Below are 558,644 nucleotides of genomic sequence, written 5' to 3'. Positions count from 1 at the left end.
CCTACAGAAACAATTTGGGGTAAGTTTCGAAACACTGAAATGGTAATAGCTTTTGGTAACACGTAAAACTGATTTTTTAAATAGCCAATCCTTTACCATTCAAAGCAATCATCAATTTTATATGTATAATTTGAAAATTACTAAAATTTAATTTCTCAAGAGCAATAATTTAAGAGGCTTCAAAAGTGTTTCATACTTATTTGGTGTTTTTGCTGGGGGGATTTTTGTATACTTTTTTAATGAGAAAGATAAATGCAGTTGGGATAACTTCCTGGAATTAAAATTAATTTGCCTTTTGCTTCACTTTTTGGTTCCTAAAACAACTTTATTGACTTTATTTCATTCACACTATTATTTTTCTGTTTGAAAGCAAATTTAAGCGACAAATACCAAAAGAAAACATTTTAAATTTAGAGATGAGGCTTTGGTGTCATATACACCCAGATTTAATTTCATCACAACCGACACCCACACCCTACCTCCTCCACCCCTACCCAACTCCAAAGCATCATCAAGTGATGTAGATTTTTACCAAAGTCTTCCTGGGAAGATGAAAAAGCAATGTACATATACATGGAAAAATTTGATCAGACTTTCCAATTAGATACCTTTTTTCTATTTCTAGCCCCCTGACAACTGTCATAAAGCCTTCTCTTCACCCTTCCCCAAAAGGCTTTATAAATTCTTCAAAGCAATTCACTTCTTTCCTTCAACCTACATATCTCATTTAACAAAAAGTAGTAGGCATTTCACAAAATGAAAACCTCGCATTTAGTTAAATTTTCCCCTTTGAGGCCTTGGTTGTTATTCCACAACTTTTTTAAAAATTAATTAATTAATTTATTTATTTTTGGCTGCGTTGGGTCTTTGTTGCTGTGTGCCGGCTTTCTCTAGTTACCGTGAGCGGGGGCTTCTCTTCGTTGCGGTGCGCGGGCTTCTCATTGCAGTGGCTTCTCTTGTTGTGAAACACAGGCTCTAGGCACGCGGGCTTCAGTAGTTGTGTCACGCAGGCTTCAGTAGTTGTGGCTTGCAGGCTCTAGAGCACAGGCTCAGTAGTTGTGGCACAATGCGCTTAGTTGCTCCACGGCATATGGGATCTTCCCGGACCAGGGCTTGAACCCGTGTCCTCTGCATTGGCAGGTGGATTCTTAACCACTGTGCCACCAGGGAAGTCCCCACAACTTTTATTAACAAAAATTTCTGGCTTCTCTGTTTAATCTACGAGTTTTCGGAGTCACAAAGAATATCTTGCATCTTCACTTTCATGAGCTAATAGAAAGACCACTGACACGATTTGCTAAGATAATGAGCATGTGGAGACTTTTAATCAATGATGATAAAAAGGATGCTTCACAAAACTTCATCCTTAGAAACTGGAAATTCTCAAATTAGGGTCCAGAACTCAGGAATTCTAAAGCTGAAAATCTTGCATTCATTTACCTGTTTATTCAATAGGATATTCAACAAGCGTTTGTGTCATGCCTATTCTGTGCACTGAGCTAGGTGCTGGGTAATGAGGATAGAAAACACTGCAAGTTCTGCTGACCTTGTGTCTTGCTTCATGGTATTCTATGCTTTATGTTCAAAAATATCTAAAATGAAGGACATGGTAGATTTCAAAGCAACTATATAGTAGTGGATTATGTTTACAAGGTAAACATAATTATTTTAAGTTTTCATTGGTGGAAAGGGACAGAAATTAGGAAGTTTTAGAATAAAGGTATCCTAAAACTAAAACCTATTCCACTTCAATGACTGAAATGAGTGGTGTCTGATGTTTTTATGACTAGCATTCTTTCTCCCCTTCTTCAGGCCATGGCAACTCTGTTCTTTTGGTGGGGTCTCTCCTTTGCTACAGACCTGGCATATGATACCAGCCTCACCAAATACAGTTGCTCAGGACCCATCTTAATCAAAGCTGGGCCAATCAGGACCTTTCTCTGGAATGTTAAACACTGAGACAGAGAAGATCTCTTTTCTCTGGGATCCCCAAAAGATAATGCTGTACACCTGGAGTTGTCTACCATACCTCTACCCCCTTCTACCTGGCATATGGAGGAAGTCAGCTTTTAACAGGAGAGGATGAGGCCAATGTACAGAAACAGAACCAGGATAGAGACATCTGATGAATTAGTGGAGGCCCTGAAATCTATCCCAACCATGGACTTCCAAGTCACATGACCCAATAAATGCTTCAGCTAGCTTGAGTTGCTTTTGGCACTTGCTACCAAGAGAGATCTGATTAATATAAACTCATACCATACATTTATAATTTAGTAACTCTCTCTCAACCTAAGCCAAATTCACATAGGGTAAAGGATAAGCAGTGCCTCATGGCCAGTTTCCTATGTCATACTCTTGCCATTAATGAAATAAATTAGCCATTCCTTGAAACATTAAAACAAGAAAACAACAGCCTTCAAGAGCATGAAATGATTCTTTACAACTCAACATATTTTTATTTTGTTTTTTATTATATTAAATATATTAGTAAACTCAATTCTCCTAGGTATGTGTTAATTCAACAATAAAAAGTTATAAATTCACAACAAATAAATAAAAAATCAGATTAAAAAACTGTTAGAAGCAAGAGATACATCTGACATTTTAGACTCTTCAAAGAGGGGGTTGTTTCTTTCTGTTTCCTTTAAATCATCCGTCTTCACGGGATGACTAAAACATAGGGTAAGGTCACAAAGCAGTAACTGGGACAGCTCTGTGTAAAACAAAATAATAGAAGACATTATATTGTAGCACATATGTCATAGGCAACTATTATTACTTTAAGGAGCTATTTCCTAATTCTTAATTTAGCTTTCTTTTAAGTGATCATTGCTCAAACCACAATTTAGATGTGCCCAATTCTGACTTAGAGTCAAATTTATATACTACAAAATAAGCATGATATAGAAACTTACTAGAAGGGCTCTTTAGCTCAAATTGTCAGTTATCTTACTAAATTGCAATTTGATTTATGCAAAGTTATGTATTTTTAAAATTACTATTTTTATCTGCTATACATGCACATAGTATAAAGAATCAAATAAGGCATGTTGCAAAAAATAGCAGTTCCTATTCTCCCAGAGGCAACCACTTTTAACTTTTTTGGAGCCCATTTTGTTTTTGTTGCTTTTGTGGTTCTCTTCTGTGTTTTTTTGTTTGTTTGTTTTGGGAGGGGTGGTATTTAACCTCCATATCTCTAAATGGCATGCATTTGTTTTTTTTCAATTTTAGGTATTATCTATTTGCTTCTGATCACAGAAGATTAAGATATAGCTCTTTTCACTTATACCCATTCCCCCACTGTACTTGAGGACCATTTTTCTTAGCTCAATATTTAATGTTTAAATTTTTCTTGATTATATATAATCTTTACAGCTGAGTCTTACATGATGTTTCCCTTCCTGCAAGCTACCACCCAACCACAGTTAATAATTGTTTCCTTTTTTTCACTGCTTAATTATCATGGATATATCCCAAATTTCTGCAGTTGGGTAAATCTCCTCTCAGTATAGTCAAGTGCCTTGACTATTCTATTGTTGAAAGCCTCTCCTCTCCTAGAGCCGTCTGATCAGCTCTAGTCTGGACTGACAGCTCTCTAGGACTGCTGTACAGCTCACATCTTGGGAACTCCCTTCACCATTATCCTAGGGTCTCCTTTCACCCCTCCCTTATGTGGAATATCTTTTTTCCAGACTCTCAGGTCTCTCTTTTTTTGGTCTACTCCTTTGTTTGGTGGAATGCAACCTAGGTAACTTCCTGAGGTGGGGAAATTTATGTCTGAAAATTTCTCTCTCTACACCAATGCTTAATAGATTGACTGGCTATAGAAATCTAGGTTGGACATCATGTTTCTTCAGATTTCCAAAGGCATTGCCGCATTTTCTTTTAGCTTCCAGTGTTTCTATGGAGAAATTTCATACAATTCTAATTCTTAATCATTGTTTCTCTTTAGAAGATTTAAGAATCTTTTTTTCTTCCAGTGTTCTGAAATTTCGTAGTATTGTTTTTTAGTATGGGTCTATTTTCAATCTACTGTGATGGGGTCTTTCATTGTAAAAAACCATATCCTTCAGCTCTGGAAAATTTTCTCAGATTATTTCTTTAATGACTTCCTCCCCATCCATTGTCTATGTTCTTTCTTTCTAGCACTCCTATTTATTGGATGTTGGACTTCCTTGTCTGTGTTTTTGCTCTACACTCGAATTTTCTTCATTTTATCTTTAAACCCTTCTCCAGAGTTTATTTCTATGTCACACTTTTAACTTTGTTCTCTAAATATTTTTTATAGTATCCTGTTCCTTTTTCATGAACATAGCATCTTCTCTTACTTCTCTGTGGATATTAATGATAGTTTCTTGGAGTTTAATCTGTTTCTTCCCTGTTGATTGAATCTATTTATTGGTTTTGTCTCTGCTTTTCACATTAGATGCTCTCCTCAAATATCTGTTTTCCATACTTGTCTGCTCGTATTTAAAACTATGGTACTAAAAAGACAATTGGAAGTTCTTTGCCCATGGTGGTCTATATTGTGGGGTGATCTGGTTGGGTATTTTGTTGGAGGAACCTCTGCTATCAGTATCTTTAGGTCTTTTCTCTTAGGCTGGTCAGACTCCTGAAAGAAAAATCTGCTTGAGGGTATAAATCTGGCTGCCAATGTCTTGTAGCCAAGTGGGTTTCCCCACTGCGGGTCTTGTAACTCAGTATGTAAACTTTGTCTTAAGACCCTTGTTTTTAGCACTACTCTTTCCCTCAACTTGTAGGACTTTAAATTTAAATCTCAGGTCTACCAGTGACTAGTTGTGTAACTCTGGGAAAGTTAGTTAACCTCTCTATATCTGTTTCTGTATCTGTAAATGCCAATGGTATTATTTCCTACCTCATAAGGTTGTTATGACGATTGAGTCCATTTATGTAGAGCTCTTGGAAGGGTATCTGGATTATGGTAAATGCTATAAGTGTTAGCTATTGATATTATTACTTTTGGGAGAAAGTGGGGGTCACAGTGTTCGTTTAATCTTCCCTGTTTACCAGAAGTCTACCTTCCTAGTCTAGCTCTACAAGTCTTGTATCTTCACTGCCTGCCCTACCCCACAACTTTTCAGAAACACATTGATCATATTTATTTTATTTTACTTCACGAAAGAATAATCCCCAAACCAGAACAGTTAGATAATAAAGTTTGAGAAGAATCTAAAGCTTCTCTAATTGTTTTACATGAGTGCAAGCATCCGGAACCAATTATTCATTTAATCAATGTTTTTCAAGAGCCTATTATATAAAGGCACTGTGTTAAGTGCTAGGAATACCCTTAAGGAGCTTACAGATGATCAGGGATAGGAAAAGTAAGTAGACATGCAATTACAATACAGTGTGATAGGTAATATGAAAAGGTAGAAGAGATGATATACTGGCTTAAAAAAAGTTTTCCACTCTAAGTAACCTTGACTAATAAGTAGCAGTTAACCTGGTAGGGTGGAGGTAGGGGTGCAACAGTAGGCATTGCAGGAGGAGATGCAGGTGTTAAGGCACAGGCACAAAAAAGAGGAAATGTGTAGATATGCAGATAGTTCAATGTGACTGGAACACAGAACGTGCAGGGAATAAAGAATGAGGTAACAGACTGGAGAGGTAGGCAGGGCCTGATCTCAAGGTCTTACAGCCCATTCTAGGAGGTCTGGACTTTATCCTGAGGACAATGGTGAGCCAACGAGCGTTTTCAGCAGATTTACATTTTAGAAACATAATCCTTGCCGTAGTGTTTAGATTGGTTTTGAGAGATGATGAATTAAGCAGAGCTAACCCGATTCCTTTATATCAGACTCCTGAGAGCCTCTCTTAATATGTACTGTGAATTTGTGAGAGAATTATATAGCATAAAGCCCTTCCCAAACTTATCTGATCATCAGTTGATGGACTCCATTTTTATTGCACACCATCTACTAACATCTTCTGAGACAGCAGTGTTCCCAGATCAAAGTCTGGGAAATGCTTGGGAGAACACATAGGAAAAGCATAACAGGCACCCACTATTTGGTGCCTAAGTAACAGCCACTCCCCTCTTCTTCCTGGGGGCACAACTTGATTGCACTTGAGGTGATTCTTTCCCCAGCACCAGCAGTAAGTCCTGACTGGTCCAAATTGGTCTGTTCCCCTTGGTGGTGGCTGCTGTAGGATACACATGTGGCACAAATCTGGCCAATGAAAGGAAAGGGGAAATGTGCTGGAGGGATCTGGAGAAAGGCTTATATAAGAGACACAGGCAGAGACAGTGTCTGTATATGGTCATGTCTGCAGGTAATGACCATGAGAAGTGACAAACAGAGTGAACATAACAGAGCAGAAATATGGAAAGAACCTAGTACCTGATAAAGTCTTTAAAACTCTGAGTTAGCTTGAGGGCTGCCCAACCTTGGATCTTCTTATTATCTTCCATATCGTATAAGCCATGTTAAATTGGTATTTTGTTACTTGTAGGAAGGTCTCATAACTGACACAGAGACTGTCTTCAAATACCAAAAGTTTTCATAAGAATAACCACTACATATTCAGTGGTTTTCATGGTTAGAAACAGGACCAATGGATGAAAGAAATAGGGAAAAAGATTTCAGCTAGTCCATGAAGAGGAATTGTCTAAGATGGAATAGATTGACTGGTGATATAGAGAGTTTCCCAACATAGGAAATGTTTGGTCAAGAATAGGTGAAATATTCAATCACGGAAATTTTACATGCCTGGGATAAAATTACAGAATATGTCTCTAAGGTGAGTGACTAAACATCATAACCTATAAGATCTAATCCTACTAGAACCATTAATTCACACAATCAAGCAAACTTACAAGTTTTGACTTGGAGGGAACTTTAGGGGCTTAGTAATGATTAATGGATTCAGGGATGAAAATTCAAGTCTGCTAACCTCCAGGTCAATGCTCAAACACAATGCATCTTCAGAGATCTAGTTCATATTACAGTGTAAGCATTTCTTAAGAAATAGAAAAATCCTAATTAGTAGGCAAAATTCAGTTACACCACAGCAGAAGCACAGGTTGACTCTACTATTTATTTTATAACAATGACATGCAAACATTTTAATTCAGTGATTCCATACTTACCTTTCATTTTCTTCAACTCCAAAGAAATTGTGTTAATATTTTTAATTATGGCTTCCACATTTAGCTTATGGTCGGTAACATTATTGTCAAACATCTGATTTTAAAAGAGAAACAAAAACAATGGATAAATCAGGAGTATTTATGTATACTTTAAAAATACTTAAATTTTCAGCATTTCTAAAAGGAAAAATCTGTTATTTCAGAACTAAAATATTTGTGAAATTATAGTCTCTTTAGAGAGACTATAATGGCTAGAATTCTAACATACGAAGGAATCAACTTAATATTTTTCCAACTGAAAACACCTGTAACTGGAATTCTTAGGATGAGGTGTCTTCTTTAATCAAACCATATCCACAAGATGGGGCCCTTACAATGGAAATGCAGATGTCCCCGTTTCAGAAAGCCTCAGCATTTATAAACTACCTTACAATTTAGCAATCTCATATAAGATCTTCTCTAATTTTGTTTATGTAAGTCAGCATCTTTTTCTAACTTATGCTTGAATGACAGGGTCCATACATGGTTTCTTTAAGTACATAGTAAAGCTTAAAATAAGATTTGATTATAATTCCTTGACTACAAAGATGGCAACATGGCCACTTCTATTTTAGCTTTGGGATTTAGGGCAACACACATTTTAATTTAGCTGAAATGTATAAATCAACGTGTTACTATGTTATATATAAAGTACATATATTTAGCCAATTGTGTCAGATATAAATATATAGAGATGTTTCTAGGTGCTTCACTAGAAACTAACCTTAGCCATTCAAATATCTCAAAATAACTTGAATAAACCACAATTAGTGCACACAGCTCCAGAAGGTGGACAGTTACGCGTGAGGCTGATTGCCCAAAAATTGAAAACAAACTAACCTTGAAATCAATTCCTTGCCTCTGCCTTTTCCTGAGTCGGGGGAATTTATCCCAGAGCCACTGTAAAGGAAATAAATTTTTTTCATCTCCAGACAATGAATAAACTACACTTCGCATCCACCTACAAGCCCCTAGGCACTGAAAATGGAATGGCAGCTATCTTACTTGGGTATGGCAAAGCCAAAGATCCAGGTTTGAGGAGAAAGGAAAGATGATAAAAAAAATAAAGGAGGTAGGGTGGGGATGGTGCAATTAAAGAACCCTAAAGATATGAAGGTAAAAATAAAATACAAGTAAAAACCAAGAGGCAAGTAGAAACTAAATGGATGGAGAAATGCCCAAGAAAGTTGACCCTCTCCACTCTGGGGTCTGGTTATCCAGGGCCCTCAGGTGCCCGTAGATGGGGTGGGGTCAGAGGCCAGAATGGCAAGGGGACCCCAGTGGACCAGAGCGAGACCAGCGCTGGTCAAGCCTTCCCCAGGGAGCTCGGTCAGGACATCACTCAGAGAAAGGAGAGGCTGGTCAAACAGTGCTTCCCCAGGAGGTGGGAAGTGGAGACCAGGCTCGGGGGCCAAGGGAATAGGGGGTCGGAGGCCACGATAGCACAGACTGAAGGCAGGAATGCAGCTTAGGCACTAACCCGGGGCCAGAGGCCAGGAGGCCAGGCCCTCCCCCTGAGGAGCGATTATTATCCCTTAAGTTTTCCTTCTAAAGGCCAAGTCCTCCTCCTCGGCGTGACACGCGTGAGGAGCCCCAGGCCTTAGGGGCCACAGTCTGGGGCCTGAAGATGGAGCCACAGGCAACCTCGAAGTTTCCGCAGTCCTCAGGCTCCCAAACCTGATCAGGACAACGCGAAAAGTGCTCAGCAGCCTTGACCACCGGCCCTGCCTGGAGCCACCCAGACAACCGCTCCTTCTCGACCCAACAGATGACGATGCCTTTGAGGAAACCGGGCTGTTAGCCACGGGCTAAGAAACCTGGCGACCCGCCCGGCTTGGCGGCTGAAGATGGAACCTGAGGCAGCCTGGACATGTCAACGGTCTTCACCTCCAGCCCACACACCAAAACTGGATTAAGATTATTTAAAATGTGGTAACCCTGGGCAGCCCACAACACTGACCCCGTCGGTACCCACCGCGCCACCGTCACCGAAGTTCTGGCTGCTAAGTGGGGAGACCCGGCAGTGGAAGTGAGACCGGGCTTCCTGATTGGCCAGTTTCTCCGCCTGGTGCATCCTGGGAGTTGTAGTCCCTGGCTGGGCCCCTGCAGAGAAGGTTCTAGATGCCAAGCAGGATGTGACTAGCACTACTGCGTGGGCAGAGAGGGAGGGTTGAAAGGCATTTTGCCACCTATGTGCCAGGCACCGGGCTAGGTGCTTTGCAGCCCTTGTTTGTGTTTAATTTTCACAGAATAGGATTGTGGTTAAGGTCAGACTCTGGACTGAAACTGCTTGGGCTTGAGTTCTACTCCGTCGCTGGTTTAGCTGTAGATGTCCTCAGCTATCTTATGAGGGTAATAATAGCTGCTTTCTGTCTTCTTTTGAAGGTTAAGTGAGATAATGCATCACATTGGGCTTGGCAGATGATGTGCCCCATAAATGTTAGCTATTATCATTCCTATAAATCTGTACAGATGAGCTGAGAGGTGTACACTGGCCTCTTGCCAAGTAGAGAAGTTGGGATTCAAGCCATCTCTGCTGGATTCCAAGAGGAATCGCTGTCAGGACACCCTCGGGAATTGCCTTAGACTTGATGACCTCCAGCATCAGGTTCCATACAAGTCTGCCTTCACTAAGTCTCCCTTATACCACTCATCAGCCTCTTCAACCAATCCCTTCCCAACAACCTCCAACACATAGTCTGTTTTTATTTTATATCCAATTACCTTCAGTTTAACACTAGAATTTGCTGTCTGATGCAGAGTTAGATAAATGAAGAGGGGCACAGGAGGACTGAGCTTCAGTCCTAAGGATAGCTAGCTATGTGATCTTGGAAAAGAGTAACTTCTTTTCTCTGAATCTCATTTTCCTTATGAGAGAGACAGGCCTGACCAGTGTTTTCTAAATTTCGCTCATTATTGGGCCACTGTTATGATTGGTTGCCCTTGCTGTGTACTACCTACATTATTACCTTAATGTTTTAAATTTACTTCCCTTTAACATTTAAATCTACTTAAAATTTTTTATATCATCGATGTGAATGAAATAAAATTTAAGCAGAAGGGAATGGGAAAAATAAAGACAATGAAAATAAAACAACATTTTAAATCATTTAGATATTTCTTGCTTCTCAATGGCTGTGATTCTGAAGACTGAAATTCTTTGTTAAAATGGGTTATTAAGTATTAGAGAAATGTTAAAGATAATCTAGTACAAACTGAGACTTTCTTCTTGATGTAGTCAGAAGAATTGAAAGAGTTGGATGGGGAATAACTCTAACAGTGTGACTACACATTGTTTAATGCCTCTGTACCATATAAAACATCACTCATATCCTTAGTGAGATACGTCCCACACGTTGCTGAACGTAGGATTAGCTGCTGTCCAATACACCATCCCTGTGTAAGATTTCTTCATGCTTGTGGAATCTAAAAAAAGAAAGCCAACAAATGTATAAAACGAAACAGAAACAGAGAACAAATTAGTGGTTACCAGTGGGGAAAGAGGAGGAGGGGTGGTGCAAGACAGGGGTAGGGGATTAAGAGATACAAACTACTATGCATAAAGTAAATAAGCAACAAGAATACAGCACAGAGAAATATAGCCATTACTTTGTAATAACTTAAGTTATTAATTGGAGTACAATCTATAACAGATCTGAATCACTACGTTGTACACCTGAAACTAATATAATATTGTAAATCAACTATACTTCAATTACAAAAAAAAGGCTTCTTCATACTCAACGGGCTTCAAAACTCACCTCAATCCTGGAAAGAGTCTTCCAGAATTAACCCTACCCAACTCTGCAATTTCCAACTAGTCTCTCTGCCAATGCTTCCTTCACTCACTATTTTAACTGTGGACACTTGCTAGTGTCTTGCATTTTCTTATTTCTGATTTGTGTACTGAGCGTTTTTTGATCTATTTCTCCAAGTGCTGAGTACGGGGGACAAAAAGAGGCACAGAAGTCCAGAGAATCAACATTCTTTTAGCATTCACTATATTATGCATTAAGTTAGAAGCGTTCATCTTCTGACAACTCTCTGAGGTAGCTGTTATCACCCTAGTTGTATAGAAAGTGAAACTTGAGCTCAGAGAGCTTAGCGCCTGCTCAGGGGCCACAAGAACCAGATTCAGTTCCAAGCACAGATCCTGTCTGTGAGACTCCAGAACCTTCTGTGCTTTTCGTTGTACCAAGTTGTCTGCCAGTCCAGGACACCATCTCTTGAAACGTGATGGGAACAAGTACACCACGGCTTTGAAATGATTTGAGCTTCACAGATTATTGAATTTGAACACACGCACACTAATATACAAAGGAGCATATAAATATGGAGTGACCAACATAGGTTGTGCAACAGTTATTCTCTGCATTAAGGATATCATTAACAAAACAAAAATAACTGCCACTACTGTTTTATACGAGCAGAGATAATTTAACATCAAAAAGGAAGGAAGACAGAAAAGGAAGGAAGACAGAAAAAGAAGGAAGATCATAATAATTTTGGAATAAGACTACCTTAACAAAAATCTTACTGGATGCGTCTCTTTTCCTCTCCTTCACTGATGCAGGCTAGTGAAAACGTCACCTCAGATCTGCATGATTCCGGATGTGTGTTTGGAAACTCCCCATAGATAACAGCAGGAGAAAAGAAGGTGTTTAAGAGAAGGAGGGTGAAAAAGGTAGGCGGGCCGAGATAACATTGAGGCTGAGAATTCTGAAAATCAAGTGACGATGGGGGCTGGGGCTGAGTAGGATGTGGTGTCTCTGGGGCCCCATTGTCCCCAAAACACTGAATCCATTCATTCGCAGGGTCCAGCAAGTGTTTGCAGGACCTGCTTCAGCTCAAATACCTTTGGACTAAGGGTCTGTTCACAGGATTTTTGATTAAATCTAAAGACCTTCTACCCATCCATAGTGCTGATCACTTCTTATGAGTAGGGTCAAACTACTGTACTTGGGAAAATATCATTAAGGAGCCTTTAAAAAAAAAAAAAGAATTAACTTTGTGTTTCTTCTAAATTAATGTCATAAGAGGGAAAAAGAGATCTGAAGTCAGAAAAAGATAGATTGTAATAATGTATTTTCCTCCATAAAAATGTCTTAGAACAATGACTACTTATTGTAGTGCTTTTCCTCCTCAAGTTACTATAGATTCTTTTTTTCCCTAAGAACATAAAACTTTAAAAGCATGATCTGCTACTTAAGGCTTGAGACTGTTATAGATGAGGCCCTAAAAAAATCTATCTTCCTACCAAATGTAAAATAGATAGCTAGTGGGAAGCAGCCGCATAGCACAGGGAGATCAGCTCTGTGCTTTGTGACCACCTAGAGGGGTGGGATAGGGAAGGTGGGAGGGTGGGATGCAAGAGGGAGGAGATATGGGGATATATGTATATGTATAGCTGATTCACTTTGTTATAAAGCAGAAACTAACACACCATTGTAAATCAATTATACTCCAATAAAGATGTTTAAAAAAAATCTATCTTCCTTAATAAGTTTGCAAATACAACACTTTACTGAAACCCAACACTGGTTGCTATTGTTGATTCTAATGTTAATCAAATAAAGGAGATTAAAAAGCTGGTAAATTCTCCCATAAAGAAAAAAGCTGTTAGAGAACAACAAGGTGATGAAGCATTTTATGGAGCTGAGTGTGAGTGCCTCAGTTAGTTTTATTACAAATTCTTGACATAAAGTCTTCATTTCCAGGAAAACAAATTGAGTAAATTATCTCACATCTTCCCCTTGTTCTCAGAGTTCCCATTCCCATCCTCCCACAGCTCATCGTAAATTACAAGTGCTGGTCTCTGTGCCTAGGGCTGGCTTCCTGCTGGAGCATCAACTCCCTTCTGAATATTGCTTTGTACAACTCCTGTGTACACAGATTTGGGAGGTAATGAGCATATGCTTGGATCATTCCCTGAGGCGCATGACCAGTGTCCTCGCTCATTAAAACAGCCAATGGATTGGGAGATTGGGATTGACATATATACACTAATATTATAAAATAGATAACTAATAAGAACCTGCTGTATAAAAAATAAGTAAAATAAAATTCAAAAATTCAAAAAAAAAAAAAAAGAAAAGAACAGCCAATGCTTTTGCCATAGCCAATCACATAAAGGAAGGAAGACAGCGCATGGCTTCTGCCTCTGGTCTGAAGTGGAAGCTGTCTTCTGTCTTCTATAAGCAGCTGAGATTACATTGGACCGAGTCATTTTCTTTTTCTCTGAAAGAAACACTTCTGAACTTTAGAAAGAGGTTATTAACAGAAATCCACATGGATCACTGCATTAACTAAAATATTTTGATTTCTAATTAAGAAATTACTTTATGTAAAAATCCTGCCATTTGTGACAGCAGGAATGGACCTTGAGGATATTATGCTAAGTGAAATGAGCATAATTCGCCTTTCAGACAGAGAAAGATGAATACCGTATTTTATCACTTATATGTGGAACCGAAAAACACTGAACTCACAGAAACAGAATGTAGAATGGTGGTTACCAGAGGCTGAGTGGTGGGGAAAATGGGAAAATTTGGTCAAGGGTACAAATTTTAAGTTATAAGATGAATAAGTTCCAAGGATGCAATGTACAGCATGGCACTCCAGTTAACAATACTGTATTGTATACTTGAAAGTTGCTAAGAGAGTAGAGCTTTACTGTTCTCCCCATCACAACAACAACATGGTAATTGGTAATTGTGTGAACTGAAGGGTGGATGAACTAACCTTATTGTGGTAAACATTTCACAATATAACCATGTATCAAATCATCACACTGTACACTTTAAACTTATGTTATATGTCAGTTACATCTCAGTAAAGCTGGGCAAAAAATAAAGTTCTGCGCCAACATTTCCCTCTGAAATAGGAAGCTACCCAAACAGAGTTGCCAATAAAATATGGGACATCCAGTTAAATCTGAATTGCAAGTAAGCGACAGATAATTTTGTTACTATAAATATGTCCTTACTATAAATATGTCCTGTTACTATAAATATTGTACGGCACATAATTATATTAAAAATTTGTTTATCTAAGAATCAAATTTAACTGGGAATTCTGTACTTTTATTTGCTAAATCTGGCAATCCTATGCCCAAAACACTTCAACCATGAGAAGAAAAGCAAACAGTCTGAAGGCTTGTAGATTCAGTAGGTATGGAAGCCAAGAAAATATTGAGGTTTTCCAACTTGATGTCTAAAATAATAAAATGCAGGCACTTACTGTGCCAGATTTTGGCTCCCTCCTTCCTTCAACATTCTTGTAACCCAAGAAAGAAGCTAGGTCTTTGAGAAAGCAGATGGATGAAAGCCGACAGTATTCAACATGGTGCTGTTTTTGACAGTTGCTTGCTATGCCTGTTTGCCTGAAAACTCTTTGCACTTGGCTTTTCAGAAAATGCCTTCATCCAGCAAGGCATATTCATGACACAAGTTGGGTTTATTTTCAGAGATCCATCTATCAGGGAAAACCTTCTCTGTCCCTAAATAAAATGTGTTTCTAATTCTATCATGTCAGCCCTCCATCTCCCAACAATACTTCCCATGTTTATTAAAGACATAGATCCTGATCAGGTGTTTCTCCCTCTAGGCATTGCCCCCAGTGCCCACACCTCACTCTCATCAGCCAGCCATGCAATGAAAAATGAGTGCCTTTATGAAAAAAAAAATGTATTATGTTCATGAAGTCAATTACAATAGAATCTAAGTGTGCCCTCACTTTTTTTAAAGGAAAAAAATGTATATGTGCATAAAAACAAGTTTGGAAGACTAAACACCAAAATGTTAGTGATTATCCCTGGGTAGTGAGATTTATGGGTGATTTCATTTTTTTACATCTATTTATTTAGCCTAGCTGTAACTTTAGTCCCAACCCATCTTCTCTATAGCTTAAACTCTCCAGGGCGTTTCTCACCATGGTAAAATATCAGTCACTTTGAGGCAGAGCTTCTCAGACTTTACAGTGTAGAAAAATTACTTAGGGAGCTAGTGAAAATGCAGGTTCCAAGGCTCACCCCAATGACTCTGGTTTAGTAAATCTACGTTGGGGCTCCCTAAATCTGCATTTTAAATCCCTTCTCTTCCATTTTAACCTAGGGGGACTATAGACCATATTTTGACTTATGGCTTCATTGAGCATTTTCTACATAAATTAAATGTGTGACCATAGTTGAAATTTATTTTGGCTACTGATGCCAGAATTCAGTCATTTTTGAAAATTTTATGTGTATATAAAATATATATAAATGTATATAAAATAATATATATATATTGGGTTGGCCAAAAAGTTCGTTTGGGTTTTTCTGTAAGCTCTTATAGGTATATATGTATGTATATAATTTTCAGGCATATATCAGGTCCATTTAATTTCTAATTAAGTGTTTGGGGCAGAAGCTCCCCCCCTCCCCGGGCATAGCAGCAAACAGAGACTCACAAAGTCTGCATGATTTCTGGGAGGGGGGAGGAAGGAGATGGATATTCCAGCTTCAGGTGCTTCCTAATTCAGGTCGCTATTTCTTCTGTTTCCTAGCCTTTTTGTTTGTCTGCTTCCAGTTTCACTTGCCAACATAATGTAAACTCCAGTGCTAAGGTCTGAGATTTTACATGATTTTCTTTAATATTTACATTTTTATATGTAACTTTTTGTGCTAAAAATCTCCCTACTGCTAGCCCTGCTGCCATTCCCCTGGTCTTGGAAACCATCCCCCCCCCGACCCCACCCCCCCGGCCTGTGCTGCTTGCTATAGCATCCCTACTGGCTTCCCACCGCTGCTCTTGCCCCCATGATCTCCTCGCTCTGCACACGACGGCTGGATGTGCTTTTTAAAAGGTAAATTAGATCATGTCATCTCCTGCTCAAAACACACAGCTCCTGACCCTGCTCTATAAGGCCTCATGAGCTCCGGTTTCTGTTCGTCTCACACATCTTTCAGTCCTAGAACATGCTGACAACTGTTTTGCAGTTGTTTCCTTCTGACCCTCCCAAACTGGTTTCTTTTTATGCTTTAGGGTTCAGAGAGGCCATCCTCTAATATCATCCCATCCTCTCTCCCAGCCCCTTATTTGTTTCCATATAATACTTGATTTCAATTGTACTTTTTAAATTTATGTTTCTCTTTACTTTTTAGTTTTGTTTGGGTTGGTCTTTTTCACTATTACTACATATCTTTTATAAGGGCAAGAAACTATCATTGTGTTCACCCTTGTCTACTCATTGCTTAGGATTGTACTCTGTGCCTAGTACAATTCCTGGAACACAGTTAGTGCTCAATAAATCTTGGTCCAGTGACTGAATGAAGGGGTTGGCCTGCTACAGTAGTATCCTGAAGAGTCAGAGAAACCAGGGTGTGCATCAGCGTCCGTCACTCTGCTGGGCCCTCAGCAAAGTTCTGACAGCGGAAGTCATACCTTCGTGGCTTCTAAAGCCCTCTGACAGAGGGACAGCTCCCATGGTGGCCAAGGAGAAAGTGGATGAACCACAGAATCTAAACACTGAATATTCTTAGTTTTTTCTGCTTTCTGATTCATCCTGGCGCACAGACCAAAGATCCAAGAGAGCAATGAAAAGCACACTCATGGCTGTCCTGGAAGGCAACAACAGGCCTGAAAGCTTCAAAGCAGCCTCATGTGGTGTGGGAAGAATTATGAAACTCTGATAAAAGAACTCTCTTGGCTGTGGATCATCATTTGAATAAAAATCAAATGACTTAGGATCTGTCCAAAATGAAGGATGTTTTAATACTTTGTGTGTAAAAACACTGATATTTTGCTTCTTTTTTATTAAACAGATTTTATTATTTTTCAGAATCTTGTCAGCATAATCATTTTATGGGTGGATGAAATATTCAGCCCTGCTGCTGCAGGAGTTCTTTCATAGCAATTACCTTGTGGCACTTTTGCTGTAATTAGGTTTTCACTGAAGATTTTTCCCCGGGTCTGTGTAATAAATGAAATATGACCAGAATTTAAATTTGTCAATTACAAGCAAGCACAGTGCATAAACACACAACAGAGCCATGAATTCCAAATCGCAGGCTGTTGCTGGGGGGCAGATGCTCTGAAAATTAAAATGGAAATAAAACTACTGACTGGCAAGTGAAAAGTGGCCCCCATAGAAAGCAAATCTCCCCTAACACTCATGCATGATTCTACCCAACAGGGCGAGCTGTTGATTACAAATTCTTTACCGTGAAACTGACAAATCAAGCAGCAAGTAGTGAATTTGTGTTCAAATAATTTACATTGTCCTCTGATCTCTTGCCCTATGTCTTCCTATGTTTCTTGAGGCTAGATCGAAAGGATTTTGGACACGGCGGGCCAGAGCCCACAGCAGTAGGCAGCCTGATGGTGGTGTTCTGTCTGAGTGGTTCAAGGAGAGACAGATTTGGGAACAGGGTCTGCTGTCTCCCAGCAGCTGCTATTTTCACTGACCTGACTTCAATAATTGCTCCTGTGGGGCCCTCTGCCGACCATCTCTTGTACAAGGGGAAATTCTAGGAGTCTGCAACTGTTGAGGACTCTTGACAAATCATTTATTTCATTAAAAACTAGCCACAAAACAAGAGCAACTTTTTTTGAACTGCATGTATAAGAAGCCCTAGGCAAGGGAAAAGAAACACATTTTTGTAAATTTATCGAGTACCGTGCATGTATTTGTGCAACAATTCTTTCTTGAGTATCTCTTGTGTGTCAGTCACCAAGTTTTAGGCATATAGGGGTGAGCCCAAACTGACAGGTCTCTTGCTGGTCTGCAGGTGGACATGGATAGCTCGTGGTCTGGAGGAAGAAACAAACTGGAATCCACAAACAGCTCAATTTAATTAGGCACTGCCATGCGGGGCATGCCATGTGTTTGGGGGCAGCTTTCAGGAAGAGTGTCCCTGAGGTAGGGACATTCAGGCTGAGATCAGAAGGAGAGAAGGACATTCCAGGCTGAGGAAACAGCCTGTTCATGGGCCCTGCATCAGAAGACAGCTTAGTGCATGAGAGGGCTTGAAAGAATGTCCAGCAAGGCTAGAGAGCAGGGAGCAAGGGGATGCCTAGGGCAAGAAGAGATGGGAGAAGGGGCAGAGGCCAGACCATGGAGGTTGTGTGGAGGAATGCAGTCGCTCCTGAAACCTATGGGAAGCTACTAAGGGCTCTTAAACAGGTAAAGACTGGGAATGGTGGCGGTTGATAAGATCATATTTGTGGTTTGGAAAGATGGCCCTGGCTTCATGATGGAGAACAGATTGAAAGAGGGAAAGAATAGGCTCAGGAAGTCCAGTTAAGAGTCTAGTTGAATAGTCCGTGTGAAAGTTGGCAATACCTTGTTTAAAATGGTGGCAGAGAGATGGAAATGAAATCAGAGAGTGTTTAGGGGATAGAATTAACATGGACTTGGTGATGAGTGATACATGGTGATGGAAGGTCAGGAGCATTAAGCATGGCCTGCATTATCTCATTATTGTTGGAGCCTTGCAAAATAGCATTGTCCCCATTGTACGCATGAGGAAAAAAATGGGCTCACAGCGGTTTAGTCTTGGGCTAGAGATCATTCAGCTGGGAAGTGGCAGGGCCATATGCCTACTACTCCCCTGCAGTGTCTCTGAGATCCCATGGCGATATTTACCCAGGAACTCATCTGTCCCATGTACTCTCAATGTATCCCCTACTTCTTGAGAACACCCTGAAATGCTTACTGTATTTGTTTCCTTGTCTGTCTTTCCTGCTAGCTTGTTGAGGCCTGGGCCTTATTTGTCCCTGTATTGTCAGTAATCAGTCCAGTGCCTGGCTCAGAGTGGGGACCAGGGAGAGTTTGTTGAGTGAATAAGAAACTTTCACCAGTCTCTTATGGAAGGGAGCCAGTTGGAGGTCACTGTGTGTTTTTAAACAACATTCTCACTGACCTAATTCTCTCTTGCATCAGGACCACAGTTTGGGGTTTTTTGTTGGGAGGCTCGAAAAGGACTTTCAAGAAGGATCTAGAAGTTTCTAGTAGTCTAGTGTGGTTAAAAAAGCATAGGCTTTGGAATCATGTGTCTTTGAATTTAAATCTTAGCTCCTCAGTTTATAAGCTGCACATCCTAGAGTTACTTATCCTTTCTAAGTATTCATGTCCTCATATGTAAAACGAGGATAATTTAAGCATTTACTTAATTGGGCTGTTGTGAAGATTGCATCTGAACATCTTTACAAAGGGCTTGGCACATTAGTTTATAATTCCTTGTTTTTGTAGAAGAGAAGGGGCAAGGTTTCATGGCTAGCCAGGAAGGCAGATGGGGCTGGGAATGTCTCTCCATTTGGCCTCAAAATTCCTGTCGCTTACAGTCTCCTCTTCCTGTGGTTTATTCTGGAATAAGGAAAGAGGAAGCTGGCTCTCTGGGGGTCCCTGACAAGCTGACAGATGTCCCCTAAGGCTAGCTTTCAACAGAGAGCTCTTTTTGATTATTATTATTATTCTTTGTGATTTACAGTGTGTGCCTACAAGCCTCTGGGCATGATCATGGGGTAGGAATGGAATTAATAAATCGTATCTGGTTCCTGCTTAATTCACGGCTCTGACAAAATTAAAAATGAAGACAAGTAGGAGAACCTAAGCAAACAGTGTCCCAAAGCCTGGATTCTGGGGCACAGGAGGCTGCGGAAAGAATGTTACCTAGCCAGAACTGCAGCTGGAGCCAGACAGATATCCAGATGCAGCAGAGGAGCCTGAGGACATGCCAGAAAGCAACAAGTCTTTCCAATTGAAACCTTTCGATTTAAGGAACCCAGGACTCTGGGATCATATACGCATGGGTTCAAATCCTGGCCATGTGGCTTCTTTCTGTTAGCTGAGCAAATGGCTAAGGTCACACAGCTGGTTATTTGCAGAACCAGATTAAGATGTAAATCTGAATCCAAACCTATGGTTTTTATTCACTGTGGGAGAGGAAAAATAGTTTTCTCTCTACCCTTCTAAGTTCTTGGCTACAACTCCCTGTAATAAAAGACAGATTTTATTACAAGAGAAAAACAAACAGAAGTTTATTAAAATTGTTAAAAAACAAAATTCAATGGAGTAAATTTTAAAGATCTTACCGGCTTTGTGCAACAATTCATGAATCAGGCAGCATCCAAGCCAGCAGAGAGAAAGGCACTCTGAGTAGCTGTACAAAATGAAAGACTTTTATAGGCAGAAGGGAGCAGGAAAAAGGACGTTATACTAGGCAAAGAAGCGGGTTGGTTACTGCAAGGTTACTTTCCTTTAGGGGTTGGCAGGAGTCTATCGGGCAGATGACCTCAATAGTGCCGATCAGGTGATTCCTGATCGACTGGTTTAAGATTCTTTTTCTGGGAGAGCCGAAACTGTAATTTCACTAAGTCAAGCCCCAGCTTTGTGGATGCAGGGCTTAGCATAAGCAACTCCATTTTAAGCCTGTTGTCTTGCTTTTAACAACATGTGTGCCTTTTGTATACATGGGAGATACCCAGAGAAACTGAGTAACTTCCTGAGATGGCCCAAGCCTCCACCTTAAATACCAGCTTCCCCTAAAGACAAAAGAAAGATGGGGAGAGGAGGAGAGGCTGGTTATGAGAAGTTCCCAAGAAAGACACAGTAAACAGGGTAAGGTTTGCTATACAGATTTAAGTCAGTGTCTTCTCCATTGACCAGAGTTTCTTCTGATTTAGAGTTATCTTCCTCTTCCTGGTACAGGGTCAGAGATGCCTACAAATAGATATGTCCTTTATAAATGTAAATGTCCCTTACACAAGGGTAACTTCTACTCTGTTTAAGAGCTTCTCTTGTGTCTGCTGTTTCTCAAAAATAATCAGCTCAAAATAATCCTTATGCCAAAAAGGTATATTTTGGGGTGGTATATTCTGCTACCCTTCACAATCATGTTATATTGTTTATGAACATAGTATAGCATATTATTGTTGCTTAAATATTTACTGCATAACTATGAGTTCCTTAAAATAAATGCCTGGTATACATAAGGAGCTCAATAAATGCATGCTGAAAGTTTTGCTGTCTTAGATTTTTCTCCCCTGAAATTCCCTGCCCCCTCAATACCCCACTCTCACCTCACAAACAATTACATCAGTCACTGGAAAAAGCATCTTAGAGAAAAACATCTCAAGATCCTCACAAGTTGCCTAATTCACAATATAAAAATAAATATCTGCATAGTATGTCTTTCAAATCTCATCTCCCTCCAGTCACGACATTCCTGGGTAAACTCTCACGTCACACATTGACCACTGACTCTTTTCCCCCATTACTTGATGGCCACTTTTCACAATGAAATACGGTTTTTATCTTAGGAGAATTGCTTCATATGTGCTGCAAAGTCAAGCGGTGATGAAGGTGATGAAGGGGGAGCTGGGCTCCCTTACTCCATCCCCAGGACAGCAGGATTCAAATTCTCCCCTCAGCAAAATGTCAACCTGTCACTCACTTACCCCTGGGGTGCTTGCCCAGAGTCAAAGCCAGGGAACCCCAGGCCAAGGGTCAGTAGTATTGTAAAGTCCCTGTGGGCCATTCATTCCCCAAGTCCAGGCTCAACCCTCTTTCGGGCCACGAGCACCCACTCCCATTTTGATCCTGAGCTTTCTAATATTTCCAGGCTTATGTCTTATCATAGTCAATATATTATTTTTAATGTAAAATTTTCCTAGTTACAAAACCAAAACCATCGTGGAAGACTCAGAAAAGTGCCCCAAAAGTAAAACAAAAAATCACCTGTAATCTCTCCACATAGGGACTATACCTGCTAATATTTTTGCACAAAACCTACCAATCTTTTCCCCCCACTTATTCTGCAGCTTTGGAAAAAGAATTTTCCTTCAAATGTCCTTATGTTTAAGACGAGGGGAGGAAAAAAAGTCCTTATGTTATCCCTTCCAGAAAGAACCCAAGTTATTCTTATCATGTAAACTCTTTCAAAGAAACAGTCTGTTCAAAACTGTCCCTAAGTCATTTGTTGCTACAGCAACGCTTGGCCCTAGAGTGCAATAAACAACCCTCCTGACTCCAGCCTCCAAACAGAAGCCGCCATTATCTCCCTCAGAGCTCTTCAGAGGCCCTCACCTTGCCAAACTATACATTTAAATTAGCAGCTCCCTTCTTAGTGGCTACAATTTCTTTTGCTTCATACCATGCCACGCCAGGGGTCTGAGAAAGCAGTTAGGGCAATAAATTGAGATGCGGAGGGTTGGCAGCAACTCCCCTTTGGTTGGTGGCCTTCTGGGGATCTGAGGTAAATGCAGATTCTTTTCTTCTGGTGCCATCTTTGCTGGGCACACCGACTATCATCTTGGATGCATGTCACCCAGGGCAAAGCAAGGTAGACTTCAGCATAGGGCTTCAATCCAATTATAGCGAAAATTCTGACGGTACCATATTTAACCAACCCCATGTAACTTTTTTGAACTAAAAGTACTGAGAAAAATCTCACACAGAACATTCTGGAAAGCTCTTTGTAATGTTATGTACAGCTGCAGAATATTACAGCTGAAGGGATGAGGGTTGGTGATGAGGGAAGATATTCAAAGTGCAGAATATACATTATTTCATTTGATTCTGACAATAACCCTATAAAGGCAGGCAGTATCTTTTCTTTCCTGTTTTAAAGATGAGGATGCAGAGGCTTAGAAAGATTAAATGACTTGCCCAAGGTCCCTGACCAGAAAGTGGTAGAGCCAGATTCAAACCCAATCTACCTCAGAGGCTGCTCTCCTGGCGCTTATGACATGTTGCCTTGAAGGACAGGAATAGACATGCATAGAGCGCCTATTCTTTGCACAAAATGCTAGAGGTTTTACATACATTGTTTAAACGTCATGATTGGCCTGGGTGGACACTGTCATCCCCATTTGCCAGGTAGCAAAACTGAGGCCCAGAGATATGGTGTGTCCAAGGTCATCCAGCCAGTAGTATAGAGGGACTTGAACTCATGCTGCTGGGCTTCAAAGCCTGTGCTTCTTCCTCTGTACAGCCTTGCCTGGTACCTGGAAATCATTAAGCCTACTGCCCTCGGTATACAAATGAGGAAACTGAGGCCTGGAAATACTAAGTGGCTAGCCCAAGGTCATCGCTCAAGGTCCAGAGACCACCTCCCTCCAGGCTGACAAGAGTTCCTTTGCTGACCTGGTATGCAAATAGCCCTTTTTCAATGGCCAAATCCCAGGGTGTCTGCAAAGCAACTGCACTTGAAGAGTGTGGTTTACTGTGGGATTACAGTGGAGTCTTGAGCCATTGCTGCTCTGTGCTTAGCCATCTCTTCTCCCTAACCTGCCATTGTCAAGCCTCACATCCAGGGAAATCCATCCTAGAAGTGAAGCATCAAAGTGTTTCCTCTGAATGGTATTTCTTTTTTTTTTTACAGTCTTTATTGAATTTGTTACAATATTGCTTCTCTTTTATGTTTTTTGGCTGAGAGGCACGTGGGATCTTAGCTCTGAGCTCCTCGACCAGGGATCGAACCAGCACCCCCTTCCCTGGAAGGCGAAGTCTTAACCACTGGACCGCCAGGGAAGTCCCCTCAAATGATATTTCTTTCTTTCTTTCTTTTTTTTTTTTAACATCTTTATTGGAGTATAATTACTTTACAATGTTGTGTTAGTTTCTGCTTTATAACAAAGTGAATCAGCTATACATATACATATATCCCCACATCTCCTCCCTCTTGCATCTCCCTCCCACCCTCTCTATCCCACCCTCTAGGTGGTCACAAAGCACCGAGCTGATCTCCCTGTGATATGCAGCTGCTTCCCACTAGCTATCTATTTTACATTTGGTAGTGTATATATGTCCATGCCACTCTCAGTTCGTCCCAGCTTACCCTTACCCTTCCCAGTGTCCTCAAGTCCATTCTCTATGTCTGCATCTTTATTCCTGTCCTGCCCCTAGGTTCTTCAGAACCAATTTTTTAGATTCTATATATATGTGTTAGCATACAGTATTTGTTTTTCACTTTCTGACTTACTTCACTCTGTATGACAGACTCTAGGTCCATCCACCTCACTACAAATAACTCAATTTCGTTTGTTTTTATGGCTGAGTAATATTCCATTGTATCTATGTGCCACATCTTCTTTATCCATTCATCTGTTGATGGACACTTAGGTTTCTTCCATGTCCTGGCTATTGTAAATAGTGCTGCAATAAACATTGTGGTACATGACTCTTTTTGAATTATGGTTTTCTCAGGGTATATGCCCAGTAGTGGGATTGCTGGGTCATACGGTAGTTCTGTTTTTAGTTTTTTAAGGAACCTCCATACTGTTCTCCATAGTGGCTGTATCAATTTACATTCCCACCAACAGTGCAAGAGGGTTCCCTTTCCTCCACACCCTCTCCAGCATTTATCATTTGTAGATTTTTTTGATGGTGATCATTCTGACCGGTGTGAGGTGATACCTCATTGTAGTTTTGATTTGCATTTCTCTAATGATTAGTGATGTTGAGCATCCTTTCATGTGTTTGCTAGCAATCTGTATATCTTCTTTGGAGAAATGTCTGTTTAGGTCTTCTGCCCATTTTTGGATTGGGTTGTTTGTTTTTTTGATATTAAGCTGCATGAGCTGCTTGTAAATTTTGGAGATTAATCCTTTGTCAGTTGCTTCATCAAATGATATTTCTCATGTTAGGTCCTATTTATTACTTCTGCTCCTTGCATGCTGGGTCATTGAAGGTGGTGGTGTCACTTCTGCTTCCAAAGGTCACAACTCCTGTCGATCATCCTCTCAAATGACCTCTGGTTCCAGGTTCTGGTAACTGCCTTCTTCCCTTGCCCCTTCAGGCTATGGATAGAAATGGTGCCATTTTTAGCCACGGTGCTACTGCCCCATAGCTTTCTTCTTTATCCAGTCTTTCCCACACCTTTGTAAACTGTCTCTTTAAAAACTCTCTCCAGTCATCCAGTTTGAATGTTTCCCGCTGGGACCCTGAATGATTCACTCCCCCAGTTATTCTCTGACTCATCACCTAGTTTATTTCCTTCCCCAAACTTACCACAGTCAGTAATTGTTTTATGTATTATGAATTTGCTTTCTTAATGCCTTTCTCCCTTCTACAATTTCAGCTTCAAGAAGACCAAGACTTTGTTGATTTATTATCAAACATTTTCTCCTAATGTCAGGATGGCCGTCTTCTCAGCCCAGTTGTCAGTTCTGTAGGAAGTTTGCAGAGAGACCTCTGGAATGATTGGTTGCAATTGAGTGTAATGTTGGTGGCCACCTCAGTTGAAAGGTTCCCTCTGAGACTCCTTTTTTAGGGTGAGAGCAGAGGTGGCATTTCACAGCTATGTCTGACCCTGATTGCTATTTGCTTCTTTGGATTTGTCCTGGATGATTCCCACTGCCATGATGCTGACTGTTAAGAGCATTATTATCATCGTGCTGAGGTCAAATTCATCTCAACCAACAAGTGGATTCCACTTGCTATGTGCACTGAATAGGGCTGTGGAGCTGTGGCCTGTACCCGCTAGAAAGGGAAACCCACCTGTACAAAATATGACCTGCCTTCAGCCGCTGTCCTGGACGTTCAATGTCTGGGTGAGAACTGTTTGAGGAATCACGTGAAAAGAAATGAAAACCTCACGCATGAGTCCATCAGATAATTTACCAAAGGCCATTCAGGAGGAGCCATGGGACCTCCATTTATTTGGTGCCAGAAGGAGGACCCCCACTTCAGACACACAGGGACCAGCACTCCCCGCATCAGGGGTCCCAGGGAATCCCCCAGCTGCCTTCCAAAGATAGTCTCACCTCCACTTCACTGGCCAAAGCTTGCAGTCTCTCATCAGCATGAGAGACAGGCCGCATTGAGTTGGAGAGTTCAGCCTCTGGAGTCTGGTAACTTGGTTCAAATTCTGGGTTCTCCACTTACTAGCTCTGGGTCTCTGAGCAACTCACTTAACTTCCCTGAACCTCAGTTTCTTCATCTGTATAACGGGAATACCGTCAGCCTTCTGAATCTACACAGGTGGAACCCGGAGATACGGAGGGCAGATTGTACTACACATTTTTTTATAAGGGACTTGAACATCTTTGGATTTTCGGTATCTGCGAGGGGTCCTGGAACCAGTCCTCCCGGGATACCAAGGGATGACTGTACTCAAACCTACTTCCTAGGGTCATGGTGAAGACTGAATGAGATAATACAGGTAAGGCACTGAGCACATGTTCAGTGAAGGGTCACTCTAGCAATTTTAAGGAGATATCAGATTTTCCATCTGAAAGGTCTGCTGGGTAATGTTTAAACAACCAGTTTTGCAGCCCTTACACCCCTTTTGTATCATCTTTCCTTTGCATTTCAGTGTTTCCCTAAAGCAGTCATTTAGGTTGTTTTCTATTTCTACTCCAACCAAACATTTTAAAAGCTTGTTTATCATTGCTTTTGAATAGCCCCCGCCAACCCCGGTGGCCCAGCAAAGGAAAATGCATTAAGATATGGAATATTTCCCCAACAGCCCTCCCAGTCCTGCCCTGGGGCCCTTGAATCACCCATCCCACCCACCAGGTCCCTTGTCTCCCACTTCACCAGCATGGCAGTGTGACTGAGCCCAGGGGTGTGTGAACCAGTGGGAAGAAGTGCACGTTCCGGGCTGGAATCCTACATCTGCCATTTACTTAGTTGTGTGAATTTCGGGACCCTATGGAATTACCCTGAGCTTCACTATGTTTGTGAATATAGTGTGAAAAACATTTGTACCCAGGGCTTGGAAATGGAAGCTATTTCTATTACACTTAGAATTTTCTTTTCTTTTTTTTCTTTTTTGGGATGATTAAATGAATAATTCTAATACCCGAGATTGAGTCAAATAGTTACTATGAAGTATAGGCCACTCCTACTGGTTAAAGATCTTCAGTGATTGCATTTCTAAGCATTCTAATCAAATTATAAGTGGTTGCCTTTGACTTAAGTATTGATCTAATCAGGTGCTTTGTTTTGTTTTTCTTTCTTACTTTTTTTTTTTTTTGTGGAGGGAGAATGCTGAGGCTGGCAATCAGATGTGCAAACCATGATGATTCATGCACATAGAACTGCCCATGGCTGCTTTACACCACTCAAAAGAGAGCAATGACCCTGGCAGCTGCTTTTGCTATTTAGGGTCTGCTCAGTGCAGTTCTAACTGCTCATCTCTTCACCAAAGCTAAGGAAGCCTCCCAGACCTGAGCCTGCTTGCCAACCTCGCCTCTCCCCCATTTGGCCCACCTACCCCATACTCTGCCGTTCCCCAGACACGTCACGTTGCTCTCCATGGCTCTGCCTCTGCCCTCAAGGCCCTCCTCTCTTGTAGTTTTCTCATTATCCCCTGGCTGAATGTTACTTATTCTTCCAGAAACAGATACAGTGGCTCCCTGAGGCTCTAAGCAGTGCTTCTCATGGGAAGGATCCTCAACAGGTGCCAGTTTGCAAACTGTAACTGGTCCACAGTGAGATAAGTACAAAACCAGCAGTTTGACAGAGCCATTTTATGTCCATTGAATCTGGTAATCATAAGTTTGTGCTATTATTTTGCATATGTTTGCTTTTTTAATTTTCATTTTTATTGTATTTTACAAAAGTGTTGGTATATGAGAGACCAGAGAAACAAAAACAGAACTTTTGTTTCCTGCAGCTAGTTGGAGAAGCCCTGCTCCAGGCTAACGTGCCCAACCCTTAACTTAGCTTGATTTCCTGTGATCCTCCCCCCGTCCCCAGCCTTGCCTTCCTCCCCATGTCTCCTTTTCACAAACTTCGTGCTCCTAGCTGCTCCCTGCTTTGAATCTTCCCATGTGCTCTCCCTTCTGCCTGGCAGCTCTTACATCCTCTCTCTCTAGTTAGCCTCTGCTCACGGCCTTCTGGGGCAGCTCAAATGTGAATTCCTCAGCCAGGCTTCCCAACACACCTCAGTCTCACTTAGGGCACCCCTTGTACTTCTGTGACACCTGTTATTTCTCTTTCTTCCTAGCACCTGATCCCAACTGGAGAGTTTGCTGGGAGTTGCATTGTTTAATGCTAGACCTCCCTTATCCCCTGATATCGCATCCCTATGAAGGCAGATAACATCATACTAGCTTGTCCATCATCTCCCTGGTTTCTGTAAAATGTCTGGCACAACTAGGTGCTCAGTAAACATTTTCTGGCTCTTTGGATGACTGAGGAAATGAATGCTCAATGGAACTCAAAGATCACCAACTGTTTTAGTGAATTATCTGCCTGCCCTTGGGCAGAGATGTTCATTTCACCTTCCTGACCCCTTCTTATGCCTTAATAAACTTTTTAAAAAAAAAAAAAAACAGCATTTCTTTGAATATATACTCACAAGAAGTAAGACTTTGGCATCAGGGAAAAATGAGTTTAAATCCTAGCTCCTCCACCAACCAGCTGTACAGACATAATCAAGTCATTTGAACTCCCTGAGACTCAGTTTTTCTCATCTGTAAAATGGATATATAAACACTTACCTCACAGGATTGTTGGAAGATTTGATGAGATAGTGCAATTAAAAACATTGAGCGGAAATCGGGCCCAGGATGTAGAGTTGGCGGTGGCTGACGGCGCGTCTGACGCGCAGTTGGGTGGGGTAGAGAGTAGGGGGCGGTAGTCGGGGGTGGTGGGAGAAGGAGGCGGCGGCGGCGGCGGCGGCGAATTACTTATAAATGGCGCCGAAGCAGGACCCGAAGCCTAAATTCCAGGAGGGTGAGAGAGTGCTGTGCTTCCATGGGCCTCTTCTTTATGAAGCAAAGTGTGTAAAGGTTGCCATAAAGGATAAACAAGTGAAATACTTTATACATTACAGTGGTTGGAATAAAAATTGGGATGAATGGGTTCCAGAAAGCAGAGTACTCAAATACGTGGACACCAATTTGCAGAAACAACGAGAACTTCAAAAAGCCAATCAGGAGCAGTATGCAGAGGGGAAGATGAGAGGGGCTGCCCCTGGAAAGAAGACTTCTGGTCTGCAACAGAAAAATGTTGAAGTGAAAACAAAAAAGAACAAACAGAAAACACCTGGAAATGGAGGTGGTGGCAGTACCAGTGAGACACCTCAGCCTCCTCGCAAGAAAAGGGCCCGCGTAGATCCTACTGTTGAAAATGAGGAAACATTCATGAACAGAGTTGAAGTTAAAGTAAAGATTCCTGAAGAACTAAAACCATGGCTTGTTGATGACTGGGACTTAATTACCCGGCAAAAACAGCTCTTTTATCTTCCTGCCAAGAAGAATGTGGATTCCATTCTAGAGGATTATGCAAATTACAAGAAATCTCGAGGAAACACAGATAATAAGGAGTATGCTGTTAATGAAGTTGTGGCGGGGATCAAGGAATACTTCAATGTAATGTTGGGCACTCAGCTGCTCTACAAATTTGAGAGACCACAGTATGCTGAAATCCTCGCAGATCACCCTGATGCGCCCATGTCCCAGGTGTATGGAGCGCCACATCTACTGAGATTATTTGTACGTATTGGAGCAATGTTGGCCTATACACCTCTGGATGAGAAGAGTCTTGCTTTATTACTGAATTATCTTCATGATTTCCTAAAATACCTGGCAAAGAACTCTGCAACTTTGTTTAGTGCCAGCGATTATGAAGTGGCTCCTCCTGAGTACCATCGGAAAGCTGTGTGAGGCGCTTAATACTCACTCTTGTTTGGATCTCTGTAAACACATTTTTGTTTCTTAGTCCTTCTCTTGTACAAATGATGTAGTTTGGAAATGTTAGTGTATAACAGAAGTGATGTTTGTTTTCTGTTTGATTTTAAACAGAAAATAAAAGGGGTTACAGCTCCTTTTTTCTTTTCTTTTCTTTTTTTTTTTCATTTCAAAGTTGCTACCAGTGTATTCAATGATGGACAACAGAGAGACGTACTGTAGAGTGTTTTATTGCTTAGTTGACAAAGCTGCTTTTGAATGCTGGTGGTTCTATTCCTTTGACACTACGCACTTTTATAATATGTGTTAATGCTATATGACAAAATGCTCTGATTCCTAGTGCCAAAGGTTCAATTCAGTGTGTATAACTGAACACACTCGTCCATTTGTGCTCCCCCCTTTTTTTTATGGTGCTTACAGTAAAGAGCCCATCCTTTGCAAGTCATCCATGTTGTTCCTTAGGCATTTTATCTTTGCTCAGATTGTCAAAGAATGGTGGCTTGTTTCATGGTTTTTGTATTTGTGTCTAATGCACGTTTTAACATGATAGACGCAATGCATTGTGTAGCTACAGTTTTCTGGAAAAGTCAATCTTTTAGAAATTGTTTTTCAGATCTTCAATAAATTTTTTCTTTAAATTTCAAAAAAAAAAAAAAAAACATTGAGCGGAGTGGCACAGAGTGGATGCCCAATCAATATTAGTTCTTTTCTCCTCTTGTTCCCCCTCCTTACTCTGTCATTACTTCATGAAGGCACAGGCAGTGCCTTGTTCCTCGTGGTACTAAATAGATGCTAAATACAAATGTGTGGAGTGAATAAATGAATAAATAGTTATTAAATTATTCTTATTCAATTGTTAAATAAAAAATAATTATACCAAGCGATCAATGTTTTCAGCTTCTTAATCTGCAAAGTGGGGATAATAACCTTTATTGTTGAGATAATTAAACAAAATAATGCATGTAAGTGCTTAACACATAATAAGTGTTCAATAATTGGTCATTGCTGTTATTATAATTAATAATAATAATAATAGATCAGATGGTATCCCTAAATCCTCAGCCCAAGTTCATTTGAAATAAAGCAGACAAGCAAACAAATAAAGGCAGTGGGCAGTGGTCTGGCTGGACTCCTTTCCAGAAATGTTGTGGTGGAGGTATAAATAAAATCCTCCTCCTGGGCTTCCCTGGTGGTGCAGTGGTTGAGAATTTGCCTGCCAATGCAGGGGACACGAGTTCGAGCCCTGGTCTGGGAAGATCCCACATGCCGCGGAGCGGCTGGGCCCGTGAGCCACAACTGCTGAGCCTGCACGTCTGGAGCTTGTGCTCCGCAACAAGAGAGGCCATGACAGTGAGAGGCCCACGCACCACGATGAAGAGTGGCCCCCGCTCGCCGCAACTAGAGAAAGCCCTCGCACAGAAACGAAGACCCAACACAGCCATAAATAAATAAATTAAATAAATAAATTAAAAAAAAAAAAATCCTCCTGCTCGGAGCACAGCTCAGGTCATAAGCTCTAAAGCAAGTCGGCCTATAGTCCGGAGTGACAGCAGGGGCTGCTGTTTCCTTAATAAAGAGATGGCCAACTTAACTGCAGCTTCGATACAGAGCTTGAGAACTGAGTTTAGTTGGAAGTTTGAGGAGCGATTAAGTTCCTTGTGGCAGGAATTGCGTGGGTTCTGAACAGAAACCTGTTGCCCGATACTCCCAAATCCAGGGCCCTGAATGTCAGCCTCTTTTTATCTTTGGCTGGCTTGGGGACTGCAGGCTAGTCACATGCCCTCTCCTCCATCACCAGCTTAAAGGGAGGCATCAATGCGTATGGATGAAAGAGGAAGGGAAGCAGAGGACTAGGAGCCTCACACCTCGAGGGGCCCTTCCCACTGTGTTTGGGCTGTGCTTCTCTCACCAGACCACACTGGGGGTGGGTGGAGAGAGGGAGCAGTACTGAGGCTGCTGAAGGCTGCCCTTTTCGAATTCTCACTTGCACAAAGGCCCCATATGAGCTCTCAGCAGTCTTTTAGAGAACGCAGGTACTCATCAGGGTGACTTTCTCTTTCAGATAGGAGTGGTTTCCTGGTTGCAACAAGGCTTAGCCTTGGTCTTGTCCCCATGATCACTAACAACTTGGAGGAAGATGTAGACGGCTTGTGTGTCAGATCCAATGATGCAATCATCTGGTCATCCCCTATGATCTCACGCCATGTCACCTCTTCCAGAAGCCTTCCCTGGCCCTCTTGTCTGGTCTAAGTGCCACTCTATGAGCGGAGCACCGCCATTCTTCTCTACAGTCACACTCAGCCCACTGAGTTGTCATCAGCTATTTACCTGCGTGTTTCCTCCTTTGCCAGAGATTCTCAAGGGTAGAGACAGGTCACTCATTTCTGTGCCCTCAGCACAGAGCTTGACTCAGAACAGGTGCTCAGGGAATATATGATGAGTGAATGAATGAATGAATGAATGAATGGAAACAAGGCTCAGGAAAATAGCTAATAGGCTGAATAATAAATAAGGACCTAAGAAAAGATGATACACAACGGGAGGAGTTGCTGAAAGAAACAAGACAAAATTTATTCAGATTAACTGTAAAGTTCTGCTCCCAGTCTTAAGACATCAACTGCACAAGGGTAGGATGGGCCAGTGCTGGCTTGACAGAGCCCATGTGTGTGTGTGGGAGGGGATGGAGGGGCAGAGGCAGACCTAGGGTGAAGAGGAGAGGTGTTAAGAGACAAGAAGTGAAATCTTAGAATTAACAGTACAGTGTGCAGAGCTTGGAAGATGACAGCCTTTTCCACCGTATCTTCTGGTTTGACCTCATCTGGAGTCCAGGGATGTGAAAGAGGGAGTTACCTTTCTGGAGAGGGTGTAGGATGAGGCAAGAGAGGTGCCCAGGGTGCAAAGTATAAAGAAGTCCTCACTCCCAGGCTCGTGCAAGTGCAGGATGGGCACCTGAGGGCTGGGGCTTCTTCAACATTGCAACTTGGGCGTCTCTCTTCTTCATGCTGGTCCTGACCCTGGGGGTCATCGAGAAAGCTCTGAGAAGGGAAAATGGTTGAATGTGAGAGGGATGTTTACCCTGGAGAAGAGAAAACTCCATGGGGATCTGATCACACCAATTAGTTCGTTAATTAAACAAGTATTTGTTGGATACCCACTTTGTAATATAAAGCACTGTGCTAGATATTGGAGAAGGGTCTTCGATACAAAAATGAGCAGGACAGGGCTTCCCTGGTGGCACAGTGGTTAAGAATCCACCTGCCAATGCAGGGGGCACGGGTTCGAGACCTGGTCCGGGAAGATCCCACATGCGGCGGAGCAACTAAGCCCGTGAGCCACAGCTACTGAGCCTGCGCGTCTGGAGCCTGTGCTCCACAACAAGAGAAGCCACCACAATGAGAAGCCCGCGCACCTCAATGAAGAGTAGCCCCCGCTCGCCACAACTAGAGAAAGCCTGCGTGCAGCAACGAAGACCCAACACAGCCAAAAAATATATATATATATAATAATAATAATAATAAAATGAGCAGGACAGTGTCACTGCCTTCAATGAAGGCACAGAGCCGGGCCGACTCCAAAGTTGGTGAGCACTATTTTGAAGGTATCCAATCAAAGCTGAGAGGAGGGGAGGTTTCGGAGAGATTCCTGCATTGGGTAGAAATTAGCTGTACATGTTCTCCCTGCTTCCAGGCTTCTCCTCAACCTCCCAGTGTACCCCCCTCTACTCTTCCCTCTTCTGTGCTCAAAACCCTTGAAGACTTTAGGTCAAGGCAAGAAACTGTAATGCCCAGTGGGTCATGTCAGTGTGTGCAGGGGCAGGGGATGGGGGTGAGTACCTTCCAACTCACATTCAAGAACTAATTTTGTTGAATTATCAGTCATAAGTTTCTTGCCAGTGCTCAGCATGATGGTCTGGAGCTCTGGGGTCTGACTGCCTTGAATAATAACCTCCCGGCTCTGAACAAAACACTATAACCTTGGGCCAGTTCCCTTCCTTGTAAATGGGGATGGAGGGTCTTCATAAGGAAGAAATGATGCAATGCCTGAAGAGCAGTAGAAGAGCATCTTATGCATGTGGGTGTTCATGATAATACTGTATTAGTTGGTGTTGGTGTTATTATTATTGTTGCCATTGTTGTTGTTACTTTGGCATCCAGAGTTATGTTTGTTCATCACTGCTACACTCTGCATATTAGATCAGGAATAGAGGTGTCTTCACTGCCACAGAGGAATGCACTCTCTCAGATGTTTTACTGAGATGCACAGACCTCTGTGTCTACATTTCATTTTCTCACTTTTGATGGCGACAAAAGGAGATGCGGATAAATATTCCCTATTGTGGGAAAAAATCTCCAGTTAAACTATGGTGATAATAGACCTTTTGTGGAGGATGAGACAGAGGATGGGAGAGACTTAGTGACTTGAAATCATGGCCTGTTTAAAGACAGCAACCACCCCTCAGCGCCAGCAACTGCTGTATGGGAGAATGTGGATATGATGATGCCAAATCTTCCAATTTTTCAAGAAATTTAGACATTCAGATTTTTAGGTGAAGTCTCTTGAGTTTTTTCTTTCAATGTTGGCTCAATTAAAACACATTAACCATCCAAAGACTTTCCATTGGTCCATGGGCCATCAGGGTTCAACTCTGGCTTACTTGAAAGTCCATCCTTAGGATGATATTCAAAGGCCATCACTAATTGTCTCTTGCCCAGCCTCTTGGGCTCTACCTACACCCAGCTGCTTAACCCTCTCAAATATTTCAAGCTTTCTCCCTCCCCAGGGTCTCTACCTAGACCACCCTTCCTGTTCCTATCTGCTTGACAAACTTACACTCATTCTTCAAGGCCCAATCAAATATTACCTTCCTTCCTCTTCTGGAAGGATTGCTTAAACATGCTCAGCTGCCATATCCCATTTATCCAGTTCTGATGTTTTCAGACATTTGGGAATAATAAACATCACCTGTCAATGCTATTCTCTAGCCTTCCTCCTCTTGTCATTGTTTGGAAAGATTCTCAATATTACCAAGTATAATCTTAAGTAAAGAATTATGTATCCCATTTTAAAAACTTTATTTTGGAAAACTTCCAAATACACTCAAAAGTAGAAAGAGAGATACAACAAACACTCATGTATCAACACACAGCTTCAACAACTATCAACTCATCACCAATCTTTTTATTTATATCCTCCCCCACTTCCTTATCAAAATAATTTTTAAACAATTTAAAAATATTATTTATTGTCATCTGTAAATATTTCTATATATCTCTCTAAAAGATAAAGCCCTTATTTTATTACAGAAAAATCTTTAAATATACAGAAGTAGAGAGACCACTATAATGAACCTCTATAACTTATTATCCATCTTCAACTAGATCAATTAATAGAAATCTTATTTTATCTGTATACTCCATTTTCCCCACCATAGAATATTTTGGAACAAATTCTAGACAACATATCAGTTTGTCTGTAAATATTTTTAAGTATAAGGAACCTGAAAATTAAATAATCCACATGCAAAATAATGAAGTTGGACTCCGACCTCACACCATATACAAAAATTAACTCAAACTGGAACACTAAACTAAGAGCTAATACTACAGAATTATCAGAAGAAAACATAGGGATAAATCTCCATGACCTTGGATATGGCAATGGATTCTTAGTTATGACATCAAAAGCATGAGTAACAAATGAATAAATGTATGAATTGATAAATAGATACATTTTTAAAGGACTGCATCAAAGACATTATCAAGAAACTGAACAGACAACCTAAAGAATGAGAGAAAATATTACCAAATCATATATCTGATAAGGGTCTAGTATCCAGAATATATACAAAACTCTTATAAGGCAACAATAAAAAGATAAACAACTCAATTTTAAAAATGGCTAAAGACTTGAATAGACATTTCTCCAAAGAAGATATGGCCAAGAAGCACGTGTAAAGATGCTCAACATCATTAGTCATTAGGGAAAGGCAAATAAAACCACAATGAGATACTACTTCACATGCACTAGGACGGTTATGATTTTTAAAAAATGGAAAATAACAAGTGTTGGCAAGTATGTGGAAAATCGAAACCCTCACACTTCCCTGGTGGGAACGTAAAATGGTACAGCTACTGTGGAAAATGGTATGGTGTTACCTCAAAAAGTTGAACAAAGGGCGACTGGCCTTACGTCACTTCTGCCAGCTCTGGGTTTCCTGCCTCTGGGTCCCAAGCATATCCAGTGTCGCACTATCAAGGCTCAGTTTTCGAACTTTGTACCAAAGCCTTGTGAGCGGCTTACCTAGAACCCCAGGCCAGGAGTCATCAGGTGTGAAGGGGGCACTTCTCTGTGAGGTGCTGTAATCCCTTGCCTGGAATCCTTGGCTCTGGGAAGGTTAACCTTCCCTAGCTGTCAAGCAGAGCCAGCCTCAATAACCCAAGACCATGGAAATCATAACTGGGAAGCCATGTGGTTAACAGGGTCTTGGTGCTCTGGCCGGGTGTCAGGCTTGTGCCTCTGAGGTGGGAGAGCCGAGTTCAGGACATTGGTCCACCAGAGACCTCCTGGCTCCACGTAATATCAAACGGTGAAAGGTCTCCCAGAGATCTCCATCTCAACACTAAGACCCAGCTCCACTCAATGACCAGCAAGCTACAGTGCTGGACACTCTATGCCAAACAACTAGCAAAACAGGAACACAACCCCACCCATTAGCAGAGAGGCTGCCTAAAATCATAATAAGGCCACAGACACCCCAAAACACACCACAAGACGTGGTCCTGCCCAACAGAAAGACAAGATCAGCCTCATCCACCAGAACACAGGCACTAGTCCCCTCCACCAGGAAGCCTACACAACCCACTGAACCAACCTTACCCACTGGGGGCAGACACCAAAAACAACGGGAACTACAAACCTGCAGCCTGCGGAAAGGAGACTCCAAACACAGTAAGATAAGCAAAATGAGAGGACAGAGAAATACACAGCAGACAAAGGAGCAAAGTAAAAACCCACCAGACCAAACAAATGAAGAGGAAATAGGCAGTCGACCTGAAAAAGAATTCAGAGTAGTGATAGTAAAGATGATCCAAAATCTTGGAAGTAGAACAGAGAAAATACAAGAAATGTTTAACAAGGACAGAGAAGAACTAAAGAGCAAACAGTGATGAACAACACAATAAATGATATTAAAAATTCTCTAGAAGGAATCAGTAGCAGAATAACTGAGGCAGAAGAATGGATAAGTGACCTGGAAGATAAAATAGTGGAAATAACTACTGCAGAGCAGAATAAAGAAAAAAGAATGAAAAGAATTGAGGACAGTCTCAGAGACCTCTGGGACAACATTAAACACACCAACATTCGAATTATAGGGATCCCAGAAGAAGAAGAGAAAAAGAAAGGGACTGAGAAAATATTTGAAGAGATTATAGTTGAAAACTTCCCTAATATGGGAAAGGAAATAGTCAATCAAGTCCAGGAAGCACAGAGAGTCCCATACAGGATAAATCCAAGGAGAAACACGCCGAGACACATATTAATCAAACTATCAAAAATTAAATACAAAGAAAAAATATTAAAAGCAGCAAGGGGAAAACAACAAATAACATAAAAGGGAATCCCCATAAGGTTAACAGTTGATCTTTCAGCAGAAATTCTGCTAGCCAGAAGGGAGTGGCAGGACGTATTTAAAGTGATGAAAGGGAAAAACCTACAACCAAGATTACTCTACCCATTTGGTAGGATATATATGTACATACCACTGTCTCACTTTGTCCCAGCTTACCCTTCCCCCTTGCCATGTCCTCAAGACCACCTAGAGGGGTGGGATAGGGAGGGACAGAGGGAGGGGGATGCAAGAGGGAAGAGATATGGGGATATATGTATATGTATAGCTGATTCACTTTGTTATAAAGCAGAAACTAACATACCATTTAAAGCAATTTTAGTCCAATAAAGATGTTTAAAAAAAGTTGAACATAGAATTACCCAGCATTTCCACTCCTATGAATATACCCTACAAAATTGTAAATAGGTACTCAAACAAGTGATGTTCATAACAGCACTATTAACGATAGCTAGGGAGTTCCCTGGCGGTCCAGTTGTTAGGATTCCGTGCTTCCACTGCTGGACGCAGGTTCAATGCGTGGTCTGGAAATTAGGATCCTGCAAGCTGCATGGCCAAAAAAGAAAAAAAAAAAAAAAAAGCTAAAAGATGGAAAAAGCCCAAATGTCCATCAATAAATGAATGGATAAACAAACTGTGATATATATATATATATATATATATACACACACACACATATATAAAGAAATATTATGTAGTCATAAAAAGGAATGAAGTACTGATACATACTTAAATACTGCAACATGGATATACCTGAGAAACACTATGCTAAGTGAAAGAAGTCAGTTACAAAGGTCACATATTGTATGATTCATTTATATGAAATATCCAGAACAGGTAAATTCACAGAGATAGACAAGACAGATGCAGGATGGTAGTTACCAGAGGGAGTAGGGAGGGGGAAATGGGGAGCAAATGCTTCAGGGGTATGGGGTTTCCATTTGGGGTGATGAAAATGTTTTGAAACTAGATAGAGATGCTGGTTGCACTACATTGTGAATATACCAAATGCCACTGAATTGTTCACTTTAAAATGGTTGGTTTTCTGTTATATGAATTTCACCTCAGTTAAGACAAATAAAATCACCCCAATACCATTTACACACCTACAAAATTATCAAGAACTGCTTCAATATCATCAAATATCTAGTCAGTATTCACATTTCCCTGATTTTTAAAAAACAGATTGCTAAAATTGGGATCCAAATAAGATTCATACATTCCAAATGGTTGATATATTTTTAAGTCTCCTTTAATCTACAGATTCCTCACTCTCTCTTTCTTTCTCTTTCTATTCAATACCTATCTTCTTCCATTTTTTTTTTTTTTTTTAATACAGAAACTGGGTTATTTGTCTTGTAGATTCTCAGTTTGCTGACTATAGCTCTGTGGTGGTATTGAACATATTCCTTTGTCCCATGCACTTTTTGTAATCAGACAATTAGACCTAGAAGCATGATAAGATTCTATGTTTTTGTTCTTTGAAGGGACAAGATTATGTCATAGCACATGATATGTGGTTGTCTCTCTTTGGTGACGTGAGCAACCATGGATGGTCATTGACTAGATCCATTAATTCATTAGGAGTGTACAAAATGGTGATATTCTACCATTCCCTTGGAGTTTATTATCTGGAATCCTCCTAGACAAAGAGACTTCTTTTATTTAACTATTTGATTATGCAGAGGAACAGTTCCTCTAGGAAGGCAGGATAAATTCTTGATTTTCTCCCCTTTTTTAAATCAGTTTTGAAAATAAAAAAGTTGGCTCTCTAGAATCTTCCCAAAGTGGTCATTTTCCCAGTATCATTTACAAACTCACCTTTGAGCATAGTTGATATTTCTCAATCCTTTGCTGTTATAGCCTTTACTGATGTTCCAGTTGTCCCATTTTTTGGCCAGTGGGAGCCTTTTCAAGCTGGCTCCTGAGTCCTATTGTCACAGCCCTGGTGGTCTTTGATGGCTCCCTGGCTGACAAGATGTCCCAGGCTTATCTTGTACATTTCCTCCTAGACCTGGAATCAGTCCTTATCATTTTTCCCACAAAGCTCTGGTTCTTTTTAATAGTTAGTGGTATTTAGAGGCTACAATCTGGAAGGGTCACTTTTAAAAACATAACCGTAATGCCACTATCATACCTAGAAATTTAACCATTATTCCTTAAAATATGAATCCCATTTAAAATAATACCCCTCATGTGAAATTTTCGAGGCACTTTCTCTTAACTTTCACATTCTATTCTCATAATCTAACCTTCACATTTTATTGTGTGATGCAGTAAATACTAACAATATATGCCGGTCACCATGCCAGGGGCTTCACATAGCTTACTCACTTAATACTTGCTTAATACACACCACGAGGTAAGAAACATTATCTTCATTACATAGACAGGAAAACTGAGGCCTAGAAACACAAAATCACTTGTTTATGAATAGAAGCTCATACAGAATAATCTAAGTCATGTAATTCTGGGCCGTGTGCTCTTTACTCTGCAATACAGAAGGAATGGGGCATATGTGGAGGGCAGATAAGATGTGCAAATATGTTTTGAGATGCTTAAAATGCCCTTTAAATGTACACTTGTTGCTGGTTATTATGAGTAGTGCTATCTTATTCTGTACTTGAACAACCCCTCATAAAATAAATTACCTTTGACTTGGATGTAACTGGTCTTTTTTTAAAGTTTTCTTTTTTAATTGGAAATAAAATTTTACCTCCTAGCTTAGAGAAAAGTCTGTGTTTATTTTTGCCTCCTTTATAGAGGACTTGAAAGTCAAGGATCTTAGTGGAATCAATTTTAGGGATTCCCCAGAGAGGGTTGCACACTGTTTATCAAGTTCTCATTGATTTCTCCCCCACAGGAATTGCCAACTATACAGGCAGAACAAAAAGGATTTTCTTCCTGACTCCTTCCTGCCTTCCTGAGCAGATACCTTTGAAACAAAAATGCAGAAATAAATACAGACATCCATAGTCTCCAAGGCTCTGAGGTTACAATCTATAATTTTCTCTCTTGTTTGAATTGACCACAAAGTACTGGCATTTATTTAACAAACACTTAGTATGAGACCCTGTTCAAAGCCCTTTACAAATACCTACTCATTTAATCCTCTTATGAAACCCTCTGAGATAGATATTCTGATTAGCCTAATTTTACAGATGAAGACACTGAGGCACAGAGGTAAAGCAATTTTTGCCCCAGATGGTGCAGTTAGTAAGCTGTGGGGCTGGGGTCTGATGTCTGCGTGCCTAACCACAGTACCTTGCTGCCTCTCCAGCCTCAGTCTCTCCAGCTGCAACGTTCATGCTCATAGGACTAAAGTCTCTGGAGCTGGTAGCCCAGTTTTTATTGGTAAATGTACCTGAAAAAATGTACTTTCAGGACCCAAGAATTATCTTGCCTGACTCAAGTTTGCAGACCAGATTTAGCAAAACACATCTGTCTTGGTTGTGGACACCAGAGACTGGGAATTTGAAACGATGTGCTTTATTTTTCCCTAATCAGGTTTGAGTTTGACAAAGGAAACAGAAATCTTGTTTGCAGAGGTAGATCCTGCTTGAGGCAAGACCCCCCGATGCTGCGGTACATCCAACATCTGGAGGAAGAGTCAATTACACTTCTGGGTGTTTATCCAGGTTTCCACGGTAGCAGCCAGCTGAATGTCTATGTCTGCTTCTTTTACTTCTAATATGGCTTTAACAATAATAATCATGATAATACTTATAATAACATAACAAATCACAATCCTAATGGCCTACACTTACCCAGTGTTTGCCAGGGTCAGGGACAGTAATGACAAGCTCCATGGGTCTAATGTTTGATGCTCATAATAGAACTATGAGGCAGATACAGTGCCGACGTGCATTTTACAGATGAGGAAACAGACCTAGAGACGTTAGGTAACTCACTTAAAGGCACAGAGTGTTGCAGATCTGGACCCCAAAAGCAGGTCTGCTTGACCAGGACCTGAGTTAGTTTTCCAAACTACTTCTCGTATTATAGAATCATGGCCTTAACTCAAAACCCTCATCAATGCATATGGAAATTCAGGTTAAGATTAAAGTTCTCCTTCCTTTATTTACTCATGGACCAAATATTTCCTGAGTCATTACTCTGTATTAAGCTATGGCCAATAAATTGGGGGAACAAAACATAGCCCCTGTTTCATGGGACTATAAAGAGCCTATATAGGGAGAGAGATGGGCCTTTACAAGGAGATTAATAGGGAACAAAAAAATGCTAATACCTTGGTGCCTGGAGACCCCAAAGGAGGGGCACCTACTCTAGTCTAGAATTCAGGGAAGGCTTCCTGGAGGAAGTGATATCTAGGCTGTGACAAAAAGAACAAACCAGAATTTTGTAGGAAAAGTTGGAGTTAGGACAAGGGCATTCTGGACATAGGAAAGAGCATCTGCCCAAAGGTGAGAAAAATCAGACACTTTCAGAGAAGTGGAAGAAACTTAGTATGATCTGAACAGGGAATGAAGGAGGGGGCAGTAAGACATGAAACTGGAAAGTAAAGGACTGATTTTTCAGGAACTTATATGCTCTGTAAGAGTTAATACTTGATTCCTGGGTTGGTGGAGAGGCTTCCAAAGAGGAATTCTCTTGAGCTATCAGCCACAGAAGTCAGCCTTTCCCAACTCACTCATGAAGAGCTGTGGTCTGACCGTGGAACCAGCCATTTGACAAGAAGATCACCCTGGGAAAGTCAGAATGCCTAGTGATGGTAATGACAGCACCTGGTGAGTTGCCAGTGATTTCTAAATCCCCTGTGGTTGCTCAGAAGCCAGCTGATGTTCTATGGCAGGGAACCATTCATGATACCTTTCTAAAGATGCTTCTCCAGAAAACGAAGATTACTGTCCCAGCGCATAAGAGCAGTGCCTGGGACACTGAGTAGAGATTAGGAAATCAGCTGTGCATCTTGCGAAGAATGCAAGCTTCTGTATTAATTGGTATCTAGTTTCTTCTGCTGTGAAAGCAAACTGTTCACTTGTTTGGAAGATTACGCTTTTAAAGATGTCTCAGTTCAAACCTCAGCTTTGTTGCTTATTTGCTGAGGGGCTTGAGGCCAGTTACAACACTCTCTGTGCCCAGGTTTCTGGGTCTCTAAAATGAGGAGAGTAAGAGTGCCTACCTTTTATGGTGTTTGGGACTATTAAGTTGATTAGGTGAGACAACACAGAGAAAGTCCTTATCACCATCCCTGGCATGTAACACTCAACAAATGATGGTGCGTATTAACATTTCCAGCTCAATCTCCTTAAGATCTGAATGACACATAACTCAAAGATACGTGCATTTTAAAATTGGACATGTAAAGCTGAAGGAATGAATTAGTAATGGTGGCATTTCAGACAGAGGGGAAGAATTAGGATACAGAAAAGGGTCGAAAATCCTTGGAGGAGGACTCAGGGAAAAACCACAAGCTCATTATGACATCTGGCAATTCTTTCTCTCTCTTTTTAACTTTTTATTTGGAAATAATTTCAAACTTACAGAAAAGTAAATAAACCTATTAGATTCATCTACTGTTAACATTTTGCCTCATTTGCTTTTTCTCTCTGTATGCATGTGTGCACACACACACACATGCGTGTACTCACATACACAATTTTTTTTTCTGAACCGTATAAACAAGTTGCATATATCATGGCCTTTCACCTCTGAATACTGTACTGTATGTTTACTAAGGATGAAGATATTCTCTTACATAATCGTAGCAGAGTCACCAACATCATAAATTCAATATCGAATTTTTATCTAATCTACCATCCACATTCCAGTTTTGTCAGTTGACCACAAAATAACACTTTCCCCTCAGTACAGTTACCAGTCTAGAATCAGACTTTGCATTTGGTTGTCATATCTCTTTGGTCTCTTTTAATATGGAACGTTTCTATCTTTCCCTCGCTTGAGTCTCTTTAGTCTCTTTAGTCTCTGTTTCTGAAAAAAAAAAAAAAAAAAAAAAGGAGAGGGTGTCAATCAGAGATACCTGGGTTTGAATCCTGGCTTTTCACTTAGGAGCTGAGTGACCCGGGCAAGCTACTCCACCTCCCTGAGTCTCAATCTTCTCATCTGCGAGATGGAAATAGTAATCATATATGGTGAGATTTCAGTGAAATCATCTGTGAGCCTAGGCATCTAACAAGGAGCCTGGAACCTACTATGATTGATCAATACATTGGATTAATGATCAATACATTGGATTAATGCAATTAACGTAATGTAATCAGTAACACATTAGTAATTAATGTAATATAGGGTAGTTTTTTCTGGCTCTGCCACTTCCTTGCTATGTGACCTTCAAGAAGTTGTTTTGCCTCTCAGAGAACTCAGTATCCTGGGCTGTAAAATTGCATCTTTTAATATCTTCCACCTGGGAATGAAGGAGACAACACAGGTGAAGTATCCAGCTCAAGGCTGGTGCTCAAGGTGTTCAGTTAATGCCAGTAGCTTTTCCCTTTGCAAATGCCAACTAGCCTCTATCAGCAATGAAAACTTATGTCTCCATTTTCCCTTATGATTTTATGAAGAATCCTGAATAAGGCAGGTGTGGAAATTAACTCCAGGCCCTTACAGCAGGTGCCATCCTGTGAGAAGCTCTGAATTCCCAAAATGTTTACTGTTTAAAGGAGAAACTGGATGGAATTCCCTGGCGGTCCAGTGGTTAGGACTCGGTGCTTTCACTGCCTTGGCCCGGGTTCAATCCCTGGTCCAGGAGCTGAAATTCCGCAAGCCATGAGGCATGGCTGAGATGGAAGGAAGGAAGGAAGGAAGGAAGAAAGAAGAGAGGAAGAAAGGATGGAAAGAAGGAAGGAAGAAAGAACGAAGGGAGGAAGAAAGGAAGGAAAGAAGAAAGAAAGAAGGGAGAAAGAAAGGAAGGAAGGGAGGAAGAAAGGAAGGAAGGAAGGAAGGGACGAAGGAAGGAAGAAAGAAAGAAAGGAGGAAGGAAGGAAAGGAAAGAAAGGAAGAAGGAAGGAAGGAAGGGAAGAAGGTAGGAAGGAAGGGAAGAAAGAAAGAAAGAAAGAAAGAAACTGGAGACCTCACCTCCCCAGGGAGGTTTTCGCTGAGTGTGTTTTGGAACACTACTCTGTTGGTCAAACAAGCTGCTGCTGTGGGTGTGTGACTGCAGTGGGGGTTTGGGGCCGTGGTGCTCGCAGAGGGATGTGATTCGTTGTGGACTGAAATTAGAGTCTGGAGATTCTTGTGACCTTCGTGTCATCATGGACACTCTGACGGGTGACTGCCCCAAACAGAGCTCCCCAGGGCTGCTCGGGATGCCCAGGTCTTCCTAGGGCAGCTCCTTCCCATCAGTCAGGTCCCAGTCAGTGTTACCTCCTCAGGGAAGCCTTCTCTGACGTCTGCATCTAATGTTACCCCCCAAACTCCCCGGTATCACACCCCCTGTTTTATTGTCTTCTTACACTTAGCACCATCTGACAGCTGGTCTGGTTTATCTGTTTCCCCGATTCTCATCTGTTTCCCTGACTAGGATATAAGTCCCAGATACCGGAGAATGTGTCTGTGCTCCTCTCCACCAAATCCCCAGCCCATGACATGGTGCCACCAATTTCATGGTCACCAATATTTGTTGCCCGAATAAGTGAGTCCTCTCCATTCTGACCTCCCTGTGATGATGGGGTCCAGTGAAAGCAGATTGACAGAACTCACCATTCTTTGGGTTCTGTCTTGACTTTGGGGCACATGGTGGAAGGTCACCAGGGCATCTGTGATGGATGGGTCAGGACTGAGTTAGGAGGGTCGTGGCATTTAACCCCTGGGAGATCAGCTTGCTCTCTGGGGTGGGGTTTCCTCCCTTCCTTCTTTAACTGGAGTCGGTTGTTATGACCCATCCAACCCACCCTAGATGCAAAAACCCTGGGGATGGTCAAGAGTGCTTTACTGGACTGTCTTCTCAAACATGGGGACCTTCCTTGTCCAAATGAGCTGCCAGTAAAAAAAAATAGGAATCGTAGGTTGCAAAATGAGGTTACTGATTTGATTACCCATGAAACTCACCCAACATGTAGGACTGATAGGGAGCATGGTGGGCTGGGGAAGGTATAATCACTACACCTTCAAACTCTCATTTTATATCCCACAGGATTTGGAATCAGGGTTTGGGGTCTGAATCCCAGTCAAGCTCCATAACATCTGTGTGACTTGGGAAAATGCTTTTCCTCTCTGGAGCCTCACTTTGTTCATCCGTGTGTTGGAAACATAATGCCTACCTCACCTGGGAGGATTGAATGACGTACCCTTGTTGGGGCACCCAGCACAGGCTGAGGCTTTCATAATGGGTGGTCAGGCAGGTTAGGGTAAAGTTCAGGATCATGGCCTCTGGAGTCAAACAGACCTGAATGTGTGTCTCAGTTCTCCCTCTTACAAGCTGGGTGACCGTGGATAATGCACTTTACTTCTCTCAAGCCTCTGTTTTCTCATCTTTAAAGTGGCTCTAATGATACCTGCATATTTCTTAGTGCTATTGGGTGAAACAGCTAGAATATATATTTTTTTGCATAAAATGTCTTTCAGGTAATTATTACTATTTAAAGCTTTATAAATTTACACCCTTCCCTCTCAGACAGAAATGAAACTATCACTGTGACCAGGTCTCACAGGACACCCAAATCCCTAAATAAAATAACAGATTTATTTTTTAACCAAATCCATGAAAAACATTGGTCTCATTAGAGGTCAGTAACCTGTGCAACAAAAGCGTTGATGGAAGGATCTCTAGCTTTGGGGAATGTGGGGATTCAGCTTGTAGGGATGCAGCCCAGAGAAAAGATGGAGCCACTGCCTCTGTCTGCTCTCCTGTATTTCCTCCTTACTGCCTCCCTTGGCTCAAAGCATGAACCCCGTTCACTTGGCCTCTCTCACATCCCCCTTCAGTTCCTCAGGAAGCCAAGTCAGCGACACTTCAGACACCTCGTCCTGAGATGCGCTCCTCGGGTATGGCCGGCCTCAGAGGCCCTCTCCCGCCAAATAAATCTGCACTGCTTGGTTTGTGTGTGGACAAGGCAGGTGGCCTGTGGTTCAAAGAGGCTGGAAGTGACCTTCTCTAACTCGACTCCACGGGTTTGTTTGCAAGAACACAGACACACGAGCGGCCACTGACAATATGTGTTCCGACATCATATATGGGGCATATTTTGCTCAGAAACATGCCCTGTTAGTTGTTGAAACCTTTTTTGCATTCCCTGAAACAAATGACACTACAGTGTATTTTCTTTTGGGGGGATGTAAATAAAAGTCTTTTGTGTTGACAATGATAATATTATATTATACAATCTATTTGCATTTCTCTATTCTGCGGATTTTATTGCTTGGTATAAATCCCCAGGCTGAGGCACATTAAGCTTCACTTGGGGAGAAACAGCCCATTTTATCAAAGGGCCGGACAGCTATGTGCATGAGATGTCATGTGCGGGGACAGGTGTTCGCCCAGATGTGCGGGGGATATGCATAGGGAGAGAGAAATGCATACGTGTGTGCAGGATTTGGTGTGTGGCACGAAGCCTGGAAGGATTTTCTTTGGATCCACAGTCAAAATGGATTTTCAAGACAGTGCTGGTCTGAGCACATGCCTCTTTCATGTGCTACATATGGCCCCATCCCTCCAGCCAGGTCCTCAGGAAAATGATCGCGCCTGCTTCTGGCCAGTGCTCTTTGGCCCACGTGGTGGGCAGAAAACTGAAATGAGGACAGAGAAGCATCTCAGAGACTCACAGAGGAGTTGAGTCGCTCACCACCCTCCTGCAGGTCTTCTGAATACTTCTGAGCGTAGGAGCGTCTTCTCCCAACAGGCAAGTCAGTAGTTGCTGAGATAAACCACAACACAAGCTTGAGCCAGGGTTAATGTCAACCATCGACTGTCCACTGAGCAGTGACTATGTGCCACGCATTGTGCTAAGCATGCTCTCATTTAACCCTTACAACAATCCGATATGAGGTAGGTGTTATTATTATCCCCATTTTACAGATGGGGAAACTGAGGTTCCAAGTTCCACAGCTGGTAACTTGCAGAGTAGAAATTCAACCCCTGAGCAGTCTGGCTCCAGCTGTCGTTATTCATGGCAGGAGAAAATATGCTAAGTATGCCTTAAGAAACCATCAACTGTCACTCCAATGCCAGGCATTAAAAACATAAAGAAAAAAAGAATGGGTAGTGGTTTTCATGGGATAATGATGGTTGTCTGGCATAAGTTAATTTCCATATTGTTTTTCTACTTCAAGCAAGATATCTTCTTTTCTAGTGAAGTTTTCCAGGTGTAGGAAGTGGGAACAGATTGGGCAGGTTTATCTAAGAGTCTTTGGCTCTGTTAAAGGGTTTGGTTGAAACTTCACCTCAAATCCCTTGGAGAAGAGCAGGGAGTCCTTCTCCAGCTCCATTTAAAAGAACACCTGAAACACGGTGGTTTTGGGGTCACTAGACTGGTTAGGTCTTCTAAATACCCAATTTTTAATGGAAAAGTTCTGTGGCTTGGATTATTAAAGTCATAAAGTGCTTATTGAATTGTTTCAAGCCCATTTATCCTTTTTTTGAGTCTAAGGAAGATTCACTCAGTCAGAAGGAGTAGATGGAAGGGGATTAATAAATGATTTCCTTTTTTTTTCCCCGTTTAACTTGGCCTGGGATTCATTTGAATTGCTGTTTTCAAACTGAGCTTCTAAGTATGTCATATGTGAGTGAAATTGCCCCTTTTTTTTTCAAGGTAATCGAATCCCATTTTTCACTTACCTTTTCCTTCTAGAAAAATCAAACTGTTTTTAGAACTTAGCTTCATTGGGTGATTTGATAAGGTGGGAACTTCAGTATCCTGAAAGAGACTGGTCTGGCGATGACATTCAGGACAGGGCAGTCAGGCTTGTCCTCTGCAGCTGAACCCACCCCGCCAGCTGGCCTGGAGAGCATTTTGATTTCACTGTGTTTGCACTTGAAACACCAAAGGAATATCCACACCTCATCCTTGGGCCAGGGCTGGGGGATAGGAGAGCTAAAATTCTGGCCAGAATTTTGTCATCCGTGGGGCAGCTGAGGGGCATTATTACTCAGAGGCAAAGCCTGGAACCATGTGCTAACGGCCTAGATCAGTGTCTTGGAAAGTGTTGGGCAGTTGAGTCATTCTTAGGTGGCACTTGGATAGGACTTTAAGTACCACTGAGGCACATTGTGACATAACGATTATCTTTCCAACTCTCTTTCAAGCCTTCTGATTAGCTCAAGGACAAAGTCGCAGTTTCATGCTCATGTCTTTAATATTTTTCTCATCTTCTTTTTTAGATAAAAACCAGGCCTGAGTCTTGGACTTTTAGAAGGTAACAGTTTCTGCTTTGGATTTAATAACATTGTTTCATTTTTCATTGTTGTATTTTTATGATAACTTTTGCTTGACAGCAGTTTCTATGGTAGTACATAAAGTTTTGTTTTAAAACAAATGAGTTTGTTTTTCACTGTTAAGTACATGCTTGTGTTTATGGATGTGGTAAAACTCACCTGCATGGCGTACGAACCCTAAAGTTTGGGATACACTGGTTTAAGTGGCCCGATAGGAAATAAAAGGAAGGTGGTTTCTCCCAAACTCATAGATGTTCGCCATTTACTGGAAGGCTGTGTTCTAACCAGAGGAGGGCACAGGCGTTGAGACCAGATCTGATTTCTAGTCTTCCCTCTACCCCCACTAGCCGTGAGCCTTAGCCTCTGAGAGCTTTGGTTTTCTCATCTGTAGAGTGGGTATCGTGAGAATTGGAGAACAGTGAGTGAGCTTTATTTCCTAAGACAAGGTGGGCAATGTGGGTGATATTCCCCAAGAGATGCTGACCCCTGGGCTGAGCCTCAGGAAGTGCAGTCCTCCTACACTCAGGATAGTTTTGTTCTGTTTTCTTGTTGCCTGGGCTCTGAGTTTGCGGCTGGCTGGGAGGGAAGGTGGGAATGTAGTTTATATCCCCTGCAGCGTGGTGAAGAAATGTGCCCCTGAGGCCAGAAAATCAAGCAAACCCATCTGGTCGAGACAGCTCAGGAGCACAAAGGTCAGAGTTTTGTGTACAGGCAGGCTTTCCCCTTCTCAGGCTGCAAATCTTTGGCAATCAGAGGCAGGCTCTGAATGAAGCTTAATTAAAATTCACTCTTACTTAGGGCCATTACTTAACATCAAGTCTACGTACTAAAGCTGTGTAATCATAATTAAGAAATGGCATTAGGAAGCACAGAATGCGAAAGCCAAACGTGGATGGGCCCAGTGCCAGCACAGACAGTGGCGGACTTCTCAAATCAATAGAATTTCCAAATAGTCAAGGACCAATGAGCGCGTTGATGTGTACATGCCAGTCTGCCCCAATGCACAACTCCAGGGGGCACCCTTCACGTGGTTATGCCACACAGAGGCCCTGATGCAAACCCCAGAGGGAGCTAATGCCACACCAGGAGCCTGAACCCCACATTGCAAAGGTGTTCGCAGACACTGGCTCACGAGTAGGCCACTATCCCTCTCCCAGCCGTGACCTCTTTGTCCTTTATCTCCCGAGCATTTGCCTCTATTTACACTAAATAGACCCAGTGCTGTTTGCTGGTTCCTGTATTTTGGGCAAGCTGAGCTGGAGGTCCCGGCAGCCGGTCTGAGCAGGCAACCGTCCTGGTTGTGGTCACGCGGAAGGTCCTGCTCTCCCCACAAAGTTTAGCAAACACCTTATCTCCCGCAAAGCAGGTGAGGTAATGTTTATGAAACATCACTCTGTCCCCTTCCACCAGGCAGGGGTGCCAATGTGACCAGCCTGTGCCCAAGGGTGAACTCCCCTTGGCGTCCTTGCTTCACCTTTCTCCTCTCCTGTGCACTCATTTGGGTGGAAAACCTCACTGATGTCCTTCCTCCCTGCAGGTCTTGGGAGAGCAAGACTCTCCATCCACTGTCCCATCGGCCTTCCTGTCTCCACATTCCAAGGCACATTCACAGCCCCCTTGGGAGGTATTAGGGAACTCATCTTTTCATACTAGGAAATTGAGGCAGAGAGAAGTAAGGTATCTTGGCTAATGTTACAAAGCAGGTGGGTGGCTGGGCTGGGGAACCAGGGTGCTACCTCTTAAAGTCCATTCTAAACTGCTCTATTTGTGGTTAACATTCATTTAAAGATTCTGGATTTTTATATGGATGGACGGATGGATAGATGGATGGATGGATGGATGGATGGATGGATGGATGGTTGGATGGATGGATGGATGGATAGATGAATGGATGGATAGATGGTTGGATGGGTGGATGGATGGATGGATGGATGAGTAGCTAGCTATATAGGTACACGGAAAAAAGATAGCTGGACAGTGAATAGATAGGTGGAAAGATAGAGAAATGATTGTGTAAGTGTAGACAGTTCCTGAAGACATGAGAAACCATGGACAATATTTGCCTATGGAAAGGTAATAGGGAATCTGGGTGTGAGAGAGAGATTACTTTTTGTTGTCTTTTTCCTTTTCTTCCCCTGAAGTGTTGGAATGTTTTTCATGTGCAAATATTCATTGTTTTCATTGGAGTATAATTGCTTTACAATGTTGTGTTAGTTTCTGTTGTACAGTGAAGTGAATCAGCTATACGTATATATATATCCCCTCCCTCTTGAACCTCCCCCCCATCCCACCCATCTAGGTCAGCACAGAGCACCGAGCTGAGCTCCCTGTGCTATACCACATGTTCCCACTAGCTATTTTACACATGGTAGTGTATTTCACATATTCATTTTTGAAAGTCCCTTTTCTACGTTTTTGCCCTCTCTATCCCTGTGCATCCATCTATAAGGGAGATCAGAAGCTGACACTCTAGAAAAATTGCAGGAGATTCCTAGGGGGAACCCACAAAGTCATTTCCTCATCCGAAACTTGCTCCTCCAGATGAATCAAATCCATCGCCTCTCTCAGATCCATGGGCACTCAGGCTTATACCGAAAAGAACGGAAGGTGGGTGAAACTCAGCCTTTGGAATCCAAGCGGCCATGTGGCTGCCCTGGTTACCTCTGAGTCAATGACCAGAGAGCCTGCTAGCAGAGGTAACAGCAGAGATGTCGGTTTCACTGGTGCTTACAAATATGACTGGTTGAAAACCACCAACATGCCCAACCACTAGGAACTGGTTAAATGATTTTGGGTTCAGCCATATGATAGAATTATCTAGTAGTCATTAATGGGAGACTGGGATTGACATATATACACTAATACGTATAAAATGGATAACTAATAAGAACCTGCTGTATATATATATTAAAAAAGAGTAAATAAGAAATCCTATACTTTCCTATATAATCCTACACATTCAACATTAGATTAAAACAGCTGAACAAACACTTCTGCCTTATGCGGTCTGGTTTCATGGATTGTAGAGATGTTCTTTGGCTGATCTGAACCTCAGCCAGGCCTGGGAGCTCCCCATTCTGCAATTCGGGGTCCTCAGAATGAAATGCGGAGAAGTCAAGTCAGAATATGCCAAAGATTTTAACATTAACTATCTCTTGGTTGTAATCTTTTGAGTAACTTGTATTATTTTTCAGGGTTTTTTTCCCTTTTCCAATGCTCAAATATACTTTTTTACTGTAAAAAAAGTAAACATTTATAATGAATAGTCTCTTAGATAAAGAGCAATAATAAAAATCTCTGCACAGGGAGATTGGAAGGAAATAAGACAAAATAATACTTTTGGGTGGTTAGATCATAAATTATTTTTTTCTCCTTATTTTCACAGTTTTCTGAATTTTCTGCATTTGATATGTTTACTTTTATAATGGAACATTCATATTTAAGATGACTTTTTTTAATGGGTGGAGAGGGAAAGTTAGCTGGGCTGTTGAAAAATTCTCTCCAAAGCCTGTTCATGTCAATCGGTTGCTATTTCATGAACTGCTCAAATGTGGGGAGGGGGTGAAGATACAGAGGTGAAGGAGATGCAAATCCTTTAATCAAATAAATGGCAGTCCAGTTGAGGAGGTAGACCCTTCATGATACAAGATGCAAAGTAATTTCCTAGAGGTTAGGCTATCAAAAGTAATAAAAACACAATGATATGGCAGAGGGGCTGCGAATTTCAGCTTTAAAGCCACCTCCTCCTCTGGGGAGAAACTCACCTCCATTTCTAATCATGTTGGGTCTGAACCTGAGTTTCCTCTTCTGTAAACGTTTCCTGCCTCATGGGGTTGTTGTGAAGATTAAATGAAGCCTGCACAGGAAGGTGCTTTGCAAACATCCTCAGCGTGAATCTCTGTGGTCATCACTTCGGTTCTTGTGTGCCAGGCCTGCTATTTGAAAATCAGGCTTTTACAGATGTGGCCGAGTTGGGATTTGAACTCACATTTATCTCATCTCAAAGCCAATGATCTTACCCCAACAAGCCGCTGCATTTCCCTTCTAAACTTAATCTAAATTTCTTCTAAACTTCAGCGTATGGTCTTGCCAGAAAGAAAAATCTGAATTTTCATGAGAACATCAAAGGAGAAATGAATCTGTTTGAAAGAACATCAGAGAAAGATAGACTCATCCCTTCGTGCAGGATCTTGCAGCTTCGTCCACCAGTTTGCAGTTCATGTCTCTTGGTGCAGGATTCCTCCCTGGCTGTGAGTGTGACAGAGGGGGGCTGGTTTGTTCCGGCTGGAGGGAAGACGGTCAGGACATATAGAGGAGGGCAGTGGGGTCTGGGAGAGCCCCAAGGACCTCTGCAGTGAAAGCCAAGAGGTGTGGGCAGACTGCCTGCAGGCCAAGGTCAGAAGTCTGGGGGAGCCGAGAGGAAAGCAATGGAGGTTCAGCACGAGGAACAAGAAAAGTCAAAGCGGGGAGCAGGGGAATTCTGTCTAAGGGCCTCCACTCATTCCAAAACTGGTTAGCTCCTTGGGAGAGGCTTAATACTGATCATTTCTCCCTGTCCCTCTGGTCAGGGAATCTATCTATGTAAACCCAACTGTATATCTTCCCACCTCATTCCTTTCTATTCCGTCCACTCACTCTGTGCCAGGTCTCTATAGATTAGTGTTTTCTAGAGTTTCGTATAAATGGAATCATACAACAAGCATTCTTTTGAGCCTAGCTTCTTCTACTCAACACTGTTCCTGAGTGTCTTCCCCGTTGTTGTGTTAGTAGTTTGTTCCTTTTTACTGCTGAATGACACTCTTTCTAATTGGTTCATGGGAGTTAGCTCTGTCTCTTCAGATAAGCCAGAGGCCACATTCTCTGACACCTCTGGTACATGGTATGAGCCTGGGTCTGTGGACAAAACTCGGGAGTGGCGTAGTCCATCTTTCCTGACCCAGGGCATGGGAGTAACCACTCTGTACCCACACTGGACAGTTGCCCCGACACACACAGCCTTCCCCTTGACTCCTACAGGCTGACATGCTGGGCCCCGGGAGCCCAAGCATGTCTCCCTCCCTTCAGAATCGTTCCAACACTTCCCACAGCCATGGAGAGAAGTTCTGGTTCAGCCACAGGGACTTAGGGGAAAAGGCCAGGTGATCATGAGCAGATCCCTCCAATACTGTGAACTTTAATTTCCTCATTTGTCAAACAGAGATACTGATATCTACCTCACGGGGTCGTTAAGTGTGCACATGGGCGTGAAAGTGCTGTTCAAAGCAGAAAGTACGGTACTGTGCAGTGACAGTTAACTTGCTCATTTAACTTCACCCCACCCTGTATTAACAACTGCCTGCATTACCTGGGACTCCCTCTCTCTCTCTGGATCTTCAATTTCTTTACTCGTCAGATGAGGGGTTGAGCTTGAGTTCTCTAAGGTGCCTTCTATCTTGAAACTTCTTGGATTCGATGGTGCTAGAACACTAGAGAAAGGGCCTACCTCATCATCCAGCCTTGAAAAAGAATATGTGTGATTATTATTTTTTTTTTTAAGAGGACAACTGGCTTCTCTGAAAATTCTCTTCCTGGGTAAAGAATTCAACTCTAATTTCGAGAACAAACCAGTGTTTTTGCATCAATAGGCTTAAATCTGTAGCTGTTTCCAAGCTCATCACAGAAAATAATAGAGCTCCTTCCTTCTGGGTGTGCTGGCTGGTGCTATGAAGCATGTCTTGCTGGAACCTGGATCTTTGATGGGGACAAACATGTCCCCAACTTGCTGGGGAAGCAGGAGCAGCGTTCCATTGTGTGAGCCAGTAGCTTCATTCAAACCACCTCTACAGGGGCCCTGTCCTTCAACAGAGGATTCCTGAGGGCCTACTATGTGTTAGGGGCTTTGTATGTACTGTCACTCTCAACAGCCCTATGATGGAGGTTTTAGATCATTTTGAGGTGGAGATATAGGGTCAGTGAGATGTGGCTTGCCATGTTCTTTCAGTCAGTTAATTACCAACTTGGGGCTACTAGGTCCTTTCTGCTGTAATAGGCCCTGGATTGGGCAGAGATGATCCAGATACACTTGAATTCTTTGTGGCTAGGAAGAGAAGGCAATCGTTTAATATTTACTGAAGAGAAATCCAAGAATATCAAGGTGTCAGTAACTTACCACCTAGTTCAACTGGCTTGTTTCACTGATGAGGAGAAGGAAGTCCAGAGACGTGTGACTTGCCCAGGGTGACACGGCTGGCTGACTGTGAGCAAGCGCTCTTACCCAGGCCCGGATTACAGCTTTCACGGCTGCAGCACGCCCAAGGGCAGAGTGGGGACTGCTGCAGAAACAAGGAAATGCAGAATTAGGAGCAAGGCTATTTCCACATCACCTGCAGTCTGCAGAGTTCAAAGTAAAGAGCAGAGTTCTGGGAACCAGTCAGCAGAGATGGTTTCATAACCACCCTTCAAATAGCACAATGCCCTGTCCCTTTCCTGTGACCTCTGGCAGACTCAAGGACAAATTCCAGAACAGCTGTTTCTGAAAGACCCTCACTTCTGTGTTAAGACCCAAATACTTCAGAGCAGCAGTTCCCTTTCTAAGAGCAAAGACTTCGTTTATTATTTGACCCTAAGTGCCCTTTGTTTTGAAAAATCTTGGCTAACTATGAAGTTATCTTTATTACTCCATCACAAATTATTTTTTCCATTCTATTTTTTTAATATAAATTTATTTATTTATTCATTTTTGGCTGCGTTGGGTCTTCGTTGCTGCACGTGGCCTTTCTCTAGTTGCAGCGAGCGGGGGGTCCCCGTCGTTGCGGTGAGAGGGCTTCTCATTGCAGTGGCTTCTCTTGTTGCGGAGCGCGGGCTCAGTAGTTGTGGCGCACGGGCTTAGTTGCTCTGCGGCAATGTGGGATCTTCCCGGACCAGGGCTCTAACCTGTGTCCCCTGCATTGGCAGGCGGATTCTTAACCACTGCGCCTCCAGGGAAGTCCCTCCATTCTATCTTTTGCAAAGACAAAAACTCCAGATCAGCATGAGATGATCAGCAAATTGACAGTACTGATGACAGCTGCCCCTGAGGGGGCACCCACCTCCTGTCAGAGGTTATGCCGGGTAAGCACCTGACAGTCTTAGCTCACTGGATCCTCCTGCCAACCCTTGGAGGTCAGTACCCTCATGATCGCCATTTCCCAAGTGCAGGCACCGGTGTTCAGGAAGGCCATGCTGCTAGGAAGTGGCAGAGCCGGGAAATCTGAGTCCCTGAGCTGTGCTGGGAAGGATCCTCCAGTAGTCTGTGTAACTTACTGAGGCCAGAAGAGCAAGCGCTCAGGCACTTTGAACCTAGAGCCCTTGACTGCCTCTGTGGGTGCTGACAGAGTGGACCTCCTCCATCCGGGAGGCCTTTCCCGGATTTGGGGTGGCTGAGGAGCTGTAGAGGGTGACGTAAGATCCAGAAGGACCCCAGCCGTCGAGGAAGCCTGGACTGAGGCATGAGGGACTCCTCAGCGTTGTGCACGGTGACTGCTCCCCCAGCAGGGCACAGGCCTCCCGTAGCTGGGCAGGGTGGGCCACACGACCCATGAGGGCAAGAACACAGAAGCTTGTGAGCCAGGCAGACGGGGAGGCTGACCCACATTCTCCCATCTTTAGCTGTATGAACTTGAGCAAGGCTTCTCATCTCTTCAAGCCTTGGTTTTCTCACCTGTAAAATGGGACCAGTATACCCTACCTCGGTGTTACTTCAGATGATCTAGTGAGAGAAGACATTGTCTGATGCCTGGAAGACAGTAGGTGCTTAATAATTGAGAGCTGCCATTCTTGCTACTTGGCAGGTGAAGCTCTAAGACTCTCCTTTGGCCATAAACCTGAAATATTCTATTTCTGCCTCACCCAGAGTCTGGAGCACTGTAAGACTGGGCTATGGCTCTAGCCCTGGTTAGGTGCAGAGCAGCTCTCTGTGGGTCAGCACCCCGTCCTTTTCAATCTGGGGGGCGGCACACCTCCTCCGTGCAAAGACCTGGATGCACCCTGTGCCAGGATAACGATGCTGGACAGCTGACCTGGAGAAGTTGACAAGTGACTCGATTCAAGGCGACAGAGAACCAAGAAAGCCTGAGAGAGAAGAATGAGGAAAGAGACGGGAGAGAGATGCAGAGGTGATGGTGGAGGCTACCTTGAACTTGCTGGGAGGCAGGGCATAAAACTTAGCCATACTCATAATCATTATTATCTCCTACTGGTCAAGTTCTCTCAAAGGCCATGTAGGGGTGCCAGCATCATTATTCCCATTTTACAGATAAGGAGGTCAAGGGGAGTGCAGAACCACTCCACGACGTAGATCCTTTCTCTTGTACCCCATTGCCATCCAAGTGGGCTCTGGCTGGGCTCTGGGTATCCAGTCGATGAGTGATGCCATGGGCAGGAGCAGAGCCACCCTCTTGACCTCCCTCACTCCTTGGGGGTTGTCTGTCCCTGGCTGACTTTTCCCAGCCTCTTCAAAGTACGGTCAGGGCTCAGGAGCAACGCTGCAGGAACTGGCCGCAAGGGGGCAGCAGGAGCCGTGGAAACCCCAGGCTGGGTGCAAGGCTGGACTGTGCTGGTGGCCGGCTGGGAAGGGCACAAAAGAGGCGATCCAGGGCACCCTGGGGAGGAGGCTGACCTGCTGAGGCCCACACTGCCTGTGCTGGGAGCTGGAGTGAGGGCTGAGGGGGCAAGAGAGGGGGAAGCAGAGGGGTGCTGAATTAGGATGCTTGGCCTCCTTCTGCAATCCCCTCTTCCCGGCGAGCCACAGGGATTAAAGGTGGCACACCTCAGCCCTCCAGGCAGTGAGGGAGGCCAGTATAGCCTGGGGAATGGCAGGACCAGGGAGCGAGGGTGCTTGGGGATGCATCAGGCTGGAGCCCATCAGAAAGAGCCTTTCCCAAGCCACCAGGGACCACGCAGAGCCCAGGACATTTCTTAGGACTGCGCTTGGACCCCTCTGGCCTTTGCCTAAGGGAATTGCCATCAGTGTGTAGTTCTAGGGTCCCCTACCAGCCAGATTCCTGGGCCTCCCTCAGGCCTCTGAGTCAGAAGATCTGCTGTTTGGGCCCGCTGTCCAGGGGATCTCTGTGCAGGCTCACATCTGACAGCCTCTGCTCTGTGCTGGCAACAGGAAAACCTCATAAAAGGGCCACAGAAGGAATGAATACAGCTGTTTATTGCTCACCCCCTTGCCAGGCCCTGAGCTAAGCGCTCTGGGATATCTTTCTATGTATTTTCCCCTTCACAATATTTCCTTCGCCTGTTCTTTACAGATGATGGCCCAGACTGAGGCTCAGAGAGGTGAAGTGACATGCCCAATGACACACAGCAGCCAGTGCCTGAGGCAGAATCAGAACTCAGAGCTGCCTGGTTCTAAAGCACGAGCCCTTTTACTCTCCAGGTAACCAGGCACGTGTTGGAGAAGGAGTTAGTCTGTGCCCAGCCCAAGGTCAAGGAAAGGAGCCAAGATGCCCCTGGCCTTCAAGAGGGGTGCATGCCTGGACTCTGCACCACGGGGGCCAGCATATATCAAACACTGAAACACTTAAGATTTTTTTAAAAAACATTTGGTGATACAGGAGAACTAAGCCTTTCATTCTCTTCTTCACCCTGGCCTCTGCCAGAGATGGCTCATCCCCTTGATCAGACCAGAGTCCGTGTGGTTCTAAGCTTGAACTCTGTGCATTTTGGCAGGAAAGGGGGTAGGGTGGGAGAAGAGTCTGAGTCTGAGGCTCCCTGCCAATCTGTCTTCAGACTCCTCCAGCTTCCTGGAAGCAGGTCCTTCCAGCTCTGCTTCCTATCGCCCTTGGATTTTCAACCTCAGTTTCTTTGTATGAAAAATGCATCTCCTGCTTGTGGCCTCACTGGAAATTTGCAAGGATTCCATGAGATCATGAGAGGAAGGCTCTGCGAACCCGAACATGCAGTACAGACGTCAATCATTACTTAGGACAACTGCTGTGTGCTGTCTTGGTCCGTGTGGGGTGACCCTCTGACCACACTGACTATCCCACTAGTCAAATAAGATTCAAATAGTGCATTTGAATGATCCCTGTGATGACCTCGTAAACGTTTTGACTCTAGGTCCGGTAAATCAGATGGTCTCTCTCTGTCATTTGTGTCTCCTGACCTTATTCTGTCTCTAATCTGTCTGCCTCCGTTTCTTCACTATTCAAATTAGTTATCTGAATGTCTAGAAGCCAGAAGTTTCTTTCCAGGCCCCATGGCCCAGACTGAAGGATTCTCCTCCCTCAGGCTTCCGTAGATTCAGAAATGCCAAGGTTCCCACTGTGCCCCAGCCAGTCTTTCTGCCACCTGAGCTTCCGACCAGTTCAACGTGGTGGGGCTCATAGGTCATCAGCAAAGCATCAGCTTCCTCCCCAGCCTGCAGAGATAAGAAAAGGAAAGGAGGCCACCCGAGCATCCTTAGGTGTTCTAGATAGGCAGATTTCTTCTGTCTTTCCGTCAAAGGTGATGCTTAGCCAGGAGGTTGATGGATTGGAAACAGGGAGAAGGAAAGACAGAGACAATTAACAACATTGATTGTTCCTGAGCAGAAAGATGCCCCAACAGCAGACACCTCTCACCTTTGGAAACTTTCAGGTCTTCCAGCACCAGATACCTTCTGCTTACGGCTCAACCCACAGGGGCAATTATGAGGGGGTAAAAGCTCTTCAGCTCCCTGGAGTCGGGCTGAGATCTCAGAAGCCCCCAGTCTGGGCAAGTGCTTTCTTCTCTCCAAGCCTCCGTTTCCACATCCGTGTGATGGGTACTCCCTATGCCTACTCCCCCAGTCGAGGATTAATGGGAGGACTTTGAGATAATTCATAGAGGCAAGTGTTTGGTATTTAGTAGGTGTGGACCCTGCCCTCCCACCAAATCTCCAGGCTTTCTAGAATGTTGTTGCTTTGTAGTCAACAAATTTCTGACTCCTCAGATAAGGGTACAAGTAGTACTTTCACTTTGACTAGAAATTGCACTTCTGGGTCTCTAACCAGTAGAAATGAAAACTCCTAAGGATACACGGACATGGATGATTATGGCTACATTGGTTGAATTTGTTGAGAGGAAACTAGAAAAATCCTACAAAACTAATATACATCAATAGGAGAGAGGCTGAATAAACTATGGTACATCCACAGTATTGGATTAAGCGTCTATGATCAGTAATGAATTTTTTTTTCTTTCTATTCATCTGGAGAGATGGCTATGATACATTCAGTGAAAAATGTATGCAGGGACATATGTATAGTATGATTTTTTTTTTTAAACTTCCTTCCTTTTCTCTCACTCCTATGGGTGAACATACATATTTCTATGAACCTAATGCACACCAGCTGTCAACATTGCAAGTGGGGTACAGATGGGAGACTTGAGGGGGAGAAAAAAGGCTTAAGAGTCTATTAAATTTACTTCTGTTCATCTCTGAATTGTTTGCTTTTTTCTAAACATGTGTCATTTATTTATTTTTGTAATGAAATAAAGTTGTTAGAAGGTATGGCACTTACGTCCTCAGTGAATGAAATGAATGATCAAAGGAGGTCTGGTAATCCTATCATTTCACTTTTTGGAAATGGGAAGTGTTTTCGTGTCTCTACCAATATGCAAATACCCCTAAGGGGACTGATAAAGCCCAAGTTGTCACTGAGCACTAATCTGGGGCTTGTCAGCCTCAGGCCAAGACTAAAATAGGAGGGTGTGTGTGTGTGTGTGTGTGTGAGCACGTATGCTCCTGTGTGTCTGGGGGGACGAGGAGAGAAAAGTTATCACCTGTCAGATACCTGCTGCGTGTCCAGCAGCGTGCTAGGTATCTTCATACGCAGACTCCAGTTCATTGAATCCAGATACAACGCTGCAGTGCAGGGATCAGCCTCATTTTATGAACAAGGAAACTAAGGCTTAAATGCTTTGTGATGGTCTTGCCTAAGATTACATCCCCAAAGGCTGAGCTGGATGCAAACGCAGGCCATCTGACTCCCAGGCAAAGCAGGATGGTTCCCAAGTCCCAAACACGCTAGGAAACTTCTGCTTTAAAACAATACGAATGATAAGAATAGAAATAGTAAGACAGTTAGCATTTATTGAGTTTTAGCTTTACCCTTGCTAGACCCTGTCAAGTACTTTAGGTATCTCAATCTTCACAAAGACGGATAGGAACCATTATTATTCCCATTTAACAGATGAGGAAACTGAGCCACAAGTAAATTGTGGGAGGATACAAACTCAGAAAGTGAAGAGAAGAAATTTGAGCCCAGACAGTCTAATTCTAGAGCCTGCCCCTTTGGCTCCCCGGGGAAACAGCAATTTGATGGGATAGTGCTGACGCTGGAACTCTGCTTTCCGTGCTCTTTCCACTGAGCCAGGCTGACCTCAGTCCCCAGGCGCTGCTCAAAGAGAGAAAAGCTAGGTGTTGCTCTGGTTTTCCTCTGGCTCACCCTGACAGGTCGAAGTGAGGCTTCCAGGGCTAACTTTAACTTTGGCCTTCTCTGGGTCAACTTAGAACATCTCGGTTCCAACATCCCGGTGGATGTCAGGCTACCCACTCCCCAGAAGTCCTGCCCTGGGCTGCCCAGGCCTTGGTGCAAGCCTCCACGGTGGCTGGGCAACTCTCTTCAGGGCTTTGCTCAGGAGAAGGCCATCCTCATTTATCTAAGACAGTGTGTGCCAGAATTCAACCCTTTCCTTCCCCACCAGAATGATTTTTGCCATTTCTGCCAATCACCCAAAACAGTATTTATTTAATATTTTAATTAAAATCCTCTTGCTGTTTAAAATTAGAAAAAAACAAAAACAAAACAAACTTTAAGAGGAAATCTATATTTGGTATGGTAAACCTATATCACGTATGTTACATATGGGAAACCAGCAAGGCTTACCATAAATAGGTTACCGTAAAGTGAAGATGATAAAAGCAGAACAAGCATTGGAGAGACAGTCAGACCTACCAGCATCTACCGAGACTTTCTCCTTGACACCCTGTGAAGGCTTGAGGGAGAACTGGAGGCACCACCCCCTGTGCCTGGGAGCTGGCGGCTCTGACTCGGGGGGTGGCCCCCAGCTGCTACTGGGAGGCATCGCCTTGGATGTGCGCTTCCTCCTTGATGCCCAGATGTTTTCCATGAAGCTCTCAGAACTGCTCTAAGGACCTCCATGCTCATCAGCCTCTGGGGAAATGCTCTTGGCCAGAGGATCTGTCTTGCACAGTGATGGCCAGCCCAACAGCTCTGTCCCTCAGACCAGCCTGGGGCCCTCAGCCAGCTCATGGGGCTGCTTTGAGAGTCTCCCCAGGAAAAGGTCTGGAAAAATGTGACATTACCTTTAACAGGTAATACTGCCCCTGAGAAGGGGAGTGATATTAGGGGAGACAAACTCTATCTTTTTTGTCATCTTTTTTTTTTTTAATAATGAGAAAATATTTATATGTTGTTTAATAATAATAACGAAGACTTTCCTGAGACAGTCTGGCATCCCAGTGCACTGTCCTGCTATTGAAGTTACTGGGCGTTGAATATTCACAACAACTGTTGTTTAGAGATGAGGAAACTGAGGCACAGAGAGGTTAAATAACTAGCCCCAGGCCATAGAAAGATGAATGGGGGAGCCAGGACTTGAACCCACGCAGTCTGGTTCTGCACGTGTATTTATTTGCTCGTGCTGCCACTCAGCCGGAGAGCCAAGAACGGTGCCAGATGCTGGGGAGACAGACGGAGGCAGAGTGAGACCCCCAGGCTTCTCTCAGCAGGTTCTCCCACCCCTTTTCTTTCCTGGGAAGGCAAGGCTTAACCCTACACTACTTGTCTCAGCCCAGCCAGAAGCTGCCAGGATGGAGGGTGCAGAGCTCACTGGAGGCGGATGAAGCCAAGCCTCCCCTTCTCATGACGACTGGTGCTGACCCTAACAGCAGCCCCTGGCCCAGGCTGGCCCCCCAGCTGGCCCTCGGCGACCCCCCGGGTGCAGGAGGAGCCCGGCACTCGCTCTCTGTTTTGGATTGGCAGAGGTGCATATCCTCCTCCCCAGTCATCGCGCCAGCCCTCCTGTTTACCCTGCAAACAGCCAAACACTCCACACTGTCATTTAGAGGCCAGGGGGTGGCTGCCTCAGGGCACTAGGCGGCCCAGGCCTGTTTGAGCTGTCCCTGGACCCGCCGCCTACACACACGCCCAGAGCCCATTTGCCTAGGAATTAATGGGTCCCCACACTCTCTCTAGGTGCAGACACGAGCCTGGGCCGGGGAGGCGGCCAGGGAAGGAGGAGGGGAGGGGCTGCGGGAAGGGAGGTGCTGCTGGGCTCTGCCTGACTCAGTTCCTTGGGAGCCCTGTGACCTTGAGCCTCTGGGGCCTGATGCCTCAGTTTCCCTATCAGCGTCTGCCCTTCCAGAACTCTGGAAAGCAGCAAACGCATGAACTCAGCAGATTCTGATGAGGCATCTACTGGGGGCATGGCAATGGGACAAGAGCACCAATATTTAACATTTATTATAGTTAGAAGTATTCAACACTGGCATTGAGCTAAATCTTGAAAACCTGTCATTGAAAGTATAACATACTTTCAGAAAAGGGTGCTAATTATAAATGTTCCCCTCAATGAACGTTCACACGCTGACCATACCTGTGCAATTAGCACTCAGATCAAGAAGGGGAATATCCCCAGCACTCCTGACGAAGTTCTCATGTGCCCCTTCTAGCCACTAACCACCCACCATCTGACTTGCATCATCTCTTTTCATCCTCCCCAGAACTCCATGAGATGGTGATCAAGAAGATGGTTACAGTATCCTCTGCTCTGACGTTCCGATTCTCCTGTAGTTTCTTTGGTTTGCGGAGATAGTCTTTCCTCCCTTACCTGAAGGTGTGTCTAACTCTTAAGTTAAAATGAATTTTATCGGAAGAGTTTTCTGAGGCTTTTATGGAAAAGGTTTCAAGAGGGCTGGAGATCTCCTAACAGTAACAAGAACACCACTGGCAACAGAAATAGCTCTTATTTGTGGAGCATTTGCTTGTGGCAAGAACTTACATAGCTAAGTGCAATGAATTCTGAGAGGTAAGGTGGGCACTGTGTGTCCCCATTTACAGATGTGGACACTGAGGCCAGGAGAGGTAAAATAATTTTTCCAGGACTTTACCATCAATAAATAATTGGCAGAGCCAGTATTCTAAACCAGGCCTGCTCGGTATAACATACTTAATGATGAAGTATGATCTTAATGATGATCTTAATGATGAAGCATCTGATCTAATGATGAAGCTAGACCGCAAACTACACCCTCCTGCCTTTGAAGGCTTCTAAAAATCACGACTGCTCATTGATCCTTGGTCAGAACCAGGGAGGCTAATATAACTTTCTCTTTCCAGTGAGAAAGTTATATTAGCTTCTCTTTTAGAGAAGGAAACAAGCCCAGAAGGGTCAGTGACTTGTGCAATATGGTAGTTCCCAAAATTTCCGTGTTCATGGGCCACTTTGAAATATTGGAATTTGAGGGGCATATTCCAAAGAATCGCAAAGCAAACACCAAATTTTATAAAAATAAGTTTGAGGGATATTGAAGGTTTGGATAAGTTTATTAAATGCATGAATGAACAGATGAGTAGAGACATGTATTTTCAGCTCTGCATCTTCATCACCTCCTCCGGGGCCGGCCACTTTGTAGGCCCTGGCGTCTACTTTGTTGGTGGAAGGAGTGAGCACATTGAGTGACACGAGAGATCTTAGTAACTCACCAAATTCTGTCTGGAGGCCTGGGATGCGGGGATGTGGTGTGGCCTCAGATCCAGCAGCCTTCCTTGATGTCTCAGTGTCTGCCATTTTCATTCAGGCCAGAGAAGGGCAGTAGGAGCCCCTAGGAACAGCTGGTATATAGTCCCAGACTCACTGTGGGTCAAGATGCTTTTCTCAAGCTTAAAAAGTCTGGTGCTGGGATGTTTTTTGCTTCAAATAATAAAAAGCCTGGCAAAAGTGGCTTGAGCAGTGACTTCATTTATTCTCCCATTATAAGAACTCTGGAGCCATGAAAGTTCCAGAAAGTTCCTCCCATCTTTCTGATCCTTTGCACATTGGTCTTGAGACTGTCCCCACATGGTTGCAACATGGCAGCTGCAGCTCCCAGCATCACAGATACCCACATCATTGGCCAGCCAAAGAAGTGTGCTTCCTTCCATGAACAGATTACATGCTCATATGCAAGGAAGCCTGGGAAAGACAGTGTCTAGCATTTCTAGTTTCTACAATGGAAAGTGGCTCTGCCTGCAATGAAGAAATGGGTGCGGGTTTCAGGAGAATGTCTGTTGGAAGGGTAATCAATAGAAATTGCCACAACTGGCAAAGAAGAATACCACTCCACCAATATGGTTCTGCAGCTGTCTCCCACGTGGGACATGGACTCATGTAGCCAAGGGAAGCTTCTGCTGCAGTCGCTGTCCCAGCAGAGGCTTGTTCTCCAGCCTCTCCCTTTTCTCTTCATCCCAGACTGCATACTTCATCCACGTCCCCTCCCTGTGTAAGGATGGGGGACATAAGCACGGAGAATCTCTTACTACAAAAACCAGTTGCCTTGAGCATCCACAATATGCCAGGTTCTGTGCTGAGCACCTGATTTATTGTTTCATTTGTCCTCACAGAAATCCCCATTTCACAGATGAGGAAGTTGAGGCTCAGAGAGGTAAAGGGACTTGTCCAAGGTCACACAGGTGGTATGAGAAGAAATTAGAGTTGAACCCAGTTCTCTGACTCCAGACCTGTCCTCTTGGAAACTATTATTAAATTGCCTTGACCTAAAGGTTCTGGGCTCCAACTCTAGAGGCTATGGGCTGGAGCATGAATTTCCATTCTGTTAGCATCTCCCTGGCTTAAGGCCAAGCAGGAAATGCCCCCCCTTTCCCCACCTGGCCTGGCCTCAGTTGATCCCTAATCTAGGTTCTGTCTCCTGACGGGCTCCTTTGCACCTACTAGTTACTTTCTTTGTGCATGCATGGGCAGGGTGGGAGGGTCACGTCTACCTGCCACCTTCAGGAGCACCTCTTTCCAGGCAGCTCAGGCCCACGGCTACTCTGAGCCCCCTGCTCTGCCCCGACAGGCCTCAGAAGGCGCATGGGCAATCAGACCTGATCTTGGAATCACTGACATGGAAAATCCAGGGGAACAGATCTTGTTGGCTCTGGGCTGGTGCAGCTGTCACTGTCCCCAGCCCCAAGTTCTGGCTGGCTGGCCCCCTCCCTGGGGCGCAGGCAAAGGCAGGGGAGGGCGAGGGTGCTGCAGGAGTACTAGGGAGCGGGGTGCCGGGCGTGCTCCACATGGACACGCCCTTGCAGGCCCCAGCAGCTCCTCTGCTAGAACAAACCTGTTCCCCACCCCGTCAAGAAAACCCACTGGACAGAGTGAGGTTGTGCCTGCCAGATAAACACAGTTAAGCTTATTGTGCATTTTCCCCAAAATAAAGACCATCAGACGCCCCCAGTCTCCAGGGCCAGGCTCTTTGGGAAGTCACCCCCTCCTCTAACTAGTCCCTGTAAGAAAATTCTGGCTCAAGGGAGAACTGCCAGACACACAGCAAACGATCTGCTGCATCTTGTCCGTCTCACTCTCCCATCTTCTTCTCTGGATCTGAAATGGCTTTATAGGAAGGGCGCTCATCTTCGAACAATGGAGTCCTACTTGGGGGCAGGAAGTTGGTCACCCCACCAATATTTCTGGAGGCCCTGCAATGGGCTCGCGCTGCGCTCCCCAGCTTAGAGCACTGTACCTGGATGTGCCTGTTTCCATCCATCTGTCCATCCATTCGCTCATCCATCCAACAAGCATTTGCTGAGTGCCGGCTGTATGGCAGGTACCGAGGACCAGGGAACGAGATGTCCTGCCTGTGCAGAGCTTACCGTGTGGTGTGGGAGACAGACAGGTCACCCCTGTGATGTGGTCACATGCAGGGAGCTACATGCCTTGATAGGAGTCCATCCCTGCCTCACCCCAAAGCTCTCAGTTTCACTGGGCTTTGTCCTCACTTCATCTCTTTCAGGAGCAGAAGATGCTCTCAGGAAACACTTAAGGCAGGAAATGATCAGATTTATGTTTAAGGAAGATCACCCTGGATTTGAGAGAGTGGCATAGGAGGCAGACACAGGCGGGGAAGTTGACCCAGAGGTGAGAGGGTGGCCCTGAAGCAGTTGAGGAGGGGATGGAGAGGAAGGGGAAGGGATGGATAGGGAGAGAGTTGAACACTATTTAAGAGGTGGTGCCAATAAGACTGGAAGAGGGATGAAACGGCGGTGGGGAGGAAGAGAGGGTCAAAGGTGATGCCCACACTTCTGCACTGGGCAATTGGGTGGATGTTGGGGGTCTTTTTGGATGACAAAGAAATGTTAAGAGAAGGGGCTGACTCACCAGGTCACCCACAGGTCTGTGGAGCTGGAACGGCTCTCAGCTTCCGGTCAAGGCACCACATCCAGGAGACATGGCCTTGGGGTGCCGAAGGGGAGAGGGCTGCTTTGGACTGAGGAGAGGGGAAAGGTGCTGCCCCCTTAGAGCAGTGGTTTCAACTGGGTATTCTCAACCCAAGGGACATTTATCAATGTCAGGAGACTATTTCGTTTGTCCCAACGTGGCATCTAGTGGGTAGAGGAAGGGATGCTGCTGAACATCATGCAATGCACAGGGCAGCGCCATAATGAAGAATGATCTGGCCCCATATGCCCATAGTGTTGAGGTCATGAAACCCCTCATTAGAGAAGCTGAATAGTGAAGTTCAATCATGGCCGCTGTGGAGCCAGATGCTCAGGTTCAAATCTCAGCTCTATCACTTAGTGCCTCTCTGGTCACGGGCAAGTTACTTAGCTGCGCTGTGCCTGCTTGTTAAGCATTTTGCATGGTGCCTAGTGTCTAGGAAATGAACATTTAGTAAAAAGGGAGTAGTCTCTAGGCTTGTCCACCAGTCACCTCAGATGGCGACACCCTGGGAGTGTCAGGGAGCTGACCTTTACCTGCACCTGCTCAGCTCTGGACACTCGCTGGGACACCTTTGTGTAAGCTGGTTATGATCACAGTTGGGCTCTTACATGATGCCAGGCACCATGCAAAGTGTTTTACATGCATTACCTCATGTCACCCTCAGAAAACCCTATCAAGCAGGGATTTAATTCCCATTATACAGGTGAGAAAACTGAGACTCAGAGAGGTTGTGTGCTAGGCACTGGGAATACTAGAGGAATAAGGTTTATCTGTAAGCTCTAGGACTTCAGTTTAGTTAGGGAGACAGGAAAATAAATCGACACCATGACAAAACAACAGAAAGTGTAATTTCCACTCTGCCTCATCTGCCATGCATCCAGCAAATAATTGATGAGCATCTACCATGAGCCTGGCCCTGTCTCAGTCACCTGGGTTCCTGCCCCATAATATCTCCAGTCTATTGGTGAGACAGATGACAGGATAACACAAGCTCTGCAGATCTACCAGCATCCATATTGCTTGGCATCTCCCTAGTGCCAGGTACTAACATGTTTTGGCTCATTCAACCTTAAAATTTGTCATGGCAAGGTATTATTGCTATCCTCATTTTACAGTTTGGGGACTGAGGTTTTGAAAGATTATTAAAGAACTTACCCAAAATATTATAGTTGGTTTGTGGTGGGGCCAAGTTGGGGAGCCCTGGTCTTTCTAACCCCAGAGCTCAAGGTCTTAACCACTCAGATGGATCCCCTGTTTATAGGTTCTACCTGCTCATATCTGGCACCTGGTTCCCACCACATTCTCTGTCCGTTTGCCCCAGACATCCCTTTGAACTTCACCCTTTTGGAAGTGATCTGCAGTCAGCCTGGGCTTGCCCAGCTTTGGGGGAGGAGCCCATTCATAGTTCCAAGGTGGTGGGATCCTGAGCAGTGGCAGCCTGAAGCTTGTTCCTACGGAGCCAGACAGCAATAGACAAAGCAGGGCAGTCCTAGGGCACCACCAGACCTCAGACAGCCTCCTGAGGGCACTTCTTACTCATCAGACAGGATCTCCTTGCACTGATGTGACCGGGAAAATATAGGCTCAGCCTGTTCTCTGAGAGAGGCTGTGGGCATGTGTGTATTAAAGGAAGAGGAAGAGGGACCCTGAGGGGACATCTCATAAAAGGGGTTCCATGCAGAGACCCAGGGGTGGGTCATATGTCTTCCCTAGTTTCCTTTCCAAGTTTCCTTCAATGGAACCCAATCAAATGGCTCCAGGGACCTCACACCCTGACAAAATGCAGGTCAGTGTATTCCCCTCTTCCAGGCACAGATCCTGGAGGTACCTGCAGTTACTGTAGGGTGACAGCATACCAGCTGGAGCCCTGTCATTGCCTGCACACTGAACAACCAGTAAGGTGCACGTTTATGGCTAAATCTTTTTTGGTTCCATTTATTCCACAAATATCACTGAGGTTCTCTAAGAGGCCAGGCAGTAGCATCTGAAAGTCAGGATGCAAATGGATGTCCCGGTGGTGAACCAAGCAGGTATGGCCTGTCCTCAAGGGCACGTGGGATGCAAGCTGTTGCCAGGGCTACTGTCATGGCTGGGGGTGAGGTTTCCTGTCTCCAGCAGCAGACAGTCTCTCTAGAGGAGGGGAGAACAGGCACAGCTAACTAGAATGTGCGATGTTCTGACATGAGAGTGTCAGGCGGCCTCCACATCCATCTGGGGGACCCCAGAGGCCTCTCAGAGGTGGTGGCCGCTGACCAGACAGAAAGTTCACAAGTGGGGTTGGAGAAACCCTTCCAGTGCAGAAAAAAATTCTCGGACAAACGTTTTCAACCAATCATGAAGATAAATTGGAAAACTTGCCATGTTCCAGACTCAATATAAACCTCACAAGTGACAGATGAACAACAGGGCTTTAAATAGGGCTGGAGCTGAGTTGCTCTCCAATCCCTGATTCTTCTACTCACTTGTTCGTTCAAGAGATATTTATTGTATGCCTGGCACTGTGCCATGGGCTTCACAGGGCGATCTCATTTAAGCTTCATAGCACCTCCCTGAGGTAGGTACTATTCATGCCACATTGTACATATACAGAAGCTGAAGCCCAGAGAGGGCAAGGTCATTGCTCAAGGTTGCACAGCCAGTAGGCTGACTTAGGTCAAATCCTGGTTCTGCCATCTTCATCTGTGTGACTGCAAAGTGATCACTTCACAAACCTTGGTTTTCTCATGTGCAAAATGGCTGTGATGATCCCTAACCCACAGCGGCAGTGGGGTTTAAATGTTCCCGAAGGGTCTGGTCTGTAGATGCCTTTAGTATACTTCAATTCTTCTGCCCTGTCTTGGCTCCCAGTGTTCTGGGCTGTGACTTCTTCCAGAACCAGGCAGGGTTTGCTCTGCTCCTGAAAATTAGCCCCATCAGCCCTCAGACCACCTATTCCTGACCCTCTGGGGGCATCTACGACAGCTGAGTTGTGGTGTCCAGGCCCAGACCTCTGGTGCGTGTGTCCTGGGGGTGCCCACCCTGCAGGGAGGGTACGGGGAGGGTGGAAATTTCCCTCAGCCAAGCATTTAAGGATTCAGCAGTCCTATTTCTCATATCTCTGTGCCTGGGCACTGCGGCCGGAAACTAGCAAGGCAATAAATGGTTTAAATGTAAGGTAATAAAAACTTGGAAAAATAAAATTGAAATCCTGCCCAAGTGCTAGCTCCTGAAAGGGACTGTTTGTCTTATTGGGAGCCAGGTGAACCGGTTTTAATGGAAACGCTGGTGGCAGTTAGAGACCTGGCTCAACAAGGGAGTGATTCCCACCGGCCCCAACTCCTGGGGCCTCAGTGTCTAATGCCTGTTTGGGGGAGGGGATTCCCTGTAAAACTTCCATGGGCTCCGCTGGGCTGGAAGACTCGGAAACCCAGTTTGCAAAATAGGAGTCAGATGAGAAGAGAAAGAGCTAGAAGGTAAAACTGGGATTTTAATCCTAGTTTAGCTCCACACTGCATAGCACTGTCTCTTGCCAGGTTTTGTGCAGGGTGCTTTAGTAAATGCATCCTCTTCAAGCCGTACAGCAGCCCTAGGAGCTGAGGGCACGCACTGTGATAGCAGATACACCTGAATGTATTGCTCTGTGATGGGCCAGCACTACGGAGAGGCAAGGTAGGTACATGGGGCGCTCCATTTAAGGAGACTCCCACTCTCAGGGTCGTGAAGGTGCAGGGTTGGCATCTGAGAGTGAGGGCCTCCTTAAATGGTAGTGCGGGGGGGCGGAGATGGGGGTTGTGGAGGTCAGAGGTCTCGCCTCGCCCTGGTTCCATCCTGTTCTGTGACCTCAGGACAGCTACTTTTCCAGGCCTGAATTTCCTCAGCTGTGAACCTGGGTCCCAGAAGTACCCACCCCTCAGGGTCATTGTGAGGATGACATAAGACATGCTGGGTAAAGGTGCTTAGATCACCGTGAGCACATCCTACATGTGAACTGATATTATTACCAGGCCATTTGACAGATGAGGAAACTGAGGCTTAGAAAGGTCACACAGCTAGGAGGCAGGGTTGGACTGAACTCAGGCTGGGGTGGGGGGTTTAGAGTGAGGCGAGGGCTGAGAGAAGACATTTGGATTTGAGGCCTGGAGATAAGGTGAAGAGGTAGGACTGATATCCAGGACCTGACCTTGAACTTGGGTGTTAGCAGCATTGGGGTGTTGCTGTGAGATTCTGGATCTATCATGAAGCTATAGCTAGCTTCTTGGAGAATCTGATGGAGGTTGGTGACCATCTCCCCGCAAACTGCACCCACCCCATCCCATACAACCCGTTGCATATCCTTGGTCTGTGCAGAAAGGAGGCTCTTGATTTTCAGATATTGCATGGGTGCAGCATGTGAGTCCTGGCCCACCCCTGTTCATGGCCAGCTTTGCCATAGTCCCTTTGACCCTCCCTTCCCTCTCACTGTCCCTTCTCTCCCTTGCTAGGACCTGCTTGAAAGGTTGAACCACTGGGTTCCCCGGTTTCCCACCTCTCCCTGTCCCCTGCTTGGCACACTGCATGGGACACTGCTTGGGTGGACCCAAGTGGCCCAGGCTGAATTCCCATGTCATGATCTACATCCTGGCAGCAATTCCTGCTTTGGGCACTGCACACGGTATTGAGCCAGCTCAGGTTACAGAAATGGAAGTGGGGAATGCAGAACTGGCATTTACCAGGCACCCAATAAAATTATTCAGAATCTGTACATACTTTTGCCATGGCCCTAATAATAAAATGTCATAGCTATTGGTATATGGCCAGTTTCTTCCCCACTGGATTGTAAGACCTTTGAGGACAGAGGATAGCAACCCTGTTTTATTCCTCCTGGAATAAGAGATGGAGAGAGGGATGGAAGGAGGAGAGAAAAGAGAAGGTGTGTGAGCGTCATCGTTTCTGTTGGCCTGGTAGAACCTCTTTTTCTACAAGCTAAATAGGCTGAGAAAATATCAAGTTGGAGCTGTAGATTGTCAGAAGCAATCTGATGGGAGAAAATTGTTGTGACCCAGAGGGATGGAGAAAGCAAGCCTTGACAATATCATTTGAGACCCTGAATCCAGCCAGACCTGAAGGCACTTCCTGGTTATATGAGTCAATGGTTTTCTGTTTTGTTCTTTTATTTACTTTTTACCCCCAAAGCTAGTGTGCATGGGGTATCCATCCCTTGTAACTAAGGATCCTGACTAATGCAGAAGCGGGGATGAAGTCAAGAGGGAGGGAGGGAGGGAGGGAGGTATGTCTGCAATGTGCAGGGATTGTGCACTGCAGCATGTGCCATTTCCGGTACAACAGACCCTAAGGCCTCTGGGCTTCTCTCGCTGTGGATCAAGGGCTAGAATGCAGCCTCCAGAGTCTGTCAGAGAAGAGAGATTTAGGGCAAGAGGGAGGCTGCAGGTCGGGGAGGGGAGGGGGCAGAAGGGAGGTATGGAAGACAGGATTAGTGGACGCCTGTGCAGCAGTTCCTGGTGTTTACAGCAAACAGAAGATGAGTGGCCCAGCGCCCCCCAGACCTCGGAGGGGAGGGAACGGGTATAAACAGGGGTGGGGGTGATGCGTGGGGAGTGTGGAGGCATGTAGAAGGGAGGGGCTGTCATAATCCCCGGGGTTGTCGCCCCTCCTCCCCATAACTCTGGCTTCTTCCAGCACCTGCGTTTCCCCTTGCCCCCCGGCATTCCGGCAGACCCTGTTCTGAGCTCTCCCTACCCACTTTGCCACCAATATTCAAAGATCTAGATCTGGGTCGGGGCAGGAGTCAGGATTTTATCAGACTCCCCGGGTGATTCTCATGACACCCCACATTTGGAGACAACAGACCTCATTCAAAACTCTGTATTTTATGGGTCGAGTGACTGAGGACTGAGAAGGAAAGGGGCTTCACACAGCAAGTCATCACACACCAAGTCAGTGGCTGAGGCTAGGACCCAGGTCCCCCCAGCAGAGTAAACGATGCTGGGTTTCTGTCTCCCGGGACATGGACTACTTAATCCCAGCAGGGCCTGGAGTGCTGACTGACAGCTGAAAAGGACACAGGCCTCCCCGTGCCTTTTTAAATTTTCAGCCCTTAGGAGCAGGGTGAAGGTCCAGAGCCAGCCCTCTGCACTGATGGTACCAATTGTGTGTCAAGTAAGAGTCCCCTGGCTCTGAGTGAGGGCTAAAAGCACCCGCCACATGGAGGGACTAACGACAGCCATAGAGTACTTGCCAATGTCTTTCCCTCCTCCTTTGGCCTTTTCAGGTTCTAGGGAAGCCTGGCCTCCCAATAAGACAAAGTTACTGTGTTTCAATCTCTTGCTGCTGAAAGGACGAGCCCTAGACCAGTGGCATCACCCGGAAGCTTGTAGAAGTGCAGCATCTCAGGCCCCGCACAACTCCTACTGAATCAGAATCTATATTGTAACCTCAGAGCGGGAGCAGGGAGGGGAGGTGATTCCTATACGCATCGAAGTCTGAGACGCACTGTTACCTGCCACGGTGTAGCATGAAATAAGCACGCGCGACTGATTCTACAGCAAAGCAAATTGGCCTTGTTGACGTATTAGGATGGGCTGTGAAATGTTTGGTGTCAAATGTTTTTCTGCAAATTTGTTGGAAACCCACCAAAGGAATTAGCGAGTTAAAACAAAACAGCAGCAGTGACGACAACAAGCATGGATGCCTTGCTTTGTGATGTGAAGCGTCGCAACTTCCCTTAGGAAGTTTGTATTTTTTTCTTATCAAATGAACTTAAGCTAAAGCATGACTGTCCATCCGACAGGGCCAGGTATCACAACTAAGATCACCCCTTGAGCCCAAAGCCCACCAAATCATTCAAACCGGCCCATCTTAAACTGTTTATCTAGTCCTGCCTTGCCTTTTCTGTGGAAACCCCAATAAAGGCTGTGGGTCAGGCCTTCCCCTTGTTCCTGCTTACCTCCTGACCCAAACCTGATTCTTCCCAAGTGGCTGGCATGGCATGGGCCCTCCTTTCAGGAAATGTAAATAATAAAAATCTTCTTTCAATGGCATAGACCTCTCTGTGCTGCCACTCAGTCACCTCCATAAACTAAAACCCCTTGGGTACCAATAATACTCCCACCCCCATCACCGCCAAACCTTGACATTTAAGACTTTGAGCCTCCTGGCTTCTGGAAGTTAACAAAGACTGGACTGTGCAGTGCTCACCATGTGTCTCCTGGGATAAGTGTCAAGACTACTGCAATAGAGGAGAGAGATAGGGCTCTACTCTGAAAACAATGAAGAGAGCTGGAGATGTATAGCCAACCAACAGAGTGGGGGGTCAGCGGATGGAAAATTACTAAGAGCAGACATCAAAGGTAGGAGAATTCTTCCTAAAATGACTTCATAGGATTCATACTGAAGGCAGGCCAAAGACTTAGACATCAAGGGTGGGAGTTGAGGAATTTGATCAGATATCAGAGGTGATCAGATATCTGTGTGGGAATTCTTGCTAAATTGACTCAGCAGAATTGTTAGGCAGGCCAATGACAAGGTCCAAGGATGAGGCCATGTCAAAAAAAGAGGGCTCAGAGGAGTCCATCTAAAGTTTGGTCAAGGAGAGACCCTTGATCAGTTTTGTGTGGAGTCTTTTTCTTTCCCCACCTTATCCATGTGCATCATATCAATTCTGTTTGCATTTGTTTTAATTTGGATTCTGGTTCTTCAGGATAAAAAAAGTATTGAATAAATAGACAGATATTCCATATTCAAGGATAGGAGGACTCAATATTGTCAAGATGTCAATTCTTTCCAGTTTACTGTGTAGATTCAATGTCACCCCAATCAAAATCCCAGCAAGTTATTTTGTAAATATCAAATAGAAACAGCAACAACAACAGCTGATTCTAAAGTTATATGGAGAGGCAAAAGACCCAAAATACCTGACACAATATCAGAGGCTGACACTATCTGTTTCTAAGAATTACTAGAAAGCTACAGTTATCAAGACAGTGTGGTATTGGTGAATGAATAGACAAATAAATCCATTGAACAGTTCATTGCAGCACTATTCACTATATCCAGGACATAGAAGCAACCTAAATGTCCATCAACAGAGGAATGGATAAAGAAGATGTGGTATATATATACAAAGGAATACTGCTCAGCCGTTAAAAAAGAACAAAATAATGCCATGTGCAGTAACATGGATGGACCTAGAGATTCTCATACTGAGTGAAGTAAGTCAGACAGAGAAAGACAAATATCATATGATATCGCTTATATGTGGAATCTAAAAAAAAGACTGCAAATGAACTTATCTACAAAACCAAAATAGAGTTACAGCTGTAGAAAATAAACTTACGGTTACCAGGGGGTTGGGGGGGAAGGGATGAATCGGAAAATTGAGATTGACACATACACATTACTATGTATAAAATAGATAACTAATAAGGACCTACTTAAAACACAGGGAACTCTACTCAATACTCTGTAATGGCCTATATGGGAAAAGAATCTAAAAAAGAGTGAATATATGTATTTGTATAACAAAGTCACTTTGCTGTACACCTGAAACTAATACAACATTGTAAATCAATTATACCCCAATAAAAATTTAAAAATAAATAAGTAACTTTACACATTAATGCAAATGAAAGCACACACACACACACAAATCCGTGGAACAGAATAGACAGCCCGAAATAAACCCACATAAACATAGTAAACTGATTTATTGACAAAGGACCACAGACAACACAATGGAAAAATTCTTTTCAACAAATGGTGCTAGAAAAACCTAATAACCTCATGCAAAAAAAGAATCTAGATACAGGCCTTATACCTTTGACAAGAATTAACTCAAAATATATTATAGTACTAAATGTAAAATGCAAAACTACAATACTTATTACAATACTTATTAATACTTATTACAATACTTATTAATACTTACAATATTATCCTAGAAGGTAATATAGGAGAAAATCTACATGACCTTGGGTTTGGTGCTGAATTTTTAGATGCAACACCAAAGGCACAATCCACCTAACAGGCATTCAGCAAATGTAAACTATTTTTATGGTGAAATTTTATGTGTATATAGACAAAGATTAAAGAGGGTTTATTTGCTGTTGTGATGGAATTGCAGGTAAACATTTTTGTAGTATTTATTAACATTTAAATTATGTCGATGTTGCAAAAAATGTTTTATTTTAAATGAAAACAGTCCCTTTTCCCCCCGTCCCTCCCTTTCTCCCTCCCTCCCACCTTTCTTTCCTTCTTCCTTTCCTTTCTTTTTTTTTATAGGAGCAAAGCCAATTCTTCTCTGAAAGGGTTCTGGTGGCCTGCCTGGAAGCAAGGAACTAACCCGAGAACCCTTCTGAGCCTGGGGCTATGTCTGGAAAAGTTTGGTTCTGGTGGCTTTTCAACTAAGAAAACGAGAGCTCTTGTTTAGGAGGAAGAAATAAGCCTGAAAATATGAATCCAGGCAACACAGAGGTCACAGGTGACACCCCTCTCTCCACTCCAGGGTACTCAGTGTCACAGAGGACAGACATGTCTGGTCTCAGGGCACTGCATTCTGGCCAAGGGAGAGCTGGTTGAGTTGTTCAATGCAAACAGTCGAAGCTCCTTTTAGAAGTTCAGGGCTGGAAAGCAGAAAATGACTCAGGTGCCTGTGAGGCACCACATGAGGAGCCCAAGGCATCACATGAGAAGCTTGGGTGACTTGTCCTAAGTCACATGGTGAGGTAGGTGGCAGAGCCGGGCCTGGCACTGTAGCAGGGCCTAGGAGGTAACATGTATGACATAGCAGACCTGGTGGGGAACACATGTCTGTCTACAGAGGGCAGCTGTGAGCCAGAGGCTCAGAATTCTGGCCTAGCATTTCTAGACCTTCCAAATCTCTCCAGATCTTTTTCAAATGGAAGCAGGAAACGCGTGTTGTTACGTGAAATGTCTCAGTTTTTGAGTGATGGCGATTCATTGACTATATTTAAAGAACTTCATGGGTCAAACTCAGTCAGGGGTCTGCCATCATACCTTAGGGTGCCTTCTTCTGAAAACTAGGAGAGATCTTTGAATTATGCTGGAGAGTTAAATGAAAGTTCTTGAAGAGTATGATGAGCTCAGTAATTGAAGGGCCTTCAGACCAAAGTAAACATTGGCTTCTCCTTCTCTCAAACTAATATTCAAAGATTTCGGTTGAAACAAATTGAGCAATGCTGGATACACCCAAGTGACATCTTTCAATATTTAGGCTGCAAACTTAAATACAAATATTTAGGCTACAATATTTGGGCTTTGATCTAGATGGGAACAGGGAGAGCTTGGGGAAAAAAAAATCAAGGGAAAGTTAGCAGGCCTGACCGTGCTTAGGGTTGGATTAAAGCAAGATAGGATAGGCTCACAATCTGAGGACTTTCCTCTCAAACTGTAACAAAGGGGGTGAGAAATAGCAATCAGACCATTTCTGGAAAATGCTGAGTAACAGGTCTATAGAAACAAGCCTATCAAAGCAATTTGGAAATTAAGAGGAGGAGCTGGGCTGATATTTTCTTCTCTACAATTTAGCCAAGAAACTCTGGCAAAGCTGTATCACCAACTCATCTTGGTTCTCGGGGGACCTGGGTTCAAATCTCAGCTCCCCCACTTGCTAGCTGCTGTGATCTAGGGTAGGGATGTGGACCTCGCTGAGTTTCAGGGCTCTTGTAGATAAAATGGGAAATATAATACCTTACTAGAAAGAAGGAAGATAAACGTAGCAGCTTCCAATTGCTGAACGCTTGCTGTGTGTCAGGCATAGATCATATCACTTAACCTCATTACTTCAACATCCTTGCCATCATCATTGTTGTCTGCATATGTGTAAGCCCCTGGTAAGCGTAATAGTGCCATTTATCTCATTGTCATTATTTTTATTACAGGCCATGTACAACCTCCTGGTCCAGGGCGGGAGGTAACTTCTCTGAATCATATTATCGACGCCCCAGGAAAACTTTCCTATGCAATCCTGCCCCATGAGAATCATCCTCTAAAATATATGCAGGGTTTCTTGTCCTTCTCCTCTAACCCTTGAGTGTATTAAGCAGCTTGAAATGAAAATAGATAGTCTTTTTTTTTATAAGTAGATGTGAAGATGTTTCTTTTACATCAATTACCTCTCACATAATGCTTGCCCAAGTACCGGGCATGTAATACCTGCTAAATAAATTTTATTAAAAAATAAGTGTGCTGTGTTTCCCCGTTAACAAAAGCAATTTAAGCTTGTGATGATAAACTTGGGAACTGCAGGTAGGCAAGAAGAAGAAGTAAGCTCTGAAGGGCAGTGGGGAATGCTAAGGGACATAAGGGTCTTTAGAAAGCAAAATGCAAATCCCAATCTGGAAACTGGAAGATGGGAGGGTGGCTGCTTTCTCGGCCAAACCCCAGCAAGCCGTGACACATAGCGTATTGGCTCTCAGCTGCATCTTGCCCATTGCAGCCTGCCCCAGCCTGCCTAGCACAGTGCAAGAGAGATGCTTGGTAAAAACATCTGAGCTTGGGACTGCCGATTTCCCTGCCTAGGGTATGTGCAGGAACGGTGGGGACTGGGAGCTTCTGGTTGTCACAAGAACCTGAGTGGGACCCTGGCAATCAGTGGACAAGAGCTAGGGAGGTCAGGGACACCCAAGTGCCAGGAAGACAGAGTTCTCTGTGCAGCAATGCACAGAGTGAGTCTGAGAGAACATACAACCCCTCCAGGAGCTAATGGTGGTGATGCTCTGGGCAGGGGAATGTTGGGAACTTTAGGATCACATATCCTTTTTTTCACATTGTGTATCACATTTTAATTTATTTTTCCTGCAGAGAACTTACGTGATGTATATGATGTGATCAATTAAAAAAATGAATATATATCCTTTTGGATTTCCCCCCTAAAGATAGGTATTATTTGTGAATACAGTTGAAAGATTCACATGGTGAAGGATGAAATGGTTGAATGAAGTACTTCAGGATGAATGGAGTAATGGATCAAGGCATGGAAACCCTCTTTAGGGGCAGTGGTACCCTAACCCTGCTCCTCACACTTGACCTCAATGGAACGAGAAGGAACAATAAAGAATCGTTTCTCTTTCTCCCAGGTCCCACCACAAGCAGGTGGCTTGTTAGTCACCGAGGGGCCAGTGAGATGGAGAAGGCAGCTTATCATAAGCCCCGGCCCTGGGTGGGGTAGATACTATCACTGAGGCTTAGACCCACACAAGAGCCTCAGCCCCGATTCGTGTTTAAACCCCGCCTGTTCCCCCCAAATTCCCCGACAGCCATCAGATAAGATGCATTTAGCTGTCTAGTTTGCATGGTCCTGACAATTTTCATTCAAAACATATGCAAATACTGAGGGCAGGTTGCTGGGGACAGAGGTTGTGGTGAAATGCTTCTCAGCTTTTAACCAAATGAATCTATTAACCTCAAGAAGAGGAGCTTTTGATTTTGGCCTCTATTTGCATCAAAAGCGCAGTTAGACCCCTGTTGATTCCTTCTCCCATCTGGTGGCTTATCTCATCTCTGGGAAGGTGAAATTAGCAAAGTGTTCCAGTGACTTGCCCCAAGTCACTGGGCTCCTTGGTTCCTAGTGAGGTGGCCACTGAAGGCCCTCTGAACCCTCCAGCGGGGCCCAGTGTGAGATGGAGCCTGGGTGACTCTGGGCATGTCCCCAAGCCGCTGGGCAGTGGTTGGAGCCAGCGCTTATGGGAAGCAGGCTTTTGGGTCCTCCGGGGCACCCGCCTCGTGTGTTTATACAGCGGCAGGGTCAGCTGGGTGAGGAATTAATGCACAAAGAGAAAAGTGCCGCACAAACTTCTCTGATTAATTAAGGCTCTGAAAACAGTGCATCTGGAATGGTAACCCGATCTCTGCAAAGGGAAGGGGCTAATCTCCCATGAGGCCAGAAGAATTTTGCAGAGGTGTTTCCTGCTTCCTCTCTCAGGCCTGGTGGGCTCAGGCTGTCATCTCCTAAATCCCAGGCACGACATCAGCTCAGACCAGCGGCCTTGGGCAGCGCCACCTTCACGGGCAGTCATGCGGTGCCCTGGGCTTAGAAGGACCCTCCTCTAATGTTGAGTTGTAACTGTCTTGAAATTCTTAATAATTTTTGAACAAGGGCCCCCCCCATTTTCAGTTTGTATTGGACCCCCAAACTGTGTAGCTGGTCCTAGGCCTGAAGACTGCCAAGGGTAGCTACAGCTCCTTAGCTCAGCATTCAAGGCCTGTTCCGATTTAGTCTCCCCATTGCCTTTCCAATCATCCCCACATTCTGCACCCTCAGGAACTGGTTGCCTTTAGCCTGAGATTCTTTCACACACCTCTCTGCCTTTGTACTTCTTGCTCCCTGCACCTAGTAAGGCTTTCCCTCTCTTCATCTTCCTGCAGACTCCTATTCATCCTTCAAGATCCTGGAGAAGAATCTTTTTTTTTTCCTCTGAAGATTTCTTTGAAATCCTGCAGGCAGTTAGTGGCTCTGTCCTCAGTGCTTTCAGAGCTGCTCAACATCTACTTCAGTGCTCTTAGCGATTTGCAGCATGATGAGGCCTCTGCCTCCCAGGAGTGTCTGAAAATATTTAACAGCTGGTATGGCAGAGGCACCAACTGATCAGAACTGATGGAGGGAGGCTGGCACAGCCCAGGAGCAGGGTCCCTGGAGGCTCCCTGCAGGGCCTGGGTTAGCCCGTCACTTCCTGGATCGTGGGAATCAGGGGGCCTTTGGGACTCAGGGCAGAGGCTGTTTGCCAAACGTTAAGGAGTATTTCAACCTTTTAAAAGCAGGTACTGCTGTCCGGGTACATCCTGGCTGACCAGTAGCCCTGAGAGCTCCCACTGGAACATGAGGTGACTTTCAGCAGGGACTGGGTGTGAGCAACTCTCCATCCAGGTGTCCAGGACAGGGCTTGGCCCAGAGTCAGTGCTCAGAAAAGGAGGACGGAAAGGTGTGGGGAAAGGCAGGATGGTGTATGACAACCTGGGTTCTGGGCATGCTTCTCAGGGGAGAGGGAAGAAAGAGCCTGCTCTGAAATCTGGAGATATCCATCTCTCCAGCTTTCCCCTAAGGACCCTCTACAGCTAATGAGTCCAACATATTGCAAAGTATCCTGCAGAGACTGGGAGACAACGAAAGAAGAAAGAGGCAGTCCCAGGACATATGCATCCACACAAGACACAGAAACGCACACTCACACACCAACATACACACAAAAACGCTCAGTACGTGTGCAAATCTATAGATACATGTCATTCACACATACCACAGACTCCCAAATATGCCCCCATACCCCTAGGGCCAGGAAAGACCCGTAGAAGCCAGTGCGTGGCCAAGGCAGGCATCTCTGCTGGCTTAAGAGGGTGGCCAGAGGTTGGAGGCGGAATAGGTACTCCAGAGGGACAGTGGCCTGGGCACTGGGAGGGTTTGGAGAGGCAGAGAGAGGGAGGCAGAGGCCACAGGGGAAGGAAGGTGCCAACGGGAAGGCTGTGGAAAGGGGAAATAGAGTCAGGGGAGGAGGTCGGCATGTGTGGGGATCTTCCATGCTCCAGGCAGACACGAGGTACTCGGCCAACATCATCACCACTCATTTTCACACCCACCCTGTGAGGTGGCGATGCTGACCTCATTTCCCAGGTCAGCCTGAATGAAACTCACGAAGTGACTTGCCCAGAGCCCCACAGCTGGGGAATGGAGGCTGTGCGCCGATCCAGGTCCGCTGGATTCCAAATCCCCTGTAGTCTATCTCCACCTTGCACCCATTGGGTAGGCAGCCGTGTATATTGGTCTTATTCCCCACCCTACACCTGTCTCTCCTTCCTAAAAGACGCACCCGGGTGACTGCCCCTCCTCCCCTTGTTACACCTCCGTGAACTCTAATTGGGAAAAAATGCACAAGGGCTGCAGTGCAATGGATTGACACTTGTCATCAGGGCTGCTGGGTCGTTCTTTGTTGTGGCAACAGGGCTGTCCTGTGCCTTGTGGGATGCTGGGCAGCATCCTTGGTCAGGAGCATCCGTTCTTCCTCCTCCTCCAGTTGTGACAACCAAAAATGTCTCCAGACAAAAACGTCTCCCCTGAGAGCCCAAATCACCTCCTAGTTGAGACGCTGAGTTAGACAGATGGCTAGTGTGTGAGGATCTGGAGGGGATCTCACAAGCCTCCTGGCCCCTTCTGCAAAGTAGAGTAGATGCCTGTCCCTCTGGCCCAGGTGCTGATGAGTCAGGCCGAGAGGCAGGGGGATGGATGCCATGACCTCTGGAGGGCCTTGTGGGCGGAGCCGGCCCCGCCCTCCCCCACGGGCGACTGGGCTCCCACAGAGACACTTTGTCCAGCAGCTCCCTTCCGCCTGCCGCCCCGGGACGTGCAGACCCAACGGCCAATTATGAAAATGAAAAATCCATGTCTGGGCCTCAAATGAGTATTTTCCTTTGGCGCTTTGAGTCTCTTGTAATAAGCGCCTGGTTCACCCAGGAATCCCAGGAATGTGGGCCTGATAATGAAAATAGGTGTCTGGCCCAGAGGGGCCCACTCACTGGCCTGGCACCGAGGCCTGCGCGGGCAGCCTCCCCATCTCGAGCTGGCCCTCCCCTGCTGGGCCGGGACACTTGGATGGGATTCGCCGTCCCCACTTGGCCCTGGGCCTGTTTCCATATCCCCGCTTCCAGCCGCCTGGCTGCAGCTACTGCCGCCCGAAGAAAGCAAGAATCCTTATGAATGTTTGGCTTCATTTCAGGAGAGACAAAACAAAACACACCTCCACGTCCAAGCTAACATTTTTTGAGGGTTTACTTTCTCGTGTATTATCACAACCATGATACTATTGTTATTTCCATTTTACAGGTGAAGGTGTTGAGGCACAGAGAGATTAAGTCCCTTGCCCAGGGGGTCACAGCTGGCAAGTGGTGTTGCTGGGATTTGAGTTCAGGCAGCCGTTTCCAGAGCTGATGCTCTAAGGAACTGAGCTTGGATGGCAAAGTGACCAAGTTGTCTGGGGTCACTGGGGCTGAAAACTGCGACAGGAGGTCTTGGCTTTGAGTGTCCGCTGGGTGGGCGAGATGGGAGGAGCTCTGTAGGAGGCTGAGAACTCCCAGTCCTTCCATGTCTCCTGGGCCCTGGGAATCTTACTACACCCTATAAACGACAATGGAAGTGTTGACAGGGAGGAAAGTGTACTTGGCCAGGGTGGTCAGGGAAGTCCACCTTCCTTGGGGCTCCTCCTGAGGTCCTAATTCTTTGATATTTTTGCCCCAAAAGAGCATGTCTCCAATTCAGGATGCTAGTCAACAGTATCACCCCGGGAATCAGTTTAGCAAGTCAGTTGGATCCCGAGGGGCTAGGGTTGCAGGGCATCTCTGCCACCTGACACCATGTGCTCCCAAGCCAAGTGACTGAACTTGGGCTTCCTCACCTGTAAGCTGGAGAGAATAAAATTGACCTCAGAGTGAGATGGTGAACGTGAAGCCTGGCACATGGGACTCTCTGGGGACACTCGATTACTATTTTGGTGGAAGATGTGGGGAGGGGGAGGTGACCTAGGGCCCTTGGGAGTTGGGAGCCCCTGGGTCACCTGCGTCAGGTGACCAAACCTCTCTGGGACTCAGCTGGCTCACCTGTAAAATAAGGGAAATGATAAAATCCCATTTCAGAGCCAAGGGCCATAGGTGGAATGCACTGGGAGCGTCAGGTGGTGTGGACAGCGTGTGCAGAGGCTCACTAGTGTGAATGGTCTTGGCTGGTTTGGGATTCCAGGCAGTCGGTGATGCTCAGACAGGGATGCATGGAGGGTATTCATGAGAGCTGAGGCTGCCACGTGGGCTGGCTCCAGTTTTGAGTCTGATATCCTCCCCTGGTTTCTGAAGTCCAGGGACTTGAAGGTACAAGAGATGTTGACACACCTGAAAAGGTTGTTGACTGTGCCGCTCTGTTCCCAGCACCCCTGGGGCCCAGAGCTGGGATCCCAGAGGAGTGAAGTTCTACAGAGTGGAGGAAACACTTTCGCTGGGCTGGGAAGGAAGAGAATTCTAGGATGAGAGTCCCCTCAGGGGCAGGTACCTCCTCTTCCTCCCCTGTGCTCTGGTCCCTCCCTGCAAACACGCACAATTATGTGTCGCTCACAGGGGACTGACTGTGGGCTCAGAGGACCAGGGCAGGGCCTGGGCTGGAACACAACACCACTAATAATCGCCACTATTTATCCAGGGCTTGCTGTCTGCCAGGCACTGAGCTAAAAGCTTCCCAGTCATCATCTCATTGAATCCTTACCAGGGCTCTGTGGCGTAGGGATCACACTTCCTGTTTCATGAGGAAAACAAGGTTCAGAGTGGTTAAGCACTATGCTTAAGGTCACACAGCTGGCAAGCAGTGGAGCCCAGATTCATCGGCAGGTGATCCAGTCCCAAGGCCTTAACTAGTCACTCTCTGCAGCCTTTTCATGGGCCTGTTTCTCTTAAACAGGTGAATAAGGTAAGAGGAGTAGCCTATAAACCTCTTTTTCAAGCTCCCTTAAGAGTTTATGCCATTGCGTTTCAAGTCAAATTTGTTCAACATTTAGTGAGTGACTTCTACAAACTGAGTTTACTATGTTCAGTGTTCTAAGACAAATCATCTATTTTAAGATGCATCACTGGTTTAATGATGACTTTCCAAGAGGAAGTATAAAGGAAGATCACATTAATGTAATGTGCGCTGAATTTAGCCACTTTACGTCATGGGAATGGAGGAAATATTGGGCCAGGCTCTGTGTTAAATACCAGTGATGCAAATACAATTAATAAGATACATAGGCAAATTCGTGCATTATCACTTATCATTTTTAATGCATTTATAAGTATTCAGTACACTTTGTATGTATTTTTATTAAAGTGTAATTTACGTATGGTAAGATGCACACATACTAGGTGAATTCCTTCATATGTGTACACTCACATAACCACTAGTCCTTCAATGGATATTTATTAAGCACGATTTTTTGAAGGCTGGGTATACAATGGTGAGGATCATCAGCAAGACCTCCTCCCTTCATGAAATCGAAAGTCCAGCGGACAGGAAGGCAATAACTGGGTCGACAAAGGAAGAAGTCCACAGAAGTATTGCAGTTGTGTTTGTATTATGAGCAAACCAGGCAGTGTGCGAAGATAAAGAAGAAAGAGGAAGAGACTCCATTTTCAATAGGGGAGAATCTCTCTTCTGTGGGTCTAGAAGCTGGAACCTGAAAAATTAAAGTTTGTGGCTCCTGGGGAAAAACATTACAGGCAGAGAAAACAGAAAGTGTGGAGTCCGTGAGATGACAAATAGCTGGCATTTAAGACGACCAGGGTGGGACTTCCCTGGTGGTCCAGTGGTTAAGACTCCATGCTTCCATTGCAGGGGGCACGCGTTTGATCCCTGGTCGGGGAACTAAGATCCCGCAAGCCACGTGGCACAGCCCAAAAATTAAAAAAAAAAAAACCTTCTAAAAAAATTTAAAAAGAACAACAAAAAAAAAACCTTCTAAAAAAAAAAAGACCAGGGTAACTGGTAAGATGTGGGTGATGGGGAGGGGTGGGCATTGGCCAAGACATGCCAGGCTGTTACCAAATACCAAATGCAGGTTTGTGTGCCCAACACACAGTGAGGCCAAACAAAACGAAATGTCAGAGTTTGGAGCAGAGAAAGGCTTATTGCAGGGCCAAGCAAGGAGAACGCGTGGCTTGTGCTCAAAACCCCAAACTCCCCGAAGGGTTTCAGCAAAGTATTTTTAGAAGCCAGGTGAGGGAGGGTGCTCATAGGGTAGGTGATCAGTTTATGCACAATTCTCTGATTGGTTGATGGTGAGGTAACAGAGTGGTTGACGGTTATCAATCCATAGGCACCAGTAGGTCTGGGGGCTGATGATCATCAAGTAGTTAATTTCTTCCATTTGGTGTTGGTTTTAGCAACTGTAAATCAACTCAGGAAGTGTGCATCAGATACTGTTATCTAAGTACTTCAGAGAGGAGCTACAGCAGAGGATATAGGGGAGGTGTCTGTCCGGGGAAGGCCCCATAGGGTCCTGGTCAGTTACAAGGCCTCACCAACCAGCCAAACATGGTGAGGAATTGGAAGTTGCATTTATGGACAGAGACATACCATCTAGGGGTACTGGTGTTGTGGCTGAGACATCAGAGGAGACTTCACAAGGGGATAGCTTCCAACTGCCAGGTGGGCGAGGCAGGGAAAAGGCATTCCAGGCAGGACACTGTGAGTCCAAAGGCCCCATGGTATGAAGAAAGAGTGCTTGTTCAAGTGTCTGCCCAGAGCCCTGCTTGGCTGAAGCCCAGGGGAGAATGAGGAGCTGGGTGGGAGGTGTGAGTGAGGAGGAGGGAGAGGCCTCCAGAGACCAGCCTTAGTGGGCACTGAAGGAGTTTGATTTAATCCAGAAAACAATGCTAGAGAAAGATCGTCTGGGCGGTGTGTAAGGCGAACTGGAGACATCACAGATGTGGTACGTGGTGAGTCCCCACAGGCACTGGGGATCTCTAAAACTGCGGCAGATGGTCTCCTGCGAGCCTCGCAGTGCTGTGTATAGAGGCCCTAGAGCACCAGTGTCTGTGTCGGAAGTCTACTTGAGGAAGGTGCTGTGTTTTATTTTGAGGTCCACGGTACCTGGACATAGCAGGGGATCAGGGCTGACTGATTGAATGCATGGATTCTCATCTCTCATGTACCTCTTGCTACCACGCCAGCAAGAGTCCTCGTGGCCAGGAGATTCCAAAGGGAAAGGCTTTTCTTGGGAGGTGTGTCTCATGCTGCAGGGACTTTCATAGCCAATCCTGTGTGCTCGAGCAGTCTGCTACCCAAACACCCCCGCCTGGGGATGAGCTCTGGGGCGCCATCCATATCCCTGGGGGAAGTCAGCGACCCCTAAGCCATGGTGGGAGGCTGGGCTTCAGTGGGACAGGGGTTTCCTCTGGCAGTCACCAGAGGCCACGCTCCCTGGCACCAGAGCGTGGGGTTTACACGGGTCCCAGCCTGAGCCCTGTGTGATATCCCTGTGTTTCATTTTTTCACAGTCACCACCAGTGGGTGCCCATCCGGTACTGGGGCTGGGGCTGGGGTTCTGGGTTGGTCGAGACATCCAGAAAGAACCACAGTTGCTCAGGGGCCTTCCACCTGCAGGAGTCAAGGAAGCCAAGCCAAGGAGCTCCGCCAAACTTGGCTCCAACTCTGCTCACGGGGAGGGATTGGCAAAAACAGGGTTCCCTCTGCCTTCTCCTGAGCTCTGGACACTCATGCCCTCAGACTGGATCCAGAGGGTCCAGGCCCAGACCCTCATTGCAGCTGTGTCCTAGAAAGTTCTAGAAGGCCTGCTTGGTGGTGGGTAGAGGCATGGGTAGGGGTGTAGAGAGAGAGGTCTGCTTCTGAGAGCCTTTCCCTGGGCTCTTGTCCTCACAGTATCTCCCCACTGCTCAGCTGGCTGAAGACTAGGGTACCAGGAGGGGAGGGGAGAGGAAGTTCCTGGGAACTGGGGAAACGGAGGCTGAAAATCAAGCAGGCTTCCACCCTTAGAAGTCACCTGGGAGGGTCCGGATTTTATCCCAGAGCTTGGGGAATTAAAGGTAGGTTTAAGCAGGAGTGGGACACCATCCAGCTTGTGTTCTAGAAAGATCTCTGGGGCAGTGTGGAGATGGATACCAAAATCAGTATCAGTCAGGGTTCTCCAGAGAGACAGAAATAATTAGATCTATATCTATATGTATAATGTATATATAATATACATATATCCTAAGATTTATACATATCCAAAGAGAGGCAGAGAAAGATTTATTTTGAGGACTTGCCTCACATGGCAAGTCTGCAATCTGCAGACTTGGGAGGCTGGAAACTCACGCAGGAGTTGGTGCTGCAGTCTTGGGCAGGGAGACATCACCTGCACACTATGATGGGCACCCAGAAGCCTCTGGGGGATTTAGGGTAGGTCACGCCCCTGAGCTGTGGGACAGTTTCTACCCAAAGCTGACCTTGGTCTGGGCTTGTCTCCTCCTGCATCAAAACTCCCCCTCACCCCTCCCAGCACCCGTCAGTGTACCTGTCCAGTCTGACTGTGAAATCCTTGAGGGCAGAGGCCATGTCTTACATCAGGGTCCACTGCATTAAAACAGTGCCTGGCACACAGGAGGTGCTCAATAAATATGAAAGAACGAGTGTATTTCCACCCAGAACCCATCCCTGTGTCATGTGCATCTCTCTTCACCCCCTACCCTCCTCCACTCCCTCTGGACCTACTGGACACTCTGGCAGCCCACACATCCCTGCAGGACAGAGGTGCTTACGGGTTGTGCGGTTCAGGATGAAGCAGGCCTGGGGCTGAATTGTGGTTTTGATATTTACATGTAACCTGTTTACAAATAAATTTTGATTGATTGATTAGTTGATTGATTCTTTGTTTTTTTCTTCTTCACATGCCTATTCATCAAACTTATGTTGGGCATCTTTGTAAGCCAGATTCAGGTGCTAGGTTCACACAACAGAGGGCTAGAATCCCTGATCTTAACAAGGTCACCATCTGGCCAGGGGGTTTTCACCAGGAAAATGACAAGACAGTGCATCTTGAAGGCAGTGGAGAGGTAATCACAGGGTATTAAGAGAGCATGGGGAGGACACCTAACCCAATGGGGGAGCTGAGCCTGAGTGATGTGTAAGAGTCATCAAGGTAGACAGCAGAGTGAGGGCTGATGGGGAGAAATCGCCCCAGGGAAAGGGTCCGTCTGGTAGGGCCAGTGTACAGCAGGGGAGAGATTTCCCAATAGAGTGATTCTTTGGCGTTCTTGCTGGGAATTCGGCATGTTTCTTCCAGCTTTTCAGCATCCCAGGCCACCTGCTCATCTGGTTCTTTCCATAAAGAATTCACTTTGTGCCAGGTTGAAATGAGGCCTCCCTGCCCTCCTCCCGCTCTTCCCCTCACCCTGGCTTGGCATGGAGCTCCTTCAGAGATCCTGAGCCAATGGGGAGGAGCCTGGGTGAGGGATACCGGGGGAGGCAGGTAGGACAGCAGGGGCCACCTCTGCAAGCTGGCTGTCAGCGCATGCCAGGCTCTCCTCATCCACAGAAATCCGTACCCTCAGTGCAAGCTTAGGTGTTCTGCCTTGCTGTTCCCATCTGTAAAATGGGTTAGGCAATCACCTTTCTATTAAATGTGATTTCACACCTCCTTATTGGGCTCCTGGGGGTACAGAGGTGATCAGCACAGGTGCAGCCTCGGCTCCACCAGGTTCTCAGTCTATCATTCCTCAGTTCATGGCTTGGCTAAACCCTGTCATCTTTCCTCTTTCTTCCTCAGAGAGGCTTCCTTGACCTCCCATCTAAAGTAGAGCCCCAATAGTCTTTCATAGCCCACCTCCCAGCCTGTCCCCTTCAGTGGGCTCTGTCCCATGAGGGCTCATCAGACATTTTATCCCCGAACCTGGCACAGAGCTGACCCAGAGTAACAGCTAAAATATATTTGTTGAATAAAAGCAAGGACTGGGGAAGACAGCTGTTAAACGTGATTGCAGTGGGAGGAAAGGAAACTTCATGGGAAACTTCATCCTTTTAGGATCTCCTGAGGTTTAGTTCCTACCAGGGTTTTTCCCTCAGGGCAAAGACTATATTTTACAGGACGCAGCAAGGTGCCTGGATAGGCCAATGAACATTTACTAAAGGCCCATCCTGTGCCAGCCGCGTGTTTTTTGATATGTATCTCTCTTAGTTTTCACCATGGCCCCTTGCACAGCTGAGAGCATTGAGGCTCTTACATAAATGGCACTCCACAAACATTTATAGTTCGATCAAATCACCAGGTTTGATTTAGACCAGAGATTGTAAAAAGATTTCATTTCATGGGCCAACATTACCTTGTGTGGGTCAATTCATTTGAACACTATACTGGGAAAGATTCTGTGACTGTAGTGGTTTGAATGGTGGCTCCCTCCCTCCACCCCAAAAGTTCTACATCTTAACCCTTGGAGCATGTGAATGAGATTTTATTAGAAAATAAGGATTAGAAAATTTGGGAAATTGCATTTGCTGATGTAATTAAGTTAAGGGTCTTGCAATGAGTTTATCCTGGATTACCCAGTGGGTCCTAAAATCATTGACAAGTATCCTTATAAGAAGGAGAAGAGCAGAAGCACAGACACACAGAAGGGGAGAAAGCCACGTGAAGACTGAGACAGAGATTGGAGTGATGCAGCCACAAGCCAAGGAAAGCCTGGACATGCTAGAAACCGGAAGGGGCAAGGAAAGATTCTCTCCTAGAACCTTCAGAGGGAGTGTGCCCTGTTGACACCTTAGTTTTGGACTTCTGGCCTCCAGAACTCTGAGAGAATAAATTTCTGCCATTTTAAGCCACCCAGCGTGTGGCAATTTGTTAAGGCAGCACTAGGCAATGAATACACCGGCCTTCTCAGAGCTCAGCGGAAGGAATGCCATGATCGATTTCTCATGTCTGCATGGGCGAGGGAGGACAGGGTCGCGGGCACATGCTAAGTATCAGCCAACTTTGACTTCGATCAACCAGATCTTCTGGTTGGGGGCTTCCTCTGTGTGAGCAGATACCAGATATTTCTATCATGGTGACTCAGCACTAAATGGTACAGAAATCCATCAGGATTTCTCTCCTTTGGCTGAAGGGAGGAGCAGGGGGGCGTGGGGGGCAGCCGCAGCATCGGTAGCTTCATTGTCATTGGCTGGACGAGATCATCGTGAAGGTGGAAAATCTTTTGGGAACTTGGGGAAGTGAAGGTGTCCCACAGCTGGTCATCTTTTTCCACCCCCTCGTGCCTCCTCTCGGTAGGACCACAGAGCATCATGCAGAGAAGATAGGCCTGATGTTGCGGAGGAGGTCATCCTGGGGGTGGTTCTGCTTTTGTTGGAGTCCCCCTTTCTGGGTCTCAGAGTCCTTCCTGTCAGCACCTCCCCGTCACCTTTGCGCCCTTCATGCCACCATTTCAACCTTGGTTTTCCTGTCCTGTCCACAGCAAAATGACAGCCAAACTCCCTCCTCCATTTAACAATGGGGTGGCCCAGTGTGGGGACAAGCATTGGGGGACACAGTCTTTTATTCTTTCTTGCCGTGTGATCTTGGAGAACTTTCTATCACTGGTCCTCAATTTCCTCATCTGCAAAATGGGAAGAAAACAACCATACCTGCTTCAAGGGGTTGCTTCAAGGTGTTGATTTGTGCTCAGTACATACACTTAATAACTGTGCAAAACTGTTTAAAAACAAAACGCTGTGACAGACACACAAAAATCAGTTGTCCTACTGAATTCTGGACCCTTTTACCTGTCCTTCTGGGTTTTCTTTCCTGGACCTTTAAATAATCATCATTCATTGAGTGCTGGCTGTGTCAGGCACCATATCACGTTATTGAGCCCTCACACCAGCCCACTGAGGTAGGTACTATTGCTATGCCCACTTAAGTGATGAGGAAACTGAGGCTCAGTGAGGAGAGTGGCTTGACGAAGGTGACACAGCAAATGGAAGGTCTGTCTCCAAGCCATCCTATGTCTCAGCCTCCTCACTGAGGGCCCCTCCATGTGTTCCTTCACTGTGCCTGGAGTGGCTGTGGAGCCCATGACCCCTGTGGTCCCCGTAGACCACAGACTCTTTGAGGAAAGGGAACGAGCTCCTTTGTTTTTACGTCCCAGGCACTCCACGCTGAGTCTGGGGCAGGGTCACAATCACTAAGCATGTCAGACAAAGCGACTGAGTGAATAGATACATGAATAGTGGAGGGTTTGGAAAAACTGTCTTGTGTTTTAACAGAGTGGAAACTTTAGGCTCCAATGAAGGAGATCTGAGTTATCGTCTACCTTCTACCCTTATATCCTGGGTGACCCTGTGTGTGTCAGTTATTTCTTTTGTAAAATGGGGATAATCATGTACTCTCTGCCTTGGCCTGGAGATGGGGCCAAGGGGTCATTAAAGAACCCTTGAGCTTGAACATAGCTGGATGATGCTGATCTCGTTCACGGTACAGCCCCAAGAGTGCCCAGCATACAGCAGGTGTCGTGGTTATTTGCTGCAGGAGTAAATGACTCAGTGCTTTTCTCAGCCATTTCAGTTACTAAAATCTGCAAAAGCAACTTGACCTCGGCTGGACCACGGCAGGGCTCTCCCCTCTCCTGTAGGAACCAGCTGAAAACAGGGCGATGGGTTAGCGCTGGTCCTTCATTTGGGGCAGTGTTATACCTTCACCCACTGCCGCCTAGAAAGGGTTAAACCTCGGCGGCCTGGCCTGGGTGCTCTCCAGCGCTGTCTTGCCCCATTACCTTGCCTCCAGCTGAGGTTAGGCTCTGAGTTTACCCATAAACAGGTGCCACGCTCCCCCTGAGCAGCTAGAGATAAGGGCCATTTCCAAGCCCCAGCACTACATGCTGCTCTCCGTGCCCCAGCCCAGCCATCCGCCTTGGTCTCAGCTGTCTGGGAGGTTATCCTTTTCAGGCAGCTCCGCTCCGTCCTTTGGAAACCCTTGTGTTAAGTATTAAGACCTTGGGGGCCCAGAATGGCCACATAGACAAGTAGAATCCATGATCAGACTTCCAGAATTAAAGGAGTCTTGGGCCAGGAGAACACTGGTGGGTCTCACCAAACCCACCAAGTCAGGGACCCTCATTCCAGAACTGAGGCTGGTATCTTCCCAAGGCTCCAGAAGCTTCCATAACTCCTTATTTCTAGTTCCTCCCAGATACTTCTTTCCTGCCGGTCAGATATTAGGGATAACATCCGAGATGTCCCTTGGCCATTCTGATTATGAATAGCTTAACTTGTCATGCTAGGCTGTGACTCGTGCGCTAAATCTGGCCTACCACTTGTTTTTGTAGGGCACCCTTGAGCTAAGAAAGGTTTTTGTATTCCTAAACAGTTGAAAAAAAAATCAAAAGAAGATTATTTTGTGACATGTGAAAATTATAAGAAAGTTAAATTTTAGTGTCCATAAATAAAGTCTTATTGGAACAAGACCCGCTCATTGTTTCACCTCCCATCCACGGAGGCTTTTGTGCTACGCAGAGCTGAGTAGTTGCTGGTCTCTCAGACCTTAGCCCTGTTGCTTGGTGCACTGCCAATCACAGGGATGCCACGAGTGTCACCTCTCTGTGTAAAAGACAGTGTCAAATAGGAAGCATATAAAATTCACTAGAGATCAGCATTCACAGATGAACATTTGCAATTGATTTTGAGGATAGGTGACACCCACTTTGAATCTCAACTAAATGAAATGTTATCCCTCCAAGAGAATCTCATCTTCTCATTAGTAGAACTGTATTCCAAAAAATTGCACTCAGTTACTTTATTTTTATTGTATTTTTTCATTAATAAAAAGTTCAGAGAATTTTTCTCTCTAGTACCTTCATAGTATGCTAGGTTTTGTCTCTTGGCTTGTAGAGCTTAACATAAAAAGTTTGCTGAACTCTGACCTAGACCATTGGACTGTGCCAGAAATTTCATTATTTTGGTCTCCCAATTCCATGTCTTAGGTTGTCTTACATCCATACAGAGCCTAGGAATCCTTTACAGACCATAGTCAAACTTGGGTTCTCACCACCCTTAAGGGGGGCATTAAAAATGAATGGGAAGGTCTGTTAAAATGCATCCCTTGTCCTGGCCTCCTGGATGGCTCTCTTCTCTTTTCCTGGCATATCCAGTCCTTTCCTTCCTACTCTTAGGGAAGACTCTCTGACTCATCAAGACCTCATTGATTTTCCTCTCCTCTGCTCTGAATCCCCATAGGAGAACTTCAATTCATCCTGGTTGCTTGATAGATCAACTGATAGCAAACCAATGGAAAATAAATTCCCTTCTATGAATATTTATCAAACACTGTGCAAGTGGCTAAATCAGTGGGAGATTCTATGTGACATAAATCGCTACTCCCAGGACCGGGTGGCTCAGGGGCCCTGGATTCTACTGGCAGTCAGGAATCTTGAGCCAGACTTAGCTTGTACTCCACCACTTCCTAAGCGTGTGACCTTCTTTAGCTGCCCCAGCTTTCGTGGTCTGCGTTTCCTTATCTGCAAAAGATGGGGCTCAGGTTGGGTTCCCTCCAGGCTAACCTGAAGATTTATTCAAAACCAAGTAAGTTGGCAAGAAGGCACATCTACAGGGACAGGGCTGAGTGTTGCCAATGTCCTCCTCCCTTCCAAGCAATAAAACCCAGTCCCCTTGATTTTCCCAGCCCCAGTCCTGGACAAAATGTCCCTTTAAGCATTTGCAGCCCCATTCCTCCCTCCCTTCCTTCTCACCCATCAGCTACACGCCCCCAAGGAATTCTGGAGCAGACTTACCTCCCATAGCCCCAGGCTCAGCCAAGCCCAATTTCTTCATCCAGGATCAATTATTTTTTTCCTTCTCAACTTAAAGAATAATAATGAATCACACTGTCAATGCAGAGGCCTTTCTATTATTCTCTCTGTCTTCCTTTGGATTTCCTCTTTGGTTGTGCAATTTGGCCTTTACAATATCCTTTCCTTGCTAACAAAAACGAAGCACTTGAGAGGAGGCGTTTGATGATGTTCGATCCCCTGCGCCAGTAATTTGGTGAGTTCTTGACTCTTTCTTCTCCCTCTCCCAACATGTCCCTCGTAGCTTCAGTCGCCAGATCCTGCTGCCTTTTTCTCTTAAGAAGGTCTCAAGTCCATTCCCTCCATCCGAACCCCACAGCCATGGCCTGATTCGCTGGTCCTAGCATCTCTCTCTGTTTCCATGTCCCCCCCTCTGGCTTAAATCTTCCTATGGCTCCCCATTACCCAAAAGATAAAGGTTAAGTTTCCTTCCATATTGGTGGCTCATAGCTGAATCTGACACAGTCTGTCCAAAAGAGTCATTTCTAAAACTGAATTTGGATGTCTTTAGAAGGGACATGTGATCAGCTGGCCCCCAAAGCATCAGAATGTGAGTTCCCATGAGGTTCTTCCTCAGTTCACCTCTTCAAATGTTATGCTTTCTCCAGATTGGCATCCAAGCCCCTTTTTATTAGGGAAGAATTTTGTGTTAGTCTTGGAAGAAGGCAGAGCCCAGATGCCACCTCTCCCTACTCAGGCAGAGTCGGGGTACAGGATCTCAGCTGGGTCATTTGCATGTTGCCCTTGGGCTTTCAACCTTGAGGAGTGGCCCAGGTAAGAATTACTCCTGGAGCAGTGGTGAGGTGCCAGTGCTGTGGTTCTCACCGCAGGGCCCGGTGGCTGACCTGGACTGTCATTCCTGCACCTGGTCTTCCTTGGCCTCATCTTTCTCCTGCACCTGGTTCCCCAGTCTTATCTTTGATCCATGAGTCACTCAAGATCCTTCCCCTGTGTCCTTTCCCACTATTGTTATCCAGAGTGAGTTTCTGTGGCTGCAAATAAGATGCCCAACTGCTGCCCTGAGTCCATGACATCCATGTCCCCTTTCCTCCTTGATCTCAAGGCTCTGGCCATGCTCTTTCATGTCGCTACACATTTGCACCTGCTGGTGGTGGTGGGAGAGCAGTCAGCCCTATCATAGGAACTTTTTGTTACGTGAGCCAATAAAACTCTCTCGGGTGGGCGTTTCTGTCACTTGCAGCCAAAAGAGTCTTGACTAATGCAGTCGTTAAGTAATAAATTGTATTAAACTTAGAAAACATTTACTGAACTCCTATTACAGGTCAGGCTTAAGTGGAGATCAGTGCTGAGCCTTACTGGCTAGCTCTGGGTAGTTTGCTCACCATGGAGCTGTTGCCCAAGGAAAAAAATCAGGGTGCTGTTACCAGAAGGAGGAGGTGGGGAATAGGTGCTGAGCAGACAAGCACAGTAGTCTTAATAGACACTGGTTATCATCATTATTATCTTATTAATTTTGAAGCTAAGGAAGTGTGGCTTTGTTAGGAAATAAGGGACCCTGGAGAAGGAGCAGATCGTTGATAAGCTTGGACCAGGTTTAGGATGCACCTTCCCCAGTGGGGCTTAGTGCTAAGATCTCAGTACTGGAGGGAGGACAGGTGTGGCCATGGGCTCTGAGGTTGGCCATCAGCTGACTTTCTGCTCACACATATTTAGATCGCCTCACTGCCGATTCACCACTTTTAATATTATCAGGGAGAGCCAGAGCCAGAGAACACAGGACCATTTCTAATACCCAATTCCTTATACTCCTTCCCACACTCCATTTATTCATTGATAGATTGATGTTGCTCCAAAGACTTTGCCCTGCTTGTCAAGCAGCTTTTATCAAGCCCTCCCACGTCCTTGTGCCTCAGTTTCCTCCTCTGTAACATAGGGGAGAGTTTGAACTGCACTACTGACCTTGCAAGATTACAAGGTCATCAAACATGAGTTTCCAGTTTTGAATACACTGAAATGTACAAAGTCTCATGGAAACATCAGCCGAAGTGATTTCAGATATACGTATATGTATAGTCACTTTGCTGTACAGAAGAAATTAACACAACATTGTAAATCAACTATACTTCAATAAAATTTACAAAAAGAAAGAAAGAAAGTAAATGTGTTCATGTCTCTACTGGATTTAAACCACTTTGGTGGTGTTGCTTGTTTGTAGACTGAATCCAAATCCTTTCTCAGGTCCACAGAGCCCTGCCTGACCTGCCCCCTGCCAAACCTCCAACATTGTCACCTATCCCTCTCCCTTCTGATCCTCAGAAGTACAAGACCTCTCCCAGGACAGGCCCTCGTGCCCACTGATTCCTCTAGCTGGCTCAACGCTCTCTCCCCTCGCTTCTCACCTCTCAGGCTCAGCACAAACCTCACGTCCTCACAGAAGCCTTCCCTGACACCCTGGTCCAAGTCAGGAATCCTGATAGACACACTCATAGCACCTGGACTTGGCCTTCTTAGCTCTAACTTCAATTGCAGTTACTTATTTGTATAATGAGTTGCTTTATGCCTGTCTCCTGCTAGAATGTAAGTTCCTCGAGGGCAGGGTCTATGAGTGATGTACGTCCATGCTGAGTCCCACAGTTCAATGGAAGTTTCTCAATAAATATTTACTGAAAAAAAGAATGAATGAACAAATGCATTAAATATAGATATTAATTTAAATTCCTTTTCTGTATGGTAGAAGTTGGGGTAGACACTGGTTATGTCATATATTCTACCCAAATCAACAGATTAGGTAGAAAATCCAAAGGTAGTTAGGATGTGTTAACAGACTCACAGGCATATCTGCTCACTCAGAGACATTTTCATGGAAATAACCATCACTACTAACCTTAACACAATACAAATCATGCAGTGCTCATTTGGACCCGAAAGAGAAAATCCTGTTGTGTAATATTCAGAAGCTAAAGGATCTGAAGCCACATCCAGCATTATATCTGCAGGTAATTAATAAGCATATACTATTCATTAATTGAGCAAATATTATTGTGCACCTACTGTGTGCCAGGCTCTGTGTTCTGCCCTGGTGTTGCTGAGATGAACCAGCAGACAAGACCCTACTCTCAAGGCATCTACGTCCTAGCTGGGGAGACAGAAAATAAATAAGTAAATAAATGAACTGGTCCTGCACACAGTGTTTTCAAAAACCCGATCTTGATTAATTACCATGAGCCACTACGGAAATGAGGCATGGGTAGCCCCATTTTACAGAGGAGGGGACTGAGGCTCAGAGAGGAGAAGTGACTCACCCCAGGTCACCTAGCTGGTGAGTGGTTGTTCACTGGAGTTTGTCCACTTTGTCACTCAGGGACATTGTTTCCCTCTTTGTCTAGCACATCCTGCAGCCAGAGACTCAGGTGGAATGCATCAGAGCCTTTGGTGATTGAGATGGAGATGGAATTTTGCATAAGAAAGATTTACTGAAACCAGACCAGGGGTCATTGCCATCCTGCTGGAAACCAGGCTATCCACACCTGTATTTTGGGAAAAACAATCACAATTAGAAGAACTGCTGGGCACACTTTGACAGACATGTTCAGGAGGGCTGCGGGCTGTTCCTGGGGTGGGCGCTAAGTCCTTCAATCACCCTTCAGAGTGCCCTGAACTTACTCTCTTCCTTCTCTCCCTCCATGCAAATTCTTGCCCCCATGTTCTCCCCTATAGACGTAATGAGACCCACACTGTTGCCAAGGCCTGTGAGGTCCTACTAGTGTCTCATCCTTAACATCTAACATGCCAAGAGCTCGTTGCCACTCCAGGGCCTTTGCACTTGGCTGTTCCCATTGTCCTGCTGGAGTGGCCTTCTTCCAGATCTTTGCAGGGCTCCTTCACATCTGCAAGTCTCTGCTCAAATGTCACCTCTTCAGAGAGCCTTCTCACCCCTTCCGATCTTAAATAGTGTCCCCAGTCACTGCTGAGCCCTGTCTCTGCTTCAGTTCACTTCACAGCAATTGATCATTAACTGGCATGGTATTAAATGTTAATATAATTATATAACCTGCTTATGTTTTATTGGCCGTTTCTCCCATTAGAAGGTAAGCTCTGTTAGGGTAGGGACTTTTCTCACTGCTGTGTCTCCTAGACCAACACCTAGATCAGCACCTGGTACATAGTAGGTGCTAAAGAAAATCTTGTTGACTGAATTAAGTTCCCAAAGCTAGAGGGAGTTCCCCCCTTCCATTGGCTACCCCACCCTTCAGTTTTACAAGACCCAAGAAAGCACCATTTGCATTGTGCCCTGTGTGAGTGGTGCCCCCTGGAGCCCACACAGCACCGTGGAATTCCACGTGAAGCCTGCTTCCTGGAGTTGCCCAGCTGGGCTTTCTCGGACGTGCACAATCCCTGACATCAGACAACTCTGGGTTTGGGTTCTGGCTCCGTCACTTACTGCCTGTGTAAACCTGGGCATGTATTTAAACTCTCTGTGTCTTGGCTTCCTCAGCTACATACTGGGGGTGATGACAGGACCTGCTTGGTAGGGTCTCTGTAAGGGTTTAACACGATAATATACACAAAGTGCTTGAATATAACAATGAAACTATATATCTATGCCTGATAGTAGGGTAAGTCAGATGCTGAGAGATCCATATAGAAGCTATAGGGGCTAAACTAGACACTAAGTGATAATCACTACTATCGCTCCAGTCAATGGGTCACAAACTCCAAGGCAACCAGGGCTAGACGGATCACTTAAATGAGTGAAGCAGGCAGGGTGGCCGCTGGAAAGGCAGTGCTCCATCTAAAGGGAGTAGCTGCTACCCTGCTCCAGCCATCGTTTGGTGGGGGAGAAGGCAGGTGGGCGAATCTTGGCTCAGTATTGCCAGAGCTTCCTGCTTTTTAGAGAAGCCTAAGTCTTCATATTTGCCTGAAATCTCACAGGCTTTAAGTATTGGCAAATAATTAATTCAGTGTTCTGGAACCAGCCTCTGCTAAGGTTCTAACCAGTTTTGTCACTTCCTGGTATCCATTCCAAAAGTCTCTTTTAATTTTAATCAACCTCATTGAGGTATAATTTACCTGCAGTAAAATGTTCCTATTTTAAGTGTACAGATCCATGAGTTTTGACAAATAGATGCATACATGTAATCACCACAATAATCAAGGTATAGAATGTTTCCATCATCCCAGAAAGTTCCCTGGGGTCCCTTCCCAATCAATCTTCACCTCTGCCTCCACCACAGCCCTAGACAACTACAGGCCACTCTTGCTTTATTGTTCTTCATTTTATTGCACTTTGCAGACATTTTTATACACTGAAGGTTTGTGGTAACCCTGCATCAAGCAAGTCTGTCGGTACCATTTTTCCAGCAGCATTTGATCAATTCATGCCTCTGTGTTGCATGTCATATTGTAATTCTCACAGTATTTCAAACCCTCCACCAGCAAAAAGATTATGACTTACTGAAGGCTCAGATAATGGTTAGCATTTTTAAGCAATAATGTATTTTAAAATTAAGGTGTAAACATTGTTTTTTTAGACATAATGCTATTTCATCCTTAATAGACTATAGTGTAATGTTAACATAACTCTTATATGCACTGGGAAATCAAAAAATTCATGGGACCAAAAAATTATTGCTATATTTGCTTTATTGTGGTGGTCTGGAATCAAACCCACAGTATCTCTGAGTTATGCCTGTATTGATCTGCTTTCTGTCAGTACAGATCGACTCTTCTAGAATTTTATATAAATATTTATATAAGTATTTACTCTTTGTGTCTGGCGTCTTTCACATAGCACAGTGTTTTAAAATCCTTTTGAATTTTGTGAGGCTTGTTTTATGGCCCAGAATATGGTAAACCTATCATAGGCCCTAGAAAATAATATGTATACTACATTGTTGGATGTAATGTTCTAGAAATATCAATTTGGTCAAGGGGGTTCCTAGTGTTGTTCAGATCCTCTCTGTCTTTACTGATTGTTTTGACTGTTTATTCCATCAGTTATTGAGAGAGAAGTGTTAAAACCTCCAACCAAGATTGTGGAATTGTTTACTTCTCCCTTTCATTCTGTCAATTTTGCTTCACGTATTTAAAGTTCTTCCATTTATGAATATTTGTCTACCTAATGAGTTGACTGTTTCATTACTTTAAAAGCCTCCATTTTGCTCTGATAATATTCCTGGTCTTCAGGTCTATTTTATCTAATGTTCATAGGGCCAGCTCCTGCTTCTTGGGCTTACTATTTGCATCCATTGACTTTTAACCCACCTGGGTCCTCTCTGTTTAAAGCTTGTCTCCTATAGACAGCATATAGTTGAGTTGTCCTCTTTTACTCACCCCCCCAAATCTCTGCCATTTAACTGTAGTGTTCAGTTCATTAACAATTAATGTAGTTAATGATGTGGCTGGATTTAGAGCTACTATTTTATCATTTCTCTTCTGTTTGTTTCTCTTAAGTTTTTTAGTTGTTTTGCAGTTTCTCTATTCCTTGTTTTTGTCTTTTAAAGAATTATTTGAATATTTTAAAGGTTCCATTTCAGCTTATCTATTGGCTTTTTAGTTCCATTTCTTTGCATTATTTTGCATTATTTGCTCTAGAGATTATAATGACTTCCTCAGCTTTGCTTAACAGTCTATTTAGAGTTAAGTTTGTACCACTTTACAAAATACGCAGAAAAAAATCTTGCAATCATATAGATTCATTTATCACAAAACCTTATCCCTTATAGCAAAGTTGCCATTTGAAAATCTATATACACCTACATACATTATAGACTCTACAAGACAATGTTACAGTTTTTTTTTCAAGCAGCCTTGTGTATTTTAAAGAAATTAGGAAGAAAAAATAGACTTTAGTAATATTTACCCAGAATTTTACCATTTCTGATGTTCCTCATTCCTTTTGAAAGATTTGAGCTTCCATGTACTACCATTTCCCTTCAGACTGAGCAATTTCCTTTAGTTTAGGTCTGCAGGTGATTAATTCTCTTAGTTTCCTTTTATTTGGAAATTCTTTGCATTAGTTCATTTCCACCGTCCTTCAGGTCCCGTCTCACCTCCTCCACGCAGCCTTCCTGGGCTCCCAAAACACAGGAGGCCCTCTTCACACTTTATTGGTGTTGGAGGACATGTCTTTAACGTAGAGCCGTATTGTAGGAGGCTAATAAGCCCAAAGGCCATCCACAGAATTGAATGTTTGGTGGACGACCAGTCCTCTTTCATCCATCCTTCCCTTTCTCCTTCCCCTCTCTCTTTTCAGATCCCATTTCTTCTCAGAGGGAGAGAACCAAAAGAGGGCAAGAAGCAGCCTGCAGAAGCTGACCGGGGAGACCCCCTTCTTGACCCGGGTCCCCCCTCCAGCAGTGCGCACTCCCCCCTCCCCTCCCGTGAGCTCCTAGTTTTGCTACCCGGAACATCACAGCCACCGACAAGAGTTGTCAGAGCCCTGAAGACACTCCTTTTACTGCCGTGCCCATTACATTCTGGGCTGATGGAGAGTGGGGACTTTGTGTTGTGGACCTGGGTTCTAAATCACCACCTCCCTCCCGGGGGGGCTAGGCTGGTGGTCTCTGTTTGGGTCCCTTCACGCCGGGTGCCTTGTCCAGACTGCACAGCCGGCAGACCCGTCGTGGGAAGGGAGTGGGGCTCAAAGAGCGGGCGCCGAGATTATTCATGGAGGGGGGTGTCTGTTTGGGCAAATTCGGTGGCAGTGGGATCTAGTGTGACAAAGAATCCTGGTCCACCCTTCAGGGACCCACATTCCAACTCTGCCTCTGACTCCATCTCACCGGAGACATTTGTGGGGTCCCTTCCTCTTCCAGCCTCAGGTTTCCATTCTGTGCAGCAAGAGGTCAGCTTGTTCCAAGTTTTCTGAGGTTTTTTTTATGGTCTGAGACTGTATCCCTTCCCTTTACCTCCTCAGCCAGCACTGCATCTGCCTCTACCGCCAGGAGAAGTCTGGCTCTCTGTGGAACGGAGTTCCCCAGGAAAGAATCTGAGGGGTTTTTAAGGAGGCCCGCTTTTTCTCATCTCGGTTTTCCTGGTTTTGCTCTCTCATGGCGAGTCCAGGGCTCCCCAGTGCCAGGTGCAGCGGAGAAGAGTTTTAGCCATGGCATCAGTGGATCTGCATTCGAATCCTGGCTGTGTGTCCTTGATCAAGTTACAGAATCTCTCTGTAAGTTACAGTTTTCTCACCTATACAGTGGAGATAATAGTATTGATTGCACTGGATTATTTGGAGGATTAAATGCAATAAGGCAGGTCAAGTCCTAACACAGTGCCTGGCACGTAGTAAGCCTACAACGAATGTCATCATCATCATCATCATCACTATTTACCACCTCCTCTCTTACTCCAGGGAAAGGGAGCCCCCCAGAGTCTGAGGGGGCAGCTTGGTATGGCTTGAGCCCTCGGTATGCACGTCTGAGGAGGGCTCTCCAACTAGAAGACCTCCAGCTTCCATGCACAAGTCATCCAGCAGGCCTTGTGCCAGGACCCCAGTCACTCGCCAGTGTCCACACTTGTGGGCTGTTGTGAGGATAAAAGAGCTCCCCCTGCACAGCACTTGGCCCAGTGCCTGCCCACAGTCCTCGGCGAATTGTAGCCAATAGGACTGTAGTCACTGCCACTAGGGTCAGCCACGTCTGAGGCTGTACTACAGCGTGATGAGCTGCAGAGTCAGAAGATGTGAGCAGGGACCGCCTGGGGACCTTGCTCAGGCACTCTGATCCTCGTTTTTCTCATCTGTATAATGATGGGATTAGTACCACTCCCTGCACAGGGTTGTTAGGGGGATCACATGATCATAACACAGGAATGACAATTGCACGAGCCGTAATCCGGGCCATATTTTGTGTCCCACAAGCTCTCCTCTTTTTTTGAGGGCCTCTGTCCTGTCCGCATGCCAATGTGGCAGAGGGAAAGAGCCTGACACCCGTTCTTTCTCTGCCTCTTGTCCCAAGAGCCTTCAGCTCCAGGCCGCACTTGGCCCCATATTGAGTCAACCAGCAGCCAAGTGACAGGAAAACTCACAAGGAAGGGACACACACGTAGCTTTTTTTTTTTTAATTAAAAAGAACATAAGAAAACAAAAAATACTTCCCAGGGTATGCTGTGATGCAACATCACAGGCATGTAAAGTACATACAAAACAAGAAAAAGATCCCAGGAGCAGCACGCATGGACCCCTCTGGGGCGGTCTGCAGCCCCTCCCGGGCTATAAAAAAGGAAGCACTTTTTCAGCCTTGTTTCTCTTGGCAGACTCAGCCACCTCCAGCTCACTGGTCCATGACGTGCACACAGGAAGCTGGGCTTTACAAGATTTTGTCAGTGGGCAGTGAGGGGGTGGGGGCGGTTTGGGGTGCACACCGCTCCTCTCCCTGCTCTGCTCATGGTCTGCGGGGCTGGGGAAGCAACATCCCCCTGTGGGGAGAGGCTGGACGCATCGTCCTGCTGGGGCACGGATCTGGGCTTCCCCCTTGAGTAGTAGCAAAAGGAGTGTCGGCAGGTAAGTTGGGGGCCATAGAATGAGGACTTGGACCAAGATGAGATGTGCCTAGGGCTGGTACTAAATTTGATGGATGGCCAGAAGGCAGTGGGGAGATTTGCATATGCTTGCCATCATCAGCTCTCCACACTGACCTTCCTTGGCTGCTCAACCAATTCCTGCATCCCTGCCTTCATTGGCCCAAACTTTGGGAGTCATAGAGACCTGGACTTGACTCCTGGCTCTGCCGCTTCCTAGTTTGTCTGACCTTGGGAAAGTTACTTAACTTCCTCAAGCCTCAGTTTTCTCATCTGTTAAATGGGGAGGTTTATATGACCCTCACAAGGTGGCTGTAGATAGAAAGTACGATCATGCCTTCAAAGAGCTTAGTACAGCACCCAGCACATAGGTAAGTGCTCAATAAATGGCCAAGTGGATTACTGTCATGCAGGCACCAGTGTTTCTACTGCAAAGCTGGTTGTGGGTCTGTGGATGGATATGTGATAAACACAAGGTTTACACAATGTTCTAGAAAAACGATGAATTCCTCTGAGCCTCCTGTGTATGTCTGGGCAGTTTGGAGGTCTTGGACCACTTGGACGCTGACATGGAGGACCCCGAGCGTGTCCACCTGGCTCGGGAGCTGTTGTGTTTCTAGACCTCGGTGCCCTCCCTGGGGTAGAGGACGCTGTTTGTGTTGACGCTGTTGTAGAAGTGAGGACTGAACTGGTTGAGGACGGAGCCTCCGTAGCCCAGAGCATTGCTGGGCGTGGGGCTGGCCCACTCACCCCCGCCCGCGTGGCCACTGATGTTGGTGAGTGGGGTGTAGGAGGTGAAGTTCAGCAAGTTCTGCCCCACCTTGTCAGCGGGCTCCGGGCTCAGTCCCGGCGTGGCCACAGGGCGGCCCATGGGGCTTGACCCACTCACATAGGCTGACATGGTGGAGAGGAAGCTGTTGAGGCACGGGGTTCCCGGCGGGGGCGGCGAGGGCTGCTTCTCCGGGGAGCTGGTGGTACCCGGCGAAGCACCATCCAAGATGTCCTGGGCCTCTGCGGTCTTGGGGCTGCCTGCCAGGAGACTGGGCTCCGTTTTCTCCGAGGCCAAGGAGCCCGTGCTGGAGGAAACATCCGATTTTCTCTTCCTCTTCCTGCGGAAATTTCCATTGTCGAACATCTTCTCACAGTTGGGGTCCAGGGTCCAGTAATTCCCTTTGCCTGGCACAAAAGCAGGAGAAGGTCAGCAGAGAGACGGATCCAGTGCTTTGCTTCTGCTGCTTCTTATTGTCATAAACTAAAATCGAAGGTAACAAATGCAGAAAGGCAGAGAACAAAACAGGAATTCCACAACCCCCACTCCGCAAGGCCACAGCACACGGATCTTTATTTAAGCACCCACCTCACACCAAGGCACCCTGGGAGCACAAAGCAAGAGAGGCCTAAGCCATGAAGGAGTTTACAGTGTGGTCTCTTTAAGAAGTTCAAGTACTGGGGAAAGGTGAGGGTGGGGCTTCTTCCATTGCTGATGTGAAAGAAAACTCAGGGAGAAATTCAGGGCTCCCTGAAAGTCTCGGGGGTGAACTCCAAGGATGGACTTGAGTCCCCGTTTCGGACTGAGGGACTTTGGGTGAGCCTCAGTTTCCTAGCATGAGAAGTGGGCCCTTTGGACCCCGTCCCTTCTTCCTCAGGCTGGCTGTGAGAGAGGGCTAATGCTAGATGTGTAAAAGGGGCTTTGTAACCAGGAAGGACAATCTGAACCCTGCCTAACTGCGTCTCTCGGCCTGAGGCTGAGGCCAGTCTTTGGATGGGATGCTCACCCTCTTCTGGGGGACAAACAGTCCTGCCCTCACAAGCCTCAAAGAGGGTGGAGGTGGGGTTCCTCTGAGAGGTACCCTGGATTCCTATGTTGGGACAAGAGTGGACTTTAATTCTGGGAAATGGACACACGAGTATTTAATATATTACTCTGTGTACGTCTCTAAATTTTAGAAATTGCTCATTAAAAAGTTCACACTGTGGTGTTAGTCATCTCTGTTCAGATTCATTCTCCGTCACTGTCACATCATTCTGTGTCACCCGAGGCAGGCTGCTTCACCTCCAGGTGTTATTTTCCTCATCTGTAAAATGGGTTTCATAGGAGCCACCCCGCAGGGCTGGATTAAAGGAGACGATGTAACTAGGGCAGGCAGCATAATGTGGCCCTTACTGGTTGTTTCACAAACACCAGTCCCTTCCCATCAGGCCTAGGATACACGTGCCTTTATCTAGTCCAAGCACTCATTACCCATCCCCTGCCGGCAAAGGACTTTCTACATGCTGGATTCTGGGGATTCAGGTTAATTGTCACAATCACTGCAGTCCATCGAGCACTCGTTAGCACCACACACCTCACATACATCATCTCATGACCCCGCCACCCACAAGCCTGCAAAGGAGCCACTCTTACATTCCTATTTTTCAGATGGGGAAACTGAGGCTCACAGGTCACTGACTGGTCAGCGGCACGGCCAGGATCCAAACCCAAATCTGCCTCCAGGGTCCATGTTTACAGATGACTCCCTTTGGCCCCCAGTCTCGGGGGGCACAGCCATATTCAGGACTTTCTAGAACGGGGTGTCGGGAGGACTGAGCCTTCCTCGGGGGCACGAGCCTGCAGACCCCTTACCTGGGTCGTCCTCGTCGCGGGGCACCTTCTTGAAGCAGTCGTTGAGAGACAGGTTGTGGCGGATGGAGTTCTGCCAGCCGGCCTTGCTCTTGTTGTAGAAGGGGAAGTTGTCGGCCACATACTGGTAGATCTGGCTGAGGGTGAGGCGCCTGTCAGGCGCCCCGTGGATGGCCATGGCGATGAGCGCCGAGTAGGAGTAGGGGGGCCGCACCAGCTTCATCAGCTCCTCCTGCGAGGGGATAGGCAGCCAGCCCAGGTCGCCGCCCCCCAGCCCGGACACGCCGGGCAGCAGCTGCCTCTGCACCCCGTAGGCCTGGGGCAGGAAGGGGCTGCCGCTGGCGCCCGGCAGGTAAGGCGGCGGGGTCATGGCCGGCCCGTTGAGCCAGAGGTAGGGGTTGGGGGTGGCCCCGTACTCGCCGCCGCCCTCGAAGGAGGGGGGCCGCTGAGGGCTGGGCACGCCCTGGGGGTGGAAGAAGTTCTCGTAGTAGAGGTTCATCTCGGGGGGCTCCTGGCCGATGCTGGGGAACTGGGGGCTGCAGCGGGGCGGGGAGGGCGCTGGGAGGTCGAAGGAGCTCATGCTGGGGCCGGGCTCGGCCGGAGCCACCTGCCTGGCACCTGCGCAGGGGAGCTGGCCCTGACAGGTGCTCAGCAGGCCCGGCCTCCCACTTATACCCCAGGGCTCGGCTGGCGGCCCCACCCAGGGGCGGCCACCTGCTGCAGACCTGCCCCTCCCTCCTTCGACTGCCACCCATGTCACCGGAGGGGCACTTCCCTGCCGGCCATGGCCACGGCAGGGCCCGTAAGGACACGCTCGGCCAGCTTCCTCGCGGATATTAACAAGGACAAGGGCGCCTGTCTTCTCCTCCTCTGCTTTTCCTTTCCTCCCTCCTCACTGTCTCCCCTCTTTCTCCTCAGCACGTTCCCCCGTTCCTCCTTCATTCTGTCTCAGCTTGCCTTTCCCCTTTCTCTCCTTCTGAGTCTTCTACCCTCTCACTTTCCTCCTCTCTCCTCCCATCCTCTCTGCATCTCACTCTTGCTTTCTTCCCTTCTCTCTATGCACTGAGCTGTTTGCGACTCCCTCCTTACAGTCTCTCTGTCTCTCCCTGAGCTTGTTTCCAGATCTTTCTACCTCTTTCTCCTCTCACTCACGTCCTCACTACCTCTGCTTCTCTCCCTCTTCCTTTCACTCTTGGTCTCTCTCTCTCTGTCTCACATCATCTCTGTGTCTCTTCCCCAGCCCCTCTGTCTCCCTCTTCTTTCTCACCCTGACACCTCACCCAGATTGGAGGGGACACTTTATGAGAAGCCACGTTTTTGGGTCTTTTGAAGTGAAGACACGTCTTCTGGAGTTTCCAGGAGAGAAGCTGGTCCTGGAGAATCAGAAGCACCTCTGGTCAGTTTCAAAAGGACAGCCAGTTATAGGCGATCTCCCTACACACACACACACACACTCACACACACACACTGCAGGCAGGCAGAGAAAGGCCTGGGGATTCTCCCAAAGGGGCAGTGGAGCTCCTAAAAATAACAACAAAAGGCAGAGGATGCGAATGGGACTCCCCGGGGAAAATGAGAGAGAACTTGTACCCTCCAGGTTTCTTTCCGGCCGCAGGGACACAGCGGGCTCTGGTTCCTTATCTGATCACAGCCCCTTCATGTTTCAGCTTGCAGAGTCCCCCAGGGGCCCAGGAGCTGAGCCCACCACAGCCCATTCCCCTCACCCCATCTCTGCCCCAGGCTCCAGAAGCAGGTGCCCCAGCCCAGTCCGGCTTCTCTCTGCCTGTGGCCGGTCCGTCCCCTCCCTGGGCTCTGTTCTCCATCTGTGGGCTTGGAGATGACTTATCCCAGCCACCCCTCCATCCCAGGGCAGGCCCTCAGCTTGCGGAGCGGGTGGGTCCCCTTTCTCAGAGGGCAGGCAGCTGCCCCTGAGCAGGTTTTAGCAGCAGCTGGAGACTTCTCTTCGGGATCAGCAGATTGGAGAAAAGTTTGAGCCAGCCTCTCTGGTCACCACCTCCCTCTGGCCCTCCTGCCTCTACTTCCTTCTTCCTCCCCATTCAACTTCCTCTCACCTCCTCCGGACCTCATGTGTCTTCAAGGCCGAAGAAGGAGGTTGCTTTCTGTCCCAGCTGGAGGAGGTGCTTCCCAGGAATCCTTCCCTGCTTGTGTCTCTGTTCTCCTCCACATCAGGTACACGTGGAAAACCTAAATGCCATCAAATGGATCTCATTAACAGCGTCTTGGTGCCCAGAGGATGGGTTCGGGCACCTCGGTGGGAGGTGTCCTCCCAGGCCCTGAGGAACCCCCTGTCCTCACCATAGAACAAGCGAATGAAAAGTGGCTCAGAAAGGGCATGATTGCCCAGGTGAGGCTTGGGGTCAGCACCCTTTGCACTTTCTTTCCGAAGAGCAAAGTGAAAGAGGCTGCATTTTCGTTTAGAGTTTTTCTACCAGGCCTGACTTGCTGAGGGCAGGGCCCTGACTTTTCAAAGGACAGTCACACTGGAGCTCACCAGTACAGACCCAAAGCCTGACAATGAACCTGGCAATGTCAGTTTTGATCATTTATCCTGCAGAATTAAACAGAGCAAGAATTAGCTACAGGGGTATCCACCATAGCGTTATCTATAGCTGTAACAAACTATAACTCACCTGAATGTCCAACCATAGGGGACTGGTTTAAAAAAAAAAATTAGTATCATTCAAACGATGAAATATTATGCAGCTATGAAAAACAGATTGTAGAATATTTAGTGATATGAACAAATATTGTGTTCTAATAATATTTGAAGAAACAGGCTGCAAAATAGCATGATTTTTTTGGTAAAAATACATATTCACACATGTATGTGAACTATGTAAATATAAATATAAAACTGTCGATTATTATTTCAAGATAGGGAATTAGATGTTATTTTGTTGTTGCTTTCTGTAGTTCCTGATTTAAATGATTAGAGAAAGGCAAGCACACATGTGATTTGCTTTGGGGGTTAAATATAAAAGGCCAGCAAGAGGCACTGTAGAAGAGATACAGCAGACACAGGCCCTGAGATCAGGAGGACCTGGGTTCAAAGCCCAGCTTTGCCGCTGAACAACTGTGCAAGCTTGACGAGTGATTTAACTTTTCTTGGCCTCAGTTTTTTCAGGTGAAAATGGAAATAATGCTATGAATTCTGTGGATGCTGTGAGCATTCAATGACATAATCAATGTAAGTCATTTAACATGGTGGTTAGAGACACCCTCAAATTTTAGTTATTATATAGAAGAGTCAGTATACATTTGATACATACAGTTCATCACTGAGTTTGCTACCTTTCCAGTTAATTGTTTTTTTCAGTGGCATGTGGGCAGGGGGATGGTGTGGCAGGTGGGGATTTACAATGAAGGAACAAAGGGAGGAATACTTAGTGCAGACACCAACTGTACAGCTGGACCCTGCCATCTGCAGGTGAGGGTCAGAGGGGCCCCGAGTCACATGACAAATTCACGGCTGGGCTGGGTTTGGACCCCGTCTCCCGACCCCTTGTTCTGCCCTTTGCCTATTGCCGGGGTCTCCTTCCTTAGAGGTGTTTTTGAGGAATACTCACCTAACCCTCCCATCGCACCTGGGCCCTGGTTCCTTCCCCTGGAGATCAGAGGGAGTCCAGCCTGTCAGGAGGCCTTGCCCACACAGAGGCTCTGGCCCAGCAGTCCAGTGGCCGGGGATCCCAGCCTCTCATGCCCTCCCCACACCTCGCAACTGGGCCAGGCCTTCAGGCCAGGGGTGCCCAACTCATCCCCAGAGTCCTCATTCCTGATTTCAGGAGCACTGCTGCAGCCCTTGGGGTGGGTAACAGGAGCTGCCTGTCCTACCCCAGGGGAGGTTTGGGGGCTATATCCTGGAAGCCCCCCTGATCCATCCCAGGGCCTCTGGGAAAAGAGTCAAGTGTCTCTATAAACTAGGGTCCTTTTAGAGATGAAATTATTTTAGCCTTTTTTGAGATTTCCCAGAGGTGGAAATCCAAGCCTGAGAAGGGATGGCCTGCCCAGCTTCAGGGGAAATAAAAGGTTGGACAGGTGGGGCCTGAGCCAGCCAGAGATACGGGGCAGCAGTTTGCATATTGCAGTCCAGAGGGAGGACTTCTTGAATGAGAAAAGACCATATATTCTGAGCCCCAGATTAAGATGTTTGGGACAAGGCAATAGAACATGAAAAACACGCACTCTGGGGCTGGGTGGAGCTGGGTTCAAATCCTTCCTTTGCTGTTTGGTAGCTGTATGATCTTGGCCATGTTTCTTGACCTCACAAAGCCTCAGTTTGCTTATCTCTTAAATGGAGCTGCAAATAGAACCTGTCTCGTGTGCATTTTGCATGAAAAATGATGTGATAAGTATCAGGTGTAGAGCCCAGGATGTGGCAGACACTGCTGATGAGGAGGAGGGTGATTGTTGAATGCCTGGGTACCAGAGGACGGATATTGACAGGGAGGCTTGGGCAGGAGGCCCAGCATCTATCCTCCTCCACACAGTGTTTTTGCTCTCACCTTGGGACAATCTCGCCAGTTGGGGGCAATGCCGGGGGAGGAGGGAAGGCTTTGCCACTCTTCTGGAGCATGTGCCCAGCAGTCGGCCATAGGCACTGGAGCCCATATGGCTCTAGGAGTCCACACAGGCTCAAGGCCTGCAGAAAGGGTGAATGTGCACAGGCCCCACCCCCCAGGGCCACCACCTCTGATCTTGACTTTCATGGGTTGGAGGACTGTGTAAAGAAACAGGCCGAGGAGGATGAATAACCAGAGGCCAAGGAGGCAGGTGGGGTCCGAACTGGCTGCTGCTGCATCACAGGGCAGGGCAGGGAGCAGGAAGCTCAAGCTCCGGAGCCAAACTTCTGGGTCTCAGTCCTGACTCTACTCCTTGGTAAGGTAATACCTCAGATAGCAATCAACAGTCCTGGGCCTCAGTTTCCTCATCTGTAAAATGGGGAAAGGCAACTCCCTCCCAGTGTTGCTCTGAGGACTAAGTGCCAGGCACGTACATAGCACGTGCTCTGTGAATGTGAGCGCTTGTCAGGGGCTGGGAGCCTGAGGGCGAGGGGAGAGGCCTCTGGGGAGAGGTCCGCCAGCTGGGGCTGCACGTCCCCGAGCTTGTGCACTTACCTGCCTTCCCTGGATTCCCCTTTTGTAAGCTTGGCTCCTCGGGCTCTGTTCCTTAGTACACATGAGACACAATAGCTCCTGAGTTGCAAGGTTTCTGGAAGCCTGACAGGGTGAGGATTGGTTGGGATGGGGAATGAAGGGATCTGGAACTAGTTGGCTTCTAGCCTAAACTATCTGTGCCACAGTTTCCTTATCTGTAAAATGGTGACAAGAGATCGGTTCTCTGCGAAAGGCAATGAGCTGTTACCTGGGCCTCCTGTCCTGCCAGGGTAGCAGTGTTCACCAGCGCTGTCTCAGTGTACTCTGGGGGCTTGCCATGGGGTTGGCTTCTCTGTCCCCAAGTGCGGGCTTCTAGGAGTCTGGCCCAGGCTTTAACCAGGCTGGAGCTGATCCTGGTCCCCTCTCTGCCGCTTCGGTTTCTGGGTGATTTTGAGGCTGAAGAAACATAGGCCAACACTGCTCTCTGGTGGCCAACTCTTTAAAGGCAAGGAGCAGAGTGCAGAGACTGGGTGACATCTCTGGTCAATGGCCCAGGGTTTTTGAGCCCCTTTAATAAAGAGAAGGGTTCCCAGGACCAGCAGCAGCTTCAAGGAGGAAACCTGCCCCCTGGAGAAAAACACCTTAACGCCACTGTGATGGAAATAGTGGGAACTGGGTTGGCAATGGGGCAAAATGCCTTAGAAGGCGGCCAAGGGGGCAGTGGGACTGGTCTGGATTCAAATTTGGCTCCTCCAGTTATATTTTCTGAGCGCCTTGTTGTTTAATCTCTGAACCTCTGTTTGCTCATATGGAAAATGAGGTTAACCAGGGTCACCTGCCTCAAAGGACTGTTGCAAGAACTGAATGAGACAATACAGGAAATGCCTCTAAAGCGATGCTTGGCAATAGCTCATTCCTTCACTTATTCAGAAAATGCTCATCGAGTCTCTCCACGGCAGTAGTTCTGGGCGTGTGTGTGCAGGACACTGTCCGAGTCACACAGTGTTGAGGCTCACACCCCTTCTCATTTTGCCATCTTTGTGCAGTGCCTGTAGCTTTGATTTACTTATAATTTTTTAATCGGTTCTCACATTTCTTTTCCTTTGTTGTTTTTTTTTTTAATGAATTTATTTTAAAGATAAATTCCATACGATGTCTGGGAATGGATCATCAGAATCAGTATCAGTATCATTTGCCATAAATAAAATAGGGAGAATGAGCATTTATTTAGAGCTTACACCATGCTGGGCACAGCCTGGATCCTTGTTATCTCATCCAGTCCTCACAGCAATTATAGGAGGTACTATAATTATCACCATTTCATAGATGAGGAAACTGAGGCAGCACCGGCCTGAGCTTGCTCACTCTTTGCTAGGATGTGAGATCAGCCAAGTGTCAGAGAGGTGATGAAACACACCAGCCAAGGACTTTCTCCTTGGAGAAGGCAAAAGCACTGAAGAGAATTGAAAAGGGAGCGATTTTTCTCATCATGTGTGTGACAGACAGAATAATGACCCCTCCCCAAGAAGTTCACTTCCAAATCCCCAGAATCTGTGAATTTGTCATCTTCCAAGGTAAAAGGGAGTTTGCAGAAGTGATTAAGTAAAGACCAGATAGAGTGATTATCCTGCATTATCCAGGTGGGCCCAGTGTCATCAGAACTGTCCTTCTAAGAGGGACACAGGGGAGACTTAATAACAGAGGGGGAGACGTAAAAATGGAAGCAGAGATTGGAGCGACGTGGCCACAAGCCAGGTGGCTGAATGCCTTGCCACCTTTAGAAGTTGGAAGAGACAAGGAAATGGTCCAGTGGAATCTCCAGAAGGAACCAGCCATGCTGTCATCTTGATTTTCACCCCAAAGACTAATTTAGGACTTCTGACCTCAAGAACAGTAGCAGATAAGTTTGTGTTGTTTTAAGCCACTAAGCTTGTGATAATTTGTGACACTAGCAATAGGAGGCTAATGTAATTGGAGTCCATGTTATGTGAAGCTGTGACCGTGTCCACTGAAGACCCCTCCTATACCACCAGTGGCCTTTGTGCTGCACCTAGAGAAACAGCCTGCTCAACAAGAAGTTTCCCTCCCTCTCTGTCCCTCCCCCTCCCGCCCCTTCCCCTGTCTCTGGGTAAAGAACACTGGTTAGAGGCAGTCGCTCTAGCTGGGCTTGGTCACTTATTCCTTTTTTCACTCTGGGACTTGGTGGGCTGTGTTGGCCCCTCTGGGCCTCAGTTTCCTCATCTAGCAAATGGGAAGCAAAGCTGTGTGGATTTCAAGGTCCTGCCCAGCAAGTCTCATATATAGGACCCACCTACGGAACTGATCAAAACCACTCTCCCGGGCCTGTGCCCCAGAGATTCTGACTTGTGAGGCCCAGGTGGGGCTGGGCATAGTGCTTTTAGGGAGCCCCAGTGCACACCCAGCTTAGAGAGCAAGTGATCTGGGGATCCAGGCTGTGTCCCCAGTGTTATCCCTTGGAAACATGCTGCTCAACAGCCTGCTCCTCGGACCCCAAAGCGTAAAGTCCCTGCTCTGCCATTTCCAAGCTGTGTGACCCAGGACAAATGCCTGTGCCTCTCTGGACCTGTTTCCTCACTGTAAATTGGAACTAATAATTGTCTATGCTTCAGAGGGTGGTTGTGAGGATTCAACAGTTACTAAAGTGCAAATTGCCAAGAGCAGTGGCTGGCACGTAGTAGGTACTCATGTGTGTTGCCCACCATGGCATTCAAGACCCTGCACACACCTGTCCGACCTCTCCCGTCCCATGCACCCCACCCCTTCTCTGAGCCTCCGCCTCGGGTTGTGGCCATGTGAGCTTCTCACAATTGCTCAGCACGTGCCTGCCTTTCCTCCTCTCCACCTGGACGACTCTGACTCACCTTCCCATCCTGCTGGGGAAGCCTTCCTCCCCTGCTGGGTCCCTCCGTACCTGGCACACTTTGCTTCACTGTGGGACCCGCAGCACCTTGAGGGCAGGGATGGTGCTTTCTCCAGGGCTTTGGACAGTCCTCATCACATTCGTGAGGGAGGAGAACGGGCTGTGAGCTCTCCTCTTTACTGTGGTTTGTACTGTAGAAATTGGGGCCGCAGTGGTGACTGCCCCATGTGTCCCTGTAAATCAGAAATGAGTTGATGCTTCTATGCCTGGCCCAGGGATCACCTGCTCTTACCTCTGTGTCTCACGGTCAGGGTCACTATGATTACCCAGGGCCCAGCTGGGTGGATCTTCATGTGACCTGCCCTAACGGCAAATCCTAAGATCCCTGGAAACCACACCTACTCATTTGTAAATGTGGTCATTTAACGCTGAAATTCAGGCAGCCACTGTTTATGAGAACCTAGTATTTTCCCAAGTGTTCACTGATTTAAACATTTAGATTTTTTTAATAACATTTAACACCAAATATGTTATTTGTGTTTAATTTTAAACTCCTTTTAAGATCTGTGTGCATTTTGGGAGTCTGCCAATGGGACATATTTTTCATAAAATCTACTTCCTTTCCCCCTAGTTTTATAAATAGTCAAAAATAACTGCATCCAACTCTCTTAAGAATTTTCTCATTGGAGTCATTAAGAGTTAAATCTAAGAAAAACAATATGGTTAATTGTGCTTATTATTATAAGAGTTTGGGTTAGTAGCCCTGATTATTATAAGGGTTATTTATTATAAACTTCTCAGTAAACAGAAGACATTAATATTTTATAAATAGCTATGGAAGTCTTTTGCATGGTACTTGCTCTGCGGGTTTGGTGAATATCAACTCTTGCCTTTTCTGTGCTCTGTCCTGACTCCTTTTGGGCAGGAGAAACCCACCCTAACCTCGCTGCCCTACCCCCTTCACAGGGGACGATTCCTTTACCCCCAACGCCTCTGTTCCTCACCTGACCCACTCTTTCTTCCAGAGTCCACCTCTGGCAAAATCCTATGAAGAGAAAAGTTAGCTTTGGGGCTGGTCCTTGCCTCTCCCGATACCCTCGTTATCACACCCTGAAACGTCTCTCATTCTGGGCCTCACCGCTCCAAAGATCTTCCTCTAAGCAGTATTTAAACTTCACCCATGGGACTTCCCTGACAGTCCAGAGGTTAAGACTTTGCCTTCCAATGCAGGGTGTGCGGGGTCAATCCCTGGTTGGGGAGCTAAGATTCCCACATGCCTTGGGGCCAAAAAAAAAAAAAAAACCCGAAACATAAAACAGAAGCAATATTGTAACAAATTCAATAAAAAGACTTTAAAAATGGTCCACATCAAAAAAAAATCTTTAAAATAAATAAATAAACAAATAAATAAATTTCACCCACCACTCACAGCACCAGCCGTGAAGCCATGAAGATGCCCTGGTGGGTCCAGCTCCTCAGCTCCCTGGGGACACTCCTTTGCGCACGTGCACTTCCTTGCCCCTTTGGAAAGTGAACTCAGCCAGATTCCGAGCCTCTGGGCGCTGTCTCCTCACCTTAGAGCATCCATGATGCAGCCAAAGCCCCAACTACCACCGAAACAGAACTCACTGGACTGTTGAGGAGAGAGTGGAAGCTGGACCGGGCAACAGGGCTGGGGCTTGGTGAGGGGCCGTGGTGGCTACACGAAGAGACTGGGGTGGACAAAGGCGACAGACAGCCCGTGCGTGAAGGCGTGCAAGAGGCAGCACAGAGTTAAAGCCAAGTTTCCTGTCCAGCTGCCAGTTTGATCCCAGCCTTTCCATGTATCACGTGTATGATCTTAGCTCACGTCGTGCCTCTGTGCCTCGGTGTCTTCATCTGGGAAATAATGTAAAGTATGAAACTGTTAACCCAAAATAAAGTAAACGAATATTTAAACAAACTGAAGTCGCAGAGAAGATTCTTGGGGGTGGCACGAACAAGGTGGGCGGATTTGCACTGGGATGGGCTGGAGCCAGGTTTCTTAACAACACTGGAGGCCCTGGGCCTGCCTGCCCTCCCGACCATCCCCAGGAGCAACCTGTCCAGTCCTGGGCCTTAGGGATTCAGCTGATGGAATTATGCAATGAGGCTTGCTTGAGTCACGGAATCGTTTTTATTGTCAGTAAGAAAGAGCAACACTTTGGAGATGATCAGCTAGGAAAAAGATGGGTTGGCTGTATTAAAAAATGTAAAGTACAAAACTGTTAACCAAAAATAAAATAAAAGAATATTTAAAAGCTTTTCTGTTAAGCTTAGAAAATGAAACAAAAATATAGCTCCTTATACCTAAGAAACTGGGCTATAAAAAGGTGTGCCCAGGATGCTGGGGAGAGCATACTGGGAGAAGGCATTCTTGATGGATCCTCGTGTGGCTAAGAATCCAGATGGGGCATCGTCACCCAGCACCTGGGTCACTGGCCCTGATGATACTGGGTCTGTCACCACTGACAGTTCTGGGGCCTAGATCAGCCTATTCCCTCTGTCTGAGTGCAGGCAACCGATGGATGGTCTCCCCACTCTTAGAGGCATCAATGTCCCACTGTGTGTCTCCTCTTCTGGAAACTCCCATCCTTGTCTCCTTAGGTGCAGCCCTGGTCAGCAGCATCTCACAGGTCGGCGGACATTAAGTTGGAGGTCTGCTTGCCTTCTTCGGCAGGTTTGCCAGCCAGCTGCGTGGGAGAAGAGGATAAAGAGACACAACCCAAAATGGGGTTCTCATGAGCACCAAAGCAGGGCTTCCTGTCCCACTCACAAGGGCCGCTGAGCTGACCCCTCCCAGAACCCAGTGAGCCTGAGCTGCCGTGACTTTGATTGATGTGACCAGAAAGGCTGTGCCATGCAGTGGTTAGAACACAGGCTTTGCTGTTTCGTGGACCGTGTGAACTTGGGCAAGTCGCTTACCTAACTCTGTGAGCCTGATAAAATCCTCACAGTGGAAGGTCAAATGGGATCATGTTTGGAAAGGGCTTAGCATGGTGCCTGACTCACTGCACGCTCATGGTGAACTTGCAGTTATTACGGCAGCGGAGTTCTGCTTTAATAGCCCCCTGAGGATCAAGGTGTCAGTGGTACCTTCATCTTGAGCAAAGACTGACAGGTAACAATAGGAGACGGGACTTGAGAAGTCAGGGCTTGGAAACAAAACTTTTAAATAGTGGGATTCTGTGATATAAGCTGAATAGGAAAGTTCTTCCAAAAGAATTAAAAAGCACTTTTAGCTGCCCAGGCGCAGCAAGGGACAGCTATGGTTTCTCAGGTCCCAGGGGCCCTGCACACCATCTGGCACATTCCTGCAGCCCAGCTAGGGTCCATCCTGCTCAGGGCAGCCACCTGGGGGCCAAGAGGAGAACTGCACTCTGGGCATTTCTGGCCACTGTCTCCACCCTAGGGGCCCTGCCCATACCTCCCTGAGGGTGACCACATGTGCACACACGCATATACACACACGCCCCCATTTTCTCCTCTCTCCGCCTCCCCCTCTTCCCTTCCTCCTCCCCACACCCCCCCTTCCTTGCACTGTCTGGGTGCTCACCATCGTCTTGAAGAACTGATTTACTTTCTTCCGCTTGAGCGTCTTCTTGTCGCCTTCTGACAGAGGGAGGAAGGTCTGGCTGAGGCGGGGGGATGAGTTGGCCTCTTCCGTCCCGGGCATGCCGGCCACCGAGAGCGTGAGGGCTGCGGGAGAGCCGAGAGCCGAGGTGAGCGGTGGGCAGAGAGAGGGTGACTTCGGGGGGCACATGGGAGACGCGCGGGGGACAGAGATAGAATCCAGGGAGAACAGGTGGGGGGCCAGGCAGGAGGCGGGAGGCCCGAGTGCTGCCGTGCTGGGACTGTCGAGCCTGTCCGTCCACTGCGCTGAGGCCTGCCCAGCCCCGCACACGGCAGCCTGCAATGTGGCCCGATCGAGGCCTCGTCCAAGGGCTTCTGGGCTGGAAACACGGGTCCATGGTGGGGGAAGGCCCTGGCCACTGGGGCCCTGACGTCCTCAGGGAACAGGGCCTTTTGCCCAGGTCGGGGAGATCGTGTGGGCTCACTCTTGTCTTCCAACATGGAGAATCCAGAGGTCCCGGGAGGAGAGCATCTCCAACCAAGGTGTCATCTGGTGATTATGGCCCCCAGCTCAGAGTCACACAGATGACTCTGACCCTCGGTTTTGACTTTGGGTACCTGGGGGTAAGAGCACAGACCTCAAGGGCGTTGTGAGGCCTGCTGCGAGGACAAGAGTGAAACGGCCGCACAGGGGTGTCCTGCCTGGGGAGGCTGGGCAGTGGGGTACAGTTCCAGGGGCCTCCACTACTTAGTGGCTGGGACAGTCAGGAGATTGACATTCTCAGTGCCTCAGTTTCCTCATCCATACAATGGGGCTGGTCACATGATCTACTTCATAGGTTTGCGCTGAGGCTTAAATGAAACAACGAAGGAGGAACATTTGTCACCAAGCACAGAGTGGCCGACACCAGAGACTTGCCACGTGCCAGATGGAGCGCTCTTGGGCAGGCTACATCCCCAGTTAGAGCCCCAGGTCCCCCTCTGTGAATTAGCAAAGGTCATCTGTAAGCTGCAGACCTCCTCACCAGACAATGAATGAGTGATGGGGGAAATGGAAGTATCTGTGCATCCAACACTCTGCAACTGTAAGATGTGGCAGCAATTTCTGTAAGTCCCGGAAATAGCCTTGCAGGCCCCAGAGGGAAACACGGGCTGAGAGATTTACCAGGGGCAGACTTCCGATCCCTGGGCGGGCCTGGCTAACTGAGAACCCAGGACCACCTGGTGGGACGTACCACATTCCCAGTGGATCCTGAGCTCCAGAGTGACAGCAGCCCTCCACCCCAGCCCTGGTAGGGCCACAGAAGTGGGTGGGTGTGGGGAGAGCTCAGAGGACAGGGGGGCTGTGAGCAGAGCCTCTTACCCCCATGGTGCTTAGCTCACTTTGCTGTGTCGATATGGTTCCCACCCTCCTCCACCCCCAGACACCTCTACGCCCCCCGTGCTGGTGGTGGCAGGGTGCGTACCTGGGATGGTGGGCATGGACTGGCTGGCGAAACTCATCTGAGAGAGGATGGACGCCCTGGGGGCGACGGCCACATGCTCCGAAAGGTTGGTGTCACTCATGAACTCGTGCTTCCTGGAAAGCTGGATGAATATATCATGCCCACACGTGCATACAGAGACACACAGACACACACACACACACCACAGAGGCTTAGCATGAGGCAGTTCTAGGCCCTGAAAAGTCAGCGATAAGGGTTTGTCATGGCTTCTATGGACCCAGGCCCAAGTTCATTTATTCTGTTTTGTGTCACTCTATGCCAGCGTGCCATGCATGGTTGCACAGGTTGTATACTATACAACTCTGCTGTGTGTATGTGGGGTGGGGCGGGGGGGGGCATTCATTTAGACTATTGTGTGAATGACGCCCCCTAGAATTGTGAAACACAGTCTTGTTTCCAGCCTTCTCCCCCTGGCAAGAATAGCCTCTGAGGCCTACTGGGAAGTTTGTGGGGGATTCTTTTGTCGCTGGAAGGCATCTCAGCTGAGCCCTTGCCCTTTCATCCGGCAGCCCTCCCTTCCCAGGAGAGTAAATCCCTCTCCCCCTTCCAGGCTCCCAGAATGCTTTCAACAAACCTCTCTTTCAGGGGGAAGCTGGGGTTGAACCCAGGGCTGTCTGGTACCAAGTCTCATATTAAATAGTTATTAGTTTATAAGACAATAACTCTTAAAGTCAGGGCAGTGAGAATTTCATCTCTGCATCCCCAGCTGGGCTCCTGGTCCACTGGAAGAGCTTAGCAGAGTCTGAGATGTCAGTGGTTAGAATGGCCCTGGGGTGGGGATAGAGGGCCGAGGTGGAAACACCTGGCCCAGCCATGGGAGGACGGCTCTCCTGCTCAGTGGTGGACCAGGAAGCTTCTCCCCAGCCTCAGAGTCCTGTGCGATGTTAGAAAGGACACAGGGACAGCCTGGGTCATATCCCACTCTGTCACATCCAGGCTGCAGGGGCGCCAGCAAGCACTTCACCTCCCTGCCCCTCAGATGCCACCTCGGTAACCCCACTTCACTGTGAGAGTGAGGCTTCAGCGGCCCACGTCTCGGGGCCCCAGGCGGTGCGCCGGGCATGCAGTGGAGATCTGCCGATGGTGTCAGAGAAGATCCTGCCTTGGCCCCTCACCCGCTTCAGGTCTGCCGTGGGCTTCTCATCCGCAAACACCACACTGCTCCTCTTACTCCTCTTCTTGGACCTCCGCAGCTTGACCTCTGGCAGAGTGCTCCCTGGGAAGATCGGCTCCTCTTGTTCCACTTTTGGAGTCTTGGGAGGTGCTAATTCCAGGTCGAAGCTGAATGGCAAGAGCGACAGTAGTAAAAACTGCAGTTAGAGCTTCAGTGGAACTGTCTTGCAGGGACCCAGGCTGACTGAGCTGTCACCACGGGGTCGGGGGGTAGATCAGCTCACCTAGCAGAGTTTGGGGAGCCACTTGCTTAATTTGCAAACACTCAAAATACAGGGTGAAATAAAATTGAAGGCGGTGAGCCATAAGACTGGTGATAGGAAGAGAAAACTGGTTAAAAATATGGATCTGCATTCAAATCTATGCCACTTTTTAGCCGAATGACTTTGGGCAAGTCACTCAACCTCTCTGAGCCACCATTTCCTTTTCAGTAAACGGGGGTGTTTGCAGCAACCTTGCAGAGTAGCCAAGAGATGAGGTCAAGGACCCCTTAGCACATTCTCCCAGAGAGAGTTCTCCATCACAGGATCTGCTATTACATCAGTTGAGTCGGGCCGGGTCGCGCAGATGGCTCCAAGAAAGTGGAAGGGGAGAGGCTTTTCTTGGCCGAGGAGGGGAACCCCGACAGAGGTATAGGTAGGTACAGGAGGAGGAGCTCTGGGATGGGGAGTTGGTGGGGACGGGAGCCCCAGCAGAGGCAAGAAGATGAGGAGCTCAGGCTGGCTGATGGAGGTGGCTGGACGGGGAGCCTGTGGGCTGTGCGGTGTCCTGCTGGGTCCTCAGGAAAAGCCACCACACCTCTCTGGGCCTCGACTGACCCCCTGACAATGGCACTAAGCCGCACAGGGTAGTTGTGAGGGTTTTAATGAGGTGCCAGGTGGGGAAGGGCTTTCAAACAGAAGGGCACGGAGATGTAGAAGGACGGCCAAGGGCAGAAGGGCAAGAAGTGAGGCTTTGCTGAGGGCTAGGCTGGGGCAGGGGTACGGGGGGCTGCCTGGGGTGGGGACTGACCTCTCGGAGGTGACTTTGCTGGGCGTGCTGCAGTCAGAGTTCATGGAAGCCATGGAGATGATGGACATCTGCCTGTAGGAGCGCAGCATGGACCGGGGCCGGCCCACTCGCCTGTCCTCGAAGTCGGGCTGCGGGCGGGGAGAAGGGGGTGGTTAGCAGCCAGGTCTGATGTCGAGGCGGGGGGAAATGGGGTGACGTTGCCTCCGCATTACTGCTGCCTTCCTTCTTCACCTGCGTGGGGCAGAGCAAAAACTTCCTGGCTGGCTGAGGCTACGCGCAGCTGTCTAATAAAGAATTTGTCAGGCCTTTATTCCTGGTTCCTGGGAGATGATGTCTAAATCCTTGCAATTTCCCCACTGGTACGAGTGTCTTTATTTTTCATGGTGGCCCCTTCACACTGATGGGAAGACTCAGGATGGGGGCTGGCCAGAAAGACCAACCTTGGGATTACAGGTCTGGGACTCTGGGCCAGATAATATCAGCTCAGCCTCTGGGGAGGAAGGGGGACTGGAGATTGATGTCAATCACGTGGCCAATGATTCATTCAATCATGCCTATAAACCCCAGTAAAAACTCCAGACACTTAGGCTAAGGTGAGCTTTCCTGGCTGGTAATCACACATGGATGTGCCAGTATGATAAATACGGTGACATGTCCTGAGGACACAGAAGCTGTGTGTTTGGGACCCTCCCAGACCTCACCCTATGCTTCTCTTCATTTGGCTGGTCCTGATTTGTTTCCTTGATAATAAAACTGTAATCAGAAGTACAGTCATCCTTCAGTATCTATGACCTCCAAGAATACCAAAATCCAGGGATGCTCAAGTCCCTTACATAAAATGGCATAGTATTTGCATGTAGCCTACACATATCCTCCAGTATAATTTAAATCCTCTCTAGATTACTTATAATACCTAATGCAATGTAAATGCTATGTAAATAGTTGTAACTATAATGTAAATGTGAGGTAAACAGTTGCCAGCACAGCAAATTCAAGTTTTGCTTTTTGGAACTTTCTCGATTTTTCCCCCCAAGTATTTCTGACCCTCCGTTGGTTGAATCTGCGAATAGGGAACTCATGGATATGGAGGGAGGGCCGACTCCTTGACTTCTGTGAAATTATCAGACCTGAAGGGGTGGTGGGAATCTCCAAATTTGTAACCAGTTGGTCAGAGGTGCAGGTGGCCTGGGAACCGTGGTGTCTGAAGTGAGGGGAGTCTTGTGGAGGACTTTGCCCTTAACCTATGCAATGTCACCTAACTCTGGGTGGTTACCATCAGAACCGTACTGGAGTGTCACACAGGGAGTGCTGGAAGAGGCAACCTGTCTCATGGAAAAACTGTTGTGCCAGAAGATAAGAGACCTGAGTTCACCTCCATGCTTTCCAGTAACTCACTTCTCGTCTCTGGGCCTCAGTTTTCCCATCTGTAAAATCAGAGGGTTGGGCCAGATGGCCTCTGAAGGACCACTCAGCCCTGACGTTTTATGATGCTACTTTCTGGGGAAGAGGATAAAGAAGAAGTCTCGAGAGCACCAGGCTGATGGCCTCTTGAGGACACGGAGCTTATTAGTGGCCCAAAGCGCTGGCTTTGGAGGCCAACAGAACCAGGGGCAGTGACCTGCACTCACTTGTTACATAGCCTCTGGCAAGTCACTTACACCTAGGAACCTCCAGAAGAGACACAAGAGGTTAAAAATCACTCCCAGGCTTGTTGTGAAGACGAAATGACCTAAGTGCTTAGATTAGACTGGCACATAACAGGTGCTTCATCAACACTGCTTTTATTATTAGCACGGTCCCTTGAGTGCTAAGGCCTCAATTTGTAACTGGCGTTTATCTGGGGTGACTTTTGAGGGACCAAGTTTCCAGAAAGGTTCCCTGGATTGGCCCTGGCACTGCTGGCTCTCAGGTCCTTCTCATCAAGGGCCAGTTCCTTGGCTCCAATCTCATCATCCTCCCTGCCCCACCCCTCCCGGCCACAGGGACCACCAGTACCATCTCTCTGACACCGTACTCCTTCTCCACCTTCACTTTCAGGTTCTTGAAACATTCCTCCATCCGGTCGTGGAAGGGCCGCAGATTTTCTGACACCCTTTTCTCATGGATCTTAATCCCAGCTCCCAGGAAGGGGATCTGGAGAGAAAGGTGGTAAATGATGAGTCAAAGGTTGGCCACCTGGCCCCATGGAGGTGGTGGAAGCAAGTCTGCCTGCCGAGAATTTGTTGAGGGCTTTAGGGTCTTGGAAACCTTCAAGCGGGGTCACCAACCCTGAGAAATGGGAAAGCTGCATCCTTGGGGTTTGCTCTGAAAACAAGACCTCTAGGAGAAAGACCTCCGGCTGCCCTTGCCCCACAGGAGGGCTGGACGCCCCCCACCCCCATTAGAAGCCACGTGTTAGGGAAAGTCTGCACCTTACAGAATCTACTGAGGGGCAGAGTGTGAGACCAGAGGAGAGGACTCTCTGTTGCTTTGACTTAAAGCCTTGCCCAAGAAGTTCTTGGCAATGCAAAAGGGAAAGTATGATTGTCAGAGGCTGGGAGATAGGAGAAGGGAAGGGTTGAACAGAAAAGGAGGAGTGGGCACAGCCTGGTCTCACAACACAGGAGATCCAGTGATACCACCTCACGTGGTTGCTGAAGAAAGATACCGAGATGTTGACATCGTGGAGCTAACCAGCCAATAGGGAGTTTTAAAAAAGTGATGTAAAAAGCCTTGGGAAGATGAGAGGGGAAGAGATAATTGACGTGAGACAGTTAAGCTCTTATTTATCAACAGAGGGGGTCAATAAACACTGGCTAAATGGTAGATACAAGGACAGTAGCCAAGCCACAGTGGCTACGATGAGCAGGAACAGCTGAGAAAGTTCGTAGTGTGGCCTCAGGGAAACATACTGAGGGCTGCAAAGAGTAGAATATAGATCATTTTGAGGAAAAAAAATGTTTCCATGATGGTGACATAAAGACATTTCTGCCTCCTTCTCTTGGAGGGCTCCCCAAAATGACAAAGTGAAGGAGAAACTGAAATTCCATGAGACTAGGAGACATCTATGAACTTGGCCCACAGTACATCAGGTGGAAGGTGGATGGTAACTGACCTTCCAGGGCAGAGGAGGAGATGGTGGTAAGAGGCCAATCTGCCTCTGGGAAGCCAGGAGGGGCTCAGTGATTAGAGGCACCAGGTATCCCAGAAAAGCTAGAGTGAGTTGAGAGGCTGAAAACAGAGGGATGGGTTGAAATTCTGTGACAGGAGCAGTTAGGTGGCCAGGTCCCTACTGCTTTACGTGGTAGCCAAGTGTTATATTTTCCCATTTCCCCAAGAAGCAGGAGCTTATCCTCTAGAACAATTAGAACAAACAGCTATGGGGGCTGAGGGGTACCAGGCACAACAGAGGGCAGGGATGAGGAGCCAAACAGGAAATAGGGGGTTGAGGGAAAGTCTGCACACTAATAGACAGTGAGACCTTCACTTTCCAGTCCCCAAATTGTCAGCAGTGCAGGAGCCAGGGGTACCTTCATATGCAATAGCTTGAAGGGTCTGTCCTGGAGAAAGTGAATGGCGCATGTTACACAGACGTTTGTGGATCACTCAGTTACCATATGTAATGCCATCCAGGTGACAATACCTTCTCTCTTGTGCACAGAAATTCATTCAGCTTTTTTAGTGCCCCACTCTTTACTATGAACAGACTGCCAAGGATCACCAGGCATTGAAGGAAATTCTCCAGTGTGGAAGACAGAGATCAGAACCAAAAGATAGGAAAAAAAGCAAAAAGGGAGGGAGGGAGGGAGTAAGGGAGAGAGGAAGAAAAGAATGAATGGACTAACATGGAAGAAACAGAGAATGAAGAGAGCTTAAGAAAACTTTATTTTTTAAAAAATAACTAATATATAGAAAAAGAAAAAATTTTCTATCCATGAAACAAGACAAAGATTTTATTTAAAAAAGAAAGGAATGGGACTTCCCTGGTGGCGCAGTGGTTAAGAATCGCCTGCCAATGCAGAGGACATGGGTTTGAGCCCTGGTCCAGGAAGATCCTACATGCCACGGAGCAACTAAGCCCATGCGCCACAACTACTGAGCCTACGAGCCACAACTACTGAAGCTCGAGTGCCTAGAGCCCGCGTTCTGCAACAAGAGAAGCCACCGCAATGAGAGAGTAGACCCCGCTCACCGCAACTAGAGAAAGCCCACGCGCAGCAATGAAGACCCAACACAGCCAAAAATAAATAAATAAATTTATAAAAAAAAGAGAAGGGAATGATAATGGAAATACTACATATCAAAACTAATGAGATATAAAGTTTTTAATGGAGATAAATGTATAGCTTTAGTTTTACATGTTAGAAAAGACAGAAAATCAATTAGCTAAGTATCCATCTCAAGATATTAGTAGAAGAACAGCAAAACTAAACCCAAAGAGAGTAAAAGGAAGGAAATAATAAAAGTAAGAGTGGACATGAATGAAAAAGAAAACAAACTGACAACACAGAGGATTGACAAATCCAAAAGTTGGTTCTTTGAAAAGACAAAAACATTGATAAACACCTTAAAGGGCTAATAAAAAAAATAGAAGGTACCAATAACCAATATCAGAATTTAAAAAGGAGTATCACTATAGGAAGTACAAGCATTATAAAAGATCATAAGAGGATATTATAAAAAAGTTTATGTCAATAAATTTAATATTTAGATAAAATGGACAAATTGCTAGAAAAATACAACTTACCAAAAAGGGGACAAAAGAAATAGGAAATCTGAAAACTATTACATTAAATACATACTTTAAAACATTCCTGGCCCATATGGCTTCACAGACAAATTCTAGCAAACATTTAAGGGATAAATAAATGCCAACTTTATACAAATTCTTAAAAATTTTTAAAATAGGGAGTAATTTTCAACCCACTTTTTGAGACCAGGGTAACTTTGTTACAAGAATTGAACAAGGATATTATAAAAAAGGAAAATTATAGGTTAATATCTCTTTTGAGCATAGACACAAAAATCCTGAAGAGCATATTTTCAAATAGAATTCAGAAATATATAAAAATGATAATACATTATGACCCAGTGGGATTTATGTCATACATGCAAGGTTGGTTTAATAGTCCAAAATCAACTAATATAATTCACTAAATTAGCATAATAATGAAGAAAAACAATATGAGTATCTCAATAGATGCATAAAAGGCATTTGACAAATTAAAAACCCATTCATGATAAACTAGCAAACTAGGCATAGAATGGGACATCATCTTTAAAACATCCCACTCTGTGAAATACTGACTCTTGCCCTGATGTGGGAGACATCAGGGCAAGATGTACTCTCTCTCTTCTTATACTCATCAGTGCAATGAGGGAAGAAAAATAACTAAACAGTATAAAATTGGAACAGAAGAAGTAAAACTTTTTATATTAGCAGATGATATGTTTGTCTGTAGAACATCCAAAAGAATGTACAAACAATTTGACTTATTAAGTGAATTTAGTAAGGTTGCTGGATACAAGGTAAACATACCAAAAAAAAAAAAAAAAATTGTGATGATATTGACAAACAAAAAGAGAAATTAAAAAAATACCATTTATAATAGTTAAAAATATCAAATACCTTAAAACAAATCTAATAAAATTTGTGAAAGACCTTTCTAGTGAAAACTACAAAACTTTGCTGAGTGAAATTAAAGAACTAAAGAAAGGGAGAGAGATTCCATATTCATGTACTGGAAGAATCAATTATCATTAAAACAGAAATTCTTCCTAAATTAATCTACGTGCCTAATATATTCCTATTCAAAATCTCAATGTGTTTTGGGGGTGTGTGAAAATTGGCAAGCTGATTTAAAAATTTATATGGAAATACAAAGAACTAGAAGGACCAAGACAAATTTGAAAAAAAAATTGCAATACTGTCACCATCAGATCTCAAGAGTTACTATAAAGCTACAGTAATTAGGAACAGTATGGCATTGGACAAACAGACCAATGGAATAGAGTAGAAAGTCCAGAAACAGACTGACACCTATATGATCACTTTATGTCAAGGTATAGAAAAATAATTTACCCCTTACTTCATGTCAGTCAAAATGGATCATATACTTAAGAGTATAGGACAAAATAATAAAACTTCCCAATAAAACACAGGAAATATCGTCATGATCTTGGGATAGCCAGAGATTTCATAAAGTGAAGACAAAAGTAATAATCATTAAAAAAATTGATAAATTGGACCTCATTAAAATTACAAACTTCTGTTCTTCAAAAATACATCATTAGAAAGTAAACAGACAAGCCACAGACTGAACGAAGATATTTGCAATACATATATTTGACAAAGGACTCATATCTAGAATATATATAAACTCCTATGAATTATTAATAAAAAGACAATTCAGTTAATAAAATAAGTAAAAGATGTGAACAAACATTTCACAGAAAGGTTATTCAATTAGCCAATAAACACATGGAAAGGCGATGAACACCGTTGCTCGCAAAGGAAATGCAAATTAAAATTAAACGAGACACCACCTCACAACCACCAGAAAGACTAAAATTAAAGACTCACAGTATCATGCGTCAGCGAGAATGTGGAGCAACCTAGACTCACAGAAGTTCTTGGTGGGAGTGTAAATTGGCTCAGCCACTTTGGAAAACTGCTTCTTGGTATCCAGTAAGGCTAAAGATGAACGCATAACCCAGCACTCCCACTACTAGATAGATAGTGAGGACACTGAGTGCTTATGCCCATCAAAAAACATGAACAAGAATGTTCATACAACTCTTTCCATACTATCCAAAACCTGAAAACAACCCACCATCAACAGGAGAATGGATATATACATTGGTATATTATTGGTATATTGTATAGTCACACAATGGATAACACTTAGAACAAAAAAAGAAAAACTCTTGCATGTAACAGCCTGGATGAATCACAAAGGCATTACAGTGAAAAAAAGAAGCCAGACACACAGTAACACATACTGTATAATACCATTTTTACGACGTTCAAGAACTGACAAAACTAATCTATAGTGATAGAAGTTTGGCAGTTATCTGTTAAAGCCAGATATTCTCACATACCATAACCGAGCAATTCCACACCTAGGTATACATCCAACAGAAATTGTGCATGTGTGTGCCAAAAGGACACACACAAAGATGTTCAGAACAGCACGACTTGTAATACCCTCAAACTGAAATCAACCCAAATCTCCATCAGTTGAAAAATAAATAAATATGTTTTGGCACAGTTATACAGTCCAGCTGCATAGACTATTATACATCAATGAAAATGAATAAGTGATTGCTATGTACAACAAAATAAATCAATTTTAAAACATAACAGTAAACAAAATAAGTTAGACACAAAAGAAGGCACACTGTGTGATTCCATTTATATATAGGTCAAAAACAAGCAAAAGTAAACTATAGTGTTCAGAAATGAGTGCTTGGGTGGTTAAAAAGTATTTTTAGAAAGCAAGTAAATGGTTACTGTAAAAGCAGGAGAGGGGTCAACCTTGGGGAGGGCTGGCAATGACTAAAAGAAGGTACAAGAGAGGTTTCTGGGTGTTAGAGGAATTCTGCTTCTTCATCTGGTGGTGGCCACATAAGTATACACTGTGACAACTCAGTGTGCTGTATATTTTTGTTACGTGCAGTTTTCTGTATGTAATATTCTGTGAAATGTTTACAAGAAGAATGTACTGTAGACATCTTTCCATGCCAATAAATAGAGAGAAAATCTTTACAAAGGAAAAAATTAAGAAGCAATCACTCTTGAAATCCATGAAATCTTGAACACATAATGTACTTTGCATGTCTAGCTTCTGTTGGGTTGTTAGCGGTGCAAGTACATCTCCCTTTGAAATCTAAGGGTCTCGTGTTTTGAGAAAATCCAAAGTGAATCTGGCTTTGGCAAACCAAGACCCAATCTATAATTAAGCTCCAAGAAGGGAGGGAGGGAGCAGGCCCACAATTTTATCCAGCGCTTTATTTCTGTTGCCTGGCACACAGTTGGGACTCAATATATATTTAAGTTGCAAGAATGAATGGAATAAAATGGAAGAGCTAATCTGCTGTGTGTAACGTAAAAAAGGTCACCTTCACCCTGAGCAGGGCAGCATCTTTTGAGTATTTAGGATGCTGGACTCTTGAGTGGGAGGAATGCGGCCCAGGGCAATCCCCTTTGCAGGCTCTTAGAAGCTGTAACATCAAATACATGCTTTCAAAGTCTCCTTTCTTTGCTTGTGGTGCCGCTCTATTAACTGCCAGACTTTGGAAGAATTTCCTTAAAAGGCACAGCCTGGTATCAGCTGTGCTGTGAGGCCAGAGTCTGGTCCATGCTTTGGGTGCAGTGAATACAGCCCAGGGCGTCCATCACCAGGTGATAAGACATGCGCAGTAGAGAGGCCCAGGACAGTGAAATGGATTGAGAATGATGCCCAACAACCAAACACATTTGTGTGACATGTTAGCCCTCCCTGGGGCACCCCAGAAACAGCTGAGGAAGGAAACCAACCAAAGCTGAGTCTTCCTGCTTCCCAAGTTGGGGATGGGGAGGGGGACTATCATTATTTGCGTATTAAAGGACATGATGACCTCGGAAGGCTGGGGCTCTTGGGGATGCTTGGGTTTCACAGGAGGCACAAGGTAAGAAGGGAGAGAAAATTCCAGACTCACAAAATGCATTCAGGAGAGTGTATCTGTGCAGCGCCTGGCGTTTTATTTTTAAGGCCTCACTCTGCATAAATTGGCAGAGGCAGAGAAGGACCTGAATTAGGAATCCTTATTTTAAGAAAAGAGGCTGCACCCAATGCTTCTCATTCCCTAATTCCCCTAGAGTGACAAAAACTCCCTACCACAGTAGTTCGCTTGTCTTTGCACTGTGACTAGCAAGAAGGGAGGAGGGAGGGCTGGCAGCTGCAGACGCTGCCCCCTGCTGCCCTGCTCGCCTCCCCGGCCTCCCCCCAGCGCACCCTCCACAGCCCACCCTGCGCCCTGGGTGCTGGGTGGTCCGTGGAAAGCAGGGAGATGTTTGAGGAGGGGCTGCTGCAGGCCTAGACCAGGAGCCTGGTCCTCTGAATGCCTCTGGGCGAGGGGTCTGTGGATTGTTTCTTCTCTAGGGAGTGGCAGAGAGCAGGAGAGAGCAGGAGGGAGAGAAAACACGGGAGAGGGAGCCAGAGAGAAAGCAGAGAAGGAGGGAGGGCAGTGGAGAGAGATGAGGAAGGGAAGCAGAGCCAGGAGTGAGGTGTGAGGGGGGCAGCAGAGAGAGGCCGAAGTCAGAGCAGGGGCGGGGAGAAGCCAAGAACTTCTAAGGAGAGGAGAAAGACAGAGACAGACGCACAGCAAGAGTCAGAGAGAAGGAGATCGTGGAGGGAAGGGGCAGAGGGACAAGGATGCAAGGAGAGGACAGAGAAGCAGATAGCAGGATAAAGCAGGCGGGAAGGACAGTCCTTCCACGGTGCCGGGCTGGGCTCCGGAGGGATGAGCAGCTTGTGCAGAGTGCAGACCCTTTGCCCGAAAACCAACCAAACCGAGGCCTCGATTATTTTCGAAACCTGATATCCATCTGAGCATTATCTGCAACAAACTGGGTCAGCCTTAGGAGGAGGAGAGGTGGGGTAGGGGCCGAAGTCTTCCATTATCTGACTGGTGGGTGCTGGGTGTGGTGGGAGGTGGTGGGAGGTGCGTGGGACCCTGGCTTTCACTTCAGTCCCACTGGGAGAAGCCACCTCCTGAATTCAACATCCAACAGGGCAGTCTTAGCAACACGCACTGCAGCATCTCTGCCCGGCGCCAGTGCAGCACCCCAAGGGTGCAGCACCCCAAACCCCGCTTCCACGATGCACCCGCTCAGGTGAAGACAGAGTCAGAAGAAAGGCCAAAAGCCAAAGGGCAGGAGAGCAGGTGAAACTCGGCCATACCAGCCAGAGGCTAGCAGAGGGCAAGCGAACCAGGGAGGGGAAAGGACGGACACAGGGCTGGCCCTGTGCTATCCCCAGTCCGCCTCTGCTTTACCTGCCACGCAATCAGGTCCTTGAGGCGGCTCAGCTTGTCCTGGTCTTCGGGGTGGTCCCTGGTGTACTCTTCAGTGAAGAAGGCCTAGGAGGACAGACAGACATTGGGGGTTTCCTGTTCCTTTGCTGTGGACCCCACGACCCACCTCTCTGGCCCTGGGAGAGGATTCCATTTGACAGGGGCAGGAATGAGGCAATTCCTACGTGGGTGGGCAACAGTCAGGGACGTGTAGGGATCTGAGGATCGGTATCCACTGGGAAAGGGTCACAAACCCCAGGGAAATCGTTCTTGAAGAGGGGTCTCTGGACCCGCAGCAGCATCACCTGGGAACTTCCCAGAGATGCAAATTCTCAGGCCCCACCCGGACGTACTGAGTCAGAACCTCTGGGGTCGGAGGTGGGGTGGAGGCAGCTGTGTGTGAAGAAGCCCTGCCGGGGATTCTGCTGCCCAGGCAAGGCACCGTCCCAGGCGAGAAAACTCAGTAACGAAGTTCACCTGGTGGGCTTTCCAGCTCACCTCCCTCATCGTGTGTGACCCTGGCAGCCCCAGCTCCTTCTCGGCTCCTGTTCTCAGTGTGTGCACATATATACACAGACATATCACCCCTCAAGGCTGAACAAAGGATTACCAATGGATGACTCTACGGGGTGTCCAAGGGTAGCTGGAAGGGCTAACTGGAATTACTGTCCATGAGTTATACTATTGTGCCGTATTCCTAGTTTTACATCAATGAATGACATGGAAAAGATAATAAAGAGTTCATCATGAGATATATGAGAATGAAGAGTCATTTTCCCTCAGCGTCCCATTAACGTATGGCCTAGGTGAAAGCCAAATAAGGACTTTCTATTCTATTTCAGCGCTGGGAAAGGTTATGTGTCCTTATTGAGTAATTATTTTCCCCCAGTGGAAAATGTGACTCATGTAACTGATGGCTTTTCCCTTTTCACCACGGACACCAGGAGGCTCAAAAATGAAATCTGTGGCTGAAATGTGTGGGGATTTCTTGGAGGGTCCTTATGACCTGAATATCTAGATTATAACTCTCGCTTGAGAGTTGATCTCCCATCCCTTCTGTATTTTCACAGATTCCGTGTTTCATTCCTTCCCATTTCTAGAGGTCATTTCCATCATCTATAGAAGAGATGGCTTTACACAAGTAGCATGTACTTTGATTTGTGGCACTTGACTTTTATGGTCTGGCTCGTGGACATCCCAGAGCGTTTTCTTGACAAAGGTATCTCGATGTGCCCAGTGGGATAAGGGACCTCTATGACCCCTGACAGAGCATGGCATTGAGGGTGGGAAGGAGATGAGAGTGAGGCTATAGAAACTCTGGAAGGTGTATGAGGTCTAAACAAGCTTAAGTGTCCTTTTGAGGGACAAACAGCCACAGTTAAGATGAGTGGCATGTAGCTGTGTCTGCTCTGGGCCCTCCTGCCACTGCTCTGTCCCCACCAGGGCCTGGAGAGGGAAGCTCTCACCTTCTCATACTTGGCGAACCCTCCCATGACAGCAGGGTCCACGATTCCATTCAGGAGCATGGAGAGCGGGTTAATGGGGAGGCTTTCGTCACTCTGGTACTGGTTTATCATCATCAGGATCTTCTCGTTGGCCATGGACATGGTTTCGATGGCGTTCTCCAGAGGGCTAATTGTGGTCTGTTGAAAATGAGATCACCAAGAAGAAAGGGCCTCAGCAGGTTGCTTTAAAAATAGATAAAATTATCGGTATTGATTTCATTTGGGGTTGGAATTCAAATGAGGCACTGCTCCCCAAGGGGCTGTAGCAGGCTCTTGTGGTAATTACTGAGCCCTGGGGGTTGTTAGCTGTCTGGGGAGAGACAGGCTGAATTTGTGCTTAGCGAGAGAGGGATCTCCCTGGGGAGATGAAGGCAGGAAGTGTCAGGCACTTGCTGGGGTTTCAGAGGCTGGATGTGCTCCAGGGAGGGTTTTTCTTCTTATTACCTAGTGAAAGACGCTCCAATTCAACCCATCTGGTATTGGTTGTGCACCTACTATGTGTGAGCACTTAGCTGGAGGGATTAGAGCAGCTGACGATATGATCATCCGGCCTGGCCCACAGTAGGTCCCAAGACTTGTTGTATGAGGGGTCACTGCTCCAAGGTAGATTCGGTTTAGTTGGGAAGATAAAACTAACCACCTCTTCAACACCTCTTAGAAAGCAAGATAAACAGAGTGCCATCAGGTGCTAACTGGCATAACAGTGGTTCCCAAGAGCATGGGATCTAGAGTAAAACACTGAACAAGAAGTCTGCAAACTTTTTCTGTGCAAGGGCCAGATGTTGTCTGTGGCAACAACTCTGTTACTGTAGGAAGAAATCAGCTACAGGCAATATGTAAATCAATGAGCATGGTGGTTCCAATAAAACTATTTACAAAATTAGGCGCAGGTGGGCTCTGGCTCATAGGCCATAGTTTCCTGACTCCTGAACTAAACTAAGCAAATAAAAATGAGTGCACATCTCAGCCATTTTTTCTGTGTGACCTTGGGCAAGTTTCCTAAACGTTCTGAGCCTCAGTTGACTTACTGGTAAAATGAGGAAAAGAAAACCTACTTCAAAAAGTAGCTGGTAGTTATTGTTATTAACTCTTGTAGGTGTCAGGACAGGAACTAGCAGCTGTCCTAAGAAGGGGAGACTCCCTGGGTGGGGCTGCAGGGAAGGGCGAAGTAATCTGGGAAAACTTCATGGAGGAGGGGACCCTAAGTGTTGCCATCTGTTCAGTGGTGGTGCTACAGGGCCTGCTTCAGTGGGGACATAGCAAAGATTAGTTGAGATAATATGACACTTGACTTATAGCAGAGTTCTTTAAAAAGAATATACACATCAATTTTCACTGCAAAGTAAAGGAGCTGTTACAGTGGATTACTGGACTGAATGTCAATATTATGACATAGCATGAGTGTGTTTCATGTTTGGTAATTGCAATCATTGTTGCTTTTGTTGTGGTCATCCATTTACAATGCTTGGTGTCAGTCTATTTATCTCTTGTAAAAATAAAATACTGTGTGTGTGTGTTTGTGTGTGGAAAAAAAAAAAAGCAAAATAATAAAATAGGCAAGCCATGGTGTCCCCTCCCCAAAAAAAAAAAAAATAGCTCTCTCTTCTACCCCATTTATGTGTATGTATAAATGCATTTATTTATTATTGATTGTTTGGATTTTAGTATCCTTTTTAGGATTGGGCAAGAGGCCTTAGAAATGTGCAAGGTTTTGTCATTGGAACTGAAAATCCCTGTATTCTGAGATTCTCCAAGCACTGAATCTTTAACTTAAGGAAAACCAGAAAACCTGAACATCACCTAGGCAAGACCGTCAAAAGATTTTCTCTGCCCAGGGCTCTGCATAAATAAATGAGCTTCCTGAAATAAGTAATAAGAATTAAAAATATGCATGCTTGTGTTAAAAAAAAAAAAAAAAGTGCACCTGCTAGTTATTGTAACTGTTGAGTATATGTAAAGGGGAGAACCAGCCTCTACAGCCATGCTCTTGGTCATCTTCTTAAACCATTTCCTTAAATCCCTGTGAAATCTTAGCCTCCTCGCCCCCCTTCCTTGTTTCTGAACATTTTTGAAAATGGCTGTCTCTGCAGTGAGAAGGCCCTGGGAGTAGGCTCTCTCCTCTCTCTCTCTGTGATACAAGACACAGTGACACACAATGTCATCCTCTTTCCGTCGCACATGCACACACACACTCAAACACGCAAACACATGTGAGTGCACATACACACACACACACACACACACACAGCTGGGGGGGAAGGCTGCTCGGCCTGGTAGAGGCGGCAGCCCATGTTCCACAAGCTGCAACCCATGGTCCAGTTTCTGTCAAGCACACAGACCAACCCTGCAGGGGCTTCTCCAAGCTGAGGTCTAGACTCAGTTCTAAAGGAAAATCTATCACAACCACTTGGACTGAGCCCAGTACCACACCTGGATTTCAACAATAGCCTGGTATGTCTGAGAGACTCATGCTTTACGGTGAGTTATTAAAAATGGAAAGTCCTGTTGATTGGCTTTCTTCCTCATTTCTGAAGCTATTTTTGTATCCCTACGTCTTTAACCTCGTTACAGACAACAGGACAGAGAATGAGAATGAACACTTCTTTGGATTCTCTCCTCTGGACGTTTGTGTAGATGAGTACATCACTCTCAGAGCAGAGCGATGGGGGTTACATATTTGGTGGAAGACCTGGAGGTCGGGAGCTGGTAACAGTTATAAAAGCACTGATCACGGTAAAAGAGATGGCGCCATTTGTGGACTGCCTCCTCTGTGCCAGCCCATGCTGGGTGTGTCCCACACGTGCTCTCATTCAATTCCCCCAGCAACAGGTAAGTCCTTCACCTAAGGGTAGATGGGGCAGCGCTGGGGAGAAAGCACCAGTGTCCTAATTCCAAAGGTGAGCTTCTCCCCCACATACAGACCACACTCTGCTACCAAACTTGCCGTACACTGGCTGTTAGGACTTGGTCAAGCCCTCAAATCTCTGGTCTCTTTCCTAAGCTGAGCCTCAGTTTCCTTACCGGCAGCACAGGTGTATAGCCCTTGCCCAGCTTGCTGTGCGGGGAAAATGAATTATCCTGGAAAATACAGTCAGCCCTCCATACCCTTGGGTTTTGCATCCTTGGATTTAACCAACCTCGAATTCAACCAACCACTGATACAGAGGCCCAACTGTATTCACTGTACTTACGCCCTTTTATGTAAGGGACTTAAACACCTGCGGATTTTGGTATCAGTGGAGGCTCCTAGAACCAACACCCTCAGATACTGAGGAATAACTGTACTTTGGAAACAATTTTAAAGGCACTCGGGAAAGTGGTGATAATCCCTTGCAATCGAGTGGTGTTTCATATTCCTCAAAGGCATCTCCCACATATCACCTTCATAAATCCTCTTAGGAAACCTCTGAACTGCGTAAGACAGACATTGTTATTACAACCTACTTCTACCACTGATCACTTTGGCAGTTCAAGTCCCATCTTTGAGCTTCAGTTTTCTCATATGCAAAATAATTTAAATAGACAAGGACTAGGAATGGGGTTGCACATAGGAGATGTGTAGGCCAAACTGGGCCTGGGTCTGTCATTTAGCCAGCACGTAAGTTCTAATTTAAAAAAAAACTAATTCAGCTGGAAGGAGTTTGCCACAGCTTCTACCACTCCCCGTTGTCTGAATGTGACGAGTTCACATATTTACAGTATCTTCCTGGGCTCTGAAGGTATTTGAATTTGTAGCTCTTGGATTAAATGACCTTCAGAGTGTCTTTCAGCTCTGAAATTCCATAGTTTTTTCATGTCTATTTTACAGATGATGAAAACTAAGGCCAGAGATACACTGTGTTTGTCCAACATCATATAGCTTGTTAATAGCCAAGTTAAATTTGGGTTTCTGACCCCCAGCTCAGGACTTCTTGTAAAGATTACATATTCTCAGGGCCAAGAAAAAGGAAAGAACCCTCAATAAGCAGAACTTACACTTGAATCCCATCAGAAAACACCTCTCTGTACAAACAGTACTGTAGTCAAGACAATTCACAAAAGAAACAACCAAGAACAAGATACAAATTCTATACCACAAAAACAAATGATTGGAGAGGAATTCACTCAGCATCCATGAAACTTCTGTGTCTGAGACATCCTGAAATTCTTGGTAACTCAACTGAGGGAGGCTATCAGAGATACAGTCACTCTGGTCAACTTTTTGGAGGTTTTCCCAATCCCTTCTATCAGAGGGTATCAGGATAAAAGAAGTGAAACAAAAATGTTGACTATTTCTTTCCTAATTTCAGAATCCTGAGTTCATAAAACAAGGTAAGCACTTCATATATTATGGGTTTCTGCATATTAACTGAGTGGTTGATGGATTTACTTAATAACTATTATTTTTTTTAATATATATTTATTTATTTATTTTTGGCTGCATTGGGTCTTCGTTGCTGTGCGTGGGCTTTTAGTTGTGGCGAGCGGGGGTTACTCTTTGTTGCAGTGTGTGGGCTTCTCATTGCAGTGGCTCCTCTTGCTGCGGAGCACAGACTCTAGGCACGCGGGCTTCAGTAGTTGTGGCTCGTGGGCTCTAGGGCAAAGCCTCAGTAGTTGTGGCGCATGGGCTTAGCTGTTCCATGGCATGTGGGATCTTCCTGGACCAGGGATCGAACCCGTGTCCCCTGCATTGGCAGGCAGATTCTCAACCACTGCGCCATCAGGGAAGTCCCTTAATAACTATTCTTGAGCACCAATTATGTGTCTAGGACTATTCCTTGCACTCAGAGATATGGCAGGGAACAAAATGGACAAAAATCTGTCTTCCTGGAGCTCACAGTCTAGTGGAGCTTATATTATAATGTTATTATATTTAAAATTCTAGATATTAAAAATAAACACACAGGCAAATTATGTAGTCTATTAGGAGGTGAGATACCATGGCAGGGGATGGGGCGTTCAGAGAGTGCGGGCGGGAATTCCTTCAGTTTGCCTACAGTCCCGTGGGGACAGCGAAGGAGGAGAGGCGCCTTACTAAGCACCACCGGAGGAAAGGGCACAGCCAGCGCCAATGGGTGGAGACTACGGCTTAGGAGAAAGTTTCTGCTTTCTCACCTCAAAAATGGGATTCATAATATGATGTACTTCACATGGTTTTGTGGGATTAAACAGGATAATGTTACCAAGTCCTTGACACAGCACCTGGGACACTTATGCAAGCTTATCATACACCGATGTGTCCCATGAATAAAGGGCATGAGTAGTTTCTTCCTCTCCAGGGCACAAATTATTGGGGTGGGCTGGGGACATGTTAAGGAAAGAGGAGAGAGTGAGTCCATCCAGGTGCCTGGTATGAGAGGTTACAGTCAAACCTCACCTCTTTTACTAACCTTGAGCAACCCACTAACTCACTCGGTTTCCTCATCTGTAAAACGGGAGAATAATAATATCTACCTCGCAGCACTGTTGAGGGGTTTAAATGAGGTCACACATATGAACAGTTTAGCACATGCTCAGTAATGCCTGTTGATGTCATCATCGGTATTATATGTTCCCTAAGGTCTACGCCATGACTGTGAAAAGGAGATTGGAGGACCACCTGGCTGCTGGGGGCCCTTAAGGGCTGAAGGGGGATGGTCTCAATGTTGATCATACAGTAGCTTGAAAACGTCAGTCAGACAATGTCCCTCCTCTGCTTCCAATTCACCCAGTGGAAAAGCCCAAGTCCTTATGGTGCCTACAAGGTCCTATATGACCTGCTATCAGACTACTGCTACTCCTCCCTCACTTGTTCTGATTCAGACATAAGCCTGTTCTGTCCCAGGGCCCTTGCACTTGCTATTTCCTCTGCTAGAATGTCCTTCTCTTCGGTATCTGCAAGGACCACCTCCTCACTTCCTCCAGGCCTTTGATCAAAAGCCATTTAGCAGGAAGGCTTTCTACGACCATCCTACTTAAAATACTCACCACTCCTTCATCACCTTTCTCTTTCATTTTTCTCCATAGCGGTTATCTCCACCTGACATAGTATATATTTACTTAGGCTCTTTAGTGTGCCTTTGCCACTAAAATGTAAGCTTCATTGCAAACTCTCTAGGTGCTTGACGTGCGTTAGGTACTCATTAAATATTTGTTGAATGAATAAGTGAATAAGACATCCTGAATATGTCCCTGCTTCTCAGATTTCGCCAGATTGTCCTTTGCATCCTGAGGGCTGCAAGATCCCCAGCTGTTTGAGGACATGGAGACCCTGAAGTGTGTTGAGAAGCAAAATACAGGCTATCTGCACCATGGAGTTCAAATACTTGCATTCTAGCCAGAGCTTTGCCTCTGTGTAATTTCCTTTCTCTGAGTTTCAGTTTATTCAACTATAAAATGGATTCATAATGAGATTCTGCAGAGGGGTCCCCAAAGGGCTGTTGGGAGGGGAGGATATGAGAGGGTGATTGTGTCGATTGAGTTCCAGGCCCTCTTCCTCCCCCTGCACCCAACCACAGAAGCTCCCCATTCATCAGCTTTATTACCGGATTCTATGGTACCTTTCATTTGCAGGGAAAAAAAAGTTATCTAATGCTTAAAAAAGAAAATTTGAAAGCAGGTAAACTGGATACTGCCTCAGGTCCCTTCCTGCACCAGAATTCCTGGACTCCTGCAGTGGCTTTGAACAAAAGCATTTCCCTTTTTCCAGTCTCAGGAGCCTCCTGAGGCCACAGACTCACCTGGGACATGTGAGTCACCTCAAACCAGCGCAGGATGCCCGGAAGCTTGTACGCGGTCACAAAGGAGGTCCTCTCGATCCACATCGACTGTCCCGTGGGCAGGGGTGGCAAGGGCAGGAAAGCAACACACATGAAACCTGACCATCAGAGTTTGGTGGGAACCCAGCCAGGCCCCCAGGCCTCCTATCCACCCGGAATCAGAATAAAAATTACAAGACTCAGAAATACACTCCCACCTTACCCTGAAGAATTCTTTCCCAAGGTGAAGTTTAAGTTTTCCCTGGATTTAGGTCCAGTAAGTTTTAACCTGGGTCTCTGAACAGGCAGAAGTTTTAGGCAATATTGAATGCATCCACCTGCATTTTCTGGGGGGAGGTCTACAGTGTTCATCAGATTCTTAAAGGGGCAGTGACTCCCCCAGTGCAAAGAATCACAGTCCAAGGGAAAGAGCTGAGAGAGACGTGGAGCTGTCTCCTCGTGCCAGCCTCGGCCCTCGGGAATAGAAGACGGGTAGGTCCTGGCTGGGAAACACACAGTGACACTGGGGACCGTGAACTCCCTGTGGTTGAAAGGTGCATCTCACGCCAGGCCTGGGTTGTATCTTGAGGGTGGAGAGGCTCAAGAAATGAGAAAACAAACCCAACGGAAGAGCCTGGAGAATGGGTGTCATCGTACTAATGGAAGTTAGTGTTCCTTCCTTTGGCTTTGGATCAGATGCCCTCCCAATTCTGACTCTGGCAGGTGTAGGCTCTGGTTGGTAAAGGAGGCCCTGGGCAACGATCAAGGCTGCCAAAGGGTAGGGGAGATACTTACGGCAAACTCATTCTCGGGGTCAACGGTCCCCCTGCGCACTGGCCGGGAGTAGTGGAACTTCTGCACGTAGTTGGACTTATAAAAGCTGCAAGACAGGAAGAGGCTGAGGCTCCTGATAGCAAAACCTGACCTGACCCTGTACTGTCCGGGGAGGCCCACTACAGTAAACTCCAGGTCTGGCAGAGTCCTCGTTGTAACATTTAAAACCAGGCTTTCCTTGTAAGATGATTTAGAAGCTAGTCGGTCTTATGCCCTCAAGAGAACATAGCACCCCTTCGGGTACCCCCAAAGTTGGAATTCTATCATTAATGCACATAGTGGTGCCTGGGTTATTGTTTCTTGTGATCTCAATGAAGGGTCTGGATACATCTAAGGTCCTAGGCTAATGTCCCAGGGATATCTTCCAAGGATTTCTTTAGGTGTCCCAGCCATCCCCCAAATCACTCTCCCTTGAACCTCTAGGGTGGTTCTAACATCAGGGCCAGCAGGGCATGGTGCTAGCTGTATGGTGGTCATCCCCGCCCAAGGGTGCCTGACCGAGAGGTGACGGGAGGCTGAGCTCCAAGCTGAGCCTGAGTGTCTGCTCAGCTGCCTGCACTGGTGTAAGGCCGCTTCTCCCCACAGGAACAGGCCTTTCCTCTCACAAAGGCGCTCCTGCTTCCAACGGGTCTTCCCAGAGGAGAGGCCTTTTCCTAAGCCACTCAAGGTGCTAAACTGGGTGCCTGGGCCTGAGTGGGGTGAGCCAGACAGCTTGGGGGGGGCAGCGTGGTGCCCCACAGATCCCACAGATGCCCTGCTTTGTTGCCTCATCCCTGACCTTGCGATCTGGTATTAAACAGATCACACCTGCCTTCATGCTGCTTCCTCTAATGTCCCCTATTTTATTTTATTTATTTTTTATTTTATTTTATTTTTTGGCTGTGGCTCACAACTTGTGGGATCTTAGTTCCCCGACCAGGGATTAAACCCGGGCCCTCAGCAGTGAAAGCGCTGAGTCCTAACCACTGGACAGCCAGGGAATTCCTCTAATGTCCCCTTTTTACATCGTAATCTCAACACAACCATTGTCAATGCACGACCTTAACAAACGCCTAAAAGATGTCCCTTTGGAGAAAGTGCTCGGCCTGAGCACCGTCCCTCTGTCCCCCACCTGCCTGTCGCCTTTCTGCCCATGCTCTCTGGCTGTGGATTTCTGGAGCCACGCTGGGATCAACCTGAGCAACCGGCTCTCCACGTCCACTTCAGCGAAGCCCACTGCTGCTTCCTGAGGACCCGCTCTGCCACAAGGTGAGCCTCACCCCTCGCTCCCCCCTGGCCATCTCTGGTGTCAGCCTTTTCAGGGGCAGAGCCCAGAGGGGTCATGGGAGAGGTGATGCTTCTCCCAAGAAAAGGGAGGACACGCTGGCTAAGATAGGGAAGGAACTAGAAGACACCAGGGCCTGTCCTGCCACCAGCTCGGCTTGGCAGCCCCATGGGATGCTCCTCCCCAACACTCCCTCCCATGAGCTGTGGGGCTTACTTTATAATCTGGTCAGGCACCGGCTTATTCTTGAACCTTGGGTGTTCATCCAAGACGGGCTGAACAGTGAAACACTGGATGTCTGTGATTCCTGCAGTTAAGAGCTCACAACGTCTTGGTCGGGGGGACAGTTCCAAGCACAGCAGGTCCCAGGTGAGACCTCCCAGGACAGTCCTTCTGGGCCCAAGTTTTTAATGAGTGACCAACCTCAGGGTGCTGGCTGCCAACTAGGTCCTAGTGACTAGTTAGCAGTCACCATGGTCCTTATCACAGCTGCCCGTCACTTGCAACCCAGGCCAGGGCTCAGCCTCTGCTAACAGTTGGTTAGTAGTCCTTAATTATCATTATCATTGCTATATTATTATCATTAACAAGAATAACTCCTAATGCATTTATAGCTGTCCATCAACTGCAGCGCACGTCTCCCCATGGTCTCCTTTCATCTCTCTGGTTTTGCTGAGCAGCATCGTTAACGTAAATCATACTTTCCAGAGACAAGGACATCAAGGTCAAAGAAGCTGGACAACCTGTTGAAGGTCACACAGCTTGTGAGCACAGAGCAAGGTCCTGTATTTGGGTCTTTTAACCCTAAGCTCAGGGTTCTCTGATTCCAGACTTCTATTCAGTGCAGCCCTCTGACCAGCAGCATCACTATCACCTGAGAGCTTGTTAGAATTGGTGAATCTCAGGTTCCACCTCAGACCTACTGAATCAGAGTCTGTATTTTATAAGATACTCAGGTGATTCATATGCACGCTCCAGTTTGAGAAGCACTGCTTTAGAGAAGGCAAATACATTCATTTTGTACTCCAACTCTGAAAGTTTGAGAGTAACTGTCTGGGGCAGGAATGTAAGGCCATGTCCAGGCTCAGTGGGAAAGAGTTCCATGATCGATTAGTGATGCCTGCCATGGGCACAGGATACAGGAGAGGCATCATGTGTGCCAGATCTTTGTCATGCCTGTTCTAGACCTTTACTCATTGTAAACCGATAATATGGCAAGCCAAATAAACAAGGTCAGTAGTCACTGGTCCCATCCCTGGACCTTACTTCCCTTTCCCTACCTTCCATGGCTTCTTTACCCATCTCTCTTCTTCAGGTATCCAAGTACTCTCATCCCTCTATTCTACCTAATGACCACCATAACTCCAAAAACTCTTCCCCTAAGCCTGACACTTCTGCCAACTGAGGAATCACAGACTCCTCTTGTTGGCATTCAAATATGCCAATATTTGAATATGGAGTATTCAGATATTCTAATATGATTCCAACTCATTTCCCACAGTTATCTCTGAGCATCCAACAGACTATACTGTTCCCTTTGTTTGGACTATTCCCCCATAGCTCCATGAACATTCAATCTATCCTCATTCAGGTGTCCTTTTCCTTCCTGACCCTCCAAAGCAACGCATCTGTACTTAGGACTCTTAACTCTCCAGCTCCCTCTCTTCTCCCTTCTGTTGTTTCCCCACCAGACTGTGAGCTTTCTGATGCAGAGGCTAGGGCTCTTTCACGCATAAGAAATGGCCAAAATATAATTCCAAGTTAAATTTAATCCCCCTCCCCCAATAAATTCACTTCATACGAATATGTTGGGGCTTTAATTGTTTTACCTCTGAAGAGTATTTCCACATTAAATGAGAGTGCCTCAGAGAGAGACAGAGAGACACAGACAGACAGACAGACACACACACAGAGGAGAGAGCAAGAGCGAGCAATACTTAACACAAATGAATAAACCTCACTGGAAGGATTTCCATAATCAGGAAAACTACCTACCTTCTCAAGTCAAAGAGCAAACAGCCTTCTCTGGGAGGGAAATCACCCTGGATTAAGTCTAGAGCAGGACTGGCAAACTATGGCCCTCGGGTCAAATCCTGCTCACTGCCTGTTCTTGTATGGCTCACAGCTAAGAATACTTTTATATTTTAAAATATTTGAAAAAAAGAGTATTATGTGACATGTGAAAATATATTAAATTCAAATTTCGGTGTTCATAAATATAGTTTTATTGGGGCACAGTCACACCCGTCCATTTATGTACTACCTATGGCTGCTCTCCCACCACAAGAGAGTTGAGTAATTGTGACAGAGACACATGGCCCACTGAGACTAAAATATGTCCTATCTGGTCCTTTACAGAGAAGTCTGCCAACCCCTGATTTAAAGTAGGTTCTAAACCATGTCTACTGATCTTAGCAATTGGACTTGGCCCAAGAGAAGAATCCAAACCTGTCCTGGAGAAACCAGTGATATCAGAGCCCTCCAATCATGGCCAGTAGGATGCATAGCTTGACTCTCTCACCATGTGTTGAATCTATGCACGGAACTGTAGTCCCAAGGTCTAGGCAGAGGAGAGGGCGGGGGACAGGAGACACCCAACAAAGAGACCTTTGCTTTCAAATGTCTTCCACTACCTGGATACCTAAGTGAGAACAGATGAGATTTGTCCCCTTTTCAAACTGCTTGTCAGCTTTGCAACACGTAAAGGCAAGAGAACAGAGCCTTAAGAGCTTAGATTATGGCAAAAATCTGACCCGAGTTCAAATCCTAGTTCCATCAATTCCTGGGACCTGGTATAAGCTGCTTATATTTTCTTGAGCCTCAGTTTTCTTATTTGCAAAATGCAGAGTAATACTACCCAACTCACAGGATTACTATGAGGATAAAATGAAACAATGCATGAAAATGCCTGGTACGCCATCATGTTACAATAGTTAATAAAGAACATTCTGTTCATTAATCGTAAACAAAACAATGGCATTAGAGAAAGAATGCAGACTTTGAGACAGGTCTTGGAGTTCAAATCTCAACTCCATCATTAACTAGCTTTGTAACCCTAGGCAAACCACCTTACCTCTCTGCCCTGTATGTTCCTTCTCTATGAAATAGGGAAAATCAATACCCACCTAATAGGGTTGTATGGGGGTTAGAAAAATTAGTTATAAAACACTCAGTCTCACGTGTGGCATGAAGAGGATATTTAGCAAATGTCAGCCCTCCCGCTTTCGCTTTTCTACCTGGTTCCTGGAGCTGAATCAGGTCTGCGTATAATGACGTGGCCCAGTCACACGTGCTCTCCCCTCCCACCACGAGTTAAAAGGTCACAGAGTTGTTCAACACCAGGATATCCACTTAGAAGGGCCTTAGTACTAATCCCATGTCTCGCCTATGACCAAACTCCCATTTGTAACCAGCCAGGCCCACCATCGGTTGCATTTCCTCCTGCAAATAACCATGGTAGAGCAGGCATGAAGGGCAGGCGAGCACAATGAAAAGGTTACAGATGAATATTTATCACCGAGGGGAAAATATTTGGATTAAGGTTCGGCAGGCTTAGCAGACCAGCCATGCAACCTGTCGGCCCCATTTTAAAGGATGTAACTTAATTTGTGCTACAGAGTGCAACACAGGAGCCAGGCTAGGTTAACGTACCCCCTCCCCCATCGCTCAGCTGTCTGCCTTATCCCTGGGTCTGTACCCTCTCTGACCCCCTGAGCCCTGACCCAGCCCAGCGTCAGAACCGGCCTTATGAACATGATGCTTTGCTGCAATGGAGCCCATTTCCACCACGCTCTACCCAACCTCACTAGCACCATCTCCTGTCACCTTGGCCTTCTGTGTGCTCCAGAGAGCTGGCTCCATCCGTGCCTCCTTCCCTCCTTCCTTTCTCTATCTCCTCTTTCTTTTTCCTTCTCTCTTGTTTTCTTTCTCTTTCTGTTAACCAGCAAGTATTTTCTGAGAGTTGGCTCTGGGGATTACTGCAGTGAGCAAGGCAGCACAGGTCTCTGCCCTCCCAGAGCTTCTGTTCTAGTTCTATCTTTGAAAGCACAACAGATAAGGACAGACTGAGATCAATTCTCTAAAGCAAACAAACAGGGTTTGAGATAACAGAGTCCAGAAGGCTTCCGATAAGGTGACCAGGGAAGGCCTCTTGTGGGAGGTGACACTGAGTTAGGATCTGATGGGTGAGAAAGGAGCTGGGGGAAAGGCATTCCAAGCAGAGGAAGAGAAAATGCACAGGCCCAGAGGCGGGAACAAGCTGCGCGTGTTTAAGGAACAGAAACAAGATCTGTGCGGCCAGAGAGAAAGGGAAGGATGAGTCGGGGGCGATGACGTTGGAGACACAGGCAGGGGTCAGATGATGGACAGACAGCCTTGCAGGCCTTGGTCAGGAGTTTTGATTTTATTATAAGGGCAACGTGGCACCATTTCAGTTCTTGGAACCTTTGCTTTTGCGGATGATGGTTCTTCCCTCTGTCTGGGACATTCTTCCCACCTCCCACTAACCTTTGGCTCATTACTCACTTTCAACATCGCCTTCCTGAAGGAAGCGTTCCCTGCCCTCCCAATCACGGCAAGCTGAAGGGCTTTCTTTTAGCATTGATCACATTTTTCTAAATGCATATTTAACAATGCAATTAGCTGTTCAATGTGTTTTACTTGCTAGACTGAAAGCTTCCTGGAGGTAGAACCGCTTTGTGAGTGTAGTCTCCAATGCCTTGCACAAGGCTTGGCAGAGTCAGGGCTGGTAGTACTCATCACAAGAATGAAGGAATGAGTGGGTGAGTGAATTTATCAATGAATGCAACATTTAGAGTTTCCTGAGATGGGTTCTTTTTGTATCCCACACTGGACACTAATATTGGCACCACTGCAATGATTCTGGCAGCAGTTCAGTTCTGAGCTCTAAGACGGGGCTCTGTGGACTGAAGTCCCGGCAGGGCTGCCCATGCCTGGCCCTTGGTTGGGGCATTCTTTAAGGATACACTGGCCTGGGGCATTCTTCACATCATCCCCGGGGGCAGAGGTCGTGTTCATCTTCTCTGCGTTGGGGAACTGGCTCATCAGCTGCATCTGGAAATCTTCTCTTCGCTCATACTCCTTCCCTCGGTAGATGAACACTTTGTTCTGCAGAGAAATGACACCCATCAGAGATCCCAGGGCCCAGGCTTGGAGGAGATGGTTCAAGCAAAGCTGGGAGGCTTGTCATGAGCACAGGGCTGTGGTGACCTTCTACAGATCTCCCCACTCTCTGTTTCTCCCCAAGGGAAAGGAAGAGCTCAAGTCACTGACCTTCTAGCTAGACGCACCACTTCTTTAAAAAGATGGGTTCTAAAGGGAGAGGAGATCATGGATGCTGAGAACTTTTTCTTCAAACAATCTTATGTGCAGCTTCCAGAGTAATTCCTCACTCAGCTTTCACTGTGTCACACCCACTCTCCCATTTACATGACCACAAAGTTTCCCTCCTGCCTTTAATGGACCATGTGGGCTGGACCTGTGGGCTGGAAGGGACCAGCATTCGGGTCCTTCATCACTTGGATCCATGGAAACACACTCTTTATTGTTCCTTGACCACGTTAGCTTCTTTTAGACTGGTAGTTTTCAAACAGGGGGTGATTTTGCCTCCTAAGGGATGCTGGCAATGCCTGGAAACATTTCTGGTTGTCACGGCTCCAGAGAGGGCCACTACTGGAACCCAGTGGGTAGAGGCCCAGGATGCTGCTAAACATCTTTCAATGCACAGGACAGGCCCTCACAGCTAAGAGTTACCTGGTCTAAAATGTCCAGAGAGCTGAAGGTGAGAAACCCTGTTTTAGACCATATCTGTGCCACTGTGCTGCCTCTAATGGCCCCTAAATTCTTCTGTCCAAACCCATGTCTGCCACTGACCTTTATATATCAGTGTTTGTTTCCAAACCTGGCCTCTCATCACAAAAGCCTAGGAGCCTTCCAGAAGTTCAGGTTCTTGGGCCTCACTCTAGACCTGCTGAAATGGAGTCTGTGGGAGTGGGACCCAGGAACATGAACTTTTAACAAGTTCCCCAGGGGTCTGTGATGCAGGATCAGGTGTGGGAAGTCATCTCTGTTCCATGCAGGAAAACTTCACTAGCTACCCTCTCTGCAGCTCACTCCGGAGGGCCACCCTTGACTGCCACATCGATTGGTAATGGTGAGTGGTTTATCTCCTTGAGGAGACTCAATCAGGTGAGATCAGGTTTCTTTTGTATCTCCCTGACCTCAGGATTGAACCACAGACTCAAAGACCAGAAGGGAAGCCTTCAGCTGACCTAACGCAACTCTCTCCATGATGAATCAATAATCCAGGAAAGCAGCAGTTCAGACACTGTGCTCCAGGGATCCCTGAGGGTCCCCAAGACCCCGTCAGGGCCTCACAAGATTAAAACTCTTTTCATCATAACAGCCATTTTCCTTTTTCACTCTCATTCTCTCATGAGTATACATTTAAGGCTGCATGATGTGTGGTATCACAACAGACTGAATGAAGAAGCAGATATAAGAATCTAAGCTGCCTTCTCTTAATCTAGATATTTAAGAGATTTGCAAAAATATGAAACAATCTATTCGCACTAATTTTTTATTGGAAAATATAGCCATTTTCATAAAGATCTAATTATCTTAACATACGATGGGTTTATTCTTCTTATTTTTAAATAAATTGATACAGTTAATCCTCCGTGTCTTCAGGTTCTTAATCCATGGATTCAACCGTGTATCACAAATATTTGAAAAAAAATTCCAGAAAGTTCCAAAAGGCAAAACTTGAATTTGCTGCACTCCAGCAACTATTTACATAGCATTTACATTGTATTTGGTGTTGTAAGTAGTCTAGAGGTGATTTAAAGCACTTAGGAGGTTATATGCAAATACTACACTATTTTATACAAGGGACTTGAGTACTGGATTTTGGTATCTGCAGAGGGTCCTGAAACCAATTCCTGGTGGATACCAAGGGACAACTGCATTTAAAAATCTTCTTAGCTTTAGTTTTGAGTATCGTAGATGTAGACAGATAAAGTCTACAAATATAGAAGTTCTTCAGGGGCCTTGATCATTTTTAAGAGAGAAAATGGCCCTGAGACCAAAAGGTCTGAGAACTAGTGCTCTGCAGTGCCTGCTGGGTAGCAGAGCTCCTCCAGCCTCTCTGAGCACCTCATTCCCAGTATGGGGTGCTCACTACCTCACAAGGCAGCTCTGGTTGTTGTGTATGTGGAGAGACACGGGGGGTGGCTGAGGTGCTGACGATAGAGGGGAACTGGGGAGTGTGTGAGGGTGGGAACAGCGTTCAGACAGAGAAGGGCACAGGTTCTGAGCACAGGCAGAGCCTCAAAGCACAGAGAGAGAGCCGGGATGCCAAGGCCGCGGGTCCCTGGCCTGTGTCTGAGTCACCCACAGACTTACCCGGAGAAAGGAGGGGAAACCCTGGCCGTAGTATCCCACAGCAAAGTAGTCTGGCTTGGGTCTGAGGATTTTCATGATGTTTTCATAGAATTTTGCCTGCTGGATCTGAAAGAAGAAAGCTCATAGCTTGTGACAACACAGATGTGTATTAAAGGCACATTCAACTCCAAGAGGCCACAGTTAAGATGGGATCACTCCACCAGAACCAATGTGCCGAGTGCACATGTTTGCACAGTCATGGAACTGTCTGTAATCATAATAGTAATAGCTGTAACCAGATACCCTGTTAATCACTCTACCTGCACCAGCACATTTACTTGCATTGCCCTCATGACAATGCCACGGAATTGTATCTCTGTTTTGCAGATAAAGAAATGGTATCTCACAGCGTAGCCAGGAAGTACGGAACTGAATCCAGCCAGCTGTTCAGAGCCCCCAGCAGCATCGTCACTCCACTCTCACCGGAAGTGTGTTTGTGACGTCCTATGGATGGATAAGTGTTTCTGGATATAGATGTCTTCCTGTGTATGCACACCTAACATATTTCATCAATTCCAAGAGGTGTGTGTTTTTCATATTTTAACAGCTTTGAAAATAGTTTGTGTTTCACTTTACACCTAATGGCATCTTCCAATTGCTATTAACTGGAGAGAAATCATGACGGGGCATGTAAAATAGAATGGTGCATCTTAAATTGGACACAACATGGAAGATAAACGTGTGTGGCCCTGGACATGAAGCCTGTGCGATGTGGGCTTGGTGCACAGATGTGCATGCCCATCAGCGTGTGCATGAATGTATACTGGGTACGTGTGTGTGCATGGATGTGTGCTCTGTGTGTGCCTGTGCACTGCACACGTTTAGAAGGCGTGCGTGCCTCCACACCCACAAACAACTATGTGGACAGACTCAGGTAGATATAAGTGTTTCTTGGTGCAAGTAGTGTGTGTGTTTGCATCATACCTTGGAACACTATAATCCATGCCCATCCCCCCACCAGAAAAAGCTATCAATCGTCTTCCAACATTCTGACTCTCATTTTATAGTACCCTACAAACAGCTGGACTGGCATCTCAAAATGGGCTCAGATGGGGCCCTGGGGTCCTGGCTCTCAGGCCAGCGGGAAGAGAGTGGGGGGAGCAGCCAAAAAGTTCTGCATTTTCCCTGCAGGGGTCACCCCCCAACCAAGCCCTGGCCTCTGCAGCATAAGCAGGATAGGCTGGCTTCCCCCCACTTTCCACTTGCACCACCAAATCACAAGCTTCGGGGAGCTAATGGGAATGGCCAGATGGGGAACATTTTAATGTGATTTACCTGTTAATCAGAAAGCGCACATTTGCGTTTCTATTTAATTGGCCTAGTGATTTGTGGGAATTTTCCTGCAAATGTAGCACAGTGTTTACCGGGTGGGCGAGAGCAGCAGCCCCAGCGCCAAGCAGGTACTTAACGCTCCATCTGAGAAACTCATGAGTTTTCCCAGAAGACCTCCCTTTGCAAATATTCCCAACTGGGAGGGAGATGCTCAGCATAGCCTGGCTCAGCTCAGGCCCTGCTTCCATTCCTTTCCTGGTGTCCTAACCCCACGTGGCTTCCCGCCCCGCCTCCCCCTCTCCCCAGCCTCTCTGCTGAGCCGAGGCCCTGAGCACCCAGCCTCCAGGGCAGTCAGCTCCCCCTGGGGACGGCTTACCAGGTTCTGGCTCAGCAGCTCATAGTCAAAGATTTCCATCTCATACTGTTCCGCCAGCTCCTTGCACAGACTGATGGCCTCTTCCCACATCTACGAGGAAGGTCGTGGAGACAACGGTTAGGGGGACCTCCAGGCTTGCAGAGCCCTTGCTGAGGAAGGGACCAGGGCACCTCTCTCCTGGGACTGAGCCACGGGCCTTACTCTGGGCCGGACCCAGTCCCACACCCAGGGAGCTGAGCGTTTCCCAGGAAGCAGACCTATCCTCTGCCTCTCACCCTAGTTTCGTGATAAATAATGGAACACCCACAGACGAGGCTGAATACTTTATTTACGTGCTCTCGGGATCTTCACAACCACCCTGAGAGGTGACTAGTAGCAGCTGCATTTCCCAGGTGAGAAATGGAGGTTCAGATCAGCAGAGCATCTGCCCCAGGTCAAATGCCCAACCAAAAGCAGGGCCAGGATGCACACCTGAGTGTGACCCTCGACCTTGTGCTTAATTCCCTCCCTTAGAAGTGCTCAGTAAATGAACATTTGACTGCCTCAGCTCCCTGTGTGCAGGTGGGGCAGGGAGGTGGTGACCCCATTTCCCAAAGAGAAATGGTTCACAAGGAAGTAAGAGGGCAGCGAGTTTCTGGGGACAGAGTTGAGGCCAGATCCAGTTCCCCTGATGTTCGCTCTTAGGATCTTTCCACTCTGCCAGTCCGTCACTTTCTTTTTTCCTTTGGCCAACTTTCTTCCCTCCCTCCCTTCCTCCCTCCCTCCCTCTCTTTCTCTCACTTTTTAAAAAAATTGTGGTGAGGACACAACCTGAGATCTACCCACTTAACAGATTTTTAAATGCACAATACAGAATTGTTAACTATAGGCCCAATGTTGTACACAAGATGTCTAGAATGTATTCATCTTGCGTAAATGAAACTTTACACCCATCACTTCTTAACGGCGTTATTTAGGGTGAGTGTGCAGGGGGCAGCATGAAAAAGAGTGATGAAAACTTTTTTTAAATAGGTCTTTTCCATCTTCAAAAAAAATTCTGAAAAAAAAACTCTGGACAGAGGGGGTCCTTTTCATCTGCTCCGTTTTGACTGAAACAAATAGATTATCATTCCATCCTTGATCAAAGGGGTCAGCAACCTCTGCAGAGAGGCAGAGGGAGGTGCTGGGTGGGCTGGAGATCTGGCAATCTCAAGGGACACCCATTACATTTCACATTTGGTTTAAAATGGAAGATGCACCTTAATGGAAAAGCTGGGGGAGGTGGGGGAGGAGAGAGGCGAGGTTGCCAAAACACAGTGTGTGCTTTGTCGCAAAAGTGCTCTCTCTGCATCCAAGCATAAAAATAAATAAAGCCAAGTGCTGAGTGGAGGAGCCACGGCTGTAAACCCATGGACAGCTTAGTGAGCAGCATAAAAATGCTTTATGTGCCAGGAGGAATCAAGTCCACAGACCAGGCTGGGCTGGGGCTTTTTTTTTTTTTTTTTTGGCTGCGTTGTGTCTTCGTTGCTGAGCGTGGGTTTTCTCTAATTGCGGTGAGCGGGGGCTACTCTTTGTTGCAGTGCGTGGGCTTCTCACTGCGGTGGCTTCTCTTGTTGCGGAGCACGGGCTCTAGGCGTGTGGGCTTCAGTAGTTGTGGCGCGTGGGCTCAGTAGTCGTGGCTCAAGGGCTCTAGAGCGCAGGCTCGGTAGTTGTAGCACACGGGCTTAGCTGCTCCACCCCATGTGGGATCTCCCCGGACCAGGGATTGAACCCATGTACCCTGCACTGGCAGGTGGATTCTCAACCACTGTGCCACCAGGGAAGTCCCTGGGGCTTTCTTTAAAACCCCCAGGCCGGGCCAGGGGACTATTTAGCTCAAGTGGAGGTCTTTGCCAACTTCCCACCATAATATGCCAGAAATACTCTCCCCATGTGTTAAGAGATCACTAAGGGGCCAAGGAGGGGGACAGGCAAGGAGTCAGATACCTGGAATTTCCTTCAGGTCTGCCCATGTGGTCACTAAGACCTCTGACAGTCCCTGATCCCTGAGTCTCATACATTAGTTACTGAGCATCTGCTGGCTTCTGGGCATGGTATACACTGACGGAACAGTGATAAAAATGGACAAGACACAGTCTCTGCTTTCATGAAATAGAAGTGGGTAAAGCACACACATAAACAGATGTACTAGTTGGGTTTTGAGGGATGTAGAGGAGTCCACCAGGTAATGATAGATGGACTTATGGAGTAGAAAGTCATTGTGTGTGTCTAGATCAATGAGTCTCCATGAGGGGAGATATGGGGAAAGGAAGTTAAAGGGATGCTAAAGAGTTTGGGCTTCATTCTAGAAGCTACGACAGCAGTGGCTTTCAGGGTGAGCTATACCCATCTGCCCCCTCCTCTCTGCTCCCAAAGTACTTTAATACCACCTGTTCCCGCCTCCTTCACCCGTTATTGCACTACACCAAAGGGTTGTGTGCAAAAAAAGATGATAATCGGTATGTCTGCTCTGCCCACTAGATAATAAGCCCCTTGACACTGGGGATTATGCCTTTTTCCTCTCTCCTCAGCGCAGAGTCGGTTGAACTGGAGGGTTGGCAGAGGACAAGGCTTGACATGTCCTTTTGGGGCTTTCACACTGTGTCCGACTTAGCCCATAAACCAAGAGTAAGCTCTGACATCAAGTCAGCAGGACAGGAGGTTGCAGGGATGGCAGAGCCTCTGCCCTCAAGAGGCTTATAATTGTAAATTATAAAGACAGTGTTCTCCAACTGCTCAGCTCCTGGGAATTTATAAGCCTTTCCACAGACATTACCTCATTTTATCTTTCCAGGGAAGGTGGGAAGATCAGACTAAGACAGATGCAATGAACTGCAGTGACAGAACAGGCCAAAATTAAGTATTAAATTGTGTCTTGATGAACTGTAAGAGGCCTTGCCATTCAGAGCAGAGGCAGAGCTGTACGGAAGCTGGAGGACTCAAGAAAAACTTGACAGAGGAAGTGGCCAGTCAACTGGGGCCTCGAGGGCAGAGTAGGTAATAATGATGACAGCTAAAATTTAACAAGCTACTACTATGTACCAGGTCCTATGTTAGGTGCTCTACATGCATTTTCTCACCTAATTTTCACAATGCAACTAGGAAGTACGTACTGTTAATGTCCCACTATTATGGATGGGGAATTGGAATCTCTGAAAGGCCAAGGAGATTGTGGGTGGTAGAGGAACGAGGCTTGAAACCCAGAGCCTGAGCACTTAACCATCATGCTACGTTTCCTACAGCATTTGGGCTGGTGTTTCCTGAAGGTCCACTGGAGACTGGAGGATGGGCAGTAGCTGGTCTGGCCAACCTCCAGACCTAACCCAACAAAACACCCTGTTCTTGCTGTTTAGAGATCAATGATGGTACCATGATGTCATTCATACATTCAGTTAATTAAGTTATTCAATATATATCTACTGGGCCCCATATGTAAGGCTCTGTGCTAGCTACGGGGCACTCAGCAGTGGACAAGGCAAGTCTCTGTGCTCATGGCCTTCTAAAGTGGGGAGCCAGACATGAGCAAGTAAAAACAAAATGATCAAGGTCATGTCTGATGGTGATAAGCACTTTGAAGATAAGTCAGTAAGAGTGACTCAGGGCAGGAGTGCTGCTGTGTCTCAGGTGGTCTGGGAAGGCCTCCTTCAGGACATGACATCCTTTGCTTGGGCAAAACCCTGAGCTGTGAGAAGGAGCTGGCCATGGTAAGATATGGAGGAGAAATGTTCTAAGCTGGGAAAAGCAAGTGCAAAGGCCCTGAGGTGGAAAAGAGCTTGGCATAGAGCATGTGAGCAAAAGGGAGCCTGGCAGAGATGAAATGAGAGAAGTAGTCAGGGGACAGCTCGTGTGGGGCCTCATGGGTCATGGGAGGGATTGTGTAATTTGTTCTAAGTGGATTGGGAGAGCCATTTGAGATGACTGTACGCAGGACAATGGCATGATCCAATGCATGTTTTATGATCACCGTTTCCCATATGGAGGATGATCTGTTGGGGGGAATAGAGGATGCAGGGAGATTGCTTAGGATTCACTGAGTGTCCAGGTGAGCAATGTTCGTGCCTTGAATGGAGGTGGAAGGAGTGGAGATGGAGAGAAGTGATCAGACGTAGGGTCGGGCGGGAGAGCTGAACAGACCTGCAGATGGATTGGGTGTAAAATATGGGAGAGAACAGTCCTTTCTGGGAGCTAGGGTTTCCACGGAGAGAGGAAGGGCAGGGACCAATTACCTTTCCTTTGTCAAAGTAGCCTATGATGATCTCATAGAGCGTCTCCTTCAGCTGTCGGTGAGTCTGGGGGTGCTGCTGGCCTGTCTGCATGACCTGCGATGCACACTGTTCATCTGACCACTGCGGAGAGAGGACACACACAGTCACCTGGGGCAGGTGTCTCCCCTACTGCTGAGGAGTGGGAGGAAGCCCTGCAAACACCCCTGCCGGCCTCCTTGTCGCCCTGAGTGTCAATCAGAGAGATGCTGGTCTGCAGTTTCCACGGGAAGCGCCTCCTCGTTTCTGTGGAGTTACACTTATTTGACTCTCCACTGGCTCATGTGTATGGCTTGTAGGATTTTTCTCTGAAACCCTGCAAGACATGGTCTCAGCACTTCAAAAGCCAAAGGAAATCTTTCAGACTTTGTCCTGCTCCAGCAGCACTTTTAAGAGAAGAAAAACAGCTCACAGGGCATGCTAATGATTTACAGTTGATGTTTGGATGTTATATAAAACAGTCTGAACGTTATGTAAAACTGCAAGACGTATCTCGGGTGTTGCTGTTGCTGCTGAATGTGAAGGTCACTAGAAACCTTATGTGACCAGACAAAGCAGTGCAGAAAAGTAACCTGCCAGGTTAAGAGTCTGGGGACACAGAACAAAACAAAATTTATTTGGCTAATTCTTTTTCTTTTTTTTTTTAACTCTTCAACTTGCTGTGAGGGCTCCATGGGGATCCCAGCATGAATCCCCTTTACTGGAAAGGCAGTACCTTGAGAAGCCAGGTGTGGAGAAGGAGTGTATAGGCAGCCTCTGTGTAATTTTCACAGTCCAGGTGAAGGTCGCGGAGTTTGTACAGGTACCTGTTTGGGGAAATATGCTAAATCACCAGGTGCAATAATAAGCAGGCAGGTGGTAGGGCCAGGCCAGAAAGAACAACTGGGTACCTCTTGGAGTCACAAGGGAGTCCTCCATTCCCTCTATCCAGACTCGCATGGGTGACAATGATTAGCACCTAGCACTCGTGGGGCATTTAGTGTATGACGGGAATCATGCTAAGTATTTTAAATGCCTCAGATCATTTAATCTGTCTGACAATCCTGTAAAATAGGTCCATTGAGAATTCTCATTTACAGATAAGAAAATTCTGGCCTGGAGAAGTTAGGTAACATTCCAGCCAGTATTCAACTTGATACTGAAGACTCTGCCCAGTGCAATACAACAAGTAAGGGAAATCAGGGAAGGAGAAATAAATAGCTTGTCAGAGGTCATGTGCTAATGAATGAAGAACTGGAACGTGATCCCAGTCTAACTGCCTTCAGAGCATATGCTCTAATCATTGTACGACTCCAAGGGCATGGACAAGCCACAGCACTGTAAAGGGCAACTCCTACCCTCTCTTCAATGCTCTCTAGATGTAAAGGAACTGAATTTTCTGATAAGAAAAGGAAGTGGACCAGGGGCTAGAGATTGGATATTTACGTGGAGGCCTGGAGCTGGCAGCAGAGAGAAGCTACTATTCAACTGTAATCACATTCCCATCTCCCACCCTTTTCCAATGTGACAATCCAGTTCTGAATCCTAGAATGAGTCTACAGTTGAAAGGTGTTAAGAACAGGACAAGAACAAAGGAAGGGAGCTTAGGTCAATTACCTGATACATAGTAAGTGTTAAGGGGCAGCGAATTCACTTCTCTGTGCCTTAGTTTGCTCATCTGTAAAATGGCAGTGCTCACAGAACCTACCTATAGAGTTGCTGGGCCTATAAAGGGACAAGCAGATCATGTATAAAAGGCTCTGCGAATGACAGCCTGCACTGCTGCTAATAAATGCGAGTATGCACTGAAAGTGATTAGCCCGTAGCTAGTGCTGAGCAGTGACAGCTATTATCTATTATCATTGTGAACCACGTTCTTCTACAAAACATTCCCTCCTGCCACTGTTGGAAACAGAATCCAGAGCCAAAAAAAAAACACTGCTTTGGTGACTTGCATGTCATCAGGAGCATTTATTTAAACCCAGCTCTTAGTAATTTGGTGAAGGGAAGATGCTGTGATGTGATGCCCTTGGTCCTTCCTCCAAGAGGAAAGGTGCTGTCTGTAACCATGCCAATATTCTGCCTTGGCTATCTAACTACAGGGAACAAAGGGCTTCTCAAGCATCTGTACTCAAAGCAAGTCTCAATGCTCAGGCTTAGATTCCTTTTATAAGAAAGCTTTCTGCTTAGAATGTCACCCAAGGAGGAGCTAGAGCTTAATGTCCCTGCCTACATAAAACGTGGCCAGAGGGCCAAATGGAGGCTGCCTGAACTCAGGGTAGGGACTGCCAAAGATTTTAAGGGGAAGAAAGTTCAATTAGTGGTTTCTGATAACTAATCAGCTAGTGACCTTTTGCTCATTTATTTATTCAATCAGCAAAGTTGTACTGAGCACACAGGCTGTACCAGGCATTAGAGATAAATGGTGGCAAAAGCAGATGCCATTCTCAGGGTTTGGGATTTATAATTTAGGAAAAGGGACAGGCATCAATCAAATAATCAAATAAGTAATTGTAAAAATACAGCTGTGATCAATGCCGTGAAGGAGAGGTCTATGGTACTATGAGACAGGACTCATCCAGGTAGGGCTTCTAGAAAGGTTCCCCTAGTGTGACAGTTGGGCTGGGATCCCAAGGTAAGAGGATGAGTGGGGGAGCATCCCAGAGAGATTCTTCATTCATTCATTCATTCTACTAATGGGTGCTTTATATATTATATCAATTCATCCTCCCAACAATTCTTTTATAGGTAAGAAAACTGAGACCTACACTAGAGTAGATAGAGCTAGAAACAGATAGAACCAGGTTTTGACACCAGCTATTTCTGCCTCTACAGTCACTCTTGCTGCCTTAACTTTCTGCTGATCAACAGAGCTATCAGTGAAACTCCACGTGGCGTGTATGTAAGGAGTGTTGAGCCTGCGGCCAACTTTTAAAAACCCCTGTGTACATGGTCAAATCCTGTCTTATCTCCACCTGCCTGGCCTTGGCTCTTAGATTCCTGATGACTGGGTCCAAAAAACTTGAAGAGAGTAGTCAGAGGGAGAGCTTCCCTGCTGCTTTCAACTCCTTAATTGGCCAAGGCACCCCCTCCTATCCTTTGTCAACTCCAGGGTTTGGTGATCAACTACAGAGCCCAATGGAAGACACCCTGATGGGCCTGACTAGGGGTTTGAATGCAAACAGATGCCAGGTGGGCAGCTTGAGTGAGGTGGATGGGATGAAGTTCAATGGGGAGTGGAAACGATGTCATGACCAGAGCACTCCTGCCCCCGTCTAAAGGGGCCACCACCACCTAGCCTAGGCAGTGGTTGTCAGGACAGGATGAGGGCCCAGTGTTGCCATACCTTCTGAGTTTTTCAGAAGAGGGAAATTTTGATTTTTATGTAACATCTCTAGATTTTTAAAATTTGGCAACCAATTAAAAATGTTTTTAAATACTATGCCTGCCAAATAGGACAAATTTTCATACTATATCCTGTTTACAACGTCTGGTTTAGGCAAATGTGGTTTTCCTAGATTACTATAGGATTCACATCTCCAAAACTTATGGAAATCTGGGATTCCCCATCTGTGTCTCTAAAATGGGAAGAAAAGAAAAGATGTTGGGGGAGAGAACCATGTGCCAGGCACTTTACCTGTAGCATCTCATTTAATCCTCAGAACAGAATGAAACATTCCACATGGGGAAACCTCAGCCCGAAGACACTGAGTGATTTATCCAGGGTCACAGAGGAAAAAAGGCAAAGCCCCCCAGGCCCTTTGGATCCAAAGCGCTATGCTACTACAATAAGCCATGTCTAGTGATGTTATAAAAACTAACCAAGCTCAGGACAACCTATGGAATTATCTTTTTTCCAAATGATAGTTCTTATTTCTGGAATAATGCTAAACTAAGTACCTAAAACTATTGGCAGTATTTTGCAGAGTGAATTTGGACTTGGAGTCTTCGGTCTTTGACAGAATGTGTCAAAAGCCTTGAAAGGGCCTTGGTCGTTAACCTTACAGTCAATTCCACTTTGCAGGCTTTTGTCTCATAAGGAGATGCATAAAGATATATATATGTCCAAGAATTTTGTCATTGTGCTATTTATGATAGAAAAAAGTTGGAAATAACCTAAATATTCAACAACATAGGATTGGCTATATAAATTATGGTATATTCTGGAAAGGGAATTTTATAGTTTCATTAAAAATTACGTTGAAATACTTCTGTTGACATAGAATTCTTGTCAAGCAAAGAATAAATTATGAGCAATATGATCCCATTTTTGCAGAAACTAGGCATGCATAGAATTTGATCTATATATAAACATAAATATAAAAAGGTCTGGGACTATGTATAGATTATGGGAGTTTATTTCATTTTTTGTTTTGCTTGTCTGTATTTTATGAGGTTTTTTGGTAATAAGTATGTATTACTTTTGTAATGAGTAAAAGTACCAATAAAAAAAACTCTGGAGGAAAAAAATGAGATTCTGAGACACACTGGCAAGGGAGTTCTTTGCTTCAGCCAAATGTCCCCCCAAAATCCTTCATATGATGTTCAAATACATATCTTTTAAATGCCTACAAAGAAGCGGGCATCATACATCTTGGTATTTTTTTCCCTTCAAAGCTGGGCTGGCGGATGTTCTAACTACCAACCCTGGACTAGGGCTTCGCATGCCAATCTTGTAACAAACGCCAAGTGCAATTCACCAGCTCAATCCACAGCAAAACAGCATGGCAGGTCAGAGAACTCCAAGTGGATTTGGGGGGCTGACTGTAGGAGATGGAAGGAGTTGAATCTGGGGAGATTGATAGGAATCAGAACATAGAGGGTCTGAGTGTCAACAAGATATGCTTAAACTCTATGCTAAAGGCAGTGGGAGCCATCGATGGATATTGAGCAGGAGAGTGACACAGCAGGCCTGGGTTTTAGAAAACAAAAATCTTACCTTATGTACATCTCTTCCCGATTATTATCTTTGTAGAAATTCTAGATAAGGGAGGAAAAACAGTGATGAGGTTTTTTCTTTGCAGAGCGGCAGGGGTGGAGGGCATTGTGATGAAGATGAGAGGAAATTGCTAGGTACTACCTGGGCGAGATGGGAGCAAGAAATTTACCTTCCTGAATGCATCAAACAGCTTATTCTGCCTTGAAAGTCACTTCCCTGATCCTTAGACTACAAAGGGACAGAGGAAGTATCTCAGCCATCACATCGGGGGGTGCAATCCAGCTATTTGCTGCACTGAGGGATGCCAAGGTTGAGGCCGTTTACTTTGACAAAGTCCATTATAAAAGGCAGCCCAGCTTGATCTTTAAAAGCTCAGACCCTGCGCTCAGGCAGAACTGAGTTGGGATCAGAGTAATAGCAATAATTAGAGTAATAGTTATCACAACAGATCCCAGTGATGATAACAGATCATAACTTCTGATAGTGCAGAACTATCAGAAGTTATGCTGAGATTCCACAGTCAAAAACATTTAAGCCAGGCAATACTTATTCCAGCTCAGGGCTCATGTAGACCAGTAGTTGTCCTGGAATCCTGTGCAGTTTAAAACAAGTCCTTACAGATTTTGAGCCAGGAGGTCAGGACCCGATCCTTGAGCCACACTTTGAGAAAACCCAGGTTTAATTCAATGCACCCATGTGCACCTGAGGCTCCGAGAGGGCGAGGTGATGTGTTCCAGGTGTTCCAGGGCATAGTCAGCGGGTGGCAGAGCCATACTAGACCTCCAGACACACCCACCCCATCCTGTTCTTCTCCCTGATACCGTGTTTAAGCCACACACCAAAATCTAGCAGAAAATCTAGCAGAGTCTAACTGCTTATAGACCTGCCTGCCCCAACTTTCTCCCAGGTCAGATTCTGACAGTTGAAGGTCAGTTTCTTCAACCAACTTCTACCTCTCCAAAGAGAGAAACTGCCAAACTCCTGGAAAACCCCTCTTCGTGCTCTTTATGTAAATTGGGCCTTGTGGAGTTATTAGCAATGAATTCCTTTCTGCTGTAATCAGGAGTTTTCAACTCCCCTTAGCATTTCAGAAAATCAATGGCAATATCTGGGCTGTTTAAAAAGAGTCCACTTAGGGAACCTAGAAAAATGGTACAGATGAACCGGTTTGCAGGGCAGAAACTGAGACACAGATGTAGAGAACAAACGTATGGACACCAAGGGGGGGAAAGCGGCGGGGGGTGGTGGTGGTGGTGTGATGAATTGGGTGATTGGGATTGACATGTATACACTGATGTGTATAAAACTGATGACTGATAAGAACCTGCTGTATAAAAAAATAAATAAAATAAAATTCAAAAATTCAAAAAAAATAAATAAAAATAATACATTTTAACATAATGTCGCTGAATTGTAATGACTTCAGCATTCATTACAGATATGTTAGTCATTTTCAAATCACTGAAGAGGAAGTGTATTTTAACTATAGAATAAAAAAATAAATAAAAAGAGTCCACTTAGGGTAAACAGAAGACACACAACAGAACTATGGGGACAGAATTTATACTTCTGGGACACTGGGAATGGCAGGGGGGATTGATGTGATAGATGCCACATGGTCTTTTGGCCAACTTTATTCATTTTAACCACTTTAGGGTGGGCTGGCATGGTGAGTATGAAGCACTGTGGCTGCTACCAGCTGTCTCATAACCACATCACAGGACATCTGAAGGGAGACTGTTTGGGAGCTGGCCAATGGCAGGTCGTGTGGTACAGGGGTGAAGAGTCTGGGTTTGGGACTAGCTGCTCTGGTTAGCCTATCCCATAGTAATTTTCTATAAATACTAGTTATCAGTATTACTTCGTTCTGTAAGAGAAGGAAACAAACACACAGTGAGCATTTAACCATGGGTCAGGACTGCGCAACCTATGAAATAGGTACTATTATTTTCGCCATGGAACAGATATGCAAACTAAACCTTCAGAAAACTTTCTTGACTTGTGTAGTCTATTAATTATCAGAGGTAGGATGAGAACCCATAGCCTGTGTGACTCTAAAGCTCATACTCTTAACTTCTTTAAACTGCCACCTTCCTTCTTTGTGTGTTAAGTGCTAAAGGAAATACTGTCATCCCTTGGCATCTGCAGGGGATTGGTCCCAGGATCCCCACAGATGCCAAAATCTGAGGATGCTCAAGTCCCTTAAATACAATGGCGTAGAATTTGCATATAACCTACACACATCCATATACTTTAAATCACCTCTAGATTACTTATAATTACTTAAACAATGTAAATGCTATGTAAAGAGCTGTAAATCCAATGTAAATGCTATGTAAATAGTACCCAGCATGCGGCAAATTCAAGTTTTGCTTTTTGGAACTTTGTGGATTTTTTTTTCCTGAATATTTTCAATCTGTAGTTGGATCAGCAAATGCCGAACCCTTGGATAGGGAGAGCCAACTATAGTCATTCCCATTTCATATATATGATAAACTGAGGCACAGGGAACGTGAAATGATTGACTTCAAGACACAGAGCTAGCAGATGTCAGGGCAAGGACACTCTCACGTTTGCCTGATTTCTAAAGCCCTTAGTGCTGCTTCCCTATCCAGAGCCATAGTGGAACCCAAAGCCAGACCTGCTCCCAAGACTCCAATCTGACTCAAAATGGGGAGAGCCGCACATACCAGCAGGTTCACGGTGCAGCTCATGCGGTTGTCTTTGCTCTCGTCCGTCATCACGCCCCGGTAATCCAGCAGCTTCTCCAGGAGGCCTTTGACCAGGTTCACAAAGTTCTCCACGGACTTGGAGATAGTTGGGTGCTCTGCAGCACACTCCATCAGGCTGCGGCACAGACGGGAGGGCAGTGAGTTCGAGGCCAAGGGAGAAAGAGCTGCTCTGGGTCTGGGGTTGGGGGTGGGGCTGCGAGTCGGGGGCGGGGCTCGGGAAGGGTGGAGTACAAGCCAAACAAACCGGTGTACCCAAGTTCCCCTGGTTCATTGGCTCATTTTGTTCCTTTATTCAATCACTTAACTCATTTATACACTTATTTGCCCATATAGTGTAGAAAGTAACTTTTTCTCCACCATCAAAATGAGAAAAAATAAAAATAAATTTCTAGTGTGGGCAATGGTGTGGAGAAATGGTCACCTTTACAGACCCACATTGGGAGTAAATCAGTACAACTTTTTAGGGCAGCAATTTTCACAATATCTGTAAAAATTGTAAGAGTACATATCCTTTGATCCAGTAATTCTACTTTGGGGAATCTATTTTACAGAAATAATCCCAGAAGTATGTAAGGATATATTTACAGTACGTACAAATTGTGTCTAATAGTGAAATAGTTGGAACTATCTTAAATGTCCAATTAAAGCATATTCACAAAATGTGACTCTATGAAGTCATTAAAAAGTATGAAATCAATATGTTTTGAAACAAAAAGCTCTGTAAAACGTATAGTTGAGAAAAGTGAGTCTCAGAACAATCCTTATGTTCTATTTAACCAACTCACAAAGAACCTACCACGTCCCAGGCATTATTCTAAACGTCTTACAAATTTTACCTCATTTAATCTCCCATCACAGTCTTATGAAATAAGATGTTTGCAGATGGGGAAATTAATGCACAGAGAGGTCAACTAACTTGTCCAAGGTCACACAGTTGGTAAATAACAACAGTCTGGCTCCAGCATCTGCTCTCAACCACCAAATGCTATATGTGAGTGGAAGTGCATGTCTACTTTTTTAAAATTTTATTTCATTTATTTATTTATTTTTGGCTGTGTTGGGTCTTCATTGCTGCACGTGGGCTTTCTCTAGTTGTGGCGAGCAGGGGCTTCTCTTGTTGTGGAGCATGGGCTCTAAGCGAGCAGGCGTCAGTAGTTGTGGCTCGCGGGCTCTAGAGCACAGGCTCAGTAGTTGCTCCGCGGCATGTGGGATCTTCCCAGACCAGGGATCAAACCCGTGTCCCCTGCATTGGCAGGCGGATTCTTAACCACTGCACCGCCAGGGAAGTCCCTGTGTGTCTACTTTTATGTGTCTCTGTGTGTTTATGAATGTGACAGATATGGTCAGGAAGGATAAACACCAAACTAAATGCACACTGCTTCTGACAAGGGGTCTAGGTGGGGGAATAGAGGAAGACAATGTTCATTTTTCAACTGAAATGTGCATATAGTATTTGAACAATTTACAACATTTGTTGTAATAATAATATTCTAAATTTTAAAAACAAAAATTAAAATAGTGACAGTCCTTAAGTACCTATCAGCTGCTAGGCACTATTCCAGGCATTGTGTAGGGCGGGGATGGGGAGAAAGATATAAAAAAAAAAAAGAAATATAAAAAGAATCATGCCTACCCTCAAGCAGCCCACAGGCTAGGTAGGGAGAGACAGATGGATTAAAATTTTGGTTAATGACTACTTCTTAATCACTTATTCTCCACCAGACATTGTCTAATCACTTTTTCTAAAGAAATGATCACAGTCATTCTGGTAAGTAAAAATTATTCCCCTCATTTTGCAGATGAGGTAATTAATCAAGGCCCAGAGAAGTTAAATGTCCTTCCCAGCATCATTCCGATAGTAAGTGGTGACCTTGGGAATCAAGACAATCACGGGTCAGTATTTTCCGCAGAGAAACATTGTGGTGTGTTCTCAGGCATCTTGAGTAGACAAGCATTTCCCAGGCTACGTCTGTTTCTGCCTACTCTGCCCATAGCAGTTTATAAGTCCCAAGAGCTCCTAAGAGGGGGAAGGTGAGGAAGGCAAGGACTCTGGAGGGTCATTTTGCCCAGAAGCCAAGCCATGCTGCAAGGACGCGATGTCTCAAACTGTGGCTGTGATCAGACTAATCCATCTTCGCCATGGGAGAAGCACCTGTTCCCGGCTCTCAAGGAGAGATGCAAATTGCCCTGTGATTTAGGCCTGTCTGGCTCAGTCATCAGCTGTGCCTAACTCCTTCTGGGATGGTCACTTCCAGCCTTGCTTTCCATCTTAATGACAATGCAATGAAACTTTGTCCCAGTGTTTGGGGTGTGATTTCTCACAGTCTCCCAGGTAGAAGGCATCTGAGGGCCTGAGCGTGGCCAGACCAGTGGCTCTCTGCCCTGGTTGCATGGTAGAATCACCAAGGGGAGCTTTTACAAAGCTCAATCTCCACTCTAGGTCAATGTCTTTGTATCTTTTGGGATGGGAGCCAGGAAGCAGTATTTTATTTTTTCAGTTCTCCAGGTGATTCCAATGTACAGCCAATATTAAGAACAATTGGTTTTGTCTGCTGCTTTGCAGACTTCAGCGTGCATGGGAATCACCTGGGCACTGTGTTCATTGATTCTGATTCAGCAGGTTTGGGGTAAGGCCTGAGATTCTACATTTTAACAAGCTCGCAGGTGATGCTATATGGTTGGTCCTTTGAGAAGCAAGTGTTTAGAAAAACAGTCTCGGCTTTCTTAATCTATTTTTTAGCCATAAGGTAAGAAAACTGCGCATATGGTCTAGGGTTGGAGAGGTAGATGGGCAGATTGGTTTGAAATCACCCATCCGTCCACCATCCATCTATCCATCTATCTGTGCACTCAACATGTACTCTTCTGGGAACTAGGGATTCAGAGATCTCAGAACTAGCAATTCACTGACCTCCAGGAGTTCACCGTCTAGCAGTGGAAGTGGATATGGAAATAAAAACTAACTGTAATACATGATACTATCATTTATTGAGTACCTGTGTTCCAGATGTTGTGCTAAGCTGGTTTTACTGATTATCTTGTTTAACACTCACATAATCTTCTTGAGGTAGGCATTGTTATCACCCTCAATTTGTAGGCTAGGCTCAAGGCCCATGGGGCTGAGTTCTAATCTCCATCCTGCCAAGGTCACACAGCTGTTCCTCTCCTTTGAGTCCCACAATGGAATGGAAGTGGCAATGAAGAAGAGCTAGGAGACTCTCGAAGTGATGCAATAATCCCTCACTCGGTGGCAGGAGGGATGGCAGAACACTGGCCACTCCGCATCTATGCTTCTGCCTTGGAGCTCACACCTCCCTCGAATAGATCTGCATTCAGTATGGGAGGCCTTCAGAGGGAGGGAGCCCTGACCCACGCCTTTGTCAGTGCTTATGGAACTGGACTTTTCATTTATTCCTTTAAAAACTATGTATTGTGTGCTTCTTATGACAGGTCCCCTTTCAACTGAACTGGTCTGAGTGGGATCTAGGCCCCAGAACACACCTTCTCTGCCCCTTTCAGGCTTCCAGCCCCCTTGCCACTTTTAGAAATATTCCCAGGCAGATGGAATACAGAAGGGTAGAATGTGTCTCATTACTCCATTCAATATGGGACTCTCACTTTAAGACAGATGTGGACTAATGCGAGTGGGCTCCAAGGAGAGCTCCAAGGATGGGGAGGCGCGGGATGCTGTGTAAGGCTGTGCACTGCATGAGAGCACATGAATACTGAAATTCAGCACCACTTCACGCCCTAACCCTTGTGCCTTGATGCAGGGCTTCAGCTGCCACCAGAAGGGAAGCCCTGCTCTATTCACAAAAACACCATCCAGTTACCAAGCCATGTGCCCACAGAACTGTGTCTGCCCAGAGTGGGCCCTATGTATCAGTGGAGGCCCTGAATGAGGGGCTGGGAAGAAGGGTTAGAGGAGCTGAGGTTGACTAGTCTGGAAGAGGAATGATAGGTGGGCTCATGGCTTCAAATAATCACATCCATATCCACCTGATCAATGATAATAATAACTACTATTTCCAGATTACCTACAAGGTGTCACAAACTGTGCTAAGCACTTTTCATGATGTGTCTTGTTTATTCTCAATAAAAACTCTAGGAGTTGGATGGTATTTTTATCCCCAATTTGCAGATAAGGAAACTGAGGCTCAGAAAGTCAAAAGGAAGGAAGGAGCAGGGATTTGGCCCCTGGATGTTCTGATGGGGTCCTGACTCTTCAGGTTGGTCTTGATTAGTTTTGCAAAAATCATTCACGTCTCTATTTCAGGAGAAAAATAATGAGCTGTTTTTAATTTCCGTGACCTCTAAGGACCCCTTTTATAAATAATCGCTCAGGAAGGATTTGAAAATCCTGCTGATCATCTGAAGACTGGCCGCAGGACCCCATCCGCTTATAAAAATGGAAACTGCCAGCACCAGCCCTGGTTTCACTTCTGGTCAATATTTAGATTTTTCCTTTCTTGAGCTTTAAGAAAAACATTAACTCAGGCAAAATGTCATCTCCCCACTGGACAATCAGTCTCGATACCTACCCGAGGAGCAGATGATGGGTTTCTCCGCTAGCCCAGTGGCCTTTGCTTTCTAGGTGTTTAGTGATGGTTGTGCACAGTGACAGGAGGGGGCGAGGGCAGCTGGGACGGTGCTGCCTGGGACTCAACTCTGTCCACTGGGCTCTGCCCGCTGGGCAGGGGAGAGAGGGTCATTGTGAGGGTCAGAGCAAGACCTTCAGTCTGCTTTTGTTGTTAAAGTTAAAATATTCCAAGAGGACTGGGGAAAGAACTCAAGATCAGATATCTATCAGAGTATCATACAAATCAGGGAATCTATAATTAAGAGGGAATTTGGGATGTGTGAGTCATATTCCTGAACCTTGGGAGAAGTCCTCACTCTTATCATGGTGTCAGAGATAGAAACTGGGAGTTAGGTGAGGGATCAAAGAACTGAGCTTCTACCTGCTGTGTGCACATGCTTTATAGTTATTCACTCTTCAATATAACCATAGGAGGCTTATTATCCCCATTTTACAGATGGGCACACTGAAGCCAAAGATGTTGCATGATTGGTCCAAAGTTGTGCAGCTGCTAAGTGGTGGAATCAAGATGAAAATCCAGTGACTTCCTCCAACAATATACTAATGACCAATATGCACATGAAAAGATGCTCAACATCATTAGCCATGTAGGAAATGCAAACTGAAATGACAATGAGATTTCATTTCACACTGATTACAGGATGGCTATAATCAGTAAGATGGATATTAACAAGTGTTCAGAAGGATGTGGAGAAATTGGAACCCTTGTGCATTGCTGGTAGGAAGGTAACTGATATTGTCACTTTGGAAAACAGTCTGATGGTTCCTCAAAAGGTTAAATACAGGGTTGCCATATGACCCAGCAATTCCACTCCTAGTTATACACCCAAGAGGACTGTAAACATGTGTCCACACAAAAATTTGTATATGAACGCTCAAAGTAGCATCATTCCTGATAGCCCAAAATGGAGACAGGCTAAAAATCCAACCGCTGATGAATGAATAAACAAAATGGGGTATTTCCAAACAGTGAAATATTATTCAGCAATAAAAAAAAGTGAAATACTGACACGTGTTACAGCACGGGTGAACCCTGAGAACATGTTATGAGAAAGAAGCCAGTCACAAAGGACCATGTATCGTATGATTCTATTTGTATGTAATGTCCAGAATAGACACATCCATAGAAACCCCAGAGAAGGGGAGGGGATGATGGCTAAGGGGTATGGGCTTTCTTTCGGGAGGTAACAAAAATGTTCTACAATTGACTGTGGTAATGGTTGCACAGCTCTGTGAATATACTAAAAGCCACTGAATTGTACACTTTAGGTGAACTGTATGGTATGTGAATTACATCTCAAAGAGCTGTTAAAACAACACAGTGTCCTGAGTCCAAGGCCAGTGCTCCTGGGTGCTATCCACTGCCCACTGCCTCACCAGGCCTGTGCGCTGGAGTCCAGCAGAGCTGGGTTCAGTCCTAGCTTATCCACTTGACTAGCTTGGCCTAGTTTCCTCGGACAAGACATTTCCCTGAGCTTTGGGGGCCACCTATGTGAAATGGGATCAAACAGAGAAAATGCAACTAAATGAGACAATACAGGGAGAGCACTTAGCGTGGTTTCCATAAATGTTGGTTGTGACCAATATCTGTCAAAGATTGAGAAAGAAAAAAGGAAAAGACAGCAAAAATTATTCCACAGCTAAGAGACAACAAAAGTGAACATTTTGGTGGATTATTTCCCTCTCCCCAACACAGCGAAGTTTCTTTTTATCTGACCCGTCCCATCAATATCAAAGAAACAGCCACTGCAGAGAGAGATGTGAGATTTCTTCCAAAAACGGAGCCTCTCTGGCTTCCCTGGTGGTGCAGTGGTTGAGAATCTGCCTGCCAATGCAGGGGACACGGGTTCGAGCCCTGGTCTGGGAAGATCCCACATGCCGCGGAGCAACTGGGCCCGTGAGCCACAACTACTGAGCCTGCGCGTCTGGAGCCTGTGCTCCGCAACAAGAGAGGCCGCGATAGTGAGAGGCCCGCGCATCGCGATGAAGAGTGGCCCCCGCTTGCCGCAAACTAGAGAAAGCCCTCGCACAGAAACGAAGATCCAACACAGCCAAAAATAAATAATAAATAAATAATAAATAAATTTAAAAAAAAAAGAAACATCTCTACATAGCCATGGATCAAAGAAAAAGCAAAGAGAGAGAGAGAGAGAGAGGGAGAGAGGGAGAGAGGGAGAGAGGGAGAGAGGGAGAGAGGGAGAGAGGGAGAGAGGGAGAGAGGGAGAGAGGGAGAGAGGGAGAGAGGGAGAGAGAGGGAGAGAGAGAGAGAGAGAGAGAGAGAGAGAGAGAGGGAGAGAGAGAGAGAGAGAGAGAGAGAGAGAGAGAGAGAGAGAGAGAGAGAGAGAAAGAAAGAAAGAAAGAAAGAAAGAAAGAAAGAAATGGAGCCTCTCCAATACCCATGAGCCTATCTCCAGGGGAGGACAGAGCCACGGTAGCCCCCTGGAGTCCTAAGCCCTCCGGCCTCGGGCCCACCTTCCCGGCTCCTCCCATGCTGGGCACTGAACTTACATCGACTCCAGCAGCTGCATGTACTGCTCGTCCCCTCGGCCCCCTTCCACCTCGTGGTCCAGCTTGAGGATGATTTCATTTTCAAACTGAAGAAGTAGGAGATGAAAATCAACAATAACATTAGAAGGCTGAATGCTGAAATCAGTCAATTCATTTTCTTAACCAAAGCTTAGGGAGCATATATCATCTCCCAGGTTCAGCGCTGAGCACTGGGAGTGCAAAATGGAACAGGATGCTACATGTGCCTTTTAGGAGTTCCCGGAGAGCGGAGAAGAGCCATAGATGGTAAGTGCTGGAGCAGAGAGATGGGCGTAGGAGAGAGAGAGAGAGAGAGAGGAAAGTCTACAGGGAAGGCTCACAGCCCATGTCATTTGACCTTGTTCTCAAGTTTATCTTGAAATTTTGCAGGAGAATGGAAAGAGAAAGGGCATTCCTAGCAGAGGGTATAACATGTGCAAAGGCACTGAGGGATGTGACAGAGCACTGATCTTCAGGGAGTGGCATGTTGTCATGAACAGCTATTATTTCTGCCTGCCTAGCATTCCTTTCTCTATACTTTGGTAATCACATCAACCCTAATCTCAGTTTGTGAGACTCAGGTGGGCTGACCATACCTCCCTAGCTCTAGGTGTGGGTACATGACACAGGCCAAGCTCCTGATCAGTATCTTTCATTATCCAGACCCTACAATTAAGGCCCAGATCAAGCCAGTGAGACTGAAATCTGAGGTTTTGTTGACACTCTTAGGAAAAAGAAGTCTTTCTGCTTAACTTGAAGATGGAAGGTTTTAAGCCCGGGGCTGCTGGAGAGGACCACAATGAAAGAGCCTGCCTGGGAATGACACCAATGTAGTGGAAAGCAGAGAGGAGGGGATGGAGAGAGACTGAAACCTGGTGCCATTTTTGAGCTCCTGAATCCAGCCATACCTGAAGCTGTCATATTTACATGAATTAATGCCTCAGAGAGTCAAGTCTGGTGACACCTGTAATGGTCAGAGATCAGACTAGCTAAGTGACCTGAAAGTAAGTATGCACCTACACACCAAATCTTGTAACACTGAAGCCAGAGAGTATTTTGTCTTCCTACTTTCAATGTCAAGAACCATTTCACCCAGTTGAGTTCAACATTTTGAAGAGCCATTTGTTGTCTCTCTTACATGGCTGTAATGCAAAAATGGTTTGTATACTGTTTTAATATCATGCCTTGATGAGTCCATCCAAATCATGCAGTCCACCCATCTCCCTTTTTACCACTAGATAAGAAACTGGCACTTAGAGAAGGGAGGGAGGTTCTTGGCAAAGCTCAACAAGGTCCAGGGAGCCCTTGGGCGCTCCTGGATCCTAACTCAGGCCCTTTACCCTCAGTCCTCACAATAACTCCATGAGGTCTGGAAGTCAAGGATCACCTTTAAATGCTATAATGCATGAAAAACAGCCAGCCCCTGCTTAACACCACCCTCAGTAAGTGTCAGTTATTATTACAGATGAAATAGAGGCCCAGAGAGTTTAAGTGGCTTGTCTGAAGTCTCAGATGAATGGCAGAGACATTTTGGCAGGCTCTTTCCAGTGCACAAAGGATCAAGCCCAGTCGAGTTGGCTGGAATCTTTCGGTGATGGAAGGCAGAGACCAGATTCACTTTCCCTCTGCTTCACATATCATCCGTGGGGCCGTTGTTCCCTCACTTTTGTGGGCTAAGGGCCAAAGGTAAGGACCAGAAGCTTGTGCTGATACAGCTTGTGCTGAGAAAGAATTTCCTGTGAGTTTCCACAGTTGAGGAAGATTTATGGAAGGAGATACACAGGCCTGGAAAGATGGGTAGGACTGTGATAAATAGGAAAAGGAAGGTCATTCTATGTGGTGGAGGGGGGGGGGGGCGCGGATGGACTGAGCAAAGATGTGGAGCTTGGAATGTGGAGAAAAATGAGGAGAGCGTTCAGCTGGAGCAGAGAGTTCAAGCAAGAAAGGATGGAAATAAGAACGGAGACCTAGACGGAGGCCAATATGGCGAGGGTCTGGGCTGCCACTCTACGCATGAATCATGCCCCTTATATGATGCATTTTGTTAAGCATTTTGTTAAGCATGTCAAGTGTCATCCAAAGTCGGGGACTGGGGGCTAGCATGATTAGACATGTATACTGTGTCAAGCCTAGGGCAGGAAGAAATATAGCCAAGGGACTACAAGAGTAGGTGCTGACATTAGGCCATGGTTGGGGTAAATAAGCACTGGCTTTAAACGTCTCCTCCATCCCCTCCACCATCTTGGGAAAGCTAGTAGGTCTTTCTAATCCTCAGTTTCATAGTTTATATCAGAGTTCAGTAGACATTTTCTTTAAGGGCCAGATGGTAAATATTTTAGGTGTCGTGGGTCAGTCTCTGTCACAACGACTCACCTCTGCTGTTACAGCGCCAAAACAGCCATAGCCAATACAAAAACAAATCGGCGTGACTCCAGTCCAGTAAAACTTTATTTACAAAAACATGTGGCAGGACAGATTTGGCCTGGGGCCATAGTTTGTTGATCCTGATCAATATTATAGGAATAACAGTGGTACCTACCTCATGGGGTAGTTAGGAGGGCTGGGGAAATTTTATTTATAAAGCGCTAGGGGAGTGTGTAGGCTCAAGTATGCACTGGGTTTGCTTGTCATCTTATGATTGCTGCTGTTATTGTTATTACTGCTGAATGTTACTGGAAAGCAGTTCTGGGGGGAGAAAACCAGCTTTTTTGTCTAAATTGTTCAATGGTAAATGCTGGCACGATTCCTCCTCGTGAGATGAACTTTCCTTTAGAGCCGAGAAGTGGATGGGGTAAATAAGCACTTGTCTCAGGGTCACAAAAGAGCCCACAGGGAGGGAAATTACAGGGTTCCAGGAATGTGCAGAGCTGATGACGCCAGCCATGCCTGAACCCTCTGGAGTGGGTTAGAGAGGGAAGGCCTCAGTCAAGCACGTCCCAGGTAGACCCTGGCCCTTTGGGCTGCTGGGGCCAGTGCTGTGCTCTGCTCAGGAGTGGCTATGACCACAGGCTTTGACAACAAACAGACTTAGTTTGAGTCTTGCTCTGACTGTTTTCCCCACCATGTGATGTTGGGCAAGTTAATAAGCCTTTCTGAGGCTCAGTTTTCTCATCTATTAAATGGAAATTTAAAACAGCACCGACTTTACAGTGCTGTGGCAAGAAGTTAATGGGAAAACACATGTGAAAGGCCTGGCCTGATGCTTAGCACATAGTAAGTGCTTCATATTTGTTAGCAATCATCATCATGACATTGTTGACACTGTCCTCTTCATTAGCATCATATTACAACAGTCAAGGGAAATGGATATCATCAGCCTCATTTATAAATGAGGAAACTGAGGCAAAGTGGGACCTTTGTCTTGGGTTTCAAAGGATGGATGGACTTGACTTAGGGTATTCCCAAGGGTCCCATACACTCCCAAATATACTACGTTACGTCACCATGACAGGCCTTACCCCCAACACTGTCACTATGCAGAGCTTAGGGCGCAGCTCTGGCTTCTCCAAATTAATTCCATTTCATCCACACTACAAGACTGCATCACATCACTGACTCCTTCCCCCACCCCTGCAAGATGGATATTTGTTAAGGAGCATCCTCAGGTTACTTTCACAAAAGTTACATGCCGCAAGGCCCAATACCGATCTTAAACACTCAGGAAAACGGGGGTGAGCTCTAGGAGCCCAGACCTCCTCTTGCAGCAGAATGACATCACGTGGGCCTCACATTTGCATCATGCCTTCCCTGCACGGTTTCCTCTGCCTCTCTTGACTGCTTTAGAACCTCTTGGCTATTTTCATCATCTTGTTTGCCTAGAACATTTTTCTGATAGGAGCCGGGCCCCTCCGAAGTGTGAAATTTAGGGAGCAAGAGCTCTTGACCTCAGCTACCTTCAAAGGTAAAGTGCTGACTATGACATGGGAGGGGGCAGAGATAGTGTGGCAGGCCAGGATGGCAGAGAGATAACAAAGATGAAACTGGCACCAGTAAGTCAGCCTGTGGTCTCCTTTGTTAACTAAATGCTGGTTGTCCTGGGGTGGGCGGAAGCCGACATGGGAGGAAGCTGGAGGAGATAGTGTCATGTGAGGAGGGATGCCGATGCGAGTCAGTGCAGCTTCCTATTTTTCTTTGAGTTATCTCATCTCTTCCTGTTTCATTTCATCCCCCAATGAGCTTGAGTTTGGGAACCTATAATGGTATTATGATACACATTTTATGGATGAAAAACTGAGACTGAGAAAGGTTAAATAACCTACCCAAATTTATTCAGCTTATAAGCAGCAAGTCTATCTGACTCCAAAGCACAGTGTCCAGAAGACAGTAGGTGCTCAGTACATATTCAGTGAATTGATTTGCACTTTTCCACATTATGTTCTAAGCCATTTGAATCACCAATTCACTCCATGACAAGACTCAGTCTCAGTGGAATCTGCCAAACTGATATCTTTGTCCATTAATTCATTCAACAAGCAATTACTGAGTTCCTGCTGTGTTCCAGGCACTGTTTTAGGTGCTGCTGTCAAATGCTATTATCTCTTCCTTCTCTGAGAAAGGGATTCTCTCTGGATCTCCTGCCTGCTGAGAGCTCAGACCCTCCTGCTGATTAGTACCTAATCCTGTTCTACAATCTGCCTCATAGGTAACCCCCCTACTCAGTCTCTACATCCCAGGACCTCTATTCCTTCCCACCAACATCATCTAGAAAGCCCACAGTCCCTCCCTCCACAAAGAATTGGCCAGCAAGACAACTGGTCTACCCAGCCTCCTATGGGGTTACTCAGGCAGTGGTCAGCCACCCTCATTATCTTACATTATAAAACCAGTCACTGGAATGTTCCTCTCTGTACCAAGGCAGTGGTGGGATGGAGGTCTAAATGCCTCCATTCATACTGAGAACATTGACATGGTTCACGTCACATTCACTTCAGGCACTTGACAGGTGCTGGGAGTTCAGGCCTGAGGGAACCGCTTTGGCCCTCAAAGAGGAGCTCACAGTCTTGTGATGGAGGCAGACCTATGAGCAGGTTGTCATGCTATGGGGCACAGGTGACATGCCTGAGCTCCACGCAGGTAGGACTAGATGCATTTCACTTTAACTGAGGCATGGCCACGCCAGCCACAGCGTGGCCAACTCAAGGCCCCTCTTGCTGTCCACAGCCCCACCAAGGGAATCATGGAGTATACCAGGGACATGAAATCCAGTCCCAGTTAAAGACAGAGACGGTCTGGGGTGAAGTGATGTACTCCTGAGGGGTAATGGCTGTCAGTCAAATGCATCGGGCATTTAATTGGGGCTAGAGGGGGAGGGAGGGAAATCTGGAGATGAGGTTGCATAAGAAACTTATAGCAGAGAGATTGCCCTGGAGCCTCCTTCTCCCCACCCCAGCCACTCAGAGTCTACCCTCTTCCTGTCCCAGTTCCATCCATGCTCATCCTGCTGGAACAAATCTTGGTCTCTTGCTTCCAGATGCTCCACTGCCCCAAGAAGCAGGAAAGGCTTTCCCAAAATGTGAGGCCACAGCTGAAGGATGACTAGGATTCTTCAGGTGAAGAAATCAAAGGAAGAGCCCAGCAAAGGGATGACAGCAAAGGAACTACAAGACATTGGGTATCAGGCCAGAGGGCCTGGTGTGAGCCGGGAGCAAAGGCCCTGCTAAGTTCTCCTGTGAGCTCTGCTAGTTCCATTAAAACCCACATTTTAGAAAGGGAACCCTGTCATCTCCTGGGCAGGTGGTTCTTCCCTTATCTCACTATTTGGCATCGTGCACTAATAACAGTTTGCACACGAGGCCTCCTGGGTCTCAAATCCCGGTTCTGCGGTTCATTCTGGATCTGGCCATCAGGGCAGCTTGGGGCTCATGGGGGCCCTGCTTCCTCCCTGTCCTGGGGACACCGCCCATGGCTGCTTACTCTGAACCAAGCGGTGACAGCTGGGTCTGCTCATCCCACAGCTGGGCTCCCATCAAGCATGCAGCTTCTGTTCACATGGGAAGCTGCCCCATGAGTCAGCCTGACTGTCCCATCCCTTTTGATAAGGAAGCAATGAAGAGAAGCAACTGGGGAAGGAGCTTACGATGAACACATGCCTGGAGCGAGGAGCCCGGGGATGACCCCATTCATGGAGAATAGGTGGGTGCACGCCACAGGGATGCCTCAATAAGGGAATCCATTAGGGCAGGAAAATCACACTACAGGCAAGCCTCGGGAGACACGAGGCCACCAAACACAACTGTCAGGTTGTAATCCAGAAAGGACGTGGGTGCGCTTCTCCTTCGGACATTGTATACCATCAGTACTGGGAGTGTGTCTTTTGCACACCTGCTCCCAGGACATCTCCTGAGCCAGCTGGTGCCCATACCATTGGGGGGAGTGCTGACCTGAGGGGAAGCACGATGCCCTTCATCCCATGTACTGTGCCCTTCACAGGTTCCCAAGCTTCACAGACTATTCTTCCCCCTTAAAAGGCAGCAGATTCCAGACGACCATCAAACACTCGATCCAGGGCTGCGCCTCCTACTCCCCCACCCCAGCTGGTTGGATATGGTGTCTTTCTCCATCTGAACTCCTCACCTGATTTCTTTACAGGCTCCTTGCAGCGGGGCAGCTGGTCGCCAGCCTTTCTGGGACCAGAGAGCTCCCACCAGTCCCTGGGCGGGCAGCGCACCCTCCCACACTGAGATCGTCACAGCTAACTAGTCTCTTTCCTCTTAGAACCACCTTTTCCAAAGTGATTGGCACATCCAATAGATGTTTCTTCAAGAAATAAATTTGAGAAATTCAACAGGTCTGTTTACTGTGGAACAGTAAAGGCTCAGTGCCTTGGCTACGTTAATGTGCATTGGAAGTCTCCAACAGGGGTTATGGCATGCAGGGGCTTCCCAAGGCATTTAACCTCCAAACCCTCTTCCCTAGAGCACCTGGTGGGATTAGAGCTCCATGGAACATTTTTTGAGAAGGCACTGCTTGAAAGGATGCCACCCATTCTTTCATTCAGCCAGCATTTACTGCGATGAGGTCAGTGGCTGGATAGTGCAGTGGGCACAGCCTGGGCTTGGGATTGTAGTGATCTGTGTGTTGCAACCTCTGCTCTGCCTCTTTCTTGATGTGTGACTTCGGGTAAGTGACTTCACCTCTCTAAGCCTCAGCACTTCCATCTTAAAATTGGGTGGTAACACTGCCTACCTCACAGGGCTGTAATAAAAAGTTCATCCCATGAACTACTGTATGGAAGTTATTTACAGTGCTTGACACAGAGTAAACGCCCAGTTAATGGCAGTCATTGTCACCATCATCATCATCACTTTTATGACATGAAGATGAGGAAGTTGCAGAAATGAGTTTAGTGCAAGGCAGTGTATAATAAGGATACCTCAGACAGCTGGAATGACATAGGAATAGAGGGCAAAGATCTCTTAAAGGATGAGCGTTGGAGTGGGCTTTGCAGGATTGGTAGGAGTGTAGACGATGTTGGCAGGAAGGACTGTGAATGTGGCAGAGAACCCGAGGAAGAGGAAACATGAAGGAGGATGCTCACCAAGGCAACGCAATTCAGGTGAGCTGGTGGGGGGCGGGGGGGGGTTGCCTGGAGAATAGGTGAGGGGGAGGAAGGAGTTGGAGGAAATGGTTGGAACATTTGATGGAAGGCCAGAGCAAGGAGGGCCTGGAATGCAGGAGACAGGGTTTGGACTTTATTTGGTGAGGATTAGAGAACCAGCGAACAATGGGAGGGCAAGGTCTGCAAGGATTTTAAGGAAAAGCACTTTGGAATCTGCTGCCTTTTAGAAGGCACTTAGGTACCTGTTTTAAGGAAAATTGTTTGACGGCCAGACGTGGTATAGAATGAGAGGCAGAAATGCGGCAAGGCCGGTGGGGCGGGGGAGGGCACGGAGCCCAGTTAGGGGGAGCACCAGGTGAGAAGGGGGCTGAGCGGACAGGAGGGCGAGACCTGGAGGTACTGCTAAGGCAACCTTGGCAGGACTTAAAGACACACCTTCCTAAACTGGGAGTGACTACTGACTGTTGCCAGGAACCTGCTGTGGAAACCAGTGCTTGTTGCACTGGCAGAAGCATCTGGAGTGATTGGGCCCAGAAAACGGTCCTTATCCTTCCAGTTTGAGGGATTTTCAATGAAAATGCTTGGTCAGTGGCCCTCGCGTTTGACACAGGTGGCTCACTCCCTGCATGCTGGGGAAAGCCTCCCATTCCTTCCCCGCGGCAGGTCTGCGGGGCCTCCCTACCTATGGGCCTTGGGCTCTACTTGCTGTCAACCCTGATGCATGGCCAACTCTGACACTTGGCGGGGTAGGCTCTCTCTCAGCTATTCAGATCTTCCGAGTCATCCCAGAAGCAGAAGTGCTGGACAGAGGTGGGTGTCAGGTTGGGGCAGGTGGGAGGGAGGGGGCCTTTGGACACACCTTGAGGGGGCTCTTCGGTACAGAAATAGAATTCTTACTATTTCCTGTTGAGAAAGGGACCACGCTGATACACAGCAAGAAAGTGCATTTTAATCTCGGCCTCGGGCAGGAAAGTGTGATAGAATACTGACCAAATCTGATCTGCCAGCTCATTCAGGGCACATGAGTGAATAAATGTCCCCAGCCTACCGTCAAGCCTCTGAATAAAGCCCAGGCAGATGGAACAAGGATATCATTATGGGGAAATGGGCTGGGGATTAGGGATGCTGGCATGAGTTTCCAGCCTCATTTTTTACCTTTTTGAAATCCCCGCTCCTTTGATATTCACACAGCATCATGTCGAAGAAGATTGGGATGGTGGCTTTCCGGAGCTCAGCCTCAGGGATAAGTGTCATCTCTAATATAGGTCCCACCATGCCTGGGATGAAGCAGATTTTGTTCTGGCCTGAAAGAGAAGAGGGACATGGACCCATGAGACAGTTTTCATGATGCACAGATTCTCAGACCATGCCTGGGGAAAGGAAAAAAGGGAGGCCAAATTGTAAAAACAATAGTTAACACTGATACAGTTGTTTACCGGGATCCAGGCACCATTTTGGACACTTTACGTACATCCACTCTTGTAAGAGACATGTGCATCTTCCAAAACAAGCTCCGTTGTTAAGGATAATAACCCAGGCGTGTGGAAAGCACGTCGCTGTTTATAAGGGTTTTCACCTGCATCATCTCCTTTGCAAATAGGGCCCTGATGGAATATGCTAGTGATGGCAAATCACAGGGATACTTGAAATTATGTCTGTCTGCAACACAAGCCATGTTTCTGAGATTTGGAAAACATGCTTTTACCAACTGTTTCATGAAAACAAGAAAAGCAAACTTTGCTGCCAAGAACCTGCTATAAAAGTATGGTCAGTGTAATAGCAGGAGTTAAAACATCGCTTATGGTCAGATAAACTACAACTTCTTGTTTCTTCTGCCTCATTTCAAGACATTCCTACATCCCCTCCCTTGGCTCTTGGCATTCTTGCCACACTGGCCTGGTTCCACTGTCACAAGCTCACCCTGCTTCCCCACTGCCAGACACACTGCTCCTTTGTTGGTAATATTTTTCCCTGCCTGTTCCCCAACATCTGCCCATTACCACCTGGCTTCTCATGGATGGATAGGCTGAGAAAAGCCCTACTGCATGCCCACCCCACTGCCAGCTATGTCAGATACTGCACTGGTTGGTGGTCTGTCTTCTTAGTCAACTTGGCAATGATGTCTTCATTTGATAAACGTCTGCCTCCCCCACAGAGAGCTTTGTGAGAGCAGAGATCATGTCTGTTGTTATTGTTGTATCTGTAGCACTGAGCATAGAACATATTAGATCCTCAGTAAATGTCTGCTGAATGAGGAAATAAATTTGTCTAGCTCCTACACTCACTGGCTATGTGACTTGGATATGTGTCTTATAAAAATGCAATCACAATGCCCACCTGTTGAGAAGACCATGTGAAAATCTGTCTGTGTATACTTAGCCCAGAGCCCGGGAGAATCAGCACCGAGAGGGAGGGGTAGCGTGGCCCAGTGGTTAAGGGCACTGATTCTGGATGTAGATTGCCTGAATTATGTAAATGGATTCTGCCATCAACTAGCTATGTGATGTTGGGCAAGTTGACCCCTTGAGGCCTCCGTGTCCTCATCTGTAACGTGAGAGAATAACAGTATTTATTTCATAGGGTTGTTGTAAAGAATAAATGAATTATTATTTATCAAGCACCCTGGACGGTGCTTGGCACATGGCACACTTCATATAGTGTTAGCTATTGCTGCTGTAATGTTTGGCCAAAACGAACCATGAAGGGCAGCCTTGTTGAGCAGAATGGATCGGACTCCTCAGAATACACACATCAGATGTGGCAGAGGAGGGGAAAAGAGAGGGGCACTTAAGAAGTGCGGGGATTTCCTAGGGAGCATGGGCAAGGCTATCCCAGCAACCCTGTCACTGAGCTGACACCCAGGTGTTTCATCAGCAGCTGCCTCTTTCTTTTCCTGAGTTTCAGAACCTAAGAAGCCCATCCTGGTTTTCCCCATTGTCAGGATGCACACTGGTGGTCTCCGCCAGGGGGAGAGAGCTCCTGGGGTGCAGAAACTCAGGCGGTATGGTGTATAGCCTGGCGCTGCTGCTTTCGAATAAAGCTGAGAAAAGGAGCCAAGAGGGAAGGCAGCAAGAAAATGAATTTTAATTCAGCCTAAATGAGGCTTAATGTTGGAGTGAGTATTTCCCCAGAATTCAGATAAAAAAGGCATCATCCTAGGAATATCTTCGGCTAGTGAGAATGAAATGATGAAGGCAGGCAGAGAGTTGAGTGAAATATAAAGACACTTTACCAGGATATCAGCTTCATTATATGATGTATTTGGATTATACTTCACATTGGTCCAAACAGAAAAAAAGGAAAAAAAAACTAGCTTTCCTGCAGGTTTATAGTAACTGCTAATCTAGGTTTCTGATTTTGTCCTTCAAGATCCTTTAAACCCTCAGTGGGGTTTTAAAATTCAAAGTCGACTGCAATAATAAGTAGAAGGTAAATGAGAAACTGTCAGATAAGCCACCATGGAATGAGAGAAATTGCTTATACAACAAAGGCCTTTAGAATACTGGAGGGCATTGGGTCTGATAAGGATATATTTAAGATGGTTTAAAATAAAGAGCGGACATGCCATAGACCAGGGATTTCTTAGACACTTTTGACCTGCATTCAGTGGAAGAGATGTTTGGAAGAATAGGGAAAGAGGAGAGAAAGAGATGCTGCTCTCTAAATGCAGTGTGATTTCAACGGCACTTACAATGCTCCAGAAAGAAATTTTATTCATTTACATCAAAAATGGAATTTCAGCACATTGGATTTTGTGTTCAGGTAACCTGAATGTGTACCTTTATAATCATAGATGCCCACACACGCACACAAACACAGAGAACATATTTGTGGCTAAGTGAATGCAAACTCATTTGGGGAAAAAAAAAATTTCCTCATTCGAGAGACACGTCTGCTGCTGTTTTCAATAAAAGGCAAGGAAGGGAATGGGTGAGAGGGTCTTTTTCACATAATGGAAGCTGACTCTCCCTGGGAACAGATACAAAGTGCCGATAAGCCAGGAGGATAAATCCAAATGCCGAGTTACACAGGCTTCCGGAAAGGATCCAGTGGTAATGAGAGCACAGGGAAGAGCTTAGGTGTGCAGGTGGAAAGCAGTCCCCTGTGCTCTCCGGCCTCAGTTTCCAGTCTGTGCAATGGCCTTGTCTATCACACCTCTCAGGAGGAGACCGTGAGATTGCAGGCGAAGGGTCTGAGGGCACTAAGAAGGCGACCTGGCAAAAAAGAAACGAAGAAAGAAAAAGGGAAGGAAGGAAGGGAGGAGCGTAGGGAAGGAGGAAGGAAGGAGACAATCCCGTGAACCAGGCTGAGAATGAAGGGGGGCAAGTCGCTGACCTCAGGGGGCTGACAGGGCACCAGGGGCACTCGAGCTGAGAGCGTGAGGCCCTGTGAGGGCTGGCACAGACCCTGAAATGAACGGGATGAGGGCAAGTTACCACCCCCTGGATTTCAGCGTCCCGCAAGCCTCCTGGGGACTCTGAAATAAAGCCGGGCTGATCAGAAAAGACCACTCATTCACTTCAAAAGAGGAAGAAAGAACACAGATCTCTGCTCCTCCTTCTCAGGCTTGGAAAATCTCCCACCCGGCACTGCTCTAAGACAGGCGGTTGTTTCCCTCCTCGTTACCCAGAACATGCCCAGCCCCGGCTTCCCTCCAGGCCCTGCGGAATCTCTGAGCCTGATAACCTGGGTCAAGTCTCCCCACTGCCACTCCAGGCCGTGCGGCTTCGTGCCTGTCACTTAATGTCCCTGAGCCTCTGTTATCTCATCTGTTAAATGGAGATAATAATCATAGTCCCTGCCTGGAAGAACTGTTGAGAAGCTTAAAGGGCTTTGTACAGCGTCTGGCTCATTAGAAAGGCTCCGGAAGTGCTGATGCTGATTACGATGATGACGATGCTGAGCAGTACAAGCTCAGCCGAGGGTGGGTTCTGGAAAAAGCAACGTGAGAAGACCGGGTCCGACCTCATGGAGCCCCCTGGGGCTTTTCACGGAACTTCTCAGTCCAGTCAGTTTGTTCGTTCACCTCTAGAGTAAAGGGCTGGCATGGGAAGAAGGCCGGATTAGACGGATCTTATCGCCCATGGCTGACATTCACCACCCTCTAAACCCTTCTCTATCTTATCGAAACACGTTCTTATCTGTTCTCAACGATGTTTGAAAAGCCCCAGTCTGATTATGTTGGACCACAGCTTACAGTCCTTCCATGGGTCCCATTGCTCTGCAGGCCCATTTGGCCCGATGCTCCGTCTCCATACCCCAGCCTCCCTCCACTGGCCTGCCTCCTGTTCCTCCGGTTCGCCCTGCTTCCCCCTCCTCACCATGCTCTTCCCTCCCTCTCCCTGACCCCATCACCACCCTGAATCCTATCACCACCGCCTCCACAAGTAAATCTTACTCGTTCTCTATCCAGTATGGAAGCTACTTGGCTACATGTGTCTTTGAGCACTTGAAATAAGGCTACTCCAAGCTGAGATGTGCTGTAAGTGTAAAAAAAAACCCCACTAGATTTCAAAGAAAGAGTTCTGGAAAACCAAAAGGAGGTAACATATCTCAGTAATGTTTTATATTGGTTACATGTTGAAATGATAACACTTTGGAATATGGGGTTAAATAAAACATACTGTTAACATGAATTTCACTGCTTTTTAAATACTTCTTAAAAAAAAATTTGGACACTAGAGAATTTAAATTTAGACAGGTGGCTCACATGCTAGTTCCTTAGGACAGCACTGCTTTGGAGCTCAGGGCTCCCCCCGTTCCTCATCAAGGCCACCTTCAGCTCACTCACTAGGCAGGAGTTCTTTACACACTCTCTGGGTGCCCCCAGCTTCTGCTCTACAGCTATGTCCCCTTGCAACCATAATTAAATAGCTCTGCAATTAGTTTGTTACTATTCAGTGCAAAGTCCATGAGGTTGGGGGCTATGTCTCTAACTACAACTGTTTTCAGTTGTAGCCTCAGCTACAGGCATAGTGCCTGGCACTTACAGGGTACTTGTCTTCATTTCCTGTTGCTGCTATTATAAATCACCACAGACAGTGGCTTAATGCAACACAGATTAACCTTATGCTTCTGGAGGTCAGAAGTCTGAAATGGGTTTCGCTGAGCTAAAGTCAAGTGTGAGCAGGGCTGAGTTCTTTCTGGAGGGTCTAAGGAGGAAATTGTTTCCTTCCCTTCTCCAGCTTCTAGAGGTCGCCCACATTCCTTGGCTCATGGCCCCTTCCTCCATCTTCAAGCCAACGGTGTTGCTTTTTCTAATCTTTCTCCGACTCCCCTGCCTCCTTTCTTCACTTATAAGGACACTGTTATTGCACTGGGATAGTCCAGGATACTCTCACCATCTTCAAGATCCTTAATTACACCTAAAAAGTCTACTTTGCCATGTAAGGTAATTTATACACAGGTTCTGGGGGTTAGGACTCGGACAACTTTGGGGAGCTATTATTCTGCCTATCACAGTGCTCAATATTTGTTGTTAAATGAATCAATGAATGGGTGGATGGATGGATGCCTTTCTAATCCCATTTCCTATTTCTTCCCAGCAGCTTCTCCCCAACTCTAAGAAGCCATGCTTGCTTAGGCTGGTTGCTCTCCTGGAATAGTCGCCCTTCCCCCGTTCCCCTCTGTTTCAGTTCTGACCACCCTGGGGTCTAATTCAAGAGCCATTTACTCAAAAGAGCCATCCTCCTGTTTGCCTGAACTCCTGAGTCTCCACCACACATTTCACATTAAAGAACATGCTCTTACTTTGTTCTTTAAACTCTTAGTTTGTTCTACTCTCAGAGCTGGATGGTAGGCTCTTCCAGGCAGGGCAGGGACCGTGCCTTATACTTTCCCAACTCTCCCGCCCTTCCCTGGAGCTTAGCACCAAGCTGGGCACCCCATAGATGCTTAAAAAGTAATGGCGCAGTTGCTCTCACAGCTCTGCCGGGAGTGACCTCCCCACGTGTGAGGCCATGATGCCAGCCGCTGGAATTTGTCTTTCTTTCCCATGAAGACTGTTAACACAGCAGACCGGCATTAACCCAAGTGAATGTGGGATGGTTAAGTACAAAGTCATTTTGCCAAAACGTGCATTGCTTCACTGTAAGCAGAAATCAAATGTTATGATGCTACATTATCAGGAAAAGTACATTATATTTGGCATCATCCCAGGATTCAAAGACACAAATGGCATTAACCCTTTAGTGGCTGGGTCCTAGTACCAACATATGGTCCTTCTCTCCATAAAGACCTCCCTGCATGTACCCTCTCTCACAAAAGCACGCACACACACACACACACAGATGTCTAGACTTGTCCCTGAATAATCTTCCAGCCTGAGATTATCTTTGCAATTAGCTATCTTATAATCACAGGGTTGCTCAAATCTCTCCTGATGAGAAAAAGATGATGATACTGATGATCATAGTGATGATGTCCTGATTGCACTGGGCATTAAAACAAAATTTTAAAACTTAACATGCATTATGATTTACTCATTATCAGCAGTCTTTGCAAAACGTAGTTGGCTATTTCATACTCTTTGAAAATAATTTGCATATTCTGAAACAAATTATTAGTAAGAACATTGGACTTCAGGTCAAGAGTCTGGCTCTTTTGCCTCAGCTGAGTCACTGATTTGTTGTTGACCTTGGGAATGTCCTTGTGCCTCTCTGGGCCTCAGTGACCTCACCTGTAAAATCAAGGCATTGAATTAGATGATGTATCAGATAGGGATGTAGCAGAAATCTGATCACCATGGCTAAACTGAGTAAGTTCTGCTTTAGTTTTCTTCCTTAACAAGAAGCCAAAGATGGTCAGTCCAGAGCTGCTCCTCCATCCTTAGGGTGTGACTCTTGTCTTCATGGCTTCAAGGTGGCTACCACGCCTCCAGGCATCTTACTGTTTCCCAGAAAGGAAGAGGGGGAAAGACTATGGGCAAAAAATGTGTTGCGCTCATTGAATTTGTCCCCCTTCCTTTTACTTTAATTGGGAAAAAATGTTTTCCTGAAGCCCCAGGAAGTTTATTTCTTCTGATTCTCATTGGCTAGAGCGGGGTCACATGGCCATCACCTGCTACAAGTCATTGTTAACTGAGCAAATTGTGATCATGAAAAAAAAATCAGGGATCAGTTAGCCAGGAAGAAGGATGGAATGGCTATTGTGTGGGCACTCAGCCTTGTCTGCCACAGATAGCTTCTAAGTTTCACTCTGTCTTGGATATTCCACGAATTGCACTTTAAAACCCATCATTACCCAAGGCAATGTTCTCACTACCTTGGGCACTCATGTATACAGTGCTTACTCCTGGTTTGGATTAGCAGATTAACCTCATTAGCATGTTAGAGAAAGTGTGCTAATGACATCATCTGGCAGAATGCAGAGTAGGGTGGGGATGGGGAACCATCCATTCACTCTGCCTCCCCTTATCTCTGAAGGAGATAGGCAAAGAGAAGGCAGCCATGTAACTAATGAGCAGCAGGAAAACCCCTTCAGGCTGATATACCTTCCTCTTCCTTGGAGCCTCCGCCATCCTTGCCAGCAGCATCCTTTACTTTTTGTTTTCTGCTGTGGACATCTGTGCCTTTGTTTGACCTCTCATAACTCCATGAACATTTTACTTTGGGAAATTCTGCCTCCCTTGATGGATGTAGGCTTGGTGGGGGCACTGATGGAGAGGTCATCCAAGGAAGGCCAATAGAATGGTGTCCCCTGGAGACTGGACCTTTAGCAGAGTGATGTTGGGACGGAACATCCTGAAGGCAATGTCACACCACCTGCCGTGGATCCTTGAGTGTCTCTGGCCCTACCCTTCGTAGCCCATTTCCCCTTCCCCTTCCGCTAAGTACCTTCCCTGATTAAGGCAGCCACAGTCAGCATCTCTTTCTTGCAACCCCCAAACCCTAACAAGTATATCTTTTAATTACATTAATTCATCCTACAGGTACTTGAATACATCAAGGAGTTTGTGATGCTTCTGGACAAACACTCGTGCCAGGGTACTTGTCCTGAATCTAACTCTAATCCACTCCAGGATCTTGTACACACCTCTTTGCCTCTCTGCGCCTCAGTTTCCTCATCGGTAAAATGGTGGGTTGGACCAGACCTGTAGCTCCAAACTATTCTCTGAAGTACTTCAGGATTTTTCCCCAGAAAATCCACAGGGGTCTACATGGGAGCTCAGGAGAGGCCCATTATAATGGGCTCTGGGCTCCCCACTCGACTTCAATTAGAATAGCTTGGCTTTCATCCAATTTCTGTGTTGAGCAGGATATTTTTTTATTGGTCCTCAGCTAAAAATAAACGTTTGAAAAATGATGGACAATATGATCTCTAAAGGACCCTTCCAGTTCTGATGTTCTGTGATTCTAAGCAGGTGGAATATTTGGTAACATCTTTTCATTCATCAGCATAATTGGGAACACAGGAATGCCTGCCAAAACATAATCTATATCTAAATAAAATCTTCTGTGTGCAAAACAACGGCAATGAAGGACATTCAGAAAAGAGCAGGCTGTGTGGAAGAACTAGAAACAAACAAAGCACAGATCCCTGTTTTGCAATTCTGGCAAAGCTTGATATGTAGATCTGGGAAAGGAAGCCCACCACGGCTTTACCTCCTCTTTGCTGTTGTAAAGCAAAGAATGCAAACTCATATGCAAACCGAATCTGGGCCCCATGTTTCACTGGACACATTCAACGTTTTAAAAACTTTCAATTAGTTATCACCAATATTCATAAATTGGAAAATGCATTTTAAAATTATGTTTCCTGGCTTCTTTTGAAAAAACGGAAGATGTGACAAGGTCGGCCTTGCATTCTAAAAGGATGGCAGTCAACCAGAGCAGGACAGCAACTGTCCCTTTTAGCTGGGGCACATCTGCTTCACTCAGCTGTAGGCCCACCTACTCCTTCCTATAAGCCTGACCCCTGAGGCCAGATGCTGGCCACCAGGTAGGCCTTCACTTGCACTATGCTTTTTTGTTTTTTCCTATTGCAGGGTAATGGTAAATGAAACATAAAATATTTCTTACAGCCCTGTCATTATCCAAAGTGGAAAAACAAAAGATAGACTGAGAAAGGTATGCTGTTCTAGAAAAACAGGGCAGAGATGTTATTTATTTATGATAGTGGCTTACAAATGGGGGTAATTCTGTATACACACACGCACACGCACACACACACACACACACAGACGACATTTGGCGATGTCTAGAGACTTTTTTTTGGTTATCGCAACTAAGGAGGATCTGGTGGGTAGGCATCTGGTGGCTAGAGGCCAGGGATGCTACTAAATATCCTACAATACATAGGGCAGCCACCACAACAAAGAATTATCCAACCCCAAATGCTGACAGTACCCTGCTTTATGGATTTCTGTGGGTTTAACATACATCAGCCCCTTCACTCTTTTACATTACCTGCCTGGGCGCTGCCTGGGCCCTGCCCTTCAGGCCTTAGTGACACAGGCCTGGCTTTGATGACTACTGAGCCAGAACAGGAAAATTAGGCTCCCTCCTGATGGCGCAAGGGTAAAAATAATGATAAAAATTCTGACATGGGTGTGGCCTCCATGGCTTCACTCTCCCAGTATTTGCTCTTATGATCCTCATAAGCACCCTGGGAGGAGATGCTGTTTCCCCAGGTTAGGCCCAGTGTCACTCAGTCCCCTGGCTTTGGGCCTCATCGCATGTAAATGACGGGGCAAGGCCCCAGGCAGGGATGTGGAGTCCGTTCTGGGCCTGGTTGCCCAGCTCTCCCTTTGATTTTGTGAGCCAGTCCACAACCCTCCTGTTACCAGTATGTGCTCTTGGCCTGAGTTGAGCTGCTGCCAGCAAACACAAAACCCAGGCTGATATCCACTGTGCTTTCCCCACAACGAATGGGCCTTGCTGGAAAGGGCAAGGAACGGCTGTCCAGGAAATCAGATGGGAACTGAAAGACACTACGATGTCTGGGGAGGCAAGAAGCAAAGTGAGGGGAGGTGATATAGGTTGAAGCTAAGAGATGGGCACAGCATTGCAAGTGCTTGACTGAAGAGGGCTCACATCCAAGCCCAGGGCAGAGCAATTCGGCAGCAGAGAGTCAAGGAGGGTGCACAAAAATCGGAGGTGAAAATGGCTCATTACTTGTTACTATTTATTCATCCATCCATCTACCCATTCATCCTTTCCGCACCTATTTATGGAGCAGGATTCAGGTCTTGGGCAAGGTATGTGGCCCCCAGGCTCGTGGAATCAAAACCAAGCTCTGGGATTTGCCGCTGTTTCATCTCAAGCAAATTGCTTCCCTCTCTGAGTTTCCTGATCAGTAAAAGGAGCAGGTAATGTTTCCGTCTTGCAGGAGGTGATGTGAAGATTAAATAAAGATCTCCTTAGCCCTGGTCTGACTCAGACCCTCCCTAAATGCCTGGCTGACTCCATCTCCCCTTCTTTCCTCCCACAGATGCCACTCAGCTCACACAGGATTCCTGCAGCTCACTGAAGCAGGGACAGCTTCTGGGGTCACGTTTCAGCTCAAACATACCGCAAAAGACCTTCGTCTTCCATGGAAACAATTCTCCCCCATGCGGTCGGACAGTCTTTTGTAGATCACTACATCACATGGGAAGCAGGATGCAGAACGCCCACCAGTAAGCAGAAAGCACATGTGTGACGTGTGAGGACGTGCATTCCCACAGCAGTCGTGCTCTTTCTCTTTCTTGTAAATTCCCGTTTGACTTAACCCCTCAGGGGCATCAAGGAGAAGCAGATCCACAGCTGTTTTGGGGGGTGGGATTCGGGGGATGGGCACCCTCTCTCATCAGGCACTTATTAAGGACCCGGGGTGCATACAGTGATAAACCATTATTTCAAGCTCCCATTGCTGAAGCCCCCATGGCCCTCTAACGGATGGTCTTCAAGAAGGAGCCTGGCCTGTGCAGATGGCGTCTGTCTGGATGCGTGTGCCTACTCACCAAGTTTGTACCACATATCACGGATGGAGAAGCCAATTAGCCGTCTCATGTCCCCGTACCTAGGAGGAACAAAAAATGTCTGCTTCAGTCACCATCTCAGAGATTCTCATGAACCCCTACCCCCCTTTCAAGAGATCCAAATGCAACCTACTTATTCAGGATTTTGTTGTATTTGGCGTGTGAGAACTGCTCCAGCTGCAGAGAATCCTGAGTGATAAAAGCCACTGCCAGATGAAAATAGTTGTTCCACAGCTGTAAATGAAAGAATGGAGATCAGTCATGGAGAGGGTCTGAAGTGGGAAAGCATATTAAACGCTGGGTAATGTGAATAATTTATGAAGATGGCAGAAGACAGAGACAGAACCAGTTTAATTCTGCGTGCTGCAATTTTGTAACTAGCACTGACTCTGAAATTAACATCCCGGCCAAAGCGAGGATAATTGATGGATTTCTCTAGGTGCCGACCACATCCTCTCTCTGACAACAGGATTTGGGCAAGGAGGAAGATTTTAGGGCTGCTTTTTTATTGTTGTTGTTTTGCTTCGTTTTGTTTTTTTGAAAGACAAATAAGTCGCCCCAGCTGGGTGCCCTGGTGAGCTGGTTCTCTGCCCTAGAATTAGAGGGTGATGAGGGATTAAGTATTTCAGAGACTCTCAGCCTCTCTGGAAGTCCTCCCTAATTCACCCGACAGCTCAGAGGACCAGCCTGCAACCTATTCCATCTTAGAATATTTTGCCTTTTCCTTCTCTTTAGTTCAGTGGTTTTGAAGTGTGGCTCTGGCCAGCAGTATCAGCATCATCTGGGAACTCATTAGAAACGCAAATTCTCTGGACCCACCCTTGACCTACTGAATCGGACCCCAGAAATCCGTGTGTTCACAAGTACTCTGGGTGACTGTAATGCTAATTTGAGTTCAAGAACCACTGAGGGCCAAGTTCACAGGTAAGCTTGTCATAACTATAACATTTACATGATCTCTTGGTGTTAAATGGAGAGACTAATACTAGAAGCCACTCTACCTGCTCATGGTGAAATAGATCAGGTAAAGCGTGCAGCGCAGAGCAAGGGCTCCAAAGATTAGCAGCAGTGACGGTGATATTGACACAGGCTATAGAACCGAGAGATGGAGACCCAAACCAAGGTATTGTTGAGCCTCAGTGAACCCATCTGCAAAAGAGGTACCTGTGTATCCACTGCAGAGGGCTATGGTAAAGATGATGTGTTTAAAGGGCATGAATCTCAGTAAGAGCTCCAAAGCACTGGTTTGCCCTATTATTCTTTTCATTATTCTAGTGACTCCTTTGGTACCAAAGCAAATAGTACAACCTGGTGCCTTCGGTGCTCAGGGGCAATTATTACAAGATGCCATGGCCCTGCAAGGAGCAGGTGGGGGGCAGCTTTGCTGGACAAAGCCCACACACTTCCAGCCTCCTCTAAACATTGACTAGCAAGGGGAGGGTTAACACCAGCTGGGGAAATCACCTGCCAATGAGACCTTCATCCTTCACTCAAAGATGTTCATCGGAAGTTTCAGATGGCCAAAACTAAGTGAAAGGCAGCTCTACCCTTGATAAAGCCCTTGTTGCTGCCCAGAGTGTTATTTTCATATGGGCTTGTGGTTCCAGTTTCAAAAAGGAGCAAAACAAGCCCTTCATTTTACCATGGGCCAGGCACTTTCCCACACATCCCTCCTTTCATCTCTCAAAACTTGGTAGCCATTATTAGGCCCATTTTACAGTTGAGGAGACCGAGGCTTAGAGGGCTTAAGTATTTTGCCTAAGGTCACACAGCTTGTTAAACATACAGCAGAGCTGGGATTTAAACCCAGGCCTACTGATGGACGTTCAAGTCTCTTTCTACATGCTGTGATCAGTCTTTAGCTGAGGATGCATTAACACATATTTATTGAACATCTTCAATGGGCCAGGCATTGTCATCATGTGGGGATAGGGCAATGGTTACACAGACAGCAGTCCCTGCCCTTGTGCAGCTCGTACTCTGTTGAGGAAATGAGCTTTCCTTCTTTTACTTGAAACTTTATCTCCCAGAGTCCAAAAAGACCAAGTCTCTCCAGAGGTGCAGTGAAGTGAGCTCCTGGCTTGTGGCCCCCGTGAAGTCAACTCTGCACACAGAACCCGGAAGGATCGGATCGTATCACTCCCTTCCTCAAAGTCCTCCAAAGACTGCCCATCACCCTGAGAATCAGATCTCAGGCTCTTCTGTTTCTGTAGTAACCTTGCTTATCCAAACACAGTAAAGGTCAGGGCGTCTCTCAGCCACTCTGACTGTCCTTCCTCCTGGCGTCCGCATGACTTGCACGTTCTGAAAATGTACTGTTTTGGTCTGCGTAAGCCCAGAGCTCACACCTCCTCCCGTTTAAGACCAGGATATGAAACCACAAGCCAAGGAGACTTCCACATATATTTAGTGGGAAGCACTCAAGGACAGGATCATTCTTCAAACTTATCTTTGTTCTCCTACCTTCTCCTCACTTGTGTGTATCATAATACCATTATAGGTTCCCAAACTCAAGCTCCATGGGGGATGAAAGGATATGAAACTACAAGCCAATGGGTTATTTTTAGGGTGAGAAATTCCTTAATTTAGGGGATTTCATGAGAATAATCAGGATACAACAGGAAAGTGGTATGTGACAAAGTAAGTTGAATTGGTATCGCTTTTGAGAATAATTCCAGAAATCCCCCTCGCCCAACCATGTTTGAGAATACCTAGACACTGTCAAATCTAATTAAGCTTCTTGCTAGCCTCTATTCTACCTGACTTGGTCCTTCAAAATGTTTTCTGTCACACATTCCCGATTTTCTTTTTTAAAGTTGAGATATAATTCACATATCATAACATTAACTTTTTAAAGTATATCATTCAGTGGGTTTGAGTATACTCACAAGGTACTACAATCTTCACTATTACCTAATTTTAGAACATTTTCATTGCCCCAAAAAGAAACCGTCCACCCATTAGCAGTCACTTCCATTCTTCCTTCCTCCTCAGCCCCTGGCAACCACAAAGCTACTTCTGTCTCTGTGGATTTGACATTTCATAGAAATGGAATCAGAAAATACGTGCCCTTTCTTTAGTGTCTGGCTCCTTTCACTAAGCATGCCGTTTTCAAGGTTCATCCACATTGTCACAGGTGTCAGTACTTCATTTCTGTTTATTGCTGAATACTATTCTGGGTATAAATATATATGGATATACCACATTTTGTTTATCCATGATGGACATTTGGTTTGTTTCCACCTTTTGGCTATTATGGATAATGCTGCTATGAACATCTACATATGAGTTTTTGTGTGGATGTATGTTTTCAGTTCTCTTGGGTATATACTTAGGAGTACACCTGATTTTCTTTTGACTTCTCTCCTTGAAGATCTTCGTGGACCATGAGACCACAGATCCAGCGCTTCTTCTTCTTAGTGGATCAGAAATGGTGCCCCTAAGTATCTCACCCACAGCCCCTGCCCAGTTCTGCCCATGAGGCTCTGTGGGTCCAATCTTGGAACTGAGGGAAGGCCGTCATGGTCAGTGGCTCTGTGCAGTGCCTGAGAGCCGAGCAGTGGCCACAACTAGACATGGCTGGGCACTCATGATACTTCTTGCCTGCACCTTCCTTCACTCTTGCTCCTGAAGAATCAGAACCAAATGAACTAACCTGGCTTTTCAGGCAATTTCCAGTGTTTTCTCCCTCAGCAAACTGCCTGTTCCAGGGGAGGGGGAGGGGGAGGGGCTGGTCTGCTCAGACTCACAGATAGAACACAAGCATCTTGGCCTCCGTGGCTTTGCTCACAGTGGTTCTCACACCTGCAGCATCTAACTTCCATCCTTTCATCAAAGCCCAGTTTGAGACCCACTTCCTTCATGAGGCCTTCCCAGAAGGCAGAGCACATCAGGTCTGCTCAGCCCTTCCGGATTTCAGGAGCACTTAGTAGGTGCAACCACAGACGTGGGTCCATCGTTCCGCACCTGACCTTGTGCTCCACTCACTTCCCGTGACAGGATCATCCAGTGGTTAAGAGCACATGCATCAGTGTCTCACAGACTAGGGAATGGATACCAGTCTCTCTCTTACTAGCTGAGCGGTCTTTGGCTAGTTACTTGACCTTTCTGGGCCTCATTTTTCTTACTTGTAAAATGGAAAAAATAATGGTAACTACCATAAAGGATTGTTATAAGTGCCGGTCGTAGAGCATTTGTAAGCCCTGTCTTTTCCGATTTTAAGTTCCACCAGTACCAAGGGTTCTGGCTTCTACTTATTTGTATCCCTAATGCTAAATTCAGTACGATGGCTCGAATACAGCTGTGCTCCAGAAAATCTTTATTTATTGATCACCATTTTGTTAGAGAGATTCTCCAGTTGTTTCAAAAGATCCCAGATTTTTCTTTCCTCCCTGGCCCAAGCTGCCTGGTGGCATTTTATTAAGAGCCCAGCCTGGATGGCTCAGAGAAGCCACAGAATCTTTGGCAAAACACATGGGTTCCTTTTCCCTGGGGAAGAAGTAAGGTGATTTCTGATTGGGAATTTCATATTTTGAAATCGTAGGACAATAGAAGGTTAAAGCTGGAATAAATTTCAGGGTCATCTGGTCCAAATCTATTACTTCACAGACATAAACAGTGAGATCCAGATAAATTAAACAACCACCCAGTCATACCGCTAGTGGGTGTAATTAGAATTCAGCTATTTTTAATTAACTCTCAAAAAATTATAAATGTAATATGCACACAGTAAAAAAAATTAAATGACTGAAAAGATTAAATAATAAAAAGTTATTTTCCATCCTACCTTGGACCCTAGTCTAATTCCTCAGAAGAAAATGTTGCTAACAATTTCCTGGATATCCTTCCAAAAATTTTTGTGTATAAACAAACATATATATAGACATCTTTTCTTAATAGTCTGCTATACTTTGCTTTTTTCTCTCATCAGTATTTCTTGCAGATGTTTCCACATTAGCATATACAGATCTGCTTCATTCTCTTTTATTGCTGCATGGTCTTCTGCTCTAAGAATGTACTTTAATTGTAACCAATTTCCTATTTATAGACATTTAGCTTGACTCCAACTTTTTTCTTCTTTAGCACTGGTGCTGTAATCAACATCCTTGTTTACATATCTTTATGCATGAGAGACTGTTATGTAGTATACATTCCTAGACGTGGAACCGCTAAGGCACAGGGTCTATGCAGATATTGTTATTGTTTGTGTTGTCTTTGTTGTTTGTTTTCATAGAGACTGTCAGGTTACCTTCCAGAATTCCAATCCAATTACAAGCTCCACTGTCATGGGCAAGTTACCCTGCCTCTCTGAGACTTTAGATAGTATCTAAAGGGGGTACTTATAAGGACAAAATGAGGAAATTGCTACCTAGTAAACTCCTACTCAGCCTTTTGATCTCAGTTCAAAAATCACTTCCAGGGGAAGCCTTCCCAGCCCGCCTGGACTAAAGTAGATCCATCCATTATTTGCCCTCATTACACCCTGTTCACAGGATTCATGACATATTTTAAGCAGAACTAATTTATTTTCTGTCTCCTCTACCGGATGTAAGCATCATGCAAGCAAGAACCTCATTTTTTTATTCCCTGTTGTATATCCAGTGGCTAGGATCATGTCTAACGCAATATGTACTCAGGAAATATTTGTTGAATGAGTTCATTAATGAGCCCAGCCTGCCGCATGTGTTCTTGTTAAATCCTCCCCAGAAACTATGCTATTGGTATTATGATTCTCCCCATTTTAGAGAACAGGGAACTGAGGCCCAGAGAGGTTGAATAACTTGCCCAAGGTCACACAGTTACAAAATGATGAAGCTGGCATTTGAATCCAAGTGTATCTGTCTCCAGAACTTGCATTCTTTAGCCACTCTGCTCTTCTGCTAAAATTGCTCTTCTTCTTCTTTCTTGGTTCTTGTTAGCCTTTGTCGTTGGTCGAGTTTTCCACTGGTTCATCAGATATCTTTACAGCAGAGACATCAAGAATGTCTGATCCTATAAGTTTCTTTCTCAATGGCCTTGAATTATTATTTACCACAAATTCTTATTTTTAAAAAAAGGGACCCAACACCCAGGGTTGCTGAAATGCAGTCAGCATACCCACCTCTGTGGCGCAAAGGCCCAGCTGCCATGGCCATTCTGAAGATGCCGTTGATTCTGGGAGTAAAAGTTTCCAACTACAGATTCAGGTTGGGAACATCAGTCCAGAGGTTGTCTAGGGTCCTCAAGCTGAAGCAGGCAGGGCCGCAGAAGCTGTCCCCAAGCATGTAACCATCTTCCTGCCTGGTGGAGGTGTCCTGCAATGACCTCCCTGTGGGTAGTGCTGTGGGCCTCTTCAGGGCGTCAATGAGTGCTCCCTCTGTGTCTGTGCTCCCTCTCTCATGTTTTTTGCCATCACTGGTTACATTTCCCATTATAAAGACCAAGCCTGCCCTCATTCCTCCACCAATGGCTGGGAATATTCTGGAAGCTTTTCATTTCACAGGGTCTCCAGTACAGGTTTAAAAATGATCCCAAGGTGGTCTGGTGCCCAGAAGCTGATCCAGAAATGCCTCAAGACTAAGGCTGGAATTACCAAAGGCAGAGCCAATTATAGCTTCCCAAGTAGAGAGAACGGTCTTAGTAGCAATCAGACAGCCACCTAAGATGAAAAAAAATTATTTGGAGCCAAAGAACACATCTGAAGTGCAACCACTGATTCCTGGACCAATCAGAGTTTCCAACGTGGAGAGTCTAATTCTGCAGCCAATCATTGAAGAGCTCCCTGTCCCACAGCCAGCAAAAGCTAACAAGGGCAGACTGTTTCTGGAGCTACATAGAGCTGTCGCCTAGACCCGAAAGGCACCCTGTTCTTATGAGACAGCGCAGAAGAGTGAAAAGAGCTTGGGTATTGCAGACAGGCCTGGGGTTGAATCCCAGAAGACCCACTTAATAGTTAGATGACCTTTAACAGGAAAGTCAACCACTTCTCTGAAGCTCAGTTTCTTCACCAGTAAAATGGGTATATCCCAACCTAACAGGGTTATGATAAGGATCAAAATGCCCTAAGTCGATGCCTAATAAAGGTTAGTCACCTTCTTCAAAAGCTTGGATGCTAGAAGATGGATTTACAGTCTGCTATTGAGACTCCAAGATCCTTGAAGGCAGGGCAGTGTTCTGTTTTGCTTCTGAATTTCTCAAGGCATGTTGCAACAGCCTGGACTCATGAGAATTGCTCTTAAACAAAAATTCTCACTGAGTTAAACTCGAAATCCTCTCTTGGTCTTCCCTGACCATGAAAACAGATGTGAATCTCAAGGCCCAGCATCTTGAATAGGGCCTGGGAATGCAAATTTTTTTAGCCCCAAGCAGGAAACATCATTTTTCTAATTCCCAGGTCTTGTCACCTACAGAATGGCACCCACAGAGCTTCTTGCTTTTTGCCCTTTGCATCATAAAACCACAGTTCTGGAAAAGATATTAGGGATAATCTCATTGTACCTGTCCCTCCTCTGGGCAGCAGCTGGCAAGGCCAGCTGCGCTTAGTGGTGGATGCTGTTCCTGCTGATATTAAATGCATAATTAATGAAACCGTAAGAAGAAAACAAGGCGTGTTCCAGGCAGGGTACAGAGAACAAATCCATTCTCACACAAGTGAGGAGAAGGTAGGAGAACAAAGATAAGTTTGAAGAATGATCCTGTCCTTGAGTGCTTCCCACTACATATATGTGGAAGTCTCATTCGAAAAAGAGACATTTCATTTTGTAATGTTGGCCACTTTCCCGTTTTACAAATCTTGTGGGTGTGAGAGCCCTAGGCAGTGTTGTGGTGACCAGAAAGATGCCTCCCTACTGTCCTGTTTGCTGAGGACTGACATATGCGTTCCCAGACCTGACACATTTAGGACCACCACCACCGTTATCATCATCACATCAAAATGATAATTATTGTAATTATAATGAGCTAACATTTATTAACCAGCTACCATGTTCCTGGCATTCTTCTAGGTATTTTACACGAATTAATTCACTGAATCCTCTCAACAATCCAGTGAAGTAGCTACTATTAGTGTCATAATTTGATGTTGAGGACACCGAGGCACAGAGAGGTGAAGTAATTTGCCTAAAGCCACACAGCTCATAAGCTCAAACCTTCCATGTATGAAACCCCCACTTCTCTGGGCCACTCTCAGATGCAAATTTTCGTTCAGGAAAACTGGATAAAACCTAAAAGAATGGCATGAAGGACTAAAGCTGAGCTTCTCTTGGAAAGTACCCCCCTAAGACCATGGAGGAGAGCCAGAGTCAGGAAATCAGGTCCGAGGCTATAATTACCAACATCCACGGAAAGAGATGAACAAACCAGTCAACAGTTTTATGGCCCAAACACTGCCTTGCCACTGGCCCCTAGGTGTGTTGTTCCGAGCTGCCCCTCCAAAAAAGCAATGGCCTTATTAACTCCCCTGATCGTAATCGTAACCAGAGCCTGCAGGCACCTGGGCCACATTTGGAAGGGGATCAAACACTTCTCCTGATTCAAACAGCCAAAGTGACATGTTTTGTTTCCATGTCAAAGATTTATAACTCTCACGCAGACCCTGCCAAGCAGTCAACCCAATGTGGTGGTGAAACTCTATCTCTAGCACGTGGCTGCAGTGATCTGCAGGCTCTGGTGCCAGCCACTGCTGTGCTTTTGTCCCACCTCTGCACTGACACGCTGTGTGACTTCAGGCTATCTGCTCATCGCCTGGGAGTCTTAGTGTCCACAGCCCTCCAGTAGAGAAAATAATAGTCATAGTAACTACCTTGTAAGATAGTTGTAATAAGGACTGAGAAAGATAACGCATAAAGTACTTCTTGTGAGATCTGCACGCACAATGCTGTCAGAAAATGGCAACTATTCTTTTCATCATCATTATCATTATAGTTCAGTTGCCTGATTTAAATGCAAGGTAGTGGGAGAGAATCTTATTCAAAGATAACATTTATTAAGTATTTATAGGCCGGTGCTGTCTAGCAGAGCAGATCTCACAGACCTCAGCCCAGGCATCACCTCCCCAAGGAGACATACTATGAGCCAGGAACACAGCATAGATTCCCTGTGAGTACAGGTCTTCACACTCTCGAAGCTTACCTTCTACCAGAGAAAAGAAAGAGAACGGGCATGTAGGCAAATAAGAAAGATAGCATGGAGTGCTATGAAGAGACTAGAGCAGGCTAAGTGGTGACACACAGTGGCCATGGGGTTGTTAGGGGACCTTCAGAGGAATCAGGCAGGGGAGGCCTCTTGGAGGAGGAAGTGTTTCATCAGAAACTGTTGGGACCTTCCTTACAAGTGAGTTCCCCTAGCAAGTGCCTTGGTACGTTCCTGTTCTGGAAAAACCCTACGGAGTAGCGAGGGGAGGTGTTGTGAGCATTTTACAGATGAGTCAGCTGAGGCACGGATGCAGTCCAGGCCTTGCCTGAGGTTCCTCGGCTGGTCAGAGGCCAGAGCCCAGACAAGAACTGAAACCCGAGACGAGCAGGCAGAAAAAGCCATCGCCCCAGCTTGCTGGCCACTCCCTAAGCTTGTGCTGTGAGAGATCCTGGGGGTCAGAGGCTTCCCTGGAGGGGGGATCCCCTTTTAAGGGTCCCCCCTCTCACACCTCCAGCCAGAGGTAGCAACCTGAACTTGTCCACAAGGCTTTGAAGAGTTGGTTCTTCTTGCCTGGGCCCTGAGCAGATGTGTCGCCCTGTCTGCCCCAGGGGCATGCTTTGAGGCCCCTGAACCTCACAGAGTTCCCAGGTCTTGTCTGAGCACTGAAAGTGATTTCTGGAGGAATCAGAAAGTCACAGAAATGTACTAGGGAGCTTTATCTTTCAGTATCTGAGAATGGCTGCTTTTCTAGGCTCCAGTGAATAAAAAAGTTAAAAAAAAGTAATACATTTTTAAAAGGTGGCATCCACTTTGACAATGAATGAATGCAAGTCTCCTCTTCAGCACAAGATACATCATACGGTCACATTTGCATATGCTGCTCAGTTGATGACTATTTAATCAAGGGCCTTGTTCCAAACGCTGAGTACTTCCCTCCCTCCCCTCTCCCCACCACCGCTCTGTGGAAACACCCAGAGACACAGGCATAGCTTCCGAGTGTTTTGGGATGTGTCTGGTGGAGCAATTAGCCCAGATTGCTGGAGCAGCCTGGCCAGGGCACTCCAAGGGCAAGTCTGGCGCCTCACACTCACCTGAAACTCAAAGTTCGTGTTTTCCAGGAACTTCTGGTTCATGGTTTCTGCAAACTTGTTGATAGCTCTCAGGAAGACCCTGGAAGAAGGGAGAAGGTCACCAGGCCATCTGAGCACGCTACCCCAGACACCCCTCCCCCATGCTTCAGACTGAAGTTCCTTTAGTTCCAAAGACCCAAGGAAGAGGTACACTGACCCACATTAACACCTGCTCTCATTGTAGACCTGGGGCCATGTTTGCCCTGTCCTGTCTGTTTGACTTCCTTTAGAAAATCTGTATTGTCTCTTGTTTAAACTGTTACAAGCTTGTGGCAGAAAATTCATGCCATGCAGGAAGATAGAAAAATTGCCTCCTCCCAAATCAAATAAATAAACGAACAAACGACACACCAGCAATCCTATCATCTGGGGAAAACCATCACTGACATTTTGACAAACATAATTTCAAAGGTCTCCCTAGACGTATATACACAAACGATATTATCAAGATAGCATTTTGATAAATGGGGTTAAACGATAAATTCTGTTTCACAGCCTCTTTTACTCAACAATAAATTGTGTGTTCCTTTCATGCCAGTGAATTCAGATATATATCATCCCTTTTAATCACTGAAGAGCATTCTATTGTATAGATGTATCACAGTGTATTGCATCAGTCTTTTATTGATGGACCTTTACGTTGCTTCTCAGCATTTTCTGTTATAAACAGTGTTTCAGTGATCACTCTTCTATGTGTGCCTTGTACCTCCCATATATACCTCTTCTCCACTCTTCTTCTCGAGATGGTAATGCTGATCAAATCTTACATGTATTGAACATTTTGTTACCTGTTGTCAAATTGTGTTTCTTCTTAAATGTCTTCCCATCCAGCCCTTCCTCTCCTTCCTCCCTACTCTCTGGTCTTACAGCCTCTTATCTCTCACCCTTTCAACCTCTAGAGTGAGTTGCCCTATGGAACAGTTCCAATCCTGTCGATCACCCGCCTCAGTGGCTCCCCACTGCCCACAGGAGAAATCTAAACTCTTTCTCTTGACCATCAATGCTCTCCATGATTGGACCCCACCTTCTTTGTTAGGATCATTTCTCACTATTACTTTGTGCTTTTGGTTGTTTTCTGAGTTCATAGCTGTATTCTTCCTTTGTATAGAATGCTCCCTCCTTCTAGTCGTTTCAGGGCAGGGTCTGCTGCATCTTTCAGGCCCCCAGAGGACAGTCAGTGCAACTGCCTTTCCAGACTTCATCATGGTCTGCGAATGAGTTATTTGTGTGACTCAGTAACAACTGTCTCCTCCAACTAGACTGTACTTTCCTTGAAATCAGAGACTCCCTCCATGATCTCATCTACTCTCCAATCTACATGCCTTTGACTCCCAAATTTTATATCTTCATCCCTGGCCTTTCCCCTGAGCTCCAGCTTGCATTCCAGCTCTCTGCTCTATACCTTCACTTGGATGACTAATAGGCATTTCAAGCATACATGTCAAAAGCTTGACTCCTATTACCTGCCCTCTTTCTGTCGTCTTCCCATCTAAGTTTAAAACAACTCCATTCTTCCAGTTGCTCAAGGGGTAGGGGGACTTAGCATCCTCTACTTTCCTCTTCCTCTCACATCCTACACCTGACCTATCAGCAAAACCTCTTAGCATTACTTTCAAAATATATCCAAATTCAACTACTTCTCGTCACTCACTGCCACTGACCTGAACCAAGTCACCATCATTTCTGTCCTGGATTTTTGCAGTCGCCTCCCAAACTGCTACATGCCCAACTGTGGCCAAGTCTCCACTACGTGTGTGTGTTTGTAAAATCTAAAAGGGGAGGGGCCAGATCTTCCCTGTACTACTGTCTATAATTTTTGATTAACAGTGGACAATCAATAATTTCTCTACTGAGTGGCTGGTCCAGGGAAAATGTCTATTTGGCTACCCGTGGGAAGCCAGTAAAAGGAAGTGTTTATCAGCAGGTTATTGCTTTGGGTAATAACTGGGACTCAGTTCTGCATGGGAACTTCTGAGTTTAGACTGTATTGAACATACTTGAACATCAGAAGTGTCCTGGGCTATTTACCCATTAATACCAGCCCCTCCCTGGTTGAAAGTTGTTCTTACGGACATTAAGTCCCTAGCACTTCTGGCCTGCCCTGCAGGTGGGCTGAGAACTCTCCCGTAGCCAGAGAAAGCCCAGAGAATGAAAGAAGTAGGAAGCTCTCAGGATGCATGGGAAATGTCCACTGAAGCTGCAGGTATATTTTGGGTGGGCCACGAGTGTGGGAAAGGCGACTATAGCATGTGCTACATCAGGCGTTGCTTGTTAGGAAGATGGGTTAGGTGTTCATTAAACACTAAATATTTGGGTTTTTGTTTTTTTTTTTTTTTAAGATCAGCACTTCATTATTTGACTTTGTATAACATCCATCTGTTAGAAGCCAGAAAGAGAAAATGTATATAAAAAAGCTTTGAAAGTTACAAAACCTTGTTTAAATGTAAAGTAGCAAACAGACCTAAGACATATAGATAAAGGTGGCCCAAGGACTAATTTTCAGTAGCACTGGGCTCTCTTCTTCATCACCTCTGAAAACCTCACCTATAAATATTTGTTGAACAAAGAAGGCAGTGCATCCTGTTATCAGGATCACAAGATTTGTACACACACACACACACACACACACACACACAAAAAAAACTGGATGTGATTTCTGGCTTTGCCACTTCCCAGCTGTGTGGATTTGGGACATGTTAATATCGTGTTTGACACCTAAGTTTCCGTTTTTGTGAAACAGCAGCAATGTAACCCCTTTCACAGGGTCCCCGCAGGGTGTACTGGCAAATGTATGGTAAGTGCTGAGCACAGCGCCTGCCACATGGTGACAATAGTAACATGGTAGCTATGGCCGCCCAGACCCCTTTGGGTTGCTTCATTCTTCTTCCAAAGGCAGGTACCGACAGCAAAATGGACAGTCAGAGGACAAGTTGCAGCCAGCAGGACCATGTAAAGACAGGAAATACAAATCCCACAAAACCCCCCACCCCATCAGGCTGCCACAAGGTGAGATTTCTTTGGTTTTGTTATTCTGTCATTTGCTAATATGTCTTTGAAAAAACATCAATATTTTCTTCTTAAAGATTAGTATCTGATTCCCCAGATGGAAATGCAATGAGTGGCTGTCATATTATGTATAAACATCTCAGACAGTCTAATATGATACCAAAATGAGGGGTTTTTACACATTCTCAGTAGTTTCCGTAACAGTTATTATTTTGATTGTCAACCTAAACCTGCCTCTGGCTCACAAAGGCCAGCCCAGTAACCAGGAATGATTAGCCCCCTGTGCTGATGGGGGGACTGGTGGCAGATAGGGGCTGAAGTAAATCAAGGTTCCTCCCTGTCTCTGGATTCTTCTGCAGCCACCCTCTGGAAATCAGAATATCACTTAACTTTGGTTTCCCACGTATGGGTTTGGAAAAGTATGTCCTTTGTATTCTTTAAAAAAAGTAATTGTACTTAAAGCCTAAGCATTAATATGTTGAAGTGGGTTAGAATGAAAACACACTCAACTTTTTCTGTTACTTTCAAAAATGATCTTGAACTGTTGAAAACAAAGTTCATGATCAAATATCAACCTAACATTTCCTGCATTTCATGCGTGATGCTTAGCAGCCTCTAAAAAAATTAATAATAACCACAGTCATGGTTACCAACGATGTGCCAGGCTCTGCGCTAAGTACTTTGCATGGATTTCTTCTGTGTTTTTTTCCCACCTTTTTAAATTCTCACATTAATTCTCCGAGTTAGATATTGTTTGCCTTTTAGAGATGTGAGTTTAGGTAACTTTCCCAAGAACCCGGCCAATACGTGTGGAACCAGGATTTAAACAAAGTTATGCTGCCTTCAGAACCTTGGTATTTAACCACCATGCTATTCTGTTCACAAAGAAATCTCTGTAATTCTGTTCAACCCAAGCTGTGAGCTCACCTTGTTAATAATGACAATGATGGGAGTCTCATGTTTTCATGCATATAACCTGTGCCAAGTGCTCTACTGACTTTGTTTCATTTAATCCTACAAACTGAAGTAGGTGTTACTGTTGCACCCATTTAACAGAAGAGGAAACTGAGCACTGGAAAGATCAAAAAATTTCCCCACATTCACACAGCTAATAAGCAGCAGAGTCCACCCAATCTCAGGTCTGTCTTTCTTTAAAGCCTTTGCAATTAACCAGCAAGATATACTGGCTCCCCTGAAGGCCAGCCTGCATGGTGTTTTGGCACTGGGCATGCTCCTACTCATGCCCACAAGGCACAGAGCCCCTTCCCACTTAGTCCCCATTATCCTGCTGCCCTGCCCACAGCTGACAGGGCCCAGAACCAACACTTGTCTCAGGCAGTCTTCCATGGGCTGACTAGAAGGCCATGGGTAATCACATGGGTACCAGTGGGGGCACCCAAGCCTGGATAGTAGTAAATCAAACCCTTTTAGACAGTTCAAAAGCAGGACAACCAGGGAGAATGCAACGAACCCTGCCCTGAGTAGAAGCCACGAGCAGATAATTCTGTGAGGAAGCAAAAGCCATATTGCAAGAGAAGTCAGCTGCTGTGAGTAGGAAGAAGCTGGCAGAAAGGGAGCTTGGTACCCGAGGATACCCGAGGTTGGTATCCTGAAAACTGCTCCACGTGAAGCTCACTGCAGCCACTGGACCAGGTTCCCAGCTTCCTACCTCTCTTCATGTAACAGAACAAATCCTCATTACTGGAGGCAACTGAGAGTTCCTATGTTTCGTGTCCTGAATAGACCTATGTGCCATATGCATCAGTCCTTGGATTGGATGCAGTAATGGAAGGTGCACACAGACTCCTGCAGGAGCTAGAGCAAGCCTGCGTGGGGGCACATTCCCACTCGCTACTCTTCCTTGCTGCGGTCTTGAGCTTGTTGCTTTGCCTCTGGTACTCTCAGCTGCCCCATTGGTACGACGAGCCGTGTGTGAAGATGAAATGAGATGCAGTGCATGAAGCTGGTGGCCCAGGGCCTCAGTACACAGGAGTCCTTAATAAATGTCAGTTGTGTGGTTATCATTATCCTTAACTGCCCAGCCACCTTGTAGCTCTGAGACAGGAGGATCCGAAGCTGAGAACACTCCAGTGTGACAACAAACCCATGCCCACAGGTTGTATGATGTGAATGAAAGAGGGAACTGGAGGTGGACATGCCCTTTCCAGTGAGAATGCCGAAGGTAGAGAGAGGGCCTCCCTGAATCCCATTCCCCTTTGGGCTGTGATTCATGGGATGTAGTTGATTCTACTGGTCAAAACTTGAAGATGGAGATAAAAGAGGTGGCCAGAAGAAGGGAGTCCTTATTCCTCCCCTAGAAGCAGTGAAAAAGCCATTCTCCCAGAGCCTTTAAGCAGCTTCCCTCACAACACCCAAGGGCTCCATGCACCGAGAGGCTAGAGTGTATCAGAGGATTCCAGCTCAGGGTCAGGGCGCGGCCCACCCCAAGTGCCCCTGACCCTTCTCGAGTGATTCTGGATTCTAGTTAGGGGTGCAGCGGACTCCTGGGACTGGAATCCCGTGGCCAGCTGGACATCAGGATTAGATGTGCCCTGCTGGCTATAAAACCCATGCAGAGGCCTTCTTCTGGATGATACGTTTTGGAGGAGATGAGGTCTACAGAAAGGAAGTAGGCAGTACAAATGAATGTAGGTAGGAGAACGGGGAAGCGGGCGTCAATGATTGTCAGCACGCTGATGGAGCCGCCAGCAGGTTGCTGAGCACTGCCCTGCTCAACTTCCTCGGGTCAACTACTGTGACCCTACTATGTGCCTAGTGTGTGCCGGAGACAACCGTAGACCTTGAAATATGTCACCAGTAAGGTAGACAAGATCCAGCCCAGATGTGCCTCTTCTGTGAAATATTTTGGATATTCCCAGATCATAGGAATGTGAGAACAAAATAACAGCTCACATTTATGAAATGCTTGCTAAACACTATTCTAACTACTTTATGCATATTATTTCATCTTGATCCTCACAAAAATCCTTTGTGATAGGTCTTATTAGTACCCCATTTTACAGTGAGAAAAACGGAGTCCAGGGTGGTTACGTAACTTTACCAGAGGTAACATAACTATAAGATGGTTCGAACCTAGGCAGTCATAAATCCTAACTTCTCTGTGCTCTGAACTCACTACAGTGGCTGCAGCGCTTGCTCATATTTCCATGGGCATATTTACTGTCTCACCAACAAGACTGTAAGCACCCTGCCAGGGCCATGGTGTAGATGGGCTCTGGATGCCCGGGACACTCAATATGTATGTGTTGATTGATTCCATTTAGAGAAGCTTTAGGGATGCGTATAAATCCCCAATGGCCACCACTTGCCCCCTGCCCAAAATGTTGAATTTCCAGATTGAGGTGCAGGTGGATGAGGGGAAAAGAGGTTCCTAGGCATATTTTGTTCATTTACAATATTACAAAGAACTTGATCATTTAAAAATTAACCATGTCGCGTACATCAGATCTTACTGAATGTTGCATCTTACCAATAAGAAGAATGCTCTAACAGGAGGTATTTCTTGCAGTAGACATGTCACCACGTTTGCATACACAAACAGTACACAGCTGAGGAGACAATCAAATCTGCAAAACTCCATTCCCTCCTCCAACAAGCAGATAGATAAATTATATATGACTAATACATACAGACATACGTGCACAAATAACAAGCGATAATAGGGAAATTATAAAAACAGAAAATCATAAAAATATAAGTAATAGGGAGGGAAGGAAGGAAGGAAAGAAGGAAGGAAGAAAAGGAGGAAAGAAAAGAAAGGAAGAAAGATGTAACATACAGACTAACCAACATATGAAGTTCACCTTGTCCACGTGAATGAATGGAGCTTAGGATGCATATTTTTAGAGGAGAGAAAATGACATTCTGGGGAATAGTGATCTGGGCTCAACCATGGTGTATGTTCCGTTTGTCCAATTTATGTTGAAATCTTTCATTAACTAGCTGCATGACCTTGTGCAAGCTACCTCTTTGGGCCTCTTTAAGTTATCTGAGCCAATAAATATGCAGTTTGCACATCCTTGCAATGCACTTAATAATACAAGCCTCACTATTTTACAGGATGAAGCAGTAGAGATGAAGAACATGGGCTCTGACTGCCTGACTTCTCTGTTCTTTTGCTAGTAATACAACACTGAGTAAGTTATTCATCTATTCTGTGCTTCAGTTTCCTCAGGTATAAAATGTGGATTATAACAGTTCTACATCATAAAGTTGTTGCAAAGATTAAATGAGCGAATACATGTAAAGTATTTACAATAGGGGTGGATCTAGGTGCGTAATACATGTTAGCTATCATAACACCACACAAGATGCAACAATCGTGAAAAAAATTTCAGGTGCTCTGTAAATGGAAGGGATCACTGTGGCCAGAAGATGAAGGAAGTCTACAACCTAAGCTATATGCCAGCAGGGAGAAAAACAGTCATCTTTTCTGGTCGACACTAGGCACATGCTTCTCTACTCCAAGGCTACATTTGTTGTCTGCAATGCTCCCATTCACTGAGTTCCTCCCAGGTACCAGCACTGTGCTAAGGAGTAACTCATTCTATCCTCACAAAAAAATACCACGAAATGGATATAATTATCCCCATTTTGCAGATCAGAAAACCGAGGTTCCAAGAGGTTAAATGACTTCCCAAGAAAGAGAAGGTGGCAGAACTAAGAAGTCTGAAACCCAGGCTGTGTTTCTGAGTCTAACTTATTTCAAATGTAGAGACTTAAGTACTCAGCAGATCCTTTAGAGATACAAATGTTTCTATTTAGGAGACAATTCCATTTTCTTAGGTCCCTTAGAAAATTATATTCTGATTTTGTAGGTATAAAGAAACAAGGATTATTGCATCATCTCTAGGGGCCAGTCCCCCCCAAAAAGACTAAAGTCTGTGGGATTTCAGGTAGGGACAGCCCTTCAAAGCACTTCTACGTATTTCCTCCAGGATGACTGTCGGCAGCTCAGAAGGGGGTGTTGCCCTGGTCAGGGCTCCAGCCTCTCTGGGCTTCCATCCTCCTGACCCTGTATCAGTAGTAGATGTCTGTGCATTTATTTGCCTGCCCATCATCCATTTCTCCTCCTGGTAATAACGCTCAGATTTTCCTTTGAAGAATTACTCCCCCAGCCTCCCCCTTTGCTCCCAGACTTTGTGGTTTGGGTAGAACTAACCACAGCCTCCCCAGTTCCAAAGGTGGGTCATATGACCCAAGCCTGATGAAATAGCGTATTTCATTCTCCTGGCCACAGAGGTTATGGATGGGCATGTAGCTCAAGATTAGTCTGGGAAATTTTGCTGTACCTATTGAGGAAGAGGCTTTTTCTTTCTACTGGGGCTGCTAATCCAACAAGACATATTTCTGGAACTTCTATAGCCAGGTTTCCACTGCAAAGAGAGCACCTGCCTAAGAATGAAGCCAACAGAGGAAAGGGCAGAGGTAGAGATACAGATTCCCTACAACACTGTTTGAGCACCTAGATACATCCATGCCTGCAGCCATAACTCTGGGCTCTTTCAGTTGTCTGAGCCAATACATTCTCTTTCTGTTTACGCAAATTTGAATTGAATTTCTTAAAAAAAAATCCTGATCAATAAGTGCCCATTGTTACCACAGGGGAAATGTAGGGGGGAGGGCTAAATCAGGAGCTTGAGATGAACAAACACACACACTACAATATATAAGATAGATAACCAACAAAGACCTACTGTATAGCACAGGGAACTCTATTCAGTACTCTGTGATAACCTATATGAGAAAAGAATCTAAAAAATAATGAATATATGTATATGTATAACTGAATCACTTTGCTGTACACCTGAAACTAACACAACATTGTAAATCAACTATACTCCAATAAAGTTAAAATATTTTTAAAAACTTTAAAAAATAAGTACCCATTGGATACACAGAGTTCATTACACATGTTTATGAATGTCAGGTTCTGTGCCAGGAGTTCGAAACACAGAGATAAATTGGACATAGTGCTTGCCTTCAGGAAGCCCATTCTCTAGTGGCAGAAACAGTCATATGAAGAGATAATTATAGTACAGTGGGGTAAGTGTTATAATATGGGTGTGTATGTAAACAAAGAGGAGGGAACACATTCTCCTACCATAAAGGAGTCCTAGAAGGATCCACAAAGAAGAAATTACATGGACAAGAATTTGAAAGATGCTTTCATGTTGAGTTTGGTCTAGAAAGGAGGAGAGTCATAGTTTATGCAAAGTCATGAGAAGTATGAAACAGTAGGCAACAGTGAATAGTTGAGTGTATCTGAAATGTAGGGTGAGTCGAAGATGACTCACCTGGGTGCTTCATGTAATTTGGCAAAACCCCAAGACATTACTGACCAGTTGGCAAACAGTGAAGGGATTCACACGCAGTTTGGGAGCTGGCTTCTTCCAAACACAGATGACTGGACATTGATGTGAGGTACAACCAACTACACAATTTGTTGAGCTCAGTGCACAGTGAAAATGCAAGTCTCCTAGTCCAAAAATTATTAAGAATTCAAGATGGTGACAGCAGGACCCTTCAGAATGCAAGGTCCTATACAACTACACAGGTTGCATACTCAGGAAGCTGGTCCTGACAGAAGGGCTAGGGAGATACCTGCCTCTCATCTATAACGTGGCCTGGCCTAATTCCCACCAACGCTTTAAGCCAGCCTCCCACCTGAGTGATGTGAACAGGGAGAATCAGGGCAATGTAAGCCCAAGCTAAGAATTCTTACATTTTTGTTGCTGTGTTGATTATCCACCTCCCACCATAAGCAACAATGTACCGATAGCTATCTCTTTCTGCCTCGACGAACCTCTCCTCCCCTTCACCAGCCCCTAAAGCTGGCCCCAAGAGCAAGTGTGTCTGTAAAGTCACTTGGCTAGGCACTTAGGCATCTAAGTAGTGGAAGAGCAGCTTTTCAGAGGACAGAAGAGTAAGGGATGGAGGCCATCTGGGACTAGAGTAAGATCCTAGGCATACATGAGATAGAAATTCCCAGACTGTATCCAACGACAAACTTATTAATGTTTATAGTTTTCCCTCTTTGCCTCCCACTAAAGAGGATCCTGCCTTTGCCTCTTCAACGTCTCCTCTTCTTCTACCCTCTCAGGATATTTCTGCCTTTGCCAGTCAATTCTTAGCTCTTGTGATACAAAACAAGGACAATAGGTAGAGAGAGATAAAACTTCCAGCCAGTGTAGAGTGAAGGGGTTTCCATGGGAAGGACCTAAAACAAATATAAGAAGCCAAAGGAAAGTGAGAGAGAAAGGAAAGAAAAGAGCCTGGAAGACCCCAGTTTTAAAGGAGTTTGTGGACAGGAATTGAGGATAAGGCTCTGAGAGAGACTTGGGTAAACCACGGGATAGGAGAGATACTGAGAGACAGAAGAATGGAGAAAGGGAATATTAGATAACATTGCTGAGTGTTATGACTTGAACTTCATTTTGATGAAATGACATGATTTGAGAGAAAGCATTAAAGACTGAAATTGCTCACAGTTACTCTTATCTATTGTGGTACTGGGCCATGTGGGATCTGAGCTATACTTGGGTTACTCTGGTATTCTATGAGATGCTAATAAGTATTATATATACACATGGAGACATAAATATATTCACACCAAATGTTTCAATGGGCAAGTAAATCTGTGAAATGCTGTATCCTAAATCTTTCTCTTAGAGAATCCCATTAGCATACTAAAGGCTCTGGGAAGTCCTGCAGCACAGAAAGCTGTTCAAAGCTGTGTAATCCAGTGCTGCCTAAACTTATTCTACTGCGTGTCACAGAATATATTTTATTGTTTTGAATAAATTTAAAGTAATACAATTTTAATAAGACTGACCTTAAGCTCTCCTGTCTCAAGAGTTTAGGGAAGGCTTCATAGACAAAGTATATTTTAACTAGTATTTGAAGAATGGAGAAGGTAGGGAGTAGCCAGTTCAGTATATAAAAAGGAATAAATAATAGTAAATAAATAAATAGCTCAAGATCGGTGAGCAATTCCCTGGGGGTTAAATGTAGAAAGAAAGGGTCTGTGGCACTTCGACTTATTTTCACCAGGGAGAAACTATCCCCACCTTCTGTCTCTACCAGTGCACTGTAAAGTGAGCGCTGAGATGACGGGGCTGTTAGGAAGCAGGCGGCAGCTCACCTGTTCTGAACCATACTCATGGCCATCCAGTCTACAGCATACACATTTTTCCCAATGAGGTCCTTGAACATGATGAATGTCTCCATCAAGAAGTCCTGCAATAGTAAAGCAAAACACACCTGTCATTTTGCTTTATAGGAAATGACTGGAAGGGCCCCGATCTTGTTGGCTGTTCAAATGTTTCCTTTATTATTTTTTGGATGTGCAGAAAGGGAAGGGGTACAGCCTTTTGTTAAGTAAATCCAATGAAACCAATAGAGTGGATTTTTTAATGAAATCTTACGATTTGTTACTGGGAGACTGTTTCACAAATATAAGTGGAACATAAATATGGAATGTGAAAACACTCTCAAAATAAAGCACTATTAATTCTGTCTTTGGGAGTAAAGAAGTAAATGCATTCATTGATGTGGCAATTTTATAATCATCTTTCCAAATATGTATTTGAGGAGGAAATAATCTACACTATATGAATGCACCTCAGGCCATTGAACAAACAAACTATTATTAAAATGAACATCTAATTACTGTACTGTAAACACAGCTAATTCATATGTCATAGGCACGTGAACAAGCAGCTTAGAGGAAACATGACAGGGATTCTCTCCCTCTCCTTTGAAGAGGCTCAAAGTGGACCTCAACATGCCCCATCAGATTTTTCAGTGGATCAAACTTGTTCTCTACCTTTGGAGAACACAAATTCAAGACAAATCTAGATAGCAAAGACCAGAACCACTGCATCCTCCTGAGCTAGAGGAAATGAAGGCATCCAGCCTGTTTGCTTAAGGTAAAATTAAAATCCATAGGAAACCTGTTCAGAGTTCTTTCCTTAAGCCAGCGGTTTTCAGATTATTTTAATAGCAGAATTCTTTGTTCAGAGAAAATCTTACCTGGAACCTAATACATAAAATAGATAAAAGTAGAAAACAGCTCTGGTTGAAGTGTGTGTGCATGCATGCATGCATGCCTGTGTGTGTGTGTGTGTTTATGGTAGAAGATAGTGAGGCTAGGAGAAATATAATTTGAAAATCACTGCTTTAAGCTAAACTGCAAAATTCTGGAAATGAGATTGGTTCCTTTCTAGCAATCATTGCTTCTAGGGAAAATTACCTCAATGCTTTAAGTCCCAGTTTCCGCATTAGCAGAATGGGGATAACATCTACCTCAAAGGGTTGATTAAGTGCACACTGTCTATGAGATGCTCCACACAGAGTCTGGCCCACTGTAAGTGTTCACTGAGTGCTCGAGGATGACGATGGTGAGTATAATCGTTCATCCTTGACGTCACCTGGGGAGGTGTGGATATCGTCACAGGCACACTCCCTTCCTGTGGGAATGGAGAAGACCTCTGCCTCACAGATGGAAAGCCTGGCTTCTGAATGAGAAGATGCAGCACGGTGTAAGGGCTGGAGCAGAGGTTCACGTCCTCTCTCTGCCACATACTGTTGTGTGGTCTTGAGCGAGCAGCTTGCAGACTTGTAAAATGTGACTACTAACACCTATGCCATACTGTTGGAGGATTACATAAAAAGCGTAAAATTTAATACATAACAATTCCCTTTCCTACCATCCTTCCCACCCTTCCTTCCACTGAGGACCAAAAATTAGGAATCCAATCTTTCTATTTCCATGTCACATAACATAGAGAACTTGAGGGGGAGAAATCTTGGGTTGTTTAGCTTTCCTTTTGTTTCATTTTTTTGTATATCCAGAAAGATGTTCCATTTCTTGCCAATCCTACTCCAGTTAGGAGACCTTCTCAAAGCTAAATGGATGAAGGGGCAGGACATCGGCTTCCTATTGATTCTTTTTGTGGGCTACTCTCTGAAGTTGGTCCAATTCTGGTGCCCTTGCTTCCTTCAAGGAGAGTTAAAAGTGAGCTCCTGGTAGCAGAACCCCTGAATCTGGCAATAGTAAGGAGAGAAAGACAAAGCTGACCATACTGAGGGCAAAGGGACCACTACACCCTGGAACAGCCCGGGCTGGGCTTTATGTTGATGATATCATCTGCTGCAGAGGTACGGGCCCACAGGCCACCCGCCGCAGGCAGACAGTCCTAGCAAACGAGCCCTGAGAGGTTAGAAGAAGAAAGGGGCTCAGAGGTCAACTTTCTCTATGCATTCGTTATTATAGTGTAATAATAGCTAACTTTTAGTGGACTCTTACAGTGTGAGAGCTACTGTGCTCTCATTTAATCCCTTCACAGCCCTGTGACATAAATGATATGATCCCTACTTTACAGATGGGTAAACGGAGGCTTAAGAAATGTTAAAGTTAACTTCCTCAGCTAGCTGGTGACAAACCCTGGATTCAAACCCAAGACTGTGTGACTCCAACACTCATGCTCTTAAGCCTCCAAATGTCCATGATTCATCAACAAATACTGGTTTTAAGGCATATGTAGACTAGGCACTCTGGGCTCATGTATGACATGGACAGAAGATGTGTCCCAGAAGTGATATTTACAAGCCTAAATGGGAGTGAGAAACAGGGAATCACACGAACATGCCTGCAAACTTAGACCCACACATACTCCAGGTGCACAGGAAGACCTTCGTGCCCTAAACTCTCAAGAATCTTTTGTGTAACGCGTCTCCCCAACACTGCCCCAGAGCATCCTATAGACTCACCACAAGTTCAGAGCTGGTCTGGAATGTCTCAATATAGAAGGAATAGTGCTGGTCACCCATCTGGTTTAAGATGGCTGTCATACATGCCACAAAGTGACTCTGCAAGGAATAAAGAAAAATGCCATGAAACAGTGGAGAGAGGACCATGAGATTCATCTTCTTCAATTACTTGACTTCAGACTGGAAAACACCTCTCTATCCCAGGTGAGTATAAAAAGGTCCCCCAGGGATGGAGAATTTCTCTTTAGCAGATGAGCATGTGAAATTTCCCTAAGAGTAAATGTCTCCTTATGGCTCATTCATCTGCTCATTCATCCAAAAAGCATTTATTGAACACCTATTACATGACTAGGACTATAATAGGAGCTCCAGATATAGACAATAAGGGCCCTATTCATTACCTCTCCAGCTGCTTGTACATTGGGAAAAGAGCACTGTATTAATGTCAGGAGATCCAGCCTGTATCAAGATTCTGGAGACAGTTTGATTTTCTGGTAAATAATTTTACATGTCTCATCTCCAACTGTACCATCTGTAAAGTGGGACAATAATCCATCTGTATCCACCCTGAGAGGTGTATCAGAAGGCTCAAATGGCTCCCATGGTGCCCTGAACACACTGAAGTTCCCTACAAGAGCATCAATTGTTGGGCCATGAATCAGTCAGTGAGAAGCCAGCAGCTACCGGGGACAAGTACTTGCTAAGGGCCACGGACGATAAAAGAAATGAGAAGAGGTAGTCCTTGCTCTCAGGAGTTCATGATCTAGTTGGGAAAGCAAGATTAACAACCATGAGGAAAAAAGTACAAGACTTTGATCAGCGAAGCAGATCAAGTGCCAGAGGGATTCAGACAAGAGGGAAATCAACGCGAGGACGTGGAGAGGAAGTGGGTCTGAAAGGATCCACGGGATCAGAGAAGCAAGAACCACAGCCTTTCATGCACCAGAACACATCACCACACCCTTTTCTGCTTCTTCTCTCCCAGATTTTATAAGTCTGTACCAGCGTGGCACTTTCTGTCAGGGCTAGTGTCTGAAAGAATTTAGAGAGATCTACGCTGGGAACCTGGTAAAGGAAGTACTGACCATAAATCCACCAGCTGGGAGAAGCCACTCAAGAGTGTCTCCCAGAAGACTCCACTGGGCTGCCGTCTTAACCAAAGGAAGTCCCACTGTCAAGGGCAGGCCTGTGGAAGATGGGCAGCTTGGTGTGATGCAGGGGTCTCCAGGAAACCCCACTTCTAAAGGGTGTCAGACGTAACACACACCAGAGAGGTGGGCCTGGACGTGTTATGTTTGAACCAAGTATTATATTTGTATCACAAACTGCTGTCTTTGTTTAAAAAAAATAAAACTAAAAGACAAAAAAAATATAGTGTGAAAAAAAAAATCCTCCCAGATGACAGGGTTACAGTTCAGTGACAGTGGTGGAAGGAACAGCCTTGATGTCCCCAGGAAAATCCTTCTGCATTCCTCCACAGGAAGTCTTTTGGGTAACTGAATGTTCTTCAAGTTCACATCCCCAAAAGTAACTCCCAAAGATACAGATTCTCATTTGCTTCTAGGTTCTTTTCAATTAGGACGTTAGGGATAAAATGCTTTCCCAGTCAGCAGGACCAGCTGTGCAATTTGTGGGGCTCAGAACAAAATGAAAATTAAAGAGTCCTTGTAAAAAATTCTTCAGATTTTCAAGACAGCCACAGGGTCCTTCTGAGCACCGGGCCAGGTCACATGCCTGGGAAGCCAGCTCTGCCTGCCAGTGACCACCACACGCGTGCACCGTAAATGTTCAGAAAACATGCAGAGCTGGCAGGAGGCACAAAACTGGGACTCTCATGAGTAAAGTCAATGACACTATGTTGCTGGGGACCTGGTACCTCTATATGGGGGCCAACCGCCTTGGCCGTCCAGGGAGTCAAATCCTCTCTCCGGCTCACGCCCTCAGGGGGTGATGGTGAGTCTGTGAAATTATCTGTCCCTTTCAAACCAGACAGAATGCCACCATCACTGCTAATTTAACCAGGTCCCACTGAAACCAAGAAACAAGAGTATTATTTTTTATCCCTCCATCCAGGCTGGACGCAAGAGTGGAGAAATCTTCTGAGTTTGTGTGTGTGTCTGTGTGTGAAAGAGAGAGAGAGAGAGAGAGCACACACACACGCGTGTGTCTCCTCTACTCCCTCCATCTCTTCTGTGAGGGGCTTCCTCCAAGAATTCAGCCGGTGGCCACTAGAGGTCTTTCCTTTTCACATGGTAGCTGCCGTGCAGTTTTTTCGGCTTTTTATTTATTCCTACGTGAGCAGACCCACTACACTTCTTGCATATAAACAGTGAAAATTACAATATAAAGGACTTATTATTTCTTCTTTTGGAGTAATTCTGCTGCTGGCCAAAGCCTGGCTGATTTTGCAAAGAAAGGAAGGACATTTTCTGCAGGTAATTCCACTGCTTCAAAAGGTAAGAGATCTGGGTAGGTTTTATTTTTTGTGATCCATCATCCTTTCAGAGAAAATGCTATCGTCTCTTGGACAACAGTTTACTTTTAAAGCTTTGGCTTAAATGAGTCCTGGGATTGTGAGCTTTGTGTGTGTGTGTGTGTGTGTGTGTGTGTGTGTGTTGGAAAATCCACCATTGTCAGAACTGCAGGCTGCCCCAAATGCATAGATACAGATACGGAATGCTTGGTATTTCCAAAGGCTTGATTTGAATTTGAAGGGGGGGAAAAGCAAACAACAAACCTCAAAGCTCAAGTTGCCTGGAAATTACCTTGAAAAGGCTGCATTGTCTTAAGCCTTGTTTAGAGAAACTTCCATGCTTCATTTTACATGAAAATAAAAGGGGAAGGGGATTCCAGTGCCCGTCTAGAGAGAGTGACCATTTAACGAAAGAAACCATTATCTTTCTATAAGCACTTGCTCGGGGTGTGTAAGTTCATCCATCAATCAAAATTACTTTTACCAGCTTGTTCATTTCTTCGTTCTAACTGCCCCATAGAAAAACCCGGCTGAGTGCCTTCCAGTACGATCTGTAGTGTGATGTGACTGAAGTTTGGACAAGTTACCTGCATTTGGCTGTTAATGAGAAATGACAGTGCTTTACTTCCCACTGGAAGCTTCCCTTTTTCTCTGCTATGGTGTCTAGCCCACTTTAGTATCAAACCTGTCAGAAATCGCACCGATGTGACTGACTGATTTCTGAAATGGCATGATACACCAGCAGCAGGTTCGAATTCAGTAAAGGCTCCTCTCTGTCATTTAAATTAAAAACCAAAAACCCCTCTCTGTCATGCAATGATAGAATGGTGGAATCACATTGTGTTTCTCTGACGTTTATCCCTTCTTCAGTAGCGTCCTCAGCACGGCAATCCACCTCTTTCCTTCCTGCCCCTTTTCCCTTTTACAAGTTTGAGACCTTCTACATCCACCATGTCTTAAGTGTTTAGAAAGAGCTGCAGGGATTGGGAGTGGGGGTGACGATCAGACTGCACTTGCCCTAGCAACTCAGACACTCCTGATGCTGACATCGCTCAAACTTTACAGTGTCGGACCCCAAACTCCCAGCCCTGTCTGCAACATGGAAAAGCCTGAATACTGCATGGGGGACAGAGGGGTAGAGGGATCCCTTGCAATTCAGGCTAGTGAGAATGCCCTGCCTTCCATCCTTGGTGGAAATTTTGTGGTCAACATATATTTACTACCAAGGCGTGAGGCAGCCACTCATCCATACCCAAGCAGCATTCCAGGTGCCCAGATAGGAAATTGCTTCTTAAAACAGAATACCAGGGGGACCTGCATATTAAATTCCGGAGAGAAACTGTATCTGAGATGCTGTCATAAAGCAGGCAGAGTCACCCTGGCTCCATTCGGGGTGGTTTAAAATGTAGCTAATGCATCACAGCATGAAGAGACATGGTTTGAAACTAGGTCAAACGTGTAAAAATAAATGCAATCATCGCAGGCACTTGGCTGATGAGGGTCTACTTAACGCCTGGAGTGGCAGGACTTATTTACCACATAGAACCCTCTTCAGTGATCCGTGACAATCAATTGATCCGGACAATTCAGCCCGTCAGTATGTAGGGAGCTCTTGCACACCTGGGAGAGAGCTGAAGCTCCAAAGGAAGACAATCAGGGTCTCTTCACTGTGTGATGGCAAGAGAGGAGAAAGAGAAACCCAATATTGTGTCATTAATATTAATTAGCTGGGATACTGTGTGACTGTGATCAGGAGAGTAGCCCTCTCCAAATCAATCTGCTCCTTTGCATAAAAAATCATCATCGTGATGATGATCATCATCTTATTGATAAGGCCAATAGTTCTGGTGCACAACACTCAAACATATCTATTTAACCACCTCTAAAGCAAACACACCAACACACACGGTCAGGACCCTGCAGTGCTGAGTGAACCAGGAAGAGGTGATCAGTTTGCCCTGCCTTGAAGAACTAACCAAACAAGGGGAGAGGGGCACGGCTGCTGCAATGCGTCCCCCGCTCACCTGAGATCAGTGGGAGTGATGAGATCGCAGAGGGAGGGAAAGAGCCAACTTCGGGAGCTTGCTACCTAAATGCCAGCATTACTATGCGATGCCAGCTGGTGACAAGTTGCCATAGTAACTTCAAATAATGTGCTCGACCAAAATAAAATAAAATACAGAGAGCGCCAAGGAGAGATGAGCGAGGAAACTTTGCATGCCGAGGCAGTTGAGAAGTTTTATCTACGGGGCCATCCAATTCCTTTGAAGACTAAGAGTAGCCAAATGCCACTCTCAGGTTGCTTTTCCATTCACTCCCATGTCTGCCATGCGCTTATATAACAGATTTTATTCTTGGATGGAATTGGTGCTGTCTTTGTGACAGATCCAGGACCGGAGGTAGGAGGCTATGGTGTGAGGAATTCAGGGACTCTAAAACCCCTTCATCTAGAGCTTTGTCAGGAAGCTCAGAGTTGTAGTTTGCAGCAATCTTTGGGGAAAGTAGCGTGTGCGGTCTCTCAAGTTCTAGGCGCTGTGCTAGGTGCCCGGGTACAGCAGCGAGCCGGATGGATAAGGTTGTGCTCCAAAGAACCAACGTCAGGTGGGGACCTAGGAGCCAGACAGCCTGAGTTCAAATCTCAGCTCTACCTCTTACTAGGCATGTGACCTTGGGCAGTGTCTTGTGACTCAGAGTAAAAGGGAATAGAAATAGTTCTTACTGCATACAGTTTTGGTGAGAATTAAATCAATTTCTATAGAGCACTTAGAACATAGAAAGCCCTCAACATGATCAGCTATTAGTATTACTGTTGCTGTTGCCGACTCTGGTCCAGAGAAACTATGCAGATTGGCTAACTGAAACTCCTGACCTGGACAGAGGATATGATGACCCCACTTACCCCTGACTGTCTGTGGATGCATCAAGCACTCCCAATCACAGCTTTGGACAAAGAGCTAAGTGTCCTTTGACTCTGAACATGCCTTTGGTCAACAACACGCCCCAAATAAAGCTGTTTAGTAAACCGCGTGTGTGCCTCTTCGAGCAGGGCACGTTGGGAGGTTTCTTTTATTTGGGGACAGTTGCTGGCAGGTAGGATGAATGACAACGGTGCCCAGATTGTTCAAAAGCCTGAAATGTAACTGTCTTCATCGAAAGCTTAGTCTTCCAGCTGTTTGGCTTTAGAAAGTGCCTGTCTTTGTGTGCAGTGACATTCTTTGGTTACCCAGGGATCCTGCTGTATGACAGAGTAAACCAAGTCACCTTCCTTCAGGGAGAAGCTTCTTGATGGGCACAGATCCAGGGGTTTTGTGTAGCCTGATCCATGTCAAAGCATAACATCACAGGAAGACGGGAATGTGCCTCTTGGATGCTATGTACTCTGGATGCACCTAGACATGTTCCATCTGTACAACATAGCAACTCTTTAGAGTTAGCTGTGTACACCACTACCTGGCACTGTGGGCATTAATGATCAGCTCTCCAGCATCACTAGGGCCAGAACCGCAGGCAAGGCGTCTCCTCAGAGAGCTATTCTCACTGTTAAAGAGCGGGGGGGTGGGGGGTAGGGGTGGTGGTAACAAGGCTGCTTTGAACCCAGGCTGGAAGGGGAGACTAAAGTGGCCACACACTCTTCCTTTGAAACGAATACTTTCTGATCTTGGCTGGAGCCTGTGCATGTGGCTCTGTAGTGTGGGGTCACTTTAAATCTTCCAAAGGACACAAAGAGGTGTTTAATCGCAAAGGGATGTGGAAGGCAAGCAAATTCTGTTCACTCATTCCTTGTGCTTAGGACTCCACCTTTATCATCTCACTGAGACCTCTCAACAACCTCATTAGGTCAACTTTATGCCCATTTCACAGATGAGGAAAGTGAGATGCATAGAGGTCAAGCAGCTTGCCTAGGCAGACATGTAGTATACGGTGGGGCAGGAATTAGAATCTGGGTCTTTCTGACACGAAAACCTGTGTTCTTTTCATAAATCCATGATGTCTCTCATGTCAGCACTGTCAGCTCCACCTGGGTAGAGATTTTTGTCCTTTATTCATTGCTGTATCACCAGAATCTGGAACTGAACTTGCACATAGTATGAGCTCAATAAATATTTGTTAGATGACAGACTGAACTTCTTATAGTATTCCCCATCTTTAAAAGAATGTTACAGGGACCACTCCCCCAAACACTGAAAAGTTAGGGTCATGTGTAGAACACCTTTGCCCTAGGAGAGGACAGTAATGAAAGAATTTTTGTTCTACTTCTGAGCTTACTCCATCTTAAGTTATATTTGATCAAGCCAGAGTGAGATCATTCTTTCACACATTCCTTAATGTAACAAATATTTCTTGAGCACCTACTATGTTCCAGGCATGGTTCTAGGTGCTCTGGACAGTCACGAATGAGATTATCAAGGGATTTGTTCTTAAGGAACTCACACCCTCATTGGGGCCAGGGATGGGGAAACACCATAAGCAAGTGAATACATAAGTAAGATCATTTTAGGCAGTGATATCTGCTACTAGTGGAATATTACAGAGCAATGAGGCTAGATGGGAAGAGACCTGTTTTCAATAGGGGAGACAGAGGTGGCCTCTTAGAGGGCTGATATTTGGGTGGAGATCTAATGATGAGCGTTGGTCATGCAAAAATCTGGCAGAACAGCATTCCAGGGCAATTGAGTAGCAGATACAAAGGCCCTGAGGTCAGATGTGCTTGGAGTGCTGGAGGATCGAAAAGACGGTACAAAATGAGGAAAAGCACGTATAAGATGAGGTCGGAGAGACAGGTTGGGACCAGATCCTGAAGGCCCTCGAAGGTCGGGGCAAGGGTTTATTTAGGTTTACTTCCAAGTGCAAAGGGAGGCCATTAATTTGGGTTTTAAGAAGCTCGCTCTGGCTGCTGTGTGTTTCAAGAACCCCTCTTTAAAGAGGTGGCTTCCATGTCTTACCACCCTTCTCCAAGACGCTACACTGGAGTTGTTCCCAGGGTGGTGGGTGCGTGAAAAGTGCAACCATGTGCTCAGTGTTGACCCTTCCTGTTCGTGGTAGTGTCACCACTCCTCAGCAAGCTTTTCTCACTAACTGACCATTCTATAGCAGACTCTGACCCTCCCCCGGCAGGTGTGGACGTGGACTCTAGTTTTACGTGGATCCCCCTTGTCTTCAAGTTCAGTGGTTTGTCTCCCTGTTGTTCAGAGCCGAATGAAGGGGAGGGAGCCTGCTCCAGCGGCTCTCAGCCTCTGATTAAAGCCATTCGAGCCTGTGGGACTTGAGAAGGCTGCTTGCCAGGAGACGGGCTATCATTTAGGACACCCCAGTTTTTAAGAAGATGATTTTTCTAAATGTTTCCAATTACATCTGTGGAGGTGTGGGTGGGGAAGTGCACAAATGAACACACACACCGATGGTGGTCTTCCAAGCTTTGCACCGAATGCCTCAGGAAGGGCTGTGCAGAAAAGTTTGAGTCCTGGAGAATACAGTATTGTCCTCGGCTCACGTACCCCTGAGAAAAATCAAAGCCAGGAGCATCACGAGGATGTGGGCTCTGCATGAGTATCCTACGCAGCCCCTCAACTTCTCCTGCAAACATTTTCATCCAGGTTGCATAAGACACCAAGGTCAACTTTCAACAGGAAGAAGTGTCATGAAAGGATATTATGACTCAGGAAGGAGGTACTGTGGGCTGAAGGATAACAATAATAACTGCCATTTAAAGGGCTAGGAGTGTGTCGCTCAATGTGCTAAACCCTCTGCTCATCCATCAATAAGGACGTTGTATAAGTTGTGGCCAGGGAAGGAAACAGCTGGAAGAGAGAGAAGTTAATATCAATCGGACATTTGTGTGTCGGACACTGTGCAAAAAAGTATGCCAATGGTCACAACAGCTACCAGTTACTGAACACTTACTATGGGCCAAGCACTGTGTATGCTTCATCTCAATTAATCTTCCCAACAGTCAGTCGATGTTAGTAAAACCACATGCACTTTACAGATGAGGAAATCAAGGAGCAGGGAGGTGACACGACTTGCCTAGCTCAGCTTGATTCCAGAATATTGTTTTGTAATCATGACATCATCTTACTGCTATGAAAATTAAGCAATACCTCAAAGTATAATGAAGAAAGGAAAAGTGCATAATATTTCACTCCACCATGCCTCCTGCCTAACCTTGAATATTAAGAATATTCAATATTCATTTCAATCTAATAAGCCTCTAGAATGTTAAGGACATTCTAGACATCTATTGTGCCTAAATAGGGATGAAAGGATGGATGGAGAGATGGAGAGATGGATGGATGGAGCTAGGTTGGCAGATTACATAGGTAGATAGACTCATTGGTCAGGGTTGATACCTAGCTACGTAAATAAGACCAGCCCTCTTAATGACTATGCTCTGTGGCTTATAAGTCTCCATGATTTTAGGCTCAGCTGAGGATAACCCCTCCATTTACTGCATTGCTTGGGGTTTTGAAGGCCAAGAAGGGTTAAGTGACGGACACCAACACCACATATTGGGAAATATATCTGGTTTCGCATAGAAGCAGCTTTCCTGGAAGGCACTGAGCAGGGCATACTAAGTACTGCGATCAAATCCCAGCTCTCTTCAATATGCTCTGGATCTTTGGACAAGTTACTTTACCTCTCTGAGCCTCAGTTCTCTGGTCTCTGAAATGGGGATAACAGTGCTGACTATAGGACTGTTGTAAGGACAAAGTAGAAGCCGGGTGCGGAGGGTCCCTGTAGAGCCTGGCAACACCACGGGCACTCAAAAAGCCTTCTTGCAATGCTTAGCCTCAGCTCTCTTTCCAGTTCACCAGGAACAGTTAGCTGATCAGCTGGGGAAGTGTGGAGTTAGCTTTTGGTTGACTCGTGAAGGATGATTTAAACCTCTCTGTGGACCTGGAGAGCTGCACTGCGGATAATGATTTATACAAGTTCTCCCTGCCCTTTGTTTCCCTTTACAGAGACTCCATGTTTCAAGGGGCGCAGGGGGTGGGGGCAGGCAGATAAATATGTTCGCAGACAGCCAGGTGGCCAGGTAAGAGAGTTTTCAGGAGGGATGATTATTTTGTGGATAAAAGGATGTCTTTAGTTGAGCCCTCCTGTTTCCTTCATGAGGACTGAAGACAAGTGAAGAAGAGTGAAGGAGGTCTCCCACATCATGTTCTAGACTTCAAGCCTAACTCTTCAACCAGCCCTCTCCCAGCACCTCCTCCCACCGCCCCCAAATAGGTCTAGTTGTCCCTGCTGCAAATGATCTGCTAGTTCCAGCACACTCAGGTATGGGGTCCGATAACAGCTTAGCGGGTGTGTGTGGAGGTGGCCTCTTTGCAAGCTCTCTGCATTGCTCAACTCTGCAGTGCTTAACCGAAGCAATGACACACTGATGGTGTAACTCTCAGTCCACACTAGGGAAGGGTTTTCCCCCTTCCCAGACAATTCCTCACTCCCAATTAATCAATCAATTAGCAAATATTTACTCAGCACCTATTATATGTAAGGAACTGTATCAGGTATGATCATGGTCCATACCTGCAAGTCTCAGACTCATAAGGAAGATTCTTCCCTTCCCTTCCTTTCCTTTTCTCCTCTCTTCTCTCTCTCTCTCTCTCTCTAACCTGGAGGCAATTTCCTCCCCCAGAGGGCATTTAACAATGTCTGGAAACTGGAAACATTTCTGTCTGTCACATACAGGGAGAGGGGGAAGTTGACATCTATTGGGTAAAGGCTAGAAATGCTGCTAAACATCCTGTAATTCACAGTTCAGCCTAACAGCAAAGAATGATCCAGGCCAAAATGTCACTAGTGCTGAAGTGAGAAACTCGCATCTTAGAGAGATATATACATTATGATGCTGAATGACAGGTGCAAAATGAATGTTATAGTTTCCTCTAGGCTTTTAAGAAGTGGGAATGACCTTTGTAGTTAGGAATGTTCAGGGGAAATTTCATGGAGCACGTGGGATTTGAGGAATGAGAAGAGTGAAAGAGATTAAGCTAAGAGTGGGAAAGGACATCTATAATAGGAAAAACATTTCATTTTATAATTTGATTAATTTGATTGATTGGTAGTAACTGCCTAAAGAGCTGTGTGGGGAATGACTCTAATGCCAAGTCCTACCTCAGCAGGAAAGAGTGTGGTAATCAATTAGTGATGTCTGCTATAGGCAAGGGAGAGAGGGATAATACATGTGCTGAGAAATTGCTGTCCCACTTTTATATGGAACACAGTGAGGAAAGAGGCAGAGGTGAAAATAAGCAAAGTGTTTTGGTACAACAGAGGTTCACAGAGGGAGATCACAAGAGATATTTGGAGGTGCAGACGGAAGGACCTTGAATGCCAGGCTGAGGGCTTTGAATCTCAATCTGTTGGTAATGGGATGTCATGCAGGCATCTGCCTACTGGGTTGCCTTCAGGCCGGCTCTGCTGACAAGGTCTTGGGAACTAAAGAAAGCTACCCAAAGTCCTTGCTCTTCATTTCTATAAAGGGAGTACCATTTCATCTGTTAACAGTAAAAACTGGCAGAATTATCATGCTCTGGCTTTTATGAAGCTGATCCCAATGATGAAAAAAATCCTATGAAGCTGAACTCAGAGATAAGTGTTTGAAAAGCTGACTCCAAGGGTTCACATTAACGAGCTCCCGTAAAGCCCTTTTGGATAAAGAAGTCCTTCTGATGTCATTCACGCAAAACACAAAACAAAACAAACCCTCAAGGAGGAGGGGACAGAAGGGAGTAGAAGTCCATTATTCCATTCCTGGGGCTCATGTTCCAGCTGACCCCTGACGAGGACACTGCACTGCCTACTGATCTTGTGCTTCCTGTCGGCCCCCAGCTCCCGGCCTGGCTGCCTCCTTCTTAGGCAGTTTCCTCTCTGTCCTGAGAATGATACCTCATTGATTTATTGGTTTGCAATTTTCCAAATGACATCACACTCTTTTTTTTTTTTTTTCATTCTTTTCCTCTGCTCACCTCCCTCTTCTTAAATTCCCATTTGTCCCACTTCCACTTCCCTGTCCTTTGGAATGGTAACAACTTCCAATTACCCTCCTCCGCAGTCTGCATTAGCTGCCTGCAGACTCCCTCTCCCTGCCGTCTTTAATAAAGGTGACACTGAAGCTTGGCATGAATGCAGGTCCTCCCCCACCTGCCCCACCGTCCCCTCTCTGGGAGCAGAAGTCTCCCTGGCCACAGAGCCGCTGCCTTTGTCACTTTCCTCCTGCACACACTTCCCATCCCTATGTTCAGATCCACACTCAGCTAGAGAAAAATCAAGTGACACAATGAAAAATGCCATCCAGAGAGCTGTCCTGGGGGCACCCAGGTATCAGATCAACCTACTACAGCTCCGTATCTACTAATTCCATCTAGAAAAGAAAGAAGATGTCACAGTTGTCTGGACTGATTTGTTCTTAAAAACCCCTGCTGACTCCTTCACCCTGGCAGGCCCGGAGAAATCCTAGTAAAAGTCTAATCGAAGTTAAAGCTTAGAATTAGACAGTTGATGGGGAGGGTGATCCTTGGGAGTCCTTGCAAGCCAGCATCCTTGCAGCACAAATGGGGACGCCATGGACCAGAGAGGTTAGGTGGTTTCCCCAGGGCCACACAGCCTCTGGAAGTGGCAGAGCTGGTTCTGACCACAGTGCTGAATCAACTGTACCATAATCTACCACCTCCAAACACTGGCCCCTGAGCCTCCAAGTTCCCCAAAAGCAAAATGACTGTTCTTTCCCACTCTTATCTCAGCCAGGGGCTTGTCCTGATCCCAGAAAAATAGACCTCAACTAAGGCTGATGTTTGAGATGTGCATTCTTCTTTAACTGCCTCACCACATAGGTTTCCAGATTTGGGAAAGAACAAGCCACTGAGCACTAATTTCATCTTTCAAAAAAATTGAATGGGTGTCTCTATTACCACTATTCATCCCTGCTTTGATCTATTACATTCTGTGCCCAGCATCCAAATATGGTTAAGAACATCAAATTAAAAACCAAAAGATTGATCACTGAAGTCACTCTGTGTAATGAAAATTGTCTGAATGTGCGTTTACGGGGCCTCAGGGCAGGAGCAGGGTGGGATATGGGGGCTTTGCTTATGTCACTTTGCCCAAAGATCCACAAACCCGCAGCCCACAGGCCTCATGTAGTTCACAGAAATGCTTTGTTTCATCGGAACGGTGTTTTAAGAACAACTGACTTTTTGTCAACATTTTAAAACTAGAAGCCATTGCATCAATTTTGGATTTTCAGCTTCTCTGGAGTATTCGGCAGATTCAGAGATAACCATTCTGCATTCCGCACTCCCCTATGGCAGCACTGGGAGCTGCCTCCTGAAGTAGGTAGGGGCTTGGGTGGGGGGTAGGCACGCACTTTCCAGGTAGCCAGAGCCTGGCCTCATCCAAGAGTGACCAACTCGTCCTGGTCTGCCTGGGACTTTACCAGTTTTAGCACGGAAAATCCTGTGTCCCAGGAAACCCCTCAATCCCTGGCAAACACCCTACCTAGTTCTTCTTTTATGTACCTGGTTGGTTCCTGTGGGCACTTGCAGGTAAGGCCTCTTCCTCACTGCTTCCTTCGTGCCCACATGTCTCCCGAGAATGACATTCAAGGCTTCTCACCATGTCAATCCTGTTTCTCTCCCAGCCCCCTCTTCCTACCTACATGCTATCTACTCTAGACTTCTCTTCACTCCCTTGGCATTTGCACAAGCCAAAGATGCCTTCTTTTACACACCATGAAGTCTAATTCATTTTTAAAGACCCACGCAGATGCCATCCCCTCTTCCAGGAAGGCTTCTCTGATTTTACCTGATGCTCTTCTGTCCAGACAAGAGCTAGGCACTCCCTCCCTCCCTCTGCTCCAATGACACTCAAATCTTTCTTCTTTCATTGTCCTCATCACCATTAATACAGCATCAAGTGAGTAGACCCTGGGGGTGGCCTTCCTAAGGACTCAGAGAGAATCAGAATTGTGATAAAATCAAAAAACATAAAAATTGTGAAACTTAATTTGAAGTCCCAGTCTCTCTGTGGTTGTGAGTTTTGCACAAGTCACCAAAATGAAAACTGAAAACCATCCCATAAGTATCTGCACCTATTCCATGGTGATATTTAGCATTCCAAAGTCTAAGAACATCTGGGTCTCCTGAACACTGACATCCAACTCTCCTCCTGCCTGTAACATGGAATTGTAATCACATGCCCTGGCGTCTGTGTTCTCCACTAGCCCTGGAGACACTCAAAGGCAGGGACTTTCTTCCACATCCTGTATCCTCTATACCTGGCACATGGAAATTGCTCAGTTAAAGGCTTCCCAAATGGGTGAGTGAGTGAGTGAGTGAACTCCCATCAAGGAGACCAGGAGGACTGTCCCACTTGCCGTGATTTTAAAGAAAAAAAGTCTCCTTAGCTGTCCCAGTGCCCACAGGGCCCCTGTTGTGTTAGCTCATCACCCTGAGCCATATTACAAGCTAGACCAGCCAGTCTATCACTGGGGTCAAGCCGTCATTCTTTTGGTCATTTCTCATAAGATCATAAGATTACAAAGCGTTGACAGCTTTAGGGTCTTTTCTGATAAATAAAGAGAATTCCAGCCCTCTAGCTTTGTACTGAACATTTCCCCTGGGACACTCTGTAGGCAGCTTGTAATAAACATGCCGACACCATCTTTCCCCACTCAGACTCCTCTTTCTCCTCCCCGTGCGCTCCTTCCCCGAGCCACCCGCTTCCTCAACACAACACTCCAGCCCACCGCCGCCCACCCCCCCCACACACACACCCGACTCCATGAATCACCGAGCCCTGGAGATTAGACATTTGTCTTGAACGTGTTCATTCCTCTGCCCCCGGTCTCGCTGCCCGTATTGAAGCTACCATCTTCACTACCTGGATTACTGCTGCAGCCTCCTAAGGGGTCCCCTGCCTCCAGCTCTGCCCCCTTTAATCTTCCCGTTGCAGTCAGAGTGTGAGCTTACTGAAATGGAAATGAGACCAACTCTCACTCCTGCTTAAAATCTTCAGCAGATCCTACTGACTCTTGGAATAAAAAATCAACCTCTTAGTACAGGGTATGATTCCCTGCATGCCCCTTTTCAACTTCATTTCTTCCCCTCTTCCTACCCGCTCCTTTAAACTCCACCATCAGGCCACAGAGAATTGGTCCTGACTCCAGCCTCAGCATGCGTGCGTGTGCCCACACACACACACACACATACCTTTAAACAATCTGCCTCATCATCTCTACTGAACTTCAGGTCTCATATTTGAAATCACTTCCCCCAGAAAGGCTTTTGGGATTCTCTCCACCCCCAGCTGGGTTGGAGGTCCCTCTCTGAGCTCTCATGCCCCTGGAATCATCACTCTGATGGCATTGATCAGAGTTTTCGGGAGCTCTCTCCTCATCTGTCTACCTCTGCTGTAAGACTGTGAAGTCAGAGACTGGGTTAGGGTCCTACTTTCTTCTTATCTCTTCATCTGCAGTATAGTGCCTGGTACATACAGGTAACCAAGAGATATTTGCTCAATGAATGGATATGTGGTCTCAGATGGAAGGGTAAATGGGACACAGATTGGGAAGGTACCTAAATGGTATGTGCTAATTTAGGTCTGCTCTGAGGGGACACACAGATTGGTAAAAGGCTCTCTTCTAATCAAATGGGAATTGGACTAAAGTCTTGTCTGTCATGGAACATAGTTTCCTCACTGTGTGATGGCTTGAGCCTGAGTGGGAAGATTTTGGAGTCTTGGCTATTCTTTCTGGCCTCATGTCCACAGACATAGTAGGAAACAACACTGGGCCCAGTGTTAGCAGACCCTGGTCTCAGGTCCAGTCCTGCCATTTGCTTCCTGTGTGCCCCAGGGCAGGTTTCTTTCCCTCTCTCAGGTCTTCATCCATAAAACAAGACTAAGGAACCAGCTCCTTCTACTCTGCGTGTGGTGGTGACTTAGAGTGAGCCACAGCTGAATTTACATCCTGGCTCCCCAATTCCTAGCTGTGTAGGCCTCTAAGTAATGCCGACTTCTTGGAGTGTTATGTAGATTAAGTGTAATTACATTCCTTAAGTGGGTACTGCAGTACTGCTCACAGCATAAGTGCTCAATAAATGATTACAATTAAGAGTACAGGCATCCTCATATGGCTAATTTATCAATGGTTATAAGGTAAAGCTACACAGAAACAGCTAAGGTTTGGGCTCTTCAATTCTAAGTCATGTAACACTCCCTCCCCCGAGCCCCCCATAAAGCGCCGATTGTACATAGTTACAGCCCCTATATCTTTCAGATGAAGCATCCAACAAAACTGACATTATGTCACAATTAAGACAATAAATGCTTATTACACCGAATCAAGCCACAGTTACACCCCTACCATAATAGGATTATATACTTCATTTTGGAATTTTAAAGCCCTTACAACTTCAAAACATGATCTGTCACATGTTATCATTTAAAGATTGGTAGGATATTGTAAAGGAAAACCTCCCTGCCTTTGTGATGTCAGATGATGTTCCCCTGACGGCTGCCAGGTCTTACTCGAGTCTCCAAGGTTCTGGCTGATAGAGGGGCATGAAGATGGCCTTCCAATGAATGCCCTGTGTTCCTGGAATCCTCCTCTGGCACAGGAAACATGTAGGTTGTCGCCTTTGCAGCTGGTTAGAACAAGGGGGCACATGGAAAGTGGGAGCCAAGAGGCCTGAACTCTAGTCCTAATTTTGCCATCAATGAGTCTGGTGATCTTGGATGAATCTCTTAACCTCTATGGGCCTCAATTTCTCATCTGTAAAATAATGAGGCCTATAGCTCTAAATTCTGAAAGTCTATGACTGGTACCTGAAATTAGAGAGATTGCAAAATTAAGCCCCTTCCTTTCTTATTCCTCGGATGACATTTGGGCCTGGAAGTTGTGGTTCCCAAACTTCACTAAATTAGAATTACCTGCTATCTACTTCCCCACACCTTGGGATTTTTAATGTTCCTTGGGCAATTCCAAATGTTCAGTTAACTTTGGGAACAACTGCTCTTAGGGAGCCAGTGTAGCTCAAAAGACAAAAATGAGGCAGGCCACCCTGACTGCAGACTGGCCAGCTGTCTTAAACAACTACTCAACTCCTATGAACCTACTTTCCCTCATTTCTAAACTCATAAGGGTTTTACAAGCAATAAGAGATAATGCATGAGCACCTAGTGCCTTGCTGCTCAAAGTGTGGTCCATAGACCAGCAGCATCATGGTCACCTGGGAACTTGTTCAGAAATGAAGAATCTCAGATCCCAGTCCAGACTTGATGAATCAGAATCTGATTCTAAGAAGATTCCCAGGTGAGTAGTAGGCCCAGTTGAAGTTTGAGAAGCACGGCTCTAGCACACAGTGCTTATGGATAAAAATGTATCTTTTGTACATTTGTATTTACCTTTCATCAGTCCTCCCCTTTCATTCATTAACCATTCATCAACACTTGTACACCATGTGCAGGGCCAGACGCTGGGCCCTTAGCCCAGTGACTGGCCCATAGTAGGGCTTCAGCAGATGTTTGGTGATTGAATGAATGGATACAAAAAGGAATCAGACCTGGCTATTGGTCTCAGGGAGCTCATAGCCCAGGAGGAAAATTAAGACATGAATCCCAATATCCAGGACAGAGTAATAGTGATGAATGATGCACACTTTATTTGCACACTTGCTATGTGGCAGATACATGCTAAGCAATTTACAGGTATTATCTCATTGAATGCTCACAACAATTTTGGGGGTAGATGCTATTACTATCTGCCTTATACAAATGAGGAAACTGGCACAGAGAGGAAAAGTGGCTCGTCCAAGACTACACTCAGCTAGTATGTGGCACTGACAAGATGTGAAAGCAGGGCAGCCCCAGCCTGACCACTCTGCACCACTGTCACTGCAAGATGAAGCACTAGGGGCAATTTCTGCCTTAACAGCTTTGACTAGGCCCTTTCAAGGGCAGCTCCATCCCCAGGTGCTGTGGGGAGAGGCAGCAGGAGGCCCTGTAGGCAGGGATGCTGCCGGGTTGTTATTCCCAGCAGAAGAGCTGGCCAGAGGGCTGAGAGCTCCTGCAGGCTGCTTATCTGACACAGTTCACCACATCTAGCTGCCCCTCTGCCGGGCCTCTCTCCTGCCACTTGGACATTTTACTTGCAAATACATTCTGCAGACGACGCCAGGCTTCTCACTGACAAGTTCAAGCAGCAGGAAGAAAAATCATTGTCTGGGCTTGTGGGTAGGAGGAAGCAATTTTCTAAAATCGCCTGATGAGGAATAGAGGCTGGGAGTCCCAAACCAGGGGTCCTGAGCTCCAGGCTAAGGTGGAGCTATGAACAGGACAGGCCTGTGGTCACCAGGGATACAAGATATAATGTAATTCCCCTCGGTCTTCCTCACCAAACAGATGAGTTCCCAAAAATCTGCATCTAAATCATGTTTTGGTCAATATAATTTTATCATTCAACATGAGACGGTGGATGGCATGGTAATTAACTGAAATATTTACTTGTGCTTCAACCGTCCTGTAATTTTCATTCCCTTCTCCCTCCCATATCCCTGCCATTTCTGTAGGGGGAGCCAGGAATTTTGTTCCCTCCACTCACAGTGGTGTTCTCACAATGTGGACCAGCCTCATGGGCATCACCTGGGACCTTGTTTGAAATGCACATTCTCAGGCCCCACTCCAGACCTGATGAATCAGAACCTTGGGAGTGGGCCCAGGGATCTGTGTTTAATGAGCCTTCCAGGGGGCTCTGATGGGAGAATGGTTGCCTTCGACAGCTTTGGGGCAAAGCAGCTCCAGTGAGCAACTGACGTCAGGAGAAAGGAAGAGGGACACACGATGCTGAGAGGGATGAGAAGGCAGAAACAGAGGGAAAAAAGGGTGAAAAAAGATTCCTAGGGGCTTCCCTGGTGGCGCAGTGGTTGAGAATCTGCCTGCCAATGCAGGGGACACGGGTTCGAGCCCTGGTCTGGGAAGATCCCACATGCCACGGAGCAACTGGGCCCGTGAGCCACAACTACTGAGCCTGCGCGTCTGGAGCCTGTGCTCCGCAACAAGAGAGGCCGCGATAGTGAGAGGCCCGCACACTGCGATGAAGAGGGGCCCCCGCTTGCTGCAACTAGAGAAAGCCCTCGCACAGAAACGAAGACCCAACACAACCAAAAAAAAAAAAAAAGAAGATTCCTAGGACTAGGAGGGGAGAGGTGAATATTGAGGTCCTGAATAACAAAGATCAGTAACTCCTGCCCTTGGCTGTGCCCCTAGGGTGGCTGGACCCCTGGCCCCAGTAGTACTGAACCAGAAAAGCTTCCCCCCCTTAGGGATGTGCTTGACCAATGGCTACATCAGCAGTGAGCAGGGTGCACCTAGGACCAGTGGGGTCTCCATGGGTGCTCAGCGAGGCATAAGACCCCAGGGACTTCTCACTGACTCTCTGGGTGGGGAGGGAGGAAACTGAGTCTGAGTCCTTGTGAATGCCAGGTAAGTCAGGTCAGGGCTACTCCAGGTTAGATTTAAGTTGATTTAGAGAAAATTAGGGGTTGGTCGTCTTCTATCTCACAACAGTTCATGGGTGTAAATTTATACCCACTACACCTGGACAACTTTAAAGAGGCACTTCTTGGAAGAACATTCTCAGTCCCTCCCAAACTCTCTTTAGGCAAAGGCAACAGTGCCTCATGAACAGAGAACAGAGGGGTGGGATGTTTTATTTCCCAATACAGATGTTGCAGGGGCACCCAGTGGGAATCCAGGGGCAGAGGCTGGGACAGCTCAAAGCCCTGCTTCTGTTCTCCTTGCTTCTAGAGAAGCAGTTTCTCTAGCGCAAACCTGGCCAATATCCCTCCAGTTACTTGGCTTCTTCATGGTGGGTAGGTTCTCTCCAGACCCTCATTTTGACCATCAAAATGTCAATTCTCACACCCTTGGGTTTAACCCATCAGGAGCTCAGGATCTAGCACCCTTCCACCTCCCAGCCTACACCTGGCCAGGTAATGGTTACAGAGCACTGCCCAGGTGGATGTGGTGCTAAAGTTTTCCCTGTTCTGGGCAATGAGAACTCTGCCTCATCTTGAGTCTGGCCTCCGCGCCCTCTCTCTTCACTCTGACTTCTACCTTGATATCCACTGTCTACCATCTCAGCAGGAAGCTCTTTCCTTCTCTTTTCAGCTCGTACAGCCCTATTTCTTTCTTTCTCTAATGTTTTTTAAAATCAGTTCCAACCTTTTATTGCAATACTTTCTAATATGTCATCTAAGTCGTTGTCATTAAGTTCCTAGAGGTCAGAGACCGTGACTTACATACATCTTTGTATTATACCCACCCCACTGCCTGACACAGATTAGGTTTTCAGTGAATATTTACAGAATGACTCTGTATACACAACTACCTATTTGACAAACTCAGATGGATATTTTACAGGCATCTCAAACTCAAGATGCTCAGTTGGGTTGCTTGATCTTAACCTCTTCACTCACCTTAATTCTGATCCTCGTCCTTATTTCAGGAAATAACCCCTCCATCCTCCCAGTTGCCTATATGGAAAGCTTCAGGCATCTCTGACTCCTTCTCTTCCTGGCCACATCCAATTGTTGGCCAAGTTCTTTCCAATTCTACCTATGAAATATGGCTAGACTCTCCATTTCTCTTACCCCAGTTCAATCCACCACCACATCTCCCTGCACTATAGCATAGCCTCCTAAATGGTTTCTGCTTCCAATCTTGCTTCCTTCCCTTCAGGGAGCTACCAGAGTTGATTTAAAAAAATGCAAGTCTCATTACTCATGTCTCTACTTAGCCACAATAAAGCCTAAAGTCCTTTCTCTGGGTTCATCTCCCACTGCTCTGCTCAGACACACTGGCTTTCTCTAAGTTGGACAAATTAGCTTGCTCCTTACTTTATTCTTCTTACAAAAATTAACATTTTTCCTTCTCAGCACTTGTCACAATTCTTAATTAGGTATTTATGGATGCACTGACTTGTTTAATGCCTATTTCCTTTCCTAAGGTGGAGCTTCTTGAGGGCAGGGACAATGTCTGCCTAGTTCACCATTGTCTTTCCAGGACCAACACAGTACCTGAATACAAGATGTGCACAATAAATACGTTTTGGACGAACACATGTTTAAATTCTAAACATTATGCTCAGCATGCTATGCTTCCTCTTGCTCTGTTGTTAGAGTTGATTAGCTAGCAAAGGTGAGACATTCCCCTGATGTAAGGCAAGACTAGGCAATTCAATTTAATCCTGTTCAGTGCAGTTCAAGTCATTTCAATTATATTCAATTCATTTTCATTTAATTCAACAAACCTTCACAGACACCAGAAATTTGACAGGCTTTATGCTAGGAGTAGAGAAATCAGTGATGAAAATTATTCATTCCCTGCCCTCAGGGGGCTTCCCATTTATTGATCCGCATCTTATGGCCAATGACAATTGTAGGACATAGGACTGGACTTACCGTGATGAAATCACAAATAGACTACTGATCGACCTAAACTGGCTCTCATTGCCTGCTGTCATCTACCAATGCAATGTATTGGGGTATCTGATATCAGTTACAGAGGTTTAAATATTGCACACGACTAGTGGAAGTGAATAATGAGACGATGACCAAGAATGCTGAGTACAATGACTCACCCTCCATCACTGGTCATGTGCAGTGACAGAAATTCTCCAATTCATCTTGAAAACTTATCCTAGAACTTCATCTTCCTTTCCAATTGATAATGTCTTCCTTTTATTCTATTTCATCTTGAATATATGAGATTTTAGCCTACTCACTTCCCAAAAGATGTGAGATGAATGACCGATTAAAACACAAGATATATTATCAATGTTGTAAAGTGAGTTCATCTATTACAAGAAGCAGAAATAGTGACTTTCAAGGCACCACCACTAAGCAGATGTAAATACTCGAGGATCTGGCTCTGAGTTCTCTGGCAGTTAAGGCAGAAATAAAAGGAAATATATCAATTTACACAGTTTTAATTTTCTGACACGGAAGGCAAGTACATCTTTCTGCAGGGACCACATTACTTTCTCCTCTGTAAATATACACTGGCAGGAATTTGTCATGGGTCCTTATAAAAGGACTTAGAGAAGCAGAGTAGACCTTACCTTAATCAGTTTCACTGAAGCAACGAATGCAGCTCAACCTGACTATTCTTATATACACGCTAAATAAAGGCTGGTCTTTGAGAGGTTGATAGCATGGGATCCAACACTCTGCCTTCTGATGATCTAGCTTTATACTGGATTAATTTAATTTAGCCTCTCTTACTCTCATCTGGACCTCGATAGACACCAAACAACTATTTGCCCTCCTTTCAAGCATTAGCAGACCTGGCTCCCTGAGATGTTTCTGTTTTCTCATTTCCAGGCCAAATCTTCTTTCCCATCCTGTTATTTTGCTTCCTATTTTCCTCTCCGAGTATTCTACCTAATCTCCACACCATCCTTTCTTGATCTTTCTAGATCTATGATGACTCGTAAGATGTGGCAGGCACAACTAGGATAGTATTTGTTAATAAATATCTGACTGCAAATAAAAAATATAAAGTCAGAGGATCTCAGAACTGGACGGACTCAAAGGTCATTTAGTCCAACACTCACCCTCGTGCATGATTCCCTCTGTAGCAACCCCAATAAGGGATCCAATGACCTCTGCTTGAGTAACTCCAGAAAGAGAGAAATGTCCACCTAATCAGGTATCTCTCCCACTGCGGACAGTTACAACTGTTAGAAACTTCTTTCTTATGTTGGGATGTAAACTTCTTTCTTATAACCTCAAGACATTGAACCAGGATTCTGAGAAGTTAATGTTTTCACACAGATCCACCCCTGCTCACTGGAATATTCTGTGATACTACTTAAATTTTCACATGTTGTTTCTGCCCAGTCCGAGGCTTAAATACTTTGAAAGTCAGTATTTTATTAATGGAATCTATTTGATCTGTATTCTAGGAACCTGTGTCATTCCTTACCAAACCCACAACGAGCTGGTCACGCTGATAAAACACGATCATTTGAGGGACATGAAGCACGCTATATATTTTTCCCACTGTCTTAAGTATTTTTGGCAAAATAGAGAAGTGTGAAATGGTGCAAGTCTTTTACCCTGAGTCAATTATGAGGGTGACTGGGTGGCTGATAAATGACAGCCTCTTCTGTGTGAATGGCTTCTCTATTGCTGGGCATTGCTGGCACACCAGCTTTTTTCCTGGCCTTAGTACTTATTTAACAATCTTTAAGAGAGCTCTATGCCTAACATTGAATCTTAAAATGTGACACTGTTCTTATAAAATGAATATTTAAACCACATGCTGCAAATTCATACCAAAAAAGGGAAAAATACCTGCTTTGTCCTCTAGTTTAATAATAAGAAGGAAGGGGTAGGGGGGGACGGATGAAGAGAACAGCCACCCTGTGTGCGTACGGAAAGCTACAATTTAAATACACACACCAGGATTTCAACAAGAACATTCTAAGCCACCAGCCCTGTTATTCAGGTGGTGGGTTTTTCAGACTCCCTGTTGCCCTGCTCTTGTTTGCCCACCTCTGGGGCTCTTCATTGTCCCCACAAATCCAAGCAGAGCCTGGGGAAGGCAGGCAAAGATGGTACCTAACAGTCTCATAAGCTCCTCATTAACAACAGCGCAGCAAGGTGTGAACGGGGCAGGTGTCTTTTCCTGCCAAGCAAAGTTTCCGGATTATCTACCTTTATGTCCACTGAGTCAGGACCCCTTCTTCCCCGCTGTGAGGGCAGATAATCAAGCTGACTAAAGGCCGTGCTTTGTCCATCTATGTGCGTGTGGACACCATGTTTCCCGCGTGCACACCCGTCCACTACGTTCAGGGAGAGAGCATCCACCAGCTGAGTTTTAAATGTACCTGCACTGCTTTAATTTTCAAGAGCACAGCACACAGCATCTCGGTTGAGGTGCGCTGGCAGGGCCTCCCCTGGTGCTGTGCTCACGCAGGGTGGACGTTGCAGTGGAAACCTCCCCTTCCACTGCTTAACTCAGCGTGTCTCTGTAAGCTGGCTTGTTTAAGGGAATAATAAATGGTTGTGAGTAGGGGGAGTCAAGGGAGCAAAGAGGACAACAGGACTAACTGGAGTCCCACCAAACCTGGAGCTAACAGGGCCAGCACTTCACCCCACAAGGCCAGGTCACTCTGGGAGCCTGGAAAACCCAAAAGGTTTCCATATGTTCCTCAGCCTTCCATCAGCAGGATTAAGAGCCTTCTGCAGTTTTCACTGACTGACCATTCAGCAGTGGAAAGAGACCCAGTTCTACCTGTGACCTTGGGCAGGCACCTGACACCTGTGAGCCTCAGTTTTCTCATCTACTCAGTGGGGATGGTTATACTTATCCTCACAGGGCTGTGGAAAGGACAAAATACGAGCATTACACTGAAACAATAATAATAGCTAACATTGGTAAAGTACCTACTACGTGTCGGTCAATGTGCTGTGTTTTCTATATTTTGTCTTATTTAATCCTCACAACAATCTACAAGGTAGCAACTCTCACTATCCCCATGATATGGAGGCAGAAACTGAGGCTCAGAGCAGTTAAGTAAGTGGCTAAAGGTCACACAGCCAACCAGTACTGATGGCACCCGTTTTCACTCACTCATTCACCACTATTTACTGCTTGCTTGCTCCACACCAGGCAGCGAGAAGCAAAACCACAGGCAGTCCCTGCCCTCATGGCTCTTAGTCTCGTTACCAGAATGAACAAACTTCAGAGTAAATGGAAGTGGACCAGAACTCTAAGTTCTACTCAAACCCCAGTGGGATGTGGGACAAGCCCTGCCTGGTGCTGATGATTGAGACGTGCTCAAGGAGACAGTGCTGGTTCTACAGATCCTCCAGGGACGGAAACCAGGCATACTGGCCAACGCAGAAAGGTCTTGTACATTTTCCTTATGTTTGACGCAAGCCCAGAATTACAGGTCTGAAAGGAACCTTGAGAATGAACTGAATCCATTTCTCTGTCTCTGAGAAAGACTGCATTTGTACTCTTCTTTGCCAGAGAGTTTCAGCCAGGGAAACTCGCTTATTTAAAAATTAAAAACCTGGTTAGGGCTTCCCTGGTGGTGCAGTGGTTAAGAATCCGCCTGCCAAGCAGGGGACACGGGTTCGAGCCCTGGTCCGGGAAGATCCCACATGCCGCGGAGCAACTAAGCCCGTGTGCCACAACTACTGAGCCTGTGCTCTAGAGCCCACAAGCCACAACTACTGAGCCTGCATGCCACAACTACTGAAGCCCCCGTGCCACAACTACTGAAGCCCGTGCTCCGCAACAAGAGAAGTCACCGCAGTGAGAAGCCCTCGCACCGCAACGAAGAGTAGCCCCCGCTCGCCGCAACTAGAGAAAGCCTGCGCACAGCAACAAAGACCCAACGCAGCCAAAAATAAATAAATTTAAAAAAAAAAAACAAAAAAAACAAACCTGGTTAAACAAAGTCTGTATTTACAAACAGGTGAATTTAAGGGCATTCTAGTACCTTTAAATAGTGAGCATTTTAAATAGGATTGATTCAATGCATTTTCTTAGCACACAGCTTTTCAGGAATGCAAAATACACCTGTGCCCAGCATCTTAAGGCTTCTAAAAGATAGATGATGCCTTTCTTCCCCTTTGGGTACATGCTCATACCACTAAAAGCATTTGTATGGAAGTCCTTCCTTAAATCTAAGCTGAATCCTACCTGGGATGATTAAGGTCACTTGAGTGATCTTTCTAATACAACCCAAGAGAGAGGGATTTGAGTGAAGAGGGTGGATCTGGAGTGGATCACAGCCTTGCAATGAGGACTCCTGGGAAATCTGGGACAGCCTCTTGGATTAACAGCATCATTTGTGGCTACATCTTGGCATCATTTTCCTAATTCTGTTCTAGCTGCTCCCAGAAAATCAGTCCATCTCTGAAAATCCTTTTCTTGGAGACACTTAAAGGATCATCTATAATTTGTGCCATGCAGCTTAGTACTTGATCAACCAGGACGGCTCTTAGAGATCACCAAGTCCTGCCCTTGCAGGACAAAGGAGGAACTTGAGGCTTCAGGGACCAAAGTGACTTGATCCAGGATGTGCAGCAAATCTGTGGCAAAACTGAGAAGATCATCCAGTCTCCAGACCCCAGACCTTTCCTTCACAAATCTGAGTCTCCTCCCCTCAGCTAACTCTTTGTCTCCCTAAGGCCCAGAGCTGCATCTCATTCTTTTCTAGAACCTCACAGCCCAGATCTGGGCACATTAGTTGCCTGAAGTACATGTGGCTTGTTTTGACTTGAGCGGGTTCAGACAAGACCAATTTGGCCATGAGACATGATGGGGAACTGAATCTATGGAGCCTCTGTACTTGTCTGTAAATATAGACTTTGTTTAGCCAAGTTTTCAAAGTGAAGGTCCCTGGCTGAATCTCTCCAGAGAAGAAGAGGACAAATGGGGTCTCCCTCCATTCCTTCTTTACATACTTTTTGAATATGCTCAGTAGGTGTTTGAGCCCAGAACCTTCCTATCGGAAAGAAAGGCCCCTTGCTCTCGAGCCAGATGACCTTATGCCCCTAGTGGTCCTGGGCAGGGGTTTTCCCCTTCCTCTCCTCCAGGACCACCCTAAGCTCTAGTTAGATGGCAGAAGCCTGGCATTCTTCCCTCCCTTGGGAACAGCCGTGAAGCTCCTCAGCTTTCCATCATTCCTCAATCTCGGCAAGGTTACAGGCTGTGTGGCTCAGGATGGCACAAAAGCGCTTAGCTCTGCCTGGGGTTTGCTCCTGTAGGGTGGGGTCCTGCTACTGCTCTTCCACTCCCTGGAGCTCTCCGCTTGGAGGTTTTGCCAAGTCACTGTCTGTGACTGATGCCCCTGCTAAGTTTTAACAACTGGCGAAAATACCTGCTCATATTTCACGGGCACTCTTCTGGCTGGTGGTTCAAGTTGATATTGATTTACTCGTTGGGTTGCACACATGTGCAGCCCAGGTGGACCCGTCTGAGCCTTCTCAGGCGTCGGCGACCTTGACCACTCATGAAGTAGCTCCCCTCAACTTTGGGAGCTGCCCCTTGAAGATGTGTAAAAAAAAAAAATCAGCTCGGGAAGGCGCAGGACTCTGCATTTGGGCAAGTCACTCCCCTCCTTGGATCTCAGGTTCGTCATTCATAAAATGGGAGAACAGGGGTGAATGTGTTCGTGGGTCCCTTCTGCATCCAGGCCCCACCCAACTGCTGAGCCACAGCCGTGAGCAGGCAGGTTGGAGGAGTCTTTCTGCCCATGAGCTGACAGCCTGTCATAATCACCTTCCCTGAGACCTGAAATATATATATTTTTTGCTTCAAAATACAAAAATAGAAAACTAAAAAATCAAAATGAGCAAATATTTAATTAAATGTCTACAAAATGTAACATTATGTAAATGCCATTAATTATTAAATTTGATATCATAAACATTTCATTACATTTTAAAACAATTTGTTTCTTAGAATTTCTCACTTTGAAAGAATTCTCGAATACTGTGCCTGGTGATTGCTGAGGGCTTAAATTTCAACAGCCAAATTATTTTTTTAAAAACCCTTTTAAATATGTTATAGCAAAAAATATTAATGTAGGATGTGGGTAACTTTCAATGTGTGTGATAAGATGTGACGTGAAATCTCCAAAAGTGAGAATGCCTAGGCCTTTGAAAACTTAAACGTTGTTCTAGAACCACAGGGTATAATACTAAGAGCTAATATTAGTAAGCATTTACTCTGTGCCATACTCTCTTTCTAGCCTTTTGCATGTGTTAGCTCATTTAATCCACGAGACCATCTTTGAGGTAGAAACTATCCCCGTTTTACAGGTGAGGAAACTGACACAGAGGTAAGTAATCTTTCCAAGGACACAAGTTAGTTATCAGCGCAGATAGGATGGGAAACCAACAGCTCCAGGGCTTGTGCTCTTAGCCACTCTACCATACAAAATGCTAGGCATCCCTGGGCTTTTCCAGAGGAGAAAACAAGTGCTGGCAGGGCAAGAAGGAAGGGTTGTACATCTCCACAAATTAGTAGTGTAATTTATGCGGCAAGAAATAGAATTTATCACTTGCTTGGCCCTGCTGTTACTGCTACCTCTTCTGTAGTTCTCTTCTGCCCACAGAAGTCTTCTTTCCAGCTAACTCTCAGCCCCACCTACATGCTGTTACTAACGCAAAAAAATATTTTTTTTAAAAAGAGCTGATAGCCATCGACAGCTCTGTCAGTATTTTATATAGCACTTAATTTCATTCAATCCTCACAACAAACTCCATCTTATAAACAAGGGATTTGGGGTTTAGAGACTTTGTCCTTGGTCAAATGGCTTTCAGAAGTAGTGGAAGCTAGGATTTATACTCTGGTTTTATTCTAAAGCCTGAACTCCCTTTTATGTTAGGAATATATGTGTATTGTTTAAGCAATTTGATTAATAAGAAGCATAGTGAATAAAAAAGTAAAGCCCTCTCTTTCCCACAACCAACCTACTCCTCTTCCTCTATCTGGTCCCCTCTCCCTGTGTTCCTCTGTTAATAGTTTGGCGGGCATTCTTCCAGACTTTTGCTACGTAATTACATACCTATGTAGGTATCTATTCATCTATCCATTCCTTCCTCACTTATTTATTCCCATGGCTTCGCTCTCTACATGTGGCAGCTCCCAGGGTGGAAAAGGCAGTGACAACCCCTTAACAGAGATGCCGAAATCCCAAGGGCAAGGCTGACCGTGATAAATATCCATGGGATCAGGAAACGCAGGTGGGGTGCTTCTCACCCCTCCTGTCTCCCTACATCTTTGCATGGCTCCTCTGGCTCACACAGCAGTTTTGTCTACTCCTGCACATCTCATGTGCTGAAATGGCACACTTCATTCTCAGCCTGGGAGGTCTCTGGGCTCAGGTGGCCCAGACCCCACATCTGGGGAGCTTCGAGAAGAACGGGTTATCTGCATAAGGCTAGCGGCAAAAATCTGACTCACTGGTACTTCTCTGTCCTTTGCTTAAAGGGGAATCGTAATTAATTTATCCAGAAGAGAGAATCAGATGATAGACTGAATGACTTGGGAACGGACCATGCTGCATTGGTTTTTGCGTCCCCGATGCCAAAATCTAGTGCACAGTAGGTACTCACAAAATTATCAAATGAAGAAGTTGGTACAGTAAGAACAGGGTCTCCTCCCACTGTTGCATGCGGAAAAGCTCTGTTACAGTCAATTTTTTGTTTGCAGAGATGAGCGATTTTTACTCCTCTGGTGGATTTTTTTCCTTTTATTTTCACAGTCACAGTTCAGGGGCAAAGAAAAGCTTTCCTCTCTCTGAAAGAGTAGGAGAAACCGAGGGGGTTTGGGTAACTTAAACTACAAGGCTCCCTCTTTCACATGGTGCAAAGATGGGAATATTTAATAACTGCACCAACAATGTCATCTGTGTAAAAGGTGTGACTTCCTGGCTGACAGACGGTCAGAACAACCTTGTGCCTAAGAGTGGAGGCTGAGTAGTCTGTGAGCTCAGGGCTCTGGTTCTGGTGCCTGCTTCGTGGCTGTGTGATCTTCTGTTTCTCAGTTTCATCATCTGTAAAATGGGATAATAATGGCACCTACCTCATGCAGTGTGTGGAAGAGGATTAGGCAAGATGATATAAGTAAAATATTGAACACAGTGCTTGCTATATATATACATGTGCATGCACGTGTGCATGTGTGTGTCTGTGTGTGTGTGTATAACAGGAGCTCAAAATTATACTAGTATTGTTAATAATAAACTCTGGACCTTCATCATAATGCTACTCTAAATATCTAAGAACTTGATTTCTATTGACAACCATTTGTTAAATGAATGAATGAATGCACTATATTGACCAGGGTGAGATGCTGGAGCAGGTGTTCCCCCTAAACCACCCCTGAATCCCCAGAGTTGAGCAGGTGGCACAGAGCAATCTTTCCACCTGAGTTAGCCGAATGTTCCTAATTCAGAAGACTGAGTAGTGCAGGGGGCAAGGGCTCTGAATTTTTACGCAGAAGATCTGGATTCAAGTCCCAAGTCTGCCATTTGTCATCTTATGTGGAATCATTAAGAACACCTCTCTCTGTCTGGGGCCAAATATGCAGCTTCAGAAGGGAAGTCCACAGAACAAACAAGGAACTCAAAGAATACAATCCAGAAGGGCCTCTAATACTGTCTCGAATAGGGGTGATAAGACCCAAAGTCTTCCCATTTTTGATGAAGAAATGGGTATAATAAACACTCTACTTTCCTCATACTTCTACTCTATCCCTGCAAGAGTGACGATAAATGAGCAAAGTTGGGGATGCAAGAAGGAGTGGTGGGGACTGTGCCCATCTAAAGCAGGCAGCTCTCATCAGCTTCAGCCAATCACCACCAAGCAGGAAGGCAGGCCCAGCCAAGCCAGCTGAGCAGCTGGAAATCTGGGCAATCCTGTGAAACCTGCCAAATTTTATTTGTGTCCATCTAACTCAAAATTAATTTTATAATTTTGAGTGGGCCAGCACCATGAGGGACAATCAAAACACTGTGGGCCAGATTTATCCCAGGGGCTGCCAACAGGGGTAAATGACTGCTAACCCCAACTGTAATGCAGTCCAGCAGGCTCAGCCTACAAAGTGAGGTAGGAACCTGAAGCCCCTATCACGGAAGGGGCCTGCTGAAGCTGGTGGTTAGTCACACAGAGTCAGGGATGGGATCTGGTCCCAATACTCCAGCCAATCTTAAGAGATCAAGTAATGCCGTGGCAGAATGTGGTCGTTATAAGGAATAACAAGAAAATGCCCAGCATAACTCAACACTAGACAAAACACTTCACAGGTGAAAATAGTACACCCGAGGTTTCCTGTCATAGAAAATCCATAGCAGACTCCAGGTGCGTGAACCAAAACCAACACAGAAACCTATTTTGAAGGCTATTACATAACCTTCGGTGAACAAGTCCTCTGCTACAAGACAGAGCGATGCTGCATGCTCCCAAACTCAAGCCTCTCAATCCTGGTCACACAGCAATTTCCACTCCTGATTACTCAGATTTGTCTTAAAGTCTCTGTTGTTTCAAAGTCTGAAAAGGCTGTTGTGCTGAGATAATACTAATATTTACTGAGCTCTTAGTACACGCCCAGTGCCGCCTAAGCTCTTTGCATACATCAGTGCACTTAATCCTCAAAAAAACCCTATGAGGAAGGCTTACTAGCTCCCCTATGAGGATGTTGAGGCCCAGAAAGGTTAATAACATTCCCAAGGGCTCAGAGCTAGAAAATAGCAGCTCTTGGGTTTAAACCCAGACAGGCTGACTCCAGAGTCCAAGCTTTTAGCCACTGCCCATGATGGTGCCTGCCTAATCTTATGATACCAGGACAGAGAGAGGGCTGGAAGGGCACCACCACCTACTGAGAACATTGAAAGATAGGCAGTAGGATTCGGTTTGTCTCCAGCTTGAACATTCTTGGGAACAGAAGACACCAGATCCCTTAGTGAACAGTATCTGTGATCCCCAAAGGGACAGACCCTCCTCCCCTGTGACTTTTAGAGGATAATCTAAATGACTATTTGCTCTAAAAGAAAATTGAGAAAGGAGGGTAACTTGCTAACTGATGTAAGGATGGATAGAGGTTCAAAGGTCTATTTGCATTCCCCACTTCAAAACTGAAACCTCCGGCTCTTTTATCAAGAAGTCTTAAATGACAGGGCGATATCCTCCTCCATCGGCTCCCTTAATTAATGAACTCTGAAACGTTACACCTCCGTGTACACACCTCCGTGTACACTCAGAAGCTCTCCTACTCTGTTCCCTTCTGAGCTCTGTAATTTATTTTAAAAATCCCATTGAACATGTTATTTGCTCTGTGAGACACGGCCCAGAGAAATCAAATTCTAACCTGATCACAGCTTTCCTTTCCATGTGGCCCCAGTCATTAAAAAGCTGCCACGTCCCCCACCCTCACTTACCACTGCCTCTGAATTAAGTGTGAATTCAGTCTGCAGTTCCAGGCTCCAGCCACCTTTCCAAGTTATTGCCCACTTTTCATTGACTAATTCTCCTCCCCTTTAGCTAAACTGGGCTGCTGGTCATGATCTCCTTCGAAGAATATTTCAAAAACCAACACTTCATGCAGTCCTCCGGCACGAGGAATGGGTTCTCTCCTCTCATGGGTCTCCATGAGGCTTCCCAGACACCTGCATTTATAATTCTGCTCATGTCAGAATCTGCACTGCCATGATCTCCCTCCTGGGAAGTAAGCAACAAAATAAGAAACAGAAGGGCAAGGACTGTACTGTCAATGATTCCCTGTCACATTTCACACATAGTAGGTATTCAGCAAATGTTTCTAAAGCTGAATTTATCATCTGGGAAATTGGTTCATGAATGGAACAGTCTTGGGCTTTTGTGTTTACATTCAAAAAGATGCCAAGGAAACTACTACAGGGCTATAAACCTTTATCTGCATGCTCTGGTTTTCACTGAGTGACACTCCTTTGTTTGGAAACTGTAATTCTGAGGTAGGGAGGGCACCCAGGGGCTTCCATTATACCTCTGGAACTGGACGTATACAAAAACAGTGTGGGAATAATCTTTTAATTTGGTAACTTAGCAAACACTTGTAACGCCTGCCTTATGCTGACCAGTGTGTTCAGTATGGAGGAGACATGGAGGAATAACCCGGGCCAGTCACTTTCCTTGTCAGCAAAGGAAACAGAGAAAGCGCCCTGAGGATCTTGCCCTGAGCGGGTGGCCAAAATAATCTGTAGAAGGAAGGAATAAGGGAAGGAATAAGGGCGAGGGAAGCAGGAGGGAGGGAGAGAGACCTAGAAAGAATATATCAATGTATGGTTGTCTGTATGTGTGTGTAGGTAAATGATAAACAGGCAGCTAGACAGATGATAGATGACGTAGATGATGGATGGATGGATATGAAAAAAAATGAAGAGAGTTGCAAATAACCATTCTCCCCCTCCACCTTAAGTCTCTCTGTAACATTATCCTATTTTATCTTTTTTATGGCACTAATCACAATCTGAAATTAATTTATTTGCATGTTTATTTGTTTACCCTTTATAAAAAACATTCTGAATCCCCCTATTAAAATGTAAGCTCTGTGAGATGAGGGGTCTTATCTGTACTGTTCCTCACAGTCTCTCCCCAAAGCCCTGGCCATAACAGACAAATGACCATTTGTTAAGTGAGTGAACAAAAGAAGCTGTCAGATGGAAATTTTCACACCTAGAATTTAGACCAGGAAGTAAAGAGGGTGAGTATGGACCGGTGGCCTGGTCCCTCTCTTGGTGCCTTACAAGAGGAGCTCTCCAGGCTTCTCCCAGAGCAGGGTTTGCCCCAGGGGGAGAAACCCAAGAGATTAAGAATGGCAGCTGCCGACCCTGCTTCTCGCAATGGCAAGGACTCCCCACTCCCTCTGAAACTGGGCATAGCTTTCCAGAATGCTGCATGGTGTGGCACTTACTTATTATTTATGGAATTGCTTGTGTGCTCATGCTAAGCCAACAGGCACCATGACACAGGAGGACCCATTCCTGCTCCTCTCCTCCAGATAACAGGCAATTTGAAGGACAATGCACTCATGCTGCCAGCCGGTCATTCCCTCCCCACGAAACAAATACACTTATTGTTAAGGTTTTATCATAGTTGGGGATTTTCATCTCCATTTTTAGAGGGGGAGAATAAGAAATAATGAAACCAAAGAGAGGCCGTTTAACATGGAGGGTTGGAAAAGCCCAGGTTCCAGGGCAGACAGACTGAACCCTAATCAGGACAAGCTTGTATTAGTTGAGTGACCCTGGGCAGATGCACCACTTCTCTGAGCCCTGCTTTCCCATCCGTGCAAAGGGGGTAATGCAGTCTACCTGGGAGGGTTGTAGAGAGGATAACGGATGAGGAAGTGTGCAGCCTGGTGCTTGGCACTCCGTCTGGGCACTATCAATGAATACCAGTCCCCTCCTCATTCCCCTTGGAAAATGCTCAGTCCTTGTCCAAGATCCGTCTCCTCTTCCCAATCTTGGCTTAGTTCATTAGTTCAAGTGGGTTCACAGTGACTGTCTTATGTGCCAGCTAGAGTCTGGGTTCCATTATGAGACGGCCTAGGTTCAAATCATGGCTCCACCATTTGGTGTGTGACCTTGGAGGGCTGTGTCATCTCTCTGAACTTCAGTTTCTGCAGCTCTAAGTGGGAACAGGGCCTCGTGGGTTGTGTGAAAATTAAGCGGATGTTGCAGGTGAGACATTTAGAACTGTGCTAGGTACATGATAAATGCCCTCCAGTGTGAGTGTACTCAATGCTTCCCTGCAACCCTTCTGGCCTTCGTTCTGTCCCAGTAACATGACAAAACTCCTTCATGACTGAGGGCCTTTGCCCATGCTATTCCCTCTGCCTGGAACACCGTGTCCCCAGTTCTTCACAAGCTGGCTCCTTCTCAATATTCAGGACCCGGCCTAAAGGCCCCTCTCCATGGGGAGGTCTTTGCTGCCCACTCAGCCTTAGTCAGCCTCCCTCAACCCTGACATTCTCTATGACAAGCTCCTATTGTGTGATTTTTCAGAGCACTTATTACCACATGAAATTACTTTTCCTATTTGGTTTGCTTCTTTATCATCTTTCCTCACTCCACTAGAATGTAGCTGTCTTATTCCTTGAAACAGTGTCTGATGCTGGTGGGTCCTCAGCAGATCGGTGGGGTGACCAAGTGAGTGAATGGCTGACAGTGAATGAATGAATGACTGTGCCTCCAGGAGGGAAAGTGCGCTGGAGCACCTGACTCTTCACAGTGTTTGGCTGAGGTTCTGCCCACCTGATGCCCAACACAGGAGGTGCAGTAAAGGCCAGTTTCCAGAACTCCTCTGCGCTCTCCTCCAAATACAAAAACTAGCTAATGATGCACTTGCTAAAGCCTAAAGATAGCTCCTGGGAGAGCCCTCTGGGACTTCCTGTGACTAATCACCCTCAGTCACCCAGTTAGAGGAGCTAACGTACCTCATCCCTCAGATTCTGCCTCTTGCTGCATCAGACCAGGCTGGATGGAGGGGGGGCTGGAACACGACTCTCCCCACTGCTGCCTTCCAGAATGGCTCTATGGGGCTGGAGACTGCTCTTCTCTTCAAGTGACAAGAGTTTGCGTCCCTTTCTCCCTCAAGAGCAGAAAGACCATAAAATTATGCCTTCCTCACATTTACTGCTGCTGCGATTGCCTGTGGAATGATCCGGGTCCTCTTGGGTAAACACAGCTTTGGCTCTGAGGAGCCTCACTCGGCTGATGGTTTGTGAATGGATGGTGGGCAGCAGCAGGGAGGGGAGGGCGCCGGTGCTGCACCAGGGCTGGAGCCTGCCTGCCTGGCCCACGTGGCTTCCTGGAGCCGGCAAGGAGGGGGATGTCCACTTTTCTGGAAAAGAACCACATCAATATTCTGGTGACTCTTATGCAAATAAGGACAAATCTTGGGGCCGGGAGCCAGGAAAAAAAAATAGGCCACACAAAGGACTGAGGCTATGGACACATCAAAATAATAAGCAAAAACCAGAGGTGCTGGCTGCTGGAGAAAAAACTTGAGGCTAATACTTCCAGAGGGAAGTTTTCTGCAGGCTGGAAGAATGAGTGATTTTCAAGCGGGGGGAGAACGCCCTGTGTCTTCTACTCCTTCTTAGTGTCCCTGTAAAGAGGCTGCTACTGACCTGCTGACACAGCCCAGCAGGTTATTAACTGAGGACCCTGGGCAACCTACTTCACTTCCCTAAGCCTCGATTTTCTCACCTATGAAATGGAGAAATAATACCCCGCTAATCCAATAAGAACTCTTGGGATGATTAAATGAGACAATACGTACAAAATGCTTAGCACCGTGCTGGGCACAGAGTAACAACTCAATTAATGGTACTAATTATTGTCGTTTCAGTTGAATTTATCCCCATTAATTTTTCACACTAAGACACAAAAGAGTTCAGATGGGTTCCACTCTACCCTCCTGATCTTTCTGCACAAAATGACATGTCTCCTCTAACTGGAGGAGGGAAGGGAACTACCACTCATTATGCACCTGCTACGGCATTACTAGGGGATTACTGACCCATTATGTGGATGATAATACAGCCCCAGAGAGATGAAGTGACTTTCCCAAGGTCACACAGCTAGTAAGTAGCAGAGAAAGAGCTGTTTGGTTTGAAACCCACAGACTTTGAACAATGCCAAAGCGTTCTTCCCGGGTCAGGAGAAAGTGACGGGGACTACACTGTGTTCCCTGATCTGGGAATGGAGGGTCCCCATGGAGGTAAATGTCTTTTGTCTTGGTTATATCAAGAAGATAACTCTGAAGTTATAATAAGGGTCTAAATCCTCCTACAGTTATTTACCAGACATTCTCGGGGAAGACAGACCCCAGAGAGGAGGTCTGAAAGGAAAAACAAATTAGAACGTTTGACTGATGGAGACAGAGCAATGAGACAAGACATCTGGGAAATGAAGTGCTCTGAGCGACTGGAGCCCACTGGGCTAACTGAGGACAGAGATTTCTTCCCATGGTCGGAGATTGCTCAGCTTCTCCATCATCACAGCCAATACCACAGGGTGCTTCTAGAGCTGCTCAGAAAGGGCAAGGTTGCTAGTATTGATGATTGCCACCCAGCGCTTTTTTAAACCTGTTTGCTCATTTAATCCTCTCGACCATTGGGAAGCGGGTATCGTTGTCCCCATTTCACAGACAAGGAAACTGAGGACCAGGGTGGCAACATGCTCTCCCAGGGTCACACTTTAAGGGATGGAGCTGGGATTCCACTGAGGATGGGGAGGGGGGTCCGAAGCCTGGCTGCTGCTCACTCCACAGGGTTGTTTGCTCTCCCTCCCTCCAGAACTCCTTACAAGGAGTGATCCCTCCAGCATCACTCCTAGTGTCACTGCCTGTTCCTTTAACTGGGGCAGGGGAAGGCCACTGCTGCCGTGCTCTATTTTTGATAATCCTCCTTGCTCTGCAAAACATGTCTCTGCCTGCCTTGAAGGGCCACTCAGCTTTGCTCTGAGGCGCCAGGCACGTTGCTGGCATTACCTTTCAGACACCTCTCCAGGCAGGCAGACCACAGGGAGTCAAGGGCTCGCCAGCTCTCTGGGTGACATAAAAATCAGCATGATCTGTGGCAGGCACTTTGGCATGTCATCTCATTTCTCTGTGCCTCTCTTTTCTCCTCGATAAAATGGGTCCTCAAAAGGGACCACGGCAACAGGCAGGGCTAAAGGGCATCATCCAAGTAAAGTGCAGAGCCCATTCCTGGGACGTGGCGAGCGCTTTATAAATGCTAGTTAGTCCACACACCTGAAGAATATGGACATCACACCGTGCTAAGGCCAGAAGGCCCTTGGAAACTAGTTAGCCCCCAACCCTCTCGCTTTACAGAGAAGGTAAATAAGGCCCCCCAAAAGTAAAGCGACATTTCTATTATTTCACAGCAAGTAGCGGAGAGGACATGAGAACCAGTTCCCCTCATTCCCAAGCAGGTGTTCCAGGGCAGGGGTTCTCAGACATAACCAGCATCAGGGTCACCTGCAGGCCGGGCTGGAACAAAGAGCATCAGGCCCCACCCCCAACCTTCTGATTCACTGGGTCGGGGCTGGGACCAATAATGCGCATTTCTATCAAGCTCCCGGGTGATGCCAATTCTGCGCATCTCAGGACCCTGCCTTGAGAGGCACTGCCACAGGGTCTGCAAACTCTAAGTACTCTGGTGGAGCCAGGCGGCTAGGTTACTGTACCAGGCGAGCTGGGAACTAAAGGGTAACTGAAGATCATGCCAGGTCTTGTGGGAACAGCTGCTACTCATCATCACAGGATGGTGCTGTGCGGAAATGTGGGTCCTGTGTTTCCAGACCTTCTGTTTTCTCAGGAGAAGCCATAAATCTGTCTTTTTATGTGAAAACTCCTAGCATTCAAATGTTAGCAACTATTTCACATTTTTTAAAACTGTTCCGACCAATAAATCACATCCATGTGTTGAATCTGGCCCACGGGCCCCAAGTTTGGGATCTCGGTGTTGCCCTGTCCCCGGGGCCTGGATCCGAGGGCAGAACCAGCCCTACAGAGAGCTGGTGCTCTCTTTCTCTGCAAGAGAAATCTAATCCAGAAATTGTGGGTTAGACCGCAAGAGGGAAGGTACCAGTGAAAATTTTTTAATCTGATCATCCCATTCACATTCCCCACGTATACTCCAAAGCTGAAACTTAAGTTCATCTGTGTACATTACAAAACAGGAACATTTGATCTGGATGTGGAGGAAACTCAACGTCAGTCTCCATTTGATGGAATAGAGAGATGTTGCAGGGGGCATCCCACAGCTGTGTGGGCTCATCCAGCTCATTCTGGAGCATTCCTGTATTTATGCCTCTCTTCTGGAGATTGATATCAACAACGTTTGTTGCCTGTATATGATTCGCCGGATATTTTACATATGGCGTCTCATTTAACCCTAACAACATTGTGAAAAAGTGTTATCATCCCTGTACTTCAGCCTAGCAAGCAAACCTACACCCAGAGCACCTGCAGGGGTCAGTGATGGGGGAAGAGCTCACACCAGGGCTTGGACACATCAAAGACAGTTAACCTTCCAGTAGGCTGGCTGGTGGTTTCACTGGTTCCTGAGCCCACCTGGTCTCTCTTATACAGACGGCAGGGACTATGTCCTCTATTTCTCTGTTCCCCTTACAGGGCCAAGGTCAGACCCTTCCTGCCTTGTATCCTCAAGGCATAAAAGCTGCGGCCGGAGGAGCCAACGCCATCTTGGCAACAAATTCCTCCTCCTCACTGGAGAGGCAAGTTGGGAAAGAAAATTACTGTTTTCTGTAAAATATGGAAATAGATGCTTACAAATGAGTTCAAATTTATGATAATTTCCCAATACCTCCAGACATCCCACTTGAACATCTGTGTGGTTCATGGGTGAGTGCGTGACCTGTTGCTAACCAGCTCCACAGACCCATGCTTCTTGCGTTTTTAGAATTTTCAGCTCCAGCTCAGTCTCCCTCTAAGTTAATTAGACCATGGGAGAGGCATGGGTACTCTTCCATGATTCAGAGTAGCCAGAAGTCACTGGGGAGGGAGAACAGACCAAGAAAAATAAGATTTTTCTTGCCTTGACAGTTGATTTTTTTTAACTCCCTTGCCTGTCACCTACACACACACTGCCATAAATAAGATGTACTACAGACTTTCTCAGATGTCAACATCTTAATGAGAGAATCTGCTCTCTGACACTTTGGAAAATGTCAATAAAGAAAAAAGAAATTAGAGACAGGCCCACATCCTTCCCATGTCAAACTTCCCCCCCTTCACGCAAGCGGCAGCAGTGGAATTGTTATTTTGCAACTGTAGAGCAGATGTGAAGCCCAAATGATATGGTAGAGTTTTATTTTCGAATGGTGCATATTTTTAAATTGGGGGAAAGGATGGGGCTTGACATTTATGGGCGACAGAGTTCCTGTTGCACAGAGACCCTGCCGTTAAGCACAAGCTGAAACAGGCAGCCGCAGAGAAGTGGGGCTCTATTCTGGAGGGGCCGGCTCCCCATCCCATCCCTCCACCTGGAGAAAGCTCCTGGTATTAAGTGTCTGCTGGTTTCCTGTGGCCTCTTGGTCATGCCATTCTGTTTTCCACACAACGGTCAGAGTGGTCTTTTCCAACCCAGATGGAATCATGTCCTTCTCTGCCGAAGATTTCAGTGGAAAGCATGGCTCTTGGGACAAAGTCCAGAATCCTTAAGAAGGCCGAGGGTTCTGCCTGGTGTGCTTCTTCCTTCCCTTGTCATGCATCACATCCTTGGCATTCTCTGTTCTAGCCCACAGGTCTTCAAATAGCCACTCACCCTCACTCCCCGGGGTCTCTGCACCTGCAGTGACTTCCGCCTAGAACACTCCTGCTCTACCCACCTTCTGCAGCCATCAGACCTCAGCCTCCCCCAACTTCCCAGACAAGGGGTCCCCCCTGTTATTACTTCTCCTTACACCACACACTTTCCCTTCAGAGCACTTCTTCAGTTTATAACAAAAGACTCTATTGTGAGTGACCTAATACCTGCCTACCCCACTCAACACTCTGCAGGGGCAGGTTCCCTGTTTGTTTTTGCTCGCCTCTGAATACCTGAGACTTTGCGTGATCAGGGTTCCCCAACCTCAGCACGATTGACGTTTTGGGGTCAGATAATTCTTTGTTGGGGGCTACGGGGCCATCTTGTGCATTGTAGGATTAGTAGCAGCAGACCTGGCCTCTACCCACTAGATGCCAGTAGCAACCCCCAAGGTGTGAAAACCCAAAATGTCTCCAGACATTGCTAAATGTCTCCCGGGAGCAAAGTCATCTCCAGCTGAGAATCACTGAACTAGGGTCTGGCACATATTTGGCACTCAATAAAGACACACCCACTGTCCAAAGCCCTTTGTCCTGTCCTTTTGAAAGCAGCAGATCCCTTTCCAAAAGTCAGTAGAAAAACGAATACAGAAAACAGTGGAATAGGTGCTGCTGCAGTGGAGGGATGAGGCTCCTGGGACCTTCCTCACTGCTCTCCCCTCTGCAGCTGTCCCCAGGACCCTGGACAACACAGAAAACTCCTGGGAAATGTAGGAGTATAGGCTTGGGGATAAAACATAAAAGATGGCTCTGCCAGATAACCCTGAGCAAGTCACTTAAATGCTCAGAGCCTCCATTTTTCCATCTGTAAATTGGGAAATGACAGTCTCTACCTTACAGGTTTGTGGTGAGCAAAGTATCTCATTCAGTGCCTGACACACAAGAGGAACTAACTATAGGTTTACTTTTTTCCCCCTTTCTTATATCCTTCAGGGATCTAACCAGAGAGCTGAGTTCCTTACAAAAACTTTAAGAATCTTACTAATTTTATATGAAAACAAATATTTGGACATGGAGATCCTAGAAAGAACCATTTATTTTTATGCAAAAAAAAAAATCCCCAAAAAAAAGAAAAACAAAGAATTTGTTTAAGACGGCAGTCATTCTGGGTAGCTCTGTAAATATTTCTGGAATAGACTGTCAGCTTTAGAGAGGTAGGTTTGCCCCTGCAGGTAGAACCTCCACGGTCGGTGAACTATAGGCACACAAAAAAATGTCAGTTGAATAAATGAACATCTGGTTATTTCAAAACTTAATGGCTCCCCGGATCTCAGAATTTTAGTCAACCTGAGTTTTTACTACTAGAAGTCCATGGTGATGTTCCCCTCCCATTCCAACGCAAAAAACAAGAGAATCTGGTCTGAAAGATGAAGAACGGAGACTGGGCTGGCAGAATGGAGAAAGGACCCTCCACTCATGTGAGAGAAGAAATGTTTGATTTCATTGCTGTTAGTGACCAAGAGTAGAATTACTGACACCCTGATGCCTGCTGGGTCCCAGGCCCCAGAGGTCCAGGGATAATGAGGCGCATCCGAATCTTGCCCCTGAGGAGATTACCATCAGCTGAAGAGCTGGTGCTGGGCAGAAGCAGTACATACAGGAGGTAAAAAGAGGAGAGTTTAGAAGGGATAAAAGAAAAATAAGAAAGTACTCTTTCTTCATCTGCAAAATTAAAATAATTATAATATCTACCTCCTAGAGTTGTTGAAAGGAATTAAATGAGCTGGTCTATATAAAGAACTTAGAATAGGGTCTGCCACATAGTAAGCACTCAACACAAGTTACTGTTATCATTATTGTTATTATTATCTTTAGTCCTTTCTTGAATACCTACTGTGTGCCAAGCACAGATAAGCATGTGTTGTCTCTCCTCATTCTCGCAGCCTCAGGAGACAGACTTTGTATTAACTCCATTTTACATGTAAGGAAACTATAGATCAGGGAGGTGGGAAAGACCTACCCAAGGTCACACACTCAGGGAACACAGATCCAGGAAGCAAACCCAAGTCTAGGGCTTAGCAAACTTTTTCTTAAAGGATCAGATTTTTCTTAAAGGGCCAGATAACAAAGTTTTAGGCTTTGCAGGCCATAAAGTCTTGGCTGCAACTATTCAACTCTTCCATTGTAGTGTGAAAGCCCTCATAGGCAATATGTAAACAAATGGGCATGACTGTGTTCCAATAAAACTTTATTTACAAAACCAGGCAGCTGGCCAGTAGGTTGCCAGCCCCTCTAAACCACTGCCATATACAGTCTCTCAAAAGATATCTTCCAGCTGAAGCCATTAGCAAGAGCTGTCAAGACTGTGATTTTTGCGGGGGGCGGGCGGTAGATATTTAAGACTGTGACTTAGGGCACAGCATGTGGGCTAGGGCATGGCCTTATAGAAGTCACCTAACCAATTCTTCGGCCCATAAACTGGGCAGCCCCTACTTAGTGGCCACATACCACTCCCCTCCTCCCAGAGTGTGCAAGTTGCTGTGTGTGCCAAGCAGCAGTGGGTGAGGTGGTGGGAGATCCAACAGGTGATGGAGATGCTTTGCTTGCCTTCTCTCTAGGTATGTTTGAATTATTAAGTGTCAGGCTCATTAAGTGAAGGGTGCTGTTATGATTCTAGCTCTGGAGACAAAATCGCTATTTAAACTGAGTTTTGCCAATTTAGCTCATTTGGGAAGTGGGCGTTGCCCCGTCTTAATTTTTATCCTCTGGTCACAGAGTATTCACGGGGACGATGCAGTGTTGGTGCACCAAATCAATATCCAAGAGTGCACCCCCATCGGAGGTTTATGCGCCCTGGAGGATGCTCCCTCCTGTTGTGGATGGGTAGCCAAACTGGCTCCTCCAGTGATGTCCAAATATTTGTTAATTCATAAAGAAAAGAAGTCCGACGATTGCCACGATGAAAATCTGCTGATTCTCCCCACCCCTGACAAAAACACACAGAGGATGGAATAGGTGTCATTACTGGCTGTGTTTCCCTCCCTCTGCACTAGGTCTGTTATCGACGAGCAGTGAGATCTTTGACAGGTCACTTCACCTCCCGGCCTCAGTTTCCTCCCCTACAGCTGCCAGGCGAGTTCAGAGTTTTGGCTGCGGCAGGCAGTGGAGGTGCCCTGACCTTGCCCCACCCTCCTCCTTGCTGCCTTCTTCAGTGCTGCACTCTGGACCCCTTCCTTGCTGCACCCTAGCCCCAGCTCTGTCTCAGAGGCACAGGCATTCCCTTCTCTATAAAAGGATGGCCCACAGCCTTATCATTCTTTGGTCTCTTTAAAAAAATTCCTTGCTTCTGTAGATTAATTCTGTGTGTACAGTCAAGATGCAGATTTTGTTGATTTTGTTTTCTCTACCTCCTGAAGGACAGACAGGTGGTTTTGTAATATTTTCAGACAACTGGGGAACTCTTTTGCTCTTATTTGCAAAAATACATAGAAAACAAAGAATACTTCCTTAAAATTTATTGCTTTTTCCTTCAAGAAAAAATTCCTGCTAACCTCCTAAAGGCTGTTTGCTTGGCCTTTTTTTTAGCTGTATTTAGAGGTGTGAAACGATAACCATTTAAGGATGTAGCTGATAGAGAGTATTGTTTTCTGCGTGCTCTGCTGAGTAAATGTCATTCCTAATTATTATTTATCTGCAGGACTTTTGAGTTATAATGTCTCGTTCTACCAGAATTGTCTGATTTTTGTAGAGAACCCATTTTTCTCCCGTGAAGTCAGTGTAGTGTGCACAATTTGACAATTTTAAGACATAATGTAGCTGTTGGAGCTCTAAGCAAAATAACATGGTGATGAAGGATGACTTCCCGCATCTGCAATGTTCATCACTGCTTCGCTATGAAGACCTTCATTTCACCACAAAGTAGGTAGGACATGATAAAGCGCTGGCTTCTCAACCAGCATATATTAGCGTTAGCTCCTTAATACAGTCTGCCAAACCTTGACCTGATATTCAAATGGCTGCTGTCCAAAGGTGCTAGTGGCTTTAGAAACTGGTTCTCAATCTAAACTGCTCCATTCAGTTGCCCTCTGAGCACACACCAGACCTTGGTGACTTAGCACAAAAGAAGGGAAAGAGAGCTAGAGCAATCCAGTCTTCTGTGATGGCTCAGCGGGATCAGGACACGCCCAACATTCAGTTTCCCTACTGGCATGTGAGTCAAGACCTTCTCCTCTGCTGATTTTAAATTTCGATCCCATAATGCACAGGAGAAAGGACCTCGGCCGTGACTCACAGGTCTTGGCTCTTGCAAGCGGCGTACAAATTCACTCAGAAGTGGCAAAGGCACGGGGGGCTGCAGACCATCCTCGTACACTGTCGCTTCCTCCAATTAGAGGGCTCTTCACGCCACAGTCCGGTCCGTCTATAGAAACTCTGCCAGGTTGTCTTGACTGCTGCTTAGCTGCCCACCCGACAGTGCACTCCTGCTCCAGTGCTCTTTCTATTAATTATCGGAACGCCACGAGATTAAACTCCTCGTCTCAGAAGGCCACAGCCAACACGTTGGCAGCTAGATTCACATCTGGCCAACGGTGGATCGGCTTACCCCTGCACAGCACTTTCCCTTTACAAGCCACTTTCTCAGGATTTTTTTTTTTTTTTAAATCAGAATTAATATCCAAGCCAGATGGTTAAAGTTGTTTTGGCGAAGCATCATACTTTCTTTGCCTACTCGCAGATGATGTTAAAATTAACTTATCACACATACAATAATGAAACTAAGAATAAAAACAATTGCACGATAACTAACATTTATCGAGTCCTGACCCTGTGAGCAGTGCTTCACATCCACTACCTCCTTTAATACTCATTAGTACCTGAATGTGTAGGATCACATCAAAATGAGAGAGAGAAAGCTTAGCAAAGGGTCAGGCAGTCTGGAAGTAAAGAGCAGGGTTTAGATGTAGGTCTGTGTGAATCCAGTGTGTGCGCTTAGGTTGGGAGAAATGTGGACGCCGCCAAGCAGCCCCATCCTGGCACATGTGCATATGTTCCCTTACTGTATGACAAGGGTCGTGCTGGGCTGGGCAGACTCTGCCCTCAAGGGTTTGTGTTTAGCGGGCATGAGGATGGGTAAACCAGTGGGGACAGCCCACGGCACTATTGGTTATGATCTGCTTCCGGAACAACTACCAGAGTATCTAGGAGCAGGTGTGAATCAGCCCTGATCAAAGAAGTCTTCCTGGGCAAAGATGGCAAGGGGGGCGGGGGGAGTTGGAAATCATTCTAAGGGATTCCCAGTTCTATCCCATTTCTACTAAATGAAAAATAAAGCATATGACCTAGGCCCTGTCCCAGTTCCTGGCTACTGCCACCATATAGCTAGCACCCACTGGCCCCCTGCCTTGGCATTTCTCAACCTCAGAGACACCCCAGGCAGACATGAGGAGAGCTGCAAATGTGATCACCGATCAATGCGCAGACGAACAACAGAAAGACTGGCGCTCTTGGCCCTGCATGGGGAAACCTAATGTTAGTCATAGACTTTGGTCACACTGAGTGAGGAGAAGGACAAAGAAGCAGGTGAGGTCCCTAAGTCAGCAGCATTAAAGACGACACCAGAAAGACGTTCAGGAAGCGTGGGACTCCCTGGAGCACACTTTGTTCATTCTTCTCTGTGATTACACTAAGTCTGGACTCCAGCCGCCCCCCCTCCATTCCCTGCCTCGTAAATCTGCACGTTGAAGGAAATCCAAGAAGGGAATGCAAAGGTTGGCAACTGCCTGGAAGTTGGAAAAGTGGATGGCTGACCCCAACACTGCTTGAAGGCTAATGCACACAGGTGATCCTCTAGCATGGCCATATTTCCAGAACAGAGGTCAGCAAGGTCCCTTCTTGTCCACATGCATTGTTCCTTCTCATCAGGAAGATTAAAACAAAGAAAAGGGAATGAGTTGGACTAAAGATGCCTTGGTTCTGAGGGTGGACAAATGAGCAGATTTCTTCCCCAGCTGAATGTGACATCAATATTAAAATATAACGAAGTGCTGAATTCATTTATGCTGACTCTTGAGGCTCAGGATAATGACTAATTTACTAGAACAGGGAGAGTTGACCTACAGCAGTGGCTCTCAGCCTTGGCCTGCACGTTAGAATTACCTGGGGATGCCCGGCTGCCACAAAAACTAGTGCAATCATAATTGCTGGGGGTGGGGCCAGGTGCCAGTGTTTGTGTAGCCCCCAGGTGACTCCAACATGTAGCCAAGGTTGAGAACCACCGTCCCACAGGCTAAGCTGTCACACTCCAATAGAGGAAGCTACCAGTAAACAGAACCTGGTTTCCATGGCAACACGTAGCTCAGATCCTCTCCCTTTCAGAGCACACTGAGAGGTGAATTATTTAGTCTCCTTGTCCCTATCCCTACCCTGTTTCAGGTGACAGGGCCTCAAGTGGCAGGGGATCTCTCTTACTTAATGACTGGAGTATCGGCTGGGGGCCATGATACAATCTTGCCTGTAAACACCTGCTGGAGAAAGCATTTCTTTGTAGAGAATGGTGGGTAGACGTGGAGAGTGTGGAGGAGCGGTTAGGACCTGATGCTGGGCCAAGAGGGAGGTTTTTCTCTGAGAACTGCTGTCTGTAGTTTGAGGATGCAGCATTGATACTAGAATGTTCTAGTAGTCTTTCTTGGGATTTGGTCCTTGGGGAATTATGATATCAGATCTCTTCTTTAAAAAAAGAGAAGGAAACCACTGTTTGTTTTTAAACATTATGCACGTGTAGTGTTTGTATATTTATAAAAAAAGATCAAAGGATACACATTTTACTTTTAATGTTAGTCACCTTTGGAGACCAGAAATTGGGAAACAGTGAAAGGCACTAGGGTTTTTTTTGGGGGGGGACTAGGGCTTTTTACTTTACACTTGTTTATAAGGTTTGGATTATTTAAAACAAGGAGCATATAAATATTGGCTCCCTGGGCCAACCATGTCAGTTCCACATGTCCCAAATCTAAAAACCTCAAAATCTAACTGCAAAAGCATCAGTGAGTCATGCACATTTTTGCTAAGGGCTTTCATGAGGAGGTCCAGGAGCCGGGAAATCTCTGGCACCTTCCCTCTCTCTTTCCCCACACATCTGCCCAGGTGGTAGCTGCCTCGCATCTCCTCTTTCCCCTCCTCCTCTTCAGCCCAGCTCATTCCAACCATTTCCCACCTCCTGTATCCACTGTGGCCCCCCAGTCTCATTTCTTCATGCCCTTTGTCCTCCTCACTCCATAAAATAAAGGATCCATGCTCCTTACTGTGTGTGGTGTGTGTGCAAGTGTGATCTTAAAGATCACATACTAGCTGTGAGGTTTCCATCACTTTCATCAGATCCCTTCACTCTACTTTATCTTTCCACAAAGCACTAATCACCATCTGAAGTTATGTCTTCATTTGTTTATTGAGTCTGTGTCTACCTCTCCACTAATATGTAAGCATCATGAGGTCAGGACTCTTGTTCACTGCTGTATGCCTAGCACCTACAGCAATTCCTGGCATGCGGTAGGCTTTCAGAGGTATTTATTAAATATATGAATAGATGAAAGAATGAATGAATAAATGATATTGCTCTGACCCACAACAAAGAAAAGGCAAGGCAGGAGGGAAATGACTGAAGGATAGGGTCCCTGGAGGAAGGTTTCTGGGGCTAGCTGGGAACTGTCTTCTGCATTTCTTGGCTGCATCTACTGGAACCACAGCGCTGACCACCTGACCACTTAAAAGCCACTGTAACTAGAAATGTCACAGTTTTCATTTATAACCATTGCCACCACCCCACAAATTAGCATTAGCTGTTTCACAGATAAGGAAACAGGCTCAGAACTGTTTTGTCACTTCACTAGTCAAACAGCCAGCAAGTGACAGAAATGGGATTAAAACTCGTCAGTCTGATCCCAAAGCACCTTCCACAAAACCACACCACCTCATAAAATAACCAAATCTCACTTTATAAGGCAGGGTCTTAGTACACTTGGATAGGTGAGAAGGATTTCTTCAAAGAAGCCTGAAGCCTCAAGCAACCAAGGTGGGAATTCTTCTGTTGCTAAGAGATGGCAATATCAAGCCAGGCCCCTTGGAGCAGCTCTGGTGTCTGCGAGCTTCTCACTGCCCCACTGTAAGTAGCACATGGCTTTGGTTAGTAATAGGACTGAGGTGAGCTGAGCCATCCTCACTCTCTCCAGGTCCTCTCTGGGATGCACATGTATTTGTAAGATGGCTTTCCAAGACTGGACTCTGCACAGAGGAATCACGGTTGAAAGCATCCCATGCAAGGCTTAATCCTGAGATCAAGGATGTCAGTAGCACACTGACTTCACCAAATAGGCCAACCAGCCAAAGTCCCCTTATCTTTCCCAAGAGGAAAACGACCTCCCATGAATTCACTTTTCCAAGCTTATGTGCTCCCTTCTTATGCCATGGCTGTGCAGGGACACCCGTGGAAGAGACCTGAAATTTGATGAGGATGCTTTCTCCCTTGTTGTTGTCTTATTAACACTTATTTATATAGCTAATTTGTTGCAAATGTGGAAAGAAAAAAAAGAAATGCAAACTTTAAGAGCTGAGAGCAGGAGAAAAGAGACCAAGAGAGAAGGTTGCTCAACAAACTAGAAAGAGAAGCTCACCCATCCAGTGCTTCCCACTGACACTCGGAGGGCGAGGAAGATGTAGATTTAAGAGAGAGAAACAACACTTCTCGAAATTAATAATTCAAGGCAAAATCACGCAACTTAATTGCTCCCTGTCAGCCACAGCTCATCCCTGTCTTCCGTCATTTTGCACAAATTGATTTGGCAGCATTGGACAGTCACCATGTTCATTTTTAAAGGGCTTGCTTGTTATCTATAGCCTGTTAATATGTCCATCCTCCACCCCCGTAAGTAATTAAGGGCAGATTTTTCCTGATTTGGAGTGAATGAAGCTCTCTTTTGATAGGAGGAGGGAAATTGTCCAAGATGAAATGTCATCCCAGAGGACACACATCACCCTCAGAGGCTCTGAGGTCCCCTCAAGCCCAGACAGGAGCTCCAGATGTGACTGCATAAGGGTGGAAGTAAAGCTGGAGTGTCTTCTGAAGCTGTGCTTTCACCACGACCCATATGGGCTGTGTAAATTTCAATTAATTAAACTTAAATAAAACTACAAGTTCCATTGCCAGTCACATTAGCCCCTCTCTAAGTGCTTGATACACACATGTGGCTAGTGGCCACCACAGTGGTAGCACAAAACATGATTTCTATGATCTCAGAAGGATCTATTGGACAGGGCAGGTTCAAAACTTTCAGACTCTGATAGGCTTCTTACTGTCTTATCTCATCCCACAACCAGATAAGCTAGCTGTTCTGCCTACAGTTTGCCATAATCCACTTTGTGGAAAATCCAGATGTGAACTTAGGAGCTTTGTGTCTGTTTTTACGCATGCAGGATGATTTAGTTGGTGTCAAGAGGGCAAGGAATGGGGAATGTTTATCATGTGGTCAAGGATGGATGAATCAGAGAGAAGCGAATACTGGTCCTTGGAGGCCTGGCTTATAAAGGTCTCCTGCATAGAACTTGAGAACGCCTTTCACCCGTGCTGTGCCTCAGTGCCATTTGCACACACACTGCAGGTAGCCTCTGAGCCTGCATGGGCTCACTGCACAGGCACTCGGGTTTCCTGTTCAGGGCGGAGCATGAAGGAACGTCAGTCTACGGGGCCAGCTGTGGGCTCAAGCTGACTTCAAGCATTCCATGTGCTCTTCTCAGGGCACAGAGATAAAAGGAATTCATAGATCCTCCTCATCCTACGTGTATGGCCTTTAGCCTATCTCCAAGCAAGCCTTGGCATAATCAATAGTGCAGTTATCTGCCAATTATTCCACTATTCAAGCAGGACTAGTAGTACCCGGGGCATACAGTGAGCATCCTGTGCAAAATTAATAATTTTCATCACTCAATTACTTGTGTAGTATTTAACCTAATAACATTAGATGTGCATTATTGCGTTTTGATTGCTGTTTTCTTCCATCCGCCCACTCTTGTATAGCTGCTCTCTATGAAGTTGTCGTGATTTGTTGACAAATCATGTTGGGTTCTTTTTTCCTAATTTCTTACACTTTTTAACAGTTTGGATGTATCTGGGCCTCTCTGCTTCTTTTAAAACTTTTCTCTCCTTTGGCTACCATGACACTGTCCTTTCCATGATCTCTTGGCCTCTCTTGTGGGTGGGCCATGCTTCAGGTCACTCACTGGTTTTGTCTGCAGCCCAGCAAAGCTGCCCTCATAACTTGGATGTGCTGTCAGCAGCACACACACTAATGGGGAGGCGGGGGTGGCGGGAGAGGAAGCTGTGCTCTGGTGGAAGTAAGGCTGGGAGATTTGACTGCCCACATGCACACAGTGGAGCGTTCCAGGGGCAGGGCAGGGCAAAGGCAGACCTGGTTCATTCAGGTGGACAGTGGGTGTCCCTGCTCTGGGTCACCGCTTACAAGAATTAGTTTCTTTCATCATAGGATGCAAGAAGTAGAGTCCAGTCCTCTACAAGATGGTAGAGAAGGGGGATGGCAAAACAAACCAGCCTATTTGCTGGTGGACTGAGGTTGCTGCCAATATTGGTTTGGCCTTGGGCCAGGCAAGCCAGTGGCATGGCTGGCCCCGAGTTTGCAGGGTGAAAAGGTTGGCTGGGAGGACCTGGAGAAACCCCAGGTTGACCGTATCATATTCCTGTTTCTGTGCTTCCTCCCCTACATTTACACCCTCCCTACCACCCATCTGTGAAAGTCTTACGAATCTCTGAATTCCACATCCACTGAAACCCACAGAAGATTCCTGCTGGGCACACCATCTCATAGTCCAACACCAACTAAAGAATTTTTCCTACATATTTTACCTCCTGATCACGTGGGATTGTACCTTTGTGATTATCTTTGATTCCTTTCCCTCTTGAGCCCCACTCAGCTGGTTAGCAAGTTCTGCCAGTTCTATTAAACGTATTTCTAATATGCTTCTCACTGCCTCAGAGCAGTTGTTCTCAAAGTCTAGTCTCTAGACCAGCAGCATCAGTACCACCTGGGAATGTCTTAGAAATGCAAATTCTCAGGTCACACCATGAGAATCAGCAACTCTAGGGATGGGGTCCAGCAATCTGTTTAAGGTACCCTCCACATGATTCTGATTCATGCTTGAGTTTCCGAACTACTGCCTTGCATCACAATTTAGCCCCCTTACTATGACTTCCAAGGCTCTAGATGATCTGGCCTCTCCTTACCTCTCCAAAGTCATCTGAACCCGCTCTGCCCCCTCTTGACTTTCCAGACACAGTGGCCTTATTTCAAGCCTTAGAGAGGCCCAGGATCTTCTCAACTCAAGCCTTTGCAAATTCCTCCACCTCAAATGTTCTTATGCTCTTTGCTCTTCTTCCCACTTTTCACGTGGAAGCTCCTTTTAATCTTTTAATTCTTAGCATAAATGTCATAGAGGTTATGCTTCGTCACCCTGCCTACAGTATCTGCTTCACCTCTGCCCTAACCTTTACTGCTTCCCTATCTCTGTTTCTTGGTTGGTTGTTTTGTATCACAATTTACAATTGTTTTCCTGTTTACTAGTTGTTGTTTTTTTTTAAACGTAGAGCTAGGGACATCTGCCGTGTGTTTCTCCTTGTTTTCACCCCTGTGTTTCCAGCACAGTGTCTGAGACACAATGAAAGCTCACTAAGTAGCCAGTTGTTGAATAAATGCACCCAGCCTAACCTCACCTCTGTTTACAGAGCTACAAGCCTTGGAGCCCGTGGTTTGTTTACCTTCAAATGATCTTCACGATCCCCTCTAGCTCTTCATCACTGTTTGATGGGTGAAATACGATATAACATGATGCACCAAGCATTATTTGCTCTGATTAAATCCTAGACCATCCTGCCTTGGCCAGCCTTAGAGCCAAGTCACTGCTCCCAACTTTCAGCCTCATGCAGCAGCCAGATTCATCTTCCTCAGTCATCGTTTTCACCATGCCCTCTTTGGACTTGGCCATCAGAACTCATAGAAGATTAATGTAGACCATTCCCATTGTAAGGCTCATGCGATTAGGGAAAAAAAATGCCTGTTTGTTAACAGTAATGCCAAGGCTTATATGGCAGTTCAAAAAAAGTAGAAGATAAATCGTTCAGTTTGCAGACACTCATCCTAAGTAAGAAAAGCGCCCTTCTATGTAAAGTGACAATGTCCCTTTAATATCAAGAATGGAGCAGGGTGCTAGGACGAGATCTGCATGTGGCAGGTGTGAGACCATGAGATGCATGGCCTCCCTGTGGTTCCAAGTCAGGGCCTGAGTCCACAGCTGTGGGGACTCTTGGTCCTAGATCTCCTTGGCCTCACTGGCTTTCCAGACCCATATTTTTCCAGAGCATCCCACGTGACTCTGAGAGAGCGATTCCCTTTGCCAAGGTCAGCTCTAAGCAATGGGCCCAGAGACCAGAGCTGAGAACACCCTGCCAAGGCATGTAGGCCATGGTGTGGGCACACAGTTATGCTTACAAAGCTCCTTTAGGAACCTCACAGTTTGTCTCTGGGAAAATGTAAGACCTAAACCAGGCCTGCTGTTAGGGGACACCTCTTCCTCAGGGAACCAGAACTTGCTAAATCCAGGAAGAATAACAGCCATCAATAATACTCATGCAGGACTTTATTGGTTTGGCACTCTGTGAAGCAATTTACATGAATGATCTGTTTTAATCCTTCCAACACAACCCTATTAAACAGGTGCCATTATTACCCTGCTCCACGGATGAAAAAGCTGAAGCACAGAGGTCCCCACGGGTCACACAGCCAGTCAACAGCAGGGCTGGGATTCCACCCCGGACAGTGTTCTTACCATGATCCACCACTGCAGCATTCCCACTGCCCCTCCCACGAGGCGGATCTGGACTTGCTCCACTTTACAGAAAAGGAAACTGAGGCTCAGCTGAGACTGCCCAGCTGTACCAGGTCCTCAACTCCCTCCTGTAAAGTTCATTTTTCCCCTCTTTACCATACGTTAAGCTTTTTGGCCTTCCATATAAAGAACAGATGGATGAGAGGCAGGGGAGGGTAGTAAAGAAAAAAAGCATCACAGAGGAAAAAAAATTTTTTTTAATAAAAAAGAGGGAGTCTAATGTTATAGGTGGTTAAATTACTTGGGAAAAACAGTCTGGGACAGAACTGAGAGCTGCCTGATAGGACTGAAGGCTCTCCAGGAGGACTGGGAAGGAGCAAGTATGCCCGCATGCAGCCTCTTCATTTTCAGTTCTAGGGGCTCCTCGAGGAAGCAGTTACTAGCAAAGTCCAAAATTGAGGAATTCAGCTTGGCCTTCAATGATATGTCTACCTACCCATGTTCCAGGCCAAAGAGAATATCAGAAGCCACCAAATTGATGAAAAGAAAAAAAGAGTTCAGAAAAGATGGTTTTATTAATTATTCAGTTCTCAGCCCTCCTTTCAGAGAAGTTATCTCAGATCTGTTGTAATGGCAGCGAGGAGGCACTCCATTTTTTAAGCAGGATGGAGTTGCTAATAAGAAGTCTCAGTCCCTTCAAATGAACTTCAGTGTGATTGAATGGAGCCAAAGAGATGAAGCGGGTGTTCAACGAGAGTCTAAACTGTTATCCAGGCGGCAGCCGAAAGATCAGCAAGATTTTCAGGTCCTAATTCTTCTTGGGAACAAATGAATGAGAAAAGTCCACCCTAGTTGAGAGGGCACACGGGGAAATCTGGACTTGCCAACAAGATGGTTGGCGGAGGCAAAAATGGGTCACTGGGTACCAAGAACCAACAAGGCAGAGGCCAGGCTTTGGGGGAGAAGAGGTGAGAGGCAAAGAAGACAAGGGCAGAGAATTCCTATTTATATTAAACCTATTCCCTGCCTGAAGCCTGATGTCTTACAGGCCTGACCTCATATCCTACTGGCCCAGGGCTGCAGGGCCAGAGCTCATTTGTGTGGCTGGCTTAACTCTCACCCCTGGTACCAACTCATTAGACGGCGGTGGCCCTCTGGGGCTTTACGGACACTAGGAGCAACATAGGAGGAGGGTGCAGGGCACTCTGCCTCTGAACTCAGGGCAGCACAGCGAGATGGGAGAAAGGGAAGAATGGCAGGAGGAGGCAAGGGGAGGTCAGCTAGTTACCAATTACCAAGCCCTCTGCAAACACAGAGGCTCCACCTGAATGATAAATGTTATTACTGCAGCTCCATTTTGCCAACTGCAGTGTTCCTATTTGCAAATTCAGAGAATTCTCCAAGGGAGCGGCAGATTGCTTATCCCACAGAACTTCCACCCTAGCTTCCATCCTGACCGGCTAAGGGCTACAGGATAAAACTCTTTCTGGCAAACTCCAAAACACACGTTGCGTAACATCTATGCAAATAACAGAGAATGGAAACTTTTGAAAACATTTCATAAGTATCTTTACCTAGAGTCATTTACATTTTTATAGCACTTTGAAACTTACAAAGTGTGTGCACATCCAATGTCTCACTTAGTGCTCCCAATCTTCTATGAAGTAGTATTATCCTTCATTTATCAGATGAGAAAACAGCAGCTCAAAGAAGTACAGAGATATGCCCAAGGTCACCAAAGGAATGTGCAAAAAGGAATATAGGGGCTTAAAGACAAGTTTCCTGGCTCAAAATTCCCCTTGTATGAATGTATGTGCATGCATGTGTGTGCTCATGTGTGTTCGCCAATATATCTTTCAGCACCTAAGATAAAGGCTGCAGCCTTATGCTAGAATAATGTGTTTTCTGTATATGCTCTTCATTATTATGAAAGGGACACACAAATACTACAGGAAATTTAGCAAAGATATGAAAGTAGGAATAACAAAGTAAAAAACATCTATTTAAGCTTACCTAGACACATCATGTTTAGAACAAAATCTCTATCTGAATCACACTCAACCTGATTTTCCTACACAATCCTACGCTTGCATAAACAGAGGAGGTGACAGGAGAAGGTGTAGTGATGAAGAGCACAGACTCTGGAGTCAGAGAGCCTGCGTGAAAATCCTAGTTCTGATAGGTGGTGGCTCTGTGTCCTCAGGCAAGTGATTTGGCCTCTCTGATCATAGTTTCCATGTCTGTAAAACTGAGTAAAATTATATCTGCACTGTAAGACTGGTAAGAGATATCCACAACTTGGTGGTTCCAAAGTGCTTAGAAACCTGCTGTGACAATAAGCATTATATAGGTATTTGTTAAATAAAGGGGCTACGCAATCTCAACATACAAATTCCAAGCTCCCTTCCAAATGATTTCCTTTGAAAAAAACCCAGGAATGTGTCAGATACTCAAGAGTTTATATCCAATCAAACAACTCTGCTTGAGGAGCTCTGTGGAATGAGACAGTACAATTTAAGGAAGGCACAGTGGGTTAGGTTCTGGTTCCATCTTTGCTACGTATCAGCTGTATGACCACACACAAATCACTTAACCTCTCTGAGTATGTAAATCTGTGAATTGAGGTAACTCTGCCATCCTACGAAGATAACGTAGGTGATACTATAAAGTGTAAAATCCTTAATTGTTAAGGGTTGATTTTCTCATTCCTGATATTATTATAAAAGTAATGGCCAATATCAACCTTGTTGAGATAATTAAACGTATCAGGCCTGGTTCCAGATGTAACATTACAGGCATTAAGAAAGCTCTAACCTGACCAGGTGAACTAGTTCCAGATCATCCAGCTAACAGATTCAGTTTGTGGACATTATTGACATTATTTTTACTTGTTAACATTATTTCCTGGTATTCCAGGTGAATATTATTATGTTTCTACCTGCATAAATTCGGCCTCATCTTCTCTGAAGCTCTACCTCTGAATCCATAAAATGGTAGAATTCACTCTTTGGAAGCAACTAATACCTTAGGCAATGCAGACGCTTTATTGGTATTCTCTCTGGAAAGCTACCTCCAAAAGCCGCACCCCAGCTATGCAAATACTGAAGAGTGATGTTACTGCAATTTGTGTCAACATTTTTTTTTCAAAAACAGAATGACATTAAAGCTAAAGAAACGAGTGAACTGAATAGAAAGGTCATTTGGGTTATGGCAAAGCTCTCAAATAATAGTCGCCTAGCCCCAGGATGTTCATGGCATTCTGATTAGACATAGAAAAATTCCTCCAAGTCCTCTGGGACTTTTTTTTTTGGGGGGGGGGGAAGATCATCCTTCCATTCACAAGGGGCCATCACAGTATTATTAAGTTCCTTGCAGCAAAGAGGCAAAATATTGTGGTTGTGCACTATCCAAATGAGGAACTTAAAAGTTCAGTTAAGACCTTGGGAAAAGATTGTTTGTCATTAACGCTGTTTACAACCTGTTCTGAACAGTGGGCTCTAATCGTCAGCAATGGCAATCATCTCAATGTACTTTGTGGGTGCAGAGATGTAATCCCATCTCTGAAAGCAGCTTCTCCTGAGCACTCCCCCTCCACAGGGGCTATGTAAGGGCTCTGATTAAATGAGTTTGGAAGACACTGGGTTAAACAAAGTTAAATAGACATCTTTACTGGATATTGGAATTCTCAGAGCTTTTAATGTATATGTCAAATTCCTAAGAGAGGGATAAAAGAGGCAGAGTTCCCCTTGTGAATGTGACCACAGAACTGTTGATCTGTGGGCCTGGGTTTCCATGAAATGGGTTTGGAAAAGTTTGGCTTGTACACAATGCTCATCTTTTAAAAAATATTGTAACAGTCCTCAATTACTCAAAAATCCAGGCTCCTTGATTTTTCTGGATATCCTCTTGAAACTTGACGTTAAGAAAGCAGAAAAATAAAGATTATGTGGTGTTAGGGCAGCTGGTTAGCTCAGCTGGTTAGAGTAGGGTGCTTACTGAGATGACACAGTGTTTCTTGTTAGGAAATGATGATCTTGAATGTTATAATCCAAAACCTCATATCAGGAGCAATATGGGTTTACTTCCAATCACAAAGATGACTTCCTGAGTGCTCTCCCCATTCCAGACACTTTTTTGGCTTACATTGCCTTCATTCCTGTTGACCATTACCTGGCATGCTTTTCCTTCATGGCAGTAAGACACTGGCATTGGGACTCTTTTTTTAAACATTCATAGAAGGAATTGGAAAATAAATAACTAAGAGGGATAAATAGGATACTTGCAAAGATAATTGAGAAAGTGTTTCTATGGTCTGAGTGAAGACCTAACAAAATGAGTCTCGGTTCATTTAGCAAACTGTTTAACTACATATTTTCACAAGAGCTGCCAATCTCTAGGAAAACAACTTTCTGCTACTGGGCTTGGAGGAGCTCCAGGTGTCCTTGGGTGGAGGTCAGAAAGCTGAGAAGAGCCTTCCACATAGATCACGGTGAGCTAAGCCATTCAGCTCTTAGGCTTCCTGTAAGTCCAAAGGAAGGGCCAAGTCCCAGGCATAAATTAAATCTGCGGAAACAGGAACCAGGACAGAGCTGATGTGCTCTCAAGGGTTACACTGTCCATCACCTGCCATTGGGGCTGGGCTATCACCTTTTATGATTTCAGTGGAATTCTTCAGCTGAGTTTCAGCCATGCCCTCTTACCAAATTCAGTTACTGTCAGTTACTCAGTAAGTGATGTACGAGGTTCCTGAGTGGTATGGATAGTGAGATCTTAGGTTAGATTTATCTCCCAGGTATGAGTGCCAGCTAGCAAACTGTTGAACCAAGAAAGTAGGGGCAGGGGAGGGGGAAGCACCTTTCCAACTTTACCCAAACCCACCCAGTTTCTGGAATTCTACTAACAACTCCCAGAGAGGGCGTTACCCCCGCCTTGGCATTTCTGAAATCAGAGTATGCAAGTGAGTCCCCACACAGCTAATTGCACATAATTATATCTTACACAATATTACATTTTACTGTATTACATTATATTTTGCACATTCATAATAATTACATGATCTCTATCGTGCTGCAGCAATATGGTACGGTGGTGAAAGCTGAGGCTTTGAATCAGATTATGGGATTTGAACCCAGCTCTGTCTCCTACACTGTGACCTCCTCCAAGTTGCTAAATTTTGAGAAAACAATCTTTTTCTCAGTGTTCTAGTCAATTGAGATAAAAATAGTCTCTATCTCGTAAAGTTGTTTTGTAGATTAGATGACATAATTCACATGAAGTGCTGGGCTCTAAATTCAAGAACATTAATGACAATTATTACTAGGTTGTGTATTAATGATTGACAGAAAGTGTAGTTGTTTGGTGTAATTTCAGGAATATTAGGAAGGCAAAAAAAAAAGTTCAGTAAAATCCTTTCCACTAATCCTTCCCACTAATACTAATCTGCTGGTTAATGTTTAAGCTTCTACCTTTAAAGCACCATCAAATCTAACTTCAGGTCCTGATCTCTGTTAACATGAAAACACTCCAGGGAAGTATCATGTTTTAGCTGCTTTCAGTTGCCTACACCTTAGCAGGTTTCACTGGGGCTCAAAGAATCCCTGGGGAGGAAAAGGCCATTGAGCACACTGCTTACCCGAGGAAAGATGGTGACACAAACCAAGGCGGGTGACCCCATGATTACTGTAATAAAAACACGTCAGAAAAATCCTATTTGCCACACACTTGCCACTTCTTCAAACCATTAATGACCATTTCAATGTCCATATCAAATTAACACATGCTGGAGAATTAGGGTCAAAACAAAGCCAGACAGCAGACTCCAGAGAATAAGTCAGGTAGCTGCCAGTCTGGGCCACACTGATGGGCTCAGCATCCCTGGCTATTACTTTTTGGTCTGGAGTTAAGAGGAAGTAAAATTTGATGGGCATGGTTAAGTTTGTGTCCAGCCATTCATTTCCACGGGGTTGAGGCAACTTAATAAATCTTCATAAACCTTGGAGGAGAGCATAGTCCAGTCAGAGAATAAGAAACAGGGTGTCAGGAGACTCACGTGGGCCTCTGCTCTGCACCATATTTATAGTGTGACCTGGAAGATGTATGTGGCTTCTCTGGGCCTCAGTTACCTCAATCTCAAACAGTGAGTTGAGTGACATCATCTCTGGGACATTGTTTTAAATTTAAAATTATATTTAAAATCAATGATCAATTCCACAAGTGATGTGAAATTATAGTGCCCTTGTGAAAAAGCTGAAATGTGACAGTTAATGTCATCCTTAACCACCATATCAAGTGCCAACCTACCCCTTCTATCCAGCTTAACCCCTGTTAATAGTTTGATGAATGTCTTTTCATTTTCTGTCTTTACATACTTATATATGTGGCTCCTACAATATATTTTAAATTAGTTTGCATTTTTTTTAAAGTCACCTAAGCATTATGATATTGGACAATATTCTGAAAATTGTCTTTTTTCCCCCCTAGAGACATATCTAGGAGACCTATCCATTTCAGTACATACAGATCTAGTACATTCTTTTTTTTTTTTTTTGTCATTTATTTAATTTAATTTATTTACTTTTTTTTAAAACATCTTTATTGGAGTATAATTGTTTTACAATGGTGTGTTAGTTTCTGCTTTATAACAAAGTGAATCAGCTATACATACACATATATCCCCATATCTCCTCCCTCTTGCCTCTCCCTCCCATCCTCCCTATCCCACCCCTCTAGGTGGTCACAAAGCATTGAGCTGATCTCCCTATGCTATGCGGCTGCTTCCCACTAGCTATCTATTTTACATTTGGTAGTGTATATATGTCCATGCCACTCTCTCACTTCGTCTCAGCTTCCCCTTCCCCTTCCCGTGTCCTCAGGTCCATTCTCTACGTCTGCATCTTTATTCCTGTCCTGCCCCTAGGTTCATCAGAACCATTTGTTTTTTTAGATTCCATATATATGTGTTAGCATATGGTATTTGTTTTTCTCTTTCTGACTTACTTCACTCTGTATGACAGACTCTAGGTCCATCCACCTCACTACAAGTAACTCAATCTCGTTTCTTTTTATGGCTGAGTAATATTCCATTGTATATATGTGCCACATCTTCTTTATCCACTCATCTGTCGATGGACACTTAGGTTGCTTCCATGTCCTGGCTATTGTAAACAGAGCTGCAATGAACACTGTGGTACATGACTCTTTTTGAATTATGGTTTTCTCAGGGTATATAGAACATTCTTTTAACTGCAGGATGGTGCTCCCTAGGATGAATGCCATTTTCCTCCTAGAGGGCATTCATGTGGTTTTCTACGTTGTGATATTGCCAACAGAACTGCAATAACCATGTGCATATATGTGAGTAATTTTCTAGATTAGACACTGAACAGAGGAATCAGTGGGGTATAGATAGAGTACTACTTATCATCCAAATATGAACATTTTAAAAAGATATTAATAATTATACCAGTAAAACCGGCAGAAGTTGAGACTACCTGTGGCAAACCAGAATGTATGGTCTCCCTAGGCAAGGAGCTTATATTTTTAAAAATTTTAATAGATGGTGACAAATGCCCTCCTAAGCAAATTGAATGAGATATTTTTAAACTTTCAAATTCTACTATCTAAAGTTTGACTTTTTCCCCCCAAAATGAAGGACAGAATATCAAAAGCTTATGCTAATACTCAGATGCCAGCTAAACACCTTTCCTTGCTGAAAGGCAGAATTCATTACGAGAGGGCACACATTAGTGCAGAGTTCCTGCCAATCCTAGTTTTGATGGTCTGCAAGCCCTCTGCCCTGGAATACAGTGCCATTGTTTATTTAATGTCTCATTGCAGTTTCCAGAATGAAAGTGCCATTGGAAAAGAAAGACCAGCTTTAGCACAACTTTCCTTAAAATTACGAGTCTTATCGCCACTATAAAGTCCTCATTTCCTACGCTGTTGACCAGGATAAGGCCCTTTCTGAGTGTGGCATCAGGGCTTCCGTCGTCTTCAATGACTTTTCCTGTGGCCTGTGAGCATGTTCTCTTTTCTATTCTTATTTAAGCATATCTGGTTTCTTTGGTACTTTCTAATCTTTCACAACCACTAAAAACCAGCAAACAATCAATTAAATAATCAGCAAACAATGCTCAATTTTTACTTTCTCCTACAATTACCTTGATGGGAAATCAAAGATTATCAGCAGAGCCTCTCACTTCATTAAAGCGCTTTCTTTGCAGACATAAAAGAGATATGATGGTTTCATTATCAACAAGTAATTTGTTCCAGTGATATTCACAGGAATTACAGAGCACTAGAGCTCCAACTTTGTACCAAAGGGAACTCCAGAATCCCTACCTTGACTACTGGAAAAATCTATACACAACAAGGTTGTTGATATCAGGGTGCAAAACAAGTGGAACCAATCCATTCACTGGTATTTATTGAATTTTAGAGTGTCCAGCACTCATGACTGTCATGGGAGATTAGCAGTTGTAGAAACATGGCCTAGTCTACCAAGAGTTTATAATCTAGTTGGGGAGCCAACACGGCTGAGAGCAACTGAAAACAAGGTATTAAGAAGCACCTGGAATCCCTAGCCAGACTGGTTACTGTGGATTTTCCTTCACTAGAAAGGCTGAGTCTTTTGTCCAAGGAATGCCGTGATTTGATGACTTGACTGTATCAACCTTACTTGCTCTAAACCATGGGTAATAAGGGAGCAATACGTGTGCTGATCTTCTGCCCAGGCTCTCAGAAATCTGGCATTTCTGCAATGAATAAATTCAGTCTTGGATTTGGAAGAGTAAGAACAAAGGTGGTTTGCGTATCTTTTTAGGACAGTGGTTAAGAGCATGGATTCCACAGACTGATGCCTGCTTTCTTTCAAGTTTGGGTTCCATTACTTACTACTCTGTGACTTGGGCATATTTTTAACATTTCTACACCTCAGTTTTCTCAACTGAAAATAGAGATAAGATGGTATTATCCTGTATATTCTGTATATATTCCTTGTATATTCTGAAGATTAAACGACCTAATATAGGCTAAATTCTTGAACTGATTCGGGCACATAAAGGACTCAACAGCCTAGTTGTTATTATTAAAAGCAATATGTCACACATTAGAATGTTATTTAGCAAGCTCTAACCTAATTTAACCCATGATGTGCAAAGTACTGTTCTGAGCCCTTTAAATATATTAATTTGTTTGATCCTCTAACAATCCTATGAGAGAGGTACTAGCATTGTCCTCATTTTATAGATGAAAGAACTGAGGCACAGAAAGGTTGCCCAATGGCTAGCTAGTGGCAGAGCCATGGTTCAACTATCATGCTCTTAACCTCTGCATTACACTGCTCTCACCACTCACAGGGGCACTAGGAAGGTTTCCTCAGTTCCAGAACAGGGATAACTGGGAGGGCCAGGAACACAGTGTGACCAAAGAGACACTGACCAAAGGATCTCTGCCAAGAGGCTGGTCCCTTAGATCCACATGTGTGCAGACATGGATCATAAATAACAGGTTCCGCTTTGACAAACACACCTACAATTATTCCACTCCACATCTGGGCCTCAGACAGCTTGTTTACAATGGGTTCTTTGGGACTCTTACCCTCTTAGAGAACTCTCTCCTCAGAATTTCAGCAGCTTATGCTTCAGCCTGGCAGAGTATAACATGGGAGTCAGGAAGACCTCAAATTCAGTTTGAATTCTCATTAACTACCTGGACGACCCTCTGCTCTGCCTTAAGAGTTCCCCATGTTATATCTGAGTATAAACAGGAGAAAATAAGGGAGAATCAAGGACTTTTAAAAAGTATTTCTGGTCTAGTGTGACATGTTTCTTACAATCTTACAGAATTCAGCAAAAAAATTTTTGAGAGGTAGGCTTTGCCCTGATAGATTCTTTTTTAAACGAAATGATATACTTTAATCAGATTTACTACGAGGATCAAATCTCAAATCACTGAACTCACACTTGGCACTTCTTATATTTACCAGCTTGCTTTTGGTGTATCATCTAGTTCCCTGTGTGGACTCTTCAGTAAAACATCTTGATCACCGTCCCTTGATGGTTTAATACAGCTGAATTGATCAGAACGAAAATTTTCATTAAATGTTGAAAATAGATCTAGATAATGAACGTCAGTGGGGAAAGAATCTGCTCAACTCCTGACAATGGAGGTTCCATCTTTGTCTGTAGAAGTTTGGCACTAATTGTGTGCATGAGTGTGTGTGACCTCTCTCAATCCCCCAAATCATTTCTCTATATGGTCAGGTAAATTAAGAAATGAACCAAAATCATTAAAACATTTGAGTGGTTGAATACATTCGTTAGATGACCTTGGACAAGTGATTTAATCTCCTTGAGTCTCAGTTTCCCATCTGTATGTAAAATGGGAGCAGTGGGTTAAATTAAGGGAGAGAGACAACACACAACAGGCTTGCAATTAATATTACCTGTTGTTCGTGTTGCTTTTGCGGCTGATTTTGAGTCAAGGTTTTCAAAGTACCAAAGCCAACTTTAACAATATTAATAGTCAGCATTAGTTCCCCCAAATATTATGCAGCCTTTATTTGCTTTTGCTCAACAGTTCTCTCCTTATTCACTTCTGATTCATTTGGCTCTTACCTGAGATAATTTCTAATTTTCTGGTTTTGTTGGTTTTTTAACTTCCACTAAGTCTCTTGAAAAGTTCAAGTAGTGGGGCCTCAACATCAAGGCCTGGAATGGATAATAAATAGCTCTGGGGTGCAGAGAGCTGGTCGCTGTCCAGGGTCTGAATGTGCTCTGAGTTTGCCCTGGGATGGTCCGGTCTCCTCTGGGTCCACAGAGATTCTCTTTGTTTGGCTGCTGGCTCTAGCCCAGAAGAGGCCACAGTGGTGCCAGGATACAAAGGGACTTTCAGATCATCTGCTCCAAGGATTGTAAAATCTAAGATGTCTACAGGGGTCAGCAGATCATGCGAATGAGTCTAGCTGACTGGGCACAAGAAGGTGTGGTGGAGGCCGGGGTGGTGAAAGGCCCCGCCCCATCCAAAGGGTGCAGAACTGTTCATATCATAGGGATTGTGGATGGGTGCCTTATGGGGATGTGGGCCCAGGTCACCACTGAGATGCCAGAAATCCAGATGGTTTTCTATGTAGAATCTCTTGGTTTTAAAATGTTCCCAATCCATTTAATTTTTCAGACACTGTATAGGCCAAATCAAAAATAACCGTTTGACACATCTGTTAGTTTTCACATTCTGATTTAGCCTTGGTCTTTTGAATCTAAATGCAGTGCTTTCCAATAATCCCTCCACCCAGGAGTGTAAAGCTCCACAAAACAGGACCCTGTCAGTCTGGTTCACTGATGTACCCCAAGAGCAGCTCCTGACTCAAGAACAGGCACTTGATATCGTTTTCTTTCAGAATGAAGGGATCAGTGAGATTAACTCAAGAAAGGTGAGGAAGAGAAAGCCATTGATATGGGTTATAAAAGAGTCAGAAAGGGTGGGGTAGGGCTACTTGAGCTTTAGAACACAGCACAAGGGAAACATCAGGTTGAAAATCAACAAATCATGGAGGCTGGAGGAAAGCAGGTGAGACAGAATAAGGAGCTTGGTTGGAGCCAAGGCTTGTTTCAAAGGGCTGCCCTCAGGGGGTAAAATCCAGAAGACAACCCCACCACAGAGCTTCTGAGAAATGAGGGCATGCATTTTGTTTTTTCACTCAAAAGCTTCATTTGAAAGGGCATCCTCAGTAAATCCAGGGTGTCAACCAACGTGTTGTGTGATATGGGCCAAGACATTGGAGTTTTCTGAAATTATTTCCTCTTCCGTAGAAACGGACATGATCCTACCTACTTTGGCAGCCAAAACTGAGGATTAAAAGACAGAATGTTCTCAGAACCTCTTGCTCAGTACACAGAAAGTCCTTAAATGGGATCGACATTGTGGTACCTAAGTATCAAATCCCTCATTGTTAAAATGAGAGGGTTAGAGCAGTGATATCATTTTTAGACCTATTTTGACTAGAAAATGCCCAGGCAGAGGCCATGATAAGACCATACCATCCCCATTGAATTCAATAGCAAAGTTTGAAATAGCTCTGCTCGTAAACTAACCACTCTCAGAAAGCCAAAAGCATAAAAACTGCCACAAATATCATATGGAATTTTGGTGTGCTTGTTTGCTTTTGTTTTATTTCAAATTTTCTAGAGCTCCTTTTAGGTAATACATTTTGGTGCCATCTTCTAAAGAGTCAAAGAAACCAGTTGAAAATAGGACCAAACTGTACTGTCAGAGAGTTTTCTTGGCAATGAGCTTGCTCTATTCCCAGGGTATTTTTGGGAAAAGAGAAGGGCAGAGGACTCATAACCAGGTTCTAGTGAGGCTTTATATTGCCCTAGCCATATATCAAGCTGGTAAATAAGACTCAGGCGGAGTGGAATTTAAATGAAGCAACTCCGTGTACAAAGAGAAAGATTATCTCTACTCTTGGGATGAGTACAGCCAAATTGTTTCCATCAGGAACCGCAAAGCTCTATAAACTTCAATAGCACATTCCAATTCTCCTAGCACACTAATGAAATAGTAAAAGTATAGCTGTCCTTTAAATGTTTGTGCCTGGAGTTATGACCTGTTTCAAATGACAGGAAACTGGAGACAACATTTTAATGGTTATGAATGCATTCAGAAAGAAGCCTTGGTGTCTAATGAGAGTTGAGAAGGCACTACAATTGAGGAGCAATTTACTACCAAGAAATCAATTTGAAAATTCCATATAAGATTATCACCCATTAAATTGTCTTTCTTCAAAACTGCAGGCCCTAAAATGTTACTTCTGCACAAGGAATTCTACAAACAATAAATGCTAATTAAGTAATCTCTTCAAGTGAGTTGATTGAAAGAAAAAAAGGAATTACCTCCTGTGAAAAAATCTCAACACTCCAGCTATACTGCTGCTACTGCTACTGCTTTTGGTCTTCCTTTCTTTATGAAAAACTGAAAGACACTGGGCAATATACTGGACCACTCCATTTTCCTCTCACCTTCATGCATTATGGGCGTAATGCAACGTGAATGAATGTTCACACACACACACTCCACCACACACCGCGGCACGTAAAGAATTCTGTTTCTGATGTAATGAACTAAGCAGACAGAGATAGTATGTAGTACAGTCCATAGTTCTGAGGGTAGAGGAGAATGCTGATGCCTGAAAAAGGTCCTATAAAACACACACACACACACACACACATACTCATCACACAACAGAAGACGAATTAGTGTGGCGCTAAGACTATTTAAGACCCTTGGCAAACAGAGCAACGATCCTGAAAGCCAACAGATAACGAGAATAGAAAATGGCGTGCAAATAAGAGCCACCCTTCAGCCAAGGAAACCAAAATAATTTCTAACCAAAAATAAAGAATGGCCTGGCCTATGGCTAAAACAAAAGACATGGAAGCAGAAGGAAAACATAATCACTTCCCTCTTCTCATATCCAGGGTCCCTCACATCATCAAATCTTTCAGTAGATGCCATTTTCTAAAAGAGCAAGGTGTTTGGTTTGGTTTTTCCTCAGCCTGGTGCACATGGGTGCCCAGTTAGTCAGGCCCTCGGATCTCAGATATCTTGTACGACAACACCATGCTAGAGAAGACACCCATTCTGACCCAGCAAACAGCATGGGAATGAAAGCAAAAAGACATGAAATAGCCCTGTTGCACCGTGGAAGTAAAGACAGTGGAGCATTATTTTCCCCAACAGTTGATTAGAATACACAGCCCTCTCTATTTTCTTTCCTGGTGTCTGGGCTTTCCAGGGCACTTGTGGATGGAAGTTGGTGACCCAAAACACCTCCTGTCTTGTGTTGATTTTGCCTTTAGGCAAAGGGCGTGAAGTCCGTTTTTACCATTTGTGTAGCACCAACTTCTTGGCTAATTATGGGAAAGTTTCATATTGTGCCCTTTAACTTGAACACAGACAGAGAAGTATTGAATATGAGCGTTGATTTAACATACTGTGAAATTAAGCCTGAAGGACATTATGTCCTCATAAAGCATAATTACTCCTGAAGTTTTATCTCAAATTGTCTCAGAGGAACTCTCACCAGCTGGTCATAAACAGACTTGGAAAAATGTCACTGGCCATATTAAATACCCCCTAGTCTGGACAGGGAGTGCAGTTTTATGCACAGCCAAGTGGAGTGGGGAGAGCTCTTGGTTCTCAAGGCTCCACGGCCCTGACGGCTTGTGAACAGCACAACATGAAAAGAGAAGTGAAGAGAGGGTTCTCTGATCAACAGCAGTTTGTACAAGATCTGCATGTATGTAGAAGGCAACACAGCTTAATAAGGATCTGAGAAAGGCATACAACTCTTTTTTTTTTTTTAATTTATTTATTTATTTTTGGCTGTGTTGGGTCTTCGTTTCTGTGCGAGGGCTTTCTCCAGTTGCGGCAAGCGGGGGCCACTCTTCATTGCGGTGCGCGGGCCTTTCCCTGTCGCGGCCTCTCTTGTTGCGGAGCACAGGCTCCAGACGCGCAGGCTCAGTAGTTGTGGCTTACGGGCGTAGTTGCTCCGCGGCATGTGGGATCTTCCCAGACCAGGGCTCGAACCCGTGTCCCCTGCATTGGCAGGCAGATTCTCAACCACTGTGCCACCAGGGAAGCCCGGCATACAACTCTTAATAATAATCTTCCTTTTCTAATCCTCTGTTTCTAAGCATAGCACGTACCTGACCTGTTATTTAAATTACCTGAAGAGGGGCCATTTTGTCAGTGTAAAATAAAATGAAATAAGAACACTAACAAAGGAATAAACCCAGAAACGAAATGAACTCACTGAGATATTAGCAACCAGAACCACAGTTGCCTGCAAGTTTGCCAACAAGCATCAACAAGAGTAGAAATACTCTTTGAGGGGGGCTTTGGAGGGACCTGAGGGCTTTGCTTGTCACTCTCCTCCAGATGACTCGCACCCCAAATATGTGAAGGGCTCAGAGATTGTGCCTTCTCCAAGATTGTGCCCAGGGATGATCAACCCACCAGTGGGTTAACCATCCAGATGGTTAATCCACTCTGGGTGATCAACAATGTGAGTGGGCTGGAGAGGGTCTATGGTCCAGAGAGACCAGAGACAAGGGGACACCTGCCACATTCTCTGGAATGCTGAGACCTCAAAAGGTCATGGTCAGCAGTCCAAATTCCTGGATCCCGCTTGAAACTCTCTCAGCTTCCCTTAGTCTTGTAGCTGGAGGTGGGATGGTTCATCCTGGGGACGTGGTTGCCATGCCCCCTTCTGGGTCATCTGCTGTGAATGTGGCATACCGTTTTCACTCAGGGCTAAACACGTAGGCTACAAATCTCAGAGAAGTTCCCTGGCACAGAGGGGAATGATGCTGAAAACAGGTCAGTGATGTTTTATGAATCAGGCCTGAGAAAAAGGAAGCACGTCTCCAACAATACGCAGCGCAATCAATCCGCCGATCTTTTTTAAGAAGTTAAAAGAGTAAGCAATCAATCAACAGTGAGGGGTAGGTACTTGGCCATTGAACTGTTGTGAGATGCAATTTTAAATGACTTTGTAGTGACCTTGCCTACATCATTTCAGGGCTCAAAAGACATTTTCCTCACATAGTCCTTGCGGCAACTCTCTTGGAAAAATGTCCTGCTTCTCTCAGATGTCTACTTCTAACAATTAGATGCCTGTGTGGAGACGGTCCTCTTTCCTGTAAATGGACAGACTTGGGATGTGGATTTTTGATTTTAATCATCTGAAGGTGAGAAAGCCATCTGGGCCAGGAAGATGTGTCATTAGAACACATGGTTCAACTAACACCAGGCCACAGACATGGAAACAAGCCTGGCTCTGGTGCCATTAAGAGTACCTTTAAGTGTCATCACTGCTATTCCACAGCAAACCTGTTCCAAGTGCTGAGAGAAAGGCACCCTGGTGGCTTGTAGAGTCATAAAGAAACAATGCTGCTGCAGAAGTTGAGTGGCATTTTGTAACTCAAGCTGTACCAGGGGTAATTGTGTGATAGGAAAGAAAAGAGTAGAGGATTAGCCCAAGGAAAGGGCTCAGTGATATTTAGCCTAAAGTATATCTTGTGAGATTCCACTATTGTTTATCCACTCAGATCCTTCCAAAAGCTCCAAATCTTGATGATAATAATCCTTGTAAGTGATGATCCTGCAGTGTATCTTATTCGAAGTGTATCTTATTCATTGACTTTGAGGGTAGCATCAAAGCCCTTATTTTTACTGAGGACTCATGGTGTAGAACAGAGTAGATGTATGGGTTTGGGAAGCAGATCTGAATTTGAATCCTTGCTCTGCTAGTTAGAAGATGCATATGTTGGTCCAGTAACTAAACTTCAGTTTCTTCATCCATAAAATGGGGATAACAATACCCACCTTGCAAGACTGTCATAAAGATTAGCACAAGGGAAATATCCCCTGCCTGATACCAGACTGAGGGTGGGTTCATAACAAACAGGTAAACTTTCTTCCTTAAAAAGCAAAAACTTAGATTTTTTTTTTAAAGTTCATCGCAAACTGAATAACACCTTTCTGAAATACTATGTATCTCGCAGGTTTTGTTTCTTTAATTTAATCATTCTGATCCTGTGTCAGTCAACAGAGGGAAATGTTCTACCCTGTCCAATATGGTAGCCAAGAGCAATGTGTGGCTTTTAGCACTGGAAATGTGGTTAGTGTGATCAAGAAATTGAATTTCTGATTTTATTTCATTTTAATTAATTTAAATTTAAATAGCTTCATGTGGTAGATGGCTCCTATAGTATTGGAGAGCACATGAAGTCTGAGCCCTGATGGATAAAGAAGGAAGGATTAGAAAATGCAGACACAGCAAAGGTGAGGAAAGTACCCACAGAGTCTTCACATCCTCAGCAGAAGGCAAGCTGATGGGCCCCGCCTGGCTCGTATTCACTCTAGGGACTGGCGATTATGACAGAAATAGCACCAAAACAGCGGCTCTCTCCACCAGAGCGAGGGTCTGTGACCTTGTACAAGTTTCCCAATGTTTCTGAACCTGTTTTCTCATCTATAAAATGGGGCTAACGCCTCAACGTTGTTTTCAACATGAAATGCAATAATAGATGTCAAAATGTATTGAAACTTGTAAAATGAGAGACAACTGCAAACAGTTCACCGTAGCCTTAGTTTTCTAACACTGGTCATGATTCAATCTCTTTTTTTCCAGCTTCTTTGAGGTGTAATTGGCAAATAAAATTGTAACTTATGTAAAGTGTACAAGGTGATGATTTGGCATGTGTACACATTATAAAAGGTCTCTCCCCATCAAGTTAATTAACACATCCATCACCTAACATATTTGCCTTTTTTTTTCTTTCTTTCTCCCCACAACCCTTTTTTTTTGGTGAGAACACTTAAGCTCTACTCTTTTAGCAAATTACAAATATAATATAGTGTTATCAACTACAGTCACTATGTTATAAATTAGATCCTCAGCCCTTATTCATCATATAGTTGAAAGTTTGTACCTTTTTTACCAACCTCTCCTTATTTCTCCCACCTCCTAGCTCCTAGCAATCACCTTTCTACTCTTTGTTTTTATGAATTCAAATTTTTAGATTCCACATATAAGTGATAACATGCAGTTATCATGTTGCAAATGACAGTATTTTCTTCTTTTTAAGGCTGAATAATATTTCACGTATAGATATATCACATTTTCTTTATCCATTAATCTGTCAACAGACACAGGTTATTCCCATACCTTGGCTATTGTGAATAATGCTGCTATGAACATGGAAGTACAGCTGTCTCTTTGAGATAATGATTTTATTTAATTTGGATATGTACCCAGAAGTGGGATTGCTGGATCATATGGTAGTTCTATTTTTAATTTCTTAAGGAGGCTCCATACTGTTTTCCATACTGATTGTACCAGTTTACATTCCCACCAACAGTGCACAAAGGTTCCCTTCTCTCCACATCCTCACCAATACTTGTTAGTCCTTGTCTTTTTGATGACAGCCTTTCTAACAGGAGGTGAGATCTCATTTGGTTTTGATTTGCATTTCCCTAATATTAGTGATGATGAGCACCTTTTCATGTACTTGTTGGCCATCTGTATGCCTTCTTTGGAAAAATGCCTATTCAGGTCCTCTGTCCATTTTTTAACTGGGTTAGTTATTGTTTTGCTCTCGAGTTGTATGAGTTCCATATGTATTTTGGATATTAACCCCTTATCAGATATGTGGTTTGCAAATATTCTCTCCTATCCCATAGGTTTCCTTTTCATTTTGTTAATGGTTTCCTTTGCTTTGCAGAAACATTTAGTTTGATGTAGTCCCACTTGTTATTTTTACTTTTGTTGCCTTTGCTTTTGAATTTTTTCAAATTCAAGAAAGCATTGCCAAGATCAATGTCAAGGAGCTTATCCCTTATATTTTCTCCTAGGAGTTTCATGGTTTCAGGTCTTACGTTTAAGTCTTTAATCCGTTTTGAATTGATTTTTGTGTAAGATGTAAGATAGGGGTCCAATCTCATTCTTTTGCTTGTGGCTATCGAGTTTCCCCAACACCATTTATTGAAGAGACTACCCTTTCCCCATTGTATATTCTTATCTCCTCTGTCATAAATTAATTGAATATATATGCATGGGTTTACTTTTGGGCTCTCTATTCTGTTCCATTGTCTGTTATTATGCCGCTACTGTTTTGATTACTATAGCCTTATAGTATACTTTGAAATCAGGGATTGTGATGCCTCCTGATTTGTTCTTCTTTATCAAAATTGCTTTGGCTATTTGGGGCATTTTGTGGTTCCATACAAATTTAGAAATGCTTTTCCCATTTCTGCAAAAAAATGCCATTGGAATTTTGATAGGGATTGCATTGAATCTACAGATTGCTTTGGGTAGTATACACATTTTAACAAAATTCTTTCAAACCATGACCACAAAATGTCTTTCCATTTATTTGTGTCCTGTTCAATTTGTTTCATCAATGTCTTATAGTTTTCAGTGTACAGATCTTTCACCTCTTTGGTTAAAGCATTTTATTTTATTTTTGATGCTACTGTGAATAGGATTGTTTTCTTAATTTTTCTTTCTGATAGTTTGTTGTTGGCATAGAGATAGGCAAGTGATTTTTGTATATCAATTTTGTACCCTGAAATGTTACAAAATTCTTTTATTAGTTCTAAGAAATTTTTTGGTGGAGTCTTTAGGGTTTTCCACATATAATATCATGTCATCTGCAAATAGAGACAATGCTACTTCTTCCTTTCTGATTTGGATGACTTTTAATTATTTTTCTTGCCTAAATGATCTGGCTAGGACTTCCAGTAATATGTTGAATAAAAGTAGTGAGTGGGTATCCTTGTCTTGTTCCTGATCTTAGAGGAAAAGCTTTCAGTATTGTACTGCTGAATATGATGTCAGCTGTGAGCCTGTCATAAAGAGTCTTTATTATGTTGAAGTATGTTCTCTCTATACTCAGTTTGTTGAGAGTTTTTAATCATGAAAGGATGTAGAATTTTGTCAAATGCTTCTTCTGCATCTATTGAGATGATCATATAATTTTTATCCTTGATTTTGTTAATGTGGTTTGTCACATCAATTTGTGGATGTTGAACCAATTTTGCCTCCCTGGAATAAATCCCATTTGATCATGGTGTATGATTTTTCTAATGTATTGTTGAATTCGGTTTGCTAATATTTTGTTGAGGATTTTTGCATTTGTGTTCATCAGGGATATTGGTCTATGGTTATTATTTTTTTTTCTTGTAGTGTCCTTGCTGGGCTTTGGAATCAGGGCAATGCTGGCCTTGGAAAATGAGTTTGGAAGTGCTCCCTCCTCTTCTATTTTTTGGAAGACTTTAAGAAGGATCAGCATTAGTTTTTCTTTAAATGTTTTGTAGAATTCACCTGTGAAGCCATCTGGTCCTGGAATTTTCTTTGTTGAGAGGTTTTTGATTACTGAATTCAATCTCCTTACAGGTAATTGGTCTCTTCAGATTTTTCATTTCTTCATGATTCAGTTTTGGTAGGTTGTATGTTTCTAGGAGTTTATGCATTTCTTTTAGGTTGTCCAATTTTTTGGCATATAATTGCTTATAGTAGTCTTTTATAATCCATTGTATTTCTGTGGATTCACTTGTAACATCTCCTCTTTTCATTTATAATTTCATTTGTTTGTGTCCTCTTCCTCTGTTTTTCTTGGTAAGTTCATCTTTTCAAAAAAACAGCTCTTAGTTTCATTGATCTTTTCTGTTGTCTTTTTAGTTTCTGTTTCATTTATTTCTGCTGTGATCTTTGTTATTTCCTTCCTTCTAACTTTGGGCTTAGTTTGTTCTTCTTCTAGTTCCTTGAGGTATAAAGTTAATTGTTTATTCAAGCCCTTTCTTTTTTCTTAATGTAGGCATTTATTGCTATAAAATTCCCTTTTAGAACTGCTTTTGCTGCATCCCAGCAAGCACTGGCTGAGACATTGTGTTAGGTACTTCCTACCCATCTCACTTATTATTCCTTACAGCACTTTGAGGAAGTTTTTATTATTATTGTTGTTGTTATTATTATTGTTGTTATTTTACAGATGAGAAGACTAGGTTTCAGAGAGGTTTAGTAACTTGCCCATGGTCACACAGTTAATAATCAGTGGAGTCAGGATACCACCTGAGGGATGTCTTACTCCTAAATCTGTGCTCTTAACCAGTCTTCTATATTGACTCAGTAAAATGGATTGGAAGTAGAAAACTAAAACTAAAACAAAAAATCCCATAAGTTTTGGTATGTTGTGTTTCCATTTTCATTTATCTCAAGATATCTTTTGATTTCTCTTTTGATTTCTTCTTTGACCCATTGGTTGTTCAGAAGCATATTGTTTCATCTCCACATATTTGCAAATTTTCCAGTTTTCTTCTTGAGGTTGATTTCCAGTTTCATACCACTGTGGCTGGAAAAGATGCTTGATATAATTTCAGTCTTCTTAAATTTATTAAGACCTGTTTTGTGGCCTAGCATATGATCTACCCTGGAGAATGTTCCATGTGTGCTTGAGAAGAATATGTATTCAGCTGCTACAGAGTGGAATGTTTCTCTATATGTCTGTTAGGTCCAGCTGGTATGTACAGTTCAATTCCAATCATAATTTCATCTTTCAATAAGTTACTCGCCTTTATGGGTAAGCAAAAGCACCATCCAGGACCCATATACTTTGAGGATTTTTTTTCCCTTAGCAGGTAGGAATTTATTGGTGGTCCTTTCTCTATTCATTCCAACCTTGGCCCATCTCATAACTTGGGGACCACATTCAGAAGACCAAATGTTCTGATTTGTGAGTCAATTTTAAAACATAGAGCAGAAGGAAGCATATTCTTAAAGCTTATATGAATATGCGTACATGTACATGAGGAATCAGAATTATATTTGCAAACAGCACAAGAATCACATGTGCTTATATACTTTATTGATTTTCCTCAGCTTTTAAAAATGCCTTAATAAATCTAGTTGCTACCAAAGGACCAGCTATAAAAATAAAGCCCAGCTTAAATTAAAGGTGAAGATATTAACCTGCATTTGTCCTGCAGCCTATAAGACTCTAATGAGTTCCCTTCCGGCATGAGTGAACTTGAACCTTAGCTGAAATGGGGCGGCAAACCCACTGGGGTTTCCCTTGTTCTGTAGTTCATTAAAAGTTTTTCTTGGGGATGGCTTGATCTAAATTGTTCCATCACAGGTTCTTAGATGAAGACAGAGCAAGCAAGGATATAAACATAACACCTCACCAAAGATTGGGAATGTTTTATAAAAGCAAAATGATTCAGCAAGAAGTTACACAGAGATGTTTAGTGATGGGGACAGGGCAATGACACGTACTGGGGCTCTACAATAGGCTTTCTCAGCTGCAGCTCCATTGGCATTTGGGACCTGATAATTCTTCATTGTAGGAGTCTGTCCTGTATATTGTAGGATGTTTAGAATATTCCTGGCCTCTACCCACCAGATGCCAGTAGCAATCTCCTCCCAGTCCTGACAATCAAAGATGTCTCCAGACTTTCCAAAATGTCCCCTGGGGGTCAAAATTGCCTCTGGATGAGAACCACTGGTCTAGAGACCTGGTTCAGTCTCCCCTCTGCCATTTTCCAGCTGTGAGACTTTCAGCAAGGATTTGACCTCTCTGAGCCTTAATTTCCTCATATGTAAAATAGAGATAACTGCACTTTCAATTGTATTGGGTTGTTTGTGAGGATTAAATTAGATAATGCATGTATAGCATTTACCATAATGTCTGGCGAATAGTCTTCACAAAGTGGTAGTTATGATTATCATTAACTACTTCGACTTTCTAAAGTGTTCCAAGCAAACAAGCCACAGACTCTAGCTCCTTCTCTGCACGAGCCCAATTATCAGGCACTTGGTCTAAACAGAGAGTAAACAGAGAAGCAGAACAGCCAAAAGAATCTCCCTGCAGGAAATGCATTGTTACTGCCTCCAGATGAAAGCAGGCTCTTCTCCTATGATCGGGCTTGTTGATATGACCTGGACACCTTGATTTATCTTCCGTATCCCTAAGAATGGATACAAACCAAATGCAAAATCAAGTTGCCTGTCAATAAGCAAAAAACGATTTCATTAGTGACCAAAATGCCTCAGTGGCCATCAGACATGGGTCCCAATAGCATTTCCAGCCACTTTTTCTTCATTTTGATCAGGGTTTCTAAAACCTCACATTTACATTTGCACATCTTCACATCTGCAGGATTGTGACAGATTGTAAACTCTGTGAGGAAGGTGACTCTGTTCACTGCTGTGTTCCCAGTGATGAGGACAGTGCCCAGCTTAGAGAAGGATCCAATAAATATCTACTGAATGACAGTACTTCCCTCCAACCAGCATTTGTGTTCTCAGCACCCTGAGCGTTGCCCTTTCACACACTTCCAGCAGGAGAGAGCTGGCTGGAAGTATTTTATCCTCAGCCTCTAAATCCCCAGTAGTTTTCTTTTTTTTTAATTTTTTAATAAATTCATATATTTATTTTAATTAATTAATTTATTTATTTATTTATTTTTGGCTGCATTGGGTCTTCGTTGCTGCGCACAGGCTTCAGTAGTTGTGGCTCACGGGCTCTAGAGCGCAGGCTCAGTAGCTGTGGCGCATGGGCTTAGTTGCTCCGCAGCATGTGGGATCTTCCCAGACCAGGGCTTGAACCCATGTCCCCTGCACTGGCAGGCAGATTCCTAACCACTGCGTCACCAGAGAAGTCCTCCTCTGTAGTCTTTACAGAGCTTAAATTTAGAACTGCTCCTAATTCTTCCAGACAGTAAAGCAAGGAGGCCAGGAATGGTTTGCCCCTGGAAGGCTGGTTTGGTAGAAAGGCAATGGGTTTTGGTGACTGACAGATCCCACCTCCAACATTTGGTGGCTGTGTGACCTTGGACAAGTTAATTCATCACATTAAAACTCGGTTTCCATTTCCACTAAGATCAGGAACAAGACAAGGTTGCCCACTCTCACCACTATTATTCAACATAGTTTTGGAAGTGTTAGCCACAGCAATCAGAGAAGAAAAAGAAATAAAAGGAATCCAAATCGGAAAAGAAGAAGTAAAGCTGTCACTGTTTGCAGATGACATGATACTATACATAGAGAATCCTAAAGATGCTACCAGAAAACTACTAGAGCTAATCAATGAATTTGGTAAAGTAGCAGGATACAAAATTAATGCACAGAAATCTCTTGCATTTCTATACACTAATGACGAAAAATCTGAAAGTGAAATTAAGAAAACACTCCCGTTTACCATTGCAACAAAAAGAATAAAATACCTAGGAATAAACCTACCTAAGGAGACAAAAGACCTGTATGCAGAAAATTATGAGACACTGATGAAAGAAATTAAAGATGATACAAATAGATGGAGAGATATACCATGTTCTTGGATTGGAAGAATCAACATTGTGAAAATGACTCTACTACCCAAAGCAATCTACAGATTCAATGCAACCCCTATCAAACTACCACTGGCATTTTTCACAGAACTAGAACAAAAAATTTCACAATTTGTATGGAAACACAAAAGACCCCGAATAGCCAAAGCAATCTTGAGAACGAAAAATGGAGCTGGAGGAATCAGGCTTCCTGACTTCAGACTATATTACAAAGCTACAGTAATCAAGACAGTTTGGTACTGGCACAAAAACAGAAATATAGATCAGTGGAACAGGATAGAAAGCCCAGAGATAAACCCACGCACATATGGTCACCTTATCTTTGATAAAGGAGGCAAGCATATACAGTGGAGAAAAGACAGCCTCTTCAATAAGTGGTGCTGGGAAAACTGGACAGTTACATGTAAAAGTATGAAATTAGAACACTCCCTGACACCATACACAAAAATAAACTCAAAATGGATTAAAGACCTAAGTGTAAGGCCAGACACTATCAAACTCTTAGAGGAAAACATAGGCAGAACACTCTATGACATAAATCACAGCAAGATTCTTTTTGACCCAGCTCCTAGAGAAATGGAAATAAAAACACAAATAAACAAATGGGACCTAATGAAACTTAAAAGCTTTTGCACAGCAAAGGAAACCATAAACAAGACCAAAAGACAACCCTCAGAATGGGAGAAAATATTTGCAAATGAAGCAACTGACAAAGGATTAATCTCCAAGATTTACAAGCAGCTCATGCAGTTCAATAACAAAAAAACGAACAACCCAATCCAAAAATGGGCAGAAGACCTAAATAGACATTTCTCCAAAGAAGATATACAGATTGCCAACAGACACATGAAAGAATGCTCAACATCATTAATCATCAGAGAAATGCAAATCAAAACTACAATGAGATATCATCTCACGCCGGTCAGATTGGCCATCATCAAAAAATCTAGAAACAATAAATGCTGGAGAGGGTGTGGAGAAAAGGGAACCCTCTTGCACCGTTGGTGGGAATGTAAATTGATACAGCCACTATGGAGAACAGTATGGAGGTTCCTTAAAAAACTACAAATAGAACTACCATACGACCCAGCAATCCCACTACTGGGCATATACCCAGAGAAAACCATAATTCAAAAAGAGTCATGTACCACAATGTTCATTGCAGCTCTGTTTACAATAGCCAGGACATGGAAGCAACCTAAGTGTCCATCATCAGATGAATGGATAAAGAAGATGTGGCACATATATACAATGGAATATTACTCAGCCATAAAAAGAAATGAAATGGAGGTATTTGTAATGAGGTGGATGGAGTTAGAGTCTGTCATCCAGGGTGAAGTAAGTCAGAAAGAGAAAAACAAATACAGTATGCTAACACATATATATGGAATCTAAGGAGAAAAAAAAAAAAGGCCATGAAGAACCTAGTGGCAAGACGGGAATAAAGACACAGACCTACTAGAGAATGGACTTGAGGATATGGGGAGGGGGAGGGGTGAGATGTGACAGGGTGAGAGAGTGTCATGGACATATATACACTACCAGATGTACAATAGATAGCTAGTGGGAAGCAGCCGCATAGCACAGGGAGATCAGCTCGGTGCTTTGTGACCACCTAGAGGGGTGGGATGGGGAGGGTGGGAGGGAGGGAGATGCAAGAGGGAAGAGATATGGGAACATATGTATATGTATAACTGATTCACTTTGTTATAAAGCAGAAACTAACACACCATTGTAAAGCAATTATACTTCAATAAAGATGTTTTAAAAAAAAAAAAAAAACTCGGTTTCCTCCTCTGTTAGAAAACTGAGGATAACAGCAGCAGCCCCAAAGGTTGTGGCGATAATTGAGATGAATGATCATTTGGTGGCTAATATTCATTGAATGCTGGCCATAAGTATACACTGCCTGGTGTAATCCTTTGACTATCATATGAGTTAGCACTATTACCATCCCCATTTTACATATGAGGAAACTGAGGCTCTCTTAGCAAGCAGCAAAGCCTGTATTTTATCTCAGAACTTTCTGACTATCCAAGGCCCCTTCCACAATGCCTGGTGTGTGGTAGACACTCAATATGTATTGAGCGAATGAAGGAAGGAATTAATTAATTAAGGAAAAGAAGGTCAAACTCGAGACTGCTCAATAACTCTTAGCGTGAGAAAAATGTCTTCGTATTCATTAGCAATTAGTACCCTGCATGCTGAGATGTTAAACCTAGCAGAAGAGAAAATGTTTATGGGTAAAATGGAATAGAGGCTTTCTGAAGGCAACAGACATTTTAGATATAGTCAGGTTCAAGGGAATTGATTTTAGGAAAACAACTTGACTCTGAAAACAAATGTTTAGCTATCCTCTTTTCAGAAAGCAAACATTACCTGACTGCTATAATTTCCCCAAAGTGTTCTCACTCTGTTCAAGTCTGAAAAGGACAGAAGAGCCAAGTCACAGCAGAGGTGGGCACAGCACATGTGAGTGATTTGGAACCCCTAGATGTAGATGCCACCATTTTGCTGGTCACCTCCTGGGGACCCTCTGCCACAGCATATGACACAGTGCATTTGTCCAGTCCCTGCCCATACCTCACTACTTCAGTTTGATTCTGGACATCACACAAGCCCAGACACAGGACCTGAGGAGTGAGCTATATTACCCTGGAAGGAGTGGGGCATTTCATTACTTCCAACCTGCCACAGACAAGAGTCAGCTCCCAACACAGTTTGTGCTTGGCAGCCTGGAACTACCTATATTTAGGACTTGGTCTCAAATCAGTACTTGCAGAAAGGAGAACCCAGAGATTGCAAAGGAGCAGCTTTCAGATGTGTTTGGTTTGCCCCCCAAATTATTTAAAAATTTAGAATCAGTTACCAACAATTAAAAACTGGAATATTGGGGCTTCCCTGGTGGCGCAGTGGTTGAGAATCTGCCTGCCAATGCAGGGGACATGGGTTCGAGCCCTGGTCTGGGAAGATCCCACATGCCGCGGAGCGACTAAGCCTGTGAGCCACAACTACTGAGCCTGCGCGTCTGGAGCCTGTGCTCCGCAACGGGAGAGGCCGCGACAGTGAGAGGCCCGCGCACGGCGATGAAGAGTGGCCCCCGCTCGCCACAACTGGAGAAAGCCCTCGCACAGAAACGAAGACCCAACACAGCCAAAAATAAATATAAATTAATTAATTAATTAAAAAAAAAAAAAAAAGATTAAAAAAAAAAAAAAAAAAACTGGAATATTTAACACTAAATTCTGGCTTCTTCTGAAAAATCCTTGGCTCTAATAATGCAGGACCTCGGTATCATTTGACAATGAAGGCTGATGCTGAGCAGCAACTGTGCCCTGGGAGTCATTTTTCTCTCTTCGGATCTTTCCCTCAGCCTGCTTCACTCATTTACGTTACCCTGAAGGCATTTGAATTTGTAGCCCTTCCTAAACCCACTATAGAAAATAATAATAATAATGGTTCCTCAAATCTACTGAACACTCTGCAGGGCCTCACTTAATTCTGACCACAGCCCAGCAAGAGGGTTATGACTAGTATCTCGTGTTGTAAATGAGTAACTGAGGCTCAGAGAGCTTCAACCACTTGCTCAGGGTCACACAGCTGGAAAGTGGAAGAGCAGGGATTCAAACCTGTGTCTCTCTGGTTCCAGAGGCCGGTTCCTTCCCTAATACTGAACTGCTTTGGCTGGGGAGCAATCACAAAGGTGCCCCTAGTCCTCTGTGCAGGCATTCCCACAGGAAAATGGATCCTCATTAGGAGTGATTTGGGGGTTAATAAACCCACAAATTAGCTCCATAAAGTGTTACTGATGGAAATTCTGATGTGGCTAATACAGTTAATGCTCGGTGAGCTTCAGCCACCCACAGCATCTGAATCAGACTGTCACTTTCCATTTAAATGATGGGGAACCTTCTTTTTTTCTTTTTCTTTTCCGGCCACGCTGGGTCTTCGTTGCTGTGTGCAGGCTTTCTCTAGTTGCGGTGAGTGGGGGCTACTCTTGGTTGCAGTGCCCGGGCTTCTCATTGCGGTGGCTTCTCTTGTTGCGGAGCACGGGCTCTAGGCACGTGGGCTTCAGTAGTTGTGGCACGTGGGCTCAGTAGTTGTGGCTCACGGGCTCTAGAGCGCAGGCTCAGTAGTTGTGGCTCACGGGCTTAGCTGCTCCACGGCATGTGGGATCTTCCCAGAACAGGGCTCAAACCCGTGTCCCCTGCGTTGGCAGGCGGATTCTTAACCACTGCGCCACCAGGGAATTCCTGGGGAGCCCTCACGAGGCGGAAGAATAAGTTGGGAGGCCCCCATGTGACTGAGACAAGATGAGCCAAGGGGGCTCCTGAGGTCGCCATCACGATCCCTGCTGGCCCCTCCCCCTCCCCCTCCTACAGGCTCTCTTCCTGCTCACCTACATCCTTCCCCCATGATTCCCACTAAGGAGAAGTTGCCCAGAAATGAGACCTTGGAGGTATGTTTGAACACCCTGGGAGAAATCCCACAGAGAGGCAGACCGTACAGAGGAGCAAGCAGTTCTTTAAAAAATAAAACACACCTCAGTTACTTGGTAAACCCAGTGCAGAAAGGAGAGACAACTTCCATTAAGATGCAGGGGGAAAACCAACCTCAGAGCCAAACCACTCTCTGGGGGCCAGATCATCAGGCCTCTTGCTAAAGACGCCATCAGCACATCACTGTAACCCAAGACTCGTACAAAGGATCAGAATGTCCCCGAGAACCTGTTACCTTCTACTCCCCTCAAAGCCAGGCAGGCTTTCGTTGCCCTCAGGGTGAGGTCCGAACTCCCTGAAAGATGACCCAGCCCCCGCCAACCTTTCTCCAGACTTATCTCTGTTCTCACGTCTTCCCCGAATGCGTTCTACCCTCCTGTTCCTCCAGAGAACCTGCTCTCTCTTATTTCCATGCTTGGAGGGCTTCCTGCATAGTGTTTCCTGAAGTGATTTACTTCCTCCGTTGCCCCATTTCCTGCCACCCCCAAACCCTTCACCTGGCTAAGTCCTGCTCATCTTCCATGCTCACACACGATGTCCCTTTCTTTGAAGAGACTCCCCTACCCATGGCACCTCACACTCAAGCCACCACAAAAACGTATCATCGATGCTGCCACTCCTATGGACTCCTACAGCATGTGGCTTCCTCATGGGGGGTGCTCATCACACTGCATTTAAATTAACCCTTTTCTTTTATGACTCTCTCACTACCCAGTGAGCTCTGGGGGAACATCTCACCTCACTGCTGTAGCCCAGTACCCACCCCAGTTCCTGCAGATCAAGGGTGCTTGGGAAGGTTTTGAGGAAGGAATACATGAACAGGAGAAGGGTTCTCCACTCTATAAAACACTCGGCACCACGCGGGGAACCTTAGTTCTCAGACGGCCCCACAGAACCTCAGCAGCATGCAACCTATAAAACAGCTGAGACTCATTGTTTCCTACTTCTCTCTACCCCGGCCATGGCCTTTCCCTCTAGGGAGCCACTCCACCTGACTCAGTCACATCGAAGCTAAGAGCATGAGCTCTCCAGTATAAGTCCCCGGGTTCCAACCCCTTTGTGCTACTTACTGCTGTGGGAGCTTAGCAAAGTTACTCAACTTCTCTGTGCCTCAGCTTCCTAAACCGGAGCTCACTGTGTAGCTGTGAGGATTAAATGAAATAGAATTCACAGCCTTTAAAAGAGCGCCTGGTCCATAGTAACTGCTCAGTGATGTTACTTATTATCACACCTCTTCACTCCTGGGAGAGGTCGTCTTGGCAGTTCATCACCTCCTTATCGGGGGAGCTAACACATGCTTGGACTAACCTGTCATCACTCTCCTGCACTTCCCTTGGTCTTTTTAATGTTTTTGCGCTGTCTGCCCTGATGGATGGCATAATCGCTGAAGGTCAAGATGCACTCTCATTTGTATTGTGGCCCCTGTAGTAACCCTGTATAGAGAGCTGGAGAACCAAACAGTTTGACTGACTGCACACCTGGGTGATCTTTCTCTTCTGAAGGGTGATGCCTTAGATGGATGGTATGGTGCACAGCACCCGGGTTCTAAACACGAGGTAGGAGATGGCGTCACTGCCCCCAGGACCAGGCACTCTTACAAACTGGCCACCACACGGAAGAAGGGGGTGTCTTCCTTACCAAAAGACGTAAGCAAACATGGTGGTCACATCATAGCCCATGGCTGAGAGGATCCAGAAAATCCTACAAGTGCCCCTGGAAAATCCTGGTTTGAACCCATTATTTTGTCCCTCCCTGTATAACTATTTTTCTCAGGACAACAAGAAGATTCATTTTAAAACACAAATGTGCTCATGTCTCTCTCTCTCTCATACACGCACACACCCACACACCCTGCTTGGAACTCTTAAAGTCATCCTGCTGTTTTCAGAATCACCTGAAAGACTGAACATGACCTTTAGGACCAGCATTACCGCTCCTGTCCATCCTCTCAGGGCCCACCCTGGCCTGCTCCCTGGGCTCCAGCCACAGCGGCCTTTCTTTAGCTATTACACAGGCCAAGCACCTCCTTGCCTCAGGACCAGGACGCACCCTCCTTCCATGCCCAGCCGCTCACCTAGATGACTCGCCTCATCTCTCCTGAGCTCAAACGTCACTTTCTCAGAAAGTACTTCCCTTATCCTCGATGTGAATTTGGTCTCCCTATTGCTCTCTCAGAGGACCCCATCTTTTCTCACAACACTTAGCACATCTTATAATTGCATAGTTATTTGTGTGTTTATTTGCTTACCATTGACCTTTCCTACCCACGGCTAAGTTCCAAAATGGGCAGGACCACGACTGTTTGCTATACCAGTTTCATCCCGGGTGACCCACAGTGCTAGGCACATGGTGAACTGCTAATCAACTCTGCTTGTCTTTATCAATTTACTTAAATTAAATTCCAGAACAGGTTTTACATGCGTCTTGGTAATAGGAGGAAATATTTTTCAGTTTTTTTCACCATCAAGAGCCCTTTTCTTGCTCCCCCTCTCCCAACAGACTTCATGTATTGAAAGACAGCAGGTAGCAAACTCTACATATTAAGTCATAATTAACTTACTTTATCACCTTATTCATCAAAGGCATGTATAACTAATTAGTAGCAGTGGACAAAGGAGATGACATTCTTGACATAATTACAGCCAAATCAGAGAAACAGTAGCTCCAGAAGATCTCTTTGGTCTAAAAGTCCTGATATGCCCTGCCTCCCGCCAGCCAGTCTTCTCCTGACATTTCCCACATGCCGTTGCCCCACCAAATAACCAAGTTCAGGTAGAGGGAACAACATTCATTTCCCTGCCTAGACTAGGCACACCTTTGACTTTGCCTCTTCCTTCATCTTCACGTACTTGAACTCCTACTCATCCTAAAAAGTGTAGCTCAAGGGTCACCTCCACCAGGAAGCATTTCCCCACTACAGTAATGGGTCAGGCTCCTGGTAGGTAGATTTCCACAGTACCCCAAACTTGCTTAGAGTTTGCCTCTTACCACACTGTCTGTAGCTTGCCCATCTCATCCTTTAGACTCGAGAACGTCAAGGTATTCCTGATGCCCAACACAATCTTTGGCACATAGCAGGTGTTTGATAAAAATATATTGGGAGGGAGAAAGGAGAGAAGGGAGGAAGGAAGGAAGGGAGGAAGGAAGGAAGGAAGGGAGGGAGGGAGGGAGGGAGGGAGGGAGGGAGGGAGGGAGGGAGGGAGGGAGGGAGGGAGGAAGGAAAGGAAGGAAGGAAGGGAGGGAGGAAGGAAGGGAGGAAGGAAGGAAAGGAAGGAAGGAAGGGAGGGAGGAAGGAAGGGAGGAAGGAAGGGAGTAAAGGAAAAGAGAGTTTGTGGTTTCTAGTCATGGGGAAAAAAGACAGGACATTTTGGGAAAATCCCATCTCTTAGTAGAGAGAAATGACATAATTGAAAATCAACACCAATTAGTATATGGTTAGGGTATAGAGGCCTGATAGCATTAATTAGGGCTATAGGACTCCAGAATATTTTTCTTCTGTGAAACCTGAGGCAAAGAAAATAAGACATAAAAACTTCTGGAGTTAAAAAAAGCACAGTATGAACATAGCGGAGACCCACTGGTTAGGCAGTCTTCATGCATCAACAAGGAATGGAGAGGAACACCGTGAGCCTCACCTCTGACGGCAATATCTTCCCTGAACAAAATGTGATATGCAGAGATCCTTTCCCAGGACACTAATCTCCAACAAAAGCAATTCAAAGTCAAAGGCCTTCCCAGACCTGCTCCAAACTCAAGTCTCCAAGTGGCTCTGCACAGCCCAGGACAAAAATTCATATTCTCCATTACTGATCTTTTTGGCCCCTCTAGCTATCTGCAGATCCACTTGAGGAGGCCAAGACTGGCTCATTTCTGACACACACGAGGATCGTAGCCATTGATTTTGGCGCTGACTTAGCATCGTGTTTCTAGGTGGTAGGCAGGCTCTCCCACCAAGGTCTTATTATATCTGCCTCTGCAGGGAGAAAGCCAGGAGTACTGGCCCCATTCATGGACAGTGGAATAGAAGGCTCATTGCAGGGTGCCAGCCACTCTCAGGATCGGAAGCCCTTTTTCTACCTAATGAGCCATTCTGTGTAGGCATCCTCAATGCAAGAGTAGGTGTGGTTCAACTTCCCTTAGTTCAGTTCAACAGTCACTTTGTCATCACCAGCCTTGTTGCTAACACTTACTAACATCTTATTAGATGCCTAGCACTCTGTCTCATCATCTCTTTTCATCCACACATCAGCCATTTGAGATAGGTCCCTTTTACTCACCATTTAGCATTTTATATAATTGGAAACCAAGACACAGACAGCATACACCATTCACCCAAACGAGATTTAAACCCAGATCTATCTGACTCTACAGCCTGAGTCCTTAACCACTGGGCACTACTGTTGAAATCACCATTCTACCACCTTTCATTTCTTCCCTGTAGCCTCTGTGGTTGCTTAAGTTTTCCATCTGATCATCTCACTTACTGCTTCCTATAATCACAGGGATTGGCAGACTATGGCCTACATCTCATCCACTCCCTGTTTGTGTAAATAAGGTTTTACTGGAATATCACCAGGCTCATTCATTTATGTATTATCTATGGGTGCTTTCATGCTACAATGGCAGAGCTGAATAGTTGTAACAGAGACCTCCAGAGCTGCAAATATTTACTATCTGACCCTTGATAGAAATAGTCTGCCAACCTCTGATACAACAGGTAAGGCAAACACTTGCCAAAAGCTTACCTTTTATTATCTCATTTAACACATACTACAATTGCGTATGTGTTCGCGCGCACACATGCGCATGCATGCGCACGCACGGGGTACTCTTATCGATCCCATTTTACAGATGGAGAAACTGAGGCTCAAAGAGCTCACAGCTAATAAATGATAGAGCCAGAATTCAAACGCAGGCTGTCAGGCTCCAGAGCCCATGCTCCTAGCCATATGCTACAGCTGTCTGCTATGAGCCTGGTGCTGTGGAGGCACTGGTCATACATGCTGAGCAGGATATGGCCCTGTCCCAAAAGAGCCCCAGTGAGGGAGGAGATGATAGCAGTCCAGCTGATGAATGCCTGGATGGAGGAGAGCAGGGCTGGGGCTGTGGGAGCCCCAGGGATGTGCACTTGCTTATTTTAATGGCAGATGGGACACACAGGAGGTTGGTGACAAGTGACACAGTCACTTCTGACAAGGGGAACATTTCCTGAAATCTGCTGACAATTGCTTGGCCAAATGATTTGCTAATTGTCTTTATCTTAAGTAATAATTTAAAAAGGGATTTGGCTGCTCTAGCCAGCCTGCTCCTTGATTTCCAAGGGAGCAGATTTGTAGGAAATGGGTTTTGTTATAGCTGTTAATCTACATTCAAGGGAGAAAAGCTCATCTCATCTTTGGAGAGTCTGCTCCTATATTACATGGACTTGGAAAATATGAAAGTGGCCTGGGGTGCAGGAGTCATCATCTCTGCTCTCCCTGGCAGTGCCATGAACCTCCCCACTTGGCCCTGAAAGTTTGGCCGTCCAGACAAACGTTTGCATGGGCAGGGAGCTCACTACCTCACAGCCAGTTCACCCCACTGTTGGATTACTTCGGTTTGGGGGAATTTTTACCTTTAGCTGAAACTTAGTTTGCATCCTTGAGGCACTCAACCAAGGAGTTCTGATGCCTTTTTTCAGAAACATCACAGAAAAATGCTGCCCCCATCTCCCCACTTGACGGGGTAGTGAAGTCTTCACCTGGAACCTATTTCTCTTATATGGGTTAAAGACTCACATTCCTTCAACCAATTTTATCGTGATACTTCCCAAATCTCATCAGAATTATCTTTTCTATTGGAGTTTAGGCCTGAAATTTTAGATTTGAAAAAAATTTTTATAGTGAATATTCTTATGGTAAATTTTTCTTAGAGCTCAAAGCTATGAAAAAGGTCATTACTTGTGATGAAATGACATATTTTATGCACTAAGTAATGATAATGACATGTCCCACGGGGTTTCCCTTTTTGCCATTATTTACTAGGAAGCTCACACCAAAGTTTATGCTCAGTTTTTCTCCTCTTTCCTAACTCTGTTTTTTGCTTCCTATCTTCTGTTAGTTACTATTGCTTCTAGTTTTATGATATCTGCTTTTTTATGGTAAACTATCACGTGCATTCACTTCTATATCAGCCAGTTCTCACAACCACTGAGTGTAGCAGGTAGGAGATGAATGACAAATACATGTGTTTCATAGATGAGAGTTTGAGCAGCATGTCTGGTGAGTGACAGAAACCTTCGTTGGTTCTCACACTTTGATGGTAATGATGGTGATGATGATGCCAAGCGTCATGATACTAGTAATGATAACAGGAGCCAACATTTATTCAGCGCTCATGGCCTCCCCTGAATGCTTTACATGTGTAATTTCATTTAAACCTTACAGCCAACTTATGAAGTAACGTTATTAGCCACATATTACAGATGGAGAAACCGAAGCACAGAGAGGTTAGGTAATTTACCTTAAATCATAGATTCAGAAAATGGCAGAGCCAGCATCAAAAGCTAGGCAGTCCATCTTCAAAATGTATGCCCTGTCCACCGTGCTATGCTACCTAAATGATCTGACCACTCCAAACCGCTCCACATAGATCCTGGTATTTCAGATGAAGACAGCCATTCATAGCAACTCTGGCCTGTGAGGTTGTGGACCTCGTTCTAGGGAATATTGAGGTGAGCTTTAGGGAGCTGCTCACCACCCCCCCCCCCACACACACACCCAGCAGCAGTGTTTCTGGCTCCCTCTTCCTGCCCCAGTGCTCTGGGTGCTCTCCCCAGGCCCTGTGCCTCTGTCCAGCAAGCCAACCTCCAACACAAGACCAGCAGGAATTGTGGAGGGTAGCCAGGGCCTGGCTTGAGACCATGTCATTTGTATAAAGGTCTCTGTTCAAGCAAGACAAGGGCAGGGGATGGGGGTGGGGGCAATCAGGGGACAATGTCCAGGCCAGAAAATAGGAAAGAAGGAAGGAAGGAAGCCAAGAGGTCTGCTGGCTGATCCTTACTATACCTATTATGTGCCAGACACTTCACGACATAAGCCAAATCTTCTTCTCATTCTAAAATGAGGAAACTGAGCTCACAGAGATCGGGTGACTTGTTCTAGGTCATTCAGCAAGTGTAGGTGTGAACATGCAAATAACTCTTTATTAGGAAAAAGGCCACATCAAATAATTATAAGTATTCAGTTCCAGTAGACGGAATACCACCCTTACTCCTGGGGGCTATGGTTAGAGTTGCGGCTATGGAGAGAGGGCAGGGGCCCTGGTGGCTGGAGTCTGGGGAATGCATGGGGCCCTGGGAGAGCTCTCAGCAGGATAGGATAATGAATGCCAGGTGCTTCTCTCCAGGCTAGGGGCAGGGGTGGAGACTCGGGGGACTGCAGGTGGCTAAGAGTGAGGACCCCTGGGCCCTGGGAAAGCAGTCTGCCCAGCTCAGTGCTTTTCTCCATCTCCTGCCCTGGAGGGTAAGAAGGGGGCTGAGGCTGCCTGGCTCTCTCTGCCCACATGCCCTTCCCCTTGCAAGAAGGAAGGGAGGGAATGAGGAGGGAGAGGAAGGCAGAGAAGAAAAGGAGAAAGAAGGAGGAGGAGGGAAGATGTTTAAATACGAGCTTTCATCCTTTTTCTTTTTTTCGAGCTTTCATCCTTTTGTGATTTGACCAATATCAGTATGCCACAGGGCATCCTTGTCATTAGGCCAACACCGTGGGCCCATCAAGTGAGAGGCAATGAGAGGTGTCCTCGCCCACCTGTGACTTGCAAGGGAGGCAGATGGGGTTTCAGAACGAGCACTGGCGGGGACCATAGGGGAAGCCAGAAGGGGACACTGATTCCAGCAATGGTCTGAGGTGTCTGCACCAGAGGACCGGGACAGAGTCAGAGAGGAGGAAATGAACAACAAAAAGCCACAGAGACATCTGTGGTCCCTTGGGAAACACCAAGCCTCATGGAGAACACGAAAACCAGAGGAGACATTTGACAGCATTTTCTCCTTAAAGTTCACTTGTATTACTTCACTTCATTCCTTAATGTTACTTGAGATTTGCCACAGCTCTCAGCAGGCACTTTCAAACCCTGGGATTTTGTCCTCTGTCCCCTGTGTGGGCTGGGGCCCAAGGCATCATGGTAATCGTGATAAAAATGAGAACAACGGAAGCCACTGTTTTTGAGCACCTACGACATGCCGCACATGCTACAGGCTGGGCACACCGTTTGCTCGGCTCAGAATCGAGGGATGGGCTCTTTAACAGCACCGGAGTCCTGCGCAGTCTGCAAACTTCTGGCTGCCACAGAGTTCTCGGTTCATCTGTGATTAGATCAGACCATAAACTTCCCACCCTTCCCTTCTCCTTGTGAAAATTCTGCAGTGCAGGCAGGGATCCAGCAGCGGGAAAGCCTTCACTGCAGTTGCCTGCTAATGCTTTGCGGTACTGGGGTGGGTGGAGTGCTGCAGAGTCCAGGGCCTGACAGTTGTCCCTGCTGGGTCTGTGGTGCGGGTCCCCGACAAGGCCATGCTGTGGGCCACTTCTGCTGGCCTTCACCCAAGGCCCCTCTCGTGGGCGCTGGCCTTTCTCCAGCCCCAATGGACATTCCCTGATCTAAAAAGTTTTGAGGTCGCTTTGGTCATACCAGACCACACTCATCTTGGGTAAATCTCTCCCCTCCCTTCCACAATTTCCTCATCTGCAGAATGGGAGTGATAATGTCTGGTCTTGGCAGAAATTGGTGTGAGGCCCAAATGGGCCAGTAAATCTGAAAACATTTTGAAAAAACCTTAGCATTTCTATTAAAGACCAAAGGGTCACTGGAGTCATTCTTATTTCTAGTATAAGTACTAGAATTTTAATCAACCAAATGCATTTGGCTGGTTTACACAGGAGTGTAGGTCCCTTTGGAATGGGGAGACTTTTCCTGCTTTATTCATAACAGCTTCAGACAATTACAGAATGAGATTACCAAGTGTAAACTCAGACTGATTAAGAAGGAAACAGGTGCCACAAAACCAAAGAAGGTCGTGCTGACATGGGGAAGGAGTTTCCTGCCTTCTTTTGCTGTAACTGATCCCTCCCCCCAAATTGAAACAGGAAGTATGGACACCTCCACCTTGAAAAGGAACCTAGACGTTGCCTAATCCAACTCCATACCCTATGAATGAGTCCATTTAAATAACGCAAATCACTGTTGCCCAGCTTCTTGCTGGCTCTCCTGGACTTGAGCTGATGGAGGAGAGGACTGAGATGTAACCACTCAACCCTGTGCCCCACTTTCACCTGACACAGAGTTACTCCTCTGATGACAAATACAAAATGGTCCAGATCATTCTGCATGTCTGAGCAGGCAGCTCCCCCAGAGTCAGGCCTCGGGAAGAGTAAATCAAATTCTTTAAAGTCCAAAGAGTATAACCTTAAAAATGGTAAGAAAACGTCCCCAGTGATGTAGTGAAATAAAATGCAGTGAGAGAGATCAGAAAATCTTTCTGGAAAAAATTCAAAAGGCCGAGTAAAATACCGAGATATCTCATCAGACTATTGCTCTTTCCTTTGTGAGAAGAAGCTGGAAGAAGTGACCAGCAATTGCATCTGAAGATAGTAACGCTTCTACCCTGGAGAGAGCAAGCTGGAGGTGACCTTTCTGATGTACCAGCAGGAACAGCTTAGTGCCTCTAGCTACGGGATGTGTGGAGCAGAGGACTGTCCCTGCAGGGCAGGTACCCTAAGGTTTGTAGGAGAAGCAATTCCAAGAGATACTGAGTTCCCACCCTTGACACTGAACAGCCAAAGGAATCAATCACTGACCCACAACCTCTTCTTAAAGATGCAAGGGAGAATGAGGAGGCAAGAGAAGGGGCTGGAGAGGAAGAAAAGGAAAGGAGAAGGGGACAAGGATGAGGAAGGAGGGTGTGATAAAGACAATGCAAGAGAGGTGTCAGGGCAAAGAGAGCTGGGGGGAGATGGAGAGGGAAATCGGGAGGAGGAGAAGGGCAAGAGAAAACAGAAAAGAAGGAGGAGGGGGAAGACAGAAGAGGGGAATAAAAGGAGAGAGGAGAGGGAACAGAGGAGGAAGGCTTCGCTGGATTTGTAACATTTTCTTTCTGAAGCTAGGCTGTAGGTTCACAGTGATTGCTATGTTCGCTGTACTCTCCTCTGTGCTGTTTTGCATGCCTGAAACATTTTATAATTTAAAAAAGGAAGAGAAGGGAGAAGAAAGAGAATAAGAATAAAGAGGCGAGAACCCAGGGCATGCAGGTCCACAGGGGCCTGGTTCAGGTTCTTCTCCACAAGCACGGCGGCTCCCGTAGCATTTTGGGTTTTACCCCACTCATCTTGGGGAGGCTTCTGCTCGTCCTGGAAGAGAGGGCGGCCGCCGCACTGGTTCTGCATTTTCAAGATGCTCGGCGCCCTCATGGTTCTCCTCAGCCAATTCCCAGAAAAGTGGTCCATGCTCTCCAGAGCCACATCGTCAAAACAGAAGCCCAGAGCGAGCTGTGTGGCTGACAGCCATTAGACCATTAGCGAGACTCATCAAGAAAGAAAGGGAGAAGACTCAAATCAACAGAATTAGAAAGGAAAAAGGAGAAGTAACAACTGACACTGCAGAAATACAAAGGATCATGAGAGATTACTACAAGCAACTATACGCCAATAAAATGGACAAGCTGGAAGAAGTGGACAAATTCTTAGAAAAGCACAACCTTCCGAGACTGAACCAGGAAGAAATAGAAAATATAAACAGACCAAACACAAGCACTGAAATTGAAACTGCCATTAAAAATCTTCCAACAAACAAAAGCCCAGGACCAGATGGCTTCACAGAAGAATTCTATCAAACATTCAGAGAAGAGCTAACACCTATCCTTCTCAAACTCTTCCAAAATATAGCAGAGGGAGGAACACTCCCAAACTCATTCTATGAGGCCACCATCACCCTGACACCAAAACCAGACAAAGATGTCACAAAGAAAGAAAACTACAGACCAATATCACTGATGAACATATATGCAAAGATCCTCAACAAAATACTAGCAAACAGACTCCAACAGGACATTAAAAGGATCATACACCATGATCAAGTGGGGTTTGTCCCAGGAATGCAAGGATTCTTAAATATACACAAATCAATCAATGTGATACACCACATTAACAAATTGAAGGAGAAAAACCATATGATCATCTCAATAGATGCAGAAAAAGCTTTTGACAAAATTCAACACTCATTTATGATAAAAACCCTCCAGAAAGTAGGCATAGAGGGAACTTACCTCAACATAATAAAGGCCATATATGACAAACCCACAGCCAACCTCGTTCTCAATGGTGAAAAACTGAAACCATTTCCACTAAGATCAGGAACAAGACAAGGTTGCCCACTCTCACCACTATTATTCAACATAGTTTTGGAAGTTTTAGCCACAGCAATCAAGAGACGAAAAAGAAATAAAAGGAATCCAAATCGGAAAAGAAGTAAAATTGTCACTGTTTGCAGATACATAGAGAATCCTAAAGATGCTACCAGAAAACTACTAGAGCTAATCAATGAATTTGGTAAAGTAGCAGGATACAAAGTTAATACACAGAATTCTCTTGCATCCCTATACACTAATGACGAAAAATCTGAAAGAGAAATTAAGGAAACACTCCCATTTAACACTGCAACAAAAAGAATAAAATACCTAGGAATAAATCTACCTAAGGAGACAAAAGACCTGTATGCAGAAAACTATAAGACACTGATGAAAGAAATTAAAGATGATACAAACAGATGGAGATATGTACCATGTTCTTGGATTGGAAGAATCAACATCGTGAAAATGACTATACTACCCAAAGCAATCTACGGATTCAATGCAATCCCTATCAAACTACCAATGACATTTTTCACAGAACTAGAACCAAAAATTTCACAATTTGTATGGAAACACGAAAGACCGCGAATAGCCAAAGCAATTTGGAGAAAGAAAAATGGAGCTGGAGGAATCAGGCTCCCAGACTTCAGACTAGACTACAAAGCTACAGTAATCAAGACAGTATGATACTGGCACAAAAACAGAAATACAGATCAATGGAACAGGATAGAAAGCCCAGAGATAAACCCACACACATATGGTCACCTCATCTTTGATAAAGGAGGCAAGAATATACAATGGAGAAAAGACAGCCTCTTCAATAAGTGGTGCTGGGAAAACTGGACAGCTACATGGAAAAGCATGAAATCAGAACATTCCCTAACACCATACACAAAAATAAACTCAAAATGGATTAAAGACCTAAATGTAAGGCCAGACACTATAAAACTCTTAGAGGAAAACATAGGCAGAACACTCTGACATAAGTCACAGCAAGATACTTTTTGACCCACCTCCTAGAGAAATGGAAACAAAACCAAAAATAAACATTTGGGACCTAATGAAGCTTAAAAGCTTTTGCACAGCAAAGAAACCATAAACAAGATGAAAAGACAACCCTCAGAATGGGAGAAAATATTTGCAAATGAAGCAACTGACAGAGGATTAATCTCCAAAGTATACAAGCAGCTCATGCAGCTCGATATCAAAAAAACAAACAACCCAATCCAAAAATGGGCAGAAGACCTAAATAGACATTTCTCCAAAGAAGATATACAGATTGCCAACAAACACATGAAAGGATGCTCAACATCACTAATCATGAGAGAAATGCAAATCAAAACTACAATGAGGTATCACCTCACACCGGTCAGAATGGCCATCATCAAAAAATCTACAAACAATAAATGCTGGAGAGGGTGTGGAGAAAAGGGAACCCTCTTGCTCTGTTGGTGGGAATCTAAATTGATACAGCCACTATGGAGAACTGTATGGAGGTTCGTTAAAAAACTAAAAATAGAACTACCATATGACGCAGCAATCCCACTCCTGGGCATATACCCCAAGAAAACCATAATTCAAAAAGAGTCATGTACCACAATGTTCACTGCAGCACTATTTACAGTAGCCAGGACATGGAAGCAACCTAAGTGTCCATCAACAGATGAATGGATAAAGAAGATGTGGCACAGATATACAATGGAATATTACTCAGCCATAAAAAGAAACAAAATTGAGTTATTTGTAGTGAGGTGGATGGACCTAGAGTCTGTCATACAGAGTGAAGTAAGTCAGAAAGAGAAAAACAAATACCATATGCTAACACATATATATGGAATCTAAAAAAAAAAAAAAAGGTTCTGATGAACCTAGGGGCAGGACAGGAATAAAAACACAGACGTAGAGAATGGACTTGAGGACATGGGGAGGGGGAAGGGTAAGCTGGGATGAAGTTAGAGCGTGGCATGGACATATATACACTACCAAATGTAAAATAGATAGCTAGTGGGAAGCAGCCGCATAGCACAGGGAGATCAGCTCGGTGCTTTGTGACAGCCTAGAGGGGTGGGATAGGGAGGGTGGGAGGGAGACGCAAGAGGGAGGGGATATGGGGATATATGTATACGTACAGCTGATTAACTTTGTTATACAGCAGAAACTAGCACACCATTGTAAAGCAATTATACTCCACTAAAGATGTTAAAAAAAAAAAAAAAGAATAGAGAGGCGGTAGATGGCAACCGTAACTTCCCTGGTTTCTTTGACAAATGCAATCTGAGGGCTGGAGTAGTAGAAGGGGAGCAGGAAGCTGGTCTTCTCCACTAGGTCTGGTTCTAAACAAGGTGCCAGACCCTGAACCTGATGGAAGCCAAGGTCCCTCCGTCTCCCTGCTGCACTGGAGAACAGAGGCCCCAGACTTGGCATCCAGTTCCACTTCTGCCTTCAACTCAGTATCACCTGAACAGCTCAACAGACCTGCCCCATGCTCCTGCTCTGTGCCAGGGACCATTCTGGGGTCTGGGATACAAACCAGTGACCCTGTATTCTTAAGGACATTACAGGTAGAGGAGAGCTGCTCAGAGACTCAGTTTCCCCATCTGTACAATGAAAGGGTTTGTCTCAGTGGTTTTTGAAGTGGGCCTGCTTGGAACCCTAGGATTCCAGGGTGTGGCTCAGAGTGACTGGGGGAGCACTGCATCCCACACTTTTTTCTAGAACAGCTTGGCTTTATTCTGTCTTAGATATAGGGACCGGTCTTCAGCTTGGATTTGGAAATACGATTCCACGGCTAAAGGAGATTTGAAAACCACTGAATGAGATGCTCCTCAAGGTTTCAGATTTGAAAGTTCTCTGTGCTATTTCTGATTTTGTATGACTCTATAACTATAAGAATTCATTCACTCATTCATTCCTTAAATGTTTATTGAGGTTCCTCAATAAAAGGGACAAAGACAGACAATCAACAAATAAATAAGCACGCTAACAGACTAGGGCACAGCTGCACAGAGGGACATGGAGGATGAAGAGGGGGTTAGGGAAGGCTACCTGGAGAGGTCATCCTCGGAGCTGAGCCTTGATGCACAGAGAGACCAGCCTTGGAAAGATCTGGGGGAAGAGCAGTCCAGACCAAAGAAACGGCCAGTGCAAAGGTCAGATGACAAAGAATGAATCTGGCATGTCCAGGGCTGGGGGACCCAGGTCATAGAAAGCAAGAGGAAAAGTAGTCTGAGATGAGATGGGGTCAGGAAGGTAGGCAAGGCCAGATGATGTAGTTTCTAGAAGATTTTTGTAAAGAGTTTAGATTTCAATTTAAATTTGGTAGGCTACCTTTGGATGGTTTCAAACAGGGGCCTGATGTGATGTGATTACATTTTATAAAGATCACTTTGGCTGCTGTGTGGAGAATGGATGCTAAAGAGGGGAAGAATGGAGACTTCTCTTTCAGTGGTACGTATGGGTGATGATGGAGACCTGGTATAAATAGCAGAAATTGTGAGAAAAGGTCAAACATGGCACGTTGAAAAATGAGAAAAAGATTTCATGATCACTACAAATCAAATAGCTTTCTAGAGTCCAAATATATGAGTTATGATCTTAAACTGGCCTTCTGGTTCCTAATTTGCCTCCAAGTACACTTTTGCTTAGTAATTCCAGATGGTAAAAAGAAAGCCAATTCCCCTTGACTCCTTGACCATTTGGGGGAAAGCACAGATTAAGACAGACCCAAAATATTGACCAGCCCTCTGTTCCTTATTGAGAAAGCTGCTGGGGCAATTTTCAAATTGGAAAGCCGAATAAAGGCTTGGACTGCAAACATTAACTCTTTGATTTCAGGTGGGTATGCAGTAATGCTTGCCAACAGATTTGACCAAACAGTCAACTGAATACAGATGGAAGGGAATGGAAACTTTGATGGGAAGAACCACAAGACCCAGGGGTGGGAGATCAGATCCCACAAACTCAGCACTGTGCCTCCTACACTGGAGGATGTAAAAGGAGTATAAGACATATTCCTACCCTTTAAGGATGCATCCTCCAGCTGAGGAAACATGACCAACACATAAAATGGTTAGACAGCTGGCTGGCTAAATGGAGTGTGTGCGTGTGGCAGAGGATGGGTCAAGCGATCTTGACTGGAGCCCTGAACCTGGACTCGGGGGTGTGGGCTCCAGTTCCACCTCTGTGACTTAGGACAAGCCATCTAACTCTTCTGGGTCTGACTGCTCCTCTTTGAAACAGGGGCAATGCTTCCCAACATTCCTAGGAGTGATTACACGGGATTTGAAAATTCTTTGTAAGCTGTAAAGTATGGTATAAATAGTAAGGGTTATTATTACTGACTCTAAGTTTAGAAGGAGAAAGGAAATGGCAAGGTGTAGGCAAACGGAGCCTTCTCTGAAAAACAGAAACATAATCAAGTATCTCCACTCAAACCCCACCAGTGACTCCCCATTGCCTAAAGCCAGGGTTGGCGTACTACGCCCTACTCCCTAGGCCAAATCTGTTCCATTGGCTGTTTCATAAATTTAAGTTTTACTGGAATACAGACACAGCCATTTGTTGACATACTGTCTATGACTGCTTCCTTGACACAACAGCAGAGTTTGAATAGTTGCAGCAGAAACCTTATGGCCAGTGAAGCTGAAATATTTACTATCTGGCCCTTTACAGAAAAAAAAAAAAAAAAAATCCAAAAAACTGCTGACTCCTAGCCCAAAGGACAAAGTTCAAGCCCCATTTGAAATGTAAAGCGCCTTTGGAGCACCCCGATACAACAGGATTTGAATAGATGAAGTGAATCAAGTATTCTCCTCCAAGTCATCCCCAACTCTGTACCACTTCCCAGAGACTGATTCCATATGAAGTCGCATTACCAGGTCCCTTCTTAGTGTTATAATAGGTCTTAGGTCTTATTCTTCTTTGTAATCTCCACTATGTTTATCACAGTGCCCAGATCATAACAGGTTCTCAATAAAGTTTAACCAAATTGAATCTGAGTCATAAATAGAACAAGCATACTATACTAAGGGACATAGTTCATTCATCACGGAGAACTATTGAAAATATATCATTGATAATATATCATTGAAAGGAAAAGCAAGTTGGAAGTGAATTAATTTATTTGCTCTTAATTAGTTACACAAATATTTATTCCATGCTAACTATAAAACTATCCCATGCCATAGAAGCTAAGGCAAATGAAAGTAGTATGGGATTATATTCATTCCTTGACAAGAATTTACCTAACAACACTTGCTCTGTGTCAAGCTGGGGGTAGGGACCAGGGGCTCGAGTGGGCTGTGAACACTTTCCTTCCTCAGGAAGCTTGCAGTCTAACTGAGGAGACTGCATGTCATCAGACAATCACTGCACAGGGAGACAAATGTAACACAAACATGGTACACAAACACAGAGGCGGCAGGGAGATGGGCAGAATTCCTGGGAATGCCATCCTTGTATGTTCCCTCCTATAAACTTACCTGTGGTTTACTCTCCCAAGGGAAAGTGGATGGGCCCAGACCACTCACATGAGATCATAGTCTCCAGTTAGGTTTTATGTGAAAAGCTAACATTGACTGTGCCGATTACTTTATATAGATTATCTCATGTAGTCCTCACAACAACTCTATGTGGTTTCATGAAGGCCAAGTCACTTGTTCCAGGTCAATAGTCAGAAAAATGGAAGATTCTAGTCCAAATCAATCAGAGCTAAAGCCTATGCACCAAACCCTCCACTGTATAGCCTAAGTACATGCCAGAGAGGAGACCTGGGAGTCTATTCCAGAGAAAGTCTGAAGTTTAAGACCTACAGAGATAGTGCCAAGTACCTACAGAGATAGTACTAAGTACCAACTTCTGTACCTATTAAGTTGACACCAATTTCATGAGGAACATCTGATATGGACCAAAGGCATGGTTGGAACATAAACAGTCGGTTTGTGTCAGTAAGTTAATAATCAAGGGAAGAGAGAATGAAGTATTGCAAAGATCAGCAATGACCCCCAGCCACTGCACATGAAAGGGGTGGCTGCAATCACCTCTAGGGAGCAATTCTGGACTCTGGCCAGGCTATTCATTAAGCCCCAACTACCAAGGCCCAGGTAACTCCCTATCAACTAATGGCCAGCTGGGAGCGTGTGAGACCTGAGGCCTACAGAAGGTCCTTCCCTTTAGCCAGGTGTCCTCCTCGGGATATGTCTGTGTAGAGGTCATGGTGGGCATTGCAGGCAAAAGAACTGGAATGTAAATATGCAATTTTTTAAAAGTGGAAATGTTTATATTTGCTAAGCTTCCTAGGTCATGTCTAGGACACAAGAATTTCCACTCTTGTGGAAGCTTAATTGTTTAAATTGTCACTTTCCAGTTTTCATTCTTTATCTGTACCAAATGTAGTATAAAACCAATAAACATGGAAAATGCCCAATCTTGAATAAATACCATAGTGAGAATAATGAGACGCAATTTCTCTCCCATTTTATTGGCAATGATGAAAAGATCATCAGAAACTGACCAAACACAGTGACAAAGAAGCCCTGGTGAAAAGACCTTCTTATGCAGTAATAGTAGGGTTGCCCATTAGTAGAACTTTCTGGAAGGAAAAGAGGTAATATCAACAAAATGTAAAATGCCTAGGTACCTTAATCCACTAATTCTTCTTCCACAAATTTATTCCAAGAAAATAATTAGACAAGTGCTCCAAGGTTCACATAGCAAAACATGTTATTTACAGAATTATTAATAATACCAAATATTTAGAAACAACCTAAATATCCACAAAAGGATATTATTTGAATAGATCATGGTATAACTAGACAACAAAGTGCTATTAGCCTACTTAAAAGGATGGTGTGAATCTATATGCCATAATGTGGAACTTTCTCCATGTTGTTCAGTAAAAAAAAAAGTCTTCCTGTAAACCTGCACGCATATGCAATGTGCCTACTATGAATGTGCAAATGTTGCACAGCAGGGTGTCTAGAGTGAACTTCACCAAACCATTGGTACATAGTGGCTCTTTCTGGGTGGTGAGAAATCAAGTGATTTTCCTTCCTTCCTTTCTTTGTTTATCTATACTATTTGAATTTTTACAACGAACGTGTAATAATTTAAAAATAGAAAACTGCTTTCAAAGATCAAAAGAAAACATGTCAAGGATATACACATTTCCTGGAGAAAAAGCAAGGTGAAAACCAGAATAATGGCTGACTTTCAGAAGGAAAATGTGGAGTGACTTTGAAACCTGCCTAACAGCCTGACAAGATTAGTCCTTTCCTAGTTCTGGAGAAGGCAGGAAATCCCAGTGGTTAGGAGCTTATGCTCCAGGGTCAGTCCTTGGGTTCAGCGGGTAAGTGACTTGGGACAAACTACTTAAGCTTCTGTGCCTCAGTTTCCTCATTTACAAAATGTGTGACTGACAGCACCTGCCTCTAAGACTGTCATGAAGATTAAGGACAAGAGTAAATGAACACCTATGACAATGTCTGGCACATGATCAATGGTCACTAGATATTAGCTCTTATGAAAACCCGCTTCAGGCAATCGTAGTCTAAGTGAGTTAACGTTCCCAGAATGAAGCACTAATGAACAGTTAAGGAGAGGGAGAAGGTCCAGGACAATTCAGCAAAGAAATCCACACGAGTAGACATATAAACATCTAGGCTCTGCAGCACGAGGCTTAAAGATACGGGTTGTGTGGTTTTAGGCATGTGACTTAACCTAGCACATTTTAATTGCTCATTCTGCAAAAGGGGGGTCATGTACAAAAGGTCATTTTAAGGATTAAACGCCAAGTGCTAACACAGTGCTTGGTAATAACAAGTTTTTAATACATATTTGCTAATATTAATAAAAATAATTATTGTTGACTGTGAGATTAGGTAGTGGGCTCCCTGTCACTATAGGTATCCAGGCAGGCTACTTATTACAGGAAGAAGATGATGGAGAGAGGAATTAGTCTTGGAAGGGGGGGATGAACTACTGGATTCTTCCAGATCTAAAAATTCTGCTGTTGTTCAAACACAAAACTGATTTTAAAAATGGAGTTGTTTGGGATTGTTGTGTAGAGTGACCGGGGAGCCCTTCACCAACAGGGCCATCTCCCCAGAGTTACAGGGTGATGCAGCTCTCATAGGCCAGCCCTGCTTTTCAGACAGGTGAGGCAAGTGTTTCCCCAGACTGCCCATTCTCTGTACCAGGAGTGGCTCTACCTGCTCTGGAAAAGCTGCAGATAGCAGCTCTACATGCTCTCCAGCATTCACAAAAAGGAAAGCTAATTGCGTGGTGACAACAGTATTAACAGCAACAGCAAGCCCACACTGATCACTTACTGTGTCCTGAGCTCTGCGCTGAGGGCTTTGCATGCATTGTCTTATTACTTCCCCCAACAGACCCATGCATATGTAGTGTCTATGCTATGTGTGTCATCCCCATTTTACAGATGAAAACAATGAGGCTTGGAGGGAATAAGTATTGTCAAAAACCCTTCAGCCAGTAAGGGACAGGGGTTGGAACCCAGAATGTGAGGAGCAGTTGCAGGACCTCATGATAAGTTGACAACTCATTAGCATTAGATGAATCCTTTCCTCTTTCAGGACCTGTCACTAACTGTGCCAGCCCCACTGGGTCAGGTGGCCCTTCTCAAGGCAGCTGGGAGCTGGGAAAGCTGAAATTGCCATTGGCATTATCTAGTAATACCTGGGGAGAGCAGAACACTGAGAAACAAGGCTTAAGCTGCACCCACAGAACAGCACCCCAAGCAGCAGGACGAAGAACATCTTGGGAGCAAAGCACCCGTGCTTAGAGAAGCCAGAGGTTTCGACCTTAATGATAAGGCCAAGTGCCACAGACAGAATACTCCCTCAAAGACATCCAAATACTTGTGGACTATTTTATCACTTTCATTTTCTTTTAGTATCCTTTGGTCAACCCAAGCAGGCTTCAAACTTGCCTCATTCCACTTCTGTGGGTTCCCTCAGACTAGAAGCAAACAGGTTCACTTTGCCATGGCAAGGCCAGGGCACAATCCCCTGCATCTCTCCAGACCTGCACAGGTCCTCAAACTCTGTACTCAAATCACTAATACCATCTGCCCCGAATACCAGGAAGATCCCAAGGGGACAAAGTCATAACCTCATGGGCAAGAACATGGACTTGGGAGTCATAGACTCCTGGGTTCATGTCTCAGCTCCTCCACTGGGTACTCATCCTCTCTGAGCCTCAGTTTCCTCATCAGTCCAATGGGGATCATAATACCTCATAGTTTTGTTCTAAGGATTAATGAAATAACATAATATTGGGAAAGCAGTGGAGCATAGAGGCTGAGAGCACAGGCTCTGGTGCCAGACTGTTTACGTTCAGACGCTGGCTCTGTCACTAACTGTGTGTCCTTGGGCCTCAGCATATTCAACTATAATATGGGGATAATAAGAGTATCCACCTCTATAGGGCAGGGAATGAATGAGTTATGGCTTGGAAAGTGCTTAGAACAGCACCTGGTGCATTGGTGACTACTTGGTAAATGAGAGTTGTTATGATTAATGCAAGTAAAGCGCACAGCACGGTAAAGATAAGTGTTCAATAAATGGTAACTGTTATTATTACAAGGTACACTTTGCACAGAGAATTTTATGCACATTTATCTCCTAGAAAGCAATTAAAAAATGAAGACATTAGGGGAAAATCTTGTCCTCTAGCAAATGTTTCAGTCCTAGCAGAGATAATTCACCATCCTGTTGCCCTGGCAGGATACCTTAGGACCCCCATCCACCACTCCCAGGCTCTCCTTTGCTTTATTCAGCCATCCTCTCTTTCAGTAAATACTCATTAAGCACCCACAGAGAGCCTAAAGGAGGAATGGAAATACCTAAGCTGTAAAAAAAATGGCTCCAGCTCCTGCCACCCTGGAGCTTACAGGGTAGTAGGGGAGATACACATTAAATAAATACATACACAAATGATTATTAAGGGACAGCTACAATTTGTGTTATGAAGAATGTGGTGAAAAGGTATAATGGGGGTCCTGATATGATGTAGCATCAGAGGTGTATGTGAGGGAGGAGTCATTAGAAAAATTTCGGGAGGAAGTGCCATTTAAGCTGGGACTTCATGGATGAATAGGAGTTGGCTGGGGGATGCCTGGGAGTGGAAGGAGGAAGCAATCCAGGCAGACAGGCATTTTGTTCCGAGGCCCTGTAGCCACAAGGTGGCTGGCTAACTAGGGGAAAAGACACAAAGGTAGTAAGTTGACTTACCCCCAGACCATCCACTATCAAAAGCCCTCAGCTGGGAGGTTGGAATTTGCAGAGAAACCCAGGCCCCCAGGAACTGTGTTCTCAGTTGCATCTGTTATCTCTTCCCTTTCAGACTCTCCTTGCCTGGTGGCAAACACTGCCAGGTCCCAGACCCTGACCCCGAGGCCAAGCGAACAAAGGTTTTGGCTCAAATACCCAGAAGTTGCAGATGTGGCTCACTTTTCCCACATGTGAACTTCAGCCAAGACACCACGACAGGGACTCTGCCCTCTGAATGCCCACGGATGCCTCAATCCTGTCCCCATCACACCCCACTGGGTTTTGTGAGGCTATTTAGGCAGATAAGTTTCCCTCACTGAAGAAAAGGGAAACAGCATGAAAGAAAACAATGGCCTCAAAGGAAGAGTATGTGATTGACATAAATGGGAATGTTCCCTTAGGAGCATCATGTATCATCAAAGAAGCCAAGCCCCAGGTCATTTATTTTTCTGCCTGTTTACATGAAATGGAAAGATGTGTTTAAGTTTCCTGTAGTTTTACACTGCAAATTGACGCTCCCGGAAAGGAAGCCGTATGTTCCAGACGTAGCAGGTTTCTTTTGGATTCACATGTTGGCAGTCTGGTGCTATTCCCTAAATGGTACTTTCATTGTCTTTTTGTTCAAGACAGCAAGCTTCTTCCAGGATCAGAACCGCCTGCCAGCCTCCCTTGATAAACAGCCCACCAGCTCTCGTGGTAGATCAGGTTTAATAATTAGCCTAACTCCTTGTTTACCTAAGTGGCAATTACCACTGCGATGGAATAATATTTTAACTGCAGGGGAAGCATTACGGAGAGCCCCCAAGTAAAACCTACTGGCTGGGAATGGCCAACAGAGCTGCCCATACTCAGAGGAGAGGACCACTCCATCTCGGCTGGCAGATCTCTGTGTCTGAGATGCTGTCATTAGATGCTGCTCCAAAGACCTAAGGAAATGTGCCCAGGAGAAGTGTATGGTCCCAATCCTTTCAACTGAGGGAGGCTCAATGGCCCAGCAAAGTATGAAAGTGAGGCCTGTGCTTCTGAAGCGTAACAGTCTAGAGTCGGTGGAGCTTGTGAAGCAACCTCACCACCGCAGGAGCAAATCTCAGCAGGTACGATTTAAGGAAGATGGCACCAGTAAGACTCCACCTGCCCTAGCTGAGGTTGACATCCAGACTTCTGAGGACCCGGCTGTAATGGGCAAGACTCAGGCCTCCGGGCACCACCACCTCCCCACCTACTCACTCTCCTTCCCCAGGTCCCAGCAGGCAGGGGGCTTTCGGCACATCGCCATCCAAACCTCCCCCAGTCTCAGGAAGCATTTCCCAGTTTTCAAAAGGAAGAGACTCACAGCTAGCAAGTCCCTGGTGGAAATGCAGACAGCATCCCAAAGTGCCATCCAGGTGAACGGCAATCTCTCTGAACAGGACATTGTGTCCTCTGACCTTGCCTACTTAAGGCTGGCTCGGCATCTTGAAGATGGGCCTCAAAGGGTCAAGGAGTCCCACCCATTTCTCCCTAGAATGTCCAAGGTGCAAAGCAATGGGCCTGTGAGCATATGCTTGGAAGCAGGGACATGGAGGGCCTCAGAGAAAGCAACAGCTGCCATTCAGGTCCCAGATGATATTTATCACAGCCCTACCTGGGCAGGTAGAGAGTCCACTTTCAGCCCAGACAGGTCTGCTGAGATTAGCAACTCCATACCCACTTTAGTTGACATGCATCCAGGTGATGGGAGAAGAGTGCCACCATCAGATTCAGAAAGACCCCTCTCCTGCTTAAATGCCACCAGAGGTGCCAACCACATGCCCAGCACAGGGAAACTTAAACCTGAAATGCTTTTGCCCAAAGATAACTCTGATGACAAAGACCTTGGCCCATTGTCATCTCAGTCAAAGGAAACGTGTGTTCCCTCACATCCACGGACTCACAGCTCCCCTTCGCCAGGCTCCCACAGCCAGCCAGCCCAGCCAGGGGGAGCTTCAGATTGTGCTTCTTCGAGTAACAATCACCAGGATCTGCAGTCACTCAAAACTAACAGTGAGTCAAAATCTGCCCCCGTGTGTCAGGAGCAGACGGCAAAGAACCCCTTCCAGTCACACATCCCAGCATTTCAAAACTGTCCAGAAAGCGATCACCTCCCATCCTCTCTTCCAAGGAGGGAGACCAAACAGCAAGGCACCACGGAGATGGGTGCGCTTAATCCAATTCACCTGGCACAGGGTGAGTTCTGCGACCTCCAGGGCAGGCTGCAATCCGTGGAGGAATCTCTGCACTCAAACCAAGAGAAAATTAAAGTCCTTTTGAATGTAATTCAAGACTTGGAGAAAGCTCGAGCTCTCACAGAAGGGTAAGGTGGATTTTTTTTATTGGGTTAAGTCACTTGCCAGGACAGGGGCAGAGAGAGAGCACTGGTTTCTGTTAGTAAAATGTCTCCAAAATGTTTGGGATTCTGTTGTTTCCCCAAATTGTAAGCGATGGTCCCCCTTTGTTCTGACTGGGTTTCGCTTGGTTGTAGGCTTTGGTGGATTTCCACGGTGATGTGTTTTTGTTTCCAGATGTCAACAGACTGCAGAAAGGGGGCAATGAAGCAATAGAGTCAAAAGTGATTTTTATTAAGATGTAAGTCCAGTTGATAAATGATGGGGGAAAATGATAGCATGTAGGTGCTTCCCCCACCCCCATCCTTGAAGCAAGTTACTGCATTTGCACAGTATTTTAGTTATTTATGGGTTTGTCACAGAGGACTTGAGGTGGCCACTAAGCTTACTGTTGACCTTCCCCACCACTGACCACTTTGAAGGCTTGGGCCAGTCCATCATGGACCAGCTAAATGGAAACTGAAATGAGATCACAATTTTGCAAAGAGAAAAAAGTCACAAAATGCTTTCCTGGGTGACTCAGCATCAGTCTGGGGAGGGGAAGGCAGTTATTTGTTTAGGTGTGGGTTGTTCTTTCCTTGAAACAGTGCTCTCTAAAGACTGAGAAGAAGGAATGGACAAAGCTAACCAACAAAAGGGTAGGAGAGGGAAGAAGTAATTAACTGGCCTTTGCTGGTATGGATCAGAATCAACATTGCCTTATAAGAGAGAAGCACTGTGACGATACAGAGAGAAATGCACTGAACTAAGGGATCTGGAGTTTTAATCATCTTCCTCTACTCATTCGCAAAGTCTCTCAGTTTCCCCATCCATCATGCGGGGGTAAGAATAACTGGCTCATCTCATAGAGTTATTGTCAGCATGAAGAAAACCCAGATGTCAAAGTGCTTAAGCATTTATAAAGCACTCTAGAAATGTGAGGTTCTATTAACAGGGGTTTCTTGTTTCTGTGTCTGTAATGGCCATACAACTTCAGGCTTTGGTACTCATGAGAGGGGCAATGCTGTGCTGCAGGGAATGAGTCTGTAGAATGCGTGCATCCCAAGGGGATTTTGCCCATAGATTTATCTAGCAAATGCTCTATCTTGCAGGCGCAACTTTTATCGAACTGGCCAAGATCTCAACAACTGCAGTACCTGCCAGAACACAGCGTGCATCATATACAGGTACCTGGCCACAACCGAGGCCTGCTCTGTAGAGCACAGAAGTTGCAGGGCCCACAGAACATTCTTGTAAGCTCTCTTAGGCACAGAAATTCAAGATAGGGGCAAAGACAGGAGGCCTTTGAATACCTGAGACTTAAAAAGCAAGGTGTTTAACTATGAAATGTTAACATCTGGTTCCAAGGCAGGCATTGCTTTGTTTCCTCACAATAAGGTCTATGAGCAAATCCTCTTGAGATCATCAACCCTCCACTTACTGAATACTGAGTACAGGCGCCTTGCCAAGCTCTGCATGCCCGTTTGCGTCTCATTTCACAGTATACCTCGTGAGGTAGGTGTTAACGTCCTCAGAGAAGTTCAGCCATTTGGCTCCACTCACATAAAGCATTTTCGGAGAGCAGAGGGGGCTCTCCAACCAAATATTCAGAGTCTTGGGACTCAAATCCAGATCTTTCTGATCCCAAGCCCTATGATCTTGATTGTTGTACCACACAGGCTCTTCCTCCACAGTAGCTATCACATGCCAACAATTACTATATGTCAAGAACTGTGCTAAGCACTGTGTATTCATTTCTAAGTACACTGTTTCTTTCCAGTAGGGGGTAAGATTGCTGCAATAGAGTGAATTTTTATAAGTAATAGAAGGGAAACAGCATACAGTTGTAAGAGCACTAAACTTGGAGTCAAAATCCCCAAGTCTACGCCTGCTTACTTGTCTGGAGCTCAGTTTCCTCATCTGTAGAGTGGGAACAATTATCCCTCTTGAGAGTTGCCATTAGGAACAAATGAGAAAATATATCTGAATGCCTTTTGTAACAGTCAATTTCTGTACAAATCCAAGAGCTTATTCCTATTACTGGAAAAATCAACGCCCCTTTAGCTGGAAGTCTACTTTCGGTGGCACAGTGGAAAAGTGGTCAAAAGCAGTCATTTCAGTTGATGGAATCTAACTTTGTTTAACAATAGTGTATGGTTTGGTTTTCTCTATTATTTTCTCTCTCTGATGAGAAAGGCAGCTAGGGCCTGAGCAAACTGAAGCCCAACTGGGTTGCCTGTGTCTTCTTTTAAAATGTCTCATTCCTTCCAGCAGAATCCTGAGATTTCATCCTAGCAAGGGATGGGGGCCTGGTAGTCAGGGGGCCCCTACCCTTAGGTGAGGCCTTGGGCATTTTCTCACTGAACTGTCAACACTTTATACCTAAGAGCCAAAGGACCACAAAGTTTTTTCACCAATAACAATAACAGGAGCTTCAGGACCTCTCACACAAAAAAATGCCCTTTACCCTGGTATGAAATATCCCCTCTTAAAAGGGGGCTCTTGAAAAGGCTTGTGCATTGGAAAGAAACATTAGGGAGTCACATCAATTCCTTACCTTTTGCTCCTTCTTTTTTTATATCCCCCATCTTAAGCAAATTTCCTAATCACCAGGAGGACAAAAATCATTAAATGTCTAGACTGTTAGGGAGGACAAAAACTTTTCCTCATAAACAAAAATAATTATTCTTAACTAACTTCCATTTAAATTTTGAAAAGTCTCTTTTTCAGCAGCCAGATGATGTATTTTCTATTACCTTCAGATGACTTTTTATTTAGCTTATGTAAGTGAAAAGGACAAATGGTTATTTTCCAATCTACTATGAGTTTCTTGCCCTGGCCTTCGGCAAATCGTTTCTGGCCTCTGAGTTTCCTCATCTGAAAAATGAGGGCCTTTAATTAGATGGTCCCTATGGTCCCTTTCAGTTCTGACATTCTGATGTTCTAGGCTGAATTAAAAATAGTAATATTTGGCTAAACTACAACCTTCCAACAAGTCTGAGAATGTTTGCTTTTTCTAGTACTTACTTCAAATATCCCAAGCAAACATTCTAAATTTACCCCTGGATGGGCTGGCAAACCTTTATCCACACATCCCTTTCCAGTTTTCCAAGAAGAGCAGCCACTGCATGCATCTATCCCTCATTACCATTCAAAGCCAGACTGTTCTCCCAGACAGTATCTATATCGTTGTATCTAAGCCATTGTGAAGGAACAGGCAATTAGTTTGATGAAAGCAAAGAGATCAGAACAACATCTCCATCACAGTAACAGTGGGAAGATGAGAGTTGTCATTTTTTTTTTTTTTTAACATTTCAAATGACTTCAAACCCTGTGTGGTATCCTGGAAAGTCAGATCTTGCAAACTAATAAATAAATGATGTGAAATACTCATCCTCAGGCCTTGTTAAGCTGCAGTCTCTCCCTGATGATGGATGGACCGAGTGCACGTCACTGAACATAAAGCACATGGATGCGTGATGGATTGCCCGCCGGGTCTTCTTCTCTGGAGATGTTGCTGCTAAGTTAGCAATCCATAAGGTTTTCTAAGTGGCCCCATCAGCCGAAGCCTATGGCTATGCTACTTGCTTCCATCGAGACACGTGGGGTCACTGGTTCTATCCGACTCATTCTCTCTGCTCCAAGAGGAGCCTGCTGCCCACCCGCTCCTCAAAGCCTCACTGGCATTCTTCTTACCATGGATCACTTTGATAGATCCTCCCTCACCAAGGAGAACAGCACCAAAACTGATGCCCAAAGATTCCATGTATTCTCAGGAGTACACCAGGAAGAATGAACTCCTTGGAGTTCTGACTGCTGTGGGCTCCAAGGGAAGGGTGTGGGGATTGGCTCTATGACTCAAGCTGGTTCCAGGCTGTTTAGACCCCAAACACTCTTCTCACCTCTCCTTAGCATTAATCCTAGGACAAGCTACTCAAAGGGTTTCTGCATGCCTCCTGCGGTACCTAAGATCATTTCAATTCTTCTGATTTACCCAGAGGGAAAAATCTGAGTTTGGTGCTAGAATGTCTTCAAAACCTTTCTAATGCTTACTTATCACACTTCTTTGCCAAGAGTGAGCATGTCTCATGTTCATAGTCATGGGCAAGCAAGAGTATGCAGCCAGAACGTAATCATTCCTCATTCTTTATGGAAGATTTTAACTTTTAAAACTAGTCCCCTTACCTACTCACTGTTATGCAGGTCTCCATTTTCAAAAGGTATATTGCCTGTTTTGTACAAATGTTTTTAAGTCTAAAAAGTGAATTGATCTAGAGAGAAAAAAATTATTGTGCATGTGGTATGGGGAGTTTCACAAAAACCATGAAGGTGGTGAATGAATGACTGCAGTTTTGGAAACTGTGCCTTAAGGAATCAGCTCCCTTTCCTCTTCTCAAGGACATGAGGTCTCTCCAAGCCATATCACTCCTCCTTCCCTCACCCTGTTCTCTCTGCTCCTCCAGCCACATCTGCCTGCACTTCATCTTCACGTTCACTCTAAAAATAACCACAGAACCTCTTTGAAGGTCTTTGACTACACCAATCATGCATTTATTTTATGGATGTAGCTCCCAGGAAAAAAAATCTGCCTGGTTTAAGTTGTAAAATGCCTCAAATGTTTTAAGGGAAAAGAATGGGAAGTCTTTCTCAGAAAAAAAAAATTTCTTCTATCATCCAAGTGTGTTTCTTAGAAAATGGAAATAAAGTGCAAGCAGCAAACTTAGCATTTTCAATGGGTGAAGGGAGAGGCTGGCCATGTAAGATTTGAAAGGTGCTAGAGAGGAGAGAACAACAGAAGAGCACTCGTTTGCTCAGGGGTCTATCTGGAAGGGCCGTCTCCTCTTCTCATCCTTAGCCTCTGTTCATGACTTCAACTGCACTCATGGATTTTAATTTTAATTTCTGTGACATCAGCTTCCCCTGTCTTTTTTATGAGTTCTCTCTCTCTCTCTCTCTCTCTCTCTCTCTCTCTCTCTATATATATATATATATATATATACTACCTACAGATCTTTCCATTTCTCTTTTGATATCTCAAAGGTACCTCAAATTCTCAAATTCACCATATACCAAAACACACTTCTTACTTTCCTCCACACAATTATTTTCCTGTATTTCTCATTTTGCTCAACACTGTTAACCGCAGTTCCATAAAGAAACTACAGTCCCCATAGTGCCTCGCTCCTCTCCTTTACAACACACATCAAATTGGCTACTGATTCTACCCTCTGTCTCTGGTCCATAAAGGCTCTCATCATTGGTCACTTAAACGCTAGCTGGCCTTTTTGCCGTAGGTACCTTTTGCCCTGTCCCAAGTAATCCTCCACACAGATTGCTAAATTACCTGAAAAGTAGAATCTGATCATGTCTCTCCCCTGCTAAACAATTTTGTCCCAGTTCCTGTTGTTTCCTTTAGTTAATTTTTCAAAGTCCTTTGAACATGATACTAACCTTCTTACCTGCCGGGTCTCCTATTTCTCCCCAGCCACAGGGAACTACTCAGCTGGCTTCATATACTGTGTGTTCTCTCATGCATGTTTCCTTATTTCCTGAAATGCCTCTTCTGCCCTGCTTTGTCTGGAAATCTCCTAGTCTTGCAGCTTAAAAGTCAGTTCCTCTGAAGAGCCTTACACTCCTTCCCAAGAAGGACCCCCTTGGCACACACATTCCTCGGCTATACCATTTATCCTATTGCATTGTAACGCAGTGTTTATGAGTTTCTTTCCTTCAGCAGATGGCTAGTATCTCAAAGTCGTGGGCCAGTGTCTAATACATAGTTGGTGCTCAATAGAATCTTGTCAAGGAAGGGAATGGCTATACTGACTAGGGGAGGGATGAAAAACAGTGGTGGGCTTGAGACAGCTATTCAGATGCCCCAAAGTCAAGTCAGTGTGACTATTTGTGTGTGCCCCTACCCTTGGGTGGGGAAACGGAAGGCCTTAATTAATCAAATGTTCTTACTAGGGAAGGAAGGCTTCTGTGTAGCAGGTCCTCAGAAGATCTTTTGGAACTAAATCAAACGACTGTATGTGGTACATGGACTGTCAATTTTCAAACACCTGGAACACTACAAGATGAAACCTAATCAGATCTTCCTTTGATGACTCAGAAAGCTTGTTGCAATTTCACAGGACATTGAGATCCTCGTTCATCATGGCCATCCAACATTATTGCCCAGTACTTCTGTACTGGCTGTGGTAGGAAAGGTGGTTTGATTTGTGGAAAACTGAAAACTCCCTCCAGGCTAAAATATCTCCCTTCTACGGTGTCTGAACTGCACCAATGATCTCTATGGAAGAGGGAATTAAGGCATTAGATCGGCAGGTTCTCTTGGTAAAGCATCAAAACCCAGTGTAGTAGGCAGAATAATGTCCACAAAAGATGCCCACATTCTAATTCCTGGACCCTGTGAATATGTTATCTTACTTGGTAAAAGGGACACTGCAGGTGTGATTAAGTTAAGGATCTTAGGACAAGGTAAGTAGCCTGGATTGTCCAGGTAAGCCTAACATAATCATAAGGATCCTTACAAGGGAAAGATGAAGGCAGGAGAGGCAGAGTCAGAGAAGATGTGACAACAGAAGCAGAGGTAGAAGTGATGTGGTCACAAGCTAAAGAAGGTAGGCAGCCTCTAAAAGCTTGAAAAGGCAAGAGACACATTCTCTCCTCGAACCTCCAGAAGGAACACAGTTCTGCTGACACCTTGATTTACAGTTCTGGAGGACTTCTGATCTCTGGACTCTAAGAGTAAAATCTGTCTTGTTTTAAACCACTAAATCTGTGGTAATTTGTTTCAGCAGTAATAGGAAACGAATACGCCTGGATTAAACCCTTATAATTCGTAAACTACTCACATCTAATTGGAGGTCTGTTAATTTGACTTTGATGATCTTTGCAACTATGACAGCTAGGGGAAGACAGAGATCTGTTGGGATGAAGATTAGGGAAAAGAAATAAGAAGAGAGCTACCACTTATTGAGTGTCTATTATTACTGGTCATTATAAATGCCTTTTATTTTCGTATCTAATCCCCACAACCATGTGAGATAGATAAAAATACTCCCATTTTACAGGTGAGATAACTGAGGTTCAGGGACTTGCACACTATTCAGATTAGACAATTGAGACTGAGAGAGAGAGAGGCACTTGCACAATTATTCTGAAACTAATAAGTGGCAATGTCAAGATTGGAACTTAGTCCTCCCTTCCTGTTGGCCAGATTCTACAGCATGCTGCCTTCAGAGGACAGACCTGCTTGAGGGGGTATCAGGGCTCAGCGGAATGTTGTATGGCTGAGTTCTCATAATCCAAGGGCATCGTGAGGGTTTGTGTTTAAGATGCAGGACCTAAATAGTGTTCTCAAAATGTGATCCTGGGCCATCTGCATCAGAGTCTCCTGGGTATCTGTGAATACTGGTTGCTGGCCTTCACTCCCCAAACCTGCTGGATCAGAGGGGTGGGGTGGAGGATGGGAATCTACAGTTACAGCCAGTTTCCTGGGAAAGCCTGATCCCAGTGAAGCTTGAGAAACATTCAACTAGGTAAAATTAGGGTCTTGAAAGGAGGAGGTTTCTGGTTGATTTATTAGAAACTTTTATGACATAGAAAGCTCGTGCTAATAAAATAGCCCAGAAAGTAGCTTTTGTTTTAAACGCAACATTGGACAGATGATTTACCTTTCTGCTTGGCTTCAATTACAGGTTTAGGTGGTCAGGTATAGACCTAACTAGGGGGCGCAGGTGAGAGTGGAGGCAAGGGAAAGGGAAGGGAAGAGGATTGGGGTGGGGGGGGCGCTTCCTCATAGACTAAGGGTATTTTTGATGCCTCCTATTTCCAATGAGAAGAGAAAATGAGCTTCTGCCGGTCCACGTGGGCGCCCAGGCTTTCATTATGCATTACTTAGGGGATTCATTTGTAGCCTCTCCTCCCTCCCACGTTTCCCAGCTCCTTGGTCCTCATCTGAGATCAGAAACAGAATGGCAATCCCTGCTGACCTTCCTCCTCCAATTAAGGTTCAGACCAGTTACAGCCCAATTCTGCTCCCAGGCCAAGGGCCCAAATGCTAGGAACTGCCCTCTGGTGCATCCTGGAGGAGCAGTTACAAACACCTGACAGAGTGGCCATGCAAAGTGCTGCCCAGGACCGCCCACCCCGCTTCAGGAGAGGGTGTGGTCACCGCAGGCTCCAGAACCAGGGAATATGCGTGAAGCTGAACACCAGAATCCTCCACCACTTTCCTCTCATTTCCTCAAACTCCACAGACCATAGACTGCTTTTTTTATCATTATTGATTCCTCCACTGTTACAACTCCTCTGAGCTAGACACAGAAGAAGTTAAGGATATGCAAAAGGAGATTTGCTGCAAGTGCCGTCCTTTGTACCCGGCGACCAGCATCCCTGTTCTTGGTGTCGCCCCCTCATTGTTTGAATATTCGGAACTTCTCATAAGGAGTCTCTCTGGAACACAGGCCAAAGCTGTACAGCTGTGTGCCCTGTCGGAGAAAAGCCAGGCCTTCGTCTAACCAAGGAAAGCAACGTGAGTTACCTGGGGTCATGCAGTCAGAGGCACTGAGAGCCTTCTAGAGTTTCCTTCCATGGTTAAGTCATTTGGCCACTGGGTCTTGGTCTTGCCTGCCACTTAAAGCTATTACTTAACCAGAGAAACAGGCATTTTACTAGAAATGCAATATGCACCCAGGCTTGTGAATTCAGCAACCAACTTTCCACGTAAATTATTTAGTATGTTCTTTTTGTTTGCTTAAGATGCCCACCCAGCGTGGAGCCAAGAGAACTGTCAGAGCCTCGTCTTCCAGCCACGGTCCTCTCTCTGGCCAGCAATGAATTCCACAGTGAGGAGTAATTATAAAGGACACAGCATGTCTGTTCTTTATAGTAATCACAGATGCCTTTGCAGCTCTCATCCCATTGTAGTACGGACTGAGCAGCATTCATTTCAAATGCAGGAACGTGAATGTTAATGGCAATACTACCCAGCATCCCCCAAACAACTACCACCAAACATAGCTCAAGCTCTCTTTTGGAAACAGACATAAAGTTTGGGGTACATGTGGAAACCTCTCTGAGCCTCGACAGTTTGATCCCCAAGATATTTGCCATTAGTCCCTGTTTCTCACAGTATGTTTATCCCTTTCTTCTTTTCCCTCGAGTGTAAGTGGAAAGAAGTAGGATTTACAGCATCAGCAATTTATCTGCAATAAAAATGAAACCTATTTTAATGCATTAATAGCTAAAGAGGCTGAAACATGCCATAAATATAAAATCAAGAAAATTGAGAGTTTCACAGGAATAACAAATGGATGGCTGCTGGCATGAGGGCCACAGCTGACCACAAAATGACCCAATCTTTATTTCTCCGTCAAGTTAATGCAACAATCATTACCATTTGTTGAACCAGGCACTGTGCCAGGAATTTTGCTAAACACTGTACACGTATCATCTCTTTTCAGACTCCGCAAAACCCTAAAATATGGGTGTGGTTATTATTCCCATTTTTACAGATGAGGAAACTGAGACTCAGAGAAGCTATGTGACTTGTGCAAGATCCAACAGAGCTAGGGCTTAAACCAGTCCTGCTTTCAGGAGACTTCCTTGTCCCTTTCCCTCTTACTTTCTGACCTTGCACAATCAGTGAATATTTGTGTTGAAGTTCTCTGAGATGACCTTCTCTTTCTAAGGACTTAATGTGAAGACACTGTCAACACAGAGCCACAGAACCCAGAGCGCAGACCTCTCTCACAGATAGCAATCAGCAGTGAGGTTTCTGCAGCGTGGCTCTGCTTATTTATGTGCCTAGAAGAGAATGTGCAATTCTCTGAGGACTCGTCAGCAGACAGCTGCCCAAGAAGGGGTGCACTTGCCAGCTTGAAATGGCTGTGAGTTGTGAAGCTTAAAATTGTACCCTATAAATAATGAGCAAACTGGTCATTCGGAGAAAGTTTTAGGAACAATATCCCTTCCAGACTGGGGAAAAACACTAACTAAGGTTCCTGCTTTCCCAGACTGTGATCTTTCCCCAGAGACACTTTCCAAAGTGGTGTGATTTATTCAAGTAGTCAGGAACCCAACTACCCGTGCTGATTCCATTGATTCTTACAGCTAATTCTTCTAAAACAAAAGTTGCTGGAGGTCAATAAATCTGTGTTGCACCTGAGTTCCGTGGCAAGAGGGGCCACAGAAACACTCTAACAGAGATGAAGAGGTGGAGAGGGACTTGGAAGTGGTTTTGTCTTCAGGGAGATGCCATGGATCATTAGTTTCTCAGCCAACCTGCTTGGGGCGTATGGTTTACGACTCATCTCTTGATAAAAGAACAAGACGCGCCTGCTGAGAAGGAAGAGCAAAGGGTCCCTGCGGACCTCAGCAACCTACACCAGACCCAAAATTGCACAGCCCAGATACTACCTTGAGTAAGCTGCCTCCTGTGGGGTGTCTGTCTTCTTTGGTACGCGGCCTCCCTGTCAGAATGTCCCTGCAATCTGGATACACTATGGCAGGGTGGGCTGGTCAGCTGGGTCATGAAGGGTCGTGCATGCAGCCCAGCCTAGGTTGGGTCTGGTTCCACAGCAGGCTGCGAGTTCATTTAGGTGCACTAGGCCTTGGTCACCACCCCCTCCCCTCCCCTCCCCACGCTCATCTGGTGACCAGGATCTCACACAGATTGAAGACTGCTGTTCTTTCGATGCTGTGTATCTTAGTGTACAAGCTTTGGAGCCAGACAATCTAGGCTCAAACCCTGGCTCTGTCACTTATTAGTGTGTGCCCTTGGCAGAATATTTAACCTCCCCTTGCCTTGCCTCAGTTTCCTCATCTGTGAAATGAAGATAATATCTATCTCATGGGGCTCTGAGAATTACATGAGACGTGAGAATTACTAAACTTGTAGTATAGTGTCTGGAACATAGATTTCACTACATAAATGATAGTCATTCTCCTCTCCCTCCTCCTCCTCCTCCTCTTCTTCATCATTTAAATTACCATATGCCCTCACCTAACATGACCCAGATACTCTCTTATTATATCTCTTTCTTCTTAGAGTAAGACCCCGGTAACAGCCAAGCCCTGGGCTAAAACATCTGATCCCTTTTTAGGAAAAAACAGAGGACTAGAGATCAGGAAAGCAAGCTGAGATTCTGATCATAACTTATGGTGTGACTCCCTTCACCAACTCACTTGTCAGTTGAATGGAGATAACAACCTTCCTAGATTCCTGAGCTATTGTGAAGATAAAATGAAAATGCAGATCTGGAGTGTCTGCAATCTGAAAGCGCTATATAAATGTAAGAGGTTTCTATTGTTTGTTTCTATATAAACTTTTATCTCTTTGTGTCTCACCCAACTTCAGTTTGCCCAGCCAAGATGCTGCATCCGGAATCTGTCTCTGTTGTTTGCTTATGTATTTACGCATTTACCTACTTTTTGCTTCTCACTATTTCTTCTTCCAGACAAGCCGTGACTTAGGCTTCTCGCTACTTCCAATTACCTAGAAAAACATCCTTCTGTTTTTCACCTACCATGATGGCTGGAGCATTGATCTGTCAGCTAGATTAGTGAGGTGCCCTCAAGAGGGAAACCTGAAAGCTCTCTTCCATTCTTGGTCTACACACAGCTCACTTTCTAAATGCAAAGTGGCACCATGCACAGACATCTTGGCTGGGAAAGGCTCTAAGGATCCCCAGACAGTGAACTAGGCACTCCTGAACCAGGTGTCAGGTATTCCGTGCATCCTCAGAGGGCCAACCTTGCAGACCTTGAATGCTCCAAACTATCTCAATGGCTCCGGGCCTGAATCCTGTATTACAACAATTTCTTGACCACCATTTGCCACTCCCACCCCACCGTGAGCCAGAGCTCTGTACAAACAGCACTCCTCTTCATCCATGTGGATATGAATGGAGAAGATGGTAAGGGTGGGAGGATAGGCAGATTAAGAGGAAGAAGAGAAGGGAAGGTTGGAAAAGTTACTGGTGTTCTACCTTGATACCAAACCCAAGGCAGGCATTCCTTCCCCAGAATCTGCAAACAACCCTCTGCTAAGAGTTTGCTTCAATTCTCTCAAGCAGGCATTTTATTCCCTCTTTCAAGACGTTGCTGAAAGTGCTGTGGGTTGGCTAAGTAAGAAGTTGAGGGGCATCTCTTCTCTACCCAGCCTCAAAATGAAAGACAGATGAGAGAGGGCACTGCCCCCTGCCCATTTATAAGGCAGCTGCTACCAAAACAAAATATAGTCCTTCTCCTCCCTTCCAAACTAAACAGCAGTTTGTCAAATGGATGGATAAGAAAAAAAGTGATAATTCTCCTTTATGTTAATAAATTGCTTTGGCCTAAAAAGAACATTAATCAATTTCTTTCCAAAGTACAGATGCTTCTCTGTACTCTGTTATTTGCCTGGCCTTGAAAAGAAAGTCACTTTCAATCCTCTTTAAATTGTCAAGACCAATGGGGGCAGTTGCAAGAAGAGGATGGGGACTTCCCTAAGTCCCAATGATTATAATGGAAGCCTGTCGTGTTTCCATAGAAATATAAAGAGCATATTCTTCCCTGAATGTACATGGAGGGGAGAGGTGAAAAGTGATGTTTCCGGCAAGGTATACAATTACTGAAGAGTTGAAGGTATAAGTGAAGAGGTGAGGCATTCAGTCCCTAAGATAGGAAGACAAGAGACTTAGTGGAGTGGGTAGCGGCCACATCCTACATGAGGACATTTCCCGTTATTGTGTCCCATCTGCACAACTACCCAGTGAAGTAGCTTTATAACCCCCACTTTCAATTGGGTCTCAGAAAGAGAAGCAACTTACCCAAGGTCACCCAGCCAGTAAGTGGTACAGCCTTGGTTCAAACCCAAGAGTATTCCATTCGAGAGCCATTTCTGTTTTGTCTACAATGTGCTTTAAACTGTGAGCTAAGACAGACTTTACCTTCTTTTTTTTTTAAAATAAATTTATTTATTTATTAATTTATTTAATTTTTGGCTGCGTTGGGTCTTTGTTGCTGCGCACGGGCTTTCTCTAGTTGTGGTGAGTGGGAGCTACTCTTTGTTGCAGTGCACGGGCTTCTCATTGCGGTGGCTCCTCTTCTTGCGGAGCACGGGCTCTAGGCGTGCGGGCTTCAGTAGTTGCAGCACGCGGGCTCAGTAGTTGTGGCTCGCGGGCTCTAGAGCCCAGGCTCAGTAGTTGTGGCACACGGGCTTAGTTGCTCCGTGGCATATGGGACCGTCCCAGACCAGGGCTCGAACCCGTGTCTCCTGCATTGGCAGGTGGATTCTTAACCACTGCGCCACCACGGAAGTCCCAGACTTTACCTTCTGTCTCCTGGCTCTTCTATCTCCAGGCCTGCCGGTTCTATACACATCTGGACTCACCCAGAGAACTATTTTTTTCTAATTGTTGTTAGGACATTGTTGTGAGTCTTGACAAACTCAGGTGGTTTGTTGTTGTTGTTTGTTTGAATTAAGAAGTCAGAGAAATATCACATATAAGGAGAAGAAGGAGGCTGTTTTGTGTGTATGTTCATATAATTTGGTAGAGGTATACGGATGAAGAGCGGGAAAGTAGGGGTAGTTGAGATACGTACAAGGCAGATTTTTAAAGCAATTGTTAGTTTAATCATCTGTCTCACACGCTGGTAAGCAAGATCCACAAAAGCAGTATCCACATCTGTCTATCTCACTGTGATGTCCCTGTAACTGAGCATAGTATCAGGCCTAGAGCAGGATGGATGATTGGATGAATGGATGGATGGATGGATGGATGGATGGATGGGTGGGTGGATGGATGGATGGATGGATGGATGGATGGATGGATGGATGGATGGATGGATGGATGCATAGATAGTTGGATGGATGGCTGGATGAATGGATAGATGGCTGTATGGATGAATGGATAGATGGTTGGATGAATGAATGGATGTTTAGACTGTTGACCAGCTGGATGGATGGATGGATGGATGGATGGATGGATGGATGGATGGATGGATGGATGAAATTTCCTATACCAGAAAGCTGAGGAAATTCCTAGAATGAGCAAGGGGTACCTAATTTCTTTGGCTCCAGCTGATGCTCTAGGATGAAGGTTATTTTTCTGCCTGGTGAAAGGAGGGCAGGGATATTTCGGGAGCTAGGAGAACTATGAATGTAGATGTTCTCTATCTGTGAAATAGTGTAAGAGAGGGTAAGAATCAGAGTTTGCAACTCACTGCTTTAAATTCCTTCCTTAAAGCAATGAGAGTTTGCCGGAGACAACTCTTCCCCAGCCTCTGAATCCATCTCCTTAAATTTCAGTTGGAGAGAGTGAGTTGCAGGTAGTGGTGACAGAAACCCACCCCAGGCTGAGAGACAAATAGGGGTGCAGCGCTGGGCAGTACATCCTGGAAGTGGGAGCCTCAGTGGATACTTCTGTTCACTGATCTGGCAAATCCTAAGCTTTGGCTAGAAGATCTCTAGTAGCTCTTGATATTGGCTAGCATTTACTAAGGACACAGAGCCACTAGTTACCAGCACCAAGAGGCCAGGGATAATGTCTGTCTGTCTGTCTGTTTACCACTCTGCCCCCAGCACCTAACATAGGGCCTGGAACATGGGAGATACTCAGTAAATTTAGTTTGTTGAATGATTAGCTGAATATCATTCAGTGTTTGTTGGTGCCTAGCTCTGAGCTGAGTGCTGTACGGCATTCTGTTGTTTATACTTCACTGAGATCCTATGAGTAGGTACCATGCTTATTCTGCAGATAAGGACACTGTGGCTTGAATACGAGAAATGACTTTGCCAAGATCTCACAGCTAATCAATCGTGGAGCTTTGCCTAGGAAAACACAGCCTGCAGTACTACACCCATTATTATAAGTCACCCAGCCAGGAGTATGTCCCTGTGGAGGAGACCAGGGGGCACAGAAAGTGAAAGGATATAAGCCGAAGAGAAGAAAATCTGGTGGAAGCTTATCAAAAATACAGAAACAAAATAATCAGACATCCATCCCTGATGCTCCTTAAGCATGGTTATTCAGCCCCTATTACTGTTACTATTATCATCATCAATGTTATTACTACTAATATATTATGTCTTGCTCTTTGCTTTGCTTCTCAACGATGTGTCTTGGAGAGCTTTACACCCATGCTTACTTCATAGCATTCCTCAATACAGACATATTTAAATACTCTCCTTTAATGGGCATTTCCTAATCTCCATTCCTTTTTTTGTTATTTTATTTGTGTGTTTTGGAGTCATTAATATACAGACTCCATTGTATCATCTGTACACAGGTCTGTGAGATAAACATGACACTGTTGGGGACCAGGGTTCTCAGGGGCTGAGAGAGTCAGAGGCTGGGGAGAGCAGAAGCTCTGGCCTGCGTGCAGTGGGTGCTCAGGCTCCCCCTGACCTTTGAGGGCTTGGGAATCAGGCCAGTGGGCATCAGGAATGGTCAGCCCGTCTGGTAAGTCTGGCTCAGCCTTCTCAGAACCTGGAGAGCCGGGCCAGGAAGACTGAATCCTGCAGACATCCCTACAGACTGTGTATGTGCTCCCTCCACCCTTAACTGTCCACTTTCCTCCATAGGAGGTTTACTTACAGAGGAGTTGCCAGTGCCAGGATGCTTGGAAGAAGGCTCTTAAGCTTATAGCTGTGTTTGTTACCTGGTTTCATACTAGAACTCTCAGAAGGCCCAAAGATGAGGAGCCAGCTTAGGAGTATGGAAAGTGGGGGAAATGCAGAGTCACGAAAACAGTGCTCCTCCTTGTTTAGCAAGGAGGAAAATGAAATGTTTCATATGGAAGAGGAAAGACCCCATGTTGGTTTGTGATGTGGCACGACTGGCCAAAGCCTTCTACCCAGCAAGGGCTAAAAAGGAGCTGTCATTAAAGGGACACTGTCCTGGTCTGCTATGCCCTTGTCACCTCCCAGAGACCCAGGATCGGAGTAAGTGCCACCAAAAAGGCAAATCACGATTGCCACACGTGACTAATAAAGCCCCCCAAACGGTACCTTGTCACTGGGCATTCTGAGATGGCTTACTATATGCCAGGAACCACTCTAAGTACTTCATTTATATTCTCTCAATTAAAATACATCTTAATTCCAAAGAAAGCCTTTGAGATAGGTGCCATTTTTATGTCCATTTTATGGATAAGGAAACTGAGTTGTTAGTTTTAGCATACATTTCTCTGTGTTACTTAAACACTTTATAATGAGGCAGTTTTCATGCATAAAATGTATGTAAAAAGAATGAACAATTAGGAGCATTAAATAAATGTGAGAGAGAGATTGGAGCCGTTTTTACTGGACATCTACTATTAGGCTGCCATGTTACGTGCTTCATTTAAACTTAGTAAGATGCCCAAGAGGAAGGCATTACAGATGCCAATTCAGTCAATGAGAAACTGGAGCTTCAGAGAGGTGGCACAAGTTCCTCAAGGTCACACAGCCAAGCTGGTACCTAAGCATCTGGGATTTGACCTCAAAGCGCATGTTTTTCCATGTCAGTTGGACAATTGGTGATGCTACATCAGTATGTGCTGATTTGAATTTACTTTCCTTCCTTCCTCTTTGTGTTTTTCAGTGTAGAATATGATTTCCGGCAGCAGGAAGGCAGGTTCCATGAAGTTCTACAGAGTCTGGAGGAAGCAGAGCCATTTGAGGAGGCATCTCCCCCACCAAAGTCCCCGGCAGAGCCCCCAGTCCCTGAGAAACAGGACTTAAGGCGGAAAACCAAGAAGGTGAAGAAGAAATGCTTCTGGTGGATCTGAGCTCATGGGGACCTTCACCTCTGCCCTTCCCGAGGTGGGGAACCACTGCCCTCAGGCCTTCTCTACTTCTTAGCGAAGGCCCCAGGCTATGAGCCACTTGACCTGTGAAACCAGAACAACTTGAGGCTGGATTAGCTGCCACTGGACACACGACCACACCTCACCTGAGTGTGTGCCGCTGCTCGCTGAGGACTTCACGGACCCGGGTGACCACTTGCCTAGCTTCCTGTCACATATCCTGGTTTGTGAGTCTAGATTCCCACCACGGGCAAAACCCCCATCACACTTTCCTACACCTCTGTGATGCTAAGCACTTCCTGCCCATCCTGGGTTCATCGTCCCAAAGGAAAGAAACAAAAATGTTGTGCAGAGCAGTAAGATAGAGGAGGGTTACAAGCAGATACCCAGAGAAAAACAGATACCAAAACTGGCAGTTTTCTAAGATATTGGCATACATAAGCACAACAGAAGTGGGAAGGACATGAGAATGCAAGATCACCTTGTGGGTTGGGTCCTCTTCATTTTTAATTAGCCCCTTGACCCCAAAGCAAGGATTTGTCATTTCATGCTGTGTGGACCTTAGAGTCTGTGGCAGAGTAAGCTCACCACAGGGTATAAGGGACTTGCAGGTATGACTACTCTGCAGTTGTAGCTACTCCAGGGCCCACCTTAAATCATCCTACTTCTCAATCTGAGGCCTGAGACTGCCTGGCAAATGGATGGGGTCTGGTTTGGGTTTGAACTTTAAGATTTCACAGTTAATTTTTCTGCAACATTTAAGATCATGAGATCCAGCAGCCTATCTGTCCGTTTCATCTTACCAGAAACATAAACAAGACTAAGACAAAACACAACACTGGTTCTCGCCCATTCATCCCGGCAGCAGCCTTGTAGATAAGTTCAAAGTATATTAATCTACACAATCTCCCTTCCTGGTGACCAGGCAACGGTCACCCGATTGAAGAAGCAGCAGAACTGGGGATGAGGATATATTTTTTTCCATTTTAGTATTAAAGGCCTTTCCTTCCCAAAGTCTGAATTCTTTTAAAGTCTGGCTCATTCTTTTGACAAGACCTCCATACATGTGGGTCCAGTCAAACTTGCATGGCTGAACAAACAGCTAAAGTAATATAATTAAGTAACTGCTACATACTCTTGGGGACGCGGGGTAGGTTGTCAAGGCTCATATTCCTTCTTGTTAAACTCTCTACCAGTCTGTGGTTGGATTGAGGCTGCTTAGAAGAGGGATCCTAAACTCAACGAGCATTCAATGAGGAAGGCACTTCATAATCCCCTTTGCTGAAAACTGGGTGTCTGAGTTAGAGTCTTTGCAGAGTGCAGCATCCTGTGTAAATGCGGGACGTACGTTCCCCACTGCAAATTGAGGCTAACTGAGCAAACCACCCCGACAGTTTCACCTTCCCCTGTCCCTGCGCTGCAGTGCACAAAGCTATTTCAGTGAGAGCAAGAGGGAAATCTGGCAAGGAATCTTGGCTGGCACTATTAAATCTTGGAATGTTATTCAAGATGTTCTTGTTCTGTTTCTAGTGTGATGTTTAAACCCACAAAATGAGACCGGAATACATAACGTGAAGTTAGAATTAAGATAAATACACTTGTCATACTTAAGCCACGTTTCAATAAGATATGCTACCACTGGCTAAAAGCCACAGATCTTTCTGTATGTATCCACACGATCAACTCTCAGTTGGCCCCAACAACCGAAAAGAACAGCACAGAGGATAATCCAATAAAGCAAAATCATTGGGGATCTCATATAATTTTATCTTGCAGGAGCGCTTCCATCTTAATTTGCTTTGCTTACGCTAATTTTCAAATTAATTTATGTTCTTGGGCGGCACAATAAAATGGAAATAATCCTACTCCCAGAATTAAGACACCCAGGCAACAGAACAGTCTATTCCAACAACCTTTAGCAAATTGCTTAAATTTTCAGGCCTGTTTGTCCATTCCCGAGTGGAGATATGAACACCTACTCTACCTGTTTTATAAAGTCCGTGCACATGCCAACATCAAATGAGCAGAACCACCCAGAGCTCATCAGGATCATTTGCCAAAGTCAGCCTGTAATGATGAAGAGATGTCTGGGATAACTCACACAAAATGGATAATCCAACATTTGGATAATTAAGAAGTGTATGTTGTCATACCCTTATGTTGAGGTGGCGGCCTCGGGATAAACCCTCAACTGAGTTAGATGAAATCGTGGTCTGAAAAGGTTGACATTTCTAGAGATAAAACCAAACAAGGCTATAATGATTCTATACCAAAGCACAACACAACATTGCTTGGGCCACCAACCTGAAACTGGGAAGGAGGTCTCTTCTGAAAACTGAACATTTAACATTGTTATGGGGGGAATGGATTCAGTAAACACATTGCTGCTAAACAAAAACGATCATCTCTGTGTTAAATTTCAGAAAGTATACATATACCAAGACTCTATATTCATCTACTCACGTGAAAATTGCTTCTTTGTAAAATATTATGTAACATCTACCGTGATATCCTACAGAAATGCTGTACTTGAAGTTATCTGGTTTTACAGAGCGATATTAATTTAGCAAAAGTTACTTTTATAAAATTGAAAGGTAAAAGACTGATACATCAGCTTAAGTTGCAGGAGTTTATGTAGCTGCTTTCTCTGTAGTTAAAAAAATGTGTACTCGCTATACTTGGAACTTAATACCAGCTCATCTATAGAGCACCTTCTTAAAGACTACGTACTAATGTAAGGTTTTGTAAATTTCTAAACTGTTTTAAATGGGATATTATCTTTTGCAATAAACTTACATATTTTTCCTAGGTTTTAAGACTCCATTACTAGCTTGGGTTGGTTTGGGTTAGAAAATTTAAACCTAAGAAGGATGTCCAATAGTCCTAATGGCAGGGATAGTTTTCATCATAATCGCTTCTATACGTTTCCCAGGGAAACAAATAAAAAAAGAGCAGCTTCAGAACTTAGCATGGCAATGATCTCCTCAAGGCCCACATGCCCTGGGAGCCAGAGAAGCACTGTGAATCAATGACGCAATTCCCAGCTTCATTCAGACGGATACATATTCATGATTTTTATCATTATTACGCCCATATACCTGAAATGTAATTTATTCAATATTTTTCTTTAATTATCTTTCCCATAATTTTCTTCCTAGAAAGGCAACTTTATATCACCACCATGAGGAAAACCAGTATGATGTTCCAAAAATAAAAGATGAAACCAAAATAATTTTTTAAAATTCTTGCTGGAGACTGTTGAGTGTTAACGGTGCTGAGCCTGAGACCAGCTCTCTTTGTTAAAAGGGGAGATTAGCAAATATTCAACACGTGCTAAAGCCACTTTAACACCAAATGCATTTTCTACTTGACTAATCAGGATGCTTGAGAGAGAATCGAAAAGAAAACATTCCTATCACGTGATTTAATTTTTTCCCTGCGCTGTCCATGAGCCGTCTAAAACCAGTTTGTTTACCAATTTAGGTGGGAAAAACCTGGACACAGAATCAGAAGTCTTGGGTTTAATATTACTCCATTACCCTCTTTTTTGCAGGATGACCTTGGGAAAGTTAACCTTTGTGAGCTGCTGATTCCTTTTCTTATAACGCTGAACATCACCCTTGCCTGACAAGGGTGCCTGACAATTAAGTGGGAGAGAACCTTGAGCATTACGGAGGGCACACAACAGGTGCTCAATAAATGTGTATTTATTCATTTGTTTATTGAAGTAAATTGGGGGAGAAGAGGGAAGATGCCTTTATGGGACTGCAATGGGTTTTCAGAAACAAGCTTAAGGTTTTCTCAGGACAAAAAGTGGTGTTAATAAGGAATGAACTCTTCCTGGCCTTATTAAGACTAGAAACCATGACAGTGATCGTTAAGTAACAAAGGCCTCAGCAAGCCAGAAGAATACGCAGGCATATCTAGCACAGAACAGCACTCTGGGTAATGAAGGATTCTTGCCGCATGGAATCAAATACCTTAGAGGTAAAAGACACTGCAAGGGCTGGGCCCCTGCCATTTGAAGCATGAGGCAACTAAGAAAGGCTAGACAGATGATGCATCCAAGGGCTCGTGGAAATCATGTGGGAAGCCAGTGCTGGGAGCAATGTGGTGGGTGGGTGCAACGTGTGAAGGTCTACCAGCCACCAGCACCCAGGGTAGTTCCAGGAACCACTGGCACTAGACTTGAGACGCATTCTGACCTCCAGGTACAGTTTCTTTCTTAGCCGATCAGAGGCCTCAATATAGCCTTCACTTGACAAGGCTCTCATGTTAAGCAGCTCAAGGCAACTTGCTGGATGCTAAAAACGTATTTCTCTTTTTAAGTTCCAAGAAACACAGATGCTTTATGATCATTATGCCCATCAAGCATAGCTTGCAATAAAAAGAGCTAAAAGACAAATCCACACCCAACACTCTTTGCATTTGGTGAAAACCATGTTTGACTGGCTTAAGGCTCATAACCCCTTTGGGGTACTTTCATCCCAACTTCATCCCCATTTTCTTTCCACCAGTTTACAGCCTGAATTCCTATTGCTCATGTCTATCACCCCTAGTCCTGAGGTTTCCCAAATATATGATTTCTTCCTGCATCCTCCAGGATCCTCAGCCCAGAAAGAACAACCTAGAGTCTGGTTTTCTCACCGCCAGGTTAAGCCGGCTTCCCAGGTAAGTGTGCCTCTCCACTACCGGCCTCCCGTTGCAAACCCCCTTCTTCTCTCAGCCGGCCTCCACAGAAGCATCCCACCTGGTCTCCCCATGTGCACGCCCTTCTCTTTCACCACGTAGCAGCAAAACCAGTCATTGCTGAATTTAGATCTGACCCATGTCACACTCTGGCTGTCACAATCTGGCTTCCTGATAAACTTAGGAAGTCAGACTAGGTCTGTCACTATGGCTCAGGAGGTCCCACCTGGCTCTCCTATGGAAGTTCCCATCACAGGCCCTTTCACTGTCTGCTCTACAGTCACAGGGAGTCACCTTGGGTTCCTCAGAACCACCATGCGAACACTCCCTTAAGGGTCTGTACACACTTTTCCTTCTGCCTGGAACAGTCCTCACCACACCACCCTCCCTGCCCAGTTTCCAGCTCTGCTGGGGTTTCCCAAGTAAGGCTTTCCAAGACTACAACCACCGCTGCCCCAGATCATCCCAAATATCCCTCTTATACACTCACCTGGCACCAGGGACCCCTCCATCAAAGTCCTAGGCACAGCTGTCCTTGTACATATATTTATGTAATTCTTTGATGAATGTATTTCTCTCTCATTAGCCTATTATCTTCCTAAGGTAAGAATTCTGCTTATTTTTGCTCACCTTTGAATCTCCAGCACTTAGCACAATGAGATTCAAATATTTTTTGCAGGGATAAATTAAAGAATGAATTGGATTCAGTGGAGAGACAGGAAGAAATGATTCCCAGTTTTTTCCCTTGTCTATGTACAGGCTCTATCTATGCTCCCAGGAGCATCCAGCCTTCCACAGATTGGGGCCTTCAGCAGCTAACGTGGCCAGTTCTCCTAATTCCACTGTGGTCCACATGGCATTCAGGACTCAGGAACATCAAGCCACTACCATCCTCCCCCACCATTTACCTCGAATATTGACAGCCCAGCTTAACCTTGTTTCGGAACAAATTGTTTAACCTTGTTTCGGAACTTAATTAAATCCCAATGCATTTTGCACATTTTACCAAGATACTGCCTTACCGTATGAAAGAGAAAATTAGTTTTGAAATTAAAGCAGACTGTTAACTATTTTTGCTGTAATGTTTCCATTAAAATGCCAGAATTTATTATATGTGACCTAGTCCATTTCAGACAAAATGCAATTTAAAGGAGACAGGGTCTAACTAAAGAAGCATTTGGGGCAGAGCATTTTGTCTCGGCTTAAACCACAACTAAAATGAAAAGACAATGAGCATCACACCAAAGGATTATTTACTTCAAAGCAAATAAAAGCTTTATTTATTTATTTATTTTAATTTTTTGGCTGCATTGGGTCTTTGCTGCTGCGCGCGAGCTTTCTCTAGCTGCAGCAAGCGGGCTTCTTATTGTGGTGGCTTCTCTTGCTGCAGAGCACGGGCTCTAGGCACATGGGCTCAGTAGTTGTGGCTCGTGGGCTCTAGAGCGCAGGCTCAGTAGTTGCGGCACACGGACTTACTTGCTCCGCAGCACGTGGGATCTTCCCAGACCAGGGCTCGAACCCGTGTCCCCTGCATTGGCAGGCGGATTCCTAACCACTGCGCCATCAGGGAAGCCCCAAATAAAAGCTTTATTATCATGAATGGCTTTCACGAATTCTCAGAATCCATAACTAACTATGGTATATTAAATTTCACTCTAATGAAACCCATAATTTTTTCACCTGGCAAAACCTCAATATATATTTCTTAAATCTTCAGCCAAACACAGTGACCTCTCATCCGTGCTTGGGCTTGATTCCCCAGGTAGCACACGCAATGTTGTGATACCCTAGTTATGCTGATAGAAAAGCCTTCTTCCTCCTGAGCCAAACGGGCTGAGTCATTTTAACTGCTGAAATCAAGAGTGGTTCACATAGCTCTTCCCCCAAGCACACCAAGCCCCACTGAACCTAATCCCGCGTGCAGAGCTCCCATATGCGTGATGGACGAGAGAAGTCATGTGTTTTTGTCATTGTTTTTTGTTTGCTTGTATGTTTCAAGGTAAAAACAATATGCTTTCTGTAATTAGGGATCAAAGAGAGCAAAATCAAAGCCATGCAGAGCATCAGCATTTGCAAACTCAGACCCCAGACCTGATCGTAATTCCTGGAACTGATCCCTCACTCTTCTCCACTACTATACAACAACTAGCTCCAAGGAAACTTCCCACATGAACCTCAGCCCATAACCACTTTTTTTCCAATAAACAGTTATAGATTCCCTTCTCTGTACCAGGCAAGAAAACTACAGATGCAGCCCTTGCCTCAGAGAGCTTACTACAGTCCAGTGAGGGGTGGGGGAGAGGGATTCTGACAACAAGCACATGTCCTTCGCTGATTCACCCACCTGATATCATGCCCCCCCCTCCTTTTGACCCTCTTAATGCTGTCCTTGTTATTCTCTTATGATGATTATCTGTCTTGAATTATAGCTGTTTCTAGTTTTCTCCCTGTTTCCCAACTCTATGTAACATGTCACGAGAGTAGGAACTTCTTTCCTCCCCTTGTAAAGTCTTAAGTCCAGGAAGTCTTTGTTTAATTAAACTAAAGGCTTCAACATTATGAGCCCTTGTCTGTTCCGTGTGGACCACTGCACTGGCCTTCAGAGTCTACTTTCCTTACAGTTTTCCAGCTCCCTTGGATCCAGCTTCCTCGCAGCTACCTGCGGATCGCTCTAAGATGTATATCTGGCCATGCCATTCCAAGCTTTTCTAACTGTGCCCACCACCATCCAGGGCATAAAATTCCTCCCGTAGCAACAAGGTTCCTTGCAATCCAACTCCAACCTAGTATGTGCAGCCTAACTTCCTATCACTCCACTTTCCCCTGTACCATCTCCTTGCCACCTCCTTAAACGTCAGAGTACATTACATATCAGTGGCTTAGCACACGCTGTTCCCTCTACCTGGGACACTGTTCCATTACCTATTTACCATGGGAAATAATTTTCGTTTGGGGGAATAAATGAATAGTAGCCATATTACTACTAATCATGATAATAAAGGCTCTGGTTTCTTGAAGTTACAATGGGCTATTATCAAATGTTTTGCTTCCATTATCTTATATTTTCCTCAAAAAATTACCACAGGGTAGCTAATGATGACCCCTATTTCCCAGAAGAATAATCGAGGCTTGGAGGGAGATAAGTAATTTGTCCAAGTCCACAAGTATGAGATGGTGAAGGCTAGAGTTCTTGCAAGGTCTGCCAAACATGAGAGCTTGGGCTCTTCACTCCTATGCCAGACATCAAGTTGCAATTTTTTTTTTTTTAATTTTTATTTATTTATTTATTTATGGCTGTGTTGGGTCTTCGTTTCTGTGAGAGGGCTTTCTCTAGTTGCGGCAAGTGGGGGCCACTCTTCATCGCGGTGCGCGGGCCTCTCATTATCGCGGCCTCTCTTGTTGCGGAGCACAGGCTCCAGACGCGCAGGCTCAGTAATTGTGGCTCACGGGCCTAGTTGCTCTGCGGCATGTGGGATCTTCCCAGACCAGGAGCTCGAACCCGTGTCCCCTGCATCGGCAGGCAGATTCTCAACCACTGCGCCACCAGGGAAGCCCCATCAAGTTGCAATTTAAATGTCAACTCCTCTCTGCAACTTTTTCTGATCATTCCCTGCTCCTGCCATGGGATTAGTCACTCCATCGTCCTCCAAGTACTCATGGTGCTTTGACCAGACTGCTGCTTATATTATCCTGGCATTTCTTTTGTCAACCCCTCACACTCATCTCCACCAGGAAGCAAAGTCCTGGGGGATAGAAATTGTCATCTGCATCCCTGGGACCCTCGAAGTGTTTATCACACTGCCTGAGATGCCGTAAATGCTTCACGTGCTTGTTGAACGAATTGGGAGAAAATATGGAGATGGACACATTAAGAGGAAAAACAATCCAGGGCGGAAAGACAGACCAGAACAAGACCAGGAGTCCTGACTTCAGCCCCCGATTTTCTGCACAGTTTTGAACAAGTACCTTCACCTCCACCCCCCACCTCTGTCTTCAGAATGAAACCATCTGCCTTTCTGGCTTCACAGGCTAGTTAGAAGAAAAGTGGAATTATACACATGAAAATGCTTCAGTAAGTTTGACTATCTCATTAATTACTATTTTTAAAGAAATAGTGTTTGAGGGTTTTTTTTTCCTGATTATAAAAGGAAAGCCAAATCATTTTAGAAAGAGTAAAACTACAGAAATGTACAAATCATGTGTCCTTTAAGCAGACGACACCAACATTATTTTAGCTTCCGAACAAGGTCCCTGGGTCTGACCTCTGAGAGATCCAGAGCCTCTGGTGAGGGGCCACATTTCTTCCCCTCTTTGACCTTCAGGGCCCCATGATGGCTTTCTTATTGTTGTTGTTATATTTCTATAATCCTTCTCCATATTTAAGTCCTAGAATATCCTCACGTTATTAAAAAATTATCATAAATATTTAATGGCGACACAAATGCATCACTTATGAATGTAGCATGAATCTAGAAAAGTGGGTTCTGATTTTGAAGGATCATTTGACAGAACTGATTCCCTTGAGTCACTGAGAAGGCCAGTGCCCTGGCACGGACGACAGGGACGGAGACCTGCAGGAAAGCCTGTTTCATTTGCCGTTGTTCCAACAGGGTTTTTTCTCTGTGGGCAGCTCCATTCCCTCCGCATTCCCAGGGAAGGAGCCTCTGGATGGGATTTCTCCTTCCTGTCTGGGATTCAAGCCTTTGTGGCAGACATCTGGTGGCTGGTTTCATCTTGGGGGGGCGGGGGGGGGGGCTCTATTTACAGCCCAGCTGTAGCAACAGCTTAATAATAATGCACAAACCCAGGTGCTATCCCAAGTCATGCCATAAAATAACTTGTAATCTGACTCATAATACTTGTGTCAAAGTAGGGAGAAGACTGTAGCACTGAAGGGGGAAAATAATGGCTCTTATTTACCGAGGGTCTGCTATGTGTTAAACTCCGTGCTGCGAGCGTTACACATAGGTTTTTACCCAGTCCTCACCGTGGAACTGACAAGTAATAACCATTACTAGCCCCATTTTACAGACATGGAAACTGAGGAGCAGAACTGTGAAGTAAAGAGACTTCCTAGCTATGGAATAACCTCACCCCTTGAGAAAAAGAGGACCAGTTCCCAGCCAGTAAAATCCTTTCAAACTCCATACCTTGTGCCCCAGCCCCCACAGCCCTTAGAAAGAAATGCTGGGAGTGAGGGTGCTCATCAATGCCTAAATGGGAGACAGACGCCAGAGGGAGGAGATATGGGGATATATGTATACGTATAGCTGGTTCACTTTGTTATACAGCAGAAACTAACACACCATTGTAAAGCAATTATACTCCAATAATGATGTTAAAAATAAATAAATAAATCAAGTTTCCGAAGTTCACCAAGGACAAGAAAAGACTGGCATCTCTTCTAGCACCAGGAAACAGGACAGAAGATACAGTGGAGTCTAACCTTTAAGACACACTTAAAGGTACTTGTTCAAAGTCAGCTCTGCCCAGCTCCACTAACAGAAGCCAAAAGGCACTGAGATATTTGGAGGCAATTTCATTAGGATAGGACGCACTGGTCATGCATCTCCTAGTACTAACTGTACGATACCCAAACTCCGTCTCTGCCTCTCCCTCTCTGGGTGCTAACAACGGCAGCCCCTGGGTGGCCAGTGGAGGCCCCAGCTTCTCTAGAGTCTGAGCTCACCTCCCCTGAAGAACCACAAGGCACATGTTACTGAGCCACATGTGAAACTGTCACAGCAGCAGCATGTTTCTTATCTAGGAGCGCTCTCTTTCCTTGTAGCAGAGGTCTGCTCGATTCGGTGGACTAGGGAGAATGCAGTGGCTATTTTAAAAAATTTAGGAACTTCATAATTCCCATCTCTGTGACTCATCATGGAACAAAAGGAAGGTCTGGAGATGAAGCTGGCTTTTTCATGCTCCAGCTCTCAAACTCTGATTTGTCTAAAAGAATGCTACCACACAGGGCTAGTAAGGTATTTGGGAATTTTATATTAAAAAAAAAAAAAGATCCTTAAGGGAAAGTCTAGCATGAAATAAATCTTCTCTCATCTTATTTTTTAAAATCAGAATTCTCTTAAAGCTAAACAGTGATTTGTGCTTTCAATTAGTTCTGTTCTTTCCACTCACTCCCGTAGCTTGAATGAGCGCCTGCTACATGCCATGCCCTGGGCTGAAGGACAGGAACCTCCCAGGTAAGAGGACACAGTCCCTTTCCTCAAGGATCTTTAGTCCACAGTGAAACCTAGGTAGGTAAAGAGAAAATTCCACGATGACAGGGTAATCCCGTAATGGAAAAATAGACAAAGGACAGTGAGGTCACTGAAGAAAGATGATCTTCAGGAACGAGAGATTTCACCGACCAGGAGATGGACATAAGGCAAGAAATGCTGCTCCCTCTTACAACCCCTTAACCCTTCCTCTCTACCTAGTCAAACGGTTCACGTCATTCAAGGACTAGACCCAGTTCTGCAAAATCTACCTTGATCACTGACTTCTGCCCATATATGCTATGGGTTCCTTGGAAGTTGAGATACTAATCCACTTTTTGCATATATATTTTAGGCCAAGAATTCCTTGATATACAATTACCGAAACCCTCATTAAAGCAGAGCTTCCCCACTCACTGGCTATAAGCGCCATCCACATGACCATATCAAGCAGCAATGAAGCTACCCCAAGCTCATTATGCCATCTTTCGGTTACCAACTGGAATTTCAGGTCTCTTGTATAATGTTTATTTTCTCTCTTAACCTGATCCCCCTCTAATACACAAACATACACACATATTTACTCTTCTCTCTCTCTCTCTCAGGAATTTTCTCTAATTAATTTCATCTCAGGAAAACAATTTCCCAGATATGTATAGTGAAATGCTTAAGATGTCAGCTTCAAACTCTGTAGATTCGGGTATGGACTCTAGCTTCCTCCTTCCCAGGTGTGTGATGCTGGACAAGGAGCTTAAGCCTTCTGACTACTGCTTCCTCTTTGAGAGGGGATCATAATATTTGTCAACCTCACAGATTAAATGTGATCATCTCCCCAAAGTACCATCTCTGCCACACAACAAACACTCTGGAAACGTTAACTGACATTATTATTGACATATGCGTCCTCTGAAGAGTATGAATACATTCTCCCCCCACTCCTTTCCATTTGGTCTGGGTATTCAATAACAATTCTTTTCCTCCCTTATTCTCCTAGCTTAATCATATCACAAGGGTAACAACAGTAACACTTGTTTAAGGGTAATGCAGGTAACACTTAACATGTTAAGGAAAAGAATGATGGGTTGTATGTAAATAAAACAGACAGCAGAAATCTTTCATTCCTTCAGCAGGTATTCATTGAGATCATCCTGCATGCCAGGGAACCACTGTGTCCTTAGAAACGCAGGAGTGAGGAAGACAGGCATTGTTCCACAGTTGCTAGGAAGGATGTTCTCATGACAGTATGATGAGTGCACAAGGCTGAAGACAGCAGAGGGATCCCAACTTGGTCGAGTGGAATGTGGGTCAAGACATGAAGGAGGAAGAGGAGTTTGCAAGGCGGAAGGTCTTGGAAAGAAAGTTAGGAGGGGTATGTCCTATACAGAGGGAATGGTGTGCAGGAGGACACAGAGGGGAAAAAGGGCATTCTGGGACCAACAGAGCAGTTCCCTTGAGTTGGCACAAGTGTGAGAGGTAAGGGACACTGGGAGAAGATGCAGGTCTAGACCAGGTGCCCTGAAAGCCATGGTGAGCAGCTGGGCCTTCATCCTTGACCACTGTGGGGCCACTGATGCTTTATCTCCAAGAAAGTGCTACTTTAAAAGACCGTGTTGGCCACAGTGTGAAGAATTAGAAAGGGACGAGAGTGGAGGCAGTGTGTCTTATCAGAAGATGTAGCAGGGCACCAGTGAGAGATGGCCATGGCCAGACACAGGCTAGTGGCATCGATGGTAATGAGAAGCGCTTGGATGGAGGCCCTTAGATCTAGAACAAACAGAACCCGGAGATGAGCTGGATGTGGAAGGAGGAGACTACCTCTCCTTCCAGAACCCTTTAGAATCTCCATGTCTCCATTCTAGCTGTGTCGTCTTCTGTAAAACCTGCTATCTCATAAGCACCAGCATTCAAGTAGACAGAAAGTTCTTCAGATTTCATGGGTTGTTATGGTTCAATTACCAGAAATGAGGAGCTTGATCCTAAAGATATCACTGTCATCATAAAACCACCAAAATTCTACGCCATCTTATAGGCTTCTGAAAGTTACTATACAGGTCATCCCGTTAGATTCCACAGTCTAGGCAGGGCAATAGCTGGGTTTAAGGTGCTCACTATTATCTTTAAAATACTTGATGCCTAACTAGTAATTTAAGGTATTAATAGTGCAGGAGTGCATAATATGCTATTTAAAAACAGGGACTCTAGCAATGGCACTGCTTGGGTTCAAATTCCAGCTCTTCCATGAACAAGCTGTGTGATTATGGGCAAGTTACATAACCTTCCTGTGCTTGTTATCTCATATGTAAAATATGAGTACCTGATGCAGGTTAAGTGATGTCAAACACATATCGTACTTAGCCTTCTGCCTGACAGCAGGATATCTGCTCAGTAAGTGATAGCTTTAGCGTAAACACTGTTTTCTGAACAAGGTGTTGAGTCACGTAGTGAAGGTCAGACGTCAACTGACCACTTCTGGCTGGGAGCCCCACCTCCTCGTGTCCTAGACTGTCCTCACACATGCTCTCCCTGGGACGGGGCCGGGTGTGGGTGGGGTTGCCACTGTCTCGCTGTGGCCCCTGCAGAGGCCCCCTGAGTCTTCGGGCTCACAGTGACGGAGAGGGGTCATGCAGGTGGGCTATTCGTCATTCGGGAAGTGAAGGCAGAGCTTTGAAACCCTGGCTCTCTGATGAGTCAGGCATTTTCTGGAGTCTTCAGTGCTATTATGAGGTGAAGCAATGGAGGGTGGGGTGATTCCCACGTGTTTTTTTCCTTTTCGAATAAATGGCTCTGAAATTCTGGAGCTGGCCTCGTGCCAACTGCATTTACTTTTATTTAATCACTCAATAGACTCCTCTGTGAAAACTGGGGTAATTAGGCCCAAAATGTATCACCCAGAGGCTTATTTTAACTACGTGAAATAGAAGCTAGATCCCAATTTCAGCAAAATTACCAGTTTGTTTCCCTTCCAAGAACTTCTGGCAGTGCTTAGGTTCCCTGATTCTCCCTGTGGGACTGTCCATCCCCAGCGCCAGGGAGGCCAGAGGCAGGGGGTGGCCTTCTCTAGAGCAGACGGCAGCAGGATTCATCGGCCAGGGAGGGGTTCCCTGACAACCCCCCTCACCTGTGCAAGCAAGCTTGGACGTTTCCCCCCACACTCTGAGACCTATGGGACAGCACAAAGTACACATGGTCTGATATCAGACGTCCCTGGGTTCACAGCTCATCTTGCTACTAGCCATGTGACTTCGGCCAGGATGCTTCCATCCTCTGAAGCTCAGTCAGTCTATTCTCCTGAACAACGGGAGAGGATGACACTTACCTGTGAGGAATCAAAGATGAGCTCTATCATACAACAGGGATTTTCAGTCAAACTTACTTTTTTATTTTTTAACAATCTCTGAAGAGTACAACCAGTGCAATAATAAACCACTGTGTTGCAGTTTAATTGGTAGCACATTCTCTTTGTAATGTGAACATAAAATCATGGTGCATCTTACATTTGATAAAATATGACTGTAGCACATAGAAACCATTCCCTGGTAAAAATGCAAGCTCTCAGATTACTGGCTTTTTCCATTACGTGTCTGCTCGGACACCACTACCTTCTTAAAGCAACCAAAAATATGTGAAAGGGAATATTGGTTTTACAAGAGTGTTTGGATTGGGCCAAAAAAACACCAATAACTTCAGTCAATACATAATATTTGCAAGAATCTTGCATACATCACTGTTTTCCAATCTTATGCTTATGACAGACATCACTAATCAATTCAGCACTTCTTTCCACTGAGCCAAGATGTAGCCCCGGAATCTTTCTCAACACAGTGCAACAGGTAGCCATTCAGAACCCGCCAGAGTTGGCACATAAAGTGAAATCTATTTTCTGTCCCTGACTCAGGACCTTGGGAGGCAGGGAAAGAGAATGGGCATTGGCCAAATTAGAAAACTTACATACATGACAAAGATCTCAAAAATGATACAGTTCATTACACAGAAGAAACCAAGGTCTAGAGCGTGGAAACTTTCGCCAGCTCTCCCTTATCCAAAATGTCCTTTACCAAACCATGCTGCCTTTCTCATCATCAGAGTCAAAAATCCTTGGTCATTTAAGTAAACAAACATTTATCTGATAGATTAGACTCTGGCAAAGAAAGGAAGAGAGGGCAGCAGTCATGTAAAAAGTTTTTTGCTTTTTGTTTTGTAAACTTTCCTCCTGCTCATTTGTCACCACCAACACTTCATTGTTCAGGCAGACGATCTACAGAAAAAATCAGGAATGGCTATTTCCAGCAAATGATAATTACAATGTGCTATGCACAAGAATCAATCCATCCTAGCCCTATGGTACCTGTAATCTTAATATATTTTATCGCAACATTTCTACTCCTACAAATAAGAAAAAAAGTCACTATTTAATCCCACATAATGACACGAGAACAACCAGCCCTAAACCCAATCGGGCCTTCTTGGGATTTCAGAAGAACTAGACACGTCTGGTGTTTGCCGTAAATATTGACTGTTTAATATTCCAGAGTAATGAAACTAACCAATAAAAATCATATCTGGAAAATTAAAAGTGATGGTTGGAATGGGGATCTCTCCTCCTTGCCAGATTTCAATTTGAAATGAAATTGGGGCCTTCAGCACTAAGACAGGGACCCCTGACCTCTGAGTAATTACTTTCCAACATCATTTTCTTTAATTTAGATGAGCTAGTTCTAGTCTAAGAATTGCTGGAAAGGCCCAGTTTATGAAAATGAAGCCAAACCTTAGGAAAGACCTGTTTATTTCTTCCTTCTAGTTCAGGCACATCCCTGCTCCTAGCGAGGCGTGCTTGTTACATACCTCTAGTACTCCCCACTCAGCACTCTTATCACTGTAATTACAGCAGCAAACCCAAGAGTCATTGAGACTAAGGACACAGCTTGCAACTGCGAACGTCTGCAAGGCTCCTGGAATCAGCCCAGGGGGCAGGGAAAGTCTGAGCAGGCAATTCCTTACACTTCTCCCACACTCCCTGAGATGTGGGTTCCCGGTATTTAGAAAAAGTGTTCCTTGAAGAAGGAAAAGCAATCTAAACTGAGGGAAAAGCATGTACAAAAATATGAAGGTATGGTACAGCACCACATTTTCAGGGAGTATTTCACTCATTCATTCGCTCAACAAGCATTTATTGAGTATCCACAGTAAGCCAGGCACCCTCTGGGTGATAAGGATAAAAGAATGAGTAAATGTGATCCCTGCCCTCAAGGGGGTCCACAGAATGTAGGGGGCATGAGCACAAAAATCAGAAAATCACCTTGCAAGGGACTAAGTGTGGCAAGCCTGATGACTGATCGTGTACAGGGACTCTGAGAGCAAACTGGGGAGCCAGGTGGGGAGGCACTGAGGTCAGATGTGCTGAAAACAGCAGGACTTAGCAGGTGGTTGGAAGCAGCAGTGGGCGAGTGAGAGGAAGGGGTCAAGGGCAGCTCCTCAGTTCTAGGATGTCAGTACCGTAAGCTGAGATCGTGAACGCAGGGAGTGTGGAGTAGGCTCCAGGGGGCTGGTGATGCGTTGGGTTTGGGATACAGTGAGTTTGAGGTACTTCAGAGGCATCCCATTGGAGGTCATGGTTTTCTTGTGGGCACAGACCCACGTCTAACTCATTTCTGAGCCTCTGCGCTGAGTATACAAAAGGTTCTCAGAAAATACTGAATGAATAAACACATGAATATTACGTAGAAGAAACACATGTGCAAATGCTTCTCACGTATTATTACATTTAATTCTCACAGCAACTCTATGAGGAAGGTCTGTTATTACCCCATTTTACAGATAGGTCTAAGCCTTATGGTACAAGAGAGGAGCTATATATGTCAAGTTCACAGATAAAAATGACTTAAAAAAAGAGGCAGAGCACACGGAAAGATGCTCAACATCATTAGTCATCAGGGAAATGCAAATTAAAACCACAATGAGATGCCACTAGAATTGTTATGAATCCACTAGAATTGTTATAATCCAAAAGACTGACAATACCAAGTGTTGGTGAGGATGTAGATAAACACAGAACACTCATACACTGTTGGTGGGAAAGTAAAATGGTACAAACACAGTGGAAAACAGTTTGGCAGCTTCCTCTAAAGTTAGACGTACACTTCCCATAGGCCCAAGCAATTCCACTCCTACGTTTCTACCCAAGAGAAATTAGAATATGTTCACACAAAATGTGCATGTGAATGTTCACAGCAGCATTATTCATAACGGCCAAAAATCGGAAACAATTCAAGTACCTACCAACTGAAAATGAATAAACAAAATGCGATATATTCATACAGTGTAATACTATTCAGCAATTAAAAGGAATTAAGTACTGAAACATCCTAAAACATGGATGAACCTCAAAAACATTATGCTACAGAAAAAAGCCAGCTACAAAGGGCCTCAAATTGTCTGATTTCCCTTACACGAAACCTCCAGAAAAGGCAAATCTATAGAGACAGAAAGTAGATTAGTGGCTGCTGACCTAGCTGGGGTGGGGCTGGAGGGGTAGGAGTGGGACGGAGAGGGACTGCAGACAGAACTTCTGGAGGTGAAAAAAGTGCTCTAAACTGAATCCTGGCTATGGTTGCACACTGTATACATTATAAAAACTCATCGAACTGAATGCTTATTATGGTTAAATTTTAAAGTATTTAAATTATATCTCAATGAAACTGTTAAAAAAAAAAAAAGAAGATGAGACAGCCGTGTGATTTAGAAGAGATGGGGAGATCTCAACCGGTCGGTGAGATTCGGAGAGCTTTAAAAGGGAGTGTATTTGTGCTGGACCTTGAAGACTAGATAGGATTTCAACAGATTAAGATGGCACATAAAGGAATTCCAGACAAAGAAAGCAGCATGAAAGTGAAAAATTGCCAGGCATGTTTAGGCAATATGCAGACATCCATTTTGGCTGGATATTTGGAGAAAAGTAGATGAAAAGGCTATAAATTTTGGTTATGGCCAGATCACAGAAGCTACGAATGGCCAGACTAGTGCATTTATGCCTTAATTTGGTAGACAGTGGGGAGCCGCTGAACATTGTGGAGTAGGGGAGTTTCCTGGCAAAGATGAACAGGCCAGCAGTGAGCAGTGTGCAGTGGAAGGGCCAGCAACCAGGACAGAGCATCAGATAAAAGTCTCAGCGCGAAAGAGGGTCAAACTATGCTCACCTATGTCGATAACGCAAAGGGACAGAGAGACACACTGTACCAGAGAGAAAGGAAGATAATAATAACAGACACCAGTTATTTGGCGCTTTCTATGATCCAGGCACTGTTTTAAAGAATCACTGCTCTGAAGGAGAGACAGAGCGTTAAGAGCCTGCTATAGATGGAATGAGCCAAATGGATGGATGACCATCTTTAGGTCTGGCTCCAAAGAGAAGGAATAAAGATTAGGGAGGTCATAAAGTGTTTATCTAAGGTGCATTATGGGAACTGCAGATATGAAAGATTATAACTGAATAAGAAATGGTGATGCTTTTAAGGTGGAAGGATAGTAAGACAAACAACAGAGAATGATTTACATGGCTCTCTGCATCAGTAAGGCAGGAGTACCCAGCACTGCTGGTGCCCTCTGAGGATGTCACCACTCTTTTATATGTACATAATATACAGTAAGGAACCATGCACTGACATGAGTAGACAGAACCAAATGGGTATAAAGAAGATTGTTACACCTGGCTGCTTCTAGAGATCAAATCCTTGCCAGGCTACTGTTAGAATAAACACTCAGCATGTTAAGTTCTGTAACCATGAAGCAGGACTATAGTTATTGACATCAACATCCCCAAACCGGCTCATACTGTACCAGTTTAAAGCAGACATCCCAAACTGGCTTTCTGAGAGCCGAACCCAGCTGTTTGAGGATCATAAAATGTTTATAAATATTTTTTAGTTAGCTGCCAACACTTAAACATCAGGAAATGTCACATAACGTATGGGGATTTTTAGTTTCTCTCAAGAAGTTGGGAGTTCTAGCAGCTGTATGGCTAATCCCACATGGTGTCGGTCAATCAAAGCTGAGTAGTACTTGTCTTCATTAAACTTTAGAGTCCCTGCCTGGTACATTTCATTCTTTCCTTCACTCATTCAGTCACTCATTCTTTCATTCATTCGTTCAACAAGTATTTATCAAGTACTTACTATATGCCAGGTACTGCTGTAGGGTCCAGAGATACAAACAAACAAAATAGACAAAAATCCTTTCAGTCTGGAGCTCATATTCTTACAAGGAGAGCCAGCCAATAAACAAATAAACAAAGGAATATATATCTATATCTATCTATATATCTATATAATCTATAGATATCTATATCTGTATCTATCTATATAGCTATATAATTTATATAGCTATATAGATAGATATAGATATAATCTCACTCATATGGTGATAAGTACTAAGAAACATGAAGGAGCAGGGCGTAGAAATTGAAAGAGGATGGAGGGGTGTGGGGTATTATAGACAGGGCAGTCAGGGCAGGGAAGCCTCTCTGATTGGATGGCACCTAAGCCAAGATCTGATTAACAGGAGGGCACAAGCCCTCAGACCTGAGGGAGAGAGAAGCCAAGCAGAGATGGAAAACCACCAGTGAGTTTAAGAAAAGGAGTGACATGGTTGGACATGCCTTACACACAAAAGGCTTCTCTCTGGTGAGAGAACCTTCCACCATTCATAGATGAGGAAGTTGAGGCTCAGAGAGGCGCAACTCATCTGGTACACTCATCCTGGTAGACAAGTTCTAAGTCTAATTTTATTTCATCAACTTGAGTTAACTCTCATGTTCTCCCAACCCACGTAGGAAAAATCTGACCCATGTAGTCCAAAACAAAGCAACGACTGGTGCTGAGTGTCTGACGAAAACTGGTGTTCCAGAAAATTCATTCCTTGACCCCAGTTTGAAATGCTTGACAAGAGGAAAAGATCTACTCACAATGAGAACGTGATCCCGCCCCATCGTGATGACTGTCCGGTTCACCGTGCGAAGAAGCTGGACCATGATTTCTTGGATGTGGTGGTAGGTGAAGGCCTGTAACACAATCAGAGACATCTGTGTGACAACCGGGACACTGTATCTGCATACCCATCCCAAAGGACATACAACAGTTGTCAAACATGGTGATCACCAAGATCACCGCCACCACTACCGCCAGCATCCACATCAGCACCATCATCATCATAATCACTGTCGTCATCATATCTCCACGGCCATCACCACCTGGCTTTGGGCACCAGGAACTTCACTAACCACCTTAAATATAGGTCAGTGATTAAGAGCTTAAGCTCTGGAATCAGAAACTTATGGTTCAGAATAGTAACTCTGTCAAGAATTACTGTATTATATTGGCTAAGTTACCTAACTTCTCTGAACCTTGGTTTCTTCATCTGTGTAACAGGATCTAACTTGGAATAAGGAGGGGATTTGATGCAGGAAATTGGTTATACAGGTGATGAAAAAGCTGAGACACCAAAGAAGGTAACTTAGGGATTAGCAACAGCAGGCGGACACTGTCATCCCTAGGCTGCAGAGACAAATACAAGGAGGCAGTGTTTCTGGAGCCCGGGACTGGGGTTATGTGATGGAAACTGTAACATGGGAGAGCTTTGTGCAGTAGACACTGCATTATCCACCTTGGAGGAAATCCACAATGAGCCAGGTTGTAACATTTATAGGGTTCTGTCCACTTTAAATACAAGTCCCTGAACCTTGGGTAGGACTTACCGATGCTTTTTGAGCATTTTGGGGGGTAGGCAAGGGTTTCATGCATGTTTACCTACACCCTCAGATCCTTTTACCGGCATAGACTTAAGGCACAGATTTTCATTAATGCATACCTGGGAGAGTGGTCATGGCCAAGAGGAAGGGCCTTGGGATTATAAATTCAGTAGCTCTGTGTCTGAGTTCCAGCTCTGCCCTTGCCAGCTATGTGACCTCACTTATCATCCTAACCTTTCTGAGCTTCAACTTCCTTATCTATGAACTGGAAGGTTCTCTCTCCAGTCTTTCAAGGTTGACGTGAACATAAAAGTGACACATGCCGTGGTGGAAAAATACACTCGCCTAATTCCACTGCAGGAGAATCTGTAGGTCTGAGATACATCCTGGACATCTGTGATTTCTGAATTTTATGTGGGTTATTCTGATGGCTGAGAACCATGACACAACACAGTAAAGCTCTAGAAATGAAGGCTTGTATCTGGGAACATCCTGTGACTCCAGCACCTAACCAGACCCTGACATCAAGAAAGTGATAAATAAATGGTGGCTGAAAAAGCAGATGACCACTCACTCATTCATAAGTACCTTATTAATCTTTGCTGCATTCAACTTAACTGTGGTTTGTCTCTTAATGTAACGAATGGAAAATAGATTCATAGTTGGGGGAGGGAGAATGAGATAACAAAAGAAGATGTGCTTATTAAAAAATTCCCTCCCCTCCCAATGTGCTTTCCGTGACTACTGGCACCCAAAGATGAATAACCCAGAGCTTGCTTTCTCTCTCTGCCCCAGACTCACTTCTTCTGTATGTTGGCTAATCTCCGATTCCCCAGCCCTGTGGAGCTCACCAGAAGAACCTTTGCCACCAGAGCTTCCATCAGAGCATATATTTTACAGAAATAATTTCTCATACTCCATTAAATCCATCCAGACCTCAATCTCTTGCTAGGTTTGAGCTCACCCGCCACCATCCAGCCTTTCCCCACATCTGGCATCTCCTCCTGATGCTCAGTAGTGGGCAAGAGAAAATCGCCCTTTACTTCTTGGCTGCAGGTGAACTTCTCTCCTGACTTCCATCCCGTTTGTTTCTTCAAGCCTTTTTACTGACTTACAATCTCGTATTTCTTGCATTATATGAGCGTGATGCTTATGGTAATAATAACAATAGCTAACTTTCTGGGAGTTCTTACTAAATGCCTGGCACCTCACTAAACATTTTACTTCCTCTCACAACAAGATTGACGCTGTTATGATCGCCATTGTTCAGATGAGGAAACTGAAGCCAGAGACGTTAAGTAATTTGTCCAGGGTCACATAGCCCGAAAGTCAGGGAAAAGAATTCAAACCCAGAAGTCTGGCTCCAGAGCCTGCTCCTCACCCAAACCCCACTCAGGCTGACTGGAACATGAACACAGATCTCCGGTTGTTACTTTGGAACCTCATTAGCCTCTTTCCATATGTCAAGATAGATAGGTACCCTGCCTTCAATTGAGCCAACTTCCAACTGCCTTCAGTGACTTCTGATCTTTTCTTTCCCTTTTAGAAAATCTTCAGTGCTTTTTTTCATTACTCCCTTATCTTCTCTTCATTCCTTTGCAATTTCATCAACCTAAGCCCATTGCAAATTTATATGATAGTTTCCATTTCATGTTATTTTTTTTTTCAGGATTACATCTCTTCCTTTACCAATAGAGATAATAAAACCCTTTTCTCTTGCCCTCCTGCCCGCTGCTTCTTTTAAATAGTCATTTCTTCTTAGTCCAAAGAGTAGCAATTAGACTGCTTGGGAAGTTTGGTATTTAAAAGTTGAAAACTGACAAATTCAATTCATTTCACTCTGAAAGCTCCCAATAAGGGAGGCTGTGTAGCAGAGTGTTCTGGAATCAGACAGATTTGAGTTTGAATCTCAATTCTACTTATTTGAGCTGGGTGACCTTGAGCAAATTACCTTTCCTCTCTGAGTCTCAGCTTCTTTATTTATAAAATGTGGCAAACAGTAGAAACCTCAAAGTACTGGTTTGAGGAATAAAGAAAGTACTGCAGGTAAAGCCCTCGATACTAAGGGTTGGCGCGTAGTAAGCCTTCAATAAGTGGTGGCTGCAACTCATGTTCCCCTAGGTCTGCAGCAGCATTCCGGCCAGGCTTGCAGATTCCCATCACGTAGCAGAGAGTGCAGGACAAGGCAATGCATAATCTAAACTCTGGATGATATCGAAATGTCGTCCAAAGAATGTATAGCATATATGCAAATGGAAAACTTTCAAGATGATAAACCTGTGCAAAGCAGTAAAAATGCAGCCACAAATCACCCGCCGTTAATTGATCCACTGCCAGGCAAGTGGAGGGAACCTCCAGGAAAGTGTCTTCCGGGCTCGACTAAACAGTGGCTTATAATTGAAATGACAAAGTCAGTCTTCCTATTATGGCCCTGGCAAAGAAATTAATCCATCCAACCTAAACATGCTGCAAATTGTAGTGACTTTTTTCTGCTAATAATCATAGGCTGTGAGATCTGGAAGGAACTTGGAGTCCTTTCTTTAAATGAAATCTTATCCATAAACCTACTACATAACATAGTAAAAGGAGAACTCGAAGTGGGTGGGGCAACCCCTGTCTTCCTAGCTCACCCTAGGCCTGAAGCCAGCCCAAGGACTTTGTAGGATGAGATTCAAAACTACTGCTTTCCTACAGTATTTCCAGAATTGTAATAGAGCATACCATATATGAGACGATTTAAAGTAATAATACACAGACACAGCATTTCCTAACTTTGAATCAAATTATGTGAAAGGTATCCCCTTCTTTCAGTTTTTTCTTTAATCCTTTTGATAACACCAAGTAGAAAAATCTCTCTTTGGCGCTAATATGTTTTTAATACCCCTTTAGTTCATGCAAGACTCCTTTTTTAACAAAGAGGAAAGTCCTCAGGTTAGAGCAGACAGTACACAACAGCATCTAGTTAGAACTTAATAAAATCGTTTCATTTTTATTGTGTTTATTTTTAAAGTTATATTTATGGCAAGTGTTTAGGAAAAAGATCCAAAACTTGGAAATAAAGCAAAACGAGGATGCATGGTTTTTATTTTATTTATTTATTTTTTTGAGCCTACTATTTTATTTTTTTGAATTTTTGAATTTTATTTATTTTTTTATACAGCAGGTTCTTATTAGTCATCCATTTTATACACATCAGTGTATACATGTCAATCCCAATCTCCCAATTCATCACACCACCACTGCCCCCATCACTTTCCCCACTTGGCGTCCATACGTTTGTTCTCTACAGCTGTGTCTTAATTTCTGCCCTGCAAACCGGTTCATCTGTACCATTTTTCTAGGTTCCACATATATGCGTTAATATGCGATATTTGTTTTTCTCTTTCTGACTTATTTCACTCTGTATGACAGTCTCTAGATTCATCCACGTCTCTACAAATGACCCAATTTCGTTCCTTTTTATGGCTGAGTAATGTTGCATTGTACCTATGTACCACACCTTCTTTATCCATTCATCTGTCGATGGGCATTTAGGTTGCTTCCATGACCTGGCTATTGTAAATAGAGCTGCAATGAACATTGGGGTGCATGTGTCTCTTTGAATTATGATTTTCTCAGGGTATATGCCCAGTAGTGGGATTGCTGGGTCATATGGTAATTCTACTTTTAGATTTTTAAGGAACCTCCATACTGTTCTCCCTAGTGGCTGTATCAATTTACATTCCCACCAACAGCGCAAGAGGGTTCCCTTTTCTCCACACCCTCTCCAGCATTTGTTGTTTGTAGATTTTCTGATGATGCCCATTCTAACTGGTGTGAGGTGATACCTCGCTGCAGTTTTGATTTGCATTTCTCTAATAGTCAGTGATGTTGAGCAGCTTTTCATGTGCTTCTTGGCCATCTGTATGTCCTCTTTGGAGAAATGTCTATTTTGGTCTTCTGCCCATTTTTTGATTGGGTTGTTTGTTTTTTTAATATTGAGCTGCATGAGCTGTTTATATATTTTGGAGATTAATCCTCATGGTTTTTAAATAGAGCATTTCTGATAAGCCCATACTGGGGGAGAGGAGAAAGGTCCTCTTACCCTCTCAGGAAATGTATCTTTATTTGATTAACCATCTACAATTGATTAGAAACCAGATATATCATAGCTATATAAAGATGGAGGTTAACTTGTAGAAAAATGACCAAATGTGATTTTTTTTGTTTTGTTTTTTGCTGGTGCTCTAAAGGTTCTACTGATCTGTAGAATTTTGTCTTACATGTAAGGACAATTTTCTATAAGCATCTCTTCTCTCCCACAAAAAAATCAAGAACTCTAAATACTTTTGAATCAGCTCTTTCATTGTTCAGCTTGTTCCCTAGTTTATCAAATAAAACTCTGATACATGCTCACTATCTAATTGTATAAGATGATATTTTTAACCATTTGAGGGCTCTACGTTATACAAGTGATGCTGACTACTTAATGGCAGTGATATAAATTTCTTTATTTTTATCAAAGTTACAAATGTATGTAGTTTAAAAACATTCTCCAAGGTTCATTAAAAAAACAAGACAACAAAACAGCAGTGCCTCACCTTATCCTCGCCAGGGGAACTTCTTTACTTCTTTTAGCTGATGTAGTTGTTATTTTGGTATTTATGACCATGTTGCCAGTAACACACTTGCATTACTTCTTTTTTAAGCAAATGCTTTCCTCTTTCTGGTATTATCTGTAAACTCTCCACCATATAAGACAAGGATTTCACTGTTGTTCCCCCCTCTGCCCCATTAGGCCCTGGCATCCTTCCCATTTCTCCTTCTTCCCATACAGCTATACTGTAATTTTGGTTTGATCAATAGTTGGTGTTTAAAATGTTTTGTAAACTATGACCAATTCCCATTTCTTGTACAACTTTTCATTTCCCAAAATGAAAAAAAGCAATTTTGGGGAAAAAAATCAGATATTCCTTAGTTCTTTGGATGATTGTTTTAAAACTATCTTTTCCCTAATTCATGATTGCTTCTTCTCCTATTTTTCAAAATTCTCTCTGCCTATCTTTAAGTTTGCTTTGCCTCATGGAGTCACTGTTTTCCTCCAAGTTACTCGTCTTCTGTTTGCCTGTTTTGCACTCTTTCTTGTTAAGAGTTCTTCCTTAGTTCTCTGTAACCGGTGGTGGTAGGTCACATTTCAGTGTGGGTGACTCGAAGGCTGTTTGCCAACTCTGGGCATATGAGTAAAGCTTGCGGTCTGGGAGCTTCACTGCAGGATGATCTGGTTGGGACAGTTAGTAGGAGAGGTTCAAGTATCAGTGTATACAAGTTTTTCTTCTGGATCGGTCTGGGCTGGTCGATTACACAGACGAGAATTCTCTGATGTCTCTTGTCTGAAGGGTTAAGACCTGGCTGCCAGCATTCCAGGAGCTGAGTGGGAGGAAAGTGCTGGAGCCTTCAGCTTCCAGGACGCATACTCTGATTAAAAGCTTGTTTTGAGTATGGCATCGCTGCCTTCGATTTTGCCTGATGTATGCTACTCCAGATGCCTGCTGTTTTATCCTCTTTATAGAATAAACCTCTAGTGACCCAGCTGCATGGAGTCAGGCTGCTTCTTACACAGACTTGCAACTGATCCTACTTGTTTGAACTCCTCTCCTTCATCCCACCTCCGGCGGCACCCGGTACTACCATTTCCTGAAACTGGGGGAATCTTTGCTTTAGATTGGAAGAGTTTTCAGCTTTCCCCACTGCTGGCTTATGAATCACCCTTCTTGGGTCTGCTGCGTCATTTATTACTTCTCCACTTGATATCTACCTTCCTTTTAAAAAAACTCCCTTTAATATTTTTCAGTAGGTTTTTAACAGGGAACAAAATATATAACTATGTTTCATCTACCATCTTTTCAGGGATTTCTACCCTAAAATTTCATGTTTAAGTGTTTATAAGTGAGCTGATTTAATTAGAAATATTAAAAGTACATGGGATAATGGTTAAATAACAAAAAATGAGATTGTGCAATACAAATGTCTGAAGCTGTGAAAAGAGTTCTAACGCAGCTCCTAATTTTACAGAAAGAAAAAGTTCAAATTTTTTTTTGGAGGGGGTGCAATAGTATAAGGTCATGTGACCAGTGCCAAGTCGTGTCATCAGAGCTAGAATGAAAAATCAGTTCTACTGAGCAAGGTCCAGCCGACTGTTCCCCCTGCTCCAGCATGCGGACAGTCTTGGTCCTTGTGTTCATGCCAAGGACAATCCCAGCTCCTCTTTTCAGTATTAAGATGAAGAATACCAGGTCACAGCTACAGAGTTAAACCCAAAGACCTTCTTTGTTCGTTTAACAAAAGAGAAATAATGCATATTCTGACCATAACATCTATGGCCACTACTATTTTTCTCTGCTCTGTGTTCCTATAGAAGAAGTCTTTTCAACCTCTTTCTGATCTTGAAGGCACCACAAACACTCACCTAGAAAGAAAATATCCTAAATTCCAAAAGATAGTACCAGCCATCACCTAAAGCAGAGTCGCCCTCTCTCTTTTTTTGGCTCCTGGAGGTGATGTGGTTTTCTCATGAGTTCTGGGTTTCATGCTAGTTTATTTCCTCCCGTGTGAACTGGTTTCCATCCTGAAAGACTTGACTTCACTGCACAACAGCTCATTGTGTGAAGCAAGCGACAGAGGCAGCTGCTGACTCAAGAGAAGTGGGAGTCGGGGTCAGTGAAGTTGGGCAGGGGGGCTTTGCTGCACCCCATCATCTCTGGCTCTCCTACCCACTGGACCCCGCCCCCCCCCCACTTCCCAGGTAGGACTTGGGCAATGCCTTCATGTGGTCATGAGTGTCTGCACCGTGGGTTAGCTTTCTCTAGAAGGGGAGAGTTTGAGTTGGTGGTAGAGGGAGATAATAAAGGAAAAGAAGATGTGGGTTCTCATTCTCACGCTGCTGTTACCTGACAATCTTAAGGTCATCCTATAAGCTAGGAGCTGTGCATGTAGACTTGACATCTATGATCTCATTTAGTTTTTTTAAAAAAAATCCAGTGAAGCCCCAGATGTGAAATATGAGGGTAAGAGAAGCTTAGTCACTTGCCCAGGAATTATCCACTCACTGGGGGCCAAGCCTGAACCCAAGCTCAGCTCTGTCTAATTCCACGCTCCTTCCCTGATACGAAGTGCGGTGGTGCTGGGAGGTGGGAGATGCTTCAGGCCCTCCAAAACCTCTCTGGCAATGATTCTCAGGGTTACGAAAATACAGAGTCTCTCCTCGCACAGAGGTTATGGAGCTACCACTAATTATGCTCCTTTCTTGTGCTGGTCAACCTTACATCTCTGAGCCTCAGTTTCCTCATCTGTATACAGGCATAATCGCACCCACAGTATCAGAATTATCTTGAGAATCTCATGATTCTCTGCAGGTATTTCTAACACTGATCGCTAATATTTTTTGAGCTTTTACTACATGTTGTGCATATATTACCTTAAGGAATTCTGCAAGCCCCTCCCTACGAAATGCAGGAAATACTTCTATTATCCCAGATTTACAGATGAGGGAATAGACTCTGGCTGTGGTCACACACCATGTAAATGCTGATCCAAGCTCCAGCCCAGGCCTGTCTGACTCCAGAGTCCAGGCTTGTAACTGTCACTGCCTCCATCTTTTAGGATCACAGAAATGAATGGATGCGGCAGCACTTTGTAGATGATAAATCATTCAGCAAATTTGTCCAAAGTAAATAATAACACAAACATTTGTGTGCACAGCTGTTTATAGCATATTGTATTGCTTATAATATCCAAATGTAGCAAGCAAGATAAATGTCCTCAAATCAGGGATCCTCTTATATAAATGATGGCTTATCCACACAGTGGAGTAGGAGAGCACAGATATTCCTTGATCTGGAAAGATATCCTTAATATATCAGTAAAAGGAGACTACAGAGCACCACATGTGATAGAAGCCCATTTATGTTTTTGAAAAATATTTTCTATGTCCAAAAGGTCTGGAAAAATGAATAGGAAATCATTAAACAGGGAGAAGAGGGAGAGATGTGAGGTTAAAGGGATAATTTACTTGCTATGGTTTGTTGGACATTTTCACAGTAATCATGTATAGTAACAAAGAAAACAGAACTACTGCCCAATTGGAACAAAATGAAAGTCAGTCTACACACCTAAGGAATCATATTACAGAGGACTGAGTGGATACCTATGAGGGACTGCAGTGTGCTGCAGGCAGCCCTGTGTTCAGAGGCGAGGGTGCTTCCCCTCCCTGAGAGCTCCCAGCCTGTGCTAGCGTGGCCATGGAGTCTCAGTGCTCACATGCTGGAGGGCTGTTGTCAACGTTACCGAGCGGACACAGAAGAACTACAAAGTCACGTGGGTTAACACTTTTGTAGAAGGCGCAACTATGAAATATTTTATTCCATTTATCAGATGCTTTTTAACTTCCATTTCCTGGCAGGTGAAAAAAAAAATCTACTTAAAGCAACCAGAAAAAGAAAAAAAAAAAATGACAAAACCATCACCTCCCACAGAAAAATTCCATTGTGCCTAGAGAGAAATGTTGCTTTTATTCAGATCCTGCAAGTTGCTCTGTGGGGCTTTTACTAAAATACACTGAAATCTCCAACCTACAGCCTAGAGTGGAAAAAAAGAACCTCCCAAGGTCTATGAGTCCAACATCTTAATGCTGATGAAGGGAGGCCGGTTGGAGCCATTTGTGAAGATGTACCTTGGAGATGCTCCACTTTTGGGCTTTGTTCTTCAAAACAGGAGGAATCTACAGGGATTGTGTAAGGAGAAATGGATAAAGAACACAACTAACATCTACTGAATTCATACTATGTGCCAGGCAATGGGCTATGTGCTTTGTATTTATTATCTCACCGCATCTTGACCAAAACCCCGGGAATAAGTACTACCCTATTTTAAGATGTAAAATAAGATCCATTCTAATCTAATTATTATTACTGTTCAGTATATACCGAGCACTTAATATATGCCAGATACTATTATAAGTTCTTTACAAGAATATCTCAGCTAATTCACAGAATAATCTTACCAATCTACTACACTGGTGCTCCCCATGTTACAGATGAGAAAATTCAGAGGTTTATAAGACTTGTCCGAAGTCACAGAACTGTAGGTGACAGAACTGGATTTGAACCCATGTCCTCTTGGTTGCAAGGCTCCTGTGTTGTATACATGGCTATTTACAGCAATTTTGTATTGTTTGTAATAGCTAAATGTAACAAGGAAGATAAATTTGCAAATGGCCCACCAGAAATGGGCACCTTTAAGGTCTCCACTGTAGAAATGGGGTCTGTGAACTATTTATAATATTTTTTAAAAATTAACAGAAATTGTACACTAACTCGTTTTCAGTGTTATTACATTGGCTTAGGGCAATGTCAAAATTCCTTGTTTGAATGAGAATAAGATAAACTCCAGATAGGAACGCTGTTTAACTCTGCTGGTTTAGAAAATTCAGAAGGCGCTTATATATTACCCTTTTTTAATGAGTAAATAAATTATCTAATGTTTAATACATTTTGCTTGTTCAGGAGACAATGTATTTTATGCCTCCATCAGAATATGGTAAAGAGTGGTGGAAAAAACCCTGGTGGTGAAGATCTTTGCTCCTATTTATCCAGAAAGTCATTCAAATATGGTTCCATCCCTCCATGTCCTGATTACGCAGTGAGCCTCCTCCCTCCATTCCTGCTCTCCTCTCTCTCCCCTTCCACTGGCAGTCTGGCATTTCTCTTCTGTTTCCTTCTGCTTTATGCCTCTGCTTTGTCACCAGCCTTCACCCACCATCCTGGGATGGCTTTAGCCACAGGCAGAGAAGGTACCTATTCGGACCAGAATGATTCTCCCCCACCCCAAATATACCTCCAACTATTTGTTGATATTTGAGGTTCCATGAATAAAATGTCATTCTTTGATTGAAGGCTAATTCTCTCCTGTTAAAATGAGGCCCCGAATGAGAGCATTAGAATACTAGACTACAAGCTCCTCTGAGGTAAAAGTCATAACATATCCACTCCTACCTGACCCCCCTTCATGGTTGAACAAATGGATTGTGAATCACCTGTGAGATCCTTGAGGACAGAGATTAGGTCTGTGTCATTATTTTAGGTTCAACACCTGGCACAAATATCTGACACACAAGAAGTAATCACCACATTTTTATTAAGGGGATGTAGATTTCATTTACTTAATTAATTAGAAAAGCGAATACGAGATGTCAGATAATTGTTCTAGAGAGTAAGGAGAGATTCTTAGGTAAGGGGATTAAATCAGCATGTCGAATCTAGAAGCTTCTGGGTGTGGACTTCCTCAACTGTATGGGCCACACAGCTTGACCTTACACAAATGACTAAGGGGTTCTTAGACAAGCTGAGAGTGGAATCAAAATACATACACAATCTTCTAACCTCTTTCCCACAGTGAAAATGTCCCTAATCCTCCAGACAAAGAATATAGATACCAGACAGCTCATCTGGCGGTGATTGATCTAGTTTCCTCAGCAGGGTCTCCCCAAATCAAAACTCCACTGTCCTCTTTTTTTAATGGACTCTCTCCCCCCACAAATCCCTCCCAAATCAGGCAGGCCCAAAACTGAGCTCAGAAACAGGTCTCATGAAACATCCCAGGATCCTGTGTCTCAGCTAGAATTCAGAGCCCGCGCTCACTGACAAGTCTTAAAGATCAATTAGGCCAGAAATGTTAGAAAAATTACCACCAACAGTAGACTTTAAAATCCTACCCTTGAACCTCTGTTGCTTTGCCTGGAGGGGATGGAGGAAGTAGGCCAATCTTAAATGCAAGAGAATTAGCCGGAAAAGAGCAATAAATCTGAGGAATGAATGTGCAGCCTCTGATCTACATGTGCAGTTACACAGACATCAATGTTGTCTTTTCAGTTAAGATTGGATAGAATTAAAACTCTCCCTGGAAACTCATCTCTAAAAGGAACGAGCAATACAAAACTTGTGCCGCTCTCCATGGTGCTGATAAAATCCTTCCTCCTAGAACAAAGGCATTTTCCTCATCTGGAGAAGGTGGAGTTCAATCTCTCTCCCCCTCCCTCTCTCTCTTTCTCTCTCTCTCCCCTAACTGACCCCCAGAGCACAAGCGTGTGTCTGTTTTAATGTTCATAAAGCATGCGTGATTTTCTTCACTGTTCCCAAATTGTAATGGTGATTTCAAATATTTTTAAAGTTCTATCACATAGCTAATATTTACTTTCATCCCCAGCCAACTCTTTTCAGAAAGTTTAGCTTGTGTGCTTCCTCCTCCCTCACTATCTCTCTCTGACCACTATATATCTACAATAAATTTGAAAGAGGAAGAACTGGTTTATTCTTCTGATTTACTCCAAAATTTCCAATTTGATCTATGGTTTCTGGTGCCTTTCTGGAAAAGAAGAAGGCCATCTATTTCCTGGTCTCCATAATATACTCAGTGCCCTCCACTTTAATCCCTGGCTCTGATCCTTCCCTGACCAGCGGCAAGCAGAGAAGTCCTTCTTCTGAGTATTCAGTCCTTTTTTATTCTCAGTGAGTGAGAGTCTAGCATAATTAATTAGTATAACCAATTCATCTTGAACAAAATGCAAGTGTTTAGTCCTAGAAGTTCATTGAGTTTCTTTCTGATAAGTGTGTAGCATCTAAAAGTAGTCTTCCACTCCCAATGCTCCTAGTTCTGGGGTGATTTTAATCTTCCCATAATCACAATGTCATCACGAGGCAGAGTTCACCTCACCTTAGCCTTGGACTGCAGTCAGCTCCTTCAAGGGGTTGTCTTTTGTGTCTGGTGTAGTTTTGCTTCTCCCAGGTCCTAACCCAGCCACCCATGGTCAGCTCATTCTTCCCACAGAGAGGAACCTGAATGCCTTTAAGGGCAGGTTTTTACCTGTGTCTGAGATGCCCTTCTACCCCTGGCCACCTGCCAATCAGGTGACTCAGCAGTGAAAAAACCCAGCTCAATCATCACCATTGGGAAGCCTTTTCTGACTCAATCACTCTAAACTCCCACTTCACCCCAGGCAGGATTAGTTGTTCTTTTTGGGTGCCCACAAAACCTTATTCATACTTCCCAAAACTAAGGGACCACATATTTCAATTTTGAATGACCAAAGTGCAGTATCTGCTTGACACAGAGTAAGCTCAAAGCACATGAATAAATATATAAAATGAATGTGTCAGTAAACAGAAGGATGGCTGGACAGATGGATGGAAGGATGAATGGATGGATGAATGATGTTGCCTAAATTTACATCTTATCAATTCAGAGTTTGACGCAAAATATCAGATGTGTTATCTATTCTCAAAGAACAAAGATGCTGACAATTTCTTTCCTTCTTTTTCTTATATAAAGGCATCCTCTCCTCTTCTTCTTTCACTTTTTACCCTATAACCAAGAGGATGTGGTGTTGTAGCTTGTCTTTCAGAATAGGTTTCAAGCAGATAAATATTTAGTCTTCTAGGGGTCGTTTGGAAGTTTGGAAGATTATAACTACTCCTCTCCAACCTTCCCTGAATTGTGTCATTCCTTGCCCCCAGATATAAAAACATCTCTTCTGTTCCCTAAAGACTGACTCTACTCACAGAAAAAAAATACTCCCCTTTCCACGGAGGTTGCTTTCAAACTCTGCTTATGAGGTTTCTAGTGCCTCTCCATAAGGTTCTTTGAGGCACAGCTGCCTTGTTACCTACTCACAGCTACAGTGATGCTTGTCAAGCCAGAGGGGGACATAAAAAATACCAGCTTTGCCTGCATTTTTACATTTCTGATCCCTCACAAAAATGTACAGGAAAAATTATAATGGCTAACAAAATCAACTATCCCTTTATCCATTCAGTATACTTCTAAATTACACAGAGTAGTTATTTAAAGTCATTATTTATTGCACAAATATTACCAGGAACAAAAGTGACATAATATACCCATAATCCAGCCCTGAAACATATCTAACTTCTTCTTCTGTGATGCCTTCAAGCTCTCAGGCATGAGAAATCTCTCTGCAGCTTGCAGACAATTTGTGTTCTGCTTTTTCCAGTTAACATGGCATAGCATTTTTATTAATATACTTAATGGCCAAGGGAAGTCTGTTTTTACTTACCCCTTGAGGAGGTGTAGGGGAAACGTTTAGATTTAGACAGATTGATTTCTGACTCTGCTGCTAATTTGCTGTTTGCTCATCAGTAACAGGGGCATGATAATGGCTTACAAGATTATGGTAAGAGTTGATTTCTGTATCTAAGGTCCTTGACAAAGCATCTGGCTTATAGCAAACATTCATTTATGGGTGACTCACAAATAACAGTAATACTTTTAAAACATTAATCTATCATGAATTAGAAAATAAAGTATGCATGAGTAATTAAGATAAGACATGAGATTGAATTCAAATAAATTCAACCTTTGGGCAAGATCCCCAGAACACTGAGAGTTTATATTCATTCACCTGAAATTAAGGGATACTTAGGTAGAAAAGCCTGAAAATAACTGAAATCCATCATCACTCTTTCACAGATATACTTGAGTGACCTGCCTCAGATCACACAGACTGTCAGAACTAGAGCTGGAAATAGAACTCACATGGTCTCAAAAACTGTTGCAGGTTCTGATATCAAATATCACCTCCCTGTCACCACCACCTCAACCAATGCAGCATGGAAAGCAGACATCATTAATGAATTAATCAAATACTTTTTGAGGGATTAATTCAGGGCAAGAGGGAAGGAGAGAAGAAACACATATTGAGTATCAACATGGTAGCCATGGCTAACAAAATATGAAGCTGAGGCTCAGGGAGGACATACAACTTCCCCAAGATCACACAGCTAGCTAGTGGTGAAGCTGGGATTTGAATCCAGGGTCTATGTGTCTCCAAAGTTCATAATCTTTCAACTAGAATTTAACTCAATGAAAACCAACAGGTATTTCTGACTGCACAGTCTGTACCAGGTGCTATGTTAGGATATGGCAGTGAACAATACAGATGCACTCCCTGCATCCATCAGGCTTAAAAGACACTTCAAAGGTGAGCAAAATGTGATGAGAGTCAGGTAAGGTGAAGTACCTACCATCTCTGTAAACTATTCATGTAATATGGACAAGTAAATATGAGCCTCTACCCTCTGTCCAGAGTTCAGTTACACTATAGGTTAAACATGCTCAAACAGGCTGGCCTGGAAATTTGACCACCATTATTCTTCTGCATTATTTCTGTGGGAAAATGCATGCTGAATTCTAAACTGATATATAACAACTTTGGGAGCACAACAATACTCAAAGTTAGTACCTGCTTTTTATTTGAGGTTTTAATGCAACAGCAGCAGATTTACCTTTCTCATTAGGTTCTTCTGAGTATAAAAAATAAAATTAGTGCCAGCATGTATTTCTAGAAAGTAGACTAACTGAAGATAGGAGGATCAATCAAACCACAAAGATTAATTATTGAGTATCTTCTCGGAATTGGGCGCTATGCCCAGACAATGTAGAAATATAGAAAAAAATATAAGACCTAATCAGCCCTATCCATGGAGAGTCTGTAAACCAGCTATAGGACACCCACATAAGAGCACTTCCAGTAAATGGTAGTGTATGTCAAAATTCTAGAAGACTGGGGTAAATACATGTCTTCGAAATGGGCTGGGGGGGTCAGAGATAAGGAGAATTAACCCAGGCTTCAAAATGGCTCTGATCTGGATATTCAGAGTTCATGGTGGCAGTAGGAGGAGTGTTAACCATGGAGAAAGGTACAGGGCAAGTGTGTCCCCCAAAATGAATAGACCCTTGAGGCCACGGACTGGAGCTAGGAGTACTGGGAAATAGGTCTCAGAGGTCGTTGTAAGTGAGGGAGCATTTTGTCTTAATCACCTTTGCCCCCCCCGCCCCCATGCCTAGAACGGTGCCTGACAAACAGTAGGCGCTCAGTTAATGTTTAGTGAGGTGGAAAGACATCACCTTCATTGAAAAGAGAAATAACAAAAAAAGTGCTAGTCCTGCTTCAACATATTGACGTCCTATTCACAGTCCAATATGACAATAACAAACATAACACTGCACAAAATTAAGTGCTAAATTCTATGATAAGCCAGAAGTTGTCAGCATGCAGGAGGGAAAGTGACTAAGGTAGGGCAAAAAGAATCGGGGATGATTTCTTAATGCGAGGGGAACTGGGTTGGGCCTATCAGGAAGGGCAAGGTTTGGCTTTCAGGAGTCACAGCTGAGATACTTACAAGGCTGAGACAGAAACAAATGCATGGGAACAGACACTTAGGAAACAATAGGAAGTGGTGGGACTGTGGTTTTTAGTAAATAATTTGGCAAGCCAATCAAAACACATCTGTGGGCTAGATTCGGGCTGTGAACCACCAACTGGAGGCCCTCAGGACAAGAAGAAGGAAGAAAAAAAATGCTTCTCAGATGGAGGAAAGAGGTAAATGACAAAGAGAGAGCAAGGAGCAGGAAGGCTTAGTGGGAGAGGGAGAGGGGTCTCTCCAGAACCCAGAATGCCACTGAAAGCAGGAGGAAATGTGGTTGCAGAGAAAAGCTAAGTTGAGTTTGTATTCCAGGTAAAGGAAAAGATAATAAATAAAGAGTGAAAGACAACTTCAGCATGCTATGTTGCTTGGAGAAATTGTGCTGGAATTAAACGTTGTCTTTTCTAATCTTGGCTGCTAAATCAACTGTGTTTATCTCTAAGACTAATATTATCTAAAATCGCCCTGACAAAATGTCCATTCTAGAACTCTTGGGTGGTTTTCTGGAAACTTCCCTAGTGCAGTCATGGTTGCTGCCCCCAGATTGCCTATGACAGCTGGGGCTCTATAGACAGAGCTGTGGATCAAAAGCTTCTTCAAAAACGGAGCACTTCTTTCCTCACTTAACACATTTTACTTAAGGATTTACATTTATACCAGTGGAGCAAATCAAAGTTATAGTTCCCTCAGTAACTGTAACCTGGACCAAATATAGCTATATTTTTCTGCTGCTGAGCGGGCTTTTAACGCATGCCTCCCAACTGTGAACAGGAGATTTGATTCAAACATTATGCAAGAAATGTTTTTTTGGAAAACAAGTGGCTGGTCCGGTGAAGGTTTAGTGTAAATGACTGTTCCTTTCAATTCATGTTTCTATGCAAGGGTTCCCTACAGACACTGATCTTCACAGCATCCTCCATAGTCTTGTGGACAGGGGTGAATGGAAAGGTACCTTCTCCACTCTTGCAAGCTGCCAGCTTGCCCATTCATGGGTCAGAGTCTAGCTTTGCCATCACAGGCTGCTGGTGTTGTCTGAAGCCTCCATACAGAGCCAGGACTAAGGTGAGAGGGTAAGGTGATCAAGGCACTTGCCCAGGAGGCAAAATTTCAGGAGTGTCAAAAAGCTCATTAATCAAGACAAATAAAATTTAATGCTACATTTTTTAAAAAATATAAATTAATGCAAAAAATGCATGACGAACAAAATCTTAAAGTACTGATTTTTAAAAATATTGCACTGAAATATTCTTTTTCTTGATTACTGAATTTCTGGTGCCCACTTATACTTTGCCCCCACCCCCAGGCAACTGCCTCACTTGCCTGACCCTCGTCCTGGCCCTGGGAAGCAGTCGGGAGGGAGTGCAGAGAGGACATAGTGGATTTGGCTGCAGGCAAACTCTTTTAAACTTTGGTCATGGCAAATCGAGGAATACTGAAGAACACCTTCAGAAGTATTTCTAGCTGGTGCTGATGGAGCAGAAGGTGTTGGATTATTAATTTCATTGGGAGGAGTTCTCATCAACCATCAACAAAAACTGTCTTCTAATTGTCCAGGTGACTCCCCTGAGAATAAACGACCCAAAGACCATCCGCTAAGTTATGCCAAACCACCCACTTACCAAGCCTGCCAAACAAAGATCAGGTGACATTCATGTCCCAAACGCTGGCCTAGGAATGACCGCATGAACAGGGTTGTCAAATAGCCCAAGTGAATGCTGTAGCCTGCGAGGTCCTCGAGACCAGGAAAGGCTGCAATACTCCATGTTCCCAGCCCCCAGAGCCTAGCCCTGGGTTAGTGCACGCTGATGTCGGCTTAGTCAAGTAATTACACAATTGCTCATTTAGTAGGAGGTTCCAATCACCTCCAGACAGACTGAGGCAGTTAACAGAGTGGAATCCTCTACTAAGGCTAGTCATTTGTCTGTGGGTTTTGTTGTTTTGACTGAAAAAGCAGAGAAAACTTATCTATCAGCAGCCCTTCACACTGGAACAGGTGTACTTCGGGGAACTGCTCGCCCTCAAAATGCATTCTTTGGAAGTGAGCAATCATTCCTGAAATACTTCAAAAATAAGCTTAATTTAAAAAAAAATAAGTTAGACCTACAGAAAAGTTGCAGAAACAGTACAGAAAATTCCTATGCATCCTTCATCCAGCTTCCCTTAGTGTTAACATCCTAATGTTAGCATAATCAGAGCACAACTATCAAAGCAGGACATTTGTATCAGTTCAATACTATTAACTAAATGACAGACCTTATTCTGATTTTGCCAATTTTCCTTCTAACGTCCATTTTCTGGTTCATGACCTAATTCAGAATCCCACTTTGAATTTAGTTGCCATGTTTCCTACGTCCCCACCAATCTGTGACAGTGCCTCGGTATTTCCTCGTCTTTCATGACCTCAAGTTTTGAAGAGTACTCATCTGTTATTTTGTAGAATATCCCTCAACTGGGGATTGCTGAATGTCTTCTCATTATTAGACTGAGGTTGTGCATTTTTGGCAGGATTCCCCAAAAGAATAGTGTCGTGTCCTTCTCAGTAACTTTCTCAGGACGCACATGATGCTGATTTGTGCCCTTCCTGGTGATGCTCCCTTTTTCTTCACTTGGTTAAGGTGGTGTCTGTCAGGTTTCTCCACTGTAAAGTTACTATCTTTCCTTGTGTCATTGATAAGTGGATACTTCGGGAGGATACTTTGAGACTATGCAAATATCCTGTTTCTCATCATACTTTTGCCCATCACGTTCAGTATCCATTGGTGGTTCTTCTGTAACAATGATAACTGAGGTGTTTGCCTAATCGAAAATGAGCTTTTTATTATCTTTAAACCCTATTTAAGGCCCAAAGGCCCAAAGCTACTGAGGTGAAAGATAATAATCTCCCTGTCAAATGTGCCTTTCCCACAGCTGTATGGATCAGACGTCTAGTTTAGGCACAGCACATCCACGGCACCGGAGTCATCATCCCCAACCTTCACTTATGCAGGAATCTGGGCTCTCGTTCTCACTGGCCCACATGAGTCTTCAAAATTCTCCACACTACTAGGAAAGAAGCCATTGCCGATCAATAAGAATTGTCATGGGAAATGAAACAAATTTCTTTATCTCTGCTCTAGGCTGGGGGTTTAGTTTGTCTTTAAATTGCTACATCCCTGGAGCATCTTCTCATTGTCCAGTCTCATGAGAACCTTTAGAAGCAGCAGATCCAGGGTCGCTGGGGAGAACGGAAGTGCACAGGCAGCTCCCCTGTGCCTGTGGGTTTTTCTCATTTGGGGCAATTCCTTTGAGTCCCAGACAGTGGTATGCTGGTAAATGTTTATCAACTGTCTCTCCAGGAAGGGAAAAAATACAAGTCTGGGTATTAAGTGTTTGTCAATTTTCTGGTAAGAGTACTTCCTTCATGGTTGATTTCAAGCTACCAGTGTGACATCACTGAACACAACGGGGAAGAAACGGGCTGCAGCAGAGCATTAAATATTAATATCTATAATATTAAAGATCTGTATGTATTTCTACCATACAGACACAACAGTGTAAATAACCTCAAGCACACAGATAAGAATAAAATATGGTAAGATAATTAGGAAGTGATACTTTTTTTTTTTTAAAGATATGGTTATGATGATGACTTTATGGCTTGTGAGACTCATGTATTAGTCAGAATCACTTCTTAATTATTATGTATTTATTTATTTATTTTTGGCTGTGTTGGGTCTTCGTTTCTGTGCGAGGGCTTTCTCTAGTTGCGGCAAGCGGGGGCCACTCTTCATCGTGGTGCGCGGGCCTCTCACTGTCGCGGCCTCTCTTGTTGCGGAGCACAGGCTCCAGACGTGCAGGCTCAGTAGTTGTGGCTCACGGGCCCAGTTGCTCCGCGGCATGTGGGATCTTCCCAGACCAGGGCTCGAACCCGTGTCCCCTGCATTGGCAGGCAGATTCTCAACCACTGCGCCACCAGGGAAGCCCAGGAAGTGATACTTTTGAGTATGTATTTATTACCTTTGATTTCAATATAGTTTATTAGTTATAGATATCTATCTAAAATTTTAATAATGGCTGTTATCTAACAAATAGCTCACAAAATCCCTAAAAATTTAAAACTTGGTCCTCATGAGTGGGGATGAGCCAGCTCCGGCACACCACCCCATTATACAGCGGTTACCCTGAGCCCCGAGTACTGGAAAAGCCCAAAGCAGCCCCTGAAGCAGCAGGGTGACACTTTTCTCCAGTCCCCCCAGGAAACCCTATGCGGTCCAGATGCCCTGCAGGCGATGGCATTGCTCCAGCAGCAGTATCTGCTGCTTCTTGGCAAGCCTCCCATGACGCCCTGTGAGGGCTCCAAAGCATCTGGCTGCCGCCAGGGCTAACGGGGTACCAAGTCCTCCCCAGGCTCAGAACCTGTTTGCCATTCTCCCAGGAGACCACTTGGCCCTTAACTGTTCTTAAAATAATTACAGGGGTGTTTTAGAAGCAGCCTGGAACTGTGGAAGGAGCATAGGAGGGAAGGGGAATAGTGAAGGAAGAGGCAAAACCACACGTATGGGGTACGGATTATATGCCAAGTACAAGGCTGCATGCTTTCACAGATGTTCTTGTTTACTGTAATCCTGACACACCCAGAGAAAGAACAACCACCTTTTTACCAAGCGATTACATGACTTCCCAAGGTTCCCCAGCTAATAAGAAGCAGAGCTAGGATGCACCCCAGCTCTGCTCACCCCTATACCTCTAGCATGTAGTGTAGTACACATGGTGCTTTCTACGTATTTGTGGGATGGATACATGAATGTAGCCTAACTCCAAAGCTTGTCCTCTTACCTCCACCAGGGAAATAATGCTGGTAAAGTGCTCTTACATGGCAGAGCGTAAATGAAGTAATGGAAGGCACTGTGGTGTGTGAAAGGCTGACTTCAGAGTGAGATGAGGTGACTCCCTCCAGGCTCTGCCTTTTACTAATTCTCTGACCTTAGTTAGGAATGTCACCAAGTCTCTCTCTGAGGCTTGGCTTCCTCACCAGTAAAATGGGGCTAATAAAGCTAATCTTGCCATGTGGTGGCCGGAAACAAACAACTGTAATGTATGAGAAAGCACTCTGCAGGCTAAAAGGTGCCAGGAGAGAAAGTGTCCTGTATGTCACTGTCCATGACATCGTAATGTCATTCCATTGGCCTAGGAAGGGCACGTCTAACACCATGGTTGCAGGGGAAGAGCAATGGGTAAAAGAAATGGCCCTGGACACAGCAGAAGGTACAGGATTCTCATCTATTTCAACTTTAAGTTTAGGACTTAACTGGCTGGCCTCTGTTTGGAATGCACCACAGACAAAAGAATTTCAGCAAGCCTTGTCTCCCTACCTTTTATATGATATACGAGGGAACAGATAGGTTAGAAGAAAACCCTGCTGTTTTTGCAGTGTGGTATTGATCCTGGAAACTAAATGATAATGCAAAGGGGCAGCATCAGCCTCTCTTCAAGCCTGTATCATGCAGGATGCCTGGGATTCTCAGAGAGCCTAGAATTTCAGAGGTAGACACCCAAGCACAGACTGGCAGGGTCTGCTTCTATCTCACACGGTAGGTCAGGGGTGGCGCTAGACCGAGAACACCCTCTAAGCAGACTACTCCCTGTGCACGCCTCAGTCCCTTCCCCACCCATGGGGACCCTAACAGAACTGAAGATGCTAATGGCCTTTTGCAGTCAATGTCTACTCCTCTGTAAGGAAGAGACATGAGGGTGAGTGTATGTGTTTGTGTGTTTTAAAATACATGCACCCAAACTCACACATGTGTATTCAACACAGGAGGCAAATCGCCCATAGCAGGTAAGGGAAATAGGGGAATGGAAGCAGGAGACAGGGATAAAGGTAAGAAACACACACACAGACACAGACACACACACACACACACGAAACAAGAGAGGGCCTTGCACAGACCAATGAGGATAAAGTGTCACAAACTGAATGTGATTAATTCAACCCCTGCACCTGACACCCAAGGAAGACAAAAAGAGTTAGGAGCATACCCTCCTAGCACTCAGAGTGGAAGACCCAAGGGAGAAATCAGTCTCTGCCTTTGATTGGGCCGAGTCATATTCATTCACTTATCTGTTCCTTCAACAGATAGGCATTGTGCGGGATGGGCAAGGGGAAGGGGAGAGCTGCAGGGCAGGGCAGGCTAGGGTAGGGCACTCCCAATTACACAGGCAGATGGGTCCACAGAGGATGATAACCCAGGTGCTATAACAGAGCAGGCATAAGCTCTATGGGCCACAAGAGAGGGGTGTGGAGGAGGGTTAGAGAAAGCTTCCTGGGGAGAGTGACATTTCATCTGACTTCTGAATATTAGGTAGGATTTAGCTAGGCAAAGAGAGGAGGTGATGCATTCCGACAGTGCAAACAGCACACACAGCAGCCCAGCAGAGAAGAGTGTGGCCCCTGAGGGATTGAAAGAATTTTAATGGAGCAGGAGATGGAGAGTAAAAGTGGAATTGGCAAGAGGGAAGGCTGAAAGTGTAAGCTCTGTGAAGTTGGGGGAGGGAGGCTTGCTCTCTGAGCTTCTGTGCGCAAAGCCTGGCACGGGACACACACAGGAAAGTGTAACACAAAGCAATTAGTGCTGTGGTATCAGTCTGAACACATAGTTATGAACACAGAGAAGGAAGCCCTTAAACCTGCCTTGAGGTTGGCGGGGGCAGGAGGGGTGTGTGTGGAGAGGACACGCAAGTGAGATTTCAGAAGGGAACCATTACCTGAGCTGAACCTAAAAGGAGTTTAGGATTTTACTTGCATAAAAAGAACAGGAACTGGAAAGGACATTTCAAGCAAGAGAAAAAGCATGAGCAAAAGCCCTCTCTACCAGTGTCTAAGCTGATGAATAAAAATACCAGAAACCCCAAACTAATCATGACTAACAGAGGGCCTCGGTAAAACCCTTCAGGTTTAGTCAATGGGCTCAAAGGGTTTTTTTTTAAGCCGATTCTGTGCATTCTCTGCCTTCATGATGCAGATACAACCAACACCAACTTCCCTTCAGAGCCAGGAGTCATCTTTACCCACTGTGTGATTGCTAAGCAGGGTCCAACATGACGACTTCCCCGTCTGTGTCAGAGGAATGAAACATCAAAACAAAAAGCCTGCTTCAAGAGGGGGGAAAGCCAACTCGCTCTTGGTCTGGCGCAAAATTAAATTTTATGAGTTACTTGGCAGCCAGCAAGGCACAGAACAAAGCCAGTGTGAAACCACCTTTCAAAGTAACCTAAGTTGACAATTAAACTTGCTCGGTGAGGGGGAGAAAAGGAGTTAATACAGGCAGAAGGCCTTTCATCCTTCACCTGAGCCTGTCCCTTTCCTATGTTAAGTGCAACGCAAGCAAGCTGAGTGAGGGGATTTAACACTATCATTAAAAAAATATCAACATCCAGGGTTAGGTGGACATCCCTCCCTGAGTCATATGCCACCCAGGGTTACAATGAATACGGTAATAACAGGAAAACATAGCTTCCACGTGTCAGGCCTGCTGTGCTGGGCTGTAATTACCCAAACAATGACAATCTATTGAAGACAAGCGTTCTTTCCCAACCCCCAAACACACAATGCCCCCCAGAAGGAAGGCTGGCATACTGCATTGTAATTGCTAAATTTCTGCACGTGGTTCTGCCCCTGGGCAATGGTTCAGGTAGGTATAGTCCATTCTTGGGCTGGAGAGATGTACTAGCCCATGGTGCCAAGAAAAGTCAGTAAAAAAATAGATGGCTATGTTGTTATCAACAGAGAGGATCCAAACAACCAGAAGAAAAATCCAGGACATTTACCCTGGGAGTCTTTTTTTCTCCGAAATTTCCAATTTTGAAGAGTTGGTGCCTGAAGAAACCAACAGCACACCTGATGGTTTGGATTTTCAAAGTCAGAGCTTTGCACAGGCAATGTCCCCACTGCTGCATAAAAATGAATTGATGAGTACAAATGAATGTGTTTGAAGACTCTGCCGTTTTATGGTTTATTAAATGCCATATTGGAAGATGCAAAGTTTTATAGACTGGAAAGGGCTCTTCAATTAAGAAGGTAAAGAACTGAGGATGAGCCCAACTGTTCTTCCATTTCCAGTGAATACTGAAGATAAAAAAAAATTAGGTCACATTAGAGTAGTGGTTCTTAAAGTGTATCCCTGGACCAGCAGTATCCATATCATCTGGGAACTTGTTAGAAAAATAAATGATCAGCGGACTTCCCTGGTGGTCCCCTGGGTAAGACTCTGCACTCCCAATACAGGGGGCCCGGGTTAGACCTCTAGTTGGGGAAGTAGATCCCACACGCATGCCGCAACTAAGAGTCCTCATGCCACAACTAAGAGGCCCACGTGCTGCAACTAAACATGCTGCAATGAAGGTCCCACGTGCCGCAGGTAAGACCCGGTGTAGCCTAAATAAATAAATAAATATTTTTAAAAATATAAATAAATAAATAAATGATCAGGCCCCATCCTCCAAACCTAATGATCGGAAACCTGTTTTCACAGCTCCTCCAGGTCACTGGGATGTACTATCATGTTTAAGACCTTTTGCACTAGAACTGTGGTCCTCCACCCTGGCTGCCTATTATCATCACCTGGTGAATATGTTATTGCGATGCACTGGCCAACCCCAGGCAACTAAATCACAACAACTAGGACTGGAACTTCGCAACAGCTACTTTTGAAAAGGCTCCTCGGGTGATGTAATGTGTAGCCAGAGTTGAGAGCTGCCATATACTGGAATAAGAGAGATTTAGATTAGATACTTTGCAACTTCTGATTTTTGGCTTAACTCAAAGTAATAGTGGTTACTGAGTGAATCTTCTTCGTGAAAGAAAAAGCTTTTGAGAAGAGGAGAGATTTCCATCTTCATGAGCTGGAGAAGTCAGATGTGAAGCTCACACACTGTACCAACACTGTACCAAACCCAACGGTAATAACAGTATTTAACAACTCATCAGCAAAGACAGTTGCTCATCCTGGGAAAGAGGCGGGCTAGTCCCCACGTTCAGAAGTCACTATAAAAGCAGTGCGCTCGGAGGCAGTGAGGAGTGACACCGCACCACCCACACGCCTCAAGTCCAGCTGCCACAAACCACCAAGGGGGGCTCAGAGCCTCCCACTTACTTCTTGGCTTTGAAGTCCCAAGTATTCAGGGTGTGTGAGAGAGCAGCCTCTTCTCACCAGTGTCTGGTGTCACCCAATGTGCAAAATGATGACAACCTGCCAGCACAGAATTCTAGGGGGTCACTCCCACGGGACAGGCAGAGCCTAGCATCGCTGCTTCACAAATGAACTGTGTACTGGGGCCATCCCTCTACCCAAATCAGGAAATTGGCAGAACACATTATAAGTTTGTTCCTCAAACCGGGGTCCACTAGTGTAGTCCCAAGCATCTAGGATTTTTTTCCCCATGAAAAGGGATGTGAGCACTACTAAAATGTAAGAAACATTGTAAATTCTTTTCAACAAAAGAGGCAACATTCTTTGGGAAGTTTCTGGAGAAATAATAGGCCAACCATCATGTTTTTACACTGTGAGAGTAAGATCAAACATTCCCTTAAATTTTTTTTAAAGATAGAATAACAAAGACTGGAACCAGTTCAATAGCTGGCTAGTGAACATGCTTATGAAAATAACACCATCATTATGACATTCTCACAGAGTGAATTTTAGATATCCAAGCTTTGGGGCGTTATACTCCCTCTCCCCCAAAAAAGGATGAGGATAGGAAAAAATGAGAGGGAAAAGACCATGCTTCTGTATCCCCAATGCCTATGATTATGCAGACTTTGGAGTTGGACCAACCTGGGTTTCGATTTTCACCCTACAATTTATTTGCTGTTTGGCCTTGAACTTTTAAGTCTGTGAATTTCAGGTTTTCATCTATAAAATGGTAATGATAATCCTTAGCAGTGATCAGGGTGAGTAGAAAAAAGGCTTGGATTGCATTTAGCACAATGCCTAGAAAACAGCAAATTAAGTAGCAGTTGTGATCATTAACTATTCACTCTTGAACACCCAGCTGAAGCTTCACTTCTCTTGTGAAGGCTTCCTTGACAAAAATGCTTATACACACACATACACACACACACACACACACACACACACACACAGTCTTTGTAGTTTACCAGTACCCCTAGTATGCATATAGATTTTAGTCATTATATTATATTGCAATTGCTTATTTATACGTTTATAAGTATTTTCTTAAGAAAAAAGACATGGCTTTGTGTACCCAATGCCTGGCACATACTTGGTACATCATATGTACAAATGAATGAATGAATGAACAAATGAAGCGAGCTATGTATCTCATTTACCTAGAAATGAGATAAGAAAAACTTAATTAGGATGGTTAAGAGTGGAAAGGACAAGACAGGAGAGAGACATACAGGGAAATTGATAATAATGGTTGACTATTGGATATGAGCAGGAAAAAAAATATTGTTTTGCAGAGTTTTCTAATACAGTCAATCATAGACACCGTTCATCCAGAAAGCCCTTCTCTGAGGATTTTCTAGGGAGGAGAGGGGATGGAGAGAATGGTCACACAAATACTTAGAAAAGATTTATTGATTGTTTGGGTCTACCCAGTCCTCTGAAACCAGCCCACATAAGGACAGATATTCCTGGACATTATTCAAGGACAAGGTAAGGCTGCAAAAGGAACCTGAGTCAAATCAAGAATGTTTATCTCTGTCTTCCAAGTCTCAAGAATTCTAGTCCTGTGTTTAATCACTGCCTCTCAGTCTTTACCATTATCACCACTCCGTCTCCCTCATTATCTTCTGCAGACTCTGCCCTTTGGAAGCCCTCTACTTAACTCCCACTGAGACTTTCCTTTTGGTCTCATTCCTACCTAATCTCTGAATGATGTCGACCAATATACATTGGCTTCACTGCCACAGCCATCTCTCTATCATCATCTAACGCCTCAACCTATCTCAAGGGTCTAGGCATGAGCAATCTGCTCATCCAGAAAGAGTCTTAACCGTTTCACCACTGCAGGAGATAACTGGAGAAACAAAACCAAGGAAAATCAGCCAAGAAAGCAGGTAAGTGGGGTTTTCTTGGCTATGTAGACATAGAAAAACTCTCCTACCCTCATCTCTGGAAACCAGGGCTTCAGTAAATGGACAGGCAATCTAAAAAGTCTGCAATATGTCCATACCTACACCCTGAGAAAGCCTGTCCAACAAGAAATATGGTGACAAAATGCTACACGCTTAACTCTGGTCCCCAAGCTGTCTTTCACAGCCAGAGAATTAGTCACTGGAAAAGTAGGCCCATTGAGAAAGCCATTGACTTTTACCTTTAGACTTCGACTGCTATTCATCAGCATCAATATTTTAGAACTTAACTCAGCCCTAGTCTGAGTCCAGGACGTCTACATCATCACGAAGACTCACCGCATCCTGACAGCTGAGGACCTCCAAAATGCTGTTGAGTAATTCGACACAGTACTTCTTCTCCTGGACCTGGTGCTGCACCTCATCCTTCTGCTCCAGCAGCTCCTTCAGTTCCTTGGTGATGACAGGAAGCAAAATGTCCCGGCATTCTGGAATGAAGGCAGTTCAGAGGCGTCTGAGCTTCCTCGTTTGTTAGCTTCTTTTCTTTATTTTTTAGATAACATTTCATTAAATAAATAATTCATGAATATATTCTTCTTGTAAAAAATGTAAATATTAAAAATTAGGTTAAGGGACTTCCCTGGTGGCGCAGTGGTTAAGAATCCGCCTACCAATGCAGGGGACACGGGTTCGAGCCCTGGTCCGGGAAGATCCCACATGCCGCGGAGCGACTAAGCCCGTGCGCCACAGCTACTGAGCCTGCGCTCTAGAGCCCGCGAGCTACAACTACTGAGCCCACGTGCCACAACTGCTGAAGCCCACACGCCTAGAGCCCGTGCTCCGCAACAAGAAAGGCCACCACAATGAGACGCCCGCGCACCGCAATGAAGAGTAGCCCCCACTCGCCGCCACTAGAGAAAAGCTCGCGCACAGCAACGAAGACCCAATGCAGCCAAAAAAAAATAAATTAAATAAATAAATTTTTTAAAAAATTAGGGTAAGATTTCCTTAGAACATTATTCACAATTCTGGCCCCTCCCACAACCCCTACTCCCCAGAGGCAACCAACCAGTTACTCTATTCTATATAGATGTATGTGTATATGCATATAAAAATGCATGTATGTGTGTTTGTATACCAGTATAAAATAGTATCATTTTGATTTGGCTTTTCATTTAAGTAAAACATATTGCACTGTGATGATCATCTTTCAAGATCTTCTTATATGTTTTACATATGTATGTTATCAGTACAAAAAAATTTAGTGTCATTTTGGTTTTGTTGCCTTTTTATAAAAGGGGACTATACTGCACATATTGTTCTGTACCTTGATTGTTTTCATTCACCAATATTTTTTGGAGCACCTTCTATGTTATTACATATAAGGATCAACGTTAATTATTTATAGCTGTTTTATAGTATTCTCTATTATGGACATATTCGTTCATTTAGTCATACCCCTATTGATGGACATTTTTCACTGGCATAAACAGTACAAAAATGAACAACTTTCCACTTGCACCCTTGTAAACCACGACTTTCATTTTAAATAAATCAAAACCTTTGCAAAGATGGGTAACTCTCTTGGCTTTGCTGTCTCAGGAAATACCTGGAAGGTTCTGAAATCCTACACAGCATTCTTTCTATATTTCTATTAAAAATGGCAAACCTTGAGAGATCAAAAAAATCCCCCCAAATTTCAAGCCATCCCTACCTAGATGCTTCTAGAGCTGAAATGTGAATCATATATGCCAATTTTATTTTAATTCAATACAACAAGTAGGTGCTGAACATCTTCGATGTGGACGGCACTGTATTTCTGGAAATACAGAGATAATATATGGTTCTCACCCATTAGATACTTAAAATACGACAGAGGTGATCAGCAACAAAACAAAGGGCAATGGCAGAAGACAGAATAAGATACCGGTGGGAAGAATCAGACATCAGCTCTTGTTCTGTCAGCCCAGCATCTATACCTGCTCTGGCACAGCACCCTGGTTTCACCCTGGTGAGCCACCCTGCTATGGGATATAAACCTAGGGATACTGTCATAAGGCTCCCTGCCCTCCTCTGGACCAGGGTTGGGTACCTGACCCTAATTAGGATAACCTCTTGATCTGAACCTTGAGGGAACTTTAATAACAGTTATTGCTGACATTGCTAACATATTGAGTGCTTACAATGTGCCAGGCACTGTTTGAAGTTTCCTGCATGAATTATTTCAATCTTCCCAATGACTCTAGGAGGTAGATACTGTTATTTCTCCCATTTTGCTGATGAGGAAACAGAGGGACATGCCCAAGTATACAGAGCTAGTATGTGGTGGATCCAGTCTGACTGCAGAGCCTGTGCTCATCATCACTAGACAAAGGGTATTATCTTTCTTGGAGCTCATCTGTCTGCACAGAAGTGCCCTAGGGAGGCTTGCTGCTTCCTCTTCCAGGGCTATTCTGAATCTCCCCTCTCTGAAGACTGGTTCCCCAGCTTTTCCTCTGATTCTTGAACTGCTCCCTATCATCCAAATACATTTATTTTTGGTTAAATTTATCAGACTAGGTTTATGTCGCTCACAACCAAAGAATTCAGACTCGTAGAGTCATAAAATGCCAAGAGGGCTTCAGAAGAGAGAAATGATCTACGGTTGGAAGGTTCATAGAAGACTTTATAGGCTCTGATAGAATTGTGTCCCTTCTCTCAGAGCACTAATGTCAGTTTGTAATTAAATTCTAATTAATATAATTAATGTCCATTCATCCAACCAAAGTGTAAGCTTCATGACAGCCAGACTAAATCTCAGGTGCCCAACACAGTACCTGGATCATAGTAGCTACTCAGTAAATCTTGATGGAATGAATGCAAGAGGTGTCATTTGAGATGGTCACTGATGAGTAAGTAATATTACCATCGGGAGAGTGGGGATTTAGAGAACAGAGAGTGATTTAGAGTTCATGGACCAAGATGTGGCAACATATACAATGGTGGAATATTACTCAGCCATAAAAAAAAGAATGAAATAACGCCATTTGCAGCAACATAGATGCAACTAGAGATTATCATACTAAGTGAAGTAAGTCAGAAAGAGAAAGACAAATACCATATGATATCACTTATATGTGGAATCTAAAATATGGCACAAATGAACCTAACTATGAAACAGAAACAGACTCACAGACATGGAGAACAGACTTGTGGTTGCCAAGGGGGAGGGGAGTGGGGGAGGGATGGGGGTGGGAGTTTGGGATTAGCAGAGGTAAACAATTATATATAGGATGGATAAACAAGGTCCTACTGTACAGCACAGGAAACTATATTCAATATCCTGTGATACACCATAATAGAAAAGAATATATAAAAAACAGAATGTATACATGTGTATAACTGAGTCACTCTGCTGTACAGCAGAAATTAACACAACATTGTAAATCAACTATACTTCAATAAAAAAATAAAATTAAAAAAATTTTTAATAAAAATAAAAAATAAAAATAGAGTACATGGACCTGGGTAAGTAGAATAGTCTCTTGGAAGTAGAATAACAGGAGATAACATTGAAAAGGAAAATTCTTAAATGCAATGGGTAGTGTAAGATTATAGTTCTATGGAAACAGAAAATTACAGGCAACAAAAATTTTGATTCAGCTTTGCTTAATGTTATAGATGGAATCATGGGCCACGGGTTAATGGTACTTTGTTTGGACGCAAGAAATGGTTGGCCTAAGGACTTTTGAGAATACAAGGTGCTGAGTTAGCCATTACCCTTTGTTTAGAGAGATAAGAAAAAAGACTGGATAATATTTACATACCAATTACCATAACATTTAAGTTAAATCTATACTTAGTCCATATCTTGTCACCATAAAGTTGAAATTTTGTCCAGGTCTGTTTATTAAAAGGAGTAAAGAAATTTCCTGCAATGTTCATGCAGAAGTTTGTTTTAAAAGTTATCTTCTAAAAGATGTTAACTTGTAACTTTGAAACTTTTTGTTTGTTAGAGGAAACTGTATGTGTAAGAATGCTTGTTGTAGGAAAAACTAGGTGAGTTCATTTGAAGTTGTAAACTCTTTGTCTTTGGGAGATGAATGACCTCACCAACTTCATGAAACTTAACTCCCTTCACTGATGTTGTCATAATTAAACCCCATCAGAAGATAAGAACTGTGCATTCACTTAAGTTGGGTAAGAATTGTAAAGTCTTCCTCTCTGAAAAGTTAATTTTGCTAGTAAAATAAAAAAGATTCTAATAAAGGAAATTCACAACACAACAAAAATCTTGTTCTTCCATAGTCCTCTGGGCAAAGGGAGTCTTCAAAAGATGTTTTTTTAAGGTGATTCATGTCATTGTAGCATGTAGGGCAGCTGGAGGAAGAAAAGACCAAAGAGCAGACAGAGACCAGTGTATATGCCACTGCAGTAGTCCAGGTGATGGCAAATGAGAATAAAAGTGCTGGGTTCTACCCCCCCTAGACTCCTAGCCTCTGATACAACATTCTTGTTCTCTGTTGAAGCTAAAGATTTGATAAGACCTTAAAGAAAGTTGGTCTTGAGTTTAAAGCATAATAAGACAATGTTTTAAAGCCTAGAACAATAGGCTTTTGTGATCCAAGATTAAAAATCATTTAAAACCTCTCCATCTGTAAATGGGATCACTAGGACCTGCAGAAAGGAGGTTTGTAAAGGTAGACAAAGGGTTAATCTACTGAGGCAGTTAATTAACTCATTCATTCATGTAGTCAGTCAGTCTACTACATTTATTGAAGGCTCCCTAAGTGCCAGTCACTATTCTGGGATGGGAGGGAATGTAACCAGGGGTTGCGTGCCCATCACAGCAGCAGAGCCAACAGAGATAAGAGGCAGACTTAAGTAGACAAGAAAAACCCTGGTGCCTCTACCTCCTGGGAGTGGCAACCTGTCAGTGGCCATATAACAGCGCTATAGAATAGTAAAGGTCAGGTTTTTCCTAAAAAGCTCATTCTGTTGGTATTCTAGTTGAGATACTTCAGTTAGATCTTATTACAAAGACATGGGTGCAAGGGAAAAGGCCCATTGGAAGATTTTAGATATTAATGAAGATCTCCTTGAGAAGTCACCAGACTTTACATTCTACTTAAAATTGAGCTAAATTAGTAGATTCTCATGGAAAAGTCTAATAGTGAGTTCTCCATCCCTAGAAATATTTAAGCAGTAGGTAGCTGTCTCTGGGCAGGGATAATGAAGAGGTATTCAAAGTATCAGATGAAGGGTTAAACGGAATGATTATTAAATCCCCATCCAAAACTCTATGATCCATAAAACAGAGGTCCAAAGGAAGTGGCAGGAGGAAGGATGTATTTGCTAAGTGGAAAGGCAGTGGACATGTCTGCATTGTTTACAGACCACTGAGGTCGTGGGAGCTACAGACCAGGCCGCAGCAGAAGCCGTGGTTTATCCATCTGAAAGTCACTGACTTTACAGATGATCAAAACCAGCATCCCTACAAGACGAGGGCTCTTCGTGCTGAGAGTCAGCAAGATTTGAGCTGAGGAAGCCATTAATAACGTAGCCTGTTTTTCAGAAAGTACTTCGTCTTCTCGTTAACCATGATTTCTCAGAAACGTCTGGCTCCTCTGTTTTGAGGTGAAATAATTTTTCTCATTTGTAATTGGAGCTGTGAAATTACATTAGTCTGTAAAGCTTCAGGAAGCAGCATTTCTAAATTGTGGCTTGATTGTCAAGCAAACAAACAGAAACGGTTAAAAGATAAATATTGCAGAGCCTTAAATCAATCTTTATAGGTAGAGGCAATGAGCGTGAGAGACCTGCAAACACAGCCTGGGTAACTGAGCCCCACAAAGCCTGGAGATCGGCCAACAGGTGATGACAAGTCCAAACTGTAATTCAGACCAGGCACTTAGGAACCCGCAGAGCTACTCAACTCTGTATTTTCATAGAAAGGAGTTTTCTTTTGTCAAAGTGACTTGCAGAGAGGAAAATGCAGTGTTTCTGGGCTCTGGATTCTTCCTTTTCAGAGGAAGTTTTATCCTATGGCAGAAGATGCCACTGCCTGAATTCACAGCTCTCTTGAAGTGTGATATGCTTTTGCAATAATTTCATGACTCAGGGATACTTCAAATAAGATGGTCCTTTTCATCACCTCCTTCTCCCCAGTATCAGCTCCACGGAAAGATCAAAATGGAGCCTTTGTCCACTTTGGAAAACCACCTTGAGGTGCATCCGGCCACAAATGTATCTGTGATCACAGCCACAACTGCAGCCCCAGAGGAAAACACTCGTAAGAACTGCATCTGAACTTGCCGTCTTCCCCACAAACCTGCTCCTTCTTTGCTCACTCTGAGCGAAGACACCCCCAGGCACACAGTCAGCCAAGCAGACTTGATTTCTCCCTCTCTCTATCCCCAACATCTTCTCCATCAGGAAGTCAAATCCATCTCACCCCCAAGCCAACTTCCTGCATCCTCTGTTCCAAGTTTCCCAAACTGATCTCCCACTTCCAATCTCAGCAGCAGGAAATTTCCCAAACCTCAAACCTGACCACGGGACTTCCCTCCTTGAAGGGCTTCAGTAGTCTCCCAGGGGTGAGTTTTACCGCTGCTCTGGCATAGCTGAAGGCCCTTAGTGGGCAGGCCCTTCCTTACCTCTCCACCCTCCACCTCCTGCATCACTCCAAGATAGCCTCTCCTCTCCTGCTTCTGAGTTTTTGCATGTTATTTTCTTTGCCCAGAATGTACTTATCCCACCCATCTTCACCTGACTAACTCCTCCTTGCCTCCTAGGTCTTACCTTAGTTGCCAAATCCCCTAGGACAATGTTCCTGACACCCCAACTCTGACTTGGGTGACCCTGTTCTGTGCTCCTGTAGTATCCAGACTAGACTTTCATCTTCCCATTTCTCACATTACATGTCTATCGTCTGTGTAACAGGAAGAGCAGTAAGATTCTCATTAACATCCCAGAAATGAAGCTGAGGTCCAAAGTTGAGGACAAAAGGTGGAACTGCTCCACTTTCTAAATCCAAACCGTCTCCAGTAGTTGGTGTACACCGTCATCCCCCATGGTTTTTTGAGAGGTACCAGTTCAGTACCAGTCCTACAGTAATCTGCATGCACCTCATCCCAGAACTGAGGGAGGGTCTGCAGAGGACTTTGGATACAAAGCAATGCCCATAGAAAGAAGGCATTGCCTCTCCTCCCTGAAGCTGAGGTGAAGGGAGGTAGAGCCAAAAGAATCACTCGTGAAACATATGAAGACGAGACTGGCACCTTATGGCCCCACTAGGGAAATGTTTGCTGATCTTCCATCCCAGCTACATCCTGGCTCCACCAGCAGAATGGAGACACTTGAGAACATTTGGGAATCCCTCTCTTACTGTGGGGAGAAAGGTTAAACACACAAGGTGTGTGTGTCAGGGCATCAGTCACATCCTCAGTGTGGTTACCCCATTTCTAAGCCTGCTTGTGGCAGCCTTCGCTTAGAATTTCACTCCACTCACAGCCAGCCCCTTACGTTATCACCAGCATGGGTTAATGGGCTCTTCAATCTTGTTCGATTTTTCACAGGCTTTAAAAGTGAAACTCGTTCTGCTTTGGTCAAGTTCCTATTGACTGAAAGGCGAATTCAGCTCAGCGCAACCCTCCTGGAGGAGAGCGAGGAACTTGTGATGGCCAAGGCTTGCCCTGCTCTCCCACACTGCCCACCCCCAGCCTTTTGGCAAGCAGGGAAGACCCCTAATTGAAACCCAACATTCTCCCCAGGCAAAGCTGAGCAGGGCCAGCCCTGCTCTGCTCGGCTGCTTTCCTTCTGTTTGGTAGGGGGAGCATCTGCAGATGTCAGAGGCCACTTGGTTCCATCAGCTAGACATGAAGGAGGACCGCCACACACAGCTCTAATCTGATAGCAGTTTGTTCTCACAACCGCCTTCCTCCAGCCAGCGTCTCATGTAGGAAAGTAATTCCACCCACTGGGAAATCAGTAACTACCCACAAACTTCGTACTCCAGATCAGGTTACAAGCCTTTTACAACCCTACCACCGTTGTCCCCCACACCCCCACCCCCCGCCCATTCTTCAGCAGCTCCTCGTGATTCACTCTCCTTACCTTCCCAGAAACATGCCTAAGTACAATGTCAGAATCACCCCTCACTCCCCCTCCAGCCTGCCTCAGCGATGCCGTACATCTCCACTTTATGAACCTTGAGGGCCAAAATATGTCTCCCCAGCTCAACAAACATAGCCTATTTAGAGATTTCAGGACTCAGCAACTGCAAACTTTCTCTTCAGGTATCTTACAGGGGTGAAAATATAATTAGGCAGTAAATCCTAAAGAAGAAACATACGTTCAGAACTTTATACTAGATACCAACTTAAAGTCCAAACCAAGCTATTGCTTTTGCCATATATCCTTTATATTTAACATAGAGCATGATATTGCACTAAACCTATAAGCGAACCCCTATAACAAGTTAGTGTTTGCCATTCAGAAGCATAGTGATGGCAGCAAGAGTAGACTGATGTGTAATTGCTGGAATTTACACAATGATGTATGTTTATGTCCAAAAATGTCACACTGGTTATAAATGTAATTTGTAAGCTCTGATAGTCTATATGCATATATTTATATTCTTAAACATATATAGACATAATTATTGTAACAGGCACTATTCTCATGGATATCCTGTTCTAGTGGGATATCAGAAACAATTTAAGAAGATAATAATTGTCTTAGGTTGGAGTCTCCGGAAGCAAACTCTGAGATGAGGTTTGGGTGGTGTATTAAATAAGGAGGTGTTCCAGAAAACACTGGAAGGGGAGTAGGGGAAGTGGGACCATGAAGGGAAGGAGGCCAGGTAGGCTGCAAGTCTCACAGAAGGGGAGCTCTGGGGACAGTGTGGGCCACAGGGGTGAAGCAGCTGGAGTATTTAGACCTTGCGGATGGGTGGTCCCGGGCACTTCAGGTGCTCTCAGTGTCCAGGCAAAGCAGGCCCTGCTGCCTGAGGGCAGCCAGAGAAGGCAGGGGCTGGCTATTGGGAGAGAGAGTCCTCCTGGAGCTCTTGTACACAAAAATGATCACGATTACAGGAGACATGGGAAGAGCCCTGAGAGTTGATGCTATTACAACAAATGCCAATAGCTGCCAGCAAGACAATTAACTGGGTAACCTGAGAAAGAGAGTCTGGAGATGCAGGGAAGACTGTTCCATGTGGGGCAGTTAAGAAGGCTTCTGAGATGGAGAACTTGAGCTGAGACCTGAGGGTGAGAAGGGAACAGCCTAGAAAGATCTCAGGGAAGACCATTCCAAGCAGAGGAAACAGCATGTGAAGGCCCTGGGGTAGAAATTTGCTTAACACGTTGGAGGAATCACGTGGAAATAAGTGTGGCCAGATTATAGGAAATGGGAAGCATAATAAGAGAGTTTGGCTGGGGCCAGGTCTCATCAGGCCCTGTGGCCCATGGTAAGGAGTTTGATTACTGGGTGGAGATAAACATGTTTTATTTTTGTATTTTTAATAGAGGGTAGGGGGTGGGCCTAGAGAGGAAGGTAGGAGAAGACTGAGGAGGCTTTTCATAGAGGGGAGAAAGAAGTCTAATGGTTACTGAGCCCTTACTCTCTACCAGGAAGTCTCTCTTTGAAGAAGTTTATCATTGTACCTATTTTATGGATGCGGAAACTAAAACTCAGAGAGATTCAATAACTTGCCTAACATCACACAGCTAATAAGTGGCAGAGCTGGGATTTAAACATAGAAAATGTGATCTCAGAGCCCATTTTCACATCTACTAAACTACCCTGCCTCCTTACTATAACAGTGAAGGGGAAAGAAGATGAAAACTTGATTAGTTTGTAGCAGGAGAGACAAAGGAAAATGGACAGACTTGGGTTACGGTTCAGAGGCAGAATCGAACTTGCTGATGGGTTTAAATGTGCTATATAGATGTGTAAGCATATGCATTTTGAATGTTGGAGAGAATAATAGACTCATTTTAGGGTTTATCAAATTAGGATCTAATCATGAAGCCCATTTCACTGCCTCAACTAGCAAGTAATGAAAAGACTCCCATCAACACTTCTCTGATAGTGTGAAGTGGCTGCAGAGATGGCCCATTATCACACCTTCTGGAAGCTCTTAGCGCATAATCAGTGTGTCCTGACAGGTGCTTCCACTTTCGGTTACCCCTTTGCACTTTCCAAGATCACTTACACTGCCACTGTGACCAACCTCCTCCCTAACCAGCACACTCATTAAACCACAGTCTAGCTCCATTTAAAGTGCTTTTAGGAATATAAAGGTGCAGATATGGCCAACTGAGTAGTGACCCAAAATTTGATTTGTTCCCTAATGCTTAGAATGATTACATTCACGATGCCACACCAGAGGAGTGTAGCTCAGCCTTACAAGACTGTCTCATCTATCTCCTAACCCTGGCTAATGGAAGGAGAAGCAAATGAAAAGCTTGGGGTTGAACCAACTGGCCTCTACACTGGATAATCCGGGCAGTCTTTCAAGGAGGATTCTCATCAAAGCAATGTGCTCCATTTCAAATTCATGCAAGAGGAGAAATGAGTCAAGGTAGCTTTTTGACTGGCAGGAGCTGGGTCTTACATCCTTTGCCCCCATTTTATTCCAATTCAGTGACATCTGAAATTCAAATCCATTTATAAGCACTTAGGATACCTATTATAACAGTAAGTACCACCCACACCCCTCCAGAGCATATCATCCTTGACCCACTGCCTCTCTTCTGTACCATGCTACACAGATCCTTTAATCCCTTCACCCCAGCCCCTGTCTCCTCTGGAGACTCACATGATTCCCTGGCTCCATGAATTTCAATCTTTACTTAACCAGTCTTTCTGAGCTGATCTGTGGTCACATATTCAAATAGGGTTTTCTCAGCAGTAGGAGTCATATTTTAATAAAGGGTAGAAACCATTTGTCTAGAAATCCATTGAGAATGAAAGGGAGTGGGAGAGTGGAATACCAAGTATGAGAGCTAGGTAACATATGTTGAACTCCTGCTGGGTTCCGGGCACCATATTGGGAAACTACTTAACCCTTACCAAAATCTGTTCTGTATATGGCATTGTTCCCATTTTACAGATGAGAAAATAGGATCTCTAAGCAGCTTGCCCAGGGTAGGGTCAGTTAGCTAGTGTGACTCCAACAGAGGCAAGATTTCAATGGTAGACTCCAATGCCAGCACTGTTCCAACTTCACTCACAGGCTCATGAGTACAAACAATTATTCCCAACTTTGAGATTCTGCAAACTGAAGGCAGCCACCCTTTGAATTTGTTAGCTCCCTTAAGCTAGCCTTAAGTAGGGATTCCAAGACCCTGGCTGGTTGGTTTGTTTAATGGTTGGTTGTTTTGTATGTTTTAGTGAAGGTTACAGTACCAGGGGAATAAAACTAACAACAAATCGCAATCCTAGAATCACAGATTTAAATAATAATGAACATTCATCAACTCGGTGATTTAGTCAACAGTTTAGTCACTCACTTCTTTCATTTTTTAAAATTCAACCAACCATTTATTCAACTCCAATTGGTTGAATAACCTGAGCTTACCGGTCTCACTGCAGTTGGCCAGCAGATAGCAATCATGACCTTCAAACCTCTCACTCCCTGTTTCCCAGAAGACAGTGAGAGCCTGGGGTGAGATACCTAATCTCCATCAAGTCATGTCTCCTGCAGCTCAGAGCACAATGTCTGTCACACGGTAGGATCCTAGCAAGTGTTAGAGGAATGAACGAGTCTTTGCTGATTTCAGAGAGAGAGAGCCCTGTCTGCCTACACCGAGGGCAACTCTCAGAATCAGAAACCTATTTAGTGTTGGGTTATTTCACTATTCATTACCCTGTGTTGTCCTTGAAGAAATCAGATGGCAGTAGCTGGGGCTGGAAGAAGCGTGTTCAGGAGGAGAACTGCATGTGTGTTTCACCTTCACCACTTCCCCTGAGCAGCCGTTCTTGTAACATCTTTCCATCCTTGGCTTCATCTGATCCCAAAGGCAGTTATGGAGAAGTGGGCAGAACTCTGGATTGAGGGTCCAGAGACCTAGGTCTGAATCCCCGACTTACTACTGCCAGGATGCGTGATGTCAAATACATCATTTTACCTCTCTTTCTCCAAAAATGGGGATTAAAATGCCCATAAGAGGATCCAAATAAAACATACAAATTCAGTTGTAGTTATAGGCATACCTCAGAGATATTGCAGGTTCGGTTTCAGACCACCACAATAAAGTGAAATACCACAATAAACCAAGTCGCATAAATGTTTTTGGTTTCCCAGTGCATATAAAAGTTATGTTTACACTATATTGTAGTCTATTAAGTGTGCAATAGCATTATGTCTAAAAAAATACATACGTTCATTTTTAAATGCTTTATTGGTAAAAAAAAAAAAAAAATGCTAACCATCATCTGACAACACAAGGTTGCCATAAACCTTCAATTTGTATAAAAAAAAAATGTGGTATCTGTGAAGTGCAATAAAATTGGATGTGCCTGTATTAAGTATAATGACGCATGGGGATCTGATGCTACACCTAAGAAGTTTTTGAGTCCAAAGCAGAGCACATCGAAACTCCAGTAGCTGACACGTACACTTGACAAAACACCTTGGTCCAGGCGTACTGGAATAAGATGGAGTAGAAGCTGTTATCTGCATCATTCAGACCAAGTGTCCTTTGTCTGAAATACCAAATTTCAGAGAACTGAGTTCCGAGAGGAGGGAATAAACTGAAATGATTGGGATATATGCCTCAGATTTTCATGCTCCCTTTTGTATGTGGAGAGACTAAAAGAAGGCTCAGGCAAGCGTTCTCTGAACTTCCTTGTACATTTCTGCTTGCAACTTAGAATAATAATGCCACTTACTGGCAATCCTCAAGCTGCACATGAACAATCCTATATCGCTGTCATCACAAAACTTACACATACCAAAAAGAACAAAAACCAACAGCAATGTTTTGGATCAATATGAGCAGCCAGCATTCCATTTCTGAGAAAAGCACACACTAAAAGCCTCTTGTTTGCATTTTAAGGCCACCAGAGGGGCCCTTCATTTCAGAGAATTAAATGAGAAAATTCTCCTGGATTCAAGCATTAGCAAAATGGAATGGTTGTATAATTGTTTCCAATCATCATCTGATTCTCTCCTTCCCTCACCTTCCCCATAACAGCTCCAGAGGAGAGGAAACTGGGGTCCCTCTCACAGCCCCACACATTTAAAATCTAGTGTTGTTTATTACAAAGGGAGAACAGACAAGTGTAATAGCTTTCAAACAAGCTGAAGAATTGGAAGCAAACTCCAAAGAGGAAGGAAAAACCATTGCTATGCCCCCCCTCCCCCTGATCCTGCCCAAATAAAAATGAAAATGGGAAGAATTTCTCCTTCTGGCCTGTTTTTCTTTTCTAGAAGCACTCAGCTAAGAAGGTAGAGGAGAGAGACAGCCTTCAGGGGGCAGAGGGTTTTGCCTGCTTCATTTCTCCATTCATGAGACAGAACCAACATGAGCCCTCCCCTGGAAGGCCCAAAGCAAAAGAGTGATTTGAGAAATGAATCACCCACTTAGGCCCAAAATTTAAATGAGAGGATCAAAGAGATCCTGTTTCGATTCTGAAGTCAATGAAGAGGAAATCGGGAAAGTGTGAGAAGGGAGAAAGTAAAGAGAATAAATGTCCGTCAACAACATGTAATGAGCTTTCTGTACAAAGGGAGGACAATATATGGTCCTTACCCTTGGGGCAGTCCAAGTGTAATAAAGAAGAGAACCAGTCAATTGACGGTAACAGTATAAAAACATACGATGCAATACATTGTGTTTCCACTATGTTCAGTCCCTGCCGATGAATCTCAAATTGCACTCCTATGAAACTGACATTAATATTTTATTTTAGGCATGACTTGTTGATATATTTATTTTTAGTTATATATATTCCTTCCTATGCTACCTTAGTCCAAAAAGATGCAAAAAGGAGATGACACGCCAAAGTAAAAGGTAACATAAGGGCTTCAATTACCCACAAAATGTAGCTCCTCACTTGTGTGATAAACTGTCCGGACAATGAAGGAGATCATCCAAGTTCTAGAGTGTGTGGATCACTGAAGTAGAAGAGAACCAATTCCTTAAGAGAAACACAGCTTTTTCTGGCACTAAATTCTTTAAGAGATTTTTTGTATTTTGAGTTTTAATGTTAATGTTCTACATTAAGTTTAGTAGTGATTAGCTGCTTTTGACACCAAGTTGTGGAATTTTAGCTCTACAAAGAACCTGAGAAAAGCTAATGGTTTTCATTCGACTGCGTTATATGCTCACATAAAACATGAAAACAATAAATGGAGGAGGGCTCATGACGTGTGCTTGTCCTTACATGGCATCTTCATTTATTTTTCACCTGGACAAATACCTATGGAGTGCCTAGCAAATGCCAAGCACAGGGGTGTACAGGACCAGGACATAAGTGGTAAAGACTGAGAGAAGTGACCAGACTCAAGGCATATGTGGGAAAGATTCAAAGGCCTTAGTGATTTATTGAAAGTGAAAAATAAGGCACAAGAAGATGTGAAGGCTAACTCCAAATGACTGGCAGAAAAATAATGGAAGAAGAGAAAGTTTTCATGAACCGAATGAATACAATTTTGGAAATGTCGAGTTTGAGTACCTGTAAGACATTCAAATGAAGATGTCAAAGGGACGAAGGTCTGAAAATGATTTCATATAAATGGGCAAGCATGAATTCAACTATATGAAAGATACATGGTACATGGCCTCCTCCCATAAAGAATTTATAATAAACAATCACAGTGCATTTAGCAGAGAGCAGTTTATTAAAGCTTATCTGGTGATGATCATGAAGACCACAATGAAATGAAAAGAAAGGAAAAGGAGTGGAAAGAAGATACAGAAGCAAGGAAGAGGAGAAGGAAAAGCAGCTGGGGTCTGAACAGGGACTGACTGGGGATATATGAACACAGGAAATTGGGACAAGGGAGCTTAGAGGGGCTTGGTAACATGAGAGGTTTTCGCTTGAAACTTTTAGCTCATCACAAAGACAAGGTTTAGGCAGAGTGCAAAGATGGGTAAGCAGCCCAAACTGCCCAGGTGATCTAACCAGTATGTTTGTCAATACTGTCACTTTACCAAGTAAGGCCAATTGAACAGGAACTGGAAAGCAGGGTTTGCAGGGAACAACAGCCAACGACTATTTCTAGAGTATCTACAATGCACCTGGCTGTTGAAACTGGGATGGAAATGTAGCTAAAACCTGGTCCTTTCCCTCAAGGGCTCTCCTGCTAGAGCATCATGCACAGCCTACTGGCCCAAGATAAGGCAAAGGGATAGGCCGGACTGTGAAGAGGAGGAATGGAAAGAACTGTCAGACATGAAGGAGGCTCCATTCTCATTCTTCTGACACGCTTAGTAAGTACCAGGCCCCTCGATAAGGCGGAGTTCAGGGTGGATGCTAAGAGCAGAAATCTCAATTACTGTCTGTGTGACCCTGGACAAGTCACTTAATCTCTCTAAATCTCTGTGTCTTTGTCTGTAAAGTGGAGATAATAAGAGCACCTCCCTTCACAAGACTGTGAGAATGAAATAAGAATATGTGAGGCACTTAGAGCAGCACACCTGGCCCATGCTAAGCGCCATGAAAATGGAAGCTATTATTATCATATTTTTAAAAATATCCATATGTAACTTTCTGGGTAATGGAAATATGCTATATCTTGACATGGGTGGTGGTTGCCCCGGTGTCTACAAATGTAAAAAAAATTCACTGAGCTGTACACTTCAGATTTGTACATTTCACTGTATGTAAGTTATACCAAAATTTAAAATATCCATTGCTATCAGGTAGGTATTATTATTTTCCCTGTTTGACAGGCATGCACAGTGAGGCTTGAGGAAGTTAAGCAAATTGCCTGAGATCCTGCACCATGTCTCACTCTCAGGCATTCAAACTCCAGAGCCTGAGCTCTCAAAGATTGGGCTTGCGTTCCTGTGTTGGCCGAGCGTTGGTCCTCTATAGGGCTCAAGGAGCAGTTACCCAAAGATGCTGTCCCCAACTCTACATGGAGAATCTCCTGCATGAAGAGAGAGCAGCTCCATTCCTCTCTCCCATTCTTTACCCCACCTTCCACACTCTTCTCATCTCAGCTCAGTTTCATTGCCTTATTAACTATTAAAACAAAAATCCCTGCCAAGTCACAACCTGGCTGGTGATGAAGTGCACACATGCCAGCAGGGGAACGCCCAGCAGAAGACTGGCAGTGATTAAGGACTGAAGGGAACACACCCGAGCTCTCCAAATTCCTCTGGAGCATAAGATGTCCCACTAGGAACTGACGGGCACCCACTCTAAGTCTGCAGCTCTTGCCAAGACAAAGCATCAGGCAGGGAAGAGTGAGCGATCATAATTTATGAGGTGCCGTAGACATCAATTTTGTAGGTCTCCTCCATTAGCAGTGCGTCTGGACTAACTTTAATATGCAACTTATCATGTTAATCTTTGATACTAGAGAAGAACGTACCATCATTAACCTTCCTAGCCCTGAATTTAGCAATGCAGTCTTTTTTTTTTTTTTTAATTTATTTTTGGCTGTGCTGGGTCTTCGTTGCTGTGCATGGGCTTTCTCTAGTTGCGGTGAGTGGCGGCCACTCTTCGCTGCGGTGCACGGGCCCCTCATTGCGGCAGCTTCTCTTGTTGCGGAGCACAGGCTCCAGGTGCACAGGCCTCAGTAGTTGTGGCACACGAGCTCAGCTGCTCCGTGGCATGTGGGATCCTCCTGGACCAGGGCTCGAACCCACGTCCCCTGCAACGGCAGGTGTTCTCAACCACTGCGCCACCAGGGAAGCCGTACAATGCAGTCTTTTTATTAGCCCTAATAGAAGTAGCATTCTTTCTTGGCATCTCAGTACCCTACCTACCTGTATGCAGCTCTACCAGGCACTTTGTAAAATCTCTGCTGATTCAGAAGCCCGTTTCTCAAACATCTGACTCTAACTGCCCATAAGTCACCAGAAGTTGACTCTGCCTTCCTTTTTTCTTTTTTTTTCAGATTCCTCTCAATGAGAATAAATTCTCTGCTGAAGGAGCATTCCACAAAAAGCACATAATGGCCAGTAGAAGGAGGCCCACAGTATGAGGGGACATGAATGAGTTCTGTGTGATATTTATGAAGGCTAGCTCAAGCCAGGCTAGCAGTGATTGGTCTTCAGAACCCCAGCATCTCTGGGTAACTAAATTATAGAAGCAGGAACTTTTGCTTCAGGGAACAGGGAAAAAAATCAGGCAATATTGGAAGATTAGCTGTTAAAGACAATGGGAAAATCACCCATTGTACTAGTGTAATCTAGTACATCTTTTTCTCCATGTATTCACTTCATATAGGCAAATTATAGGTAAAAGAAAGTTACCTATGCCCCCATCTGATGAATAACTTTAATATTCTTATTCCATTATTCCATTCTTATTCCATTCATCCCATACATTCTAACCTTTAAAATGTGATAACAGTGGGAAAATCTTTGATAAATTGCATTTTGCCACTTTTTCTTTCATTCACACCCTCCCACTGAACAGCAAGGTAATCAGAAATTAAAGAACTTTTTAGAAGGGGAAAACAAGGTAAGAATGAGGTCTAAAATAGAATTTTAAAATAGAGCCTAAGTCCCTGAAAAATAAAACCAGTTTCTGTTCTCAACAAACGCAATAGCATGCAGTTTATAATTTAAAATACACACAAAAATACATACACATTGAAACAAAATTGACTACCGACCCAACTTCTTGGATTGTAGGAAAGTTACCAATAATGAGACCTTCAATGTATCTCTGGTATATGCGTAGTTTTTATGTTCTCCTTTTTGATCTAATAATTGTTTTTCTGGCTGCTACATAAAAAAGACATGACATGAATAAGAAGGAAACTGGGATTCAGCCACATCTATCCTCAAAAGGCTTAGGGCATTCTAAAGGGCAGAATTAAATATTTTCCAAGCCTTAGTTAACCATTATTTTTGACAATGTGAAACCTACCCTGTACTCCTCAAAATTTACAGCCTACGCTATTGTTTACTTAATATTTCTTCATAAAGGAGATTCATTCTCATCTGCTTACATTTATTTTAAAAGAAAATTTTGCTATTTCAAATGGAAAACCACTGTCGCTTCCCATAGATGGAAGGTAAGGTAACAGTCAATACCAGGAAAACAAAACACTTGTATTAAATTCTAAGAGGCACTTAAACCCGAGGTCTGTTCTTTTCGCGCTATCAAAGGAGATTAGCAGAGAAAGATTAAAGACAAAATAGCAAAAGGTATACAATCCTTGACATAATGAGAAAGATTGAAAGGGACTTGAGAGAGAACGAATGATCTGCTTCTGTCATATAGTACTTTAACTGTGCATAGCTAAAATTATCCTTCATGCCAAGGAAAAGAATTTTGCACGTGGTGGTGCATATCACACTTTGAGAAACACAAGTAAAAAGAAAGAAACCAAAATCGGGATCCCTGGCTTCCCATCTCTGCAACTAACCCATGGTGTGACCTTGAGCAGGTCATGTCCACTCTTTGGACCAGTTTCCTCAACTGTAAAATGAGGAGGTTGTGGATTAGGCAATCTCTCCAAGGAGCCGCTCAACTCTATGTGTCTGTGTTTTGTGAAACCTTTAAACATGTTCCAGAATATTTCTTCATCATCTAAAATATGTGGTTGTTAATTGCATTTATCCTACTATCTGAAACTCTTACCAGAAAGAAATAACAAAGATTTGAAAAGATCAGCTACTTTGGGGCAAAAGAGCCTTTTGAAGCTGTTGCGATGAAAAAAAATCGATAAAATCGACTGCAGTCCAAGCACAACAGAAGCTGACTCTCCAGGATATATACCCGTGCATCCCTCAGCTTTAGAAGCCAGTGGGCAAAGCACTGCCTTTAAATTGGCCTTACAGACCATCACCTAATCATTTGCCTAGGTCAAGTGGTAGTGTATGCCAAGTGAGTAAAAAAGGGTGCTGATTCAAAATACCAGCTTTATTAATGGTAGGCTGAGAGGGGAAGAAACAGATCAGTAGTTAAAAACCAGCTAAGTAACTGGAAGCTTGCTCACTAGCAAGATCTGGTGTAGTTAAGCAAGTTTTTCTCCATCTGTAAAAGAATGACTGTAACCTACTTTATAAGGTTTCCATAAGCAATTATACAAAGTTTAACTATTATCATAATTATGGTAGTACATATGTTTATCCCCTTTCTCACACTTTTTCTCCTGTCTTTATATTCTGGAAAAATCAATTTAAGCAACATTTTATTTTTAATGCTGTACTTTGGCTCCAACTCTGAGAAGATAATAGTGAAAATGAATATAATAATTATAAATGAATAATTTATGAAAATAATCATTATACTTACATTAAGTTTAAGCTACCATTTAGAGAACATTATCTACCATCCAGGAACTGCGCTAAGCATTATTTCATTTAATATTCACATCAATCCAATTACTAGCCCCATTTTACAGATAAAGAAACCGAGAACCAAAGAAGTGATGTGACTTTTCCAAAGTCACTGATGGATACAACTCAGAGTTTATGAAATCTCGCAGTGTCTCTCCAGATCTCAACAAGTGAGAGTGAGGAGATCATCCAAGAAGTCTTTTTTATATATTTGGGGCCAAAGTCGAATCATAAAAAAAAATCAGAGATTACCAAAATCTAGTTTAATAAATTGAGAAAGGTTGAATATTCACAATTCTGAAGGGCTCTCGTGTTTCTTATGTTTTTTTAAAATAAATTTTTAGATGTAATAAACAATAAGAAAGACTTGAACATCATCTAGCTCTCTCCTCTGAAGTCCCATGGCACTTGGCTTATACCTCTACTATAGAAAATTCATCCTGCATTTTAACAAGGAGTGCCTCATTTTGCAAATGAAGGCAAGCTCCTTGAGGATATCACCATATTTTTGCCAACATTATATTTTCTAAATGGCTAGTCAATGCTTTGTTTATAGCAGAGGATCATAAACATTTGTTGAATTGGAAAAACTGTTCTAAACACTACCTCTCTTTGTTAAAGAGGTGGCCCCATCTATCCTGTACGGAATTTGAGATGTCAGAGAGACAAAGATACGGGTATTGAGGTGAAAGCAAAGACACGGACTAAAGATTAAGGTTGGCGGTTGTAAGCATCAAGATGGCACTGAGCCCCAGAGTGGATGAACTCCCCTAGGCAAGAGCGGGCAGAGCAAAACCGGAACACAGCTTCGAACTGGAGCCCCAAGAGTGGTTGCTGAATGAGCTGAAGTTGCTCCAAGGCAATACTCCTCCTCTCTCTGGGACCCTCATTCCTGACCCTCAGGCATGGAAAGAAGCACGTGGAGCATTGCAGCCCTGTAACATGCACTCTGAGGATGTCCCCATTTCCCAAGACCAACCATGAGAAAGAAACGGTGGAGGGCTCCCCAGCGTTCTCCCCTAGGTTGGCAAGAGAGGGAGAAAGGAGTAGCTGATCAGAGTTAGGCATGGGAAGTAAAATGGTGTAAGAAGCCTGGCCACAAGGAAGGAGCCTGGAGGCCAGCGTTGCTCCCTCCCATGGGACAAGAGCAAGAAAACCATCTCTCCTGCTCCACTCCACACACCCCAGGGTCTGTCTCTTGATATATATGGCCCAGATTTCCTGGTGAACAAGGAAGAGGGAACAACACATCTCACTCTCAGAGAACTATTTTATCCTTTAACTGTTGAACCACACTACAAACCGTTTTGCTGTTTGCAGACTGGTCCCACCAACTATCAAGATTTACAACTCGCTGTAGGCCTCTGAAACAGCACAAATTTTCCTGAGAGGTAACTGGGACCTGCTTTCTCAACACAGGTCTCAAACAAACAGCAGAGCACTGCAGTGAACCTCTTGCTACCGGGACTGTAATTGATTTTTAAACCTGCAGCCGTAACCAGAGGGGAGCCCAGAATCCCCATAAACCAAACCAAAGCAAACAAAGCATCTCACTGCCCACTTCGGTTCTGGCCAATCAGGGACATTGGCAGGGGCAAACCTGATGAAAAGCAATTTTTCAGACCCACAGAAATATTTGCATGGAGAGAAAAACCCAGTAGAGCAAGTGGGGCTCTGTTGTCCTAACTGCTGCCCCCTCTCCAAGGGCTCAGAAGACTGGTGGAGTCCCAGGTCCCCCCCGCCAGGAAACACAGAGCCAGTTCGGACAAACCTCTCAATGACGTGCCATGGATTCACAATGGCCTGTGTGGACAATGCACCGCCCAGGATACATCTGAACACAAGGAGTCCTTCCATATCTTTCATGTCAAACCGACACCAGTGCCCTCAAAACCCCAGAATAACTAAGTGCTTTTCAAGCAGTGTTAAAGTTGAAATTGCTGCCTCTTTTTCTATGCTGTTCTAGCAATACAGACTTGCCGACTATCAGAGATGAACAGGATCTTAGAGATTCAACTCTCTAATGACACACATGAGAAATGAAGCCCAGAGGGGTTAAGTGGTTTGTCCAAGGTCACGCAGCTTGTTAGTAGCTTTCCTGGACTAGAGTTTAAATCTTCCAACGCTTAGTACACTGTTTCCTCCAATAGATTATGTTACCTTCCTCAGTTAAGGTTCCTTCATCCTTTAAACACTTATTGAGCACCTACTCAGAGCCAATTCTTTGGAACACAGAGAAAACACTCTTTACCTGAACTCGAGAAGGTGGTGCTGTGCAAATGCAAGGAAAATCTCAGAGAAGCATCAGGAAGAGGAGAGCCTCTCAGATGCAGAACGTGTGGATTCTCACTGCATTTGTTTGACTTATAAGCCATACGTGAACTGGGAAGAACCCCCTACGTGGCCAGAAGCTGCCAGCATAAGATGCCCAAAGGTACTCTACTGGGTGCCAAATTCTTTTACCTCATCATCATGGGAGGAGGAGTTCATGACCTTCCCATCTGTTTGGGGGAGCCAGCAATGATTCACTAGAGGAAGTTGTGTTAGAATTACCCAACACACATTTAAAAACAAAAAACAAAAGTACACTTTTATTATTTGTGGGGGTGGGGGGATAGTGGTGCTTAAAATTTAAAAACCTAATCAGAGCTGGCTCTGTCCCACCTGGTTAACAAAACCAGTTGCAACCAGAGTAGAGTGGCAACTGTCAGGACAAAATGGGCTCAAGCTGGGTGGGGAAGAGGCAAAAAAATAAATAAATAATGCTCACCTTGGCACGGTGTGCCTAAATCTTAGATGACCCAGGAAGAAAATTCATTGTAGCCCTCTCTGGGAGGGAAACTGACATAGGATGACTTCCTACAGCCCACGCTCTCTCTGTGGGGCGTAGAGTCCATCACCACCCCTACCTCACATCCTGGAACTCCAGGGGATGGGTGGAGGAGAGCCTCGCTGAAAACCAGTTAACGCCCGAAGCAGGCTTAAAAAGAGGGCAGGGGGCAAGGTGGAGTTTCTCCAGGATGGGGTTGAAGGCAGCGGATTTGAAGAAGGGACTGCATGGGGGAAATGTGGGGATGGGGTGGGAGGCAGAGACAGAGAGACAGAGACACAGGTACACAGACAGGGAGGTGGTTAGACCTGCACAGCTGGGAGCTAGTGGGCAGTGGAGTGGGCAGAGGGCAGCCCGAACCACCACCTAATCATTCTGTGGTTCCTCCAGAGGTAGCCTTGGGAAGTGATCCCCAGGCCCAGCGCACAGGGTTTTGCTGCAGCACGGTGATACTTGAGAGCCAGCAAAGACAAAGTCCCGCGACCATAGGCATGGGCAATGAAAATGAACTAATTCCCTTGCTACTTCCCTAAGGCACTGACATGCGTCCTTGAACCAGAAAGAAAAAGGACCCAACCACACTAGAGTCACACTTCCAATGACACAAATGATGTGTGGGCAACTAACTGACCTGCAGGAACCACTTATCCTTTCAGGGCCTTTTCCCCCATCCTCTGCAAAATAGATGGTGGGAAGGGCAGGTCAATTAGTCTGTGTGTGTGTGTGTGTGTGTGTGTGTGTGTGTGTGTGTGTGTGTGTGTGTGTGTGTGTGTGTGTGTGTGTGTGTGTCTGTTCACTGCATTTTTAACTTTTTAAAACAGACTTTATTTTTTAGAGCAGTTTGAATTCACAGCAAAATTGAACAGAAGGTACGAGCCCCCCACACATGCCCAGCCTCCTCCACGGTCAGCATCCCTCATCAGAGACAGATCAGTTTTCCAGACACTTCTTTAGACCTACAGTTTTTTGCGTAAGTCAAATTGTCTTGGATAGAGAGAGAGGGTGGGGGGAAGAGGGAAGGGGGCGAGAGAGAGAAAGAAAGGGAAAGAGGGAGGGAGAGCAGGAGGAAGAGGGGTGGGGAGTAAAAGAGCAGCTTTTACTGCTCTTGGGGAAGGAGAAGGAGAGAGTAGCTAGCCTGGTAGATGCAGGGGGAAGGTGGCCAGCTTGCTGTACGTGTAAGGGTGACCCCTCTTCAGAGGTTCTCTGAATTGCTGCTTTTGACCATCTCTGGGCAGCGGGTTGTTAACATCCATTCCAGCTCAGACATTCGATTAAGCCAGTGGTGCCAAGCTCTTTAATGCACACATGCATACACGATCCTTCGGGTAACTCACAAAATGACCCACTTGCCATGAAGAGCACGTGTTTAACAGTCTCATTTATGTTAAATAGAGCTGAGGTATCAGGAGCTGCCCCCAAAGTCTGACAAGAGTCTCTTTCTGGACTTCTGTGCCTACAATTTTGGGAGGATTGAGTAAAAGAGACAAGGGTGCGGTATGAGCACAGCCCCAAGCTTCACCACCATTCCCGATGTTCAAAAGCCTGGAGTGCAGCCAACAAATACGTTTGAGCGCAAGTCTACCATCAGTCACTACACTGAATGCCGGGACACGCAGACAATTAAGTATAGAATGGACGTTAGGAGCCTGGGGTTGAATCCCAGCTTCCTGTGTAAGTCTCAACTTCGGCACCTTCAAAAAAGGAGATAATAATAGCACCTATAAGATAGGGTTGACATGAGGCTCCATGAAGAGGATGATACATAGTTCTCAGCACGTGTAGGTCCGCAAGTCTCCGAATGAAAGGGACCTGATGTAACCCCTAATCCAAGTTTTTCATTTGAGAGACAAGAAAAATAAAACTCAGAGATTTATTCACTTCTAAGTTGGAATAGAAAACTGCAGAACTGAGAATTCAGGTCTCCTGAGCTCCAGTTCCACATTCTGTTCCACTCTCAAATGATTACAAATAATAGTAATACTAGTAAGAGTTACCGATGACGATGATACTCCATTTATGAGCCCTCACTAAATGTCAGACCCCGCCCGGCCTCTCCCAGGCATTATCCCATGTAATTCTCACAGTAAACCAATGAGGTAAACATCCTAGATTGTTCCCATTTGACAGATGAGGAATCAGATGCTCCTAGACATGAAGTGTCTTGGTTGAGGCAGCAAAATCAGGACTTGATCCAAGTCCTTGTTCTGAACAACTGTCCTGGGCTGTGCCTACTTCAGAAATGAGATGTCTCTCCTCCAATAATTTTACCCTCTTTAGCTAAAGCCATAATTAGAACCTCATTTGCCTGTGGATAATTGGCTTCCCTCTTTGCTCTGGTATCTGGTTCCTCTTGGGCAGCCGCTCCAGCCTGGAGGGTGTCACACTCAGCAGATCCACTGTGGCTGCCCAGGGCTAATGAGGGCTCTCAGTGTGGCTGCATTTAAGTGCCCGGTATTGCAGAGAAGGTCCATGCACAGACATACCCCCTACCATCAAGAGAGAATGACGGCAGAGCTGTGAAAACATGTCCCTCCCCAATGGGAACATGCCGCTCCAGCTCTTTAAGAGAGGACAACATGGTCTGCTTTGCGCTGAGCCTATCGCACAAGGAGAAAGAAAAATCCTGTGGGCGAGTGTGTGTGTGTGTGTTTGTGTGTGTGCACGCGCGTAAAGAGGAGGAAGAAGGGAGAATAAGAATCCTCGATAAGCACTAGAAAAGCTGGATGAGATTCATGCCCAACAGTGAAGAAATAAGGAGCACAGAGGACAACCATTTGTCTATTAAGACAATGAATTCCAGTAAGTTTTTCTTGCATAAAATTAAATGAATCCAAATGTCCCTAAATAGTGAAATCAGTTATAGCCCATCTATACAACAGAGTCCTATGAAGTCCTTAGAAATGGCATGGGAAAATGTTCCTAATGATTCTCAGTGAAAGAAGCAGATTACAAACCTGGCAAAACATTATCCCAGTTATATATAATATATGATACAAAAGAGAGGAAGAATAACAATGTTTACCTCTAAATCATGAGATCACAGGTGCTTTTATTTACTTCCAAATATTCTACAAAAACACAATATTTTTATAATACTGATTTCTATAAACAGTAAAAGTCATTTTTTCCAACAATGGTCCAGCATTCCCGGGAGAATGCCTGATGGAGGTTATGGTGTGGTCTGAGGCCCTCATTAGCAAGGGAGTGTGTCAGGCAAGGATGAACCCTGAGTTCTCTTAAGGCTTGAAAGGCAGTGGTCTTCAGTGAGACAGTGCTCCAGCCCTGACACTACAAGGTCTCCCCAAAGACTGTTCTCTGGAGAGGGCCTACATCATACTCACTACCCGTCAAAGTTCAGCTGACATCCTACCTCTTCTTGTCCTCAACATTCCAAAAGCACTATTCTCACTGAATTCCAATAGTAGTCATTCTTATGGGATTATTTATAAATAACTCTATAAATTTATAACACATTTATTAAAACCCTATAAATTATTTAAAACCCTGTAAATTATAAATTTACACCAGAGGCTGCTGTGCTGGGTCCATATGCAGATTTTATTCAGCCTGAAAATATCATTTAAAAACTAAATCAGCAGGTTTCCCATAAAAAAAAATTTGTGGGACTTCTCTCTCTCAAAAAGAAAAAAAAAAAAAAAGAGATCAGGTGGCACTGAGCCCACATATTGACATAGATAGCAACAATCACTTAGCATTGATTCACAGCTGTCCTATATACCCAATGACATGGACTTTGCCCCAGTCCTCACTGCTCCCTATTGCTCCCCACTCTGAGCTGAGTGTGAATTGATCATTTCCACTCTTGTTTCCTTAGTAGTAGAGAAATATTTTTCTGTATACTTATCCCTGTCAACGGTGGGGAAATGAATGACTGACCAAATGGCACTGTGTTTTAGGGAAAAAATGAAAGGAATCACATTTCTTTGTGAAGTGAAGAAAGTTCTCACATGTTTACTAGGCAAATGGAAAATCTGTTGTAAAAAATATAACTGAAGATGACATTAAGTGTGTTTGTGTATGTGTGTATATGCATAATACATTTGCTTAGGTTATTATATATATTACATATTATATATGTAATATATGTTTAATATATTTGCTTAGGTTACTGTATAAAATGGCATAATAACTATCACTCTGTACCTTCATTTCTATTACCTTCATGGCCTATGTGGGCTCAAGTTTGAAGATCTTTGGGGTAAGTCTTTTCTCTCCCAACTGTAAGCTCCCTGGGGGGCGCTGAAAACTTTCTGTTCCAGATGCCATATTGCACAGCAGTTTAGAGAGTGGATGTTGAAATCAGACAGACCCCATTTGGAATCCTGGCCCTGCCATGCTACTTGATCTATGACTCTTGGCAAGTTTCCCAACCTCTCTAACCTTCAGTTTCCTCACCTGTAAAATGGGGATATTAATATCTACACTTTACAGGGATGTCATGATAATGAAATGAGATAATATGTGAAAAGGCTTAGCATAGTGCCTGCCACAAAATAATAGTTAAATAAATGGTGACCATGAAATTATTTATTACTGTATTTCTTTCACATTTCCCGTAACAGTGTTGCTACATTTTTAGCTTTTCAATAAATATTATTGAATTAAATCTTCAGCTGGTCTTCAATTCAACTGTATCATGGTCTTAAGGAAACTTTCTCCTATTCTAGGAAGATGTGGAGAAAAAAATCAGCAAAATCAAACTTAAACAGGTCAACATAAAAGTCTCTGAACATTTTAAAACCTGCCTCAGTATAATTCAAACCATCTATAACTGTAACTTCACAATGAAAACAAACAAAAAATTTGGAGTAAACATATAACCTTTTAAAGATTTATATAAACTCTATCCTTTTGTGTGTTTCCACTGTCATTCCAAAATTGGAAAAAATCCCATGGAACATGGATTGAAAGGTGTAAGAACAGCCTGATTTTGCTCTTCTCTAGTTTTAATGAGGTAAATTTTTTTTAATTGCACAAGAGTTGATTTGGTTTACCATTAAAGAAGTAATCTGGGATTCTCTGCCCCACACTCCGCCCCCAATTAAACTGTATTCTGTCATGTCATTAAAAGCTGCTATTCTAAGTATTTGAGGAGGTTCAAGAGGGATTCTTTTCTTTGATTGTATGCCAACTATTTTTTTAACTTCAGCCAAAAAAAAAAAGAGGACACTTTAATAAATCTCTCTTGGATTTCTTCTGCAGCTTATTAAATCACTGTCTTCTCTGATTCTGGATCTGAAGGTTTCTTTCTGAGATTGAATTCTGCGATCAGTCACATCGAAAAGGAAAGAGATGTAAGGAACAGCCCCTTCTCAGATCTGCAAGTGTAGAAGGGACGTTTTGGAACTGGAGGTACCTTTGTAACACTGTAGGTGGGAGGGGCAAGCCCCAATTTGAAGAAAGATCTTCGATGCCTCCAAATGCTCTGAGGAGAAAATCTTAGATTCTCAAAACTCAACAGCTCTTTCTGGAAGAAAATCAATTGGCTCCAGTAAGTAAATCCTTTTACCTTTTCCAGGGTTCTGAGCCTTGCTGTGTGATCTTGAGGGCATCGTGCCATTTCCCTGCATCCGTTTAACCTTCTATAAAATATCCTCATTCCTCACTCCCAGCTCAGGCAGGACATTTAGAAGTGTTGGGGGCAATATATGGGAGAAGATGTTTTTAGGCACTAAATGGTGTTAGAAAGATTCAGCAGTATTGCCATTGTCACTCAGGGAGTGATTTTATAAATCAAAGACTTTCATGTTGGTAGAGCTCTGGAAAATCTTGCTCAGTCTCATGATTTTATAGTTGTTCTACAGAGCTTAAGTGACTTGCCGAAGATCACACAACTGTGCAGTAAATGAGATAATGTACATCAGCGTATGTCACAGTGCCTGGTGTATAATAAGCACTCAGTAAACCTCACCTACAGTTGCTACTGCTGACATTATTGTTGTTGCTATTATTCAGGTCTCCTTACTCTCAGTTCAGTGCTCTTTCTATCAGATACATAAAGAAACTACAAGAAGCTTGCCCCATGGGCCCAAGAAATTTCTTGCTATAAGAAAAATGATCATTCCAAGAAACCATCTCATTTTTTTCATAACTGAGAAGGTTCAAAACCTGGAGAAGTGTTATTTCTTGGCACATAGTTCCCAGGATGCTAACACAACACAGGAGCCTAATTTGGGGCCTTGCTTGGGAAGGAGAGGCTATCCCTTTCTCCTGACCCTTCTGACCCTTCCACCTACAAGTAACACAGAGAAACTGCACACTGTGGACCAGGGATCGAATCCAGGCTCCAGCAACCCTGCCCTCAAGTCCCCAGGGAAGAGCAATGTCCTGGAAATGGAAAATGACACTGACTTGGAGAAAGGAAAGACTGCCCAACACTTGAAACTGGGAACGCTATGTGGCCAAATGGCAAAAAAGACAAAATCAGACTCCTACCTCACACCATACATAAAACATAAGCTCTATACGTTGATTAAAGTGTATCAAAAACAAAACTATGAAATTCTTAGTAAAAATATAAATGAAAATCTTTCAGACTTTGGTATTGAGAAAGATTTCTTAAAAATGACACAAAAAGATTTGCCTGTTAAAATGATGGATAAATCTGTACAAAGAGTAAGAAATGAAAAAAAATACATCTTAAGTAAAATGAAAAGACAAGTTGTAAGTGGGAAGAAGATTCTCATAATACATAAAATCAGCAAAACATGAGTATGAAGAATATATAAAATATCCTGCAAGTTAATAAGAGAAATACAATCAACCCAAAAGAAAAATGGACAAAAGTCATGGACAGACATATCACAGACATGAAACACAAGTGACAAAGAAACACAAGGAAAGATTTTCAGTGTCATTGGTGATCAAGAAACTGCAAATCAAGACAGTGATGACATACGTTACACCCATTTTATTGGCAAATTTTTAAATTGGGACAATATCAAGTGTTGAAGAGCATGTAGATCCACATAATCTCTCATCCATTATTGCTGGGAGAGTAAATTAGTGCAACCACCTTTGGAAAACAGTTTAGCAGTATCTCCTAAAGTTAAATATTCAGATCTCCCATGACCAAGCAAATCTACTGGTAGTTATATGCCCCACAGAGACTCTTGAACATGTACAAAAAGAGACATGTACAAGAATATTCTTAGCAGCAATGCTTACAATTAAAAAAAAAAAAATCCGAAACAACCCAAGTGCCTAAAATTGAAAGCATGAGTGAATAAACTATGGCTTATTCACACAATAGAATTTTCTACACTCATCAAAAAAATGAACTCCAACAGTTTGGAATATGAATGAATTTTAGTATAATATTAAGTGAAAAAAGTAAGTCCCTTCAAATTACTCATAGTTCAATACCTTTCTTTATAAAGCTAAAATAACCAAAACACTAGAAATATGTATAGATGCAGTAACACTGCATTAAAGCAGTAGAATGATTAATAAAAGATTCAAGAATGGGTTACCTTAGGTGGGGAAAGACACACATAGTTACATGTAGTTGATTGTTCAGTTTCTAGTTTTTGGTTTGGGTGGTGAGTGCAAGGATGTTTAATTTATTATTAAAAATAACTAACTAAATATGTTAATAAATAAAAGCAAGCCCTTGTGTGGACCAGTGATGAGCTACATTATGAATCGAGTACTATGACAACCCCTGTTCTCTACAACTGAGGTCCCATCTTCCCTTTTCCTTTTTTTTAAGGGACACTGGCCACTGAATAACGGTATATTTTACTGCCCAGGTGCACAGACTAGTTTCTGAGAGTGGATATCAGTGAGACCCTAGGCAGACTAGGCACATAAAGAAATAATATATATCCCTTATCCGTAAGGAGTTCTCTCCATCAGCATAGATAGTCGCATCAAGAAACAATGAGGGGCTTTCCTGGTGGCGCAGTGGTTGAGAATCTGCCTGCTAATGCAGGGGACACGGGTTCGAGCCCTGGTCTGGGAAGATCCCACATGCCGCGGAGCAACTAGGCCCATGAGCCACAACTACTGAGCCTGCGCATCTGGAGCCTGTGCTCCGCAACAAGAGAGGCCGCGACAGTGAGAGGCCCGTACACCACGATGAAGAGTGGCCCCCGCTTGCCACAACTAGAGAAAGCCCTAGCACAGAAACGAAGACCCAACACAGCAATCAATCAATCAATAAAAATAAATCTTAAAAAAAAAACAAAACAGACAATGAGAGAGAGAAATGCCAAGTGTCAGGGTGAAGTCTCTGCTGTGTGCTGTGGGATCTGCTCCTCTTTGCTGCACTGCTCTCCTTCCCCCACTCAGGCTCTAGGAGCTCCGCTTGCCAACTAGAGAGGGTCAGTCAGGGGGCCACCTGCATCAGAATCCCCTTGGAGGGCTGATACCATGCACATCCCTGGCCCCTGCCCAGATCTGCAGTGTCAGAATCTTTGGGGTAGGGTCCAGGATTCTGCAATTTTAGCAAACTTCCCAGATGCACCTAAGGTCTGAGAAATCTTCCTCTCAGAGATTCTACGTCTTGTTTTATCCCCTTTGAGAATCCAGGATAATATTTTGAATGTGCTACTCTCTACTGTCACACTTCCCCCCATTGGTCAAGACCCCTGGCAGCCATTCCATTTTTATAGCCCCAGGGAAGAGAGATGAGGAAGGCTTCCTCAGAAAAGAAGATATCATAGAGCAAAAAGGTAGCGGCCCCTGAAGCCACAAGACATGTGTGTCCCAACATCTCCCCCTTGGGCTAAAGTCCCAAAGAGAGATATTTTAGATAGGTTGTGGGAAAAGGCAAAAGCAGAGTCTCTCTTCCCTTTCCTAATTGGGTCCCTGGGACCTGGTCCCAGACACTATTTTGGAGAGGGAAGGGGAACTATTTTGAATAAGACTTGTTAAATCTGAAGCCACAAGATGCCATTGATTGAAAACTTTAAGTTGCCACAGTACAAAGTGAGGCGGAGACTCAAAAAGATTAGGTTAGATTTAGAACAAACAAAACCAAGAAGCTTCATCATCTTTGCACATTGAGTGTGGTGCAGAAATTTGCAAACTGGCACCGGCTATATCCCCACTACCACCCCAGGGCCTGTCCTGCAGCAGGGGCCGAGTAAATGTGGAATGGGACTAGGCTGAGATGCCTGAGACATCAGGGAAGACGCACTGCACACCTGACCTCGGGTCAGGGTCTTAAAGGGATGAGTGGGAGTTACTAATTAGTGTGTCTAGGGGTGGGAGTAGGGAATGGGGCGGGGAGGTGCGGTAGAAGGTATTCCAGGCAGTATTCACAAAGAAAAGAATTGTGGAAGGTCATGTATGGTGCCAGGAGAGATGAGGAGACAGCCAGGAGCCTAGAGCATGTCCTCGGAGGAAGAGGACTTGTTCCTTTACTGCCTTGTCTTTCACAGCAGTCTCAGTACCCAGCCTGATGTGGACATCCCAAGTCCCAGGCAGCCTGCTTATACCACTTCTCACTGCAGGAAAGCTGTGCTTTAAAAACCTGCAGTGACATAGCAACCACTGGCATCTAGAGTCCCATCTCCTGTCCAAGCAAAGGTCCCCGTACACAGCTGTCAGAGAGCTGCCCAGTATTTGGAACACGGGCAGAGAGTGAGGAAGGAAGAAAAAAATCTCTCAGGAGGAACAATGTGGCACTTTTTTCTAACATGGAGAAGGAAGCATTTTCAACAAGAAAATAAACATATCTGCTCCTTTTTATTCATTAAAAGAACAAAGCCTGGTGTAGTGGAAAGAAGAGGAGTTTTGTTATTCAAAGGACTTGTGTTCCAAATCCAGCTCCACCACTGCTACCTATGGGTAGCAGAGACGGTCATCAAATATTCTATGCATTTCCCTTCACTTCCCAGATTCCCTTGCAACTAGGTTGGGAACATGTGATGGGGTCTGGCCAGTGGACTGCGGGTGGAATCTCTGGGTGTCACTTTCAGGCTGATGTAGTTGAAAGTGGTTGTACTTCCTTCCTCGCTCTCTTCCCTGCTGCAAAGCGGCCATGGGTGCAAGCGGGCATAGCTTCACAAGGGACAAAAGGCATCCGACCTTCCTGACCTTTATCAGACTTTGCATAAGAGAGAAATAAACCTTTACATTGTTAAACAACTGATATTTGGAGATCAATTTGTTACCCCAGAATCACATAGCCAAATACACTAATGCGCTAATACATTGTAATATAACCCTTGGTCTCATTGGGATGAAAGTTACTTGACTCTCTAGGCCTTGGTTTTCCCATCTATAAGATGAGAATAATTATACCTATGTAATTGGGTTGTAAGAATTTACTATATGTTTATGTCCTATATAGCAAATAATATATAGCTGGCATTTAATAAATGTCTCTTCCTTTAAGATGCAGTTGATGTCATTATTATTCCTGTGGTTATTACTGCTATACAGTGGATACAATAAATGTCTTTAAATAAGCAGCAACTGTGTCAGGCACTCTACTAGTTGTTTTACATGCATGATCTCATTTTTGTAGCTAAAGAAACCAAGCCTCAAAGAGGTTACTTGTTCAAAGGAACATAGAGCTAGTAAGTGATCAAGTCAGGATCAGAAACAGGGATTTCCTAAACCAAAAGTCCATACTCTAATGGCAACATTCCTACTCACATTTTTCAGATGTGGAACCCCGGAGGCTCAGAGATGTTACATAAGTTCACCAAGCAAAGTAATAACTGTTAGCATGAGAGGACTTTTCTCTATTCCAGACCAGTGTTGCAATGATGTGACGATTAGAAAAGATAACCCCCCCTAGGGCACTGGACAGTGATGTCTGTGCCCCCTCCCACCACAGAGGCCTAGCCCATTGTGAACTGAGGTCCTAGCAGCTCCAGAAACTGTGGGCAACAGATAAGAAGAGGGGGAAAGAAGGAAACTACATCTTTTGTTTGTTTGTTTTTCATTTGTTTTTTTGTTTTTTTTTGAAACTACATCTTGATAAAAGGAAAACTGGATGCTTTGTGTTCAGAGAACGGCTTCTCACCAAAGTTTCCAAAGAAAATCCCACTAGCTGAAAACAAACATTGAAAGAGTTTCTATATCTCTGTCAGATCTCTGTCTGTCTTTGTCTCTCTTTCTTTCTCTGTCTCCCCGTTGGTCCCTCTCTCTCTGTGTCTCTCTGTTTCTCTCTGTCTCTCTCTGTCTTCCCCCCGCCCCTGTTTGTTTTGGAAGTTGAGAAAAGTGAGCAGTGTGGATCCTAAAGCAGTTTACACTGAACCAGATGGCACGTCTGATTAGCATCAGACTAAAAAGACACATTACTTAGAGATTAGGTTCTAAGTAGGGACAAATCTGTTCCAAAGGAACAGAAGGTTTGGTTTTCTCGCAGTCTCCCCTCAAGAGCTTTCTCAGGGCATACCTATTCATCCTTTCTCCCATCATCACCACCAGGCAAGTCTGAGCTTGGGCTGGAGAAAACAGGAAATTCGTCTCCATAGATTCCCCAGTTCTCCTCCCGCTGAATCCTGAAGTCATTCACACAGGGCAAGCCACTCCCTGCAGGACCTCGGCTGCTGGTGACCCCTGACTCCCTCATACTCCCTTTTTTTTGTAACTGTGTACAACACTGGTGCTGGCCTTCTGTCAACCCCAGGCTAACAAGTCACATTATGCCACTGAGTCTGCACAAAAACCCAATGAGACTCGTTCTGTGGTTATTCCCACTTTACAGCCGAGGAAATTGAGACTTATAAGGATTAAGTACTTTACTCAGGATCACAGGTCAAGTAAAAGTTGAGGCGAATGGAGGCTAATTGCCTCCATGAAAGAAGAAAGAATTAAAAAGTGTGTGTGTGTGTGTGTGTATGTTTTAAAAGAGCCCCAAGGAGCAAACCATCCTAGAGGATGTCTGTCAAGTGTCCCAAACTATGTAACTATATTGAGGCCTGCAGCAAGGTAAACAATGAGGTGAGAAACCACAAACATCTCACCCTGACCTATTCTTCTGGGCTCACATCGCACAGGCCCTATGCAAAGACACTCTAGGGAAATGAAATAAAAATTGGAAAAACCATTCAAAGCAGGAATGGGACATGGACACAGACCAAGGCCTTTTTGTTCCTGAAGTCCTGTGCTTCTCAGACCCTGGAGAAAAACACACAGCTTTCAGGGAAACAAGGAAGCTTAGCTTAGGGTTACGTGCAACTATCAACTATGAAGGGATGCCCTTATTGCAAAGAACCTGAAGGTTAGGATAGAAGTTGGGAAAATGAAAGGAGCAGCAGAAATAATGACGACAACACCAGTAATAACAGTGATCACTTAGTATGGGATATTCTGTTGCTTCGATAAGCACTTTAAATGCACTGTGGGTCTCATCAGCCCACACAACCACCTTCTAAGACAGACATTGCTATCATTTTTCCCATTTTACAGATGAGCTTACTGAGGATCAGAGAGGTTAAGTAAATTGCCCATGGTCACCCAGCAGAAAAGGGGCTACACTAGGAATCCAACCCAAGAACCAGTGCCCTTAACCAGTAAACTTTCTCCCCCTTCGGCATAGGACCCTCCTGAAGAGAGGCCAGTAGGATAGTCTGCCAACATTTCGGAAAGTGCTTAAAAGCCTTCTGGTTCCTCTGCTTGATGTCAATACAAGTGTTCAAGGCTGTTGAGTACAAGCTAATGTCACCGACAATACTCCAGGCAATTTGCACATCTGGCAGTTAGATAAGTGCAGGCTTAAAGCAAACTGCATCCCTGAGGCACAGGACACTTCACAGGGAGAACAACAGAAGGGATTTCATTATAACTCAGACTTGGCCAAGGAATCAAACTCACCTTATTTCAGGGTATAAAGGAGACACTCACCCAAGAGCCCCAGACACCCAGTAAGTTTGTGCGTATGAATTCAGATTGTATTCACTTGGAACTTGAGGATTTAAGGAGAAGGCTGAGCTGAAGTTTCCCTTGGGGTTTTTTTTTAATTCGTTTTTTTAATTGAAGTATAGTTGATTTACAATGTTGTATTAGTTTCAGATGTACAGCAAAGTGATTCCATTTTATATATATATATATATATATATATATATACATACATATATATACAGATGTATATATATATATATATATTCTTTTTCAGATTCTTTTCCTCTTTTGGGTTACTTTTGTAAGAGGGTTCACTTAGCAAATAAATAGTGGGAGAAGAGTTACCTTTAAGCTGTGCATAAGAGCATACTGCTTTCACACGTGAACCAAGGACAGATAGACTATTTATACACTGCAGCCTCTTTAAAATGGGTCCCCAAAGGGCTCTCTGTTCACCTACTTCTAGTCTCTGTACGTATGTAAAGGTAAGAATTTTGCATTTTTTTGTAACTGTGTACAACACTGGGGCTGGCCTTCTGTCAATTAATATTAATCAGAGAGTTTTTACTGAATCTGAAACTCAAAGACGCAGCAGGACTGGTGAGCAGCAGCTGTCCTGCCTGCCCTGTGATTATGCTAACCCTCAGGGGCCACCGTCAGCCCAGGAGATGTGACTCCAGTAAAGGAATCACTCCTACTTCTACCAGGCTGGAATTGACACCGCATGCCCAATCCAGGACCGCGCTAACACTCCATCTGGCCTCGATGCTGAGCCGGGCCCCTGACAACGATGGCCGCTCTGAACAATGAAAGGGAGCCAAGCAGCCCTTGCTCTCCGCTGCCTGTGCAGCACCACAGGGAGCAAGAGTCGTCCTTGCCACGCCCCTAGGATGGGACTCACTTCACTTCGACAGTGACACCACCTGAAATCCAGGAAGGGACTGCCAGGGCAGGAAGGGGCAGGCATATTTCAAAGCTTTCAGAGTGAGGGTAATTTATTCCGACATGGAAATCAGAAGGTGAAAACCGAGGAAGCTCACTTAAAAAACCCCAGTAATACAAGGCATACAGCAAGACTTACCAGGATTAGCTTCCAATCACCTTACACAAACCACCTTGCACAAACAAACCATGTATGTACTGCATTAATCTGCTGTCACACATCTGTCTAAACGGTCAGGAAACTCCAGGCATGAATATAAAATCACAAGAACACTTTTCTTCCCGTGCCCTTCTCCTAACTTTAATTCCACGGGATGGGATTCAGACAGCAATTTTGGATGCACCATGTTAACCAGACATAAGGGGGAAAAATCTTTACAGTGAAGTGGTTCCTGAATCTTTAATACATAAATATTCAAGCTTCACTCTGAATGAATCCCGGGTGGGTGATGACTGATCCTCTGCTTTCTAAGACTTCTAATTTCTTGCACAGTTTGCTTCTCACAGAGAGGAGTAATGTAGGAAATGGTGAATATTGATATCTAAGTCCTACCTGCTCATAGTTCGAGGACGTGTGGCCATCCAGCCCACCGATCTCAAAAACAGGGAACCCCAAGGCTCTTGACTGTGGGGTGCTGGCTGGGAACTGGTGGTTACCAGAGATCAGTTTGGGTGAGCAGAAGCTCTGACCACAACCATTGCCCAAGTCCACTGTCATTTCCTGCTCTCCAGGAAATACCGTTACGTGAAGAAAGGCAACGTCCAGAGCAGTTGTATAACATGCTACTATGAGAGTAGTAATAAAAGACCAGGGGAGAATATATAGTAAATGTGTGTTTGCTTGCTTATATAGTGAGTGCCTCTGGAAGCAAACACAACAGGAGACTGAAGCCACTGGTGCCTCTGTGAAGGGATCAGAACTTCACCTACTTCTCATGCAGAGTAAAAACCTCACAGCAAAATGACTCCAAATTTAGCCTCTCAGTAAACTTTCTCAGGAAAAACAAACAGTTCAGCCTATGTTTTCCTTAAATTAGTTTAGATTCTGATATCTAAGTCGTCAGCTACTTTCTGCTTTTCCCCTTCATTCAGACCAAGGGAGCTGTTAGAGAAGAAACATTTCCTAACTGCGCAGCATGTGATGAGCACGTGGGCTTTCTGGCACCCCCAACCAGCCAGGATGCTTTGCACTCACCTTGCTTTTTAAAGAGGTTGCTCTGGACTATCTCATTCATGGACTGGACTTTCTGCTTCTGGAGTTTCTCGGGAGGGATGCAGGTATAGAACTCATAGAGGAGTTGGCTAAGGGCAGGAAAAACCAGAGCACGCAGAGCTCGTTAAACCAATGTCTGCCACCTCCTGGCACTTACAGTCTGTCCATCCCCAGCCTGCCAGCTCTGCGGGGGCAGAAACAATGTACCTCTTGCTCCCTTCACCCCCCACCTCTGTGCATGATAAGCCTTCAGTAAGTATGCATAGTTGGTCTTGGTGTTGAATACTGACAGCGTTCAAAGAGATGTGGAAATCTGAAAATAGTATCAAGAAACCCAACCACTTACTGTGTGTATCAGGCACAGGTTTTGCACTTGACATCCACTGTGCCATTTAAGCCTCACAATTCTATGGCGTAGATTCAATGCTTATCTCAATTTTACAAGTGGGAAATGTAAGGTTTAAAAAGGTTAACTAACTTTCCCAAAGTTACACAGCTAGGGAGGGTCAAAGAAACAAGGGTTCAAAACCAGATTCTAATTTCATTGCCATGCCGTTTTATCCACTAATGTTTTATGCTTAGTAATGTTTTATGATAAATCTTAAGATCAAAAAAGGTCCTTAATTTTTTAAAAAACTCTGAAAAGTTGTGGGTTACACCAGTTTGGGATATGAAAAAGGAGATAGCTCTTTCCAAATAGAGTGAAAATAAAAATACCACTGAAACAAAATTACAGCTCCTGTCAGCTTTCCAAACTAAGCTCATTGTGTTTATTCATTCTTTCAAATCCTTATTAAGCATCAACTTAATATGTGACAGGCAATGTGCAGGGCAGAGGGATACAATAGGAACAGACTTGGTCCCAATTGGCATGGAACTTACATTCTAATGGAGGTCAACGTACAACACAAAAGCAAGCAAATCAATACAAGGCCATAGACGCAATGAAGGAAATGAATAGGGAGTTGTGTCAGAGAGTAATGGTGCAGGGGTTGAGGGAGGAATATAATTTATTTACAGTGTTCAGAGGTAGCTTCTCCAAGAAGATAACATTTAGCTTGAGACCAGAAGAATGAGAAGAAGCCAGAAGAAATCTTCATATGAACAGTGGATAAACTGATGAGACCTGAATAAAGTTTGGAATGCACTGAATAAAATTGTGCCCATGTTTCTTTCTTAGTTTTGATAGCTATGCTGTAGTTATCTAAAATGTGAACATTAAGGGGAGCTGAGTGAAAAGTATGCAGGAACTCTCTATACACTATCTCTGCAGCGCTTTTCCAAATCTAAAAGTATTGCAATATAAAAAGTTTTTAAAATCTTCTATAGGTTATCTTGGAACTTAAGTGAATTTAGGAAAAAGAGGAAAAGGGCGTATCTGGCTCAGATGCCCCTATTCTAAGAGCATACGCACAGTAAGATAATGTGTTTCTCCCATGAGAGGAATGGGGTGAAGAAGGAGAGAGTGAAGGGGAGCCCATCTCATTATCCCATTAAGTGTCCATAGGTTGTTCTCCATTTGTAACTACAGGGCTTACAGGGCAAAGACTGGAACCCCAAAATAACCTTCAAGCCCAGGTGAAATGGAGACATTTACACCAAACATCAGTTTTTTAACCTACATGTTCGTATTCTGCATCACTGATATTGCCAAAGAAGGATGTTTACTTTACAGTTGGTTTTCACCAAATCTGACACAACCCAATGAAACTGTAAAAATCCCACACCAATATCCCTGCAGGAAGCTCTGACCATGTGTCCTCCCTGTCCCCACGCTGAGTGCCCATCTGGAATTGTCCACAAGAGCTCTCCTCTCCCTCTGAATCCCTGGCTTGACAACAGAGCCCAGGAAAGTACACACCATAAGCTCACCTGAGTAACTTTGCATCAAAGACGGTTTCCACATCATAGAGGACAGATGGGATGTATTTCAAAGCTGCCACCTAGGTAGAAAGTGAAATAAACATGAGCAGTGCCCACGGCCAACAACTCTGTCTGGTGGTGAGAATACTTTGCAACATAACACAGATCAAGGGAAAATGATCCTGAATCCTGGGCACTGCTACAGTGATTCAGACTCTGCATGTAGATTGAAACACCAGGTGTACTTCTTTCAAAAGTTTCTTCTGTCTTCAAAGGAGCAGAAATGTAGAGTAGAGAAATCAAAAACTTTGAGGTTATACACACTTACAGTCAAATCCTGGGTCTACTCCTTAGTAGCCAGGTGACTTTGGACAAAACACTTAACCTCTCTGATGTCTCAATTTCCTTATCTATAAGATAGAGGAAATAATGTCTATTTTGCAGGATTGCAGAGATTCAAAATAATATAAATGTGGCATCCAGCAGAGAGCCAGACATATTTGCGTGCTCAATAAAGGGTAACTTCTATCTTTATTGGAAGATGGTATGCTTGAATTGTTTTGTTGGTGGCAAGGATGACATGGACTGAGTTATTTCTATTTTCTCTCCCTGGCCAATGTGTGAACAATTGTCAGCATGTTTTGGTCCACTAGCTGGGTTAGCAAAACTGGGCATTGTGGTGGATTGTTTCTGTCCTCTGTGCAAGATAACTGATACATCCAGAGGTGGGAAAAAGACCCAGGCCCTTGCAAAACAGCACCATTTGCTAAACAGCAGAGTAGACTGTAATTTCCACAGGAGGAGTTGTAAGTCACATAGTTGGAAAATAATGTTTAAAAATCTGGTAGATGTATCCATTTTATATTTTCTTTTTATTTTTCTGTATATTCTAAGTGTTCTATAGTCAACAAGTATCATCCTTTTACAAACAGACCAAAATTAAAATAGAGAAAATTCTTTTTTTAAAGAAAATCTTATCCTAGCCATATACAGGTACACTTCTTAGTTAACATGAATAACAATCATGACTATCCTCTGAGAATGTTCAGTGGAGCAGACACCATGCTGTTAGATTATTTTGTTAAACCTTATTTCAGCCTACAAGGGATATACTATTTTCATAGATCAGGAACCACTAGGGCATCAAGATTCAATAACTAACTAGGTCACAAAGTTTAGCACGTGGCAGAGCCAGGATTCAAAATCAGGCAGGCTACTTACAGAGCCACTCCTTGTAACCCTCAAACAGCACTGTTTTTCTCCATGCCCCCATGCTTTTTTTTCTTGTTAGTTATGATTTTTACAAGTCAGTATTATATGTTTGATATAAAAAAATTCACACAAGTATTAGGGTGAAAATTGTCCCTGAAGTTCCACATCTCCATCTCAGCCCCAATCCCTACTCCTCAGAAGGGATCACTGTCAATATTGTGGTGAGTCCCAACTGTTTTCTGTGCATGAACAAGTATGTGTTTGTGTATGTGTGTATGCATATGCATGTGCACATGTATGTGTGGGATTATACAGTTCCGTAACTTGCTTTTTGCAGTTAACCATGTTATCACCAGTATTTTTGCACATCACTTCATAGAGTGCACTCTTCATTTCTAATCACTGCACAACAATGTTCACATGGGTACACCAAGTCCTCCTTACTGACGGACTCCATGCTATCTTTATTTTTCTTTACTATAAAATAAGTGGTAAGAAAATATTAAAATACACATCTGTGTATCTGTGAGAACCCCTGTGTGATGGATGGGCTGCTTGAAGAGAAATTAGTGTGTAAAATGTATGTACACATATGCAAATGTACATACAAATGTATACACATATACATTTTAGGAGATAATATCATATTAACTTAGAAAGAAGCAGTAATCAATTTCCTTCTACTCCTTTCCCTATAACCTTGCTAACACTAGTATACAAATCTGTCTCATTTTGTCAATCTGATACATAATTTGCAACTGTAATCTGCGAATTTTTGGATCTAGTACAGGTGGGCACCTTTTCTATATTTATTGAACAACTGTATTTACTATATATAGCTTGTTTATATTCTTTCCCCATTTTTCTTTTGGGTGATGTCTTTTCTTATTGATGTGGAATTCATTAATATTAAGCCCTTTGCACAGCTACATGTAAAAGAACGAAATTAGAACACTCCCTAACACCATACACAAAAATAAACTCAAAATGGATGAAAGACCTAAATGTAAGGCCAGACACTATCAAACTCTTAGAGGAAAACATAGGCAGAACGCTCTATGACATAAATCACAGCAAGATCCTTTTTGACCCACCTCCTAGAGAAATGGAAATAAAAACAAAAATAAACAAATGGGACCTAATGAAACTTAAAAGCTTTTGCACAGCAAAGGAAAACATAAATAAGACGAAAAGACAACCCTCAGAATGGAAGAAAATATTTGCAAATGAAGCAACTGACAAAGGATTAATCTCCAAAATTTACAAGCAGCTCATGCAGCTCGATATCAAAAAAACAAACAACCCAATCCAAAAATGGGCAGAAGACCTAAATAGACATTTCTCCAAAGAAGATATACAGATTGCCAACAAACACATGAAAGGATGCTCAACATCACTAATCATTAGAGAAACGTAAATCAAAACTACAATGAGGTATCACCTCACACCCGTCAGAATGGCCATCATCAAAAAATCTACCAAAAAAAAAAAAATGCTTCTGAAGAACCTAGGGGCAGGACAGGAATAAAGATGCAGACGTAGAGAATGGACTTGAGGACATGGGAGGGGGAAGGGTAAGCTGGGACGAAGTGAGAGAGTGGCATGGACATATATACACTACCAAATGTAAAACAGATAGCTAGAGGGAAGCAGCCACATAGCACAAGGAGATCAGCTCGGTGCTTTGTGACCACCTAGAGGGGTAGGACAGGGAGGGTGGGAGGGAGACGCAAGAGGGAGGAGATATGGGGATATATGTATATGTGTAGCTGATTCACTTTGTTATAAAGCAGAAACTAACATACCATTGTAAAGCAATTATACTCCAAAAAAGATGTTAAAAAAAAATTTTTTTTTAAATCTACAAACAATAAATGCTGGAGAGGGTGTGGAGAAAAGGGAACCCTCTTGCACTGTTGGTGGGAATGTAAATTGATACAGCCACCATGGAGAACAGTATGGAGGTTCCTTAAAAAACTAAAAACAGAACTACCATATGACCCAGCAATCCCACTACTGGGCATATACTCTGAGAAAACCATAATTCAAAAAGAGTCATGTACCACAATGTTCATTGCAGCACTATTTACAGTAGCCAGGACATGGAAGCAACCTAAGTGTCCAACGACAGATGAATGGATAAAGAAGATGTGGCACAGATATACAATGGAGTATTACTCAGCCATAAAAAGAAACAAAATTGAGTTATTTGTAGTGAGGTAGATGGACCTAGAGTCTGTCATACAGAGTGAAGTTAGTCAGAAAGAGAAAAACAAATACCGTATGCTAACACATACATATGGAATCTAAAAAAAAAGAAAAAACAAAAATGGTTCTGAAGAACCTAGGGGCAGGACAGGAATAAAGACGTAGACATAGAGAATGGACTTGAGGACACAGGGAGCGGGAAGGGTAAGCTGGGACGAAGTGAGAGAGTGGCATGGACATATATACACTACCAAATGTAAAACAGATAGCTAGTGGGAAGCAGCCGCATAGCACAGGGAGATCAGCTAGGTGCTCTGTGACCACATCGAGGGGTGGGATAGGGAGGGTGGGAGGGAGACACAAGAGGGAGGAGATATGGGGATATATGTATATGTATAGCTGATTCACCTTGTTATAAAGCAGAAACTAACACACCATTGTAAAGCAATTATACTCCAATAAAGATGTTAAAAAAAAAAATTAACCCCTTTGCAGTAACACATTTTGCAAGAATTTTCTCTTGCTTGTCCTGTAGTTTGACTGTTGCTTGTCTTTCAGCTTCGTTTATCGTATCTTTCATTGCACAGTAGGAATTTAATTTGTATGTTGTCAGATGTGTCAGACCTTTTCTTTACATTATTGGATTTTGTGTCCAGAGATTTATTCTTTTATTTTCTCAAATCAAGATGGCAAGAGATAACAAGATTCCAAAGTGAATGTTTCTAAAACTAGGGTCTATTGGGACACCCTTTTCCCATAGGATGATGTTAGGTATTCTGTGGCGGGAAGGGGGGGTAAGGATTTGCAATCAAATAATTAGGGGAAAGTTTGATTTAAGCAAAGATAAACCAGTAAGGTGTTTTTGGAGGGGTTTTTTTGGCAGAACTTTTCAGAATTTTAATATGCTAAGATGCATTATGACATTCTTCCAGGCAATTATAGTATACAGTACATTCCAGCCTAGTTGGTCAGGCCATCTGTATCAGGAAACATCAAGATGTGGCAAAAGCAGATGCCTGCAGGGCTGGCCAAGCAGCAGAAAGAGTGAAATGAGAAGAGCACAGGCCAGTGGGAAGTGAGGAGGTATGTGGAACCCACACTCTGTCTAAAGAATGAGTCATTCTTGTTCACTTGTTTTAACACTGTGCTAGCCAAATCAAACACACCTGCAGGCCGCACTTCTCCCGTGGGCTGCCAGCTTATAACCCCTACATTCTAAAGAGACATCATATGCTGAGGCACATGCCCTGATAAAAGCCCATCTAAGCATTCTAGCAAACTGCTCCTTCCTTCACTCTTAGGCTGAGAAACATAGAGCTCTGGGCCCACGGGGACCTGGGGCGGGGGTGTGGGGGGAATCCCAGCGCTCCACCCAGCACCTGCATGCTCCGAGGCCCATTTCTTCACCCCCTGAGCCTCAGCATCTTCATGTGGGGCAGAGAGGAATGATGCAAAATAAAGTATATCTTGCAGCTATTGTAATGCCCAGCATGCAGCAGGCCCCCAAAAGTGCGTGTGCTGGATCTCTCCTTATCTCATCTCTCTGACGCCAGCCCTCATTACCCAGCACCTGGACAAAGTGTAACATGGACTCATCATAATGAAGACCAAAGTGAGGGAACAAAAACAGAAATGAAATCCTCGGCGAGTTGGGGAAAGCCGGGACTTCAGTGTCTGCAGCAAGTTGCTGGCTTTCAAGGGCTGCATGTCATTCCAGGGCTTCAGAGTGATGCTGTAGTGCACTAATCACCAGGTGTCTACATGGACACTCACACTTAAATGCTTCAGCTATTAGTAAGGAGGAGCTGGGCAAAGCTGGGACAAGGGCTGCTTCAGAAGGAGCCAATCTTCCCAGCCTCCCAGCCTTGGGCTGGCAATAAAGTAAAACAAACTGAGGGGTTGTCATGCTGAGACTCAAAGGGTGTTATCACCTCGACAGGCGTATTAAACTTCCATTTGGTCCAGGGGGCCTCACAGAGAAATGGCAGGCCTGTGGTTTTCTTTTCCAAAGGGGACAGGAAGTTTGCCAAATCTGTTGTTACAGCCAGCACTGGCCTCAGGGGGCCTGTCCACAGTCCTCACCTTCACACAGCCCTGACACACCTGAGTGGAGTGATAGCAGGTGGGTTCAAGCAGGCGCTACCACCAAGCACCCCCAGGAGGCAGAAGAGCTCAGCCATAAGACCCGCTGGAGACCTCCATTCATTGCAAGTTTCTAAGGTCTGGGACTAGAAACAGCTTGGCTTTCTAGACCTGTTGGCCTCCTGCGAACTGCGCTGCTCTACTGTTGCTATTATCTTTACTCTCATCAATACTACTATTGCACATAAACTTATATTGCTGTGTTATTACTTTCATCCCATAGTGTATACCCCTATATCATATATAATATTTAAGAAAAACAAATAGATGTTTTTACATAGGTGTGTATGTGCATATATATACACAGGTACATGTGTATATATTAGGATTAAAATATATTAATCAAAATAGCAAACCATTATTGGAAACTTTATAGATGCATGATCTCATTTTATTTTTACAACTGCTCTATGAATAGACACTGTCATCCCACTTTACCAGTGAGGAAAATGATAGCACAGAGAGGTAAAAATAACTTGCCAGAAGCCACATAGCTAATAAGCCACATACATAGCAAAGTTATGTACCTGATTCTGTTCAACTGGCTTAGGACCAGTATGCTCTGCTACTGCCTACCCTGCTTTAGGAAAAGTTTCCATCTTGGTAAGTGCGGAGGTTTTAATACAGGAGACAAGGCTGAAGTGGGGGAGGAGGTAGATAAAGAAACATCTCCCCTTTAGGAGAATGGCTTTTGAAAGAAGGTACAGTTTTTCTGATATGCCTTAAGTTAAGAATCCTGTTCACCACATATATGAGGGTTGCAAGAATGGCCACCAGGAAAACATTTTCCAGCTCAGTAGTTTATAATGTGGCACCGAGTGAATTTCCTAGATGAATCATCAATTCCAAGCCCCTCTGCCAGAAGCCAGGTACAGGCCACAAGAAGAGAGCCAGACCCAAATCAAGGAATAGTGATTTTACTGGCCCTAAGAGAAGTCGCAGGAAAACACTTGAAATGATTGCTATCCAGATGGACTTCACTAGAGCTGATAATCCTGGGCTGCTAGCACACAACAAATGTTTAAAAATAGCAACAAAAATCAAAACCACACAGCTGCACGCCCTCAAACTCAAAGGGGATTTGTCTTCTACGTGTTTCCAGGGTTCCTTATCTCGCCCCGCCCTCTCTTTTTCATTCTAACCAAGACTGCACAGTATTGGTGCCAGCAGACACAGACTTCTGGCCCAAAAGAACACATCCTGCAATGATGCAAGGTTATACGAGAACACTAGACATCTTCCTCATTCAAGAGCTCTGACAATATTCCCATCCCATCAATTTTCAACCCTTTTATTTTAGCCAAGTAATGGACAGTCAAGGTCCATGGAAACTAGACAAACACTGTTACAGGGATTCACCACAGCTGACCAGAAGCAGCAGCTTCCTTATAGATGCTAAGCTGTCCCTGAGGAAAATACATCCACTCTCCCCAGACATTCACCCTTGTCACTGGTCTTTCAGTGAAAGGGAAGGGAAGAGGGATCAACAGGTTCTGGGATGTGTATGTCTCTGTGCTTTCTATAACCCAACAGTGTGCTGGCCCCTGAGTCTTGGCATGAGGCAGGAGAATTCAGTGTTTAAAATGGCTGGCTGAAGAGACCAAGTTCAACTCCTGGTGGGTTCCTTTTACGTGAGTGTCCTTGGGGAAGTTAACTCTATGCTCCAGTTTCCTCATCAGGAGAATGAAGGGAATAAAGTCACCTACTTTATAGGGTTGATGTGACGATTAAATGAAAAACATGAGCTATCAATGGGACTGCAGCACCTCATTGGAACAAAATTTCATCCTACCCTCCATAAATCCAACATTCCCAAGTACTGACCTTAAGTATGGGGTAGGTGGTTAAGAAGGGGACAGTAAAGAATCATTTAACAACTTGAGATGAAACTCCAGCTCTTGCTGTTAAATATGAGTCTCACCTCTCCTACCTCTGGGGGAAGCCTGCAGGCCACTTCTCAATGAACCACCTTTTTCCCTTACTTCGGACATCTGGATGTTTTACAACAATTAACAATGAAAAGAGAGGAAAGAAAGAGGCCTCCTTAATTAGCTTGACTTCGTAACTACAGACCAGACATCTGCCCATCTGTACTGTTGTTTATGTTGCTTATTGCTTAGCCACCTAGCATTTTGCCTGAAGACTCGGCTCTTTAATGAAACCATACTTTGCTTGGTGGTGATTAGGAACTCAAACTCTGGGCTTACACAGCCTGGATTCAAGTCCCAGACCTGCCACTTCTCAGCTGTGGTTAAGTTACTCAATCTCTCTAAGCCTCCACTTCCTCATCTGTAAAGTAGAGATAAGAAGAGTATTTGCCTAATAAGGTGGTTGTTATAAAAATCAAATAAGCTAACAGTATATGTAAAGCTTTTAGCTCAGCATGTGACACGTAATAAATGCTAAAACATAAAATAGTGCAAACTACTATTCATTCTTTCATTCACTCAGCCGAAAGATATTCAAGTACCCACTATGTGACAGCCACTGTTTCAGATACTGGAGACATAAAAGACAGAGCCCCCTGCACTCCTGGACACTCTAGTGGCTATATTAGCAATCATGTGTGGCAATCATAGTGGCCAAGGGAGCATATCATACAATTATGAGTTGCTTATTTATTTCCACTCATACCATCAAATTGGAGAATTATAAAGAATCATGACCTAAAGGAGAATGGGTCTAATGGGTCTGCACAACGTCACCAAATGGCTATTACTCACATTTGAGCTACATCCAGTTCACAATTGTCTGGTGTTGACTGTCTCATTCTGCCATCAGTTTTATCAACAATATTCACAGGGCTGGCACACATGGGGACTTCTGAGCATACGGCCCATTCTTGAAAACACGTGGAAACCCCTGGCCATACCCATTCTTTGTGGCTTAGAGAAGAATACTAACTTTGGAGTTAGAAGAGCTGGGTGGATTGAAATCCTAGCTTCACCACTATGAATAGGTATAATTTAGGATGAATTATTTAACGTTATGAGCCTTCTGTGGACACTGAAGACAGCGAATCCTTGCAGACCTTTGGCAGGATTAAAAACACTGCGTGTGAAAGCTCAGCTTCATGCCTGACACACGGTAAGTACTCAATCAGTGGAACGTGTTTTTAATGCTCCCTCTACCCTCTTTGGATGGCTAGCTTTAAATTCTCCATAGTTTTGTGTGAGCTACTGCCAGGCCAGCTCTGAACAATAAGGAAAACCACAGAAAGCAATTCACAAAAGCCAGATGAGCCTCAGACATTGAGAAATAACTTGCTTCGGCCCAAAAACTCACAATGGGCAAAGCTGAGATTGAACCAGATAGGCTTTACTCTGGACTGAGGCAGGCATGAATTAGGGTTTCCACCTAAGCCACTACCCAGCTGGTAGTAGAAAGTTTGGACTAGGAATGTCAATCATTGGCATTCTTACTCCGTGCTCTCACCCAAAACTTATGGCCGACATTACTAATAGATCACAGCACTCTCTCCTCCTGTACCCCATGCAGGCTCAGAATCAAGACTACAGTCATGTTGTACTATTTCACTGGTGAAACTTTCCCTTCCTTTTTTATTTTTCATGGAGTCAGTTCTTGTGAGTTTATCCTCCTTGAAATTTATATCTGTTTCTTGATCTAACAGAATAAATGGATGTCTCAACACCGTTCGGCTTCATGTGACAGGGTTAGAAACACAAATATTCCCTTCCAGATTCCACTCTAGGAAAATGCCCTCAAGGCTTCTGTTTTACGATGAGGTAAAGGAGGGAGAGATATAAATGACTAAAAATTATTTAAATGGAACTATGTAACAGGCTTTACACACCATGCTTTACATGCATTACTTTATTTAATCCTCTCAATAATCCTCTAAATTAAACTTCCCATTTTATAAAAGGATAAACGAGGCCCAGGAAACTGAAATGATTTGCCCAGTGTTACGTGCCCAAGGGTGCATGCCCCATTTCCCACCCAGATCTCTCTGGCTCGAAATCCAAAGCTCTTTCTCCTGTAGCAAACGTCAAAGTCTGCAGAAGATCTCTTGTGTGGGGTTTGCTAACATCAAATGGCCTTGACTCCTTTTCCCTCATCGGCCCATTCCTGGCACCCTAAAACAGCATTCAGTTTTTTTCAAATGGTATTGCTCTCTGTATTTGAATTTGACTTTACTTTCTTCTTTGACAGCTTTTCAACAACCACAGGAGTAGATGGAAAGCATCACTGATTTTATGTAACTCCTAGAAGCTAAATTTGACCCTTAAAGTAAATTTAAAAAGAGACAAAGCCCCTTTCCATGATTTCAGGGTAGAAATCCATAAGGAGAAACCAGCATAACCTGGAAAACAAGACATTTCTAACACAGTTACCCAGACAATAAGAACCTGGGTTCTTATTGACTCATGCCAAAGCCATAATAATGCTATTAGCTCTCTGCATTTGCAAAGCATTTTATAATTAGCTCTTTTGCAGACAATGTTCATCTGATCCAAACAGTGAAGTTTTATAGATGAGGAAACAGAGACACTGAGAAGTTAAACCCAGGGTAAAATCATATTGCTGATCAAGAAGAAAATTCTGTTGACCCAGGTCTCCTCAGGACCAGAAATTCTCCTGGCTCATCTTTTTGCTTCCTTGCTTCCTTCTTTTTTTCCTCCTTTCTTTCCCTACCTTCTTGTTCCCTCTGCCCTTTATTCCTTCCCCCCAAATACCTGTAGTTCATCACAGGGAAAGAGGTGCTGAAACTGGAAAGGGTGGCTCTAGGATGGCTTATTCCCTTGTCTTTCTCAAGGTCATGCGGTCTCTCTCCTGGCACCTCTGCTTCTCTGGGGCATCTACTCCATTTTCCTCCCCACCAACCGGCTTCCTCTGTTTGTCCATTGTTTCTGCTCCCTCACACTTCAGCTTCCTTGGAGCCTGTTTCAGACCTGATGCAATGCCACAGCCTCTCTCACTGCAGCCGGGCATCCTCAGCTCTCACCGGATATCCTAACACTGTGTGGCCTCTCACTGGAAATCAGCTGCTTCCAGTGTGGTATCAGTGTGAAGAGGTGTGGAAATCACTCTGCCTGGCTCTTGTCATATGTCTTCATGCTGCCCCCTGCTCCCGTTATTCCCTTTGCTTTGAAATGATGAGGGTTTGAGGAAGAGAGGGAAGACTTAAAAAAAAAAAGACTAGCAAGAGGGAAGAGAAGGTGAAAACTCTGAGACTGCAGTCCCAACTCATTTCAGAGAAAACAACCATATCCCCAGTAGGTGCTAAATGTGTAGTACAAAGAACAGTGTAATGTAGCAGCTCAGAGCATGGTTTTAGAGCCAGGCAGAAAGAGACCTGGATCCCAGCTACACCCCTTAGTGCATAGGAGCCCTTCAATTTCCTTAACTGTAAAACGGAGATCTTAACACCTATTCTGAGGGTTATTCATTCAACAGATATTTATCAAGCATCAACTATGTATTAGGACTGTTCTAGGTGCTGAGGATACAACGATGAACAAGACAAAGCTCCCCTTTAAGGAAGCCATTAGCAGAGTGATTCCCAAACTTTGCCTCATACTAATATCAAGTTGGGAGATTTTTAGACTCCCTTTTCCCTGGTCACACTCCATACTAATTAAATTAGAATGTTTGCTGTTGGTAGTCAGTCATCAGAATTTATTCAAGATCCTCAAGTGATTTTAATATGCAAAGTTTGGAATCCATCATGTTAGCAGCAAACACTCCCCAGACAGACTTCTGCCTTTGCCTCCTCACCTGCATGCTGGCTGAACTAGTACCTCATTCATTCTAACCAGAGGCTGGGCAACCCCAGGCATAGCTAGCTAGTGAGTATTTAAATTAGCAATTAAAAAGAAAACTCTGATCAAAAGAAGAGGAAGTACTCTGCATTAACTCACTGGTTTAAATCAATGTGTTTGGGTTTTCTTCTCCCTAACTCATGAGGCGGCCCTTCCCGAACACCTGTGAATAAATGCTGTGGAAGTTAGGAAGTCTCCCTGAAACAGCCTCTTCACTCAGCCTCTTGGCTGCTAAACTCACTCTCAAACATGGGGTTAGACCTCAAGGTTTCTCAAAGATTTACAGAGTTTGTAGGTCATGGACCACTAAATTAGAGGACCCATTTTCTCCAAAGTATCTCTTGTTTATTGAGGAGATTCTCACCCCAAGAGGGGAGCTCAGTTTATGGTGTGGAGAATAAAAAGTGGACGGTTTAAGAGACTGCCAACTTAACTACTCTCACCACTAGAAGTGGATCGGGTTTGACCTACTTCCTTCCAGGGAGCAAAAGCTTCAGAGTTATTTAAGAAGAGGCACCACTACCTTCATGGGAAACGAACAATAAATACGCCGTCTCCTGCTCCGAGGAGCCCTTGGCGTTCACGATCCTTACACCACAGGGCCAGCCCAGGCCTTCAATTAACACACGGCTGCGTATTCAAGCAAAAGTAGACATTATCTCACCATGCTGTTATCTATCAGATGACCAAGGGAAAAGACAGAGTTTTTTTCTTTTGTAGTGTAAACCAACCTGCAAAAGGATGGTTGTTTTATATTGACTTTTCATCAAGTTGTTGATGGATTCAAAGAGCCGTCTCATGGATTCTTCAAACTCCACCTGTTCCTTGCCTTCGTAAAGCCTGAAAGAAGACACATCTGAGTCATTTCTCAAGCCAACAGGCAATACCTTTGAAAGTGTGTGCCAGCCACGAACTTCATTTGAAATTGAAAAGAGACAGGGGTGGAGATAGGGACTTAAGGGCACGGGGGTTGATTCGGCAGTCGCTGCTTGCGTAAGCCACTCAGGGGAAACCCAGGTCCACACGCAGAACAGGTACCATCCAACTAACTCGGCATAATAAACCGCCCCCTCCTGCCTTTTTTTAAACCCTGAAGGACCTCAAAGGGATGAAACTCGTCCAAGCTGAGGGGACCTTAATAATTTCATCCTTCTGCAAGAATCAGAGGGAGACTGTGGTCATCAGATTTTCAAAGTATCTTGGAAGCATCAAGGAGAAATATTTTCAAATACACTTCCCCTTAGCCACTGCCCGCTTGTCGGATGAATACAGTTGTGTCTGTTCCACATCAGGGGCCGTCATTTTCCCTGCCCTCTTATTTCAGGAGTGTACTTGATACCTAATTTTAAACTTTTTTGCCTCTGATTATAAAGGCCCTACATTGATATTGTAAAAAAAAAAAAAAAAAAAAAATGCATTACTTATGAAGTGAGACTCCTCATTAATCCTACCATAAAATTAGCAACCGTTAAGGATGGATATCCTTGCAGAGATTTTCAAGGCCTGTCTAATATATACATGTGACTTTTTATAGAAACCATCCCCTTGTATAAAATCAGTCTCCAGGCCCCTGAGTCTCAGTGCCCTCGTGGCCCAGCCTTGGAGTGTCGTTCAGCCCAAGGCCTCTCCAAACAAGCTTTTATTGCCGACGGGTGAAAACTCTGCAGCCTCATCTGTGGCATCCTGGGTGAAACACAGAGAAGGGTGCTTCTGTCTCCCATTCAGATAAAGAGGGTCTCCTGTCACAGCCCTACACAGACAGACACCACTGAACTGCCAGCTGCCGTGAAGGTGCTTTCCGCAGATAAAACGCCGACACACTTACGGGGTGTATTTGCTCCATCAATCACCGGTCGAGCGGTCCATCACGGCCACCTCAGCGCTGTCTCCACTCAATCCCCCACCCATGCTCTCGCCCCTCTTTTCTTTCTGCTTCTCTTCTACCTCCTTCCTCTGTCTTTAAGTGTGTGTCTCTCTGTTTTTCTTCTTCTGAGTATCATTCACTTTGTCTCTCTGTCAGTCTCTAGGTGTACCTCTGCTTTTCTCTCTCTCTTTGACTTCATCTCTCTTTCTTCTGTCTCAGTCACTCTCTGTGTCTCCTTCTCTTCTTTTTTCCTAAGTAGCCCCTTCCTAAAGCCTCCTGAAGTAAGAAGCTTAAGGGGAAGTCAATGCCAGATGTTTCAATCCATTACAGGGATCCGGAAATTACTGCTGACTTTCTGGGTATCTACTTCAAGGTCACAGAGACAAGGCTGTGAGAGGAGCCAGGAGTCCTAAGCCTTCTCTCCTTCTCTGTCCCCACCCGTCCCATTCCTCCTTCTCCTCTTCCCTTCTCCCCTCTCCTACACCACTCAGTCCTGAACACAGAGATGTTCTGCCATAGACGATGTGTTTTGGAGTCAGCCTGGGTTCCAATCTCCACTCTGCCCAGTACTAACTGAAGACCTTATAAATACCAGCAAACATCACAGAGTATCACTCTGCCCCAGGCACTGTCTGTATTATTAAATCACATACCCTCATCACCACACCACGGTAAGGGGCCCCATCCTTATCCCCATTTTACAGATTGGTGACTTAAGCAACATGCCCAAGGACTCTGCACCAGTGAGTGTTGGAGCCAGAATTCAAACCTGGCCATCGGCTCCTGAGCCCGCCCTCTCAATCATTTCGTAGACCACTGTGCTCAACGCTTTACTACCTCTCTTAATTCCTATAAGCCTCAGTTTCTCACCTGCAAATGCAGGCTGTAACAGCCCTGTGTCCAGGGATTATGAGGAGCCCAGCTCACATGGGACGTGCTTGGCACACGCTGGGCCCTGGTAAATGCTAGCCATTGTCTTGCTGTTGTTAATTGTTGGAGTATTACACAGATAAAGACATAAAAAACTCTCAGTAGGTTGAGACTTCCCCAAATCCCATCAAAGTGGAAAAGATGAGACCAGGTCTGGCAGGGAGGAAGGGAGGGTCTGAATTCAAAGTGGTGATGCTTTCCCTGTGAGACGGTGCTGTGAGCTTTTCTTTGTGCCCAAAGCTAAGCTAATGGACGGTCCATCCCCCAAGGCTTTTGCCTTGAAATCCCTTGCTCCTTCCTCTAGCCACAGCCGCCTGAAAACATTTAATAAGCGACATCGTAATTCCTGTTTCTGGTCTATGGTGTCTCCCTCCCACACTTAACAGCCAGATGTGGCTGCCCATGGTGAGCTCATCATTATTTACATCATTATTTACCATGTATGGACTTTCTCTGTACGGCATACTTATTTGTATACTTGTGGCTGTATGTGTATGTGGCTTGGGGGGTGGGCGGAGGGGATCCCACCAGGTCCTCTTCTTGGGAACCACTGGTACTGTCAACAAAAATGGTCTCCAGCAGCTTTCTCCTGCTGGTGACCCTACCCCCCCACCCCCACCCCCAGCCCACCTCCCATAACTGAATGGTCCCATGGCAGCTCCCTCCCTGGAATTCATCATTCTTAACAGAGAAACACAGAAATGGGCTTTGTTGGGAGTCATCTTAAGGCAGTGCTCCAGGAGGAAAGTTCATGAACTCCTGCTGAAGAGATCTTTGAGGCTACCCTGGTTCTTGACATCTCTGTGTCTGGTTATTTAACTCTTCTTGGATTTTATAAGCTGCACAAATATGCCTCCAATAGACTCCCTTTTGTTTTTTGCTTAGACTAGCCCTGGTTGGATTAGTTGAAACTCCCGTCCAGTCAGAACTCTGCAGGGTGAGACGGGCTTCTTCCTGCAGCTCCCTGGGGTTCTAAACCAAGAGCTGCTGGGAACGCCAGTGAGCACTGGGTCCATGCTCCCTATTGTACAGATGAAGAGACTGAGGGCCTGAGTGCGGAGCTGACTCGGCTTCATTACCATCTTTTAAAGGTTATTTGACTGAGGTGGGAAGGAAAAGAGACTTTTAGGCTGTAAAATCAAGTCGAGGCTTTCCACTCAAATTTAAACTTAGGAAACTGAATTTAATTTCTACCAGCAAGACATGTGATTTGCTCTAGGTCACAGACTGCACCAGTGGCATAGCTAGACCCAGAACTCAGCATTCTTCTCCTTCTACGCTCTGAGAACCTAACAGCGCAGCACAGGTGACACAGATCTTATGAGGCCAAGACTGGGGTACCTGCCTCCCTGGGAATACAAGCTGCTCCCTGGTATTCACGTCACAAGTTAAGTACCTTAACACCACACTCTAGTCAAGGGAAGGAAATACATTCTATACCTGCTGAAGTTTTATAGAGGGTAACAACAATTCTGTTGGGGAAATGGCTTGCGTTTTACAGTTGACTACATCATTAAGCAAAATCGTTGCAGTCTTATCAATTGTGTGTGTGTGTGTGTGTGTGTGTGTGTGTGTGTTAATTTTTAAGCCTGGGCTTTTATTTGGTGGGAATGGGAAGAACAGTTGAAGAAAATGACTACAGTTGGGAAGAAGAAAGGAAGCAGAAAACTATTTAGTGTAAAGAGCTTTGCTGTCTAGCTAGACTCCTCCATAGACTGGCTGTTTGGCCTCAGACAAATTATATCTCCGAATCTTACCTTCCTTGTTGATAAAAGAGAGATACAATGCTCATTCGAAGGGTTATTTTAAGGTGAAAAAAATGAGATAATGCATCTCAAGTGCTTAGTACTATAGCTGGCACTTAATAAGTGTTAAGTAAATATCAGTAATCCTTGTTGTTGATGCCTAAGCACAGAAGTGATCATACTGGCAAACTCTCTGATCTGAGTGTACGTAAATAAAAGGAATATTTCTCAGAAGGAGTGACTAAGGAAAAAAAACACATAAAGTCTTTAGATTATGTGGAAGAAGTAAACTGATGGCGGTTGGGGGTTGGGGAGGGCATTCAGCACCATGGGACCTCCCCTGAGAAGCATAAGGAGAAAAGAAAAATAACGTCTTGTCTATCTGCAAGGCTTTAAACGTGGCCTTGAAGTCAAGGGCACAGCAGATGTAGTTTCAAGGTCCTTCTTTAACACTTGTTCTCTGTATATAGCTTCAAGAGGCAAACATTTTTTCTGGCTTCAGAGCACCTAGAAAACAGCTGATTCTGCCAGGGGACGAATTATTGAAGGGCCCAAAGGCCCTGACCACAAGAAAAACTGGAACAACCTGCGAGGCGCTGTTCTGGGGCATGCAAGTCCAACCATGGCAGGCACTCAGCTCCCAGGGCTAGGATAAATACGGCGATGCTCGGCTGGCATGTGATTCATTAAGGAGACACTGAGCACTCACTAAATGCAAATGGGGCCCCACGTGGAGTGTTCAATGCCTTGCATCACCTTCTCCGTGCAGGTACATAAAGCCTCAGCTGAAAACGGAGACATCAGCCTCAGGCCAGCAGCCCAGGGAAGCAGAATCGAACCAAGGCAACCTCAGGCTGCAGAAAGCCAGGAGGAAGATTCACCTTAGAATCCAGGGTGGAGGGTTTCCCGAGTACCGGCCCCTTTACATTTCTATACCTCATACCTCGGCCACTTCCAGCTCCCCTGAGCCACATTCCCAGGCATCCTCCTGATTTCCTACCCACCTCTTGGAGGCAACACAAGACATTTAAGTAAGACTGTGTAGCTTCCAAACCCTGCTGTGACACTTGTCAGTTGGGTGATCTTGGCTAAATTTCTTCATCTCTAGAAGGCTCAGCTTTCTCACTAGTAAAATGGTACTAGCCCCACACTGTTGTCCTACATTGAAATAATGCATGTAAAGCAATTAGCACAGTGCCTGGTGCAGAGTTAACACTCAATAAATATTAGCTATTGTTATATAGTACCACTGTTTTCTTCTGGATCCACTCCTTTTTGCTTTCTAAAGTCTTAGGAAGAAGAAATCAGCCACTTCATAAAAGCAACTGCCATTTATTGAGCACCCACTGTGTGCCAGGCACTGCAGTGGAGGTAAATAGGAGTAAGACTCAGTCCCTATCCACAAGAAGTCATGAGGCAAACCGAAAGGTAAATCATATATTGCCGTGTAGCGAGAAAAGCTGAACAATAGAAGTTTAATATTATTGTTGAGTGATTCCTAAGGTTCAGGCACTGTGCTCAGTTCTTCACATGGATTAGCTCATTTGATAGAGGCTCTTATTATCTACATCTTACATATGAGAAAAGAACAAAAATTAAAGAGGCATGAACAAGGGGAATGGAAGCTGAGAGGAGGGAGCAGGGGCTCCGCTGACACTGACCTCAGCGAGCCACCTACCTGAAGGCCCCTCTCAGCCCTCAGCACCTCGCCCCCCTCCCATGCCACCACCACAGCCTGTCCCCCACCTCCCTCCTTCCTCCCAGAAGTCCTGGAAAGGCCCCCAGGATTAGACCTGGGCCTGGCTTGCCTCTGTCTCCCTTACCTGGCCACATCTTTTGCCTAAATTTGCTCTTGGCAAGACACACACCTGACTGATTTCACAAGTGCGTGGGAGCAAGACCAGATTCACTGGAAGCTTTTAAAAATGAAAACTCTATTTTAAATGTCTCCACGATCTTACACAGAACTGAGCAAAATTACTTAAATAATGAGATCTCACCACACCACTTTGTTACCTTGCCATACAAGTCAAGATACTTTTGTGCGCCCAGTGATGCCAGGACATGAGAAATACTGTAGAAGGGAGGCCACTTACCCAGTGAATTTCCTTAGATGAATGATACGCACTGCACACAGCATTTAATGCAGACTGTCACAATGCCTGAGGCTTCCCTGTTAGAATACTTCATGCTTTATCATCACCACTTACTTGCCTGTCTTCTCCACTGGAGTATAAGCTCCATGCAGGCAGAGATCAAGCCTATTTTGTCATAATATCCCCACGTCTAGCAATAGCCATGGAACATCAAAAGTGAGTTTTAAGCAAACGCATCAACAAATGATAAATTATTAAATGAATGAACTTCAGCACCTTCAATGTGGCTGTACAGAAATGTCTTAAGAATCCACAGAACTCATAGCAGTTCAGCTAATTCTAACAGTACCTAAACAACATCGTGAGGATGGTATTAATAGTCATCTTCAGCTCTGCCACCTTTATTTTTTATCATAACTTTTACCACTAAGACGACTAATACTGTTAACAGCTGCTACTTACTAAGCATTCACTAGGCACCAGGCACTATGCTAACCGCACCAGTTCACCCAGCTAGTAAATGGCAGAGTCAGGATTTTGAGCCGAGGAGTGTCCGGCTGCAAATTTCACTCCCTCAACCACTAAACAATATACTGCCTCCTGGAGCAGAGCAAAGTAAGAGCAGATCACCGGGGCCGGAACAAGTCAGGTGGGTAGGAAAGCATCATTTGCCCCTGGGATGATATTCTGCAACTGTGTAGGGAAGTGAGATGGCTAGCTCTCACCTTTTTCTGTTCAGGCTCTAAATCCACGGTTATTTGGCTGGTATTCGCACCCCTGAGCCAATAATTCGCTCTATTACAGGAGGTGTAAATTAGTGACTTTACAAAGAGAACCATTAAGCCATTCGTGGTTTCAGAAGAGTAATTACTCTGGAAAATTCACAGCAGTCTAAGACCAGAACCTACCTACCTCTCTATTACCTCTCTGTCTCTGTCTCTCTGTGTGTCTCTCTGTGTCTCTTTCTATCTCTTGTCTCTGTCTCTTTGTCTCTCTCTCTCCACATCCCCACCATTTGGGATAAAGAATAACTGTAGCCAAACCAGGAGCTGAGTCTGTCTGAAAATCATCCTTGCATTTATCGATCCTACTTATAGAAAGAAACCCTTCAGTGCACGCAGCAGGCACATTTAAATCAAAGCAATAGGGCTGGAAAGGGACCATGAAAGAGAGGGTCCCCTCTCTGGTTTCGCTCTTCCCCACGGGGTCATCGTCACCATCACCACCATCGCCACCCCCGCTCCCACCACCAAGGTCTATGTACCTGAAATGAATCAGAAATTGCAGATTAAGACATGGAATTTTGGTGCAATGAGCCTGGAGTGACCTGCCCAGCTCAACAGTGGCCAGAGAAAATTTCATTTGAAGGGTAACAAAGTTGAAATGTAAGGAGTTATTCTCAGAAGAGAAAGAGTAACGTTGTACCATATTAGAAAGGAACTATACAAGGAAGGGCTAGGATAACTACAAAGTTGCCAGTGTGAATTGGCAAGCAGCTCTGGTGGCCAGAGAGTATTTCATGAAGACTTGATTGAATTGAATACTACCAGCAGTCCACAGGCAGGGCTCAGACCAGTTCCTGGTGCCAATCCTTTTGTCATTAACAAAATTATTTCTACTTGAGCTGTTACTTCTCCAGAATCTGACATTTGAGGTGGGACTGCCCCTTAGGGCAAACTGCAAAGAAGTTTCACTAAACAGTCTTCTTCCTGTAAATCACCCCAGGGAAGAAAGATTTGTAGATGAGAGGGAAAAAAAGGCAAACTCAACGTGTGGGTATCCTGTTTTGAAAAATGTCTAGAATGAACGCACAAAAATTAATGCAATCACTGAAGAAAAACTGCCTCAGGTAGAAGTGTAAACAGCTTAAATTAAAAAAAATAGAAGTTAACAATATGGAAGAAATGAAAGAAAAACAATCCATCTAAAACATTCACTTTACTTTTAAAATATGGCAACCCTGTATAATAAATTAATAGTAAGTAGGTAATAAAATGCAGGCAAAAGCTAAGTTATGAAGAGTGTGGTGTGCGCCCTGTGCCATCCTTCATTCTAATGAGAGGAGCTGCAACCTTTATGTAATTTGGCAGGAAGAACTAAGTTGCCTAAGTCTGCACTTAGGTAAATTTCTCCATTAGCATGAAAAATGGTATTCAGGGTCTTTTCCCTCAATATAATTAGAAATTGACTGTTCCCAAAACAATGTTCCTAAGGATAGAAACACACACACATACACACACACACACACTTCCATGGTTTCAAGACATATAGAGAAAAATACAGATTACATCATCTACTTGAAAGAAAAGCTAATACTCAGCAAAGTCCTTCCAGCTCTTTCTCTTCAGGCCAAGTTGGTCTAAAAAGTTTAGGTACTAAAAAGAAATTAGGTCTTGACTGCTTCTCTTACCATTTCTTCCTTTAGTTTTTTAATGACCTGGGAGGTATCCTTGATATCTTTTTTTTTAATTTTATTGAAGTGTAGTTGATTTACAATATCGTGTTAGTTTCAGGTGTACAGCATAATGATTCAGTATTTTTGCAGATTATACTCCATTAAAGGTTATTACAAGACAATGGGTATAATTCTCTGTGCTATACAGTATATCCTTGCTTCTTATCTATTTCATATATAGTAGCTGTACCTGTTAATCTCATACCCCTAATTTGTCCCTCCCCCCCTTCCCTCTCCCCTTTGGTAACCACAAGTTCATTTTCTATATCTGTAAGTCTGCTCCTGTTGTGCAAATACATTCATTCATATTATTTTGTAGATTCTACATGTAAGTGATAACATATAGTATTTGTCTTTCTCTTAATTATTTTACTAAGCATAATATTCTCTAAGTCATAACAGAAAAAAATTAAGTTGCAGAATGATTACACACATGTGCACACACATACACGCACATACACACTTTGTAAAATCTGTACATTAAATTGATCATTTCATTACCTCTTAGAAAAGGGATTGTGTCAACAGTCCCCTTATACACTTTTATATTATATTCTGATTTTATAACAAGTAAATATTGCCTTTAATTTTAAAAAGATCTTTCTACTCTTTTTTGGGGGGTGGGGGTGGGGAGTGAATGTTTCTTGGCCTCCAGTTCCTTTCTACAACAATCCTTTTCCCCAGGGTCTTTCCTGAACTCTCTCATTCTCATCACGGGAACTAGAGCTGGAGCCAGGAGGTCTAGCTCGAGGCCATACAACTGGAGGCAGTTTTCCCTCTACAGTCATAGAATCAAGATGCTGACTTCTCACCTACTTCCTGGTTCTTGGCATGGAGTGCAACTAGAGAAACACTTGCCTAAGAAATGTCAAGTCAGTATCACTCTAAACGGTGGTCATGCCAAAACCGTCTAAACTTTGCCCTTTCGGCCTGTGGTTTCCCGAGAAGTATAAGTAACCCCGGGCTATATGATCTTGTTCCACCGAGAGCCTTGACATTTGGTGTGTAGAATTAAATAGAATTTTTAACATTTTCTTTACTAATGGTGCTGGTTTGAAAAATGCATGTGCAGTAAAACTCTTTGTTTTGAAATCTGGGAACACCTGAGGAAGTGTCGAGTCCAAACACGGTAAGGTTTGCATTACTGGAAACGTCAGTCGAGTGGTAGGATGGCTGAGGGCCAGAGAAGTTGCCAGGAGAGGGCAGTGTGGCAGCAAGACCAGTGGTCTGTGTCCCTGGACTGAATTCTAAAACAGATGTCAGCACCGTTGTTGTGTTGTCACCTTTAGCAGGTCACATCACTCTGGGCGCTGCGTCCCTCATCTCTAAGTAGACCACATTATCATTGAGGGAAACCTCCAGGATTCCTAATTGGCTTCTACTGTCAAAGAGTCAGGATGGGGTATGACAATCATCAAGACCAAGCCTGCTCACAGTGCAGAGTTCCCCAACATGACATGGCCTCACCGCTGCCCAAGCCAGAGCCTGGGCTAAGTAGGGGTGGATCTTGAAGAGCCTGAGGGTCATTCAGTCATCAAGTCCCATTAATGCCACCTCCCCAAACCACTTTTTTCCAGCTTTATTGAGATATAATTGACATATGATACTGTGTAAGTTTGAGGTGTACAACGTGATAATTTGATACAAGTATATGTTGCAGAAGCATTGCCACAATAAGGTTGGTTAACACATCCATCACCTCACAAAATTACGATTGTGTGTGTGTGTGCGTGTGTGTGTTGAGAACATCTAAGACATACTCTGTTAGCAACTTTCCAGTACATGATACAGTATTGTTAACTACAGTCACCAAAGCCATTTACTATCCTTCATCCTCATCAGCATCATCTTCATCCAAGTCCCCATCACCTCTCACCTGTAGAGGTTTCTGAACCACCTCCCTTCCTTCACTCTTACTTCCTTTCAATCCATTTTCTACACATTGGCCAGAGGGACCAATTTAAAAACACAAATGTGATCATACCATTCACTTGTTCATAATCCCTTTTTTTTTTTTTACTGTATAGCACAGGGAACTATATTCAATATCTTGTAATAAACTATAATAGAAAAGAACTGAAAAAGAATACAGAGATATACATATATATATATGTATAACTGAATCACTTTGCTATACACCTGAAATCAACACAATATTGTAAATCAACTACACTTAAAAAAAAAAAAAAAGAGTCAGTATAGCTCCCAATTTCCCTCAGGATATTGTCTAAATGCCATGGCCTGACCTTCAAGGATGTCAAGATCTGTCTCTTCCTGTCCCTCCAGGCAATCTACTGCTACTCTAATCCTTCCATCACTGAATTCCAGTCACTTCTGCCTTTCCACAGCTCAACTGAGTCAAGTTCTCTACTGTCTCAGGGACCTCCCTCCAGCTTTCTTTTCACCAGTTACACCCTCCTCCTCTTTACCTGCCAACTCCTACTTATCACTCGGGTCACAGATGGCACTTCCTTCAGGACACCTCCCTGACTTCATGATGAGATATGATCTCCTTGTTACATGCTCTCAAGGCATCTCACACACACATGTCTCTTAATTTCATATGCGCCCACATGACTACCTGCTTAATGACTCCCTTCCCACCTGGACTAAAAATCCCACGACTAGGCTTGAGTCTCTCCAATTCATTGTCGTATTTCCAGTGCTTAGCAGAGTGGTCTAGTGGCTACTCAATAAATATTTGTCGGGTAAACACTTGATTGCTAATGCAAACCAAAACCTTGACCACTAGACAAATACTTCAACGACATAGAAACTTTCATTATCAGGTCAAGGGCTTAAAAAGAAGGACCAAGTTTTAGGGCTCAGTGTGCCTGGGACAGGTATACAATGTGTTGATGCTTAATGTAAGGAAGAATAAATGCTGAGTTACAGGCCTTTTAGAAGCTGTATGCTCAGAGGGAAATTAGATTTCCAGGCCTGGGATGACCTGTGAATTAGTTACAAGGCACACATTCCTCCTGCCCCATGGATACCTCCAAAACGAAAAATGGCACAGTTCCAGGTTCAGAGAAGCAGGACATGCAGTGTGGGTAGCAGACCAAAGCTGCCGGGCAGGGCCCTCAACAGGCTCTCTACTGGTTTCTGGGGTTTGGGAGAGGTCACCTTCTAACATGTATTACAATGGAGGAGGCACCAGATTATCACATTAAATCATATCAGAAGAGGAAATGCTGATCACAGAAGAGGGGTCCTGATCCAAAGAGGTGAGCTTTAAAACCCAGGGCTGCATTTCAGTCACCAGACCTTGATGACCCAGCTGTGAGTACCTGGTTTAAAACCAAACACAGAGAGCAAGCCATGAGGGACGAGGGAAGGGAAAACTAATAAATAATGGACTCTCTGAAGTCTAGGAAAAGGACACTTTTACTTGGCTTGAGCAGTTGTGTTTAAGGTTTCCATTAGATAATTACTTCAACTAATAAATATTTGCTGATCACCTACTATGCACCAATCATTGTGCTATCAAGGAATTTATACGGAGAAACAAAAATCAACCCCTAAATATGTAAAATGGCAGCTATGATATGTATTTGGGTGTCAATTTTTATTTCTCTTTCCAAATTCCTTGATAGCACAGTAATTGATGTATAATAGGTGCTCAACAAATATTTATTTGTGATACATACTTGAAAGACAAAATACATGGGCAATAAGAATTTAAAGAGATTTGACCTAGCCAGAAAATACAGGGATAGGTTCCCTGAGGGAGTGATGCTTGAGGTGACCCAGGAAAGGAGAATAAGAAAGAACTAGGAGAAAAGGAGAAGAAAGGCCATTCCATCCACAGGTCAGCAAGCACACGGGCCCTGCAGCAGAAGGGAGCCAAGTGGGTCAGAGGGACTGAATGAAGGCCCCTGAATCCGGAGTGAAGAGAATCTGGGTAAGCCGGGTGAAAAGAGGCTGGCGGGCAGCCAGGACCGGACCCTCGCAGGTCACGTTAAGTTTTGCCTTCATCCTAAGAGCAATGAGAAGAAATTAGAGGATTTTAAGAAGGTGAGCACCTCAATCAGACCTGAAGTGTGGAAAGATCGTTCTGGCTGCAGTGAAGTTTAAAGGCTTCCACTTCTGACATTGTGGTGGACACAGTGCCCTAGAAAACCTCTCAATAAAAATGACTCCCAGGGCTTCCCTGGTGGCACAGTGGTTAAGAATCCACCTGCCAATGCAGGGGACACGGGTTTGAGCCCTGGTCTGGGAAGATCCCACATGCCGCGGAGCAACTAAGCCCATGTGCCACAACTACTGAGCCTGCGCTCTAGAGCCCGCGAGCCACAACTACTGGGGCCTGCAAGCCACAACTCCTGAAGCCCGCATGCCACAACTACTGAAGTTAACTGCTTGGGGAAGAGAAAGAATGAGATCAATCCTGGGGCCTGCATATTGGAGACCCTTGCAGTAAGCTGATACCCCAAATTGTTATACCTTCCTATAAAGGAGGGTGAGAAATAAATCTACAGCATGAAAGAAAACTTGGTGCTGGGTGAAGAAGGAAAACACATCTCCACTGAGATTTCTTAACCACAAGCCAGTCCTCACCTGGGTTTTGTTTGTTTGTGGTTTTGTTTGTTTTTGTTTTTTCCAAATTCATGTGCCTCACTTCGATCCACAAAGAGAAATTTTAACTTAAAGAGGTCTCTGGTTGTTAGTGACCCCCACGTGAACAATGGAAAGAAATTCTGATTTTCTCTGGAAGAAAATAAAAAACTTTAATTCAAGACTAAAAATACACAAGAACTGATAAAGTTGAAAGGGAAATAAGCTTTAAAAAATAATAACAACAACAAAATGCACAAGGACTCAAGGTCACCCAAAACAGAAACAGCAGAATCAGCCTCACAAAGAATCCCCCTATTGGAGTTATCCAGCAAAGAATATAAAATCTCATACTTAACGTGCTTCAAAATATAGAAAGGATGTTTGAAAATACAATCAAGAAACAAAAAAAAGTTAAAAAAATTATATCTGAATAAGAACTCAATGGAATTTCTGAAAATAAATAATATAATGATTAAAATAAAAAATCTCATTCAATGAATCAAACAGCATATTAGATGTAGTTAAGAGGGAAACTGGTGAGCTGGAAAATAGGTTGAAAGAAATTAGCCAGAATGAACCCCAAAAACCAAAAGATAGAAAATATGAGAGTTTATGAGACACGGAGAATATGAGGTCTAACATACAATAACTGACATTTCACAGAGATAATAGAATATAAGGGGAAAATGCAAAAATTAAAAAGAATGATGAATGAGAAATTTTATAGAACTGGTATTAAAAATACCACACTCCAGATCCAGGAAAACTAACTTCTAGCTACATAAACAAACTCATTCTTAAGTGCAACATAGAGAAATGCAGAATACCAAAGACAAAGAGATGATCTTAAAAGCTGCCAGGGAGAAAAAAACAGAATGCCTGTAAAGGAACAACAGTAAGACTGACAGCTAACCTTAACAGCCGATCACAGTGAAAAAAAGAGCTAGAAGTCTATATCCAGGGAAATCCCCTTCCAAGTTTCAGAATAAAATCAGAGAGACTTTAGCAACTCTACCAGTAAATTTCCTGCAGTTAATAATAAACGATTTACTTCAAGGAGAAGAAAAACAAATATGGACGGTCAAAGATGACAGGAGAAGTGATACCTTTTTTTTCACTGTGATTAAAAAAAAATAACATGAAATTTACCACTTTAACCACTTTTAAGTTTACAGTATAGTAGTGTTGATGAACTTTTATTGGTAAAATCATATAAACAAATACCAACTGCTTAAAACAATAATAATGTCTAATTGGCGGAATTATCGAAAAAGGCAAAACTGAAATACTGCACAATTATAGCATAATATTTAAGAAGGAAGTGGAAGTGTCTTCTAAAATCCTTTATTTTCCAGAAGGATTGTAAAGATACTAACTTTAGATTTTATTAAGTTAAATATGTATGATAGAATACCTAAGTAGCCACTAATAGAACTGGATATAAAATGTAACTTTCAAACTATTAAAGGCAAGAAGAGAGTGAAAAAATTGAAGACAATCCAAAAAAAAGAAGGAAAAAGAGGACAGAAAAATCAGAGTGTTGGGGAAGATGCACATCTAAAATGATATAAATAAGTTCAAAACATCAGTGATCACAATAAAATGTAATACTGCTTCACGATGAACATTATTATCAAATTAATGATAGAAAAGAACTACCTTAAACTGATAAAAAACATCTAAAATATTTTTTAAATCTAATACATAATATATACCACCATTTTTATTCAACATTGGTCTAGAATCCTAGCCAATGCAGTAAGACAGGGAGAAAAAGGATTCGAATTAGAAAGAGAGAAACAAAGCTTTCCATATTTACAGATGTTATAACTGTCTACTTAGGAAATTTGTGAGACTCCATAGCAAAACAGATTCTAGGAGGACAAGGATGGAAGCAGCAAGACCACTGGAGAAAGCTAACACAATGATCCACGTGTGAGGTGATGAGAACTGTGAACAGGAAGTTGGTAGTGAAGACGGAAAGATGTGGATGAATTTGAGAGACATTTAAGAGAGGACTTGACTGTGGATTACGTGGGAAAAACACAAAAAATGAGGTGTCAAAAAATCCTATTTGTCTGCCCCATGCAACATGCTGGGTTGTAGGTCGGTGAGAAGAGGGGACATCATGAGTTTGGTTCTGGTTATGCTAACTTTGAATTGCCTCGGAGATACGAAAGATATCAAGTAAACTGGACACACAGATGTGGAACTTGCTGGAGAGGTCAAGCTGGATTTCTGGGTTATCTGCATAGAAGCGGTAACTGAAGCGATGGGTTTGAATTTGGTCACCTAGGTGGAGGGAGTTGAGTGAAAGGAGGATTGGGCCAAAATGAGCATTTAGGACCTCCAAAGGGTCTGAGAAGTATGAGGAATACTAAAAGAGTTCTATGCTACAGAGGCCAAGGGGAGAAAGTGTTTTGAGGAAGAGAAGAGGTTAGCAATGTAAAATTCTGTGGCTCGTGCTATCTGGGATATTCTTAACTGTTGACATAATAATGTTATCATCTGTGGCTCGTTCACAAAATATGTTTGATCATGGACAAGCTCTTCATTTTTATCACCCCTATGGTACCCAAGACCAGTAGGTCTGCCCTCCCTCCAGAATGCCCATCTGATAGGAAATCAGGAAATAATAATTAACGGTACTATTTATCCCAGCAAACTGATTTGGAAAAACATTCTTCTACGGAAAAGCTCACCTGTACAGACATACACACATCTGCATAGTGCACTCTGATGATCAAATCAAGTGAATTTGACACTATTTGCTACTTCAGGTAATATGGGTCTTTAGACCCATACATTAACAGATCACTGAGAAGTGACTATATATTTTTAAGAACTTGTCCAAAACTGCAGCCAACAATCCATGGTTGCTGAAACATATATGGCATTAAAAAGTAATAAACGTTATGACTGTAAAACAATAATGCTTAGCAGAGATGAGATACTGCAAAAAACAAACCAACCAACCAACAAACAGAAAAACCTAAAGGGATTGCTCAATGAAGTAAGGTAGCACAGGCTGTGTCTGTCTCCCAACCCAATTAAAGATGGGCGGTTTATGTCTTTGAATCTTACAGGAGGCAACCAAAGAGGCTTGTGGGAGGTTATGAAACACAGGCTTTTCAATTTTAAATATGCAATTACTATAATCTAAAACACAAACGCTTTGCAGGACAACATGCACTCTGCTTGTACTCAGAGTCCTTTACTCCTATCCAGGGTTGTGTAATTAACTCAGGGATTAACAATCTGTCACTTCCCACCGAGCTGCCCATTTCAGGTACCACTGGTCAGTCAAGCTCCCTGTGCAGCTACCTCTGAACTCAGTCTCAGTGTCCTCCTCAACACTAGATCACACAGCCGCCCCCAATCCACCCGTGTGGCACATGACACAAGCCCTCTTCGCCATCAAGTGTCAGCATGCTACCTCACATGAAAGCATCTTCAACTACATGCCTCCCAAGGACTCTGTAATACACTTAGAATGATCTTTTCATGGTAGGCTCTGCCTATCTCACCCAATTCATCTTCCTCCTAATCTCCCCTGTGCTCTCTATACTTCAGCCACGATAACTTTCTGAAAAAAAACTCTTTCAAGCTCTTTCTTATTCAAGATCACTTGCTCAGACTTTCCCTCCCTGAAGGACCCTTCCTTCTATCCCTGCGTGGCTGGATCATTCCCATCCTTCACATCTCAGTTTAAACGTCACATCAGGGAATTCCCTGGTGGCGCAGTGGTTAAGAATCCACCTGCCAATGCAGGGGACACAGGTTTGAGCCCTGGTCCGGGAAGATCCCACATGCCGCGGAGCAACTAAGCCCGTGGGCCACAACTACTGAGCCTGCGCTCTAGAGCCCATGAGCCACAACTACTGAGCCCTCATGCCACAACTACTGAAGCCCGTGCGCCTAGAGCCTGTGCCCTGCAACAAGAGAAGCCACTGCAATGAGAAGCCCACGCACCGCAACGAAGAGAAGCCCCCACTCACCGCAACTAGAGAAAGCCCGAGCGTAGCAACAAAGACCCAACGCAGCCAAAAATAATAAATTAATTAATTAAACGTCACTTCATCAGAATCCTCACAATAACACTGTGAAGTAATCCCAACTTTAGATGAGAAAACTGAGGCACAGAGGTTAGGTCACTTGCCCACAATTATACAGGTAGTCACTGGGATTATTCACCACTGTACTGGACCACCTATCTCAACTACTTGCTTAATTCCCTTACAGGCATTTATCATGGTTTGCAACGACTTGGTGTATTTGTTTATTTTATTTTTTTCCCCCCACAGTATTACATAAGGGAAGCATGAGGGCAGGGCTACATCTGCCTTGTTCACTGCAGTATCCTAGCATAGAACTTCCAAATAGTTAAGACTCAAAAATGTTTACTGAATGAATGAATGAACAAACGAATTGAACTGAACTCATATGTCTCTGCAACTGACTACATTAGGAGAGTAGATCTGAGATACAGAGGAGCTAGTTTGGAGATCTGAAGGACAGTGACCGTGTGTGCCCCATAACTAAGTCCTTTTTAATTTTCCATCCACCCCAAAGACACAATAAGAAACAAGCCCAACAACTGAGTAATGTATTATTAATACTTCCTAATAAGGAAACAAATTCTGCTTCAGGGTGATGCCTGCCTCAAGTGCATCTGAAGTGGATCACAAAGTACATCTAGTCATCCTGATTCAGTTCAGCATCCCTGACAATTAGGTTAGCTTGGTGAATTTCACCCCTCTGGCAAACTAGACCCTTTATTATCCTGCATGTCCATATTAAGTTACAGGGGATTTGCAAACACATATCCTAAATCTACGTATTTATTCAGTAAATTGATCTCCCACCCAAGTCATTCTCTGAGGAATTGTCAACCTAGGCATTTGACAGAAAGTTATTTTTGTGCAAAGGCAAAGATTCTACCAGCAAGCTAGCCCCAGACTTCTAACAAGGAGTTAACAAGGAAAGGAAATCGGCTACTGCTTCAACCTGAAACAATGAATATCTTGTGTCCTCCTTGGCTTTTCCCTTAACTATCTATAGCATCTTGTTCTGCAAAATTAAGCCATTTAAAGGGACAATGGAAGCAAACAAGACCAGCATTTTACACTTTGCTGTAAGCAGAGTACGAGATTGGTAAGAAATAGAAAACAACTGGCTCAGCTTCTGAGGGATGGTGGGGGGGAAGCCAGTCTTGGATTATACCCTGGCAAAGAACAATCCACAATGTAAGTAATTCACGTGCAGATGACGGGAAATCAATCATCAAAGCCTGATCCCTCTGCCCCCATGGCCTCCTGTTTGGATACTAAGAAAGATGCTAAACTCTGGGAAAGGGTTGGCTGATTCATCAAAGATCTCCTAATTGTGAAATATCTTGCTCCTGATCAGTTTTCAGTTCCCAGGACCTCACTGTAACAGTGAATACTGCTGACATTCCCTCTCAGAAATGCTCCCTTTCCTGGGTCCTGTAATGCCAGTCCTTTCTGCTTCCTCTCCTATATCTCCAATCCTCCCTCCCTGGGACTCTCCCCTCATCCATCCCTCCAACATGCAAATCTCCTGCATTCCATTCTGAGTTTTATGGCACTGCTCACCTTGTGAGCGGTAGCTTCAAATACATCCTCTTTCTACCAAAGGAGATCAATTTCTACCAAAGCCATATCTCTGTTCTCCACTCCCCTGAACTGCAAATCTGTATCTAACCGCCTGCTGTGCACTTCCATCCGGCTACGCCAGTACACACCTGCAGCATCACGTGTCCCAAACACATCGTCTCCCCCCCAAAACCTGCTCCTCCCCTCACTCATCATGCTGATGAGCAATACCTGATAAAAGTGGACCACCAAGTTCAGGGTCAGATCAGCCAATTGGCCCCCTCCATCAATTCCACTCCCACATTCAATCAGTTTGGGCAATCCTGCCATCTATAAGCCCTCAGCTTCTTACTTTCCTTCTTCTCCAGCCCCACCGTGACTACCTCAGTTCAAGTCCTCCTGCCTGGATTACTGCAGTAGCTTCGTTATTGATCTCCTGCCTCCCCTCCTCCGTCTCCCACATACTAACCTTACTTCTGCACTAATCATTCTAAAACATGAATCTAATCATGTTAATCCCCTGCTTTAGAACTTCAATGGCTCCCCACTGCCAAAAGCAGGGGTTTCCAAAACTGCTCCTATGAGGAAAAAAAAAAATTTTAAGTATGATTCTCAACAGATGCTTATTTACATGTAAATTATATCCATGTACTATTCTAAGTCAAATGTTTATAAAGTTTAGTTTCTTCATCTTAGGACAAAATGAAGAAATTTTAATATTTTTGTCTGATCCCAGTAGATTAGTTTGTACCTCTGCTGGGGTATTCACTCTGTGCTCTGAGGATGGAGGGTAGCATCTATGCCAATATCCCCCAGCACAGAGGATGACGTCAAACTCCTTGGTCTGGCCTTCAAGGTGTTTCACAATCTAGCTCCAACTCCCCTCTTCAAACACCTCGTCACTCCTCCACCACCACAGCTGCACCCACTAGCGACTGTTCCATAAAAGTGCCATTCATGGGCAAGCACAAGATAGCACAAAGAGCTGAGACTTTGATGTCAGATCCCTCCCTGCCAACATCTAACTGTGTGACCTAAAGTCACTTTCTGTACCTCTCTGGGTCTCAATTTCCCCTTCTGTAAAGTGAACATAAAATGAATATAATAATACCTATACCTTGCAGGGTTGTCGTGAGTATTAAGTGAGGTAGAGCAAAAAGTGATACAGGGCGCCATGCAAAGAGGAGAGGCTTTTATAAATGGTACCTCAGAGTAAGTTCTATAATATATTGTCCCCTCTACTTGGAATTCCCGATTCTCTTTTCTTCCATGGCCAGGCTTCTTAAATACCTTTCAATGTCTAGTGTAAAAGATCACCTTCTCTGAGAAGAATGCCTGATCCTCCCGAGGTGAGTCTGTCATTCAAACCTGTCTGCCCCCGGGAACCATCTGTAAGCCTCCACTGAGTCATACCACTGATCACTGCTTATCCCAGGCATGCTGGCATTTGACTGCTGGCATGCGTGTCTTTCTTGCCTACTAAACTGCCACTGCTTGAGGAAGTCTGACATTAATTTCAGAGTTCCCAGCGCTTAACAAAGTCCCTAGCACATAACAGGTGCTCAGTAAAAGTTTATCAATACTTCCATATGCAAAGGGGAAAGAGGACTGTTTAAAAGTGCACGTACATGCACAATTTCATGTTATAATAAGGACGACTTACTCAATGATTTACAAAGTGCTTTCACATATGTTTGTAAGAAACAGGTTGTTACCTCCCCCTCTGCCCTGTAGCAACTCATAAAATAGATAATAACTTAGAGAAAAGTAACTGTTTGACTATATCCCTTTGATGAGTTTTCTTTTCCATCCTGATCTGATGCCAAGTTAATGTTATCATAAAATAATTCCATTAAGTGCAATTGTGCAGTTTACTGAGCCATTACTGTCATCAAAAAGTGAAATTACATTCAAAGCCGAAAACAGAGGCTTACCCAGGAATAAATGTCATTAACATGGCAAACAAATTACATGCAGGAGAAACAGAAATAGCAATATGACCGGAATTCCAACCCATCCTCAGCATAAACAGATGATTACATTTTAATATTTATTCATACATGAACAGTGAAAACAAATCACACTGGCAAGTACCTTCGAGTTAAATTCATATTTGTTCAAAAAGGCAGAGGCTTATGTATTCTCTCTGACTGCAGGCTACACTGGGCATGCCTGAGCTTTATGCAGACAACCTTGCTGCCTAACGTATGCATGACCTGCAGGATAAACTAGTATATAATATTTACATAAGAAGAAATTGAACTGGTGGAAAGATGAGGTGGAGGCCAGGGGAGGGAGGGCAGGATGGGGAGAATAAAGCAAGACGCAAAATAAAAAGGCAAAAGCGAGCATCAGAGAGCATCAAATCATCTGATGCTGAAGGCAATTAGAGAAAGGGCAATGACGTCTGGCCCTGGGTGACCAGAGCCAGATTGCAGGTGTCTGCTGGAGGCGAGAACCGCGGTCCTTGGAGCCTGTGTTAATGGAGTGGCAGCCCCAGTGCAGGCGGATGACACTGTGCATGCGTGGCCAGCCTTCCCAGGTCCCGGGTGAGCGCTGGGGAGCAGGAGGACCCCTGGAGATGCTGCTGCTCCCACTAGGATACCGAGTGCATGCCTCTTTCCCCGACCAGTGACTTGTTTCCAAGGGGTGTGAGCTCACCTGGACCGGCCCCATGTCAGCTTGTCTTTGTTCATTTCTTGGGAGGATATGAGGACAAAGTCACTGTTGCCGGGACAGCTTCGCCACGCTGGCGAGGACGCCCTTCCTGGCAACTCCTGCTCCAAGTCATCATTCTCTTCCCTGAAGTCCTACTGTGCTTCGGGATGGATGGCAGCACCTAAACCCACACAGCCTCGCACCTCTCAGCAGCCCCAACAGCGCCCAGCAAGTGGACCCTTCCAGCTGGAGTTGCTCCCTCTCAGGACAGCCCCTCCTCTCGGCCAGCCAGGCTTCACACTTGCACAGCCTGGAAAAAGGGCCAGTTCTCAAATCTGCTTCATCAGGTGAGGCAGAATGCGAAGCTTGCTCTACTGAGTCTTAGCTGTGTGACCTTTGAGCTTGAATTGAAGCCTCAGCCTCCTCATTTGTGAAAAGGGGGATAGAAGTGCTGTCCCACTGCTTACTGAAGGAGTGCCTACTGTGTGCTGGGTGCTGTCCTCAGCGCTTGGAATGCAGCACGAAATAGTCAAAGACTCCTGTCCTCGTGGAGCCGACATTCTAGCAGGGAGAGCGCTAGAATGTCATAACTTATTATTGTATGTTAACATGTGATTAGTTCCATGGGGAGGAAAAATGACAGAAAGCAGAGTGAATGGGAGGGCAATCAGAAGTGCCAGGGGCCAGGTGACAGGCCCAGGTTGCTCTCTGGGAAAGGCTGGATGCTGGCTTATGCCCCCTTCCAGCCCCTCCTCCCCCACTCACGCACACAGGCACCTACCACACCCTGGGCGGCTCGTTCCTCACCACATACAGAGAGGGGGAGACCAACCCCTTAGGGTCTTTTGAAATACGAAGAAAAATGTGTGATCAGGAGCATGACTCCTGTGCTGGGCTCTTGGGCCCACTTCAGTCTGTCTGTCTCAAATCTAGGTATTTTTGCTTCAATTTTATTTTATTTTTAAGAAAAAAACTGCACTAATTTACCTGGTTTTGTAGGAAAACTTTTTTTTTAATTTTTTACATTTTTTGGTGTCCGTTTGTATTGAATAGTTTGCTACATTTGTAAAATGTAAGAGGTATATAGAATATATGTATATTTCTAACGTAAAAAACGTAATGTTTTTCTTCTCAAGATTTTTTCTTAAGAGGAGAGAAAGATATTTTTTCAGGAAAAACAAACTTTAAAAGAAAAGGAGAATAAAATCTACTTCTCCCCTTTCCCCAACCTCTGTCTACCCCTCTTTCCCAGGAACAAATCAAAAGGTGGATCGTCTTGTAAAGAACGTAAACTTTCAGTCCAGAATGATGTCTTTTTCTCAATGCAGTGAGCTATAGATTCTCTAGTATGACCCCTGGGGGTGGGAAGGGGGGCACTGAGGCAACATGGAGAGGAGCTCGGGGGTGGGGGGGAGCAGGGTAATGAACTTGTTTTCTTTAGTGAAGGAGGAACACAATCAAGTGTTTTGTATTCAGAATGTTGTGCAATATTTTGGAGTGGAACATTGGTGTGTTTAGAGATTTAGTTTAAAAACAAAACAAAAAGATTGATCAAATCTGTACAGTTTATATTGTTCCAGATTTTTTAAAGTTTGTATTAAAAGCATGATATATAATAACAAAAAAACAAACCAAAAAAAGAAGTGCCAGGGGCAGGGGTTGCCACTGTACATAAGGGAATGAAGGAGAAATCTGAATAAAGCTGTAGAAGAGGCGAGTGGGTGAGCAAGCAGTTGTCTGGGAAAGGGTGCAAAGGCCCTGCACTGGGAACTTGAGTCACAGCAAGGAGGCCTGTGAGGCCGGCACAGAGTGAGAGAGGCGTAGGAGGAGGTGAAGTCAGGAGATGAGGTTCTCCACCGCATTTCTGTGAACGCTGATGGAGATCATGAGTGAAACGCACTTAGCAGGACATCATAACCGTGGGCACTCGCTATGTGACAGGCACTGTGCCACATGCCTGATGTCCATTAGCTCAGTGAGTCTGCACAACCACCCTGCAAGGGTTGTTCCGTACTTGCCTGTTTTACACACAAGGAAACTGAGCTTTGGGCAGATTATTTAATCTGCCCAAGGTCATAAACCTTCGAAACTGGTAGTGATAGGATTCAAAGGCAGAATTCAAACCCAAGTAGCCTAGCTCCAGAGACAGTGCCTTTACCCCCCGAGCTGACTGACTCGCAAGCAAAAGATGTGGATGAGCGTGGTGAAGGAGAAGCGTGTGACGGCAGAGCAGCCCCAGGAGAGGGATAACATGGAGAAGGAGGGGGAAGCAAGAACTAAGCAGGTCTGTAACAAGAGCAGAAGGCATGAGGCCAAAGAAAAGACAGGCAGAGCAAGCAGGGAACAGAGGGAGAGCTGGGTACACAGCTGCTCGGGCCACAGGGGCCTGACCACACACACAGGGGAAGTGGGAGCCACAGACAAAAGCAGGGCCCATGCAGTGCGCCAGCAGGAGACCCAGGTGAATTCATGGAGCCATAAAAATTCCCTACATTGAGATCCTCTAAATGCACAGACACCTGGGTAAAGGTGTCCCGTCCTCCCAAAAAACAGAGAGCAAGAAATGTTTTGTATAGCATGAACAGTAAGCCAGATTGTGAGCATGAATCAAGACACTGAAACTTTCTCTTTCTAACCTGAGTTTTTGAAACAAGTACCCTTTCTGTCTCTCCTAGGTGAAAACATGATAACAGCTAACAGATTTCTTTTGCTCACGGAATAAATATCAGACACTACATGGAAACTTTGTACATATAATCTCATTTCATCGTCAAAACACTAAAAGCTGGTTTATCCTCATTCATGGGTGGGGAAACTGAGGCTCAGAGAGGTTAAGTCACTCACTAAGCCAGGTGCTCACAGGGACAGGAAGTGTCCAGTGTGAGCACTGACCATCACTGAGCCAACACTGCCCAGTACAGTGTGAACATAACCATGTCCCACACTATCCCCTATACTCCAGCCTATGGCAGCACCAAGATTTACAAGGAACACAGACAAGCAGGAGCAAACGCTATCATTGCGGAACAGAGCTCTGGATCGTCTCTCATTTGGTAAGTCATCCTTACAGAAGCTCTGCAGTCTCATTACTATGTGCCTGGCCAGCAGGAAGGGGAGCTCTTCCTGTGTCCACCACGTGGATCAGGGAAGCATGGACTACCACAGACTCTGAGTAATTCCACAGGCTCAGAAACCCTGGGGATCAGCTCAGCTGGTTGTCTGAGGTTCAGGATAAAAGGCACTGCAAGGGGGTTTGTAAAGAAAACTCAATGCCTAGAACATAATCACTTCGGCTCCTTCTCAATGTTCCTCACTATGCTCTATACCTCCCAGGGGCTCAGTCAATCTAGAAAAGCCCAGTGGATACTGGTCATATTTATGGCCACTCAGCATCTTTTGGACTCACTTCCTACAATTTAGAATTCCCCATATTTTGAAGCCTGCCTCCCGATGACAGAAACTCAAACCTGCTCTGCCAGCTTCCATTGCAATTATGGCACAGGTATGTGCCCAGAGACACCTGTCCAGACTTTGACTCAGGAGCTAATGACATAAGAAGAGGGGACAGGAAAATCATTTTCTTTGGCTATGTGACAGAAATGAATGATCCTTACAAAAATTCCAATCCCGTACAAAATAAATGCACAGAAATCTCTTGAATTTCTATACACTAATGATGAAAAATCTGAAAGAGAAATTAAGGAAACACTCCCATTTACCACTGTAACAAAAAGAATAAAATACCTAGGAATAAACTGACCTAAGGAGACAAAAGAACTGTATGCAGAAAATTATAAGACCCTGATGAAAGAAATTAAAGATGATACAAACAGATGGAGAGATACCATGTTCTTGGATTGGAAGAATCAACATTGTAAAAATGACTATACTACCCAAAGCGATCTACAGATTCAGTGCAATCGCTATCAAACAACCAATGGCATTTTTCACAGAACTAGAACAAAAAATTTCACAAGTTGTATGGAAACACAAAAGACCCCAAATAGCCAAAGCAATCTTGAAAAAGAAAAAGGGAGCTGGAAGAATCAGGCTCCCTGGCTTCAAAGTATACTACAAAGCTACAGTAATCAACACAGCATGGTACTGGCACAAAAACAGCAATATAGATCAATGGAACAGGATAGAAAGCCCAGAGATAAACCCATGCACATATGGTCACCTTATCTTTGATAAAGGAGGCAAGAGTATACAGTGGAGAAAAGACAGTCTCTTCAATAAGTGGTGCTGGGAAAACTGGACAGCTACATGGAAAAGTATGAAATTAGAACACTCCCTAACACCATACACAAAAATAAACTCAAAATGGATTAAAGACCTAAATGTAAGGCCAGACACTATCAAACTCTTAGAGGAAAACATAGGCAGAACACTCTATGACATAAATCACAGCAAGATCCTTTTTGACCCACCTCCTAGAGAAAGGGAAATAAAAACAAAAATAAACAAATGGGACCTAATGAAACTTAAAAGCTTTTTTACAGCAAAGGAAACCATAAACAAGATGAAAAGACAACCCCCAGAATGGGAGAAAATATTTGCAAATGAAGCAACTGACAAAGGATTAATCTCCAAAATTTACAAGCAGCTCATGCAGCTCAATATCAAAAAATCAAACAACCCAATCCAAAAATGGGCAGAAGACCTAAATAGACATTTCTCCAAAGAAGATATACAGATTGCCAACAAACACATGAAAGGATGTTCACCATCACTAATCATTAGAGAAATGCAAATCAAAACTACAATGAGGTATCACCTCACACCGGTCAGAATGGGCATCATCAGAAAAATCTAGAAACAATAAATGCTGGAGAGAGTGTGGAGAAAAGGGAACCCTCTTGCACTGTTGGTGGGAATGTAAATTGATACAGCCACTATGGAGAACAGTATGGAGGTTCCTTAAAAAACTAAAAGTAGAACTACCATACGACCCAGCAATCCCACTACCGGGCATATACCCTGAGAAAACCATAATTCAAAAAGAGTCATGTACCACAACGTTCATTGCAGCCCCATTTACAGTAGCCAGGATGTGGAAGCAACCTAAGTGTCCATCAACAGATGAATGGATACAGAAGATGTGGCACAAATATACAATGGAATATTACTCAGCCATAAAAAGAAACAAAATTGAGTTATTTGTAGTGAGGTAGATGGACCTAGAGTCTGTCATACAGAGTGAAGTAAGTCAGAAAGAGAAAAACAAATACCATATGCTAACACATATATATGGAATCTAAAGGGGAAAAAAAATGGTTCTGAAGAACCTAGGGGCAGAACAGGAATAAAGACGCAGACGTAGAGAATGGACTTGAGGACACAGGGATGGGGAAGGGTAAGCTGGGACGAAGTGAGAGAGTGGCATGGATATATATATACTACCAAATGTAAAACAGATAGCTAGTGGGAAGCAGCTGCATAGCAGAGGGAGATCAGCTTGGTGCTTTGTTACCACCTAGCTGGGTGGGATAGGGAGGGTGGGATGGAGACGCAAGAGGGAGGGGATATGGGGATACATGTATACATATAGCTGATTCACTTTGTTATGTAGCAGAAACTAGCACACCATTGTAAAGTAATCATACTCCAATAAAGATGTTAAAAAAAAAAAAGTTCCAAACCTTCTCAACAAGTCTTCTTCCTCTCTTACCCAACTGCATCCTGCGTATTGATACAGGAAAATCCCTAGCGCTTGTAAATGCTCATGTGCAGCATGCACAAAGAAAAAATGGCAGGGAACAATTAATGGGAGCTGGATCAGCTGTAACTATGCACACAAGGAAAGACAAAGGAATAACAGGAAACGGAAACACAATACCAGACACAATAAGCTCCCAAAGCAATAATTATATTACAATTTCCCACCAGCTGGCTTAGAAATCTCAAAGCACTGAAACGTCTATCTTCCATTCCCAAGTAAAATGCCCTTCTAGTTTGGGGAAATACTACCATCACTTCCCAATGTCCCTGAGGTTCCACTGAAGAGAACCCATTGTGAAAGATTCTAGAATGAACAAGACCTACTACCTTCCCTCGGCATGAGGTCCTAGACACTCCTTGCAGGTCAGCCTATATTTCTGATCATGAGAAAGGATTCAAGATTATGTCTGGATTACCTTCAAGACATCTCCTCTGACCAAATGGCTTCTCCTAGCCCCCAGAATGCACTTCATCCAACAAGTGTTCTTGAGTGTCAGTGATGTTCTGTATATGCTATGCTGGGGGTACATAAGAGAATAACAGATTATCCCACTCCTTAAGAAGCCAAAACTCACTTAGAGTTCCAGTAGCACTGAATTTATACTGAATGAAGAGCTGGGGGCTCTGCAAGATGACATGCCTTCAGGTAGAAAAGAAGAGAGCAAATGTACAAATGCTCTTTGTTCCAGTGGAGGAAAGAGACGAAGACTAAGAGAGGTAAGACAAGGAGGAAGGAAGGAAGGAAGGAAAGGAAGAGAGGGAGGAAGGGAGGAAGGAAAGAAATAAGGAATGGGGGGAGGGAGGGAAGAGAAATAAATTAAAAGGACAAATTGAGGCATAAGATATGATACATGGAAAAGATATGTTCTTGTAGATCTGAAGTTCTCGCTTGGAGATGGGATAAGATATCATTGCCTAATCTGGAATTACAACGTTTGAATCCTTGAACCTCTCCAAGAGTTCAACTCTTAGGAAGACCCATAATTGTCTCTTACTGGTTTTCAAATAATTCACATATTCTTTCAAGTTCAAGAATACTCCTAAGACTTCAATACACAGTCTCTGCCTTGACTATCTGACAAAACAGAGGAATCGAAACAGATATTTCACTTGTAGAATAGCCTAAGTGACATATGTTTTGTGACATGGTTCAAGACACTCATCTCTTTCTATTCATCAACTGAAATATCAAAGAATTCTCCTACAAAGGAGAATCTCAAATAATTACCCATTTCAGCTGCCTTTGAGTATGAAGCTTTCATAACTCATCCAATGTCTTGATCAGAATGATGATTTACGGACTTCTACTTTTTTTTTTTTTTTGAGAAAACATCCCTTCAAGTAAAACAAGTTCATACCATAAGTTGCTGACCTGACCCATGGCTCCAGAGGTGAACATGTGACCATAAGTACACAATCTGCATATTCATTCTCCTGGTCACACTGTTTAAGACCTTAGCACATGACCCAAGGTAGTTCTTGGCATAGGATTTTGGTCGAACAACAGGGAACCTAGAGTTGCTTAAGCTAGTAGAATATGAATCTGAGTTTCCCAGTGGCTTCCCCATTGGAAAACTTGCCTCAGAAGGCAGCCAACAAAAGGAAAGCAGAGCCAAGATCTAGAGAGACAGAGACTATCCGAATGACACTAAGCATCTGGATCCAGCCGTACCGAAGGCCAACTACCCCCAAGATTTTTCAATAATGAGAAATAAAATAAAGTCCTATTTCCCCCTGAGTCAGCTTGAGTTGCATGCTCTTCCTTTGCACCGATAAGAATCCGGACAATACATTTCCTGTATGCTTCTTCTTATTTCCCATCACACACAACCAACCTGGTCACACACACAACCAATTCCCTGCCTAACTTTGCCTTGTAGCCAGGAGACACATAAATTGTTATTTTGCAGGTTGCATTGGAATGACTCCACCTCTAAAGCCTTTTAAACGGGTAGCTAACCTCTGTGATGCTGACCATCGAATATCAAATCTCGTAGGTGCTCTAACATGTCAGCTCACTTTTTGGCCACTAGGATTTCACGGACAGGCGGATCAGCTGCAAATACCCGCTCATCTGTCATGTGCATCCTCCTAGAGCCAAATAAATGTCAAATTCTCTGAGTTCTGCTTCCCCATCCCCATGGAATATAGATTCCTGGAAGGTTTTCACCATATCTCAAATCAAATGAAGAATGTTAGATGAAATGCAGAAGAGCCTCAAATCACAAATCATAGTCACTGGAGGAGACATAACTCTTCAACATATGAAGATTCCTTCTTTTTTTCCCCAAATGAACTTGGAACAATTATTACCTATTCATAACTCTCTAAGTTGGATTTTTAAGCTGTTTTTGATCAGCAGCTGGTTATAATTTTGTAAAAGAGTTTCTCCAATGGCACAAATACTGCTGTACCCCAGAGGAATTGCAGAGCTAATCAATCATTCTTACATAACTAGTACTCACTGTGAAAATAATGTCCTTGACCGAACAATGAACTTGAACACATATTCCAAAGCTTTCAGCGTTCTTAAAATTGGCTCACATTGCTCTCCTCTGCTGGAGGTATCCAAGTAAGTCTTCAGCACCATCATCAATTTCCTGAATAAGGGATTATATTTTCAAAATACATCTCTTTTCAGCCCACAGCATGGTAATTAATTTGTTTACTAAATTATAAGGCATTCAATCAAAGGTTAGAGGTGATGGTATAGCCAAGCTCACTTACTCATTTACACCATAAAAATAACTCTGCTTAAAAATATATGTTTAATACAGGGAGTGAATAAGTATTTCCTGTCCATAAAAAACCAGCAAAGGAAAAAGTAGTGAGAAAAAAATCTTTTGACTGGGAAAACTAGTCACAATGAGGATGTGAGGGGGGATGATGCGGTGACAATGTTCTTTTCAGCTTTTTCTTCCCACAGAAAATGTTCTTGTAATATCATGGAACTCCGTTGCCTGGAAACTTACCATGTTTCCTTATTACCAGCAGGGTAAACTTTGAACTACTTGGTCTGCTTTTCCAGGTCCCTTCACAAACAGGCCTCCACCAAGTTTTCCAGCATCATCTCTGATCTCTAACCCTCAAGCTGTACTGAGCTACTTGTCATATGCACTTCCTTCTCTCTAGCCTTTGAATCCCAGTGTGTATCACAAGTAGCTGTTCAATAAATGATAGCTGACTGACTAAATGAATGAACGAACGAGCAAACACTTCCATGTACTTCTGCCACCATAAAATATTCATACCAACCTATGAGTTTACATATTTTTATTTAATCCAAATAACACAGCCAGATTGGGTTTTGTCAAAAAAGGTAGAAATCACACAGGTTGGTGACAAAAAGAAACTACTCAAGTTTTTGTGACCTAGGCATCCTGGCAGGGCAAGTAGGAAGTACACAGTTACTTACTTGTAAGCTAGGGTAGCACTGAAATGCTGTTGAATGTAAGCCTCCAGAACGGTGTTGAAATGCTGGAATTTCCGGTCAGCAATGAGTCCTATTATGTAGATCTTGAGGAAGAAGCAAGGAATCAGTGTTTTGTGGGCAGACCCAGGACAGGAAGATGTATTCACGTGGCATAACTGAATCCCTATCAAATTCTTTTGCCCAGGAATTAGGTCACTAATATAGCTTCAGTCCTTTTCATTAAGGTAGTACCTCTACTCAAAAGTATTTCATGAGAAATCTCAAGTTATCAACCTTAGACTGCCTTCTTTACTGCAGGCCTTAGAGTCTTCCATATGCTTATGTGCATTGTAAATCTCAAAGAGAGTCATGCAATGGTCAGCACTTCCCTAAGTTCTTTAATCAAAGGATCTTTTTGTCAGGAAGCATATTTCCTTAGACACAGCTTTCTAAGAGGCCCTCTTGGGAAGCACTGGATTAAGTCACAGTTGTCTCCAAGTAAGCTCTTTAAAAATGTAAATGTCACTGACACAAGGGGTTGACACATTCATACTTTATTGGTCACTGATACCTTAATGCAGATTTTTTTTAATGTTTATTTTGACATGACATTGAGAAGATGTGAGTTGGGACCACAAGAGGAAGAACAGACCATTTTGAAAGGTGGAAAGGAGACAGATCTGGCTGGTGTACCACCCACTCTAAAATGTTCTGGGTGGGCAGGAGGAGTGTAACAACTGCTGAGTTGGAGACTGAGCAGGAAGAAGGTAAACATTTTGGGTGCTTTACAACCTGGCCAAGGACTCACTCCCCGCATTCATGGAAAGCCAAAGCGACTATTCACGGTATCCAGCTTCATGTACTTTCAACCAGGGCCAATCCACCATCAGCACTTAAACACTCCCCTTTTAATCACCCTGCCCATGCTTTCAAATGAACTCGAAGCAAACGAAGGGAAACAGCAACTTGTTCATTGGTCTGGTTGCCAAATGTTACAATGCCTCCAAAAAATTCATGAAAAGGGCCATGTGGGCCATAAGTTCTCTGTGTTCTCACAGTGAGACACACGTTAATGCCTAATGTCACTAAACACCGGCCCCCTCTCTCTTACCAAAGCATCAAAGACGAGGATGTCATACTCATTACTTTGAGAATGTTCCATCATGATGTTGAAGAGGGCATCCAGAGTATCCTGGAGAAACTGGGCAAAATAATGAAGGCCTTGTAAGAAACAGTGTAGGTGACCCAGCAGTCCCACTCATCAGTGTTTACGCAAGAGAATGAGGGCACACATCCACCATGTGCCATGTTCAGGAGGGCCAGGTACTTTACTCACAGGAGCCAGAACCTGAAGCAACCCAGTTGTCCATCTTCAGCAGAGTGGGTAAGTACAGGGAGGCATTTTCACATTACAGAATACTCCACAGCAATAAAAAAAGAGCAAACTACTTCAACGTGGAATGATGAATATAACTCTTGTGAGCATTGTGCAGGGTAAGATAAGTCGGACACAGAAATGTTTATTCATTATCACTCTCTTTTTATGAAATTCAAGAACAGACAAAAACCCCATTTATCATGATGGTAGTCAGCTTAGTGGTTACCCCCGAATAGGTTACTGATGGAGAAGGGGTAAGAGGGAACCTACTGCAATGCTAAAAATGTTTTGTACCTTGACCTAGGTGGTGGGTACACAGTTGCGTACATGTGTAAAAATACACTGAACTGTACTCTTAAGATAAGTGCTCCGTACATGTTACTATATGTAGAGTATACATCAATAATAATTTTTTTCTAAAAAAAAGGAAAAAAGAATGCAAAGGGAGAGAACAGAATTCCCTTTCAGATGACTTTTCCAGGCTGCCAAAGGTGACAGGCCTTATAAAAGGATGTCTGGGGAATTTCCCTGCCATTGTTGAACCAGGTAGGTGGGTCAACAGTGCACAGTTAAAGCACTGATCTGGAAATTCAACCATTGTTTCTCCATGTATGGGCAATTAACTAAAATTTGATACCCCTCCCTCCTAAGAGATGGGTCAATTATTTCCTATAGTCGAAACACAGAGCTACTACATAAAGATGTTCAATCTCAGAGTTTCTAGCTGTACCAGGTTCCCAATGGAACCAAGATCACCAGGACATCTGGGAAACACTTGTCCCAATTCATAGTGCTGGAGAGACAGTTGCTTTCATTAGATCTGCGCTTCAGACACTATATTCTCCACCACCATGTGGACACAACAATACGTCTGACATTTGCATTGTTTTCTGCTTGTTTCACCTAAAATGTGAGCGCTGATGTCTTTCCTTTTCTCATGTTTAATACATAACATTCTCAAAGCAGCAGAAACCAAGAATACTTTTTATTTCTAACAGCAACATGTAGATAATACTAAGAGATCATACTACTATAGCAACTTACAACAACAAAAATAAATAATAGTTACTATTTGTTGAATTTTGTACATTTTCATATGCATTAGTTCAATTATTGTGCATTGTGTAAGAGACTTGCTGAGTAATTTTTAAATATTTATCATCTTGAATGCTCACAACCCTGCAAAATATGTCATATTGATAATACTATCACATAAAGTTGGCAAGCAGTTGAACTGGGATCTACACCAAAGTTGATCTATTTCCAGAGACTGAGCACAACCATACTTTTCTCCTGCTCAAGATTCAGCATCACTGAACCACATCATCCCCCCGATTTACCAATAAAGGCTTCTAATGCCGACTTGGGACACTGTATCCCATTGTCAGAAGCAAAGTTGTCCTATCTCCCTCAGCACTTCATCTCTCCCCTGAAGCCACCCATGATTTAAAGCTCTGTCACTGGTGGATGAATACAGGCAAAATGAAGCCCCACTGACCTTTACTACTTCTTCTCCATCGACAATCTTCAATTTTTCTAAATTCTCCTGTAGCAGTTGTGGCTTCATACGCCACTTCAGCAAACCCAGCAAACCCACTAAAATAGAGTCCAGACAAGCAGAATTACTATTACTGGCCTAAACTGTCCATATCAGGACCTCCCCTGGCCTGCCCACACATACACACACACACACAAACACACACACACACACACACACACACACACACACACACAGCTATCAATGATTCCGATACCATTCTGGGTGAGCTTTGTGGAGCACACCAGCGTAGAAATGGAGAATACATCCCGGGAGCTGACAGAGAGCCCCCCAACACTGCTGGAGCTTCGACTCAAGGTAGCCCCCTTGTTTTCCACATGGTGTCGGTAAGAAGGAAGAGTCAGGTAAGCACTGGCGTCCTCCATCTTCTTGCTGTCGCCCTGGAAACAACACCTTGGTTACTTCCCCAAGCCAAGGGTATGCACCCAATGCTACACAGAGTTTGCAGTGGCCAGATTACACACTGTAGGTAGAGAGGATCAGAAACAGTGAGGGACATCATAAGAGGAGCAGTGAACACCAGCTGGTAAGGTAGGGCTGTTTTTCCACAAAATAGGCGAGAACCCAAGGTTACGTTAATGGGAAAGGGGTTGATCAACCACCTTAAGGCTCTGTGGACTTCATTAATGGCACAGAGGGAACTGAAGATTCCCAAGCAGGATATTTTAATTCATTCTAAGTTTTATAAGATCTTAACACAAACAAGCCCACCAGCAGGATAAGGAATCAGCTTAAAGAAGAAGTTAACAGCAAAAGGCACTAGATTCTGAAAGTGATGGTATTTAGACCCTGTTCTACCATTCACATGCCTGTGTCATTTTGGATACATTCCTTGGTCTCTCTGTGTCTCGTTCTTCTCATGATTAAACTGAGAATCATATTACCTACTTCTAGAAATTTGGAGCAGACTAGATGGCATAATGCATATAGAACACTTAGTAAAATGACAGACACGTAAGTCCCTTGGCATGCTGAAATGAATGACTAGAGGTAGGCATTACAGCAGTCAACATTTACTGAGCCCTTACTCTGCACTAGATGCTGCACTAAGTGCTTTATATGCCTTAGTTCATGTCATTTAAGCCTCACAACAGTCGTTACTGTTGTGGATACTGTTATCATCTCCAGTTTACAGATGAGGAAACTGAGGCTTAAGGAGGGTGACTAAATTGAAAACTGACTGCAACTGGGACTCTGCCCCCAATGAGTTCACAATCTTTTAAACCAAGAACTACCTTGATGCGTCAAAAATGAGAAAACAGAGCCTGTACAGAAGGAAAAGGGGTGTTCTGCAAAAGCCAAAGAGACTCAGAGAAGAGTACCACGTTATGAAGCTTTGATGAGGCTGTGTTTGCCATGCAGACCACAGGCAAAAGGGCAACTCCAACCTCCAATGCTGAGAAAGTCAGGGGCAAGGGTTTGATCCCTGTGCTGGCCACTGAGGCTTGCCCTGTTTCACAGCCATACCCTTTGCCTCCAGCCAGGGGCTAGCTAGAGACACGCCACTGTCACAGGAGTGGTTGTGGGAAAGCATGCATATAAGATCAGGAAAATACTTCCCCACTTCTAGAGAACAGTGCAAGTCTCATGACGTAAAAATAACAGCAGCTGCTATCTACACTCTTTCACATGGTCCTTTCGCGTGGCTCATCTTATGGTCATAAACATGGCCATCACCACTTAAGGAAAAGGAAACTGAGACTCAGCAAGACATGTGAGATGACTCCAATTTAGTCAACAGCAGGATCGGGACCCTAAATTGCGATATTTTTTCCATTAGCTACAGTGAGGAATCTCTCAAATATTTCTTGCTGGTCTTCTGTACATCCCACAGGTGTCTTAACAGAGTCAAAGCCCACTCTGTATGTAACGATAACCTTCCATTTACTGAGAATTCCATGTACCCATCAATGTCATGTTTACATGCACTGACTCATATAATCCTCACAATTACTCACTGAGGGCTCATAGATGAGGACACGGAGGCCCAGAGAAGTTAAGACTTTGTACAAGGCCTCACAGCTGGGAAGCCCCTATGTGTGTGACTCTGGGGTCCCTGCCCTTAATTACCAAGCCATCCTGCCATCTCCCCTTCACTTCCTGCATGCTCCCCACTGCAGAGTTAATCCCAGCTCATGGTACCTTTAGGACAACCAAGTCGTGGCATCCGTCATGCAGAGTGGTCCCATCTTCCTTCATCAACTTCACATAGGACATGGCAAAGTTCTTTTCTCCTTTATCCTTAGCTGAAAATAGCATTGTTGAGGTCAGGAAAAAAAATGATACTTGGGCCACCCAATGATCCCACCCCTCTCCCCTTAGGGGTTTTGCAGAGATGCCATTTGGTTGGGTACTCACATTCCAGGGATGACCGATGTCGAAACATGAATCGCAGGTGGATCCTCTGCATGTCTTCAATAGGGACGGCCACCTCAGTAGGCAGAAACCAGAGCTCAGGAGACAATGAGTTAAAGGGCCCTCCCCACTCCACCCCGCCCCCCACAAAAGGCAGCCTGACCACTTAACTTCGAGTGCTGCGTGCTGATTTATTACCCAGCCATCAAGCCTGATGAACTGTAAATACATTACATAAGAACTGGCTATGAAGAGAAAATAAAGTACCAAATGTAATCCATTTGGCAAATTGCACTCCCAGCCAATGAAAAGAGATCTGTAAATTATAGTGAGGAAAAATGAATCTCCCCATATTGATATAAAAGTCACATAACTTTAGCACAGGATTTAATGCACTGCAAACTGCACAGTGCACATTTTCCTTACACACTCCAGGAGTTTGGGCAGTTGCAGCAGGGCTTAGAAAATTAACAATGCCCATTAGGGGGCTTGCTGGGGGACTGTCATTTATGTAAATTAATAAAAATGCTTGAATCCAATCATATTCGGGAAAATTCTAGGCCTCATTCCCATCTTTGGTTGGACACATGTCCAGATGCTTTTTCCTCCAAGGACACTGGGCCAAGACAATCACCCCTTGGTCACCCAGTTTCACTGTCCAGTGAGTGGTCTGCTGTACCCTTGACTGAGGTGCTTTTGTCCTGTCTCTGGACTATCCCACCTCCCAAAGCCCCACAGCAATCCCTGTATTATACAATTCAGGCCCCGACAGAGAAGCTTAGCTACCTGTGAGAAAACCACTCAGATTTTCTGTGGATACTTTCTGCTCCAGAAAATGAAATTTGAGCCCAAAGAGGTCCACCACTTGTTTGTGTGTCTCAGAGCACAAGAACTGAGAGTCACATGGGCAGCTGTTGTCCAATTCATTCTTCCACTGCATATTGAATCAATACTATAAGCTACAATCATGTGAAGCACTGGCCATGCTGACGTAAGACAGAGTCCCACTCAAAGAGCTCATGGCCCACACAGGGCAACACATAATTACCACCATGTGATGAGGGCTAGCAAAGAGATATAACTGGGGTACAAGAGAGCACAGAGAAGAGAAAACAACCTGGTCCAACAGCTCTCTGACCCCAAAGTTGGGTAGGTCATCACTTTTAAGAGAGTGAGTACAGGGAGACCCACTGAGGAAAACAGGAATATAGGTGACAAGGCAAGAACCACTGAGGTTTAATAGCTACCTCTGAAAGGGAAGTCTTATGAATATCTTCAGTTTGGGTTCAGAGCACAGAGTGAGTAAAGACTGCTATTAAGGGCTTCCCTGGTGGCGCAGTGGTTGAGAATCTGCCTGCTAATGCAGGGGACACGGGTTCGAGCCCTGGTCTGGGAAGATCCCACATGCCGTGGAGCAACTAGGCCTGTGAGCCACAACTACTGAGCCTGCGCCTCTGGAGCCTGTGCTCCGCAACAAGAGAGGCCGCGATAGTGAAGGGGCCCGCGCACCGCGGTGAAGAGTGGCCCCCACTTGCCGCAACTAGAGGAAGCCCTCGCACAGAAACGAAGACCCAACACAGCCAAAAATAAAAAAAAAATTAAAAAAAAAAAAAAGACTGCTATTAACTACAAGGCAGAGACATTTGAAGCTGTGATCAAGCTTCACTGTCCACTAAATTAATTCCAAACTCCACTTCCAATGCATGATATTCCCTTCTGCTTTAGTGTGACGATCTGGTAATGCAAATATTTGTGGTTAATGCCACTACCATCTGAGGTACCCTCCCAACAGGGTATCTACCAGGCATTAAATAGCTTTTTATAGCCTCACATTTGCTCCCAAGCTCTGTCACTCCTCACTGCTGAGTAGAACGACACAATTTGATGGCTTGGGCACAGTCCACAAGATCATCTGGCTAGCTGCTGGGCCGGTGAAGGGTGATCAAGAGAACCGGGCGTTCGCCCACTGGGCCACTATTTCCACTGCCTGACACACCACCAGAGACATGCTAGGCTATTGTTTCAGATCTTAGGGAGTCTTACGAGTCCCCCAACTATTATCATCATCATTATTATTATTATTACCTTGACTGTTTCCATCCACCGTGGCTGTTTGACTTGATAGTACACGACGGACCGATATTCATTCATAGGTTTGTCCCCAGCTCCCACGCAAATTGCATTCTGACCCAAGAAAAATGAAAAGAGAGAAAACACTATAGAACTGCCATTTTCTATGCTTGGGCAATTTCGGTCCCGAGGCCAAGGCTGGCCACAGGGCCTGGGATAACCCTGCCTTCTTTAAGCCTTCTGCCAGGTACCCTTCTACATTACGGATTTATACATGAATGTGCCCGGCCCTGGGAGTGACAGCTGCTTTACTATAGAAATTCTATTACTTGCATTCTGGAAACCACTGGAGCACAGTAGGAGCCGACGTGGCTGCCCTATTGTCAATGGTAACCAGCCTTGGAGTTGCTGCGCGCTGCCAGTCTTATTAATTCTATTTGTTTCCTACATCTGCATTGCACAAAGTTACCAAACAGGCTCAGATCAGCCAAGCAGCAGCTCGTTCTGATGGATTTCTGATGCTAACACACCCAGGTGCCGGCGGGAGCTGGGCAAGGGGAGGGAGCTTGGGTTTCAGACAGACACATGGGCAGAGGGGGCTAAAGGAGCCCACAGTTAGGGAGCATCTTCCAGGTACCAGGCCCATGCTAAGCACTGGGATACGGGCATGAGTCAGAGAGTAAACCTGACATGAGGGCTCACAGTGTGGTGTAGGAATCATTATATGAGCAGACAAATCACTAGGCAATGTGAAGTGATGACAGATATATGTATCCAGTTGTCCCTTGGTATCCACAGAGGCTTGGTTCCAGGGCCCTCCCTTCCCCACTGATTTAAAAAAAAAAAAAAAAATCCACAGATGCTCACGTCCCTTATATAAAACAGTGTAGTACGGTCGAACTTCTGCATCTGCAGATGCAGAACCTGCAGGTACAGAGGGCTGACTGTAGAATACTATGGAGCACAGAGAAAGGACACTTCAGTGTCCCCTGAAGACTCAGGGAATATTTCTTGGAGGTGATGACAGTTGAAGATCTTGAAGAAAGGTTCCAAGTTGGCTTTGAACAGAAACACAGGAAGGACATTCTGAGAGAGAGTGAGCACAGAGCAAGCGTACCTACATAGGATATTTATTCTTAAAAAATCACCCTCAGAGTAACAAGGAATTACCTTGCAATAGAGTATGCCAACCCCTAATTCTATCTCTGTGTTCATTCCTGTTGTTTGGCCCCAAAACAAGATCTAAGGTAGGGTCCCTCAGAAGGGGCCTAAGTTCGGTTTTTATACCAGAACAAGAGATTTCAACCTCAAGTCTTCAGAGATCTAGGGACATGAGGATTGGTTTTGCAGCCCCAAGCCCCCAAACTACAAAACTGTGTGCCTCTGGGCACTTTTATGGTGAGAGAATCCACGACTCTCACTAGATTCCGTCAGATTCTCCAGTGGATTCCCCACCAGGCTGAAGGACCAAAGCTGGCCACCCTGGGCCCCTGGGAAAGCAAGCTAAGCTGTGAGAAGGATAATTCTGTCCCTCTGTACTTCCGAGCTATAGGGAAAGAATGAGTTCAGTTTCAATACTGACTGATGCTACATATGGCCAGATCAAACCCATTTGAAAATAAGGCTACAGCATCCTTTCAAAACTTATCTCTGAAAAAACAAGGACAACCAGGGAACTGCAAATGAGGGAAGACATACAACTCTCTTAATTTTCAATGGTATGGAGCCTTTCAGAACTTCTTGAGGTGCTGAACTAAAAACATGCTTCCAAAGTTGTCCTAACCATGTAGAGAGTGCTTTGTGTCCAGCATTATCCTAAGCCCTTTACACGAACTGCCTCACTTAATTCAATCCTCACAACCACCTCTGATGATTACCGTCATCAACCCCATTTCAAAACTGAGTAAACTGAGACCCTGAGAGATTACGTCACTTGCCCCAAAAGGTACCAACGCCAGGACTACATCTCAGACCCTCTCTTTGCCCAGTGTTCCCTCTGTAACAACCTAGATGCCTTCCAGCCTCCTAAGATTTATATCTAGTGACAATTATGGGCTTAGCATTTCTGTAGCTCAGCTGAATCCCACATAGCTTATAAAAACTGAAAATACACATGTATCTCTGGTGAAAGTAAAGCTGCTGTACAGCACGCAGCTGAATCCCACAAAACTATCTTGATGATGAAAATTTCTGATTGCCTAAAGCTGGAGAAAACAGTCTCAGTATTATTCTGAGAAAGACCTAAGACAGCTCCCTCCCTCTCAACACTTCAGAGATAAAACCAAATGTCGCTGGGTGTGTAGAAAGAGCATTGTGACCAGGGACGGGGGCCGGTTTTCAGGAAAATATAGATTTGTGCATGTCTCCAGGGAACCTATTCAATAATTTTCCCCATTGCCCACCCCCATGGCTCCCCGTTAACAACGAGAGCCCCTGATTGGCTTCAGGTCAGTAGAAGGAAGCCTGGAAACTTTAATGCCGACTTGGCCTTGGTGGACACACTTCAGCAGGAGGAAAAATCAGGCTCCAAACACAGGTCTTGTTTACCTCGTAGGAATCACCTGAGGAATAAATGACACCAGCGGTGTGAACGCATTTCGAGCGCCAGAAAGTGCTCTAGGCTGACAAGGTCGGTCTTATCACGGGAAAATGCCAGTTAGCGTCCGCGAGGCGGTAACCAAGCCTGCGACGGCTCTACCCTTCCGGTAATAGAGAACTTCAATGAACACCTGTTACGTCAATTACCTCAGCTGGTATTCACAAGAGTAAGGTGCCACCGCTGGTCTCATTTTCAGACAGAGTCTCCTAGGCGTAGAGAGATTATGTAATTTGCTCCAGGTCATCCTGCTAATCCGGGTTGAGCTGGGCTTTCGGCCTGGATGCCTGGCCCCAGAGGTCATGTCTTAACCACTACACAGCACTGCCCCCCATGCCCTACCTCCAGCCCTGTAAACTGGCTGGTCTCAGAAGAGCAGAGGTTTCTCAGCCCGGCATCTGAGCATTTTTACTTCTTGAACTTGCTTTAGGTATCCACGCTGGATTGTCTGTTTGACCCCCTCAGATCCTTTCCAGGGCTTCAACCTGCAGTTGGTCTGCTTTTTTCTAAATGTTACCTCCTTCCTGTTGCTGAGTATTTACTACATACCAGGTGCCTTACACCTACCATTTTGTATAAACAGCAACCCCACAAGGAAGAGATTATTATTCCTCTTCTATAGACATGTAAACTTGCCCAAGATCACACAGCTAATAGGAGGGGAGGGTGGGATTTGAACGCTGTCAGTTTGATCTCAGAGCCCAGCCTATTAGCTTCTCTGCTATGGGTCCTCCTGAGCAAGGTCATTGAGACCCCAAAGTGAGCCAAGGACAAGTCTAACCTACTCTATCCTCTGACCCTGCTCTTCCTAGGAGCAGGAGGAGAAATCGATACCCCTAAAGGGGAGTGTTCCCACCAACATCAAACAGGAACGTTTGAGTGTGCTGCCTGACACTTAATTAGGCAGTAATATTTATTTCTGCAAGTAGAGAAAGAAAAGCCTCCCACAGGCTTCCTTAGCAATTTTCAAGTCAGTCAACTGAACTCCCCCTAACTTCCCTCATAGATGAAACTGCAAATTATCACTATGCCCCACAGTTACCTCTCCATTTCTGCCCCCAAATTCCTGCCTATATATTCATCTTTGATAAGTGCGTCTGTTCAGCCTGGCTGGGTGTGACACGAAAGGATGGCAGAGTCGGAAGTACAAATGGTTCAGAAACGAGATGAGAGGTCTGCTTTCCCATTATCTGTTCCTTCTAATTTGTCCTTCGGCAACATCGAAGGCAAGCACATCAGTGTTTTAAAAAATGAGGCTGAGGTTAAAAAGTTCTCCAACAGGTAGTTGGGTAAAAATGACTTCAAAGCATGGTCTATACATTTGTGAAACCCAACTTCCCTTTCAGATAAAAACCCTCTGCTCTTCCTTTGTGTTTCTTTGAGCAAAGCGTTTCTTACTTATTTTATTTTTCAGAAAAGTTTCAAAATCCAACAAAAAGAGGATTAAGTTAAATCCTTGGATTTTGCTCAACTAGATATTAATTAATGGGACCAGTCTTTTCAAACAAAAAGGTAATTGCGATGATTTCTTTAAATTTAAAAAATTATGAATCTTCCCAGAATTTGATGGGAGTGGTTATTAGCCTCATTTTTTAAATGAGAAATAAATTGGAGGATATTTTTAATGTACAGGCATTAGAGTGAAGTGTTTAATAAGAGGGACCTGAAACCAAACCCCATCTCTGCCATATACTACTAACTTTATGACCCTGGGAAAGCTGTTTCACTTGCCAAAGGTTTAGTTTCCCCCTCTGTAAAAATGGGGAAAATAACAGTAATGCATCATACTTATCACAGTGCCTGGCATGTAGCAATGCCTCTGTGAATGCTAGTTATTCGTAGGTAAGGGTAGCAAAATCTGCCTGAGCTCCAGGCCCCCAGGCTAAAGCAGATCTATCAATATTCACACCCCAACCCTCCTGCGCTATCTGATCACCTACTGCGGCCTAAGAGGAGTATCTGCCCACGCTGAAACTTCTGCTGAGAGCTGGTTTTATTTTCAGCTAAGTACTCTGAAAGGAGAAATTGAGAAGCAAAACCCTCCCACACACTGGACACAACTGCTGACAACCTTAAAGGAAATATAAGTAAATAAATGTAAACACACATGACAAATATTGTACAGGACATATGCTGTATAAATATAGCAATATGCTTTGCATTCTTGAATTCACTCTGCTGGCCCTCTGGAGACCAATTTACGGATAAGGCTTTCCACCAGAATGTCTGGCTGAGTGCTAGGGAGTTAGGTTAAGTGTTGGGAATGTCTGTTTTGAGGACACCCTGAGTCTTCACACCAGCCCAAGGCTCTGTATTGATCCTTTTTCTTGCCATGGAATTTTGCCTGAATAAACCAGCTCAGGTTTCGATGAGAACAACATTTTAACTGTGAAAAGCTAACCTATAAACTGAGGTGCCAAGCAAAAAAAAGAAGAAGAAGAGGTCATGAAAGGAAAGGGACAGACACTGAAAAGCCAACTGCTTTGGTGTAAAGAAAGAACACCACCAGGTCTTATTACGGGCTACTGTGCCAGCCAAGCTCTAAAGGTGTAGATCACCTTACTCAACACCACCCTGCAGGCACCTGGCATTTAGAGAGCAGGAGCGGAACGGGAAAAGAAAATCTTTATGAACAGAGGCACCCTAGGGGAGCCCTGTCACCCAGAGCAACAGCAGGGTCCCTTACAGGAAGCGTTTTGCCATCCTCCGCGCACACACACATGATCACTTCCACATTCCTCTGAGTGGTCTTGTTGTACTTGTCAAAGTCACCTTGTAAGAGAGTGATGTAGATGTCGTTCCTGACGTCCCCTGTGGCACAGGGAGAGAGACAACAGTTGGAGTCTGTGTAGCAGGAGAGGCACTGACTAGAGGGCGCGGGGAGCTGGGGAGCTGGTGGAAGTGCCACACTTCATTAACTTCTATTAATGAAGTTAAAATCAGAACGATTTGGAAAAGCATTTTTACTTCATCAGGGAGGCTGGAGCAGTAGGTAACAAGAGGATGGAGGAACAGTAGGAAATTAGTTGCAAAGAGGGAGGTAGGATGGTCATGACTGGCCGTATTTTTTTCTCCATTAAAAATCATTTAATTTTCATCCTCCAGTGACACCTTCTGGGAAGGCAAAGGCAAACTCCAATTGGATTGATCTTGGTGCATGAATAACAAGCACAGACGGTTCTCTCCACAGATCTCTTACTGTGCAGAAGCAGACAGAATGACTTTCTATCTGTGTCCGAGGAACACGGATGGGGTGAGGGACGAGGTGTGGAGGGTCTTCAGGAATGGGGGGGTGATAGCTGAAAACCCTACAGGGGAATGCACAAGGGATTGATGTCTCAGTAAAGCAGGCATAGATAAATTACAACACCAGTGGACCACCATGCAACTGTGGAAAGAAGGGGTAAGTCAGCGAGAGTGGTTATGGACACAAGTCCGAGACTCAAGTTTAAGACAAAGAGGGAAGTTTCAAAAGAGTGTTATCATGCAGTCCCATTTACTTTCTTTTATTACATACACATTTGGAAAATACGTATCGTGGTTACTTCTGGAGACAAAGATTTGAGAGAGCTTTTAAGGTTTCACTTTAAACCTTTTCATGCCATTTGGACATTTTACAATGAGCGTGGACTCTTTTGGTAATAAAAAAATAGCTTAGCAATTTAAGAGAATGTCAACATTCACCCCCGAAGGAGTGAAATTACTGCACGTGTAGTAAAGTGGAAAGGATGTCCATGATAAATTATTAAGTGAGAAGTGAGCTGCAGAACGCTATGTAAAGTATAATAAGTAATGGTATATAAAGTATATGAAGTGTGATTCCCATTTGTGGGGGGGTGGGTGCATGTGTGTATATTTATGTGTTTGTGTTTATTATGTGAATGCATAGAAGATTTTTGGATATACAACAATTGTTTTCAGTGGTTACCTTCAGAGACAGAAACAGAGAAAAGCAGTAGAAAAGAAGTAGTTGACTCTTTAAAAAGAAAATGGATCACACTAGCTAGACCACCCCCAGCCCCACCCAGGAGGAAGGAGAACCTGGCATGATGATCTCCGGGAAGCCCAGCTTCCTGGCCACCACGGTGGTCCTGTCCACCAGGTGTGGGTAGTCCTTGCGGATCTGAATGATGTCACCCACAAGCATCTTCATGGTCACCCAGAGGCCTGGAAGGGAACACTCATGGTGAAGAGTCAACTTCAAGGTGTTCCCTCAGCCTCGCCCTCCCATCATCTCTCTCCTTGGTCTCTCTCTGGAGGAGACCATGGAAGCAGAGACAAGCGGCCACAGACGCAGTGACCCAGCCCCGGGGGAGGATGCAAGGCAGGATGCAGAGGGGCTCTGGAGCAAGACACCTCCAACTTAAATCCCACCGGTTACTTCTAGCAGGGGTCAGCTTCCGTCAAATCATTGCACCCCTCTAAACTCAGACTTTGTAAAGTGGGTTTGATACCATCTATCTCACAGGACCGTGGGAAGGATGAAATTGAACGAGGAAACATTTTACAGTGCCTGACACACAGGATAGGCTATACCAATTCCTTTCTTCCTTCAGGCACTAGGACATGCCTCCTTCTGCTTCCCATTTAGAGATTTCCAGCTCTGTAGATCACACTCCCCCATTCTTCACAATGGTCTGTCTGGAAGGAAGGCTATGTTTCCCAGGGTTTAGGAGTTTGATCTGTTTGCCACAGAATCAAGGGATCTCAAGCTGAAGTCAGACCCAGCCCACTTGGCCTGTTGGCACTCTACCTTGCCCTCCGCTGTCTCCCTTGGAGGCTGTGACTTTGCCCAGCAGGCTGTGCAGGAAGTCATTCTCAGCTGTCACCCTAGAAAGGAAAAGAGAGCACAAAATACTTGCATGGTACCCTCATGGGGTCCCTACCTTGTGGTTCCAGGAGCTCCAGAAAGCTGCCCAACCCCTCCATACACCTTAGGTGAAAAGTGAGCCTGCCCATGTCAGCTCAGAGAGTGTACCTGCCATCAAGAAGCACATCTCTCTTTTTCACAAAGCAACATGGCGCTGAAATTTGGGGAATACCAATGCTACAAGTAGAGGCCATTTTTATTCCTAGGAAGACTCTTAAAAAGGAAGGATTCCCAAGCCCTCAAAATGAGTATCTGCTCAGCAAGGTGGAAAAGGCTTTAGCTGCTCATGCTAAGTCCTAATCACATGACTTAGAGTCACTGACCTCATTATCTGTAACAAAACACCGTCCCCCTTAGACAAACGAGGACAAAGTTCTCAAACTGGGGGTCCTGCTTTCTCAAACTTGTTTTAGATCAAGGAAAGGATATTCACCCTCCTCACTACCCTCCCCTAAAGTCATGGATATTTGTACCCACAAGAATTAGGTTCTGATTTCCTGTTATATGCTCCTGATACGCTGCTGCTTCACAGCTTCATGGTCCCTGTCATACTTAATCTTTTGTTCATTTAATTCTGTATCTAAATATAAGCTTCAGGAAGACAGGGCCACGTCGACCTTGTTCCCCACCTCATCCCCCTACGCCTGGCACAACGCCCAGCCCTCTGCCAGCCTTCAGTCAAAGTCCGTTGAATAAATAACATCTGATGAATGAATAGGTGAGAAGCTGGTTGGTTTTTTTTTTGTTTCACCCAAAATTCACAGTTTATCTAAGGGTTCAATCTTGGTGGTGTACATTCAATAGGTTGGGACAAATGATATAATAACATATATCCCTCCCTCCCACACTCCTGATAACTACTCATCTCTTTGTTGTCTCCATAGTTTTGCCTTTTCCAGAATGTTATATAGTTGAAATCATACAGTATGTAGCCTTCTCAGATTGGCTTCTTTCACTTGTAATATACATTTAAGGTTCCTCCATGTCTTTTCGTGGCTTAATAGCTCATTTCTTCTTAGTTCTGAATGGTATTCCATTGTCTTGAATGTACCACAGTTTATTTATCCATTCACCTACTGAAGGACATCTTGGTTGCTTCCAAGTTTGGGCAATTATGAATAAAGCTGCTATAAACATTTGTGTGCAGGTTTTTGTGTGGACATATTTTCAACTTCTTTGAGTAAATACCAAGAAGCCTGATTGTTGGATCATATGGTAAGAGTATGTTTAATTTTATAAGAAACCGACAAACTGCCTTCCAAAGTAGCTGTACCATTTTGCATTCCCACCAGCAATGTATAAGAATATCTGGTGCTCCACATCCTCACCAGTATTTTGGTGTTGTTAGTGTTCTGGATTTTGGCCACTCTGATGGGTATGTAGTAGTTATCTCATTGTTGTTTTAATTTGCATTTCCCTGATGACATTTGATGCGGAACATCTTTTCACGTGCTTATTTGCCATTTGTATATCTACTTTGGTAAGGTGTCTGTTAAGGTCTTTGGCCCACTTTTAAATTGGGTTATTTTCTTATGGTGGATTTTTAATAGTTCTTTGTATAAGTTGCTTGGTTTGGTTTTGAATGCCTCAGCACTGAGACCATCATTCTCAACCTGCCCTCCTCCTGGGAGGTCCTACCTGGGCTATCATCAACTCAGGCAATCAGTTCACCCTGCTTTTGTATGGCCCTCAATCAGAAAGGATGTGGTTTCAGAGAATGGAAAGAAATGGGAAATCTCTCACGGGTGAAAAGGGATGAAGTGCTGCTTTTCTTCATCACTCTCTGCTTTCCCCTTGATGATGTCTGTTATATCCATAACTAGAAAGAAAAGAGAAATAAATTAATGGTTTAAGCCCTCTTGCTCCCAGGAAAGGGTGACAATGGGGTGAGCTTGTAGGGCAGGAAAGCCTAAAAAGGCAAGCAAGCCAGCATGAGACAATATACAGACAGCAAGGATTCATCACAGGCAACAACTGGCAAACGCCTCTGGGCAAACCGGGCTGGGAGGTCAACCGTCAGGGAAGCATCCAAGAACCCAGGGCTTGGCAGAGGCCAAAAGGAAAGAGTCAGAGCCGTGCTTATGGAATTAAGCAATTAGGTTTGGATCTGACATATTTGTATTGGATGTTTACTGTGCTGACAAAACCCAAGCGCGGTGACTCCCTGTGGGATCTGAAGACTTATTCACCCTCTTTTCGTAAACGTGCTCATATGCACAGACACGTTATCTGTGGATCCTTGAACCCTGCATTTCCAGAGGGATCCTAGCTCCTCTGAAACTTCTCTTTAAATCAGCCACTGAAGGTCCATAAAAGACCAAGGTAAAGAACTCCTGCACTAGAGCAGGGATTATAGAAATGGGGGCGGGGGAGGAGCACTGAGACATGCTAGCCAAATAGAGCCAAAACCCTAGTAGCATGAAATTCCTCAAACACTCCAGGCCCCAGTCAGGGAGCCATTAAAACTGCTTGGGTAATAATCAACTAGTGATTGCATCTAGCTCAAGAGAGGAGTTAGGGAACTGAGAGAAGGAGGGGAAACTGTTATTTGAACCTGACCAGCATCCGTTCTCTCTGATGAACAGAACCCCCCTTGCCCATTCTCAGTGACAATGATTTGGGTAGAACCATCTCCCTCTGGCTCCAGAGTTTTTCATACTGTAAATTCATTTGAGTTCCTGGATCCAGCTATGCCTGAAGCTATCTATTCCTAAACCTTTCAGTTACACCAGATTGCTGTCACCTGAAACCAAAAGAGAGAGCCAGCTACACTTGAGACAAAGACACACTTTGCAGTAAGGCTGAAGGACCCTCACTGCCTTAACAGGGACATTGTGATGCCAAAAGTGTCCCTCATATAGAATCAGAGAATTTAGACCAAGTCGTGGATCAACCAGGTCCAAGTCCCTCATTTTGCAGATAATGAAACTAAGGTCCTGGGGAATATGCTTGTCCAAGATCGCCTAGCTAGCTAGCTAGCAATAATGTTAAGTTGAAACACCAGCTGGCTCAGTATAAGCTAACTTCTTCCGCTTCGCCACTTTGCAAGCAGTGCCAGGGGACTCACTGGACAGCCAGCTGGTTTGTGATAACGGAAGATCAGGGTGTCCTGAAGTGAGAAACCTGAAACACTGGGTTTAGATATGGTATACAAGGATTATAAATGGTACACAACTAAAATGTTACACTTTAATAAAAAGAAGTAAAACTTGCATATCGAATTGCTATTTCCACAGGTATTTAAATTGTCTTTTAAGAAAAAAAAAATGTACTTCAGTTTAAATAAAGAAGGTTCCTTAAAAGAAAATATATTGGGTAAATAATAGTGCAAGTGATGGTCAAATATAACAAAAACTGTAAAAGTGGGACAAGAATGATGAAGTCTTGGAAACCCCCAAGAGAGCTAAGGCTTGGAAAGAAATGTGGAGGTGATGCTGCTCTCAAGCAGCCTCATTGGGTTATGCCAGCTCTCCACACGTCCACTTCCGTCTGGACTTTAGATGCGTGGCGGGTGACTCCTTCTCTGTAACTGCACTTCCTGTCCTGGATATTTTTTTTAAAATGATTTGCTCCTCATAATTAGATCCCACCCATACTGTTCTTCCTTTTCCACTGTGCTGGGGAGTGAAGGCGCCGAATGCTCAGGCTGCACTGTGGTCCCAGCGCTCTGCTCCAGACACGGGGATTCCATTATTCACCGTCTTCATCATACATCTAGACTTAGTTACCAATTATTTTGATTTAGTCACAAGAAATGTAGCTATTAGGGGTTGTCTGGCCTAAGTTTTTGAGCGGGGAGGGCAAGGAGGAGAGCGAATGAAAAAAAATCTTCAAAGTTCAGTCATATAAAATGTGCACTCCAGTAACAGTTAGTGCTGTGTGGTGTGTCGTTACCTGCCACCCCAAAAGGCCGCCTCAGTCCCTGCGTGCATTTCTTTGTGTTCGTATCTTTAAGATCCATCTTCCCAACTCGGACTATTTGACAAATCAAGTAAATTTTATCCCTGTTGAGGTCTTTGTTTCCAAGATCCTGTAAGGCAGGAAACGAATAGTTACACATCATGTGTCTAATGAACAAAAAGTAGAAAAGCAAACTCAGTAATAGTAAACTCTGGGGGTGGGGGGAGGTTGGTGCTTAGCACTTAGCATACATGGACCAATCATACAATTCGTCCTGGGAAAGGTGGAAAACAAAGCTATCACCCCCGTTTCACACATAAGAAAGGTGAGTTTTGGAAAGGAAACTGGGTGACAGGGCTCTGGTGTTCAATCCTGATTCTTCCACCTCAAACTGATGGGAAGAGAAGGACAGAGGTACAGCATCAGTTGTATAGGTAGCCGTCCCTATATGCCAGCTGATGTATCCAAAAATAGCATTTCCTGCAAATGACTCCATCCACCTTGTCATTGCTCAGCGCCTCTGAGGGAGAAGGCAAAAGGAAGAAGGAAAAATCCTAACAATCACCGTTTACCGAGCACCTAATGCATGTATATCACTCGGGGTCGGGTTGTTGTGACACCAAACAACCCCAATATCCGAGAGCTTCTAACACAACAGGGTTTATTTCCAGCTCAGGCTACCGGTCCAGTGCAGATGGGCGGGGGCTCCACTCACTCACTCTGGCCCCCGGGCTGATGGAGGATCTATCCTGTCACAATAGGTGCATTCACCATCCCCAGAGCAGGGGAAGGTAACGGGGCAAATCACTCACTGGCTCTTAAAGCTCCCACCCAGAAGAGAGGCATATCACTTCCGCTCCCATTTCAGTGGCCAAAGCAAGGGCCGCGGCCACACCTAACTGCAAGGGGGACAGGGAATTACACTCAACTGTGGACTCAGGAGGAGGAACGCTGAAACCGTGAACTACCCTGACGTCTCAAGCCCTGTGCTCAGTGTTGCACACATCATCGTCTTATTTGATCTTTCACAACACTCCAAAGTCCCATCACTAATACTATTACTGCAGCCCCATTTGACATATGGGGAAACTGAGACACAAACAAGATAAGGGTCTTCCCCGAGGACATGACCTCAGTCCTTGCATACACTGTTCGGTCACTCTGACCCCAAAGTCCATCAACCTAACCACCGCAATACATTTCTTTCACCATCCAAAGGCACACAGGAGGGGAAACCACCTGGACTACCTCAGCATTCAAATGCCCTGCTCAAATCTAAAAGCTTCAGTGTTCCTGGCACCCCCTTCCAGCTGAGATCAGCTGCAGAAGGGATGTCAAGGCATGTTGTTGGCATCAGAGCAGAGATCCCTGGGCCTGGCCTCACTAGAGAATAGTCGCTTCTCTTCTGAGTTAATCCTCAAGCAGGCATAGGTACTGGGAGCAGCCTGTCAGCTGACATCAGAGCCAGGGCCTGGGTAAAGTAGCCATCCCCAGCCTCTCACTGTGGCTGGTGTGGGAAGAAGAGGGAGGGGTGTGCAGAGTCTCTGGGAACAAGACATGGCCTCAAAGTGGTCCACACCTTCCTGCTTGGGGGTTTATGTGTCAACATGGACAGGCTATGCTGCCTAGTTGCCTGATCAAACACTAGTCTAGATGTTGCTGTGAGGTATTTTGTAGGTCTGATTAGCATCAACAATCAGTTAACTTTAAGTAAAGGACACACCTTCCATAATGTAGGTGGGCCTCATCCAATCAGTTGAAGGTCTTAAGAACAGAACGCGAGGTTTCCCAGCAAAGAAGGAATTCTGCCTCAAGACTAGAGTACAGAAATCCTCCCTGAGTTTCCAGCCTGCCGTCCAGCCCTACAGATTTCAAACCTGTCAGACCCACAATCACATGAGCCAAATCCTTACAACAAATCTACCTATTTACGTATCTTCCTGGTTCAACTTCCCTGGAGAATCTTCACTGATACAAGGGCTGTCCTTTCAAAGCTGGAGGAATGGACAGCTGCTTCTCCTCTCTCCCAAGTCTCCCCACTGGGCAGGGAGAGAGGGAAGGTAGGGGAGAGGCGGCTTTCTGACCAAGGAAGCCCCTCCACTCATTTGCATTTCCCGCCTTGCCCAGTAGGAAACTGAGTTTGAGATTCCAATTATCTCACATCCAGATGGTGGGACAGCCTCTTCTCTGGCCTGCCTGACTCCTTCCTCCAACCCACCCTGAAATCCCCCTGAAACTCATCTTTATGAGCCTCGTTCATCATTTCATTTCTCTCCCCACAACAATGTTAATAGCTCGCTATTTGCTACCCTGTTAGTGCTAGTTTTCCCCAGCTGACATGAAATGTCCTAGACAAAATGTATTTCCAGCTGTCCTATCCCACTGATTCCCCACTATTCTCCGCATGCAAGTACTCTATTTTTGTCACAAAGATTTCTTTATTGTTCCACAAACACACAATGTTCACTTTCGACTCTAGATCTTTCTTCCTAAGCCCCCTATCTGTACCTCCGCCTCTAAAGTTTACCCCTTATTCCTCTATATATCCACATCCTTTCCATCCTTAATAGCGCAAGTCCTGCTTCCCTCACAATGACCTCCATCCCTCATTACTTCTCTCCTCCCATTAGGATTTTTTATATTTTTGAAATATCTATATTGGTATCTTTCAGAGGCATTCCAGAGACATAGAAGCCCTGCCACCTGACAGGTTCCTTCCTAAATGTTATGGGATCAATTATGTCTCCCCCAAACTCATATGTTGACCCCTTCATGTCTCAGAATGTGACTGTATTTGGAGACAGGGCATTTAAAGAGGTGATTAAGCTAAAATGAGGTCATTAGGGTAAGCTCTAATCCAGTATGACTCGTGTCCTGATAAGAAGAGGAGTTTAGGACACAGACACGCAGAAGGACGGTCACACGAACACACAAGGAGAAGGTGGCCATCTGCAAGCCAAGGAGAGAGGCCTCAGAAGAAACCAAAACTGCCAACACCTTGATCTTGGACTTCCAGCTACCGGAACTGTGAGAAAATAAATTTCTATTGTTTAAGCCACCCCGTCTATGGTACTTTGTAATGACAGCCCTAGCAAATTAATACACTAGATAACCATTTAAGATTCCTAGGTAAGTCCTTTTTCCATTCCTCTTCTCTGAAAAAATTTCACTTGCTCAAAAGAAGACACCAGGGCTTCCCTGGTGGCGCAGTGGTTGAGAATCTGCCTGCCAATGCAGGGGACACGGGTTCGAGCCCTGGTCTGGGAAGATCCCACATGCCGCGGAGCAACTGGGCCCGTGAGCCACAATTACTGAGCCTGCGCGTCTGGAGCCTGTGCTTCGCAACAAGAGAGGCCGCGATAGTGAGAGGCCCGCGCACCGCGATGAAGAGTGGCCCCCGCTTGCCGCAACTAGAGAAAGCCCTCGCACAGAAACGAAGACCCAACACAGCCATAAATAAATAAATAAATTAATTTAAAAAAAAAAAAAAAAAAAAAAAAGAAGACACCAGATCTTTAAGAGCTTCCTCATCAGAGGCCCTTGGTACTAGAGAAGCTTATTGCTATGAGAGCAAGTAAAAATGCTTGAACACAGGTCATTCTCTGGAGAGTGTATAAACAGGCTATCTCAGAACTAGGCTTCAGTCTGCGGTGTCTCCCAATCATTCTCACTTGGGCCTCACAAAACTCAGACGTTTGGGGAAGCTGAGACACGAAACTTAAATGAAACTTAAAACACGTGTTACCTGATTTAGTAATTCATTAGTGTTCCTTTTACTGTTCAGTCTTGTCCCCCATGTGTTAGCAGCAACCCTCAAACTGGGCAAAGTCTTAGGAAACCTCGCGGTATATGCGCTTTCCTCTTACAGGGCCACGGAGGGTGAATGCTCATAAAGCAGACAGAAGGGAAATCCACCATCAGCCCAACCCACGTGCCAGCTCCTTGGGCTCTGCCTCCAAAGAGGAAACTAGGAAGAGCTGACATCCAGAGACAAGAGAAATGAGGCCAGCAAGGCATGTGCTTGCCAAGTCGTATCTCATATCTAACTTAAACATCACCTCAATGCCCAACTGAAAGTAATTCCCAGTCAAACGCCATCACATCACCCTGTTTTAATTATCTGCATTGCATGGATTGCCTTCTGAGATCTCTCGTTTATTTATTCATTTAATTATTTTCTGAATTCCCTCCATCACACCCTGAGGGTAGGAGCCTATCAGCTTACTCACTGCTGTATCCCCAGATACAGCACAGAGCTTACACACAGTAGGTGCTCATTGGGTAGCTCTTGAATCAATAAAAGAAGCTAGAGCACCATGACGTTCCTTGTCCTGAAATGAAGATTCCCATCATTTCAAGAGAAGGAAGTGTCAACCCATTAAGCCAGTCAACCAAGGCTCTCAAGTTCGTTTGCTGTGTGAAGAAGAGGTGGTGGCACAGGCAGAATTCCACAAAGGCAGGATCACATTCTCATAATTATTGAGCGACACAAATTTACTGATGACCTTTCCTGCACGTTTACATCATGAATTGGTTCTCTGCAAAAGGAACCACTGATTGATTCCCTGTCCCTCTCCCTCTTGTGAAACATCTGTCTCTTGGTTTAATCAGGAAGCCCTGTGGGACTCTCCTATTTATCAAGAAAATAAATAGGCTCCTCCTTCTAACTAATAATAGGCAAATGGCATTGAGGCACATTTATATATGCCAAGAAAACTTTGTCTAAGCAATTAGGATCTATGATCTTATTCCATGCCTCTAGCCCATTTTTCAGGAAATAACAAACAAAATAAATCAGCTGCGCTCCAATCTAATTGTAACATAACATAAGACACAGAACTTAATGGCCTGTAACTGGAAAATTATTGTGGAGCAAGGTAGGTTAATCCAGCATGTCGGTCACTCTGCAATGCCCAAACCCCTCCCTCGCTCCTCCTCTGTAATCTCCCTCGCTAACACAGGTGACACAGTGAAAAATCTCATAAATGCTCTTCTCCCCAGAGACGCTTGCAGAAAACACCAATATCCTTAGATATCTTAAGATCATACTCTGAACACAACTCGGTGAAAACAGGAGAAGAGAGGGGTTTCTGCTGGAAATGATAACTCTTATCTCCTTCTTTCCACTGTTTCTCCTTTCTAGAACTAAAAAGCCGGTTCACTCTCAGAATCAATCATCCAAATAGCAATTGATTTCAACATTTCTCTGTTATGTCTTGCCTGGTAAGTATTGGTATTTAGAAGGATGATCCCAGGGAATCGTAAGATCTTTAGTCATCTATGACTTAATTATGTTCAGAATGTCTAATTTACCAAGGCAGTCAATGTTCTAGGAAGGCCTTTTTTAATCTGATGTATTTTGGAAAGGTTTTTAGACGGCCTGAACCAAAGTCAGGAACTCAAGTTAACCATGAATTAACCAGAAAATCAGAGTAGCTGCTGTACCTAGTTCATCTAGACATTATTGCTGGAAGAGGTTTGTGCTTGTTTACGCAGTGCTCTGCATTGTGTACACATGAGTGAGAAAGACAGGGAGCGAGGAAGAGAGAGCAAGGAGGAGATCCATCTTCCCAATAGCTTCCTTTTACAAAAAGCCCAGAACACAGCTCTGCACCAAGGCCACGCTCCCTCCTGACCACCCGACCAGCCCCATCTCCAAGATCATGTCCGTGAGTATGGGATGTGGTACAAGGGGACAGTGCACACCTACCGTGAAGACCACCTTCAGGTTGTTGAGCATCTCGATCTCCTTTGGGAAGCCCCTGCTGCCCCATCGCACCAGGTAGTTCTCACTGTGGGAAGAGGGGTGGCAACCCATTACTGCTAGGGGTCTCAATATTCATGAGGTAAAAATATTCACCGAGCCTCTGCTATGCGCCCAGCACCACGCTGGCAACTGGGGACATGGGAGTGTCTGAGACAGGCTCTCCCCGTCTGCCCCTCCCTCCAGGAGATCACAGTCCCGCCAGGGAGACAGACGTTAGACAAGCAGGGGTAAGGAATTACTAACACTTGCTATTCACAACCTCTTTCCCTCCCCCATCTAGTAAGCAAATTCTAACCCAGCTATCTAATGTTTTTGAAGAGCAGCAGCATTCTCTGTAGAGGTGATAAAGAGTGGCAGGAGTGAGAGGGAAAGGATTTTTGTATGTTTTGCTGGGCATTAAGAATGCATTTGTCCTTCCCACCCTACTCCCCTTTCAAGATTGAGTAAAGATTTGAATTATTTTAAATTATCCATTAGATGTCGGACCGTTTCCTTGAAGGAATGTCACATTGTAATGGACCAAAGAGGGCCTTAGCCATTATCTGAGATACACTTAAGTAATGATTTAAATGCAGTCGTGGCAACTATTTATATGCAATCATGCTACAAAGAAAAAGTTCAGGGTGTTGTGAGAATGTATATCAGAAGAACCATGCCTAGCCTGGGTGGTTAGGGAAGTCTTTGCTGAGGATGTGACATGTAAATAAAGTTGGTCAGGAAAAAGAGAGTGGGAAAGGGAAATGTTTCAGGCAAAGCAAACATGCGTGCAAAGGCCCTGAGACAGGACGGAGCTTGATGCACCTAAAAAACAGATCCAACGGGAAAGTGGTAAGAGAAAAATTAGAAAGATAGGCCAGCCCATGTAGGCTTTATAGGCCATTCAGGGATTTTGACTTGATCCTGATAGTAATGAGAACCCACTGACAGGTTTTATGAAGGGCAGTCACACAGTTCTGACATCTGATCATTTATCAATACACATCTTCTAGCAATCACACACACAACCCTGTGTGGTTCATACTAGTCAGTCTAGCTGCATCGGCAAGATCAGGAAATCTAGCACTTCTTAACTTAGGAGAAGCTTGGTATAGTTTGCTGAGTTGAGTCATTCAGTTTTCCATGCCATCCAGGAGCATATCGTTGGTTCTAAATAAATGCCCGTTATCTTGAATTAGGATACAAACAAAATAAAACTCAAAAACCAAGTCAGCCCAAAAAAGGCATAATAAGAGAATTCAGCAAAGTTAAAGGGAATTGCCTTCTTTCTAGAGGTTTGTTCTCTCTGATGCCTTGTTCTTTTCTCTCCACTCACCCCTAGAAGACTATTAAGAGCAGTCTGAGCAAGGCTCAAGGGGGAAATAGAACTTACAACAAAAAGAACACAGTCCCAGATTAACCAATGGTTAAAATTTAATCAAGTTAAATGTACTTTTTTTTTTTTTAGTAAGATCTAAAATTTTTAGTGGAATTTTCAGCAAAATAACCAGGAAGCCTCCAAGGTTCCATCCCCCCCCAAAATTTTTTAAATTATTTTCCATTGGTTATTTCTGGACTGTCATAGTGAAATACCTGGGTATCTCCCAGGACCTTTAATCACATGTAGCATGTCCAGTAGAGAACTAGCCTGCTAGGTCTAAACACTAGGCACCAGCAATTTTCTTCTAGGGGAAATAGAATCATAAATCAGAAAAGCAATTTAGAGGGCTGAGCTGGCCCCATCCATCTTTGCCCAGGAAGACCTGGGTGGTAAATCTGAAGGCCTACCTGGCACCAAGACAGGTAAGACCTCTTCCACATGACACCCTCCTCAGGGGAAGAGGGAGAACCATTCCAACTCTTTCTTGAGCTCCTTTTGGAAATTAGCCTTGCCACTGGCCTGATGCCTGAACTGCTGCTTTTTTGTACTACCAAAATTTATCTTAAGTTTCCCAAACCAAATCTCTGCAGGCATCCATTGGAATCGGACCATCGTTCATCCCAATACTGAAAGGTTGGTCCCAGCCAAATTCTCCCCAGCTCACATCTGGGCCACATTGAGGATGCCCTAACTTGCCTGTGGCTCATTGTATGCACACCCTGGCTAGGGAAGGCAGGAATGGAGAAATTTGGTTTCTTAGGGAAAGAACAGCTACCCAGAGTCAGACCGACTTGGGGAGTGCTTCCAAGTTCCCCTGCCCCTTTCCTGTATCATGCCTCTTCTCTTCTTTCTTTGTTTTCTACTCTTTTTTTCTTTATTCTCTGGGCAGGGGTGGGGGAGTTCTGCCCCTTTGTCCCCTCCTCCTCAGCCCTCACTCTCCTGAGGGCTTCCCTGTGTCTCTGGCACTCTCAGAGGCATCATGCAGGCATGCCCCATCGAGCGCATCATCCGGTGTGGCATATCGGGGAACAGAGCTGCCACCTCACTGATCCATTGCCTCTCTCCACAGAGCTGGTCCAGGCCATCCATCACTTAGATGAGCCAGCAGGCCAGGCACCCTTGTCAATTCAGCCATGAGGAATCCTTGTGTTTTCTGAGAGGCAGGGAGTGCTTTCGGGATCTTTGTCACAGGTGCCTTGGGAGCAGCTGACAGGGAACAGCAAGGGGCCTATGACACGCAGACCATCTCAAAGTGGGTTCTAAGGGAGCAGGAACACTTGTGCACAGTGTCTGCTGAGGCCTAGCCAGATGAGCTGGGCTGATTCTTTAAATTAGGGATTTAAGTTTGCTATAAAGAATAGCTTCCCACCGTAACAGTGCTAAGACCCTGGTGAGAACCACTGAGGATATTTGATACAACTCTTTCCTTGGTGACAGACTAAACTGGAAACTAGCTTATCTTTGGAGTCAGATGGACTTGGGTAGACAGCTCAGCTCTGCCATTTATAAATATATGTGACTTTGAGCGAGTCACCTGACCTCTCTGAGCCTCATTTTCTCACCCAAATCACATGGAGTAATGATGATTATGTGAGATCATATACAGACCTCAGTTCCATCTTCTTAGATGGATAGCCCCTCTATGTTTCATAAATGTCTCCAAGAGAGCCATTATTTTCTAAAGTGAATTTTATAATTCAGTAGGAACTGTATGTTATCTCCTTTAATCATCAACACAACCAAGGTAAGAAGATATCATTTTCTCCACAGAAGCAGAAGGGTCATGCCCCAGCCCCACTGTACTGCGTTAACTGGGATCTCAAATACAGGACCACGTGTTGGCTCAGAACCCCACTGGAGGGGACAGGCAGAGGTCACCTGGGAGGAAGGATGGACTGAGCCACAAGCAGACACCAGGGCTGGCAGTGGGGGCCAGAGGTACATCAAAGTTTTTCCTCTGGAGATTCCCAAACGTGTTTTCCCTTCTTCGAGCTGAGGTACCTGGAAGTTCCCTTACTTTTTTCATTTCCAAGAACAATTAATTAAGGTAGTAACAATAATAACCACTGCCACTTGGAGCACCATGTGCCAGGCCCTGTGCTTCCGGTGCTTTTTCTTATTAAAGTCTAAAAGAAATGACCCTGTGAGGTTGACACTTACATTTTGCAAATGGGAAACTCAGGCTTAAGAAAGATTAACAACGTGCCCAAGGTTAAGAAAGAGTAAGTGGTGGGGGCATGATGTGAACCCATGCAGATTCCAGAGCCCACACTCTTAGCCTGCTACTGCCATTGAGGACAGGGTGTTTTCACCATTCATTTCTTAACTCTCCTTTTAAAATAGGTATTTTTATTCTATTCAGTGCTACCTGTCTGAATCTTGTTATTTCTGGTTGTCTTCCAGGAATCAAAAAACTGTTTACAAAACCCGATGGTGCAACCATAACCCTCCTCTGGGAAAAAAAAGTGGTGTACGTAACATTTCCACCTGACTCCCACACCCTAAAAGAAGAAGTTATTTCCACATTCTCAGCTAGACTGTTACTCTACTGGGTGGGAATTTCTCCACAAGTGATGGTGGAAGGAAAAGGCACTCTGAGCTCTGCCAACTCCAACCTCCCGAATACAGAGAAGTTAGGCAATGTTGAACACTTACCTTATGACCATTTGCTTGTTGGGGTCATAGAGGGACATGAAGAGCTCAGCGTCTTCCCCAATTCTGCACACAAAGTTTCTCACAAAGACATAGAGGCTGTGGGTAGGGGATGAGGAGATCCGGGAATACATTCCATAATCAGGCTGATCTTTTGACTGAGAGGTGGAAGGAAAAGGGAGGAAAATGGAGAAAATTAGCCCAGCACCACTTAGTACAACAGAAAGATGGCCCTGAATATTAAGAATCATGTAAGTTTCAAGACTAAAGATTTCAGCATTATATCCAGGCCTTCCACCAAAAGCTCCTGTTGTCTGAGCCAAGTCACTTTGACTCTCTTGGCCTTGATCTTGGGAAATACCACAAATGACCCACACTTCCACATAAAGTTTAGTGTCATAAAAAGCACAAACTATAAAAGAAAAAAAATGCTTAAACAGACTTTATCAAAACTAAAAATTTTGCTTTTTGAAAGACACATTTAAGAAAATGAAAGGCCAGGTACACACCGGGAGAAAATTTATTTGCAAAACATGTATCTGATAAAGAATTTGTATCCAGAATATACAAAGAATTCTTACAACTCAATGACAAGAAAATCAACCCAATGAAAGTGGGCAAGGTATTTGAACAAACACTTCACAAAAAAAAGATACAAATGGTAAAGGCCAGTAAGCACATGAAGAGATGCTCAAAATCACTAGTCATTCAGGGACATTCAAAACAACAGTGAGATACCACTACACAACCACTAGAATGGCTAAAGTTAAAAGACTGACAATATCAAGTGCTAACAAGAATGTAGAGGAACTGGCACTCCCATAGATTGCTGACGGGAATGCAAAATTGTACAGGCCTTTTGGGAAATAGTATGTCGGTACCTGAAAAAGTTAAATATGTACTTATCATATGCTCCAACGATTATTATCCAGAAAGAATAAAATCATATGCCCACACAAAGATTTATATGAAAATGTTCATAGTGTTATTAGTTACAATAGCCCTGAATTAGAAATAACCCACATATTCAACAACTGATCAATGATATATACCATTGGCAACTGGTCAATGGTATAGCAACTCAGCAATGAAAAGGAAAAAACATTAATACATACAACAACACGAACTTCAAAAACAGCATGCTGAGTAAAAGAAGTCAAACACAAAAACCATATGGGACTTCCCTGGTGGCGCAGCAGTTAAGAATCCGCCTGCCAATGCAGGGGATGCAGGTTCAAGCCCTGGTCCGGGAATAACCCACATGCCACAGAGCAACTAAGCCCGTGCGCCACAACTACTGAGCCCACGTGCCACAACTACTGAAGCCCACGCACCTAGAGCCCGTGCTCCACAACAAGAGAAGCCACCGCAATGAAAAGCCCACGCACCACATCAAAGAATAGCCTCCACTCGCCGGAAATAGAGAAAGCCCACATGCGGCAACAAGGACCCAACGCAGCCAAAAATAAAAAATATATATAAAATAAATAAATAAATTTATAAAAAAAGACATATGATTCCATTTATATTAAATTCTAGAAAAGACAAAATACAGTCACAAAGGGGGCTGCCTGGGGCTTGGGACTGGGGAAGGGGGTTGACTGCAAAGGAACTCAAAGAAACTTTTAGGATCATGGAGCTATTCTATACCTTGATTGAGGTAGAGTCTGCCCAACACTATGTATTAATAAGATCCATTAGACTGTAATTTTAAATGAATTAATTTTATTGTATGAAAATTATATCTCAGTAGAGCTAAAAATAAAGTTGCTTTCAAATAATACACAGTGGATAAAATACTTTTTAAAAATATAAATCAGATTATGTTAACCTTGTAAAGATTGTTTCCTTGGAATCTTTTATTGGCTCCTTACCACAGTTGGAATAATATTTTAGCTCTTTCCCATGACCCTTAGGTCCTATGAGAACTGGCTCCTGCTACCTACCTCTCGAAAGCATTGCCTTCACTCTTCCACTGTTCATTATGGCCCATCCATACTGACCTTTCTACTCCTTGAACATTCAGAACTCAGTCCTACCTCGGGGCCTTTGCACTTGCTGATCCCCCTGCATTGAACATCTTGTCCCCAGATCTTCCCAGGCCTGCTGCCTTCACATTATACAAGTGTCATCTCAGATGTCCCTCCTGGGAGAGGCCTTTCTTGATGGTACCCTTTAAAATAGCTCCTGATTCACTCTGATTCACATAACCCTAATTGATGGCTTTTTAGAAACTTATTGCCATCTGGAATTATTTACTTATTTACTTTTTTAACATTTCTTCTTTTTTCCTCTCTGGAATATAAAAGCTCCGTGAGAATAGGAAACTTGCCTGGCATTAAACCACCTGGGGGTTGGTTGTGGAATGAATCAAGATCCAAGTACAAAAACACAATAAAATGCATGTGGTTACTGATCATCTCAGGTCGTAGGACAGATGTCCCTTTGAATAATATACAGTCTGGTTAATTAGCTTATTATTTTAAGCTTATGATGTGCTAAAGCCTGCTTCATTTGGCCAAGCCTAGTTCACAAAGCTCACCATCTCTTCCTTGATACGCTCTGTGATTTTATCAGTTGCTTCTTCGTGTGCATGGAACAAGCTGATGACGCTGGTATTATCAGGGTCCAAGATATTTCCATCTTCATCTCTGACAATCAGATCAAGCTCAAGGATTCTGAAAAGCAAAAATGTGAGATGATAAATCAAGGGAGGCTGAAACCTGTAGAACGTTGGTGAGAAGTTTCTACCAGAAAGTTCACCTGATTTCTGAGGATCATAGGCTCCCATAGCACAGCTCTATACAGACAAACTTGCACACAGCTGTGAGTCACACTGATATAGCTCAGCCTTTCTGGGAGGTACTGTGGTAGTGTGTATTAAGAAAATTTTAATGCGTATTTCCTGTGATACTGAACTTAGAAAAACAACCACACTTGAACAAGGATGTGTGTTGCATCAGCAAAGTGTTGAAAAAAACTAAAATGTCGGTCAAAGGGGGAATGGGTAAATAAACTGTCATCTGTAAGGGAATTCTATGTAGTCGGGTTTTAAAAATATGATATAGTTTTGATATGTTTAATGATATGTATTAGTGAAGAAAAAATCAAGCATGGAAAGATGCATACAGTGTGTTTTAAGTAAAAAACAAGCAAACAAAGAAACCAAGACAGGTATGTTACCTGGGTGCATGTACAGAGAGAAAGGTATGGACAAAATGCACCAAACTACCAACATGTGTGCCTGTGAGGAGAGGCAGGGCACTGGGACTAGGAGGGGTAGAGGGGTCAAGGGAGAATTTTGCCTTATCTCTACTTGTTTAATGTTTATATAATATAACATAATATAGTATGATATATAATACATATGCAGAGAAGGTATTCATGTACCACTTATTCAATGATACCTTGAAAATAGTTGTTGGGGGAGAAATCTCAGATATATCCATTGCTACCCCCAGTTTGCTCTTTAGCTCTGTGACTTCCAGGTCACAAGATTTTCCCTGTTTGGTACTGATTTGTTTCAACTGCATCTGCCATTCTGATTGGCATCAATACTAGCAACAGCAAAATACTCACACAGCACTTGCGATAAGCTGTACCTTAAATTCTTCACACATATTAAGGCATTTAACTCTTGTAACAACGCTGTAAGGGAAGTACTATTAATACCTGCATTTTACAGATGAAGAAAAGACTGAGGATAATTTACTCCAGGTCACATAGCTAGTAAAAAGTAATATGGCATCCTAGTCTGCACTCTTAACCTTTATGGTATACTTTCAAGATAGGAGGCTCTTAGAGGCAGCATTGGGTTGGCGGACGGGGGTTATGTTTGCACAGGTCCTAACCTGAAGCTGCTTTTGCACCTGATGTTGACATGGAGGACCTCAGCTGTCCATACAAAGAGGGGAGGGGGCGGTGGGCTGATGGAGACTCTGAGAGGAACAACGGTGGTCCTGCTTAGGCACCACTACCACCAAGCACCAGACAGGGTCAGGGCAGCAAGGACAGATGAAGGACACTACGTTTTCATCTCTTATTTGACAATTGGATTGAGAGGCACATCTCTCATGTCATCCAAATGCAAACAGAAGGGAGCCAAAGTTCACCCATTTGTCCACATTCATTAGGAAATTAACTTCCAACTAGATACGACTCATAATGTTGCACAGCCATGCTGCTGAATGGGCGACGCTAAGGGGGAATAAATGTATTCAACTAATGCTGAGCAGAGGCTCTCACGACCTGAGAAAAGACGGAGCATAGCCAATACGTAATTTAATGCCGAGATCTCTCTAGCTCCTTTCTCTTCGAAATTTATCAAAGTGGATTCGGTCCTAAAATGTATGAATAAAACACTCTCCCGGGTCCAGCTGTCTTGGGATTTGAAGGAATCGTTTGAGGATTCCTCACTCCTTGGATACCAAAGAGCTTGTCCATTACCAGTTTCATCTGAAACCTGGAAGCTTTAGTAGACAAGGGGCAGGATGGATGGGATTCCCATGACCCGCGATCAGGAGAGGCTTCTTCCCAATAGGACAGCAAACCATTCATTTTGGAGAACTGAGCATTTTGACAGTTTCTCCTTAGGAGGTAGCCCCACTGCTCTCTCTGTTCAAGAAAGTGATAAAATGAACCCAAGACGAGGGCAAGGGAGGAAGTCCTCACTGTATGCCTTTTTCAAAAAAATAAAAAAATTTAAGGTGAAGAAAACAGAAATGGCTTTTTCTGTGGCTCCCCATCACTCTCTGGACAAATCCGAACTTTTCCACCTGGCACTCAGGCCCTCGAGATCCCAGCCCCTGTCTACCTTCCTCTCCATATTCATGTTCATCTCTCAGCTCCTCTCAGCTTCTCTTTCTCTAAAGTTCTTCACCTAATAATTCCTGACAGTCTTGTGTGATGCAGGGCAGGTGTCACCTCCTGCCCTGTCTCCTCCCACCCTCTTGTTCATGCTTCCTCCTCTCATGAAATGCATGACTTCTTACTCAACTGTCTGTTTACTTCTCTTTCTCTTACTAATCCTCATAGTCCTCAGGAGGCAGTAGAACGCAGTGGTTAAGTGCTTGAACTCTGGAGCCAAGCTACCTGGTTCAAATTCCAGTGCATCTTGGGCAAAATGACCTAATCAGCCTGTGAGCCTCCATTTCCTCATCTAAGAAATAGGGATGATAATAGTATCTGCCTCACAGAGTTGCTGCGAGACTTAACCGAGTTAACGCATGGAAAGTGCCTAAAACTGTACCTTGCAGACAGTAAGCACTCAGAAAGCTATTATTAGTTCTCTTTGCTTGCCTTTTGTTGTTGTTGTTGCATAGAGAGGCTGTATTTTGTAAATGTCTGTGTCCTGAGGGCCTCTCGGGTGCTCGACAAAAGTTTGATGGCTGAAGGAAGGAATGGAATTTCTGGGGGAAGAAATAGGCTGATTCTGACCAGTCCTCCAAGACTCAGAGTCCTGCTTCCCTGACTCTCACAGCCTGAGGTTGATGGTCCTCATGCTGTTCCTGACACTCTGACCTGAAATCTGGCCTTCTAGTTTTCAGGAAGCTGCCTATCCCGTATCAGAGCTCTGAGCCCCCGAGACACCAGGCCTATATTAATTTAAGGTGCCCAAATCTCTCTCACTTCCAGCTGAAGTCGTCAGGGAAGCGAGGCAAGAAACAAGGGGCCCCTTAGCTCAGGGCCTCAGTCTCTGAGGATGTCTCTCACTTCCCCAAAGGCAACTGACTGAAACTGAAAGCACAGTGCTGACCCAGGCGATGCTGTAGAGGGAGGCTGATTTAGGGAGGACCCTCTTTCTCCTTTCACCACCATTCACCTACTGCATGCAGATGCTATGCCCAGTACATAGAAATGAATCTGCCTTAGAGGAGCTCCCAACACAGCATGGGAGACAGGCCAGTAAGGAGGTAATTACTGGTCAGGGTGCTAAGGGCCTGCAAGAGTGCCTAACCCAGCCAGGGGGGGTGGGGGAAAATCAGGGAAGGCTTCCTAAGAGTGGTGACCATTTTTTCCATCCTTGGTCCTTATTGTCAGAAGCCCCCATGAGGAAACATCTGAAGGTCACAGATGCCATTACTGCCAAGCAGCAAAACGCCCTCAATTCCCACGTCCCAGCTGTGACCATGCTCAGCTAAAGATATCACTGTACCAATGGCGGCAACAGCTGCAGAGCAAACCCTTCCTGTCACTTTGGGAAGATGAGCATGATAAGCAGATTGGGACTCGCCTGCCAGCTGCCAGCAGGGGAACCAGCAGAGGGACCGTGCTCCTGGGATGGGAAGCAGCCATAAGTTGGACCCATTGGCTTTCCTCTTTGGATCATCTTCCTAGTGCGTGTGACAAAGGCAAGGAAGCCTGGCGGCTAGGAAAATTTCTTTTTTTATTCCCACTGAATAGGTTCTTTCCACTTCCCCCTCAGGCCCTATGTTCCAGGCTTCTGACCCACTTTGCAGTCTTCTGAACATGCTATGTTTTCTCATGCACTCCCAGCCTCCCTTTTTTTAAAAACCTACTTAACACTTCTTTATCTTTCAAAATGTAGCTCTGGTCACCTCCTCCAGGAAGCCTTCCTTGACTTCCTTCTCCAAATTGAATTAAGAATGCTCTTGCCTCCTAAGCCATCAAAGTTACCACAATACATATCAACAGTTTACTTGTAGCTCACTCTTAACTAGACTGTGGTCCCTTAGTGTACAGGAACTTTTATTTCTGTGGCCTCAAAAAACCTAGCAGGAAATCAGGCCAATCATAAGTGCTCAATACATGTTTGTTGTTGGGATGAATAAACAAATAAGTAGGATGTTTGGAGAGCATTCACATAATCAGGAGGCGGGAGGGCCTTTACAGTTCTCAAACGTTATCCAACTAGTATAATGGTGAGGCCCAGGGGCTCTAGAGCCAGATTGCCTGGTCTAAATTCTGGTTCTGCCATTTATTAGCTATGTGACTTTGGACCTGTTAGTTAACCTCTTTAAGAGCCTCAGCTTCTTCATCTGAAAAAATGAGGATACTAAAACTGCATGCCTCATACAGTTGTTATAAGAACTAAATAAGAGGGGCTTCCCTGGTAGTGCAGTGGTTAAGAATCCACCTGCCAATGCAGGGGACACGGGTTCGAGCGCTGGTCCAGGAAGATCCCACATGCCGCAGAGCAACTAAGCCCGTGCACCACAACTACTGAGCCGGCGCTCAAGAGCCCGCGAGTCACAGCTACTGAGACCCGCGCGCCTGGAGCCTGTGCTCCACAACAAGAGAAGCCACCGCAATGAGAAGCCTGCACACTGCAACAAACCACAACTAGAGAAAGCCGCGCACAGCAACAAAGACCCAACACAGCCAAAAAATAAATAAAATTTAAAAATTAAAAAAAAAAAAAGAATTAAATAAGACAATGGATGTGAAACACAAAGCTAAAGACTGGTGCATAATAAGCTTGGATTAGGCGTTAGTGTTAGTTATAATGTTATTATCATTACTATTATTATTAGTGCATTGTCCTGCCTCAAAATATTGTTTCACACTCTCCTTAACTTCACAGCATTCAAACTAACCAATTTCTGCTTCTTTCCCTTTGAGGAAATGCTTTTGTAACTGTGCATATGAGTTAGCTGATGGCATGTGGCTTAGATTAATGTAGGATGGGGAAGGGACATTAAGTCTCACATTGGGATTTAAGAGAGAGCTTTGTAAGTGCAGGAATAAAATGACAACTAAGCCGAAAGTGAACCAGCATGACTGTGCTCCCCAGCCCCTGGGAAGTAGGTTAAATGAGTGTCCTAAATCTCTAGCCCGCTAATAACCACTGCATAAGCAAGCCTCTCTCCGCTTGCATGTCCCTGGGTCCCACGAGGGTGATAACATAAGGCACACAAGCACGGTCGTTGGTAACAGCCTTCTCCCAGATAGAAAGTGGCAAACTCGCATCTAAAAATGAAACCTAGCTTCTCACAGGGAGAAAGGGAAGAAGTGGGGTGGGTGGGGAAAGAACACATCCTTTTGGAGGAGAGAGAGGTTACTTGTTGCCGTAGTCAATTCTGGACGTGACTTTCTGCTTCAGCTCCTTCAGCTCGTCCTTGGGCAAAGTTCCTGAGAGGAGCTGTGACCGCCAGTCCATCAGGTCGTACATCATGGCCTGCACCTGGAGGAAGCGCTCCTTTCTGCTGGCCTAGGAGCAAGAACGGGAAACACTCGCAGTCACCTGCACCCAAGGTCCTGGGCCTCCATCTGGCAAACCGGGCCACAGTCAAGCATGCACATTCAGGGGCCATGGCTCGAGTGCCTCTCCTGGCCCCTACCCAGCTGTGAAGGGATTGGGTGGTGGTCTGAGTCATTGACACGTTTCCTCCCCCAGGGCCACAGGGGTTTCTCAAAAGCAAAAGTAAGAATCCCAATCACTTCCTGGTTTAAAAAAAGAGGGGTTATTTCTGACTCTTATCCAAAAAGTTACATGTTGAGTAGGAATGCCATGAACATCTGCTGCAATGCAGGTCTCAGAGGCCAGGCCCTTTAAGGCTGAGAACCAAGGCCACTGCTCTGGTGCAAAAGGCCTGTTTCTAAGGCAGTGTTCCCCCAAGTGTAACATGCGCACAACCCAAGGGACATGAGATGGTTTTTGGTGGTACAAAGACACATATTAGGGACCCATATGGTGATTCTCCTCTAGTCTCTTTCCATCTTTCTGTTTAAGGGCAAGAGAAAGTTGCCGTTTCATGGCAATATGACTTTAACCCCTCTCTCACGTTTATTAATTTCTTTTTTTAACAAAAAGAGAGAGAAGTTCTTTGGCTCCGAGCTTTTGACAGGTACTACTTGATGACACTGTTTTGTTTTCATGTACTTATTTGAATAATGTTCTAATTGTGCCAAGTGCTTTTGGCTGTGCATTTGGGAAGCATGTGTGAAGTGATAAAAGTATATGTACCTATTGGGTCTTTGTCCCCAGTTTCTGGCACAGAGCTCCTAAAACGCTTGGAATTTCCTAAGTGATAGATGTGTCTTTTCTTATTCACAGCCAGCCCCTTTTGACCAGACCTGAGTCTGTGCTAATGAGATGAGTCCTAGAGAGCTTCAAGGATGGGGGCTGGCTATCAGAGGAACCAACCATGTGGTCAGAGGGTTGGAACTTTCAGCTCCAACCCACAACCTCCAGGGAGGTTAGAAGGGTTGGAACTTGATTCAATCATTCAATCATGCCTATGTAATGAAATGCAGATAAAAACTCCTGAACAACGAGGTTCAAGTAGCTTCCCAGAAGGTAAACATATTGATGTACTGGGAGGGTGGCACGCCTTCCCTGGGGAAGGCATGGAAACTCTGTGCCCATCGCTACCCCAGTACCTTCCTCTGTGTCCCTCTTCCATTGGCTGTTCCTGAGTTGTATCCTTTATAGTAAAACTGTAAGAGTAGTACTTTCCTGAGTTTTGTGAGTTGTTCTAAGGACACACGGAACCTGAGGTGAGGTTGGAGGGGTGTTGTGGGAGTCCCCGAATTTGTACCAAGTTGGACAGAAGTGTGGGGAGCCTGGGACCTGGGACTTGCAACTGGCATCTGAAGAGAGGGCAGTCGTGTAGAACTGAGCCCTTAAACTCTGGGGAGTCAGTGTTAGAACTGAATTGAATTGAATTATAGGGCATCCTGTTGGTGTTGGAGAGTTGGAGAATTGTTGGACTGACACAGCATGTTGTAAAGTTCCTTATGTAAGTCATTTAAGTTTACTAAAAAGGGAGACAACTTAGGTTTTAAGTAAATACTTCATGGGTGGTATGCAGATATGGTAAGAATCATGAAACTGGAGGTTTAAGGATCACTTTACTAGGGTAAAGGGCATGATGGACTTGCACTTCAAAGATTTCTTAAGGAAAATGCCAAGCTTCCACGGTGTCTGTGTATGTGATGTGTAAAAGGGGTGGTAGAAATAAATTATAAATCACTTTAGCCTCAAGTCTGCTGTTTGCCCCCTAAACTGTCCTAACAACCTTTGGGAAACTTATAGAATGGTAATTGAATATGCCCATTACCATATATTATGAAATATCCACATGGGAGTCAACATTTATGACCATAAAATGTGACTCTACAAACAGAACGTGTGCACCAGCAGGTGTACACGATGCTGTAACAAGTATGCAGTAAGCCTTGGTTGACATTTTCACTCTCAGTTTAATGGTTTTCTTAGCTGCTCACTTTCATTAGGAGTTTTAGAAACATCAAAGGAGGATTTTAAATTAGATTTACTTCAATACAGGGAAAACTCGTATAAAACACACTCTTTGTTTTTCCAGGGTCAAAGCTCCCTCATAGATCTGAGGACGATAGTCATTAGTTAATTAATATATGAGAACAGTATTTCTCAACGTGTTATCGGCAGACCACCAAATCAAAATCTCTAAGTTTATTAAAATGCAGAGCCCCATTGAAGGAAGCCGTATTTTTAATAGCTCTCAAGGTGATTCTTAAGCATACTCAAGTTTGATGACTTTTTCAGTAGTTTAAAAAAAACAGAAGGATCACACCAGATGCCCATTCACTATGGCTCTGTCACTAGCTCGCTGTATGGCTTTGAGAAAGTCACCTAACTTCTCTGGGCCTTGATAGCCTCATACTGTTTGCTATACTATGTCAAGGCTAAATTCCATATTTGAACCAAGCCAAAAACTGCAAGAAGCTTCCATCCCAGGGAGCAGGGTTTTGAGTCTCACCACGTAGAGCTGTTTCCAGATGCTGCCCCATTCCCAAAGTGTCGTTGTCACTTCTTGTGCCAGAGGAATTTCTGCAGGAATAATGTTCTCGATATTTCTATTTAAGGTGGGAGAGAAAATGGTGTGAAATTGAGACCCAGGTGCTAACAAGATAAAATGTTGGCAAATTTGCATTAAGCTGCAGCTGCTGAGAGGGGCCTTCCTGGCAGGAGACTAAACCGCCTCTAATATCTACACCAATTACATTATGCAGATGCAAGGGACTTCCTTTTTAATGTCCTCCTTCATTGGGTGGGCCCTCCAAGCTCATTATTCAGGAGTAATCTACCTTAATTCAGTTCAAAGGCAGCTGCCAGTGAAAAGTTTGATTCTCCAAATTTACTAATACCCCCTCAGAATCAGATCTGAACACGAATCAGTTTGCATTAGATCTCCCATCCAGTGAGGGAAAGGAGATAAATAAACACAGCACAAAGAAGACGGATCGGCTGAGCATCCTTCACATCTGCCAAGTCAGGTTTTCAAAGTCGACAGGACAGTGACATCCATGAGCCACTGGAGGGTCAACTGCGGGGAAGGATGGCAAATACCTTTTTTTCTCCACTGTCACTTCTTTGATGTGGATAAAGGATTTAGGGAAAATGCCCTGTGGGGGATAAGATAAGACAAGGTGAGATAGCATGACTTGTCCCTACAGAAAAAAACTGACCCCAGGTCTTCATGATTTTTCCAAAAGCTGCTAGCTGGTAAAACCCTCAAACTTTACAGGAATAATCCCAGTCCAAGAGAACAAGTGGGAGGTGCCAAACCTACTCTTTTAGGTCTGGTTCCTCTCCAGTTCTTCATCAGTTGTTCAGGATCTCACAGTAGCCCTAGATCCCAAAGGATGCTCCAACCCCATGGCAGACACTCACCCTATCAGATGGGCAAGGCTGGAGTGCCTGAAAGACTCACTCTAAGGGAGAATAGCGCTCTGCCTCTCCCCTCTCCTGCCCGGGACAGCAGCCACCCTTCACAGTCAGGAAAGGTCAGGTCCTGAGGCAACAGTGTCCCTGGTTGCATATGGGTTGCTTTGATTTGAGATCTCTTTCTCTCTGGATTTATTTTATTGTTCACGATGGAGGAAGGAAGAAGCATCTATTATTCCCTTGCTCTATAAGCTTAGCTCCGTTAAGAGAAGTTGATCAATTACTTGGAAATTCCTTCATAAATTCAGCCAGCATGTACACTGGGGACATCCGGTCACTGGGCTAGACACCGTGAGATGTAGGGAGACAAGCAAAGCAGGCGCTTGCTCCCATGGAGATGGCGGTGTGCTGTGGGGCTGGGGCAGGGGAACTCCCTGAGGGCGAAGACTGGACCTGTCCCTTCTGAGTCATGTTGCACACATAGGTGAGGAAATGATGAATGCCCCAAGCAACACTAAAGAAAGGCAGTAGGAGATAAATTTCAAATAAAAAATGCACGATTCCACGGGACTCGAAAAATCATATGTGACTGGCATATTAGGAAAAGTTTCAGGGAGAAGAGAGCTCTGGAGGTTGACCTTAAAGAATGAGTGAAAGGGGAAGGCACTGAGGCACAGCGGGGGAATCACAGGACACAAGGAGGGAGGAATGGAATCAGTCTGCAGAGGAGCAACAGTGGGAGATGAGTGCCCAGGGGGCTGGCAGGGTCATGTACAGACATCCAATATTGTCCCAGATAAAAACAAATTGACCTCACCTGCAACATTTTGTGCTTTACAAGGTATCCCCGATACCAGTCTGCAAAGAGAAAACAAAGAAACAGGTTTTTCATCTATTCGTACAAGTTCCTTGCTGGGTTTTGTTGTTGCTGTTTGTTTTTCACTGGCAAAGAAACTACTGCGAAGTGCTTTAGACCTTAGGTACAGATCAAAGCCCTAGGATTCAACAGTCTCTTGAATTAGTTGCCAACATCTCCAAAAAGCATCCACAAATACAGGGATTTCACATAAAAATGCAAATTTCATCCTTCTTTTGAAAAAAACAGGAGGCCCAGAGATGGTGGCCAGTACTCCCACATGGTTGCAGTTGGCTAGTGGTGAGAAGCAGCTGGGCCCATCAGACACAGCAGGCGCCTCCAACTCACCAGCCTCTACCCAGCCCCCCAGTTACTTCCATTAACTGCCTGGGTCCTTCCTGTGTTCATATGCATGTTTTCAACCTCCGCCTTAGGGACACAGAAAGGCTGAGAATGTCAGAGGGAGTTTGGCAAACATCCTAAAATAATGGTCGCAGTTCTAACAGCAGCAAATTGTGTCTAAAATGTGATTTGCAGAAGTTAGCCATTACAAAACAGACAAGTTCAGGGATGGGTAAAAGGACAGGAATTATAAGAGATTCTTCCCTTTTGCAGGAATATCAAAAATGACTCAATTAACAGAAATCCAAATTATACACAGTCCTCGGACAAAATGAGCCTCAGCATAGCAAGTATTGATGACTATAATGAGCCTACTGGCCTTTGAAATGATTCAAGCACAGCCAAGTAGTGGCATTTGTCATCTTTGTAAATAAAAAGCGTCTGTCGGGAACCTCATTAGCAAACCCTCATTACTGGGCTGACAGATTGTTGTCGAAATATGTTCTCAACAGACATACGTGCAAGCTCCAAAACAAACAACTGAAAATGCAAAGTCACCCCTCCCAGTCATGAGCCAGCTTGAGGGTCAGGTCATAAAGAAAGTTCTAAAGCAACAGGGGCCCACAGTGGTTCCTATTTTGAAAGACAGAAAGGTAGAGGAAGGAGAGAAGGAGAGAAGGAGAAAAGGAAGGAGAGAAAAAGGAAGGAATGGAGGCTGGAGAGAAAGAATCTCAGGTTTGGAATAAAAAACCATTCTAAGCACTCTTCATATATGAAGGCTTTTAATCTTCATAACAACCACATGAGGTGGGAAATTCAATTATCCCATTTTACAGAAGAGTGGCCCACCTGAGGCACAGAGAAGTTGAGTAACTTGACCACAGTTACACAGCTAGTAAGTGACAATGCCAGGATCTGAACGTAAACAGCCATCATACTGTGCTTCCTGTCTAATGGAAGAAGGAGCATGGTATTTGCCTAATATTTCCATCCTCCCAACATCTGAATCCCCAAAACTACAACCCCACTAAGTACTTCCAGTGGCAGAAAACTTTCTACTTCATGAAGAATCACATTCTATTTTCACACTCCTCTAATAATTTTCCCTATAACTATCGGTAATAATTAACTGTGAACAATAATGCTTATATTACATTAACAATAGTGCTTGCTGTGTGCCAGGAACTCTGGTAAAGTTTTTTGTTTTGTTTTTTTCAAATTATAAATTAATCTTCACAATGATTCTATAAAGTAATTACTATTATTGCCTCAATTCTGCAAATGAAAATAGAGAGGCACAGAGAGATTAAGCAACTTGCTCATGGTCACACAGCTAGTGAGTAATGCAGTTAAGACCTAAATCCAAGCATCTGACTCTGGAGGTGACACTCTAGTACTGCACTAGAACAACCTCCTTTATTTGCAGTTCTTTCCCATTCAACCAACAAGATATAAGAGCATCTCTGTAACATTACTAGCTACCATTAATTGATCGCTTAATGCACACAAAGCTGTATGCTAAGTGTTGTACATGTATTCTCTCATCTAGTGCTCATATCCATACTGTGAGCTAAGTAATATTCCCATCCTGTAGATGAAGAAATTGAGATCCAAGTCAGTTGAGGTACTGGGCCAAATCACATGCCAGGGTTCAAGGGCAAGTCTGTGTGGCTTCAAAGCCAGCCCTCAAAGCTGTTCCACCACATTGTCCCCCATGTGATGAGCACAAATACAGATAACGTTCTCTTAAAGCACAGATACAGTTAAGGGTTTCTTGGTTGCAGTGACCTGAATCCACCTTATTGGCCAAGGCCACCAAAATCCACCAGGTAGTAGGAAAACAACCAAGGGACCACTAGTCTGCCCACATCTGGCTCTCCACGACAGGGGCTCCATCGGGGACCCTTGACTTCCAGTGACATTGCCCTCTCTCACCCTTGAGAATCGGTGACTTGCCACCCCTTGTCGGTATCCTGATTCGCAAAACTTCAACTCACTCCTGAGCAAGAAATCGACTGTTGCTTACCGCCAGCATATACATTCTGGCTCCCAGATTTAAGTTCAACAAACACTGACTGTGCACCTACTGTGTACATGACATTCGGCCAGGTGCTTTCAGAAATAAATCCCCAGTGATCCTTGATGAGACAGGCTTACCACCATCTCCACTTGCTGGATGATGATAAAGCATCCACTGCATCAGAGCTGTCCTTAGGACTTTTTCTGATATCCCCAACCATGCTGAATCACTGATCTCTATGATCCCTGATGTCCACTCCCTAATCTGGTCACCGGTCAGTTATATCTGGCTGTACTCCAAGACCTGACTGGGCAGATAACAATAGTTGGCACACATAGCAAAATCCATGACAAGAGACGCCATGATCAAAACCAGGCTCAGGGTAACACAGCATTTACCACACCCCAGGACTTGTCCCCTGGCTCAATGCCCTTTCAGTTAAGTAACAGAAAGGGCTTTTTTTGGTCTAACCCTATCCATGAAAACTTTATAAATAGAAAACTCACAAAGTGCATCCTGGGGAATATGAGGAAAGGGAATTTTTTTTACCATTCTTATGGAAAATGATAAACTCCAACTGTCCTCCTTTCCCACATTCCAAATATCAAAATGAAATGTACCTAAATTCTCCAATCACCCAGGAGTTGCGTGGGGAGGGGAAAATGGAGGAGAGATTAAAAGCATCCCAGAACATCAAAAAAGAATCCACATCCTAGAAATCCAGTCCTCTCTCTGCCCTCTCCCGGCAGTGTGATCTTTGGTCATGTCACTTAAGCCTCAGTGTTTTCACCTGTCAAATGAGGAAAATAACAGCTACCATACACGGTTGTTGCACAAACTATTGTTTAAACAGAATTATGAAGGTGAACACATCTGGTAAAGGTACAAAACCTTAGACTGGAAGAAGACATACTAATTTCAGGATGAGTGTTACCTGAAGAATGGACAAAAAGACAAGAATGGAATAGGAGAGGGGTAAACAGGGGATCTCAGTTGCACCTAAAATGTTTATTTCTTTAAAAAAAAATATGTATGAACTAAACAAGGAAAAATGTTAATATCTGTTTATTTGAGTGGTGTGTGCCTGGGGGTATTTCACTTTCCTGTTTGATTGAAATATCCAATAACATCAAGAAGAATATAACAGAAGCCAGTATCAATCAGTGGTTAAGGGTATGAGCTCTGGAATCAAAGCCTGAATTTGAATGAAGATCTGCAACTTCTGCGTGATCTTAGACAAGGTAGTGCATTTCTCTAAGCCTTAGTTTCCTTATTTGTAAAATGTGAACAATAATAGTGCCCGTCTCATAGGCTTAAATTAGATAAGGAATTCAGAGTTTGTACAGTGTCCGGCATATGGTAAGTGTTAAAAAAATTAGTAAATACAATTATGTCATTTAAAAATCCATAATCATCATCATCATCATTAACCAGAGAAACTTAGGTGTATTTTCTATTTTATTTCCAGAACCTACAGATTTTGAATATTGTTTTTCGGATTTTTTGTGGTTTTGTTTTGGTGAAGTCATTTCAACATATTCCCATAACAACAAAGTAAATGAAACATTCTTCAAATTCAACATAATGGAAGTTTACTGACGTTTTGGCCTCACCCACAAACAAAAGGAAAGAAAACTTCACTTACCAACTCCCCACAATGAAACAGCCTTACTTAAGAAAATGGAGTCCCTTTCATACCAACCTGTTTCTAGAGCAGATCTAAACAAAGGACCATCTCCCTGCAAAGTGGCACTTTAAAAAAATACCCTCTTAAGTGCGCATAATGTCCCCCCCCAACCCCGCCGTGCCCTAAAAGCAAAGGACTCAGATGGGTCAAGATCACTCTCGGTGGAGTTGTCAGTAGAGAAGAGGCTGCATGGCTCTGGGTGTACCCCACTCAGCAAGTGGGAGATTCAGAACTCTTCATGCAGAGCTCTTTGCAGCTGAACCAAGGTTGAGGTGATTCACATGTGCCAGCTTAGAAGGAATTCCAGATATTTTTAAGTGAGAAGAACAAGTCTCAGAATGGTATGTACAGTATAGTCCCAGTTTTTAGAAAACAATGACAATAAAAGCTATGCCCTACCTTAAGGAGGTTAAGCTATGTCAACTTCCTCCCTCATCCCCTCCCCTTGTTCCATTTTACTGGTAAATGAAATTCAAAAGCACCTTGGAAACCACTGTCTAGAAATCCCATTCTCTTTGCCACTAAGAGTGGGCCCCCATGACCCGGGCAAGTGCGTGTATCAGTAGATGGAATGGAACCTTCCCTGTTGTTCTGGAAAGGAAGAGTCAGGTAGCAAATAACTGAGAGTGGAGTAGACATTCCCTCTGAAGGGCTCATAAGAAAGAGTCTAAGTAACCTGGGATATCCCCAAGGAACTTCCCCTCACCACTGTCTAAGTAATCAGGAGATGGGAGTTGGTTTTCAGAAGTAGCTGCTGTTGCCTTAGGAGTGCATGGTAGAGCTCTCTTACCCCCAGACCAAATCCAAGCGTGAAGGGTGCAGTCCCGAAGATTCACTCAGAGATATAGCGGGCATCTGGCATCTTGTTCCCCAGCTACATGGCTATTCGTGCAGGGGACTGGCTGATCTTTTGGCTTATTTGATCAGGAAGTCAAAGAATCAGAGAGTGAGCACCCCAAACTCCCTCTACCCCCAGGCTTGTTTAAGCTAGGAAAAGGTAAGCAGGAGAGGAGCATTAAACTGCATATGGAATTGAAGCCTTCTTTTGAGATGTTAAATATCAGGAAAGATGTCAACCAAATATAACTGAAGGAAGTGATTGGGGAAAAATAACACTCCTTTTTCACATTTATTCCCCCATGAGGAGTTCTGACTACTTCATAAACACCTACATATGTTTTCCACATCTAAAATCAGGAAGCAGAATGTTTATGCTGCCTCTGGGTAGGAGAGGCAGTCTGAGAGATGTAATATGGACAAAGAAATAGGCATTAGGATGTCTATTAGGAAGGCTTAGCAATGGGCGCCCTTCTGAATTGTTTGAGTTTTTATCACAACAAAATATTACCTAAAAGGAAATACTAAAAACCTTAGAGCTCTAGTGAAAGGAAATTCATTCATGCCTAAGGTTTCAGCTCAGATTTTTGTTTTCCCCATTCATCTGGCTGAGTAAGTTTAGTGCATAGGCAAAGAAGGGCTAGCCTCACCCACTCCAGGCAATCAGAGGGCCATCTTCTGTGTTCCCTGGGCGATATTGCTAAGATAGATACATACCTGTCAGTCTCAGTGTAGCTCTGTTTAATGGGGGGAAGACATGGAATTCAACACAGAGTACCTAGGAGCCAGGCATGATGCTAAACAGCTTCTCTACTTCTCTCATTTTATCCTCATAACACACCCAGAAGCAAGGTGATGATAATCCATTTTTGCAGGTGAGAAAACTGAGGCTTACTTCCCTAAGATCACTAAGCTAGCGGGTAAGTGGAGCAGAGAATAACTTTCTGATTCAAAAGCCCATGCTTTTTCTACTTCTTTTCTTTCTCTTTCTTCTTTCTTTCTTTTCTTCCTTCCTTCCTTTCCTTCCTCCCTTCCTTCCTTCCTTCTTTCTTTTTTCTTTTCGTGGAGGAGAGGGGAGATTTTAAAATTATTGAAAAATACAAAATAAAAATATTCACATTCCTACCACCTAGAATTAATCATTGCTGATATCTGGAGAAGTGTGCTTTGAATCTTCAAGACTATATCTATTCTATTCCATTCCCCTCTCCATTTCTCAATTGTATTCCTTTTTTTTTGCGGGGTGCGGGGTACATTTTACAGTTTTCGAACAATGACGTTCTTTTTGGTAGTCGTAACTATCATGACTTTTAATACTAATTTTGACAAATCAATTCACTTGGACTCAATGCTCGCCAGTACTTCCTCTTATCACAGCTTTTCAATTCCTGTATTTTAACATTTTGATTCATCTCTCAATTGGCTGGATTTTATTTTTTGAGTAGGTTTCTGCAAGACGGTGATATGAGCACACCTATATTTTTTCTACTATGTCATGTTGACTAATTTTTGACTAACACTGTGGTTTTCACTTTTTTATATCTGCAGAGGAACTGTTTTTCAACTGGAATCATAAGCAGAACTCCCCGCATGTAAAAAAGATAAGACCAGGCCTGATCTCAGAGCCCTTAGCCATTTAAGGCCCTCAGGGACTCTTAGGATCCTATAAATTCCAGTTTGAAAACTCTATATGGGTATCAGGGCATGCATGATAAATCCTAATAATTTTCATACCAACTCCTCAGATATCTAGAATCAGTCTAACAGACTTCCAAATGTACTTTCAAAGTATTCATGAACTGGCAATCACTTGCTAAATTAATATGTCCAGCTCTTTCCAGAAAAGTACTGTGGCTGCTTATTACAAGGATGCATTAAAATAAGACTGATAAAACAAAATTTAAAATGGGAAACCAGAACTAAAGAGCTTAGGAGCAAGGAGGTTAATCCCCAAAACAAAGGTGACTTGAGTCAGCAAGTGCAGCCTTTTTGAAGGTCAGGCTATAGGCCAGGCAAAAGTAAAGAAAGGCTCTGATTACATGCAACCTATGTGGTCAGTTTCCTGCCCTGAAGCACTTTCTCCAGGGAAATTGCATGAAAAGAAGAAAAAAACACTCATCTGAATTTCAAAATGTAGGACACAGAAAACATTCTGAGGCTTTTTCACTGCCTTGGTAGGCATGGGGTGGAGAAAAGGGAGCAGTCTTAGGAGAGTGGAGAGAACAGCAACTGGCTCACTGTGTGAGCCTAGGCGAGTCATTTCTCTTCCCTGAGCCTTGCTCCTTCACCTGCAAATCTGAGGTCTCTGCCTGTTTCTCGGGATTAGCATCCAGTAGCACAAAAGTGACACTGAGGAGAACTGTTTTGCTTGCTGTTTTTATTTTCTTTGCCCTTGGTAGACACCTAGAGTTTGCTTATCTGCCACTGAGTAGAACTACATTTGTAAAGGGTAGGATTGCATTGTGGGAGGAGGGCAGGGTGTTTGGAATCAGATCCCTACCCCTCCCCCAGTCCCACTCACTCTGTGTGTAAAATAGGGCCAGACTGGGCACTATAGAGGCCTGGACACTGAAAAGTGCATGATGTCCAAAATAACAACAGTGGGCTTCCCTGGTGGCGCAGTGGTTGAGAATCCGCCTGCCAATGCAGGGGACACGGGTTCAAGCCCTGGTCGGGAAAGATCCCACATGTCGCGGAGCAACTAAACCCATGCGCCACAACTACTGAGCCTGCACTCTAGAGCCCACGTGGCACAACTACTGAGCCCACGTGCCACAACGACTGAAGCCCACTCACCTAGAGCCCATGAGCCACAACTACTGAGCCCACGGGCCACAACTACTGAGTCTGAGCTCTAGAGCCTACGAGCCACAACTACTGAGCCCACGAGCCACAACTACTGAAGCCCGCATACCTAGAGCCCATGAGCCGCAACTACTGGAGTCCGCGTGCCACAACTACTGAGCCCGTGTGTCACACCTACTGAGCCTGCACTCTAGACCACCCATGCCACGACTACTAAGCCCACATGCCACAAGTACTGAAGCCTGCGTGCCTAGAGCCCGTGCTCTGCAACAAGAGAAGCCACCGCAATGAGAAGCCTGCACACCACAATGAAGAGTAGCCCCTGCTCGCCACAACTAGAGAAAGCCCATGCACAGTAACCAGGACCCAATGCAGCCAAAAATAAATAAATAAATAAATAAATTTATTTTTTAAAAAAAGAAATCCTTAAAAAATAAATAAATAAATAGCAACAGTACTAAAGCATAAAATAAATGTAAGGAAGGTGAACAAAATTCTCATTTCCCCCATGATGATTCCTTTAAAGCTGCTTTGAAATATCAACTATCAAATTCTTTCTCCCTCCAAAAAGCGTTTTCTGTTTGTTTGCTTTTTGGTTTGCATTTGTGTGCGTGTGTGTGTGAGTGTATGTGTCCGTGTGTGTATGTGTATGTGTATGTGCACACGCACTCCTTCACGAATCTGCAGAGGTGCCTTGTTAATTGCATATAGCTAATCTAGGGCTGAAAATACCACCTGTCCTGCAGGTGGCTGTGAGGAGTAACTAGACTAACACATTATGGGAATTTAGCACAGTACTCACTATGAGGTTAAGAACCCAAAGATGGCTAGCTCTGTAGGCAACCTCCTTTCCTCCGGCCCTCTATTTCCCCTTGAGGGGGCCTCCTTAACAGTAGCACACCTGCCTCCTGCCCACCCCTCACCCCCATCCCAGCACAGGAGAGCCTAACCTGAGGGATTAGCTGGGGAACAGGGACAGAGCCCACTCTGCCCTCCTTTCTCTTTGCTCTGCCTGACCACAGGAAGGACACACTCTACGCCCTCCACACAGCAGGATTATAGTCAGGCCCAGGCAGGGAGAGATCCATGGTGGTCCAGCTGGGCAGTGAGGGCTGGGAGAGCCTGCCTGAATGTAGTCAGCCCATGAGCAAGCTCATTCGACACTTACACCCAAGCCGTGCTCCCAATGTCAATTTTATCAGTGACATAGGTGATATACATTGATTTCTAATGGCCTGACTCATGAGTCCAAGGCCATTAACCTTCGTGCAAACTTTAAAAACCACCCCTACCACCACCATCGCCACGATAGTGGACACAGCCCAACAGACACTTGGCTTCACAAGAGATGACACCTCTGTGGGAAGAAAGAGATGCCATTTTGCCCAAGACAGGGCACCCAGCTTGCTGAAGGGAGTGAGCACTGCTCCCTGGCCCAGATGCAGTGCCCAAACCACACAGCTGTGTACAGCAGTCCTCCTGGAATCAGGATTATAATTTACTGGACCCTTCAAAACCCTAATAATGCTGATATTCCTTTATAATGGTGTTGAAACTAATAAAGAAGTGTATCTAGAAGGTGTCATAGGGCCCAACAGCTCCATGGCTGGGCAAATAGAGAGCACAATGAACATCAGACCACCCAGTTTGACTTTTGTTTATAAGTATGAATTCCTACAATAACAAAGCATTATTTTCAGTAAATCTGAAATACTAATATTAGCAAAATGTATTTAAATAGACCGCACAGAGGTGCAAGTTCCAAGAGAGGGCTGGAGGTGCTGGGTATGTCCTGGGGGTGTCCCAACACCATCAGCAAGCTCCTGGCATCCAAGGGTCGCCTGGGCCAGTGACTCACCTCCACAGGTCTCCTGTATTCGCACCACATCGCCAATCTGCAGGGAGAGCTGGGGGACTCCGCTCCCTTGGAAGTTGTATATGGCTGTGAAATGGAACAGAGAGGCAGCCTGGTGAGACCTCTGGATACCAAGAATCTCTGCTCCTTCCTGCCCTTCCTTTCTTGACTTTATCTGATGACCATGCAGCCCACATGGCTAAACCAAACCAATGTAGAAACCACTGCCTGCCACAGGAGTCAATGCAGGCCCAGCCTGGCTCCCAAGGGCCCCCATTCATTAGTCAAACATGACCTCTCCCTAGCACAGGTCCTGCACTCCAGTCTGAGTGACAAGGATGGTGTTTATGTCATCTCCCATGGTTGACCTCCCACTGTACACCCTGCGTGTGCTCAGCACATCCTCTCATTCCATTCCCACAGCAACCCTGCAAGGTGTAAACTGTGATCCCATTTTGCAGATAAGTAAATGGAGGTGCTGAGAGGTTAAACAATTTGGCCAAAATCATCAGGCTAGGAAGTGACAGGAAAACCAGTATCTAACTTCCGTATTCTCAACTGCTATTGTGGGCTACTTGCTGCTCCCCAATTACTCCATCCTGGTGACAGCAGCCTAAAATGCCAGTCTTTCTACCACTCATTTACACTGTCTACCTTCCCATTTACACTGTCAGCTTCTGGGGAGTAGCAGTTGGCTATGAAAACACCCAGAGTCCCCTGTGTGGTATGGGAGCCTCTGCTAATCCCTTGGAATGTGAGATTACACCGTATCATTGCAGTGCTCAGCCCCTGCTCAGCATCACTTGCTAAGTGAGGACCAGGCCATACTGTTAACCTAGGGATGAAGCTTGTTTAAGGAATATCCAGCTTGGAAGTTCTTCAAGAACAGAATAGGACACAATGATGTTTGATTTGACATGTGAATCAAAACACAAGTGTTTCGATTTAAGGAAAGACCTTCAGGAGGATGGATGGTATGATCCTACAAGGTTGTCCTCATTCATTCATGCAGCAGATATTCATTAAGTGCCTACAATATGCCAGGCACATGCTAGGCACTGATCTTGCTCTTTTGGTGAATACACAAATAAATATAAGGTTACAAAATATGATACATGTGATGTAAGAAACAAATAGGGCCTGATAGAGGAGGCATCAATTTTTGTTGGGGTAGTTAAGAAAGGACCCCCTGAGCTGATTATACATGGAGGATTCAAACAAGTCAGCTATGGGAACAGAAAGGGGGGAAGGGCATTTCAGGAAGTGGGAATAGCATACACAAAGGCCCCGAGTAAGGAAGACACTTGGCACATTCAGAGAGCAAAAAGGAAACTGCTGTGCATGGAGTATAAGGGAGGAGGGGGTGACACAGAGGAGGCTGGAGAGGCAGGAACCAGGTCATGCAGGGCTTCACGATGACTTTGGGCTTTACTCCAAGAGAACGGGAAGCTGGATAGATTTTACTTAGTTATTTGGTAATAGCTTTATTTAGATATAATTTGCCCACTTAAAGTATATAATTCGATGATTTACTCACAGAGCTGTGAAACCACCACCATGATTAATTTTAGAACATTCTCATCACCTCAAAAAAGTCCCCTGAGCCACAATCGGCCACTAATCTACTTTCTGTCTCTATAGATTTGCCTATTCTGGACATTTCGTACAAACAGAATCATATAATATGTGGTCTTTTGCAACTGGCTTCTTTTACTCAGCACAAGGTTTTTAAGATTCATTCATGTTGTAGCAACTATCATTACTTCATTCATTTTTATGGCTGAATAATATTCCATTGTATAAATACACCAGTGGATAGAAGGCTGAAGGCTGTTAAGCAGGGGAGTGATGTAATCCCATCACGTCGACTGCTGTTGGGGGAGTGGATGGAGGGAGGCAGAGTGGATGTGGCGGAGCCCATGAGGAGACCCTTGCTTTGTCTCTCTAATCCCAGAGGTCTTTGAACCAAGGAGAGACTTGCTGCTGATGAACCATGTGACCAAGCAGTGCAGGAGGTAGATTAACTAAATGAGAGGAATCCTGAGTCCTCTCGGTAGTCTTACCACTGACTCAGTTCATTCCCTCTCCCTTTGCTCCTCAGTTTCCTCATGTGTCAACAAACAAAATGCATTTTAAAATTACTTCTTCGAGTGAAATCAGCAAAAATGGTGAAGTAGGGAGTTCCAAGCGCCTGTCCCTCCAAAGAAGCAATTAAAAATCCAGCAAAAATGGTCAGAATCAACTTTATCAGAACTCTGAAAAATAGTCAAAAGTTTACAGCAACCAAGCAAATGCTTACTCAAGAAAAGGCAACTGAAACCTGGTAAAGTTTTGTAGCATTTTAACTTATCCTTATCCCATTCTCTACTCCCCATCTTAGTGGCAGTCTTGAAGATGGTGTTCCGTGTTCCTGTGGGTTCCTGGGGCTGGAGGGAGCAAAGCAGACCTTGTCCCAAGAAACTGTACAGTAGTTGCTTGTTTTGATCTGTCTGTGGGCTCCCTGAAGGACTAAAGCCATGAGCTTGCCTTTATTTCCCTGACTTGGGACTCTCTTAAGGGAGAGAAGCAGCTATGCAAAGGGCATTGATCAAAAACATTTAAAGTCAAAAGAACTAACTGCTTCCATACAGGGCAAAGAATATAAGTTTGGGCAAACAATAATACCACTAATAAACCTGGGAGGAAAGGCTTAGGAGTGAAATGCTTTGGAGAATAAGAGCTTTGAAGAATACCACCTATTGCAGGGGATCTAGAAGGCCATGCAGAGTTGGACACATGTTGAAAAAGGACGGGAGAAAGCCCAAAGCTCTCAGCTCTTGTTGACCTTCAAGCTCCATACAGGGAGGAAATGCAGGCTCAGGCAGAGTTGTAAATGGCCTGGCTAAGTGTTGAACGTAAGCCCCAACACACACGCACAGCTGCAAAGACTAGGTTTTTTTTTCTCTCAATTCCAGGCATTTAGAGACTTCAGTGACCGCATGCAACAAACAATACAGTCTTAACAAAAATACTTTAGAAAAGTCACTAAACAAACAAACTACTACAATCTATATCAAGCAGTGGCAATAGCCCTGGCAAGGAGGGAGACTCTGACGTCTGAGTTAGCACATCATAATATTCAAGATATCCAGTTTTCAGCACAAAATTATGAGGCATGTAAGAAACAAGAAAGTATGGCCCATTCACAGGAAAAAGAGAAATTAATAGAAACTGTCCCTGAAGAAGGACAGACACTGGACTTGGGAGACAAAGACTTTAAATCAATTATCTTAAGTATGCTCAAATATCTAAAGGAAACTATGGACAAAGAACTAAAGGAAACCAGGGGAATAATGTCTCAGAAAATGGAGAATATAGTCAAAGAGAGAGAAATTATAAAAAGGAATCAGATAAAAATTCTGGAGCTGAAAAGTACAATAACAAATGTGAAAATTTTATTAGAGAGGTTCAACATAAGATGTGAGCAGTCAGAAGGAATCAATGACCTTGAAAATAGGTCTGTTGAGATTAGCCAGACTGAGGAGCAGAAAGAAAAAGAATGAAGAAACATTAACAGATCCTAAGGGACCTGTGGAACAATATCAAGCACACCAACATCCACATAATGGGAGTTCTATAATGAGAGGAAAGAAAAAGAAAGTGGCAGAAAGAAAATTTGAAGAAATAATGGTCAAAAACTTGCATTTGATGGAAGACATGAATCTATACATCCAAGAAGCTCAATGAAATCCAAGCAGGATAAACTTAAAGAGATCCATACCAAGACATAATAGTCAAATTGTCAAAAACCAGAAACAGAAAGTCTTAAAAGTAGCAAGAGAGAAGCAATTCATCATGTTCAATGAATCTTCAATAAAATTAACACATGATTTCTTTTCAGAAGCCAGTGAAGCTAGAAAGCAGTGGATGACATATTTAAAGTGCTGAAAGAAAAAAAAAAAGTCAACCAAGAATTCTGTATCACACAAAATTAATCTTCAAAAATGAAGGAGAAATGAAGAGATAAACAAAAACAGGGATTCCATCACTGATAGACAATTGGAAAGACAAATACAGAAAGCAATAATTACAAATCCATGGTAACAGGCATGGGGTGTATAAAGATGTAATGTGTGACAGTAACAATACAAAAGGGAAGAAACAAACTTATATAGAAGCAGAGATTTTTGTATACTATTGAAGCTAAGTTGGTTTTAACTTAAACTATATTGTTATAAACGTAAGATACTGGTGGTAAAACCCAGGTTAACCACTAAGAAAATAACTAAGAAATATAGAGGAGGGAAAAAACAGTAAACCAGACAAAATCAGTTAAACATAGAAGAAGGTAGTAATGAAAAATTGAGGAACAAAAAAAGATGTAAGATTCATAGAAAACAAATGGCAAAATGGAAGAAGTAAGTCCTTCCTTATGAGTATATACTTTAAATGTAAATGGATTAAACCCTTTTGTCAAGAGGCAGAGATTTACAGAAAAGATTTTTTTAAAAATCCACCATGAAATAAATAAATAAATAAATAAATAAATAAATAAATCCACCATGATCCAACTATATGTTGTCTACAAGAGATTCACTTTAGGTCCAAAGATACAAATAAGTTCAAAATAAAAGAATGAGGGAAAGAAGTTCCACACACATAGTAACAAAAAGAGAGCTTGGTGGTTATACCAACATTAGACAGAATAGACTGTAAGTCAAAAATTGTTACAAGAGACAAAGAAGGACATAATATATTGGCAAAAGAGTCAATACACCAAGAAGATATAGCAATTATAAACATATATGTACTTAATAATATAACACCAAAATATATGAGGCAAACATTGACATAATTAAAGGGAGAAATAGATAGTTCTACAATAATAATTGGAGACCTTAATACTCTACTATCAATAATGGATAGAACAAGTAGGCATGAAATCAATAGGGAAACAGAAGACCTGAACAACACTATAGATAACTAGTCCTGGGACTTCCCTGGTGGCGCAGTGGTTAAGAATTGCCTGCCAATGTAGGGGACACGGGTTCGATTCCTGGTCCGGGAAGATGCCACATGCCGCGGAACAACAAAGCCCGTGTGCCACAACTACAGAGCCTGCACTCTAGAGCCTGCGAGCCACAACTACTGAGCCCGCCTGCCACAACTACTGAAGCCCACGTGCCTAGAGCCCGTGCTCCACAACAAGAGAAGGCACCACAATGAGAAGCCCGCACAACACAACGAAGAGTAGCCCCCGCCCGCTGCAACTAGAGAAAGCCCGCACGCAGCAACAAAGACCCAAAATGCAGCCAAAAATAAATAAAATTTTAAAAAAAATAACTAGTTCTAACAGATGTATACAGAATACTCCATCCTACAATAGCAGAATATATTCTTCTCAAGTGCACATGAAACAGTCTCCAGATAGATGACATGCTAGGCCACAAAACAAGTCTCAATAAATTTTAAAAAGACTGAAATTATACAAAGCATCTTTTCCAATCACAAAGGAATGAAGCTAGAAATGAAAAACAGAAAAAAAAAAAAACTGGAAAATTCACAAATACGTGTAAATGGAACAACATACCCTTAAACAACCAGTGGGTCAAATGAGAACTCACAAGCGAGATCAAAAAATATTTTAAGACAAATACAAATGAAAATACAACCTATCAAAACTTATGGATGCAGTGAAAGCAGTGATCACATCAGTGAAGAGGCCTTGGAAAGAAATGAGGTCAAAACCCTTCTCAAATATAAACAAGCGGCATTTATAATGTTCCTCCACTGTATCACAGAGAAGCATATTCTCAACTGCCCTTTCATGTTGTCATCACAACTGCATGAGGTAGTACTATCCCCACTTTACAGAGGAGGAAACTGAGGTTCAGATGGTTTGAGTAGCTTACCCAAGACCCACCCACAGAGTGGTAAATCACAGAGCCAGGACTTCAACCCTGTCCTGTGCCTTGTTCATTCCCTGCATCCACTGCCTCTCCACAGCATCTGATGGCAGGTGTTCAGGTGTTCACCAGACCCTGCTTCAGGCTTCTGTTTGCCACACTCTCTGAGCTGCATTCTCTGCGGGAAAAGGAGGAAACTCGTAGGCTTTTTAGTCCAAAGACCTATACAAATCAGCCCTTTCACCAAGGGACCAACTAGCCTTTGTGAGTATTCACAGGGGTGGAAAGTCTCAATCCTGAGAGATAATAAAGCTTGGGAGTTATGAGCCAGTGTCTCTGGAGTAAGACAAATGTGGCTCCTGAGCCCAGTTCTGCCCTTTGTCAGCTCTGGTCTCAAGCCCAGGGTTGCAGAGTATGATTGTGCAGGCTTTGTCCAGCAAAAGGCCACCAAGCCAAAGAGAGCAGTACAGGCTGGCACCCAACCTCTGATCTGCCTGCCAAGGCCTGGGCCCTACCTAGGCACTGTGTCCACCAGGGGAGGGGTGTATCTTTGTAATTCACACAGAGGCACTGTAGGGGCCAGCCGCAGCCTGCTTAAGCAGCTTCACCTCCCCAAGCCTCATTTTCCTCAACTATAGAAAGGAGGAGATGATGGTCCCTACCTTGAAGAGTTCCTTGGAAGCTTGGCTGAGATCAATACACAGAAAAAGTCTTTCCTCTGTGTCAGGCCAGAGTAAGTGCTCAATAAAAAGTAGTCACTTTTCTCTTTATTAGCACTATAATACCTCCTAAAGCAATCCATTCAGAGGAACTCCTTCAGAGCTCTTCTTTGTGTCACCTTTAAATCTGCTTCCTTGCAGTTTGCATTCAATGGCACTGTCAGTCAACACTGAATAAAATTAAACCTTTGCCCAAAAACAAACCTTGAGAGGACCCTCAGGGGACTCAAAGTTCTCTTCTCCTGCATAAAGATTCCCTGTTTCTTCATTCCCTCCACACTTGGCCTCATTTCAAATCCTGTCCCCACACAGGCTGCTAGCATTTGGACCCACTCCAGCTTGCTGATGCCCTAATTCTGCAGACTCTCCACTCCCTGATCCCTCCAGCCCCAGAGGTCTGGCTGAGGACATGCCTGCCAAGGAGCTGGGCAGGGCCACAGAGGCAACTGAGGTTTCTAACAGAAGAAAACCATCCATGATATGTGTTTGCCTCTGGAGCACTAGCAAATTAGTTTTGTCCATCAGATATTTAAAGGGCAGGGCAAGACTCTATTTTGTTCCCAGACTATATCCTTCCCATCTTTCCTTAGGAATCTCTTCCTCACCCTCTGCCCAGCTCTGTCAGGTGAGAAGGTGCCAACCCATTGGCTTAAGAAGATATCTTGGACAGACCTTGAAACTTCATATTCAACCTGGAGGTCTGTGTTCATTCCAAAGACTCACATCATATGAAAATGAAAGTAACTGACACTGCCATTTAATTTATAAATGTATTTCTGCCTTTGCATGAGGACCTCTGTTCTCAAGGCTCCATTTGGGGAAAAGCAGACATTACTGACAAAGGAAGTGGCTTTGCATACCGGTACCCAATTCTGTTAAGTTTTCTAAATGACTAACAGGAAACTTTGAACCAGAATGCCACTCTTTGCTAAAGTTTGATTGCTTATCTATGAATCTCTCCTGAGTTGTTTCTGACCAGTGTCAGAACAGTTCATCTTCTTCCCCATTCCCTGCAGGCCTAACCACCCTTGAGTTCTGAGTGAGTGATAGAAAGGGCCGGAAAACATGAGGAAGGTATAGGAATAAGTAATAAGTAAAAATCACTGAAATCATACATAGCCTGTCCCACCCTGCCCATGCCCAGATAAACAAGTGGTGAAAGGATTCCCACAGATACCCATTCCAGCTTCCCCTTTCATACGAGGTCTCTGTGCCTTGGAGAATACTGGCACATCCCAATGAAGGACTTGACCTCTCCTTGTATCAAAATACTATACTCAGGAGCCAAGGCAGCAGCTGGTCACTGATAAGCCTAACCAGACCAAAATACTTATGACCAAAGATCAAGGGGGTGCTTCAAGTACCAGGGCCGTCTGAGATCACTGAACCCAATGAGGACTCTCATGTTCGAAATCCAAGAGTGTCAAGCCAGTGGGAGCTTTTGAGACAGGTGGGACTTCCAACAACCCTGGAAATCAAATCTACTGATTAGCCACCAACTTTACTTAAATGTAGTGAAATGCCCTGCTCATCAGGAGCCCAAATCAAGAGTAATAAGGAAAAAGTAAACATACCATTGCTACAGCACGCAGCTCACAGAAACAAATAGGGTTGGGGGTCTCTGTGCTTCGGGCAATGTTAGGAGATAAGTACAGTATTTCACTTGGATTTATACACGAGGAAACTGAGGCAGAGAGAGAATAAACAATTTATTCTAGTATCTCTAACTAATAAGAGAGTTATCCAGAAGTCTGGATTCTAACCACTTCATATACTGCTTGACGCCCCACAAATGGTAAACACACATACTATGTACCAAGCACATGTTATTTTTCAACAGATATTCATTTGAGCACCTACTGTGTGCCAGATACTGTTCTGAGTATTGGGTAATAGTGATAAATAAGACAGACAAAATTCCTCACATTTTACTTGTACCAGCTCATTTAATCTTCACCGTAACACTCCAAGGTATTCCCCTCCACATAACATATGAGAAACTTAAAGAGAGATTAAGGAACTTGCCCGTGGCCACACAGCTAGAAAGTGGTAGAAAGTGGAGTCAAACCCAGACTGGAGTCTAAAGTCCTTATTTCCCTGACTAACCCATTGCTGATGTCACGATTTATTGTGTGTGTGTGTGAGTATATATGTATATGTATATGTGTGTGTGTGTGTGTATATATATATGTATGTACTAGACTTGTTCATTTCCCGTCTCCTTCAGCCTCAGCGAGGGTGGAGACTGAGTCTGCCTGTCGGCCACTGAATTCCCAGTGCTGAGAACAGCATCTGGCTCACAGTTGAAGTTCAATCAATATTTACTGAACTTTAATAAATACTTGTTAAACTGAAGGAACACAAACATGAAGGGCAGGTATGTCTCTTCTTCTAAGTTTTTTCTTGCATTTCTTGAGATTACTTGCTGAGATGCTGAGCCAGCTGGGCTGCCAATTTTGATTGCAGCCATCAAGTGCCCTGTGACCCTGCAGGATGGATTCGTACCTCATCAGGGGCCCTGCCACTTGCTGATGTGTTTCAAAACAAAAGCTTCAGCAAACACCAAGTGTTAATAGAGTTTGTACAAGTAGCTACGTAAGAGGAACACAAACAGTATTGGAGAAAAAGAATGTAATTGCCTGAAGCTCACTTCTCTAGTCCCTGAACTGGTTTCTGTTTCTCCCTGGAGTGGATGGTCTCCACTCCAGGGAGAAACAGAACTAGCTGGCAGGTCCACTTTGGATTCAAGTGAAACATATTCGTTGAAATATACAAGCAGTTTGCCTGGAGTCTCTGGGCAAGGTGTTGACAGCCGCAGCACCAAGGCAACATCCTGACATTGCATCAGGGAGGGTGAATGCGATGACCCAGCAGAAGCTTGTGGCAGCGAGGTCAGAGCTCAAACCCGGTGCAAGTTAGCAGTGGATGAGGCAGGAGAATCACAGCCAGAGGGAACCAAGGAGGAGGCGGTGTTCCTCCCCTGACCAGGAGAGAGGACAAGAATTATAACCTCTATGGAACACTTTCTATGTATCAGACACTTCTCCAATGACTTTACCCACAGTCACCTATTTAATCTTGTGGTGGGTGCAATTATGGTCAACTCTATTTTACAGATGAGCAAACTGAGGTAGTGTAAGATGAAGTGAACAGCCCAGGGCGACACAGCTAGGAAGGTGGCGAGCCAGGATTTCGCCCCAGGCAGGCTGGCTCCAGAACATACACCCTCAACCATTACACCACACTGCCTCTCACTAGTGGAGGTGTATTTAGCACCTGCTCCCTGCCAGGTGCTTTAGGACCCCTGCTGGATCCTCCTAAAAACCTTACAGGTTGCCATAGGTGAGCCAAGGTGACATTCCCAGCCAACAAGGAGGAGGTTGAGATTCCCATGACTTCTCTAAAACAGTGATTCTCAACTGGGAACAATTTCACCCTCAAGGGAACATCTGTCAATGTCTGGACACATTTTTGGTTGTCACAATCCTGGGGGTGGGGGAGGCAGGGATGGGGAGTGGAGGAGCTCCTAGCTTCTAGCTGGTGGAAGTCAGGGACACTGCTTAACGTCCTACAGAGCACAGGAGAGCCCCATAACAAGAACTATCTGGCCCCAAGTGTCGACAGTGTCAAGGTTGATGAGTCCTGCTAAAACATCATGCTGGGATTCACCCTCTCCTTCCCAGTGCTCCCAGTATAGGCACACGTGCACAAACACTCACGCACACACTGTCTCACACTCGTCTACGTTCACACACTCACATGCTAGAGTTGGAAGAGAGGCGTTATGATGAAACCAAGGGCTGATTTCTCAGCCCCCAATCTCCAATGCAGGCAGTATCTGGAAGGTTAGAAAGGTGGAGTGAGACAGGTTAGAAAAGTGGAATGAGAGAGGATGGCTCCTGCTCCCCTGGAGCTTTTGGGAAATCTAGTTCAAGAGACAAAATGAACACACAAGAAACAAGAGGCTGCCTTTTTTTAAAAAAGGGCTAAGCTGCAGGGCACGGCAGCTGTGCTCTCAGAGAAGAGAGATCAAGAGAGGCCCCATGAAAGAATTGAGACTAGAGAGAGAGGAAGGGGCAGAGGGAGGGCAAGGAGAAGGAGGGGAAATCAGCTTGACAGGTGCATAGTCACAGTGAGTCCTAGGGTGAGAACCATGGGGCTTGGTGTGGTGGCCAACTACAGGGCTCCAGGTGTTTGGAGCAGAATTCAAGAACACCCCAATTATTGTTGTGCTCTCTCTTAGGACTTAGCCTGCTGACAGGGAAGCGGGTAAGGGTGAGGAGATGAAGGCAAGATGGGGCAACTCATCTGAATCTTATGAGGCTACCAGAAAGTGTAAAACCTCCAACCTCTCTCCCCTCTCCATCCCCCACCTTCTGCCCACTCATTCATCCACCCACCCATCCACTCACCCACCCACCCATCCATCCATCCGATCAACAACTACTAATTGAGCATCTGCTCTGTGCTAGGCACTCTGTGTGGGAGAAGAAGAAACACAGTATTGCGGTCATGGTGTTTACATTCTATGGAGGAGCCAGAGAATTCTACACAAGGCTACAATGAAATACGATGGGGGTGATAGCAGGAGCCATAGTGACCTGAAGTAAGGGGTGCACCCATCCCCAACCTGAGAAATGGGGACATTAGTACTAATAACAGTGTTCTTTGCTGCCTAAAGCAAAAAGGAGAGGTTACTACTGGCTCATAAGCTTCCTGAGAGCAGAGACTGTGTTTTTCAGCTCTGGGCCCCAGTACTCAGCTTAGGACCATAACTTAGCATGGGTTCATTGAACTTAATTGATCTGAATAGACTATAAAGATAGTTTTCTTAATCTTGGCCACTCCCAGATCTAAGGATTCACACCTTGGGCAGAACACCTTGGCTGTAGCTATTGTATCTAGTTACTGAGTATATTTTAGCAGGGTCCTTAACTGGCTTCCATCAATGGGCCTTAATGAAACTGTAATGCAAAACTGCACATGTGCACGTTTTTGTAGGAGGAGTGTTTGGATTCCCAAGGGTCTCGCGTTACAATAACGATGATCCTTTCTGCTAGTACCTTCCGTGGTACTAGCAGAAACCTATCATGTTTCTGCTAGTACCACAGAGCCAGATGGAATCAAATTCGACCCCCAACAGAGCTCTACCATCAGACAATAAGCCATCCAGTGGGGGAGACAACCTGCAGTCACACAACTAAAAGACAAGGTGAAAAATGAAGATTTTGATAAAGCAGAAGACATTTCTTCCAGGGATGAGGTGTAAGAAAACCACTGGAAAGAGGCTGCATTTCAGCAAGAGCTTAAAGCTCTCTGCTCTTCAGTTTCCTCATCTATGAAATGAAGATAAAAGTACCCATCTCGGGCTTCCCTGGTGACGCAGTGGTTGAGAATCTGCCTGCCGATGCAGGGGACGCAGGTTCGAGCCCTGGTCTGGGAAGATCCCACACGCCGCGGAGCAACTGGGCCCGTGAGCCACAACTACTGAGCCTGCGCGTCTGGAGCCTGTGCTCCGCAACAAGAGAGGCCGCGACAGTGAGAGGCCCGCGCACCGCGATGAAGAGTGTCCCCCGCTCGCCGCAACTAGAGAAAGCCCTCGCACAGAAACGAAGACCCAACACAGCCAATAAATAAATAAATTAATTAATTAGTTAATTGATTAAAAAAGTACCCATCTCTCAGGGTGGCCGTGAGGGTTAAACATGGTACCACAAGTGCTTTATAAATGGACTGGACTGAAAAAAGTTGAGGCAATGTTATTATTTATGACAATGTCGATGACAACTTAGATCAGGGGACTAACTAAGGAAGTCCTGTAGGTAGTTCCATTCTCCCAGCTGCGCAGACCAAAACCATGGTGTCATCCTTAACTACTTTCTTTCTTTCATACCCATGTCCAATCCATGAGGAAAATCCCGTTTGCCCACCTACAGCACACACAGCTAAGCACATCTCACCTCCTCCACTGCATCCTTGGGGGTCCCCCACCATTTCTTGCCTGGTTATTGTAGTGACTGCCGTACTGCCCTCCCTGCTTCCACCTTTAATTCCCCTCTATCTACTAACCATAAAACTCCTAGAATAATTCTTTTAAAATAATACAGAACAGTGGTTGCCAAGGGGGAGGGGGCAGGAGAGGGATGGATTGGGAGTTTGGGGTTAGTAGATGCAAACCATTATGTATAGAATAGATAAACAACAAGGTCCTACTGTATAGCACAGGGAACTTTATTCAATATCCAGGGATAAACCATAATGGAAAAGAATATATATATGTGTGTGTGTGTGTGTATAATTGAGTCACTTTGCTGTACAGCAGAAATTAACACAACATTGTAAATCAACTATACTTCAGTTAAAAACCAAATTAAAAAAAAAAAAAAGACAGAACATTCTGCAATTCTTCTCAAACCCGACAGTGCCCCACCCGCTTCCATTCAGAGTAAAAGCCAAAGTCCTTATAACATGTACCAGGCACTGCTCAATACAACCTCTCTTCAGAGAACCCATTTCCTACAGTTCTGCCCCTGGGTTACTCTACTCCATTCACAGTGGCCTCCCACACATCAGAGAGGCTTCCTCCTCAGGACATTTGCATTGGCTGTTTATTCTTCCTGGAACACTTCTTCCTGAGACAACTACCTTGTCGCCACCACCAGTAAGGCAAGCAGCAAAATCCCCCTTCACGGGCAAATCCTCAGGGTCCAGCTGGCACAAGGTGTGCCCCTTTGCTGCAGCAGTCGTGGGCACTTGGGACCTGACATTGCTAGCACTTAATCCACCCCAACAAACGCCTGCTCAGCATGGGCTCTGTTCAGACCCTGTGTTGGATGCTGAGGCATCTATGCAAGTCACATGGCCCACCTAGGTCCCCTTCACCATCCTGGTTTAGGATTGGACCCAAGGCATCATGTGTTGTCAGGGGAACACTGAGTGCCCTGGGGCAATGTCTGGAGAGGGGTCTGGAAAAGTGCCCACATTGTCAGTCACATCCCCCTCCTGCACAGGTTTAAATCAGTGCAGAAGTTGACAGTGTTCTAGTGGGGACAGAAGGACAAGGGATGGATGACTTTTTCCAAGGAGAACTAAAAATCAAGTAAGACTTAAGATGCTGACAAACTCAGCCTGACTGTTGTTCAACTCACACTAATTAAAGAAAGTGGAATGAAAGGAGAGAGTGCCTATTAAAGGGAACATTTGTGGTGCCTCTACACAGATTCCTCTGGAGTTGGGTGGCAATAAGCACTAGCATTCACCATTTGCAGAACATATGGTGTAAAACTCAGACTGCGGCACCCATGTGTAATTGAATATTAAAGGCCTGTAAGCTTAAAAAAAAAAAAAAAAAGAAGTCCAAAGGTCCAGAAATTAGCAGAATATTATGGTGACTACACTGTCTGTCTCAAAACATAGCAGCAATATAAGGATGCTGAACTCAGCAGGAAGCAGAGCTTAGCAAACACAGTCTGTCAAGGCTCATTCAAACTCAAACATTATGGTTGGGGGCAAGATGGCCACTAACTAATGTAGTTCCCATAAACCTAGGGATTAGGACAATCTGCTTAAATGGACTCAAACAGTCAGCCCAGCAGGCACTCCTAAACAATCCCAAGTTGCTGAAGCATCTGAAAGTAGGCAGCCCAGGCACCTAAGAACTGGTGGTAGGAAGGAATGAGACTTCCAATCCATGTGTTTTTGTTGCACCAGACTAATTTCTGGGGACCAGCCCGAAGATACAATTGGCCTCCATAGCCAAGATACACATACTAAGATCCCTCTAAGCATTTCCTTGGCAAATCTTTTCCCCATTGCTCCTCAGAGGCCTTCTGAGACCATCCTATTTAAGATTCCTTCCCTCCAATACTCTCATTCATGAGACAAACTCATTTATTACAGGAGCACATATCACGATTTGTAGTGATATGCCTATTGATTTTTCCACAAGTTTCTTTTTGTCTTCCCCACTAGACTATACGCTCCAAAAGGGTAGGAACCATATTGGCCAAATTCTAGTAATCTCACCGTCTAGCGCAGTGCCCGGCACATAGGAAATGCCCAATAAATATTTAAGAAATAAATGAAGAATGAATGAATGAGTGAACAAGTTGGTGAGTAAATGATGGTCTCTCTCTCTCCTCCTTAGCTATTAACTCTGGCAACAAGAGCAGTATAAGTGGTCCCTCTGTAGTAGAGTTCTGCCCTGGGTGTGTTTGGGATGCATGTTTGACTCATGCCTCCTACTCCAAGAATCTGTCCCCATCCACGACTCCTGCAAGCCTCATGACCCCACCCCATAGCCACAGCGTATTGGAAAAGGCAGCACCCTGCTCAGAGTGGGGTCCATTCTTAGCTTGGTGATGACCTCTGACTTGGGGGGCCTTTACTGAAAAGGTGAGTCAGTCCACTCAGATCTTCTCTCTTAGGACTTTGAACAAATAAACACAGAGAGAGGATTCAGAGGGTGCTGGCACTGCAAAGTCATGCCAGGTTGAGGTAGGTGGCATGCTGGGGCCACCACTGTGGTGTTCTCAGAATATGAAAGTTATGAAGGGGAGAAGAGAAAGGAGAACAGAGCTCATGAGTTTAGAGCAGCTGGGAAGCCATGAGAAGACAGGCAGAGTTTTCCAGTCTCCTCAGACCAGGCCTTTCCAGAGGACTGCTGCTCATGTTTCCTGGATTTGTTTGATTTCCCTTGATGCTTAAAACACACCACTTCCCTCCTCACATACAGCTACACACCACATACTTTTTAATTGAACTACTTTAAGGGGATTTTGTTCCTTGTAATAAGAGTCTGTGCTGCAAGGGACTCAATCACCCATTGCGCACTCCAAATCTGTCCATCTCAGTATGGACCAGATCTGTCCAGGAAACAGCATCACCTGCATCCCTGGACCAGGGAGAGGTCTCGAACTCATCCGTATTCCCCAATCAAGATGCAAAACAGACCCCTTCTCAACTTTTGCAGAGCCTGTTATGATTTGAATTGTGCCCCACCCCATGAAACAAAAGATATGTTATATTCCTAACTCCCAGCACCTCAGAATGCAGCCTTATTTGGAGATAGTCTTTCCAGAGGTAATAAAGTTCAAATGAGGTCATTAGGGTGGGCCCTCACCCAACATGACTGGTGTTCTTATTAAAACAGAAAATTTGGAAAGAGACACACACACACAGGAAGAACGCCACGTGAAGACAGAGGCAGAGACTGGGGTGATACTTCTACAAAGCCATGGGACACCAAAGACTGCCAACCAGCAAGCCACTCGAAGCTAGGGGAGAGACACGGGACAGATTAGATTGTCCCTCACAGCCCTCCGAAGGAACCAAGCGATAACTCCCCAGCACCACACATAGATACACAACCATAACTCGAGACGATCTGCACGGAGAAGAGGTTTCTGAGCGTAACTGAAGCCCCTACACAAATCTACCCAGCAGGCCCAGCTTCAGGGTAAGCAAACCTTTCTTCTGCACTCACCCTCTGAGAACCCCTGCCTTGAAGGCTTCTTTTACAATCCCTAAATATCATACCGCAGACCACAGGTCAACTGTCAGGAACCCAGCTGTTGTCCTCCCTACTGCTCCAAATTCACATGTTGAAGCTCCATATTTGGATCAGGCCTGTAAGGATGTGATTAAATTAAACGAAGCTGTTAGGGTGGGGCCCTAATCCAACAGGACTTGTGTCCTTCTAAGAAGAGGAGAAGACACAGGGGGTGAGCATGCACAGATAGAAGACCATATGAGGACAAAGCAAGAAGGCAGTTGTCTGCAGGCCTAGGAGGCCTCAGGAGAAATCAACTTACTAGCACCTTGGACTCGGAACTCCAGCCTCCAGAACCGTGAGAAAATAACTTTGTTACTTAAGCCACCCCGTCTGTGGTATTTTGTTATGGCTGCCTGAGAAAACTAAAATATCATCCCTAATATCCTATTCCCCTCCTTCCTCAGGAATGCACACTGGATTTTTAGCTGGGTGCATGGCCGCTTAACATTGCAGACTACATTTCCAGGTTCCACTGCAGCTAGGTTCAGTCATGTGATTAGGTTTTAAGCCAACAGGATACAAGAGGAAGTGTCCAGTGGGCCTTCAAGTAAGTGTCCTTAATGAGCAGGGTCATGCCCTTCTTGTTCCTTTCATCCTTCTTGCTGGTTGGAAAGTGGACCTGACAATAGAGGCTTAAGCAGCCAGTTTGGTTCAAAAGACAGAAGCCTCGTGCCAAGGAAGCCATGCAGGAGACAGAGAGAGCCACGCTACCACCTCTTCTGGGACCATTTCTGGGCTTTCTACATGAGAGACAAATAAGCTTCTAGCTTGGTTAAGCCACTACTTGGGACATTTTCTGTCACCTGTAGTCATACTTATCCCTACCTGATACTGTTACTTACTCTTTCTACGTCCTCCTTTTTTGTCTTCCATTGTCTCCTCCAAGGATAAAGCTCTGACCAATGACAAGAGTCTCAGGCAGAGAGGATTAAGACAGTAAAAGCCAAAGGGAAATGTTAATTATAAGGGGACTCCTGTGGGATTAACTAATGAGGCAGTCAGCAGACAGGTAAATTGTCACCCATTGCTGTTCCACTCTATGTCTAACCCCTGCCCCCCTCCCAAGTGATTAAATTATCTTCTTACAGGTGACACACCTGCTCAAAAACTCCACTGCTCACAAAATGAAGCCCAAACTTATAAGCTTGGCACTCAAAGCCCTTCACAACCTGACCATAATCTACCTCTCCAACTATTTTTTATTTCTACAAACATCCACTAAAACCAAAGCAGACTATTAATTGACCCAAAAGCCACACCCATTCCAACCTCCTGCCTTTGTCTATGATGTTCCTCCTCCCAGATTCCCTCCTAGTGTTGTGCAAAGGGTCTGGTGTCCGAAGACAACTGAATTTAAGGCCCAGCCCAAGTATTTCCAAGTTATGTGAACTCTGCAACTCTTCATCTGTAAAATGAGAATAATAATACGCTGCCTCACATAGATGTTCTGAAGCCAGACAAAGATACTGCATGAGAATGGGTCTTGTAAACCATGAATTACTACTTATTCTTATAAGGCATGACTGTCCTGAACCTGGCATTAGGGCGTACTACCTGTCTCTCTCGGCTCTGCACCTATTAGGTACACCCCTTGACCTCAGTCACTAACTTTCATTGACCAGTCTCATTACTAATGCTTTTCATGCATTACCCCATTCAATCCTCACAATGATCTCATGAGATCCATATTATCATTATTACTCCTACATAAAGTAGGAGTAATGAGGAAAGATGAGGAAACAGGACCAGATTTGAACTCACAGCCCAAGCTTCTAACCTTACCCATATCTCCTCAAGGGCAGAGGCTGTGTCTTTTCTTCATAGCTACACTGTCTTGTCTGTGGAAACTCTTACCCACTTCTACCCAAGGTCCTCTCTGGAACTCTAATGGATCACATTTTAAAGCTCCATCAAGGAAGTAAAAAAGAACCTGGCCAGGGATCTACATGAGGCTCACCCTGGCTGCTCACCAGACAGTAAGATGAGAAAGAAGCCAAGCGGTTCTGGTGATGAAGCTGTCCCCAGAAAAGCCAGCCCCCGAGACAAACAGACACCAGCAGCCCTCATCAGCTAGGCCAGAGGAAGAGGAAACCAAATGGGAAAGCAAAGCTCAGGTTTTCCTGTGTAAGGCTGGCTGGGACTCTGGAGATGTTCCAAGGACCCCCTAATCCTTACATGGCTCTAGCTCTTCGTTTTCCTCCAAGCCCCCATACTCATTATCTCAGATACTCTTCTAAAAGAACGTCTTGAAAGACAAAAGTATTAATACCTAGACTTACAGTGAGGAAACTAGAGCACAGACCTGCCTGCAAAAATGATAGTGTGAGAACTAGAACCCAGACTCCTTACTCTCAGGCCACGGTTCTTTCTGCTGGGTGACTCCAGTCCCCTGTCTCGTCATAACCTAAGCCTTGCCCTTCCCTTCCATCTACCTGGAGTCTACAGAGGAGGGCTGGAGATTACCTTCCTTACCTCTGACATTCATCTGCAGAGAAAAAGAGATCCTTTGATAAGTAGACACCTACCAAGTGCTCTATGGCCCCCTAAAGGTTCATACACCTTCTGACTCCCACCCCCAAACAGAATTTTCACAGGTAGGCGTGAAAACTCTCAGTTATACCATCAGAAGAATCCCCTGAGCCTAGAGCCTAACAGAGTTCCTAGTCTCTGAGCACACAGGTGGGATTTCCTCTGCAAGGTAGGGTGAAAACCTTACTTCATTCAGTAGCCCCCTCCCATCCTGTGATGTCATGTCCTGAACTGGGCTCCTAAGCAGAGAATAAAGGCTAAAAATAATAATTAGTAACATTTAGTGAGGACTTGTACGATTGTCATTCCAGGCACTTTATACGGATTATTATCATTCAGTCCTCCCACAACCCTGGGAAGCAGGTGTTGTTATTACTCCCAATACACAGACAAGGAAACTGAGGCCTGGAGAGAGTAAGTAACTTGTCTAGCTCACAAGGCTGGGAAGCACTGGAAGCTGGAATCCAAGAGCAGGCACCAGAGCCCATGAGCTTCACACCACAGCACAGGGCCTACACAGCAGGAACACACTACAGCCTTTCGACCAGAGGGTGGGACTCTTCCGCCACACTCAACTGCCCCATTAACTGCCCTGGTTACCCTGGACCACCAATACCATCCCTTGTCTGCCACTCAGGCGCCTTTGCTCTTCTGTCCACCCAGCCTCCCTCCACACTGGCTTCAGCACAAACCTCATGTCCCTCCCCTGCTCAGAAGCCCTCTATGGCTCCCCATTGCCTAAATGGAAAAAGTCTCAACTTCTTAGCCTGGCATTCAGAGCCTTCCAAAATGTGGCTCCAACTTACTTTGAGCATCACCATTCCCTTCAATGTACCCTCCCCTCAAGGCGAAAAGAGCTACCACTCTTCTTTGCTGGATATGCTCTTTTTTCCCTATATAGTCCCTTCGTGTCCAGCTTTCATCTCCTAGACCACATTGGTCCCTCCACCTATAATGGTCTGCTTAATTGATCAGTCCCCATCTTCGCCTGAGCGGTGTTTCAGCCTGGAAGGGCCAGAGTTAGAGAAGCTTTAAAGTTCAAAAGTTACTGAGTCTAGTTCAATATAGGTGGAGAAACTGAGAAACTGAGCCTCCTTCAGGGTATGGAATATTATTTGCTCTCTGGATGGGGACCATTCATCTTTAAACACTCCACAGTGCTTGGAGCCTAGTAAGTGAATGGATAAGTGTTGAGCCCTCCAGGACAGTGTTTCTCCAGCAGTGGCCTTGGGGTTCCCTACATCATTCCCTACTCTTGGCCCTTAGGTCCTCCAACATCTGACCTGTTCAATCCTCATCTCTGAGGGTGGTATCTGGTATCTGCCTGTGTAGCAAGCCACAGAGTGGTTTTTAAATTCACACTTATTTGAAAACCACAGTGAATCTATGGGGATTGCACCATGGATGCCACTTAGTAGAAAGAGTCCTAGTACCTGAAGCCTCCCTTCCCCCAGCCACCACTTCCGGCCCTGAGCTTGAGGCAGAGGCCTCTGGGAGCTCAGATGGCTGAAGCTGATGAGGCTGGCTTCTTGGATATGCCCCTATAAGCCGGTGGGAGCCTTTCTCCCCAGGGGCCCTCTGGGGCTGAGTGAAGGGTCTGGCCCTCCAGCCCTACGCCCCTAGCTTGCACAGCCCTCTGGACGCTCTGCCAAATAAGGGTCATCTGACCCAGGAGGAACAGGCAGGGGAAGCAAGCAGATGGGTCTCGCTTTGGGCAGTGGGGGAGGGTGGCATGTTGGGCCAGGCCAGGCTCAGCCAAGGGAGAGAATGATTCTCCCTCCAAGAGGCCAAGTCTCCAGATGGGGTGAGGGAGTCCTTGCAATGCCAGGAGCCTGACGCAGAGCCAGGCTGCTAAGAGCTCTGCTGGAACCCGTCTAGGAAATGCATAAAGTGTTTGGAGAGAGAGGATAGCCCTGTGGCGGCAGCAGGAGAGGGAGCGGGCTGGGCGTAGCCTGCTGGGCAGGGCACCCACCTTCCTCTCCCCCTGCCTCCCTTTTCCTACCCAGCTGGCCCCAGAGCAGGGTGAGGGAGCCGCTGCACCCTCAAAGCTTGAGTCAGTGCTCTGAGCCCACGTCCGCGGCGCTGGCTCCCCAGCCTCTTCCTATGCGGTTCTCCGGCCACCTGCCCTTCTCCCTGCTGAGGACCCCATGCCCACACCTACCCACTCCATGTCGCTCCTTGTCAGTTTTGCGCCAGGGGGCCATGGCTTGGCCGGGGGCGGGGGCTGCAGGCACCTCGCGCCGTCCTGTGGGGAAGCAGCCAGGGGGTGGCTAGGCGTTCTGCCGGGCCCCACTTCCTTCCTCTTTTCAAACTCCCTCTCAGGGCCCGCCCTCCCCTCCCCAGGGTGACCCGCTCCTCCTCCTCCTCCTCCCTCCCTTTGGGCAGGGGCACAGTAGAAGGCTAGGGGTTAGAAAGCCCCCACAAAGCTTAGGGGCCACCTCCAACTTGTCTCCTGCCCAGGCAAGCTGGCAGAGGCCAAGCAGATACCTGGTGTCACCCAGGCCATCGCCACAAGTGCAGGAAGTTCCCTGGTAACTGAGCCTAGTGATTAAACCGAGCTCCCTCCCACCTAGCAGGAGCTTTAGCGTCAGATGTGGGTTCAAATCCAGTCTCTGATGCTTTACAGCTATGCAACTAGGACAAATTACTTCATTTTTCTAAGCTTCAGTGTTTTTCATCTGTAAAATGGGATACTGGTACCTACCTCATATGATTATTGCTAGAAGTAGAGAAGACAAAACATGCAGCAGGTGACATCCAGGAGTTACTGTGAGGACTAGAGGAGATATTATATGCAGTAGTTAACATATGAGTTAAAACATCCACCTGGAGGGGAGGTCATTTGGAGTTTTATCCTTTTGGTGCCACGACCCATTTGAAAATCTGATAAAAGCTCAGGAAACTCTCCTCTGAAAATATACAAGCACAGAATTTATCAACAATGCCAGAAAGTCAAGGGTGCTCTAATAGCCAGCAACAGTGGACCCTGGGAAATGAGTCCTAGAGTAAAGGCTAATGGAGACATTTCTCAGAAAATGCTCTGGGAATAGACTCTATTGAGAAGCAAAAATATCTCTTTGAACCACAGTGATAAGACTGAATTAAGTCTTCCTGAATTTTCTTTATTCCTAACTCTCACAGCCCTTTTCTGATTTGCACTAGAGAGTCAATAAGATAGATTAGGCACTACCACAGCTGACAGGCAGCTATGGCAAACTATTAACTTCACTTTATCTAAAGTTATTTCCTTTTCAGTTGTCAAGCAGCACAAATTTGGTAGTATTTTTTATAGAGAGCAGTTGAATCAGTCAGGATTCCACCAGGGAAACAGAACCAGTAGGACATATATGTGTGTTCACTGACTGATTGATTGATTGATTGCAAGGAATTGGCTTATGTACGTGGAGCTGGCTAGGTAAGTCTGAAATGCATATGACGGGCCTCTAGGAAGTGCAGGCTGGAAACTCTCAGGCAGGAGCTGAAGCTGCTGTCCCCAGGTAGAATTTCTTCTTTTTTCAAGGGAAGTACAGTCAAGGACTTTTAACTGATTGGATCCCGCCTACTCAGATTGTTGAGGATAATCTCCTTCACTTCACATCAACTGGTTGTAGATGTTAATTACATCTACAAACTACTTCCACAACAACACCTAGATTGGTGTTTGGTTGAATAATTAGGGTCCATAGTCTCACCAAGTTGACTCATAAAACTAACCATCAGAGCAGTGTTACAAATTGGACTAAACACCAGAGGTTGGCAAACTTTTCTGTAAAAGATCAGATAGTAAATATTGCAGTCTTTGCAGGCCAACAGGCAAAATCAAGGATATTATGTAGTTACTTATATAACAGACAGAAAACAAGCTTCCACAATTTTTATTGATAAAATTCAAAATCTGACATTAATAATTGAGTATATTCTTTCGTGACACAGGTCTACTAATGAGAAAAATAAATTTGTGGGTTAGATCACATTTCACCCCATTAGAGTTCAAAGTTAGTGTTCTGATCAAAATTGATGGCAACTATTCATCTGTTAATGGTGATCTGTAATGACATTTTGCATTTCATCTTTGAAAATGGCTTTCCCCACAGGTGGTATGTAGTAAAGAGGTAATCTTGCCCCAAAAGTGGCCAGGTATTTGTCCTCAGCTACTGGGAAGTGATCTCTTGGAATGTCATGGTTTGCCTGGGAAACTTGGGTCACACTGGGCAATCTAAAAATACGATTTAGGGTGGGGGCTGACCATGTCAGAAAGACCAATAATGTGATGTAGGTGGGGCTTTGGGCCACATGGTATCAGTTGCCCTGAAGGTTGAGGTCAACCATGGGGGCAATCATGGGGGGAAAGTCTTGCCTACATGATAGAGCCCCAACAGAATCTCTGGACACCAAGGTTTGAATGAGCTTTGCTAGTTGGCAATATTCTACACATACGGTCACACACTGATGCAGTGAAAATAAAGCATCCTGATCCCATGTGGAAAGGACAACAAAAATGTTTGGTACTTCCCTGGACTCTGCTCTATGTACATCTCCCCTTGGCTGAATTAAATCTTCATCCTTTACCAGTAACAGATGGTAACTGAGAGTAACAATTTCAATGAGTTCTGCAAGTCCTTCTAGGGAATTATTGACACTAAAGGTAGTTTTGGGAACTCCTCCAAACTTGCAATTGGTGTCAGAAGTGAGGATGGTCTTGTGTGAACTGTGTGCTCTTTAAATTTTATAGCTGACTAACTCTTGCAGTTGGCTAAAAATCTCAAAGTACTGTCAAATACTGATATCAATCCATGTACATAAGCTTTTATTAAGCATTTTCATTGCTCAGAAGGCAGTTATAAAATTCTATTAAACATTCTCTTGATGTTTGCCTTTTAGTACACCATTTATTATATTGCTGGATGTGGAATTGCTGAATGGAAACCCTTCAATTGCACAGTTAAATGGATTTGAAATTTAAAAATTATTTTTACACTTGTATTGAGGTCTGAAAACACTGCTGGAACTATAGTTTGAGCCTGGAAAATATGTTCATTGAAATTTTTGTAGGAATGGAGATCTCACTTTCTGTTTTAATTTTTGACAACACAGGAAGTTTTTTAGGCCGCTTGATCTTGCTTGTGATTTAAGCATTAATTGTCATCAAAATGACTTTATTGCAGTTTTCTGCAGATAACCATTTTGCTTTGTCATTTTGGTTGAATCCAGTAAGAAACTTTACGCAGTCTGCAGCAGAAGCTAATTTCCCAAGTCATCCAGTGTTCAATAATAGTGGTTGAGGGCTGTTCTTGTTAAGAAATCTCAATCCTGAGCTCAAAAAGTCACAGATGACTTATCTGTTAAGCCATCAAACTGCTGTGTAGTTGATAGGGCAAGTCAGAATATTCAGCTTCTATTTTTGACAAAAGTTCACAAAACAGACAATGGTTAAGTCCAGGAGACATAATGATCACCTTTGACACAACTGGTTCAATAACACACAGTAGGTTCAAATCTTTTCCACAAAGTACCTTCTCATGAATATTACAATAAATTAGTGTAGGCTTTAAACACTTTACATTTTCACAACCTTTGTAAATTTGTCCAAAAAGTCTTTTCCTGCTCCACACATATTTTTATCATCAACAGTTGTAACACATCTTAGCGGATTCCACTTCAGGTTACACTGAATTAGTGTTTCCTCATTTTCTTTGAAAATAGTTTTGACCATAGTTTTTCCACATGGATTATTCATAGAAGCTGACTCTTCATTGATTTCAGACTCACCATGGACTTGCCAAATAAACAACTGAGCTGTATTGGTAACAGCAGTCAACTTGTCAAGAGCCAAGGAAAACCACTAGAAATCATCTGTCATGGTTTTAAATTGATTATTGATATTGCTCCCCAAAAGGCTAATAGCCTTAACTGTTTTATTTTCTCTAGACACATTTCATCTGCTGCTATCATCAAAAATATTTTAATCAACTCACCATCAATAAATATCTTTCCTTGTGTGGTTAATAAATGAGCCACCAGGGCACTTATATTAGGTACAGTCTCATTTTCATTTTTTATTTTTAATGGAGAAATTGTGCTATTATGAGATATTCTGTTCTAAATTTTCTAATTTTTCTGGCAACTCCTTCCTTGCAGTTGGGAATGTTGTGATGAGGGCTTACTCTGTTAGACCATATTCTTTTAGCACAGTTGTAGTGTCACTATACAACAAAGATGATGCTTTCCTGTCTCATCCTATAACAAAATAATCCACACTCCACTGTGACTTAAAAGCATGACATTTGGATCCCACTATTCTCTTCTTTTGTTTTGTTTTGTTTTGACATGATGGCTATTGTGCTGGTTAATAAAATAAAACAAAATTTTAAAAGTGTTTCTGTACAGTGATGTGCATGGTACTTGAAACAGGTGGCACTATAACCACATCCCTGAGATCTGCAGGTTGCTAAACAGCACTGCAAAGCAATGAGAGCACCATCCATAGACCATCTTTGTTGCAAGTACTCAACTCTGCCACTGTAGCATGAAAGCCACTATAGATGATATGTAAATGATGAGCATGGCTGTATTCCAATAAAACTTTATTCATTTATGGACAATAAAATTTGCATTCCATATAATTTTCACATGTCATGAAATATTTTTCTTCTTTTGAATTCTTTTCAACCTTTTAAAAATGTAAAAACTATTCTTAGTTCATCGTCCATACCAGAACAGCTGTTGAGTCAAAGTTGGCCAATGAACCATAGTTTGTCATCCCTTGCTATACACAATTTTATTGTCTTCATAAACCCATGGGAGGGATCTAAAAGATGCTTGTTTTTTCATCTTAGATTTCTGATATATATGCAGACAAGTTCATAACAACAGTGTGATAAGGTACTTGGTGCGGGGACAAAGGTAGGTGGTGATGCCAGAAGGTAGATATGGTTGAGACTTGAGGAATACTGAAGATTTTCCCCCTATTCAGCTTGTGACTCAGGAATGTGGGTTTTTTAAATAACGTTAGAGTAACAAATTATTCAACATATTAAAAGGGTGAAAAACTGCTTGTAGTTGAAGGAGATGAAGTTTAGAAAGTTATTTTGAGTGAAGGTTAACTTCTTAATGGAATGGTTTCTAATATAGAAATCTTTAAGCTTCATACTGACTAGGATATGGCTTTTCTATTTCTGAAATATAGGCTTTTTATTATGATTCTATGGCACCATGGAAAAATTTTGGCAAGAGAGATTGACGGTCAAATATAAAAATGTGACTAAAACCACTTAAAGAATTTACAATTATCATGGTCACACAATTTTATTAAACACCATCTGCCAGATACCTGGCAATTAGGTAGTGTACCACTGATGACTATAAATTTGCATAGATGCTGAGAGATGATTTTGGAAACAAGGACTTCCCTGGCCAAGACCCCTCCTGAGGTCCAGACTCATGTGTCCAACTGCTTCCTGGACCTCCCTTCCCCAGCCCACATTAATGTCTTCAATTCTGAAACCAAGCTCATCACCATAGCCACACCCCAGACCTGTCATCCCTCTGACTGTTTCTATTCTACATAACAGGTAATGTGAGTAGACTCTGTGCTCCAACTGATATGCTAGAATCCCAACTCCATCACCTACATAGCTGTGTAGCTTGGAGAAGTTACTTAACCTTGCTAAGCCTCAGTTTCCTGATGAAAAAAAGTTTCTAACGTTTATTGAGCACTTAACTGCATGCCAGTCCCTCATTTAACACTTTACATGCATTATCTCATTTAATCCTCAAAGTAGCCATATGACGTAGGCACCATTATGATCCCCATTTCTGTTAATAAGTAAACAGAGCCCAGAGGGGTGAGACTCCTTATTATAGCTGTCAACCATTATGACTGCCTACGAGTGGTATCATCACCCTCCACTTCACCCTCCCTTTCACTGCAAATGGTTATCTCAAAAACAGCTCTCGGATCTGCCCTCTGCTCCATAGCATTACCTTGCCAAGTTCCACCTCATCTGAAACTTGGACTTGAGCTCTTTGCCTCCAGTTTTGCCTCCTTTCAATCTCTTCACCATGTTACTTCCAGGATGCTTTACCCAAGCAACTGTGGCTGCCTCAAACTCTCAAAACAAGCTAGAAAAGATAAACAAAGCAGGTTTTTGGTAACTTGGCAGATTTTACTACCTTTGTGAAATCAAGATATGCCACATTAAAGTGTCATGCAAAGCCTCAAGTGCAGACCAAAGAAATCCATCTGGACCCATGTTTAGAGAAATCACAGAAATCTCTTTCCCTAAGGCACAGCATAGGGGGAAGATGTCACGGTCCATCTTTCTCAGAATCGTAGATTCAGGTCTGAGATTTTGTTACAATTCGCTAGTATAGCTGTAATGATTATTAAATATAGAAATGGTGAGTTACTAAAGTCACTGCCTCAAGTGCCTGAAATGCCCTCCTCCCACTTCTGCCTTGGGAAGCCTTCAGTGGGCACCACTGGGGTCACTATGGTGCCTCCCAGCTTGTCCCCTATAGTTTAAGAGGATGGGCCCCCATCCCTGGGTATCTCCCTGACTCTCAGCCAGAGGACACCTGGGCCCAGGGTAGGGAGACATCTGCCTGGAAGGAGAACTGGCAGGTCAGTAGGTAAATGTCAAGGATCTCCCAGCCCCCTTTCACTGGTGTCCCCCATGTGGAGGCCTTTGGGAACTGCAGCCTCCATAGTGTAAGTCAACATTTTTATCATTATCCCTTCTTGTGTTACTTGTAACAGACGTGGCAAATAGCTTCTATGAGCACGTTCTAAGCAGTTCAAATAGTTTAGAGCTAAAACTTGTACTTACCTAACTTTTACTTACTGGAGGAAACTCCAGGTGCCTATCAAGACCAGAAAGGCTCAGGGTAAGAAGACATGAGTGCCCAGGAGTAACCACAGCTGCACCAGAGGGAGCAAGCAACACCAACAACAAAGACAACCTGCAGATGAGGAGGCGTGCAAATAATGCACCTTAAGGTAACCCTCAATTCTCTAGAAGTGAATGTGGGAGTGGAGATCGGAGATGAGGGAGGATCAAAAGCTCTCCTGCTTAAAAGGATCCACTCTGTTCCATTAAATGTTAATACCACCAAGCCTTACTGCTAATTAACATTCCACAGGGCTGCCAGGGGGATCTGTCTAAACTGCAGGACCAAGAAGTCAAGGCCCTAGATAACAACTCTCAGTGCATCCTCCACACCCTTTAGGATACGAGGTAACTCCTAAGAACATTGTACAGACCCCTCGTGATCAGATTCTAGCTCTCCTCTACAGCTTCATTTCCTGCCTCTTGCACTGCCCCTTCTTACACTCACACCTCCCTGTACCACACACGCACACACACAAATCCCTCTATACCCCATGGCACCACAGGGCAGAGGTGCTGTCTTGCCGCATGGTACTGTTTGAAGTCCTCTGAAAGTGCCGCAAGTTCTCACATCTCTGTGTGCTCTCGTCCTTCCTTGAATACCACCACCCCTTCTTCCTCTCTAGAATAAGCTGTGCTGGGAAGACATCCTTTGTAGCCACCCCTTACCTCCCAATTTCTCCTCCAGTCAGACAACACTCCTGGGAAAACGCAGCAGCCCATTCTCATGAACTGCTATCCTTACTCTTTAACTGCTTGTTCTGTCCAGAAACTCTAAGCGAAGCCGCCAAAATTCATAGTGTGTACACAGTGGTGTCAACCCTGTTCCTTGTTCATGTCTGATTAGCACTGACTGATCCCTCATCTACATTTAACAGAGGTCCAGCCCCAGAAGTCCAAAAGCCAAATCTGGATGATGACGGATTTGTTTAACAAGCACATTTTATTCTCACAGCATTCAATTTTTTTAATAAATGCCAACAATTAACAGTTGAGGAATTTCACCTAAACTTCTAGTTTTTCTTGAAATAAATGTGAAGATCTGGCAATTACGGTCTGCATTTCCAGAAGGTAGAAATGACGTGGAAGTGACTTCAGTTGCTGTTCTTTCGCCAGAGCACGCACTCTAGTCAGTCAGTCCCCAGCACTCCCTCTTCTCCCCCAGTACTGATGCCAAGTCTCAACTGCCATTTATCATTAGGTATACACTACTGTTTTTTTTAAGGTAAAGACCAGAAAAACCCAAAACAAACCAACAAACAAAACTACTTGAGCTCATGCTCCATCAAAAGTGGGATAACAAGAGAGACCAAGAGGGTATATGTTTCATGAAACATGGGAGAGGGTGTGTATGCATACAGACGTAGAGAATTGTCCTAGATGTAGGTCTGTATCAAAAGAGTTCTTCTTAAGCTGCCATAAGAAAACAACCCAATTTACTTCATATAAGATGCCTGCCTAGTCCCTGCAGACATTTGAGTTGTGACCCCTGGTGGGTGTATTGGAAATGAAGGTGGCCAACGTTTTCTGGCCAGTAAGGAGGCTTTGTATTGGGTGATAGCAAACCAACCCCGTCAGGCCCTCTCGTTTCAGAAGTATAAGTGGTACATGTTCTTGGAGAAAGTAAATTGCTAGAGCCAAGGGTGCCTCTTGAACAACCTCATTCTTGGACAAATCAAGATCACAGCAAGCATATGGCTCAACAGGAGACAACAGATTCCTCAAAAGCACTTGTGTTCTGGCAACAGACCTCCAACAATTTGGGCCTGTCTCTTCCCTAAGAAGTCCAATGCACATCTGCACACCATGCTATAATTGCTGACTTACTCACCCTCCACCCGTCCCTCAAGGCTGAGTGTGTCTTTACTCCACAAACATTTATTGAGATCCCTTCATGTGAAAAACGATGTGATAAGCACCAAGGGTATACTTTGGTGAACAACAAAGACCAGATTCCTTCTGTCATGGATCTTTCAGTCTACCAGGGAAGGCAGAAAATCAACAGGTACACAATAAAGTTTAATAAGGAAAATAAAACAGAGAAATGATATAAAGTGTCTTGGGGGAGTAGAAAAGGAGAAAATGAGGGAAGGTCACCTTGAGGAAGTAATATTTAAGAAAGGACCCTTGGGAAAAGACTGCTCCAGGGAGAAGTAAACACAAATGTAAAGGTCCCAGGGGGAGAAAAAGCTTGAAGCATTCAAGAAACTAAAAAAGGACCAGTGTTATGGGACTGTAGTGACTATGTGGTAGGAGATGAGTTTGGAAATTAGGGAGGAACTAGGTCTTGTAGGACCTTGATGACCATGGTAAGGAATCTGAATTTTACTCTAAGTGGACTGGGAAGTAAGAAAGAGACAAGCAGCCCCTGGCACTCAGTTAGGCTGTGGTGGTCTGTGGAACATCAACAATTTCTCAGAACATTAACGTCAGACAAGGCTAATTTGTGGTCATGATGGATAAAGACAAAAACAGGATCACTCTGAAATCATGACAAAACACAGAAAAATACGAACACTGCATAAATCACAAAAATGACCCTGTCATGGCTTATATGAGCATCTGCTTTTTTCTTTTAATCAATTTCAAGTTTAGCTTTGTTCTCATTTTCCATCCTTTAAAATAGATGAGATTTATTAATATATCTAATCATAGACTTAAACCTCCTTCCTTAAGCACTACCCAAAATCATCAACACAAGCCCAAATCCTATAATGAAGTCCCTTCTAACACCCTCTTACTCAGACACTTTATGGCTCCCCATGGTGTACAGTCACAAGCAATAAACCCAACTTGTTCTACCTTAGGCATGTTCCTGGTGGTCTTTTGATGACAGGCACTGACAAATGTCACTGGAAGATTTTAAGTAGGAGGTGATATAATCTACTTTTAAAAATTATTCTCTTGACCTATAGAGTCGGAAAATAAACTCTAAAGGTCAAGAATAGAAGAAACAAGACCAGTTCAAGGCTGTTTCAGCATCCAGGGAAAGATGATGGTACACTGGGTCAAAGTGGTGGGGCAAAGCAGTCAAATTCAAGATGTATTTCAGAGCCGGTGTCTGCAGGACTTGCTTATGAAGTGGATGGGTCCATAGATAGACGTAAGTAGACAAAGCCAGAGACCCAAAATAAAATTAGCTAAAACGGGATAGAAGCCTACTTCTTATTACATGAAGTCCTAGTTGTCACTGCAGCCCTATAAATTTAGCAGGGATGCAAGCTCCTTCTCTCTTGCTATGCCAGCAGCCCTCAGGGTTATAAACATTAAATGCATGGCCTGAGATGGCTTACCACAGCATCCCCATGCCAGAGAGAAGGAAGGGAGACAGGAGAAGAGGAGGGCATAGCTGGGAAATAGCACTCATCACTTCTGCTCACATTCCTTTGGCCAGTACCTGGTTCCATGGCCACACCTAACTGCAAGGAAATTTGGGAAATTTCCAGCCTTTACTCTGCATGGCTGTATTCCAGCTAAATGGAAGAAGAGGAAAACAGTCATTGAGACAGTGGAGAGGAACGACAAAACCTGGCTGGAGTTAGTTAAGGAGACAATATAAGATATATAAGATAAGGAAACAGAAAGTAAGTATAAGCAACTCTTTTAAAGAGTTTTACTGGAAAGAAGAGCAGACAAATGGGATGGTAGCTAGAGGAGACCACAGAATGAAGAAGTTAAAAGGGGTGTGGTGACCATGGAAATGTGCCTATTAAATCTCCTACGGTGAAGAACATAATTGACTGTGGTCCCAGGTACTGTGGTCTGAAAATCTTCCCTCCACAATCACAGCAAGACTATACAGTTCCACGGGCTGCTCACAGCCAGTGACCAGAAGCAGCAGGGAGAACAAGATAGGCATGTCCCTCCAAGACAGAGGACTCCTCTGACTAGTGACTTTGGTCTAAGGACTCCCTCTGAGTATTGCCAAAACTTTCTTGGAGTTGCAATTCAATCCAAGACCTTTCTTTGTCCCTCCCTCCTTTCTTCCTTCTTTCTCTCTCACCTTTACTGGGGTCAAATCTGCATCACAATCAGATGACTCTCCCAATCTTCTCCCCATGTTCTCTCACAGGTGCTCTGTGAGGAAAATGTTCCAATACATTTTTTGCATATCTAGCTCTGTCTTGGAATCTGCTTCTTGGAAGACCGGAATTGATGCAAGAGGAGACGTTGGAGCATGTTTGCAGCCTGATGGGAATGATCCTGGCATGAGGGGTAAAAGTGATTATGCTTAAGGGAGAGGGGGTCATTACAGGTGACAAGTCCTTGAGTTTGGAGGTGAAATGGGAAGCATGTCTTTAGATGGGAGTACACAGTCACCTGCTTCAAAAGGGGGGAAGGCAGAAGACATGAGTGAAGGCTCAGATTAATGGGTAAATGAGATAGAAGGAAACAAAGGTAGTTCTTTTCTCTGTTTCAGCATACAATGGGAGGTAGTATTGTGAGGTGGGTGACAGCTGGATTCTGGAATCAGCCTGATGGGGTTCAGAGGCAAATTTCTTCAAGTACCAGCTAGGGGACTGTTTCTCAGTTTCCTTATCTTGAAGATGGGGCTATTTTGCAGCATCTACTTCAGAGAGTTGAGAAAACTAAATGAGTTAATGCTTGACAACATGTAGAGCATTAGTATTTAGCAATTAAGCATGAAACAAATATTATTTTCTTAATAAATTATAAAGGTTATCAGCTGAGATTAAGGAATGAAAGAAGGTAAAGGAAAAAGAAGTGAAAGTCATCTTGAAGAATTTAAAATAAGACCCCACTGGTCATGAGATTAAAGTGAGATAGTCAAGATGATTGGGTGGTTTTCTTCTGCCACATTCATCTATTGGGCCACAGACATAAATTAGACCAGTGATTCGCCACTCTGGGGCTACAATTAGAATCACCTGGGGAGCTTTTAAAACTTAACTCATATCTCAGGTCCTCTCCCCCCACCCCATTCTGATTAATCTGGTTTGGGATGAGAGTCCAGCAGACTTTTAAAGATACACAGGTGATTCTAATGTGCAGCCAGAGCAGAGAAGTACTGGAGTAGGGGAAGAGTTTAACTGGATTAAACTGAGTGGGGTTTGACTGAAGTTTGGGGGTTTTCCAGGGGAATTCAGAGGAGGAGAGATAAAGAGAGGGATTAATTATGGATAACAGAATCTAACTTAGTTAAGGAAAATTAAAGACTTTCATGATGGAGAATGAAAAAATGGTACGAGTCTAGGGCTTAGAGTCCCCACTGGAGTAGACGTATTGGTATGGGAGGGACTGTGCAGCAGAAATAGCTCATGATCATACATCTTTATCCCAGATGCCAAACACACTTACTACCCTCATATGTTCTACTATATAAACACCACCACCAAAATTTAAGTACACCATGAGAATTATTCTCTTTTTGATGACTCTTTTTCAAAGTCCAGCCTAAGAAGTATTATTTGAATACAACTGACCTGAAGTGCTTTTTTTAAAACATTTTATTTTTTAATTTAATTTTTTTTTTTTTTTTGGCTGCACTGCGCAGCATGCAGGATCTTAAGTTTCCCAACCAGGGGTCGAACCTGTACCCCCTACAGTGGAAGCACGATTCTTAACCACTGGACCGTCAGGGAAGTCCCGACCTAAAGTGCTTTCATTCTAAAAGGATCACTGTGAGAGAAATTCAGTCACAGAGAACAAAATCTACTCTAACGAATATAAGTAGGAAGTCATGTATTACAGAGTATTAAGTGGATCACAGAATTGGTGAGGGGGTGGAAGCAACAGATATCAGATTTCTGGGAATAACTACTTACCAAAGCTACACTGTGAAACTAGGCTACAACCACCATGGTTGATGTCCTCCTTCGGTGGCAAATCAGCAAGATAAAGATCAAAGAAAACCATCAAATAAGAGAGGCACCTAATATAGACCAAAATAATCTTAAGTCATTTGCGTGTTGCTACTTAAGTGAAATAGAAAAATGCTAATAATTGTTGGAAACTCTTTTATTGTACAAGGTGTCCACAAAGTCAAGAAACTTGGAATAAATTTCAAAGAGTTATTGGTTACTTTCTCAAATAATATGCTCAATATATCTTTCTTCATCATCTTGATAACTTTTAAGGTGGGGTACCTCTAAAAAAAATACAATAAACACTATTTTCCCTGTTATTATACTTCTTCCAGGTTAGCACTTAGATCCATTGCTTTAAATTTAGAATATTTCACCTGAAATTTTATGGAACACTTTATTTTATTGAATAAAATGTAACTAATATACCATTTAAACATAAATTTATCCTATGTTCCCCAACTTTGTTGACAGTTTTCATAGTAAAAACAGCTCAGGCCAACTCTTTTCTCTTTACTTTGAATGCCTAGAACCAAAATGAAGGTATTTTAAAAAGACAGGGGAGGGGAGGTTTCACAACCAGAATCTAGAGGAAATGTGAATAACAGATTATTCATGTTAAAGAATTCATTGTAACCAGCTAGGAAAAAACCCTGTTTCCACGGGCTATCTGCTTAGCTAGGATAAATCACTTTTTTTAGGTTTTAAATTTCACTGTATGTATTCTCTTTTGAATTATTCTTTGCCTGTGCTGCTTTTTCTTTGTTGACCTTTCTTTGTCTAGTTTTTCTGTGTAAGGTATCTCTCAGGGCTCACAGGAAGCACTATTATTAAAAAAGAATACTAGATGTGGGGTCAAAGTTTCTGGATTTAAGACTGGATTTTAAAGGAAAATTACCCTGGCCTTACATTTACATCTGCAATACATTTAGAATTGACAGTTGTTTTAGGTGGACTTAGGGATCAAGATTTATTTTTTCCCTGTATGTTATGCATTATTTTTCAAGAAGTCTACCCTTCCAACACAGCAACAGTCAGCTCTACCCACCACCAGAGCCTCCCATCAAGCCTCTTAGATAGCCTCAACCACCAGAGGGCAGACAGCAGAAGCAAGAAAAACTATAATCCTGCAGCCTGTGGAATAAAAACCACATTCACAGAAAGATAGACAAGATGAAAAGGCAGAGGGCTATATACCAGATGAAGGAACAAGATAAAACCCCAGAAAAACAACTAAATGAAGTGGAGATAGGCAACCTTCCAGAAAAAGAATTCAGAACAATGATACTGAAGATGATCCAGGACCTCGGAATAAGAATGGAGGCAAAGATCGAGAAGATGCAAGAAATGTTTAAGAAAGACCTAGAAGAATTAAAGAACAAACAAACAGAGATGAACAATACAATAACTGAAATGAAAACTACACTAGAAGGAATCAATAGCAGAATAACTGAGGAAGAACGGATAAGTGACCTGGAAGACAGAATGGTGGAATTCACTGCTGCGGAACAGAATAAAGAAAAAAGAATGAAAAGAAATGAAGACAGCCTAAGAGACCTCTGGGACAACATTAAACGCAACAACATTTGCATTATAGGGGTCCCAGAAGGAGAAGAGAGAGAGAAAGGACCAGAGAAAATATTTGAAGAGATTATAGTCGAAAACTTCCCTAACATGGGAAAGGAAATAGCCACCCAAGTCCAGGAAGCGCAGAGAGTCCCATACAGGATAAACCCAAGGAGAAACACGCCGAGACACATAGTAATCAAATTGGCAAAAATTAAAGACAAAGAAAAATCATTGAAAGCAGCAAGGGAAAAATGACAAATAACATACAAGGGAACTCCCATAAGGTTAACAGCTGATTTCTCAGCAGAAACTCTACAAGCCAGAAGGGAGTGGCATAATATAGTTAAAGTGATGAAAGGGAAGAACCTACAACCAAGATTACTCTACCCAGCAAGGATCTCATTTAGATTTGATGGAGAAATCAAAAGCTTTACAGACAAGCAAAAGCTAAGAGAATTCAGCACCACCAAACCAGCTCTACAACAAATGCTAAAGGAACTTCTCTAAGTGGAAAACACAAGAGAAGAAAAGGACCTACAAAAACAAATGCAAAACAATTAAGAAAATGGTCATACAAACATACATATCGATAATTACCTTAAACGTGAATGGATTAAATGCTCCAACCACAAGACACAGGCTTGCTGAATGGATACAAAAACAAGACCCATATATATGCTGTCTACAAGAGACCCACTTCAGACCTAGGGACACATACAGACTGAAAGTGAGGGGATGGAAAAAGATATTCCATGCAAATGGAAATCAAAAGAAAGCTAGAGTAGCTATACTCATATCAGATAAAATAGACTTTAAAATAAAGACTGTTACAAGAGACAAGGAAGGACACTACATAATGATCAAGGGATCAATCCAAGAAGAAGATATAACAATTATAAATATATATGCACCCAACATAGGAGCACCTCAATACATAAGGCAACTGCTAACAGCTATAAAAGAGGAAATCGACAGTAACACAATAATAGTAGGGGACTTTAATGCCTCACTTACACCAATGGACAGATCATCCAAAATGAAAATAAATAAGGAAACAGAAGCTTTAAATGACACAATAGACCAGATAGATTTAATTGATATTTATAGGACATTCCATCCAAAAACAGCAGATTACACTTTCTTCTCAAGTGCGCAGGGAACATTCTCCAGGATAGATCACATCTTGGGTCACAAATCAAGCCTCAGTAAATTTAAGAAAATTGAAATCATATCAAGCATCTTTTCTGACCACAACGCTATGAGATTAGAAATGAATTACAGGGAAAAAAACGTAAAAGACACAAACACGTGGAGGCTAAACAATACGTTACTAAGTAACCAAGAGATCACTGAAGAAATCAAAGAGGAAATCAAAAAATACCTAGAGACAAATGACAATGAAAACACGACGAGCCAAAACCTATGGGATGCAGCAAAAGCAGTTCTAAGAGGGAAGTTTATAGCTATACAAGCCTACCTAAAGAAACAAGAAAAATCTCAAGTAAAAAATCTAAACTTACACCTAAAGGAACTAGAGAAAGAAGAACAAACAAAATCCAAAGTTTGCAGAAGGAAAGAAATCAAAGATCAGAGCAGAAATAAATGAAATAGAAACAAAGAAAACAATAGCAAAGATCAATAAAACTAAAAGCTGGTTCTTTGAGAAGATAAACAAAATTGATAAGCCATTAGCCAGACTCATCAAGAAAAAGAGGGAGAGGACTCAAATCAATAAAACTAGAAATGAAAAAGGAGAAGTTACAACAGACACCACAGAAATACAAAGCATCCTAAGAGACTACTACAAGCAACTCTATGCCAATAAAATGGACAACCTGGAAGAAATGGACAAATTCGTAGAAAGGTATAACCTTCCAAGACTGAACCAGGAAGAAACAGAACATATGAACAGACCAATCACAAGTAATGAAATTGAAACTGGGATTAAAAATCTTCCAACAAACAAAAGTCCAGGACCAGATGGCTTCACAGGTGAATTCTATCAAACATTTAGAGAAGAGCTAACACCAATCCTTCTCAAACTCTTCCAAAAAATTGCAGAGGAAGGAACACTCCCAAACTCATTCTATGAGGCCACCATCACCCTGATACCAAAACCAGACAAAGATACTACAAAAAAAGAAAATTCCAGACCAATATCACTGATGAATATAGATGCAAAAATCCTCAACAAAATACCAGCAAACAGAATCCAACAACACATTAAAAGGATCATACACCACGATCAAGTGGGATTTATCCCAGGAATGCAAGGATTCTTCAATATACACAAATCAATCAATGTGATACACCATATTAACAAATTGAAGAATAAAAACCATATGATCATCTCAATAGATGCAGAAAAAGCTTCTGACAAAATTCAACACCCATTTATGATAAAAACTCTCCAGAAAGTGGGCATAGAGGGAACCTACCTCAACATAATAAAGGCCATATATGACAAACCCACAGCCAACATCATTCTCAATGGTGAAAAACTGAAAGCATTTCCTCTAAGATCAGGAACGAGACAAGGATGTCCACTCTCACCACTATTATTCAACATAGTTTTGGAAGTCCTAGCCACGGCAATCAGAGAAGAAAAAGAAATAAAAGGAATACAAATTGGAAAAGAAGAAGTAAAACTGTCACTGTTTGCAGATGACATGATACTATACATACAGAATCCTAAAAATGCCACCAGAAAACTACGAGAGCTAATCAATGAATTTGGTAAAGTTGCAGGATACAAAATTAATGCACAGAAATCTCTTGCATTCCTATACACTAATGATGAAAAATCTGAAAGAGAAATTATGGAAACACTCCCATTTACCATTGCAACAAAAAGAATAAAATACCTAGGAATAAACCTACCTAGGGAGACAAAAGACCTGTATGCAGAAAACTATAAGACACTGATGAAAGAAATTAAAGATGATACAAACAGATGGAGAGATATACCATGTTCTTGGATTGGAAGAATCAATATTGTGAAAATGACTATACTACCCAAAGCAATCTACAGATTCAATGCAATCCCTATCAAGTTACCAATGGCATTTTTTACGGAACTAGAACAAATCATCTTAAAATTTGTATGGAGACACAAAAGACCCCGAATAGCCAAAGCAGTCTTGAGGGACAAAAACGGAGCTGGAGGAATCAGACTCCCTGACTTCAGACTATACTACAAAGCTACAGTAATCAAGACAATATGGTACTGGCACAAAAACAGAAACATAGATCAATGGAACAAGATAGAAAGCCCAGAGATAAACCCACGCACCTATGGTCAACTAATCTATGACAAAGGAGGCAAGAATATACAATGGAGAAAAGACAGTCTCTTCAATAAGTGGTGCTGGGAAAACTGGACAGCTACATGTAAAAGAATGAAATTAGAATACTCCCTAACACCATACACAAAAATAAACTCAAAATGGATTCGAGACCTAAATGTAAGACTGGACACTATAAAACTCTTAGAGGGAAACATAGGAAGAACACTCTTTGACATAAATCACAGCAAGATCTTTTTTGATCCACCTCCTAGAGTAATGGAAATAAAAACAAAAATAAACAAATGGGACCTAATGAAACTTCAAAGCTTTTGCATAGCAAAGGAAACCATAAACAAGACGAAAAGACAACCCTCAGAATGGGAGAAAATATTTGCAAACGAATCAACAAAGGATTAATCTCCAAACTATATAAACAGCTCATTCAGCTCAATATTAAAGAAACAAACAACCCAATCCAAAAATGGGCAGAAGACCTAAATAGACATTTCTCCAAAGAAGACATACAGATGGCCAAGAAGCACATGAAAAGATGCTCAACATCACTAATTATTAGAGAAATGCAAATCAAAACTACAATGAGGTATCACCTCACACCAGTTAGAATGGGCATCATCAGAAAATCTACAAACAACAAATGCTGGAGAGGGTGTGGAGAAAAGGGAACCCTCTTGCACTGTTGGTGGGAATGTAAATTGATACAGCCACTATGGAGAACAATATGGAGGTTCCTTAAAAAACTAAAAATAGAATTACCATATGACCCAGCAATCCCACTACTGGGCATATATCCAAAGAAAACCGTAATTCAAAAAGACACATGCACCCCAATGTTCATTGCAGCACTATTTACAATAGCCAGGTCATGGAAGCAACCTAAATGCCCATAGACAGATGAATGAATAAAGAAGAAGTGGTACATACATACAATGGAATATTACTCAGCCATAAAAAGGAACGAAATTGAGTCATTTGTTGAGACGTGGATGGATCTAGAGACTGTCATACAGAGTGAAGTAAGTCAGAAAGAGAAAAACAAATATCGTATATGAACGCATGTATGTGGAACCTAGAAAAATGGTACAGATGAACCGGTTTGCAGGGCAGAAGTTGAGACACAGATGTAGAGAACAAACGTATGGACACCAAGGGGGGAAACCGCGGTGGGGTGGGGATGGTGGTGTGCTGAATTGGGCGATTGGGATTGACATGTATACACTGATGTGTATAAAATTGATGACTGATTTAAAAAAAAAAAAAAGTCTCTGCATTTGTGGTCATTTTCTGGTCAGAAACCAAATGAGCAAATGCGCTTGGCTCTGTTTATGGATTCTTATTCTTTTCTTTTGATACATGTCTCTATGTTTGCATTTATATCACACTGAATTAATTATCATCTTACAACAGGCCTCTGTATCTGTTAGTAGAAGTCCTCCACCTTTCTTCTTCTTCAAGATATTCTTGGATATTTTTGGCTTTTTATATCTCCATATAAATTTTAAAATCAACCTGTCATGTTCCAGGAAAAAAAAAAAATAGCTTGCAAGAAATTTTATTGAAATTGTGTTGAATCTTTACATCAATACGGAGAGAAGTGAAGTCTTTATTATAGGTTATTCCACCATCTATTTAGATATTTATCTCCACGATGTTTTGTAGTTTTCAGTTCAGAGATCTTTTACATCATTTTGTTGACACTATCCCTAGTCATATGATATAATATATGCTATTGTAAATTTCAAGTTTTTCATTTCTATTTGTTTTTACCTGGTATTTTAAAATTGATCCAGTATTCTATTTTAATAGTTTATCTACAAAGTGTTTTAGATTTTCTACACATACTGTCATATCGTCTGCAAATCATGACATTTTAAAACTTCTAATTTTAACATAATTTCAGACTTACAAAAAAAGTTTCAAGAATAGTAAAAAAAAAAAATCAGTAGACTCTTTACCCAGATTCTCCAAATGTAAACATTTAACAGCATTTGCTTAATCATTCCCCTTTTGATGTATATATACATATGTTTTTCTGAATCATTTAAGTATAAGGTGCAGAATATGATGCCCTTTGCCCCTAAATATGTCACCATGAATTTCTTAAAAACCAAGGGCAGCACGATGATCAAATTCAAGAAAATAACGTTGACAAAATACTATCAGCTAATCAAAGTTCTCATTCAAATTTTGCCAATTGTCCCATTAATGTTTTCTGTTGCAAAAGAACATTCCATGTCACAAGCTGTATTCACATGTAATACATCTCTTTAGTCTCCTTTAAGCAGGATCAGTTTCTCCACCTTTACTTGCCATTCATGATCTTGGCATTTTGAAGAGTATGGGCCAGTTATTGAATAGAATGTCCCTCAGTCAGGGCTTCAGGATATTTCCTCATGATTAGATGCCAATTATGCATTTTACGGCAGGAATACCACAATCGTGATGTTATGTTTTCCTCACTACTTTATATCAGGAGGCACATGCTATCAATCTGTCTTGTTACTGTCACAGGCAAAACCCACTGGGGTCCCTGGGAAAAGTAAGATGAACTTTAGGTGATAAGACAGGGTCTAACCTCTTCTTCTGGGCTTAGTCTAGTTTCACTTGCCTGTAGTGGGCTGTGTGCAGAGGCCTTGCACCTAACCCGTCGCATTATAGTTCCCAGTGCAGAACTGCCGTCCTTGACCCCTGAATTTGCCGAGGCCTGTGCAGAGATGCTGCACCCAGCACTGCAGTCTGAGCTGCCTTGAGCAACACGACTGCACCTGCCCCCGGAGAACTCCGCCCGCTGCCCCGCTGACAAGAACCCTATAAAGCAGCCCTGCCAATGGCATTTCGGCGAAAGCGTGTACTCTAGAGCGCCAGCTCACACCACTCCATTCTCTGATCAAAGAATAAAGCTTCCCTTTGCTTCTGAACCAAATTCGGTCTCATTCTAATGGCCCAAACAACACTGGACAGGAGGACCATGTTGGGGACCAACTCTGGAGTGTCGGTAACAAATTGGCATCCCAGATGTGAAGGACCGTGGCCTTTTCTCCTGAGCCTATCCCCTAGGCTCTGGGCTCGCCTTCCTCCAGCAGGAGGATGGCAAAGACTTTGAGAGGTTCGCAAGAGGATGACTGCCTCTGATCTCTGAGGTCACTCTGACGGGGTAAAACAGCAGCAGCCTTCAGTCAAATTCAGAGCAACTCTGCCCAGCAACCTGATACCCGGGTGTGGTGTGCACACAGTGGAGCCCCCAGAGTCATCTGAACTGCGCCCCCTTGAAGGGATCACACTGTGGCAGAGACTGAAACTCACACATGCCTGCCCGCTGCCTCTGGCAGGTTTACCCGAGGTACGGGATGCCCGGGGATATTGGGGACCTGCGGACAAGACGGAGCCACAGCAGTCTTGCCTGCAGACTCACCAGCAGTGCTGGCCTCTTGACCCCTGTACAACGCAGCAGAAGCCACACCAGGGCTTTTTGTTCTCCTCACCGATCTCCAGGGGTCAGGACAGCAGCATTCTCCATTGTCACTTTCAGCTTGATAAAGGAAAGGGGCCACTGAACCGTCGAGGACTCAAGCCAATGGCACAGGGCCAGTGTGCTTACAAAGAGGATACATGTTCTTGGGTAAGCCCCGAAACTCAGTGAGGGCCTGGCCATCCCAATGCTTAGACAGTACTGTGCTACCATAAGAGCTATGGGACCAGATCCAAACTTAGAGTTTACAGTCAGACCACTACCCATAGGAAGAAGCTACAACGCTCCAAAAGAGCCACAGGACTACGATTCCCAGGAGTCACTGCACTCACAGGGGTGCTAGTGACCCTGGCCGGGGGAACTATGTATATAAAACACTGTCCCTACACGTACACAGTACTATATTTAAAACAGATAACCACCAAGGACCTACTATATAGCACAGGGAACTCGGTTCAACATTCTGTAATAACCTAAATGGGAAAAGAAGAAGAATGGATACTTGTATGGGAATAACTGCATCACTTTGCTGTACACCTATAACTAACACATCATTGTTAATCAACTATACTCCAATATAAAATTAAAAGTAAAAAAAAAAGCAAAAAAAACCCCAAAACACTGCCCCCGTAGTGGCCCATGAGACTGGCCTCAACTTTAAACTGTTAGAAAAAAAATTGATATTTGAAGCAGGCCAAACCTTTAAACCCCATACAAAAACTCAGTATGATCCTAGACAACAGAACTGCCCTAAATTATCTGTTAGCTGACCAGGGAGGGGTCTGTGCGCTAACAAATACATCATGTTGCTTTTATGTCAACGCAAGTGGTCTGACTGGAGAAAATGCAGAGAGGCTACTGGCAAAAGCAGCTTGGCTAACAGAAGCCAGCCAGCCTCCTCTGGCCGAACTTGGTTTCTACCTTCCCTGAGCCCCTTAACAACCATTGTTCTCTTGCTGATATTTGGATTCATGCATCCATGCATCTTAAATTGTCTGGTGTCCTCTGTCTCCAAAAGGTTAGAATCTATAAAACTCCAAATGGTGGTCGCTCAGGGATATAAACAGGGCTAAGGCCGGGTGACAATCTAACGTTATCTGAAGGTGGCTGGGGAGAAGCTCTACTCCCCTCTCCGGGGTTATGACTGCACCCAAACTCAGGAAGCAGTTACAGAAGACGGACCGTCGCCCCCTCAGCGCCCCCCAAGAATGAGGCGCAGGGCAAAAGGCAGAGGAGGGGTTTGTCACCAGCAAAGCCCAATGGGGTCCCAGGGAAAAATAAGATGGAATCCAGGTGATAAGGTCTCACCTCTTCCTTTGGGCTTAGTCTACTTTCACTTGCCTGTAGGGCGCTGGGTATGGAGGCCTGGCGGCGACCACATCAGATTAGCGTTCTCAGGGTAAAACCACTGCTCCAGACATTTGAGCTCCGCGAACCGCGTGCAGAAGCGCCGCAGGGACACGTGAAGTCAAGATGGCGGCGGCGGGCGGTGTGCAAAGACGCTGCGGCGCGCGCTGCGGGGGAGGCCACGTGCAGCACAGCTGCGCCCGCCCTGCGGGAACTCCGCCCCTCCCTCCTCCGACAGAAGCCTGCAAAGCAGCGCCCCGCGGGCCTTTCGGCAGAGCACGATCTCCAGAGCCTAGCTCGTACCGCTCCATTCTCGGACCAAAGAAGAAAGCTTTTCTCTGCTTCTGAGCCAAACTCAGTCTCCTTCTATTGGCTGGAACGACACCACGTAGGAGGACCCTTGTTGGGGACCAACTGGGGAGAGTCGGTAACTTTACTGGTGATGTTAACACTGATCGTTGATTTGAGTGATGCCTTTTAACTTTTCCATGTGAAGGTTACTAGTTCTCCTGTTGCAATTGTTATGTATTTGTGGAGAGATACTGTAAGACTATGTAAATATTCTTTAACTCATCATACTTATAGCCCTCTAGTTTTAGTATCATTTATTGATGGTTCTTTCCCGAATCACCTATTAGTATGATGATTACCAAATAGAGATTTTTTTTAAGTCTATCATTCTTTCTACATTTATTAAATGGAATTCTACTGTTAGAAAAAGCTTTTCCTTTATCATTTATTCATTCATGTATTTATTCATTTATTTAAAACAACATGGGCTCATGGTTTTTTATTTTACTCAATAGGCTATAATCCATTGCTATTATTTATTTAGATGCTCAGATTGTCCTAGATTTGGACAGTGGGAGCCATCATGATGCCCCCATCATTTTTTGAGCACTTTCTTACTTTTTCCGACAAGATGTTTAGGGCTCATATCATTCATTCTCAACCTAACCCTGAAAGTAGCCAGTTCTGAAAGAAACGGTTCATATCAGTGGAGAATGATAGTAAGAAACCAAGATCTGGATGCTACACGTGCTACATGTGCTCATTGCTACTGAGATGTTATTGCTTCTAGAGTTCAGCAGAAGAGCTAGGAACTCTACATACACACACTTACATGTAAGTATATGTATATATATGTGTGTGTGTATGTTTGTGTGTACCTGTATATATAGGTATGTGTATATGTA

The 558,644-nt window shown here is 44.3% G+C and overlaps 4 protein-coding genes and 1 pseudogene across 4 annotated transcripts; 2 read left to right on the top strand and 3 right to left on the bottom strand.

Annotated features, from left to right (window-relative positions):
• Window positions 1-2,564: 2,564 nt before the first annotated feature.
• Window positions 2,565-7,886, bottom strand: C4H5orf58 (chromosome 4 C5orf58 homolog). The gene is made up of 3 exons (XM_061188453.1): window positions 7,878-7,886; window positions 7,115-7,208; window positions 2,565-2,716 (listed from the first exon to the last, which is right to left on the bottom strand). The coding sequence occupies exons 1-3, from the start codon at window positions 7,884-7,886 to the stop codon at window positions 2,565-2,567; spliced, it is 255 nt and encodes an 84-aa protein (XP_061044436.1).
• A 20,974-nt stretch (window positions 7,887-28,860) lies between these two features.
• Window positions 28,861-29,924, top strand: LOC133090152 (mortality factor 4-like protein 1; annotated as a pseudogene).
• Window positions 29,925-103,998: 74,074 nt separating this feature from the next.
• On the bottom strand, window positions 103,999-107,222 carry FOXI1 (forkhead box I1). Its single transcript, XM_061188452.1, has 2 exons — window positions 106,594-107,222; window positions 103,999-105,146 (listed from the first exon to the last, which is right to left on the bottom strand). Exons 1-2 carry the CDS (start codon window positions 107,168-107,170, stop codon window positions 104,587-104,589), a joined length of 1,137 nt encoding a protein of 378 aa, XP_061044435.1. The 5' UTR covers window positions 107,171-107,222; the 3' UTR covers window positions 103,999-104,586.
• A 9,869-nt stretch (window positions 107,223-117,091) lies between these two features.
• DOCK2 (dedicator of cytokinesis 2) lies at window positions 117,092-533,742 on the bottom strand. The gene is made up of 52 exons (XM_061188995.1): window positions 533,646-533,742; window positions 514,363-514,446; window positions 504,775-504,815; window positions 503,640-503,695; window positions 503,050-503,146; window positions 500,368-500,516; window positions 494,889-495,024; window positions 492,350-492,504; window positions 488,281-488,362; window positions 482,565-482,700; window positions 480,414-480,489; window positions 478,554-478,630; window positions 477,842-477,967; window positions 476,487-476,611; window positions 471,220-471,318; window positions 469,138-469,210; window positions 468,922-469,025; window positions 466,976-467,159; window positions 466,720-466,817; window positions 464,955-465,044; window positions 463,847-463,947; window positions 462,897-463,031; window positions 433,519-433,627; window positions 421,452-421,522; window positions 419,562-419,668; window positions 382,652-382,800; window positions 355,199-355,294; window positions 213,943-214,041; window positions 211,313-211,407; window positions 200,104-200,182; window positions 190,035-190,135; window positions 189,884-189,942; window positions 179,098-179,246; window positions 170,367-170,452; window positions 163,217-163,373; window positions 160,527-160,567; window positions 156,324-156,414; window positions 155,573-155,692; window positions 151,329-151,418; window positions 149,642-149,746; window positions 147,205-147,346; window positions 142,436-142,517; window positions 140,917-141,001; window positions 140,104-140,190; window positions 133,367-133,543; window positions 131,883-131,966; window positions 123,861-123,998; window positions 121,866-121,993; window positions 120,797-120,962; window positions 119,643-119,763; window positions 118,160-118,302; window positions 117,092-117,296 (listed from the first exon to the last, which is right to left on the bottom strand). Exons 1-52 carry the CDS (start codon window positions 533,740-533,742, stop codon window positions 117,234-117,236), a joined length of 5,541 nt encoding a protein of 1,846 aa, XP_061044978.1. The 3' UTR covers window positions 117,092-117,233.
• On the top strand, window positions 317,207-335,352 carry INSYN2B (inhibitory synaptic factor family member 2B). Its single transcript, XM_061188450.1, has 3 exons — window positions 317,207-318,552; window positions 319,675-319,749; window positions 335,134-335,352. The coding sequence occupies exons 1-3, from the start codon at window positions 317,207-317,209 to the stop codon at window positions 335,318-335,320; spliced, it is 1,608 nt and encodes a 535-aa protein (XP_061044433.1). The 3' UTR covers window positions 335,321-335,352.
• Window positions 533,743-558,644: the final 24,902 nt, after the last annotated feature.

Source organism: Eubalaena glacialis, chromosome 4, assembly GCF_028564815.1.
Source record: "Eubalaena glacialis isolate mEubGla1 chromosome 4, mEubGla1.1.hap2.+ XY, whole genome shotgun sequence".
Classification (NCBI taxonomy): Eukaryota; Metazoa; Chordata; class Mammalia; order Artiodactyla; family Balaenidae; genus Eubalaena; species Eubalaena glacialis.
This window is presented reverse-complemented; position numbering and strand designations above follow the sequence as displayed.

What these genes read in the sequence shown, in the direction of transcription:
- C4H5orf58 (XM_061188453.1), bottom strand. An exon ending in GGAGTTGAAGAAAATGAAAG is followed by an intron (nt 2,717 to 7,114) that starts GTAAGTATGGAA and finishes TGTTTTACACAG; the next exon opens with AGCTGTCCCAGTTACTGCTT.
- FOXI1 (XM_061188452.1), bottom strand. Translation starts at nt 107,170, where the DNA reads ATGAGCTCCTTCGACCTCCCAGCGCCCTCCCCGCCCCGCTGCAGCCCC. An exon ending in CCGCGACGAGGACGACCCAG is followed by an intron (nt 105,147 to 106,593) that starts GTAAGGGGTCTG and finishes CTTTTGTGCCAG; the next exon opens with GCAAAGGGAATTACTGGACC.
- INSYN2B (XM_061188450.1), top strand. Translation starts at nt 317,207, where the DNA reads ATGGCCCAGCAAAGTATGAAAGTGAGGCCTGTGCTTCTGAAGCGTAAC. An exon ending in GCTCGAGCTCTCACAGAAGG is followed by an intron (nt 318,553 to 319,674) that starts GTAAGGTGGATT and finishes TCTATCTTGCAG; the next exon opens with GCGCAACTTTTATCGAACTG. An exon ending in ACAGCGTGCATCATATACAG is followed by an intron (nt 319,750 to 335,133) that starts GTACCTGGCCAC and finishes TGTGTTTTTCAG; the next exon opens with TGTAGAATATGATTTCCGGC.
- DOCK2 (XM_061188995.1), bottom strand. Translation starts at nt 533,742, where the DNA reads ATGAGGTTTGTGCTGAAGCCAGTGTGGAGGGAGGCTGGGTGGACAGAA. An exon ending in TCCACACCTGGCTTCTCAAG is followed by an intron (nt 155,693 to 156,323) that starts GTACTGCCTTTC and finishes CTCTCTCCGCAG; the next exon opens with TGGTCAGATGAACAGTGTGC. An exon ending in GTGCCTGACCAGATTATAAA is followed by an intron (nt 141,002 to 142,435) that starts GTAAGCCCCACA and finishes CCTGTCTTGCAG; the next exon opens with CTTTTATAAGTCCAACTACG.